Genomic DNA, 576,716 nt, shown 5'->3' with positions numbered 1-576,716 from the left:
GTGTTGGATAATAAACTGGAAGACTGGACCAGTTTCCAGTGGGATTTTAGTTACTGCACTGAAACTTTGCTAAAATCTGGAATACCGGACAGCGACATTAAACCAGGTGACTTGGTGGTTTTTCTATATGCTGATCTGAGAGAGCAGAGTATTCTGACGAGAGAAGGGGAGGAGGCGTGTGCTTTATGATGAATAAGGATTGATGTGAGAGCTGCTGTCCCATTCCTGTTTGCCCTGCGCCAGAAGGGGACACTCAGGGAATATACACTCTGTATAATTGTTAAGGTCAAGATATGTAAACAAACTACAGTGCATCCCCCCTGTGACGTGAGAGTTGGAGTTAGTCTTCAGCATATTCCAGGACACTGCTGTCTACGTATAGACGATCATTGAATGGCATTTCATTGGATTTGTACCTTGTATGACTTCATGTGACAAATGAAAATAATTAATCAACTGACCAATAGCACATGGTGGCTAATATTAGCTATTGTTAGCAAATGTTAGAGAGATGCTGTGTTGCTAACATTACTGTGTCAGTTGACTTTTCCTATTGTTACATTATGTGTTTTAGTATCTAGCAGGTAAACATTTTGATGGTGATTTTTTAAAATCATAGAAGATCATGTTTGCCATAAAAACTACAGTAGACTACCACTAGATAAAGTTGTAAGGTCTAGTGTGTAGAATTTAATGGCATAGGTTAGGGTTAGGCATGTGGCCGCCTAGAGAAAAAGCGCTGCACCCGGCGTCTTCTTTTAAGGGCGTTCCACCTTTTCTGTTTGAACACTCCCAGCAACTTTTCAGAAAGATGCTTTTGATGTCACTGTCGCAATTAGGAGCCTGCCTGTGGGATCAGATCAGCCAGTTAACACTGAATGTTGCGTGTGTGTGCTGTACTTTTATCACTGTACCGCTGTAAGCTTGTTGTTAACTGTGTAGACAGCCCGCTGTTAACATAGCATCATGTTAGCTTACATGGTACAAGGTCGATTTTTTTTTCTTAAACGTGGTTCAAGAAGAAATTAAATTAAAGTTGACCCTAAATCCTACTACATCTTTTTGGTGTCGAAGGATGAGTTGAGGAGTCTCACAGTCTGGGGAAAGAAGCTGCTCCGTAGCCTGGTGTTTCGGCAGCTGATACTCCTGCATCTTTTTCCTGATGGCAGCAGGGCGTACAGACTGTTGCTGCTGTCTTTCAGTATCCTTTGGGCTCTGTTCAGACACCTCACTTCACTGAGGTCACTGATGCTCTGTAGATGGAAACCAGTGATGTTCTGGGCAGTTTTAATCACCCGCTGTAGAGACTTCCTGTCCTGGGCTTTGCACGAAACATTCCAGTCTGTGATGTTTCCAGTCAGTTTGCTTTCTATTGCTTCTCTGTAGAAGTTAACCAGGATCTTGCTCTGGAATTTAGCCATCCTAAGTTTCTGTAGGAAGTACTGCCTTTTCTGTGCTTTTAATGGCAGAGTGCTTTTCAAGAAACTCAGACACTTTACAGAAGTAAAAAAAAAATCATAAAATAGAGTACATGAAAATACAATAAAAAATACACACCACATTACGATTCATATGACATTAATTAGAAATTAAAAGCAGTTTTAAATAGGTGGGTTTTAATAAGTGATTTGAACTGTGAAAGGTCGGTGCAGTCCCGGGACGGTTATGGAAAAGGCTCTGTCACTCCAGGTTCGGTTCCTGGTCCTGCGTGGTGGAAACAGGAGGTTGTCATCAGAGGTGCGGAGGGTGAGGGAAGGCGTGTGCGGATGAGCAGGTCGCTGAGGTAGGAGGGGGGCTAGTTATGGAGGACTTTATAAGTGAGGAGGATGACTTTGAATTGTATGTGTTGTGGGAGCCAGTGGAGATTCTAGAGGATAGGAGTGATGTGAACAAATGAGCAGCAGAGTTCTGGATGTGCTGGACTTTGGATGATGAACCAAAGCGAATGCTATTGTCGTTATTAATTCTGGAGGCGATGAAAGCATGGATTAGGGTTTCGGCTGCAGAGAGGGAGAGTGAGGTGCGAAGATTAGCCCATGTCCTTAACTGAAAAACAACATTGCAAACTCCATAAAAGCAAGACCCATTCCATATTTAGATTAAAAAAAGTTATTCTTTGGTAACGGAAATACAGTGATGTATTTTTTTTTTCTTAGGTTCTGGTCATGATACACAAATTTCAACATAGTTATGAATATTCTATTCCTGCCAATATATCCACATAAATCCTACACTCTGGACCTTGAAGATGAAAATCAGAGGTTCTGTTTTCTGATGCCATTTTCAAGGTTTGTGGATTGTACAACATTGTTTATTCTTCTCAAGGACCTCATGCTTCCTCAAACAATGTCCCTGTCTGACAGAGATGTGACACGGGCTGTTTGAAATGATGTCCTCGCCTCAAGTTCAAAAGAGCCTGATCAGTCTATTCAAATAAAAGTGTGACATCTTCTGGAGTGACGTGTTTTTCCACATGTTCATGAATAAGTCATCTGGAGCACAACTGCTGAGATAAACAAATCGGCGAGATGAGCTCCAACTGCAAAAAGAGAATTGTAACAGATTGTTCATTTCTAGTCTACTGACTCCTGATAGAAGGCAACACCGTGCTATGCTTTCCCTCTGAAGGTCGCAGGCACTTTGAACATCCAGCACAGTAGCCTGAAAATGAGATTCATTAATAATTATCGTTGCCTCACTCCGAGGATACTGGTAATGTTCCTGAGCAGCAAATATTAATATTTCAGCCCCAAAAGGAAAGCTTTTAAAGCAGTCACTCATTTGGACCTTCAAATGGATGAAGACAGATCTTGTTCTCCCTCTTTACCTGGCTTTTCAAAACTTTTTTTTCTCTTCGCTCTCATGGCTGATGTTGATATGAGAACTCAAGATGTTAGCAGGAAACGGCAGTGACAGGATTGTGCTCTCACCACTCTCTGGCTGTATTCTTCTTGAGGAAATGAATTAAAAAAAAGCCAGCGTGATGAATAGAAGCTAATGGCTTATCTGAAGCTGAATCAAAACCAGGTGAATAAACAGCAGGTGGACTCAGTTTCTGCTAAATATTACAAGCACAGCTGATTATGTGTCCAATCACCAGCACTTTATGGAAGAGTCATTTCACCCCAGCAGGATGTTGAAAAGAATTTCTGGGAAGGCATCTAAGAGGAATCTGAATGTGGCTGCTGAGAGCTGGCTTTGTGTGCAAAATATGCACATTTCCCAAACCGTATGAATGAAGTCCCTGTGTGGTGAAATGCCTCCCTCAATAGACACAGAAATCCCTCCTTCTGCCTCTGTTATTCACTGACAATTACAATTTCAACAAGCCACAACAGTTGCTTCATGGGCCTATTAGCTATACTGCAAGAAAACATCAATTTGTGGCTTTTATATTTGCATCAAGTGAATCAAGGAGAGTGTAATAAGGATTGAGACTTGGCCCCAAAAGTGCCATTGCACACTGGGCAGTGGGGCATAAACTGCTCTAAGATAAAGTCCAGTGTGAGGGGAATAAATAAGAGCCTCTCTTTGCTAACAAGAAAAAGTGAACTTGAATCTTTGTGCCGAAGCACAGGACAGAAAAGAGTTTCTCACTATTCACTCACTGCAAAGCCAGATTGATACTGTCAAGGTTACTGTATGTCTTGTTTGAGATGACAATATTACTCACCATCCACATTCATTTCGGAGATCCCTCACTGCCATAAGTTTGGGATTTCATCGGCATCTTAAAATGGATTATCCAATTACTGCTTTTCAAATGCCATGACAATACAGAGCAGAGCTGCGGTCAGGCTCAGCCAATTTCGGACACCGCTTGAAATTCAATTCATGAATTGGAAATGGAATCCTAAGTAACCACTGGTCTATTTCTGTAGGCAGTTTTTTTCTCTGCCTTGTGAAGGATTGGCTTTGATTTAGGCTGCAGTCTGTATCGCAGCAGCTCAAATTGTTATGGGTGGACGGTTTTGCAATTAATGGCAGGCTGAGACACAAACATGCCAAAAAGTGTTGGAAATTGAAAGATACTGAACTCAGATGTTGAACCCCTCTCCATGAGCCCACGGCAAACTGATTGCTCCTGACCCCCATGTCTGCTCTCTGCTATGAGTGAATACCAATAATGTATTATGTTACCGGGGAAACTTATTTATCTGGAGTAACTTTCAATTTCAATCAAACACAGGGAATATAAAAGAGCCATTTACAGCCCCCTCTCCCTCCCTTTCTTTCTTGCTTTGGCTTTTTTTTAATCTTACTTCCTTCCTCTTTTCAACTCCTACTTGTTCACCTAGAGCCCTTCAAACACTAGCTTTGCTCCTACATTTTTTTGTCTCCGGCTCTCTTGTTTGAGACTGAATGTTTTGGCTCGGTAAAAAGGACAGCGCTGTTTGTTCCGCTGAGTCCAACTCTTGTTGTTGTTAATGCTCTAAAGCTTTTAATGGGCTGAGGGTAACCCTGGGAGCCGAGCAAGGGAGGGGGAACAATGTTGTTAAGGTTGTGAAAAAAACATTTTATGAGTCAGTGTCATGGTTCGAAAGAATGGCTGAAATAATATGAAGCAGAAGCTTTGAAGGAAAAAAAGGTCATACAATAGCCACAAGTTAAGAGGGTATTTGTTTATACAGTGTTTATCTGGAAAGCCAGACAAGCTTAAAGGTTCTGTGTAACTTTCAAAAAATCCTTGACACCTCTCTCTCTCTGAAGCTGCTGAATGAACTGCAGTCAGCATCCTCCATAGCCACGAGCGACCACCTGTATCGCCCACAATAGTGTCTAACAAGCAGGGATGGAGAAAGTATTCAAGGTACAAGGTAGATGTGCATTAGGTATTTTTTTCAAGTAGTTAAAAAAAAGAAAAGAAATTAAGCGTCCATTATTAACATGGTTGGTTCATAGCTGATAAATTAATTTGCAAACCAGCTTCGGGCAATGTATCAGGACCGTTTTTATGGGAATATCATGGATCGGTGGATTACAGTGAGGCTTCAAGGGTCAGTTTAAACTGTTTGTTTGGTTGTTTGGTTGTTTGTTGGTGTACTGGCAGAGGTGTTGATTGTACCTGCTGTGCCGGGAGTCTGGATGAATTTGTTGGCATTATACAATCAGTGCAGTATTTTGCTACGTTTGCTACAATTTGTCTGCATTAAACTGCAAGACAACATTAGCTAACAAACTCAAAACACTATATCACAATATATTTCACATTAGTGGTTCCTCTGGGATTTTCAGCACCAGGGGGCGCTGCAATCATGAAATGGGGCACTTAATTGATGAATTGACTGTTTATCAGACCATAAATGAGAGAAAAATTATCTCACACATATGCCCCACTGTCCTTCCCCTTCAATCCCTGCCCCTCAGAGATTATTACTTATCCAGGAGGGACACCGGCGGCAGCTCCAAAGACAGATATTTAATCAGCGGCTGTAACAGCTTGAATTCAGCCAGTGCAAACCTCAGTGGTAAATGAAGGCCCGTCCTCAGTGCAAAATGTAGGCTATGGATAGAGATGCACCCCACTGTCAGGAGTTTGCATACAGGACTTCCTGCTAGAAAGGGACTTCTTGATTGAGGTTCATCACATCCTTTGGATTTTCCTGGAAATTTTGGCCCAAGATCTTTACATAAAAGTTAGTCCACAGGCTTTTTCAGGCAACTGAGAAAGTTGAAGATCTGTTAACCCATTTGAAATGAAAAATGAGTAAGACTTTTGACACGTAACATACAGTAGTTTAAAACATCAACAAACATGCGTTGTAAGTATATGTATATAAAATAAGGACCAGCTGTGAGGCACCAGCTGCCTCTGAAAAGGTTTGCAATCATGCTGTCTTTACTATGTTAAATTTCTGGAAAGCCAGAGGTCATATTCTCTGCCCTCAGTTTTGTATACAAGAACATTTTCCTCCAAGTTCTGAAGCTTACAGCCTTGTTGCGGATTCATAGTCCGAGGGGGTACATACAAATCAGACATCTCAGGCCTGCATATTGCCTTCTGCAACATCCTCAAAAATCCATTTCTGCTATTGGCAGGACATCGATTCCCTGTGAATGGATGGTGAGTCCAGGCGGGGACAGGAGATGATGCGGTGTGAGACGTTACCGCAGGACACACACACACACACATATACACCACAGGACTGGTTGATAAGTGACTGCGAGCCATGTGGTCCCTGTCCATTGCAGCACCATTAATCCAATACAATATGTCTGCTTAATGCTGTGTGCCGTGAGAGGAGGCAACACTTATCATCTTTAACGTCTCTGATAGGACATGGCCGGGGAGGATAGCTCCCAAAAAACGAAGGGAGGGTGTAATCAGACTTCACTTTAAGAGCGTAATATAAAGGCTCGTTTCACCCACATTACATAAAAACACATTTTCTCTCCTACCTTTAGTGGTATCCAGCCATTCAGAATTATTCGAGGTGGCTTTATGTTGCTGTAACGGTGCAGTTAGATGCAGGAGATTGTAAAAATATCAAGTTGGATCAGATCAGGTAAGGTCCGATTGCTGTGGGTGTCAGGGCTGTGCGTTGGTAACAAAATAAATGTGAGATCTCACATGATGTTTCATAACCACCACTGGACAAATAAAATGTAATAAAAATAAAAAATAATGGTTAGGGAAAGGTTGTTGTTACGGTTAATATAAACTCATAAATAAATAAATAAATAAAAAGTGTAAAACTAATTGCAGGTGTATGATGGGAAGCAAACTTCTGCATGAAATTTAGATATGCTACAGGCCCATCAGCCACCCCTTACATTTCATCAAGGTTACAAAACCTGCACGGAACATAAAGTCAATATTTTGACATGATTAGTCATTAGCTGGAACTTTCCGCTGGCAATAACCTCCCCACTGAAGTGGACAGGTGTAGCACCGAGGACAGCTCCCTAACCATTAAAAACATAGGATAGGAGGGCTGGTACAATTTAAGATTTTCACTGCACAAAGAGTGCTAAAAGAGTTCACAATAACAATATTTTTGCAATATCTTTGGAAAATTTGAAAAAATAAAACAACACTTTTAGTCAAATTCACTGTACCTATGTTCATTGTGCATTTTTGTCTCTTTTTGGCAAATACATGAAGCCTACACTCAACATATGAGTGTACAGAGGTAGAGAGAATGTCTCCAACCATAACTGTAGCCTACAAAATCGTAAAAAAAACAGCAAATATACTTAATGGATAGTGAAAAGGCAGCCAGGTGATGCTGGGGGAGGCAGACAAAGTAAGGATAGAAATAAACAGAAATTATGTAAAGGGTGCTTGATTATATAGACACAAATTATCAAATGTGAAGTATAGTGTTGTCAAGAATATTATTTATGTTTTAATTTAAAAAAATTCCATGATATACCCTCAATGTAAATTTCCCCGTGGCATCGAAAATCGTACAGAATATAGATATTTTTCTAGGTATTGTATTGAGGTTAGAAATTCCAGTATTAAGACAAGATCAGTATAATATTAACATGATTTTAATATTTAATTTTACCATGGTTATTGTCAACACTGCTGTTGTGACACCTCCTGGAGAATATTGCCATCCTGATGCCATCTCTTAAGGTCTCAAATCACCCAAATTTAATGAAACTATATAGAATATAATTTATAGAGTTGACTTGATTTAGTTAGGCTGACCATTTAAACACTAAAACAAAAATGTTTCTTCCGACTTAATGCTCATTATAATAAACCACAATGAAAAAAAGCATTTTTAAAGCAACAGTATCTATTTTTCCAATAATGGCATGATTTTCATGTAATTCATATAGTCTCCTCCCATGTTTATTTAAAAACATGCATGCAATTAAATTACCTCATGATTCCTATGGAGATAAAAAAAAAGGTAGCATTAAGTAGTTTCACCCTGAGGAAATAGCTCTGTGCTCTAACAACAGAGGGAGAGTGAACGTGACAGAATGAGCAGTATTGAGCTGTAATCACCACAGATGGGGTCATTGTGAACATATGTCTTAAAACCAATGTGTTTATATTCGGCACTCTCCAGAACACATGATGCAACATGTGTTGGAAGAAAACGATTCCTCCTAACCCTGTTTTAACAGGATGCGTGACACTCTGATTTTATAATCCTTTACTATTTAATCTTAATTTGTAGCAGCCTATAGATATGTTTCCTTGTGGTAAAATTAATCACCTCTCAAGGCACAATCTGCCCATTTTATTCCCTCTCGGCAGCATCCTCTGCTGTGAACTAGAAAGCAGCCAGCTGGTGTAGTACTCTGTGACCATTTGTATATCCCTTTGTGCTCATCAGCAATCACCATAACCTCCAGTCATTAGGCACGGAGAGCTGCAGGGCTGGAATCAAAGAGATGAACTTCCGGCCTTGTTTTTTTCCACCAGTTACACTAATTCTTGTTGCCCGAGATGCTCTGGCTGCTTGTTTGGGACAAAATTACACAGTTAAACATGACATGAGACAACATCTCTTTGTTTGCAAAGTGTTTAAATATTCATTATGTAGTCCAGACTGCGTGTTTCACCTTACAGGTGGTCCTCCAGTTTGCCTTCAGCTGGTCTGGTGCACACACAATAAACGCATCACATCATCCTGGAGGGATGCAAGATCAGATGCACAATGCATGCGGATAGAGGTGCATTGTGTAAAAATCTCATGTTCCTTTGTGGGCTGTTGAATTCTTTATTGCTGTTTAATAAGTCATAGAAGCTACCATATCTGACACTGTAGCTAATTGGAAACACATTAATATGTTCCAATTACTGGAAGCCCCTGTTCAGACCTAAAAGGACTGAATCCAAACACATCATAGGTGAAATAATTCAGTTTCATTTGCTAAATTAAGCGATTTACTTTCCCTGAAGGGAGACCGGTGATAAAATCTGCACCAGGAGGTAAAAAAAAAAAAAAAAAAGCACCAGGAATAGCTGCTCAAAAAATGTGTCTATGAGGAGAAATAAAAGAGCAGCAGAACAAAATGACTGTATTACTGACTGCTTTAATTATAGCCGACCATATGGTGGAAAATAACAAATATGGAGAAGTCAGTCCAACATTATCCTCCATCTCTTAGTCTGGATCCACAGCTCCTCCCCCATGCGTGCGGGGCTTCATTTGATCAAATCCTTCAACTTGGACCACTTTTTACAACACCGCATTTGAGCAACGCCACAACTTGCGCAGCACTTCCTCTTTCACAGCCCGAGCGGCAATTTACACCCCGAAAAAGGCAGAGAGAAAAGCAGGACTACAAAAAAAGGACTTCTTGCATCCTCAGCATCCTTCTCTGCCACCAGCAATGGAGAGGGAGGTCATATTTTGCCCAAAGTGGCACAGTGCATTTTTGATTTTGGTGATGCTCTGTTTCTTTCATGCCGCCAAAGCTGAGATAACTTGCAGGTCATGCCAGCCTGGGAATAAGTGGCGTGCACAGGAATTACTGCTGAAATTCGACACGAGTGAGTCCGCAACAGGATTAAAGGGAGAAGTTTTTGGACGGGGAGACGAGGCAGGGAGATCCGGGGCTGCAACTGGCGAAAGTCGGCGGCTCCGTTGCGCAGCCGGTTCCGCTGAATGCGCTCCAGACCGGGCGGAATACGCGGAGCCGAGGCTTAAACGGAATACAGACAACGTGCATGCAAAGATTGGTGAGGGCGAGTTTGCAAAGATGAAAGTTTCCAATGTCAAAATGAGTAGTCAGGAGAAGACTGGGGCACGTTCTTACAGAAAGCGCGCCAGAAGGAACATTGACACAGACAGATCCCCCGGTTCAGCCCAGAGTCAAGACCCGGGAGAGGGCACGAGCTCCGCGGCTGGACGCAGAGTTACGCGCTCTGAATTGCGCTGGAGCGGAGACGAGCGGAGAGCTGGCGGTCCGAGGCAAGATGAGCTCAAACTTAACAGTTCAACATTCGCCTTGACCGGAGATTCATCTCATAACCAGGCTATGGTGCACTGGTCCGGCCAGAACAGCAGTGTAAGTGACATAATCATGTCCACTTTATGCGCAAAATCCACAGAGGATTCCCTTTTGTGCGCTTATGTTGGGCCGTCAGGTGGGCACACACCATCCTCAGAGAGAGAGAGAGAAACCAAATCTCAGTCTGTTTAAGATGAATGGGTGTGGGTGTGTGTGTGTGAGAGAGAGAGAGAGCGAGGGAGAGGGAGAGAGTCCAAAAAAGAGGCACACTGCTTTGATCAAACTGTCACCTGCTGTCAGACATTTTTCTTTCATTTCACAATTTCTCACATCTTCCAACAACAAATGTTGAATCCTTGTGTTTCAGAATAATAATGCAGTTTTTTATTATATAGTTTAAACTAAAATGATTTAAACTACAATATATTTATTAACAATTCAAAGTGGACCTAATCAAAGCATGCACTTTAGCTCTGGTCAGGGCTTTTTTAAGTTGTAAAGGGAGACACTGACCATCTGTGGAGCCAATTCAAGTCAATTTTATTGCTAAAGCCCAGAATCACAAATCACAATTTGCCCCAGAGGGCTTTATAACATTCAACATCTCCTCTGTCCTTGGACCCTCACAATGGATGAGGAAAAACTTCCCAAAAAACCCTTTAATGGGGAAAAAAGAGGTAGAGAGAAAAAGAGAGAGGGTTTTATCTCCAGAGCTTCTTCGGTATGAGCAGCCTGAATTGATGTCGGTGCTAAAGCTGTTCCTGTTGAGTGCGGAGCATCTCTGACCAGAGGGCAGGATTTTCAAGTAGCGCTGTAGGTTGTGGGAGAGGTTAAGCAATTTTCAGCCCTCCTCCTCCCTTTTCTGAAGCCAGGTTCCCTGAGCCCACAGGCCTAAAGCAGCTGCAAACTTTGGTGCTGTAGCGTGGCCTCTCCTCTCATAGCCTCTTCGCTTGTTCGCCTGGAATCCTTTCATGTAATGGCAGGGATGAGGAGATGAGGGTTTTGTCAGTGTGGCAGGACATTCAGAGGCAGTTCAGATTCCAGGGCTGGGAGTAAAATGTTCAGCTCTTGACTGTATTTCAGGGTGGAGCACAAATCAGATGCTCACTTGCAGCTACACTTGGCTCGGCGTCAAGCCTCAGTGGTACACACCTGTGTATGTAACATTGTGTGGCTAGTAAAACATCACGTACATGAACAAAAAGCTGACATCAGATGTCACAGATGTATATATTTAGCTGGCATTTCATGTATAATGTTTGAGAATGTTGGTTTTCTTTTCCTTTTTGTAGAAAAAAATAAAATGTAATTTTTCTCAAAGAAAAGGATTTGGGAAAATATCGCAAGCTGCCACTAGTGATTATTAAAGAGTGGTGAAAAAATGCTTATCATAATTTCTCTGAGTCCAATTTGGCATCGTAATGTGCCTTTTTTAATCCATACATTTTTCCAAAATTTAATTTACAATGAAGTTAAGGAGTGTGAATCCTTATATCAGGATAACAGAGAACATTTGGCATTTGTGCAAGAAACATACTCATTTATTTTTCTGACCATCAACTTATAACAAATTTTGAGTGTTGTTTTTGTAACAGTATTGAAACTTGGGTATTATATTGGCATTATGGTGGCAGATTTTCGGTCAACACAGCCCAAAGGTGCACTTATACATTCAGAATTCTCACAGGACAACAAGTGAGCATTTCCTGTTTGTGTGGGTGCTGCCACGTCATTGCCGGATGTCTTTGTGCAGGTAATGATAATGTCCTTTTTAGTTTAGCTTTTAAAGGCAGTTGTACTCCCTTTTGTTGCACATCTTCAGCAGGGTCTATCATAGCTAAATAAAAACCCCAAATAGGAGAACAGGATGGAGATAAAATTCCAGTCATAATGCCTAATTCTTTGAACTTTACTTTTGCAGAAATCTGCGCTTGAGTCTTTGAGGAGCTTGTGTCCTTTTAGAGTGTTTTTCTTTACATAGCTGTTGAATGTGTCATTCTGTGCAGTGTAATCCATGGTGCAACAAATTTTATTACTTGTTTTACCAGCTGCCTTTCATGCAGCATTTTGTGCTTTCTTTAGAGAAAACAAATGCTGAATGTAGGAGGAGTATGAGAAAAGCAAGCTTTTTTTTCCTTGTGTTGGATCAGAGCATGAACCAGAACCTATATAAACATGCTTTATGTAGTATCCCAAGTGATAATCTAGACTAAATGCAATTTAGATTTATTGCTTTAAACTTTAATTAACATGGAAAGAAGAAAGTCTTTAGGCAGAAAAGCACTGGAGCACAGTTCAAATGTATTCATTTTGCTGCGAGCACTGATATCTCGACATGACTGCTTCTTCTTTTTCTTCAGAGTCAAAATATAATTAGCATGGGCTGAGAATCGGCGGCAATAAAACTGATGAAAAGCGTCTTTCTAGTCCGCAAAATTCTGCCGCCCCAGGAAAAAAAAAAGTTAACGTTTGTCCTCGAACTGCTTTCCGTGAGTCAGTGTCCTGACTGTTCCACAACTGCACAGCTCGATGTTACACCCACACCACTTAGCCCTGTCTGTAACAAAGCCAATTACAGTCAAACACGTATCACCAGCTCCCATGCCCTCCTCTAAGCTTCTGACTGAAATTCATCCTGCGCCTCAGGTGTTTCTGTGGGCTTCACAAACTACTGTAGCTCACGACAAAAGTCACTTTACAGTGTAAGCAAGGGAGAGAAAAATCCTGAATCCTTCTAATTTTTGCTTCTGACAGTCTGTGTTTACCCTCAAAACAAAACAGTCATTACTATTGAGCAGCCCTGTTTGATTTAGCGATGTGAATTGATGCTACTTGTGTAACTATGAAACAATTTGCCCTTATTCTTTTAGTTGACGCAAACAACTTACTTAGGCGTGCCAGAAAAGAGGATCTCGCATTAAATATGTAGAGTTGCTGTTATAAGCAGGAACAGACGTCCTCGGTCTTTACAATCTGAGCCGCTGTATAAATAAACAGATGAGTCAACAACATGCCACGGAGTTAAAGTGAAAAGGATACAGATAAGGGCTTTGCTGCTCTCAATATCTAACCTTTAAGGCATTTACAAATCATGTCTTTTAACCATCCCACATTACTGGGAGCCTGTATGTCAGATTGGATTGGAGGTTATAATTATGACTCATGAAACATTGGCCACAGGAGTCGTATAAGCCTCATACAGCAAACACAGGGAAACACGTACTCTGAGTAAAAATACACGCACAGCAGCAGCTGAATGGACTGTACTGAATTTAGTGGTTGATGGCAATATGTCATTTTAAAACAGGCATAGAAATATATATGAAAATGGGCATTCCTTGGGCTTAAATCAGCGCATTACACATAATTTGTGCTGAAATATGATCATTGTTGTGCAGGGTTTGCTAAAAAAAATTGGTGCCGGTCCATGTGTTCTGGAAGATTTTAGAAGAGGGATTTCGTAAAAGAGGAGAGAAATTCTGGCCAAATGTTGTCTGTGTTAATTGAGCTCAAAAACAATTGATAAGTAGGCTATGGAAAGAATTACATCATGGAGGCATGCAGATTTATACTTCTGAAAAATAATTTTGCTTATTATATTCCAAATAAAGTAACTCCCACCAATAGACCTACATGCATATTAACGCTATTTTGAAAGAATAAATAAATATATGCTAGTCTAGGTTCATTGGGGCAACGTGTGAACACAAGAATTTCCTTCAGCTTCACTCTGTGTCCGAGCTGAATGCGAGGTGAGCAGGTGTCATTGATTGCATTAGTCTTTTTTTTTTAATGTAATGTCCTAACTAGCCTGATCTGAACTTTTGTCGGACACCCTGTTTCTATTTATTCTCGTCTCTTGCTATGAAATGGATGAGGAGTGTCTGATTTGTGAAGCTGAAATAAAGCATTATCTGCACGGTACCTCCTCAGCTTCCTAGAACGGTGCAGTGCTCAACCTTTTTTCAATAATTTATGAGCCATTTGCCCCTTGACCAGCGAAGTGAACATGATTGTTCGGGTTTGTTGTTGTGGACAGTTTACAGCAGTTAACGATTGCATTAAAAATAGCAGTGTTGCATATAAAATGTGGTTTAACTAATGTAATTTTTAAAAAAATATATATTTTACTCATAACAGTAATTGTTTTTGGAATTATGCATGGGTGATATATTCTAAATTAACACAAAAAAATCTCACAAGCCCCTGCAATACTCAAAAGTACCCCCCAGGGAACCTGTACCCCCTTTTAAGAGACACTTCACTAGAAAGACCTAAATAAGATGGAAACTGGCTGGACTGAGAATGACAGGGAACTAATTAAAACCTAATCGCTGTTGTTTTCTCTTTAAAAGTAAAAATGTCAGAAGAAAGCAAGTAGTCACCCATCTTTAAAGTGGTTACATATGATCTTGAGTGCACTCCTAATAGGTACGTAGTTTGTTTTCGTGACATCACTGAGGTAAATAGTTAATGGATTCAGTGAAGACAAAGTGCATGAAATGTTTAGCAACGCGGTGCAGTAGTCAAATATTTGCTTGATGTTAGGGCACTGTGTTAGGCCTGTGCATTCTCAGAGGATATTATTTTCACCTCACATTATGACTGTAGAATTTAGACTTCGACTTCGTCGAACTTTAACAGATATTACCAGTTAAAAAAAACAAAAACAAAAAAAATCGCTAATGACAGGATAACAGAAACCCAGGTGTATTTACATCCCTTTGTTTTCCGCTCTGAACATTCTTTCAAACTTCACTTTGGGCAAAGTTTTAAATAAAAGTCCATGACCTGATTATGACCAAAGTTTGGTACCACTTTGGGCAGTGACCCAAAAGTTACCTTCTCTTAAACTAACTCACCCTTGAAAACAATGTCACCTGTGACTGCAGTTTTTTTTAAAAACTGATTTCACTACATTCCAGGAGTTAATTTCAAATTGCTTCTATAACTGATTTTCCTACACTCTTGAGAAAGACATTTAACAGCTCCCAGAGAACTGGTGTGAATGTGTTGCATTGAGCTGTGTATGTGGACAACAGTAGTAATGGCAGTAATGCCTATTTTTAGATCTCAGCAATTAGGAGTACAGCACACCAGAGTTGATAGAACAGCTTTCTCTAATAACTATAACTACGATAGTGAATAGCTTGCTCTAACTAATAGGCAAGGCAAGACAATTTTATTTTTGTATAACACACTTCATACACAGGTAAACTTAATATGCTCTACAGAAAAACAGAAAACATTGAACAATGTGATTTAAACCATAAATAATATAGCCTCTCAACAAAGCATGTAATGTTTTTCCCCATACAATTGCTATATAATTCCATCTTGATGAAACTTGAGAGTTACATTCCTTACAACTAATAGTGCTAAACACGACAGTATTTTCAGGTTGTTGAGTCCATAACATATTTGACTTTAAGTCGGTATGAAACCAGATGGTGTTAAAGAAGGACAATGAATTGAAAGCTGTGTTAAAATTAAATAATTTCATGAAAGTTAAGCATGCAGCTGCCGTGTTAGAGCTGTAGCTGTAAGGATGGCATGTTTCATGATAGTGAAAAAGACCACTGTAGGCAAATGTCATAATAGAAATGTGAAATTATTACAGTTACACTTTTTTAAGACACTGTTTGTAGAATTGTGTGATACCATCCCTCAGTGAGATATGTAATATGAGTCAATTCTTGTTAAAAAAAACAAAACAAAAATGGTGCGGTCTATTTGTTGGTTAAAGTCTTTTATTCCCAGTCTCTCTTGGTGGGATCTATGGGGGGTATCAGTTTGTACTGCTGTCTGCCAAACTCTCTTTTTAAATACCACCACTGAGGAATGCCAAATTTGATTACTTTGTGTGGCTTCAGTTGACCCATTGCTTAAACACCCAACAGCAAATCCCAAATTCCAACATGCCATTGTAGTCTTGAAAAAGTTAAGTCAGTAATTTGATCTGTTATCACTGGATGGGTTCAGAAAATAAAGGCATTTCATCTTTTTGCGTCACCATGTCAGAATAATACACGACAGCCAACCAACTCCAGTGTATAACAACAGAGAGAGATACAACTGATTAAACAAATACCCGCTGAGTTTTTACTGGCAGAGTGGCATTAAGATTCTGAGGAAAAAGGTTACAGGCAAAGAGCAGTCTCGCTGTGGGGCCTGTGCCATATTGCTCAGATGGATGTACAACATGCCCTGGGACAGTATTATTTACATTATGAAATGTCAGGCATTTTGTAATTTGCTCTGTCACTTGAATGGATTTACGTTGACATATTGTCTATCAGTCTAAGAAGTTTACTCTTGAGCTTTGATGCTCCACAGACATAGTAATGTATGTCCTGTTTCGTGCAACATTTTGAACATAATAACAAATGTCCTGCATGTTAATGATCATCGCGCCTATTTCTTTGATTTTATTTGTCTTTTTATATATTTACCATGTACACATCTCTTCCAGAAATCCTGTTCTATACTTAAAAAACGTTTTTACCCCCTGAAACTGATTGGTTTCAAGGAAACTTTATGTGCAGCCATAATTCTTTAACATTTTAAAGCAACTAAGTAGAAATATAGCCAATAAGATAACCCTCTTGAAAAGGTAAACAACAGCTGCTCCTGACAAGAGTTTTGCATTCACATAGTGAAGGAGAAGGCTTTGCTCAAAGTGGCCTGAAGCAACACAAAGTACAAGTTTAAGAAGCATTAATCCGGTAGGAATGCATTTAATCTTTCTGTTACATAATCTATGGACGTTTCTGCATCTCTGCTTTGAGAATATCAGTCTGCCTCTCACATCTATTATCCTTGAAATGTGATTTTTACCAATATATACGACTGTCCTGCCTTATCCAGTGCTGGGTCGCTGGGGCAGCAGGCTGAGCAAGGTACTTCAGACATCCCCAACAGTTTGTCAGCAGTCAGCTTGTCCTGGGGGATCAGGGGGTGTTCCTGGGACAGATGAGATATAAAATATATATTTCATATTCCTTCCAGTGCGTTCTGGATCTGCCCCAGGGACTGGAACCACTTGGACATGCCCAGAAAACCTCTAATGGTAGGGGCCCAAGAGGCATCCTGATCAGATGCCTGAACCACCTCAATTGCCCCTTTTGACATGAAGAAGCAGTGGTTTTACTCCGAGCTCCCTCTGGATATCTCAGCACCTCACCTCTTAGGCAGAACCCAGTCACCCAACAGAGGAATCTAATTTCAGCTGCTTGTATCCACAATCTCATTCATTCGGTCACTACCTAAAGCTAGAACGTAGAACGCAGTCAACGCAAGTCTATTTATTAGACTGAATAGGTCCAGTGCCGTTAAAATAATAATTTCATTAAGCCTATCACCATTTAAAGGAGGTTAACATCCACACTACTGCAAATAGGCATCCCATCTAATATAAAATCAATATTTCTACAGCCTAATAAAAGTCATTCTCTTTTGCGTTTGTCATATATTGTCAGGCAAAATCACGTCTACTGTCCTGCGACAGATCAATAATAAGTTGGTCACCCTATGTAGGACATGTCCCTCTGGAGCAAGTCCAGTACAAGCAAACAAAAGCAATAAATTAAAAAATTAAACCCCCACAGGGACAACAGTAGTGTCTCAGAAACACAAGTAATCTATCAAAGATTTTGCCACCAGTTAATGAGGAGTTGATCACATAACACTCTTCGAAGCGTCGTGAGAAACTCACTCATTTGTGCCGTCTCACTTGACAGTCTCACACTACCTCTCAAGGTGTTGAGGGAATCTATTTCTGATTGTGTATGCGTTCCCATAGCCATGGCAACGCCCAATTTACCGCCAAGCTCAGATTTGTCTCACCAAAGTCACATCTCTGCTGTGCAGTGGTATTCACTCTACACCATCAAGCCTTTATAATCTGCCCATTTTCAGACATTCGAGGGCTGTCAACGCCACATGGATTGTAACACAAGCTATAAATCTAACACATTTACAAACTGCTCATCTGAGATGGCAGGAATCAAGCGTGCCATTTAGAACAGACAAATGCCAAATTGACAAGATTTGTGCAGCAGGGGAAAGTGGTTAGGTTTGAAGACAGTAAAAATCACCCTCTGATACACACTGCAGTATTATCTGATACTTTGTTGAGTTTGTAATATATTTGTTATCTTGTTGAAAAAAGACAGTGACTTGAAGGTTGTGTTGGCATGTAATGAGATTTTTGTCTTAAATGTTTCTTGTGCATATAAAAAACGTCTACTTTTTGGCCATACAAACATCTGTGTCAGTCTGTCAGTTGGTCCACCACTTCTGTCCTGAAATATCTCAACAAGTATAAGATGGATTGCCATGAAATTTTGCACACATTCATGTTTCCCTCAAGATTAATAGTAATTTCTTTGATGATCCCCCAAAGTGTCATCATCATTTGAAAATACATTGGTTTGTGACCAGTTACTGGCAAAACTAATAACATTCCCAACTTCAGATTTACTTCATGTTTTGTCGTAAGAAGCAAATGTAAAATCCTAATATGTTAAACTAAGATGGTGAATATGTTAAAAAAAAAATGTAAGCATGCAGTTGCGAGTTGGTAGTGTGGCTGTTGACTTGCGTTTTGTTTTAAACTGAGCTCATTTTAAGCAGAATGAATAGAGATACTATGGAGTGTGAGTGACGAAAAATCTGAATTTTAAGTTAAACTTTAATATAGTAATGAGCAGTTTGCTTTTTTGGCCTTTAAATTGTCCCAAAGAGGTCCTAACAGTAGGCTACACTAATATTAGGCTGCTATTCATAGAGGAAGATTCCAGGGGTTACTGTGGAGGATTGTTGCTGACTCACATGATCCAAACATTTGCAATAAAAGTCCAAAAATACAAATTTAGTAAAAAAGATATTTATTTATTTATTTATTTATTTAACATGACAAAACACTGTATTCAAATTTCCGCTTTTGTTCAGTTATTGGTTTTTTCTTTGAGTATGATGACGTCATGAAATATGAAGACAGACATTTAAAGGTTTATTCGAAAAACATCAATAGAAGCTTCGAATTTGAAAAAGTGACATTAGGTACAGCCTTAAAGGGTAGTGAAATCTTTATTTGAACTCGTAAATAACCTCTTTACTGCACCTTTTGGAACTTCCAGTTTTTTTAGTGACTTTATCCCATGTACACATACTGTGTCTTTAGAGTTCAAAGACGGAGCAGATACATTTCTTATGTGATACGGTTAAAAAACCTTTATTTGAATTCTGTAGATTTTTAATTGGCTTTTTCCTGGTCAACACTTAAGTGAAGACAAATTAACTTTTTGTTAATTTACAAAACACCTTCCAGTTTAGACAGCTGGACTATTTCACAAATGTAAATGCTGCTCCTCCTCAGAAATAAACAAAATACAAACTATTTTTGTTCTTTATACCATGTTAGAGTTTGTTTTTTGTTTTTTTTAAAGGTTTACAGAGTAATTGATCTACAATTTCAGTGGGTGTTCTACTTCGATTTGCTGAAAGGACAGACTAATAGTTATTAGGGCCTGTTACTTTCAAGTTTTACTTAAAAAAAGAAAAGAAATCGGCAATTTATGTGGGTTTACACTGAAGTTTAGAATTTGATTTTAAAAAAATGATTTGTATTGCCAACACTCTTAAAACCACAGTTTTGTTTTTTTTTACAGCCAACACAACGCATTTTGAATGCAGATTATTGATGTTTTTTTAAAATAGAAAATGCAGATGATTAGCGGCTTTAACTAATTTATCTCAATAATACAATTGGTAGAAATATGAACATTTTAATCTTTACTCTGACATCGTTATAGATGATATGTCTACACTGTCCAACACTCCTTAATGCTGCCATATGTGTCTTATCCCTCTGTAGGAGGGGATGTAAAATCTTTACCAGTGGATTTGGTCACATTTGATACGTTTCATTTCATTTTCTTTAATCTGTGTCCAAATTTCCTCCTGCCTTTTCTCTTCTGTCTCTCTCCCTCCACTTAGCTCACGCACACCTTGTGTCCTTGCCACACTCATCGTGTGTAACGCTGCAATTACAATGTAAGCTTCCAAATCAGGTTGTGAACATCCAATTGCAACGTGAGCGCAGTCTAATCTGTGTGTTTTCAGACCTGTTACTTAACACATCCTGCTGAGAGGGGAGAATTAGAAGAAAAAAACAAAAACAGAAAAGACACATTGAAACAACAAACATAACCAAAGCCACTGTGTGGGCTAAGCGATCCTTTAGGGACGTGCCTGGGAGTGATCAGGCAGGCGGACACTGTCACGCTCCAATGAGCAGCGTTTACTTGCCATCAGGATGCGTATGCCCATAAACAAACTAGGTTCCTAGTCGCTCTATCTTTCTAGAAGCAAAAATCCCATGCGAAATGCTCACAAATAAGACGTTATTTCCTTTAGTCTGAAGTTATTTGCTATAAAACTCTCTGTCTCTAAAGTAGCCAGAGTCTTCCTGTAGGCAGGCTCCTGACAAAAAGTCTACACTTTGTGGGTAATATGTTGGGGCACTCTCAGCCAAGCCTGCGAGGCCTCAGGTACCCACACTTTATTTCAGTAAGTGCCCTTAGGTGCTCCTTGGAGTGTCGTTTGCTCCCACCTTTCTGTTTCTCCCGCTTAAGTCTCTTTCAATCATGCCATGACAATATTTCCACTTGTGATTTTTCACAGCCCACTCCATTTGTTGCCTCTTCAATTTACAGTAAGTGGGGTGAATTTGTCTTATACGCTTTACACAGAAAGTCATCACTCACAGCGTAAATTATAGAGGACCTCATGAAGGAGACCGGTGGTTCACGTAAACCCTTATTCTTGGTTTCCTTTTGTTAGTTCCGTGATTATCTGAAAATTGTGCCTTTGGTACAAATGGAGATAATAGGCACCCACTTGGCGTTGAACCCAATTGTATACAAAAGTGATGGAAAGTAGTTGTGGAAGGAGGTGGTTGTGGTGGGAGGGGGTTTCAGACCTGTTGATGATCTGACAAGTGCTTTGTTTGAAGCATACTGAGGCCTTTAGCCAGGATCGATGAACAGACCAAACCTTGTAGTAGTGCTTCATGTGGCTTTACTTCCAGATTGGATTTTACACCTGGCTGCTGTGCTTTAAGTTCAATCATTTTCAAACTTTGACGGGGACCTTTTAATACACATCTGATGAGACAACAGTTGCCTTTAACATAACCTGAAAGTAAATTATGATGCATTAAAAGATCAATCTTTGTGTTTCAGTGTACCACCTCATAAACATGTCACCATCTTAGCTAGAAGACTATGGACTGAATCACCTGACATGACGCTAGCAACAAACACTATTGTGTAGACAGCTGGGAATTCATCTGAATTGTGGAGTTATGTGAAATCAGCAGGCTTGTTAATTCCTGCTGCTTTCAGCCGTAACTGCAGCATTTAAAGATATATAGTTAAACACAGTGACCCGACCTGTCCTATCTTTATTGTGTATTTTTCACGTTAACTAGCAGCTAATTTGCATCTGTTGTCCCTCGACCCAAATTTGGTTCAACCAAATCAATGGCAAAGCAACAAAATATATGATTAATATAATATAATTGATGAATTAGACAATTATTTGGCAACTATGTTTTCATCATGTCAGTAATTTTTCATGCAAAAAACATTTCATGATTCCAGCTTCTCGTATAAACTGTATGTATGAGAACTTGCTGCTTTTCCTGTAAATTATTTAAATTATTTTGATTTATTAAATGTATTCAAATCTTTTCATGCATACTTTTACTTTTAATACTTCAATACATTTCCCTGAAATCACATTTACATCGTTTAGGTTTATTTGATAGTAACGCTACATTAGCTTCTCTACTGTTGAAATTACTTTTCTTCTAACAGCCTTTTTGGTGTCATGTCGCCAGTCTTGGTCATGTACCATAGTCTTTGCACACGGCACAAAACATGCCCTTATATGGTGTTTAGGGGGCATTACCTATGCTACTAGGTGACTTATGATTTGCAGATTTGTGTGGTTGTGAGGCCCATTGTGATTTGGTCTGTCGCATGGCATCATGCTAGCAGTCAGACAGAGATAATAATAATGTTAATGCAAATAATGGTACTTTCCAGTTACCTTACACACAGTGGTGATATAAACTAGAAGCTACAAGAGCCAGGCCGGCTGTTTCCCCCTACTTCCGGTCTTTATACTTCACTGAGCTAATCACCTCCTTGCTGCAGCTCCATATTTAATTCACAAACACAAAAGTGATATTGATCTTTTCATAAAACTCTTGGCAAGATGCCAAAGAATCATATTTCCCAAAATGTAAAACTATATCTTTAACAATTAGTCATTGACAGCTCTTTGCAGTGAGGACATTAACAAAGCAACAGCCAAGAGTTTCATTTTGGTCTTTGCACAAGCTCCCAACCATATTACAGAACTGAAGTGCTAATGTGCTGCAAGCAGAGTCTGTCATTTCAAAAGACATTGTCACCGCCACAGAATATGAGAGGCCTGTTAGTTGCTGTTTGCTAATAGGAGCTCAGAGATGAAACATTTGATGAAAGATTTGTTAGCTTTGGAGCAAAGTGAATCCACTGCTTTTGGATTCAAAGTGGAACCCGCGTTGGCCTTGACTGTATCCATGTCCGTTGTATTGCAGTGCCATTATCTCTTTGCAAATATCAGTGCACTGCATTTTCTGCTACGGCTGGTGACATTACTGCAGATGCCCCACTGCCCTGTGATGTGATTGACACTTTGATGTGAATGATGGTGATCGAGGTGATGGGTTTGTGGGAGAGAGAGCAGCTCTGCACACTATTAGAAGAGTACTGAGCCGTGGCTACAGGCGGAGCTGTAAGGGGGAGCACTCACAGATCAGATTTCATCTGGACATTTGTGACAGTAATGGGGGACAAATATAATTTATACACTACATGGAGAGTAAAAAGTAAGAGCAAGGAGTTAAATTTACTTCAGAATACCTGAAAAAGTAAGATTTGCTGGATGGAGTTCATGGAGATATAGCTGATACCCTCTGACTGCAGGATTTCAGTCTGAGGCACAGAGATTCAATTACTGGTCATGGTGTTTATATATTATCTGCTTCCTTTGAAACCTCTTAGCCCTCGTAGCAATTCAGATTGACAAGGATGATTCTCGCAGCTATTGCAAGGCAGTCAGAGGTCTTCTTTCAGGAGGCAGAGAGTCCCATCTCACCCGCTGATCAGGTTCAGAATTGCATGGGACATTTCTGTGGCACAAATTGAATTTCTGGCAATCTGTAAACCGCAGGAATGTGTCTGAAAGTGAAGATGAAAAAGGCTGTTTTTCAAGAGTAGAACACGCTGACTGAGAGAAGCAGATGAGACGGCTGGTCAAGTTAATTGACCAAGGCTGATAAAACACGGAGACGCAGAGTGGTAAAAATAGCCCTATAATACCCTGAGTAACACAAAGAAGAATGGAAGATGGATACATGTCTGCTTTTCAACACACGGCGGATGTTGTTTTTGTCGAGCAGCTGTTTTTCCTGTGCTGTTTGCGTTTGTAGCAAATAAGACTCAAGAAGAGACCTTGTGTCTCCCACACATGCTCTTGAAATTGACATGGTGTACACTGAATGCTTAATGTTCAAAAGTGAAAGCAACTGAGCTTTTTTCCTTTTTCTCTGCCTTTACAACATCCCACACACTTCCTGGCTCTGCATCAGCAGATGACCCAACATAACAATATACAAATCTTTTAATGAGCAGGTATTACAATACTATTCGTTATGATCAATGCGTTTTCCTGCCGTCTTTGTACAAATGCGGCTGCTGGCGAAAGTACAATACAAACCATGCTTTTTCAGAACTTATGCTGCAATTCATTATTCTCATTTTTCTCTTATCCTGTTGGGTGGTGAAGTTCACACAGTGATTATTTTCTTTGTAAGCTGCCAGGGTTTTTAAGGGCAAGAGGGGCATCCATTGAGTGTACACAAGTTTCTAGTGTGTATGTGTGTGTGCGTATGCTGTAACACCAGCTGCACAACAACTGAGTGAATTACCAACTGTGATAAGACAAACACTAAAGAATAAAGCGTTCATGTTTTAAATATTCATAATTTGATATCAATTAACATCATTAGAGAAGTTACACATAATTGTCTGACACAAAGTCTTTGTGGTTACTTATAATTAAGATCTGTGAAACATGATTGTATATTCATCAAACACGTGGCATTTAAAAAGACTAATTTCTGTGGGTGACTAATAGTTGGAAACGCATAATACCACATTAGTGCTTCGAATCAGCACAATGATTTTTAATTGGTTATGGAAAAGTCAGAGTACACAGTAAAATCTAAAGTTGACACTTAAAGCTGATTATGATGTACGTTGATGGAAAGATGATAAAAGACAGATAGAGAGCCTTTGTGGAGAGGTTGATCAGTCTTACAGCTGTAATAGATATCCCTTGCAGATTGCAGAGATTCAGAGCAGCTGAATGTCAGGATGCACTTGTCTGCTGGGGGAGAATCACCTGACAGCCTCAGTGTTTTACTTGGTTTACCATCCTGCTGGAGGTAACATGAGTTCTGTAAGTTAATGCAGTTAGATGGATGGGAAAGGAGTAGTAACATTATAAATCCTAGGCTGTTTTTGCTTTGTTTCACTCCCTTCACAAACAGGTTTATGTCTTTGCTAGGATTGCCATATATAATGATAATTTTCAGGATGAGGTGCGCCACTAAGAAATGCCACCGATCAGCATGTCATTTTTTGTACTCTACATTCTCTACAGTACTTATTATGAAGTACTTTGCAATGAGTTTGCAAATTTATGTTGTTTTGTTTTTGCTTGTATATCCAACTGATTTTATCACCCATCAAATCTGTATTGTTCCATGTTGATGGACCATTTTCCGCCTTTATGATGTCAACAAATGCAGTGATAGCCTGAAACAAAACAAGCCAAATTTGATGGATATATGTCACTCCATCATGCTTTGGGTGATGTAAACAGAAAATATAATGTTGCCATAGTGTCCCCATGGATATATTAAAAGACCTGGATACGACAAAGGAAGTGAGCCCCCATTTATTCCTATAAAAGCTGCTCAGATGCACATGGAGCAAAAAACACTCTGTTTCTGTGGTATGAAAATACTCAGATCTTGTGCATTATGAGGGCCATAGAGCAAATCTGAGGAAAAAAAAATAACAACATCGGCAACTAAGGCTTATAGTATAAATTCTGTCATCAGTATCTGGATTAAAAAATTTGGTGATTTGTGAGGCAACATCTACATTATTAGGAGTACCTCTCTTAGTTTGAATCATGACAAAAAGATAAAGTGTTGCAGATCTGATGCAAAACACGTCAATTGGGTGCAAAGGGTCAAAAGCATCCAATTACAGATTTCTTTCTCAACAGCCCATTATAGTCAGTTGTCGCTGTTCTTTTTTAATTTATTTTTTATTTTTTTATGATAACTCCACTCAGCAGTTTTGTGAGAGGGTATGGTGTAATTTACACCCCCTGCACACACTAAAATAAATTAACATATGAAACATTTGCTTAAGTCTGTTTTATAAGAGAACAACTAAAATAGGTAGACAGGTTTTTATCCAAATGGCAGGCTAGAAAATGTTTTTTAAAAGCCAGAAGTGTAACCAGCCTGTGAAGTAGTCACTGAGCAATTTGTGTTGCTCTGCAGACCCATTAAATCTCTCTTAATGTTATTATTTTGTGGTATGTGAAGGTTAAAGAGTAATGCTTCCTCAATTGTCTTTTTATTGAGACAAGGGCATAATATCCTTAAAACACTTTGTCTCATGTACTTCTTTCTTTCTTTTTGTTAAGACATAAAATGATTTTAAAAAATCATATTTTTTTGATGAAATTTAATACAGATAAAAAGAAAATAAACTAAAAGGACTGACCCCTTAAATCTACATGAATATGATGATATGAGATATCCATGCTTCTCTCCCTATTTGCCCTCTATATGCCCATACACATTTATATACACCGCTCTGTCCACCCATTTTCATTCTGTCATTTCAAATAAAATAAGAAAAATAAAATAATTTATTTTTATAAAATTAAGAATAAATAATACTTTAAGAAAAAAATGACGAGAAAATTATACTATTACTAAAATAAGAAAAAAATAAAATAAAATGGGGAAATCATAACATACATATATCTATAGATGTATATATATATATATATATATATCCCAAGGCACAAGACGCCACAATCTTTGTCAAAATAGACATTTAAAAAAATGTTTCAGTGACATAACTTAGAAAATATTTTAAAAATCTGTAGCAATGAACCAAAGGATTCTTTAATTTGCACACTCTTTCATATGAAGTCTGATTCGCTTGACCAAAGAATTATGCTTCGTCCTGTAGTTTTAAGACTGATGGCTGCTGTAGAGCCCTCTGTGAAGTAGAAATCTTTAAAATAAATATACAACCAGCCAAATAAATTCCAAATAAAAATAACCAAATAAAACCCCCACTACAGTATTTTATTTTTACAAATGAGACATCTTATCAACAGGAGTAAATTCACAAATATACATATGGTTCAGTACAAAAGATGCGGGTAAATCAAAATGTCCGATATCTTTGCTGTTGCTTGGCAGAGACCCTATGAACAGTCCTCAGCTTTTTTTTTCTTTTTTTGCCGTTGGCAATGCCCTGCAAGAGGTGTCCATGTGTTTTATGAACCAAGGATAGTTGCCTGGAGAAAAGAAATCACTTCCTGCTTTTTGGCAGGCCCCATCTGTGTATAGAGTCATCCTTGAAAAGACACACCGGGGACAGATGAAGACATCTGGAGATACAGTACCTGCCACATCTGCTAATGTCTAAACACATTTACCTCAACCCTGTCATTACCATGTGAATTACCATGTATCCCTCGGATGATGCTTTGATCAGCCCGGCTCCCCGTGTCACGGCTCTTGAAGCCAGCATCCAGCCATCAGAGCACATTAGACAGCAGCAAAGTAAAGCTGTTGACACTGCAGCCACAGCAGCATCATATTTAGAAAAAGCCAGTCTTAATAACATCTCATGTATAATGTAAATTCCAAAAAATGATAGGGACTGTACAGATAACTGTCAAGGTGTGGCTCGGCCAGCCGAAAAACATTGAGATGGGAATGGAATAACCTGTGATATAAATTCCTATGTAGTTTTATTGTAATTTAGCACTGTGTACATTTCTGCACCCCAAATTCAGTGGAACAACAGGGCTGTGTCTCCAGCCCATTCTCATTCAGAAGTCGTCCTGCTGTGTTTCTCATCTGAATGTGATTTTTTTTTTTCCCCCTTCACTTTACCATGTGCCCTTTTTCCCTAAATCTAACCATCCGTGCCAGTATATGCTTTTGTTGCCTAAACTTAACCACGTGCAGCATTATCCTACCACGTGCTTGTGTTGACATCACGGTAGCAGCATCACGGAGCTTAAAAAGCAGATGCAGAAGGCGAAGAACGCGGTAATCCAGTGCAGAGTGGCAATATGTGACGACTTTGGATGAGAATGTGTTGCACACTTACTACTCTGCTGCTCTAAGTTTCTCTCTTTAGCAGACTTTTGCAGAATTTTTCATTGAGTAATTAATTCAACTTGCTTCTGCTGTGCAGTTCTTTTAAGCAATGTTAAGCTACAGTCAATAAAAATAAACAATTCTTTCAGATGTTTTACATTTAAGGCAAACCCAAAAAGGAAGTGTTGATATGCTTTTTGAGCTGCTGGAAGGTTTTAATGTGAAATGTCTCTGCAGGAACAGCAAAGTAGAACAAACAACGAGCGGGGGGTGAAAACTGTGTCTGTGTTATTAGGGAGAAACTCAGAGCAGCAAAGTGGTGAGCTTTCCATCACTTTTTTGCACTGATGGATTTAGTGATGTGAAAATGTAAATTATTTGAAATTTAGTAACACAGCAGATATGAGGGCTGGGCAAAATAAAGATATTTTATCATATAGAGATATGAGACTATATACCGTCTTAGATATTGGATATTCTCATATCTTCATATTTTTCATAATTTTAAAGATCTTTTCACAGTTAAATGATGTATACTTTTCTCAACTTCTCAGACAGTCCTACATGTTTTAATACTTGCCTTTACCCACTTAGCAATTATATCTACATTGCTAATGATTATTAATGAAAAATGCTTTTCTGTAAAAATTTTTTAAAAAGTACCAATAGTCATTCCTACAAAATTGTTGTTTAAAAAAAGAGAAAAAGTAATGGTTGATTCTGTCTCCCAGTTCTAGCATTAACGAAGTGCTTTTGAGGAGATTTTAAAATAGTGAGATATGGATATAGATATTTTGTGTATCGAGATATAGCCTAAAAATAACATAATATAATTTTCAGCCCATATCAGCCAGCCCTAGCAGGTACATATGGAGGACGTTTTGAGTTTGCACATAGTATAAATCACTTGTTTCATCACAATGAAATGTTACATAGATTCTTATGATACATATGTGATATATGATATAAATTTGCTGATATCTTAAAGTCTTCCATGATAATTTTTCGATTCGATTAATTTCATGGGCTTGTAATCGATATGAGACTATCATTTAACACTGTTGGGTACAGAAGAAGCTGCTTCCCCTTACTTTTTTGTTTTTTTGCCATGAAATATAATTAAAAAAAATAAATAAATAATTGTAATTATTAAATTAATTAATAAAGTTTAGTTTAAATTTACTCCACAAAGACAAAAAATAGCTTTAACAGAAGTCAAAAATTCTGCTCAATAATAGCTTTCATAGATAAAAGTAATAGACAATTTATTCACTTAAGAGTACCTACAATCCCATCTTTTGGTTTAAGAGCCTTCTCCCTTGAATGTGTAGCTAGAGCAAGAAGTTAACGGTGTTTCCTGAGCATTTTATCTCATGGCAGCATCGTTTGCATATGGCATATGGTTTGTCTGTTCACCAGTCTCCAAAATCCAAAATATTTCCACACTGCTGATTTATTTCTGAGAGGGGAGTTAGTATCCCTATTGTTTTTTTCTTGGCTGCTCACCATTTTCTGCCTGGTGCTGTTCAACAGTGACACAGACTTGCAATGGGAATTTCAAAATAAGGGCATAACTTAAAGTAGAAGCAAGTAATTTAAGAAGTTAGATGAAGCTATAGCTATGGATTCTTAAAAAAAAAATGCATCATTGATATTGGTTATTGATCATCGAATCATAGCACAAACAGAGAATCAGAGCAAAAGATGATGAGACTTTTTTAAATAAAATATAATAGAAAGAAAGTTGAGAATAAATATAAAAAGAAAGAAATGAAATCCCATGTCAAATAAAAGCCTTCAAATAACAATATAGATTAAGAAAGAGAAATTACATAATATGAATTCTTATTTGGACTGCTTGTGTAATCACAATTCTCATTTCTTTTCAGATGCAAAAGCCCCAAGAAAACATCCCATATCAAAGTTGTTGAAAGGTTTTTTTTTTCTTTATGTAGTTAGAATGCTGTTTTTGGTTGTGCTTTTTGTGCATGGCAGTGGAGTGCCGGTGGCAGGCTGATAGATAGGTTAATAGGTTAAGTGCAACTACATCAGGCATAAACATATTAGCATTTTAAGCCTTTCTGTTCATCCTCTCAGCAGTGGGAGAGTCCAGCAGGGACCTCATAAAGTGGAACTATATCACACCAAGAATCCTTTCCAGGGCAGAGACAGGCTGAAAAGAATTCAACCCACTGCAGGTAAAAAAAGAAAAAAAAAATGCGTGGCCGTCACGCCTCATTGAGCACTGCCTTTGTGCGTCACACCTTTCATACTTTCTGCTGCCGGGGTGATGTATATAAAGAAGTCTCAAGTTCATCCGTGTGAGATAAGGCGATACTCCATGTGATAATCTTTGTGTGAGCACTAGGAAGCACTTCACATGTTTGACTCACCACTTGTCCGAGTGCTTCGGTATGGAGGTGTGTGATCGTGGGAGGCAGAGGAGAGGAGTACTTTGGTGAATTTAGGACAATACCTGTAATATACTAAGAATCTACAGGAGGTACTTCGACATGCATCCTCATCACTTACGCTATCTTTTGCACACTCACTGTGATTATTCTCAATATGAGTTTTTCTGATTTAATCCGTTTACAGGAAGTGGTAATCATAAAGTTTAATTAGAAATCAAGTTTTTGGATTATTGAATTAAATTATTTATCCGTATTAGTGGGTCTTCAGTTAAAGGCCCTCTTTGATAGACATGTTAATAGCAGCATTACCGCCCTTAACGGACAGACATAACCTTGAGAAATAGTCTGCTCATTATCTTAAATTTTTTAATTGTCAAAATGAGAGATAGACATTGAAGATTTTGTTCTTCTTGTGGGGTTTATAGACAATGATATAAATAAAGAATATTGTCAGCCTATGCCTCTCAAAAATGTAGCTTTAAGAGGCTTGTCAATGTTTCAGAAAAGCCGTTAAACTGTGTTTCACCTTCACCAATTGAATTTGGTCTTAGTAAATTATCTGTAAACGGTGTTATTATACATGATATACATGGTGTGTGTGGTGGTGCCCCCCTAGTTTTTTTCTAAATTATAATTAATAACTAGTCAAATTATGGTTGCTACAATTATAAACTGAAAGTGTCTGCTACATTCAGAGGCAGCAGCAGAGTCGCAGCACAGAGTAGTAGGATTCATATTTCACTTTTCATGTGACAAGAGTAAGACATGAGTGAAACATTTGGTGTCAAAGCTTAAATGCAAAAGTGCCTGTTTGTTTTATTTTTGAATGCAAATGCAATGCTATTCGGGAGCCTGATAGCGTTAATGAGGGAAAAGGACGTGGTTACCTCACTCCTGTTGTGTTCCTACCTGCAACATTTCAGACTGATCCAACAAATCCCTAAACTGACTGTTGTTATGCATGCGTTTTTGATGAACAGTGTGGTAGTGCTAACCCCATTTATAAACATATTGCATTTCCTTCATAATGAAAGTCAACCAGTTGCTCTTATGCTTTTAATATAAAAGTTCAACAGTTGGCTTTGTTTTGCATCAGAGTAACTCTACAGATATTGAGCCTCATATACGAATATATATTCTTGAAAAATCATCTGTGTAATCTGTAACACTGGTGTTGGTACTACTTTACAATTCAATGACAAATTTTTATCTGTGTTAATTGCTTGTCCTGACATTTGGACCATCACTGAAACAATTCACTGATTCATATGGAGCAGAGTTTCGGCTAAACATTATTTTAGAGTCAAAATGGCCATAAAGAATAACTACCAAGCACATGTTTTAAATAGCCATTTAATTACCTATTTTTAAAAGCAATAAGACACAACACTACGAGCCTCCATACATTCGAGGCACGTCAAAGTAAATAACTTAAAAATAGGATAGAAAAAAAGAAGCGGTCCGTTGTACAGAGTGACTAATCACAGAATATGAGTAGCAGGAGGAAAAAAGAGGCACCAAAGTGTCACTGCAAATTCGTCCGTAATAACATCCTGGGTAACGCCAAGCCTGCTATCCGCTTTCTGGCTCGGCATGCTCGACATGAAGCGTAACCCCTGTCTGATGTACATAAAGACCCATGGTGTGTTGAAGGTTTTCCCGGAAAACATGATCTGTGACACCGTCATCTACACTAAGCACGACCACAGACGTTACAGTCGTGAATGTGGTGGAGGCTCTTGAGAGGCAGGGTCTCTCTCTGTACTGCTTTGGTGTATAAACGGATCAATCCGCTATCAAAATCCTAAATTCTGTTCATCATATTACGAGTTTACAGTTATTTTAGCAACATACTGTATTTATATACTCAATATTAGTCTGCTTAATGTGCTATTAATGATTTTATCTATTTATTTTGGCATATTTCCCACCGAACATTTGAGTCCTTTTTAACTGGCGGACAACTACATAAAATGCTGACAAAAAGTTGCCATATGTTGGCAAACATAAACTTAGTTTATCCACTTAGGAGGCTGCTTAATTTTTCAAAGCATCCCTTTTTCAGTTAGATGTGTTTTTCTGGTGTGACTTGCATATGAAGCTCCAGCAGAGTTGCCCTTTGAACTTCCTTTGCACCGTTTGGTAACCTTCCAGCCAGAGCACCTCCATGCTGAGTGGGCCCGTCCAAAAAGAAGTGGTATCTTTCCATATCTGGCGAGCTGCCAAGGCGTGCCTTGCCAGCTTTACCAGGTGCCCGTGGCCCCGGTGTAGGGGCTGGAGTCAGGTAGCGCTCTTCAGGCCAGATGGCCCTTCCATGGCGCTACATCACTCAGCCCTCCCCCTGAGCCCTTCTGGAGACCACTGGTCATGGCAATGAAGAATCCTAAAAAGGCAGAAATGTATGAAAACAAACAGCACTGGAATTAAAAGGAAGTATCAGTTAATGGAAAATATTTTAGCTGTAGAATTTGCAACCATAATGTATTTCTCTCACCATGCAAAATTTACACGATATATTGCCCACTGGAAAGGTTTGGGCTTAAATCCGTACCAGATACATAAAAGCTTTTTGAACATAAATCCGTCTCACAGCACATTGCAGTCTGCCAAAGTTTGAAATGAATGACTGCAGTTTTTTTCCACACTTTATGGCCAATCAGGAGAGATTTAAATTCAAATTCTACCTATGAACTCTCCCAAACTATTGCCCATGTAGCTCGTTTTCAGCACGTGTCCAAGTGCTTGATTGCTGTAAATAAGGGGAAGGAACAATCAATGGTCAAATGACAGACTGCATTGCAGTATATCATGCTGAGGGAAGTTGGGGCTCAAAGTGATCTGGCCACTTTCTCCACACAACACACACTCCCCCTGCAGGCCCGCACAAGGTCAAGGTTACTGGCAGAGGAAACTGTACAAGCATATCTCTTCACTTCATATCTGTACAAAGAGGCTCGGTCCGTGACTTGTATGAAACATCCCCAGGGCAGCACACGGTTGAGCTATTGATACAATGTTATCCATCTACAGATGGAGATTGTGAGCTCAGATAGCAATTTTTATGGTTTTTAATACAAATATATCAGAACTCTGAAGATGATGAAGAGCGTTAAAATTCTCAGAATCCAAGTATCAGGCTTATTTTTACGTAATTAATTAAGCTTCAGTCGACAGTTTAAAATTTAATTTTGTTTAATAATAATTTCTGATGTTGTAAGTCACAAACTTTGTTGTATTTTAATGTTTCACGTCAGATCAACAGTGCAACATTATTCTGTGCAATAAAAGTCGTCCCTTAAAAAGAAGCCACAACATGGCACCTCTCACATTTCTCAGTGGCAAAGAAAAAGACAGGAACAGTGTTTGCTTTGTGTGGGGGTACCTCCTTACATCTCCCTCTCTCTCCCTCCTTCCACTGTTTCTTTTTCCATCTCACTCTCTGCTGTCAGATGTTGACTGAATCAGGCTAGAGATGGGCGGTGCAGAAACAGTAGCATCGCTGATGAAAATGACAATGCTTCTACCCTGTTTGGATATTGAGATGCACAAACTTTCCTCCTTCCTCGGGAAAACATGAGCTTATGTAAACTGTAAAAAAAAAAAAAAAAAAACTGTGATGTCTGCAAATGTTTGGTGCAGGTGTGCAGGAGTAATTGGAAAGGGAACAATATTTAAACATGGATTATGTAACACTCTGCCTCTCCATTCTTGTCAAAGGCCGTTACATTGCTATTTTCCACCCATCCACCAGATGCCCTCGCACTTTGCCTCCTTTCGTAATAGCTTGACTGCCACACCCATCTACACACCTGTTTCCACTCCACTCATTTGACCACCTGGCGTTCCTCGCTCACATCCACACCTGCATCACCCAATCACCCACCTGCTTCCTCTCCCCTCTGATTAGATCCAGCTGTCACAAACCAGCCTGGTCTCATTCCCAGGGCAAAATGCGCTGCCTGGACAGTGCACCCGGCATCAATTTAATGACACCGAGGGCACCGCTAAGCATCTGTGTGAGACACACCGGGCCCTCCATCAACTCCAGTGTAAAGCCTCTGTGTCATTAGATGCTCAGAGCAACGGATGTAGTTTAAAGACTCTGCTCAGAGGTAGACAGGTCACTGGACTTTGACACAGATGTTTGAGACCAACAAACAACATTTCTTGTGGTGTTTGTGTCCCGCAAAGCAGGGTGGCTTTTTTGACACACTTCCACCTTTCCAGGTGCATTTGTGCCACTCAAAACCAGATGTTTTGTAGCGACATCCCAAATGTTTTCCAAGACATAAGTGAGTACTTCTGTTGCCTAAACATAACTGCCCACCCCTTATTACTGTCACATTTGAACCAGTGACAACATCCACAATCTTTTTTCTTACCATAACCAATTTTGTTGCCTAAACCAAATTGCTGACCCCTTTTTACTGTTGCGTTTGTGCCGCTCAAAGCCGGGTGTTTCGTAGTGACATACATGATTTTTTCCTAACCATAAACAAGTAGTTTTCTTGCTGAAACCTAACCGCCAACTCTCTCTTACCATCAAGTTTGTGCCACTTAATGATAGTTGTTGTGTTGCAATATCCGCAATTGATTGATTTTGTTGACTAGAACTGAAAGCGTTTGTGCTACTCAAATGCAGTTTTTTTTTTTTTTTTTGTGACATCTGCAATTTTTTTCTTAACCATAACCAAATTTTTTTCTTAACCATAAATCCAATGGCAAACCCCCTTTTACTATGGCGCTTTTAGCGACATCCATAATTTTTTTCCTAACCAAAGCCAAGAAGTTTTTTTTTTTTTTTTCCAAAACCCAATTGCCAACCCCTTCTTACCCCTGTGTTTTGCCACTCAAAGCTAGGTGTTTTGTAGCGAAATCCAAATTTTTTTCCTAACCATAATCAAGTAGTTTTGTTGGCCAAACCTACCTGCTAAACCCCTTCTTACTGCCGCATTTGTGTCACTCAAAGCCAGGTAATGTTTTAGCATCATCAGCAATCTATTCAGAACCATAGACAAGTAGTTTACTTGCCTGAACCTAACCACCAAATTCTTCATTACACCGATCCCTTCTGCATCCAGATACAACACAAAAAAAAACTTCCATTGGCTTCATTTTAATTATGCCCAGGACTTCTGCCCAAACGGCAGAATGTGATGAGTAGGGATCAGATCACGTTTTGTACCAATCCATATCCTTTGTTTCTCTGCCGGTTCATCATCATCGCTGTAACGTGGCGTTTTATTGCATGCAACCTGCCTGACAGACCTGCTGCTCTATGCGGACTTTGTATGCACTTCTCTCGATAAATCACTGAATTCATTCTCCTGCCTCCTCAACTGTACGAATTTGGGTCCAATCCCTGTTGCCCGACACACCAGCCGTGACAGATTAAAAACTTACAAGCAATGACTATTGAAATATTCATGTAAGTCAGAGATATTCATAATCTCTAACACTTACAAAATCCAAGGATACCGCAATACAAATGTTTCCTGATTTATAGGCAGCGAAGAGACAAGAGGTAAAGAGGTGCTTTGCAGATAGTGGTGCAGTGACGGAACGCTCTACAGGTTTTATTTGATGTCACTGTGACATTTACTGATTTGTTATTCAAATACAGTCTGACACAATGAGCACAGATAGTCTTGACATTAAGGAGCTCTCTATCTACCTCCCTGTTGTCTGCAGTCTGTAGTTTCTTCCATGAAGCATTCCTCTACCTGTTTTCAACTGTGCGCTCATCTTACACTCGGATCAGACTTTTATCACCTCCCAGAATAATATGATCATTATGTGCAGTGGAGACAACGTGAATAGCAAAGGAGTGCATATTAGAGGGAGATATTAGTGGAGGAATAAGCTGTAATCTGTTTTCTTCTGAAGCGCTGCACTCAATGCTTTTGAAATTAATTTAGCACCCATGGTCAAACAACTTTGTGCTCATCCATTTTTATCTCATTTCGGGTCACAGGGTGCGCTCCTTTTCTAACAGCCAGGGCACAATCTGGCAAGAAGTGAGGACGAGGTGATACGAGAGGAGCATATTTCTCAAATGACGGGGAAAAAATGTGCCTGTGGGAGGAGGTGTCACCTTAAAGGGACAGTTTACCTCAAAATCAAAAATGCGTTTTTTCCTCTTAAACGTTTTGCTATTTAACCTTGTGGATGTTTTTGGTGTGAGCTGCAGACTGTTGGAGATATCAGGTGTAGAGATGTTCGGCCTTATATACATACATACATGCATACGTACATACATACATATATATATATATATATATATATATATATATATATATATATATATATATACATATATAGGCCCTAGTGTGTCTATGTATATATATATATATATATATATATATATAATATATATATATATACACACACACATTTGGAAACTCAAAAGCAAAGTCTCTTCACCTATCCACAGACCTTTTTGTGAGCAGTTTCGTCATCATGCAGAAAATAGCAGCATCTACTCATTAAGGGTGGGGAAAAAATCAATACAGCATAGTTTCATAGCACTTGCGTGGCAATGTTGTAACCTTAGAAAGACGCACTTTCAGCCTGAACACCAGTGGTTCCGCTTTGATTTAGTTGATTTTAACAGTATTTTATTTGACGTTATTATGGCAGCACTTTATTTAATTTTATTATGACAATACTTTAACTTGATTGTAACAGTACCCTTTTAAAATGTATTAAAACAGTACATTTTAACTTTAATATAAGTTTCTCATTGTCATTGTATTATAACAGTACTTTGTTTACTGTACTATAACAGTACTTTGTTTACAGTATTATGACACTGTTTTGTTTAACTCTATTATAAGAAACCTAATTTAGCTTTATTGTAACAGTACTTTATTTATCTATATTATAACAGTTATTATTTAACTGTACTATAATAACAACCTTATTTGCATTGCACAGTTCATACAAGTTCATCTCAATGTGCTTTACATAATATATTTATTTCCTTAAAGTACATATAAAAGTAAAAGATAAAATAGATAATTTACAAGCACACAATCACATACACACACAGACAGACGCATGCACACATGAAAAAAAGATAATACAGATGAGGTTTGATACCAATTAAATAAATAAAAGCTACATAAATGCAGCTCTAAAAAATGTATATATTCTATAACAGTATTTTATTTAAATTTTGGATTTAAATTGATTGTATAAATACCCTATTTTATTAAATTGTTACTGTAGAAAATTTAATCGTTAGTATTTTAGAAGTTTACAGTGGTTTTAGAGATTTCAAAAACATTGAGATGTTTATTGTGTTAGGCAAAAAAGCCTAAAAATATTGCACAATTATTTTTAAGCCATATTGCCCAGCCACAGTCACAACATACTGTGTGTTATGGCAATATTCAGCATATTGCAAAATGTTAAAAATCACAGTAATATTATATCATGACTTAAGTATTGTATTGTATCACAGGGCCTCTGGTGATTCCCAACCCAGCTTTTCATTGACATGTTGCTGGTGCTTGTGACAGTGCGTATATATATATTCTTAGCTCAGTGTTGCTAGGTGAGCTGTCTCATTTTGTTGAATTAGATAATTTTTTGCACTAAAACAAAAAACTCAGCAAAGAAATCATTTCAGTGGCAAAACTAATGCAAACCACTGAGCCTCAATACCTCCTTACAAGGTCAACCATAATCATAGAAATAATGTATTTGAAAAACATAGTCTTTGCTATCAATTTAATCGGCTTAATCATGCATTTAACTCCCTCTTACATTCCGTGACTCAGGTTGGATAAAGGGCAGTTTCATTAGTTCTATCTACAGATTTTATAAAAACATTTCAGCAAATAAAAGTAAGTGATTCAGTGAAGATTTAAAAGTTCTTCATTGTACGTCTGAAAACTAATTATAGTGAATGAGTGCATTTTCCTCAGGAACATACAGTGAAGTTGGCCTTTAAGATACTTCCACCAGCATCTAATAGGGCATCAGCATTGACTTATAGAAAGGTTCCTTCACTCAGCAAGCAACAAAGTCTAGACACGTTTGAAGCTGTCTATTTTTATCTTGGGAAGACTTTGTTTCCTGTTATCTCGGGGAGACTTTTTTTCTGTTTATATGTGCTTCGTATGCAAGAGCTTCTGTTCCTCCACCTGGGAATCCAAAATATTGCTGGTTGGAGCACTTTTACTTCATCTCGTGGCGGGAAATTCGCAGCTTTGCAGCTTTTTTTTTTTTTTTTTTTTTTTTTAAGCGTCTGTTTCAGTGCCATCGAGGCACATCGAGGCAAGCGGGATGTCTTTGTTTCTTCAGGTTGCTGCTTTTTTTTTTCTTCACTGTCCTTAAACTTGACTGCTGGGATTCCTTAAGCTCGACATTGTGATGGGGCAGCTGTGTAGATGTATTGTGCCTAATGAGATTTCCTCATGCTTTTCCTCTCGCCGGGGGGCTTCAAGAGCCTTGCTTAGTTCAAGTGGAGGTCTTATTACCGTATTCCTCAATCGAAGGACTTCTTCAGATTCACACCTCAAGCAAATTCCAGCCTGTTTGATCCCTCAGCACTGCACTGATGAGTTGATCTGAGGGGGGAAAAAATAATAAAAAAAGGAGTGCTTCCCTCTCAGATGATGAGAGATGGAGGTATGCAGTGTCTACCAGCATTTTGCAGTTTTTAATTGCTGGAGATACGGAGATCAGGTTAGAATGATGCAGGCATTGTGTCATTAGCTGGAATAAGAAATGTTCTGTCCTATGAACCAGAACCCATATGGAAATGATAATTAGAGCAGCTTTAATTAGTAAACCTCTCAATAACAGATGGTAGCATCTTGCTATGTTGATGATAACCAAAAAGTACATTTTTAAAAATCTGCAACTCATCCCTCACTCGGTTTCATTTGTTCTGTAATAAAGTCTCAGTTTTTTATTGCACTCTTGCAATTTTATTTTGGCTCCTGGCTGTTCCACAGCACACAGACAGCGGGTACAGCTTGATACATCTGGGGACAATTTCTCTATTTCTGACAGTTGGCTGTGTACATATCCAGACATATAACCCAAACCAACACAACTTGAGCTTCTGCATGAGTTGTTATGGTAATAACGCCACAGATAAAACAGATATCTCCAGCATCCATGAGGGTGTTGAACTTGGCTAATGGAATTCCCAGGGGAGGAGATTCGAGGCAGTTTTTTCATTACCATTAATCATGAAATTGTTAATTCCAGTGATTAATGTTGGCTTCAGTCTCCTTTGCTATTTCTGCCTGTCTTTATACACATATTTAGCTCATAGGGAGGGTTCCAGCCAAAGCAATGTCACAGCAAGGAGAAATTAAAGCCATTTTCATATAAATTAATGTGGCAGAAATGAATGTGAATGCATAATTAGCAGTCTCCATTAACAGGAAGTGATTTAAAACTTAATGATGAGTAGAAATAAAATGTTTGCTTAAAAAAGTAGTTTATTGGTATGATTAAGTCTTGATTGCAAGTGGTTGAATGCTCACACCCCTAATTTAGAATTCATGATGTTACCACCTATAATTAGAAAAGAATACCAGAATACGGCAGTATTTGAGTATGAACAGTTAATGCGCTCTAAACAGATGTGAACGGCATCCGACTTGGTGTCGTCATTTGTGCTTTCATTGTTTTTTTTCACTCTAAGTTGACTTATTAATGAACTTAGCAATGTGCCTCAAATTCACTCCCTGTTTTCTTAGAGACACAACTCCGAACACACGTACAATTACTTTTTACATCATACATTACTCAGTCTTTGCAGTCATGGTGCTGGTGCTTCTGATGAAGATCATAAGTCCTCTAAACATATTAAAAAAAGACCCTTCTTCTATGATCAGCCTCTACATCAGTACACTTACATTTAAGTTTTTTTGTGTTTTTTTTTTTTTTTTTTTGGTATCAATAGTGATCCAGTTATTGTTGTCTAAACATATATGGTTTGCGTGCAAATATGAAATGCTAGTAAGCAATGGAGATTTTATCCCCATGATGACGATGCCAAAATTTAAAAAGATGTCATCCTAAACACTCGCACTGAAGTTAGGGACCATCTTAGCAGTGCAAAAATGACAGATTAAAGTTAGGGACCATGTGAGAAGATCTGAAAATGACGGGCTGAAGTTAGGGAGTGGCTTAAAAGTAAAATAGTGTGCTGAGGTTCAGAACCATTTTAAACGTTCAAAATGACGAGATAAACTTAGGGACCATTTTTAATTTGCAAAATGAGGAGATGAAGTTAGGGACTATGTTAAAAGTGTAAAATGACAGGTTCAAGTTAGAAACTATCTTGATGAGTAAAAGTTAGGAAGTGTCATAAAAGTATAATGAGCTGCTGAAGTTAGGGATCATATGAAAGTGCAAAATGACAAGCTGAAGTTCAGGAGTGTCATAAAGACCTCCTTTAAGGAAAATCTAGTTCTTAACTGTTAACATGTCCATATGGGTATTTTTTATATGCTACAGGGCAGATCATGTGCATTTTAGGGCATGAAGGGAAAAGAACATATAATTTTGTTATTTTGAAGAACAGAGATACATTTTTAAAAATGCAAAATGGTATGTTGAAGTTAGGGACCATCTTGAAACAGCAAAATTATGATACGTATCTGACATTTGGGGCGAATCTTTAAAATTCAAGGAAAATACCCAAGAAAGCTTTTCAAATTTAGTCATTAACTTTATAATTTTTGCCATGGGTACTGCCTCTTCCCGCTGCATGCACAACCACCATTTCTGCTTTACTAATTTATCAGTTTTAAAATTATGCCTTGTGGTGCAATAAGCTAATATGCCTGCTGTTTTGTCAAGTTGTTCCTCATTTTTTGGCCATACACCTTTCAGGCCAACTTTTTTCTGACTTATTTCTTACGGTTAAACCCCCAATCTCTCTCTCTTTTTTTTTTTTTTTTTTTTTGGGGTGTATGTCATTTTGAACATTTTGTAGGCCGCAAAACTATATAGTTCATAACAAGCAGTAGGAAACAATTTAACACAGCAAGGGAGTCAGAAAATGAGGCATAAAGGCAGTCCAGATGATTTCCCCAAAACTAAGGCCAACCTTCGTCCTGTGCAAATTCAAATTCAGATATGAATATGGACACTTTGGTAAACAAACACATACAGATACAAATAGTGGTGTTGCATTATACATTCTATTTATTTGCTATGGAGATGTACATGCGGCACACCACCTAAATATAGCAAATGTATTGCCTTCAGGTATTCATGAGGACCTGCTGCTGCGTACCTGAAAAAATAAACAGCATGTGTAGGTGCTGCTTCTCACTCCTTATTATTACCTGCAGGGGAACTCAGTGAGTACCGGGATGTTTGAATTGTGATAGTATGATCGACAGCATGGCTCCGGCATACTTAATGACGAAATCTCGTGTGAGAAAGTAGAAGTCATGATATACGCGCTCAACGATGTGACGTGAATTATGCATTAAGGCACTGTACCTGAACCCTCCGTATCACAGTCACCGTTGTTTTGCTGTAATTACAGAGCGGCAAATGCAATGAGGTGTCACAACAACATTTCCACAGTGCCGCCTGGTATACTGTACGTAAATGTTTTCTAATAGGCTTTTATCAGATGTAGATGGAGAGGTTGAAGTAGGAAATAGCAGCTGTTGTGATCCGTCACCAAACTTCTCTGCAGAAACCAAACACCTCATCACAGAGGCAAAGAAGTGTGATTAGCGGTGCACTGTTTTGAGTCACAATTAAACATTGTGTGTGACAAATCAAGAAAGTGGAGGAAATGGAGAAAGAACAATTTGCAGTCTAATTCCATTTAGCTGCAAATTGGACAGACATCTGTTCTCTTTTTCATGTTGCTGTCTTTTTTCCCCCCTATGTGCGGGTGATAATCCAGCTCTTTGCTGTCATTTGAATAGCATGTTTGTACTGATCCCTGCAGAGTGCAACTATGCAATGCTTTTCTCTGATCTTCCCCCTAGAGGACCGTAACTCTCTTTAAAATGTCACTGGCATTTTTTATTCTGACTCCAGCCCGTCAGCACCCAGAAGAGAGGACAAGTCGTGTATATCCATCACTCATTGAGTGTAGTCATTACATCAACCCAGACATCAAACAGGTAGGAGTTTCAGCACTCTGATGTGCACCATATTGTAATGTGTAACTCTTTTTCACACCTCCTAGTTACATCGGGGAAGATTAATGTTGCACCATAGCTGAGTTTGGAAACTTTCTTATTTACGACTCTTATTGTAGAAAGATAAGCATCTTCATTAGAATTAAGAAAACATGAATTAAATCAGCATGTGGCACATTTACCAAGTCACAGTCTAATATACTGTGTCCCCAGGAGGCTTTTGGTTATAAAACTGAATTATTGTTTTATTACAGGTCTTGATAAAATTAAAGCCGTTTTAGTTATTCACTGCCTTCGAGCTTGTGCAGAAACAGTGTTATATAGCAGAATATGAGTTCTAGGTGAGGTAAGCCAAGGCAGTTGGATTTTTTGAAAGAGCAGCAGCATCTTCAGTCTCCCTCCTCATTACGACATAAAACTTATTCATGCATGTAGATTTTTTAAGGAGTGAGTGACGACAGCTCACTCTCCACAGAGAAAATGCATCAAGAGTCTCTTGACCTCGAGTAAATGCATTCCTAAAAAACACACATCAGCAATTCTTAAATTAAAATGGTGGGAGCTGCAGACTAAAGGCTGTTTCATTTCATCTATAGGGTTTGGGTCGGGAGCCATTTTCTTTTGGTCATGGTGAAAATTAGAAATAAATGGTTTCGTCTCTCCTCCTCCTAGTCCTCCTAACATGACTGATAATAGAATGTATGGCTCCTCGAGGGTCATATGACAGCAGAAATACTGTAGAAATTGATGGAGAAGTACAAATCTCTGTGCCCACTTTCGAAAAAAATAGTAGCGTGATGTGTTTCTTCAATGTGGGTATCTGGTCTTTAGAATAAAAGCAGGAAATTTTCATTTGGTATATTGTGAAAGAAGTATTTAGATCCTTTATTATGAAAGAGTATCAGTATCACACAGTTTAATTTCTATTTTACAAATACAATTCCTGCATTTTAAATCTTACTTGAGTAAAAGTACAGAAGTATTATCATTTATCATCATCATTCAAATATGATATATATACTAAATAGAAATATATATAAAACTACCACCGAACAAAAAGAATTCTGACTGATAATCACTTAAACAGTTAAAAATATATATTAAAGGTAATATACTGGCACTATAGGGGGAGATGATGAGACAGCAGAGTTTCCTTCTTCCCAGAGTGGAGCCTTGCAGCCCTCAAAAAACTAAGAAGGCAGATGTGGACATCCTGGATAGTATGCGTCTTCACTGGTGGAGAGATGCTGCGTTTGAGTGGAACTTGAGCTCTGGTGTTACGACAGGCGAAGTTATTTATATGAAGTTGTAAACTCGGAGCTCTCATAAAATCTCCACTTGCAAGACTGTAAATACCACAGGGGGACATGTGGTCTCTTCTTGTGAACATGGTAAACCCATTTGAAACAGCAAACTTTCTGTTGCTGCCATTACACAGAACAGACAGTAAAGTGTCTGCCTGTTTAGCATTAGCTCTCATAGAAGCAATGCTAACATCTGACGCCAAGCCCTTAAACAATCCCGACAAACTAATACCGGCACCGAAGTGGTTCAACTCTGTCAGTAAAACTATTAGGTAACGTTAGCCATGTGATGCAAGCAGCCCTGTCACTTTGTATGAAAGACTCTCAATGTCCTGGCGCAGATTTCACATTTCCACAGCAGTACTATCATGACAAACCGTATGAGGGCGAGATCAGGGCAAGGAGGTGCTGAGTGAAGCAATACGTACGCTTAGCTCCGCTGAAATAAGATTTTTCCCATCTTAAAGAAAAAGAAAAAGAAAAACGGTCAATCAGTGTCTCAAAACAAAAAATCTAAATAAGCATTTCTAGTACTCATTTTGCAATAAACTGATCCCATTAATACATCTGTATTAATGTGTATCTTGCATTGTAAAGTTGCTCTACTTTGAACTACTACTGTTACTGCCCTGGGTATAGATACTCAAAAGACTCCAACATCTCTCTTATATACGACACACAGACTTTATTATGGTTTTGTGTCTTTTTGTGGTCATTTTGTGCCTTTTTCAGGTAATTTTGAATCTTTTTTTGGTCGTTTTGTGTGTCTTTGCTGTTGTATTGGCTCTTTTTTTTAGTTATTTTGTCTCACTGCAGTTTATTTGCATCTTTTTGCAGCCATTTTGAGTCTCTTCCCGGTTTGTGTGTGTGTGTATGTGTGTGTGTGTGTGTGTGTGTGTGTGTGTGTATACACATTTCTGTTCATTTTGCATATGGAGGCCAGGGGGGCCCTCTGACACTTTGGGCCCCTGTGCCTGGTAAGCCCATTCGGTAATCCATCCATGGCATTTAGTCTATAGCAATGCATCATATTGTAGATGTAAAAATTTGCATAAAATGGAAATACTCAAGTAAGGTACACTGTACAATACTTGAATAAATGCAGTCAGTTACACTCCACAACTGGGTATGTTTATTATCTATACCCATTGAATGAGTGCACACTGGTGTCCTATGCTTAAAAGTAAGTACTTCTTCAATATGCAACGCTGCACATAATAGACTGACAATCAGCCAGATCAGGGTTTTAATAAGACGTTGTGCAGTATGATAATACAGCGTATAATGAAAGCATATTTGCTGATAAAACAGCTCCTCATCTTCACTAAAAAAACACAGCTGCATTGTGAACAGTGGATGACAGTAGAAAATTATAGGTGCTAGTGTGGCTCATGATACTCAATACAGTTGCGTGAATCAATGAAAATTTGAAGACAGGTGGCACTGCCAGTGGCACAATATGTTTTGAAGAGGTTCTCAGCATCAAATGCGATTCTTTTTGATTCTATTCAGTACTTCCCATGCACTTTACAGAGAGAGCAAATCAAAAGACTTTTTGCTGTGTTCAGTGTGAGTTTGAAAGGAAGCTCTTTGTTATCCCTGTTAAACAGCTGGCCCAGACAGACAGCTCTGCGCTGAAGTGAAGCTGATTCTGCTTTGGGTTTGTTTTCCCTATCAAAAGGCTGCAGAGAATAGAGCTTTACGGAGAATTGCATTACTCTACATAATTACAACACATTATGCGCCATCATTTGTCATCCTGTGCTAAAAAGCTCATCAGACAAATGTTTGGTCTCTCAGTTGTTGCGTCATTTGTAAATTTCAAGTTTCTTTTCAGAGGAGCAACAAAGTCTGTCAAGTCATCTGCAAGGATTTTGGTGTGTTCACACAAAGGGAATGCAGTGTTTTTACACTGCATGGCATTAGTATTAAGTTTGTTAGACTACAGCTGAAGTGTATTCATGTTATTATACCTTCAAAGGAACATCAGCTTACTGAATATTATCTTTTCTTGTTGAAAACAAAAAAAAGGGAAATTCTTTCTTCTCTTCAGCATGGATCATGTGCTGGGGGAAAAAAATCTGTATAATTGGCCTTTCTTCATATGGAGGGTTTTTTTTTTTAGAACACATTAATTAAATATGATAGCGCACATGTATGAAATTGCAGATTTCTGTCCACACTTCCCCTACATCATATTAATATATTCATAAAGCCATCGTATTTAAAGAAACAGTTCATTATTTATGGAGCTAAGGAGGACTTGCATCAAGTCATGCACTAGAGTAAGAAGCTTTTCAACTGTGTAAGTCATAGCTGTCTGCCCATGCAATTTTTTTTTTTTAACTGCTCAGCTTCCTTGAGGTTGTACTCTAACCAGAGATGCAGTATCTTGGGGAAAGTATATACAGAAATAGAAAGAAACAGTATCACATCTATGTGATTTGCTTCAACTGAAAAGACTACAGTCTGGAAGCATTTGAATAATGACATTTGGTTTCCTTATGTATTCCCAATGAGTGTAGATCCAACCAAATGAAGCCCTAAATAAGAGTAGCTTTAGCTGCCATTGTTAAATCTGTCACTTGGCGCCCAGGAGATCCAGTGCTACAGGCCTTAGCTAAATTTGCTGTCTGAATGAACCAGGGCAAGCAGGAAACACAGAGCAACTCAACCAGGGGCTTCTGGGCTTTTTACAACATAGGCTACTTCGTATGATTTATGTGGATTTTTTTTTTTTTTTTGGGTCCCTGTTTGTTCTTTTAAGAAACGCGGGCACAGTCTGTCCATGGGGTGGAACAGACTGTCATAAAGGGTTTTTTAGTGCACAGTCAGTGGCACTGTAGGATTATACAATGAGTTTTGGAGTTATTGAGACTCTCTCTTTAACTTTTGTCTTTGCTGTGAACTTTGAAATAGATATTTTTTTTAAAAATAATAATAAAATAACCAAAACAATGCCAGCTCATGGCCTACATACTCATTTGTTCTGGATCTTTTGAAAGACCCATCTTTATCGCGGCAATATTATTACAGGGCCCCTACAGATCCTTAAAAAGTCTTAAAGGGCTTTGAATTAATTAATCTAATATATATCTTATAAATAAGGCCTTAATTAGCATTTTAAAAAAGTCTTTGAAAAAAAAGTCCTATTAAAAATGCAAAGACATTGGGTAGGATTTTTGTTTTGTTTTTTTGACATTGCAGTTAGTTCTGAAACTGAAAATCATTTATGTAAATTAACATCATCAAAGCTTTTTTCACTGTGTTCACATGGATGATTATTACTGTGACACAACACACTTACTTTGCATGCATGTATTAACACCACTATACTGTGGACAGGTGATATAAAGAGGACACCTCAAACATAAATGCTCAAAACAGAATGCATAATTTGATATCACTGATTGAAAAACGACAGAAGAGAAAATAGAAAAGACAGGCCAGAGGTGATGTAAAAAGGTCTTAAATTTTATCTGCTTTTAGCTATAGGAATCCTGCATTAATATTGTTGTTATTATTATCCATCCTTACATGTTCAAACCATTTGTATGGCTGAGCAAGTCATTCCAGACATCCCTCTCCCCAAAAACATTTTCCAGCACCTCCTGGGAGACCCCAAGGCATTCCCAGCTTCAAATGATATATATAATCCCTCCAGCGTGTTCTGTGTGTACCCCAGGGCCTCCTAGTTGGACGTGCCTGGAAAACCTCTAACAGGAGTCACCCAGGGGGCATCTTGATCAGTTGCTTGAACTAGCTCAGCTGGCTCCTTTAGACACAAAAGAGCAGTGGCTTTACTCTGAAGTCCCTCTGGATGTTTGAGCTCCTCACCCTATCTCAAAGGCTGAGCCCAGCTATCTTGTAGAGGAAACTCATTTTGGCTGCTTTTATCAGGAATCTAATTGTTTTCTGCCAAAGCTTCTGATCATAGGTGAGGATGTTTATGTAGATAGACTGGTACATTGAGAGCTTGGCCGTCTGGTTCATATGTTTGTTCACCACAACAGTCACTGCTTAGTTTGCACCAATCCACCCATTCATGTCACATGCCATTTTACCTTCACTCGTGAGCAAGACCTGAAGAAAACTTAAAACTCCTCTTAAGCTCGGCGGCAGGAAAGGACAAGAACTTTGGTGTTTGGTGGTTATTATTATTTCATCAATCAGTAGAAGTCCTTAAGATGCACAGATTAATGGAAAACTGGAGCATCCACAGTTCCATGTCAACGGAGCAAACTTCATTTTACTGAAGAGTGAGATGGTCAAAAGCTCTTTAGCAATCAAGTAAGTGGATGTTGACAAAACAAAAAACAAAATTATAACGACAACCCCAATTTATAACATCTTCATTCAAATGTTGCTTAACTCTTATTAGTGCCCACAAGAATATAAGACGACAATGGGTTTGGCCCTTTTTTAAACCAAAGAAAGAAAAGCATGGACAAAAATACAAATACAGATTTTTTTGGTGAAATTACTTACTACAGTTCCAACTTTGGCAGACAACTGTATGTTCATGTGACCATAAATGTAACTGTAAACCCCTTTGCGAAGTGAGTAGCCCCATGTGCAGTATATAAACAAATTATATCAATAACAGTTAATTACTTATAGTTTATTATCGCTTGAAGTCATAAAGAGATTAAATAGAAAGATGAGCAGCTCTACAGCCTTACCTTATTTTTTTATTCTCTTCCCATCAGTAATGACAACACAAAAGTAATTCCTGAGAATTTGGAGGGTGGTGGTGAAAGGTGACGTTACTAAAATGTCCAGTGGGGAAAGAACTGGCGCAGTCAGTCACTCATACAGGTTATTTATTTGTATAAGAAAACAAAGGTGAACTCTAAAATTGTTACCAAATTTTGGCAGATGTGTAAAGTATTAGTTTTGCATTAAGATCATGTTAAGTTAGACTCAGTTTACAGAGTTTTAGTTAACATTTCAGGTGTACTCCATTTTTGTTTTACCTCCAAAAGAAGTTTAGATAACTTAAACTGTTAAACTGTCCCAACATCTGACCCATCAAACTTGACAGACCTTCTATTGATTTCACCATGTTCCCAATTCTCAGCACGTACTCTTAGGGAGTTCAAGGTTATAAATAAGAATAGACGTGGGACAACAAAAAGACCCAAGTTGAGATAATGCGGAATTTTACTTTAAAACTGGGTCATTAGTTTGCTATTAGCCACTGACAATCATAAAACTAACATATCTTTTAAAAAGATTAAGCTATAGTTTGTTTAAAATGTTACATAATATATACAGTCTTTGCTGTTTGGACTAATTACATTATAAATGGATGTATGGATGAATTTTAATGGGATGTGTGGTCTGCAACATTGGTCCAAACCTGCTTCCTTATTGGCTTTGGAAGGAGAATATTCCGCTCCAGATGAATTACCCCAGATCCCCAGGCCTTTCATTTGTCAGCACTAATGACCACAGTTCCCTCCCTCTCGCTCTGCTGTTGTTTTACCTGTAATAATGGATTGATTTGCGGCTCTCAAAGCAGCTGTGAGTGAGTGAGAGAAAGTTTGCATTGAACTCATTAAAGTTTGTATTATCCAGTGTTTAGCACACTGATTATAGCAAAAGGAGCCATCTGCTTGGGGAGCGGGGCTCCCATCACAGTTCTGTATAATTTACCAAACAAAGTTTGTCGCTCCTGTCAAAAATCTGCTATCTGGAGGGGTAGGGCGGAGGTTTGTGTCGTTTAGTAAACTCAGAGATGTTGGTGTGTCCTAGGTGTATGAATATTATGTAGATTATGTTTTCATGGGGTTCTCCTTGGTGCTCTCCGTGTCATTCCATTAATGCAGGCAGCTATTAATCTGTTCATCAGAATTGGATTGGCTTAGTGAGAAATGAGATTGACTTGTTTCTCATTAAAGAACAATATTGTGGGGCTTCCCTGGAAGTCCCTCCTCTGGTCTACATTAGCATATTTCTGTTTAGCCCTGTTAGCAGGTAGGACTGGTATTTTAAGAGATGACATAGTAATGAATACATATTATTATTTTTTGTACTAGACTACTATAGTAGGCAAATACTCACCTACCTTTTAGCCTCCTCGTCAAAGAAAGGACAGCATTGACCCTTCATTTAAATGCTTAAGACAACTTGTTTACATTTTCCTGAAAAGCATTTTTCACAAAATCATAACCGTTGTTCCACAAAGGCAAAGGCAGAATGGCTTCATGCTATGCACGATGTCGCTGAAAACCAAATAGCCTTAAAACATTTCAGAAAGCACCAAGAACCAAGTTTGTCATGTACATGAATGTTTGCAAAAGGCTGTGCCACATTTCACAGAACCTACATGGGTTCAATAAGTTAAATGCACTGAGCTCAAACATCAGGCTGTTGTTGTTAATACAAGCCAGAGAAAATACCATCCTGGCATTTAAGCCAACAAGTTACAAGTTTAGCCTTTTGGACCTTAAATAAAACTAGGCTTGAACATAACTATACTACATGTAACATTTTCACACACAAACTATACCAAAGCTGGGAAATTAAATTATATTCAGATGATAGAAGACCGTGGCTGTCTCAAGAGATTGTATTAAAAATGTGACTGCAACAGTGATGACGGATTCATGTTCAGTTTGCTGTAATACGTCATAACATGACACATCTTTTTTTCTACAGTGAAGGTTGTTTATAAGCTTGATATAGTCATTTTAAACATGACAAAGGTTGATATAAATATATAAAAATAAATGATAAATAATAAGACAAAATCAAAAAAACAACAAAACATAATTTTAAAGAACAACTACACCAAAAAAGATGATTAACTGGTACATATTACATCAGATAAATTAAAACAGTACTATACCTTTTGTAAATCATATACGTATGTGCTGGTAGATGTATTTACTTAAAAAAACAACAAAAAAAAACAGTTAATTGATGGTGTTCATGGTGTTGTCAATCATTTTTCCAACCTACTTTAGTTGAAACTGGCTTCGTTCCCATGGAAACCACACATCCTGTGGACCAGTGCTGGGCCTAATTAGTGTAATGGCAGCAACAGAAAATTTGCTTTCACTCACCTCTGCAGAAGGTGCTCCTTTAATCCGTCAAATTATTTGGATTAACACAGACCAACTCAACAAACTGCTGCTTAGAAGGAGAAAAAAGCTTGAGTGTTACGCCTTTGCTGTGTTCATGGACCCGCAAAAGCGACAGAATTCAGGGAAGGGGCTTATGTTGGAAGGCATTGACAACCTGTTTCAGATTAGTCATAAGGGTCTAAGGATTTAGGTGGGAGACAGAAAAACAATCTTACAATTCACAAAAATGAATTTTAAAAATAACAGAATAATTCAAAAATTTCAGAGGAAACAATCAATTCATCCCACATAAAAAGCTAGCAAATTAGCAAAATAAACCCCTGATCCCTCAAGTCTGACTAATTTATATTGGTGCAAATAAATACAATGCTTGAATTTTGATCTGGTTTTGGGATTGCCCCCATTGAAAACAATCGGATGGACAGCAATCCAGCTGACTGCTATCGTCACAAGCCAAGAGATTAATGATGAATAAGTCTCTATTCTTCAAATGTCACGCTGCAGTCTGAAGCTGCAGACGGTCTTAGATCACCTCTGTCTTGGAGGAATCTTTGTGCTAAGGGAAAAAGTTGAAGAACACAAATATCCCAGCTTCATTGTTTCCCTGCAATTCTGGATTTGCTGCAAAGCTGCCTAAAAAGATCTCTGTTGTATTTTCAGCCAGCCTAATTTATTTAGAAGTCAATTTTAGTGTCTGATTTAAGTGCCTGCTCCATTTGTTTCAGCTAATAAAGCCAGCAGCTTCGTAAGGCATAAAAAATGTTCATTACCTTTCAAAGTTCACTGGGTTTTTATCTGTCCTGTTAAGAGGGTTTTAAGTGCCTTGTTAAGTTGCCCATTAATTCAGGTCATATTGATCTCACATGGCCGCTTGGCGAACTGGCCAAATACCATATTTTTGAAAACTTCCTCCTGACTGTAAAATGCTTACGTTCTGATTATTTTTGAAATGTTGGACTTTCTACACCCTACTCTAACCATTAGTGATCAATAGTGTTTGATATTTCTCAGCATGCAGTCATTAATTGTGTCACTGCTGCAATTACTGCAGGGTGGATATTGATGCACAGCTTCTCTTGTCTCTAGGTTAAAAGGATGTTAGTTAAACTCGTGACAGAATATTTAGCTCTTATCTCCGGCTTATGTACGTTGAGTGATGAGTTTCCCTCGTCTGCACGTCTCTTACCTCTTTTCTTGCTCCCTTCTTTGTGGATCTATCAGTCAGTAGTTTGCTCAAGTAGCATTCAATCTTGTCACTCTGTGATTTCCTGTCATTCAGACATCCGTTCACTAGATGGGTGATGTCCAGTCACTTATTTTTGACACCAGCGGTGGTATAAGAATCCAGTAACTGACGACTCCAGTGTGAGCCCGTGTGCCAGACAAAACTTTTTCTGTAGCACCTATGACAAGCCAGAATAGATCAATGACAAAAACAGTCAAGATTCACAGTTTCTCCCAGTTTCAGACAGCATTACAACTGCTGTAACTTTCTCCATCTTTCCCTTTATCATCACAGACGAAAGTTTCTCTTTTCCTCTTCTCCCTGTTCACTTGTCGCATCTTCTGCCTGTCATAAATATAGACACAACTTTGGTATTTTTTAATGCTATTTACATTCAGCCCTATCTCTTCACTTCCTTGCCTGTCGGGCAACGTAGTCAATTATGTGTACGACTGCAAGCAGCGCTGCATGCCTCCTTCACATCCAGTGATAGAAGGGTAAACAACAATATAAACTTGAGCCCCTTAACTGAACCCATGCTAATATATGTGTAAGATAATTATATGTATACTGTCAAAAATATTAAACACTCAATCTTTTCATCTGACTCCACTTTAAGTGTTCCACCATGATAGCAACTGAACTGCTGCTCTATATTTTGACACTCCATTACTTCAACCCATGCAGTGTAGTCTAAAACAGGTTCCCTCACACACTGACGGTCTATGCTGGCTTGTTAAGTTTGCCACTTGGTATCGTGTGATATTTTTTGCTTGCTTTTGTTTTGTATCAGTGCATAAGTTGCTACTAGGCTTTTGCAATATCTATTTTTTCATGACTTCATATCTAAAATTTCACCAGGATATGCAGTTTTTTGCATTATGCTCATTATATTGAATATTATACAGGATGTTTTTTTTTCCAGTAGGAGTGCAGAAATGTTCATTCAGCAGCATGTTTTTCAATCTCATTTTGGTTGTTGAGTGAGGGGAGTTTGGGCATTAAAAGATTAATTCTGCTTGAGATATTTGCACCTTCATGTAGATCAAATGAGCAAATTCCAACAACCCCTCCAGCAGCCCTGAAAGGGTAAAGAGCTAGACTAAAAGTCCAAGCTTGTGTCCCCCAGTCTCATCCCTGCCGCTCACCCTTATGATTAATCCAGTGGCGCTGGAGCTCCGGCCAGCAGCCAAGGTTCCTGCCTGAAGCACCTTCCTTACTTCAGGGAAAGACCTCTGTCCTTTTAACCACTGAGAAGAACAATGACCTGTCCAAAGTGATTGATCTCCCTGAACTGGCAGCTGGATGACATATTTCCATTTCTTCCTCCTCTAGCTGAATGTGCAGGAAGACTTGTGAAGGTCAGGCTGGCAGGCATCATTCACAAGTGACTGCCAGGAGTGCTATACACACACATCAGTAACGTTTTTACCTTTTATTGACATAGAGAAAGTACATATTCAGAATCCGTAGCTTTGGACTATCTCAAAATAATATTACCTCATCCCTGAGTCATGCTGCCTCTTTCGTTTGGTGTATCGGGGAGTTGGTGTTAAGGTCCGGTCATGCCAGCATTTAAAATGTGAAATTAATTTCCCTAGAATTGCTGAGCTCAGTGAATTCACTCATAGTTTGAGATGTAAATCAACATGACTAGTAGCACCATTAGTAAGCCATTTTGAAAATGCTGACTATTGAAGGAACAAAGCTGGTGAGTCCAAAATAGAGGAAGCTATCGAAGCTTGTAAGATGTGTTGCAGCATTCAATTTTATTTCACTTCACTGCTCCACAAAAGAAGAACGCTTTTGAGAAAGGTAGAGACTGGAGTTGGTGCTAACAGTCTTTTGAATAAACTGTGTGAACTCATTGACCCATTAGCAACTGAGCTAGTGAGCCTGCTAACTTAAATCAGCTTTCTGCTAAACAAGATCTCTATGATGCACGACACAACCCTGATTACAGATTGCCAGGGGGTGAAAACAAAACAGTACAGAAACAATGAAAAAGAAGCTCATGGAGCTTTTTTGACTTACTTGCACCAGCATATTCCTAACTCCCAGTCCCCAGTAGGCTTCCCATTCTACGAGATGTTTGCCAATTTGTAGTCCTTACATCACCAAGCTTCTAGAGCCACATATTTTGTTGTACGTCTGAGCCTTAAGAAGAGAAAAAAAAGCTACGAATAACACCAGCCAAAACTCCAGAAGAAAATGTTGGTATTGTGCATTTCTGCAAGCCAAGATGTTACATTTGCATGTTTCATACATATCATATCAAGGTGTCTAAAGAGACATGGGCATGGTGGATGGCATGTCACCTAGAAAAGATCCCTGCCAGGCTGCAGCCCTCTGTTCAAAACCAGCACACACAGTGTTTGAGTGAGTCATTGCTGTTTTTCTAGAGTATTGTTAGGCACCAAACATGGGTGTTTTGTTTTTTTTCTGTTTTTCCAGCAGGGATTGTGCTCCCACAGCCTAATATTTTAAGCCAAAACCTGATCTTCCTTTATCCAAATGATTTTGTGCCTAAACTTAACTACACATAAACCACATTGTTATTGAAACACAGAGTTTCATCATATCCACTATGATGTTGTACAAATGGAATGTATCACTGGTTTGCAGAAATGTACAATGCTAATATTTGTTCTTGTGAATGGGTTGGTAACACTTATTGAATTTGTCTGCATGATGTGTAAATGGTTTTCTGTTGAGTCTTTACAAAGGCCTGTGGTGTTGACTCGTAGAATTACATGAACTGATTATGAACTATTTATACACAGAATGCATCCTGCAAATGAAAACATCACGGTAGTTGTTGTAGTGGCTTTTATCTTTATTTTTCTACACTGTGAGCAAAGCAGAAGAGAACAAAAGGTCCACATCATTCAGTAATTGACTTCCTCATTTAAAGGCATTCATGTCAAAACACATAAGACAAAAAAGACAATATGGGGCTTTTGTTTCTTTGGCAGGTATGTAAAAAAGACCTATAAGGCAACACTTGGTTTATGCTGTGCGATCATAAATTGTTTATGGCACACACAGGTATTAAAATCAAAGCCTTACTCTTCAGGTAAATCATTTAGCACATAAACTATTCAGGAAGTGTTTACAGACTTTAAAGGCAAAAACAACTTTTGATTTTCTTTTGCCAAAACTGTGCAGCTGCTGCCTGCAGACCTATGAACCTTTTTAAAAAGGAAAATGGCATTGATGCATGATCGTTCCTTGGTGGAAATGATTGATACCGCACGTTGGAAAAACTAAATTGCCACAATTTGTTTAGATCCTTGGCAGAGAATATTTTGCATTAATGAAACATTATCAATCATTAGCATGAATCTGTGTGTGAGCCTGTGTGCAAATTAGTCTCCCATTTTAGCCAGAGATGTGCTTCTCATAAAAACGAAAACACATATGTCTTGTCATCTGCAAGTCTGGAAATTTGAATAGGCCATATAAAACATGTTAGTGTGCTTGAGGCTCAGTGCTTATCACGTTTTGGTGAGAGGTGCTGACAATGTGATTGAAAAAAAAGACAAACATTTTTTTCCCCCTCGGAGTACAGTTTGTCATCATTTACTGTAATTTTCACAATGATTTTACTGTCAAGAGGTGAAACTTTTGCTTTTATATATGTTAAAAAGGACCAACAAATAAGTGACATCATCCTATGACTCCTTTTGTCATGTTTCTACTTATGTAATAGTTCATGTATTCAAACTCGCCTTCTGCCCCCTTGATTAGATGACAGCAGACATAACATAACAGCGTAACATTACAAAAACAAAACAAAAAAGTGAGAAAAAAAACACAGCGTCCCTGTCTTTCACCGCTAGTCCATTTTTGTCATTCTCTTCTGATAAATATAGAGGGCTGGGAACGGGCAAAACTTTAGAAAATAATTAGTCTCTGTAGGGATGAGGGAAAAAAAAAAAGAAATGTAAACCAAGAATAGGATGGGAACGAAGAGCATGGCAGCTTTTTTTGTCATCAGGCTCGTTCTTTGCCAAGTTTTATTCTTTTTTTTTTCATTCTCAGGGAACACAGACGTCATTTTGTTTTTCCTACCTGTGATATTTGGATCAGTTTGCTCAGATTTCCGCGGTTGTAATTATTATAACAACCACAGTTTTGAGGGCACAAGGGAAACTGAGATTTACTCTCCCTCCTCTAAGATCTTTTCTAGGCCAAGTGTTTTGACTGAAACATGAATGGCAGATGGAAGACCCGCTTGATTTTAAATACTGTATATGTAATATTCTCTGAGACGATGTACTACTTTCTGACTGACTGTTGTCAAAATTTAAGACTTGGGGAAAGAAGAGGAAAGATCTGCAGCTGCATGAAACACCTTTAAAGAAGTCACCCTGTCGCTTTGCTGTGAACAGGATCCCAGGACTATAAAACACGTTTTTAATGATAATCTGCAGCATCAAAGACTTTTTGAAGTATGGTTATGTTTACTAGGATTGCCACAATAACTGCAATCTTGTTATACAGCTGTATTGACAAGCCAGCAGCAGGGGATGGCAAGTAACTGCCACAGCTGCTGTGTTCATGTTTTTATGCCTACAGGCCAGCGATAGCCATGACCGGAGGCATTATATTTTCAGGTTGTCCATTCGTCTTCATGCAAATGAGATTTCACCCCTCAAGGGAATTTTTTTTACAAATTTTGCACAAACGTCAACTTAAACTCAACAGTGAACAGATAAGATTTTTGTGGTCATAGGTCAAAGTTCACAGTCACTGGGACATCATCCATCTCAGTCTTCTGAACGTGATGTTTCAAGAACACCTTGAGGGATTTTTTTTTTTTTCCAAATTTGGCATAAGTGTTCACTTTGACTTGAAGATGAACTGATTAAATTTTGGTTTTTCAAGGTCAAGGTCACTTTGACCTTGCATCCATTTCAGTCTTGTAAATGTGATATCTCAAGAATAACTTGAGGGAATTTCTCTAAATTTTGGCACAGACAACTACTTTGAGTGAAGAGGAACTGATAAAAATGTAGCTATCATAAGTTAAAGGTAAAGGTTACTGTGACCTCTGATGTCTCTGTCTTGTGAACGTAATATCTCGAGAACACCTTGAGGGAATTTCTTCAAATTTGGTACAAACATCCACTTGCACAGTGATTAACTGATCAGAATTTAGTGGTCAGAGGTCAAGGTGCAATGTGACTAGTGCAGCACTGCATACAACCAATTTGAGTTTCTTCTTTTTATGGGTTTGCCATTTTTCTAGCCGCCAAGAGTTAAAAACGCTACAGCTGCTCGTCACTCTAACTTTTTACCCGGCGGTCCAATCACAGTGGAGAAGGTGTGGGACAGATACTGCAAAGCCTTCATATTTCTGAACAACTACACTGATGGAGAAATTAATACTGAAAGTATCCTACCTAGTGCCGACATTTTCACTTCCACGGATATTCTATATCACAGCAACCAAAGGGTCACAACTGAAAAAACATTGCGCCCCTTATTGGACCTCATTGCCCTTCTGTGTTCTGAATTTACCCAATGAACAAATGTTTAATTTGTTTTTAAACTGTGTTGTCTTTGTCATTTGAAAAGCAACAATATATCCAATAATAGCTTAACTACAAAGCTTATTTATATAGTCCTATAATCAGGATAAACTAGGTAATTTGCAAAAAACGACAGTCATACCAAATATCATGCTGTTGAGCCACCCTTAATCATCACAGGGGAAATCCTTTACTGCGACAACCCAAATGTTTACTTTCAATAGCTCATCTAACTTGCTGTCTCTTTTGAGATCCGCATTCTCCTCTCTGTCTGCGACTTGGCAGTGTCACCAGTCCTGACGCTTCCCACATGCAAATTAAATAGACAGTATGACATTTAAGTAAGTACCATGGCTTCGCCTTTGACTCTACTCCCAAAGTCTTTCACTCAACTGTCTTGTCCTGGAAACGGATGTGAGCTGTCCTCACCACGAGGGCTTTGACAGTGGATCCCGCCGAGGAATACTATGTATCATTCACTTATGCGAAGTCACCATAGTGGGAAAATAGCCTGCAGCCGGGCCCAGTGTGGAAAAGAGGCAGTCATGTCTGTTCCAAGTATTTGTAAAGGCGCTTCTCCTGGCAAATCACAAGGCCTCATGCTGTCCTATTGAGTTCTCAGGGCTTTTAGAGGCTATCCAGCTGAGCTGAAAGCCATCTCCAGCTTGTGGTAAGGTCACAGAGGATTGAACGAAATTGGAGGAAATGGCTGAAATGTATTCTTCCACCTCCAATGAGATGCTTGTTAACTTTTTGTTTCATTTTAGCTCTTTCAAGATGTTTTTATAATAAAGGAGCGATCCGAAACGAATACTTTTTCAGCCCCCGCATCATTTCTTGAGGCATCTTTTCATATTTATAGAATTTTAGCGCTTCTCCGTTTTGAGGCAGTTTCGCCGCAGCATATGAAAAATGTACAGGCCAACTGTGTGATACTGCCTCATGTTGTGTTGAGGATGAAGCTAACCACGGTCCTTTCAACCCCAGAGAGGCCCCCTCTCATTGGAGCGCTACTGACAGCTTCCAACAAACCAGTGCCTCCATCCACTTCAAGGTATTTAAGATAAGGCCCGCGTGGAGACGGACAGAGAGAGAGAGAGAGAGAGAGAGAGAGAGAGAGAGAGAGAAAGGAAGAGAGACCGACAGAACATTTTCTTTTGTTATCAACCATGCCCGAGGCTGTATAGGATTTCCCATGAGGCTCGGAGTGCAAACAGACCTTTTGGGGAACCGGGTGAGCGAACCTCCTGCAAACCAGCAGGGCGGCTACGCTTCGTATCATGGGACTTTAAACAAAAATGTATCTGGACGTTGCTAGACAATCGGCCCCTCAGGGAGCTTAATTCAATCAATACATGCAGAGCCTCCTTCCCGTTCACAGCTCAGTAGTGTTGCATTCAGAATGTAAGGTTTCCATTTGTGCGCATTTCCCCTTTAGACCTCGTCGTCGCTGAAAAATCAAATCATCTCAACTAACATAATCCCTAGATATGTTCAGGTTAGTGTACTGATGAATTTAATTGCGCAACATTGTTTCCAAATTGGATCAGAGAATTCAGTCTATCGCTGTGTTCCCATAAGTCCTTGGCATATTGGAAAGAGGCCTTAAGACGAAGGCTACAGTTAACACCTTGTCAGCAGTAAAGGATTCCTTCTAATCTATTTGATCACATTAAAATGCTCCATAGCATGCAGTCGTGCTTAAAGTGCCATTCTTTAAAATGTATCCACTGCATGTGTACGGCAGATTTTGGGTGAAGGGGTAAATCTCAGTGCAATAGAATGAGGTGGTGTACAGGGGGGTAGACTGTATATATTTTTGGTCCTGCGCCAAAGGACATGAGCCACTAAACAAGTGGACAGTTTTCCAGCTTATGTGGAGATTTATGATAACATTAAAACACTTGAACAACACAAAAACAGTAAATTTACTTCTTCAACCTCTTTTTAGTTGGCAAACAACAAAACCGCAATACAGCCAACATTTGCTAATGAGTGGGGGAGATAGCCCAGCTGATCAAATCATTTCATCATCATTTCATGGTCGTGACGTCGTCTGACAGCATCAACATAAATACACGTTAATGACAATGAGTTGTGTCTTGTGAGTGGCGACAAAAATTTTCGCTGCTAAATGACGGCCTGTTCCACTTCTTTTTTTAGTGGCTTGCAATTCACCACAAAGTTGATTTGACTTATGTATTTTCATGTTTCTGTTTTTAAAAAACTGAGCATTTATGAATACATATTTAAACATGTCATAAAAATACTTTACCAATATTAAAAACAGTCCTCCGTTGCGGTCCAAGTGGTAAAATAAAAATCCCACAGGATACCTTTAAATGCTCTAAAAATAGTAATTTAAAGTCTCATCATACCTATGACAAAAAAATTCTGCAAATAAATTGGATGTTATTTAAAAATTGGAGCCTATTTATCTCTATCACCCTAACCTCATTAAATGATGAGGGGTTTTTAATGCAGTTGTTTAAATTACTGCAAATTTAGATGCTAATCAAAAAAAGGCAACCAATAAAATAATGACTTTTGGAATAACAAGCCTGTCTCCGGTGTGTTGAGTTGAGTTTAGGTTTATTTTAGTGAAAAACCACAATGAATAATGATTAGCATTATATAATGGTGCAAACATTTGTTTTTTTCTGGAATACACTGAATGCAAATATTCGTGTCAGTCTCAGTTTGAGAGGTTTGAATGCATATTGCCATTGCTCCTAAATACATTGTGTAATTGTGACCAACTTTATATGAGCAGAGGCGCATATCAATTACCCTTTTGCCCATAGATGGCAGGAGAAGATTTGTCTTTAGAGCAGCCAGTCAGTGTGATTTTCTGTTGCTGTATTTTGATCCAGATCCAAATGTGGATGCGGAGTAAACCTTTTAAACCATTTAAACATTTTCCATTATTAGAATAACACATCCAGAATGCTGGTTTAGTGCTGCCCTGGTGGAGAAAAAAATGGGCTTTATGAAGTATCTTTGAGAGAATATTCTAATACAAAGTCCTTCAGGTAAGTTGCTGAGGCAGCTAAGGGACCCGAAGTCAGCGAGAGAGAGAGAGAGAGAGAGAGATGTGGCCATTTAGTGCTGCCCTGGTGGAGAAAAAAATGGGCTATATGAAGTATCTTTGAGAGAATATTCTAATAAAAAGTCCTTCAGGTAAGTTGCAGAGACAGCAGCTTGGTGCCAGTGAGGAGAGAATGACTTTGGTGTCTGGCAGAAGTCCCCGGTCTCCCAGTGGGACAGGACAGAATTTACATAACTAACATCTTGATTTGCTGTAAAGTGAAATTAGGGCCTGCGCTATGTTCAATTAACTCCACGGATCTTCTTGTAATTAAAACTCAGCGGTCCCCCACTGTTCAATAACTCTGTGCCAGGAGAGAGAGCGCACACGCGAGAGAAAGGCAGGGAGGGAGATTGAGAGAGAAGTAGATAGAGAGAGGGGGAAGGAAAGTGAGAGAGAGAGAAAAAAACGAGAAAAGATAAACTGCTGCTTCATCATGTTTTCATCAGACATGACCTTGGCAGTCATAATGGTGGGGCTGAAGATATCGCTGGAGAAGAGCCACACCATCCATAAGTTGAAAGTTAATGTGTGGAGCATCGGCCATGGTGGCCCCTTTATAGCGCCCTTGCCAGCTGTTGTATGGAGATCAGTGGCTGCGCTGCTGGCCCCTAATGAGATGTTTCTCCTTAAATTGATTACATAGGGGAGGGATTATGTCAGGCTGTATAACGCTGAGTACTTCTGCTTTTAGGTTAACTATTTACTATTCCACCATGAGTCCCTCACTCTTTGGTAATTGCTGTAATTCCAGCATTTAAAGAGGATATGGGACTTGTTATTTCTGATCCCTTTGGAAGGATTACACAGAGAACAAGTGAACTTATTCCTCAATAATCACCTCTTTGATTCTTGTTTTTGATTGTTGGCGATGACACTCAGCAGTGCTGCAGTGCAGTCTCAGGTCTATGCGGCGATTCACTGTAGACTGTTGAAACACTTGTGCCATTATAATATGCTGCTATTGTAAAACTGTACTTTAGCTCCCATGGTTTTCTTTTATGCAAGCCATTAATCTTTATTATACATTTACCTGGAAATTGCAAAGTGACAGAGAGGTAGTATCTCCTTTGCCCACACAATGCATGCAAAGTGGCTGTTTTATGGGATCAGTTAGAGGATTTTAACTAAGCCATAATCCCTAAATTGATAAAATTGCCTCCAAATGCACTGCAATGTTTTATTCATGAGCAATAATATGTAGGTAATACATCTGAATGGAAGTGAAAATGCCCAAAACTTCTGCAAAAATAATGCTGTCTGACTTTTAAATTATTTTACTTGTTTCTGAAATTGTGTGCTGGATGATTATTTTAATATTTCACAGAAAAAAAGAACTGTGTGACCGCTTAGCTGGCCACCAGCGATGATTTCAATATTGGTTAGAAATTCATTTATTTTTTGGCTATGATGGCAGGTGACCAAATTTCAATGGCAGGAAAACATCTCATGGCAATGTTATCTTGACGTAGAATAATGACACGTCGTTGTAAGGTATGGAAAATAAAATACATTGTCTATAAAACGTCATAATGGTAGTGTCCAAATTTTAATGTCACTAGGCATTTAAAATATTTTGATTATTATTTTTTTTCCTTTTAAATGAACATCTGTCCAACATAAGAGTCCAACGTCTTTCTGACATCACATTAACATCCAGTGATAGCTTGGCTCTGTTAATTCAAATTTCCTTGTTGTAGGACTAGTCTTATTACAGGTTCAGCATGTTATATGTAGGGCGATATATTGTCTTCCGAAGGAGATCGCCTTATTGTACCATTATGATTCTACTGTATCCCAGATTAAACAAACCAAACATTGACTCTAGATTTGATCACATAGTTTTCAGTCGTCCATCATAGTTTGTAGACCCTCTGTGACGAGAGCGTGGGAAAAAACATATTTTTTTTTTAACATGAATCTGTGTTATTCAGTGTTTTTACTGGTTGAAATCATCAGGTGTAAGCAACACTTAAGAAAAAGAAAAAGAATAAAGCACACAACAATAGTAAATTACATTACATTACATTTACATTGCAGAGGCAGATTTGAACCTGAGCAATTAAATATACTTCCTCTTACCAGTTTAAAGTAACCATATAAATATTAAGTAATCCACTAAAACCTAACCCAACAATTTAACACTAAATAACAGGAACAGAACTGAAAACAACAAAATACATTTTTAGTGGCTGATATTATCACTGCAGTCAATATAACTGGTCCACCTTAAGGGAGCCTGGTTGGTTTTCAAGGTGAGGCAAACTTGGCGTGCAGACTTTGGGGCTAGCATCCTTCACCTTAATAGGCAGGTGACAAGCAAAACACGATAGCTTGGCTTGAGTTTTGAGGAGTTGTAGCATTTCTTCAGTGACAAATGGCCCAAACTGTACATCGGCTGCTACCTTTAGCTGCAATCCACACCGCTAGATTCCACTAAATCTCCTTAAATCTTACACACTTACACATAATTTACTGCTGATGAAATTATGAAAACATGATAAAAAGGGTCTTATATATAGTTAATTTTTAAATTATCTGTTGCAAAATGTCCATTCTCTTAACATATATTTGCCCTTTTCTTTACTTATTAAAAATGCAGGATGGTCTTGGTTTTTAGCCCTAAGCACAGAGCTAAAAACCAGCTTGGCCGTGTTCATTTTGTGCATGTTCTGCTTGCACTAGCAACTTCTAGTCCAGGCTTTCAACTAACATTCCCAGATTACAATAACATGAGTTGCATATATCACACACATATGTATGTATATCTCTATCTATCTATCTATCTATCTATCTATCTATATCCTCTCTCTGGAGTCCCAAGTGTTCTGCATATAAAGAGCAAACACACGGCTGCCTTGTGAGAGCTGTTTGTGCACTTAGGGAAATAATGAACAAAGCCAACTCATGCTAATTGTAAAGAACAGCATACAGTTTGTTTTACATGTTCACAGAAATGATTATACGGATGATCTCCGAATTTAAATAGGTTTAGACTGCAAATGTGCAACAGCCTTTAAAGCACAAGACAGTATCCCTTAAAGCTGGGATACTCAACTTGCTTTGCTTTGGGGACGCTTTTGAAAAAATGGCAGGAGGACAGGGGCCAGTCGCAGTAGCCTTATATGGTTCTACGATTTTAGGATGTTTTTTTTAAGAGTTTAGCATGTTTTTAGGACTTTTGGACATTTAAAGGATATTAGAAAGTTTTTAGGATTTTAGGATGTTTTAGGATTTTAAAAAATGTCTCAGATTTTGGGATCTTTCTAGGATTTTAGGATCTTTCTAGGATTTCAAAATGTTTCTAGAATTTTGAGATGATTCTAGGATTTTAGGATGATTCTAGGATTTTACAGTATTTCTGAGGTTTTAAGAGGATTTTAGGACATTTCTTAGATTTAAGGACATTTCTTGGACTTTAGGTTGATTTTAGGATTTTAGGACATTTCTAGAATTATAGAAAGTTTCAAGGATTGGTAAGGTCTTAGCCAGTACCTCTGTCAGGGGGTGTACGGGATCCTCCACTGGCACTTTTTTGATAGACCAGCTCCATTTTGATGCTGTTTTATGCTCTCTGGCACCTAATGTATACTTCAAGTGTAAAAACAACTCCCAGTGTGAATTGCTTAATTTTTAATGTTTAATGAATTTAAAAATGATTGGGGGGCCAGATTGGCCAGATTTGGCCCACAAGCTGTATGTTCGGTATCACTGCTTTAAAGGATTGGAAGCATCAGCTCCTGTGTTGGCAGCATCTGTCCACCCGGGACTGTCGGTGGAAGCAGAGCCCTGCTGTGAAGCATTGCTTATGGATATCAGTGATTTGCTGACAGTAATGGGGGCTGCGGGTGGTGTTGGTGAGGGTGGGGAGGGGCAAAAGGCAAGATACTGCCTAATGGCCACACCGAGGCATCCCTCTTTGAAAGAGGGTTGTTTTTTTGTTTTTTAATCACAAGAAAAGTTATTCCTCAATCAATGAAAATGTAAAGCAGTGGCTTTCTGTTCTATTTGTGCTGATAGCAGCTTAAAGGATCACTATTGAGGGGCTCAGACCGCATTTGCAAGTGCCTGGCACAACTCCTAGTCATGTCTCTCCCGCGCACACAGGGGAAAAGGCTTCCTTTTTCATTTTTGGACGCCCCTGAAAGGGTTGGGGAGGTGCATCTATTAATGCTCTACATTTTCCCCAAACGCTGGCTCATGAAGGCTATTAGGCATCAGTATCAGGCAAACAATCTTTTTTGCCTGATACTGTAATGGAAACACCCAACATGGTTAGAGCTGTGTTTTTGTTTCTTAATTTGGCTCCTGGAACATGTTTCCCGTGGCCTTATTGTTGAGGAGTTAGCGATACACATTAGCATCAAATACATAATGAATGTAATTTCAAAGGCGGCTGCTCTTGTATCGTGCGCCTCTCTTTTCTTTTCCCTCCTTTAATGTCTTAAGATCAGGGGTGTGCATGTTGTTGTAGCCATATTTTGTTTTGCTGACACCACCAATTCTGCTAAGTCACGAAAATGCACTGCGGCTTGTTATGGTAATACTTCAGCAAGCGTGTCAGACCCTGATAAGGAAAGTCGGGACATTATTCACCCTTGAATCTTTATGGCTCTCACTAAGCAGCTCTCTTTAAAGGTCTCTAAGAAAGGCTGCACGAAAGGGAATCAGGTTGTGGTATAATAGGCACCTTTTAAAGTTGCATTTATGCGTGCTGCGATTCTTCGAGTGCATTGATGACAAACAGCAGCTTAAACTCGTATATGCTTTAGATGTAACCCCTAAATGTATGTGTCAAAGTGTCCCTTGACCTTATTTGTGCAGCGTTTTTATGTATCAAATCTCTGCTACTCCGACTTTCCCTCTGGCTCAGAGGGAGTGGAAGCAGGATCGGCAAAAAGTGTCCAGATATATTTTTAGAACAGCTCTTAATTTACCGATGCTATAAGCTACCTCCAAAATTACATTCTGTCCACTTGCCTACAAGATGGCAGAGCATGTTATTGATGTTGGATCAGCGGATTCATTTGTATCATGCGAACACTCCCCAATTGGCCCTCTATAAATCATATCTGCAGTGCCTCCAAGAATGGCTCAAAGCGGATACAGATTCCCTCCACCTTGACACCATCGTAATCAGATTTGCCACCTGTTTGTCTCGCTGCTGGGACATTTCTCACCACAGAGACGCCTAATTACGAGTAATCTGATGCTTTGCTTTTGATAACATTATGGAAATGTTTGGAAAGGCTTCCAGGATTTGCATGAGATTTCGGTGGTGATACCATGTGTGCTTGTTTGTTGTTTTCCCATGTGTTAAAACTGAACGGCTGTATTGCTTATGTAGCTGGAAATTCCTACTGGACCGTTTAACCCTTTGCAGAACTTCTCTCTGTGTTAGAGCACAATTTAAAGGTCCAGTGTGTAGAGTTTAGAAAGCCATATTGACAGATATGGTATATAATATTTATACCTGTGGGGGTGTACTACAAAGCCAGTTCAACAGAGCCAGGCTCTCTTTGACTGAGCTGGCTCGACAAACCCTGCAGCCACGGTCAGAGCTAACAGGCTACCATGAAGGTGATTATCAACTTTCTTTGTGAACTCAGGCTTTCTGCTTCAGACTCTGTGCGCGTTCACAGAAAACAAGTTAAATGACACACTGATTGCGTGCCACCTACTTCCACCTTTGAACAATATCAAAACGTGTCACAGCACAAAGCAACACTGTTGCTTCAATAAATGCAATTAAGTCTTTGCTGTGGCCACGAGCAGTGGTGATGCTTTTACCTAAAGCTTGCGTCCAGATTAAAGTATACAGTGAACACTGAGTTTTCTTGTGCTTGATTACAAGTCATTATGGTTTGTAGAAAACATAAATCCATTAAGCCGCCCAAAAAACAAACATGATCTCATCCCTACTTTACATATTTTTCCACTTGGGCAGAAGCCCGGGCATTACTAAAATGATGCTCCACCTCACCTCCCTCCCACCCTGCGCTCTTTAAACTACATCGTTACTCTGAGGGTCTGTTGATGACATAGATGGGCTTACATTGGAGTTGGTTGAAAGCCCTGTGCGTCACCCACAGACACTATGCGACGCCCCCAATGCCACTATAATGATGCCAGGCTCACTGCCCAAATGGTGTATTTTGACTCCCTGGGATTGAGGTCAGGCTGAAAAAACTTCTGTTGCACCAAAATGCAAGTGAGCATGTCTGATGTACTCCTACAAATATGACACTGCATATAATGTAACTGTGTGTTTTTATTACTTAACTTTTAGTTATTTATCTTAGGTGAAATATTGCATTTATTTGGTTTTGAATATTGTCTTTGTCCATAAAAAGACATATGTAATGATTAAAAGAAGTTTTAATTTTAACCGAGAAAAATGTATACTGAAAGTGTACTTTTACTTTACATTACTGTTTGGTAAGTCAAATTTTTTTATGTTGTTGGAAATGTACAAACACAATTTCGAATTCACACAATAAACAATAATCTGAACTAGTTTTGTCATTTCAATATTTCATTTCACTTTCCTCCAAATAACCCAAAACTTTTTTTTTTTTTCAACCCAAAACTTGAAAGAATTGGTTTTACACTTGAACGAAGAAAATCTTTGTATGACTATTGACAAAAAAACTAACAAACATCAAATGAAATTACACCCTGAAGCTAATGTGTTTATTACATTTATTGAATGCTGTATTTTTCATTAAAGTCTGATAAAGATTCAAACAGTCTGCAATTATGCAGATAATAAAGTCAGAAACAGAGAATTTATGCATTTCTTTTGGAGATGACATTTGGTTTCCAAACATTTATGGCCACATTTTTGGTGGTAACAGTTTTTCTCATGAAACAAAAAATGAAATGCTTAATGGGTCAGTTTCTCTGTTGTACAGCATGTCACAGCGAGTGCATGCCAACTGAGAAAAGAAAAAAAGAAAAGCAAGCTATAAATTGTTTTGGAAAAGCAGCCCGTGGAATGCTCTGTCAGTGCCAGAGCTTGGTGAAAATTGAAGCAGAGTGAATGTGTCTGAACTTCGACAGATGAGATATCAAATTGGCGGGCAGGAGTGTGATAATCAGGGAATTGGAGAGGGAAAATTGCATCAGAATGGAATCATAAGCCTGGCCAGAAGTGAGGATTTGCTGATCCCTGACCTTCTGTTTCAGAGCTGAAGATTTTAAGTAATGAGATCTATGCAGTGAAACAAGAGAGCGTCTGCCGCTACACAAAGCACAGCCAATGGATTTAACACATATTTAGAAATGTGCTGTGGCAGCAGTGAAAGACACTTAAGGTTAAGAAGGAAGAGTAAGGAGAGAATGACATTTTGTTGCAATAAATAGACCTTGCATGAAGGTATGATGAGCTGAAGGGCTCTCACTGTGCCTGATGTTGAATATGTTTTACTGTCCTTCTGTCAAATGAAACAAGATGCCTGGGAAAGAAAGGAAAAAAAAAAGATGTAAATTAGATGTTCTTAGTGAATTCGCACGAGGCTACAGATTCACTAACTGCTGGATATTTTTTCTCAGTATGATGTCACCTTTATTCTTTCACATGAACACACATCACTGTTTAAAAAAGCTAACTGAAGGTTCCTGTGAAAGTAGAGCTCCACATTTCTTTGCTTTGTAATATAATCTGTCTCTTTCATGGACATTGAGAGTAGCTTAGCAGTAATACTCAGTGTAATAAGAGTTTTAGTCCTTTCTCTTGTAATCGCTCTCTAATTGCTCCTTACATGTTATTTTGGTTAGAAATGATCCTGATTTGAAAATACAGTGTTTTTCAGCCAGACAGCATTGAAAAAAAATCCCCTCATTAATTCTGCCTTCATCGATGGAATGATTAGAGCGTGTTGGGTGAAAGTTGCAAGAGTGTTAAACAGCTCAAGATGTAAAATTGTACATTTTCTGCAGTGAAGAGAATCCCTTTCAATGACATCATTCAATCTGGATAATTAGTTGAAATAATTAACCTAAATTGACTAATTTGATTTATTATCTGCAGATTGTTTGTGGCAGGGAGGTGCATGTTTTCAATCCTGTTTGTAATTAATGAAAGGTTATCATAAACAAGGTTATGCTCTTCCAATCACAGTTAAACCTTTTAAACCAGTGAAATTAGAATATTTTTGTAGATGCTGAATGCAGAGGTTACACTAATTTGTTTAATTATCTACAATAATAATACTACTAATAATAATACTAATAATACTAATAATATTATAACAACAATAATAATAATAATAATAATAATAATAATAATAATAATAATAATAATAATAATATTATTATTATTATTATTATTATATTATTATTATTGTTGTTGTTATTATTGTTATTGTTATTATTGTTGTTATTAATATTATTAATATTATATTATGTAATGCATCATGTTTAGTCATTAAATACAACTTTAATAGACAGAGACAAAGTACTTCTGTTTCTCATTTTAAATTTGTAATTTTCAGGTGGCTATATTAGTAAATTAGTATTATTTTGAGCTGATTGTATTATACAGGTAAATCTATTACTTCATCATCATGTTGCTTCAGATCCTACTCATCCAAGTTAAAGGCCCCCTGTAGTTTTTGGCCATTCATCAGTGATCACTTGAAGTCGAGTATGATGGTCCTCCCGGGGGGTCCTTATTGTGGGTCTTCAAACAACTGAAGAGGCCAATTCTTGTGTCTCTCTTGTGTGGGCATTTATGTGAAGCTAGAAGTGGAATCTAAGAGAGTTTGGGGGGGTCTCTCCTTTCCTTTATTCCACTCGACTCTGGCAGCCTGTCAGAGACCGTCTGCATCGAGTCTGGCTCCTTTCGAGTAAATTGTTTCTCATTGCAGTTATGTTTTTAACAAGGTCTTTCTAGATGTAGGTGTTTTTGAGGATTTCTTTTTTTTTTTTTGTTGATCCTGATGATGTTGTGAAATGTTTTTTCTGACTCTCAGGTTGTCGTTGGCCAGTGTTTAGTTCTGAGTAGAGGACCTGTTTTTGGAGGCCTGTGTCAGGCATTCATATGATATGGTATGTTCATCTTGTGGTGTTTGCTGATAATAATGGCGATGCTGTCAGTGTTTGCATCCTCAAAAACACTGATGTTAGTGAGCTTCTCTTTCACGCAGATACCTAGGCCTCCTTTTTGCCTACTGTAGGTAGTTAAAGTCTCTGCATCTCTGCACTATAAAAGAAGTGAGGGCTGGATAACTGCTTTGTAGACCAGCAGCTTGGTCTTTGCATTGGCACTGTGCGGCGCCCCAAAAAACAACCTGTGTTGTTAATCTCAAACAGTGGTCTGCAGTGTTTTGCAATTGGGCAGGCATCTCGCCTCAGTGACACGGTATCCACCATCCCCTCCACCAACTAATGAAAAAAATCACTTCACTTTAGAAACTTTTGGTACATGGAAATTTGACATATTCATGGTTTGGTACTTAGGTGCAGCTGAACCCTGAACCCTGTACAAACTCTCAAACATCTCATGGAGAAAAAATTAATAATAGCTTCTGCTGTTGAGGTTGATGAAAGTGAAATAAATGATCAAGAACTCTGCAAAACAATGAGCCAACAAAAGCCAAAAGTCTCTGTAGAGCTGACGAACTGTAGAGATGAGTGATAATGTTCTGTGGGTTTGTTCCAACGAGTTACAACTCTCACATTACCCATAGTGATTTAAATCATTTTTTATGTAAGAATATGGATCAGCACAGCTTTAAAGACAAGCCCTTACAATCAAAGTAATTTGCACTTTAACTGAGCTGTGTAAAGCACTGAATGTACGAAAGAAGAAATAATGTCCAAATAAATTCAAGCAAATGTTAAAAGAGCACGCATCAGGAGACGCATGGATATCTTGAGGCCTGTCATTTGGTCCCATCACATGTAGCCACCATAGAAACCAGTGCTAGAAGTCCTTACAACAATCATACTGTGCTATGTTGATAGGCTGTGCTCTGTTTGCTCCAGTTAGCTCTTGCCTCAAGCTCACCACAGAAGTCTGCCTAATTCCAAGCATCAGCGTAAAAAAAAAAAAAGAAAAAGGGCCTGTCTCTGCCTAAAGTAACGGGGATGATTGGATGAAACGGTGGAAGACGGTGGAGGTAAACCTGCTAGAATCAAGTAGAAGAGAGAGGTGCTGGCTTAAATGAAATTGGATGGAGGTGAGAACCAGGTGCAGCATGCTGTGAAGATTGACTCTAGATTGCAGAGCAGAGAATATACGTGGCAGATTGTGAACACAAGGAAAGAAAGAAAGAAAAAACAAAAACACAGACTTCCTCCCCATCTTTCACCACCTACACTCCGCAAACCTCAGAGCTACTGCTCACTATCCATGGAAGCACTGACATGTTCTACCCTAAGACCAGATGAGCCAGTCTAATGCATGAACTCGCCAGACCTTAAACCTCCCTTAGCACAAACAGGTCTCCAAAGAAAATAAAGTATAAAGACGGAGAAGAGAATAACTTTTACCAAAACTCTTTCACCAAAGCGTTTTCCTCACCCTGGATTTGCAAAATCCATCCTATCGTGGCCAGATTATGGGTGACTTTAAGGGTGCAATGTGTAAGATATGGCCAGAATCTAAGGTTAAAACTTTCAAAAATGAACTATCCAGACAGTGTGAAGAAGCTTTATAATTTTATGTCACAGACATCTGTGTGTTTAGAGTTGGGTATTTTTCAGATTTGAACCCATACTGGTACTGGTGCTTCTACCTCAAATTCGATGTCGATACCCGACGGTACCTGTTTAAGGTACTTGTTATTTTTGAACAAGCTGCAGTTAAAAGCTGAATCTTCTCCTGTGCTCTTTTCTAATCACACATAGAGCTAAGTCTCCTCTACTTCCTTGTGTGTGTTTTGAGCCAAATGCTCAGATTAAACAAGTATCCAGTATGGATAATGTCGTTTTTACAAGTACAAGTATAATCTCACTAAGTGAGTCCATATATGAACTTCTTTTTAAAGATTTTTTTTTGCGGTGTGGGGGGTTACCTTTATTTGACAGGACATCTGTAGTGTGAAAGGTGGGGAGGATGACATGCAGCATAGGCCATGGGTTCGATTCCAACCCTTGGCCACTTTGGCAAGGACAAAGCCTCTGTACAAGGGGCAGCTGTTCTACCAGTTCGGTACTTGGCACTCCAATATCTGTATTTTTGATGAATGAAATCTTCAGTTGGGTAGCTGTGTTCAGTCTGTTATTCTTATGATCAAAAATGATCTGAAGTCACACATCTCGTTTAAGTAACACCTACTTCTAAGTTAAACCCCGCCTATTCTATTAGGGGTATTTTGCAGCACATGCCCCTTCTTTCTGAACCCATGGCTCCAATAAAGTCCACCTCCTGTTTGAGCCCAGCGTTCTCACCCAGGTCTGCTATTTGTACCGAAATTTGGCACCCATTTATTGAACATGAATCCATACATGGTAGCGAGATTTAATTAGATCGGTACTTTTAAAGCACCGATTTAGTTATCCAACCCAAATTTTGTCGCAGAAACAACTACTGAAATGAGCATGCTAACCAGCTAGTCCTGGCCCATCCTGTCTTGTAATTTCACTTGTACTTTGAAGAGAGTCACGGTACTGTCCAGTCTGCTTTCAGTCCAACATAAGAAGACGAAAAAGTATAGCTGCTCTTAAGGGCTTGTCAGAAGGTTTGAACAAACATATTGGCTGTCTGAGATTGGATGAGTACATACATCGTCTTACTTTGCAAACTGAGAGTTATTTTGGCCAAACTAGAGTTCATGATTGTTGGAGGAGTGGAAAGACCAATCACAGTGGTTTTGACCATTTTTATCTTTCAATATTCGATGATCGCCCTCCAGTCAGCTCTCGGATAACGTATGATTTCTGTCCTGAATTTAATGTGTGATCAATTTCATGATATTTTTTTTTTCTGCAAAAGGGTTACAGTTCTGAAGACATGATGAAAATAAAACAAAAAAGTATTAATGTGGATTTACTGGAATGGTGACAGCCATTCTGTTTAGTCACTCTTTGCAGTAGATAATTGATTGATAGAGTCTGGGAGGTCAGCACAACCCCTAAGGTGACTGAAACAACTTGAATATTCCGTCGTTTTCAGTAAATCACACATGACAGCAAAAAGTTAGGGGGGGAAATAAATGCAGCATTCAGTGTCATCACTCTCACGCAGCAGGCTGTCAGGCACTCTCAGTTAAGGAAGAAGATCAAGAGTACAGGCTAAAAATGATAATAATAATAATAATAAAAATAGTACAGTAGTGCAATCCCAAAAATACAGTCTATCTGAAAACTCTTGTTTTGGTGAAATTAGTTTTGGTCTTTTCAAGGCCTACCTCTCTCTTTGTTGCTTATTAGGTTGTTTCTCCTGATAAACTCTTGATATGTTTGAACAAATTGGTGCTGCTGTAGCAGTGGCAGACTCTCTGTAAATCATGGTAGGCAACCTGTTCATTAGCCGGTGAGAGAAACAACTAAATTGCACCATATTTTCTCTTAGCCATTATCAGAGCCGCAGATAACCAGAGACTTGTAGCCAGGGGACAGTAGGTTGTGATAATGCTATAGTGTGGTTTAGGTGTTAATGGAAAATGAATAGCTAGTACAATATAGATACTACTAAACATTTCTTGCTGCATTGCTGTAAATCCACCCATCACTTCTGCCTCAACCGAACACTGAAAAGCCAAACTCAAAAGGTGGTAATATTACAGTTAAGAATTTGTGTGCCATAAATGTTTCTGAAATGTTATTTAAAACCCATAAAGAATTATTATTAACAAAGCCTTTTAGCATCTTTCAGCTCATTGTTTGTGTTCTACAACTCCTGACAACTGTTTTAATTCTGTTTCACAGCTGACTTCAGCCTTGTTCCCAACTGAAGTAGCTTTTTTTGAAAAAGCTTTGTAGGAGACATTCAGAGCATATGTCTTATAAGGAGTCTGGGATTGTTTACACACGGTTCTCAACAGCCAGCAGTGCTCAGTCAGAGTCAAACTGATTAAATTCTCCATCCATACCCAGTTAGATTCTACTGCATGGACATTTTATTTTTTTTTTGTTACATAAATCCCATAATAATCTATTTTAATTCAAACTACAAGTTTCACACAACAAAGGTTTGGTGTAGTATGAGTTAAAGTAGGAAGTCTGTAGGTGGAAAGAAAGAAGGCAGATAGCTGGATGACAGCATGATTTGACTGAACTAGCATTTATTTATATATTTTTTTATATTATTTTCATTGGCATTGTTAAATTAGGTCTTAACTTTTTATATAGAGCTGGTCAAGTCCATATCCTTTAAATTTGGGTCTCTCTTTGGGTTTGTTTTTTTTAAACAGTCAGGGGACTTATCAGCCTTTTCTGCATAATTAGAGTCTAAGTGTGGCAGTAGCTGAAGACAGGGGGTGTTAACTTCTGTGTCCTTTTTGTATGTGTCCCCTCTCTAAATTTAAACGCTTTTGCAGTGCAAGCGGAGCTCGTCCTGCCTTTTTTTTTTTTTTTTATAGTTTATAGTTTAGTAGTTTTATTTTTGCACAATTAAAACACACAAAGAAGAAAAAAAAATAAATCAAAATACAGTGCAGGGAGAGGCAAAAAACCCATAGGGCTTATTTAAAGCCTCCACCTAATGAAATTAACACAAGATTATTAAGAACTCAGAAGTACAGAAACATACCGAAAAAATACATAAAATAATACCAGTGATAGCAGCAGTTTAAGAAGTTTGAGTTGTAAGGTGGATGATTGTGTTGATCAGCTCAGATCAATGAATAAGAGTAGTAGCTGCTGTAGAGAGAGAAAGCAAACTTTTTAGACCCCACACAATAAAAAATTAAGTTTAACTTTCCCTGCACCTGGTGTTCTGCTGCTCGGTCTGTGCCCAGAGTACGTTCTGCGCTCTGAGAGGTGCAGTGAATTACCACTCACTCCAGTGGTGCTCCTAATGAACGGTCCAGTTCAAAAAATATGAAATCAATATGTGACAGTAGATATTTCAATTGTGGTGGACCACTGCAAATAAATGAATCCGTGGTAAACAGCAGTCCCATTTGCAACATTTCCATTGGACCAAATAAACCGAACTACAGGAGTGAAGATTGATTAGTTGTCCAGGAGTCATAGACTTTGAGGTAAAGTGTAGAGAGTGCACAGCTTGCTCTGACATTTCTGTGAAGGACATTATCTGTGTTTGCTGTAGGATGTTGTCTGTGTACCCTTTCAGCTTTTTGACAATTTTGGACCTAAATGCCATTTCTCAGAGAATTGAGGACATTGCCGCACACAGTCTTATTGACGTTATGAAGCCATCAGAAAAAGAATATTGTAATATCACTTCTCTCTTTCACAAGTCTTTTGTTTGCAATACAGTCTCGCTCATGAGTAACAATTACCTCCTCCAGTGGTGGGCCACTTTTTAATTATAGAAGGTAAATATGCAGACTGTGAAACTGATCAAAAAATTATATTACAAGTGATGATAAGGCACATTTGGTGAGAAAAAAGAAAATAAGTGTAATGTCGAGCCAGGCCCTTGCTCTCCTAGGCGCTCGTATGTCTTTTGCTAATCACAGTATCTCCTGGATACACAACAGTAATTACCTTTCACTGAATACATCCAAGCTGCAGTACAATAAAGCCTCTCCATTCATATTTCTCCAACCGCGGAGAACATTTTGAAAATGTCATTTACTCAGCAGGAATGTGCAGATTTACCGGGGGATTGTCAGAGCCAACAAATCAATCTGCTCATAACTATTTGACAAATTAGGCAATGACCTTTCACAGATTCACTTCCTGATTTGATCGTAGTCTGGATAAGTTTCATTTCATCGAGTCTGTATGGAAACTGACAGCTCTGCTCATATGAATCCAATGCATTAGTCAGACAAAGGCACATTGTCTTGTTCAGAGCTTCCAGTCATTTGGCGAATAAGTCCATTACAGATATGGTTATTGTGGAAAACATTCATGTCAAACTCATCTGTTCATCCATTTTGTCAGTAGAAATGAAATCTTTGGTACAAGGTCAGGTTTCAAGTTTTATTTTGGATCTTAGACTTCGTCAGTAAGTCATAAATGGTAAAAACCTAGACTTACTGATACATGTGCCAGTTCTCTTCATCCTGCTGCTGGTTTTAGCTTACCACAGAGAATCCTACTGGTCTAGCAAGCAAAGGTGAGCTGAGCCTTTGTTTTGTGTCTGTAGGAAGCAATAGTACAAGCACAGTAAGCAATAAATATTCTCGCAGATAAAAGACTGAAAAGTTATGGTTTACCAATAACTCTTTGGTTTATTGCTTTCCATGGCAGAGCTGTATTTAGAGTTTGCTCCTGTGCCCTAAGTTCTGCTATAGACTCCACATTCCCCTCCTAGTCAGCCCCTTATTAATTTATGCATTAACTTGGAACAGGTCCAGTTTGAAATTTCCAATGGCATCCACAAGGCAGTGCAAGCTCAAATGATACCACAGTAAGTAATTGGATGGTGTTAGGAATACCATTAAAAACTATAAAGCGGCTGGCAGAAGCAGGTCAACAATCAATCACTCTTGCTCCTCAACCACGAGCCTCCTCGCATACAACATCACATTTCATTTCCTTTGAGTTATTTTTAAATAGGACTTTGTCTCTGTTTCCAGCCCATTCTTTACTGGATACATTATTTATAGTGTATAGTGTAGAGTTGACCCCATATAAAAAGCAAAGCTGTGTATACCTGGAGGTCAGCATTAAAGTTGATGCATAATTATAAGCTCAACCTTTTGAACTTCATTAAAGAAATTTTCGTCAAAAGTTGCAACACTTCTTGTTAGTTTTAATTCTGTCAAAGCATACTATACAGGCACTATACAACCATTTACTTGAATGCGTGACTCATTCTTTCCAGTTATAGTTTGATCCCAAATGTAGATCAAACTCAGAACATATTTCCCCCTAAAATGGAAATACAGGAGGGAGAAATTCAATGAATGTTAACTTTCAATATGTTTTTTAACTGGTTAAGCTTGCACTGTGAATGTGGCCCTTGCTGCTCAGGATTAATGAAACTCTCCATTTTCAGTTAATATACAGATATTTTCCTTTCGTCAGCAAGCTATGGTAAGTACAGGCCAAAAACAAAACAAAAAAAAAATCAAATTGCTAGAAAATTTCATGTAAAGTTTTGGGGGTTTTTTGTATATTTTTTTTAATGAGAACAATCAGACAACATGGTTTCTGAATAGCCAAAGTTATCCTAACAGTGGAGTGATTAAAGGCTTTCAGTGACTATGTCATAACCCTTTATGAGTACAAACTAAGCAAGTTTTTTGTGAGTCCGTGCAGCACAGGCAGAACTTTTCATGAGTTTTTTTCCTCCGTTTTTTTTCCTTTTTCCCTTATGACAAAAACTGACGTCCAAATTGAGTACTCATGCCCATCCCTAGCATGCGCTTTGCACATTTGTCTTCCACATCACATTCAATATGTTCATGCATCATTTCCGGTCAGTGGCTTGTTCATGGGAATGCAAATGTAGAAAGGCAACTATAGACTGCAAATTCTATACATTCAGTTGCTATGGCTGAAAACTGCCAGCAATGGATATGAGAAAAAAAAGGATTTCACATGATAAATATCTTAAGAATTATAATTTTAAGACCACCTTGGAAGGTGAAGACCAATATGATATCCTCCACATATTCACAGCAGTACGAGAAGCCCATCAGTCGCATTGAACTGAGGTTCACATTAAAGGCCCCTGGCCATTTACACCATGCTGACAGACCACAGCAGATAGACATTGATCATGTTTACTCATGACGTCTCCATTAACCTGCAGGTAATGACACCCATACAGATCAATGGTTCTGACTCCGGCGTCTGCAAATGGGTTCTGTGGATAGAAGCCACTGAGCTTCTACAGATGATACTTGAAGAGAGAAACGACTCAATTCCTCTGATTTGCCTGCTTTCCTTTCACTTTCTGTCCTGCCAAGCCTGCTCATTTGTCCTTGGATTTATTCCTCTAATAGGGGAGCCAGCATGCCTTCTGCCTCAGCTTGTACATGCACACTGCAGCCAAGGCCGCGGCTGGCTCGACAGCCTGGCCTTGAATGACTTCCTGTGTGGGCTGGGTTGAATTCTTGGTCAGGACCAGTATCATGAGGAGATGGATCAAATGCCAACGGTAACTCAATTACCGGGAACTCTTGTAGAGTCTGACAGTTTGATTTTGACCTTCCGGACTAAAAGGTGTATCTCTTGGTGTATTTAAAACCAGCAGCTGCAATAGGCAATCTGATTATACAGTTTTGTGTGAAAGAAAAGATGTTTGAAGCCCCCCGGGGGAGCAGCACCTGATCATCTCATTCCCATGGTGTTGAGACAAGGTCAAGACCACTGTGATAACATTTTTCAATATGTACCATGCCTTCACCTTAAAAGAGAACTTTGCCATTTTTCAGCATTAACTCCATCCCTTCAATTTGGAGTATAATGAGACATAAAACAATATATTTTTATAGTGTCCTCGGTCGCTCTGGGGGCTGCTTCAAAACCTGCGGTACTTCCGCAAACCGATGACGTCAGTGGTACTCAGAAGAACCACAAGTTATTTCGGCTTTTATTTGTAGTCTCCACCTGTGGGTTTCCCGGGAGCGTGCTCTACAGGCATCCAAAACAACGCTTCCTTCTTGTCCTGCTTTGCAAACTAATTGTGTGTCCACTAGAGAAAATGGCAGCATTTATTATGAGTACAGACAGAGGAAATTACCAGAATATGTTTACAGTGTGCTGGCTGACTCAGTTACACACCAGAGAATGCCCGTGTGTGTGCGTTATTATGCATGAAAGTTTTGCTCCTCACTTGGACAGAGGTGTGCTGGAGACTACAGTTGGACTACTGGATAAATATTTGGACCAGCTAAATACGTGGCTGGCTTTTTTTTTTATCATCAGCCACTGCTCCGCCGTCAGATGAGAGACACTGGAAAAATACAGCGTGTGGAGCATCTGACCTGTTTAAAAAGAACTATGGCCATTTTTTAGCTAGCTGTGGCCAACCGGAAACTCACTGGAGACCCTCTTTATGATCACAAGATAAACTGGAAAAAAACAGCAGGCCGAGCAGGCAGATGATCACTGAGTATACTTGTCACCTAACGCTGTGTTTTGGACAACAAAGTAATAACTTTTTGCCTTTGGGGTGATACAAAGCTTCCAGGAGCTGTATAGTAAGGGGTGTTGGTTGTTGAACACTATAGTGTTATTAGATTTATGATGATTTTTTTGTGTATGTGTGTGTGTGTTCCCTTCGAATAGTGTTTCGGATGCCCACCTCCTTGTGCTGGGCAGGTTTTAGGAGTATTGAGGAGAGGCTGAGCGTCAGGAGTTCAGATGAAATGCATCTGTGCACATGTAGGTGCTGTAAACAGCGCTGTGCAAGAAGAAAACTCAGATTTTCTGTCAGTACAGCAGGCACTGAGGAATTTATTCTTTCAGTTGACTAAATTACCATCAACACTGATTGGATATCCACTTAAATCATGGCAAATTTCTTCTTTAACAGGTGTGTCAACTTTCTTCTCTATTGTTCATGATTTGTATTATCAACTAATTCTCTCTATTTTCCCTTTGTTAGTCTCTCTTAACACAGATCCCTCACAAGTGAATACATCTATAATGACGGCATGTGCAAGGCCAATTTACACAGCTCTTTGATGATACAGAAGAAAAACTAGGAAAAAACACAAAAGAGGGTCAATGTCAGTTCTGCATTGTTGTCTGTGTTGATTAAGCTGTGACGAAGGTGAGGTGAACCAATCTGAAGAAGTTCTTCTTTTTTTATTTCTTCACAGCCTCGTCTAATCACCTTTAATCAAATGCAAATGGTGAGAATAGGGAATCTTTAATTCAAAATAATGGGAACAAAGGGAGAGATGGGAGGAAACATAAGCGCTTGTTAGTTACCACCATCGGTTTGCTCTCCAGGCAGGTCCTGAGGGGGCTTCTTTTAATCTAGCGTCGCCTTGGGCAACAGCTAACCAGCCCTAAAGCGTCCGAACTAGATAAAATTAAGCAAAATCAATGAGGCTTAATGCTGTTTGAGATAGTTGACACATTCTATTTTTGCTCAGCATCTTGGCTGGATGATGTTGTTGTAAATTCTTTTATGGGCCTGTTAAACAATTAGCCAACCAGAGGTACTCCTGACAATGCCAATTTGAATAATTAAGCTGTGCTGGCAGTGAGATTCCTCTGGTTCAATTCATCACAGTCCATCTACCATACGTATATGATAACAGATTTCTAAGTAAGCTGAAATGATGACATGACAGAGATCTTGCAGATTTTCATAATTTATTTTCCAGGTTCCTGCAGCCTCTTTGCAGCATGTACTCTCTCTCCATTGCATTAAAAATCCTGGTACTTTACAACACAGCTTGGGGAGGAAAATGTCTATCTCTGGGGCCAAGCAGTGCCTTCAGCAGTTCTCACAAAACTTCACAGAAGTTGAATGTCTGCCAGGCAGCACTTGGGTGCTTTTCATTTATCCCTGCATATGAAAAACATCCTTGGGTAACAGCACAATTGATACATGTGATTAAAATGAATATATTTGTTCAATAGAGAGACATTATTTGTCTCAGACATGATTTACGTGAGCTGAGTAACCCAGTTTTGAAGTTCAACAAGGGTGTTGTTCAGCTTTTTATTCAGCCCAGGAGCACACGAGGAGTGATGTTGTGTCTGTTATCAGCAGGTGTCCATGAATTTCTTTTCAAAAATTGTGTCAAGTGTTATCTCCCCATGACAAAGCGCTAAGCAGTGATTTATCGCCCAAATATACATTCTTTCCAGGAACATCATAACTTTAAAGCTTTCAAACTTTTCACAAAAAAGAACACACATATATGAGAAGCCATTTTCTAGTCTGGGACTCTCGCACACATAAATTCACATCTATTTTCCCGCTTGCACATACATTCAACAAGAATGAATTCATGAGTGAAAGGAAAGTAGAAACAGAGGACAGACATTTTCATTGTCTAAGAAGCCTGTGCAGGTTATTGACTAGTTATCACTTAACATGGAAGAAGACAAAACACAAGTACAACTGGAGAATTCAGATCATCATTTGAAAGCACTCTGAAATACTTTGTCAAGATCTGCCTTGATGTCAAGACAGATGGAGGCAACAAAACATAACTGATATAACTCTGCATGGGTCCTTGTCTGCTTTCACAAGTTAGAGCCTCAATGTGTTGACAGGCAAGAGATCATTCAAATAACAATAACCATCTTCATATGGTCTTTCACATACCAAAGAATGTGTAGTTTCAGTTTGTTTTTGTTCAACGCACTAAAAGACACTAATATAAAATGTCTTATATCAAGAGCATCACTGCAGAGCATAGCTATCCCACACCAGTGTGAGGTTAAACAAGTAGAGGAAATGTATTAACTGGTTTGGCAGAGGCTTTCTGGGCAGAGAGGAACTTTGTGTTCCAGTGAGTCAAGTGCACCAAAGAAAAGATGAGAGGGTTAAAATACATGTAATATGTACACAACCTAACTGCCAGAAAAAATGTTTCTGTTGTATGTTTTTTCAAATCCTGGATACTATTGTTTGAACATTATTTTATGGTGGGTATGCAGAAACCTTATGTTTCTTTGAGGGCTTTCATCTTAACACGTTAATCTTGATGCAATTAAGGTCCATACATGGCTTTTTTTCTTCTTTTTTTTTTGCGTTATTCTCAGGCTACCATTCCTGCCTTTGAGAGGCTGCACCAGGCTGAGTTTTAAAGCTAAATGCTAAAGCTAGACCTTTTAAAGAGTGATGACACTGGTATCATGTGAAACTAATACCTCAGGAATCCAGTGGTACCAACCAACCAACCATGTCATGCTAGCTTCTCAGGAAACACTTCAAAGTTTGGCATTGAAAAAACTGCATGGTCATTTTACAGGGATCCCGTGCAGTTTTTTTTTGTCATTGGATTCCTTAAAACATTAAGGTGCATTGCCAAAAATGCCACGGGGATACGCTGCAATGTACTGCCAAAAACATGCATGTTTAGTGCCACAAACACTAGTGGGAAAGCAGCAAACAGTTGCCAAAAAACTGGTGTTGTTGGTTTCAAGGAGTGGTCTGCTGTTAACGCTACAATGTGTCAGTAAAAAAAACCCAGGTTCGGTGGCACAAAAAGCAACTGAAAAACAGGAACAAGTCGGTGAGAACGACCAGGTTCTGTGGCTGAAACGCTATTCATAAACACTACGATGTGTTGGCGAAAAACACTCAAGATTAGTGGCTTAAATGTTGCTGGGAACCCTTGATGTGCTGTTAGTTTCAGACAGTGGTCTGCAGTGGTCAGCAAATAGCAGTGCAACATGTTGGAAAAAACTCCCAGGCTCAGTGGCCCAAATGCTGTTAGGAAACGCTGTGATTTGTTCGTGGAAAAAACACCCAGGTTCCAAGACTCAAATGCAGCTGGGGATGCTGCAGTGTGTCAGTGAAAAAAACACCAAGGTTTGGTTACACAAACAGCTGTGAAAATGCAGCAAAGGGCTGCCAAAAAACAACTGTTGTCGTTGGTTTCTCAGAAACGCTCTTATGTGTCAGTAAAAAACATCCAGGTTCAGTGCAACAAACACCAGTGGAAATGCAGTGAAAGATTGCCAAAAAACAACCAAAATTTTGTTCTTGAGCACTGGTCTGAAGTTTTGCTGGTGTCTATGAATATCCTGTTTGTATTTGAGAAAAGAGTTGTATGCAACTGTGAAAATACTGCATGTGTGTGAAAGGAAAGTATATAAGATATATATCCATGTGTTCACATTCATGATTAATGCAAAGTAAACTCTTGAACTCTTGAGAGCTTGTATCATACGTCCCATCAAAAAAAAAAAAAAAGTAATCATGATCTACATTTAATCATTTCTCTGCATACTTTTAAAGCTTATTACCAATAAGCACTTCTTTAATGCCTTCCTGAAGCCTTTCATGTCTTGAAATGCATTAGCAGCTCCACACTTGAGAGATCAGCTCCTTAACTGCAATCATTTTCATACACTGAATCCAAAGTGGGTTAACAACCAATTAGGAGCAGCAAATAGCTAAAGATCAAGGAAAATACTTGCCGGGAACCCTAAGACCGCATCATCATCAAAAAACAAACAAAACAAAGGTGACAGGTCTGGGTGGATTAAAAAAAAAAAAAAAAAAAGACCACATGAAACTGCAGGTAGGCACAAAAGCTCGACACGTCTCAGTATTCTATGAGCATCTCTACAAACATCACACTTCCAAAAATAATCAGCTCCAATGGAATCGAAAATAGAAAATGTGTGTTTTCTGTTTTCTCAAGTAAAAAAAAACAGAGAAATTAGATTTTAATCATTTGACGGCACACGCTTCACATTGCAGGTGCATGTTTAAATCTACAGCTCCTGTCATCCTAATGAACGCTGAAAGAAATCAGGCTAAATGAGGCCACAGAAGAGTGATCATTTGGCTGGCTAATAAGCAGCCCAGATTGCTGAACATTAGTATGCGACGGCGCTTATAACCTCCCTGGAACACGCACCTCTGACAGGTCTTGATCAATTTTGATCCCGATGAAGATGTATTATTTTTAGATATGTGACAAGCACCTGAAAAACCCTGTTTCGCAGGTATGTTTCACTTTTATATTAGCGATAGGCACAAGTGGTGAATCTTCCAAAGGAAGATGTGACAGGCTAATCCACAGAGAGGAGCGTTCCTGGCTCAATGATTCCCCATGAGCCTGACAGTTTGAGGTACTCAGAAATGTCGGCAGGTAAAACTTGTTTACATCGTTATGAGTGTGTACTGCAGTGTTTTCCCTCTCTGGGTCTTCATTACAGAATGAATTTATTGATTGAAATTAAACAGTTTTGTTAAATACATCAGTTTGGAAAGAAACTGTTTTTGTTCCTCCGATGAATCGCCTTCTGTGCCCCGATCACTCTGCTTTTTTTCCAGTAATGAAATGGTGCAAAAAGATATGTCCCCTGGAGAAATCTGGTCTCACGTGATTATAAAAATGAGATGTGAGAAAAACAAATAGTTCATAATGCCCCACAGAGCATGAACCCAGCATTTTTCCCTGTTTTGGGAGTTCCAGAATGTGTGCTAATACTCTGCATTTCATATTTGTTTATTCTGCCTTCTTGTGCCCCAGGAAATGGTAATTGTTGTTTGTATACGCATGTTTGGGTATTTTGATCCATGATGATATTTCCTCTCCTCCATCCAAGGACAATTACCAAACAGTATAGGAGATAACAATGTTTGCTAGCAGCAAAGGCATACTTTTGATTAAAAAGAAATAATGGGGAGATAATTTAAACACCTAAAGCTTTGCACAGACACAGTTGTTACTGATCCCCACCCGGAGCTTCTCTTTGCATGACTAATATCACTGCACTTTTTCTTTCTACATTTGGAAACCATCTGAAACAACCTCACAAGATGCAGAAGTTTTTTCTTTGAACTCTGCTCTTTATCCTTCAAATTCATGTCCACTGTAGAAGCGCCTCAACTGATCAAAATCGTGGGTTTTCAACAAAGGATGAATATGTAATGCTGTTTTTTTTTTCTCCAACATTTATTTTAGTCCAAACAGAAAGTAGGCACACATGTAGTTGTTTAGGATTCACAGAAGCAGTAGTTGAAAAAGTAAAATTGGGCTATAATACAGAAACATTTTGGAAACCGTCTGTAATGGGTGCCATGACATTGTTTCAGCGGCCAAAAATTCCAAAGCCCCATTAGTCCAAATAATGTCCCATTGGACCTAAAGCCAAATTCTCCGACAGACTGTTATCCCCAAAACAAACCCATTGCTCTGAAGTCCTGTTCTCTGAAAATACACACTCCCTTCAATTAGTTCCAGTTTCCCAGCGGTGTATGAGCCACCTATCCTCAGTGTTTTTACCAACCATTCACAGCTTTTTCCCTGTGGCATTTCCCAGGTGTTTTCTTACTGACCTTTTGCTGCGTTTTCTTGCAATATTTGAACCTACAGTCGTGGCTGTTTTACAGGCCCTTCAAAACATTTGAGCCATCAATCCCAGGAGATTTTACTGACCCTTCACAGCATTTTTCCTGTTGTGTTTTAAGCCACTAATCCCGAGTGGTCTTTAGGGCTGCCCCTGGAAAGTCGGAGGCTCAAATCATCAGTTGGAGACCCTCAGTCGACTGAGTTTGCTTCAAGTCAGGCGGTCTTTTTTTGTGCAGTGTTAAATCTGGGGACCAAAATGTCCCCAGATTTTGCTGCAGAGTGAGTGCTCTTGACTTTCACGTTACTTTTTGCAGCTGCATACATGCACGGAGGGAGAGAGAGACTGCTCAATATGTCGGAGAAGTGGTGAATTTTCAGCTCACAGCAAGTTAATGTGATAATGTCTCTGGCATTTGTGTATATCAAGTGTCTGCAAAAAAAAGCTGCCCATTTGCCGCTGTCACACTGAACGTCTTGCAGAACCCATCCAGACTTTAAACTTTTAAATGGAAAACAAAACTAATCATTGAATATTCGTATTGAACAGCCAAATCTGATTCGACTGGCATACTTCTGATTCAGGCACAGCATTAGTGTTTTACTAGCCCGAGATGGTATTTTAGCCACTATTCCCGGACGATTTTACCGACCCATGATGGCATTAATCAGCTGCATTTGAGCCATCTTTTCTGGTGTTTTACCAACTGTTTACAGTATATCACAGGGGTGTTGGAGCCATGATCAGGGGTGATGTTCATCCCGGCTTTTACGGTGACTTTTGTGGCTTTTTGACCGTCAATATTCTTGCTCTGCTCTCAGTGATGAGTTGCCTTTATATATGACTGATGACTCTAAATTGCGGTTGTATGGACACAGTAGTAAACCGACATTTTAAGGGTGATCATGCCCTCTATTCGTTTGGACTGGGTGGCTGGAACTTACATAATGCACTTTTGAACGCTCCATAGAGCTGACTTTATTAGCAGAGTAGGTGATATGTCTCTGTGAGTTTGTCACCATAGGCGACACTTTTCATTGCACACTCTTTGGTCCACTGTGGATAAGAAATATTGATTAGTGCATTTAAAGTCATGAAAGAGGCTTTTCCAATATGCAGCTCAGGCAGGTCATACATATTGATCAGTATTATATATATACACACACAAAATGTTATTTTGAGGTTTCCAGGGGGTCCTCCCTGAGTTATTATGATGTCTGGGACCCCTCATGAGTATATGAAGCTAGCTGACATTTTCACTGCAATAACAACCATGAGGTGAAACAACTTTGCATGCAACTCCAGCAGCGGAGAAAGTTGAGAAAGTTACAGATTGAAGCTTTAAGTTTTTATTAAGCAGCTTGCCACAAAGATAACAATGTACTTTCTGTTTGTTTTTCTTGTTAACTTGACTATAGCAGGCAAGGGTGACTGGTGATCCCGAAGCTACTGTTCCAAATTTTGACATTATGGCAGCCACGGTTTCACTGGTGGATATCATTCTGGTTGTGGTTTGGGGGCATATACATTCACAATGCCATCTTTGTTTTTGGTCAGTGCAGCCCCCACACTAACATTGTAACTCACAGTGTACAATCAGCACTGTGTCTCTGCACCCAAACTGTAACACGTCCACCAGCCACCGTCTCATTCTGATGCCTTCATGCTCCTCTGCACATCTCCAGACTGTCAGAAGTGGGTGTGTGTCTTATCATCTCCGCTGCCTCATCGTAGTATTTACAGTAGGGGAAACCCACAGGCCTAATTGGCATGGTCAGTGATGGAGCATATGCACTTTCCAGTGGGAGCCCATCTGACAGGGCCACTCGCTGATCACTGCCTACATAGTCTCCATATGTGGCAGACAGAAGGGCCCGTACGCGCTCTGCCCTTCAACTAATGAAGCCAAGTCACCCGGCTTATACCGCAGCCTTTTAGAGGATTTTATCCAGAATCCGGAGCCAGAGCTCTACCCCTCACAGCACGCGTGTAGACGAATATACACACACACAAACACACACACAAACCATGAGGAAGAAGTCTGAGTTGTAAAAGCATAACTGCTCCCTTACCTTCACCTATATCAAGACGAATATACTGACCCACACACACACACACACATACACACACACACACACACACACACACAGTAAACACACAGCAATGTGGCTCAGAGTTGCTAAAAACATAATTGCGCCATTACCCTCACCTTCACCCCTTTCTCTCTCTCTCTTACACACACACACACGTGGACTCACAGGAGAAAATGTGTTGAGATGTGACAGGAGAAAGAAACAAGGAGGGAGGGCATGTAAAAAAAAGAAGGCGAGGGAATACAGAGAAAGAGAGAAGCTGCGTGGTGCGAGTGTGAATTCAGCCTCCAGCTGGGCAGCTAAATGGACTTGGTCAGTCATTAGCATGCAAAGGTCTAGTCCGGACATTTAAGGTTATTCATTCCCCAGGCTAATCCTGGCCACGCTGAAAACGCCCAGCTTCTTCCTGAATCGCCTTTAATCAATGCCTTTTTACTACTTGTTGTTGTCCTGGTGGTTATTTTCCACAACGTGACCTCAACAACACTCCAAAACCCCACCAGCCAACGGGTCGGCCGAGTGCAATGCACGTTTCAAGTGTTTTGGGGGCTGCAGATGTTTGCGCATACTTAATAAGCTTGATCACAGGGGCCCCAACCTCGCAATGTAATTCCGCTACCCAAGGTGCATCTGTTCTGCTTGTATTCACAGGAACCCCACGGTGGTGGAACTGCTTCACAAAGTCACACAAGTCATACAGTGGCTCAGCTGCTGCCTCATTTAACAGGCAGTGGAGGTATCAAAAAGGCAGCCAGGCCAAGGAGAAACAGTTGGATATTGGCCGCGCGCAGCGAAGCACAGGACTTAAAGGCAACAAATATAAATTGTACAGACTCCGGTTGTTTGTTTTACTCCATGCACCGGGAAATATCTAAGTGCATCGCCTGCCTTGTACATACAGCCGTTTCCCCGATAGCAAAGTTAGAGATAAGGATGTTCTACCAACGCATCACAGGCGATACATTATGTGAATAGATGTTTCTCTATTGGCAGCATCTCCACTTCGCCCACGCCGGATCACCTGACCATTGTGCTGCGGATAACCCACAATGCACAGGGGTCATCAGATAACTGTCAAAGCCACCATAAAATCTCCCTGGGGATTTTTCAAACAGTGTTATCAAAATGGAACAAAACCCACGAGCAAGGGAAGTAAGCACACTACACAACTGTTAAAAAAGACTATATTGAACTGAAACTGCAGCTTTCCCTGTGAAGACTTTCTTGCCCCTTCTGCTTCTCAAGTTATATTCATTTCAAATACACCTCCAGTCAAAAAGTAAATAGATTGTGAGTTTCCGCACTGCTTTACTTCTTTTATGCTCAGAGCAATATGTGATGTTTCCGCCTCTGTTTTTCCCTCAAGACTTTGGCTGACCCACTTTCCCTCATCCCGTGCACCTTGAGGGTGTTCACGGAATAAGGAATATTTACAGTGGAGTGTTTAGAATGAATCTGATATGATGAAGTAATGAGTTTGAAACAATGAGAGTTGGATCACACTAAGCAATGCGATGTATGATGGTATGCATGGAAAAATATTATTGGAGCTTTCGGAAGCTCATAGGGTGGCGTGGGTGAAGATCTCTGGTGTTTAACTGAATTAAATTCTGGCAAAGATATTCGAAAACGCTGACACTTCAACACATTGGTGTCACAAAATTAAAACTAATCAGGGTATCTAATAAAATGCATTTTCATGGTTCTAAAGAAGCAGTGAGATTGGCAGTTAGAGATTATTTTGGTTCAATTTGGCAGCTCTGCTTCTGAAACTCACCCAACTAATGACGTCAAGTGCAGCTGATAGGAGGGGTGCATCGCTCACTTAAAATCACACTAGATTAGATCTATTTCTGTAAGTGTAATATTTTACAAGAGCATTAAAATATGGAGACACCATGTACTGTAAAAATATAGTAAATGGTAAATGGACCTGCACTGTATAGTGCTTTTCTAGTCCTCTGACCACTCAAAGCACTTTTAGACTACATATCACATTCACCCATTCACACACACATTCCCACGCTGGTGGCCAAGGCTGCCGTACAAGGTGCTACCTGCTATACACAGTAACCATTCATGCGCACTCACACTCTGATGGCACAGCATTGGGAACAGTTTGGGGTTAAGTATCTTGCCCAAGGATAGTTTGACGTGTTGACTGGAGGAGCCAGGGACCAAACCCCTGACCTTCCGATTAGAGGAGGACCTGCTCTACCCCTTGGCCACAGCCACCCCGAAATATGGGACATAGCTACCATGATGTCTCAAGGGCTGCCACTTGAAAGTCGGAGATTCAGATCATCAGTCAGAGTCCACTTAGATAGCTTTTGAGTTTAGCAGGCTTTTTTGGCATCTGCAGAGGAGGTTCTCCCCACAACTCCCACCCCTGCACTTAGTCCCGGCATATAGGCCAGATTAGTTGGAAAAGGTATAAATGACCAATGTACTGAAGTAAAAAGTAGCTTACTACTTCAAAAATATACTAGAGCAAAGAAGTATAATACTACAAAAGGAACATGAAAAATTACTCATTTAAACACTTCTGAAGTCCTGTGCGTTACTTGTAATGCGTTACCACCCACTCCTGGTAGCGCTTAAAAAGCAAACACCTCAGACATATGCTTTATGAATACACATATAAGCATTAAGGCTTATATAAGTGCATAGATATTGTTAAAGTAAAGCAAGCTTAAACAGAGACAAGTTTAACCCCACTTTAAATCAGATAAAAACAGAAAAAAATGGTTGAACACAATTAAATGCCAGAGAGATTAAAAGTGTCTCTCAAGATGCATCTTAAAAGCATCAGCAACAGCGAGTCTAATGGCCTCCGGCAGGCTATTCCAGAGCTGCTACCGAAAAAGCCCTGTCCCTGGCCTTTTTCCTCTTCTTTGAATGAGGCACAGCAAACATCCCACGGTGGGCGGATCTGAGGTGTCTGGTGGTTCTGTAAGGAGTGAGAAGTTCTGAGATGTTTGTAGGGGCGAGACCATGGAGAGATTTGTAGACAATTCGAATGAATTTTTGAAGTTTTGTGAAATGAACAGGAAGCCAGTGTAAGGATGCAAGGATACCAGTGATAGGGTCTCTGTTTTGGACCTTGTTAATAAGCAGGCAGGGGCGCTTTGAATTAGTAGAAAAGTTGTGGAAAATAGTATTGTGCACATCTCCCAAATCTTGAACTATGTATGTGCTGCAGGGTTGTGGAGAGGATACAAATCAAACAGAATACCGGCACTCACAGATGTATTTACTTATTAAAAGTTGGCAAAACAAATCTTTTTCAGCTTCAGAGTCTTTGCATTTGGTTATGCAGTCATTGTTTCATGTGCATCTTCATTTATCTTTTAATCTGGATTCAAATCATCCTTATGTCTAGTGTTTTGCTGCATGTTTCTGGCCCTGGGGATTATTTTTGTTGTTCCTTCTATCTATACCTACGTTTATCCCTTTTTCGTGAAAGTGATATCTCAAGACCACCTTGTGGAAACAAATTCAAATTTGGCACAAACATTTGCTTGCATTCAGCAATGAACTAATTATGTTTTTGGGGTCATAGGCCAAAGGTCAAGGCCTTGAGAGATTTTTTTTGTTGTTGTTTGTTTTTTACACACTTGGCACAAACGTTCTCTTGGACTTAACAATGACCCAATTAGAGTTTGTTAGTCAAAGGTTAAGGTCACTTAGGCTTTGCATATGGCTCATTTTACTGAACGAAATATCTGAAGAAGGCCCTGAGTGAGTTTTCTCAATTTTGGAGCAAACATCCACTTAGACACAGTTATGTATTCTCTGTCCTGACTTTTGTTTTAACCCTACCTGTTCGTAAAAATTGCCATTCCTGCTTGTATTACCACACTGTTGATTAGAAAAGTTTTGCATGCAATTGTCAAACAATGACAGCCAAACCAGAGGGGACCTGAGGATAGTTAGACCAGATTGGTGTAGACCGGTGAATAATTAGACCATAGTGCGATCGACCCAAACAAACACAAACAGAAAAAGAACACCAAGACTAGCAGCAGCATACGGAGAGCTGTGGTTTAACAGAGTAGCAACACATGCCATTTTTCCTGCATTTTACAGTTCTCACTCTCTATGTCACATCAAAAAATGCATGTTGTGCATAATGATACACCACAAGATCAAAGCTGATAGTGAGCTCACTCAGATTTCTGCTCATATTAAGTGTATTTCCATCCAATTATTGTGATGCATCAGCATTTTCAATATAGGAATTAAAAAAACTGAGGGGAAAAAAAATTTACATATTGCAACTTTTTTATGATTAAATGGGGGAAAAAGTTTGATGTATCAATAAAAACAATACGAAAAAGAAGAAAGCAGTCAGAATATTTCTCTGTAACATCCATTTTTTCATCACTCTCATTCCTTAATTTTTCTATTTGTCCTTTCCTCCCTTTTTTGCTAACTAACTAAGATGCTTAGAAGAAATGTATTCAAGTTAAAGTACACATTTTATTTAGGAAATGTAGTAGAGTAACATTGAAAGTTGACAGAAATATAAAAACTCAACTAAAGTACAGATATGCTCAAAAAATACTTAAGTACTGTAACAAAGTATTATCACTCCACTTGTGATCAGATAACTCAGGATGCATTTTAATGCCAGGTGTAAACAGGGCCAAGGTACGCGAACATGTGGACCTCTTCTTCAAAATGAATGCAGGCAAATATCCAAGCAGTCCAAGTTTTTTTTTTTTGCCTGACACTCACTATGTAGGTGAAAGGATTTTCAAAGACAAAACTGTGCTTATACCACAACACTGTTCCAACGCTGTTTATTTTCCATCCTGTCAATTTTGCCTTGATAGTATTTAACTTGCTCACCAGACATTTGATCGATAGCCCCGTGTATTGATACAATCCTCCTCTTGTCCTGCAGGTGATTTTGATGCTGACCAAACTCTTTGACTTCAACCTCAACAGTGTGACTGAGAGTTCATTATGGAGGTAAGCTTATCACACTACATGAGCTCATGACATTTCTAGGAAGGCCTCAAGCAACTGTGGGTTTTGACACAGTAAATTGGTCAGAGGGGACTGCTGGTCTTAGTTCTATATATTTCTGATGTTTTCATTCCTGTGGTTTGAATTGCTCCCAGCGCTGCTCTCAGGAATAAAGAATACCAATACTCTAAAGGATCTCATAATGTGAATTAAGGAAAGATTCAAGGCTTGAAAAAGAGGCAACAGTCTAAAAAAGATCTCTCAAATGGCAAGCCTGCGTAGCTGACTGTCTTCAATCGCCTTTAATGTCTGTGGGCACCAGAAATCCTTCACATGAAAGCCACTAATCAATGCGACTGGAGCTTGCAGAAGTTATCCAGTAAATTACCTTGACCAGCCTTGAACTCAGCGTAGCCTTGCTTGGAGCGTCAGCCTCGTTTCTGACTCGATACTGATGTAACTTTATTAGATGCCTGTTAGGGAGAAATGTGGCTGCAATAATGTCTTAAAGGAAGACAGTCATAATCAAGAATATCTGCACGTAGTAATTATCATTATGGAAATGTGTTTTGAAAGCTCTCTCTAGGAAAATAATCTTGACCTCAGAGGAACAAGGATGTATTAAGATTAACTAAATGAAAATACATTTGAAGGACTGATCAGCCTCATGGTGTTTAACCTACTGCATGTTTTAAACTAAAACAATTGTCAAATGTGCTGAAAAAAACCATTAGATGTTTTTATGACAGCCATCTCAACAAATTGCCTGTAATAACTGTCCATTATTTGTCATCTAAGTGGGATGGATAGCCACTTTGTGAAGAGTCTAACAAAAGCTGATTTCACTGTTATAAAAGTTGGCACATTCAGATTTTTCTAGTGAATGATACGTTTACCCACTTGAAAAGCCAAATTAATTTAGTTTTTTTTTTTTTTTTAGTGCCAAAGTGAAAAGATACTGTTTGGACCTTTGTGCAAGGTCAGTCTGATAACAGAAAAACTTCAAGTGGAAAAAAATACATAAAAACACTGAAAAGTTACAGTGTGACCTACAAAATAACAACCAAAATCTAATATAATACTGTTTTCATTCTTAGCTTTTAATCTCTCAAATGTCTGACTTGAAAATGCAAGTGGCCCAATCCAGAGCCAGTGCTTGGTTTGTCTGTTCCAGGCTACTGTAGAAACATGGCAGTGCAACATGGCCATCTCCATAAAGGAGGACCTGCTACCTATATAAATGTAAACAGCTCATTCCAAGATAATAAAAACACAGTTAGTATTTTCAGGTGAATATCCACTTAGGAAACATACTTATAATATTCCATTTCTGCCAACATGTCCCTCTAAATCCTACACACTGGACCTTTAAGTGAGAAAAAACGCACTGTAAAGGTAAGAAAAGAGACAGTGTGACCTACCAAATTAAAGTTAAATCAACACCATTTCATCTTCATTTTCAGCTTTTAATCTTTTAAACTTTTCAAGATCCACCAGTGGATTTGTGTTTATTGAGCGCTAGCCAAGGCTGTTCTGTTTTGCAAGTTTTATTCAGCTTGGCAGTATTGGTTTTAAATTCTTGTGGATACCCCAAACTTTGAGAAAATCCCAGACATGTCAGACAGAAGTATGATGGAGACTAATATTTAAAAAAAAATGCACAAGACATCAAGATGATTTCCATTTGATGTAATGGTGCAGCCTAACAACATGGCATCTTGGATTTGAATGTTTCACTTGGTATAAGCATCATAGAGCTTCAGTGAAGTGTTGAAACAAGATGATACTCACGCTGCATATGTGATACAGAGTGTCAGTGCGGAAGTTTTTCCTTTTTTTTCTGTGTATAAACTTAAAGAAGTGTGAGGGTTATATGGAGGTAAAAGATTTATAGAAGTTAATACCACTACTGTTGTGTGACACTATACAGGATACCTTATTCAGTGTATGGACAATTTTACAATAGACCCAAAGCGACATGCAGCATTCATTTTACTTACTTTCATCTCCTGAGTTTCCTCTAAAAAAATGTTTTTGTCTATGGATAAAGTTGTTGTAGGGATACAGAAGGTAAAATCTGTCAAAGAGCTGTTTTCTGAGGTTTATAGTTGTCAGCTTAATTCTTTACATTATAGGCTGAGCCTGGAGACTCCTTTTTCAAGTTTGAACACTTAATTCCTGCTTCGAAGGTTAATTTTTAAGCTGTAAGGTAAAAAACTTTTGACACATTTGTACATTTTGTACTTAGTGCTTAAGAAAGAAAAGAGGTTCAGCAAAATAGAGATGGCATACCTTCACCTTCTTATTGAACTGCTTTCAGCAGAGTAAACATGAGAGGTGAAAAACTAACGACACAATAACAGGCTAAAACTTTTGAATGCTATGCAGAAATTACTGTTATTTGCTGAAATCTATATAACCTTTACAGAGTTTATAGTGATTCATACATTAGATTTGCCAGTGTTATTTCACCTTGTGTAATTATGTTTTTGTCTGCTTGGATCCACAACATTGACATACTGTCACCTTTTAAAGTCCATGAATGTCATTCAAACATACCAAAGGTATAGACAAACAATAGCATTTACTTGTAGTTGTGCTTAAGTTAACCTGAAGAATTTAATTGCTTTTTTCCCCACCAAACCTAGTCTTTGTATGCAGGTTTTTTAAACGCAGAAAAACAGTAGAAAGCAGCATCGAGACCAGTGAAAATATCAAGGTGGTTGCTTCTTTTTTTTTTAAAATTCCTTACCTATTCTGTCTCTCTTTCAAACTTGCTGCAGACTCCGTTTTGAACATTGTTCAAGCACTGCTTGGACAGACTGACAGTTTTTTGTGGTATTGCAGAGGCTAAAACTAGCGTATCCGCCTGGTGTCGTATTTCCATCACTACCAATTGGAGCCAATCAAAGCTGGTCCCTGTCCCTGGACTGAATGTTGAATGTGACCTATCTACTCTTCTTTTAGCTCTGTTTTGGTCCTAGCGAATGAGAAAAGTCCCGAGGTGTTTAGCTGCAAATTTCACTATCTTCCTCAGTTAGTTTCTAACTTTGTCTGTCCATTGGTGCCAAGGAGGAGGTGTACAGTTTTTTTTTTTTTGTGGCTTGTTTGCTAAAAACAGTCACCTTATGTGTCTGTAGAAAAAAAATGATTTCCCTGATCTTAATCTGTACATTTTTGAGATTTGTGGAGAGCAGAATTGAATACCAATAGCTTCCAAACCATATCAGGGGGCAGTTGCATAAATAATCTGTCAAGCAGTAACACATGAGATTTGGGTTAAATTTGGCAATGAATTATCCACACTAAAGCCTAAAATCCTCACAAAACATCTGAAAATAAATGTTGACAATGTTTAGAAACTCTATGGGAAGGGAAATTCAAACTACAGACACCGTGAAAATCTAATCATGACCAACCCTTTGTATTTACTGCCTGTCCCTTTTTCTCTGACTCACTTGTCTCTCCTGCCAAAGTGCATTAAAATAATTCACTAAAATTATATGCACCTTTTTTTTAAATGTTATCTTGTTTGCATGATTTTGGATGAGAACTTTGTCTCAAACAGTAGGCCACATAAACGTAAGCAAGCATGTGTTTTACAAAAATAAATTTATCTGAAAATACTAAATCATTACACTATAATTGTGTTAGGTGTTTGGATCGTTGGTACACTAAGCCTGTAGGTTTGAATGATATTCCTAAAGAGCACATACAGTATATTTCTGTTGTGATGACATTGTTTGAACTGCATCAGGTCAGTCTTTGTTTGTGCTGAGCAGCACAGCGACATAATGCTAATCCTTACCCGAGCACAGTGGGCAGTCCTGCCCTTCCTCTCTCATCTCCGTCACCTTCTCTCTTTATATTTCTCTCTGTCTCCTCATCTTGACCCGTATCTTTTCCCTTCCCAAAGCTGAGATATGATTGACGGAGTCTTTTCATTTTCGTCTCTCTCAGTAAAGAAAGCAAACAAAGGGTCAGTTAATAATTTGGGTTAAGGCCTTGAAGAGGCAGAACCCTATTTGTGCCAGTTATTATTATTTGTTGTCTTGTGCTGTAGCTGAAATCCCTGTAGATGAAATGAGCTGAAATTAGCCCAGTATGATGGTGCTGTAATTAAGAAAAGTAAAACTCTGAAAGTCCACGCCTTTCTGCTTGACCTGAAATTAACACGCATCTAGATCTCAGTGTGCTCTACAAAAAAGCCTCTTGGAAAATAAACCCTTTGAAACCTGGACTGACATCACTTTTTTTGTGCAGCATTCAGAGGCTTTTCGACAAAACCTTTTTGAGCAAATTGATTTGATTTCGTTTGAAAACGTGGGGTAAAAAGGCAATAAGCAGCTAGAAAAGAAATATTTGGCAAATTGCAAGAAATAAGGAAATTTAGAATTTTATATCTTTAAAATCTAAGGAAAATTGTCCAAAGAACTGGGCAAACAAAGGGCTTCATTGCAGGATTGCCTCTTATGACTATAGGCTATCTATCTATCTATCTATCTATCCATCTATCCATCTATCCATCTTTATGCAATTATTTGACAACTTTTGTGTTAATGGGTTCACCTGCATCCGCTCTGAAGTTTGATACATTGCCCTGCTGCACTTTTACAGAAATGTTAATTAATGTGTGGTTGTGTGTATATATATGTGTGTGTGTGTATATATATATATATATATATATATATATATATATATGTATATATATATATATATATATGGCAGAGCTACTACAGAAATAGAGCGGTCCTCTTCATGCACCACTGAGCAGCTTTCATAGGAATGAACAGGGTACTGCCTCCAATGTTGCATCCAGATTTCTTAATACATCTGAAAGCCAAATAGTGGAATTACAACCTCACAGTTGGTCATGTGATGCCATAGGCCTCAAAACCTCAACAAAATTACTCGTTTAATTATTGGAATTAAATTCATTTGTTCTAACAACGTATGGAAAGTCTATAAGAGCCGCATGTTTGAATTATTTTATCCATAATCAAGTTAATGGAGCTCAAAACGGGACGAAGCACAGAAGTCTGTAGTGCAGCACTTGAACCATTTTGGTTTTGTGCACCACTGCACAAGTTTCATTGGAATGACTGGGGCCCCTCCACCAATGTTGTATCCAGTCCTCTTTATATATCCATGAATTTAATTTGGTGTGGTTCTTCAGGGGGAAAAAATGGCTAACTGCTTGCTATTCAGAAAGGATGCTTATTTGCTTAATTGTGTTATTCAGAGGGGGATCTGGTCATGAAAAGGCTTTCAGGATCTCGAGCCTCTCGAGCATCTTTCTGAGAAGACTGCCAAACATGAAAGCAGCAGGACAATGGGGTGAAATTGGGATTGCAACTTGACAGAACAACCTGTCCAAATTAATAGTGAACACAAACAGGAAACAGAGCAGTGTAATAGAATTGAGGGAACAGGTATGTGCCCAGTCAGATTATCACCTGTGTTAAATAGTGTGGAAAATATGAATGTGCATTATGTCACATTGTAAAATTGTGTCATTTTATGGGTTTGCATCTGTCCAAAGCAGCTGCCCCACCATTATATTACCCCATGTGATATAAATGTAGCATTACATGACTTGACTTACCTCAAATAGGCTCAGTGGAAACTATTGTTCCATCTCTAATGAAGTTAGCGCATTATTCTCATAATGGTGCATCTACTACTGATGTCTAATTCATGTTATTACAAATCTGATGCCTGAGAAAACAGCTTCTACTGATGGATGGATTATTAAAGGCGCTTGTGGATAAGCAGACAGATGACAGAAAGACAGATGATTGCACAGATGATACACATTTTGAGAGAGCGAACAGGATAATGACAGTGAAGAACATTAGTGGGTAATTTACAGCCAGGAAAGCAGACTGAGCAGCAAAGCAAGTGCATTGAAGATAGCCAATTGGTTTGCCAGAAACCCAGCACTCCTCAGGGGGAGTTTGAAGCTAAACTAGACACCTCTGCCTGTTGTGGCCCCAAATAGCAACATGAGGTAACAGCTTGAAACTTTTATATCTAGAAATCACATGGCGCAATGTGAGAATGCACAAGTCAGTCAACCTGTCTGTCATGGTTTTATGCCAAAGGACTTAAAAAGCAAAATATCTCACACTGGTAAGCTTTGTGCAAGTGTTTTCCTCAGTTTTTACTCAATATAGTTTAGGCTTATAGTCACTTGTGTCAATCAGAGGTCTAAAACTGAGACCTGTTCCGGTCCTATGTTAGTATTTTTCAGGCCCAATCAAGCAGATCCCAGAACCGATGCTGTCAAATTTGAGGTGCCTTGCCATTGTTCCAATGGGCTAAAGCCCTATTAGTCCAAAAAATGTCCCATTGGACTTGAAGCCAATTTCTCTGGCTGTCTGTTATCCCAGAAACAGACATCCACTGCTCCAAAATTCCATTTCTAAGAAAATACACATTCCCTAGAGTAAGCTTTAGTTTACCAGTGAAATTTGGGCCAGTGATCACAGGTGCTTTTACTGACCCATCCCTGTTTTTCTAGCATTTTTTGTGCCACCAAGCATTGGTGTTTTAAGCCAAAACATAATATTTTTCTTTCCATAATAAAGTGTTTTTTGTACATAAACCTAACTACACGTTCACCACACCAAAGCCCCATTAGTCTGAAAATTGTTCCATTGGGCCAGCAACCCATTTCTCTGATAGCCTGTAATGCCCAAAACATACGCCCCATGGCTCCAAAGTCTTTTTTTGAAAATACACATTCCCTGCAGTTAGTATCAGTTTCCCAGTGATATTTGAGCCACCAGTTTTGGTAGTTTTTACCTACCATTTGCTGCGTTTTTGTACCTAAACTTAAACACACATTCACCATTCACCACATCAAAACCCCAGTGGTCCATAAAAATATCCCAATGAGCTAAAAGCTCATTTCTCAGACAGTTCCTTCTCACATAAATGTATGCCCTTGCTTCCAAGTCTTGTTTCTCTGAAAATACAGATTTTGCAGTTAGTTTCAGTTTCCCAGCAACTTTGAGCGACTTTTGTCTCTCCAAAACATGGGTTATTTAAGCCAAAATATAATCTTTTCATAGCCATATCAAGTGGTTTCTGTTCCTAAACCTAACCATACAACCTAACCCAACTGTATAATGACAGAAAAATGTCTGATTATTGGGTTGTTGAACCTTGGGGAGCATGTATTTAAAAAAAAAAAAAAAACAGGACTTTGGAGCAGTTGTTTGTTTTTAGGGATAACAGGCTTTTGGAGAAATGGGCTTTCGGATCGGGAATTTTTCAGGCTTTGAAACTTCAGTCTGTCAGTACCTTGAGTAGTCCCCCAAATCTGAGACGTGAGTGATCCACAGAGACTATAGTTTTGCTTTATTTAATCAATTTTTGACCATTAGCTTGCTATGCTAATGCACCACATTAAGAAATAACCACTCATTCATGGCCAAAGGCATTATGCAACAAAACAACCCAAACCTGACAGACCCCAACAAAGTATTTGTTTGGGTAGTAGAATTCCAAAGGTATGCTCAGAGTGGAATGAATATTAGACAATTGGGTTACAAAGAAAGAATGGAAATCTGGATTTGCTAGCTTGAGGCAAAAACACGTCTGAGCATGAAAGAAACAGAACAGAAATACCTAGAGTTCCTGTAGTGTTCAGTCTGTAGAATTGCTTCACAAACACACATCTTAATAGGACAACCTGCTTCACCAGGAACCAGTTTGTCATATCGGGATTTGGGGATGTTTCTCTCTGTTGCAAACTTGTTTTTTTAACCACTCTCTAGCTAAGGGTGGAAGTTTGCCACCTAACCTGAAGGGCAGAAATTGGAAAGGGATTGAGGGGTATGAATTATCCTGGTGCTCAGAAGATACGCTGGCTAAGCTTGCTGACGGTTTCACAAAGTCATCTTTTCTTGAATAGTGCTGTTGGTGTTTCCTACGCTCTAATGCAGTGAGTGACCTCATGTTAACTATCCCGGGATGCATGCAGCGCTCCTCCTCCAAACCATGACTAATCAACCCCCCACAGAGAAGAAAAAGCTGTGTAGTAGCTGCCCATCGATGTATTGTAGACTCTGGAAATTATAATTGAAACTCTATCTAATAAGTCTGTTAAGAAGTGATCCTAGACATTATTCTAATCTCAGAGAGAGTAGTAAGGGGGTTTTAGGCTTTTGATTGCGTGTGTGTATGTGTGTGCAAAGTTTCCAGATGTAATAGTGCAATTGTCCTCCTAGCATATCCAGAATCCATTTTCCTCAGTGAGCCATATCACTGTAATAGGACTGATATCATTTCTGTGTCCTCGTACAATGTTTCATTAACTTCCCCCCCTGTTTAATCCAACATGTGGACTGTCCGCAGCTTTGGCTCACCTGTGAAGCCTGCCCTGTGAATCCAGCATCCTCACAACGGATGAAATCACAGCAGTGCGGTCAGAGCTGCATTTTACGCCCACACATAACCCACTGAAGAGCCTTTCAAAAGCCACTAGCAGGGCGGACAAGTTTCACTCAGAATCATCGTCCTTGAGAAACTGTCATTTTCCATTTAATGTAACTTTCATCATCCTGGGGGTTTCATCTGCCGGGGTTGGGCCATTTTTATTGGTTCATGTTGAAAGTTGCTGTGACACTAAAAATAAGTCATTGGCCCCTAAATCAAGTGATTCTGTGACAGAGGCCTCTGAGGAGCCGATCAATAGCACGATGATGTCATTGTCCCATGGTCCTGGGTTTTGATGGTTTCTGATGAATTATACTGGAATCATCCAGCAAAGCTGGCCTGGTGGCAATGTATTTGCTCATCATGCAACCAGCCTGTAATAAATAAAACACAAGTTTATGGTGGGGGCCAACAGCTGCTTTCATCATTGTCTGCATCTATTTATACAATTCTATGTATAATTATGTCAGTGAAACAACCAACATTTGTATGTGGGGCCCATAAGGGTAGTAAATGGGCTGAATAATGGGTCCTATATGGGAATGTACAGAAGTTCCATAATGGCCCGATGCAAATAGCCTAGATAAGCAGGTTTACCCAAGTGGGCCCCACATGAATTATCCTTGGGGAATGATACTCAAGGCCTGCGGGTCATAGCTGGCCCCCAGTATGGTGCCCGGTAGCTCCCCAACCATTTTCTAATTCATTATGAAAAATAAAATCATTCACACTGGGAAGAATTGCTTTTGTGTATAAAACCAAATCAAAATAGAGCTTGTTTATCAAAAAAATCCTAGAAATGTGCCAAAATCCTAAAAATGTTCTAGAAATATCTTAAAATCCTTAAAACATCCTAACATTTATGAGGCTACGGCAACAGGCGCCTGGCCTCCTGTCAATTCACAACAGTGGCCAAGCAAAGCAACTTGAGTATCCCTTACCTAGTGTTACCAGGGTACCATGTGGGCCCACAATTGGCATCTTATCAGGGGCCCACCCATGTGGGCAGCAGATATGGACAATTCCATATAGGGCCCTTTTTTCAACCCATTTACTACCCATGTGGGTCCCACATACAAATGTTGACTGGGTTGTATGTTTACTTTATTTCAGTGTGATATGACACAGCAGATAACAGAATTACACTATGACAAAATCTCAAAGAGCTAGTAATAGACAAATTTGCCAGTGAATATTTCTGTATTTTCATGGCTGTTTGTGAACTTCAAGCGTGAAGTCCTGAGTAAACTCCTTGAAAACCCTTCAAACAAGAACCCTAGTCTGGATTTAACAGCTACACTGAAAGAAGGTGGAGAATTAAAAAAAAAAAAAAAAAAAAACATCAGTCGATGTGAATGATTGCTTCATTTGAAGTCACACAAGGCATTCTGCAATGTCTCCGCTGAATTTTTAAGATTTGCATGCTTTGGGCTTTTTCTCTTTCTGCTTGTGAAATTAGAATAGCTCATCGGGCTCATTGAGTATCAGACCGCTCAAAATAAATCAGACCTGACAGCCCAGATAAGTCATTGAAACTTTAGGAGGCAGTCTGAAATGCTAAATTTCAACCAAACACAAATTTTGCATTAGCACTATGACCAACATTTGAATATTTCAGCACTCATTCAAATCTGGTCTTAACTGTTTAAAGCTGGATGTTCACTCTTTCATGTAAATGAAGTTGAAGAAATTATGTAGTTCCTCTGTTACCTGTCATGCTAGACAAGTTAGGCATAGTTGTATAAATGTAATCATACAACTATCACACCTGCCAAAGTTAAGGTCTTTTCTCTCTTGTTTAAGAGTAATTATAGATCACTTACCCACACAAGATTGATATTTATTCTATTTTTTGAATTTAATTAGATACTTGAGCTGACTTTCAAGTGATAATATCATAGTGCATTAGAACAAAGATACCAGTTTCCTGTAACCTGTTTTTAGAAACTTATCCTGTGCATCAAATTATACACAAAAACCTTTGTACTGCTTGACACTACACCCACATAAAACCATATTTTCTGGTATTTTTCCAACCAGTTAGTATATGCAAATTCATGCGTGCAGTTTCTGTCATCCACAGCTGCTTTTAATCTCTATGAATGACTCTTAAAGTGGCTATGTGAAGGCAGCACAGCAGATACCTGCAGCCTCTGATTTGAAAACTTAAATTTATACACATTGATCCAGCATTACACTGTTGGACAATCTGCACCAGGCTGCTGCAAAATAATCACTCAAACTTCTGTGTGTGTGTGTGCATCAAATTGGTCATTTTTAATGTTGGTTACACAATGAAAACCATCAAGTATTGGAAATGATGACATCTGGTAAACATTCAAGACTCAGGTCACAATAAAACATGTTAAATTTCATTTTGATATGATACAGCAGATACCTGGCTGTCACAATACTAATATTTATACCTTCAGTACAATAACTTGAAATTGATTTTAAAATATTGAATACCATTTTGGATACCATTAGGGAAAATTCACATTGGAGGCATACAATTTGAAATTTTTCACAGAAATGTTTAAACCAAAAAAGACTTTAACAACTTGTCTTTTCTTTGATAATAGTAGAGAACAGCAGAATGACTCAAAGACATTAACATTAGGAGTGAGCAAGTTGGTACCAAGTCAAGTCAAGTCAATTTTATTTATAAAGCCCATTATCACAAGACACGGTTTGCCTCAGGGGGCTTTACAGCCAGTGTATCGTTACTGCGGAAAGTGAGTTTTGAAACTATTTCAGAGATTCAGGATTGGTATGTAACGCTAAAGTGGTATTTCTATATCTATACAACTATCTACAACTATATCTGAACATTACATCTTTATGTGACTATTGAACATTCAACCAGTGGGTATTATATGCTGAAATACTGGCCCCACCTTTCTTGGAAGGCTTTCCAAAAGATTTTGGGACCTGGCTGCAGGGATTTACTCCCATAACAATAGCAATGGCGTTGAATGGGGCTGAGGTCAGAAGTTCTTCCACAACAGACTGGGAAAATCATGTCTTTATTGACATGACTTTGTGTGTTGACACAAAGGGGCCATTCCCAAACTGTTGGGAGCATATCTAAAATAGAATTTTATGCTGCAACATATTTTTTGTGAATTGGGGCCTAAGGGCCCGGACTAAACCGTACAAAGCTACTATATTGGCATGGGGCTGGGAATGTCATTGGATCCCTTCTTGTGTGCCGTAACTCACTACTGCACTTGTCTAGCAACTCTGTCTTACAAAGTTTGAAACAATTAACAATCCCCAAATGTTAAAAGTTAGACAAAAATCTGTTTTATTTCTTTTTAATTTAATGCTTTCCTTTTCTTCTGAACAAGGCTGAGTGGAATATACTGAGATATTATACACATTCAGAAAGTACTTACATTTTCTCAAAAGAGTTTGGTTTAATTTATACATAATTTATCCAAAATCTTGCCTTTATTGTTCCCATATCTGGTGCACTCATTAACACAAATTAAAACTGAATTTCGAATATACTGTATCACTACACTTTGTCACATATTTCTCTCTTTTTCTTTTCCACATTTTCATGTTCCACTCATTACCCCATGTTGTTAAGATTGTGGATCCCTACACTATGTGTTATTGTTATTACAGTGGTGTTTTTAGGTGGGAAAAATGCAGTGGGGCAACAACTACCAAAAATTAGACATAAAGTTCAGCTTCTGCAGGTGATTATCCAACTGAGCACATACCTGTTCTCCCAAATCTGCTTTTATATCACTCAATCCTGATCTGTGCATGCTGTCAATTTGGGGAGCTATGTTTGCTCTGCACAGCAAGACCAAACTTGTTCCTGTTGTCCTGCTGCTTGAATGTTTGGTAATCCTCTTATAAAGATGCTTGACCCGAAAAGCCTGTTCTTCACCAGGTACCATCCCCTCCAAATATCAAACATGTAAAGTGAAAAAGGTGCCTTCTCTGACAAACTAGTAGCTATTTTTCCTGGAAAACCACTCCACCTTAAACCTGACTATTTTTACTACAGGCTGGACACTATCAAGGTTTTCTTCAAAAGATAGACTTTTCAAATTTGTGCTGTAGAAGATAAGGCTCTTAGTTCATAGAGACGACAGTTACTGCCTTCTTCGAAAGAAATGATGTACTTGACAAACAGCCAATCAAATTGCAACAGGTCATGAGGTAATCAGCCCTATCTGGCTTTAAATTTGTGCCTTCTGTTTTTATTGCCAAAGGCTCGGGCGTCCATACTGTTGTTTTCCTACTCTCTGGACATTTGACACTGTGAGCGTGGGACTATCCCCTCATAGCTGTGTCTTGCACAATCACAACAAAATTTTAAAACGTTGCCTTCCAGCCACTTACCTTAAAATATATAATAGTGAAAAATAACAGAAGCAACTGCAGATATTTTTGTTAGGCATTAATCCAGAATCATACAAATCTTTCTCAGGATTCTTAGTACCGTTCAAACTATTTCTGCTGCCAGCAGGTAGGCAATAAAGCCCCACCTGCCCTGAATAGCCTGTCGTCTTTATGTATTTAAGTTGTTTACATTTCTGCATAAATGACACAAAAACCCCCCATCAAGTGTATTTATTTTGCCTGGCAGGTACAGAATTAAATTCTGATGCTGTTTATTTTGGTTGGTGGTGTCTGCTCTGTTTCAACATTCTCATTCCTAACCTGTTAAATACCATGCTTGATCAGGTGTGGTATCCCTCCAGCATCATTTATTGACATTCACAGACTCTTCGTCAAGTTACGCTTGTATGCATTTTATCTTTAGAAATAAACTCACAGGAAATATAGTTTCTACTCATTAAGCCCATGACATTTTAAAAACAGGAGACTTCTTGACTCTTTATGCTGTTTGTTATTAACCTTTTGCTTTGTGCTTTTTTTATGTAAAATCGTCATGCTGCTGTCTTGACCAAGACTGCCTTGATTCTGAATCTCAGTGGGACTTTTCGTGATTACCTGAAGGTTAAATACATTTTAAAAATAAGATAAGTGCATGCAGTTTCTTTCAAAATGAACTTACAAAATAGGTAACAAAGAACTTTGCTTTCAGGTTTACTTAGATTTAGGTAACAAAAGCACATGATTAGGTTTAAAAAATCAATATGGTTTGGCTTGAAATAAGTATGTCTATTACTGACAAAATGTAACATCATGTGACATACATTACTGGAGTTGTATCTACACATACAGTACTAGCACATTACATTGTCATTAAAATAATTTGATTTACGCTTGGATTTACACAGGAAACTAAAAGTGGTCTTAACGATGAAAGGGCAGAGTTATTCACCCATCCACCTCCCCTCTCACCAACCCTGTGTGGACTTTCTCACTCTTTATACTATGCCAGCTGCTTAGAACGCCAAAAAAAATGTCCACCTGGTGCATCTCGTACCAGCACCAAAGGGTGCCTCTGTGTGTCAGTATCTGACACTGAAGTATGCTGAACAAGCATGGGTATTGGACGAGTTGGGAGCGAGACCAGGTTGCTATTTTGGAACATGTTCGTACATCACCAATAGTATTTCCATTTTAGCATTATCTGTGTGAAACTGGATTGTTAAATTTGGCGTTGTTCATAGTAAATCAAAGAATATGATTTGTATCTAACCACAGTGATAACGGGCATCATCAGGTTTGAAGATATTTGTTTGTGTGCATTGCAAACACAGCAGTTGAAGTCTCCACACCGTGACCTTAATGATGTGGCCCCTGTTCTCCCGCTGGGGTTCATGTTGCTGCGTTGAACACAAAAGGGACTTAATTACGTCAGTGCTCTTTCCCCTCTCTCAGTGAATTCTCGAGGGGGACTTTTAATTGCAACAAGTAATTCATCAAGTGTTCATCGGACCTTTCTGATTAAATTTCAGGTCAACTGATTACGGAGCAACGTACCAGAAGCTGAATGACAAAGTGGGAGCAAAGACAATACTCAGTTATTTGTACGTGAGCCCCAACAACAAGAGAAAGGTAATGCTCTGTTTTTGTTATTTCCTTTCCTGAGTTTGGTGATTGTCTTCATCGTGTGGTTTCTCTTCGCTGTTGATCTGATACACAGTCTGCAGATATAGGGATGACTCATCGTTGTCGTTTGATGTCTGTCTCTTCCTCTGTCACTTTCTGCAAAGTCAGTAAGATGGATTGAACAGTAGCTCATTTATTAACATGTGGAATCCACCGAACAGTTAGCTGGCAGCAAAGAAAATACTCTCCAATTTCTGAAATGAAAAGCTTGGCAATAGTTTCTCTTTTTCTTGCTGTCTTTCCGGAACTAAATCAATTATGTGTCAGACAAAAAGGGGAAACGGACAAGGATGAGTTCATATTTAGAGCCATTCCTTCAGGCGGTGCCCCTGCATTTTCCCGGGTCGGGGTCAATTGATGGTTAGGACCATCTGTCTCTGTTCGCTGCACTGTTTCACCTGTCTCCCCTTACACAACTCTAATCAGAAGGGGTCATTTTCTCTGAGTTAATTATTGCCTCATAATCAGGAGGAAATGCAGCCCCACCTCAGTTCAGAACCTCAGCCGCCCACCTGATACAGTCAGGTGGTCTGTCAGTGATTGGGACATCCCCGAGGTCAGTTAGATGTGTCGAGGCAGCCGATGAGACTGAGACAGTGAGTGGAGCCTGAACACTGAGGCTACGCAGGGAGGCAGGAATGTCCTTATGTTGTTATCAGGGGAGGATTAAGATGTAGTCTCACTCAATATGAGCGATATCATAGCCTTTTTAATATTATTAATATTAAATAAAAACAAAATAGTCTTTGCAGCAAATATGGTACACCTTAAAATGAAAAGTCAAAACAAAACAAAACTTAAAACAAAAAAAAGCAGAAAATAATCAAATAAATTAAAGATAAATAAAGATTACAAAACACTGGGCTTAATCACTTTATAATCTTATTTCCATTTGCCCCAACCCCCCACTCCCATCTTTGGTTTTATTGGTCTTTAATCATAGCCTTATTGTGTGAGAAATAAACAAATAAATATGCATTTTGCAGTATGAAAGGAAATACCATGAGCACCGAATGAATCTGAGGATGAGACACACCTGTATCAGGCAGTTTTCCATTCCCTCCCAGGATCACTATATGCAGGATTCTGTATCTAGATTACTTTTTTTGTATCACCTCTGGTCTGCATATTTTTATTATTATTATTTCTTACCAATTTTCTTTTATAATAACATTTTTGTTGAACAATACTGTAACATTTAGTTAGTTTCAGTTCAGTTACCCATGACTGTACTTTCCGGCAGGTGGCAGAGGTGTTTGTGTGGAAAAAAAGAAGCGGTGCGTAGGAGAGAGGCGAGCAGAGAACAACTTAGACAAATACTCCTGCACACTGTCTAACTTGCAGAAATCAATATTTTAATGAGATGTTTCAGTGGTAGACATTCATCAGGCAAAAGTACCACAATGTTGCATTAAAATAATGATTTTTGCAAGTTAGACAGTGTGTGGGGGTTTAGCTCTAAGAGGTGTTTTTGATATTACCATAGATTGTATAAAATAATGGATGTCACTACCGAGACATCGCTCATTGGTTTGTTGACATTTGAGCTGTCGCCATTGTTTTTTTTAAACCAGAAGTGACCATATTTGGATGGAAAAGTGGAGCTTCGAAGGAGCGAATGGTGGATCTTACTCACAGAGTCAGTCAAGTGGCCCTGCCCTTAAATATGCACACCTTTGGGCCTTAGTAAAATATAAATAGGTTAGTTATGTAAAGATTCACCCTCATACACAGTAGTCATGAATTTCGAAATTCGCTATAACGTTTTTTCTACTAAACTGTAAACATTTACTTCTGCTGTAAAGTTGGTCGACTAACTTTGAGAGCCAGCCTCAAGTGGCCGTTAAGTGTACTGCAATTTTTTTGCACTTCTGCATTTGCTTTATTTCTCAGCCTTTTGCCGGTTAGTCTGAGCCCATGGTCTGTTACTAAAACGTATGCCTAGTTTTCAAATACAGCCAGAATTGTTTTCTGAGTGCTAAAATCTTTTTTCAGTTGTTTCCAATAATAAGAAACCCAGCACCTTTTTCAATCGTACTTTCCCTTTTTGAGTGGCTTCTCTGGGCACTTTAAATTGAAAATCTGTTTATCCTGAGCTGTATGATTTGTCAGGCAAAGGGGTAAAAAAGAGGCAATGCTATACTGTCATACAATGGCAGTTATTGGTGATATGTTGCATGTGTATGTCAAGTGTTGAGGCGCTCCCCAACACCACACCAGTGTTTCTCTTCAAGAGAAAAGTGCAATATGGACCGCATGCCTTTATGTCCATTTTGTATTGCCTAAAACTACCTTCATATGTATTCATAAAGCATGTCTAACATGTGATTGTATATCAGATATGGTTAACTAATGTAAAGTTGCCACTGTAGGAACAGTGGTTACATAACCTTTGAAATGTGCCACTACTGAACCGCCTGTATGCATGCATGTCATATTTTTGCTCCAGCTCTTAAACAGCTATCACAACACCCCTGGCCTTTATTATACATATCTGCATGTTCCATACATTATCACCACAGAAAAAATGCCCTTTTACTTAGAATGAATTGTAAAGAAGACTGCTTCCTAATGCTGAACTAAAACAGGAAATAGATGTGTAGTAATGATTAAGAGCCATTTAGCTTGTAATCAGAGCTTTTCTCACATGGTTTTCAGTTAGATGAGGTTACAGAGGCAAGGTCTCTATGTAGGCTTAAAACAAATTAGAGGCAGCACATTAGCAAACAGTCAGTGTTAACTAACTTTTTCTTCACTCTGGTTCATTTGGATCAATTCACTCTGGTTCCATTACAACTCTGGTCCATTTGTTTGTTGGTTTGTTTGTTTGTTTGTTTTTTGGCAAATTGCAGTTTTTTAAGTCATTTGTCTATTTGGGGTTCAGATAAAGTGGTCATGGGTCTAAATTGCCAAATCCAAAGGGGTTCTTTTTCCCTTGTCTGAACTTGTTGCTGGGTTTTAATGCAGCTGGAGAAAGCATCAACAATAACAGAAGTGATAAGAAGTTCCACTCCCTCCTCTACAGCAGATTGTTTTTGCCATGATTGTTAGGCATTTGTGCAAAGCAGAAAGATCTAGTATGAAGCCGTCGTTATTTGATCCTCAGGGACTACACTGAAACCTCACTGACTCAGTTTTAATTGACCACCCATTCATCCATTAACTATACCCGCATATCCTTTAGAGGGCTCTACATTGGAGCTTTTCCCAGCCAGCAGCGCTTTAGTTTAATTTGTTATTTTGACTGAATATGGAGCCTCTATAACATGCCAATAAACATCACCTACTGACCTGAATTAACGCAAGAGATTTTAAGGCGCAAGATTTCCTTCTTTGCTGGCTTTTTGTTGCCATTTCTTGTAGATTGGATTAACAGCGAATGTTCTGTGGGACCTTGGCAAAAACCAGTAAAGAGGTTTTGAAGCTTTTCTAATGAGACAGCCCTCCAGAGACACTTGGAAAGCACAATAGCCTTGGAGTCCAGGACACCAAGCTAGCTCAACAACACCAGGCATCAGTTTAAACACACAGAGCAGCAAGCAGATGAAGACCTGCAAACAACTTGACGGGTTGTTAATATATTTTCACACACACAGGGACGCTGCGCTCTCTCACACATACACACGAGGATAAAAACAAGACAACAGACACACGTGCACACGATCAGGCTCCAGTGTCTGCCTTTGTCTGTCTACGATCCTGGCGTCTATCTCCTATCGGCCTCACTTGCATTCACACGCAAGCAAGCCTTCCAATTATCTTTGTCTCACACATGTTCACACACCCTCTCGGCATCTTATTTCTCTCTCACACCCATAGTATCCCCACGTTGCCAAAGCATGACATTTGTAAAAATATAAACAAGACTAAGAGTCTATAGCTACACCAGCGGCCCCATGAGGCTACAATAATTACATGCCAGTAAAAGGAATTGGTAGATGGATGAAAAATTTCCTTTCTCAGGCTCTGACACAGGAGTCTGATTCAAAAAACGCGTGACAGTGGCAGAAAAGGAAAAGTTGTTAAATTTAAAGTGTTGGTCCTCTGTACATCTCAGTCTTAGCTTGTCAGGCTTAGTACTAAATTGTTGGATTGATATGACAATGTTGAGCTGTGCCTGACAGGATAAGCCTAAATTTAGTTGAGACTAAATTGGCTTCTGGCTATTAATTGAAACAGTTTTCAAACTTGTGAAAAGCTTTCACATCTACATCCAGTGTTGTAATTAGGCTTCTACTTGTTTTCTGGAAAGCTCCAATACATGTCCAAATTAGCACATAATAATGTGGAAGTGCCTAAAAGCCAAACAAACAAGGATGCTCCACATCAGCCGAAGTCTGGCATTCATGACGGTGAAACTCAAATTGTGTTAAATGTCAATGCAGAGTACTTTTTAAACCCTTACACAAACAAACTTTGCCATCATATGTTAACGCTTGCAAATCACAAAAACATGGTAATCTTTTACCATCTCTTTATTTCTCCCATCTCTTGACATTTCATTAGCAGTTGTCTCATTTGCATGCTAATGCTTTGCATGTCATTTTAACTGTTCTTTGTGTACTTTGAATTGCAACAGTACGCTTGCTGAAATGCTAAGATTTTAGGTATGCATTTTATGTGTTTTCTACAGCTGGTATATTAACAGGATAAAGCTAAAATTTAAGTGTGATAACATCTTAGTACGCTGTAATATGTTATTGTGCCATGTTAATGTTTTGTATAGAGATGTACGATAACATCAGCACGTCATCGGTATCCAGTGAAAGGAAATCCCAACAGTTCAATGAATTTATGCATTGTATTTTAGTCCCTTTTTGCCTACTTTAGCGCTCATTTACATTGTAGGCTGCTGCATAATAATTGTCCATGTTTCCACACTGCAGCCCTAAATTATAGGCTGCACTGCGTATGTTTATGGCATCCTGGATGATTCTGATACTTTATGGTTTCTTGTATTTGAGTAATTAACTGTAGTTTTGGGTAAGGCAACCTCTTATTGGCCTGATTTTTTCCTTACCTCTCATGTCACTGGAGGATGTGTCACTGTTTGTTTATTCATTTTAACATCAGCAAGATGACAGCATGGTTGCTCATCCCAAGCGCGGGTGGTGACTCTGCTCCGAAGCTGTTTCTGAATGGCGTATAGCACTGATTCAGAGTGTTTATTACCCTTGTGGCAAGCAGTACCAGGACAGCATTGAGCAGACAGTACTGAAGCAGGGCCTAAAAATCACTACTGACCCAAATCACATCCTACATAAAGAGTATGAGCTGATGCCTTCAGGCAGAAGGTACAGGTTACCAAACTAGGTGGGGGGCTGTCAATGTATGTGCAATACTTTGGCATTGTGTAATATCTTACATAGGGTATATGAATTGACTTTTGCGGTGTGTGTTTGCATTTCCTCAGTGTTACGCTTTTTTTAGGTATAGGGCATTTGTGCAATAATCTTGTATAGCACTTTAGTGTAATTATCATCCATTAAATTTAGGGCATTGTGCAATACTCTTGGGGTGTATGGACTGGAATACTGTGGGTTAATTGTAGTCTGATTGTATGTTTGTGTGATCGCGTTGCCTGTGTTCTCTTGACCTAATGTGTGGATCCAGGGCGGATACTGCGTGTTAACAGTAGTTTGACTGTGTATTTGTATGGCTATGTGGCCTGGGTCTCTCGGTTGTCCAAGACAAATTTCTCCTAAGAGAGACAATAAAGGCAAATCTTATCTTATCATTTCAGCACTCCAACTGTCACACCAATCCTTATTTACACTAAAGCACACACACCTCCTCCTTTTTCTTGACGAATTCTTTATTCTGTCAGATTGGTGTTTTAATGAAGAGTCACCCGGTTGAATGGTGCTGTCCAGTATTTCCTGTTTTAGCCAAGTTTTAGTGACGAAAAAACATTACAGTTCTTTATATCCCATTTGAAATTGATCAGAAGGTTGTACAGCTTATTATCCACCCACCTTGTGGGTGTGCAGTGATGGTCATAGTTGTCCATATGGTTGGGATCGTAGGCAGTGCCCATCTCCTCCACTTTTTCCCCAATATTTACTCTGATCTGTACATTTGAAAAGCTATCAGTTAGCTTCAGCCAGACTCGGCAGGAGCAGAGTGATGAGTTGATTTCACTATCCTGATGAGTGACTTGTTGTCAATATACCATCACTGTCCAACAAAAAGCATAACCAGTGCTTGTCAAATGGACGTAACTGATTAAAAAAAGATCTGAGGCTGATTGGAAGTAGATCAGTAGAGCAGTGTCTTCTGAGGGAGAGAGAGCACCCTTTGGCTCCAACTACTCAGGAGACTTTTTAGAAGCAAAAAAATGCTACAAAAATAATAAAGAAAAGGGAAAAAACTGAAAAGCATAATAGGTCCCTCATAATAGGCCAAAATAATACCTAGAACAGGGCAAACAGACTGGTGTAATAAACAAGTCCCTTTTCTAAGTCTGTAGGTCCATTCTTTAAAAAAAAGTGTGGTTTTTTTTTACAAATTTAATATGTTCACAAGTCAATGAGGTCCATTAAGAATGAACCCGCAACCCACTTTTGGACCATGACCCACCAGTTGAGAACCATTGGTTTTAGAGATATCCTGTCGTCAACAAAGGTGGTGAGCAAGAACATTTTCAGGTACTATATGAAAAAAACACAGAAAGCCGCCAAGGACATGCATTAATCTCGTGTTGACAGTCAATGTGTGCAGCCAATCTAATGGTGATACATCCAACAGTTGTTGAGATATTTAACATTGAATCGAGGCATGAGACCGACAGACCGACCAGTGAATGTAGATTGTCATCTTAGTGAGGCTAAAATCAAACACACTTGAAAATAACACAGAAAAACAGGCTTAACATGGATGAAGGAACTCTCTCACTCTCAAACACGCACACACACTCAGTTCTTCCCACCCACATGCATTTACTTCAAGCACATGCTTGCATGTTTGTGAGGGAGGGTAGCAGAGACTGCAGGTTCGTCACTCTCGCTGTCACCCCCGGCATGGCGCCATGTGACTGCTGCTGGTGGCAGACAAAAGCCCCTCTCTTCAGCAAGTAGTGGAAGTAAATCAGGCCTCTGTGGCTGCGGGGGATAGAGAGAGTAAAGCACTGGAGGACAGAGAGGGAGGGAGAGAGAAGTGGCACGGAAAAGACAGAAAGTAAGCAGGAGATATGAGCGGAGGGAAAGAGACAGCAAATAAACTGACAGAGAGCAAGTGAGCGTGGAAGAGTTGGAGAGGAGAGGAAAAAAGAGTGACAAAGCAAAAAAAAAGTAGAGAGATGGCCCAGGGGTCATCCATGGAGAAAACAGTCTGACAACACAGCAATTACATCAATTTTCATATTGTGGCTTCATACTGAGCCTGTACATGAGAGAGCACATCTCGAGTACACATTAGGGGAAATGATGTAGGGTTTTAGCCTGAGATTTTGTGTGAGAGCACATTATTACAGTAAATGGCTGGGGATGGTGAATGCGGGTAAAAAAAAACAACTGACAGTCTCATACAAATGGGTAATGCCTCTAATGGTTTGAAAACAAAGAGGAATTTTCCAGAGGAAGCATATGAGTGACAGATGGATTCAGTCTCTGCTACTTTACACTCAGTCTGCGAGTTCTCTTTAAGGAATACATAACTGCTTTCTCTCATGAATGTATTGACTAAAACAACAATCACTCGGCTCAAGTGTTTTCACGGCAAAGGCCTCGATTGCCTTCCCGTCTGCATGTGCATGCAAGTGTTTGCATGCATGCCATTCACAAACAATTACGGCCTTGTGCGGTTCAGACGGCAACAACAGGCAGGTGGGTGGAATATGAATTCACCTCAGATGAGACTCTCCCACTGTCGAGCTTCAAAGACTTTTGTTTATTGTCTCACTTTTGGATACAAGCTCCGACTTAAAAGTGAACTTTAATATTTCATATCTTCGAACTGTCCTCAAAATGGCAATGACAAAAAAGTCTAGCAGAAAGACAAACAGAATTCATAAACTATCAGAGAAAAAAGTGTCCAAAGACATACAGTATGATGCAAATACTTAGAGGAATTTCATGCATAAATACTGAACATTATATTATATTTATGCCTTTTTCTGCTGCAGCAGTGAGTGTCACCGTACAGGCAGGTTAGGTTTCATATATATTCATGAAGAAAACAACAGAAGTACCTGATAATAATAATAACACCAAAGCATCTCTCCTGTCACTTCATGCTCTTTTAATTGAATTTGTCAGGTTTACAATATTTGCTTTTGCCTGGATTTTTTCCATTATTACTGCATTTATACAAGTACAGATGACATATCATTGATTTATTGTTAAAACAAGCAAAATTAAGAACAGAATCATCGTCAAATAAATGCCAGAAATGTTTATATACATTTGTGATTAGTGCAAACAGTGACGGTAACAGTTAAATGATTATTTTAAAATCAATTACTTTGATAGCAAACTTCCACAGAGCTAGTGCAGTATAAGCCAGGTCTTTTATAAGTCAGTACTTCTTAACAAACAGCTCTTTCCATTTAAAAAATGAAATAGAAGTGAAACTTACCTTTGTGCTCTTCAAAGCCAGATTCCATTGACAAAAAGAGTAATTTTACCTTGCTGAACACATGAGCTGCTGTCTACTGCTGCATCACTTAGTTTGTGTTATTATCTGACTTTGGTGTCTCAATGGGTTCAGCAAAGTGACACAATAACAAACTACAATTACTGCAAACAAGCTGGTCTAATTTAAGTGTAGGCAAAATATACTTCATAGAATCCGCAATCCAGCAGGCCTACGCTGCTCAGTGTAGATGACACTGGGTCTCCAAGTGCTCCTGCCAACGGCCTCTGCACATCTTAAATCTGGATTTTAAATAGATATATAATGTTATCTACACTCGTGTTCACAGCGCAGTATACTTTTATATTTGCACTCTGTATTTGAACTCTGCCTTCCTTTAGCCAGTTTTACACTGCCTCCTCAAGTTGGGAATTTCATGCTGTTATGCTGCCTTTCCATTCTGTAAAAAGGGAACGATCGTGGAATGGGGGTCATGGTTGTTCCGCCTTTAAGCTTACATTGGAGGTAGTAACAGCGCCGAAACAATGTCTGTATATATGGGACAGCTGGAAGGATGTGATTATGGGAGGCACGGGTGTGCGTTTGACGCCGTGATGTGTGTACGACCCATCGCGGTAGATTTAAAAAGTAGCCAGTGGCAGTTAGCAGCTAACTCACAAAACAGCGGCCGAAAATGTCAACAAATTGACAAAAACAATGCAGTCCGGGAGCTTGTTACCCTCTAAGCAGAGGTTGACATCAGTCACCATATGACAGGGAAGGTAAATGATTGTTATTGACATGTTAGGCCATTGATATTGTTAATAATGCGCTGCCAACATGTATGTTATATGTCACACTAGAGGTCACACTGTTGTGTTACATGTCAGGCTTATCATGCCTCTTTTGATTCCACACTGTCTAAAATCACACACTGGAGCAGCACAATGCCAAGACCCAACAGATATCTGAAATGTTATGTTTTGTGAAATGTTGTGTTTACGGTTCAGTACATCTGTTCAGTTGAGCACGTTCTCAACTGAACAGATGTACTGCACTTTCAATGACAGCTAAACAGAGACTAAAGGCATCAAGATAAGAGTTGCAGCTTATTTATGGAAAATAAATATTACAAAATGTAGAATGCAAAAGAAATCAAGTTTTTGTAACATTGTACATTTTTCTATCATAAACTAGCCAACAGCAAAGTTATGGAGCTGTCCCTGATTTAACAGGTCAAGACTACGTCATTACCACACATGCTTATTTACACCAGAGCAACCCGAAGCATTACCACCTGGTGCAGAAGGTACATACAGATATCGCCACATCTTTTAAGTGCGTGTTGCAGAGGGAGAAAACAGCGGAAAAGGGAAGTGAAGTGTCTCTTTGTCCACCGGCTTTTTAAGGACACAATGCATGCCAAATGAGTCACAGTAAATCAACCATGCTATGCTGGCTGGAACGCCACACACACAGCGCTGGTAACACAATTGAGGACAAGCTAACGGATGATGGTTTCGTTTGAGGTGGTGGCGGGGGGTTGACGGGGGGTTGGCGGTGCTGGGAGGGGACGCAACATCTGTCAGCCCTAAGGCACAATCTCCAAATGGCTGCGACGAGCAGAGAGGCAAGCGCCCCGGAGCCTGTGCGAAGACATAGCGACAGAGGAGGAGAGACGGGCGGAGAGACACAAATACAGATGGACAGAGAAATGGAGGGAGACAGAGACAGGTTGACAGAGTGTGAGACACAGTGATAGAAGAGGGAGAGAGGAGAGGAGTTGTAAAGAAGATGGGGTGAGTAAAAATAGGTGAGCAGTGGGATTCCATCAATATTCTTTTACTCGCCTTTACGGGACATTGCCCACTTTCTCAGCATGGGAGTGAAAGCTATACAATTCAATGCTCACTGCCAGGATAAGGGACCTGAATTCCCCTCCAAAAGCATTAACTCATGATAACATAGTTATCATCGGAAAAAGCAGCCACCAAATGGCATATGCTATTTTGTCATTTATTAATGATCACTGTGAAGAAGTCATTATTTCACTACACTGAAAAATCTGACTTTGCTTATTTATCTTTACTTTGTATCGAATTGTAAAGTGTACTTCAAATTTTGTTGTATTGACTTGATTTTGGTTTTTCCAACTTAAAATTCATTATGTCAACCTTTCTAAGTTTTAGCAACTTTAGTAAACCAAGTATGCTGTGCTATATATTTGTATTCTGCTGTTTGCAAACTAGTGCATCATATTTGTATTTTCTTTAAGTGTTTGCAAACAGCTCACAGATCTTGTGACTTCATCACTGGCAAAATCCTCTTTGTCATGATCAAAGTAAGTAAGACTTACTTGATTTACTTGAGTTGCCATCACTTAGAAAGAAGAAGGTAATTTTGTCTTTAAATTGCAACAACTCCACAATATTAAATAGATACAGATACATTTCAAGTAAATGTCACACTTAGATATTAAGTAAACATATATTAAGATTAATAGTCATATTTACTTTACTTTTGTCAGGAAATTGGTCTCAAAGATTATTTTTGATAGGATCGATTTGTCAGATTTTAACAGGGTTCCTGTGGATTCCTAAACAGTCTCAAAAGGCATTGAATAAATGGAAAAAATAAGGCCTTAATTGGTATTAAATTTACTCAAATTTTCTTTCAAACATCTTCAACATGCTCAGACATAGGAATTATGATTTTATTAGTCTTTTTTTCTGATGCACTGTATAATCTCAAATTAATTGATAAGGATTATTAAAAATCATTATTATTATCATTTGTTAAATAATTAAATCAATTCCTTTTCTTAAACTTGTTAAGATGTCAGTTGTCAGTAAAATCTCACATGCAGATTGAGAAACACAAAATCGCTGAGAAAACTGGCCAGAATAAATGCCAGATTTTTCCTTCTTCTGTTGGTAATACAAATAAATACTTTTATGATACTATAATTTGTTCAAAGTCTTTCTTTTAAACATTTGACATAGATAATCTAACTTTTTCACAGGACAAAAAAAAATCATGTTTTATGTTACAGTGAACATTTGTTCAACTAAAATGTTCCTACCTCATTTTGGTTTATTAGAAAAATGGCCTTAAACTTGATTCAGAATGGCCTTAAAAAAGTAATTTAAAGTCTTAAATCTACTTTTCCTTAAGCTGCAGGAACCCTGTAGTGTAGCTCAGAACAGATCAAGATGTCTAAAGTGGGAATGCTGCTGGTTAATTATCTAAACGTATCTTGTTTGTCTTTTTCTCTGTCCATGACTTGAATTTAATTAATACGTAATGAAACTGTAGCTCTGTGTTTTCACACACAGCTTGCATGCCTTACAACTTATGTAGACTTAAATAGCAGCTATTCGCAAGCTTAGATGGAAACCCAATTATATGGAAAGGGGGAAACTGACTTGTTACCGTCTGTCAGGTCTGGCGGAGTTCTAGCGGAGCTAAAATGTCAGGCAGTGTTCAATTAGCCCGGGCTTAAATGCCTCCGATCAAAAGACAGGAGTTGCATTTATTAAGACTGATCAAACAGCTGAAAGCACCTGGTCGATGCAGTGGACAAGGCTGCAGGGAAAAACGAAGTAAAAGCTGATTATGAATATGTATCAATTCTTTTATTTTTATGTCCTCCACTTAAAGCTCTGCAGCACAATGGAGTTTGATAGCTGGTGTTTGTCCTCAGCGGCTGCATGGTTCTTGCTAAAATGTGAAACACAATTTCTTTTTTCCCTGATAATGCAGATCGCAGTTCTCTCGCACAATTCTTATTTTCTTGTTTTTTTTAAAAAGATGTTCCACTGAAAAAACACATCTGAGTTACTTGCTGTGTAAATGTAAAGCATATGCAAATTGGTTTGATTTCTTCCAAAAACACAGGAAAAAGGAAATAGGAACAAAAGAAGAAATTGCTCAAAATGTATTAAGAAATTGATGTGGGGACAGTGCTTAAAAAATTAAAACAAATCTGATCCTTTCAAATCTGTAATTATGATAATTATTTATACAGTTTTTCCCTAGCTTTTCTTTTTTTTCTATGGACATTTTTTCCAAGCTTTTTTAAAATAATTTTCTAAACCTACTGATTTCTTGGAACATTTCTTACAAAATTAAACAAAGGTTTAAACAGACAACATTAATGTAAGACATATCACAGTGCTAGACTTACAGATAAAACATGCTGGACTTAAACTTTAAAGTCTCTTGTAACAAAAAAAAACAAACATAACTCAAGTCTTTTTTCTTATCAGAGTGATTGACTTAAATGCTGTTGAAAAAAGAAAACTGAATGTAAAGTTACAGTGTTAATAAATAGCACATACTTTGACCATTAGGCTATATAACACACGTGTCTGAAGTTAGCAAGTGTTGATTGTTTCATTTCATATAAATTTTTCACAATAAAAGTCCCACATGGTTTTCTTATTTGATCACCCCACCCCCTTTTTATTTTTTGGAGGAAGCAGCCAAAACAAGAAAAAATGGGTTTCATCCTTAGAGAAAGCAAACATAAAACGGTAAAATAAAGCAGATATCTGAAAGTACAAACAGCAACACAGGACAGAAACCAGACTTTACACCACAAAGATTCAGTTAAAAGCTGCAAAAATTCTCTACACAGACACTTTTAAAAGTCTGGGCTGCTGCAGTTAACTCAAAGACGAAGAAAAGCCAGCTGAAAATGTCAACAAATTGGGAAAACAATGAGGTCTGGGAGCTTTTCACCCTCTGAGCAGAGGACGAGATCAGCCACCGTATCATAATCAGTGTAAATAATTGTTGTTGCTTTTAAAACTCTGGGCTGCTGCACAGACGTGACTTGTGCCACAACACACGCAGCCTGTCAGCTTTGACTCAGTGCAACTTTGGGGTCGACATGCATCTATCTTTGGTTTTAGGAGCATTACAAAAATAAATTACAAATTTCTGAAAGATTTTATTGCACTTATAGTAATGTATCGCCATCTGTGTCAGTCGCGTTGGTCTCTCTGCCATCGGTCTCTCTGTCCCATATCTGTGTGCAGTGTGAAGCACACAGCAAGAGGAAAACACAGAAAAGGCTCTCACACAGAGTGAAAATGAAATAAGCGCACGTAAACTAGGGAAATAACATAAATAAAATATTTTGTGTCTTACATGGGGTTGGGTTATCTTGTTTGTTGAGGAAATACTTTATAGCAGCTGGGATTGTTCTGCAGGGAATAAGTCAACACCTGAATGAAGCATGACATGAATGCACAAGGAAATAAGAGTGAGTGAATCATCCTCATATGGAAATCAGATTGTGATTTTTTTTAATTTATCTATTTTTTGATTAATTGTACAGCATTAGTCGTGAATGGAAAGAAGTAGTGAGAATGATCAGATTTGAGACATGCTGTCAATGCAGCCAGTTTCCATATATTTGTTAGCATTAGCTTTGATATTGTGAACCATTTAATGTATTGGCAGTTTGCAGTGAAGAGAGAGATTGGGATATTTATCGTTTGTGGTATTAAATAACAACTGTGACATAAACAACAACAAAACAAACAAGCCTTTGCCAACCCCTTATATCTAGGTAGGCCTATCTGGCATACGTTTCGGAACAAGAGCTCACTTTGTTACAGGGAAACTTCGATGATTTTGAACTGGGAAGCTATTTTCCCATGTTTTTGTGTCTAAGTGACAATAGTTTTTGAAATTAGTCCATTATTAAGAGAGACTGTTCCAGCCACAGTGGGCAGACAGACTCCAGTGTAATCCCAATCGTGCAATGTCAATTTACGTGCATTATTACGTGTTTGTTTTTCTAAAAGCCCGAGACAGTTTTTAGATGTGTCCGAAAGTGTCTGTTATTGTGACCAAGTCTCATCCAAGAAGAAGTGTAATTCTGAAATCTTGTGAGTGGTGGGTTATTGCTGGAAAAACAACAGTGGAAACATTATGGAAAATTGGAGAGAGGAGTGCTGTTTGTTGGGCTTGAGTACGAACAGCTTAGTGGTACCTAAAAGATGCTCAGTGTCATGGGTGAACAGTTAGCAGATTTCCACAGTGGAAAAATCCATAAGAATGATCATTTCTATTCCATTCCCTCATCCATAGGGCCGACACTGCAGCCAACTTCTGTGCTACATGGCTCTCTCTCAACACTGGCCCAATTTTGGAAATGATTGTCTCCTTTAATCACTTGGACACAAAAATGTAGGAAAACAGTGTCCTGGTTGAAAAATACTGGTTTCACTCTAAGGATAGGAAAAGACTGTGTTATAGTTAAAATTTGCATTGTTACATTAGGTAGAAATTCAGTTCCATGAACTTCGGTGCCCACCAAAGGTCTCTGAGTGCAACACTGCTGTGGTAAAACACACATAGTGCTGTTAGACATATACACAACTTGCATTTGTTGACAAGCTGATAGGTGCAAAGTATGCAAAGACATTGTGACAGGCCAAAGAAAGTTGAATGACAAGGTACAGTAATATCACCAGACTTTTCTTGCTGTACAACAGTAAAAATCTGCACAACCACTGCTATTTTTAAGGTGGAAAAGCTACGTAATGTTGCTTTAAAGTTTTATTGATAAGGAACCTTTATTACCATGGTTAAAAGGAGACAAAATTGGTTATGGTTAGGAAACATGGTGGGCTTGGTGAAAAGAAACCTTTGAATGTTCGTAAGACACAGAAAATGAACAGTGCTGTCAGGTAAAGACTTTGCCAACCTTTCCATCTACTCTGACCTCCTCCACAGCAGGCTTTGTGTCAGTTTTCCTCTCCAGTCAGTTGTGCAAATTTAAGCTTTAGATCGCTTGTGTAGTTTGCACCAAATGCCAGTGTACAAACTGTATGGATATGAGCTGTAAGCTAGTTAGCAAAGGACACACCGCCCACTTTTGTTGGAGCGTGTCCGTTAGTTCGTGTTGAGCTCAGCCTGTCTGAGCTCTTCAAACTATTTGCATTGCTAGACACCACTGGGGTTTTTCTGTTTTGGTTTTTTTTGGAGTGAAGTGATTCGATCATTTTTCTCTAGATTCCTGCCTCGTTACTTTTTGGCCAAGAGGTTGGCAGCCACGACAGGAGACATCGAGACCTTTAGCCGGTCCAGCACATGTTTACGACTGACATTTATCAACCTCTTGTGAATACTTTACTCTCTCCTGGCTAGACCTGCTCCCCTTTGACTGCCCTTTGGCTTCAATTATGAGACTCAGTACCTCTGGCTTAAGTACAACCCAGAGACAACTTCTCCTTTCCCCCTCTGCCTCGGCGGATACGTGTGTGAAATAATCCACAGCTGCTCCTGCAGCATGGAGAATATTTTTACAAATAACTAATAGAATCTTTTAGCACATATATTGTGCTTCATCACACAGACAGAATCAATAAACAAGAAGAGCTTTTGCAAGTAATCAGTTTCCCTTTCTGTCTCTTTGCTGCTGTTTTTTAAACATTTGAATCAGAGAAGTGGTGGACATTAAGGACATTGGCTATAAAATGACAAACTCTTAGCCCTTTGAAATCTTAGCAAATTTGCTTGATTTCTTTCAAAAACATGGGAAGAAGGCAATGTGCAATAATAGAAGAAACGACCCCCAAAAAATAGCAAGAAATAAGGAAAAAGTACAAGAAAATTACCAGATTTTTTTAAAAGAAAGAAACAACAAAGAAAGTAAAAAGAAAAAAAAAGAAAAATGTTGCTCCAGGTTTTAAAGTGTTAATGTCTGAACAAAATTATATTGAAATCCAAATTCATTGTTCCAAGTATATATCAGTATAAAGAGGAGGGCTGACTGATCAGGAGTGCCATCTCTGGAGCTATACTGTCGGCATTGGAAGTTAAGCTTTTCCATTAATTAGTAAAAAAGTTTTGGGAAATATACTTGAGTGCTTCAGCAGGAGTTGGGAAACACAGAGACACTGAGAAGCAGGCACTTCTCAGATTATAGGATAAATGTGAACTGGCCTTGACCCCCTCTTTGCCCCAGTTTAGCTGTGCACTGTCATGTAAAATTGATTTCAAATACATTGTAGCGACTGGCTCCTGGGTTCCTGCTGGCTCTGTCAATCCCACCTCAAAACTGTAACCTCAGGTGGATCACTCTTCGTTTACGAGTTGTTTTTTTCTCAGAAATCAAAATAAACAGGAATTGGCTGAAACTAGTTTATTCACTCTTATTAAATCACTCCCAACCAAGTCGCTGTCAAGGCAAAGCTCGAAAATTGACTCGCCCCAGAGAGATTAAATCTCAAACTCTTTTCTTTGTTCCACTTTTTGAACGCTTTTCCAATCCCGAACCCGCTTAAAGTCTGACAGCAACAAAAAAAATCTATTTATTGGAGGGTATTGTGGGAAATTAGGCATAGATTTATAGAGAGGAGTTACAATCCAATTACTGGTTGACTGTGTGAGATGGAAAGTATGGAGCTTAATTTCATTAATATTCTGTCTCGGGAGTATTTACGGTACTGCGTCGGCGGAATTAACTCAAGTATTCCTTACACATATCTTAAATGTCCTCCAGCTGGCTCATATACGCTTCATTAACCTTTGTCATTTTCAACCTTTTTGGCCTCATAATTTACAGTCTCTCATGCACCGACATGCACACACTCAGACACACACAGTCTACTGTTCCACAGAGTGAAATGTTATTCTCTTTTTAGTGTGAAAGTGTGGACTCTTTACTTGAACAATGCTGATAGGAAAAGTTTTATTTCTATGAAGCACTTAGATGACTTTACTTAAGCTAAGGTTATTCTGTCAGACCAAAAGTCATTTGGTTTACACTTCTCCAGTTCGAGCACTAATAAAACAGACTGTTTAAGGTTCATTAAAGACTCAGTGAGATGAAAAATACAATTTCCAAGATTTTATCCTGTCTCCCTGTGTTAATTGATCATTTGCCTCTTGTTACTTGCCAACTATATGTCAAAAAGCCATAGTACTGGAGTATTTTCACATTAAAATCCCTGTCATTTCTCTTTTTGTAAAACCAGGTAAAGCAGTTTCAAATGTTTGATGACTCATCCTGCTATACTCAGGGTTGTGTAAAAAAATCATCCCAGAAATCCACACCAGTCATATAAAGCCTTTGTTTTCATTTCCAAAACAATGTGATGGATGTCTAATTTATTAATCTATCCCTCATCCTCCTCCTGATCTGACTGTGGGCTGTGTGGGCCCAACAGTCCGCTCAGCAGTGGACGCCGCTGTAGCTCTGCATCATGCTAAACACTAAGCCCAACCACTTTTTAGTGGTCCAATCACATGTGAAGAATTTGATTTAAATTCCTCTTGTAACTGTATACTGCTCACATGCTCAGTTTCATTGTGAAATATGTTACAGTACAGAAGTGTAAGCTCCAACCTCCATTTCACTGGGACTTTAATATAATATTATTAATGGTATGAAGTACTCTACTTTATTCAGTACACAGAGCTGCAAAAAACTGATACCAAGTTTAAATTTGAAGTCATTTACTGAGTATCATTGGGATTTGTTTCAGTTGTGGCTTGTTTGATTAGTGCAATTTCATCACATTAGCAAAGCTGGTGGAGCATTTTAAGATCCCTTAATGCTTAACCACACTTTAAAATAAAATCTCTAAATTAACAGCAAGATATTTCTCACGGTTCACTTGCTAGCTTTTACCAGACATTTTAATCTCACTGTCTTTAACAGTGGAGTTGAGAAAACAGGAAAAAGCCAGCATTGGTGCTTTCTATTAAATGGAAAACCTGGACATTCAATCAACATTTTTATGTCACACAATCATTTTTAAGGTCAGAAATGAAAGTTGTAATAGTTAACTAATGGTCAACTAAAACCCTAAATGAAGTCTGAAAAAAGCTTTAGTTAGCTGAAATAAAAATTAAACTAGACTTTAAAAAAAAGGAAACTAACTGAACTATTGTAAAACCAATAAAACTGTTTGCAAATTAAATTAAATTAAATTATTAAAAATAACATAAATAAAAACTGAAAAATACAAAACTATATTAACTCAACATGACCAATGGTGGAATGTAATTTAGTACATTTACTCCAATACTGTAGGCTACTTTAGTACAATTTTGAGGTACTTGTACTTTGATTAAATATTCCCATTTGATGCTACTTTATACCAATAAAAACTAAACTGAAACTAAGTGGAATGAAAAACAAAAATTAAAACAAATGAAAATAAAAACTGAAAAATACAAAACTATATTAACTCTGTCAAGAATTAATTTCAAAATCGAGCCTTCAAGTTAGGGGCTAACGTGTTAGTGAGTACCTGCATACTCACACATTCAGCAGACACAGAGCAATATCAGCATTCCTTTCAAATTGTGTCTGAACACCTGAGAAATGTCCAGTATTCACTCCTTTTTTCGGTCTTCACCACACTTTTTTGCTGAATATTTCGTCGGCCAGTTGCCAACTTTTTCCACCTGCCATTTGGTGCAAGGCAGGTCGCTAACTGTGGGTGTATCAGAACTTTTTTACTGAAAACAGCTACCTGCTGGAAATATTATTAAAACCAGATCAGTTTTCTAGAGAAGGCTTAAAAGCACATAGAGGCATGAAAAGTGCAATTCAGCCATTATTTTTTTATTAAAAGTATTGATTGGTTTATCTCATAATACTACAATAAGGGAAAACAACTGCAAATAATTGTCATCCCTGAAATTGTGTCCCTGGACAACAGCCAGTCAGCCAGTACATGAACTTAATATATATTTAGATATAAAAATTACATGGAAATATGGTATTTTCTCATCTGCAGGGTGGTCCTTTTCATCTATACTCTGCTTTATTTGAAATTGATGAAGTGCATTTTTTTTTTTAACTTTTTGTTAGCTTGGTTGTTTTTCTTTCATGAGGTGGTAAAATCCAATATTCTCATTCAAGCCTGTCCTGTGTTTGTATTTGCCTGCTGAGTGGACTGGGAGGAGCCCACACAAAATTAATTCATGGGATCTCATATAAACATCAACATGCAAAGGTTTTATTTTAAGCTACTTGTGCATGCAGGAAAGCTGCGTGTGAAGCGACTGAGGAGAGAGAATGACTGTGAATACAAACAGAGCAAAGCCCCTGTATTTTCTCACCATTATTTCCCAAAACTGAATAATGGTATGCTTCAGGAATCCTTTCTGTGTCGTAACATCTGTCCTCAAGCCCGCTTTCTCATTTCTTTATGACTGAAAAGGTTAAATAAAGTTTTCGTACAAGATCATAAATCTCAAAGAAAGCCTCTTGCATCAGAGCCAGGGGTATTTCTAGGATTTGAGGGCAATGGGGGCTTAGCCAAGACCTCTTTATGGGGGCGCAGGGGATCCATCCCTGGTAATTTCTTTGATTCAAAATCTTTATTTTGTTGCATTTTAATGTACTCTGGCACTTTATTTACATTCAAAGTACACATCTTAATCAGGAAAAGTTGAAATGTGTACTTCCAAAAGCTGTTTTATTTTTATCCTGCAGATTAAAAATGGATTGTAGCGTCAACATTTATTAGTTTTTGTTGGTGATCAGTAAAAGCTTTGATTAAAAAAAAATGAAATCTAACAGTGTGAATTATGGTGGAATGTATGTTTCAGTCAGATCCACGACTTGCTCCTTCACAGCTCCACCCTCTTGTCCAAATATGGTCACATCTTGCTTCAAAAACCAAGATGGCAGGGGACTCAAGGATTCAAAATGGGAGTTCACAGACCAATGGGCGAGGTCACCGCAGCTACGCCCATTATTTTACAGACTATGGTTTGCACGGAAACAGAGTGTTTATCCATAGTAAAAAACATCAGGCCGTTTACTGTTTTAGTTTGTTTTGGAGCCACAGTAGCTATAACGTGATGCAATGACAGGTTTGTAAAATTTTTTAAAAAGTAAAATGGCTCCTACAGTCAAGAAGAAAAATGTAGCCTACTTCCTGTTATCAATCTAACTACATCGGCTCACCACCACCCTTCCTCTTTTTGAAAAATCCCAAAAGATTAGTTGTTGCTTCAGATTCCTCCTCTACTCTTCTTATGTCTTGTGACACACTCTGTCACACACACACACACTCACAAACAGACACACAGCTTAGAGACCTGCATTTATTTTTACAGTCTGTAATGTTACTCACACATTAACACATTTTTTTGTCAAGCTTCACAGACTTACGGCGCTCTCTCTGGTTCTTTCGCTCTCTCTCTCTCTCTCTCTCTCTCTCTCTCTCTCTCTCTCTGTCTCTCCCTTACACACATTTTTTTTTAGATCCATAAAACATTCGAGGCTGTAGCCTTGGACGCCCGGGCCTAATGACGCTACACTTGCTGTAGCAATCTCCATATTGTGTTTACACATCAAAGTGTATTAATCTTCATATTCACATGTATATCAGTAGAGCACACTTGTCTATAACAATGCAGAATAATAACGTTCCTGTAATCCACCATTTACCAGAAATACATCAGTCAATTACAAAGTTTTCTACTCTTCCAGCCGAATCACAGTTCCAGGGAGTGTGCAGTGTTAATTGGGATTTGTAGTTTCAGACAGCATTTGAGTGCTTTTGATTGGCTTGGTCAGCATGTGGCTCACGTAGCTGTATGCGGCATTATATCTGCTTTTTGTGAGTGATGAACTGGTGTAAGTGGTAACTGCTGTTACCCAAGCGAGTGCTGACAAATGACTCACTAGCATGAGAGACCAGAAACACTTTGCTGTACGGTGCCATACTGAGAAGGATATTGACTGTGAGGAGTGTGGAGTCTCTTTCTCATGGCTGTCTGATGACATAATGGGCACACAGAGATTGTCATGCCAAAGGCCATCTCTAAACTGAATATAAGCGCCTGTGTGCGGCTCAGGGACAGTACTCCAGCTCTGCCACTTGTAGCGGCCTGCAATTAACAAAAAAACAAAGCAACACTGTCACAATTATAACATAAAAACTAAAAAGTTAAAGAACAAAATGTCCTGTCACATTAGTCAGCTTCTGTCTTATTAATTGCAATAAGTCTATCTCAGATAACAGACCATTTTTTTTAAAAAAATAATAGCATGCTTTTTGTTCAATTCTGGATGATTACTCCAACAATATTGAATTTTCAAGGCAAGTCATTGCAACTCAACCCCCAAAACACAATCACTTTTTTTTCTCAGAGGACATTGCAATCTCTCCTGTTGAGGCTGTTTTCATGTCTGGGCCACGTTTGTTGTTGCCATTGTTTGTGGTTTGTGAAATCAGTTGTCATTGTGATTACATGGTTCAGATATTAAAATAATGAGCACAAGGTTAACTCGAGATATCTGCAGTAATATCTGAATCATACCATCACAATGTTAAAATAAGATTTTAAAAACTCTTAAATTGTCGATCATTTCTTAAAACCATTGATGGATAGCCAATGATATCATAAGTTCACACCACAGATGTATAATGATAAGTAGATACCGGACCCCAAGACGCCACCTATTTATTCCAGTGGAATTGCTGACCTCCGGGTTTCCTTCCTCAATATGTGAGCCACTTAATATGCGCAGTAGTGTTTCTCCCGCCTGAAAGTTCCTGCTCGGTTCATAGACTTTATATTGAGATGACATCATATGCTTTTAAATGATTTTTCTCGCATCACGGAAAGTTTTATTGCTTTATATCACTGCTTTATATGAACAATTACTGTTGTTGATAAAATAAAATAACACACAAACCCTATTGCGAGATGATTTCTGTACTTGGATTTGTGCTGGTTTCAATGTTAGATTGATGAATAAGGCCTACTGTGTTTTACTGTCTTGTCTAAGACTGTTCAATTCAAGCTTTTTATCAGGAGAATATTAACTGTTTGGCCCTTAGTAGTATCTGTAGGTCTTCTTTTAAGCTGCACATTGCCCCAGAAAGCTTTACCATTACAGTGTATCCTCATGCAATGGTTTGTATGATATAAGGACTGTACAATATTTGATTTTTTTTGTGATATCCAATATGCCAATATAAAAACAACTCATTTGGCTGAAAACCGATACCGATATAAATATATATACTTTTTCCCAACCTAATTTTAGTGATCATTAAGTCTCCTCTGTAACGGAATTACCATCATATTATGCACATACTTAACATAGTGGCCCAACAGCATATGGAGACATAAAAAACATTTTTTTCAACGTATTTAATATTAATTTAATGTGCAAAAACAGGAAATCAATCAAACTTAGGGTTGAGGCTTTGTACATGTTCACTTTGAAAAAAAAAATAGCCAATATCTGCTGCTACCGCTGATATGCTGGTATTATCCTGCATTCCTTTATGATAATTTACAAAATGAACATACCTAGGTTCATATGTCATCAAATGAATCACCCAACAAATGACGTTTTGCACTTACGTTAAATTATATACTTAGTTATGTTATGTAGTTTAGGTTTAGGTTATGTAGTTTAGGTTTAGGGGGAAAAAAACTGGTGATGTACGTTGAAATGACTCAAAGTTCACTTGGTTTCACACGGTCCTGAACACTGGTTACCTGCGTGAAAGTCCTGCATTGTTTGACCCATACACCACCTCAGCTTACCTCCTTACGCAGACTTTCGCTCTTCATACTACTTCCATCTTTACTCCTGTCAGCGCATTGCTCACATGATTTCAGCATTCCCAGATGATGTGGGTCATACACAAATTACTGGGTCATGAATATATGGGCTATATGCAAATTGTAGATCATCACTTTTCGTATACATGTGCAAACAGTGCATGAGAACAGCCTGTATGTTGCCTCAATGGCAAATCACAGGCATGGGCAAAACACTCACCACTGAGTGCAAGGTAATCACTGAAGTTGACTCAGATGTGTGTATCAGTATTTCTGGATAAAGTCCTCTCTTCTCTGATCTCTGCTTTGGTTGCCGGATAGTGAGAGAAGCATGATCAGAGAGAATCTAGAACGAGAATCAACCCGAAACAATAAAAGTCCCTAATGGAAATTCCGCCCTTGGGTGAGACTAACAATAAAAGATGCTGACCAGGCCTTTTGTTTGTTATAAGCTGACTGCTAAATATCTGTATGTCGTACCTTAGTCAATATGCATCTTTAATGAGGGTTGCACCCGGGGCAAGTATTTGCCAGCGTCAGTATCGGTTATAGACTTAACTCATGAGCACACATGCATGCAGTATCACATCCACACATCCACAAGCATGCCTCTCCGAACTCTCTGCCTTACACACTCTCCTAATGATGTTAGCGCTTGTGTGTCTTGAGGTCCACTGATTCAATTATGTTTGCATCTGATATTATCTGGGGATTTTTTTTGTGATTTTTGTTCTGGAGAATGTGCCAGAATTTGGCAAAAAATGTTGGACCTCTAAGAAAAGAAAGAAGCTCATGGGAAATTAGCGCTTTCAAGGCTTGATTGAGCATAGGCAGAGAGAACAGAGAGAGAGACAAACAGCAGAAATGTGAATGATGAGGCACACACACTGCCACTCCACTAACAAAGACGAAAAACACACGCACATTTGCTGCAAGATGTATCATACTGATTATATCATCAAGTCTCACAGATAGAAATTATTATTTGAGATATGGCATCATTGGTGGAAAACTGGCTCTGGATGACAAGTTTTTAACATGGTAATCTGCAGCTACCGTTGTAATAATACACTTTATCTTTCCAATATGGTAATCAGTCTTGACTGACTTGTCTCTCTGTGCTTCGTCTTTTCAATATTGCAAACATTACATCTGTTAAGTGCTAAAATGAAACACAAAGTTGTCCTCCACCAACTTGCTAACACTATCCTGAATCTCGCTTCTGTCATCTTCAGATTATGCTGCTGACTGATCCAGAGGTGGAGAGCAGCCTCCTGATCAGCTCTGATGAAGGAGCTACCTACCAGAAGTACCGGCTGAACTTCTACATCCTCAGCCTGCTCTTCCACCCGGAGCAGGAGGACTGGATTTTGGCCTACAGCCACGACCAAAAGGTTAGAGAATGTACACGGCGAGTTTAGTGGTCCGTTGTTCAAAGGTAGTGAAAGAAACTGTTAAGTCAGATAAGAAACAACAGTCTGGGGATGCAATGCCTCAAAGCAAGTTGGATATATGTGAGATCCTGTTACACAAGAGTTTGGCTCAAAGCACACAGTCAGAGTTCATGAAGTTCATTTGGAGGAGAGGTAGATACACATGGGTTGCATAATTCAGGTAGTTCCAAATTCACTGGTACTGACAGCCCTCTCTACTAGGTAGAGAGGAAAGGAAAAGGAAAGATGAGAAGATTTTTTTAAATCAAAATCATGAGTTTGACTTTCGGCGTCAACATCTAACCTTTTAAGTCAATATAACAAGATTTATAGTCATTTTATTCCCAGAGTCAGATTTATGAGATTCTAATTTTGAGTTAGAAGGTCAAAATTAGGGCTGTACCTGACTCACAATTTTGCAAGTCGAATCAGATTTGGCTTGTTTTTTTTCCATATATAAATTTTTTAAGTTTGAATGGGCTTAGCAGGACACTCAGTATGATAGAGCATTCATTAATATAGTAAACAAGCTAATGGTGCAAGCAACAGGGCATAAATATGCAACAACATTTTTTGCCAACACTAGATATCAAACAAAAGCCAGACACTGTATCTTATTAAGTTGCTGTGGGCTGTAAATTGGCTGGCAGAAGACCAAAGGTAAGTGTTGTCTTATACCCCTTTCCCACCAAAATTAACACATACATGTGGGATTTTCAAACACAGGTAACCCTGCTAAATATAGACAATAAGCAGTAGACAGCTGCAGGGACAGAGGGCTTTGAAAGTTTGTCAGTGGTTTCTTCTCTTTATATATCTTTTGCTTATTCGGTCTCTCCTTAAAACTCGGTGCAGATCTATTTTAATCTGCATTTTAGCACTGCTTAGCAGGAGACGTAGGGTAGTTAGTGATGGCGCATCATTGTATCTCACCAGTTAAGGAGCTGAAATTTCTGCGTTCACTTGAGTGCTGTGTTTCCATTGATGCCGATCGGAGCCGGAGGCCATAAAAACCTGTGTTCACTGCAGAGTCCTTTGACCCGGGTGTGTGAATCATCCGCATTCTCATTGTAATAAAAATCCAGATGTTAGCGGTTGTTAGCAGGTTTTTCTGTGCAGTGGGAATGAAGCTTTACAGTGCAGAGTTTCTCTTCCTCTCAGTGCCGCTGCATTGCGTCCACTGTAGTTTTTATCAAAGAGTATCATAAAAGTCAGGAGCATTCACTGCACAGCAAAATCTGAGCATTAGCACACTGATTAGCAAAAGAAAAACAAAAAAAATCATCAGTTGAAGACACCTCAGTCAACTGAGATGTCTTCAACTGATGATTTGAATTTCAAGAGACAGCTCTGCTCAAAATGATGACTTTTTAAGATATACCCTATGCAGGATTGTTGGTTACTATTTACCAGCAAAAGTGACAGTAAAAGCCAACCCTGGGTTCACCCTTGTTTTTTGACACTGTGTCTCATTGGATTGATGCCTGGTGCTGATATGTGGAACCTGGTCCCTACCTTTTTATAAAGCCATTATCTGAAAAACAAAAAAAAAAACTACAAGCAGAGTGCAGATCCTCTGCAGATAAATACAACACCACACACCTCTGGCGGGTCATAAGTGATGATTATGGGGGGCTGCTTCTGTATGAGTCTATACAATGTTTTTCAGGAAAATCCTGCACAACATACAAAAGTCAAAAGTTAGGTATAAACCAGCAGAGAGGAAGTCTGTATTCTGACTTTGAAAATAAATATTAGAAATGTATGACCAAAACAACAGCCACTAACCAATAATTTGGATTATCTGTCTTCTTCTTATCTGTCTATCTCAGAAAAAGTCATTACTTTCAATTCAAATTCAGTTCAAAGTCAGAGGTTTATTTTTGACTTCAAAAGCATATTAATACCAAACTTTAAACTAGTCTGACATAACATGATCTAAGAAATAATCCAAGGCTTTGGAACAAATTTTGACATAATATCGTATAACTTTTATGTTAAAAAATTGAGTTATACTGACAATTTTGAATTTTTGATCAAATGAAGTCCGTTGCACTGTTTATCAAAACAAATTTTTCAGAGAGCTGACATCAGATGTCTGGGCAGATTCATCATCTTGTTGCTTATTATAGATTGCCATTTTAGATGTTTTAATGAAAGGTCCAGTGTGGTAGATTTAGGGGCATCATTGGCAAAAATTGTGTACAATATTCATAACTATGTTTTTCTTAATGTGAAATTACCTGAAAATAAGAATTGTTGTGTTGTTTTTTTTTAACCTTAGTTTGAGTTGTTTATATCTACATACGAAGCAGGTCTTTTTTTACGGACCCTGCCATGTTGTTCTACATTAGCCAAGAATGGACAAAACAAACAGTGGCTCATTCGCATTTTTGCTTCAGTCACCGTAGATGTCCTACACGCTTGGCTCATGGGAGACGTTTCAGGTCTGAAAACTCACAGCTAGATGCCACTAAATCCTACACATGGACCTTTAATTCAAAGGTATTGTGCAGTTACTTTTGTTCAAACATTTCATGTTTGACAACTTTCGACTCTTTTGAGAAATGAAAAAAGGAGTATAAACCCTTTAAAACCTTTTTTAGAAAAGCATATTTCTATTTCTCAAAGTGAGGTGTCAAAACAACTGTCTGGTAAATTCCAATCGCAGCCATATCAAAGCTCAGTCAAATGTGCTATTATAAACTACACCATCACAATTACCCTAAAAGAGCTTAGAGACAGAGTGCTAATTGTTATTGAATAAATAATGATCTAAGCAGGCAAAGTCCAAAATGTTCAAAAATAATTGTAAACTAGCAAGAAAGAGAGCGATAGACAGTGAAAGATAAAAGTGAGGTCAAATTTATAGACATTAAAATACCCGTTTGAATTAATAAAATGCTTTTCATGCAGCTCAGCCCATTTGGGTCTAATGTTCAGCTGTGATGAATAATGAAGGTATTTTCCTTTGCTGAGGACGTGTGTGTGTGCCTGTGTGTGTGTGCCTGTGTGTATGTGTATGTGTGTGTGTGTGCACGCGCACACATGCATGTGTGTGTATGTGTGTCTTTGTGTGAGCATGCCTTCTGAGTCGGCTTTGCCTACTTGACAGAACATCACACTCATTGTGCAACTAGTATAATCCCTCATACACACACACCCACACACATCATAAACACCTTTACCACACAGTCCTGAGGTTTGCTGTGTGATAACTTCGAGATGCCTGGAACCTATAAACACCATCGTATTTTTAATTCAAGTTGTGTTTTCAGCCATTTTTCACTTTAGTTTAGCTGTTTAAGAGTCCAGCGGTGCCTCCACGTACTGCCTATAATGATTCAGACTGAATTCAGTGCCTGAATAAATGTAAATGTAAGTCTAGGCTTTCAAACCATTCTAAAATGATAATCATAAACCAATGATCTGACGGGATTTATGGGTTTAAGGCATCAGAAGTCATCATACAGGTTTCTACTGCACTTAATACATTAAAAGAATCCATCATTCTCTATTGTCTTTGTGCTGAGTCAAGGTGCCTCTGTGTCTTTTCCATCTACTAGCAAACAACAGAAAAATGTCTAAACACTGCTTTGTGTTTGGATGCACTACCAACAATGAAAAGAACCCAGAATTAAGTTTTTATAAGCTGCGGAATCGAAAAACTGAGCTTTTAAGAGGATAAAAGTGGATACAGAAGTCAGGGATCAGCAGAGAGAATGGGGGGGGCGGACTGTGGGATCCTGACTCTTACTGTACCTTGAGCGGAAAATATTTTGCTAAGTTGACCAGACAAACTGTAGAGGTTGAAGACAACTATTATTCTCCCTATCTGGAAGACATAAGGTGCTAAAACAGACTGCTGACTTGCTGATATCAAAGGTTTTTAGCCAGCTGCAGGCACTTTGTTAAGGTTTCACCATTCAGGTTGTGGTGCTGATAGTTCCCCCTCTGTGGGCGTGGCTTCATTGCACTCTGTCTCTATAGTTTTACCAGGCTAGGTGCGTACTGTCTCCAGGAAATAGTCATAAGCTTGCGCTCTAAGTAGAAGTGAAACATATTAAATATTTTAAATTGTAAAAATAATTAGCTGTTCCTGTAGTACTCCAGCCCTTTCTCACTCCAAAATTGTCACATGACTCTGACAGTGCTTTCAGCATATGAGCTTGACGCCAAAAGCCACCATCCAACCAGAACATGGCTGGACGGCATCAGATGAGAATGTGGTCAGACAGAACCATTCGCATGCACATTAAATACTGAAGGACAGCATCAGGTAATATTGCTACCGGAAGCTCTGTAATATAAGGAGTATGAGTGCCTATACAGGGCAGGCAGGTTGGGAGGTCCCACAAACAACAGACTTTCATACAGCTGTCTGGAGTTCACTTTGTTTTACTGTGTTGTTTTGTGCCACTTCTGCCTAAACCTAACCGCCTGTGACTTTGTTGCCTGATCCCATCCACCTTGACAGTCTGTGCTGTTCTGTAAACATAAGGACCTTGCTTTCTGCAGGCTGTGACATCACAGTAACCGGCTGCATCACCCCACCATAACGTCAGTCCCATTTGCATGTGTTAACATTACTGTAACGGCATCCCGGGTCCTGACAGATCAGCACCATGTTAGGAGTTTGGAGTGAGAATGTGTTGAGTAATCGTATCACCGTGAAGTTCACTCTTTTTCCTCTACTTCTCTGACAGTTGTATACTAGAGAGTACTGCATATTTTACACAACATTCACAGCTCGATTATGGGTCAGCTCCTTGACCAACATCGTTCAAAATCAAGAGGAAAACTCTTCACAGGCCTGGCAGCAGTAGAGTGGCTTTCTCCTCTTTGAACCTCTTCTGTAGACATTACATAAAAAGGTCTTCAGGTTATATATATCAAAGAGGTTACAAAAGGAGATGAAAGAAGTACAAGTCGACATCTGGTCTAAAAAAGTCACATCTGAGTAGTTTTATTATGAACGTAATAGTGGAACTGCTGTTTTCAAGTTCAAAGTTTCTTTATTAGTACCCAAGGGTAAATTTGTTACGCAGACAGAAACGTCAGCATTCCAAAACAAGAAATCACAGAACAGATTAGATTGAAAGGACATTAAAACAAGTATCATATAGTATCAAAGTATAAGAAATACTATGAATGTCATGACAAAGTGCTTCTGCATACACTCACCCACTCACTCCAACGCTTAAAGTGCAAGGTGCATCATCTTGTGCTATCTTTGTTCAGTAATGCAATAGCTGCAGGTACAAAAGACTTCTATATTGTTCAGTCCTGCAAACCAATGGCTGGACAAAGGAGCCAAAATTCACTATGTAAGGGATGTGAATTTTTTTGTAGTAGTATAGTTAAGGGTGCCTGAGAACAAGGATTTCATTGCCAAGAACTGCTCCTGAAATTGTTTCACACAACAAATAAAGACTTGACACTTTCAAAAATAAGTTGAGTATTTGATGCATAGTGTCACACAAGGCCTTTCCATTAATTTAATGGTTTGCAGCATTTCTTTTTTGATATTTTGTTGATCTGCTCATCACAAAAAATGGTGGTAGGAGGCCTGGGATTCAGGACCATTGATGTATAATAATAACTAGACACTAATAAAATGCCTGTACCTTGCTAAAACATACATTTCAGCATGCCAAATAATTATTTTAGCACCCTATTTCTATTAGACAGGAAAAGTTATGTTGAAGAACTTAATGTTGTAAATCCGTCTCAGTGCCCCTTCTAACTACCTTGCTTATCTTGGAGAAATGATCGCACTAGATGGCCAGAAGATATTTAAGACTCTTTGATTGAATCCCCTAGTAAGTTCACAATAAACCTAACAAAAATCAAAACAAGGCATTAATTAGCTTCAGCCTCTACAGTTTTTCTGCCAAATTAGCAAAATACTTGATGCATGTCAGCACACTGAATGTCAGGATCTCACCATTTTCCCATATCTTCCTGCTGTTTCTCTAGCTTTAATGGTTAAAAGTTCCCTTTTTGGGGATAAGCACTTTATAAAAACTTAAAAAAAAAAAAAAAAACTAAACATTTCTGGGATCTTTACCCTGTCAGTGCCACCACACAGCAGCTTTATGGCATTTTTGTGTTTGCCACGCAATACAAAGTCCAGGGAGACAAAATATTTTTTTTTTCCCTTCTGGTGGGGGCGGTACTTAAATCTGCTCTTTCTCTATGGTCAGTGGGGGAAAATCCTTTCTGTCCTACACAGAATTTTTTGGCTGCCATGCCACAAGTGGCCACTAGGAAGGCTTGACATGGTTAGAACTATAGACTTTATATAAAGATGGACAACATGAGAGTTCCCCCAAAGTGTAGCTTTTCAATCTTGATCGACCCCCAGTGTCTGTCTGCAGTATAGGTCATAAAGACCGCCCCTCCATGTTCGTGAATGGACATAGGCCAAACTAAAAACTCAAACTGTAAGCCAAATACATTTTTCCCAAAGGTGGTTTCTGTCACTGAAGGTAATTCTCATCACTCTCATCACTTTGTTCAAGTGTTGTATTTTAGATAAATTCAGTTTTAATGACTTATTCAATCCTACAAAAAGGGGATTTTCTACGATGATTGACAGCTGTGACAGCCAATCTATGCGCTCGCATTCAGTGGAGCTGCTCGCCATTGGTAGTACGGGTGTTTTGATGGGAACTTTCCCACTGTGGATATTGCCACTGTGCAGAATCCAGCTCTAAATGACATCACCATCGCAAGATGCCAACGCCAGTATCTCGCATAATTTTGACCTTACTTTAGCAAAGCGAGGATAAGTGGGAGCATGTCATCCATCTTTACATACAGTCTATAGTTCGAAAAATTTGCTAGTTTGCACAAGGTCATGGTTCGAACCCGAACTCCTCCCACCCACCTAGAAGCGACTCCCTTTACCTGACTTTTTGCCTGTTACTGCATTAAAAAACACTTGTTTCTTTACTCTTTTTCATCTTTATGCAGTACATCCATCCTCACTCAAGTCTCCAAATGTTTCTGATTTATTTTTTTTTTACTTACAACATGACACATTGGCCAAACCTTCTTGATTTAGCTAGCATTTCAGTGAAAGACAAAAATTAACCTCTCATCAAAGCTGTTAAAACAATCATAAACTTTTCTTCACACTGTCAAGTAACTCAACAGTCCATCCAGCAGTATTAAAGGAAGTCAGTGGCACTTGATGCCCTGAGTTCAGTATCTCTGGCAGCTCCTCCTCGAATCTGGCAAGGATTGGCTGATTCTCACCAGCAACAACGGCCTTCAGCTAACCTCACCACCTACACATGAGCCTGACACTGGAGGAGCTCGCTGGGGGTGGTACATCGCCTGTGGATACCTGAGCTGGCTAAATTCAGGGCAGCCCTTTTGAGAATTACTAAAATATCCACCTGTATGTTTTATAAACAATAAGGGCTTTGTTTACCACATACCTTTAATAATACATTCATCATTCACCATTTTCACATTTTTATTATAACATAATTTTCTCCTATATTTATTTTTTGATTTTTGCAGCACTTACTTTTATTCTTAAGTTCATTTTCTCTTACTAAGTTCAGGTACCAATACACCAAAGTAAATTCCTTGTGTGTGAAAAGCTACATGGCAATAGGCCAAATTCTGATTCTGAAAATTCATTTTTTACAGAATACCAGGTCATTAGCACATTAACAGAACACATTTACAATTACTCCATTAACATAGTAGAGTTACTTTTCCCTCAAGCTAATCATCTCAAGACCTACTCAAATATATGTGTCATAATAGAAGCCTGGAGCAGCTTTTTGTAATTGTTTTTAGCGTAAAGCACTTTGCTCACTGCTTTTGCAGTGTTGAGTGGCTCACACTTTTCAACTTTAGGTGCCTCATGTTTTTTTGCAGGAGCGCCCTGAAGACCTCAATTTGAGAAAAAACTTAAACTCAGAGTGGAAAAGTGCCTGACATCATTTCTGTTTTTTCCCACTTTCCAGTTAGTGATAGCATACAGTTAAGCTAATGTTAGCTCACTTTTATCGTTGCCCTACTAGGCAAGCTGCAAGACATATCTGAACAAACTGCAGCCTCAACTACTTCCTAATGTTTCACCAACTGTAATTAGGTGTAATTAGATGATTTAAAGCAGACTGTCAAATTGTCGCCAACTCATCCTAAAATAAGTCTTCAACCATCATCCATCCATCCAAAGCTCCTCTCCTTTCTGAGAGACTCATATCCCAACACCAGTCTTCATTTTCCTTTGTGTGGTCCTAAAGTCAGTCCCTCCACGATTTTGTGGGCTGTTTCTGTGGTTTTCTGATTTCACAGCAGTGAGCGAATCAGTACACAGCGCACAGCTCTACAATGAATTTAGATTTAACCTATTTAAAATTAGCATCTTTACTGTTAGGTTGCTGTGATTAATCAAAATTGCAAGATCCCATAAAATAAGTTTGGCTTAATTTGTGTTAATTGTATCTATTACATCATCACAACATCCTGGAGGGTCAAGTGCCTGCCGCCTTTCAATTTTTTATACAGCATTTAAGACATTGATTTGTAAGTTCACTTCACAGCAAAAAAGTGGTCAAGCTAAGTACAAGTGATTCTGTGGTTGCTTGGCAACACCATAAAAAACAATATATGGACCAGATCACAATAACTTCCAGGTATAAAACCGCTGTGTCACTTAAGTGACACTGCGATTTTATGCCTGGAATAATTGTGCTGAGCAAACTTTGCCTTAATTTTTTTGTTTAAAGCCACCTTTAAAAAGCCCATCTGAAGAAATCAATATCACTTTAAGTAAATGCCTCATGTAGAATATTTTCACAGCTTTACCTTGCTGTGAGACAGCTCTTACTGATGGGGTTTTGAAGCCATTATATCAAAAATATCTAAAACACCAGACTCCATTGAGAAAAACAGTTCTTTACTTCACTGTAAGGTGTTGCTGGTCTACCGCTGCCTCCATCAGCTATTGTCTAAATTAAAGTGGAGCAAATACTTAGATCTAATGTATACTTACACTGATATTTACTTTTTTCAGATGGCTAAATATGTTTTGCTGCGGCCCGTGTCCACAGCTGTACATTGTTTAGCTTCCGTGTCGGTAGATTTGGATTAATAAAGATGTTGCTTATCAAACAAGACAGTTCATAAAATAAGCGTAGCAGATAGGCCAGATCACCTGTTTTTCTATATATCTTTATATGGTACAGGTATGACTGAAAATGACAACAGAAATTAACAAGTTTGCCGAATTAACATATCTCTGCAAAAAAAAAAACAAGCTGCTTTCCCAGAAGTGACTATTGTTCTTAGTGAGACGTCATGGTAATTCAGTCATCAGCACTGTTTTAAAAAAAATACACAGTTATCATCACAGTTATGGGTGCCTTATGGGGGCCACAGCCCCTAGTTTGAAAACCATAGTAGACTTACTGTACTACATAAATTGACAGATTTCTTTTTTTACATATTTTGGGGCCATTGTGAAGGTTTTAGTGAAACAGGCTGTGGCTTTCTAACCATCCATGCTGTGTGTTCACTCCCTATATGTCAGCCGATGACTCACTCACCCGAGCCTTAACTGGCACACATCATCTCCACCCTAAAACTGCTTCTCTGTCAATTTTCCTTACCCCATTTTGGCAGTGCTGCTGCATTTGTTGATTGAGAGACCTTTGGAGGTTGTAAAGGCTGTGTCGACCCCTCCGCCCCTCCATCACCTCCCTCGTCTCCCACTCTCTGCCTCGTCACTGTCACTTGCTTGGCTACATACAAACCTGCTGCGGGAGGATAATTAGTCAAAGTGATTTCCTGCACCCCCCCCCCCCTCAGCCTCGCACCCCTTACGCTTGCATCTGCTTAGCACAGCTTGGCATGGAAGTCAGGGAAATGTCATCACCCGCGCCGTTTGTCTCTCCCTCTTTGACATGAGAATGTACACACACCAGATGCAGAAGTCACAATAAAAATATTGTTTGCATATGCCCACAGTGGAGTGATCCAATGAAGCACACACAATGGAGTTAAATAAATACGCTTCACATAATGTCACGATTGAATTAAAGCCATGCCTCATTGTATTACTGTCATTCTTATTGCTGTAGGGAAATTTAAAGACATTAAAATACAGTAAAATATAAGGAAGCAATAAGAACTTCAAAGAATAATTCTCCTATAAGCAAAATAAAAGCAAATTATTGATTGGACAGCAGTGATAATCTGTATGGGATTGAAGACGGAGAGACTGTGTGCTCATGGATGCCTACACTTCACCCTGCGGGATAGAGTGAATAAATGCAATTAGAAAATAAATTAATATAAACAGAGTTGCGTTTTCTTTATCCTCTAATAAATGATTGTTTACACATTATGCGTGGTCGCTCATGCTTAAAATGGAAAAAGTCCAGCTTGAAGCGCTGAAATAAGTTTTATGCCTCATTAAATTCCAGCTGTGAGCTCCAGAGTAAACGGATTTGTCATTGTGCTTTGTCAGAGAATGCAGGTGTGTTCGGAGACAAAAGGACTACACTAAGTATAAGAGTGAGGTTGCTGATTTACAGGGCAACCAACAGAATGTGTGGGCACAATGCATATTCATACCTGTTTATTTGGGGTATGAGGGGTTAAGACACCGACCATGACCGCAGTGACCATGGTTGGCCATTGTTATCTCTCTCCTGTCAGCTATCAGACAAAGGTATGCCCCCAGAAAATAAGACTGCGATTTTTTCTTTTTCTTTTTTTTTCCTTTTATTCAGCAAGTGACAGAGAGAGACAGAAAAAACAGGGAAGACAAAGAGGGTGACATGCAGCAAAAGGGCCCAGGCTGGTAGTGAACTCAGGCCATTGCTAAATGCCTGACTGGTACGCACTCTACCTGGTGAACTACCAGGGCGCCCAAGACTGCTAATTGTCATTTGTTATACCAGAACCTGAAGGGCCAGAACATTTAAATTGTTAGGGAAAAAAAAACATGTTTTCTCACCTCTTGTACAGTAGCTGTGCGATGCTCAAATTAATGTAAAAAGTGAAACTTAACTGTTCATTGTGCTGTGTCTAAAAGTTTGCATTCACTCTTTCTGCACTCTGCTTCTCCTCTCCATCAATTGGATCAGCTCTGACTGACTCAACTGATCGATTATTCACGCTGAGACTCAAACTGTAAGAGATATAAATAGCTTATAATGAGATTCACCTGCACTGCATTCACAAACCTGCAAAAAACATCTGAATTTAGAGAGGAGGCACAGAATGCAAAAAATTGGACTCTCGAACACAAGATTGAAACAAATGGGAAGTTTGGTGACACTATCACACCTCCCTGTCGCAGCTACTGCTACATATAGATTCTGATTCTGTGGGAAACACTGTCACCTTTTGAAGTGTTACACATCCAACTTACACAAGTCGACATTAGCTTTCATTTGAAACCTTGTTTTTGGCAAATCGACATGTATAAATATCCAGTATTCACTCCCTTTTTGCTCTGTTTTTGCTTACACCAACTCCTGGCAAATAACTAAATCTCTTGCTTCTAAATGCTCCACAATGTTAATTACCTAGTCACTTTGTCTGCTGTTCAGTTATAGGCAGGTAACATATAGTGAGTTTAAAGGAGTTTTTTGGCTAAAAACAGCTGCATGCTGCATCTGTAAACAAGGTTGATGAAAGCAGTGAGCAAGACTCTGTCGGGAAGCTTACTGGCCAGAAAATCAAAACACTTCGTTAAAAGTGTCCCAAAAGCTCTGTATATCTGACATTAACTGCAGGATGTGGTGATTATTTTTTGCAAATTGTCACTACCAGCGACTCTTTATATTACACATAGTCATAAGATGCATTGTTCTTATGGAAATATTAATTAATGCAGCTTTAAAAAACAAAAGGGTTCTTTAAAGGTTTAAACAAAAGGTGCAGTCGATTTGTACCATTACTGAGCACAAGTTGTCCACCTTCCACCTTCTCCACCACTCAGCCTTCACATTGACAATATTGTTCTGTATCCAAATACACTTGCATCGTCATCTATGTGGCATTTGTACATGTTGTCGCTACAGTGTAGAAAAGAATGTCAGTTGCAAGATCCCAAGTCCATACAATGAAGTAATTTTGGAGAAAATGTGAAGAACGACCCTGCCACAGCCGTGCAGTTTAGAGGATGAGAATGGCGCATGCTGCATGCATGTGCAGATTTTGGAGGAGACCAGCAGTGTTGAGAAATGCCTTTGCAACTCCACTAGTGACCTGCTGCTACCTGGCTGACCATGTTTCTCCTAAACCTCACCTACATAACATTACACTGAATAGGCCTATTTAATGTGACTATGACCAACCATGACTCCTTTCCAACAACAAACCTAACCGTCAGGGGCGCATTGTCGTTATTCTCTCACTTTTATGAGCTTTTTCACCACATAAACCCATTCTTGGAGGAAATTTGATCAAAATCGGTTCCTTGAAGAAGTTTTAAACAGTAAATACATTTCTATCACGCTTGTGTGCGTGGCCCTTAGAGTATTCTGCAGAATGCTGCGTTTAACCCTAAACTAACCTAACTGTCAGGGGCGCATTGCCGTTGAGCGCAAATTCATTAGGTATTATATTAAATGTTGTATGAAGATACATTTTTTCTTGAAGAAAGTGTATTTCAATTTAAAAACAGGTAATTGTTTCTGGAAAGAAACTTTTCTATTGACTTTTTTTAACAATATATTTTTTGGTAATTGAAAACTGTATTTTCCTCAATTATATTAAAACGTGTTTGGACATCTCAGAAACAGACAGTTGGGCAAATCAAACCAAAACCAGCTACTTAATTCATTCATCTGGTTAAAGAATTCAACCTAAATCTGATGAAACAGGGACCTCTGAAATTTCAAAGGGACAATCATGGGAACAAATGAGGGTTCTTATTTTTATGGACAGTTCACATTTTACAGAGATTTCCTATGCATTGTACGCCCCTTTCTGTGTCAAGTGGTGCAGAAATACTTGTGCCCTGTATATTTTCTTTATGGTTCTTTTCTTAGTTTGGTTGTCAGTGTGTGTGTAAATCTGTGTGTATGGCAATAATCCCTGTAAGGTTCCTGCAGTAATGGGTAGTTGTGTGGGAAGGCAGACAATGCTTGAATCCATAAATGTCCTTAAGCCATGTTATTCCTCTGCAGTGGTTGAGTCTTATGTAAATTCAAATCTAATTTAGCGGATTCTAATAAAGAACTTGTACATACAGTGTGTGTGAATGTATGCATGTGTGACTCAGTGAGAGAGTTCATCTCCCACTCAACGTTACACTGCTGCTGTTAAAGGGATCACTGAGGTACTAAGTAAATCAAAGTGTGAAAACAAACCCAGAGAAAAGTCCTGTGCAAATGCACCATTTTGAGGGCAAGCGCAGCAACATTAATAGTAGGATGAATTGTGTTTGACAAAATGGTGAATTTGATCGGCTGTCAAGATGTGAATGGAAGCTGAACTTGTGCCTGGTTTTCTTGCTACAGCTCTACAGCTCGGTGGAGTTTGGGAGAAGGTGGCAAGTGGTGCACGAGAGAGTGGCTCCCAATCGTTTCTACTGGTAAGTACACAGATTCGGACATTGTTCAACAAGTTGTAGGCAATTTGTGTTGAAGAATAGATCCAAGAGCTCAGATTCAGTAAACATTTTGAGTGGTGTAATTGTATTTTTCAAAATGAATCATGTTATTCCAAATGATACAGTGCTAACAGTTCACAGCTAGCCTATGCTGTTGCCCATATTAAATGTTAATAGTGACAAGCTACTAGTTAAGATAGCTGGTAAGTATATTAAACTAATAATGCACTTACAGACTGACACCACATGCTCACTGATCCAAAGGTCTGCTTTGTAACCTATTGAGGTAATGAGCCTTAAACAGTTATGTTTAGCTTAAACATCTAACTGGGAAAATCCATTTTAATAACCAGCCACTTTTGATCATTTCTGATGACGTTGTTGTTGTTTTTGATGTTGTTGTTGTTGTTGAAATAATGTATGTAGACACAGTTATTTCACTCCTGGGTTTTAGGAGCCATAAATGACCATATTTGGACGAGAGGGTGGAGCTAACCGTAACGCTAGCTGCACAATGCATTTACAGCTTTGGTTAACTCTGTTAATGCTAATGCTAATTTTCACTTTGAAGACTAACAAAATGTACCTACTGGAAAAACTAAATATCTGTCTCCTTAAAGGGTCTTTAGTATATTTGAACTGCTGACAAGTTTTCTTCGGTGACCAAAATGTTACAATTAAATTTTAAGGCCCTGAAAACACATTGAAATCACATCAGCTAGGGCTACACATAAATGCCATGGTTACGTAGTGGTTACATTAACTACATGTAGTGTTGCCATGGTCATATCAACAGAGGGCATTCACCTTTCACTCAAAGCGGCGATGCCTTTACTAACTTTGAGCCTAAATAACATTTAAACTGGTAAGTTAAAAATACACCTCTGCACAGTTGTCAGAAAGAGGGAAATTAGCTATAGATAACAAAACCATGCTTGTTTTGTTTGTTTGTTTTTTGTATTATGGCTGTAAATATTTCCACGTAAAGTTGGGCATTTAAACATAGGGGTCAAAGGGAATTGTGTCTTCTTTGAACCAGCTTCAGCTATTTGAGGAACAGCAGTTTTTGGCATGTTTTTTCAGTCCCGCAGGGTGACACTTGGTCATTTACACTAAATGATTAGTGAGTTAGCTGCTAACTAGGTATTGTGTGAAAATACTGTGAAACAAACTGTCGGCTTTTCGTCACCACTCTCTTTATCTTTTTGAACAACAAAACAAAACACTCCACTCTACCTTCCCAAATTCATAGTTACAGGCCTTCTATTTTTTTTGGAGAAACCATCTGTGACTGAACGTTAACTGTAGCAGCATGCAAAGAGCCAGACCAGACAACAGCCAAGCATTTCATTGTGCAGTTTGGACGCCTCGCAGAAACACTTTATTGGCTACAAGACTGAATTTGCAGGCAACAGTTGTCTTGTCACCAGGGGGAGTCAGCTTTCGCAAACTAAAACTTTTCTTACAGCTTGTTAAAATAAACATGAATAATAATGATTGCTTATTCAAATTGCAATATAAAAATGTCAATATAAATAGAATGAATCTGTCAGCCTTAATTTTGATTACTGTGAGTTTTCAGGTTTAGTCATTTCCACATATACAGGATTCACCTATAGTTCAAAAAAACTATGAACAACTATTTAATGTGTACCTCCTGAACATACAAAGTTAGAATACACAGACATTAAAACAAAAGCACTGTCAGTTTTTAAACATACTGTATACAGTATATTTTCTACAGTTCTGGACACACTGTATTGCTGATACAAAACAATTATTGCGTGACGACTATCAGTAAAACTGATGCTGAACTCAAAGCCAAATGAAGAGCACTTTTGACATTGTAAATGTCCTGAACAGATAACGTCATTGCCTCTCCCACAAATTGAGGAGCAGATGAGCCAGAGAGGTTTTTAAGATTTTCATTATTCATTTGTCTGACATGCCTGATCTTCCTCTGTGGCAGACAGTTACATTATGTGACCGACAGTGTTCAGCTGTGGAGAGAGGCTTCAAAATCAGTTCTGGGTGGAATCTGAGTATTGCTATCCTTTGTGATGAAATAAGATATATGAAGATTGAAATAATATAATGGTTCCTCTCAGCCATGCCTTTGAAGCCAAATTGTGATATTAAGCATCTTGCTGCATAGTCATTAGGTGTAGATTTCAGGGGAAGCAGGGGACATGTTCCCTTCAATATTCAGAACATGCTTTTGTCCCTCACAACAAAAATATGAAAGCAACAGAAGCAGAGGACTTTAATTTTGACAAAATAAAGATATTTATACCATAAATTGCTAATTGGTGCATTAAAAAAATACACTAGAATACAGGAAATTAAGTGTCTGATGCTCAAACTCTTCTGACTGAGAACCCCAATGCTGCTTTTTGGTCCCCAAAACATCCCCAGAAGAACATGGCACAGCACACACACACACACACACACACACACACACTAAAAGAGAATAATTGCTTGATTTTAAGCAATCTCAGTCGACTGAGGGGTCTCCAACTGATGATTTGAATCTCTGACATTCAAAGGGCAGCCCTAGTTAGCATGATTGTTGCATTTGTGGAGAAAACGTGTCCCGCAGAAGGAAAATGTTTTGTCTGTGAACTTTATGAGTTATAACACATTAACTTGTGTTTGTTTTTGTCACTAGTAAGCCATGTTTAATGTGTGCTGTGTGCTTGTTTTGAATCAAGCAAATTTTACAGTACTTAACAGAAACTCCACTACAGACTAGTATTTTGGAGGTGTAACTGCAGAGCGATACGCCACAGCATATGTCTAAATGCTCACATCGGCATAGACTCTGCGCGGCTCTGCGTACGTACAACTATAAATCCCCCTTAACCATAGATTGTACAAAATAATGGACGTAGCTAATATGACATCACCCATTGATTTGTGGTATGCTGAATTGAAACCTTGTGGGGTTTTTTTGGAGCCAGAAGTGACCATATCAGAAGTGACCATATCAGAAGTGACCATATTTGGACAAAAGGCTGGAGCTGTGGATGAGCAATAGCGACGCCACACAGACAGCGTTTCACTCAAGGGGCCCGCTCCTAAATATGCATAATTTTAAGCCTTGATGACATGTAAACAGGTGAGTTCTTTAAAAAAAATGCCACCCTGTGCAGTTTTCATGAATGTTGAAATTTGCTGTTGAGACCAAAAACATTATTAGTTTACATTTTGGAGCCAACGTCAAGTGGCCATTCGCTAAGCAGTACTTTTTGGCACTTTGGCTTCATTTTTTAGCCTCGGAGGTTGCCGCTTGGCCTTGCATTTTTTTATTATTGCACCCTGCTCTCCCGTCTTTTCCTCAGCTAAATGGTCTCACTGTCATCAGGTCACGGGCGTTGTCTACCTCAGTGGTATCTAGCATATCTGGCCTCTCTCTATACAGTAACTAACTCTAACAAAAAGCTTTCACCTCAACAAACTGTCAGGGTAGTAACAAGCTGGGCAGCCAGGAGTGAAGGGAGCCTGGAGGGCTGATACTGCAGAAGCTGTCAGAGTTCTATTTTGGGACGCGCACTGTGTGGTAGGTGTGGTGCTAGCCCCAGTAATGAGGCTGCAGAGGGAGCTTATGCCTGCTGTACATGCTGCCACCAAACATGTTAAGAGACATAAGCTCATTTGGTCGACCTGAGTGGCGTTCGGTCACACAGCGCGGGTGGGCTTGTATGAGGCGCAGACTCGAACAAACAGCACTCTAAATTCCACCGCATTCAGCCCTAATCAGTTTGTGAGCTTAGCTGGTGCTTCCGTGAAAATGCTTTGAATATGACATTACAAATCTTCACGAAAACATCTGGAGCCGCCCGTACGTGATATTTTTGCTAGGCCACAGCTCCAGCTCCACCTGTTCTGACATCAAGTGTCCTCAGAGACCACACAGCTGTCCAAACTACTGTCATGCATACACAGAGACACTTCGGTGGGCCAGCAACTTGGAAGCTCTGCCTCCTATCCTTTAATGGTGAAAATATACACGTTTAAACAAAGCGTATAGCTGCACTAACTCAAAGAGGTATTGTTTGCCTGCCTCGTGCTGTTCTTGGGTACCTGAATGGATTTTTCAGTGAAAATGGAAATGTGGTGTGGATAAGTAGGCCATCCGATTCACAGCTGCGTTTCATCTGGGAAATCACCAATACTACCAATAAGTACAATGATTAGACACTACGGTAGTCTGCTTCTCATTCCCCTCACACAGCCCCCCCTTTATTTCTCTTTCCATTAATGTGTGTGCTACCTGTGGACACATTCTCTCTTTATCTCCCTCTCTTTCTCTCCCACTGTCTCTCTCCACCTCCCTGTTCTCCCTCCATGTGTGTGCTGCCTTTGCTTCTCCTCTGATCCGCCAGTCTTTTTAATACATATTTAATGCCGTAATGATTATATGCTATTCCATCTGCGGACATCCCTACTGTAGAGAGAAAATCAATGGCTTTTCCTCTCCTAATGATGTCAGGAAACGTCCTCCTCCATCCGTCTGGGGGGGAAAAGGACCTTCTGGGTGCTCTAAACATTTAGATCACACAGTAAACCTGAGGTCCTTTTTCCTCACACTTTAAACTGCCATCCACAATGAAGACAAAGACACGGCAATCCCAGTACCCAATTCCTGCTGATGTTTACCACAATTGCCACAGCAGATGACTTAACCTCTCTGTAGTTATAAATTTGTATGACTTTCCAGCGTGCAATCCATCAGGTCAGACAGCAGCTACGGTAGGTGGCATCTGCCCGGAGGCAAAAAGACCAATGGTGATGTTCCTGAAACACATTTGTCTGCCTTTCAGGTCGAAAATGGGTTTGGACAAAGAGCCGGGCTTAATTCACCTGGAAACCAGCATCTCTGAAGGACGTGAGTAATTGAATTCCGAGTTCAGCGCTCCATTTTCTCGTGTCTTTGTACTGTATCGTGAGCATTGTGCTAAAGTAGAGAGGAATTGGGAGTTGTGTGGACAATTCTGCTGAAGGGTAATGCAAAGGGACAGCGGAAATGGCCGAGTCTGGGGACACACAATGACAATGGAGAGAAAAGTAATGCATATATTAGAATGCTTTTAAAAGCAAGTGATTTAGCTTAGTGGCGCTCACGTAGGTATAGAGAGAAATATCACTCATCCTCCTGAATGACAATGAACACTGGGATATTGAGGGTTGATATATAGTATTTGACTTGATTTGCTTACTGAGGCTGATGTCAGAATCCATGGGATTCGCACTCTCATTATCCACGTTATTATCTGTCTGAACGATCCCACACTAAACGTTCAAGTCTGAACAAATCATGTATTCACAATCAATAGGATAAACTTTGATGGAGTTTTGTGTCAAAGGGGAACTCCACTGATTTTACATTTAAACATCAGTTTTGAGTCATGAGGCATCATATAATGCCCCCTGATGACTAAAATTACAACAGAAAGTCTGTGTTATAAACTAAATGGTGGGTATTGACTAGTCAGGTAGTGTCCAATAAAAAGATGGTGTTATTATTATTATTATTATTAATAATAATAATATTTTAGATTAATTGTTCATATGTATGGGAGGCGGGGCAGGTGCACACAACCTGGTTCCCATTTGAAAGCATGTATTGAAAATGTGACCTATTTAGGACTTTTAAAGTCAACAAGTCTTCGCCTCTACCACATTTGACCATGATTTTAACAGCCTGTCTTGTTAGTTCCATAACTTTGTGGAAGTGCAACACAAAATTGTTTGAGTAACCCTTTAGCACTTAATAAATACTCTAATCTTTCCCTGTCACTTAGTTTCAAAAGCTTTCAAAGTATCAGTGCCGCATTTCTGTCAGAACACTCTCTTTGAGGCCGACGCAATAGAGAAAAGCCAATCATACAAACACACACAGCAAGCATCAGTCATGTCAGATGTTACGGTCACACAGCCAGAGACTATCACTATTGATCATGTGCTTGTGGGCGAAGCCGACATATAATTGGCAGAGGCTAACATGTGAGGACAGGCTCTCTCCCGGTGCTGCTATTGAAGGCAAAGAAAGCAATTGGCCTCTTTGGTCATCTGTCTTCCCCTCCACCCAGCTCCTCCTTTACTGGGACCACTTTATTGACAAGAGTAATGTGGGGAGCCAAAAGAGGCCGCTTGGCTTTGGGTGAAGGCTGCCTTTCTTCATTGCCATCCCTGATGCCCATGGCTTGACGTGTGTGTATGTGTGTGTCTTTTTTTTGTGTGTGTGTGTTTGTGGGAGCAGAGGCGCTGTATGTCACCTGCAAGCTTCAGAACTGCACAGATGCCAACAAGGGCAAACCATTCCCTGGCTACATTGACCCCAATTCTCTGGTGGTGCAAGATGAGTATGTGTTTGTCCAGGTAGGTAATTGTCCAGTTTGTTCAGTGAAAAACATTACAGTGGTGTTTGAGGCAGAAAGTGTGAGGATTTTGCAGGAAATTTTTCAAGGTCGTTCCTGGAGTGTTGCTTCTAGTGCAGCTTTGTGTGTGTCTGTGGTGACTGAAAATGCTTTGTTTGATTTTATGTGTCTTCTCAATGTTTTCACTCAATGGTTTCATCGCCCTAAGGTGTCAGCCGCAGGGAGGCCAATCTACTATGTGTCAGCTAAAAGAGATGTCTTCACACCAATGAAGCTGCCCAAGTACACACTGCCCAAGGTAACAAATACACTGCCTGATTAAAATTCAATTAACATGACCAGACATTCACAATCTTGATGTTAACAAATAATGAATTAATCCTCGGCAAGAGCCCACATTTCATCATGGGTCACTGAAAATATGTGAGACAAATTTCAAATTCATTTGCTGCTGTTTCATGGAAGTATTCTGCATTTGAAGACACATAATTTGCTTCAAGCTTTGTTTGGTATGTGGGCTAACGTTGCAGTAAGGCGTCAGTTCATCGCTGGTTCTGCATGACACTCTCTTTGTTATTCAAGGCCAAAAGTAACTCTCACAGTGTTTCCAGAATTATTATTCTGTGCTGCTCAACTTAGAGTGTATTCAGGTTAGTTGATGTTTTTTTATTCTATTAATTTTAGAATAAAAAAGATATATAACATTTAAAAGAATCCTTTCCTTGCAAAATTATACAGAGTTCCCACAGTCATGGAAAACTTAGAAAAAGCATGGAATTTTATAAAGACATTTTCCAGGCCTGGAAAAGCCATGTTACTAAGTAGAAAACATTTAAAGTTTGTGTGTAATTAAATTGTTATTGTAATCTCCTGTGGATAACCTCCCTGTAATTTTGTGTAGCTGTTGACATAACATTGCTCTAATATGCATCAGTGTGCGACAATATTTTGTTAATCATTACATATGATACTTTATTTCCTATTCATGTTCTGTCTCTCCTTCCACGTATATCAGCAAGCTGAAGTTTTGTTTGGACAGAGTTTGAATCTGACATATATAAAAAAAAAAAAAAATGCCGGGCAAGTGGCACAAGAAATCTTTTTTTTAATATGGGTCCTTGGAAAGTCATGGAAATGTTTTGAAATTTTGTCCATGAAAATGTGTGGGAACCTTGATGATAATTTGTATACTGATCATTCACCGCTGTTGAATTTGTGAATTTCGTCTTGCATGCCCCCCAGTGAGCGGGAAATCAAAAACAAAGCAAACACTCCTCGTGAGTTAAAGTAAATGGGAGCCTTGTTTAACAACAGCAAAACTATATCAAAATATCACTTTCCAAACTTTCTCACAACTCCTGCGGAATAACCCGAGTCTCATTTATCTACTCATATGTTCAGCACTCCCCAAACATGTATTTTCAGGGTCACTATATACTTCAATTCATGAAGTCTTTTTGGATTCTCCACTCACCGGGTGATTAATAAATAGTGAATTAATTCTCAGTAAGAGTTGATATTTCATCATGGGTCACAGAGAATATGTGAGACAAATTTCAAATTTAGTTGCTGCTGTTTCATGGAAGTAGTTTGCATTCGCAGGCACATAATTCGCTTCCAGCTTTGTTTGGTATGTGGGCTAAAGTTGCAGTAAGGCGTCAGTTCATCGCCGGCTCTGCGTGACACTCTCTTTGTTATTTATGGGCAAATCAAGGCCAAAAGTAACTCTCACAGTGTTTCCAGAATTGTTATTCCGTGCTGCTTCATGTGCACATGGCCTCGCTTGTCACGTCCCCATTGACAATTAGACATGTTTTATTCAATCAAGCCCTAGGCGCCCCGGGTTGCTGTCGGCTGACTGCAAGGTGTTATTGGCACAGTCAGAGGTAGATGAAGTACACAGCCAAACAGCGTGGCCTCAGCTGCTTAATCTCTGCCCAATAAGCCTGACACAGTGTTGATGATGTTAGTATCCTCTTAGTTAAGATACGTGAATGCGGAGGATGTAGCAATTCTGATTATTGAATATGATTAAACGCAGCAGGAGGGTAAAACAGTATACAATCTAAAAGTCTTTGTATTTCTCGTTGAGGCATAAGAGAAAATGTTTTTAAGGAGCAAATTAAACCTTCACAAATGCCAACTTTAAATTGGAGTGTATTCAGGGCTGTTGCTTTTCAGTTTTTTTCTATTTTAGGATAAATGAATATAAAAGTTAAATGAATACTTTTGAAAATGATCATTTTTATACTTCAGTAACTCACTATGTGTTGCACTGAATTCATGGAGATTTTTTTGTTTTTGTTTTTATTTTCCATGTCTCCACAGTGAACAAAGAATCCAAAAGGGCAAAGTCACATGCGTCATCATATGTTACATATGCTCAGTGCCTCTCAAAAACAGCTTTTTCACTAAAACCTTATGATTTAAAACACTCCCACCTGTGAGTATCACACACCAGTGAGAGTGTCTGTGCACACTACTCAGCCATGCATGAGACTGTTTGTAGTGATAAGTTGTAAATCAGAATCAAAATGCATGTTTGGGAAGTACTGAGCACACGACCGGATAAATGACACTGGGATTACTATTCACGAGTTGTGTGAAAGTTCGCATTTATTAGCCTTTCTTATGATTACATACCAAATGAAGATATAACTTTCTCATCACATAAAAAATTCAACATATGTCAGCACGTCTCACTTCACTACAGCACAAAAGTAAACTGAAAAACACACCACACTGCAGATTAAACGAAAACCAGGAAAAAATGGAATCTTAATAAGAATCTGCTGGTGTTAACTTTGCTTCTCTGCCAGGACCTCCATGTGATCAGCACAGATGAAAATCGTGTGGTTGCAGCCGTACAAGAGTGGAACCAGAACGAAACCTACAACCTGTACGTGTCGGACACATCGGGGGTCTACTACACCCTGGCCCTGGAGAACGTGGTCAGCAGTATGGGCCCCGAGGGCAACGTCATGGTCGACCTCTATGAGGTAAACAAACATAGACACGACATAAAATTCTGTGTAGCAGAGTATTATGGGCTGCTGAAAATGGAATGACTCTGCTTTAGTTTTAGATTAGTATGCTGAACACAAGGCCCGACGCCACACACCCCACCCCCCAAGTCTGCAGTATTCATTCTGGCCAATTTCTCCTTTTTGAATAACAGTATCAAATAAAGGCCTGCTTGATGAGTGCTCAACCCACAAGTTTATTATGAACACTGATCAATATTTTAGAGCCAGGAGGCAGAGATGATGAAATGTACTTGTTTTGTCATTTTGGAAACAACCCCTGCTGCTGTAGGCCTACAGTCTTCAGAGCACATTGTGTGAATACGAAGCAGCTTCAAAGTGCTGACATCAACAAAGGCAAGAGGGGATTGTGCCAGGGATATAGATTTTTGGGAGGCTGAGATTATTTCTTTCTTTGATGAATAACTGCAGATATTACTTCACAAAATGCACCTAATCCAAAAAGAAAGAAAAAAGTGTGTTAAGGGCTAATGTGAAGCTCTGGCACTCAGGTATGATTTTTAAAGGCATAGTAGACTAAAACTATATCTCCAAATCAAATAATTAAGATGCTGATGCTCATGTCTTGCTGTGGCCTTGGTGATAAAATCAAATCCACTGTCTTGATTGAGGTCGCCACCCAAAACGTAGAATATGCTAAATCTCGCCTCCAAGGGAGATTGAAGTATCTGTCAATTACTAAAGTGGAGTTTCATCACCTGATATGACTCTCACTGACTCAATTCAGTCTCCCCGAGCTATTCCTCCGGGCCTCCAACAAGGAGTCAGATTCATTTAAGACACGCATTGATTACTCAAAAGTCCCCAGACAGTCAATCATTTCCCACTCAGTGTTTGTGGCTGTGTTTGGTTTTTGTTGGGAATACAGAATAGGTGCGTGTGTGCGGCTGCATTGCCCCAGGGCGTGCGATTGCTTTGCAGTGCGTTGCTTTCATTTTCTGCAACGTGACTCGAAGATATAGAAATATCTTTTGGACATGTGAAGTCTGTTTGTGAGCTGTTTTCTTTCTAATTTCCCAGGTAGCAGGAATAAAAGGGATGTTCCTCGCCAACAAAAAGACGGACAACCAAGTGAAGACGCACATCACCTACAACAGAGGCAGAGACTGGAGGTTACTGCAGGCCCCGAGCAAAGACCTGAGAGGCAACAGCATTCACTGTGTGCTCGTGAGTATCTGCGAGGTAGCGCCGCGTTCATACGTGTTTTTGTATGTGTGCGTTTCCATCAAAGAGAGGCCTTGACAGGAGTTGACTGATCCCAGCAGCAATGAGAGGCCGAGCTCAGAAAGAGCAGCGCCCGTCAAAGCTGAGTGCTCTGAGGCTGCTGAGCTGAAAGGTCAGCCATTTTGATTCAGTCCAATAAGCTGACCTCCCATTTAAGAAACACAGAGAAAAAGAGGTGTCTGACAGGAAAGCTTCTTTTTTATGTCTTTTATTCCCGAAAGCCTCTGAAAGTTGGCCGCTCCTCATATTTTTCGAGTTTTCACTCAAAAGCCAGAGTAAAGAATCTAACTGTGTATGTTTTCAAGATGTTGTTTGTCATTTAAGCACTGCAACCGCCCAAAAGAAGCCAGACTAAGATGACAGCGTAGATCTGATGGTTTGTGTCACTGCTGCATTAGCCGATTCTCTTAACATGACTTTATATAAAAAATAATCACCCCTTTTTGATGAACCAATTAGTAATTCCGCTGCATGCCTTGCCTTCTGCCCGTATTATACAGTCATTTGTCAGGAAATGTCAGAGTTTTAATAAACCTCTAAACAGCCCGTCACAACATGCCCTGCACCACTGGCATTTTGCTGGCTCGTAATGAGAATTGTGTCAGTAAAGGTTAACCCAATCAAAATTAATGGTGAAACCAGCCAATGGGGAAATGGTGTTTGTGATAAAACTTATGACTTGGGAGGGTTGTGCATCCAAGTCGATGCAACAGACGCTTTATTCAGAAGTGTCTCGTGAAGGTTTTTAGTGATGTTGTTTCAGAGGTTTGATAACTGAGTTTGTGATTTATTTTCTGCAGCCGTACTGTTCATTACATCTCCATCTGCACGTGTCTGCGAATCCCTACACATCTGGAAATATAGCCAGCAGGGACTCAGCGCCGGGGCTTATTGTCGCATCAGGTGGGTGAGAAGGAGCCTCTTTTGAGTGACATGTTTGTTTCTCTTTTCTCTGTCGACTTGAAGCTCTGACAGTTTTTTCTTAAAAAACAAAAAACCCTATTGCAGCCCTCTCTGACATTTTTTTTCATGTTATTTGTAGTTTTTAAATAGAATTGTGTTTTGATTTAAAAGTCCTGTGTGTAGAATTTAGGGGGACATATTGGATAAGAAATGTTATATAATGAAATAAGTATGTTTCTTTAGTATATAATCACCTGAAAATAAGAATCGTTGTGTTTTGTTACCTTAGAATGCACCATTTATATCCACATAGGAAGCAGGTCTCGTCCATAGAGTCCACCATATTGCACCACAATGTTTCTACAGTAGCCCAGAACGGACAAACCAGGGACGCTCACCTGGTAGAGCGGGCTCCCAATGTACAGAGGCTTCGTCCTGGCTGCAGCAACTGCTGGTTTAACTGTGACCTGAAGCTCTTGTATGTCATCCCTTCACTTTCCCCATTTGACACGTTTGCTGCCCTGTCTGAATAATGGCAAAAAGCCAAAAAAATAATCTTAAAAAATAAAAAATAGAACGGACAAACCAAATACTAGCTCTAGATGAGGCCATTTGAATTTTTTACATCGACCGTATTTGGCAGCCTCTGCATGACGAGCACTTTTGGAAAAAATTTTTTTAACATGAACCCGCTCAATTTAGAGATTTTTTTTCCAATTCAAATCATCACGGGCCAGATGCATAAAACTCTGTTCAGATTCACAAGTAAAACTGTGTTCACGCACAAAGCCAGAAATATGCACAGGCATTATTTTTGTCAGATTTATGAAGCTGAGCACCTGTTGCTGTAATATAAATCTTGATTATTGTGTTGCTTGGCGTATGTGCACAGGCCTCATTTACACACCCACAGTTTGCCATGAATGAATTTAGAAACAGCTTCAATGAAACATTTGCATATCAGTATTTGTGCCCCTCTGATACCACTAATTTGACCCCTCAATGAGAAATGTGGTAAAGTGAAATTTCACCGACTGTGTTGCCAGAGCAGCTGTTGTTTAACAAAGCTGTGGCAATTTTTATCATCCGTATCATTAATCCATCACATATCTGCAAACCGTCATCGTGTCAAGATCTCATTCATGATTATTATTTAATATCAAAGTGATGATCAATAATTCACTCAGCGCTCATGTTGAAACTAACTTTAAAAGTTCTTCGGAGGATAAAATTAAACGATCACTAACAGGGAGATGTATGTAAATTAAAACAATGATGAAATTCATCAGTCATTAATAATTCAAAATAGATTTTTATAAATGGGCCTTCGAGTTACATTTTACAGAGCACCGTGCAGGCTGCAAAAATAAAAATCAGTGAAATTGGCAAACAACCAAAAATAATGTTATCCATTTCTCAACTGAGCCCATGTTTAATCTCGTCCTCATTATTTCGCCCGCAACTGTCTTGGCTAAACCCGCGTTTACCTCTGGTCTTAAGACTGTGTGAGATTCACAAATACAATATTATGTGCAGGAAGAAGTCGTTGCATGTTTTTTTGTGCATACACATCATTTATGCATTTGGCCTCGGGTCCGTTTGTTTTGGAGAGGGAGAGACCTCTGCAGATAATTTGGCTATCAGTCAAGACCTCATGAACAATGAAAACTGAAGGAATTCTAACCAGGAGAGTATTCAGCAGGTTGCAATCTGCATTCCTCGCCTCTAGATGCCACTAAATCCCCCTAAATCTTACACACTTGACCTTTAATGCCACTGGATTAGATCAGACTTACATTTTACTATACAAATAGAAGCTACACTTATTAAAGCTAATCCAGCTCTAAAACAATGCTACCAGGATGCATTCAGTTGATGAGGTGAAATGAATTCTGTGTTTGCTCAAATATTATTCAGCACAACACAACAACAAAGGAGACATGAATCTGGTTTTCCCTGAGTTGTGTTTTTATTGGCAATGGCATTTGCAATCAAATAGTGCATCTCCTCTTTTGTGGAGTTTTTTTTTCTCCATCCACTGACGCATTAGATAGTGTTATGTTAACTCGAGGAGACAAAGACCACGAAAATCACTTAGACAGACCAAGCCAAAAAACTCTGGTTCTTTCAGTTAGTTGAAAATCTTGGCACTCAACATTTCAGTGCAGTGATGCTTCCAATATGGCACTGCAGCTCTCAACTCAGCCTTCCTCTATGCCATTGCATTTGGCTGTTTGCAAGTTTTTGCTCTTTACTTTGTGTTTTCAATAGTTTGTCCCTGTTCAGCCTCAGTGTACAGCTCCCGCGGGCTTCTGACAACATGCATGTGTCACCTCACCTTTGAACAGGGCAAATGACACAACGAAAGGTATATAATCTTCCTGTTTTAGCCCTCAGAGCATGGCTGTTTTTGAGAACACAGGAGTGAAAGCAAAGACTCTCATTGACTCAGCAGGGAGAAAACAAAGAAATGGAGGAATATGAGATCAGCAGCCCCCCAGGTGAATTCACACCTCAGTGATATTTACTCCCGCATGGACCAGCACTGTCAATAACACATCAGCACACGCCTCAGGTGTCTGGAGAAGGTGTCTGGACCTGTGAAACAATGTGAATTAAACAAGTTTCAGGGATGTGGGAATAGAACAATGGGCTGATTTTGTTTGATCTGTGTCATTATTCAAGCTACAAAACGGCCAAAATAAACTGAGCCAGAGGAAGTCTGGTATTGTTTTATCATTAGCTTGTAAAACAACCCACACTTCTCAGTCTCACTGTGGCTTTAACTCCCTCTTAAGATGCCAGGAAAGGGGGAAAAAAATCTTTGCTTTTACATCCTTGGGCTAATTTGGGTAGTTTTTGCCATCAACAAAACTTGAACATTTTTAATGACTAACTTATGGTGTGAAATCTGGGGATATAGAGACATTACACAGTGCATGTCCAACAGTCTAAGGACTAGAAAAAGGCACAATATCAGACTGTTCACTCAGTGGCCACTTAATTAGGTACACCTGTTCAACTGCTTGTTACACAAAAATATAATTAGCCAATCATGTGGCAGCAACTCAATGTGTTCAGGCATGTTGGCACAGTCAAGACAATTTGTTTAAGTTCAAATCAAGCAAATCAAGGAATGGAGAAGAAAGGTGATTTTGAAAGTGGCATGGTTGTTGGTGCCAGGTGGGCTTGTCTGAGAAGTAGCTGCTGATCCACTGGGATTTTCACACACAACCATCTCAAGGGTTTACAGAAAATGGTCGGGAAAAGAGAAAATACCCAGTGAGCAGCAGTTCTCTTGGTAAAATGTCTTGTTGATGGTAGATGTCAGAGGAGAATGGCTAGACTGCATTTAGCACCAAAATTGGACAATAGAAGAGTATAAAAATGTTGGCTAGTCTGATGAGTCTCCATTACTTTTGTGATATTCAAATGGTAGGCTCAGAATTTGCTTTAAACAAGGTTAAAGTTTTGAACTGTCTTGCCTTGCATTAGTTGTTCAGGCTGGTGGAGGTAGTGAAATAGTGCCTGGGATATTTTCTTGGCACATTTTGTGCCATCTTGGTACCAACTGTGCAATGTTTAAATGCCATGGCCTACCTGTTGCTGAGCGTGTCCATCCCTTTATGACCATAGTGTGCCCATATTCTCATGGCTGCCTCTAGCAAGATAACGCACCATGTCACAAAGTTCAGATTATCTCAAACTGGTCTCTTGAACATAACAATGAGTACACTGTACTCAAAAGGCCTCCACAGTCACCAGATCTCAATCCAGTAGAGCACCTTTGGGATACGGCAGACTTGCATCATGGATGTACAGCCGACAAATCTGCAGCAACTGTGTGATGCTGTCATGTTAATATGGACAGAAATTTTGAATGTTCCCAGCGCATTGTTGAATCAGTGCCACAGAGAATTAAGGAACTCGTTTTCATTCCCAGCTTGTCAAATATCAAAGCTTCGTCACGCTCCTCAGTGTGTCATAGTGATGTGCAGCGCACCCTTTAGCACATCTATGTGACACAGCTGAAACACTGAGCTACACATGGCTCATGTTGTGAAACGACCAGTTAGGGTTCAGCAACAAATCTACTTGGCTGTGTGTAGAAAGACCATGTTTTGGGTTAAAATAACTCAATTTGTTGTGTAATGTAAAAGCAACGTATTTACATCAGTAGTGTACAATAACCATACATGAATAGCCTCACATTACATTAAAACAACATTGACTTTTGGTTTTAGACGGGAGACTAACTGCGGTGTCCTGAAGTTTGATTTAGTTTGACCCATCTACCTCTTCTCCCTCCCACCCTTCACAGACTTTCCCTGCTCTTTATACTACATTAGTTATTCTTAACGTCATGTATTGCCATGGATGGCCCTAAATCAGAGTTACTTCAAAGCCTGGTGTGTCTCATGAAAGATACCAAAAGGTGCCGTTGGCATCAGTATCACGCGGCGAGGGACGCTACCAAGTGGCAATATTTGACGCCCTGTGAATAAAAAAGGGGTTGGTAGTTGTGAGAGCAAAAGGGGGTTTGACCAGTACTAGCAAGGTGTACCTTAGAAAGTAGCCTGTGAGTAGTTATGTGTATACATGATTTTGTAGACCTACTTCTACGTTCTGGTTGGGCATAATGGACTTACTGTTGGTGCGTGCACAAACACACACACACACACACACACACACACACACACACACACACACACTTTTTCTATGTCTTAAGTGACTGTAACTAATTGCGCACACTTTTTTTGTTGGAGAACTCAAAATTGTCACAAGGTGTGACTATCAGTGTTAATGTGTGTCAGCCCCGCTCATTAGGCAAGAGGCGTAGTCTAATTAGTGAGGGGCTCTGTTCAAGCCAAAAAAACTGGGGTAAGTTTGTCATTATAAAGTACCACACCGATTTATGGTGAGTTGCACACATATTGCTGCCTCTACATCACTGCAGAAAGGAGACAAAATTTACAGAGTGGATATTTTTAGCTGGTATTAGGTTACTTTCAAAATGTAGGGAGCATAAAGTAAATTGTCTCTCAAGAAGAGTTCAGACAACGGGACAACCAAGCCTCTGAAACACTTGCACCACTTCACAGCTTCGTGTTTAACCACCTGGCACCAATTACAGGCTAAATTAAAGCAATTACAGCAGTCTGCACAGCATTAGGAAAGCTCCTCTTAATATGGTCAGAACTGCTGAAAGATGAATACAGTAATCTGGATTTATTGGTTAATTTAGGGGTATGGGCAAATGTCGCACTGCACAGTCGATCTTGTGGAGCACTGTAATTACAACCCCGATCTGCAGCTGCAGGCTAGGGCCCCCTGCTGTACTGCCAGTCTAAAGGTTCTTTGCAAAATTTGGGATTTATTTGATCTAAAATAGAATTCATTCCCTGTGTCTGCATTATGCAATATCCCAACTTACACACTTACTGTAGTTTGTCTTTTATCTGTGTGCCGCCTCACCTCCAGGCTCCATCGGTGCAGAGCTGACAAGCAGCAATGTCAGTGTGTTCGTCACCTCGGATGCAGGAAACACATGGAGACAGGTGAGGGGGTTTTTTTGTTTTTTTTGTTATAATATCACTCTGTCAGCTATAATGACACTGCAGAAGATAATAAAACAGTTTTTTGAAATATTTGTGGAGACACCTACAAAGGGAAAATGTCCACCTTTTATGTGGATTTCCAATCAGTGTTGATGCTGAATGTAGTCAACTGAAGCATTAAATCCCTCAGTCCTAGAAAGCAGAGTTCTCCTGCTTGTGGACTGCCTACATGTAAGAGGATGCATTGCACACAAACGTCTGACACCCAAAACACTCACTTAATTGGTCATCTTCTCTCTCAGCCCTGTGGGTCACAGTTATCTTTTCAGGCTTATCTTCATCCTGAAGAAGGTCTCAAAGCACGTCTTTGTCCAAGTGAGGAGTAAAACTTTCATTTAAAGCCAACTTGTGCGTTGGCTCTCTTAGGTTGTCATCTGCGACAGCATCCAACAAAAACTGCCCACGCTGAAATTTGATGCAGCAGAATGATATATTTTCTGTTGGCATTGGAGGGCACCAGTCAGAGTTTGGTCTTCGCAGCTCAGGTCTGGAGGGTCTCCGCTGGCAATGTCGTCTTATTCAGCTGCAGCCTTGGTTTCTCTCTCCTGCAGTTCTGCAACGGTACACTCTGGCTCCAGTGAACACGGCTGAATTTCGGAGTCACTGTAAACGCTGTAAAATGTACCATCATCAATAACATCCTCTGCACTCATACTTATGGTGCCATTTTTGCTGTTGTAAACATAGCTAGTTTGCAAGAAACAAGTGAGAGAGCACAGGAGCGGCATCTGGAGCAATCAAATGATCAAAATGGAAAGTCAGAACAAATAATTCACGGCCATTAGGAGAACACTAATATGAAAGTTTTCTTTTTCATAATTACACCTGTGCATGCAAATTGTAATTGTAAACAGGGAAGATTATGCAAAGGGCTTCCCCGCATTAATTTATTTGTCGGCCCGCAACAACTAGATTATTGGAGTAGGACTGTCCATTTGGAGCACTATTGTAATATAGATACCATTCACTTATTTACAGCACACTTGTGTCAGAGACATCACAGCAGAGCGTTGGGCGCATTGAAAGTGAAACTTAACCGTTCTTTCTCTTTGGTCTTAAATATAAACTTTCGCTTACAAACAGCTCTTCTCAACCATCGATGTGATTTGATCAGCCGTGAATGGATCGACAGATCAATAATCAAACCTACAAGTGACAAACTAATGCTTAGGAGGCAAAAAAACGATGGAAACTCTGTCTGCTGCACTGGCCCTAAGGTTTCCAGCAGAACATCGCATTGTTACGATGTGATCAATGTGTTTCACTTCACCCACTGATGACTTAAATTTTTTGGCTGATCGGTATATACAGTATACATATATATAAACTTCTAGTGTCAGTTATAGTCTGTCGAGACACGTGGCTATTGGCTGAGGTCAGCTTCCAGCTGATATACACTCATGCACACTGCAGTTAATATTATATCATTAATATCACAGACTTGGACCGTATAATCAATTTTTCCCATGATGTGCCCAATTGAATTACAGCCTCCATATGGAGGATCATGAACTGACTTGACCTGCTATCCTCTCACTAAAAATACCCCCCCCCTCACTCGTTCTTCCTGATTTTATCATATAGCCTTTTAATCCTCGAACACTAGCCAGAGCTTTTTAAGGTCGATAATCAAATGAAATTTTAAGAGTTATTTGAGTCCCTGCTCACAGTGCCTGTGGGTGGCCCTTACCTCACCTGATCCTGGCATTGTCAAATGATGGGGCTTGTTTCTAATTAAACACGGCAATGAAAAATTATCATTTGCTGGCTGATGTAGCAAACCTTGGTGTTTACTGTGTTTGTGTGTGTTGTGTGATACAGAGTGGGTGTGTGCAGACATGTTGATCATGTACACAGTTAACAAGCCACTGTAGAGTGAGCACTCTCTGTTCTCGTCCCTGCAGATCTTCAATGAGGAGTATGCGGTGCTGTATCTTGACCAAGGAGGAGCTTTAGTGGCAATAAGACACACTCCGCTTCCCATCCGACACCTGTGGTGAGTCATTGTGACAGAGTCGTCATTTGTCACAGCATGACTAATTCCCACAGAGAGAACCCCCAAGTCTTAAGTTAGTCATAAAGAGAAACTTGCAGGTTAATCTTTTATTATATATTTTTGTTATTATATTTCTACCTAATCTTTTCTGAAAATGGCCATTCAAAAAGTTAATGCAGGATTGCATATGTTTTATATGTAATGTATATATGTGTATGTGTGTGTTTATATTATTGCTATATTAACATTAAAAAAAGTAATAAATAAATAAATCAAAACTAGCATTTTTATCCATATTTGCCATTGTGTAATTTGGCTGCTCTCCCTTTCGTTGAGTAAAAATTCCTCACAAAAACGGCTGTAGTGTTTATTTCTGTATATTTCTTTTAAAATCTAGTGACTACATATTTTCCCTACACACTGCCTCACTGCAAAGTCTAACCTGTGAGTGGCTCTTTAAGGCAAATGAGGTTGTGTTCGACCTGGGGGACGATATGATTCTGGTTAGTAAACCCACCAGCCGTGGAAAAGTCTGCTTTGACAATTGTCATCTTATTTCACCTCCGTGTTTGAAGCCATAATGAGCCATGCGTCTACTGATCACTGAGCAGAGCGCCTCAGCCCTGCGTGGAATATAAAATAAAGTTGTTAAGCAGCTCTCAGGGTCATTAGCTCGTGCACACAGTTAGCGTTGGTGGCTCGTGCTAATGCTGTTTGTGTTCCCAGGTTGAGCTTTGACGAAGGACGGCAGTGGAACAAGTACAGCTTCACCAACACGCCTCTTTTCGTGGACGGGGTGCTGGGAGAGCCCGGGGAGGAGACTCTCATCATGACGTGAGTGACAAACATTTGGAAATCTATCAATCACACTGAAAAATCAAAGCAACAACAATAATCTCTATGCATGTCGGGGGGGCGTACAGCTCCATCTAAGACTGCTTGATTCAGCATTCCTGACTGCCTGTTTTCTTTTTTCATGAATAAAAAAAAAATCTCTCAAGGTCTACCCAACATCAAAACTGGCTGTCTCCAGATTATGATCACAGGAGATCAATGCTTTGGCAGCCAACGACAGCGTGACTGTCCATTTGAAGAACATGAAGGAAAAATGATCAAAATGATACAACGGGGGGAAAAATGCCAGAGAAAACAGACAAGAAACTTTGGTTTAAAAAAAAAAGTTTTAACAGCATTTAAAAGTGGGAAGAGCAGTTATCATCTTTTGACGTGTCCTCAGAAACCAAATTTATGAGGATTCTTTTTGTGTTCTTTCACATTTATTATTAGAGTAGCCCAGAGCTGGAGAGCATGCATATGGTATGACACAGCACTACTCCCATATTGCAGCAGAGATTTAGGACTTTGGGATGTGTTACGAAAGAGTTTGCACAGCCATTACATCAATGTTTCAAGACACCTGCCATAAATGACAGACTGACAGTCGGCTCTGTAGTCAGCTCTACAGGAGAGTGATAGGGCGCAGCTGGAGAGACAGAGAGGGAGAGAGAGAATAGGAAAATGCACAGCAATAGTCTCAGCGAGAAAAAAAAACACTTAGGGAAAAAGGGCAGTGTAAAGACAATGCGTTCAGGTTTGCATTGAGAGTTCTCGAGCACGGAGCCTCTTGGCTGGCAGACACACCATTAGTTTTCATAAGACTGCACTGTTTTCTTATCAATTTGTACTCATTTTTACAGTAAGTGCCTGTCATGGTCGGGTGCCTCGAGAGCTAATTGACAGATTGATTGTGATAAATATGTTGTGGTATGAATGGTGAGGGGGGTCAGCGCAGAAAAACACACCCATTCAATTTAGCTGGAGATGGAATATTTATCTGGTTAGTTCGCTAACCTTGGATTCTGTTTTGTTTTTACCACTGAAAAATATGAGGAAATTCATTATGATTAAACGTTCAGAGGAAATAAGTTAACACTTTTCAATAACAATCAGTTCAAACTTCTTATATAAAAATGGAAAAACAAAAAACTTCAGGTGTATAGGTGCCAGATTGGGAATTATAGTTCAGGTTCTAGAGTAAGGCTGGCACATATTTATTTACTTACTGTTAACAAATCCTATGGGAAGTCCAAAACCAGCAATATGTTAAGGGGCCAGTATGCTGATTGGTTGAACAGCTCCGAAAACACCCTCTTGCCCACCCCCCCATGGCTTTATAACATCAAAAATCTGAGGGGCTGCATCCTACAACTTCTATGAGTTAAACCAGAAAAAATATGAACACTTGTGTCTTATGATGAGGTTGGGCAACACAACACACAGACCAATTTTTCTCTAGCACAAAATTCTGGGCACTAAGCATAAACAGTTTCTATTTGGTGGCACTGAAGCAGAATGAAAATAACAGACTTAAGTTAAATACAAGTGAATCAAATTTGTACTTAAGTACAGTACTTGTAGTAAGTAAAGTGAAATTCCACCACTGGGAGTAAATAGTATATATAGTGGGAACTATTTTCAGCTGTGGATCAATACACTCTTTGCGCTCCAGTGCAATATAACAGTATGATTCATTGGTGTTTTTTAAAATGTCTAAAAGCTCTGTGGCACAGGTGAATAAGATAGTGTCCTGTTTGTAGGATCAAGTCATTGGTGGTTTTTGGTCTTCTTGGGGAATTTGTTGACAGTAGAAAAACATAAAAAATATCACCAGCCTAATCCTTTAACACCACTTCTGTTGGTCATTATCTGCAGTGTGTTTTGTGCGTAATCTGCAGCAGCGTGCTTTGCTATTTTCCAGGATATTTGGCCACGTCAGTCATCGCTCCGAGTGGCAGCTGGTGAAAATAGACTTCAGGTCTATCTTCAACAGGAGGTGTACAGAGGCCGATTATCAGACGTGGCACCTACACGACCAGGTACGCTCCCTGCCTGCACAGAAATAAAGACTAGGCTTGTTTATCACACACCCTAAAAGAGTGCTAAAGGAGAAATGCATGTTTACAACCCAGATGGAAGAGAATCTTATTTTTCTGCAAAAAAAAAAAAAATTAATCAAATTACAGTTAAAGCAAATGATGTATCACAATTTTTATTTTTTTTGTATTTTTTTTCTTTTTTTTTGGTTTAAATTTTAATACATGGTGCTGCTAATAATGATTTTAAAAAAAATCACTAAACAGAGAGCAGTAATTGTGCGTCAAAATATTTTACTTGCAAAGTGTCATTTTACGTTGTCACTGACGGGGTGTACAGACATTATGCCATGATCCAAAATCCAACAGAAAAATCACATAGGCTTTTTGAAGAGGGAGCCAGGGCAAAGCTAATTTTTGTGGTGGCCTACCAGAAAAAAACATCACTGTCATTTTCTGAGAAGCAATTTTTATAAAGTTTAAAGTTATAAAGTTTTTTGTAGTTATTAGCAGTAAAAATGTAATAAAGGAAATATCAGACAGACAGGAAAATGCTAAATATATGATTAGGACAACCATTTGACTTTCTAGCAAGAAGTGTTATCAACCAATTCTTCAAATAGCGGCTTGATAACTTGATCTCTGTCCAACACCACTCTTTTGTTTACTCCATGTAGTAGATTCTCAGTACATGACTCTATTTTGAGCAGCTAATTCAGATTTCAGACTCTTGTGAATCATCATCGTTTGAATTTTGCATTTCAGATAATGCATAAAAACACAGAAATTTAAGAGTATTAGAAAAAGAAATGCTGTGCACACATCGGAAGTAATATTGTGGGAGTTTTTTCATAGTACTATATATAGAACACAATTTGGACACTCAATAAAATCGCTGAAAGTAAGTAGTGCTCCTGGTAACACACTGGGAGTGATTTCAGACACGGCCTACAGTGTGTGCCTTATGTCAGCAGTCTTGGCTTATGAATGCACCTCCATTCTGCAGCATAAACAAAATCCCTAAAAGCGGATTAAAGTTTTGACTTAATGAGCTATTATTCCAAAATAAGATGTCAATTCCTGCATGAAAAATAAAACCATCTAAAGTCTGTGGAGATTGTTTTCTCTGTAGTGCTGCTTCTGAAGGTTTGGTTGAGACAGAGTTTAGCGCGAGCCGAGTTCCCTTGATCAAACGCCAGGCTTCAGCGTCTGGGTAATGTGTGATCACTGGCTGCTTTTAGCCCGGCTGTAGTGAGTGGACTGACGCTCGACATCTTTCAGCTCCCAGAGCACTTATGCAGATTCTTCAGCCATTCCTGCTGAGCGAACCGACTCTAACCCCCTGCATACATTAAACCTGCCCAAAAACCCCTCAACCTGGCCGGGCCTGAAGCCGAGCCAGCGTGCCTTTATTCATGGATCCGCTCTTTAATTGGTTTAGACACCCATATGCTCCGAGCAGGCTAATGATCAAAACATATAGCATGGAAGATGACAAGAGTCCAAGCCAATTACAGGGCTAAATGTAGAGGTGCTGTAGGTCCCAGTCTGCTGCAAGAATAAACTAAGCACTACCTCAAAAACAGAGGACAGTGTTTGTGTCTGAAGACCACTGGGAAAGTTAAGGACGTTTTCAGGAGCTGGGAGTCTATTTGTGGATACAGACAGATATTTTTAAGCATCTCACTACTGACACCTAATGCACAAAGACAGAATGTTCCGGTCATAAAAACAGAGCAGCAGTGTAGCATGGAGGATGCAGTGAAACAGACTGGTGTTATCGTCTTATCTTTTTTGTACTCCAACTGATTTTATATTCACTTTGCACGCATAGATACAAGGCTAAAAATGGATTTGGCGCTGGCAGCTTTTGCCACTGAAGCTCCTTCTTATTCGTTCATCCCAATATCACAAAAAAAAGAAAAGAAATCTCTAAAAAAGGACTCAAGCAGCACATTCTCCAGTGTGACACTTGCGACACAGTAACAGTTGTCGAGTTTAGCACACCACACGGCACAAGACCGTAAATATTCGCTGAGCAGGAATGCACAACGAGCTGAAGTTAAGCGAGCCAACGTGTGCTTTTCACACAGAGTAAGATGCACACATGGTTGGTTGCATCATGTAAATTATTTATGGTGGCAAGTTACAAAAGTAGCTCATTTTTAAACTCTCTCCTCTCTGTTCTCTCCTGAAATCGGGCCCTGCAGGGTGAGCCGTGCCTCATGGGAGTGAAAAGAATCTACCGGAAGCTGAAGCCCACGTCCAGGTGCGTTATGGGAAAGACGTACTCTGTGTCTATGACATCGGGCCCCTGTGACTGTACAGAGGCGGACTTTGAATGGTGAGTTTAAAAAAAAACAAACTTTTTTTAATCATCCAATCTTCAGTCCCATTTGCCTTCCCTTTGTAGTGTTGTTACATTTTACAAAGCAAACTCAACGTGGGAAATCAGTTGTACAATGTATTCTGTGACTCTGCAGGAAGCTTTATAAAAACTGAAATAATAAAGCTAATGATGTCATTAGTGTTAATCAGCTTTGGCTACAAGCTCGTAATACAAAGACTGGGTTATAAACATGTAGTAACTGGAGTTTAAGCTGCAGTTTGGCAACGTAGGAGCCAACGTTTTTGGGCGTTGACCTAAACTAGGGACTAAAAGTCAGGATGTCTCAGCCTCAGTCGCTCCCCTTTCGACTATTCAATTTTAATCTGTCTTTTGTGAGCCTCCAGCTCTAAATGTATGTGAGAAATCAGTGTGCAGGAAATGATGCCACACAAAGTGCAACTCTGCAGTGCCGCCATCATTAAAACCTCAAACAAAGTGAAAACAAATTGGCGCTGTTTGACGCTCCTGTTTCTGGCATCCAGCCCTGATGTGATGTAAATCCCATTAAAATTGCCACCGTGGCATCACCTGTTGGTTCGTTTTTGTTTTGAGTTTGACATTTTTGTCATTGCCGTCATGAATTTTTGGAGCCAGAATTGACGATATTTGGATAAGAGGGGAGAGACGACCTTAATGCTAGCTGCTAGCTCGGCTAGCACAGTATATTTACAGCTAAGGTTAAATGTGATAATGATAATAAAAATATTTTGCGATTAAAAAATAGGCTTAAAACCATTAAAACAAAATTAACTTACTGGAAAAACTGAATATTTGCCTTCGAGAGAGTCTTTTAGTGCAAATGAACATTGAAAACACTTTTATAGGCAACCAAATTGTTACATTTCTGATCTCCTTGTTCCTTACTGTACGTCTTGACCTCAAATCTTGGCGTCTTATACTTCCCCCGCTCCAGCTTCATAACAAAAGGTGATCGTGCATTTGCTGTTTTAAACCCTACCCTCTGGAACAATCTTTCCCATTAGATTTGCTGACTGTTTTAAGCATCTACTAAAACTCCACCTTCAATGGCAAGCCTTTTTATGGCAGCTCCATGAGTTGTGTTTTTCTTCGTTTGTTTTGGTCTCTCATTGTACTTTGTTCGATATCATTTATTGAAACTCAATTAATTCATTCATTCGCTCATTTATTTCAAGTGTGTGTTTGTGAAGTGCTATGTAATCCCATGTTTTTTAAAAAGTGCTTTATAAATAAAGCTTTACTTATAATTAACTCTCATGACCAGAAAACACACTGAAATAGTGACTGCTACAGCTACTCCTGTACTCTGGCCATGTTGCCTAATTAGTGTTGTCACTGTTGTAGCACCTTGTCAGCCAGCGTCACCTATGTGACACTCAAAGTGGCTTTAAATATGCAAAACTTTAAGCCTTAGTAGAAGGTAAACTGGTAAATTATACAAAAATTCAGCCCCTGTAGAGTTTGCATGGGGGTCTCTGGGGAGTAACTCTGTTTTGGAGGCAGCCTAAAGAGGTGGTTTGAGCGGCCACAGTTTTTGGTACTTCCATGCTGGCTCCATTTTTCTGTCCTGGATGTTGCTGAATACCTTTAAGGCTAAATGATTTCCTGAAACAGCTTGGTACTGTGGTTTTTTAACCAATCTTATTCAAACATCAGCAAAAAGCTCATTTTTGGAAATAATTTTCAACAGTGGATGAATACCCATTTGTTATTCTAGTAAGAATGTTTTTGTTTTTTGCATCGTGGGACAATAGTATCCATCAAGAGCACACTGAAAAATCAAGTGTATTCTGCACACAGACACACATTCTCAACAATGAGTGTCAATTAATTCATCACCAACAGCTGTAACAAACGGCTCAATCTGAAAAGTGCATCAATTAAAAAAGAGCTTACACACATGCACATATTATTTATAACTTGTGTAGTCCTGTGTCCCGATTTGACTCCTACTGTGAGCTGCCTGAGCAATTCTAAGGGACTATTGCTCAACGATGACACAAGAAAAGAAAAAAAGACTATAATAAATACACAAGTGTGTTTGTTGATTTCCCGACACTGAATTGATTTCACCTGACTATGACTGATAATTCAAAGATGCTTTGGTAGCTGCTGCTAGTGTCTGTTTCTGTTACCAATGCATTTACAACACATTTTTAACATCCTCACAACCGGCTATGAATCATCAGCAGTATTAATGTTGTTGTTTTTTTTCCTCTCTTTGGTCCCAAATCTGCAGGTCTCTTGAGTGAGGCAGCTCTTGGAATAAGCACCATCAAAACCATAAATCACTAAGCCTAATAGCTTTCATTAACAATCACAACACTTTTGCATCTGTGTGCATGTCGCACTAATTGGGGCAATTTGTCCCTATCATTTTGGGGACACGGCGCTGCTCTGCCTTTTAATTTGTAGGACAAACAACTCATGGGCTGTGTTTAAAACCACCAAAGAGGCACAGAACAGTCGCTGTAACTTCTGTGAAGTCAGTACTTAAATGACATTAATTTTACATGTTGTTTCCCACAATTCTGGACCAGAATTTCAATATCCAGGAGTCTGAAATGCAGAGCAGATGTTCTTTTTCAGCTTTGAATATTTTATCATCTTTTGATTGATTTGTCTGTGAGTAATATCACTCATTTTACAAGTACATGTCTCACTTGAAATAGTGCATTTCTCATTTTAGGATTGAATTTTCCAAGCAGAGCAGGAATATTTGCATCTGTCTTGTCTGTCAGTGTTTCCTCCATGGTTTCTGATTGTATGTGTTTTTCTGTTGTTGTCTGCTCTGAACATCACAGTGATTATGGCTTCGAGAGACGGACCGACGGCAAGTGCACCCCTGCCTTTTGGTTCCATCCATCATCGATGTCCAGGAGTTGCACCACAGGGATGACTTTCCTTAACAGCACCGGGTATGCACAGGACGAGAGCAGACTAGAATCAACACGCATATTCTCAATAGTGACTCGCGGGCATTGGGTAAAATAAATGGTGCATTTGAGTTGAATAGCTTCGGGTACATTAATTAGTTTCTCAGGGACAACAAGGACAGGCTGAGGAAAATGTGGGCTTGAATGATCAAACATGCGATTTGAGAATATAAGCCACTGGTAACGACATGATTTACAGTGGGTGAAAAAGTGTTTGAAAAGGCTATAAGAGTGTGCAAATTGCTACGGCTTCTCCAAGATGTACTCTTATTGACAAAACAGCATCACTCCAAGGTCCATTTAATAGTCGTTCTGGAGTTTTCAATCATTTCAACATTTAAGCCAACATAAGAAAAAAGTCCTTAAAGTGCTAAGAAGAAGGAAAAAAAGGGAAATCTGAACTACTTGATCTGTCTCTCAAAGACAACTGGGCAGATTTTAAGAGCTAATGAAAACTATGTCATGACTAAAACCTCCAGAAAGTCCTATTTGAAACAGCACGAGGTGAATTCAAAAATGGTTGGCCTACCCACCCGTTTTCTCATTTACATCTATGTAAACTGTAAATAATGGAGGTAGTCACCACAAAAGAAAGGCTGATTCACACAGCTGACATCGCTGATACTGATTTTTGTGGCATTTTTTTCAGAAGGATTAGCCCTTTCTTTTTCATGGGTTTAAAGAAATATAAACAAGCCAGCAAACTAAAAATAGGCTTAAAAACAAAACGTACTTACCAGAAAAATATTCAACTCCTTAGAGGGTCTTTTAGTATAACCAAATGCTGAACAAGACTTTTTTGGAGACCAAAATATTATAATTAACGTTCATGAACTGAAATCACCATGAAATAGCAACGGCTGTGGCTATACTCTGTGAATCTGGGATTACTCCGTGGTTATGTAAAATAGCACTACCAGCCAACATTGTCACCCTGGAAGACAATTGTCAACAACAGTTAAATGGGTGATTTATATAGATTTCTATAAAAATTCACCACCTGTACAGTTTTCATAAACGGAGAAATTAGCTGGGGAGACCAAAACTGTGTTTTGTACCAAGTTGTTGCTTTTTCTGCTGTAAAGTTGGGCAGTTTAACATGGGGGTCTATAGAGATTGCCTCACTTTTGGACCCAGCTTCAAGTGACCATTCAAGGAACATATTTTTGCACTTTTGCTTTGGCTTCAATTTTTAGCCCCAGACTTTTAGTGATTATTGGCAAATCATGATTTGGGTTGAATTTGTCCAACTACAGAGATATCCATCTCTAATCTGATCCAATTTTTACTGCCACCCCAGCATAAAACATTTTATGCTCACAACTTTGACACTCAACAGTTTAGTCAGTATTATCTTTTTTTTAAAGTGCCCCTGCCACTCTGGTTAATCCACAGAAGGCACCATCAAAAGTTTTTATTCCCCCTTAAACAATTACTGTATTCTGTCTGTGTCATCATTAAATAGTTTGTGTTCTCCAGCATATCTACATCTTTAAGCTTTTGTGTTTTTATACCCCCAGCTACAGGAAAGTGGTCTCTAATAACTGTACAGCTGGAGTCAGTGTGGAGTACACTGCCAGGAGGCAGCAGTGTCCCATCCAAGCGCCCAAAGGTCTCCACCTGGTCACCAGCGAGGGCTCGCTGACAGCCACCCTGGGCACCAATGTCACCTTCCTTGTTTTTCTGGAGGAGGTACGCTCTTTTGTGTGGTTGTCAAAAAGCCTCATAAACTGTCACACCAAGTAAATGTCATTTAAAATGCAAACAAGGGTAAAGTCTGAATTATCAGTGTTTTCTACATAAACCAACATTACATGGTGCAGTGGATGTTTTAGAGTGCAGTATTCTCTATGATCACACTGTCACATGGAAGCAGAAGTGACGCATCCTGACAGTTTGTCACTTGTATATTTAGCTCCACTGCTGAGTAAAAAAAAAAAAAAAAACAGGTGTTATTGTTAAATTGTTTAAAATATTGTCTCCTGCACACAAACATCCCTTGACTAGATTGTTTCTATGGAGACAAAGAAATTATGCTAATCTCCAACTGTGTTATGTTCATGCTCTCAATACACGCAATCACTAACAAAATGTTTTATGTTAGTATCTAGTATAAACATTTCAGAGACCGTTTAAGACGATAAAAGCCTCTCTAACTGCCTTTGCTGCTGATGCAAACCAGCAGAACTTTGACAAAGAGACACAGTAACACTGCCACAGAACCAGGGACAGTGGTGGAAATCAACTCTTCAAGTACTCTATTAAAGGGAAAATTCACCACCTTTTATGTGGAGGTCCCATCAGTGTTAATGGTAAATGTCATCAATTTAAGCAATAAACTCCTCAGTGTGTGCTGTTAATTTGTAAAAATGGTAGAAGTACAGAAATTAAATGATAAAACTACAACAAAAAATAACGACTGCAACAAACCAACTGAACACATAGAGTCACATAGTTTATTGCTATAAATTATGCAATACTAAGTTGATATTTCTTGATTTTGCAAAATGATTTAGAAAAACAGTAGTTTGAAATGAGCTTGTATTATTATTTTAGTGCTATTTAGTCCTATGGGATTGGGATTACCGGGGGGCTTATTGTGTGATTTTGAAATAACCCACCACACGTCTGTGTTTTGTGCGGTACATTTGTTCAGGATTCCATCTTTTTTTTCTTTTAAATGAGGGTTACACAAGGGAAACCAATTCTGCCTCAATTGTCACATCATTCATTTCATCATCTTTGAGATTTAGCTCTGCAGTTGCATTCAGGCAAACTCTTTTTGCAAATGGCTTTACATGCTGTTGTAGCCTACTGCATCCAAAATGTTGTCAAAACTTTTACCTGTAACACAGTCTCCATTATTCTCTGCTAGGAAAGAGGCAGAAAGAAGGCCCAGAGGTAACAAAAAACCTAAATGACATGAAATCACAGAGTTACAGGTTCACACATTCAGTCATGTGATGACTATTGTATCACATGACTTCTTGTGTCTGACGAAATACGGTTGGTTATTTGTGATTCATGTTTTTCTTGTCAAATAAAGGACATGGCATATTGGCATTGGTTTAAGATCACAAATGATCTCAGCAATTTAAGAAGTACCTAAAACATACACAGCTATACAAAAATGACTTAAGGTATAGCTGGTGCAACACAGTCACGAGGATGCAATTTGCCTAAAATTGATGCGACAAAGCAGAGTAACATCGGCCACTGCCATCAATCTCATCTTGTTTGCAGGCGTCCTACGGCAGTCAACAAGGCGATTATCAGCTGACGCTGATGTTGGGTCGATAAATTGGTACATCCCTAATCTAAAGAACCATACTTTATAAAGAGTAGGATGGCAGTGACAACAAATCTCTAACTCTTGCATTGAAAATGTCAAGCTCTAGGACGTCACTGCACAGGAAGAACAAAGTGCTCCGTGCTGGTGGAGTGCAATATAACAAGTCACTTGAAAACTTGAGTGAATGTGTGGTTGATAAAAGGCAAAACCTGCAGATTCCCTGAAAGTGTTTGTCCTGTGCAGGGTGACGGGGCGAGAACAAGCATCACGCTGGACTTTGGAGACGGCCACGCTCTGACCTACTCCAATGTGAGCTCTATTGAGGACGGCATCAAACATATCTACAAAGCTGTGGGAATCTACCGGGTGACTGCCACTGGGGAGAACAGCCTCGGCTCAGAGACCGTCATGCTCTACCTGCATGTAACATGTGAGGATATTTTTAAGATTTCTGTTTACAAATGTGCACATGCATTTATTTAGATAGGAGAATCTTCATTTTTTTGACACTCCTGCTTTTTGGCTCTCTCTGCTTTCCACTTTTTATCACATTCAGTGGAATTGCAGCTGTCAGCTCGAACACAGCGTGCCACATTCTGCGCTTTATCTCTCCACAGAACATGCTCCCCTCCCATAACCAAACAAACAAGTGAGATAGAACAAATCCCTTTACACTTCCACTCAAGTCAGCTTATGCTCCACAGCCGCTCAGCCCACGGAAGCCACCGCAGCCTCATATGTAACAGGGCTGACCACCCCTGGTGTATTCAGAGGGTGACAGATGTAACGGAGCTGACTTATTGATCAGGGAGTGCCATTGCCCCTGCCAATCTGTCAATCCTATGTGCCAGCCGAACAAATAGAGCCGCCGCAGGCTCAGGAGTGCCACGAATGAAAAATAACACACAGATGGCAGCCAACGGTCCCAGCGCAGGACAGAATTCTGAACAAACTCACCCTCTCCACCTATAAACCCAGAATCCACCTTTTTTTTTTCTTCATTTGGGAAAAAATTGTTGTTTCTTCCTTTTTTTCTTGTCGTTGCACATTGCAGTGCAGTGCATAGAGTTCACCCTGTGATGTATATTTGTGCCTGAGTAGGTCAGCTGGAGTATATCCATCTCTCAGCTCCCTTTGTGGCGGTGAGGAATAAGGAAGTGAACCTGACTGCTGTTCTGTGGCCCAGCCAAGTGGGAACGGTCACCTACATCTGGTGGATCGGAAATAACACAGAGGTACAGTACACTTTCCCAAGACTTTCCCACTTCTCTGTGAACTTATACTTCTGTTACACCTTTGCACGTTTGCAATTAAGTAGGTTGCTGACTCTCCTGCTCCGAAATGCAAGAATCATTACTTTGTTAAGCAATTTTGTGCATGCAGGTTACAAAAAATTGTAGCCTTGTTAATCGGTATCAAAACATGCTGACGTATCAGAGACACAAAGCAGCTTAATTGCTGATAGCCAGTGAAGTGTATCGCTCATTCATTTTTACTCTAAACACCTCTAACCAAGGTCAGAAGCTGCCAGGCAGAGCTGATCAATCCAGTTAGAGGAGGTCTAAAAAAGGCCAAATCACTGCAACCGGTGGAGATTTATTTGAAGTCCAGACTTATGTGAAATTTGCAAACTTTATTTCTGTTGTCATTTTCTACTTAAACTGTAGTGTTTAAAGATACATAGTTAAAACACTGGTGATCTGACCTATCTGACTTTTCTACCCAGAAAATGAGACTTGGGCCGTATGTAATATGTCATATCTTCATACCATCCTCAAATTTCACCAAGGTACACAGTGTATGACTGTAAAAGTGTGCAGACCTAAACAACCACCACCCTGACAGTAAGTGCATTACTTTCAACTTTCCAGATGAATAGTTACAGAGTAGAAACATCCAAAATGTGAAGAAACAGAGAAATACAACTGTACCCTTTGAATTTAAACTTGACAAAAAAAGTAAAACTCCACAAACCATCTTGGTTACTCTTGTTTGTAATCTAGTTAGTAAGTCCACTGTTCCAACAATCACCAGCTCCTGTTTGGTTGAAATGAATCCATACTTCACCAAGTAAGATGTAAAAGAAACATGCCGTTATTCCCAACAGTCTCTCTCTGTTTACAAGTCTGTCACATACTGCTAGTCGTTGTGGTGTCTTTCAGCTCAGCTGCCTTTTGCACCAGCAAAGCTCTGGTGCGTGCTGTGCACTACATACAATAAGTTTAATAGAAACTGAAGTGTCTGTATTATAACAGTATTAAAAAAAAAATTCTAAACACCCTGGTTCACCATAATTCCGTGATACCACCCACGCCTATAACTTATTTAATGTGCCATCTACTGCAGATCTCTTAATCAAAATCTTCAGCTTATTAGCATTACAATCATCAACTTAACTAACTTACTGACCTGCTGTGCTCTTTAACAATGATTTGGCGACAATGTAACTGGGCACAGTTGGCCATTTTGTAACTTTGCTGCTCAACGTGTGAATAAAGCATAATAAAATGAAACCAAATACACTGATTATATAGTCATCGTGTCTGTTAATATAAATTTAAAAACAGATCGTTGGCTGGCTAGCCTCAAAGCTCAGCAGAAACTAAAGCAATCTAGCATTAGCCTAACTGACGTAATGCTAACAATGTTAATGTTAATGTTATGCTAATGTTAACCGACACCGCAAAGAGTTAACTATTTACTCTTGATATCTCAGTGGTATCTTGGTCCCGTTTGCTTAGTGCCATTACATTATATGTTCATGATGCAGAGGTTTTGTACCTGGAAGTCCCTGTAAACTAACACTGTGATTTAGTCTACAGTATTGTTTTTTTGTTGTTTGGGTTTTTTCTGGGGGTTTTCTACTAAGGTAAGGCTTTTGGAACTTATATTGCCACCCCAATACAATCTAGGCTTGCAGTATTTCTTATCTGATCGAGCAGAGACTGTACGATGATTGAGACAATAACAAATTCAGCCTCTATCTCTCTGGACCAACAGATGTACTGTACGCTGGAAGCCCTGCATGCTCCATTCCCACTATCCGTCTTCATAATTGTAGCTGTGTAAATGTGTTTGTTCAACACCAACAGGGGCCTTATACAAGGACAGCCAGTTCTATCAGTTGGTAATAAACCACAGCATTATTAGCATCTTATAGCTATTTGAAGAACAAATGAAGACATGAGTAATGACAGGAAGGAGCTGCTGGTGTCACACGGGGAACTCTCTGTGGGCCCCGACACTGATTTCAGCACCACTCAGATTATTGCCAAGCTCTCAATGTACGCTTGTGTGTGTGTGCATGTGTGTGTGTGTGTGTTGTCAGTGTGCCAGCAGGCTCACACCTCTGTAGTGTAAATAACAGCAGTGTGAGACCAGCCATTGATAAGAGTCTCTCATCGGAAAACCCAGACTCTGACTCTCTCCCTCCTCTTTCTCTCCTTCTCTCTCTTTCTCCCCCAGCAGCCAGTAATCACCCTGGAGGGAAGTGTGGCGTGCACGTTTTCCCGGGAGGGCATCAACACAGTGACTGTGCAGGTGTCTGCAGGGAATACGATTCTGCAGGACAGAAAAACCATCACTGTCCATGGTGAGTCAACTATGTGACTCCATCTCCACTGGGACTCTGTAGCTGTGTGCACACACTAGATGTTTTATGACAATTTACTTAAGATAGATGTTAAAGAAGTCATTATTAACCCTTTGAAACCTGAGCAAATTGGCTTGATTTCTTTCAAAAACATGGGAAGAAGGCAAAGAGCAACTTAAGAAAAAATTGATCCAAATTTAGCAAGATTTTTTTAAAAAAGTACAAGACCATTACCTTTATATTAGCATCAAAAAATAAAAATAAAATTTAAAAAATCTTTAAAAAAAAAATCTGTTAACTCTATGCATGGAACAAATACTGACTTCCAAAGCTGGTGCTTGAGCACTCATGCCATTCTCTACTCTTTATCATCAGGTACTCTGAGTTTAATGTATTCTGATGTTTTATTATTACCATTATTATTTGGATTTATTGTGAAATACTCTTCAAAGGTACTTACTTACTATTACCGACATTTCAGGTGAGCACACTTTCAGTTTTACCTCCAGTTAAAGTGCTTAAGGTAATTTAGATAAACTGTTGACTTGTTTATAACAGAATGGTGGGATGTCTTGTGTTTTTGTAATCTTATAATATGTTGTATCTGTGAAGCTGTACTTTGATGAGATCTGAAATGATGGCCAAAACTTTGAAGTTGTAATCGACTGGAATTATTCTCCAAAGAAGGTGTTAGATTTTTATCCGCTCTGGCTGAATGTATAGGCTGAAATCTGCATTTAATGATAGATGAAAAGTGAAAGCATCTCGCAAGCATTTACTTCTCTCCCTGCAGAATATTTCCGCTCTCATCTGCTCGCCTTTTCATCAAACCTGGATGACCACAACCCTGATGTTGCAGAATGGAGGCTGGATGTGAGCCGAGTCATCAGGAACGCTCTGATCCAGGTAAAGCTCTCTCAGGTCTTTTCGTGGAAACCGTTGCTTTACTCTGGTAAATACTGTCAGTGCTCGACTGGACCTCTGACGGTCTATTAGTGCAGCGTGACCTCCCCGAGGCTTCCAGACATGAATCTGACTTTTATGATGATAAATGACAAGGCAAGAGGGAGGAGAGGAGGATAAATGCTGTTCGAGACCATACTGATTGCAGCGGCTTACACACACTTGGTGAGTTCAGGGCCATACAGTAACAAGGTTGAGGATGTTGTGTACAGAAGAATAAATGTCTGTATGCCTCACATGTGTTCCGCACTGACCTGAAAGGACGATGGGAGTCGAGTGCTGTGCGACCTGTCAAAAGTAAGACATGATTCAAACCTACGCATGCTGTGTCAGGTACAGATTTTTCCTCATTAACTTTGTGTTTTTTTTCCCAACATCTTCGGAACATCGATACTTTTCTGATTCCTAGCAACAAGCAATCTGGGCCTTTCATCATATTTTCACACTTTTTGATCCTGCAAAATCAAAATAGATGCCAAAAATATATCCGGCTGTTCAGTCTTCAGTGAACATGTCTGTTTTGTTATTTGTTACTGACATCATTTTTTCATGACAACCCCAGCCTGGAAGGCAGAACACCAAAAAAAAAACTTTCAGATGAAAATATGACATGATAGCTTAAAACATTCACATTCACAAGATTCACTGCAGCAAAACCATGCAAGAGCTGGAACACGATGTTGCTGCAGCAATCATGAAAACATTTAGTAAATTACATGCTCTCTCTTTGTTCTGTATCTCTGGCCAACCGCATAAAACAGCAACACATACGCGTTGAAATTCAGCTACATGATGCAGCAAACAAAGCGTTAAAATAAGGCTGGTATGATTTAAATGTTGTTGTGATTTTGCATAGATGGATTATGACATGATGAGCCCGTCGGCACTGACAAATAAAAGCCCTCGGCCATTGTGTTCAGTATGTGCAGATAATCAGAGTTAAAGACAAGGGCGCAGATGTTTATAGACATCAGTTTATTCATCTAGCAGATCACAAATATAGTTGGTTATCATGCTTTCTATTATAAGGTTAATGACAAAATACACATGCTAGGTAATAGCAGCACAATATTTATCAATGAATTGAGATGCGCTCATGCCCTATAGACGTCCGAAGTTTCTTTCATAGAGATCTCATACTTTGACCTCACAGTTTGATAAATATTGTTGTATTTCCCTCTTTTCTTCAAAGAGAACTGTCACTCATTACTCCAAAAGAACTGAGGGCACTGTGGCGTAGGAGAGGGGTAAAACATTCATACAGCATAGTAAAGGAATATTTTGCATTTTAGGGTTAGGGTAATCAAACCAGTTGCAATATAAATGGCTGAAATGAGATGAACAGATTGAAACTCAATCTTATTAGATAAAACAGATGTTGACAAAGTTTTCCTTTGGGGTTATCATTTGCTGCCAAAAAAAAGGTAATAACTTGCAATATACCGCAATTTATTGCGGTATATTACGGCTATATATGGTAATACTTCGCATAACGCAAAACTTTTAAAATCAAAATATTGCAACTTAAGTATCGTGACAATATTGTATTGCTTCTCTTACATGGATTTTTGACGTTTGTTAGGAGACATGTTTCTGCATAAATCAAACTGAAAATAGAAAAATTAGGGGACAAAAACTGGGGACGTATTTCCTTAGCCCTGCCTCCTTGAAATTATGTTTATATACAACTTATTTGAAACAGCAAATACATTTGAATGGAAATGCTAACAAACTTACATTTTCACTTAACATAATGAATATTGCTGATTAAACTACTTGGCGAGTTGCAAAATGCTGATACTGGACATATAAGCAAAATGTTCACTTACACATTTCAGTTTCCCACCAAAATATGCAATCTTGCAATACACTAAGCAATCGTAGTGACTACAGCATTATTAACATTTAACAGAAATCACAATCTTTCTGTGACCTTAATCAAAGTGCTTTTGTTTTCTAAACCACGGACAGTAGTCTGGACACAAACCCAGCGCTCTGGTGTCACAGTCCTGCACTTTGTACATTCTTTCATTCTTCCACCCCAGCCATGTTCCTGCAAACCCAGCGCTGTACATACATCAGTTGTTTCACAACCGTCATTTACTTATTATGGCTAAATTGTTTGTTTTTGAACAAAAATAATGATACAAGCAGGGCGTCTTCTATGGAGTGGTCTGATGTGCACAGGCCACCTCTGAAATCTGATTGTCCACCCTATTATGACTGGCTATCTGCCCTGTCAGTTTGAAGTATTTTTGTCCAGTAAACTGAATTTTCATATTGGTGCATTTCATTCTTAATCCTGACAGGCAGTAATATGCCAGAGTTGTGTCTAGCATGACTAGTTTTACAAACAAATTGATCCATCTGTTTAAAAGTTAATTCACACAGGCTTATTTATTTTAATTTTGCTGGCACTTTATACTTGCTAATGTTTATACTTGCTAAACAGGAATGTAAGACACTGCAATGTTAGTAATTAAAGACGGTATGAAAGTGGAGACAAAAAATGGTAAACTAAAGCTATGTAGAAACGTGTCCCCACAGCAGCACTCGTACTTCATGCCGCCCACCTGAGCCACTGCAGTTAAAAAGTCAGGACACGCCCCTGGATACAGGAACTTTGTCTAAATAAATGACAGTCTGAAATTGGAAAAAAAAATTGATTTAAATAAAGAACCATCTGCTGAAAGAATTAGCCTACAGCACAGACGTGTGAATCTAACTTATTCGGGCAGCTTTCATTTTCCATACTCAGCTCTACAAGCACATTTTGGATGAACTCTTTTTTTTAACTTTTTTCCTCTTGTCCCTCTACAGGCCACAGGCGTGCAGGAGGATCAGCTTCTGGTCACCATCCTCCCCGGTTTACCCACAGCGGCAGAGTTTTTTCTTCTTCCTGACAAACAGTTAACTGAGGGGAAGCCAGACAAAAGCGCTGCTCATTTAGATCAGGTGAGACAGCTGCTGTTCTGTCTGTGTGTGCAACAGAGTCTTTCCTTTAGCCCCAGACAATATTTGTGTAGTTGGATGGATTTCACCTCGTTATCCTCATTCTAATTTGACCATAACACCATGCACAAGTTCGAAACACCACTCCATTCTTTCTGTTCCTGTGACTCACGGCTGATCCTTTTTTCTAGCAGCAGCTTGTCCAGTAATTGCTCCCACCGAAAAATAATCCCAAATTTAAGTTCCTCCTTCCTCCAGCAGATGTCAGTATCGATCTATTGAAGCATATCCAGGTTTTTCCATGAGTCTAATTCAAGAATACGCCTGAGGAATCTCCGCAATAGACTCATCAATAAGCCTGACAAGTATTAACAAGTTATCAGGGGGAACAGCTTTTAAACTCCCTCAAGTCACATCCTGTGGGGTGTGGAGGTGGGAGGAGGGAGGAGGGCAGAGTCTTGAGCCCTAAAGAGCCAGACAAAGAAATTGTCATGGTTGATCAGTTCACTAAATCACCGGCATATCAAGATGGACCGAATTAGCTCTGAGCCTCACGTAATAGATAATGACTGATAATAACGTTGGATCTTCTCTCCGTGGGAAGAATTCCACGGGCATGTGTCGAGGAGGAAACTGGGAAGGAAATCAATTTGATTTTCCTCTTCCCTCCCCGCTCACACCTGCTCGATTGCCTGGAAAGATCCTCTCCCCCACAAGCCGGCGATAAATCCTCATTCAAGGTTGGCATCTTAAAAGTGTAGAGCGCGCTCTGCTTATTAGAATGTATAATAGATTTACTGACCCTGGTATACAGTGGAAAAAAGTAATTAGTCATAGCATAGTCTAAATTTAAACTGCTAAGAAATATAAAGGGGAGGATGAAGCACTACAGAAATTACTCATATCACAATTAATTTGGCAAATGAGGCAGATAAGATAAATGAAGCCTCTGCTGAGAAAAAATGGGGATCTGGATTGAAAATGGAGATTTTGTGTCATCTCTATGCAGCTCCATATGCTTGTGTCATGAGAGCAGATTAAATAGAGAAGAAAAAAACAGTTTTATGGTATTGGAATATTATTTTAAAAGATAAAACATTTCATTTTTAGATTGTGCTTAAGGATTAGAGCCTCGGGATACAGATTTATAATTGCATGAATGAAAGGATCTACGTATGTGGGGAAAGAAAATGAGATTGGACTTCTGTGGTTTACCTTCGGGTCAGGGTAATCTGCCCGATTTATATCAAAGTTAGATGTTCTCAGTGCAGAAGGTTGCTTGCCAGTCTGGAAAGCAGAGATCAAGTGAGGCTGCATCCTATGCATTATGCATCACAGTGGAAAGGTCCCACAGACAAAGACTATTACATAAACAGGGAAGCTCAGAAGTGGTTGTTGGTGGAGGCACTGAGTTTTTTTTGGGTCATGGGCTCTTACAAATAATGCAGGTAAATACTACAAGTTTGAGGTGCAGCAGAGTTGTGTCTGTTCACTTCTATGGTCAGTTCATGCTATAAAGTCAATCAATGTTGTTGTGGGTTGATAAATTAGCACATTACCTCTTTGTCTTACATGTTTTACAGAAAATAATCAAAGTCACAAGATATTACCATGTATGCAGCTTCCTCTGTTACTTTGAGATAACTTTTTTTTGTTGTTTTTATGATGCGCTTCTGTTATCTTGCCCACCCTCTGCACTTGGCAATCACTCACAAACTGACTAGACAGACATTTAAACCAGAACACCCAGTGCTGTCAAGGGCAAGTGATATTTGGACTCAATTATTTTTCCACTCTGACATTAAAAAATTGGACGAATCCCTGCAAAGATTGATCAGGACAACAAACAAATTTGCCCTGAAATGTCAGAACAGAGGTAATAAATGTCGAGTCAAAACTTGAGACAGATGAGCCTCAGTTTTGATGATCTTGGCGATGACTTTCCTCAGTAGTTACATTTTGTTTACTCTGCAAAACTATGTTATTCAAATCATGCCCCCCCCTCTGTCTCCCAACAGCTCTCTGAGGTTTTGCTCAGCGCCTTAAATCAAAACCTCGTCCAGTTCACGCTGCGGCCGGGGGTCCAAGTCACCGTGTACGCGGCACACTTATCAGCAGGTAAACAAACACAGCTGCTTGTGTATGTTTAGAGCTCCCCTCTTTACTTCATGTAGTAAGTGGGACAGACCATACTACCAGGAGACCAAGATACTGAGGACAGTCAGGTATATTTTTATTATTTCTGCTGCCCCCGTCAACTAATAACCCTGTGTCTGATTGGCTCCCACCATGTAGCTACACAGAGACATTCAGAGAGTGAGCATCGTTACAAGTATGTGTGCCTCTTCCTATTGGGGATGCTGCTACTGTCCTAAAGGGGCTTATAAGATAAAGAGTAAGAGAAGTCCATACTACTGTATATTAAAATGATTTATGTATGATTCACATAGGTGTCTATTAACATGACTGCTCGTTGCATGATAAAGCTGGGTGGGAATACAGGTCGTGTTAGTTTGTTGTGTTGTTTATACTCTGTTGCTCTTGTCTTTCTGTTTCTGCAGCGCCCCTAGTGGACACCAGCGAGAACCACAGTGGCTCTGCCATGCTAATGCTGTTGTCAGTAGTGGTTGTGGGTTTAGCTGTATTTGTCATCTACAAATTCAAGAGGTAAAGTGTTTATGAAATGTCATGTCTATATTGTCGTCACGTTGTAAGTGATAGGGAGGCGGTGAGAGGTGTCATAGCATCCCGACAGCTCGGTAAACAAAAAGCTGCCTGCGAGTCTTCGGAGAAGGCTGCCTGTCAAACATCCGCGTTCCCAGCGCTCCTTAGCGCTGAATTGGCTTTGTCCTCACACATCCGTGGGAATCCTGTGGAGATTCTTTCATCAGGTCATTCTTTGCAAAAGAAATGTCAGTCAGCCTTCATCTGCTATCAATATGAAGCCCTTTGAACGTCGGCAGTTGACCTTTCAGAAATGTTAAATTATGTCCAAGGTGCAGTTTCAAGGGGAAAGGGCACAAGAGGGTCAAAAAGATTTACAGAGATGGAATAAAACTTAGGATTTTCTAACTTTATCACTTCCAGTACTGGTGTAAATGCTGATTTACATGCAAATGTGGACAATCATGTCATCAGAAGTTACAAACATGTTCAAGTTGGGATAGGCTGAAAACTGGAACCTAGAGTTTCCCATACACTGATTTATTGAATCCTGTTTAATTGCACAGCTGCATGCACCACATTCACTCAGGCCCTCCTGCCCTGCTTCCTCTCTCGTTGTTTATAGATCACAAATAAAAAAGGGTTGGCTTGCTAGTCACCACACTGTCCCTCCGCCTCACTCCCCACCACTGTGGACAGTTTCCACAGCGGGGAGGGTTAGAGAGGGCAGCAGCTCCAGAGACAGACCTAAGGTTGTCAGCTGTAGCTGCTTTAATTCGGTCAGGGCAAACACTTCCAAGTGCTGGGTCTAACCTGTGTAACGGCAGCAACAGAAAGTTTACATATCCAGCAGCATTCAGCTCTGTTCATTGGGGTTTGCGCTGGCTGGATTCATGTTGCTACACCAGCTGACTGAATGTCCGTCTCATAGCTGCTGCCTGCTTTCCTCTTAGCAATGTGGTCTATAGTGGCAAAGAATGAGGCGGAGGACACACTGTGATTTAAGGCTCAAGCTAACGTTAGCCACATAAATGCACAGCAGGACTTGTATGATGCCGAGCAGCCGGATGGAAACTTCATAGTTAGTCAACTCATCCTTCAACTCCAAAGATGTAGCAGGATCCAGGACAAATTGTGATTTCGTTTTTTTAAAAAATGACCAATGAAGCTACCCTCTACCTTCTTCTACAAACACTAACTTGAAGCTACAGCTATCAGCCATTAGCTCTGGTTAACAAAAGGCTTAACTTTTAGCAGCATTTTCTCTCCATTTCTGAAACCATTCGCTAATAATGGCACGTTTGTTTCGTATGTTGTCAGACTCTCGTTAATAACGTCATCTTCCTTTTTTGGGTCGCTTTGCAGTGTCAGCAGTTGGTACTAATGCTGGAATAATAACCTTCTCTGCACAAGTCAGGTTTTCTGTGAAGGAACTTAGACGTGCATCTGCATTTGTAGAACAGCCAATACGAATGTCCTCTCCCTGAAATGACCTGTGATTGGCCGAAGTCCCGTCTGGGACAGGCTAGATTTTCTAAAGCCTGAAAAAAGCCAAGGGGAGGTGCAGAAGTCTAGTTTTCCTCACAGTCCACGTGAATTACAATATGCTACAAATTTATTATGTGAGTTTTGATGCCAAAATAAAACTGCCTAACCCAGCTTTAAATAAGAACTGTTTCTCTGAAGGTTATACAGAGCATAGTGGCGATCCCCTGGTTGTGCCCTTGCTCTCTTTGTTTTAGTTAGGCCGTTGTCTTTATCCCTTTGCCTCACTGTAAATCTTTCCTCAAGGAAGATCCCAGGCCTCAACGTCTATGCGCAGATGCAGAACGAAAAAGAACAAGAAATGATGAGTCCAGCTAATCCAACAGAGGCCACACCCAGCTCACAGCGGGACTTGATGCATTCTTTGGAGATTCTGGACACAGAGTTCAACTCACAGCCCATAGGTGAATACCCACTCTGGTTTGACTCTCATCTGTGACTGGCATTGTGATTTTGTTTTCGCCATTGTTTATTTCATACCATTGTGTGTGTTGTTTCATGACACTCATCCTGTGCTTTCTGTTGTGTGTTTCTCAGAAGTGAAATGATCCGGGCAAGGGGTGAACGAGAGCTAAACAGAAAGAAGTACGATGAAAAGTTTAGCTGCTTCTCAGGAGTACAAGAAACACATTGTGCTCCTTAGTGCTTTTGCCCTTTGATAACCTGATTATACAGATGGGTGACAAATGAAAGAAAAATCCTACATAAAGTGTCTGAGTAAGGTGTAATAGATTATCCAAGTCTGTGTACCTAGTTGCTCAAAAATCTCCAGGTGTTAAACTGGGCTGAGATTTGGTACTGTGATGAACACAGCGTATGATTCATATCGTTTTCATTATTTTCATCAAAGCATTTGTGGAAACACCTGCGTTTTTGTATGTGTCTCTGCTCATTTATTCAGGTTTTTCCCTGTGATTTGTCACCCATCTGTATATCCTGATATATTTTGACTAACATTGTTGCTACCCCAAATCGTTTATGAATTTATTAATATAACGTCTTTTGTTAGGAGTAAGAAAATTGTGCTCTATTTCTCTATGAATGCAAAATTTTAAGGATTAACACTACATTCTGTTGAATACAAACATAACCATGTTATTAGACCATATTCACATTTTTCATTCTGTTTCCTTTAAAGTGAGACTATGTACATTTTGGAGAACACACACTCCTTTATGAATGGAACATTTAATTCATAAGCTGTTACATGCACGAGTCCCTCATTTTTTGCCCACAATATCTGGAAAACATTTAGTTTTTGCAACAGATTTCAGATAGACCATATGCACTGTTCTACAGGACGCCATCAAAGAATAAAATAAGCTAACAGACTGATAAGTGCGGCATATTTAGCGAGCTAACATCAGTTGCACAGTAGTTGTGTAACATATAAAGTGCATGGATTATGGATTATATGCCTTCAACAAAATATTTCACAAAACTGGCTACGCACTGTCATGCATTTCTGGTCCTGTTTTGTCTCTGTTCTGCTACATGCACATATTCTACAAGACAGGACAGATTTCCTTATATTGAACACTTGGAGGTGTTCTACTACTATATGACATTAAAGACACAAATCAACACTGTGTGGAAACGAGGCTTTAGTGTCAACAAAATGTTGGTAGATATTGCTGTGAAACTGACTTTAAAGAGTCAGTTAACTGACTTGATCATTCTTCTCTTCTTGTGTTATTGTCACATGTCCAAGTATTTGCCTTTACCGTGTAATTTTCACTTGTAACCACAGTGGTTGCTGTTCACAAAACTTACGTAGTCTCACTTTAACAGCTGCTTTTCTGTTTTCATATTTTCCATCTCATCCAATTCATAATTTTAGTTAAGTTATTTCAAACACCTTCAAAACTTTTGCATGGCTGTTAAAGTTAATAAATCGCAATGTAATTTAGTGAACTTATCTGGTAAAATAAGATTCAAAGTGCAGAAACATGTGCTTTTTTTACAATGATAATAGTTCAAATGACTTTGTATGGTGTGTTCACGTCAAATGCGTAGCAAATTTTCACGTCAGTTTACTCGAACAGGGCTGCTAGAATATTTTTTGGAAGATTTTGCAACTGGCTGATACCCGGTGAACATGGAGGCTTCGTGCTCTGAACCAGTGTGAACAAAGGATGTTCACGGTTGCATTACTGCTTCACTCCTTCAGTTGTTTACTTTTCACAATAAAAGACCAACTTCAGTTACTAAGAGCACTTTGCCAAGAAGCAAACAAAGCTCAAGAAAGCTCACACAAATCACAAATATATTTTCAGAATATACCATGCAGCTCTATGACTTCAATCTTTATCCTCTATTTCTGATTCTCGGTAACAACAGCGCTGACAGGCTTTTGCGACAAAGTGTCAGGAGAAATTCTCACTAAAGTAGAAAAAATTTAAACTTGCATGGATATGCAAATAGCGCAGATTTTGTGTCATCCACGTTGCATCATTCACATCGCTCAATGCAAATGTGCTTCTTTGCATTGACGTATGTAGTTTTGCCACGTGAAATGCTTGCGTAGCATTTGGTGTGAACACAGTGTTAAACCTATTCTTAAAGACATATTACAAACTTTGCAGTTCTCTTCAGCTCTGCATAGTCTTGTAGCCTCTTGGGCTATTTTTTTATTTTCATGGTTTTTCTCTCTTCAACTTATTTCCCTGCTGTAGCAGACATCCGTTTTTGGAGGAAAAGCTCTAATAAACCCACTGTACGCCACTTCCCAGCATTAGGAAGCAGGCGGAATAAATTAGCAGCTAGCATTTGACTTAATGAATGCTAATGTTGCTCTATAGCTGTTAGATGTATAAATATACAACTATTTGCTAACATATTTTCCATATCAATATGTCGGATGTTTACAGCTTGTTCCGCTCTCACCAGGTGGTCAAAAATCAAATATATGCAGCCTTAAAGTATCGACTACTGAAATGCAACTAGCTAAATTGTGTGTTTACTCTGCTTCTGGTGCAAAATATCCTCTGATACCTGTTTCTTTCTCTGTCCTGTTTATCCCCAGGATGTATGAAACCTCATGTACATGTGAAATTCTCCACAGAACTCCCCACGTACATAGTCTAAACTCTGGACTGGATTACCACTCCAGCCACGTCATGGATATTTTTTACCATTCGAGACACAATGGTTTTGAGCTTTATACCTGTGCATGTTGGACCCTGCTGACACATACTGTGCTCCGTTCAATCCAGAAGAAACTGTGTACAGGTTTTTAATTTTCCTTTCAACATAAGTACGTCCGATAAATTAAACATTTTAAAAATCTATTTTATTTATACAAATCATAATTCAGAGGGAGCGCCAGCATGAACTAGAGAGGGAAAAAAAATGAAATAAGCAACAATATTTTGGTTTTGCTTACATATCTGAGATTGGTTTGCTGTTCTATGAAGCTAACAGCAGTAGTGTATTATTTATTCATATGAATATACTTTTATGAAGTATGTTATTGAGGTGAATTACACATTTGTTTTGTAAATCATGAATGTCTATGTTATAAATTTGTGTATTTTAATAACAAATGTCATACTAAACAGAAATGCCGTTATAAAATATGAATAGGGTACTTAAAAGCTTTTGGTCCATCGTCTCTTGTAAAGCTGATTTATGGCACAATACACATTTTCTACTGAAATATTTCTTTTTTTTCTGATTTTAAGTTATTAACAAAAATACAGGGTTTGATTTTCTGGATTTAATTTAACATTTAGCTGTTAATCTAATGCTTCTGGTACTATTTATGATACATACCAGTTTGTAAAATGTTTTGTGCTTCAGAATACGAGATTACAGGATGGCTAAGGGGCTACAATGCACCGTCTGACTGCAAGTGATCCCCCAAATATAACTGTAACAACATCTAGGAAGAAAGAAAAGAATTCCAAAATGGTCCTCAGCCACACCCCTATCACAGCCAACATCCCCACTGGAGTACAATTTGTCAAAGCTCAGATTTAAGGCGGCAGTTGAAATGAGATACAGCTACTTTGTGGGAGAATCCAGAGAGCACGGCAGTGAGAAAGAGAGAGAGAGAGGTTAAGAGCGATGGAAGAGTGCTTTTCGAGGCTGTGACGCATTAAGAGCGTTCTATCAGACAGAATGAGAGGAAGTTGACTTCTTGAATACTTAATGTGGCCAGTCAAGCTCAAGGCTGGCTAAGGTTGGTGACACATTTAGGCTAATGTCCTGACCCGCTCTTCGAGTAGCACCCATCTTCATCCCAGCTCATTATATCGTGCTGTAGGAGCAAGAGAAGTAGAGCGCAGATGCTACCAGGCTACACGGATGGTTTGCTTGCTCAGAAGGCTGTCAAGCCCTGTGGTACTTTGTGTGCAGAATCTGACAGATGTAAATGCCTGATTGATGCCTTTCAAATCTTCAGAGACAACCTTTCCGGATTCGTTTTCCTCTCTTTTTACTTTGTGGAGATGTGGATATACAGAGGGTGTGTGCTTTTGTCAACTTTGGATGATCTTGTCTATAATTGTGCAGTTGCAGCTTGGCAGAAATGGCCTCATTAGATACACCTACGACTCAATCAGGAGAGAAGGTAACCATGAACCATGCAGAGGAGTGATGAGCAGCACACACTGGCTGCTTTGTGTAGTGTTGCATCATTTGGCATGGAAACCATATTTTTTATGCGCATTTTCAATTCATGCTAAAAAAAAAATAAAGATGAAAAAAAAACCTGAGTGGAAACACCAAAAATTTTAAAACTTTTAAGTATCGCCAAATAAAAAGAAATTTTTTTAAACTTGGCTAGGTAGCAAAGATGGTCTACTGATGAAGGGTAAATGGGACTGAGTGCGATAGAAACAGATCCAACAAATAAAATGATAACATACGTCATTACATAGATTACTGCAAGCTCTTTTTGTTGTCTCTGGATGGCTTTTTAACATGTTAATGCACACAGGGCCGTTACCAGAACTCTTACAAAAGTACTTCACTTTAACATTAGTTGTATTATTTGGGTGGACACCCAAACACTGAAGATCAAGAAATACTGAACTTCTCCAGTCAAATAATACCTGCATTTGATTCTTTTTGTACCCAGATCTAGAACAGAACCACTATTTCTATGGTTTTCCCTGCAACCATCTTTACTTTAATGCAACATGTGAAACATTTATGACTGCAGCAGCTATGACCCGTACAGACTTTGGTATGGTGAAGTCATCTTTAAATGATAGTTTGCATTGATTGATTTTAGATAGGATGCAAGTGAATCACTTTAAAAAATGCTGTGGGATATCAGGGGAGATAGGATTGTCAAGTGTTGAAAAAATATGTAGCAGTCAAAAGTTGAAAAGTTAAATCCAAATGAGGGTATCCCTTGGCAGCTCTGTAGTGATTTGCTAAGAACAAGCTGCCAAAGAATAAATTTTGCAGTGGTACAGGAAGGTTGGTTTTTTTTGACCTGCTTTGGAAATGTATCAATCGAGACCGTCGTTATTCTGAGCTTTGGATTTGCTCCTTAGTTGGACACTTGCCATTGAGATGACAAGTATAATCTAAACTGGTATTATCTTGCATCTTGAGTGATCGATCACAAATAGAAGGCATTAAATACAAGTATTGATGACCACCAAGAGGCATTTGAATCAGATTATTCAGACCACTTTCTGAGACCCATGTGACCACATATTTTTCCTAGTGTAAACGCTGATGCTTCCTAGCTAAGGTGGTGGTTGTCTTGGTAATGGCACACCAATGCTCTTTAACTTTTTAGGATGAGTTGGAGGAAGTTGCACGGCTGTCCATTGTTTTGCTTTGCGGAAGGATATGTCAAATTCTGCTGAATGTGATATCTCTCTACAGACACAGCCACTAATGTGGCTAGCATGCATGCTAGAGAGCCACTAGCAAAAGTATGGACATGATAACTGTGTGCGGGGCCCTTTGACCTTATCAGGGAAGTGATGTAAGCAGTAACAAAATCTGAACTCAAGTGGTCAGCTGGAGACTCAGGATAGGCGCAAGTGTTAACAGCAATGTGTCCGTTTGTGTTCAGATTATTGAACACATTTTAACACCAGGTATAAACTTGCTCTTTGACACATAGTAACATAAATTGTTGAAGTTGTAGTCTGCTTACAAGGTTGAATTACTAAGTTGTCCATCTGCATTTGCAAGTGTTGACTTCCCCCACAGTGATTATCAAACAGCTTCAAAGCCAGTGATACCTGATTGTTTCACTTGTAGCAGCTCTCCACCGTCACACAAACACTGCTTCAGACAGAAGCAGTCATGGGATAGAAGGATGAGTGTGTCGTTCAGAGGAGTGAGTGTGATAACATCGCTGGTTTTCTGGTCTGATGATGTGCATCAGTGGTAGGAAGTCATGTGGTTGCATATCCTTGCGGTGAAGACATAAAAAGCCTGAAGCTTGAGGGCATATTTGTGATGAGCATGTAAGTTAGATACAGAGGTCTGTGTGTCAGGGTATTTTCTCACGTTGTCCCCACCGGTGCACATTAGTTTATTTTAAGGTTGATGTGTTGCTGTGCACTGTTTCTTCTCTTCAAGTTTCTGTTGCTTGTCAAAGTTATGTTGAAGATAATAGGGAGACTTTTGCCCATGATTTTCATCATTTTCTCCCTTGAGTTTTAAGTTGATTTTTTTGTAGTTGATGTCAAAATATTCTGCTTGGACACTGTCACTGGTGTCACTATAATGATGCTGGGAGCACCCTTAGGTGTCTACTTGCACCAAGCTTTTAACCAACTGCAATGTGAACCCATCTGCATCATTATTAGACATTTAGAGAAATGTACACAGTATAAAGAATGTGTAATTTAGCTTTGGGAGGGCCGGGCAGTAGGGGGATGGGCCTAACAAGAACAGGACTTTTACCCAGGAGACTGGTGTTTGTGTCCTGTGTGAAACTAAAATTCACGTTGGGTTACTCTGTCAATCGTTAGTCAAGTGAGTCTACTGACATGACCACAGAGTTTTGTTAACTATACCTACATGCCGACTTCCTTAGTCAAATGAGTCAACTGATGTGACTTACTGTTGACCCTTTGGAATGAAGTTGAATGAAGTTGGAATGAAATCACGTTGGTAGTTGAGTCGAGTAAAAAACTTCTTTGTGCGTTAAGAAGGGAATCAAAACAAGCATGATTAGTTGTTGGTTGAAGTTTCTCAGCTTCTTTATGTTGCGCCACCAAGCACCATTTTAGAGTTTGAGTGGTGATGGACAATGTCACAAGCATCCTGTCGAGTCTCAAGTATTTGAGTCCATCCGTGTGAATGGGGCATGATATGTCGAGATACAGCCAGGGTGTGTTCCCCTCAGCTCGAATGATTCACATTCATTTGATGAGGTGTGATAAATCAGTTCATATTTCAAAGCTGCATGCTACGATGATTTGGTAACAACTCTGCGTCCATCTTCATTTCCATTGTAGCTGCGTGTGCTCCATTTGAGGCTGCAGGACAGAATTTGCACTCATTTTGAGGTGAATTATCTTGTTGTTCTATTGCATGGTGTATAAGGGTACTTCTACAAACTGGTGGTTGGATTTTTGTAAATCAGCAACATCAATGAAATATCTAGGAATGTAGCAATACAATAATAATTGGGATTTTTCTATGCCTAGGGAATGAGGGATTTCTTTTCAAGTTTTGCAAAGTAGGGATGTAAAGTTGTATACTGAGAGGATTAATTCACATTTCTGATTTAGAAAACGGGATCTGGCTCTGATTTGAACAGCTTGAGGGAGAGACATTAGCCTGTAACCCCAGAGACAGAGGAGTACCTATTCTAACTTAACCCAAGGAAAAGGAAATTACTCTGGCCGGACAAGATCAAGAGGTCTGTCACCATAAAAGCACCTTCTGTCTTTGGGTTTCACTGAGAGGAGGACAGGTCAAGCAGACAGGAAGTCCTGCTAACACGAGTGATCTCTGGCCTTCTGGTTAGGATGTGCTGTGATGTGACAGTGCTGAGAGTGTGGGGAACAGCATCAAGTTGTAGACTAACTTTGAGCTATTCTTTCTTCCTCTCTCTCCCTCTCTCTATCTCTATCCTCCCCGCAGAATTAGCAAGATTATTATTTTTGTAGAGAAATATTAATAACAATAAAAAAAAGAGTTTTATTACTGTACAGCTTTTGTATAAGAACAGACGGTAAGGTGTTACAGTGTTTTTGTTTGACCTCAACTGTGCTGTGTGTAATTGTTTTATGCATTTATAATCATATTTATTAAATGGAAAGAAGTCTGTTAACTGTGCTCTCATTTTCTTACAATATTTGTAAAGAAATACTATGTATTTGCGGAAGTAATATTCAACCTATAAAGAAAACAAAACAAGCATGTGTTGGTATTTTCTTCTACACAACATGTATTTTGAAAGTGTTGATATACAACATATACAACAGTTCTTTTTTGACGTTTACTAACGTGTAACAAAATAAGCTCATATGTCCCCTTATTTTTTGTGTTTTCAGTCTCATATTACTGTCCCCCCTCAGAGACTGAGTTGGTTCAAGAAATCAATGAGATGTGACTGAAATTCTAGAAAAAAAAATAGTAAGTCGACCTCAGGGCTTTGTTGTTTCACATTTCCGTAATACTTCAAAAAAATCAACACGGTACTAAGAAGCCTTTTCTGTCACAACTCCAGAAGACTTTCTAGTTTGTACCTAAACATTGTGTCTGCCTAGAAGAATCAAGTAGCAACCTTTGTTTGTAATACAACTACAGGGAACTTTGCAGTAAAGTTTCCATGAAATCTTGTATGTTGATGATCACTGTAAATTGCCACTTTTACTGACTAGATAAAAAAATAAGAGAGACAGAAGAACACAGCAACAAAGGTAAAGAGCTGTCGACCCAACACCCGTGTGCCAAACTATCCGCAGAGGTCTTCTCTCCAAAAAAACATGGTAATTTAAACCAGTAAAAATACTGAATAAAGCAGTTTTACATTGAAAAAAAAAAGGTTTTGCAACACTCTTGTAGAAGAGGGGCTGCTAACTGCAGTTGTCAAAGTGAAAATATGAGCCTGTGTTGGTGTTTCCCCGCTGAGCTACTGTAGAAACATGACGGTGCAAATGGTGATCTCTGTAGGACCCGCTCCCCATGTAGCTACAAACGGCTCATTCTTAGGTGAAAAATACACAATTTTTATTTTCAGGTGATTATACTCTAAAGAAATTAAGTATACTTATATTCCATTTCTGCCAGTATATCCCCTGAAATTCTACATACTGGACCTTTAAGCAAGCTGTGGCTTTTTCTTACTTTAATTAATTAATTTGACCGCACTCTGCCATAAATGCTATAAAACTATAAAATGCTGTCCCGCAAATTGAATGTATTTTTAGTCCTTCAGTATCAATGCTCTTTGAACTTTACAATTATCCAGATATCAAATACTGCTCTTTGTGTCCATCTAGTGGTTAAAAAAAACACCACTGTCCCAGCTTTTATTTTGAAAGTAGAAGGATGACCCTTCACTTCCAACCGGTGACACTCATCAGCCATCAGCTTGAGTTTGAGCTCAGGGTATTCAGACTACAAAAAGTGAGTGTGAGCAGTGTCGATCATTACGATTGTAAGAACCTTTGTAGCTGGGTCAGCTGTAGTTACACAATTTATCTTGCTGCTCTAATCAGCTTCTGTCCTCCGTCAAACACAAATCTAATTCTGCTCTCACAAATCTGTGCCTCTGCACTCTCAAAGGTCGACGTGCAGACTGAGTAGCGCTTAGATTTGTTTTGCGTGCTCTCAAATCTTTTGTCGTCAATAGCTTTTAGCGACCCACAGCCTTTGCGTGAGTAACGAATATTTTACTCTGGCCAACTCTCAATCAATAGCAGTGCTTAACTGTTTATCTTGAAAAATTTGATCGGTGGGAAAAAAAAACTAGTCTTTATATTGAATCTAGTCCTAATTACTTTTAGGCAATAGCACTGGACACTGTAAAAGAACAAAATCTCAGGAAGTTTGAATGTTGGCACAAAGCACTCAAGCACTTTTTATAGCTATTCTAGTATTTTTCTCTAAATTATTCATAGGCAACTTACTTGGGAGAAGCTTAAGCAACGTAACAGTAATTTGACTAAAAAAAAAAGTTCTGCTCTCGATCGCTCCTCTGCTGAGGGTAGTTTAGACCAGTTTGTAGAGCAGAAAGGATACCCTCATAAATAGGGATGAGGATGAGCTGGAGTCATTAATGATGAAGATGTTAATTTCAGCATGGATCTAACCTTAACAAGTTTCAGTGCAGAATATAATGATGCTGAAGTGAGCGATAGTGCATAAAGGATAGGAGTAATTACAGCTGGCTCTTTTATACTTATTTATGTGCTTCCTAAAATAGCTGTGGCTGGAACAGCAGTGGTGATAATGATGATGGCCACAGCGATGGCAAAACCAACACAGACTGATTCTTTGACTGATTCATATCGACGCTGCCAGTGTACAGTACATATCTCAGCCGAGGCTTTCAGGGAACATATATAATCTGAATAACGACGGTGATGAGCGTGTTACTCATGGGAACAAGTCATCATCGTTCACATGATGCACATATCCGAAGGCGTCTGTTGTCCTTAACAAAAGAGGGGCCACAGGCCAGTGTCATTACTGATGTGAACTGATGCTACTGCAGCTGACGGGAGTCAGACAGGGTGGTCTGGATTGGAGCGGGGAGAGGGGGAGGAGGTTGACGGACTCTTTAATCGTTTTTAGCAAGAAGATGCTCGGGCGCCCAGGGGAGAGAGAAGATTACCAAGAGATCAATACAGAAACAGGGCTGGCTCTGCTGACATCTCAAGGTAGTGCACTACAGTGCCCCCGTGGGACATAGCTGCCAATACAGGCTGGTATTACTGTGGATTTAGTGTGAAGGAGACTCAGAAAGAGTCGAGGAGAGGCTTTTGGTAGAAGTAAATAGCAGGAGGATTACATGAAATGCTACAGTGTTAACAAGGGTGAGAGCTCGACTATGCCTTAGTTACAGCTGCGCCAGGCGGGAGTTTTGGGGGGAAGAAAAACATCACAAGTTGGTGCAACAGAAAAGAAATGTGAATAACTGAGATATGGTCACATTCCATCAAATCCTCTTAGTGCTCAAGAAGTAAGGAGGTAACTGTAGAGCAGATAAAATTAACCAAAAAGCACACTGTTACCTCATCGCAGCCTGGTCACCAAAAGAAAATGTTGGCATGTACATTTCAGCAAACTAGAGATAAATTGCATTTTGTCGTTGTCGGGTGCAAACCTCGTATCTCCACATTTCACTATTTTTGTTTTCTTCATAAATTAATTCTATTGGTCTCTCTACATCTATCAGTGGTTTGTACCATTTTTCAACCAATTCCTAAAAATAGCAATTTGGTAGATTTAGGAGATTTCACATGTATCACATCAGTATTTCTAAAGTGATGTACAATATGAGCTCACTGTCATTGGGAGGTGAAGGGGAAGGTGGATAATGTGACACCTGTGTGAAACACCTACCAAGTTGGAGACCACTGTTCAAAACTAACGATCAACAAACCAGGTGTAGCAACCATATGCTTTGTTTCTACCTGGGATTATGCCACAAAAAAGTAGTGTTTTTTGGGTTTTTTTAACTGACAAATAGTTGCATTTACAGAGAGGATTGTACCAAGGGTATTTTTAGCCAAAACTTTATCTTTTCCTAATCATAACCAAGTCTTTTTGTGTCTAAATCTTGCAAGTGAAGGTATTTGCTGCATAAAAATTGAAAAGTTGCAACATGTCTGTGATTTGCAGAAATGTACAATGCCATCATTTAGTTTGACAATATGGAGAGTGGCGCTGGGTGGTGCAATATAAGCAAAAAAAAGAATGATGACACATGTTAGATTATGAAAAATGGACTCAACTCACTGCCTGCAGCTGATGAACACAGGTTCTGAGTGGATTACAGGTTGCACTTGAATGGTTGGTGATTATCTGGCCTGAAAGTATGAGAATAATAATAGGAAAAAATATTGCCTGTGTCTTCCTGTGTACGCTGATTTCTCTCTCCTTCTAACATGTTTAACATCAATCAATGCAAAATATCGGCATGCTATTCTGTGGAAGAGCACCGCATTTATCAAAGAAAATAATGGAAAAGATTTATGAATTAGACGTAACTAACCATGAATCAGAATCCTGTAATTTTGAGAATAGAGCTATGAGAATAATGAACTTGTAAAAAGTTATGATGGTTAGATCCATATTTTAAATGAGTTAATGTCACATAGTTATGGGACAAAAACCTCATAATTATTTTAAATATGAGATTCATATCTCATAATTGTCAGATGGTAATTAACAGATACATTTCAAATTGTAAACCGATTAGAGCAACGTAGAAAACAGGCTGGAAGTTAGTTAACAGTATAAATTTAGCCTGATTGAGTCAAAGCAGTATAAACTTTCAGGTAAAAGGTCCGGTACAATTTTGTCCAATTATTTCAGTCTTTTTTTCTCTTTTTTTGTGGTCAACTGAAAATCTGTCATGCACATGAGAGCAGCTGAATGATTGTACCTGGACATTACCTGAGTAGCTCATCATTATGGAGAATCAGACTGCAGAAAGACAAAAGGCATCCATGAGTTTGCTTCAGTCTGGATAAGTTGGGGGAAAAAAACACAACTGCACAAAACGATGAACCATTATTTTGACCTGTACACCATAAGTGTTCTCTACTGCATGCATCTGTGCGCCTGAACTGCCTGTCTCATTTCAATGGCATTAAAACTGTGCTAAAAGTGATTTTAAGGCTAGAAGTGGAAAATATTCATTGTTTCTGACTACTCCGTCCTTGCTGGAAGAGGTGTACCACCTTTTATGTAGATCAGTGTCACACCAGGGTCAAGTAATTCTTCCCGTTTATTTTAAAATGCCCAAAGTAGTTACTATATAGTTAGACTCTGCCACGAGACTACCACAGTGAATGCCAAGTGGTGTATTTCTCCCTTCACTTCAAATAATACTGGTTGAGCTGTCTAAATGTAGCAACCTCCACTCTTTTAGTAACCTGTTAGTTGAAAGAGAGTCTCATGAAATTGATTATGTTCAGTTTTTCCTGCAGAAATCAAAGGGTTTGTCCATGAGCCACAGTTAGAGCTGCTGAAATATCTTTAACCTGAATATTCTGCTGATTGATCATGGTGGTTGTCTTCAGCTTATAATGAGTGCTGCCGGTTTCATTTCCCAATACATCGCTCAGGCTACCACTGATAATGTCGGATTCAATGGCCCATGACGTCATGTTCAAAGCTGAGCTTAATGACGAGTACATGAGCACTGCAGGAACCAAAGCTAATTGCTTGAAGAAGAAAAACTGTGCAGGAGGAGTGTGCTACTTGAGCTCAAGGTTGTGTGAGTGTCTTCATTATGTGCCGTGTGTGGGTGGCATGTTTGTGTCTGCCTGCATGTATCTGTGTGTTGACACGATCTGACAGTCTGTGGCATTTGCTCAAGCAAGTATTTGCCTGTAATCTACTGCATTTGTAATACTTTTCATGCAGTAGCCTTATTTGGGGGACACAAACATGACTTCAAATAAATGCTGCAGTGAGTGATGTAGAAAAAGAATTGCACTCTCGGTCAATCTTCATGTTGACGAAAAAATAAATAAACTCAGTAAGCCACAGTTGATCTTAAATGAATATATAAGTTTATTGACAACATAAATCAGATTCGAGAAGCTCTTGGTACAACACAAAGATGGACAAAGACATAACAAAAACAGAAAAATTATTCGTCCTCACACAGTGAATTTCACGTCATGCACCTGTGTCTACCATTGCAGTGTAAACATCTACAAGGTGTTGCTCTTGCAGTATCTTAACATTCAGACACCCTGCAGTCAGTGAAGGACTCTAAGTTCCTCAACAATATCAAAACCATTAACATGTGTGAATCATACATCTTCATACAATTATTCATGATTACATTTAAAGACTTTCATATGTAGTCGTTTTCTGCACAGCTTAACATATAACGTTGAGGGCTGCTGAAGCTGTTTAAATGGAGTCTAATCTGTCATCCAGCAGCAGCAACCAACTGTCAGCCTAAAGGACAAAAGCCATGGTAGCTTTTCTATTGGACAAATAATTGCTTACATGGACAGTAATGTTCACAATATGATTTTATGTAAGACTGAACAAGATTCAAGAGTTTTCTGTTTTGTCAATCTCCCCTTATCTGTTTGTGTTTGTATTGGACATGTGGTCACAGTGACATAAATGCTGCTCTCGCCGCTCAAATTTAGTGGTGGATTCAGAGTATCTGTCGCCTATGATACCCGTAAAATGGTTTGCAGACTCCACCTACTTGGAGGCGTGCACCGGCGTGAAAATGGTGCGGACCCACTTACTTGCTACCTGGCTGCTGTATGTGTAAATAAGCCACTTTTGGTTAAATGTTTTCCACATTAACTTTATAAAATGACAGTGGTGAATATTTCCAAGGTTCACAGGTGACACGTCCCCTCAATAATCAGAACATGTGCATTTCCATCCACCCCAATAAAAACAAGAAAGTGGACTTTTATTTTTAACAGCATTAAATAAATTTACACCATAAATTGATGCAGAAAAATTCACTAGGATGCAGGAAATTAAGTGTTTGATGCTTAAAACTTCCAGCCTCCCTCACAAAAGTTCAAATGAAACCTAAACCCTTATAAGTTTTAAAATGTGTTTATAATTTTTTCCACTGCTGCAAAGTGACTGAAAATAAATACATTAATGCTGTATCAAGTTAAAACCTCCAGGAAATTAATATAAAGCAGACAGTTTGACACTTTTATGTTTTATGCTGTTCTTTTTTGTGATTTTAATGCATTATTGAAAGCAACTTGCATTGATGTACATGAAAGGTGTTCTGCTAATAAACTTGCACTGCCTTGCTCGTCTAGCCTGGTTCTCATCCCGATGGATTGCAGCTCCACCCGCTTATGAGAGCTGTGAAGTGACTAATGGAAAACTTTAGGATGAAGCTTCCTAACTGTATCTCCAAAAAACCTGCTGATGCCTCCCAGCCCCATACATTTCTGAGCAAAAAGTGCCACCTGTGAATAATCACATGTGGAAACCAGGCTAATGCATATATGAATTTCCTCACATTGGTGTCACTTATCAAAACTGACACACTCACATCCATACACAGTATCTCTGGGCAGATCCCCGGCCCACCTGGTGTTTACATGTCTTTGAACTGTTGGGAGAAGTCAGAGCAGTTGGAGGAATCCTATCCAGACTTGTGGAAGACATTATTTATTTAGTTATTTTGTAATGCTACCTGTTTCTCATTATGTACACATTTCACATTGACAGCCAGTTCCACTGGGATTCTCCTGTTACTCATTCTGCTGCTGGTTTGCACATCCTGCCAATACTCTGGAATCCATAGTTTCCTTTTCGTTTCCTTTCAAATGTGTTTGTATTGGCAGTTGTGTGACAGTGTGATTTTTCCACTACAGTAACGCCTGTATTTGGTGTTGCATTTGATGATGCATTGAATTTTTTTCATGTTGACCACCTTCCCCTTAAGGGAAAATTAGTTTTACTTCATCCAGTCTAATGCAACATGAAAACGTGTTTGTAAGGACTTCAGTTTCCAAAAACAATGCACAGTTTATACTGTAAAAACCTGACCGCTGGTCTGTTTTCAACAGCTAACTGTCTTATCAAAGGTTTTTATCAGCATATATAGGAAACAGTGACACAATTTTGCAGTGCAGCAATGCTAAAATATGTTAGAAATGTGTAAACAGTGTCAACCCTGCTGTCCACAAGAGAGCAAAAATTCAATTAAACCTGTGTTCATTTTCAAGTTTTTTTTTTATAAATTGCTTGGGGGCAGCACACCAAACTGTAAACATGCTGAACACACTGTATAATCATTTTAGCCAGACGTTGTCTATTCACACATTCAGCAGACACAGAGCAACATTAGCATTCATTTGGAGTCATGTTTCTGGCCACCTGGTGAATGTAATTCCAATATTTACACTCTTTTTATCTGGCTCTTTAGCTGCTAAATGTTCCACTGTGCTCACCAGCTGGTTACTAACTTTATCTTACTGCAGTTTGGTACTGGGCATGTTGTGTATGTTGGGTTTATCAAAGCTTTTTCACCCAAAACAACAAGGCTGATGAGTCAAAACAGTAAAGTTACAGGCCATAAAACCAAAACAATGAGCTGAAAGTCACTAAAACTCGACTATGATGATGTGGGTTCATTACTGTGGCTCATTAACATATACAATGTTTATTAAAAGGCAAACCAAAAAAGCTTTTAATCTTGATTAAAGTGTTTTTTATCTTGAAAATACACTCTTAACGGACAGCACACACATTTAATGTTCAATACAGGTCAGTGTTTAGAATTTTTAAGTTTTACAGACTGCATACAGGAATATTTTACATAGTAATATTTTTTGTGAATATTTTAGTGAATTTTCTTGTCTCGGAGAGTACTACACTACACTACACTATTGTATTTTATTTTATTTTATTATGAAACATATGCAGAACAAGTCGGGGAACAGATGCAGTGACAAAGAAAAACAATAATGAATTTAGCAACAATAGTGGAAATTATGCTTCAACACAACTGAATACAAAGAAGAACAAACAATTTAGACGAAAAGGCAACAGTAACAAAAAGGAGTTGGAGACTTTAAATTTAAACTTACACAACAAAGTGTAATAAAAATCCAGTATACAATTTAACCTATATAAAAACAAACGACAACAAAAAGCCAGGGGATAACACATTAATTAAAAATGTTGTAAAACCTACAAATAGCAAGTGTCTTGATAGCCTTTTTGTTAATCGAGTCAGTGAGTGGTTTCATATAATGTTCAGTTTCCTTCAGAAAACTGACATAGGCTAGTTTTTTTTTAAATTGCTAAACCTACATTTATGTATTAAGTACTTTGCTAAAACCAAATTCCACATTTTCCCACAATAATGTTAAGTCTTTAAAGACATTGTCCATGATGAATCATGGATCTAATATAAATGAAGGTGATGAATCCGCAAATGTCCTTCCAGTATTCAGTTTCTGAGACAAGTTAAGTTTTCTGATAGGTCTAAATTTGAAATGGGGTTTAACGTCATAACTGACAGCTGTGTATGCCAATCGGTGTGCTTGGATTAATGAAGCTGCTCATGATTGGTCGAACGGGTGTTATGGGCGGGAACTTGATACTGCGTAGATTTTTACTGCGCAGACTCAAGTTTACGGATGACGTCAGACGCGCAAGATGTCAGTGACAGTGATCGGGATAGTTAGAGTTGCAACTTTGCACAGCCCGAGTAAGTGGAAATCGCGGAAAAAAGAGAGATTGTTTGCTTTGCAGTGATATCAGTGTTGTGTCTGCACTCGAAATATGAACCGAAATACAGCACATTACGCAATGACTGTCACGAGCCGTGACTGCTGAAATGTCTGTGGACGGTTGGTGGCAAAGACACATGACAAAGCCTGCTGGCCTTCTTCGCTATGAGGGCAAACCGCACATCAGGGGCGCTCCCAGGGTCGAAAGTCAAAGTACGCCCAAAAAACTGGGAGACAGTTTAATCCTGTAGCTAATGCACCATCGAAAACACGCACAGCGCCGGAAGACAAGAACGTGTGTAGCCTAGGAAGAAGTGCGGTGTGTTGAGGAAGGACCATTATCATCATGAACCATTTTTTATTCAGGACAAATGACTGAAAATTAAGCAGCAATGAATTCACATTCATTCGGCCAGGATGTTAGCTTACTACAGTAAGCAATGGACTAAACATGGCAACACTCCCAGCAAGGACACTCTTTTGATTGCTTTGATCGGTGGACCTCTATGGACTAAAGACATGTAAATAAACAAAGAATGGACACCTTTGGACTTAAAGACAGCTTGTAAGGTAGGAAGGCAACAATTATTTTCTCTCTTGTTTGTTATGATGTGAATGATTTGTTTTTGTTTGGTGTATGTATATATAATAACAGATGTTTGTACATTTAAGGTTGCATTTTGATGTGGGGTACTCAGGGGAACTCACAAAGTAGATTATTGTAATCACCCAAACGAAAAAAATACTTGTGGAAAAGTTAACTTGGTGAAAAAGTAGGTCAGTGAAAACATTTGCCCCTTTCCCAACAAAATTAGCACCAGTCTGCTTCTGTTAGCTTGTGCGTGAGTGCGTGCGTGTGTGCGTGTGTGTGTATGTTTGTTGTTTTGGTTTTGTTGACCCTTTTCCCACCAAAATTAGCGCGTGCAGGCGGGTTTTTCAAACAGAGGTAAACCCGCCAAATACTGCTTCCCATTGTCCGTGACATTACCGCGGCAGCACGCGCGTCTGTCGTTCTGTCAGGTTGTGTGTGTGTGTGTGTGTGTGTGTGTGTGCGACACCATGGTCAGGCAAGAGAGCAGGTTAACAGCAGTAGGGACTGAGGTTATGGTCTAAGTGCTCTTCACTCTCATTGTCAACACCAGATTTACTCAGTGGAATATAATCAGCAGGATGACCCCCTATGGCCAACCATCAAATGGATTTACCATTTTCTATAGAGGGCACTTAAGCACAGTAAGTCTGGCTAGAATTAACCAGATTGTTACTCTGTTAAGCCTTTGGCCTATAATTTGGGTTCAGCCTACATTAAGGAAAATGTAGGGTGCTTGTGACTGTTATATTTAGATAATTATTACTCCTGCATAAATGTAAAAGCAGGGTTTTACTGTTACAGTTGGTTGAGCTTTGGCTCATTTTTTGCCATTTTGTATTGGACTGCAGCTACTTAATATTTTTATTGTAATTCTATAATTAGAAAGCAGAAAATCCTCATATTAAGAAATCTGAAACAGCGAAATGTGATTGAGTTTTTTGCATTAAGTAGGTTTAGGTTTAGTTTATTTAAAAAGGGTCAGATTATCAAAATGTAAATAATACATTTTCTTCCAGCTGTACTTTTTACATTTTCATGTTTTGTGTGCATACATTAAATTTGTGAAGTAATTAGTAACTAATGCTGTCACAGAAAACCAAGAAGGTTGTCAAATTTTTTATTAAGTGATTAGGAGAATTTTCTCATCCCATAAAGAAACACTGCACAAAGTTTATAAAAAATAAATAAAAATAAGAAATCAACACATCTGGTGGTTTTTGCAGGACAGGAAGGTTGTATAAAACTGTAATCTGAAAAGTAACTCTAGCTGCCAAGCACATGTAGTGGAGTAAAGTACAATATTTACCTCTGAGAAGTAGATTAGTAGAAGTTCAAAGTGGCATGAGAATGAAATACTTGAGTAAAGCACAAGTACCTAGAGTTTTTACTCAAGTTGTACTTGGTTACATTCTTCCACTGCCTTTTAACTGTGTGGGGCAGCAGGGACCATCCAGCCTTTATTTATGGTAAAAGCAGAGTAACAGAGAAAGGCCACGGTTAACAAGCCAGCCCTCCACTGTCACTGTCCCCCGAGGAGAGGGGGCACAGGGACGAGAGATAGAGCTGAAGCCCAGGCGTCCATCGAGGGAATGTCATTTTGCTCTCCTGGGCAATTTGCATGCTCTAATATTAATTGCTATTGGAAATGCTTGATTTGATTAAGGGGGGAGTCCCAGCGGGGGAGTGCTTCTCTCGCTCTCTGCAGCTGAAGAGAAGGCAGTGGTGCCTTTGCTCCTAACCTTGTTATGTTGAAAGGCAACTGGTACTGAGTCAATAATGCACACATCGCTCACCAGTTCACTCTCTGGAGTATGTTTACACATTTCTACATGTGTTTTTTTTTCACAGATTGGTGACACAATAGTTGCTGCATGTGAAAGATTTATAAAAATGCCTTTGCACATTTATTTGGAAAAACACTCATATTGTGATTCAGACGCACAGACACTCAAGCATGTTTAATAAATTACTTGCATCCACTGAATTCCATCAGAAATTTCATTGGATTAAAATATTGAAGCTATGCACAAACGCACACAACACATTTAGCATTCCGACAAGGCTAAGGAATTGATCACAGCGTTTGATATGGAAATGCAGCATAAGCACACTGTATCAGCCCGCACATTTGCATTCTGCTGATCACTCCTTAATTCATAGCAGAGGTTTTTCTGTACATGTTTTCCTTTTGGTATGCACCAGGCAGCTCAAAAGGATCTTTTGTTTTGACTGCAAAGGGCGTATTTGTCCCTTGGCCTTAGCATAAATAGGAGCTGACAATAAAATATAGCCTACAGGAGAATTTACCATTGACTGAGAATGAGAAGAAGCAAAGCTAATGTATTACCACGGGCTGATTTACATAACTGTGCATCTGTGCAGAAATATATGTATGTGCATGGGAGTGTGACTCAGGGTCGTGGTGATGCAGATGAGGTGACACGTGTAATTGTAACGTATAATTAAACAAAATTATTTTAACTTCATATTCTGTGCGGACAAAAAAGAAAGTACATTTCTGTCCAGTCACATGCAATATTGCATTATGCAAACTTTGTCTGTCTGAGGTTTTGACCTCCGTCCATGAATATTTGCTTACAGTACCCTCAGTTCCTGCATTGTTATCTTAATGGTTTTCTTCAAATGAATCTCGCAGTCAGTGAGTAAAATCTTGAGCTCTCTGGACTTATTTAGCAGATTATTGGACTGCGCAGAACACCAGCTGATGAACTTGTAATTCCTCGGAGGCTTTGATTAACATACAAACGCAGGCGCAAAATCTCTAAGTCTTTTGTTTGATACACTTTTAGTCGGCAGTAGTTTGTTTTCCATGCGGACGTGATTGGGGATGCAAACAATGCAAACACTTACGGAGACAGACAGTGTTTCATTAAAATCCCCATCAGAGTTGCAGACAGTCTTATCTGGGTCTATGAATGAGCTGCAGAAGATGAGGATATCATCTCTGATTCATGTTAGTGAGGAGCACCATTTCACTTTTCACTGTGGATGTTTAATAGCAGCCGAAGAAATGAAATTATTTTGACACTGATCCAGCACTGCGACCTTTTGAAATATATTCTATTCATACAGTTTATGCTCTACAATTTATATTCTTATCATTATTATCACCATGTATTAGTATGTATTTATTGCATAGTATGAACTGAATGAGTTGGAGCTTTAGTCATTCTGACTGCCGTGTCCCTAAATTCTCTCAAAGGCAATTTCTTCCGTGGAGTTATCCTGCTAATTTTACAAGTTTTCCCACAATTGTTCAGTCATTTGCTTCTTTTTTGTTTTGTAAATATTTATTTTTCTAGCTATGAAATTGAATTTAATGGATATGTAATTAATTGGTGCCAAGTGAAACGGAAAAATTGCAACAAGTAATGCTTGCTGCATGCCGTTGCAGTATAACCCAACAGCCAACGGGGCACATTAGTACCAAAGAGATGCCTTCTCTCCATGAAAATACTGTTAAATATAGTTACAGTGTTACTTTCATATCATCCATGTTATACTGTCGCATCATTTTGAATATTAATGCATTTTTTCCCCTTGAGAAATACTGTTACTTTGTATAGCTCAGTATACTAATACTATAAGTAATGGGTGTTAAAGTACCATTCATCCACACTAACATGCATGTAGTGGCTATTGGATGTCACTTTTTGTCCTTGTCATGTCACATCAAATCAACAGTATTATGTCACTTTTAACATGAGCTACAGTTTAGTAGTTTAGGAAGTAATCTAACTGTTCACTGTTGGAAAAAATACAAAAATAAGAACCAGCACTACTCTCAAATTTCGGTGTGGTTCTATGTAACTGCAAAAGTTTAACATTAAATCAACTTATCCTTTGACTTAAGAGAGCTGACATTACTTTACATTAGCCAGCATACCAGACCACGTGAAACTATAGCAGCAAAACCAATCAATAAGCTACCGAGCTTCAAGAGTGTGTTTGATTATGAATTATGATTTTTATTTTTGAGAAACAGAATAAATCAATTATATTTTACATCGTTTCATATCCATCTACAGTCCTTCATTCTATACTTGATGTCTTTTTGGTCTTCAGTCGTAATCTTTTTCTTATTTTATAAAACTGTATCAGTCTGTGTATAGAGCAGGGTGCCTGCAGATCTTTAAGAAGAATGTGTTTAATTTTATAATTTATATGCCTATTAAAGTCATCAAATAGTCTTTCATTTGAATTGTTTAAGGTCTTACTTGTCATAATCATTTTATCTAATTTCATTTATCCATCTATTGTTTACTTTTTGTCAAAACAATTCAAGCTTTTTTGCTTATAAGTCCACATTTCTGAAATCTTAAAACACTGAAGTAAATATTGTCTTTTTACTTTATACTGGCACGTATTAAATGTAGATTCAGCTAACTCACTCTAATAACCATATTCCTTCATAAAACCTACCTCTGCAAAGGACCACATATTCATACTCACCTGCAGTGCCTGAATAAGGAAAGTCTTAAGTTTTATTAAATTGTATCTTGAAAAGAGACACGATAAACATTAAATTGATAGTCACAGCCATGCTCCATCTATTATTCAGTTTTGGATTGTCACCTTTTATAATACTGAGTGATAAGTTCAATCAGGCAATTCAAACCAAAATGCATTTACGCTCTTGCTTTGTTCTGTATGACATCTTTGTGAGTGTCATTGTGTCACATGACATTAAATAGCCGTGTGAAGCTCCAAACATGACTTACACCAGTCGCACAGTTTCACCTGCATCAGCAAAAGCCTGAGACATTGCATGCAGAGATTTGACAAGCAGTATACTTTTCCCTCAACAGGGGGAGATGTGGCTCTGTCATGTTGGGCTCAGTCCTCTGTCAGTGAGAGGTGCACCTTGCTGAGGCGCCTCGGCTCCCAGACAGTGACAAGTGCTGCCGTCCTGCCACACAACCCGCAGGCTGCTGATCTGGTTTGAACTTTCTGTGTTTATGTTATTTAATAGGATTTTCATAGCAACATGTCACTCCCTGCAGTCTGTCACTTCCACTGACTGAGTGCATGCATATGCTGGGAGCTCGCAGGGAGTTCATCATGGTTGTCTAAACGGAAAACCTGATTCTGCGTGGATTCTCAAAGCTTAGGTTGCAGTGAATCAGCATGAAAGACTTAAATGTTGGTATTAATATATTTCTGAGATGTTTCAGATGGCCAGCAATTAGCTTAAGAGAACATGTCCAAGATTTAAAGATACTAAGCTTGCACACCTCATGATATGCTGAGTCATGGCATGATTGTGGCATTAAAGCGAGTTGTTCTTTGGGTATTTATTAACACTGAAAATGCTGAGAGAGCCTGTTGCATGTAATGAACCCGCTGCTCACAGACAGGGGAGAGAAACAACACTGATATTATGCGCTCAGAGGTTAGCTTCAATGCAGAAGGGAAAGTGGTTATGTTAAAATTGGCTCCAGTGCATCATCAAACTGTTATTTCAGGCCCCAAAAAATCCTGAACCAAAATTCACACAATTCTATATAGTTATATGTTTTCAGCAAGTATTTTCTAACCTGTATCATGCATTTCGAGATATCTCTGTTTTACTTGACGCAGACTGTTAACTGTTTGCTAGAACTGTGAGCAGCAAATCAGCTAAAATATTAGCTAATTTACAATTCAGTGAGCTCACTGCAGAAAACAAAAAAATGTATATTGACCATGACTTGAAAAAAACCCTCAAATCTACATGAACATCTAGTAGCTTTCTCCCTACTGCGCAAGGTAGCTTCTGAATCTATATAGATGACCTGTATGTTGCATTTACCTGCACTGATAGCTATATTATTATTATTATTATTATTATTTTTCATGCCTCTTTCATATCTATCCCATTTAGACCAAACCCTTGGCACAAATAATGTAGCCTATACCAAACCATACTGGTGCATATACATATTTGTAAAGGAATATTTAATCAGAAGCCAGTTTTGAAATACTTGCCTCCTGCTGGCTTGATAAGGTTGTTTTGAAAAGTTTTTAGATTGCTTCTTCCCAGTGGAGGCATCAGTAGTATCACGATGGTTGTAGAACCTTGTTAAAAAGAAGTGAAAAGGTGCTCCACTTCCCTCTCTGGTAGTTAAGTTTTAAGTTGTATGGATGTGGATGTGGATTTTTTTGTAAAAATAGTGTGTGTGTGTGTGTGTGTGTGTGTGTCTCTTTTTTATCATTCTGTGGCCCCTCTTGAAATTTGGACATTTTTGCAGGGCCGTGAATGCAACGCAGGAGGACCCCTTCATAAGTTCTCTTTTTCCTTAGCAGCCGTTTGAGGAGATTTAGTTGCCGGGTGGATATTGATTTGTTGATCCAGTCAGAGCTGATCAGATCGACGGATGAGAGGAAAGTATAGGCGAGTGAAAGTAAACTTTTAGACCCAGTGCAACGAATGTGAAGTTTCACTTTCCTTGGGTCTGGTGTTCTGCGGCTCTGTCTGTGCCCAGAGTGTGCGCTGTGCTCCGTGAACATGGTGCAATGAATAATCGAACAAAATATATATCTCAATAGCGCTCCTAATGAACAGTTTAGCTCCAAAAATCTAAAAGCAGTATGTGGCAGCAGATGACTTAATCATGCCTGGTGGCCACTAATAAATGAGTAAGTGGGAAACCCTGCTGCATTAAAACGGCATAAGGGGTTGTGTCGGTGGGGGCATGTTGTTTAAGGTACCACTTAGTATATGAAATATGATGCAGAAAGTCAGGTGGACAAAATGTGTACAGTTGTAATTACGGAAACTATTTTGTTTTTCGTCACCAACATCGCAAATAAAACAATAGAAATTCACTCTTCACCTTGCAAAGTAGTCTGCCAGGAATTTGTGCTTACAAGTATTTGGTTGGCAGATGCAGCGTCTTGCTGGATGTGTTGTGTTACAGCAAAAGTAAGCCAAATTTGTAAATGGCTGACCACACAGATTTTTTCTTTACAAGGACCCTTTGCATTGTCAGTTCAGATGAATGACAGGGCTGCATTTTTTTCCACACATAGATTAATGATATTACAGCTAAGAACCACCCAAAAAAAGAATGCATGCGGTCACTTGCAAACAAAATGCCCTAAGTAAGAAAAAAAAGGAATATTAGACATTAATTTACACATATAACTATGAGTAAGTATATATATATTATATATATATAAATAAATAAAATTTTGACCTGTTTTAAAAAATGAAATGACTATCATGGGCTTAAGAGTTCTCTCTCAAAGGGGCTTCTCTCTTCCTTAACCTGTAACTTAATTCTCCACATTTTCTGCTCTGCATTGGACACATTTCCTCTCCAGTCCTCTCTCCTTTACCCTGCGGCTGTCCTTTTGACTCAATCTTCCAGCTTCATGGTGGCTAACTTCATTTGGATACTTTATTTAAAGGTCCAGTGTGTGGGATTTAGGGGGATATATTGGCACAAATGGAATATTATATTAATATTTATATTTATTTAGTGTATAATCACCCGTAACTAAGAATTATTGTGTTTTCATTACCTGAATAAGCCATTTCTATTTACATAAAAAATGGGTTCTCTTCCATGGAGTGTGCCATGTGGTTTCTGTTGTAGCCCAGGATGCACGATCTAAATACTAGCTCTAGATAGGGCTGTTTCATTTTCACATTGGCAACCATATTTCTCGTACATGCTTGGTGCAAGTTTCTGTTGGGTGCAGTCTGCAACCTCACCTCCAGAAGCCACTAAATCCTGCAAACGAGACCTTTGAGTCATATTTCCTACTTTTAACATTAGTAGACACATGCATGCACGCACGCACGCACGCACAACATATAATGAAAATAACTAATTGTGAGTGATTCTCAGTGATGTGCAATTGTTTTTTGTTTTTGTTTGTTGCTGGTGGTTATACACAAATAACTCTAGCTTTGGCTAAGCTCTAAGTGCTTAGCCCAGGCTCATTATTGCTATTTTTACCTACAGTAAATAGCGATATTTACAACTGTTTGGTCACTGATGGGTCAGTCCACACTTTCCAACGAATAAGAATCAAGAAATTTCAGTGACCAGGGTATATCAATCACAGCGATGTCAATTTGGTGTTTAAAATTATGATAATGATCTTATTTTAACCCTTTATATAAATTGTATAGGTGTTTCAGCCTCTCTTCATTTTTCTATGGTGTGAAAGGTCGGCTTGTAAGGAGTGAAGAGAGAATACAGGAGGTCTGGGAAGATATGTCTTCCCATATGACAACAATTTAATGTCAGTGAGACTGGGTGTGGCATATTGAAGAAAGCTATATGGTGCAAAGAATATAATATTAATGGCATTCTTTAATGTTATTCATTATATAGAAGAACTGAAAACATGTTAGTCACCACTACAGCAGTAAACCTTGCTCCCCATCATGCCCTATGGCTGTGTTCTACATTTTCGGATCAAGCGAGTGTTCACCTTACACACCTAAAATCCACATGATAAGTCAGAAGCCTGTACATTGTCTTGCTGTGCATCTACACAGGCAGCCTCATAAACATGATAACCGCATTAGAGATGTGGAGCACTGACATAGATGCATTACACAACACTGCAAGGACAATTTTTCTATGTACAGTGTACACTGCTCTATGATAAACTGCCTCACACTATCACAGAGGCTTTGCTATAGAGTTTAGGATGAAAGGGCTATATGGGAAAAAGTACAGAGGAAAAAAAGACAAAGCATATCACTTCAGTGATGTTCACAGCTTTTATCTAGTCTGAACAGGCAGAGGGTCAGGATGGCGACACCCCCTCCATTACCCGTCTACTGTCTCCGTCTCTTTCCCTCTCTGGTTGATGTTAAATTCACCCCTACAAGGTGACAGACTACAGATTATGAGCCGCTTCTCATTGTTGGGGAACAAAAAGCAGACGATGTAGCTCGTGGGTTAGAACGCTAATTGTTTGCATCCCACAATGGAGCAGGATGACGAAGAGAGATTGACGACTTGTGTGGGGGCACAAAGCTTCGTTTTTCATGTTGTTTTGATGCCACCCTGCAGGGTCAGATAATAATGAGGACTAAATTTAGATTTAACAAGAGTTCAGGAAGATGGAATCTGAAAAATCCCAAAAATATCATAGCAACCAGGACTATGCATTGTTTATGATGATCTTCTTTAAAGATATGCGTGATGTCATCTATACATGTTTGATGACTCAATATGACACTGTCTGTGCTCTTATGTGAAATGCATGTTGGCCTTTTCTTTGTTCATTGTGTGTATTGCACATTTGAACATGAATGCCACACAAATATACATTCACTCTCAGACTTTATCCCCTGCAAAGGTGTTAAAGTTTTTGCACTAGATGGCACTGTGCACATGGCTGTGAGAATCCTCCTCTGAATACTGTGACTGGATCAAAGCGCACGAACATCATTTATGATCAGTTATTGACACTGTGTTTTGTATTTAGACCTCACCCCATCAGCCTGGCTGTGTTGCCGTGGGAACAGGTCTAAAACAGGCTGCACAGATCCAAACGCTGTAATTTACTCCCTATCCATCGTCGCTAAGGCGAGTCTCTGTAATGCATACAGCAGCTGAGTTGAGTCAGCAAAGGTCACAGAAGATGACACTACACTCTGAGAGTGAATTAGCAAGGGGTCCCTGCCAGGGCCAGGTGCTGAGCCGTTAGCCGTCGTTGGCTTACAGCCAGGCAATAAAAGTCAAGTCTTGGAAACTGATGTCCTGTAAAAGCCAAGTCTTACTTGAACACTGTGCTGGCCAGGTAATCCAGCAGTTGAATAAAATGTCAGCCTAGCTGGACGTGCTCAGCACACCTGTTTGGCAAGAGCGAAAGACTGCTTTGTTGTATGCAGTGCAGCTGGGACAGCGGCTCTTATGTCCATCCAGAGTTAAGGCCTCGTCTATGGCTTTAGATGGAGGGTTCACCCAAATAACATACAAAAACAAAAGCATATTTTCCTATTTATCTCCTCTGGTGTCTAGCCAGAGCAAAAAAAAAAAAAAATCTGATATCTTAGATAACATGTCATGGTATGACTTTGCAGTCCTCTTTCAGTCTATTTCTATATGAAACTACATAAAACTTGTCGGGGTTAAAGAAGAAATAAAGACATTTCCTTCAAAGTTAAAACATTCATGTGCACAATGTGCTGAAAGGATACAAGCTTTCTGTGAAGTTGTCATGTGTACACAAATCTATTTTCACAACATAAACTGTCGACCACTAGATATTTAATTTGACTTATATGACAATAAGAGTAACTACAGAGAGAAAGACTGGCACTGAAGGCAATATCATAAGATGTGGGACTTTTTTACTTTAGTGAAAGTACTCTTTAGACTGGGTTCCCATGGTCATGGAAAGTCATGGAATAAGAAAAAATCACTGAAGGTTTTGGAAAAGTGAATTTTGTTGTGTGGACTGAAATTTTCACAGTAATGTTTCATGGATAGCCTTCCACATAATGTAACATAACCGCAAAGGTATTTTCTAAAGTTGTCATTAAAGGTTGCGCTAATATATGTCGAGATGTGACATTTTGTTAACTATTGCATTTATTTCTTTAGTTTCTCCCTGTGTTCAATCTCACCCGCCTTGTATGCTAGTTAGTTGACGTTATGTTGAATAGAGTTTAAATTTAATGTTTGAAAGTCGCCAGGTGAGTAAGAGAAGAAAACAATATTATTATGGGTCCTTGAAAAGTTTGGAAATTTTGTCCATGAAAGTGTGTGGAAACCCTGTTTGAATAGACTGTGTGATCATGATCGACTGCCTTGGGGTGGCAGCCCACTATTTCTGTGTGACACGTGTTTGTTCACATTTACATAATAATCAAATCTAACCCAACTAATACAATGTAACAATACATAACAGTTGCTGTATCAATAACAAAAAAAATTATTTTGAGTGAGGATCAATAATTGTTTCACTTACTCAGGAGAGACTCAGCAGACAGACATTTCTCCATTATCCTTTCAGAAGTCACTGGGAGTGTCACTACAATGAGAAAAGCAGGTCCACCTTAACAGTCCACCTTAAGGGAGCCTATCTGTTTCCAGTGGGAAGCTAACTTAACTTGCGAACTTTGGGACTAACTTCCGGCACTGTAATCAGCAGCTGGAGAGCTAGACATGGGAACGTGTCTCAGGTCTTGAAGAGCTGTAGCCCACTCCACTTCATACTCTCTGCTCCTCTCACTGCAGCCTCACTGTCACCATCACCGGCACGTACACGTCTTGCTCTCCCCACTCATGCTTGTTGTCTCTCGTGCTCTCTCTCTCCCACTGCGCAGACTGTCTGGACCCAAAATGAGACACCAAAGTTTCAAAACAACCAGAGAGGCAGTGCGTGGTGTCTCGCTGTTTCTAACCTGTGCTAAAACAGTTTGGACTTTGGTAGGACGGGCAGAGTACTAGGAAAGGGTGCACTTGATTTACAAAACAAAAGACAAAACAGGAGCAACACTGTTAAATTCATCATGCTGCACAAAATCGTTTTATGTCGATTATCTTGTTTTGAAAGTCGAGGGAAGCTAAAATTGCATTTGAAAATGAAATTGGATTAATTGCACAGCCCTCCTTCCTTTGTACCATCATTGTGTGATTACATGTGAATGTTTAAGAGTAGAAGGAGGCTCGGGCAGGTGTCTGTTCACCGGTGTGTACGTGTGTGTGTGTGAATGGGTCATTTACCACTCTGATTCCATTTCATCAAGTAAATATTTGGCTATTTTTATTGGCACTGCGATAATATAGAATGATTACTTGATCATATGAATGTCTGCAAAAGTCAAACAGTCTGCACTTCATAACAGTAGGTATATAGGCTCATTTTTTTGCAGTCAGTGTAGCTACACAAAAGCCAAGATTTCTATTTTAATTGCACAGATTATTAGACATGCATTAGAGGTGGGAGGATGGATACCAAAAGTGTACTAAGTCTTGTATTGATTATGGATACCTAGCCTCATGAGGTTCAAACAGCAGAGATGCATGCTTTTCTGCTGTTGTTATTTGCATGTTTTCAGCAGTCACCTTGTAAATATTATAAACATAACAGTTTGGGATTTGTTTATCATAAAAAATGAAACCATTAATATCCATGTAAGCTTACAGATTTGTTTATATTGACACATTTATGTAACATTACAGATTTTTTTTTTTTTACACATTTACAAAGCTGACACACACACAGATTGAGATACAGTTACACAACACTTCACACTCAAATAGTTCTGCTACATTAATCGCCCTATAATAGGCTGTAAAAAAAACTGTTGACAGTGTGATCTAAAACAATGGGGGCATTTTTTTGTAAAGACACATTGTTGTTGAATCTTTTAAAGGGGCACTTAAGTGGTTTAGTATTGCATTTCCAAGAAGTGGGTGGGTGGGGGGGGGGTGCTGTTGTGAGAGATTTAAAAATGTATGGTCGACATCAAAGCAGCAGAGTCTGAAAGTACCTTTCATGAATCCCTCCCTGCTTACTAAAGACTAAATGTGGAAAATATAAATAGTCAAGCCTGAGTCAAAATAACCCTTATGGCTTAAGGGTTATTTGTTTTTGTTAGCATGATGGCATCATCAGGGTTATTTTCTTTGACTTTAGGAAGCTGCCTTCAGAGATGCATAAGAAATAACATTCAGGACTCCAGATCAACTTTTTTATTGGGAAGAATGGTGCTCCCAACTTTCTCAGTTGGCTTCACCAGCACATGATTTGGCTGCATCTTTTTTCCCATTGTTTTCTGATTAATTACACGTAATGGATAAAAAAAAAGAAAATAAATCAAAATAAAAAGAAACTGGGGTTGCACTGGTGTGGGAGCTGAGCTGAGTGTCAAACTCAAGGCAGCAGATATTACTGAAGTTGTTAAACATCACAATCCTCATTTCATACACCGGATGTATATTACGTTGACCTGCCGATGCACATTCAACCAGCTTTAGGCCCGTTTATATGACTTTACGTTCACTGTGTTTGTCAATGTTGAGACACAGTCATAAAAGTTAAACACATGTGACCGCAGTCTAGAGCCCTGACCTCTCTTTTCACAGCCTGCATAATACTCAACCTGATGATTTAAGTCAGTAAAATCAGTGGAGTGCCCATTTAAATGCTCCTTTTCAGTGCTCAAAACAACACAAATGAAAATTCCCAAAAAGGGATTACAAAAAAATTGAATGTCAAATATCCCCAACACATATCATATATTAAACTGGCTAGATACCACAACAGGAAAATGACAAAAATTGAAATTATGTATTTTGGGTGAATTGACCCTTTAAATTACTTAAATCTGCATCCGTCGGTTGTAGCCTGATGCATGTTCTTGGATGGATTTAATGTCACAGAGAAAAGCGTGTATTCATTGGTGCAGCTCATTTTAATATGCAAAATCTGACACGAGAGTTCACATGTGATTTCTTCACATGTAATACATAGAAATATCAGGAGAATGACTCTCATATTATGCATAGCTTGGTCTCGATTGTGCTTTCCAAACAAGGTCTGTCAACTAGCCAGCGCCTGTGGTTGGTCGCAAGCTCATGAATAAAGATAGAAAATGGAAACACTGTTTTCAGCATTCAGCAAGCTTTCCCTTCTCACAGCGGTGGGGAAAAAAGTATACATTTCAAAGGGTTGAAAACAGGTGGTGCGAGTTCAATGATGCCATTGAATACTTGCCTTGAGAATAATAAAGCAGTGGCTTCCTGTTCAATGCATCTGTGATATTGCCCTCGACTTCATATGCTCAAAATAAGGGTTCATCCACATATCAGTAGCTCCATCTGTCTGTGCAGCCGCTACACACACACACACACACACACACACTCACCATCATCATCAGTGGAGTGGACAGCTTAACAAAGCCTATCCAAACAGGTTTCTGGAGCAGCTAGATTTGTTGACAATTATATCAGAATTGTTTTTTTTCTATTTCAAGCCCTGTTAAACTGAAATTTGAAGGTGCAAGAAAACATGTGTCCAGACTTCAGAAACGCATAATTTGCCCACATCAGTCAAAGATATTTAATTCAGCCGAGGCTTCTTATCTTTTATCACGAAGATATGGTTATGATGAAAGTCTTAAAATAACCAGGGCAGCTTCATCAGAAATCACATGAAGGAGCTTATTAACACACTGAAAATGTAAAGTCTTCCATCTCTGACTGGTTTCTCCTGTTTATTGTTCAGTTGGTAAAAATGAATTAGACCAGCGGAGTGCAACAGTAAAATTAAGATATCAAAAACAGCTTCTTCTGAAGTTCAGAGACTAATTTAGAATTCATCCACTGAAAAAAAGCAACCAAATGTTGATTCAGCTCCTTGTTGCTAAATGCTGTCAGGGGTTTTCTGCTCCACTCTGAAGACTGAATTTGCATGTGAACTCTTCCATATGCTCCTTTGCAGCTTACGGTTTGTTGCTATTTTATCAGGATGTATGAAATGTATCACAAACATAAAGGAATAATTACTTGATATGCAGGTCAAGTCCCAGATATATTTCCCTTGTAAAGGCACTAGCCATGAGCCATTATATCGCAATATCTCCCAGGAGAACATGCCTCGCTGTCTGTTTGTATCTTAACCTGATTCACACACTATATGTGCATCCAGATGTGGACATGCAGGTGCCATGTGGCAGCTGGTTGCTCACTTTATATTCCCGCTGCAAAGGGAGGAAAAACAGCTTTGTGTGTGGACATGTTTTTCCACACATATACTTTAAAAAAGGCAAGGATTCATAATTCATATGCACATGAACATCATACTCCTCACTCTATTCTCTCTCATCAAAGCATTGTCAGTACACCAGTAGCAGGACATTTTGCTTTTATTTTGAAGCGATAGCGCCTTACATCTTCTGCATCTATTTTGCAGTTTTAAGGCGAAGAAGCCCGGCTGCATTGACAGCAAGCATAATAAAAAGACATGCTGCCACAGTGACTGGGACTAACAGGCTATTGCACATTTCCTTCACTGTGCAACTGAGAGTAATTATCTTTCTCTCTGGGAAATCAATTCCATATCATGGAGGGTTTCCAGAGACCAACTTGCTGCCCGAGTCGAAGCTGAGCATGATAATAACCAATGTACTACAAATTTGACTGTCCTACTTACTACTGCAGCACCCCTAACCCCTTGAACCTCTGTGGTAATGACTGATGTGCTGTTACAAGACTAATTGCAAATCTACACAGAAAGTGTTTCAACCATGTTTTTCAGTCATCCATCTCCGTCTCTAATGCTACTTTATTCAACCCAGCTGTCCAACACAGGCTGCATAATGGCTTGCATTTCAGTCATGCCACACACACATTTTTTTTTTGCATTTCCAGTTTATTTTCTTCCGTTAAATGTGCGTAAGTAGGGTGAATATGTGTTGTGCTGCAAAAAATGCAGGTGACCTAGACTCGATACTGTGCCTGAACGCATCCTGAACAGATGGAGGATTGAGGCTTCTGTTGCTCTACTAACTTGCTGCTCACTCACTGCTCCAAGTTGACAGCCATACCAGCAGCTATGTGGGGCTGTATTTAAGCTTAGTGCTGCTTAAATTGTATCTCATTTTACAAAACACTGACTGATAACTAACTTAGGAGAATTCACAATCCACAAATGGCAACCATGAGCACTGTGGTCTCCTGGAAACAGTTTCTGTTGTATTGGGAGCTTCTCACAGCGCTTTTTCTCAATGCTGCACAAATACCTTTAAATTGATGTTTCAGTGTGTTGTCAAGATGGAGAAGATGTTTGGTAAATTCTGTGTAAATTCTATGTTTTGTTAAATTGATGAAGATGTTTCTTCATTTGCTTGTGTTGTGTCTGTGTGCATGCTTTAATGCCTCTGCACTGGCAATAGCCTTGGCTGGAGGCATTACATTTTTGCATTGTCCATCCATCTGCCAGTTTCATTCTTGTGAACATGAGATCTCAAGAACAACTAAAGTAAATTTCTTTAAATTTGATCCAAACATACACTTTGGCTCAAGGATGAACTGGTTAAATCTAGATCTCAAGGTCTCTGTGACCTCGTTTGTCTTATTTTAGTGAACGTGATATCTTAAGAAGACCTCAAAGGAATTTCATCAAATTTGGCACAAACGTCCACTTGGACAACAAGATAACCTGATTGTGTTTTTGGTTGTCAAAGATCAATGTTACTGTGACCATGTCTCATTCTGCTGAGTGTGATATCTCAAGGCCTTGAGGTACTTTCTTTAAATCCGTCACAAACATCCACTCTGATGTGGATGTTCACGAGACTGAACTGATTAAATTTTTTTAAAGGTCAAGGTGACTGTTACCTTGCGTCCGTCTCATTCTTGGGCACACAATATCTTGTAGAGGCCTTTAGGGAATTTTCTCAAATTTGGCACAAACGTCCACTTAGACTCAAGGATGAAATAATTAGATTTTGATTAGAGTTTGTCGTATTCTGTGAATGCGATATCACAAGAACACCTGAGGGAATTTCTTTAAATTTGGCACAGATATCCTCTTGGACTCAATGATGAAGTGATTCGATGTTGGTAGTCAAAGGTCAAGCTCACTGTGACCTCACAAAACAAGACAAATTTCATACAAATGTGTAATAGGGCAAAATGATGACTTGATGACTTTTTATATCCAAAAAGTCAAAGGTCAGCTTCGCAGTGACATCATAATAATCCATAGAAACATGTTCTGGCCACTATTCAGCGCCATAATTCAGAAACAGAAGGACAGACATTTGGTCAAATACTGGTGACACCTATCTTGGGTGCCCGCAGTTTGAAACTGCTGATTATATACATCTTCTATGCTGTGCATCCACATTTTAGAATTATTTGTAGCTTCTTTGCAGTGACATCCATATTTCAGGCAATCCATTAAACTGTTATTCAGATATTTCAGTTTGTACCTAAGTGGTGGACTGACCAATTGGTAGACTGACATTGCCATATTGCCTTTCCAGTGGCATGGCTAACAACAAGTTTGAGTAAGAATATGCAGTTAGGACTGCCAAGGCTTTTCATCTGTTTCAGACCTTGATGTTAACAGTATCATTGTAACTCAAGGTGCTGACAAGTAACTGATAAATGATGTTGAGCATTAGATGTTATTTCTAAGGCATCACGTATGCAAGCTCATGTCTGTTACATTTCTTGTGACACTGTGACATAGAAGATACAGTATCTGTCAGTATATTATGTATAGGAGCTCCATACTGAAGATGCAACCATGCTGATATGTTAATATAGGAGGGTGTGTTTCCCATTTCCTACTATATATTAAATATCAGCCACAGGTGACAAGACAGGGAAATGGAGATGCGTAAATTAATTCAGAAGGTCGGAAGTCAGATTTAGAGATTCGAGTTTTTACTCTCTTAGACTTCAAAAATATTAAGCAACAATAGCTATTTCGAGAAGCTGTCTCATGGTTACAGCATTAGAAAAGTTCAAACTGGCACTATTTCTGAAGAAACTGATCATATGAAAACTTGTGGATTACCTGGACTAATGGGGGCACTCTCTGGAAGCTGTGTTAGGAAGCTGAAACTCTGTTTGTAGGTCAGTCAGTTCACCACTTTGGTCAAGACTAAAATATCTCAAGAAATTAATGATTTGTTGCCATGAAACTCTCTAAAGGATACGTCCTCCTGACTCTGGTGATCTCCTGACTTGTCCTTCCTCGAGTACCGTTATTAGGGCAGATTTCACATATAATGTGATACATTTTGGCCACATTTACTTGATAGATTGGCATAAAGTTGAATACAGACATTCATTGTCCCCAAAAGATGTATTCTAAAGATTTTTTTGAGCCACTGACTTTCCTCTAGCACCACCAAAAGCTTGACTTTTTAGTTCTTTATTGAAATATTTGCACAACCCCCAGAAATAATTCTAATATCTCCTGACTTTACATCTGGTGCCATTGTCAGATCAAAATTGTAAGCTGTCCATTACTTTGGTTTATGGCCAAAGACCTGCAAAACTGGTGACATTCGCATCAGGCTTAAATTTACTATGTTTTTAGTGCTAATAAGCAAATATATTCATGCTAACATGCTAAACCTGAATGTGAACATAGTTTACATTATACCTGCTAAATATGGTAGCATTACCATTAAAGCATGTTGACATGATAATGTAGCTCAGGCAAAGTCTCATAGAGCAAATAGCATGACTGTAGACTGATGTGTAGTCTGTTATGCCTTTTTAAAAATGGATTCTGCTTAAATAATGTGCCTTTAATAATATAATAAGCTACATGCGATTATTGACACACTTTACTGTAGTTTGATTTGTGACACTTGTGGGTTTTGGAGATTAGTTTAGCCGACTTTCTATTTAAAGACCACTTGGGCATTCAAATAACGTAATAAGTCTGTGTTGATGATTGATGAGTAGCTCCCAGTTATTTAGGGAATCTTGAAAACTTCAGTAGTACATCTAAAATATATTTGAAAAAAGTACATTAGCCATTTTGATCATTATTATTTTCCAGTAAAAGCTTAATAAAGTTCAATAAAGTTCTGCAGAACTTTATATTTGCAGATTAAATGATGCACAATTTTTTTGTGAATTCAGTAACATTTGTTTTAAAAAAGCTAAATTGTCCAAGTTTTATGCATACACGTAATGAAATAATGGACGTAGCTACCATGACGTCACCCATTGGTTTGTGGACTACCATATTGAAACCTCAAGTTCATGATTTCGGCTGTCCCCATCTTGGTTTTTTGGAGCCAGAAGTAACTGTATTTGGGCAAGAGATTGGAACTGTGGAGGAGGTGGATTTGCGTTTTCTAGGTGTAGCGAAGGCATAACCCTCCCTACTTTACCTCTAATCAGCTAGAGCTCATTGCCTTTGTTGGTTGGATTGGGTATGTACAGCCATGATGAGTAAGACTGGTCAGGTTAATAATGTCAGGGTAAGCCATTCAGATGCAGTGTATGGCAGAGAGGAGTGGCTGGATCTGACTCAAAGACTGTAGTGACGCGACTCCCTAATTTTTGTTTCTTAAGCCATAATAAAATGTAAATAAGTGAGTTATGTAAAATACAATTGCCATGAAGGAGAAAAATTTTCTTTATTTATTTTTTTGAGCCAGCCTCAAGTGACCATTTAAGGAACTGTGGTTTTTGTATTATTTTTTTGTGTTTTTACTCGTTAATCAATCATCACTAAAAAAAAGCACAGTGACTACAAACAACGGAAGTCATGTTGACTGATTCAACAAACACTAGTAGCATTTTTTGCTTCAGTTAAATCTTGAGATCCTCGTTATTGCTGTAGGTCCAACCTGCTACACAAACTGTAGACCAGGTGAAGCCAGGTAACCAGGTAAAGCAAGAATTATTGTAACTTATTTCATAAAAAGGCTTATCACAGTGCTCTGCCTTTGCTCATACAGCAAGGTTTACGATGCATAACCTCTGGCTGTGGCCATGGTTCAAAGCACATGACGTGCCAGTACAATTCTTTTCTTAAAGGGTATGTGCCTGTGGTTGCTATGGAATTTAATTATTTTTTTTGGTTAATCAAGAAACAGCATGCTGACTGTATGTTGTATGTTTGTGAAAGGGTGTAGATGTGCTCCCAACTGAAACAAAGGATAAAGTCTATGTTCTGTTGAAGGTTTTAGAAATAATTGTTTGTGTAATAATTTGTATTATAATAATAGCTTTGACTTCAAGTGTTCATGGCTGAACTAATCAGCAGTGACTATTGCTCCCCCTCACATGGAAAATTCTTATTATCTTAGCAGCACATAAAATTACCTGAAACTAGGCTCTACAGTGCTTTGGGTTAGTAATTACTGAAAATTAATGTGTGACATAAATTAGTAGGTAGCTCATTCAGGATTTTGTACTGTTACCATACATCACCGAGCAGGCTAGTTTTGGTTTGGGCAAAACATCGCATTGTTATAATTTCACCAGCAGGTGGTTCTTGTAAGAAGCAACACTGATGATGATTACATATCAGCTTTTAATTGACAAGGACCATAAAACCATTATGAGAAAAGTTTCACAAGTTGCAAATTGGCCCCACACAATCAGAATGTCACAAAAGAAACTACTGTCGCAGTTTTTGTAGATTCTGTTCCGTTTGTGTCAATCATTGTAGTACATCTTAACACAGTAAGGGCTTTGATTTATACTTTACTAATGCATATGGATAGACTAATGGGCCAAATCATCCCTAGCTAACACCAGTATCTTTAGAGGATTTCAATGGCGGAACACAAGTTAACAGACCTTTTAAAAACACTAAACACATACTGCATTCAGCTACTGTTGGAGTTTTTTAACATTACAGACTTTAAAATGTCATGTCCTCTGTTAAGCTGCACACTGGGCCTCCCTCACTTGTCGGTGAAGTTGCAGTGTGATCGTTGTTTCTCTCTCTCACCTGACACTGAAGCTCTGGGGCGCACGGTGGTCTCAACTTAATCTAAACACTATTGATTTGTAATGAAGCCTGTTCTTTGTGTTGATCAATGTCCCTACAATCTTGGACTTGTTTCATCCTCATCAACCTCTCTGTTGTTGCCCTCTTAATATTCCTGACTGCCTCTGACGTTTTAATCAAAGAAAACTTTGGACCAGCAACGATCTTTTTTTTTTTATTGGCTCTGAAAATGCATCATTTCATGATGTACGTCCCATGTAATTACTGTAGAGCCCGAACACTGACTGGTGCGAGGACCCTATTGAAATGCAAAGGATTATTACGCCTTGCGCATTGGCCACTGGCCGTAAAGGCCGTATTGAAATGGCTTTGTTTCTTATTAGGGCCAGAGCACTGACTGCAGGGCGGCTGCGAAGGCCCTCTTGAAACTGAAGGAATTATAATTAGGGCCCAATCACTGACTGCAGGCAGTTGCGAGGCCCTGTTGAAATTGCTTCGTTTTTTCTTATTATTGTTATTTTGATTCCCAACAATTAATCGAATTTTTCAGGGTCTACACATGCATGAAAACTCCTGAAACACAGCACACACATCAGGCCTGGTGAAGAATGTCATATTTTAAGGGCCTCAGGTGGAGGTCTAAACATTCCCAAAATTTCATATTTTGGTAGTTTTGGTTTGCATTTATGTGCCTTTACGCAATGGTTTGAGCAATGCTGCTGTTTAATTGTGCTACTTTACGCAGTGCTACTGGTCATGCTGTTCAGTTGTTTATTTGTGCTTATTTCTGCGCCTTTACGCAGCAGTCCTGGTCATGCTGCTGTGTTGGTTTTGTGTGTATTTATGCATGGTGTGCACCTTTACTCAGTGTTGTTGGTTGTTGGTCATGCTCTGTATTTGCAAGGTGCATGTTAATTGTGGGCTGTCTTCTAGCAACGAATCTACCTGTTGCTGCTGTTGAGTTTAAAATGTGCATCTGTCGTGATACTTTTGTGACCCCCTTCCATCTCAATCACATGCCTTCTGTACAGATATGCCCTGGCACCGGTGTTGTGCCAAAAAGTGATTGTCTGCCAGAAACCACAGGACATTGCATCAGTGCTGCCCAATATCTGAGGGATTAAGTCCATTTAGGATGATTCCGCACCTTGTGTTTGTTATCAAACTACAATGTTCAATGCCAGAAGCAGTATGTCCTTTCATTAGATGAGGAAGAAAGTAAGGGTGTGGAGGTCTTGCTGGTTGATAGCTTTGTTTTTATAAAACAGAACTATGATCTGTTGCTTACCTTCTTTGACCTATTCTTACCCAACCATAGCCTCACCATCAGACTCCAATGGCCACTTGGCCAATAACCACTTCGAGCTTAGTGCAGTATACAGTCACAAAAACAGTATTGTGAATGCATGTGGTACCCTCTTGACCTCTTGGCACTAAAAATAGGCCTCTGTGACTTGAAATGCAAATACCAGAATGACACACCTCCAGCATCTCTGGAGCCAACTCAATCAATCTCAGACTGACAAGAGTAACAGGTAATCATTAGAAGTGTCATCCAAACGCAGTGATTAAAAGACCCAACTTCATTTTCCTGGGGGTCAGTCGTCATTGAACCGTGGCAGCAGCCCAGCACTCTTAAACTGATACACTTCCCCACTCCACTGCATGAGCGGGTCTCTAATAGATGGCTTTAAGGCATAGATATGATAAAACTTACTTTTGCAGTACTTTTGCATATTCCAATGTTTCACATCAGACAAGTGAAATCACTAAAAGCAATATTTTGCAACACAATTAAAGGAAAAATAAAATGAAAAATGAATTGCTAAAATAATGAACTGGTCATTTAATATTGTTTGTTAAGTGAATTGTTAAGTTTGTTAAGTTTTAAGTTTGTTAAGTTTTATGAAGAGATCAACTAGTTGTGTATTTACTCTATAGGACTCCATTGTATTTTGCTAGGTTTCCGACTCTCAGCAATTAATTTATTTCTGTATGGCGGTTTTTAGGACCCCAAAAAAGTTGGGCAAAAAACCTATCAAAAATAAATAAATAATGGAATTACATTCCTTACTTTGAAATGAGAGTAACTAGTTATATGTTATTTATTATGTTTATACGTATCAAGTATAAGTATCTAGTCGAATACTGAGTATGATATATGCTTTCTATGTAACATATATATACTTTAATATTTGCACTCATATTTGTAATATCCACTTTTTGTATCCCAACTTCTGCACAGCATTTTCCCTCAAGATAAATAAAGTATTTAAGGTACCCCAGCATAGACTTTAGCATTACATAGACAATGGACTAGAGATGGCCCCTAGTCATCCAGTGGAATTGCTCGCCTTAATTCACGTCATTTAATTTAACCAGTGTACCTTTCAGCTGTGTAAATGAACCATGTAGGATTTTGTCTGTGTGCTAGAAATCATACTTAAGATGTAACCACTCAAATGATGGGTTAGCACTTGTAGTATTACTAGGTTTTTAATTTTTAAACAGAAAACAAACATGTTTCCTTTATTGTAATATTTACTGGAAAAGACATACAGTATAACCATCAGCAAGCAGAAGTTGTTATTAACAATGGTCTTTACCAGAAACTTTCAGCACTGCTTTGCAGGTACAGTATCCTTGTACCATCAGGAGTGCTCCTCAGTAGGAAGTCATCAAACATCACCATAAATACGGAATAGACAGACCATTTAAAATAATAAACCAAATGAAAGTGAGGCGACTCATTAATGGAATCCATGCGTAAGTTGTTCCCATCAAGAGAAACGCATAAAACATACTCCCTGCAGAGCTTTGCTGTAACTGAGTGCCAGAATGTCAATCAGTGACTGAAGTAAGTGACATTTAGCTCAGCGTGGTGTCTGTGCCGCCAAATCCAATCCAATCCACTTAGGGCTTATTTTCAGAGAATGCTGCAGATGGTGTTCAAAACGTTACAGGTTATAACGCACAGATGGATTGTTATGGTATGTTAAAGTAGTCTGCATACACACACATAGAGCTGGAACTTGTGAACAGTCTGTCCTGCTGAGGTGTGAGCAATGTAGGCTGGAGAGCGATGTGCAAGCTGTAGCCCGTATTTTTGATATATGCAAGTGAAGGACTTTCTCTTGTTTTTGGTAGCCTGGGAAGCAGAAGAATCTGCCAGCTCTTGGTAAGTTTGCTTAAGCAGATACATCTGAGTTTCCTCTCTTTCAGACAGATTTCCAGCCTCATATTGACCGGGCCAATCACTTGAGACGATGACTGGCAACTTGTGGAGCCTTCGTGCTTAACTCTAAATACTTGATGGCATAATTTTTGGTTCGTGCCAGGGACACTTCAGTGAGCATAACCTTAGCCTAATCAAGAGGAACATTGTTGAGGCATTTTGAAAATAACCACGGTGGTTGCAGCTAGGGCTGGGTGATACAGCAAATAAAATATGATGATGATTTTCTTTCCATGTTGATCAATATGGATATTTATCACAAGACATCATTAGATAATGCTGCCAGTTTGACAAGTACTCTGATAATGACTTAAGCCTGAAGAAACCAGTTTTTTAACATACACAGTAGAATAATGTTGAACTGTGCAAACATGGCTTAGTTTAGAATATACAGTACTTTGTGATGAAAGAAGATTTTTCGCAAGCATGCCTTATCTTCCTCAAAACAGCACAAGTTTGTCTTGTAACAGGGTTGGGGACTTCTGTTTTTTATTTATTTATTTTGGCATCTTTTAAATGCCTGTGTGTCCCTTTGTATCATCTCTCACTCTCAATTTGGACGTTTTTGTAAGTCCGTAAATGCAAAACAACAGGTGGAGATCAGATCCTATCAGTGGATGAGAGGAGCAGTTTATAAATGAGCAAAAACTTTTGGACTCAGAAGAATGAACAGTTAAGTTTCACTTTCAATGTGCCTGATGTTCTGCCGCGCCATCTCTGTCCCAAGTGCGCTATAAATAACCCAACTGTATATATATTCCTATAGCGGTCCTAAAAACCAGTCCAGCTCCAGAAATCTATTTGTGACGGCAGATGATTTAGTTATGGCAGCCCGAATGTGTGGGAAACTCTCTAGGGAAAAAGATTTGCTGTGTTTCAATTCCGTCTTGGTTGGCACTGATTATACGGCATATTTTGCAGACCGTCTTAACCTGCACTTTGTCATTTTTAAGATATCCAAACCACTTCTTTTGATTGATGTCCTGTTACTGTCGTGTAAGTGCCACAAGTCATCAACAAAAGTGCCACAAGTCATCAAAAAAATAATTTAGCAAAAGCACAGAGGGAAAGGCACTGACAGAAACCAGCTCGGCTAAAAAAAAAAGAACCGTTGTGACTGTGCAGGCCACATTTTGGCCTTTGTCATAATTAAAAGACACACAGACATTGTTAAGTTTGGTCTTATGTAACTGTAGCATCTGCAGATTAATTCCATACCCAGTTTGTTATGAACCCCTAAAGTTGGCCACAATACCAAATCTTTACTGTCATCTTCACTGTAAAGGATTCATCAGGCAAATTTTTTCTCCCTAGGATGGCAATGGATTAGTCATAATTTCGACCAAGAAAGTGCACAAGTCAAGATAAACACTGACAGTATAATACTGCATGTACTGATTTTGAAGAAAATATGAATAGGTGAAATAGAGGGGTCTAAAAGGAGGAGGATTAACACAAACCACACATTTTTTCACAGCAGGTCAATCCAAAAATTTTTCACAATTTGGTGTATAACTTATCTATAAATTATCAGTATGAATGAATCGTAAACCACTAATCAATTAGTTCCAACGTACCAAAGTTTGAAAAACTTTTATAGAAAATTACATTTTTTTTCTAAGACAATCTTCCAACAGCCAAAAAAAAACAACCTTTGGAGATCATTAAGTCTGCAGCAGTTTTTAACTGAAAGGAATGATTTATGGTTGGTAATGAATCAAATGTCTCATGATAAACCACATGAATGTTCAGAGTCAAGCATTTTTGTTGAAGATTTAACAGTTGATCGTCTTTATGTTGTGATTACGGGGGGGCAACTTGACTTTGCTTGTGTTGTGGGACCAAAAGAACGAAGTGAAATAAAAGATTTGGAGTTTCATCCTCCTACGTGCTGTGATGAATGGGAGCTAGGTAGCTAAAGCTGAGGTCATCCATCATGAGCTATAGTGTTAATTAATGTTGTAGGAGGAGAGCCAACGAGGCCTGTTCCACATCAGCAAAAAGAAAAGCTGCTGCTTTGCCTTCAGCCCCTCAGAAGGACGGATTAAAAACGTAGCTCTTTGCTACGAGAATCACTCAGATCAGGATGCGTGAGATGCACGGGAGACACAGAGTGATAGAAACACACACAGACTTGCATACATAAGCAGTCTGCACATTGGCTGAGCACCGCTCTCTCTTACTCACACCTTACAGTGATCTGCGTGTCACTGTAGCTCAAAGCAAAGGTATCCCCTGACATGTAATGGCCTCACCCATAAACCTCACTCTTATCAGCCTGAGATGTGACTGGTTTTCATAATGAGTTTTCATTACACTATAATATGATTTATGTGAGCAGTCATTTTGAACACTCTGCCATTGTAAATCATCCCAAAGGAAAACCCGGCAAATAAACAAGCATGTCATGATCGTCAGCATAAAGTGATGTTAATTCATTACAAGCGGCCTATGGGAACATGTCCGCTCCTCAGAATGCCAACCAATATAAAAGGCTCAGGACAAATTTGAGAAGTAAAGCTTCGTGTGTGAAGTTATTTGTATTTCTTGGGTGTGTTTGGGGACTCTGAGGGCAGACTTGGGAAAGAAATGCAATTTTAAGTGTAACAGTTTAGCCTTTGGCATAGACGACTAAAAATGAAGCAGCAATGTAAAGTTGCATGATGACACTTGAAAACAGGGTTCGCACGGTCATGGAAAACCTGGAAAAGTCATGGAATTTCACCATTATGTTTCCAGGCCTGGAAAGTTATGGAATGAGTAAAAGTCATTAAAAGTTTCAGAAAACTTATGAGAATGTGTAAATGTAAAATAAATAAAAATTACATTAATGTAATATTAAGGTGAAGTAATTTTCTATAGCAGATGACGTAATGTAGCTTTAATATGCATTCTTGTATATGTATATTATTTGATTAGTATATCTAATGTGTATTATTTGACTGAGGAAAGGGGCATACAACGTTAAATGGCTGCATTTTTTTCCTACTGGGCTTTTTTTATAAAATGTTTTTTTTATTTCTTTTTAAAATATTTTTTGTGATTTTTATAAAACTTTAAAAAATGAGTTTATTTTGGAAGGCATGTTGTCTTTTTCGTTTTTTGTGTTTTTTTCTTTGAAGTTTTGGCTATATTTCTTCTTTAATTTTTGGGGGTGATATTTTTAATAGAAAATACACAGAATACACTGATCAGCCAAAAAATTAAACCACTGATAGGTGAAGTAAATGATATTGATCATTATCTCCTTTCAGTGTGATGTTCTGCTGGGATCTGGCATTGGGTCCCGGCATTACTGTGGATGCCAAATGACATGCACCACCCACTCAAATACTGTTGTAAACCAAAAACACCGCTCTCATCTCTCATGGCTACTCAGTTGAACAAAAAATTCAAGGTGTCAACCTGACCCCAATGTGATTGAGCATTTTTGGGGTGGGCTGGTATCCCAGAGGTGTCCCCCGATCCATGGTGGGGTCTCCTTGGATAGGGAGGATCTCTTGGGATTTCCTGACACCGGGAACTGGTGGAGGATCCTGTGTGGGTTGTGAGGTGGGGTTTTCACCTGAAAAACGGTGCAGTTTTGAATCTTAAGTAACTTTGTTGAATTGACAAGGTGGACATTTTCCATAGTGAAGAGGGCAGAAAAGGAGCCCAGTCCGCCAATGTGATTGGTTAAATGTCAAAGTATAAAGAAAGAAAAAGAAAAAAGCGAAGATATGTCTTAAAGTCGGAACTCTGCGATTAGCCATGAGTGCACGCAAAAGGGCATCCGGCCAGAGCACTGTCAAAAACAAAGCAGGTCAGTGATGTTCACTTGGACATGTCTGAAAGAATTAGACATATTAGGTTCTATCTAAAGGTTATGAAATTCACACAGTGCAGAAGGGCTCCGCTGAAAAGAAAACAACACCGCCATCTGAAAATAGATGCCCTCTCCACTTTAATTAATTAAATTCAGCACAACAATATAACACAAGTTCTTACTTCTCACCAAACTTCAACTTTATTACAGTTCATTAGTCACTGCAAATTCAACTCGCATGCCCTTTAGGTGAACAAGAAGTCCACGTCTGTGAGACAGCAGTGAAAAATGACAATACAAATGACTTAATAAATGTCCCGTCCCTCTCTTTGGATTTTTTGTTGAGTCACTCAATGCATCTTGCCCACTCAGTTCTGATTCTAAACAATATATCCTCCTGTCTTGGTGAAATTTCACCTCCATTATTCATTTACAATCACCATGCTCTGCTGGTAGATTTTTCCTTTTTTTTTTTTTTTTAAACATCTATCTCCGAGTGAACCAGAGTCACAGTCAGCATAGGGGCAGATATCAAGAAGGCAAATTATCAGCTGCCATCATCTCTCCTAGGGCATTATAAATATGGCATTTATCACAGAAGCGATCCACAAACCTCACTTTAATATATTCTCATTTGACAGCAGGCAAAGTGATAAATCTCTCCTTGGACCGTTTTAGACGAGGTAACTACAACTTGGAGAAGCAACAACCAGAAATGAATAATTCATACAGTGACAAAATGGTGCACCAATTACCCACCACATTTACAGCACAGTTGTATTCCGTCTTGCTTGCAGTTAAACGTGGGCATGATTGAGGAGATGGATGTGAGATCAAAGTAAGTTTTCACAAGATGGAGATACCGTGGCATCTTAGATTTCATTTCCTACATACAATCTTTACAGCGTTTGTTACATACTGGTGTTTTGCAGTATAGAAATGAACTGCACGTTTCACAGGCAGACTGTGGTGTATTAAACACACTATAGGAGGAGCACCAGCATCAGCATTAGGTTTTTTTTTCTAAGATCGCCAAGAACTGAGGGTACTTAAAATAGAATTGTACACGTATATACCCAGAGTTACATATAGTGGAACAAATCCTAATAACTAATCAACTAAATAGGTTATTTGTCATTGCTATTTTGTAGCAAGGCAATGCCTCATATGAGTCATATGAGCCATTGCTTTTCAAAATGACTCATACGACTTAACTTAATGATCTGGTGTCCCTGTCGGCGCAGTTACATTATTTGTCAATGACATCCAGAATGACCTGTATGACTATTACAACAGTGATTCATATGAGTGATTTCCTGATTCACCACCTCCATGGTTAAGGTTTGTTAAGGCGAATAAAAAGACTTGTTAGAGTTAGGAAATGAGTGTTGTCATTAAGGCCGTAGTCATGGTTTACATGGCTAATGAAAATGAATATTCCACAAAGATACCTCTTCACATTTGGTTCTGCTTACAACTGATTACATGCCTTTGTGCACGTAGTCTGTTTTTGTTTTTGTCCGAAATTGTTGCATATCTAAAAATAGACACTACCTCACGTTGTGTCAATCACATTTGCACCCTGACTCCAAAACTTTCATCTGTCAGAAGAGTTTTTTGGAGCAGGTTTGATTTTCTGTTTTTCACATCTGTCAACAGCCTTTAGACAGTTGCGGACCAAGAAACAGTGAAGGAAATGTGGTAGCAAGACACATCAGTGACAAGAGAGAGGAACGGAGTGCACCGTATCTTTTTATCTAACTCAGATAGCTCACTTTTTACAGGTCAGATAGTCATATTCAGGTGGATGATGATGACAAGGAGGATGAGGACCGCACACAGACAGAGAGAGTGAAAATGTCGAGATAGAGAGGAGGACAGCTCAGTCCCTTCATGCAGCTGTGGTGCCAAGATGCAAGATGCAGGGATAGAGAGGCAGCAGTCAGGGCGATACGTCCAGTGGAGAGAAGCAACGGTGCAAATTTGCAAATTTGAATGAATGAAACAACAAAAAGCATTGGACTCGGTCTGTTTTCTGTGAAAACAGAACAGACTCAGTGTGCAAAGGCCTTAACATGCCCCAACATGTCGTTTATTACGCTTGTCATTTTGCTTGTTTGCATCAAGATTAGATTATTGAAAGTTTGCTACCAATGGTAGCTAAAATAGTTAATAGACCATGTTAACACAGACTCCTGCTTCATTCCTTTACCCACCTTCTTCGAAACCTCTGTGTTAGGATATAGTTCAAAAAACCTGTTGATATCAAAGTCGAAAAATACTTCATTCAGAAAAAGGCCAGATTATCTGAATTAAATTATACTGTTTACATGACCCGTATCATCTGGAGAATATTGTCATATTTGGTATAATAGTGGTGTGCATGTAAAAATTGCCATTGGAGTGGACCAAATTTGATGATTTAACAATCATGTCATGTTGTGTTATTTATTGGTACGAGAAAATCACCAAAACTGACCCAAAATATCACAAATGGGGGGGGGGGGGTGGCATATTTGAATATTATGGAGTATTACCTGATGGTGATGCTTGATGAAAATTCCAAGAGTTTGTTGAAACTTAATGGCATTTTATCCAAACTCCACGGATATTTCACGATATTTAAAAATGGTGCAGCAATCAATCCATTGAGAACTAAGGTTTGGGATAGATGATGGTGTGAAGAAACCAGTGATCACTGTTGATAGGATGCAATCTGTGTCCCCGATTCCAAAGACTCACTCTCTTCATCAACCCAACTGTCCACTCAGACCTCCTCTTTGAGAGCTTTTGGCTGTGTAATGACATTGGGCTGCTTACTCAATCAGTCAACAATCATCATTAGTATCACCACAAGAGGTCAGTTGTCATGGAAATGTAAGCCATTTTGGCTATTTGAACAACAACAACCAGTGCTGTTACATTTTCTCTGGCAAGGACAGTCTTGAAATTTAATTTTCTGAATGACATTGGCATCTTAAACAGCACAACATGGAGGATGACTCCATCCTCCTCGAGGAAGTGTGTGGAAATCTTTTAGGGTGTCTCACATCACATGAGTATCTGATCAACACCCTCTTTCATTACAATTTATGCAACGCTCTCAGCAGCACACTTCAGCTGTGAACACAGTGCTTGGGTAATTTCTACCCCAGCACATGCACATTTTTGGTGGATGGAAGTGAAAGAAAATAGCTGCTCCACTGGAAAAAAAATGCAAGTCGGCAGCTCTGTATGGCTGTGAACTGTGACATGATAGTGATGAGCCAGAGTACAAATGTTTATGTTGGAACATTCCCCATATGCAGAGACTGCCAACCTTCGCCAGCTTGTATAAAATAGCAGTATTGCACAATTACAGTGTTCGCCAGAGAGAGCATAATTATAACAGAAGTGTCTGCTGCACCGTCTTCCATGAACCCCTAGTCAGCACCAGGGACAGCGCTCCCTGAGCTATACAGAGCTTCAGCTGCTGCAGCATGTAGAGCACAGGGCAGGGTTTTCTCAGAAGATGAAATCAAATGTGAAAACTTTCATGTAATCCATCAACTAGGAAAAATGTATTTAAATTCTATATTTTGGTAGCACAGAAAACCAATAAAATTAACAAGATTATATTATTATATTATTACATTGTTAAACATACAAGGCTCCCATGATCATGGAATACCTGGAAAAGTCATGGAATTTTACAGACACATTTTCCAGGCCTGGAAAATCATGGAATTAGTAAAACTCAGGGAAAGTTTTGGAAAGGTCATGGAATTTTGTTGCGTGTAATGAAATTTTTAGCGTTCATAGATAACCCCAAGGAAACACAAAACAACCCCAAATAGATACACAATGACCAAAGAGATGTAAAAAGATCTATAAGAGATGCAAAATGACGACAAAGAGATGCCGCAAAATGGGCAAAAAAAAAAAGCAAAACACCCCAAAAGATATGCAAAATGACCACAGAGGCCCAATACAACCTCTCAAGAGATGAAAACAATCCCCAAAGAACAGTTTGGGAGCCACAGATTTAATCTTTAACAATGCGTTTCATAATTTGCAATTTTCTTTTAATGGAAAAACATAGTCTTTACAATCACTCCAGCTGTCACATAAATGTCGTGGAGGAAAAGTTTGTTTCCCTCAACATTATAAAAGCATTAAAGCATAAAGTGAAAAAAAAAAATGTAGTAATGTACTAACACCTCAAATTTATATCTAAGTACAATACTTGAGTAAATGTTCTTAGTTACATGATATCTCTGGTAATGATTTAATCACTAGCTACAGTAAGGATCAATTCCTGTGGCTGGAGATGGACAAAGCCCAGTTTACATAACTTATTATGTTCTATATATAGAATTGAGTGGCTCAGTCGTGCAGTGGTTAACACTTTTCTTCTCAGTGGGTTAAGGGTTCAAATAGGCTTTGGGCCCTTTTCTTCGGAGTTAACAAGCTTTTCCGTGTCAGCATGGGTTTTCTCCGGTTCTGGCTTCCTCCCACAGTCCAAAGACATGCAGGATAGGTTAATTATCAGTGTCATTGTAGGTGTGAATGTGAGTGCAAATGGCTGTCTGTATGTGTCAGCCCTGTGGTAGTCTGGCGACGTGTCAGCGGTGTACTCTGCCACTTGCCCAGTGTTCGCTGGGATAGGCTCCGGTCCCCCCCGCAACCCTGTAAAACACTAAGCAGTCAAAGATAATAGAGGTATGCAGGATACATTAAGAACACATTTTGTTTTACTCAATCCATTTTCGAACAATAATCAGTCATGTAGATCTTTTATCTTTAAATACAGCGTGGTACAATGCATGGCTGCCTTTGTGGGCTTGTGTTCCACAAATGACAGAAAAAAGCTAAGAGCAGCATGACATGACTGCCACATTTCCTGCATATGTCCCCGAAAGCCTATATTTGCTAAGCCATAATTTCTATTGTAACGATCATATATACAAAGTACTGGTGAATCAGCTTGTGGCAACATTGTGCTGCTCATGAACAGTCCTTAGCTTCCACAATGTCATTATCTACTGAGCGTGAATAGCAGCTATAAGAGAAGTGGAGCAATCAGAGGCATGTTTACTCAGCGCCACATTCTGATCTCTCAATCAAACAATCTTCACATCTATAGACTGTAACACTGAATAAGGACGACGCAAGACAAGAAATAACATTTTACTGTGACAAGCATACTCATCCGCTACGGCTTCTATTATGTTATTATACTGACAGATCCTGGAGGACCGTGTGGTATCTTTCAATAAGAAAATACAAACGTCTCAATGAGTACTCAACACACTCAGCACAGATTCTATGAAAGGCTAATGGGCCTCAGGAGCTGGTCCTTCTTGACCTGTCCATATCTGTGCGTTGCTGGAGGTAGATTATAGTAGGCCTGGGCAATATGGCTGAAAATGTAAACATTTCATATACCAGATAATTCAAATCATTATTTCTTTCTCATTTAAAGGCTAATGTTTACTCTTGAGTGAAAGTTGAAGAAATCATATGGCTAATTTTGGTTAAAAGTGTTATTTATTGTCAGATTATGACAATATTTTCCAATAAGCAAATCATTTAACAAACCTTAGATAAATCAAAATAATTTTAATAAATAAAAATAAAATAATAAACAGATGAAGAAATGTTAATTCTGGCCAGCAGCATGTCAAACTCTTCACAGATGGTTTTAAACATTTTGTCTAAACTGGGGTCACTACCCTCGTTTCAAATTTTAGACACAACAACAAAAGACAGACTTTGATAATGCTGTGTATCAGTGATGAAAGTATCTGACCTGACATGACATATCATTACATGAGATAGCCAATTAGTCCGTCACGGTAACTTGCTACATTAGATGAGTAAACTTTATAGTCACTGTAGCTAGTATTTTGTGGTTAATTTAGTCACAGTGTGACGCTATTCATTGTCAAAACAATTATACTAAAAATATCTTTATGTGCGTTAAATGTTGTGAAGTTAAAACACTGCCGTTGGCCGGCTAAAGGTGGCCAGTCGGTCCTCTGGTCTCTCATTCTTCTTCTAATGACGGGTGGTAACTGGCATTTAAAGTGCATTACCGCCACCCTCTGTGGGCGTGTGGGTGCTTAAATTATATGGAGGATTTATTGGACATTTAATAATACCTCTATCAAGGAAAATTATTTTGAGATAATTATTGTTATTGTTTTATCACCTAGCTCTATATTATACTTTGCAGAAAGATAGTTGTGTGCACGTCCCCTCCCATAGTCAGTCTTTCTAATTGTAATGTGTATCAGTGCCAATCCAATGAATCCAATCAGTGTGAAGATTGAGATACTCTAAACCAAAGTGTTGGACTGACGGGCATTTGCATCCATAGAGCTATGACACTGATGCTTCAAATTTCACTAATTTAGGCCAAAAAGAGAAAGGGAGAGTGTGGAGACGGCGATACAATGTCTTTATGATGTATTGGATGGAGGCTATAGGGGGTTGAAATAGTGATGCGGGTGGCTTATTGCTATGGGGTTTAATATGTCTAAAATCCTGGTACAGCCCTGCTGCTAACGTAGGAGAGTGATTTTTTAAAATGAATGAATCTGGAGATCTCACAGGAGTATGAATGAGGGACATTACTCCACTTTGATTGTGGCTAATAGCACAGGTGCAGCGTTTCATAAAATCTCCCCCAGCTTTTAGGATTTCTGCATGTATAATCCATACATGCATTAAGCCTTGAGCTGGTGTCCATGGACTGTAATCTTTTAGTACATTTGCATGATGGAGAAACATGTTTTTAAGCAGTGGTTTGCTGGGTTTAATTTACTGAATGGGAAGCATGAATGAGCTCTGGTTTGGCTGCTGGGTAGACTACAGTAGAAGACCTGTAGGTGTCAGTGGGCCTCATGCAACAACATTCTCTTAAATTTATCTTATATTTTCCCTTAATTTTCTGGTAAGAGAAAATCTAAGAGAAGTCAACCCCATATGCACCAAATGTTTTCTACCATCCAAATCTGCTCTTACCCGGCTGTAGTCGGTGATGAAACCCACTTGATCATTGGTGACCTATTAGCACAGGTGAGAGATGACATTAAAAAGAGATATAAGAAGAAGAACCTCTGTGGTAGTGAAATTCATGCAGGCCTACTGTTAAATACATTTACAGGAAATGTGGTTGAAGTATTAAAAGTAAAAGTATGCAAAAAATTGAAAATTAAAAATGCGCTACCAAACTTCCTGTCAGTTCGTAACAGTGTGAAATAATCTTGTTAATTTTATTCGTTTTCTGTGCTACCGAAATACAGAATTTGAATAAAAAATAATTAAAAGGAAAAGCAGCAACTCCTCATGAATATAGTAAATATGAGAAGCTGGAACCACAATTTTGCATGAAAAATGACTAACATGATTCTAAAAGTATTTGGCAATTAATTGAGTACAATACTTCCCTCAAGTTTGATGGAGCAGAAGTGAAAAGTGGCATAAGATTAAAATACTCAAGCAACATAAAAGTTCCACATATTTGTACTAAATACTGTACTTTTCATTCTAGCACTGGTCAGCAGAGGGTCGCACAGTAACTGAAATTACAGTAATTAGGATCAATGCACCACGTAGAGTTATATTTCTTTTGCCCTGAAATGTAATAAAAGTCATTATAATTACTCCAAAACATCATCTAAATGCAGTTATATGATGTTAATGCATTTTTTAAAGTTCCTCAATTGTAAAACCTTACAATTTGACCTTTAAAGACGAGATGTTTTTCTGTTGTCTTGGCAACAGTTCTCTCTCATTAAATGTTCTCTAACCTAAGAGAAGAGCAAAAATAAGAAAACACTGTAAATCCCAAAAATAAAATGGGTACGAACAAAATAAGACGAAATTGTGGATACAAACAAAAAATAATAGAGACAATGTTAGTATATCGTTTCTTGCATCAGGCCCAATGAGAGAAACATTGTGAAAATGACACAGGGCATTGCTGAAGGAACGTGCATCGTCACAGTGGCACAAAAAATGACTTCAAAATAGCGCAAAACATGAGTGACACTTGACAGATTTAATAAATGTATTTGTTGCTTATGGAATTGTGGATGAACACAAACCAGGTGACCCAAACCTTAGTGCTCCAGACAGCAGAGATTAATCTCCTCAATTTAATATTTTCACCTGACACAGAGGAAACAGATTGTTGCTGGAATGGCCTTATGGGTCCTCTGCAGGACATCTATAACAGCTCTTGTTATTAATCTCCTCTGAAACCCTCTAAACTTCCCAGTGGATGGCAGAGTTTCACTTTAGACTTCTTTTCTTGAAAACGACTCTTTGCCTTGTGATTGGTTGTTTACAGAAAAGAATTGCATTCTGCACCTCATGGTAAGCACATTTGCAAACATTGTCATTGTTTACAAATATATCTCAGCACAAAAACAATTACTGTGGTTTTGTCTTTCCAATTCAGTTATTGAGAAAACTAACAAAGGGTAGTCATGAATATGTATGCCTTCTCACTTCTTGACTTGATTGAATTGGATCATAGCCCAGTCATTTTGCTCCAAAGTCATTTCAAATCATTTGCAGCACTGTTACAAGTGAAACACCAGGTCCAGCCCCCCTCTCCACCTCATGTTCATACAGTCTCTAATAATTATTACATTGTAAATCTAAAATCCACACCTTGCAGTTTCTCTCCATAAATCTTGTTAATATTAAAAGGGTTTTTAAATCAAATTTTGGGGTGTTATATGGGACCACTGGCTTTTTTCCTAAAAGACAATAGTGTCAAAAAGTGTGAATGAATCAAGCACATATTGGAATACAGGGCATTTCAATTTGAGATGCGAACTTATTTTACCATTTCTAAATGTCTGGCATTGTAGGGCAATATACAAGGACAACAACAAAATCTGAAACAAACAGAAACAAAAAATTATATCCACTGAAAAATAAACTACATAAATAAGGATGAAAGGAACACGTTAATGGTAAAAATTATTCAAAATGATGGACTTCTGCGTGGGCCCAGCTGATCAGACCCAATGAGATATATGCCTAATGATGAGAGCAATGTGTGTACCAAATTTTGTAATTATAAGTCAACATATTGCCAACTGAAGCCTTTAACACATTAGGGGTCGCCAGCAATATGTGTGAACCTAATCACTGTACTTTCTCGCAGTGTTGATAGGTTTCGTGTATGCACCAAATTTTGTGAGTTTTTAAGCAACAATGTGACTCACAGGAATGAAAACAGAAGGATTTTAGATTGTTTGACTAAATGTTTTATAACTGTAATTGAAACTTGAAGACATTTTAAAAAAAATAAAAGTATGTGTAAAAAGTTTTCCTTTTAAAAAAAACCCTCAAATATAAGTGAGAATTTCTATCCAGTTGCATTTTTTTCCTAAAACCTATAGTTAAGAAAATACAGTAAAAAATTTCACACCATGGTATACCATAAAACCAGTATACCGCTACAACCCCAGCCACAGCACAGCTGAATCACAGCAAACTTTGAAATGTTTGCCAGTTCGGAAGTGTGAGTTTTTTAGCATCTTAAGGCTCTTAAAAAATGCAATTTACGGCAGAATGGGCTGCAGCAGAATGGGCAGCAGAAAACTATTAAGATTCATGCCTGGGCCCTAAAAAAGCACAACACAATAGGTGCAATCAGTGTAAAGTAAAAGTTCAGTTTACTCAGGTCGGTGGGCAGGCAAGGGTCAAAACCAGGAGACTGAGCATAACAGGCAAACCGAGGCTCTGCAGGCAGGGGGATCCAAAGTCCAAAAGGTCAGAGAAAAGGTCCAAGCAAGCAGGTCAGACAGGTAATAAGACACACTAGCAGATCTGGCATGAACTCAGTACTATTTGCAGTAGGCTTTATTTTGTTGACTCGTTGATGGTGTATGTGTGTGTTTTTGCTGTGTAGACACATATAGATAAAGATTGTTACAAGTAGGCCATCTGTGTTTATGTAACTTATTTAGTTTGAGAAAGGGGCAGGGACATAATTATTTTTTTCATCTCACATGTCATAGAGTGTTGAGTAAATGTGATTTAGGCTAAGGGGTATACCTAAAAATGTAAATTAATCCTCATGTTCTTTTCTCCTTCCTTTCCACTTTCATAAAATACTTCCTGCATTTAGCAAATTTGTCAACAGCTAATATTTTAATACAGTGTGCGTATCTGGACCCAAGTCATTAAAAGGTAATATAATGAGCTATCACATTTGGTCAAATCTTATAAATGAGTTGTTCAAGAGAGAAAAAAAAATCTGAAATTCGATGATCAAATAATCCAGTTTGAGTGTTGATCTGGATCAAACCTTTAGTATGGATTGTTTAGTGGAAAAGGGATACTTTTTATCCAAAATAATTATGATTATCAAACTTGGTCCAGTAAGACAAATAATAAAATATTTGTCTTATGTATTATATATAATTAAACATTTTTTTGGTACATTGTCCCAATACAATAATCCCCCAAATAGCTGTTGATATCAAACAAAAACTTAGTGTTGCCTTCTTTCATCACTTCATATTTATTATAAAGACACAGTCAAAAGTAGTTTCTAATAACTGCATCCCCATGATGTTTACCTCCTCTACAAAAAACCCCAAAAAGTGACCCCACACTGACCACTCTGCCTGTTATTCTTTACAAAGCTAGTTGCCTACATTGCAATGTGTAATCCTGTTTAGAGCACTGGTTTCAAAGATTTGCTAATCTGGAATCTATCCAATGTTGCTCTGAACAACCTGCACAAAAGTAAGATGGATTAGCTGATCCTCGATAGAAAATCATTTCCAAATCTGAATCATTCTGATCCAGATTTATATTCTTGAGCATCAGGGCCCTGGCTGATCCTGAGGTGAACAAACTTATATGCTGGTAACCTCACAGACTACAAATGTCTTAACAAGACCAGGAAACAAAGATCAACTTTGCTCAACAACACAACAAGGCGTATCACAGCGACAGCTTCCAGTCTTTTCTGCTGGTTGTCATAATCTTTTGAGCTGGCAAACTACTCAAATTTGAGCTTTTCTTCACTCCGAGTGCCAACAAATTCGACAGATCCAAGTATTTTGAAACAAGTGGCTGCTTGATTGTGTGATTGGTTCCAACAGTTGGACTGCAATTTCCTGAAATGCAGTGTTTGGTTCTGACAACCATTGTTTTGTTTTTTACTTCACCAAACTCTTTGTATCCCTGAGGAATATGAGAGAGACAGCGTAATGCATTCTTTTTCCTTATTTTTTGAGAATAACAACGGTCAGGGTGACTTTGGCTTTCACTAATTAGTGTTGAGGAGAACAGATTGTCACGTCTCACGCATGGCACCATATTGTATTTGATTTTTTTCTCTCCAGCTATTAGAATATTACATTTGAATTTGATGTTTAGAGAACTGTATTAATCAAAAACAGTCCCTATTTATATGCAGTTACAAAAAACACTAGAGGCCTTGTCACAGGTACATAGTTATATTTGAAAACAGCCTTTTTTTTTTTTTTTTTTTTTACATTTTTTTGGCCTTTCTCCTACATACACACTGCCTTTGAGGTCACTTAAAATAAACCTTTTATGAGCCTTGGTCTAGGGTTAAGATTTTCTTAAACTCTTTTCAGCGTTGACAGGGAAAAAAGAGTTTTGGGCTTGTAACAACATTTGGTGCAATGGTGGAGGTGGCTAGAATAGTGCTGGTTCTAGCCTTGCTAACAGGACTTTGTACATATTTACACATAAATAAAAAAAATACTTTTACATATATTGAAAAGCATAGGTGTCAGAATGCCCTAAGGAGGTCGCTGCTTTTTTTCGGTCTTCTGATTGGTCAACATCTTCCTCTTCCTCTTGGTGTTGCTTTGTTATATTCCTGCCTGTTGGTTTATACTCCTAACAGCTTTTCAGTTGTGTTTTTGCATTTTCATTTGGACAGTTTTGTTTTTTTTGAGAACAGAGAAGGAAACACAACTTCTCAAAAAATACCCTTTTCATGTGGACTAGGCCTAAATTAGCATCCAGTGTCCAACTTTAGTAAGCTTTGACACATGAACTTGTGCTGTTGACAGTTGCAAACCATTATAAAAACACTGACCTTTGAGAGGATGTAGAGTGTGCAAAAAGGAGGGAGCTTTACTTTGTTCAGCATGGGAACAGGAGTGGATAATACAAATATGGTTGCTTAACTGTGTTAAAGAGGAACTTTACTGATTTGACACATAAAAGTCTCTTTATAGTTGTTAGAGCCTATTGTGTCTCCAGAGGAAGCTGTGTGAAGTCTGCATCAACTGCCTCAAGTGATGTAACCGGAGTCAGCATCTATTTGGTCTGAAGACAAGTTTGAAAAGAAATCCGGAGGTGTTGAGTTAAGAAAGAAGTGAGTTTATCTCTGTAGCCCTGCTGTGCCACTTTATTTGTTGTGTTTCCCATATGAATAGGACAATGAAAATATCCTCAGATTAAAGCTAAAACTAGGCGGCTGCCTACGGCACCACCCAGAGGGCGGCACCAGAAATAAGTGTATTTGTATCGTGTATGTTACATATTACACATCTACATAACTTACAGGTGTAATTATTCTTATATTTATTATTATATAATTATACGGTGTCATATATGTTCTTATATTGGCTTGTATATGTATTTTCCACCTCTGTCGTTCATTTATATGTGGCACCCACGATCAAAACATCTGCTGCTATGTTGCTTGATTTTATGTTTTTGGAGCTGGACCGTTCATTAGGACTGCTATAGGAATATAGAATAGAAAAGAACAGAATTGAACAGAATAGATTGTCCACCAGGGTGGAAACTTGTCTTTGGCCCACCAGACACAGAGGACAACATTATAAAATGGAGACAAGTAGTTAGTAAAACAAACATGTAGACAAGGTCATTGGAAGCGCTTAACATTAAATCAGTTCATTTAGGGATATACAGATATTGGTTTTTCAGGGCCGATAGCGATTATTAAATGAGACGGATAACCGATATGCATTTACAAAAAAAAAGACAATCTTTATGTCAATGTTTAGAATTAGGAATATGACAATCTCCAACACAGAACTTTGTTCAAATGCCTTTAGCAAATGTTTAATCAAAACCGAAACGTTCAACAGCATATACAGCAAGTTCCCTGCAACCTTTTATTTATGAAGTCAAGTAAAAATGTAAATAAAAAATGAACAAATAAAAATAGCTCCCTGAGGTTTAACAAAGTAAAATTTCCTCCCATCAGTCAATTTATTAAGGTAAGGATATTGATTGCACTTAGGATGAAGGACTTATTGATAGTTTCCAGGGGGACACTACAGTGCCTCCCAGAGCTCAGAAGCTCAAGCTGGCTGAAGAGTGAATGGGAGCTATCTGCTAAGATACTCCTCGCTTTGGTGGAGCAGCAGAATGTCAGGCAGAGTGAAAGTAAAATTTTACCGTTCATTGTGGGTCTAAAAGTCTGCATTCACTTGCCTCTGCAGCAGCTCCTCCTCTCATTCATTGATCTGATCAGGTCTGCCTGGATCGACTGATCAGTTATCCACCCCGCAACTCATGAACTGTTCATTTGGCACTGCGTTCACAGACCTGTAATAATGTCAGAATTTAGAGAGGGGGCACAGAGTGATGAAAAAGGGACACACACACACACTCAATCACTTTTATCCTTTTTTCTCTTGCTTCTGACTCTTGAGCTGCTGTAACATGTGAATTCCCCCCGTTTGGGATTAATAAAGTTTTATCTTATCCGTGCAGTTCACCTTAATGTATTCTTCAGTGAGTGATGATCACAGTCAGTACATGCTAGAGAAATGATGGGTATGGTGCAGTGTGTGTGTGTGTGTGGGGGGGCTGTTTGAAAGGGACGATCTCGGAATTGTGGGGAAGTGGACGTAGTAACAGCACCATGAATGATGAAATGGGTGTGACATTTTGACATGTTATGCCTATGGGTCATCACTCCGGCATTTAAACAGCAGCTAGTATCAGTTAGCAGCTCGAAGAAGAAAACAGCCACTGCAAATGTAAGCATATTTAGAAGACAACGAGGGCCTGGAGCTCCTTACCCTCTGAGCAGAGGATGAGATCGACCGTCATAGTACCAGAATGGTGAATGACTGTTGTCATTTTATGCCATTGAAGTCACATTTGAAGCTGGCGCTGTTGTGTTACATGTCATAGTTTTCCCGCCTCTTTTGCTTCCAGGAATGTCGACATGCAATTGTGACTTAGACTCTGAGGAGCATGATGCTGTAGTTGTTTGGTTCTGTGTAAAATAGAAAAACCAGCGTTCGTTGCAGCACTCTCTCAGTATCTCTGTTTTAAAAGAGGTTGTGGTTGCATTGTGTGCTGTGGGTGTATGTCAGGTCTTCTGTGGCCACTGAGCTGACCCAAGAAAACTAAACCTGTGAAACACTCAGAGAAGTTTGCAAAAAGGCTTCCAGCCGACACAGATGGTGAGCCTCCCTGCTGATCTCACCTGCACAAAGACATCTGCTTCATCCCTCTGATCCTCTTTTCAGTGGGGAGTGTCAACTAGGGACACACACACCCACACACACACACACACGAACACACTCACACACACACTATTAAAGATGGCAATTGGACAGGCAATAGAGCAAGGGGTGGCAATTAGGCTGAGGAAAGGGCTATTTTTTAGCAGGCCAGTGAGCTGTGCATTTCCAGTTGTTTTAATGCTATTTTTGTGAAAATAAAACACCTACACTCATAAAACCTCAGCATCCCTTCATAGGCAGTTTTAGCCGTGGCTCTAGGGAAGGCAATGTCAGTCGGTCAATCACTTTGGTTCAGACTGAAATTTCCTAACAACTGCTGTAATGGACTGCAATCAAATTTTTCTGTCTACAGAAAATTTCTGAAACAACTTCAAGTCTGTGTGTATGTGAAGCCCTTGAGATGTTAAGTCGACTAAAGCAGTACAGTCGCAGTGTTGTAGTTTCTGCATGGTGCTGTTAATGACCTCCAATTAAGCTTTTTGAAATTAAAAAAAAGTCTTTAGATTAAAGAGATGTGTGAAAACCAAATATGAGCCTGAATGGAATCCACGAGGAACGCATATTTAGCAATTTAGGCCTGAGAAAACCTCATCATCAAGTGACCTTTAAAAAAGAAAACAATAAAACACAGTTTGGTTAACTCCAGTTTTCATCCCAAACCTATAATGGAACAGGCCACGGCTGCAGGGCTTTTGCTGTTTTAAGAGAAAATTAGGTGGCGTCTTGGCACAGCTGACCAGGTCCTGTCACTGCACTTAATTTAACTCCCAAACTACTGCTGTTTCAATTTTATGCTTTTCTACACACACATTTTCAGAACAGACTAACACAGCAGTGTCCTGATGAAAGCAATCTTCAGCTTTGTGAGTCCATTTTTGTTAATGTTTTTGTGGCTTTAAAGACCAAAACAGATACCTTTGTTAACTTGAATAAATCTAACCTTCGCTAACATCTGGGTTTGCATCAGCCAAAGAGTACTATCATCAGAAACTGATCCCATCAGGGGAAGTGGATTTAGTTGTGAGAATACTCCTATATAGATCAAGAAGAGGGGCTTTTCTGTATCTAAAGACAAGATTTGGGAGAAATATTATGTTTTCTTTACTTGTTGTTTTTGACTTTGCTCAGTGGTATTTGCATTTGGAAGCTTGTTAAACAAACTAACAAATTGCTATAGTCGACTGGAGAATAAACCATTTGTGTGTGTTTTAGGACTACAGATGATGCATTTTTAATTTATATCTTCTAAAGCATAATGTATATTCAGTTTCATTAAAAGTTCCCTGCATGTGGACAGAATTGTGCAAGTTCACACTTCTTAAGAGCTAGTTCAAAGTTCAGATCCCACAGGTTAAAATGAACTAGTTCAGGTTCATAGTTCACAATTTGAATTTTGCACAGTCCCAAAAGTGAACTAATTTATGTTAATTAATTCAGGCTTTTGAAATTAGCTGCTCCAAGCTACTCTTAATAGAGAACCTCCTCTTAGTCATCCTTCCTCAGCCCACAATCATGGTCGCTTCCCTCTATACATAAAACTAAATAGATCACTGTACAGTACCGTAAAATCATACACAGAGATGACTTTTTTATAGCTAAGAAAACTCAATGTGAGCTTAACCACCTGAACACTGTATCATTATGAAGAAAGGTGTAGTAAAGGAATACCTCTAATGCATGAATTATGCAGATGTTGAAAAACAGAAAATCTAAAATTCATACGTTTCTAAGTGAGCTGGAACAGACTCCACCAGCTTCATTAAGTCATTATAGCTGAAAGATATGACTTCTGTCCCGCAGAGCACACAATTTAAAGCAATGATGGTAAATAAAAAAAGGGACTTTCCGGCTGTTGGCTTGTTTTTAGCCTTTCATTTGCATATATTTGCCAAAATTGGTCGGATGCTTCAATTCAACTTACCGTTTAAGAATGCACCATAATATTAACACATCATCAGTATCTGCAGATCATGACATGACAGGCTGATATGCTGACACTTTAATTATGCAACTCTGATTAGTTGAAATAGGTCAAGTTTGATATTGTCAGGATTGTTTCAGGGAGAACATCGCCTAAGCCTGTTAAAATGGGATTCATTTTAAAGTTTTGTTTAAAATTTTTTGCATAAGAATAAATATAGCATGTTTTACATGTAACTTAGCTTAGTAGTAGTAGTAGTAGTAGTAGTAGTAGTAGTAGTAGTAGCTTTCTTGGTTTGTCCAGTGAGTGTATACATTTTGAAGCGCATCGTATTTTGTCTGTTTGTATGACCTATCACAATAAGAGCAGGCGTAATATGTTAATTCCACTAAAGGATGCTATTAGGTTGAAAATATGTGTGTATGTTTCTATGTGATATACATATGTGCATACATCTGCGATCAGCCAAAATGACTTAAAAAATATTGGCATATCGGACAGAATCCAATATGGTGCATCCCTAATGTCGTGTTAAATTTTGTGTTTATGTGGCTGACATTCAGACTGGTTTTTGCTTGCATAAAAATGTGAGATTTTTTTCCATGGGAATGTATATCCACATGAACTGGCTTCAGCAGTACCAGTAGCTACTTTGGCTGCTGGTGTAATGTCAGAATGTGGGGTGCTGTGAAACACCACTAGCTTTTTTTTCCTCATTATCATTTGCAAAGCACACTTTTCTTGCAAGTTTAAAACCTGCATGTTTTACATCTGTTTTTACTTGTTAGCGATCCTCTTCTTCACTGCCTTACATACAGCTGCTTCTTGTTGCATTACTTCTACTTCTATCTGTAGATCAGTGGAAGCGTGGCAGGAGTGTTTATTGCGTCTGCATTTGCTCAAGCAAAAGCAGGCCCATTTTTAAGCTTAAGGAGTAGGACATGTTTTTAGAATAATTTAACATTCCCTTTCTCCTTTTGAAAGTCCGTTTCTAACCATTCATTATGCACATCAGATTGTTTAATAAAAACCCCACTGTTCACTCTGCACTAAATCTGAGAGACTGAAGACAGACTCTGCTGAGGGACACTACTGTTTGCTGATGCTCCCTGTCATATCATTAGCCTGCTGGGTGCCACTTATTTTGTGACCCTGCTGTTAATTTGCTGACACCACTGTTGGAATCATGTTTAAATTACCAAGCTACTTATGTCCCATACAAACATGATAATGTGACCCACAGCGGGATAATTCATAACGATACTGTGTGCACAGGTGCATCCTCAGTGGCCGTCATGTAGTCATTGAGTCAGTCACTTTTTTATAAAGATAGCCCATAATGATACACACCTTGTTCACTTTTTAATAAAGGTAATCTCCCAAGCCGATCCATGTGATCTAGATCGGGACAAGATACCACTTATAAATATGTTGTTTGCTCCTGGAAAGACAGCTGTCAAAAAGTCCCACTGTGCTCCATTATAACAATATGCACAGCATTATGAGCAAGGAAGCCTTTGAACCATAAAACAAAAAATCCCTGTTAGTTTAGCTAATCTGATGACAGTGAGCAGCAGTGAGATGCACACATTTCTATTTAGGCTTTGGATTTTTATCTTCAGTTCACATATAATAGAGTTGGTAGTTACATATTTGGTAGCAGTTTAACTGCAAAATGGTGAGATGATTTGTAAAGCAGCCAGCACTTTCCTCTGAGTCTTTTTGTTGTGAAGCAACCATTCTGCTAAATGCTGCTGCAGAACTACATTGCCCTGCAGAAGAATGACTTCTGTTAATAAATTATTGCTTAACCCCCCCACAAAAAAACAGCAGTGTCATGGAGTTACAAATGTAACAACAACTTGTGGCTTATTGCTTGTAGTTTGATGTGTTGTTGTTTTAATCACGACTGATATTTGCCCCTTACGCTGGCTAAACACCACATAATCACGTGATGCTTGCATTAAACAACAATAAGAAGCTGTGTTGATTCATTGACTTAAATTACAGATATAAAAGTTTTAATGGCAAATGGCACCTCTGCTTTGTAAATATATGTGTCAAGCCATTAATGTTGATTATAACATGCTGAACTAACTTTTCCAAAGTGAGGAAAAAACTTAAGCAGCAATTAATGAGGGACAGCGGGATAAACGATAAAGACCTTAGTGTAATGTGTAAATTAATTCAAATTTGGAAAAACCTGCTTTAATCTAACATCATTTTATGTAAATGTGCTCATTACATGATGTTCATCCACCCTTGAAGCTTAAAAATCCCAAATCTGCCACAACAGAACATCTAGGCCAAAATGAGTCATAAATTTAAGAGACATCATCTGCTGGCCCAAACTGTGATGTCCAGCTGTTAGTGACCATGCACAAATCAGTTTGACAACTGATAAAGAAGTACACATTCCCATGCATCTACTGCAGAATTTATTTTTAAATTGATTTACCTCACCACTTTAGGCAAAAAAACCATATCAAATATTAAAAAGGCTTAAGATATTAAACACAACCACACAACAACTTTGTATGCACCAGTAGCTCCCATTATACAGATGCACCAGTTGTTTCTATGATCAACAGCTTCCAAGTGCTTGACTGAAGTCTATGCACACCTCCAGCTGTCACACTTCCGAGCCTGGCCAGGTTGTCCCTCGAGGGAGAGACGGGGCGGGGGAGGGGCGTAAAATCCCAGCTTGGGAAAATACATCTGTGATGGAAGCTCCAGCAAAACTGCATCCCAGTGAGCAGGAATCCTGTTCCAGGTTAATGAGACACTACTGGTAGCAGTACATCTATGGTATCCACCATACAGGGTTCCCATGGTCACATTTTCTTGGCCTGGAAAAGTAGTGGAATAAGTAAAATCATCTGAAGTTAAAATCATTGAATTATTTACCCTTTGAAACCTGAGCAGATTTGCTTGATTTCTTTCAAAAATCAGAAGACAATTAGCAACTTAAAGGAAGAAATTACCCAAAAATGTGTTAATAATAAAATACAGGTAAATAAAAGTGGGGCAAGAATAAAAATATATCAGGGGTCCTTAAAAATTCATGGAAATATTTTGAAATGTATCCATGAAAATGTGTGGGAACTCTGTCTGTATAAAGTGTAACATTGAGTAATTTTCAAAAACAAAAACAGTTTCATATCAAGTAAACAATTTATCACTGCTCACATAGCCCTGAACACTGCTATAAACCCAAACCTCCTGCCAGTTCTCCAATTTGCAAGAAAGAAAGTCTGATGTTGAATTTTCTGGTGACATTGTCTCTGCTCAAACATCCACCGACTCCCCTGAAATGAATTTGCCTGATTACATCCCACCACCATAATCTTTCCCTACAGCCCTGTTCACAATCCAAAGCTCTCTTTATTCACAGCATGATCCACCGTCAGCGTGCGACTGAGGGTTGACATGTTCTGTATTCATCTATACGTGTTGCATCCAAGCCACCTGCTCATGTATGGGTCTAATTCATTGGGCTCAGCATGAAATGTCTTGAAGCAATTATCTGCCTCTTTCTCTTGTAATACATTTATTCAACACGCATTGACTTGTTAAATGGTAGAGCAATTGTAATAAATGTATAAAATAGGACATGGAGAAGTGATTTGGACAGGTGTGTAACACTATATTTCTGTCAAAGTCCTTAACTCCTGCACCTTTAATTAGGTTTTATGGACAATTTTGCACCTACTGTCTTGTCTGCTCTCAAATTAGACAACGGGACTATTAAAGCCCCCTTGTTGTCAAAATGGCTTGGCCCACCCATGGGCTAAATCCTGAATGCCAGATTGCTGGACTCAACCCAGAGACCGTGATGAATGATGTGCCAGTATCGGCTCAAGTACACTGGTCTCATTCCAGGGGCCAAATTTGTCCCGTGTGCTGCTAACTGGAGCTGGCTTTCAGCCCAAATTGGTCCTCATTGCCAAAACCTAGCCAAATCTTGCCTGGCAGAAAAATACGGATCAGCAGCAACTCATATTTGGACTAACTATTTCCCAATCAAGGTTCAGTCACAATCGGTTTGACTCAGCAGACTTATTGGGCAAAAATAAAAGAATACAGTCACAAGCAATTATCACTCTGTTGCACATTAGATACAGTCCGTGCTAAAACTGGCATCAGACATAGGTCTTTGGGTATTTGAAGAAGCTTTTGAGGGAATGACATATCTGTTCTAAGAAACTTCAGACATAGATTTTTTTGTGTTCTCAAATTTCATTTTTTCTTCTTGGTTGTGTGCAGTTTACCGATGAGTCGCTGCATTCTGTGCCCAGGGATTTTGTGAACAGAGTAAAATAATCTAAAAATTTGAAAATACAGGCAGAGGGCAGAGTCTCTGCAGATGAACACATCACCACCCACTTTAAGTGGGTCATAAGTTACGATTGAGAGGGAATTATTTTTATGAGTCAAAACAGTTTTTGAGGAAAATCATGCATACTATACCTTTTATGCAACTTTAAAAGAGCTCTTTAGCAGGTAAAATATTACATCTTTTCAAAGTTGGAGGACTTGAAAGAGGAATCATTGGTCAGATGCCAAGACATCCTCACTTTTAGTCCCCTAGAGCAGGGCAAACACTGGACCCTATGCTTTCTAATATGCGCTTGCCTCATGAACATTTTGACTTTCAGACTGTATGCTACTGCATGTGCCCAGTTTATAAGTCATTTTCTCAGACTTGACAGAGCTCCTCCAGAGCCACATAACACATTATACAGCCATTGTCACTGGCCGATAAGTACTCATCATGACTATTAAAGTACTTTGCTGCGATATAGGTGGAGTGCACCTTTAATAAAGCAGTAAGCCACAAAAAGCAGTGGTAATGCTATTTAGCTGTTCTAAAATCACTGTAAAACACAACCTCACATGGTTTATTGCCTTTATTAAATGGGTACTTCATATGTCTGGCAATGTTTTATGGAATAAACACAAAAATGTAATGTATTTATGGATTACAAACAATCATTCTTCCAACAAGTATGTAGTTCAGGGACCTTTAGCAGAACAGTTGCCAAGCAAAACACAGACAATGTAGAAGATATTGGTTCCTTCCAAATAAATGGCAGCATGGAGCCAAAGTATGATCCATGGGGTCTAATATACCTAAAGTTAGGGAAAATAAAAAAAAGTTCTCAAAATGCTGCTATTACAACTACATACCTATCTACCATCAGCAGCTATTATGATCACTTTTCCCTAGCTGTTGTCACTTTCCGTCACGTTGCACTGTAACAAAAATTGTATCACTATTAATTGACAACATAAATAGAAAAATGTGAGCATCATAGGCTGCAAAAAAAAATTAACTCGTTAATTTTCCAGAGATTGTTAGTAAAGGTTGTGTGCTTTAGATGGAGATAATAGATCGGTAGATTGGTCGGCAGCTAGAGCTAAAAGTGCTTGATTTTTTTTAAGTCTGCCTTAATTAATGCTTGGTTGTGGGATTTTTTGTTGCATCCTTCTCGGTGTAGTTTTTACCACAATGAAAACATTGATTGATGCTATTCCATCTTTTAACAAATGCAACAGAGAGCTGATAGGTGGATCATTTATGTACTGGTTAAGGGTGCCTGGATTGACTGCATTTTGGGAATTGTTTTTTTAAATCAATTGCCACATCTTTCTTGGCACATCAGATCTGAAATGATAATTCATACAGTAATACTATTGCAATGTGGTCACAGTGTTTACGAGTATTTTACAATAATCTACGCTAGGGATGCACAATAGTATCGGCACGCCTTTTTTTTGACAAAGAATGAATATTACAAACAATGAAAAGCATTGTACTTCATGTCTCCATCTGCTGGTGAGCCATCATGATAAGAGTATGCATAAATATGATGTTAATTCCTCTACAGAAGAGACTCAATGATCACTAAAATAAGTTGGGGAAACAAGTGTATATTTATCGGCGAAAAGAGTTGTTATATATCAGCAAAAAATCCAACATTGTGCAAAGCCTCAGCTAATCATTATCAAGGACCAATTTTGCATTTTATATACCCTTATTTTCTGCAAATTTTCTGCATTGCCATTGATGATATTTCAGTGCTCTTTTAATAGGTCATTTTGCAATGACACAAAAACTAAAGACACTAAAAAAACACTGAAAGAAAAGGCAGCAGTTTTCCATGACCCCAGCAGAGAAACTGGAAGTTTTGACCAAACATGATAGATGTCATTTGCTGTGCACTTGTCAGGCTGAAAGTGTTTCTCAAGAAACAAATTCACGCTGGGATATAAACAACAAAGTGCCAAACTTTGTCCTCAGCTGATGACTGTTCACACATCAGATGGGTCTCCCTGCTCAGTCGGCTGAAACAAATGGACACCCAGTGATTTGTTGATAGCATGGCTCGCACTGTGAACACACTTGTCCTGCCTTGTCCGTTACATTGGGAGTCATTTTATTTGCTTAGACGAAGAATAGCATAATTAAATGCTGATTGGGAGAAGATTCATGATGATGTAGATAATTGTTGGGAACACTAAATATTCGCCCTGTCTTGGTTGTTGTCGCACCGATCAGGCTTCACGAGGGGAATAATTGAAGAAGGGGACTAGATATTGAATTTTTAATTTGCTGCGCCCTTAGAGAAGAGTGACCTGCAATGTGTTGGAGTTATTGGGAGTAATTCCAGTCCCATTAAGAACTCTCCTGGTATGTTAATGGAGGTTGATGAAGTGACCATGAATCCATAGTCATTTAGCAGAGGAAGCGGCAAAAAAAAGTCAGGATGAGCAACAGAAATATCCACTGCGAGTTTCTCCACTGAGCTTTGATGAGGCGTTGTTACTGAAAGCATAAATAAGTGACAAGCAGGTTGTAAATCAGAAATATTTCAAAATGAACTAAATAAATGTTGTGTCTATTCCCATAAGTGCAGGGAAAGTGAGAGTGAAGGAGCTTCAAAGCTTCGCCTCTGTTTAGCAGTCTGCAGGTAACCAGGCATACAAATTATTGCACCAAACTGCTTTTCTCGAGTGTTGTCTCCCTCCCAGCTTGGGAAGTTTTATGTTTATCTTAGCTGTTCATCTTGATATGTGTCTCCAGGTGCTTTGAAGTGGGTACTTACCTCTTGAAAGCTGCAGCCCATTCTCATCTTAATGAACAAATCACCTGGTAAAATATGTGAGGCACCCTATTGATGAAATGGAAATGGGAATGCTGACCCAGCAGCATCGTTCAAGCACTGACATAAATTACTGATTCAAGCCCTGTTTCTTTCTTATCAGTACAGCAACAGTGATAACTCACAGGAGTAATTAATTTTCATTTAGCACTTCGGAAATGTATTTCACTGTATTTTAAGGTGGTACATTTATGGGAACATTATGTTATGTTTAAGTGTCTAGGAGAAACTTGACATTAAACAGGTCAAATAAATTAGAAATACATTATACACATTACATACAACACATTATATGACATCACCAATTTGTATTTGGATGTTTTTTTTAAGATTTTAGAGCAAAATTTTGGGAAAAAAAATCAAAGCAGCTATTGGGGTCAGGATTTGCACTCATCCTTAAAAAGTCTTTGGAGGTATTGAATTTGTTAATCTAAAAATAAGGTTTTAATTGCTATTAAAATGTTTTAATTCAGTCCCTCAAAATATAATATGAATCTTTTTTTGACAATACATTGTTAAATCTCAAAAAATGGTTAACATTTATAAAAGAAAATGATTTACTGAAAGCATTGTGCATTAACATTACACAGGTCAGGATAGTGAAACCAAAAGCACTAATTTTTGTTTCTAAACATGATGCTCAGAGCAGAGGATCCATTGTCTGCTAGCTAGCTGTATCTGTACAAATGGTGTATGGGGTGCACACTCTACCTGGTGAGCTAGAGGTCGCCCCTACAGTTTACTTTTCGGAACATCAGCTGATCACTTATAGCCGGTCTGCTGCTAGCTAGTGTTGCGCCCATACTGATGAAAGTAATGAAATAATAACATAGAGGCCATAGTTTGAACTAAGACACCAAACTGCATCACTGCTTACCAGAGGGAACTTATTCACATGCTGAGGCTGTGGTGATAAGCCACAGAGAGTCAGAAAGTTAATTTCGGACACTGGCGTCTATCATCATTGTTATGCCTCTGCGCTGGTGATAGCCCTGGCCGAAGGCATTATGTGCCCGTGTTGTCTGTCCGTTCGTTTAATTTTTGAGGACTGCCTCAACAGGATTTCTTTAGATTTGTTACAAATGTCCACTTGGACTCAAGATGAACTGATTAGATATTTGTGGTCAAAGGTCAAGGTCACTATGACCTTGAGTTGGTCTCATTCTCATTCTCATGATATGTCAAGAGGGCCTTGAGAGAATTTCCTTAAATTTGGCACAAACATCCTGTAATTCTTGTTTTTGCCTTCAGAAACATACATTAACTCACTGCTTATATTTAATCTAATGTTGTTTCTTGTTAGCCGGTCGCCATATTAATTTCAGTGTAAAAACAGACAAGCTTGCATTACGTCACCCACCAGTGGGAGTTTTTATTGGTCTGGTATGACAAAGTGCATTCTGTTAGTTATATTAGTTAAATGTATATTAACACCTCCTGGGCAACAGTGAATGTCTCTTTTTTCTCTGGTCATGCAGCACCAATTTCTAAAGTATTTGCATCTTTCTACTGCACAGACAACACAGTTTTATGAAAAAGCCATCTATCCAACAGTGAAAATCTCTACTAAGGCAGCTACCCTGCTCTATCCATAGTAAAAAAAGGTCTGGCTGCTAGTACCTTTACTTTTTTTTCAACACACTGTATCTTCTTGTTAAATCTCTGCACATACAGGAGAGTAATGATGACAGTTTATGGTATTTTTGGGAGTTGCGTGCTGTTGTTTGGGCACAGTTATTTGATGGAATCTCTGCTGATTGCCTGGCATGAGGTTGTTTTCTTTAACTAGAGCAGCATTGTGAGGAGCAGTTGCAGTGGTGAGAGTAAAAGGCCTCTTGTACCCAAAGTGCTCGTCTTTTTCCTGGAAACTCTTGTGCAGCCTTTCCCATGTTTGCTTATTTGCCATTGGTTAATTCCTTTTTATGCGTGTCCTGCTTGCAGTGTTTGTTTGCAGAATTTTCAAGCTGCTTGCATCTCAATAGCCCCTGCTGCATTCAGCTGCAGCCTCTCCAGAATACATTTTAAGATTTGCTTATTTGTGAAGCTTTAAACCATTTATATTTTCAAGGATGCGCGATATCTATATTTTTATAGATAAATAAAGATGTCTTATTTGTGCTTTTGTAATTAATAATAATAATAATAATAATAATAATAATAATAATAATAATAATAATAATAATAATAATAATAATAATATTATTATTATTATTATTATTATTATTATTATTATTATTTTTTGTGCAGAATTGTTTGGGTTTCAGTTAATTGCAAGGTGTATTCATGATTCTGTTCAATTTGCATCTCACAACTTTAGGATGGGAAAAATAAAAAACTAAATTCATGAAATTTGAGACATTGGTAAAATACAGATTCTAATTACTTTTATTTATTTATCTTGTGGAAACAAAAATCAGCATGTGCTGTACGAAAAGCCTTATTCACTAACGTGTGTTTTTCTTTTCCCTCTCTTTATTCCAAGGTTTTCAACCTTTAAAATCTCCAATGAATTATTTGAAAATTGTATTAATAAAGAAAACTTGAGCTGAGTTGTCCAAGTGTCCTCTGTACCTTCTCCACCTCTCAAGTTCAGGCAAAAAATAGAAGAACTTGACAGGCACATTTTAACCTGGGTCATGTTACATGCACAAGTGTTTAGTGTTAGCTGAGAATCTGGTCGAGCACTCTCAAGAACTACAGCCCAGTTACATTAGCACATTGATAAATGACAGTGCTATCTAACTTCTTTTGTAACTCTTGTCAAGAAAGCAGATAAGTGTAGTTCTCAGGTTACTGCATCTCAGCAACAACAATAATGTACAACATAATGTTGGCTTTCCAGTAATGCACATGAAAATGTTGCACGTTTTCCATTTGATACAAAAGTGTAAAGAAAGGTGAATGACCCTGACTCTGGTTGAAATATGCCCATTTGATTATGAGACATCTTAAGTGGAAGTTGATATTTAGGATAATGATGGTGCTAGAGAAAGGATCAGGGGTTCAGCACAAAATTTTACAGTGATATGAATATCCACATATATTTCATGGAAATTGCTCTCAATATCTCATGTGAAAAGTTGATATTTTGGCCTCAGTGTGTGTGGTGCAAGTGGAAAAGCACACAGCATGTCCAAAGTGAGAAGGGTTAAATCTCTGGGGAGTGTAAATGAGCAGTTTCACGAAATTTACTGAGCAAAGTTAATTTCCATAGCGATCTGCCTTCATGAGTACAAGTTTTGGACTAATATGGTGGTTCTGGAAGAAGGGTTAGAGGGGCATAAAAACAGTTGGATTGATCCTTTGGGGACCATGAATATCCACACCTAATTTCCTAGCAATTTTACCTGTAGTAAGACATTTTGCTCCACTTGGATGGATGGGGCGAGAAGAGTTCAACGGTTATAAGAGTTTTATTGGCTGATTTTGGCCAATCCATACAAGCAGCACTTTTATCCGAGAAGCAGTTTCATCTGCGAGACCTTTTTGGTAATTAATTCAACTGCCTACTTAGGTCCTGTGAGACACGTTTTGTTCTGAGTCAGAGTGAAAATCAAGCTTAATTGACCTTTAAACTGATATTTAATCTTTGCCAGATTGCAGCATCGGTGTTTGAGGAGCTCTAACCCTGTTGCATGCTGTCAGTTTGAGTTGCCATAAATAACCAACGCAGACTATAAAACTGGCATGCCCTCTTAATCACGTGCTTTAGACAATTGTTGGTGCCTCGTTCTATACAGCCAGCTGTATAAAAGCCAATCATATTGTGGGTCTCCCAAAATTTGGGTGGAACAAATCTCATTGCCAGTGTACTTGATTAACTTTACTTTAATTATGATTAAAGTTTCTGTTTACAGGGAGGCATCTCGGTCTGGCCTTATGTTGCCTGATGAGTTTTCTGTACTTGTCATTGAATACTTGAAGAATTTATAGGCAAAATATCAAATACAGCAGAAAAAAATCTCTTCATTTGGCAACCAAATCACCGCATCCATCCTGTCAGCAAGGCACAAGGCATCAAGGACAAGCACCAATTTCCCAGGGAGTGAAGGAATACACCAGGTTGCCTTTTTATATGCGATTCCAGATGCCTCATTAGGGCTTGATGTCTTTCATCATTATTCTTTCATGTAATTCTGTAGCACACAGCATCTGCACTCTTCTCACAGTGTTTGTTATTTATGTAAATCATTTTCATCAAAAAGCAAATAAACATCCTTTGGAAAAAAAAAAAGAAATTGAAAATCACAAGGTGAACCGACAAGATTGGCCCAATCCTAAAGAGTTTATAACTTACACAATCAAGAAATGGAAACACCAGCTGTCTTTTTCCATTTACTGACTCAACCAGGTGTCTGCCACGCATTTCCATTTTGACATACTACATTTTTTGGCTCCTCTAACCACCATTTATTCAGTTTCATTTCTTTTCCTTCAGTCACCCTTTAAACCTATCAACAAAAAAAGTCAATTCGACTCAAAGGGGATGCATTCGAAGTGATTCCTGTGAAAAAAATAACCTCTTCCAGACCTTGAGCTCCTATAGATGCACTGATGGATAAGAAATCATATCACTTTATTCTCAGGAACATTAAAAGGTCACATTTACTGGGGTTACTTAAAGCCTTGAGACTGGATGAAAGAAAATGCTTAATAACATTTAATTTCTTTTCTCAAACAAGCCTGACCTGCATATAATTAATTTGACTACGCTGAGTAAACAGCTTTACAGTGTAACTGATCAGCACCACATGAATCTGCAGGTCAAACGGTTTCTTGGAATTTCACTTCTCTGCTTTTCTGAAATATTCTGCACAGCAGGTCCAAACTTCAACTCTAATGTAAAAATACAAATCTTAATACGCCTCTCGTATTAATGTCATGCTGATGGAAATAGTGAAACTGACAACTCTCATGTTGTTTCTGGCTGGGATACTCAGCGCAGACCATTCACTAGGTGGGTTTCCATTACAGATTTGCACAAAACGTAAGCGATATTTTCAAATTTTTGATAAAAAACACTTGAACAATGACTGTTTTCATAGTGTGATATTGTGCGACTTATCTTGCGATGTTATGCGTCTTTCCTCTGGCAATAACATTCCAATAACCTTGGCGATGGATGTCCAGAACATTGGCAGGTTTATTTCTATTGCAGCCTCTCAATATAGCCAATCTAATATCGCTGTAATTTCTTTGTCTTGTATAAGAGTTAAGAAGATCTTGGTCAATGGGAATCAGTGCAGAGTGAGAAAAAAAAATTACCAAGAAAACTCGCCAACAGACACCAGGTATTTCCCCAGTTCTATTATGTCTTTGTGACTGCGACGAGGCAAAAAAGTCATGTGGTATATTAAAATAAACTTTTGGGCTAAATTATCGATAACCCTTAGTACTTGATATCAGTTTATGTATTTTTCTTTTCTTTTTAATTTAATTCCAAGATTCAAACATTTCTAAAAAGTCTTAAATCCAGTTTGCCTTAAGCTGTAGGAACTCTGTTTATTTCAGGGTTCAACATTAATGTGTTCATGTGTGTCACAACATTAAAGTCAATTTTTACTCGTGCCTATAGAAATGCTTTCATTTGCGGTTATCACAAACCGTCAAACACTAGAGTACACTGTCATGAAAATTGATTCCATTTTATTCGCCTTGCTCTCAAACTTGAGGCAAACTGATCAAGACAATCAACTAAACTCCTGTTTCCAAGATCTTTGAAAGCATTGCCTGTGCTTCTCACTCTCACTCTCTTTCACTTGACTCGTGCATTTGGTCAATACTTACTGTTGAGCCCCGCATGTTTCTATTTTGTTTTCTTTCTACTCAGTATCTTTCTGTCCATGCCACGAAAAACTTCATCGTAATTATGTTTTGATTTGACCACTTGGTCAAAGAACTATAGATGTTCAATCGTACCATTATTCTAAGCATTTTCAGGGCATCTTTCTGTATTAATCTACTGGAATCTGACGGTTAAAGTTACTTTTATCGTTTCACACTTTGGCCACTTTGAAGGCAGCATAAAACCTATAAATGCGCCATTGACTTATTATGCTGCTATTTATTTACACATTGATTGCCTTGTTGGCACTTGATGTCTTATTGATGTGATGTTTTATCTTATATTGTGTAAAGGTTTTACTTGAGGACCACAATGGAAATAAGCTTTCTGGCTTTATTGGGCTATATCCTCGGTGATTTGTAGTGTATGTTATGACTGCAGTGCAGTACTATATGTAATCATCAAATAAATTTAGTCAGCTGTCATCTGTATCAAAAGCTGTTCTGGTGAATGTATTAACAAACAGTTATCTTTTTACACATCAAGTTGACACACACCATCATCAGCATTTATTAGGAGTCTTGTTTCTCACCACATAATTGCTGTAACTCCAATTAGAAGACAGACGCTTAGACAGACCATAGTGGGGAGCTGCAGAATTTGGTGATGAGTTCCTGTGGGTTTGTGACCCCTTTTACATATTACACATTGTGATTTGATATATTGTTACTGTAAAACAATATTTATAAGTGCAGATTTAAGTTACCAGTTAATCTATTAAATGCTATTGTAGAGGAGAGAATATTGACCTTCTGCTTCTGGGAGGTGAACTTTTTTCGTCTATACTCTCTCACCATTTGACCATTCTTGTGATGTTTACATGTAAAGGCTGACATAAATTGATCTATGGACTAGATGCTATTATTACTGTTATTCTAAACATGATATTGGTTGCCATGTCTATGTAACATTATTGTGATGTTGATGCAGTCTTGTAACTGTGTGGGTGGATGTGTCAAACAAACTCAGGACCCATACCCAGGAGACCACTGTTTGTGTCCCAAAGTCAACATTGACATCCTCATAACGATGTAGCCTAAGAAACAAGTATCTGTATCATGCTACACTAGTGACCTATGTGACATGTCATGTCACATGACTCACGTCACATTATGTTAGTGACAAAAATACTTATTTAATGCCAAACCATGATGTTTTTCCTAAACCTAACACGTAATTTTAGAATGGATGTGCAACTGTCTCATGACATTAAGCATGTTTTTAAAACTGTTGGCTGCTGGGAGGGCTCAGTGGGTTTATGAGTCTTATACAACTACAGGGGCACTAAGCACCTCTTAACTAAACTGACAAAGATTTATTCGGCCATACAGAAATTTCTAGTATTTCATAAGAAGGAGTAACTCCAGTTGTTCCAAGCAGCACAAAGCTAAATCTTTGTTCTACCAGAAACAAGATGACCACAGGGAGTAAAGGGAAAACCAAAGTTTATTACCACTTTTTATTTTCATAGCTGCAGCATTTGGTTCCATCAGTTATGTAGTCACAAAAGTAATTGGTAAGATCTTGGAACACAAAGATAATGCTAAAAATAAGTCCAATTGGTCATGCTGTAAACAAACCCCATGCGGTTAGACAAAGTTATTTGGAAGAGAAATGAAGGCGAGCGGTAAAAGTGTCACTAGAACTGTGCCTTGTAAACATCCATCACAGTTTACAAGTCAACTTACTAGTTCAACTTTTAATATGAAATTGCACCCACTGAAGAAATATTGCACAAAGAGATCCACACAGCGACATTAAAATGTTTTTGACAAACACAGTGTTAAACATCACTGAACAGGGTGTCTCACATATTACTATGCAGAGTATGCGCTGGTGGGTGTAGCCTTATTTCAAGGTTTTTCACTCTGTAGAGGTGCGAACTCCCAAAGAAGCCAGATTCTACTTTTACTTGATTGTTGTTGCTACCTCTGAACTCAAAGTTATGGGGGAATAAATAAACCTCAAGGCACATCTTGCAGTGTTTATCTCCAATGGCCCAGCTGAATGGGATTACAGTGTATTTCACATTAAAAATCAACCCTTGCTGCACTGTCTCGCGCATGTGGATAACACAAAGTGGAAACACAGCCAATCTTTTAATCATTCTGGTAAAAGAAAGGGTTTTAGAATAAATGGTTATTCTGCATCCAAGCAACAAGGTGCAAGGATAAAACCCAAGTAGCAGCGTAAAGAGCTGAAAGATCTGCATACAAAGTGACACAATGGCTTCAGACAGTCTCCATATGGGCCTTTGGAGCCGGTAAAATTGAAAATGAAAGCACAGATGCTGTCGCAATACATCGGGGGATCACAATTCAACAAAGAGTCTTAGAACTGTCAGGATGTGGCAACAGGACTCTGACTAGTGTTGCTGAGGAGAGACGCCTTCTGACAGCTTCACTTAGTGCATCATCCCTGTTTGAATGGGAGCCAAATTATCATATTTCATATGTCAGTCAAAAATGAAAAGATGACTGTTATCCGCTGGCTAAAGCAACAGAGTGGAGTGTTTTTCACTTTCAGATAGATAATCTGCTTTATGAAGTACTTTTTGATTAAAGACTTTAATAAGTTTCAATCCATTTAGCCTTCTTAAAAGTAATCAAACTTAGCAAATGCCTCAGTATCCCTTATACTTATCTTTTAATGGGTTATTTTAATGGGTAGTGCTAATCCAAATATCTAAATTATTATCAAGATAGAGCAATCATATTGATGTTAGACTCTGCATCTGATGTATCTGCCTCATCCATCTCTGCAGCCATGCTGAACCCTCTAATTGGCCTCTGTGACCTTCTATCTACAGCTCAGGCTCCTGATCTGAGGCTCTGCCAGTTAGATGAAACTAATTATTTGAAACAAGACATGTTGTTTTATGACATCTTAAGCTTATTGGTATTTACAACCCTGTAGCTGCTGCGTTGTTAGCTTGGCATCATCTTCATACGTTTACGACACAGCTTATAAGAATCTACTGTGAGGCTTGACAGCACGGCGATTTTACTTTTGTGGAATGTCAAATCTAGCAGGATGCAGGGGATTAATCAGTAATACTGATTTATTTAAAAAACAGAGGACTACTGAGCGGAGTAGTCACTGCTTGAGGCAGGGACACACATGACAATTGTTGGACTGATTATACTCTTAATTTGGCTAAAATTACCTACCTCAAATTTAACTACATTTATACAGATGGTACTTTATTCTGATAGGTATTTGTGCTTGATAGAATGACCTACTCTATATTTAACTACATTTATACAGGTAGTAGTCCATTCTAATAGATAATTTGTTTTTCCCATTTTTCGAAAAAAAGTTTCGAAATATTTACCATGAAAATGTGTGTAAATATCCGTATTTAGTGTGGCGGCTAGCATTTTGTAAATAAGCTGCACTCCCATTGCAAAGAATTGAAAAAGAAAAACAAAAAAAAAAACACATTAGCCTCAGGAGAAAATGCTTTGGTGGGGCGGACCCCCCAGAGTCCCACATTGCCAATAAAATCAGTCCATTTCTAGTACTGAGAGTTTTTTTTTGTGCTTGAACATGATACCTTGTGTTCTGTGTTTGAGCCCACCCTAAGGTGAAATCCCAAGACTGCCCCAGCGCAAGAAAGTTAGATAATCCTAAGTAAGTAAGATAATTCTTTATTAGTCCTACCGTGGGGAAATTAACTGTCTCAGCTGCTATGCGGTCCGAAGAAGTATAAGCAGCGAAAGAGCAATACAATAGTAAAAAAAAATAATTACGAATATAAAAATATAAAAATGTTAGATAATAAAGAACAAGGTGCCAAGTATGATAAAAAAATAAGGTGTAAAAACTGTAACATAAATAAAATAAAATTACAGTGTGCCAACAAAAACAGTCTAGAAGAAAAATGTAAATAAAAATATATATAAGAAAATATGTACACTAATTTCACATGGAAATAATTGCACTTTTTGTATAAGTCCAGTTGGTGTGTGTGTGAGTGTGGTCTACTGGGAAAGTTGTATAGAGCATCAGACTATGAAAGTGTCATAAGGTTGAGATGTTTTTTTTTTTTCCTGAATGGTGTTTTTTGTAGCCTCTATTTACTGCATTGTTCAGTATGTGTTTCTCTCTGACTGACAGGACAAAAAGATTCAGTGTATGTTGGTGTAAACAGTCATTATGTGTGGGCTGTCCCGCCATAGCCATCCACTCATAACAAAGCTGTGAGCTGTACTCTGAGTACGCGTTATCATTGATACTTTCAAGCTAGACTCAAGCAACAATCATTATGATAGCTTTTTTTCTCCCTTTTTTTATGGGGGGGCACAGTTTAGCTCAATACAGAACAATAATAAATATTCTGGCTTTGAATTAATGACAAATAGCCCTGGGCCTGCAGTTCCAACTAATCAAAAATGCCAGCCTCTCTAACAGCTCTGACATGAGGTAGGTTATGCATATTTATGATTTCCATCTGCAAGTATAAAATCATAAATAAATCAAATATCTTTTTTCAAAGAATGAGTTTATTCATACATGTTTCATAGAGATCTTAACAGTTTAGTGGGATGCAGAGATGACTCTTAATGCTTATCGTCTTTGTCCACGTGTTGTGAATAATGATTACTTAATTGCTTGAATACATAAGGGAGAAGATTGTAATTTTTTAGCAGGAGATCATTGCTCATATGTTATTCATATGGTAACTGATGCAGCGGGAGGTAAAGTTTCCTCTCTGTGAAGCCCAGCGTAGTATTTGTAATTGGTATGAAGCCTGTTTTCTTATGAAAGCGTTACAAAGGTCAGTGTCCCTGCAGTGTGCTTCACTGGCTAAGTGTTGGTGGAGCTCCTGAATGAGCAAAGAGCTTTTGATCTCACTAAGTGCCTCTGTTTATGTAATGTGCTCTGCTCTCCAAATGTGATTTGGTGATAGATTTAATAAATTGATTATCATTGTTGCAGAAGTTCAATATGCATGAGCCCACCCACATGGCTTAAGCTCTCAAACCAGTCCAACACACAATGATTCTGTTCTACTTTTGGTAAGTTTCAGAAAATAACTAAAACTCACAGATGTACTCAGTGTACTTTAAGGATTACTTTGTCAGTTTTTAAACCAGCTTTGTAATGGTAAAACTAGGCAGCGCTGATCCAATATAAACCAAGATTCTGTTACTATAGTGCCTGTTTCTCGCCCAAAATGTCCTCAGAAATGTTTTTTAGTGCACTGTTTGGCTGTAATACAAGAATTTGTGAAAAAACGTCGGCACTGTACTGTTTCCATGTATTATAAAAACGGAGGCTGAAGAAACTGAGGTCAAATAGTAAATCAAAACAGTGTTGATCAAATATGAACCGAGATTCTGTCACTGTGTTGCCTATTTCCTGATTGAAATGTTTCCAGAAACATATTTTAGCTTATTGTTTCAATGTAATTCGAGATCATTTATAACAAGACGGCCACTATATTGTTTACTTTGGGAAAATGGTCATCTTTGCATTATGACACCCACAGCTGTGGCGTTTATTCGTGCGGTTCACCGCAAAGCATTCTGGAAGTCTTAGGTTTTCTACCTAGCAAATGCAAATGACACTGCCCTTTTCCTTGTTTTTTTCTGGTCATGTAGCTCCACTTTCAAAAGTATTTCATCTTTCTGCTGCATAAAAAGCCCAGTTTTATGAAAAGACCATCTTTCCAGCAGCAGAATACTTTTTTAATTATTAATTAGTAATTTTACTAATTCTGCCATCCTGCACAGGTGGTTAATTTGCATTTCTCTAAATACTAACATCCAACAGACTGGGCATCTCAGCCCTACCAACAGTTGTAGTTGCTGTAACCATCTACTATTTTAATAACTCCCACACCATCTTATCTAATAGACCAATTAAGTAATGTTGAAATAAATAGCACAGTTGTTTATAGCTTATCAAACATCAGATTTATTTAAATGCTAAAATTGCTTTTATTTATTATGATAAAATCATTGAATTTATTATTGCCTGCAGCTCTTAAAACAGGTTAAGCATGCACAGCAATTACAGTGAAATGAACTGAGATTAAAATAAGTTTAAATTTACATATCATTATAAATATATTTTTTCACTCATAGTTCCACTTTGGTCACTGCTGGACCACAATGGTCTCCTCTGTCTTGGTGATGAGAGGCAATGTAATTTCAGCCGAACCGGACACAACTCAACCCACCAGGAACTGCCAGATTTTAGAATCAAACCTAACTGAAGACAGAGGCTATTTTTGAAGCTTCTTCTTTGAAATTTAAGACCGGTCTTAACAATACTTTTGTAGGGCCCAGCCACCTCACAATGAATACAGAACCCATTGGGTTCTCGTCAGATTGCTGCATGCTACTTGTAAATGTTATAGTTTCTAATCAGTATTTCTTTTGTTTTTGATGTAGGCCTGCCTACAAAGATTTCCACAGACAACAAGCTTCTTCAACCACCTTAACATAAAATCACTCTGACAGCAAAACATTTAGGTCAATGACACTTGGTCCTAAGACCGGTCTTAACAGCACTTTTGAAGGTCTCAGTCACCTTTCAGACTTGCCTGGATTTTTTGTGGATTTTTTTATCTAAAAAAAAAAAAGAAGACTCTGGATTTTAGTTCAACTCAGTTTTTTTAGTTCAACTGTAAAATAGTGTTGATTTCAGCTGCTAGAAAACAGAGAATTCCAAATAATAGCATTTACCTCTGCAATGCCCTTTGATTATTTTATCAAAATATTTCAGGAGGTTGATAACGTGATATGAAAGTGTGGTGGCTGTAAAAATGCAAATATAGGTATGAGGATGGGTGGCATCAGTCAAGAGGTAAATTTTAGGAGGGCTGTACCCGACTCAGAATTACGGCAGTTGAAACGGATTTGGCTGTTCAATATGAGTATTTGACAATTTGTTTTATTTTCAAGTTTAAATTGAAACGGGCTAACTTAATACAGTAAACAAGATAATTGCACAAATGACACTTGATATTAAACAAAAGCCGGAGAGTGTATCGTATAAACTTGATGTGGGCTGTAAATTCACCACTTTTAAGTAGAAGGTCTGTCCTCTGTGCTGCTGCCTGCAAGTCCACAGCTCCTCTGTTTCAAAGAGTAACATGAAAGTCATGGAACTCACTACGCAGCAAAATCTGGTGACCAAATGTGCCCAGAAGTGCACTGCTCAGAAAAAAACAACGGCTTTACTCGAAGCAGTCTTAGTCAACTGAGGGTCTCCAATTGATGAGTCGAATCTTTGACTTACAGGGGGCAGTCCTACACTTTACCATTTATAGTAATGTATCTGCATGGAGTGGTTTTTGCTAGCATTCCCCTCAGCACTCCCCTGATAATTATTTTCATCATTAATTCTTCATGTAATGACCATATGTGATATTGAGCCACAGATGGAGAAACACTCACAGTCATAAAATCTGTGTTACAAACCATTCAGGGTACAAATCAAAACGTCTCCATGCTGTTTCCAAAGTCAGCTCGTGTTGCCAAATATAAGTGTGTAAATCTAAAAGTCTCTCTTGATCTGTCTTCCTGTCAACTGTTCTGTAAAAATGTAATAAAACTCTAGCTGTGCAGAAACTGTAATACTCAGATGGCGGAACCCAAACTTTACCTGTTTTTTTCCACATTTAGCTTGCACTGCTGCGTTCTGTGCCTCTGTCCTCCACCTGACATGCAAGTCTATCAGTAACCTGCACCAAGGGTTAGAGTATGTGTTCGGGATTCTAAGAGCCCTGTAATACATTGTATCAGGCTCCCAAGGTGAAAGGGAGAGACAGGGGCCCGAGATTAATTCGAGCCACAGTATAATGAGGCTGCTCTCAGACTTCCCTGGTGAATAAAGACAAATGGCTTTTGTTTGTGCCAGCTTCGCTATCTTGCATTGATAACTCCAATAATTCCATTTCATGTCCAAGGCTCATCTGCCACAGCCAGAGAAAACAGGAAAAAAGTGGAATAAACTGTAATTGAGGGAGGCTTTTATGAAGTGACAGTGGTATTTTCATACTCTAGTGGAAGTAATCCCAGGGGGGTGGGTGAAAGCAGGGAGGGCGGAAGATGGTGGATCTGAGATGACAATGCTGTCCTCTCTCTGGAGAAAAGTCTTTCATTGAGCACAACACACATCTTGCTCCCAATCAATTTGCGCTGGGCTGAATGGACATTTGCATGCATTAGTCTTGTGTAGGAGCTGTCAAATCAAATATTTTACTAGTCAGGGTCATCACTGCAATGATAATTAAAGTCCCAATCAATAATCGGTGTAATTGCTCCATTGCCCTAAGTCATATCATGCCTGAGTCTACATGCTCTACAAGGTCAAAGCCATCTCATGTAGGCAAGACCAATCATGTCTACACTTGACCCCAAACCTGTAAAGTGCAATTGCAGCCCAGCATGACAGTTTAAATGAAGTACTGCAACTCAGGATACATTCACAGTCAATCTATGAGGGCCTTTAAAAACCTATTTTGTTATTGGCCTCTCATTAGTGGAGAGAAGAGCCTTGATTTCTGCCATTAGAACAGTTTTGGTCATTTGACATTCCTTGAAGTTTAAGTACTTATTTGTCAGTCATTTGTACACACACACAGGCCCCGAATTTTTGACAGGTAAGCAGTATTATTTTGTTAGATCATTTCTAAAAACATTGTTGTTTCTGTTTACCTATAACTCACCAGAACATCTAGGAACTTACCTTCCCTCTCATGAGTCCTGAAAATACTGAAAAACAGTTCCATACACTTGAAGGACAAGCGTGTGAAATGAAAAACCCATCCTCCATTTGAGGGCTGCACGAAGCTCACATAATAACAGCCGGTTCACAAGTGAAAGAATCTATCTCTCATTTTTAATCTCCATCTCATTTAGTTTACTTTCTCTCTCTTTCCACCTCTTAGCGCTTTGAGAATTCAGCTTAACGCAGATGTTATCAAACATGATGAGGTCCCTGGGTGTTGTAGTTCAAAGGAATGTTGTATTTTATATTCTTTGTCTTTTCGTTGTTGTTAAAAGATAAATCCAGTGTGGGTTATTGGGTTATAGTTTTAGCCATTGTTTCTATCAGTTATCACACTGCACCCTCCAAAGTACAGTATATGAGGAGCTAGGCTGAGCTAGGCCAAACAGCTAATTACTACACATACTTGCATATAATGCAAACTGGGGCAGTAGTAACTATTACAGGAGCAGAGGAGGAAGTGTTGTAGCATAAAAAGCAACAAAGTCTGCATAACATTGTACAAATATTGAAGAAGGCCTTATAAGGTGGGTGGGAATGATGTTGGATGGGTCAAACAAATACACTTTCACCAAGGAGACCAGTGTTCATGCCCAGAAGTCAACCTTGACTTTTGTATGCTTGTATGTGTAGCATGCTACACTAGAGACATATGTGACATTTGTGATGTGTTTTGGTCACGTCAAATAGTCTGAGTAGAGGAAGAGCAGGAAGACCGGGGACAGTGCTGGTAGTTTGTTAACCTCTTTGTACTTTAACTGTGAATTGGTACTTTCACTCATCAGGCAAGCAGTTCAATTTGCAGTAATCATCATCTTCTTTGCACCCTTCAGTACACAGAAATATCATCACCCAGAAAACAAATGTGTTGATGTACAAAAATACATTTATTTGAAACAATTTCAAAATGACAGTTTCTTTACCGTAGAAATATCGAAATAAAGATGAAACAGAACATTACTGATGATGCATGCATTGTAGATTTTTGTGCACTGAAGAACATTACAATGCTTATGCCTTCTGTAATATCAAGAAAGCAAGATTCTCTTTCATTTCTCAGTTATGGATTCCCCTGGATCTGGTTCTTACAGTATAATGTGGCATTTAAGATTATCATATGAGACAGCAATTTCCAGTGATCAAAGTGGTGTTTGAATGAGCAATGAGATTTCCCAAAGAGTATAAGGTTCTTTTCTGGTGACAGTTCCAACATGTCTGTGCAGACAAAGACCCTTTTAAAGTCGACGTTTTCAAAAATATGCACACGCATGTAGGCAATGGAAATGGCATTTTGGCCCAGCTATCCAGACGAGTTGGCAATCTTTGAACATTGTACTAAAAATGTTACCAGCGTCAAAATTTCTGGCTCTTAGGCTTTTGGTTTTCAGAATTGACACTCCAATAGCGGATTCAAGTTCTTACGAATTTCGATAATATCGTGACCATTTTTGGAATTGGTGACTCAGCCAAATGTGTCGTGGTTGCTCGTAGTGATGGTAGCGGACATAAAAAAAGAACAGAACAAGTAGACGTCCTCGTAAAAGCTTGTAATTTTTCTTTAATCACTTTCAAATTTCTACCCATTTGTGATAATTATCTACACTGACCATTTATGCAAGTAACAACGAACAAAAAAACACAAATTTGGCTGAAAGTCACCAGTTCTGATGGTCACATTTTAAATCAAAAACACAGGCAGCATCTGTGGCTTCAAGCTTTTAAACCTTCTGACTGCCACTGGACTGAGGATCTAATCGAAAATTCTTGTTATATTCAGCAGAAGTGGAATTCATGTTTGCATTACAACTATATCACTGTGCTCTGAACTATGTATGTTAGCAAGCTAACAACACACCCTGCAGGATAAATTGAAGTGTTAGGACATAGATTTTGTTTTTCGTTCATTTTAACCCAAGTCTCATAAATATTGGCCTTGTGTTCTTGTTTTTGGCAAGGGAGGATATCTGCTGACGGTCAACTGTTGTTCAGTGTGAGGTCATCTGTGAGTGTCAGAGAAATCCCCCTTATTGGTATTACAGCTCAGTACACAAGCAGAGAAACGGAAGTAAGGGCCAGCTCAAGAGGGCAAAAGATCGAAACAAAGATAAAGTTTAATTTTTCATTGAGCTGTCTTGCAGAAATGTTTGTAACTGCTTGTGTTTTAATGCTTATTTCTTTCTCGGTAGTGTTGTTAATGTGCTAAGTGGCTAACCAGCGTCTTGAATCCTTCCTGTTGGTCTTTCGGTTTCCTCGTTTGAATGACGAATAAATTATTTCCTCTTATGCAAACACACAATGTACGCGCTAGTTGGCCGTTGGCTGTGGTCTTTGTGTTGTGTTCAGTGTAACTTTGTGGCTGAGATACAGATGACGTAATGCGGCGCAATAGCTGGCCTTTTTTGCTGCTAGTTCTTTGAAGTCAGTTTGGTGCAACTGGTCCGTTAGATACAAAACTCTGAGTCCATGTCATGATATTTGATGTTCTATTCATAACCTTAGAAGTAGTTGTTGTAAGCATTTAGTGACTTGTATGCTCTCAATTTCTGGTGGGTTTCCAGGCTTCGTTTCACTATCAAATACGTGTGTATATATATGGCTACTGAAAATTGGGCCTCTTGCCATATCGGGTCTTTCATCCACTTACTAAAAGCACACGAATCTTGAAGTTGGTCACCATTTGTCAAAATCAGTTTGTTTAGGTAGCATTGATAATCTTTGATGTTTTACACTCTTGCAATGCTTGACAGGCTATTGCACTCCGCCATACCGCCGTTGCCGTATACTGAGTGCGCACACTGACGTACGTCATAACTGTTACGAACTGTAAAAGGGTCTCTAAAGCACAACATTGTTAGTAGCTACTCTTTATGTTGTTTACAGACTTTTATGGAGTACCAAGTTCTTTCACACCAACAGCTGCTACAAAGCATTATGGCCTGGCTATGAACAAGTGTATTCATCATACATTCTTTACAATCTCAAAGGGTCCAAGACAAAAAAATAAATAAATGAAAGAAATATAACAAAAAAAGTACAGTTTTAGTTGCTCTTAGCACAAACTTTTTGATAGTTCTTTTCAGTTTTTCCTAATCCTGTTTGCTAATAAGAATCAGAACAACTATGGCATTGTGACACCATCAAAGCCCCCACCCGAAGTAAATCCAGCCAAGCAAACAACCCTTTGCTTATGACATGTGTTGAATACAACAAAGCTACGGAGCAATCTTTGTTCAGTGTGTTTTCTGTCTGCAGTAACAAGTCTTGGCTTGGCTGTTTGGTCTGAGATGAGAACGCTCTGTTCGAGGTAATGCATACGTGATGTGACAGCCTGTATCTTTGTACAGTGTTCCCTTGCCCCTCTCACTTTTCCTGCAAGTGCTGTTTATTTGAGCTGAGCATTGTGGGAACGCTCTGCATGGGGCATCCTCTGCTCAGCTGTCCAGCTTTCTGTGATTATCGTCAGGACGCCTTCAGGAGTCAACCAGAAGCCACTCAGTTCGCTTTTGTAGGCCTACATAACACAGTGCTGGTAGAGAGTTGCATGCTGGGAGGATGCTACGCTGTCATTTCAAACTAAACGCAAAGCAGTGAGTCAGGTGTTGGGTTGTAAAATGAGCCTAATGGCACCAGGGAGAGTGGATTAATCACATCAACCCAGCTCAGTTGCACTGTACCTACGCTGTACACTGTGAGAAGTTTAAATCGATGCAACTGTTTCAGTTGTCATATTTAGAGACGATATTTTTCAAATGAAAGGAAATGTAAACTTTTTTAGCTGTCAAATTCAAAACTCTACTCAGGATGCATGTAGCAGACACACCAAACCCTGAGCAAACAACCATATGTGAAACACTGCAGTTCATTTCAAGTTACTGTTATACCCATTTATGCACAAAATAATGAAAAAATCCATTGAATTTGAAGATTTTTATAGAACATAGTTGATTTTATATCCTCTAAAATATCTATACTCTCGCTTAGAGTTGGGTTTCAATAGCATTAGGTATAGTTTTAAACATGCAAGTAGCCTGCATTCATTAATAACTAAAATAGTTCAGACCGTAACTCCCTTTTAGGCAGAAATGCTGCAGATTTGAGAGGAACTCTTATTAATGTTGTAGCGACCTAAAAATAAGATGTGAAGTATAAGATATGAAATGTTTAATAAATGTATCTGATGCAGTGATATAATGGTTGTAACCGACTTACTTTGCACATCTTACATTTTATACAAGCTACTTTGTTCAAAGACCAGAGCTCCCCAGTTATGATTATTAAGTTAAAAAGCATAAATATTAATAAGGTATGCAAGTTCAACTGGGCGTCTAAAGGCCAAACACAGTGAGAGCAGTAATTGATGCCCATCATTTGGTGCTCCTATGGCAGCCCGGTCGATAGAATAAAATGTGTATACAATTGTTCCGGTTAGTTTTGGTGTCACATTGCAGTGATGCAGGACCACTGAAGAGCTATACATCACATACCTACACCCTGTTATTACCTGCAAGAGCTGAGTTTCACTATTTGATGTTGATTGTACACACGTTGTCGGCTATCCTCTCGTATCCTCTGTCTTTCATCCTCTCGGTAATAAATTGTAGTTTTCTCCATCTGGGCTAACCAGCTTCGTATTGCTCAGCAATTAAGAAGCAAGACAAAGGAACTTAACTTGAGTCCTTAGGAGCTACAGTGCTTCCTCACGGACAAACTGAAACCCCACTGTACATTTACTACCATTTGACAACTTTACAGCTAGTTTCCTCTATGCTCTGATTGCCAACACGTGTTTTCTTTGAGCTCATCCATTGTCAGGTCTTAAATCTGCCTTGTCAGTTTTCTGGTTTCCCCTTTTGAAAGATGAATGCAGACTATTGCAACCTGCTGGTATGGAGAGTTGCTGGTTGGCTGTTGGCTGCAGTCTTTACAGTCTGTCAAGTGCAACTCATTGGCCGAAAAAGAGGCGACATGAGGCAACGCAATAGATGTCTTGCAACACTATTAGTTCTTTGATGTCTGTTTGGTTTGTCAGAGCCTTAAAAAGTGTTTTGCTAATCAAGATCTAAATCCAGTTATTGAAACCCGACCCTCTGCCTACTGTTATTTTAGAGGATGTAACCCATAATATTGCATTTAATATGTTGGAACAAATGTCATCACAGTTCTCCTGAAGTGTCAAAACTTGAATTTGATCACTGGTTGCCACAGTGGGATACAACTCACAATAACTGATAACTGATTCAGCTTTTGTTCCGAGGCCAAATCTGAACTATCAGAGCCTCTAACTTGGAAGCAGAATGTAATGCAGAGATGCCAATGGCAAATAATGCTTGGCTCAGTAGTTTAAAAACTGTCATCTGTCATCATAAAAATGTCTGAATATCTATTGTAGCCTATATGTTTAATGAAAATATAAACATATCTAACATGATCATGTTCATGTTGATCCTTTCATTTTATTTCCAGGGAAATGGTGAAGAGTTAAATCTAGGTAAACCCTTTCTACTAGGTACATATCGCCTAACGGCAACTGAAGAAAATGAGAGCACAACAGAAGTCTGGGCTAAATTGATTGGACTCTTTTGATGAATGATTAGAAAATAACTATTTACAACACTTGCTTATCTACAACACAGAAATCGTGTCCTCAATAAGAACATGCACAAGTCAAGGACCTTAGCAAAACAAAGTTGATTTCTTTAAGTAATGTTTGACTTTTTAAACACACGTTCAAAAACAGACCCTTGTAAGGTCTGTCGTCGCCATGGTACTCAAGACTACGAGCATGTAGAAATTAATAATATATACATTTAACAGAACGAATGATAATATTGTACATTTCAATAATATTCCCTGTTTGATTGAAGACTCAGACATTATAGTCTATATATAGGCAGAAATGATTTTCAAAGCAAACTCCTTAGGAAATTTACATAACTCTTCATAGGTTCTGACGAAAGATATTTCACTCTGCAAATGTCGTTATGTAGCTTATACATCCACAAAACTGAATAAGTTTTGCCAGTAATTACAGTGATCTCATTGAGTAAATTGACATTTGCTGCATGGATGTTGTTGAACGAGGCGTCCGTGCAAGTCTGTATAAATGAGGTCCCTTAGAAAACTATTAACATCAGTTGTGTTGAGAATTACAAAACAGAAAAAGAGAACCCCGACACTGTAATACTTCCCTCTGTACATAAACTGTTGCTCTCCGGCTTCACACACTAGTACAGTTTGGAATCTCCCTTGTGCTCTCGCAGGCATTTCCAACTCCCCCTGAGCAGAAAGAGATGAAACAAAAGAAGAAAAACAAGCAGAGAACAAAGTCAGTTAGTACTCTGTCGGCACTTTAATGCCTATAAAACAAATAACTTCTTTGACATTAACACCTCATGTTAATTACTGAAATGCTGTTTTATCAAAGGCTCTTAAGCTGTTTAATAGCGTGGAGGTTAGAAAGTGAGCCATTATGAAAATTTGTCTTTTTTTTATTTGATACCTTTAATAGAATGAATGAGCAAATTAAGAATGAATAGTTGACATTTCAGTTTTGAAATGTAGTATTTTTCTGAGACAAGAGAGAGGCTGTGAATTGCAGCTCAACTGATTAAATTAATGGACAGAATCAATGCATAAATTAAAAGGTAACACCACTGATTTTACACATATAATGTCATCGGGGTTATTCAGACTTGGGTTTGGAAACCAGAAATTTATTAGAAACCCTGCCTGTTAATTAGGGGGTTTTGAATTTGAAGTCTGATGAAAGATGGTATTGAGTTGCATCATGGGAAATGTCCAGTGACTTTGGAGCTGGATGCATATTAGGGACTAAACATAAGGGTTTCTTTCCTTTTGTGCACTGATTATGACCATTCATTTTGAAAGCTGCCTCCCTTCACTTCACCGAAGTACAATACTAAATCACTGGAGTAACCCTATAGTGATGTTATATTGATGCAATCTATTGTTCTTATAACTCAGAAAAAAATGTGACCTTCAACGAGGAAAAGTGCCATGCAACAGTCTTACGTGTTGGAATTCCAAGTCGGAAACTCAGGCAAGATCCATCAAGCCTGATTTCGCATAAATGACAGCAGCATGATGGCTGTGGGGGTTTATACTGTTTCTTTCTCTACCTGTTTACACAATTTAAAGGTGTGTGGTATTTTATTGAGCAAACAGAAAGTTTTCTTATTTTATAAACATTTTCGTGTCACTAATGCACGGCGTTATGTGATTTAAGTCCCCCGTGGATTAGGGTTTGGTATTGTTTGGCTTTTTCTGATACTGGTTCAGAAATGATACTTTTAAAATGGGGCCTATGCCTGAGCAGTGCCTGAACCGATACTTAAAAAAAAGAAGCATGAAACGACAGTCAACAACATTTAAGAATGTGTCTTTTTTTAATCTTTTTTTTTTTTATTATTATTATTATTTCAAAGTGAATTTTAAATGTAAAATAGAACAATATATTAACTCTTTACAGTAGTTTAGTTTAAAACATGCTTAAATATATACAGTGGATGAATACAAAACAGTTTTAACAAATTCAACTAATAAATAGAAACTAACCCAACTACAGTAATTTAAGTATTACTATAAGTGCTAAGGATCAATAATGGCAAAATACATTGTGAGTAGGGATCTCCCTAACTCAGGAGAGACTCAGCAGCCATAATTCCCCATTATTTGTTAAGCAGCAGCTGAGATTGTCACTACAGTAGGCGATTCATTCATTCAGTAATTATTTTTTTCATTTTTAAATTATTTTCTTGATTAACCAATTAATAATTTGGTCTATAAAATCTTAGCAAAAGAAAAAAATGCAAATCACAATCGCCTAATTCCCAAGTGGATGTCTTTAAACTTCCTGTTCTGTGTGACCAACACTCCAAACACAAAAATAGTCTGCATGCTATTACATAAGATAAAATAAAGCAGCAAATTCTTCAATTTTTGAAGCTCGAAAACCCCATAGGGTACCTTTAATTTTGGAGGAAGATAAAAATATACTATTGTTGCTTTGTGAGAACAAATGAGTTAATGCGATTACATAATTGTTTCTATTGTATTGTTTGTTTTTCCAGTGTATTTTTACATTTGTATAATTACTGTATTTTTATCTTCTTAATATAGCACTCTAGTCAGCATTCATAATTATATTTTCACATTCAGTATGTACCACAACCGCCTGTACCACCATCAGGCTCTGTGGATGATTATGGACTGTATGCTAAAAACACAATGGGCATAGAGCTGGAAAAAAATATTCAGCTAGAAATAAAGCAGAATACTGATTGCCTTTGAGCTCGAGGGTGTCCACTACTATGTAAGACTTTCAGTACTCTACATTTATTCTGAATTTTAACACCTGTCAGATTCAGCTTTTTAAGAGTCTAATAAAAATCGAAGAACTGCCAGATGACCTCTGCTGCTTTCTGCTGGTAAAGCTGCAAAACAGACTCTGTGCATCATACGAGGTCAGAGTAAGCATGCATTATTTGAGCAGATTTCGTTTTTGTCATTTCATGCTGGATTGAAATATTCTTTTTAAGTAAGTCATATTGTGACCAGTCAAAGTGATGAAGGCCGCTGCCTTTGTGCTCCTGCCGGCCTTTGGAATCCTGAGGCTGCATGCTTAAACATGTTGGTTTTATTAATTATTCATTGTTCTCAGTACTGCAAACCTTGCTGGAATCTATTCTTTACAATGTTAAAACCCCATCCAGGACTGGCGCTACTCTGGGGCTCCCGCTGCTATCCTTTTCTCTGAATAATTAAAAATGCTATAAGGAGATTAAGGCGCTTGTTCTCTGGTTAAAAATAAGTCAAATTCGATAGCTTAAGTATGCCTGACGGTGAATCTGCATGTTTAGTCTGTGTATTACCATGTTGACTCCTACTAAAGAAATCACAGAAACAAATCCTGTCTCAGATCAGGACATCAAAACTGCTTTTAAACAATGTTTTTACAATTAACAGCAATGTCAGGAATATTGTGCTCTTATGCCGCCTTGCCGTTCTGTATGTAAGAATTGAATGGAGGACCGGAGTTTTCCTGCCTTTAACTCATCACGGGAGGTATAACGGCGCCAAAATTATAATTATAACTAGTACATTCTTTCTGCATCAAAATAGACAAGCCTTAACTGGGCCTTAAGGCATACCGCTGCCTGCTGATATGAGTGCTGTATTTTCATTTTTATAAGCACATATTCCTATCATTAATAAAGTTATACTAGCTCCTGCACAGCTGACAACCCCATCCTGTAAATGCTTTAAAATAAAATGCCTTGTATCAGCAACTGATGGCATTCTGTCTACAGAGACACAGTCAGATAGCTTTTGTTTTGAAAGGGAAGCAAGGAAGTTGTGGTAAAAGAAACATCTTTGTATTTGCTCATCTCTGTGAGAGAGACTTTAAACTCCAGTGTAAAGTAGTAGGAGTCAACAAACGCGAATGTCACACATAGAAAACGGCGAGCCACTGTTTCTCTAGATGTGCTGCACCTGACATGCAGCTCAGACGTCCCTGACAAGCGCTGCTCAGGCGGGAAGTGTGCACGCTCTCATTTGATAACATGAGCTGCCGAAACAAAAAACAACACAATCGGTGCTGCTGACGCTCTCATTACGTGCACTGTGTGAAACAGTGCGACGCGTCGCCGCACGTTATGTGAATCGACATATTCACCAATCGATTACGTTGATTACGTCGATTGTGTCAACGCGTCACCCCAGCCCTAATGTAGATTTTTAAGTGATTGAAGTTTCAATCATCACTAAAGTGTATATTATGCGAGACAGTAAAAACTAATTGAGTGATGAAAGTTATCATATTGATATGTCATAATTCAGGTCAGCTTATGCATTAACATGCAAGAGATCATTCCACCTTAAAAGTTGCCTGTAGCTGCCAACAGTAGCCCTTTGGCAGTATAGTGAATTCATAGCGAGCTAACTGCATTTGAAGTGCGATCTGCTGCTGTGTAATAATTGGGGCTCATTTATTATCCTTTTATGTATAAAAATAGATACATCTTTTAAAACATTGTGTTGATGTCCCTGCCCTCATACTCCCATGCGTCCTCTACGATAGCATAAATACAGCCAATAGATGGCACCACAGGGCAGAGGCAAAAATGTCGATGATAAGAAATGAAGCAACAGTGGAGGAGGTTGTAATAATGTACCTTTTAACAGAGATGGTATAGGTGGTGGTGGTCTGGGACGCCATTAAATATATCACGACTTGGACTGAGAATTCTTTTCACTGTGTTATTGATTTGTTACGTTCAGCTGTTTTTTTTTAAATGTCTTTGTCATCTATCGTCGTATCACCCTTAAACTGTGAAGTTTTCAGAAAACGTGCACAAATACAGACGAAATTAACGCAGAGTACAGACAGAAGGCTCCATCCCACTCCATATACATATCTAATGCTAAGCATAAAAGAGCCTTGATACAACCCATAATCACAGAGATGCTTTTTTTATATGGGACTATTATCTATTTATTGTATATTATCTATCCTCTATTGTTTGGCAAAATATGGTAGGTAATTTGCGGTGGAATTTTTACTTGGTAATTGACGTGCATCTAAAATTCACACAGGATTAAGATCATAGACAACCTTTGCAATTCTTTCAAGTTACAAAAGATCTCCAGGTGATACAATTCCAGTGGGAATAGGTCGATTGACAGTTCTTCACCTACTTTTGACCCTGGCATCCAGTTCCTTCTCCATGAGTTCTTTGGATGTGGAGAACTCACTCAGAGTGATTTTAGGCGTGCTGTCACCTGGGCCCACCGAGCCAATCATCTCCTGCTCTTTCTCCTGGTTCACCTCAGCGTATATGTTGATCCAAGGTATTTTTCTAGAAGTTTCCAAAAGACGAGATTGACAAATGAGCCTCACAACAACATTAGAAAACCATCTCGTGGCAACGTTTTTCAGGAAAAAAAAAAAAATCACTCTTTCCTAGAAGAAAGCAAAATGTTTTTGTCCCAACTCATTATTTTCACAACTCTAACTAAAGTAGTTCTACTTGCTTTCTAAACTTTGAGATGATAAACTTTTCTTAAAGACCCACAATTCTCTACGACCTCAGAGAAAATATTGCTATGGGCATTCCAACTTTAAAAGTTATCTCGGCTATAATTATAACTCAGTAACTAATCTATAGGCAAATTACAGTAACACTGGTATCTTTTCCCATCTGCATTTGTAACACCTAATAAACATCTTTATCTAGTCACTATTCAATTTATTTCCAATTACTATTCATTTTGGTTATTAATTGCTCTGTTTTGTCAACTGTGAGATTTCTTGAAAAATGCATCCTCTTTAGACTAATGGGAAAAATTTCATATCCATAATTAATGACAGCTTTTCCATTTCCCTCTGAGTTTTCAAGAGAATAATTTTGAGTATGAATAATTTATTCAGCAAATAACAGCCGAGGCACAGCAACTGCATATTAAACCATTTAATGGTCGTTTTCTCTGCATTTTATCCCTGATTGGTACATGGGCCTCTTGCATTGAAATCCCACTAGACAGCCTCTAGGGGGGATTGTCAAATCAAATTCGCAAACACGACTGATTGATTGGTCCAGACTGTGCTCATCTGTTACCATCAATAATGGATAATATGGTAATAGATATATACTAGGGACCTATATGATCATATGTGCAGCAGCTGGAAGCAATCACAAACATGTTTACCTCTTGAATTTGTAGATGAGGAACACTGCGAGGCCCAGAAACACCACTGATAAGAGCATCAGCATAGCTGAGCTGCTGTGTCTGGGGTTGGAGTCCACCAAAGGTGCTGTGGGAGGAAGGATTATGTTACTGTTACATTGTTAATGTTGTTATCTACCTTTTTGTTTATTTGTTTTTAACTTATAACTCAACCTGCCCGCACTTTCTATTTGCAGAAATGGAGTGTTAATCAATGTAGAAAACAAGTCCTCCAAATCATACAACTGCATAAATTGTGTACCTCTGAATACAACCCACAGGAATGCTTCCTAAATTTGCACACCTACTGGCGGACGACAGAATAGCTCATATGACCATTAATGGTGGCAGTTTTAAACACGTGGGTTATGTTTGAAATCTGTTGCAATTGCACCAAAAGTATATGGATAGGTTTAGGCAACAAAGCTCCTTGGTTAGGCTCAGAAAAACATTGTGCTTTGGCTTAAAACAATGTTTCAAACAAAGTTTCTTTCTTTTACAACACAAAATAATCCTACTGCCTGCCACCCACTTCAGTCACATAAACCGGGTTTTGGAATGTTATAAAGAGTATAAAAACAACTGACAGCAAAAAGGCAACACTGTCACTGCAAATGAAGTGAGAGAAAATCCTGGCAGAAAATTGGCCACTGTGTAAATTTGTAAGTTAGAATTATTTTACCACTGAATGAGCTCTCAGTGCCTATCATTTATTTTTTATGTGACAACTGTTCATTCTACGGCTCTTAAACTTAAAACTTAATACAGCATATACAAACATACTGAAAAATTACATTTAGTTTCCTTTTTTTAACAATGAAGGATATGTGGAAATCACATCAGTTTTTGGTGAAATTTAAGTGAAATTACTTTTCATTGGCTGAATATTATCGGCGCTAAAAACCAAGACTAACACAGTCATTCCCAACTGGTTGAGTCATGGGGACCAGATTTCTCCTTAGTCATTAGTTCAAGGTCCACAGTTTAATGTACCACATAATAAATTTTATTTCACAAAATGTGAAAAACATCATGCTGACTTAAAACACAAAGAATGCAGTCCATTCAAAATGAACCCTCTTTTGGACTGTGACACACCAATTAGGAACCACTAGACGCATTTTCTCGAGTGTTTTTTAGCTGTATTATACCAGCAGTGTGAAACTGACTATACCTGCTGTGCTCTCATCATTCTTTTAGTGTATGGATGATATGCATTGTAAGATTTAAAGTGTTAATATTACCTGAAGCAAGCAGGCAGGAGCCAGCTCCTATAGACTTCACATGTGACTCAGTCGTCCTTGTGTTTCCTGAGGCTCCAGTAATGATATGTCGGTGCAATCTACTGCAGTTATGGGAATACTATAAGCTACCAAGGGCTGCAATACCAAGGGCTATAATGTTTTTTTAATCATCATTGCAAAATGAAAGGGGAACACCACCTAAATGAATAATTCCAATATGTTATTTCTGGAAAAGGAAAGTTAAATCAATATTTGTAAACAAGAGCTGATCTCTGTCAAAGCCAAAATCCAGAGAATTAAGTCTCATGCTTGTAATGTCATCGGGAATGAAGTCTGGAGCTTCTCTACAGACAGTGAGAGATTCTGTGAGTCCACAGAATGTTTGTTTTCTATTTTATACCCAAATGAGCTTCATTTTATTAATATGTTCCCAGTTTTAAAACAGAAAACATATACTGAACATTCCCCTCATGGATGTATTAAAGAAAGCTGGATACAGCCATGGAGGCCCCATTCACTCCTATGAAAGCTGGCTCATTGGCACATGAAGCAAAAAAAAAAAAAGTTTTTTTCCGGGTATAAAATACCCTGTTTTACGGGCCCACGAGGCCTGCGCACTAGAGACATATGGCAGCTGAGTGCAGCTAAATGAACCAGAGCGGGTAACTTCCGCCAGCAGAGTGACTGACTTCTGGTTAACCGCATTGTGAGCTTGAATGGCGTTCTACTAAATGAAATCTTGTGGCTCTTGTAGATTTTACAAATGTTATCAAACTGGATGGCTTAAGTCTAGATATTGAAATAAGTTGTTTTGCAGGGGTTTTCACACTTACAAAAAAATATACACTGATTTACAGACGTCTCTTTACTGATGTAAGTCAACGGGGAAAAGTCTCGGTCAGTGTGCATCACGTGACCAACCCTGATGATGTAATTCCAATTTTAGCCACTATGTAAAATCTGCATCAGAGCCTAGCGCACTTCCTGGGGGCTTGATTCCCCTGAGTTCTTTCAGTGTCGTCCATAACATCTTTCCTTTTTCATTGTCTGTGGAGCAGCATCAGACTTTTAACCCTATGAAATCACAAATTTTATTTTTAGCTCTCTGGTTTTGGGATTTGGGAGAGATTTATTTAAGTTAACTTATTGTTTTGGACTGTTTTAGGAATAAGGTATAACAATAGGAATAACATGTAAGATTGTTTAAAATGGGTGTAGTTCCCTTTTAACTTGTGTGATAAAGTCATTGCCTAATACTGTGGTTTTGCACTTTGAATATTGTAACAATGTATTAAATTTGTATGTGTCTGTGGGCGCTGTTTTGTCAAATATGCATCATGTGGTTAACTCTGACCAGTCAGACAGAGCCCTCACTGTTGCAAAGTCTATAAACACTATATCTCAAATATCTATATAGGTAGGTATATGTTGATAAACTTACATACTGTAAGTGCTTAGGCAGCTTAGCAGAAGAATGGGCACGATGTTAAAAACTTTACTTTGTCATCGTTCTCTATCAACATACAAATTGAAATCTTTCCCATTTCCCAGAATGCACATTCACATTAACAACTCAGTTTCTGACATGATATAAAACTCATTCACCAGTAAATGCAATACACTGCAAATTATTAGTACTCTCTCTCTTTCTCTCTCTCGCTCTCTCTCTATATATATATACACACACACTACAATGATAATGCAATATGAAATGATGCTCTTATTTTTAATATTTCAAATGTCTTAAGTTGTGGTAGCGTGAAATTGCTGTTTCTATTGCTGGGTAGAGAAGATGACAGCAGCTAGTATTTCTTCCATTTCAGGTGCTGAATTGGTTAAATGCACTTACATTTACCTCAAACAAGAACCCAAGCAAACAAGCACTTACTATGATTAATATCACACAACACAGTTTTGCATGTAAGGCGTCCATGTACAATTCCTATCATTATTTTAAAGAGTGCATTAACATCTATCATTGCTGGGAAATCACATTTTCCAACATTTCCTTGCTACGCCCAAGCCCTACAGCTCAGAGACAGTAGCGCGTATGCTGCTGACCTTTCTCAAGCAGCTTGAAGGCTTTTTAGACCTTTTCTTGGGAGGTGAAATATAAAGAGGGATCCAGCTGGGTACACCCCCAATGTCATTAGAGTGCAGCACAGCACAAAACGTCACAGAGCAGCACATGCCAGGCTGTTAATGCCTAGCACTTTGAGCTACAGACATCTCATGGCTGTGTGCCTCCAGAGACTGTGTGCCTAATGAAACCAGCCAAGCAATGAATACAATGTAAGTGTATCTGTCCAGTGGTTGGACACAGAAGTTGTTACGGACTACCAATACCAATAAAAAAAGTAGAGTTCTTCGGGCCAGCCATGTTATTTACAATCAATGTGCCTCCATGAATCCAGCATTGATTTGATACTTATAACAGCCATTTTTTTTTTTTTTTGGCAGGGGTGCATTTTTAAGGTCACAGATGTTAACCAACCTGCACATTTTCAACAGTTAAGAGCTGAACGGCTATGTCGACTCTCTAAGCAATTCCGAATTCAGTTTCTGCCCTTAAATTGTACAGTATTCGTTCTCAAGGACTAAATAATCAACATAATTATACTCAGTGTAACACTCATTTTGTGGTTGGATGGCGATACAAGAAATAGAACAGATGTTCAGCTTTTGATGGCAGGCATAAAAGATCGTCTCGAGGAGCTCCACTTAAAATCAAACCCCTCCCATACTCCCCTGTGTTCTTTTGCCTGGAAAAGAGGCAGACTGACAGGAATTTTAATTGGCGGACCAAAGAAATGTTCTTGTTGTCAAAACACGGTTATTACCATTCTAGTTTTTGGCACTTCAAAATGAAAAAATAGAAAATTATAGGGTATAATTAAATTAACCGTGAAAGTTATGGTTGATAACTTAATGGCAGTATTGAAAGCAGTGAGAGCAGATGTTTCTTACCCAGTGTTAACTGTGTGTTGTACACAATCACCCTGACACCAGGCTTGAGCTCGAACTCCACCAAATTTTGGTTCAGCGCACTTACAATTATATCGGATACCTGTTAGACACATACATGTTTTTTACAGTCAAAGAGCAGCAATTTTCTAAATACAGAGCAAATCTTTATTCTCCTATTCTATCTCTGAAAGGATTTCAACAATTCGTGATGCACAATTCAAGTCATAGTCAATCATACCTGCTCTAGCTCCTCCTCGCTCTTTTTCTTGACCTCTGTTTGGTTTTTGTGAGGTAACAGGAAGAGCTCAGCAGCTGTTGGCACTCCTGGGAACACAGCGACTAAGAGCTGCTCCTCCGGGAAGTCAGACACCTGTGACAAGCCAGAACAATGCACTGTGAAAATGATTATTACAAATAGCTTCATCAATTAAAGACACACAACTTTGTTCTGTGCCAATGAAAAAAAAAAAAAAAAAACATTAATTCTGTCAGCCGATTCAGGTGGAGTAGATTATTTTGTGAGTGTAATGTATGTACTGCATTTGAACCATGTGCATAAGGAAGCACAGAGCTCAGCTCAGCAGGGGGTGATGATAATAACTTCCTTTTCTAGAGAAGTGTAGACTCGGTTTCATTGCCATAATCAAAAGGGTACGATGGATATATGTTGCAGTGGGAAGAGTATGCAGCGCGAGCGTGGCAGCGGAGTTGAGCTGACTGTCTGAACTAGCTCTCAGGTTTCGCTTCGTTTGGTGTATGGTTGCTGTAGTCTCTCCCCGCTCCAGCAAAACAGTTTGGTTTATATACAGTATATGCATTGAAGTAGGGCTAGACAATTTTATTCATATATGCAAGTTAATATTTAATGTATATAAAGCAAGTAGAGGGTACCTGTAATTTCAGGATTATAAACATACTGTTCCAGGAAAAGTTACATTTTAATCTTAGGAGAGTACTTAATTATGTACTCAGACTCTCAGTCCAGATATGATTGCCTAAGTGGTTGTATATACTCAGCATTTAAGATGGAAGAACAGGAAGTAGCAGACTTTACTTCACCTTGTTCATGAAGTTTTTGATGTCTTAATGCTATTCTTGGGTCACTATGTGGAAGTTGTGCATAGGCAAACTTGGCAAAGTATTTCACTGCTGGACTAATGGGATTTTCATAAAACTGAGCTGTCTATGCAGCAGAGAGATAACTATAACTACCAGAATGTAATGCACCACACCAGACCAATAAACGCTTCAGCTAACGGGTGACATAATGAAAGACTGGCCGTTTTTCCGCAGTAAAACAATATGGCAGCTGGCTAGTAACACATTATCTTGAATTACAATTGAACAGTAAAGTAAAACATGTTTCTTAAATTTGATCAACACTGCTTAGTGTTACTGTTTGATCTCAGTTTTGTTGGCCTTTGTTTTTACAATACAGGAAACAGTATGACAAACACTTCCTGTTCTCAAATTCTTGTATTACAGCCAAACAGGGCACTAAAATGTGTTTCTGGAGACATTTTGGGTGAGAAATAGGCAATGCAGTAATAGAATCTTGGTTTATATTTGATCAACACTGCTTAGTTTTGCTGTTTGATCTCAGTTTTTTTGTTTTGACAACACAGGAAGCAGTATGACAAACACTTTCTGTTCCCAAATCCTCCAATTCAAACCCAACAGGGAACTAAAATGTGTTTCTGGAGACATTTTAGGTGAGAAAAAGACAATATAGTAACAGAATCTTGGTTCACGTTTGATCAGCTCTGCTTAGTTTTTAAGTTTTATCAGAGTTTGGTTTGAGTTTGACAGAGCCGGCGGTGGGTCTGTCTGCTTCTATACTCTCTGCATCCATATTGGCGAAAATAAGAAAATGCAGACGGAAAATCTGAAGTTCAAGCAAAAGAACTAGATTCAGGGAAAATTTGAGCTGAAAAATTAGCAGGAAGATCTGAGCCCTGCTAAGATGAAACAAAGTTTACCACAGTTCATTCACACATACCGCCCACGTTGCTGTGGTACAAATTTGGTTGAAAATGGGCAGTGTATCACTATGACAACTGTAAGTGAGGAATTCACTTTTTTGTTGAATTTTAATGTTAATGCTTAAAACATACAATAATATAATAACCAAATATAAAACCCAAAAAATCATAAATAGAATTTGAACTATTGCTGCTTTCGCTTATTATTTGCGTTTTATGCTTTCAAGCTGAAATCATAGTGAGAGGAAACTGATACAGCAGTCTTCATGCTCAGCATGCTTCTGAGGTTTTTTTTCCTAACCAGTCAGTTCAAAATTTGAAAAATGCACTTAATAGACGGTATCAAACACAAGGTCACATGCCAGTATTTTGTAGTAGCAGAAACATTGTCGAGGAATGCCACTCAGATCAGCACATTATACAATGATGTGAGGTTAATACAGTTTCTGTAATACAGTAGAACTTTCTAATTCAACTGTGTTGTCTTAGATAGACTCAGCATCAACAGGGCAATAGTGTTTTAACAATTCATCATCAACACAGGCATTTAGTAGAGAAACTGAACTAACTACTGTTTTTCCTCACAACTAATGCTGCTCGGTTCTGCTCTATAGAAACAAGAGAAGAAGAGAGATGAAGAAAAGGACAGAAAGGGTAAAACATAAAAACATACACATAACAACAGTGTGAGAAAAACAAAGACACAGTGTTGAATGCATAATGACCTTTATGTCTAGTTCACAGCTGTAAGCGCCCACTTTTTCCAAATCTAATTTCCTCTACCTCCAAGTTCATCTTGTGTAATTTTGAAAAATGTTCAGCGCTAATGTTTTTCAACAAAATATTCCTCTAAAACCAAAATACTTACAAACCATCTACCTCCAATATGTTTTACAGTGTATTATAAATGTCACCCGTCTTTTGCATTGCTATCCCTAGGCAGAATATCCGCATGTGAACAAGAACGTAGCCTTCAAAAGTGTGGGGAGAGCCCATGTAAAGTAGGAAGATCTGGGGGTCCTCCTTCAAGACATTTTGAGCGTCAAACACTTCATTTCCTGCATTCTGGCCAATTTTTAACAGTTTATGGAGAAGATGTCATTATTAATGTAAAGGAAAACACAAAATTCAGGTGGCAGATAAAAAAATAATGCATATATTAATACGTATTAATAGCTCATTTTTGTTCAGAACTTTCTGCACAGTCAAAAACACATTCCACACCTGTGTTCTCCAAGAAATCGGGAATAAAGTCATAATATTTTAAGGAAAAATATACTAGCTCTATAGTTGCTTGTAAATTACCGTATTGTTCTGCTAAAATGGAAGTATGCCTGTCAGAACATCTAACAGGCATTTCCATTTAGGACTCAGGATGAGATTCTGTGTGCCCTGCTCTCACCAAAAGTGAAGAAGACTTACAATTCCTGGTCTTTAGTGAGTAAGCCAGCTAAGGACTGCTATTTCTGTCCTATCACTAAATAATCAACATGTTTAATTTGATACTGGTACCATAAGATATGATCACAGAAGGCAAATCACCTGCAAAACGACAGCCTCTTGTGCTCTAGCCTTGAGCTCTCTCCTCTAATGAAACGCACTGCGCTGTTTCTGATTCATCCACAATGCACTCCAGCAATCATAACGCTGCATGTTAAACAGGCGGCAGCAAATCAAACAAACACCAGTAGAAAATGTTTCTCATCTCGTGGGAAAATGAGGGAACCCTCAGCAGATCCAATGGAAATTATCGGCTATTTGATCTAAATACATATGCAATTAATAACAAATTAGTGGTAGGAACAAATCCCCACTGTCCCTACTATGAATTATGCCCGTGCATACGAATATATAACTTGTAGAACATGAAGAGCATCTCCAGCTGTGGTCAGTAATTCAGTTTTTTGCGTTAGTGGTTCCAATAGTCAGTTAGTGTTGGAGCAGCAGACTTGAGAATTGAAACAAATACTGGATGAATTGCCGTGAAATCTTCCTCAAGGGATAAAGCTTAACAACTTTGGTGATCCCCTGACTTTTCAACTTTTGGGTTCATGGCAGTATCCCTGTAACTGCTAAATGCCCATCAGCTAGCCATGTAATTTAGCATTTATCAGTAAAAAGCAATAATTACCATGCCCACACCAGAAAGCTTTAGCAACACATTTAACAGTGTTTAATGAACAAGTACATTTGTTTATCCAAATTTTGTGATTCTAAGTTTTCCCTTTTGGGTTAAAGCTTGACAATACACTCAAACGTTTCTCACAGAGCAGCAACAAATAGAAACATTGCAATGACTCTATGTCAGTGTCTAAAAACAAACAAAAGAGAACAATTTGGTGAAAGTTTCCTGGCTTAATCTCAATTTCCAAAGATGCCGAAAGCTTATTTTTCTTTAGGTTAAAAAAAGGTGAAGCCAAACAAATGTATCTGTTTTTGTTTCCAGAGAAGCATTTTTTAAGCCCTGAGCTCTTAACCAGTTTATACAAGCAAGGGGGCCGCGCCTGGGTGGTGATCACTCTTCATTTTAGAGCCTGTGATGTTTTTATGTTTTCTCAGTGGCCTGGGTGGACAGTGGAGTGGGTATAGCCAAAGCACATCAATTATCAAGCACAGAAATCACTATTTGAGTACCAAAGTAGTGGACAAATGATAGCCGTGGGCATGACTTGCAATGAGAGAGGGGGCGGCGAAGGGGGAGATAAAGTGAATAGGATGACAGAGGAGGCAATAGCCCCTGAAAAAAAATCAATATAGTTTGACCATGATTGTTCTCATTGCTATCAGTCATTAGTTTAAAAAGCTGGCTGGCTGGTGTGGAGTGCTTCCTTTTGATGCTCTGTATTACTGTTGGATACAAAAATCAGATTGAGATGGGAAGCAGGAAGAGAGGTGAGACACTCAGCGAAGACGAGTTTACCCGCTGCAGGGAAGAGTGGCTCAATGTCGTTCAATACGAAGATTTCACAGTGCAATATTTTTGCAAGCTTACCTGAAGAAATACTATTTGAAAAAGATAAGCTCTAGCGGGACTCCACTCAGAAATAAACCACATGCATGCAAAGTGTAAGATAGTGCGTATCCACAGATACAGTACATATTTTGCATGGGCAGGTCAGTTTTGCTTTTACATGTTCTGGTTTAAACTTAATATGGATAAACCCCTTGAGATGTGCCAGATGCAGTTCTATGGGATACTTAGGCAACACTTCATCCGGATAATCAAGTATTCATGCCCAACTTACAGTCAAAACACCTTCAGCCATGCCAGCAGCTCTGCGGGAAGCTCTCTGAGGTTGTACTTAGGCGCAGTGCATCCTAGTTCCCAAAGGAAAATGGCATTGTACATTTCTGCAAACCACATAATGTTTCTAAAGTGACATAACATGTATATGAGCTGACTTAGACATTGGGAGGTGGAGGTGATGGTGGATAAGGTGACACCTAGGTGAGATGACTGCCAAGGTGCAGACCACTAATCAGGACCAACAAACAACAAAATGGTAGTTTTATAATAATCCAGTCTTCTGCTACTTTGCCACCAAAAGCGGTTGTTTTTTAAGAGACATTGCTGTGTTCTTACCTGGGATTGTTCCACTCAAACTGGGTATTTTAAGCTAAAACATGACCTTTTCCTAACCATTACCATTTGATCTTTGTGCCTAAACCTAACCACACTTTCAACCACAGCGCTTCTGAAACATAAAGAAATGTGAAGTTTCAATGTATAAACTACATAATAACAAAAAAATGGAATGCATTCTTGGTTTGCAGAAACGCACAATGCCAGCATTTATTCTGGGTATTGGTTTGCTGAGTGCTTTGAGGAAAATGCCAGTGTTTGTATGCCAGCATGCTCATAAAATCAGATTTTAGCAGGTTTTACATGGTCGTCATCTTAGTTTAGCATGCTAGCATGCTGACATTTGCATATCCGTGCTATACACAGAGTACAGCTGAGACTGGTGGGAAAGTCATTAGTTTTGCAAGTACATAGTGATGGTTGATATTGGATAAATAAATTGTTGCCCTAATAATGAAACTAGATAAAGGTTATGGGATTATCAAAGCTAAAACAACCCATACCTAGGGAAATTCTGGAACAAACTGATTTAAAATGCATCCAAATGCTGCCGGTGATGCCAACAGAAAAATCAGGAAATCAGGAAATCCTTATGATTCACTGTGTGGGGCCCAAAATGTCATGGCTATCTATCCTGTAGTTGTTGTTGACCAAATGTCCATCAAAGGGAATTATATTGCCATTCCAGTCATACTGCCAGCATGAAATGACCAAAATTATTAGCATTCATGGGAACCATGAATATATGCATCAAATTGGATTTGTGCCAATCAACCATGGCTGTATATTAACATATTCAATTTCCCAACTGGGAACCTAATCTTGTTGGAGCTACTACATTTGAGACATGACAGCAAGTCAATAGGATTTTAGGCCCTAGGCTGTTTTCACACAGGCATTTTTTAGGTTGGCCCAATCAAATTTTGGGCCCGAGCGTGGTGCGTCTGGGTCAGTGTGAACACAACAGTCGCACTCTGGTGCGGACCAAAACAGCCGAGACCTCCCCAAGGAGGTGGTCAACCTCGATCCGCGCAACTATCACTATAAGTTTGAGCTAAAAACGCTCCCGTAGGGGCGACCTCTTGCTCACGAGGTAGAGTGTGCGCCCCATGTGCCTGTGGCTTCTGCAGTGGTCTGGGTTCAAGTCCGGCCTGTGGCCCTGTGCTGCGTGTCATTCCCCCTTCTCTCTCCACCCTTTCCTGTCTCTCACGCTGTAAAAAAAGGCTCCCGTAGTTAAGACAATGGACACTGCCTACCTGGTCGTTCGTTGGTATCTGCGTCTGATGAGGAGGTTGCATTTCAGGAGGATTAATCTACGTCTCCTCCTGAATTGTCTTAAAATGCGCATTTGGCGTCTCCAGTGCATCAACACAATATTGTCAAGTCGCAGTTGGGCTTCACAATCAAACTGTATCGTTTGTCAAGAGTGGTACATACAAATGATAACAAATGCAACGTGTAGTTGTTGTGGCTCCATTGTGTACATTTATTTCTCTTTACTTCTCAGCACTTCTTTTTCCGACTCGGGAGTCATGGAAACGTGACGCTCCGCGCTTCTTTTTCCATCTGGGAGTCATGGAAGCATGACGCTCTGACAGTGGTGCGGCCTTTGGACCCGAGTAAACAAAGGTGTGTGAAAGCGAGCCGTTGTAGCTGAAAATTTAAATAATAATTTTCGCATCTGGTGCGCACCAAGGGCTACATATGTGAAAGCTACCTTAAATATCAAGTCATGGGAGTACATCCAAATGCTGAGTTATTTTACTCCAAAACCCACATCAACCTTATGTTGGCATGAAAAAAAGTTAGAGGATAACCGAAGCCCGTAAAAACACCAAGTTTGAGAGAGAGAGACTGAGTACGTAACAGATATTTTAAAAAAGTAACCACTGTAACATCTAAACTGACCTTTCTGCTGTTTTCTACTGTTTATTAACCTGTTTTCTGACCCATTTGTTATGAACTTGACATCCCAGTGCGAAAAAACAAAACAAGAAAAACAAGAAAACTCGCTCCTGGCAATGGGAAAAGAGTCTCTTGCCTACTTTTAACAGCTTTTTCCATGTTTAAAAAAAACCTGCATACACATGCTAAATAAGGTTGCAAAGGGATATAGGTTTAATCCTCTGGCCATCACTGCCCGTACCAAATTTGATGAAAATTCATCAAATAACAGATATTTTTCATTCTGGACCTAAATGGTGGGCCAACTCACCGATGACATTTTTATTTTTTAAGTCATACTGCAAGGATTACAACAAAGATTTTTTACAATTTGTAATCTGATAGGTTGCTCCCACCCTGCATGCTAAACAGTATAACACTACCCCTGACGTCTAAGCACTTAAATCAATTCTACTTCAAGCCCAACACAAACCAAACCTAAGTGTGAAATCTTAATAGAATTGAAATCTAGATTGTGCTTAAACTAATGTTCTAGTCATTTAAAATTATTTATTTAGTTAATTATTTAGAATAAAACTGTAAAACGGAGTGAAAACTGTGCATGTGCAGTCTGGAAACATGGCCTGCAATGTAACAACAGTGGTAAAGGATATAAGAAAAGGACTAAATAGCAATGCACAATTTGAAGGAGCAGACAGGACTGCATTTCACTTGAGTTGTATCTTACATAATTTAATGTGAGAAATATTTTGATTGATTGATTGATGACTTCTTTATACTATGCATCAGTTGGATGAGAAGTATTTTGTTGCCTTTGGGGAAGCAACACAGAGATGGTAGTTTAACAGCTTGCATCAACATTTGTGGAAAGCTATGGTGGGGTATGAACATTGTAAACTATGTGAGTTTGAGCTGAGAAACATTAAGGGAATGTGAAAGGTTGATGGCTGAAGACGGACAGAGTGGAATGAAATAACCTCCATCACTGAATGTGCATTCAGGACCAGGAGAGTCAGTGGCACTAAAATGAGACTAGGTGAAGAGTCATGACTTGATAGATCCAGCAAAGAGTGCTACACAACACAGCACCTCAGCTAAATGGACCTTGACTTTAATTGTAAGTCATTCCCTCTCTCATCTCCTATTTTATTGTTGGGGAGTTGTTTACTATGTTGAAAAGCCATCAGTTGTAGACCGGCCTCTGTCTCAAGCAAGAGTTCTCAACCATAACAAAATAGAGGGAAAATAACCCTTCTGTCACCACTCGGCCGATATATCTGTCTAGAAATGAACTTTGTGTCAGCGGCAGTCTCATAAACAGATCTACAGTCCTTTCACATGGATAGTGGCTGATAGCAGACTCCAGCAGGATAATGTGAAAAGATGAAAACAAACATAGTGACACATCAGCCGCTATCCACAAGAGTAATATATAAAAAACACATATGAGACTATGACCATTTTCACTCCCTGCTCCACTTAATGCTTCAATTCAAGGGAGACTCTTTAAGGATGGTTATGTAATGTAATCCTAGTTCAATGATCACTAATAGAGCTCTCTGATGCAGTGGTTCCCAACCTGGGGCTCCTTACCCCCAGTAGGGGTCGCCAAAGCTCAGGGGTACATTTCGAAACATTTTAAAAAATACATGCAATGGGCCTATTGCTGCGTTCATGTGATGTTGGAGGGTCAGAGTTTGTAACTTCCAACAGCGTTGTGTTCATGTGCTTTGAGGTCGTAAAGTAAGAATAACATGGAAAGAACAAAAAAGATGGATTGCCTTTTTAATGCAATGCATTTTCAAAGATATGTATATTATTCATGTAAACGTCTGCCTATTGAAAGTAGTAGATGATATGAGGGGAGGATGCTTTCTCTAAAAACTGATATTTACGTGATTTTTTTAAAAAGTTTCTTACCATCCCTATCAAACAAATTGACTTTTGCCCACCATGTTTATGCATTTTGTTTTTCTGACTTGAGAGGGCATTGGTGTGATTTTTTCCATTGGGAAAGTTTTCATTCTGATTATTCCAAAATCAGATGAACACAGCATATATTTAAGCATTCATTAATTTCTGTGATGAATACTGAAGATATCAATGTTTAAAAAACTCTAAGGATAAGGGCAAGTTGAAGACCTAAACACAAGTCATATTTACAAAACTTAGATGTTTGTTATAGAGTTAAAAAATACATAATACAGAGGGTCATATATAAAAGTTGTAAAAATATCAGTAAAACTCATATCTGATGTAATTCACATGAAATGATCTTCTTAAAATTCATCCAAATACCTCGTTTTACACAAACCAGTATTTATAAATACTTGAGTTATTGTTAGAACATTTTTTTTGTTCTGTAATTGTTATGCACTAAATATAATCTGAAATATTCATAAAATATGTCACTTATTCAGGGTCCTATATGTAATATATATTATATATATATCCTATATATAATAGGATTCATCAATTCAGTGATAGAAGAGGATATGAGGAAAAAATGTTGGGAATCACTTATCTAATGTGTATTGCGGCACTGATATTCTGCATGTACCTACTTAGATAACCTGAATAAACCTATTAATATACTATTTAAGTACATTTCGATTTTCCCAATAAAATACCAGTTTTTTCTTATTAACTAATACTTATTAACTAATGGACAAGCTCAGTGTGCGGAGAAAAAATGATTACGGTCAGAATTAAGATTCTTATTTACTGTCATTTTAATAAATTCACCATCTCAAAATTTTGGTTCTTGTACATTATAGTTTCTCCCCCTTAATAAGCTGTGCTGACAGAAGTTTGTGCCGTGAACAGTCAAGCCGTCAAGTGTAGGTGACGTAATGGAGGAGAAAAGTAGTTGAACCAGACAGTTATTTTTAGGAACTTGACATGACTCACAAAATGCAGTGTTAAGGAGCATTATTTTCAAGCTGTTACTGCAGTGCATTGTGTGCCAGTACAGGACATATTTACTCATGTTGTACAGTTGAATTAATTAGTAAATAATTGTTTTGGGTATTTGATTAAAGGACAGGTTCACCATTTTTTTCAGGACTGTTTAAAACCAGTAGTCAGATACAGGGTTTCCTTGCTGTAATCATTCTTCATTTTCACATTTGCCCTGAAGACATCTCCTCTCAAACCAAATTTAAAAGTGATAGGGGAATAAATCCATAACCCTCTTTATGTGTAAAATTACATTTCAAAGTTTATCCAAAGATCTTTGTGTTACTGTCTCCTCACTGCACCTCAGCAAGGGCAGGCTGTCCGAAAGAACACAAAGAGGAGAATTTGTCCTAAAACCCTTGTAACACTGGAAAATATGTGCCTAATTTGTCAAACTCAGACTGTTGAAGCCTCATATTCACTTCAGATAAACATTTTCACATGGAAGAAGACTCTGGATTTTGGATTACTATGATGGGATCTCTTAACGGCCAGAGTGAACATGAGGAATGATTACAACAAGCACATTTTAGTATTCACATGGGCACGTGACTCGTGTTTTAATACAGATTTCAAAACAACTCACACACATCCCTTTCATATGAGAAACACGGGCATGGATCTGAGTCCTCCTGACCCCAAAGTCTACTTGGTTTGATTAGTGTTTCCGCCTGAAAAGGTGGTCTTAGGTATGGTTCATGTATACTTTGATTCGGTGCACATCAGCTGTGAACATCAACTGTACCAAAACACCAAAGCTGATTGTCTTTTTAGCAGGACTACATAGAGTTTTTAACCGGTTATGAAACAGCTCCAATTTAATACTGAATCTTCCATATCAGACAGAGCAGCCTGCTGCAGACAGACCCAGAGCCACCTTCGCTGTTCCCTTTGACCTGCAGTCATAGCTCAGGCAGGAGGCGGAAAGTTCTGCGCCTGAGAGCAACAGCTCCACCTCTGGCAGGAAGCAGAGCTTCCCCTCACCCTAAAGCTACACTGAGGTTAATATGAGGCTTCACTTTCCAGAGTTCCCTGGGTAGTGTTTTCTCGCTAAAATGTGTTTGAGAGGCAGTAACTGTAAATTCTGTGTCCAAAATTGTATTAGGAAGAGATCTCTTTATGGCTAGTATGAATAGGAGAACAAACAGCAACCAATAATTCTTAGGCTTCATATTTAAACTCAAATGAGAATTCATTTGGTGAAAATGTGAATCTGCCCTTTAACCACACATTTAATTGCACCATGTAAGCAACATATAACTATGAATAATAAAGGGCTTTAATATGTGCTCAGACTCCCCTACACGAGGGTTAAAACCCTGACAGTTTTAGTTTATATTTTGTGAGAAATTCAGGATTTCTCACACGTACATTTGTTTGTGGTGGCCCGCCACAACTAGATGTGTGGAGCTGGACTGTTAATTAGGAGCGTTATTGTAATATATATACCATTCGGTTATTCAAAGTGCACTTCGGCAGAGACATCGCAGCAGAACGTCAGGCACAGTGAAAGTGAAACCGTTCACTCTGCAGGGTCTAAAAGTTTACTTTCACTTACAAACATCTGCAGACATTTCTCTTCTCTCATCAGTTGATGTGATCTGATTAGCTGGAAACTGATAGACATCAACCTCTCCCCTCCCATATTCAGCTACTGCTACACCTACTGGTGAACACTGAATTGCTGAATATTTCATTTAAATTTTTTTATTTAAATACACACAGATAAAGCATGTAGCAGTTTACCAAAATATTCTGGCACTAGTACATTGATTGCCATAAAAGCCCAAGATAGAGTATACATTCTTGCACATGCACATAAATTCATGAGTTTAACTGTTACTCAGATTATGCTGGTTTCTATGCCAATATCTGTGATTTATGAAATACACAAGCCTTTAATAGCTTGAGAATACATCAATAACCAGGGGTGATTAATTTAAGAGGTAAATTTACATCCTCAGTCGAGTGAGTTTAAATGTAAACAAAATTATTGCGTTTTCAGGGCTGTTAACATCGATTGATTATACTTGTGAATACTTTAGGAGAAACTTGTCACTTGTGGTCTTGGTGGAGCAATTTATTTTGATTTTAAAATAATTAAAAGGAAAAAAGACAACTCTTATTTTATTTTGCATGATATCATAATCCAGGAAAAGGAAAGTCAATTGGCTCAAAGCACCGGCCTGAGTCTGGGTTGTCCAGGCTATTCATGAGATCCCCCTCACCCATTTAAATATTCCTCTAAATGCGCCCACCTGCAGCTCTAATGCTCAGTATGTTGTCAAGATGGCCAAGAGTGCAGCACAACCAAATGCAGTCCGCTATTCATGAGCTGTGAATGGGGAGATGAGTAGCACTTAACAATGATGGGTGAGCTTCCTACACACACTGAGAGCACTTGCACCCCTCCTACGTTCAAGTACGCTAACACACACGCAGACATTTAGTCACGGTGACAGGTATCGTCGCTCAAAGGTCCCTATCAAGCCCACATACTTGAAGGTCTGAGATCATTTAATAAGAGACTTAAAATTAAAGAATCAGCGCTCATGAAGCCATCTTGGGTGAGAAGGAAAGCAGAGGTGTCTTCACACTTGTCTGATGATGAATCACAGGGTGGCCCGAGGGCGTTCTCTTGCCGCACCAATGAGTATTGGGCAGCGGAGGTAATAGGGGTATAGGAAATAATTGAGAAATAGCAGGGTGAGAAAGACAATAGGAAATAAAAAGACGGAAAGGAAGGAGTTGAAAACTGACAGAAGGATGGAAGGAAGGACAGAGAAAATGAAAATCACTCACTTGGAGCAGAGCCTTCTTAATTACTCTCCCCACATCCTGTCTCCACTCGGGTATGTCGGGGTTGAACTCGTCCAGATTAGGGGAGAAAGATAAAAGTAGAGATTTGAAGAATTCTGTCGGAGAGAGTCGGGGGAGAATCAGCCATTAATTCACTCCGATCCGGGGGCATTATTCTCAGGGAGCCGTGCCAACTGTCATTTTACTCAAGTTGAGTTTCAGGTAGTTAACACTTGATGAAAAGAAGAGGGTTTCTCATATCCCCTGCACTTCCCTTTGGCTAAATGTACCAGATGCACTTCTAGATAATTAGAAAATGTCACAGCTTTATGCCAACCCATCCACTGGTAATAAATCATTGCATTTTACAGATAGTTGCTGCTGGATTACTTCATTTCAAATGAAGACATATTCTTTAGAGGTTCTAACAGTAATGTAATATATTTTCCTCAAGTAGGAGCAATTTCATTTCAAAAACATTTTACACACGGCAGTCAGAAGATGACAGTATAAAAATTACGTGCTCTGAAAGATTTAACTACTTTCCATAAAACTTGAACATATTGAAAAGTAAAAAAGATGCCGACAGTACAGACTTCTTTACAATACTGACCTTTTACTGCTATGGTCTTGGTATCTTGCAGTATGGTGTTGGCTGCAGCCACTTGGACTGTGATGGTGTGCATTCCATCGCTGGAGAAAGTGTGAGAGATACTCCCATCCAACGTTATCACGGGCTGAAAATGCAAAAGGTACAGTTATAAAATAACGTCACACACCGAATCCAACTGCCATAAAAATTATGGAATAGCGCACTTCTGCAAATGCTGTGTTTAAAGTGTGGTTAGGTTTAGGATCAAAAACCACTTGGTTATGGTTTGGAAAAGATCATGTTTTGGCTTGAAATACCTGGTTTGAGGGTAAATTCATCATCAATCATCCACCATGCCCTTCACCTCCAGATGACAAAGTCGAACAACTTTAGAGACACTAATATGATTTATATGATGTGCAAATGTAACTTATTCATGGGCCGCAGAATTAAACAATGCCAACATCTTCTGGTGTTAGTGCTGGTGAACTTTGCTTTATCCACCTTTTATGCTGTCTTGCCTTCATCAGGGTGCTGTCTGAAGTTGACTCTGGTTCCTTTTGTAGCCCATCCAGCAGTGGTGTGATACACAGATTATCAATAACAGGAGTTTGACTGATTAAGTAATATGAAGTTTGGGTTAAGTAGAAGTGTGTTAAGGTCAACTGTTAGCCCTTTTTACACTGACATCCTGTAATGGGGCCACAGTGATGGCAATTTATTATGCCGCCTTTGCTTTATTATATGGAACGAAACAATGCAGGCATTAGAGGCTTGACGGGCGTGACATGTAACTCAACAGCGTCAGTCTCTAGTGTGACATATAACGTTGGAGCAGGGTTTCTAATCAATTACATGCAATAACAGTTATTTAATGATCCATATTGTATAGCACTTGATCTCGCCCTCTGCTCAGAGGGTAAGGAGCTCCTAGACCTCGCTGTCTCACCAGTTCGCTGACATTGTCAGTTGCTGTTCTTCTTCTTTCAGTTAGCTACTGACTGCTGTTAGCTGCTTCTTAAGCCTCTTGGCGGTGGGTAGCACACAAAACGTCATATCTGCCTCGTCCCTCTGTCCCTTGCTATCTCAACCCCTGGCTTAAAGGCGAGAAAACTCTGTACCCCAAATCTGCAATAGCTTTAGATTTTGACATTTTGATATTCATGGTTTCCAGAGGATGAAGCCTAATGACTTTGGTGATTGTCTAAGTTTTCCTCGAGCATCACAAAGAGGTTGACATTTGCATTCTTGAATTGTCTCAACTATTAGCTGGATTGCCATTTTATTACTGATATTCATGCCCCCCTTTGAAAGAATAGTAATAACTGGAGATGTTGCATTGTGGTTTTTTGGATTGCTGTCTCTCAGTGCAGCCTCAGATAACTGTTAGCTGGCTGTAGACTCTCAAGTGGCTTTCAGACAGAAAGCAATTGCTGCATTTGCCTCCATTATTTTCAGTGTAACTACGGCCAAGGTCGAGACCGGTCGAGCAGCAGTGGTGCATATATACATTATCAGTCTTCAACTTTTTCAACTTGACATCCTGCCACACACACTGCAGCGAGGGGAATTATACAGGAGCTGATTTAACTGATATTAGAGTTCCCCAAATTATACGTTTCTAGACAACAGACAAATAAATTAATTTAATCACAAATCACCAACATACAGTGAAAGACTGAAACGTTTAAAGAAATTGGAGAATTACCTCAGTATTGTTGCCAAGCCACCAAAAGTAAGTAACAGTACGTGAGTGGCTGGGTAAGACCACTGCTGTGATGTTCACTTCCTTGTTCTTTATGACCACGAAGGGAGCAAGCAGCTGGACATGCTCCACTGGACCTGAGAGAGAAACACCACAGAGGGGCTGGTATTATGCATGGCTACTTCTAATGAGGCACACTTGAGAGTGTGCTTTCCATTCAAATAAGAAAAAGACAATAGGCAAGATCAGAAATCCTATCACAAAGTACATGGGGTGTAAAGCTTGTTTCAGGGAGAGAAATACTCCAAACACCATCATTTTTATATGACAGCTTAGTGTGCTCGGGTTTTCTCTCATCGTCCGAAGACCTGCACCTTAGCTGGAATGATAAATAGTCCAAAGGTATGAATGTGAGCATGACTGTGCTTCTCCGTGTGATAAACTGATGTGTCCGGGGTGATTTTCTGCATTTTGTCTTTTGCATTTTAGGATATGATCCACCCCCCCATACCCTGAACAGAATAAGTGAAAAATTAAATTATAAATCTGTCACACTCAGGTCCTGTTTAGTTGACACTGGAGCTATGGTAGCAGTCATTAAGCTCTGAGAATTTAGTCTTTAAGAGTTTTCACACAGCTATGTCCCTCTCATCCACACATCTCGTCAGTTCTATGGGCCTTTTCCTGTCATTTTACATGTTACATAGCCTGCTAGCTCATCCATGATCCTGCCTACAAAGATATGATTGGTCGATTGTTAATCAAAAAACTCAGAGGCCTGCAAAGAGGCTTAACAAACTCCTTTTGTGCTTCAAGTCTTAGCTGACTTTTTCAGTACTGGCCACGGCCTTTATCTTTTCCTAACCTCATGCATTGAGTTGCCTAGAGAAAACCATAAACATGGTATTCACCCTTTTTTCCATTTACATGTTTTACATCTGTAAGCAGATAATGTATGGAAAACAAATTAAATCAGTTGTGAGAGAATGCTTTGCAGATCCAATTCAATTTTATTCATACAGCCCAATATCACAAATTCCAATCTGCCTGAGAGGCCTTTACAACATACGACACCCTCTGTCCTTGGCCTCCCTTAGCAGATAAGGACCCCCCCCACACCACCACCAAAAAAAAAACAACAACAAACCATTAACAGGATACATGCAGTACGAACATTTTGATCCTTTGTGCATTGTTTATTAAAGGTCCAGTGTGTAGGATTTAAGAGGATATATTGGCAGATATAGAGTATGATATAATATGTATGTTTTCTTTAGTCTGTAATCACCTGAAAATAAGAATTGTGGGGGTTTTTTTACCTTAGAATGAGCACATTTTATCTACATAGGGAGCAGCCCTGCGCAGAGAGTTCCCACTCGGCTAATAGACTTTACATTGTAATGATGTAACAGACCTTAAAATGCTTTTCTCAGCTCCAGGAGAGTTTTACAAATATTAAACCAACACGGCTCAAAAAACTAGGGAAAAAAAGTTTAATAATTGGCCTTGTTTGCATTATAAGGTGTCCAGTTTTACAGACGTGTCTGTTACAGTGGAAAATGCTTTTTGAGCAGCAGGGGGTATTTTTGCTGCAGGATATAAGTGGTCACTGGGAAAAATTGGCTTCAAGGTTGAACAGCTTTCCTGGTGGCATGGTTCTCAACCATGAAGTCTGCCATGTTGCATTGCTCCGTTTCTACAGTAGCCCAGGACGGACAAACTAAACAGTGGTTCTATATGGAAACATTCATGTTTTTGCATCGGACATTGTAGTTAGTAGCCTCTCCATTACATGAAACTGATTTATTCTGTGTTTTTATCGGTTTGAATTACCGATTCCGTTTGTTTTGGAGAGGAAGAGACCTCTGCGGATAACTGGCTCCTGGTAAAAACCTCCAGAACAATGAAGGAATTGAAGGAATTATAACCAGGTGAAGTTTCAATTGGTTGTAGTCTGCAATCCTCACTGCTGGATGCCACTAAATCCCTCTGAATCTTACGCACTGCACCTTTAAATTTCATTATTGTGCTGATAAAAATGGCAACTCCTGCGCTACCACTTTTCTTTGACAACTCGTTTCTTGTTGCAATTTATTAGTATATACATAAACATCACTTTTTTTAAGACATGATAGACATTACAGTCTGTCCTGACAATTTCTGCTAACACTTTTGATTTATTGGTCTGCCAAACAGCAGATTCATCCTCTGGAACTGATCACTAAAAAGTTGTCTTGAGTAATTTAAAATGACAGACGATCAAATGATTTTCTAACACTGTCTGAAAGTAGAAAGTGGTGACAGCACTTAGGGTCCTTGAAGGTCTGTAACTGTAGTGCAGAAATTCTATCACTGAAAAATGTTGACGCCATCATGTATTTTTGACATGATATCTTCTGGATAATGCTGCAAACCTCCCCACTAAGAACCTAATAGGACCCGACAGGGGTCTGGGTTGGTTTACACTAATCTCAGAGATGAAGTTCCCCGCCGCGGACAGATGTAATACACTACTTTTCGTGGAAATACTCCAACGAAAGGTTTGTGTAGTGCTGTGGTCTGGGGTGTTCGTCTTGCCAAGGCTTCTGTTAGCTCTCATCCTCTTTAACCAGAACTAATCTTTATCCCCACTTTGAGATGCTGTGTGTGTGTGTGTGTGTGTGTGTGTGTGTGTGTGTGTGAGAGAGAGAGAGAGAAAGAGAGTGAGTGAGAGAGAGAGAGGCAAAGAAAGTCATTTGGTATTAAATATGCTCAGCTGAGAAATCATTGTAGTAGTTTTTGGCATATCTCAAGCTGAAATATTGCCGTCACAAGTGTACAAATACAGAACATACTGGTTGACACATCAGTTTGGCAAAGGGTTAAATTAAAATGGATTGAAAAAGTCGATGAAAGAGCAACTAACGAGACAAAAGAGGATTCAACGCATACTGAAAGGAGCTTATAATTTCCCTGGAAACCTAAAATGATACTGTACATCATTTTAAGTTTCCGTTATTGCCATCTTAATAGAGCTGGAAAGCATGAAAGACCCTGTAATTTTTTTATGTGTGCTGCTTTGTAAAAATCTGCTCCACTTCAAAATAAGCCATTGTTCTAGTGTTGCATCCTCAGATAACTGGCAATTAGTTGCAGTGGCCTTACGGGCTTACCTCTCAGTCTCTGCACACAGTGAAACCTTGCATAAGCGAGTTTGTTGTGACCTTTCTCCTAAAAGTTGTTTGTGTTTATCACAGCTGCTGTATTACATAATCCTGTGTATAGGTCAGTGCAGTTCACTTCAGATAAGTTTAGCATGGATCAACAGTGTCACATGCCATATGCATATAGTAGAGAAAAAAACACATTGCTGGTTAAATTCCAGTATTTGTCTCTCTTATTAACCATATGTGAGAACGAAAAACTGTTTAAATAGTTTAAACCTGCAGGTTAGAACAGTGTTATAACCAGTGACAGATAGAACAATAAAATGTGTCTGACTCAGTGTGAAAGTTTTCAGTATCGGGGGGAGGGGGGGTTAAAATGCATATAAGACTCATTTTGAGCCTTTAGACTGCATTAGTTTTATCTAGGAGGACATAACAAACGAGTGTATATATGAATTTCTTTTTGTCATCATCATCCACCTGAATATTACTTTTTGACCTGCTGAAAGCGGGCAATATGAGTTGTGAAATTAAACTGTGCACCCCGCTCCTGTAGTGTTGCACTTTGTGTTCCGCTGCCACATTTTCTTTGGTGCTTCTTAGTTAAACAACTGTCTAGACTTTTGACTGATGCAAAATGCACAGGAAATGCAACTTCTTTCAAAAAATTTACACAACAAGTGAGGTAGTACTTATTTTTAGTCATGCAACAAATTTCAGACAAAAAAAGATGGACTCGTGTGCAAAAGCCTTAATACAACAGTCCTGCGATACATCCTACCTTCATGGAGGTTATAATGTTGCTATCAAATTGATAATGTCTTTACTACAGAGAGCTCTCTGCTTTACTGTCCTATCTTTCACTAGTGTTCAGTTATAGTGTTTTTTAGAGCAGTTACAGCATTAACATTATAAAGATATAAAGGTTTAATGTACTTTTTAACCAAAACACACCAGAATGACTTCAAAGATCTAGTGGCAACTGAGGCTGACTGTTGTATCTCGTCACATAACATGTGGCTCGGCCAAAAACACTTATACACACTGCACACTGCAGCTAGCATGTATGTTGTGCCTGCATAAGAGGGAATACCTCTAGTAGTCTGTAAAAAAGGGAAATCAGAGGAATTATAGGTCGTATTCAAGATGCAAGTTAGTCAGTTAACACATTACAACACAACATAAATTTGAACAACCAGTTGATATTTACTGTGCGCTACTGATCAATAACACAAGCGATTACAAAATGTTTTTACTCAATTTGCTAAAGTCATTAACTTATCTAATATAACAAGTTTGTTTTAATCTCACGCCCTGCTGACTTTTTTTTTGTGAACTGTATTGCACTCAATCAATCAGAGTGATTTCACTCACTGATGGGCTCTGTCCTCTCTGACACAAATTTAACAGACTGAATCAGTAGGGATAAAAAGCTGAAAGGTGCCAATGGTGTGTGGGACACACTGCAAAAACGCAGACAACAGATAAGACACTCACCACCAGTCCGACCAACAGCTGACTGTCGGCTTGGTACGAGCAACCTCAGCCTGTGTGTAGCCTGAGAGGCAACACCCAGGGCAAAACAGTCGGGTCACCACTAGCTCCTGCTTGTTAAGTTCTTTGATTTAAGCTCAGGTAACAACTTGAAACAACTCATGAGTGTATTAACTTTTTTATTTTAAACTTTTCTCTAAATAAAAGTAAGGAGACAAAAGTTAATGTTTCAGTAATAAAATAAAAACAATTTCATCAACTTCTTAGCAAAATTTTAAGGCAGCAGCACTTACACGTGACATGCAGGAAGAGAGTTGTGGTGTCATAACCCAGTGTGTTCTCTGCCAGCGCTGTGACACGAAATATCCCAGCAGACTTGTAGAAGTGTTTGATCCCCTCCTCCGTCCAGCTCAGGTTGGAGTAGGACACAGCTGTGCCATCACCGAAATCCAACTGGATGTTGGTGCGCAAAGAGTCACCCTGAAACACAGCAAAACAAGGGCACATTCAATTAAAGATAAAACCACCCCCGCCACCAGTGAAAGACCAAACACAGTCACCAGATGGCTGCATTGACAGGGAAGAGAAAAATATGCAAAAAGCCATCAGAAATGACAATGTCCTCCGTACAACAGAGTGGTCTGATGACGCTGAAACGTGTCCATAAATAAACAGAGCATCTCTATATGACATGATTACCCTTCATACAAGACTTATGTAAGTCATTCAAAAGACAAAGAATACCACAATAGTCAGATAACAATATGGCCTATACTTTCCTGTAAATAGGTCCGGTCCCAGTCACAAGCTCAAACTCCGTGAATCTGGGTGCATCTAAAGAAACACTATAAGCTGGCATGATTGTACTCAGTTATACATGTTAAAGTGGACTTTTAAAAGTACCTACAGATATTTTTAGAAACTTTTGATGTCTAGACTTGACAACAATAGACAAATTAGCAGACTGAATGCTGACTTTATCAAATGCCATCCTCCATAAAATACTCAAGCGGCACTGTTATAAACCAGGTTCAAACGTAATCAAAACTTGAACTCGGTGAACTAACTTCCTTGAAATATTTGCTACCTGGGAGCTCTACCACTTGAAATTCAGGTAACAATTTCCTTTTAACTTAAATTGAACCGAACCTAATGCAATACTTAAAACTAACCTGAAAAATCAAAATAAGACCAAAACTACAACAAGAATGATCTTAGGGTGTGTACATAGACTAGAGGCTAATGCAGGAGAACTTTCTGCACTAAAATGCTTCAAGGTAAATTTAAGTCTTATTAGAGCTAACTGCAACAGAAACATCATCACAATTCATTGCGTTATGAAAAGGGTAAAACTGCTTTGTAATTTGTCAAAAAGAAAAAAAAAACATTGCAGATTCAGTCAGTATTGACTACAAGCATTAGAGTAAAATTCCTGAAGCTTTTAGTGAGAGTGATTAAGGGTATTTCACTGCAGGCAGATATATGCAAATGATGGATCACTCCGCTGTGACTCTAGTTTTTGTTGTAAAATTCTAAAGTTGTAAAGTTACAAATAAAAGCTATCGCTGCATTGAAATTGCATACTATGTTTTTAACTAATATGTCTCCTTTTGTTGATAGTTTCTCTTGCTGGTTGGGACACTCACGCTGGTTGGGGTTGTAACTCAGTTGCCGCACTGATACAGTTGTTGTCTCCCCCACTAACTCCCCCCTGGTGGAAATAATTGATGGGCTACATTACTGTCTTTTAGAGCCTGTGGTGTTCTAATGGCTAAATAATGCTTAAAGTTAGGCTAAATTTTGGCAAGAGACATACTGGCATGGCAACTTTCAATTCTCACCTCAAGATATCTGAATGAAAATGGGCTCTGTTTGGTACTACCCACAAGTCTCCCCTAAACTTCCCAATATTTTTTTGTTTTTTCACAATCATTGTACTCCTTCAAAATGAAGATGCATATTTGTGTCTTTATGGAAAAAGATAACCAGCCTATTTAAAGAACAATGATAAAAACACATTAAAACTAAAAGATTGCTGCAGAACTCAGTGTTAGCTGTACCAGTATTAGTCTATGCACGTTAGATAATTAGACATATTTATTGTAAACTGAAAAAAAGATTATCATTAACATTGTCATCATCACAATGCAATTCCTTAACTCTCATGTTGGCAGTTTTCAATTAGCCCATACAGTAAAACAGCATAATCGAATTCCTAATATTCAGTTATGGCTTTTGGTTTTGGTGTGCCACCCCAGGATTTTCCAGTGGCTCCATCTGGCCTACTCTGAAAACCTGTGTCAACATCAGCACTACTGGGAATTTAAATGTGATTTAAAAAAATATATCACGCCCAGAAAATTGAAATCTTACGCTTAAATTGAATGTTATTGATATTACAAAGCTCTCTCTGCTGCTGTTTATTATGAGTTTTGCTATATATCGCATTTTACTGTGGCATATTTATGCTGTCATAGTTTTTGCACACTGATATTTTACCAGAAATTTGGTATGTAAAACACATAGTTCTAGTTTCATACTAAGGTTTTGGACTATCTTGCATACTGTTTTAGCAGACTGAAAGCGTATAAGTATGGAAATTCTGATGAAACCCATGTCTTAAAAGTATGTTGCCGACAGTCCACAGCATCCATGCACAGTGAACACAACATTCATTTTGATAACACTTGTAATATGTAAGAAGAGAATAAATGTACTTTTCTAGCCACTCATGATTTTTTTCTTAATATAAATGGTAGGCTAACACTTACTTACTCTTGCAAATGTACGTTCATTTTCATCAGAGTTCAGTTACATTATATAATTATAGTATTTAGATATAATGACATAGTTAGGTAATCACAGTAGCTCTCTCAATTATTCCAGACAGAAAGTACTTATGTCTCTGGTGGATTCAAAAGTTTTTGGATTTTTTTTTTAGTTTTTCTAACTAGTTAAGCATCTGTTCCATAAAACAGGCATTGATGCTCTTTGTTTTGCAGAAATTTAGCAAATATTTATTTCCAGAACAAACAGTTTTGTCAACATTGTGCATAATCTGCAATTTTTTTCATTATTTTATATCTTTATTGTGAAGATTAGGAGTGTAGCTATCTACAAAAATGTGTATGTCAGAAAGAGGTGGGGAGAGAATTATGAATGTGCACATGCGCATCTGTGTATATAAAGCCTGACCCACCATGTTTAACTTTGCATGGTGTGTGCAAGTCTTCAGCTGCCTGCATGGATTCCTCTGGGAATCACATCTGGCACAATCTGAGGATCAGCACACAGTGTGTGTGTTGGTGGCTCCAGCTGCCACAGCGACCAAATCTGCCCCCCCCCCCCCCGGCCTTCGAAGGCAAACTCCCAGCCTCCCCTTGGCACAATGTAGCGCAATGCTACTGGGATCTTCATTTGTAACATGTCATTTGCATGCAGGCTTTGCCAAAACGCACAAAGAAACAAAACAAATACGCCCATTGTTTGCTTCTCTTTCTTGCTCTTTTGCTCCTTTCATCCCTCGCTACCTGAGTCCCTTCTTTGTGTGCTTCTGAGTGTGAACTCACCAGAGATTTGGTTGACGCTTTTGGGCATATTTCACATCACCTTGCCTGGAAAATGATATCTGTGATAAGTGGCCGGAGAGAACAGAGAACAGCTAAGAACAGGGCCTGACAGTGTGGGCATTGTTTAGAGCTGTAATGAGCTGGCACACAAAAAGATTTGGACTTGGTGGCGCCAATGTCACTCAGCTCTTCTCTGTGTCTGCTGTCTATTCTGTGTTCACGTTTGCTCTCTGTATCAGGCACAATGGGATTCACTTATCTGCATGAGACTGATGCTGACCCGCCTCTCTAAATGTCACTCTTTGTGTGTGTGTATCTCCCAGGCCCGAGCAGATCCAAACGCATGATGGCTGGAGCCTTGAGGCTGGGACTCGGTGTTGGTCCGCAATGAAAGCACTGTTGTACGAGCTGACAGGGGTTTGGATACACGGGCCCAGCATTTGTTCAGGTGAGTGTCAAACCTGAAACCACAATGTCAGCATGATGGCTGACAACAAAAGACACCGCAACTGTGAATGATTCTGGAAAGTCATTTTGGTTATTTCCCCAGAGGGCAGAGCTGTGTTTTGTTTGTATGCACAGTAATATTTGGTCACCTGTAAGATTTGAAACAATATACTCTTTTTTTACATTGTAAGCAGTATTATATTATTATTAGAAATAATAGCAATAGCTGTTGAATAGAATAAAATGATGGCTAAAATATCTTTATTTAAAGCTGCATTAGTTCATATTTTTAATTTCAACAATGAGTCAAATTATGTTGTGTAATTTGGAAGGTGTAATTTAGATGCCACAATATTTTATAATGCAGCTTAGCAGCTCACCCTAGCCTCTTTTGGTCATGTTTTTGATTTTAGTGCCTGGTTTATGGTTTAACTGAAATACTTCTATATATTTTGCATATTTTTAATTTAGATATCACCAGTTTTAAACTGCACTGCCAGAAATGTAAACAAAGTTGTGAAGGGGTTGAAGAAAAAAGAAAAGTACTTTAATTAAAAGAAAAAAAAAGCAACAGGATTTTTAAAAAGATAAATTCATATTTATTAAAAAACATGATTTAACTCAATTTTCTTGGACATTTCAACACTTCTGGAAATAAGGTTTGCAAAAATATACAGTGCCAAAATATTTTCAAGCGATTGGGTCATCTGTGAACACAGACTTTGATATGCAATTCACCCATCAAGACAAATAAAGGGGTTAAAAATTGATCAAAAACTGCTGTATTAAACAATGTATTAAAATGGATTAAACAAGGAAATATTTATATTCCCCTGAATGTCTAACTAGCCAACTGTTTGCTAACATCTTTGCCAGAACAATTTAATAAGGTGATAATATCACTGTAAATGTGTTTATAACCTCTTGACAAAAAAACAAACTAATGCAGCTTTAAATATTACATTTTTACACAATCTTGATTTCCATAAATTATTAACTAGACTATTTTTTTAACCTCACTGGAATAATTACATAAATGAAAAACAACTTTAACAAAACTGTAGTAACTACCTGTCTCTTGGGAAATAACAGCAAGTGTTTACTTTCCATGTTTCTCCAATCAGCGAATCTTTAATTTCCAAACAAGTCAAGACAAGTCTAATGTTATGACAAGACAGCATTTGAAAATTAGCACCGCAGTTAATATTTTAGGTGGGAATCCTCAGCAGTTGCGCCTGTCATGTTCGATCACAATGTTTGTCGGCATAAGATTCCATCTAGCTTTTCCACTGGGGCAGAAATAAGTTTCACAAAAAGATAACATGAGCAAGAAGTGTAGAACATTTTCTCCCAAATGTGACTAGAGTGTGAAACACAGAAGTGGCTGATAAAATTTCAAACTGACAAAACAATTGTTACTCAGATCACAGAAAGCTGATATTAACCAAGAGGGGACTACTTTCTACTGTCTTTCTTCTACACTGAGTGACTAAAATATCACAATTCAGTAGTTATAAATAAATCCTTTCAAGTTTTCACACCTTAAGGGGACAATTAAAGGGCTATTTTAAAACCTAAAATACCTGAAGTAAAACCAGAATATTTCCGTGGAAATAAAAATTATGTCTCTCTGATGAGAGCACAAAAATGAAGCAAGCTCTCTCTCACCATTGTCCACTCTCACACTTAAGCACTGAGCTGGCAAAGCTGTAGTTACTTAAGCCGTGCCAGGGAAAGTGAAGCCAAATCTGATTCATGACAACAATGAACGAAGAGGGAGGTCCATGATTACACTGTCACTATCTGATTTGAACTGTCGTAGTTTGTTGATTTAAAAATGAATCAGTCAGAAAAACTGGATTCAAAGAATTTTTAAGCCTATTAGGAGATACTTGATGACTAGACAGTTAATGTTAATTTCCAAGAGCCAGAGGTACAGCAGTAAACTGTTTCTTAAGCCTCTTTCCCACTAAATGGGGAAAAAAGATACCCACTAAAATATGGCCTTTGTATTTAATGGCAAAGGCTACAATTAGCATTCACTCCAGCGACAAATGACTCTGCAGTATCACGCATACTTATCAGCTCCAGCTCATTTTCCATCAGCAGTGATGGGAATTCGACACTCGAGTAGATCTTTGATCTGTTTTTTCCGACACACTACAATGACAGGCTGCCGCAAAAAAAAAAATGTCTGTTTTCCTCCAAGCAGTCCTCAAACATTGTTCACAATTTCTTTCTTTTGTTTATTAGCCCTGTTTTCCGGCCCACTCGTGACGTTGATCATGACACACCAGAATAAAACTAGATACTCTGCCACACAGTTGTTTGCCTTTGCATGTCAATCAAGTTTCACTTCTAGTTTAGATCTTAACAGTCAACACAGATTTACAATGGACACCCATGACCTTGACCTTTGACAACCAGATTCTAATAAGTTCATTCTTGAGTCCAAATGGACGTTTGTGCCAAATTTGAGGAAACTCCCTCAAACGGGCATCTTCAGATCCTGCATTCACAAAAATCAGACAAATGCAAGGTCACAGTGACCTTAACCTTTGAACACCAAATTCTAATCAGCTTATCACTCAGTCCAAGTGAACATTTGTGTTGAATTTGAAGTAAGGTGTTTTTAAGATATTGTGTTAACAAGAACGAGATGAATACAAGGTCACTGTGACCTTTTACCACTAAAATCTAATCAGCTCATCCTTGAGTCTACACGAAAGTTTGTGCTAAATTTGAAGTATTTCCCTCAACATGTTCTTGATATATTGTAAGACAAATCAAAGGTCAGTGTGATCTTTGACCACCAAAATCTAAGCAGTTTGTTGTTAATTCCAGATTGATGTCTGTGCAAAATGTGAAGAAATTCCCCTTTGATTCTGATTTTATGTTCATAAGAATGTGCGGACAACCCGAAAACATAATGCCTCCAGCCTCAGCGGTTGCTGGCATGGAGGCATAAAAGGCGTACTTGTCTGCAGAGTCATGTACATCACTCTTGTTCACTGGCAATAGTACAGCAGTCCATTGCCTATTTTTAATGCATTAACCGATGTAAAAAACCTGCATACCCAAATTGTGATGGGAAAAGGGTATTACAATCAGTTTGCTGTCATGTAGTTATGTGTATTATGGCCAAAGATGGCATTTCAGGCATGCCATTTAAACATTATATTCAGTTTGAAATACTTTTTCCAACAATGCCCTCAAATACACTGCATACTTCAAACGTTCAACCATTTTAACTGGCAGAGAGAAAATAAAGCCAGTATGCAAGTGTCTCAAATTCCCCTTGTCCCCTTCCTTTGATGCCAAATGTGGAACAGCAGTTAAATTCTTCATGAACTGTTAGAGATTTGGTCGATGTCCTTTAGGCACAAGCCAATCACTCCTCTGCCAACCACTTAGTGAGAAATCAGTCGCTTTTACAAAGCACATCTGTAGCTGTAAATACTGTGTAGCATAACAGGTTACAAAACCATGCCTGACCAAGAAAATGTGCCATGTGGTCATGCTGACCTTATCATATCTCAAAACATGTGTCCATTTCTTTTTTTAGATTTCTTCCTTATTTTTAAATGTGGATGTGCACCACGGAGTCCTCTACCCATTAAATATTTAAGGGCATTTGCTCTCCCAGAGAAATACAGCCAATGCAGCCTTCATGAATATAAATTAAACTTTGAATTCATCTTGAGAATTTTCTCAAATGGGGTTGATGCCACAAGGATTCTTTACCCCACCCTTCTCTTCTTTTATCACATCATTTTGCCTCCCATCTCTCTCAGTCATCCCCCTCCCCTTTAAGGCAACCCCCCTCTTAATTAAAGAAACAAGCCTCATACCTCCACTCATCACACTAATATAACAACTTGGCCTGGACAAGAAGCCAGGGGACACATACATACCTTGAGCTGTTGCAGTGGCAAGAAATCACTTCTGTTGCTAATGCCCCAAAGCATGCAGTTAATATCGATGGACCATATTCTTCCTGAGAAAAATACGAGGCAGTTTCCTAGTGACCAGGAAGACTGTCAGGCCTGGTGATAAACATAGAACCTCTCACTCACTAACAGGGTCTCAGGTGAGGTGTTTTACTTTTGCCTGTGGCTCAAAACTCTTGCACCGCATGGGCAATTTCAAGCAAAAGTTGAAAAAAGTATGATCTGTTAAAAAAAAAAAAAAAAGTCAGTATAGTATGTCAATGTGGTATAGTGTGTCGGAAAAACTGCATGAGTTATTAGCATCCAAGCACCGACCTGTGTGAGGACCCTCTTGGAATGCAAGGAATATTATTATTTTTATCCCCAATGAATTGCATTTTGTCTGACTTTCACAGACATGAACAACCGATACAGCTCACCAGTTCACCAGTACCACAACGTACTTGGGGGTGCAAGTGCCCTTTCATCGCTGCTTGCAGCTTTAATTGAGGTTTGGAATCCATGAGGTTGTGACTTTGATCCTTATCCAGGGCAGGTGAATTTTAAAGTCAGTTGTCCACAGCAAAGAGCTATATTCAAGGTGAAACACACGTGAAGTGTCAGATGCACTGGAGGAGGTCAGTGATTAAATCAGGCGGTTAGTTTGCCTGAGGTTGCTGTTTCAAGTCTTATCTGGGACAGGTAACTTTTGAAGTTGGGTTGTGAGACAGGTAAGTCAGTCAAGTTACAGGAAGTTGAGGTGAGAAACAGGAAGTTGAGAGACAGGGAGGTTAGTCAAGTTACAACAAGTTAAGTTGAGAGACAGTAAGTTAAGTGAAGGTAGAAGATGAAGGTAGAAGATCAGAGTATAAGAGGTGAAAGCAGGACTAAGAACAGGGTAAGTAGAAGGGTCAGACACTAGAAAGTAAGGGACTAGCATAGGAAACTCAGAAAAGTCAGGAAAAAAGCACAACGCAGCCTAGCGCAAGTCTGGAAAGATGAGAGAAGGGAATGATACATCCCTTAGGTCTTGAACGTCAGGTAGCAGTCCTAAATCAAAAGAAGTCCTGGCTGTAGATTCATACAGTTTAAACGCTGATTGTGATATTGCAGAACAAATTAAGGCACAAAAAGTTGAGTCATACATCGTTTTGGCCAATAAATCAGGTGAGGTTGTCACGAAACAGGTAAAACCAGTATCTGCAGATGCGTCTGTCGAAATCAAGGAATATCTGTAAAGAAATGTCAAAGTAAAATCTGAGGTAATTAAGAAACTCTGATGTAATAACATACTTTGTCCATTAGAGAGTACTGACATATTTTAATATCCAAGTGTATGGTACAGCCACTCCAACCAGCCATCTTACTCACTGAGCCAAACCTCCTGACACTTTAACTGTTTTCGGCGTTCTCTTTCACACTCCCGTTTGGACAGCAGTCTTTAAAATTTGCCTGTCCTGGACAGAGTTCAATCTCACAACCTGAAACTCTCTTAGAGTTAATCCAACTGACACTTAAGACTATTTTTGGTGTTCCCTCTAACCAACTGAGCTAAACCTTCAGACTTTTTAAGTGTGTTTTAAGTTGCGCTTCAGACTCTTCTCTGGGAAGCGACCTGTAAAACATACCTGCCCTGGATAAGGTTCAAACTCAACATTCCAGTTCGGTTTTTTATTTTAATGTTAATTCATTAATTTGTATGAAATGTTTATGGTTTGGTCTACAAATTATGTACACAAAGATGACATGGAATTTATGTGCCTTCCAGTGCCATCTGGAAGTACTACATTATGTGAAATATCTCACTCCAGGGTCCAAACTCTGCGTGCATTATCCGACTTTCACAGAAATGAACGGCCGCTTTAGCTGGAGTTCACCGGTACCCCAACAAACGGGGGTTGTGAGAGCCCTTTTATTGCTGCTTACAGCTTTAATTTACTCAGCCCCTCATCTAGATTGTATCCTAAAAAAATAAATTTACTTTTGAGCAAAGTTAATATGACCGTACCAATGTAAATAATTTTTAATAGTTAAAACTATTTCATTAACAGTTCATTTTCTGTAACCAATTGTGAAGTTAACCAGTGGTTTTAGGATATATATAATAAAAAGCGATCAGCTTGTGTGTTAATATGAAGTGCTCAGTTAGTGCTAAAAATTCTAAATATTAAAATAGATATCACAATGAGAGCTTTAAAGAAGGTCAAAAGCATAAGAGCTGTTAAAAACAAACCCACACAAGAATTAGTAATAAAACGTTGCTTAACATGGATGAATCTACGATTTATTTACATGTGAAAGCAATCATCAAAACATGTTAATCATCACATAAATAACCAGGAACATTGGTAAAATAATATTGTAATACAATTATTCTGAGTATTAAGCTTTTTCATAAAGATTATATGGCCATACAACATAAATAAATAGTTAGACATTGGCAACATAAAGTTCTTTTTGCCGTCACTTAACCTTGCACGGAAAAGTCCAATTTATTTGACAAACAGTGAAAATTAATATGTTAAGATCTTGTCTTCCACCCAGTCAAATCATTTAACTTGAAAATTCTTTTGTTAAAATCAGAGGAAAGCAGTCACTCAGTGTGCAGATCTTAAATGGCCTTTTAAAGCTTGTGTAAAAATAAATGCTTAATTGTGAGATCTACCCAAATGGTAAAAAGGAATGATAAGAGAAAAGGTAATTTAGTTAGTAAAATCACACACTATACATCAGAAAATATAAAAAAAATCTGCCAGAAGAAGGCTGTGATTTAAAACACATAAAATGACACAAGCTGTGGTCCAGTTTTAGATTGACTTCAGGATCACACTTGGAATAGTGTGTGGGCTGTGGTGCTCAAAATGTGCATAAATAATACTTGTGCCCTTTTGCTTTGACATGTTAACAAAGTGTTGTTTGATTTGTCTGATTATTTCGTTTTTTGTGGCAACACTTGCACCTTATTGCATAACCAGCGTTTTCTTATAGTTGTGTTTTCAGGCTTGCCGCAGATTAAAACCAGTTCTTGAATATCTGTTAAAAACCAATTGCTGGTACTCCCTATCCCTGTATTCTCTGTTGAAAGCACTGTTTACTAAAATATCCTCAAGACTTTTGTTTTTCTTGGACGGAGATCATGCATCACTCTCTCAGCCCATTGTAGTTCTCCCTCACCCCCTGAAAGTTAGTTTTAAATAATGACAATGAGTCTATTAAATTTATAAGTCTATTTGTGAGTACGGTATAGCTAAGGGGAGGAGAGAAGGGCCCGATGACTTTGCTGCCATGCTGTTACTCAGATTAAATGTTCCGCTGACCTCCTCTTAAATGCTTCTAAGGAGATGCCTCGAAAGAAATGCCTCAAGCATCCTCTCAATCTCAACGCACTGAACTGAGTGCTGATGGCTGTTTATGTGCTCTAAATGGTAGTTGGCTTTATGGAGTAGGGCATGTTTTCAAAGTTTACTTTGGTAGCTAACTGTTTTGTTGAGTCGTTGGAGCTACAAAAGAAGTTGTGTGGCCAAAAATTTAACTGACATTTTTTGCAGATGGTTTCATGGTTAGGTCTGGATATTAGTGGAGTATTTCTTTTATTGGTCGTAGACCCAATTGTGTCTCGGTGTTAGTCTAAAATTAGTTTATATCTATTATATAAAGTATAGTTTAAACCAGTACCTGTAGTTTTTATTTCATTCACAAATGTGTAAGTGTCTTTAATGTGGCTTGGTTGCAATGAGGAAAGTGAATTGATGAATTAGTCTATGTATTTCATTTTTCTGTAGATTCTGAACATCAGTCACTGTCAACTGGCTGGCCGACCAGTACAACAGATGGGACTGTCCACATCTCTGGAGCCTTATGGATTATGGGGAGCAGGTAGAAGAGTCGAGACATGGGCACATCAGGACTGTCCGAGCTTTTTGTTTTGCTGTTCTGCAGCAATCCTTCACTCTGGAGATATAGGTGTTACACAGAAGTAAGTGCTTAATTTGATTGCTGTGCTGTGTTAAAGTTGTGTTTAGGTGCTGGAAATGTAGAATGCAAAATACTAGTAAATTATTCTAAGAAGAACATTATTAAGTTAGTAATATCATACAATTTTGGTAAAATACACAAAGTAATGGCATTATATTTTTAAAAAACTGTTAAAATGTCATAGTATAGCATGTAAAAAAGTGCTGAAAAAGCCATGTTTTGATAAAATTCAATCTAGCATAAAAAATACAGTCAAAGTCACAGTATAGTATGTCTAAAAAAAAAAAAAAAACAGTTGAAAATGTCTTGGCATAGTTTGTTAACATATAAAAGCTTGTAGAGATGCAAGATATCATACAAGGTTAAAGAAAAGGACAAAACGTTGTAATTTAACATGTCCAAAAAATGACCAAAAAGGCAATAGCATAGTATGGCAAAAAAAAGCCAAATTTTGCCCCCTCCTAAAAATGGCTGAAAACCACTTAAAATATCATGTAGAGACGTGCTATAGCATACAAAGTGGGAATAAAAGCCCAACAAGGCCAAAACCCTCACAATATAGCATGTCCAAAAATTGGCCAAGAGAGCAATAGTGTAGTATGGCGAAAAAAGTCAAATTATGACACCTCCTAAAAATGGCTGAAAACCACTTAGAATATCTTGTAGAGACACTTGATAGTGTACAAAATGGGAATAAAGGCAAAAAGGGCCCAAAACCTCATAATTTAGCATGTCCAAAAATTGGCCAGAGAGACAACAGTACAGTATGGCGAAAAAAGTCAAAATTTGACACCTCCTAAAAATGGCTGAAAACCATTAAGAGTAACTTTTAGGGACTCATGATAGTAAACAAAGTGGGAATAAAGGCCAAAAAAGGCCAAAAATCTCATAATTTTGCATGTCCAAAAAGTGGCCAAAAAGGCAATAGTACAGTATAATGAAAAAAAGTCAAAATTTGACCCCTCCTAAAAATGGCTGAAAACCATTTAGAATAACTTGTAGTGATGCTCAATAGTATACAAATTGGGAATAAAGGCCAAAAAAGGCCATAAACCTCATAATGTAGCATGTCCACAACATGGCCAAAAAGGCAATAGTAGTACGGCGAAAAAAGTCAAATTTTGACCCCTCCTAAAAATGACTGAAAACCAAAAAGAGTAACTTGTAGAGACTGGTAATACTAAACAAAGTGGGAGTTAAGGCCAAAAAAGGCCAATAACCTCATAATTTAGCATGTCCAAAATATGGCCAAAAAGGCAATAGTATAGTATGTCCGAAAAAGGTCAAATTTTAACCCATACAAAAAAATGGCTGAAAATCACTTAGAATAACTTGTAAATACTCATAATAGTAACCAAAGTGGGAATAAAGGCCCAAAAAGGCCAAAACTCTAATAATTAAGCATGTCCATAAAATAACCAAAAAGGCAATAATATAGTATGGCGAAAAAAGTCAAATTATGACCCCTCCTAAAAATGGCTGAAAACCACTTAGAATAACTTGTAGACACTCAATATAGGAAACAAAGTGGGAATAAAGCCCAAAAAAAGCCAAAAACTCATAATTAAGCATGTCCAAAAAATGACCAAAAAGGCAATAGTATAGTATGGCGAAAAAAAAAAGTCAAATTTGACCCCTCCTAAAAATGGCTGAAAACCACTTAGAATAACTTGTAGAGACGCGTTATAGTATACAAAGTGGAAATGGAAAGGCCAAAAAAAACCAAAAAACTCATATATTTAGCATGTCCAAAAAATGGCCAAAAAGGCAATAGTATAGTATGGCGAAAAAAGTCAAATTTTGACCCCTCCTAAAAATGGCTGAAAACCACTTAGAATAACTTGTAGAGACGCGTTATAGTATACAAAGTGGAAATAAAGGCCAAAAAAAGCCAAAAAAAACATAATTTAGCATGTCCAAAAAAAATGGCCAAAAAGGCAATAGTATAGTATGGCGAAAAAAGTCAAAATTTGACCCCCCCCTAAAAATGGCTGAAAACCACTTAGAATAACTTGTAGAGACGCGTTATAGTATACAAAGTGGGAAATAAAGGTCCAAAAAAGGCCAAAAAAACCTCATAATTTAGCATGTCCAAAAAATGGCCAAAAAGGCAATAGTATAGTATGGCGAAAAAAGTCAAATTTTGACCCCTCCTAAAAATGGCTGAAAACCACTTAGAATAACTTGTAGAGACGCGTTATAGTATACAAAGTGGGAATAAAGGCCAAAAAAAAGGCCAAAAACCTCATAATTTAGCATGTCCAAAAAAAATGGCCAAAAAGGCAATAGTATAGTATGGCGAAAAAAAGTCAAATTTTGACCCCTCCTAAAATGGCTGAAAACCACTTAGAATAACTTGTAGAGACGCGTTATAGTATACAAAGTGGGAATAAAGGTCCAAAAAAAAAAGGCCAAAAACCTCATAATTTAGCATGTCCAAAAAAAAAAAAGGCCAAAAGGCAATAGTATAGTATGGCGAAAAAAGTCAAATTTTGACCCCTCCTAAAAATGGCTGAAAACCACTTAGAATAACTTGTAGAGACGCGTTATAGTAAACAAAGTGGGAATAAAGGCCAAAAAAGGCCAAAAACCTCATAATTTAGCATGTCCAAAAAAAAAAAAAATGGCCAAAAAGGCAATAGTATAGTATGGCGAAAAAAGTCAAATTTTGACCCCTCCTAAAAATGGCTGAAAACCACTTAGAATAACTTGTAGAGACGCGTTATAGTACACAAAGTGGGAATAAAGGCCAAAAAAGGCCAAAAAAACCTCATAATTTAGCATGTCCAAAAAAAATGGCCAAAAAGGCAATAGTATAGTATGGCGAAAAAAGTCAAATTTTGACCCCTCCTAAAAATGGCTGAAAACCACTTAGAATAACTTGTAGAGACGCGTTTATAGTAAACAAAGTGGGAAATAAAGGCCAAAAAAAGGCCAAAAACCTCATAATTTAGCATGTCCAAAAAAAAATGGCCAAAAGGCAATAGTATAGTATGGCGAAAAAAAAGTCAAATTTTGACCCCTCCTAAAAATGGCTGAAAACCACTTAGAATAACTTGTAGAGACGCGTTATAGTATACAAAAAGTGGGAATAAAGGCCAAAAAAAACCAAAAAAACTCATAATTTAGCATGTCCAAAAAAATGGCCAAAAAGGCAATAGTATAGTATGGCGAAAAAAAAGTCAAATTTTGACCCCTCCTAAAAATGGCTGAAAACCACTTAGAATAACTTGTAGAGACGCGTTATAGTATACAAAGTGGGAATAAAGGCCAAAAAAGGCCAAAAACCTCATAATTTAGCATGTCCAAAAAAATGGCCAAAAAGGCAATAGTATAGTATGGCGAAAAAAAAAAGTCATTTTGACCCCTCCTAAAAATGGCTGAAAACCACTTAGAATAACTTGTAGAGACGCGTTATAGTATACAAAGTGGGAATAAAAAGGCCAAAAAAAGCCAAAAAACTCATAATTTTAGCATGTCCAAAAAAAAAATGGCCAAAAAGGGCAATAGTATAGTATGGCGAAAAAAAGTCAAATTTTGACCCCTCCTAAAAATGGCTGAAAACCACTTAGAATAACTTGTAGAGACGCGTTATAGTATACAAAGTGGAAATAAAGGCCAAAAAAAGCCAAAAAACCTCATAATTTAGCATGTCCAAAAAAAAAAAATGGCCAAAAAGGCAATAGTATAGTATGGCGAAAAAAAAAAAAGTCAAATTTTGACCCCTCCTAAAAATGGCTGAAAACCACTTAGAATAACTTGTAGAGACGCGTTATAGTATACAAAGTGGGAATAAAGGCCAAAAAAGGCCAAAAAAACCTCATAATTTAGCATGTCCAAAAAAATGGCCAAAAAGGCAATAGTATAGTATGGCGAAAAAAGTCAAATTTTGACCCCTCCTAAAAATGGCTGAAAACCACTTAGAATAACTTGTAGAGACGCGTTATAGTATACAAAGTGGGAATAAAGGCCAAAAAAAGGCCAAAAACCTCATAATTTAGCATGTCCAAAAAAATGGCCAAAAGGCAATAGTATAGTATGGCGAAAAAAGTCAAATTTTGACCCCTCCTAAAAATGGCTGAAAACCACTTAGAATAACTTGTAGAGACGCGTTATAGTATACAAAGTGGAATAAAGGTCAAAAAAGGCCAAAAACCTCATAATTTTAGCATGTCCAAAAAAAATGGCCAAAAAGGCAATAGTATAGTATGGCGAAAAAAGTCAAATTTTGACCCCTCCTAAAAAATGGCTGAAAACCACTTAGAATAACTTGTAGAGACGCGTTATAGTATACAAAGTGGGAATAAAGGTCAAAAAAAGGCCAAAAAAACCTCATATAATTTAGCATGTCCAAAAAAATGGCCAAAAAAAGGCAATAGTATAGTATGGCGAAAAAAGTCAAATTTTGACCCCTCCTAAAAATGGCTGAAAACCACTTAGAATAACTTGTAGAGACGCGTTATAGTATACAAAGTGGAAATAAAGGCCAAAAAAAGGCCAAAAACCTCATAATTTAGCATGTCCAAAAAATGGCCAAAAAGGGCAATAGTATAGTATGGCGAAAAAAGTCAAATTTTGACCCCTCCTAAAAATGGCTGAAAACCACTTAGAATAACTTGTAGAGACGCGTTATAGTATACAAAGTGGGAATAAAGGCCAAAAAAAGGCCAAAAACCTCATAATTTAGCATGTCCAAAAAATGGCCAAAAAGGCAATAGTATAGTATGGCGAAAAAAGTCAAATTTTGACCCCTCCTAAAAATGGCTGAAAACCACTTAGAATAACTTGTAGAGACGCGTTATAGTATACAAAGTGGGAATAAAGGCCAAAAAAAGGCCAAAAAAAACCTCATAATTTAGCATGTCCAAAAAAAAATGGCCAAAAAGGCAATAGTATAGTATGGCGAAAAAAAAAAAAAATGGCTGAAAACCACAAATTTGACCCCCCTAAAAATGGCTGAAAACCACTTAGAATAACTTGTAGAGACGCGTTATAGTATAGTATACAAAGTGGGAAATAAAGGCCAAAAAAGGCCCAAAAAACCTCATAATTTAGCATGTCCAAAAAAAATGGCCAAAAAGGCAATAGTATAGTATATGGCGAAAAAAAGTCAAATTTTGACCCCTCCTAAAAATGGCTGAAAACCACTTAGAATAACTTGTAGAGACGCGTTATAGTATACAAAGTGGGAATAAAGGCCAAAAAAGGCCAAAAAAAACTCATAATTTAGCATGTCCAAAAAAAATGGCCAAAAAGGCAATAGTATAGTATGGCGAAAAAAGTCAAATTTTGACCCCTCCTAAAAATGGCTGAAAACCACTTAGAATAACTTGTAGAGACGCGTTATAGTATACAAAGTGGGAATAAAGGCTAAAAAAAGGCCCAAAAACTCATAATTTTAGCATGTCCAAAAAAAATGGCCAAAAGGCAATAGTATAGTATGGCGAAAAAAGTCAAATTTTGACCCCTCCTAAAAATGGCTGAAAACCACTTAGAATAACTTGTAGAGACGCGTTATAGTATACAAAGTGGGAATAAAGGCCAAAAAAAGGCCAAAAAAACTCATAATTTAGCATGTCCAAAAAAATGGCCAAAAAGGCAATAGTATAGTATGGCGAAAAAAGTCAAATTTTGACCCCTCCTAAAAAAAATGCTGAAAACCACTTAGAATAACTTGTAGAGACGCGTTATATAGTATACACAAAGTGGGAATAAAGGCCAAAAAAAAAAGGCCAAAAAACCTCATAATTTAGCATGTCCAAAAAAAAATGGCCAAAAAGGCAATAGCAATAGTATAGTATGGCGAAAAAAAGTCAAATTTTGACCCCTCCTAAAAATGGCTGAAAACCACTTAGAATAACTTGTAGAGACGCGTTATAGTATACAAAAGTGGAAATAAAGGCCAAAAAAAGCCAAAAACCTCATAATTTAGCATGTCCAAAAAAAAAAAACGCCAAAGGCAATAGTATAGTATGGCGAAAAAAAAAGTCAAATTTTGACCCCTCCTAAAAATGGCTGAAAACCACTTAGAATAACTTGTAGAGACGCGTTATAGTATACAAAGTGGGAATAAAGTCCAAAAAAAGGCCAAAAACCTCATAATTTAGCATGTCCAAAAAAAATGGCCAAAAAGGCAATAGTATAGTATGGCGAAAAAAAAAAGTCAAATTTTGACCCCTCCTAAAAATGGCTGAAAACCACTTAGAATAACTTGTAGAGACGCGTTATAGTATACAAAGTGGGAATAAAGGCCAAAAAAGGCCAAAAAAAAAAACTCATAATTTAGCATGTCCAAAAAATGGCCAAAAAAGGCAATAGTATAGTATGGCGAAAAAAGTCAAATTTTGACCCCTCCTAAAAATGGCTGAAAACCACTTAGAATAACTTGTAGAGACGTGTTTATAGTAAACAAAGTGGGAATAAAGGCCAAAAAAAGGCCAAAAACCTCATAATTTAGCATGTCCAAAAAAAAATGGCCAAAAGGCAATAGTATAGTATGGCGAAAAAAGTCAAATTTTGACCCCTCCTAAAAATGGCTGAAAACCACTTAGAATAACTTGTAGAGACGCGTTATAGTATACAAAGTGGGAATAAAGGCCAAAAAAAAGGCCAAAAAAAAACCTCATAATTTAGCATGTCCAAAAAAAAATGACCAAAAAAGGCAATAGTATAGTATGGCGAAAAAAGTCAAATTTTGACCCCTCCTAAAAATGGCTGAAAACCACTTAGAATAACTTGTAGAGACGCGTTATAGTATACAAAGTGGGAATAAAGGCCAAAAAAGGCCAAAAACCTCATAATTTAGCATGTCCAAAAAAAATGGCCAAAAAAAGGGCAATAGTATAGTATGGCGAAAAAAGTCAAATTTTGACCCCTCCTAAAAATGGCTGAAAACCACTTAGAATAACTTGTAGAGACGCGTTATAGTATAACAAAGTGGGAATAAAGGCCAAAAAAAGGCCAAAAAAACCTCATAATTTAGCATGTCCAAAAAAAAAAACTGCGCCAAAAAGGCAATAGTATAGTATGGCGAAAAAAAAAGTCAATTTTGACCCCTCCTAAAAATGGCTGAAAACCACTTAGAATAACTTGTAGAGACGCGTTATAGTATACAAAGTGGGAATAAAGGCAAAAAAAAGGCCAAAAAAACTCATAATTTAGCATGTCCAAAAAAAAATGGCCAAAAAGGCAATAGTATAGTATGGCGAAAAAAGTCAAATTTTGACCCCTCCTAAAAATGGCTGAAAACCACTTAGAATAACTTGTAGAGACGCGTTATAGTATACAAAGTGGGAAATAAAGGCCAAAAAAAAAAAAAAAACCTCATAATTTTTAGCATGTCCAAAAAAAATGGCCAAAAAGGCAATAGTAGTATAGTATGGCGAAAAAAGTCAAATTTTGACCCCTCCTAAAAATGGCTGAAAACCACTTAGAATAACTTGTAGAGACGCGTTTATAGTATACAAAGTGGGAAAAAAGTCAAAAAAAAAGCCAAAAAAAAACCTCATAATTTAGCATGTCCAAAAAAAAATGGCCAAAAAGGCAATAGTATAGTATGGCGAAAAAAAGTCAAATTTTGACCCCTCCTAAAAAATGGCTGAAAACCACTTAGAATAACTTGTAGAGAGACGTTATAGTATACAAAGTGGGAATAAAGGCCAAAAAAAAAGGCCAAAAAACCTCATAATTTAGCATGTCCAAAAAAATGGCCAAAAAGGCAATAGTATAGTATGGCGAAAAAAAAAAAATTTTGACCCCTCCTAAAAATGGCTGAAAACCACTTAGAATAACTTGTAGAGACGCGTTATAGTATACAAAGTGGGAATAAAGGCCAAAAAAAAGGCCAAAAACCTCATAATTTAGCATGTAAAAATGGCCAAAAAGGCAATAGTATAGTATGGCGAAAAAAGTCAAATTTTGACCCCTCCTAAAAATGGCTGAAAACCACTTAGAATAACTTGTAGAGACGCGTTATAGTATACACAAAGTGGGAATAAAGGCCAAAAAAAAAAGCCAAAAAACTCATAATTTAGCATGTCCAAAAAAAAAATGGCCAAAAGGCAATAGTATAGTATGGCGAAAAAAAGTCAAATTTTGACCCCTCCTAAAAATGGCTGAAAACCACTTAGAATAACTTGTAGAGACGCGTTATAGTATACAAAGTGGGAATAAAGGCCAAAAAAGGCCAAAAAACCTCATAATTTAGCATGTCCAAAAAAAATGGCCAAAAAGGCAATAGTATAGTATGGCGAAAAAAGTCAAATTTTGACCCCTCCTAAAAATGGCTGAAAACCACTTAGAATAACTTGTAGAGACGCGTTATAGTATACAAAGTGGGGAAAATAAAGGCCAAAAAAAAGGCCAAAAACTCATATAATTTTAGCATGTCCAAAAAAAAAACCAAAAAAGGCAATAGTATAGTATGGCGAAAAAAAAAAGTCAAATTTTGACCCCTCCTAAAAATGGCTGAAAACCACTTAGAATAACTTGTAGAGACGCGTTATAGTATACAAAGTGGGAATAAAGGCCAAAAAAAAGGCCAAAAACCTCATAATTTAGCATGTCCAAAAAAAATGGCCAAAAAGGCAATAGTATAGTATGGCGAAAAAAGTCAAAATTTGACCCCTCCTAAAAATGGCTGAAAACCACTTAGAATAACTTGTAGAGACGTTTATAGTATACAAAAGTGGGAAATAAAGGCCAAAAAAGGCCAAAAAACCTCATAATTTAGCATGTCCAAAAAAAAATGGCCAAAAAGGCAATAGTATAGTATGGCGAAAAAAGTCAAATTTTGACCCCTCCTAAAAATGGCTGAAAACCACTTAGAATAACTTGTAGAGACGCGTTATAGTATACAAAGTGGGAATAAAAGGCCAAAAAAAGGCCAAAAAAACCTCATAATTTTAGCATGTCCAAAAAAATGGCCAAAAAAGGCAATAGTATAGTATGGCGAAAAAAAAAGTCAAATTTTGACCCCTCCTAAAAATGGCTGAAAACCACTTAGAATAACTTGTAGAGACGCGTTATAGTATACAAAGTGGGAATAAAGGCCAAAAAAAGGCCAAAAACCTCATAATTTTAGCATGTCCAAAAAAAAATGGCCAACAAGGCAATAGTATAGTATGGCGAAAAAAGTCAAATTTTGACCCCTCCTAAAAATGGCTGAAAACCACTTAGAATAACTTGTAGAGACGCGTGTTATAGTATACAAAGTGGGAAATAAAGGCCAAAAAAAGGCCAAAAAAACCTCATAATTTAGCATGTCCAAAAAAAAAATGCCAAAAGGCAATAGTATAGTATGGCGAAAAAAAAGTCAAATTTTGACCCCTCCTAAAAATGGCTGAAAACCACTTAGAATAACTTGTAGAGACGCGTTATAGTATACAAAGTGGGAAATAAAGGCCAAAAAAGGCCAAAAAAACCTCATAATTTAGCATGTCCAAAAAAAAAACTGGCCAAAAAAAGGCAATAGTATAGTATGGCGAAAAAAAAAAGTCAAATTTTGACCCCTCCTAAAAATGGCTGAAAACCACTTAGAATAACTTGTAGAGACGCGTTATAGTATACAAAGTGGGAAATAAAGGCCAAAAAAGGCCAAAAACCTCATAATTTAGCATGTCCAAAAAAAAATGGCCAAAAAAAGGCAATAGTATAGTATGGCGAAAAAAAGTCAAATTTTGACCCCTCCTAAAAATGGCTGAAAACCACTTAGAATAACTTGTAGAGACGCGTTATAGTATACAAAGTGGGAATAAAGGCCAAAAAAAGGCCAAAAAAAAAAAACATAATTTTAGCATGTCCAAAAAATGGCAAAAAAAGGCAATAGTATAGTATGGCGAAAAAAAGTCAAATTTTGACCCCTCCTAAAAATGGCTGAAAACCACTTAGATAACTTGTAGAGACGCGTTATAGTATACAAAGTGGGAAATAAAGGCCAAAAAAAGGCCAAAAACCTCATAATTTAGCATGTCCAAAAAAAATGGCCAAAAAAGGCAATAGTATAGTATGGCGAAAAAAAAGTCAAATTTTGACCCCTCCTAAAAATGGCTGAAAACCACTTAGAATAACTTGTAGAGACGCGTTATAGTATACAAAGTGGGAAATAAAGGCCAAAAAAGGCCAAAAACCTCATAATTTAGCATGTCCAAAAAAAATGGCCAAAAAGGCAATAGTATAGTATGGCGAAAAAAAGTCAAATTTTGACCCCTCCTAAAAATGGCTGAAAACCACTTAGAATAACTTGTAGAGACGCGTATATAGTATACAAAAAGTGGGAATAAAGGCCAAAAAAAAAGGCCAAAAAACCTCATAATTTAGCATGTCCAAAAAAATGGCCAAAAGGCAATAGTATAGTATGGTCGAAAAAAAGTCAAAAATTTTGACCCCTCCTAAAAATGGCTGAAAACCACTTAGAATAACTTGTAAAAAAGTCAAATGGAAAAAAGAAAAAAGTCAAAAAACCTTTTTTACCCCTCCTAAAAAATGGCTGAAAAAAACTTAGAATAACCCCTCCTGTAGAGAAACGCGTAGAATATGTAGAGACGTATAGTAAGTGTGGGAATAAAGGCCAAAAAAAGGCCAAAAAAACTCATAATTTAGCATGTCCAAAAAATGGCCAAAAAGGCAATAGTATAGTATGGCGAAAAAAGTCAAATTTTGACCCCTCCTAAAAAAATGGCTGAAAACCACTTAGAATAACTTGTAGAGACGCGTTATAGTATACAAAAGTGGGAATAAAGGCCAAAAAAAGGCCAAAAAAACTCATAATTTAGCATGTCCAAAAAAAAATGGCCAAAAAGGCAATAGTATAGTATGGCGAAAAAAAGTCAAATTTTGACCCCTCCTAAAAAATGCTGAAAACCACTTAGAATAACTTGTAGAGACGCGTTATAGTATACAAAGTGGGAAATAAAGGCCCAAAAAAAGGCCAAAAAAACCTCATAATTTAGCATGTCCAAAAAAAAATGGCCAAAAAGGCAATAGTATAGTATGGCGAAAAAAAAGTCAAATTTTGACCCCTCCTAAAAATGGCTGAAAACCACTTAGAATAACTTGTAGAGACGCGTTATAGTATACAAAGTGGAATAAAGGCCAAAAAAGGCCAAAAACCTCATAATTTAGCATGTCCAAAAAAAAATGGCCAAAAAGGCAATAGTATAGTATGGCGAAAAAAGTCAAAATTTGACCCCTCCTAAAAATGGCTGAAAACCACTTAGAATAACTTGTAGAGACGCGTTATATAGTATACAAAGTGGGAAATAAAGGCCAAAAAAAAGGCCAAAAACCTCATAATTTAGCATGTCCAAAAAAATGGCCAAAAAGGCAATAGTATAGTATGGCGAAAAAAAAAGTCAAATTTTGACCCCTCCTAAAAATGGCTGAAAACCACTTAGAATAACTTGTAGAGACGCGTTATAGTATACAAAGTGGGAAATAAAGGCCAAAAAAAGGCCAAAAACCTCATAATTTAGCATGTCCAAAAAAAAAAATGGCCAAAAAGGCAATAGTATAGTATGGCGAAAAAAGTCAAATTTTGACCCCTCCTAAAAATGGCTGAAAACCACAATTAGAATAACTTGTAGAGACGCGTTATAGTATACAAAGTGGAAATAAAGGCCAAAAAAGGCCAAAAAAAACTCATAATTTAGCATGTCCAAAAAAAATGGCCAAAAGGCAATAGTATAGTATGGCGAAAAAAAAAAGTCAAATTTTGACCCCTCCTAAAAAATGGCTGAAAACCACTTAGAATAACTTGTAGAGACGCGTTTATAGTATACAAAGTGGGAATAAAGGCCAAAAAAAGGCCAAAAAACCTCATAATTTAGCATGTCCAAAAAAATGGCCAACAAGGCAATAGTATAGTATGGCGAAAAAAGTCAAATTTTGACCCCTCCTAAAAATGGCTGAAAACCACTTAGAATAACTTGTAGAGACGCGTTATAGTATACAAAGTGGGAAATAAAGTCCAAAAAAAGCCCAAAAACCTCATAATTTAGCATGTCCAAAAAAAAATGGCCAAAAAAGGCAATAGTATAGTATGGCGAAAAAAGTCAAATTTTGACCCCTCCTAAAAATGGCTGAAAACCACTTAGAATAACTTGTAGAGACGCGTTATAGTATACAAAGTGGGAAATAAAGGCCAAAAAAAGGCCAAAAAAACCTCATAATTTAGCATGTCCAAAAAAATGGCCAAAAAAGGGCAATAGTATAGTATGGCGAAAAAAAAAGTCAAATTTTGACCCCTCCTAAAAATGGCTGAAAACCACTTAGAATAACTTGTAGAGACGCGTTTATAGTATACAAAGTGGGAATAAAGGCAAAAAAGGCAAAAAAACTCATAATTTAGCATGTCCAAAAAAAATGGCCAAAAAGGCAATAGTATAGTATGGCGAAAAAAAAAGTCAAATTTTGACCCCTCCTAAAAATGGCTGAAAACCACTTAGAATAACTTGTAGAGACGCGTTATAGTATACAAAGTGGGAATAAAGGCCAAAAAAGGCCAAAAAACCTCATAATTTTAGCATGTCCAAAAAAAATGGCCAAAAAAGGCAATAGTATAGTATGGCGAAAAAAGTCAAAATTTGACCCCTCCTAAAAATGGCTGAAAACCACTTAGAATAACTTGTAGAGACGCGTTTATAGTATACAAAGTGGGAATAAAGGCCAAAAAAAGCCAAAAACCTCATAATTTAGCATGTCCAAAAAAAATGGCCAAAAAGGCAATAGTATAGTATGGCGAAAAAAAAAGTCAAATTTTGACCCCTCCTAAAAATGGCTGAAAACCACTTAGAATAACTTGTAGAGACGCGTTATAGTATACAAAGTGGGAATAAAGGCCAAAAAAGGCCAAAAAAACTCATATTTAGCATGTCCAAAAAAAAAATGGCCAAAAGGCAATAGTATAGTATGGCGAAAAAAGTCAAATTTTGACCCCTCCTCAAAAATGGCTGAAAACCACTTAGAATAACTTGTAGAGACGCGTTATAGTATACAAAGTGGGAATAAAGGCCAAAAAAGGCCAAAAAAAACTCATAATTTAGCATGTCCAAAAAAATGGCCAAAAAAAGGCAATAGTATAGTATGGCGAAAAAAGTCAAAATTTGACCCCTCCTAAAAATGGCTGAAAACCACTTAGAATAACTTGTAGAGACGCGTTATAGTATACAAAGTGGGAATAAAGGCCAAAAAAAAGGCCAAAAACCTCATAATTTAGCATGTCCAAAAAAATGGCCAAAAAGGCAATAGTATAGTATGGCGAAAAAAGTCAAATTTTGACCCCTCCTAAAAATGGCTGAAAACCACTTAGAATAACTTGTAGAGACGCGTTATAGTATACAAAGTGGGAATAAAGGCCAAAAAAGGCCAAAAAACCTCATAATTTAGCATGTCCAAAAAAAATGGCCAAAAAGGCAATAGTATAGTATGGCGAAAAAAGTCAAATTTTGACCCCTCCTAAAAATGGCTGAAAACCACTTAGAATAACTTGTAGAGACGCGTTATAGTATACAAAGTGGGAATAAAGGCCAAAAAAAAAAAAAAAACTCATAATTTAGCATGTCCAAAAAAATGGCCAAAAAGGCAATAGTATAGTATGGCGAAAAAAGTCAAATTTTGACCCCTCCTAAAAATGGCTGAAAACCACTTAGAATAACTTGTAGAGACGCGTTATAGTATACAAAGTGGGAATAAAGGCCAAAAAAGGCCAAAAACCTCATAATTTAGCATGTCCAAAAAAAATGGCCAAAAAGGCAATAGTATAGTATGGCGAAAAAAGTCAAATTTTGACCCCTCCTAAAAATGGCTGAAAACCACTTAGAATAACTTGTAGAGACGCGTTATAGTATACAAAGTGGGAATAAAGGCCAAAAAAAGGCCAAAAACCTCATAATTTTAGCATGTCCAAAAAAAATGGCCAAAAAGGCAAAGTATAGTATGGCGAAAAAAGTCAAATTTTGACCCCTCCTAAAAATGGCTGAAAACCACTTAGAATAACTTGTAGAGACGCGTTATAGTATACAAAGTGGGAATAAAGGCCAAAAAAAGGCCAAAAACCTCATAATTTTAGCATGTCCAAAAAAATGGCCAAAAAGGCAATAGTATAGTATGGCGAAAAAAGTCAAATTTTGACCCCTCCTAAAAATGGCTGAAAACCACTTAGAATAACTTGTAGAGACGCGTTATAGTATACAAAAAGTGGGAATAAAGGCCAAAAAAAGGCCAAAAAACCTCATAATTTAGCATGTCCAAAAAAAAATGGCCAAAAGGGCAATAGTATAGTATGGCGAAAAAAGTCAAATTTTGACCCCTCCTAAAAATGGCTGAAAACCACTTAGAATAACTTGTAGAGACACCTAAAGAAATGGTGTTCCAGTTTTTTGCCAGATGGCACTAAATGGTGTTCTAAGCCTGGACTTTTTGTGACCTTTCTTTGAAATCCTAAAGAATCACGTCTGCTGTGAATTCCTTTGGCCACCATTGCACCACTTTCTGAAGTGGCGTTTTTCATGGACACTACGCAATTTAGCAGATGGTTTTCCTGCATCACTGTTTTCACCGTCTGGAGCTTGTTCCAGTTCAAATTTATTTGACACTTTTTCAGCCTTAGCTATACCTTGGATTTGGGTCATTTTTTTGACATGAAAGAATGGTGTTTTGCAGCCGTTTTTGCAACTTTCTTTTTTAATGCTATGGCGTGTTTTAGCACGCTATACCTAAGGTGTCAATTCCAACTGTTTTCAGCTGTTTTTGGGAGGGGTCAAATTTGACATTTTTGCCTTACTAATAGCCTTGGATTTTGGGTCATTTATTTCGACATCCTAAAAGAATGGTGTTTTTTATAATTTTTGCAACTTTCTATGCTATGGCGTGTTTTAGCACGCTATTTAAGGTGGTTTCCAACTGTTTTCAGCTGTTTTTGGGAGGGGTCAAATTTTGACATTTTTGCCTTACTATAGCCTTGGATTTTGGGTCATTTTTTCGACATGCTAAAGAATGGTGTTTTTTGGCCGCTTTTGCAACTTTCTATGCTATGGCGTGTTTTAGCACGCTATTTAAGGTGGTTTCCAACTGTTTTCAGCTGTTTTTGGGAGGGTCAAATTTTGACATTTTTGCCTTACTATAGCCTTGGATTTTGATTCATTTTTTTTTTGACATGCTAAGCAATGGTGTTTTTTGGCCATTTTTGCAACTTTCTATGCTATGGCGTGTTTTTTAGCACGCTACTTATGTGGTTTTCAACTGTTTTCAGCTGTTTTTGGGATGGGTCAAATTTTGACATTTTTGCCTTACTATAGCCTTGGATTTTGGGTCATTTTTTCGACATGAAAGCAATGGTGTTTTTGGCCGTTTTTGCAACTTTCTATGCTATGGCGTGTTTTAGCACGCTATTTAAGATGGTTTCCAACTGTTTTCAGCTGTTTTTGGGATGGGTCAAATTTTGACATTTTTGCCTTACTATAGCCTTGGATTTTGGGTCATTTTTTTGACATCCTAAAGAATGGTGTTTTTGGCCGTTTTTGCAACTTTCTATGCTATGGCGTGTTTTAGCACGCTATTTAAGGTGGTTTCCAACTGTTTTCAGCTGTTTTTGGGATGGGTCAAATTTTGACATTTTTGCCTTACTATAGCCTTGGATTTTGGGTCATTTTTTCGACATCCTAAAGAATGGTGTTTTTTGGCCGTTTTTGCAACTTTCTATGCTATGGCGTGTTTTAGCACGCTATTTAAGGTGGTTTCCAACTGTTTTCAGCTGTTTTTTGGGAGGGGTCAAATTTTGACATTTTTGCCTTACTATAGCCTTGGATTTTGGTCATTTTTTCGACATGCTAAAGAATGGTGTTTTTTGGCCGTTTTTTGCAACTTTCTATGCTATGGCGTGTTTAGCACGCTATTTAAGGTGGTTTCCAACTGTTTTCAGCTGTTTTTGGGAGGGGTCAAATTTTGACATTTTTGCCTTACTATAGCCTTGGATTTTGGGTTCATTTTTTTTGACATGCTAAGCATGGTGTTTTTTGGCCATTTTTTGCAACTTTCTATGCTATGGCGTGTTTAGCACGCTATTTAAGGTGGTTTTTACAACTGTTTTTCAGCTGTTTTTGGGATGGGTCAAATTTTGACATTTTTGCCTTACTATAGCCTTGGAATTTGGGTCATTTTTTCGACATGCTACATTATGGTGTTTTTTGGCCGTTTTTGCAACTTTCTATGCTATGGCGTGGTTTAGCACACCATTTTATGTGGCTTTCAACTGTTTTCAGCTGTTTTTGGGATGGGTCAAAATTTGACATTTTTGCCTTACTATAGCCTTGGATTTTGATACATTTTTTTTGACATGCTAAACAATGGTGTTTTTGGCCGTTTTTGCAACTTTCTCTGATATGGCATGTTTTGTCACGTTATTTTAGGTGGTTTTCAACTGTTTTCAGATGTTTTTGGGACGGGTCAAGTTGTGACATTTTGCCTTTCTATAGCCTTTGGTTTTGGGTCATTTTTTTGACATCCTACAGAATGGATTTTTTTGGCTGTTTTTGCAACTTTCTATGCTATGGTGTGTCTTGGCAAGCTATTTTAGGTGGTTTTCAACTGTTCTAGCTGTTTTTGGTTGGGGTCAAATTTTGACATTTTAGCCCCACTGTATTTTTGCATTTTCGTCATTTGTTCGACATGTTATTTTATGGTGTTCTTGGCCGTTTTTAAAACTTCCTATGCTATGGCGTGCCTTGTCACGCTATTTTAGGCGGTTTTCAAATGTTTTCGTCCTTTTTTAGCAGGGGTCAAAATTGGAAATTTGTTCGCCATACTATACTATTCCCTTTTTGGCCACATTAATGACATGCTAAATTATGAGTTTTTTGGCCTGTTTTGGTCTTCATTCCCACTTTGTGTGCTATGGCAACACTCTACAAGTTATTCTTAGTGGATTTCAGCCATTTTTATGAAGGGTCATAATTTTTTTTTTTTTTTGCCATACTATACTATTGCCTTTTTGGCCATTTTTAGGACATGGTAAATTATGAGGTTTTTTTCTCCTTTTTTGGCCTTAATTCCCACTTTATTTAGCATTACGAGTCTCTACAAGTTATTCTAAGTGGTTTTCAGCCATTTTTAGGCAGGGTCAAAATTTGAGTTTTTTCGTCTTAGCATGCCATTGCCTTTTTGGCAAGCTTTTGGATATGCTAAATGATGACATTTTTAGCCTTTTTTGGCCTTACTTCCCAAGTTGTATGCTATGGCTCGTCTCTAGTTATTTTAAGTGTTTTTTAGCCATTTTTTTAGCCATTTTTAGGAAGGGTCAAAATGTGACTTTTATTATTGCCTTTCTGGCACTTTTTGCACATGCTAATTTAGGAACTTTTTAGCTTTTTCTTCGACCATGTATAATGAAACGCGTCTCTACAAGCCATAATAAGTCATTTTCAGCCATTTACATGACATGTCAAAATTTGACATTTTTCGACATACTATACTATGGCAATTTTGGCCAATTTTTCAACATGCTAAATTATGATGTTTCTGGCCTTTTTTGGCCTTCATTTCCACTTTGTATACTATAACGCGTCTCTTCAAGGTATAATCTGTCATTTTCAGCCATTTTTATGACGTAATAATTTGACATTGTCCGACAGACAATGGCATTTTTTGCAATTTTAAATTTTTTAAAAAATGTTAAATTTTTACATGTCAAAAAAACAGCTGAAAATGAAAAGTTATACCTTCTGGAGACATGTCATAGTATAGGATGTTGAATTAATACTAGTGTGTTGAAGAATGTTAATGTATAGTATGTTGTAAAACGTCATAATTGTTTGTTGAAAAATGTCACATACTTACATTTCAAAAAAAATGTTGAAAAGTCACAGCATATCTTAAAAAAGTAATAGTATAGCACGTTGAATAAACTGGTGAAAAGTAATAGTATCATATTAGTAAAAAATGTCAAAGTATAGGAAGCTGAAGAAACTGTTGAAAAAGTATTATAGCTTGTCAAAAAAATGTCATGGTATAGCATGTCAAATGACGCATTAGTATAGCATGTTGAAAAAATGTTGAAAATGTCACACTACAGTGTGTTGAAAAAATAATTCTTTGTATGTCAAAAACTGTTAGTCACTGTACAGTATGTTGAAAAAAAGTCATACCATAGCATGCCAGAAAAAAGTCATAGTATAATATATTGAAAAGGTTCATACTATGTAGTATTATAGTATATGTAGAAAAATATCACAGTAAGCAATGTAAAAAAAAATAGCACGTTGAAAAAGTTTGTCGTAAATTATTTTCAAAAGCGTTAAACCTCAAAGCATAAAGTGTATCTAAAAACTGTAATATAGTTTGTTGAAAAAAGTTAAAGTATAGTTTACTGAAGAAAGTCATATTATAGCATGTGGTCAAAAGGCATAGAGGAGTATGCAAAAAAAGCATAGTGTAGTGTGTCAAAAAAGCTGGTAAAAATCATAATTAAATCAAATGAGGAAATATCAACAGAATAAATGAATTGCTGACATTAAAAGGTATTCAGCTAGAATAGCAAAGGAGCCATATTGGTTGTGTTCTCACCTCATCCAGATGCACCAGAAAGGTGACATTGCTGCCCAGGTTAGCGGTGAGTTTGCCGTCTTTGGTGGTCAGCAAGAGTCCTTTGGGAGGTCTGTTGGGGCACTGCTGCTTTCTGGCCGTGTACATTTCTTTAACTCCTTTAGTGCAGTTGTTCAGCACCACTTTGCGATACCTTGGGAAAGATTTTAACAAGTTGTTGGGTTTTTTGTTTTTAAACTGCATTCTTTTTTACTTTTTCTAGTTTAAACTGCTCAAGTTTACACATTCCTTCAGTTTTTGAATGAACCACCAAGATGCTGCATGAGCTTGTTTAGAAACAATGTTGTTGAACCCAGCAGAGTGGTGTGTCAGTACAGCTGTTGTGCCTTCCATTTGCAAAAACAGACCAGATGACAAGTGACAACACAAGCTGTGTGTCAAAGGCTGACATACCTTACAGAGCTGAATCACAGCATGAGTGGATAAAAACACTCCCACTGTGATTAAGCTTTTCAAGGTGTCTGTCCTCCATAGAGCCTCAAAACTAACACAGAGGAAGACATGTCTCGCTGGCACAGAAGGGAAAATCAAATGAAAGTAAATTATTAAGCCACAGATACAACCAATATGTTTTTTAGTATAAAGAACTGATATCACAAGTGTCTACACCTACATGGTGAAGTGCAGTGGTAGTAACTTAAACTTTAGGGAGGTGGTGGTAAAGCTGGATGTTGGACAAAGTTCAGTTCAGTTGAGTGATTGCAAAGTAAACAGAAAGTAGTGGTGCTCTGATCAATTTGGAAGTGATAGGAAATAGTCAATCTTCATTACAAAATAGTTGATAGCAGGTCCCTTGTAGATCAGATACAACGATGTGAAATAGGATAAGAAGTAAAGAAAAGGTAAAAAGAAAAAGAACAAATTGTACTACTATAATGTACTCAATGCCAGTCATAATGGCCACCTGACCCCTTCATCACATCTAAGGTAGTTTATGCCAGTTGTGGAAGCAGTACTCAGATACTTAAGTTAAAGTTAGGCTATGTGCATTTTGAAATAAAAAACAATCATATTCTCACAATCTAGAATTACAAAAAAAAATTCCCTACGGTGTTCATGAGATATCAGGTTTACAAGACTGAGATAGACGAGATTACAGTGACCTTGACCTATGACTACCAAAATCTAAACAGTTCATCACTGAGTCCAAGTGAACATTTGTGACAAATCTGGACACATCAATGAGAATGGGACCTACAACCTAAAAACATAATGCCTCCAGCCACAGCTGTCACCTGCATGGAGGTATGATAAAAAGTGGAACACATAAGCTATAAAACACCCGTGCTCAGTTTAACTCACGCAAAGGTGTCGCCCCTACAGCTATGCTCGGTTAGGTATTATTATTCAAATATTTTCATTGATTTTGCAATATAGAAATCACAATTGTACTCAATAATATGAAACATAAAGGTAGGTAGTTGCTAGACATGACAGGCCGTCAATGGAATATGGGTTTAAAATGGTGTTAAGCGCTTAAGCATACGTGTAAAATAAACAATAAATAAATGCATACATACATAAAAGCACAAATACTGAGACTGAGGGTACTTAGTGAGGGATTCAAACACAAACAAACAAAAAAAGGAGGAATTCAAACTCAGAATAAGACTCAGAAGAAAACTTGTTTTTCTTGAATGCATCCCATGAATGAAGCATCCGTAAACAAAGACGATTCTTGATGAATTAAAATGGCATTAGTGCTTTCCAAACATTTTCGCTAAAACATTACAATTTAACACTTCCGCATAAACACTGCAAGCGTGCTACTCGTGTGTGTGTAAAACCGCTTACGCCAAAGTGTTTTGAATATAAACATTTTAGCAAAAATGCATTTGTTTGAGAAGCACTGAGCATACAACTGGAAAAAATGAGACTCGGATTATACTGCACGAGTTGTGTGACAGTTTGTAAATGGATATTTGGACATAGTTTTTCTGTTAACAAACATGGACCCATGTAACTTCATTCATCAAGAAATTTCTCTATTAAGATTGTTTGCTTATTGTGGAGGTATGCAAGAAAAACAGTTTAATTCCTGAATTCAAAGTAGCATGGGGTGAGTAAAACGGTCATTTGGTGATTGAAGTATTCCTTTCAATCAGATTAGGAACAGCCTCTTGTTGTTCACTGATCAGTATCTGCTATATAATCCTGCTTGCACATCCAAGGGAAAGCCTCCAAAACAGGCAGGTTTGTTAAAAAAAATGCATGTATGTCACATTATATCATATTAAATCACACAGTCCTCACCCTGTGCTGTTGAGGTAGTTTTGACCCTGGCTGCAGCTTCTGGAGATAGTGGAGGGGTTGAACCAAAAGGCAGGCCGGCAGTTCCCATCGCTGCGCCTCTCATATCCATAATCACTGTTGGACAACAAAGCACATCCACGGCACCCGATCAATATCAGCATGTGAGAAGGGACATATTGTCATACAGTGTGTTTCGCATACCTGTCTTATTCATCTTTTTATAACTGGTGACCTGGGGCCTGTCTGGCACAGAGACGCACTATTATTATGTATTGATTAAAGCCACAGTTGACAAATTCGACACAGCAGTGTGAAGCAGTGTGTATGGAAACACACCCCGGAGGGGGTTTGTTTCTGTACACGGGGATGACTAACTCTCACTTGCCTGCTAGCGTTTCCAATCAGAACATGATTTACATCTCACAAAGCAAGGTAAGCAAGTGTCCACTCTAATAATGATCATGGCATTGATTTATCAATTAATCACCAAGCCAGAACAAATAAACAGACGGAAAAAGCCAGTGGTTGACTAGCCCAGTCTGACTCTTTGTTAACGACAGTGTGAAGTTTTCATTAACAAGCTGTCAAGGCAGATTGGTTGCACAGGTGCATAAGGTTTAAGAGGCAAAAGGTTAGTAAGGTGTCTTTGGGGGACAAAAAAAAAACGCCAGATAAAAGCAATGCTTCAGAATGAGACTGCATAAAATGCTACAAAAGCTAGATGTATGAACAGAATTAGAATCATTGTTCAACCTTTTAAAAATCACATCTCTCTTTTAATTAGTGATATGTCTTAAATAGTAGAAATAAACAGCAATGGCTCTGATAGCGCTAGATGTCTTTTTTTTATAAAGGTACCAACACAATACCTGAGGATATCAAAACAAATCTTTCTTTAGTATCTTTGTTCTAAGAAGAGAAATGCATTTCTCTACAAAGCCTTTTTTTCCCATTTAATAAAAAACTCATTAATGTTATCAGTGTTTTATATCCAAAAGTAATAGTTACAATTATGGGGAATATACGTATTTACTTATTTATTATGAGTTAAATGAGAAAAGACGAGATGAGATATGTGTCAGCTTGGTCTGTGGCCCTAGGCTTCGAACTGTGATGCCCTTGGTACCCTTCCAGCCTCATCTGACGCAAAGGGACTGAGTGTCCATTTCTACTAATCTAATGCATTATGGCTTTTCAAAATAAACTTCTGTGATCACAGGAAACCTAGATTTCACTACTTAAGTTTTAGGCAACAGCAGTACTTGGTTAGGTTTTGAAAAAAAAGATCATGGTTTTGGTTAATATATTTTTTTTGTGGCATAAATTAAAGTAAGTGGAAGAAATGTTTAACGAGTGTATCACATGATGCATGTCCTTGCATAAGAAAAAGTTAAGTTTAATATGAAACTTAAGCCAGTGTGTTATTTGCCTACTTTAGCGAAAAGAGCAAACCAGGCTAGTTGTTTCCCCTATTTTCTTTCTTTATGGTAGACCAGGTGAGACTAGTTAGGATCCTTTCATTTAATATTTTAAAAGAAAACAACTTTCCAAAAATGTCACACTTTGTTTTTTTTTTAATCAAGCAGCCACAAGAACTTGCAATATTTAAGTATGGTCTAAGGTTACTTCCCACCTTTAGTTTGTTCACTTAGTCAAAACATAAACACCAAAAGCACACTTTTTTTGGTAAGTAATCCTTTGTATTTACCATGTTGCCAAAACACATGGAGTAGGACGCAAGCATCACACATCTGTGTGCTGACACCTTTTCACATTATGATTTGCTGATGTGCATCTGTTATACCATGGTTAACAAAAGACGTTCCACAAAAATGTGTTGCTTATATGGATCAGGAGATTGCTTTCTGGATCATTTGTCATTGGATGGATTCAACAGAAGGTTAGCTATTGATTTTATTTCTTTCAGTACATGACACTTTTTGATATTCTGTGCTGCATTTTTGTCGGTACTCAAAAAGCATGGAGGCCTAAGATCCAGCTTTAACCTTTGGTGAGTCAGCCTTTTATACCGTATATACACTATGATGGAACTGCACTTTTGCAGACAGGTCTCTACCTTGCATAGCAACATTATTTCACACAAGGATAATAAGTATGTACTTTAGCTGATCATGTTGCAGACAGACTCTTCACATCTCAAATTACGTTAAAGGATTTAAGCTTTTTTCTGCACTGAATTTTTTTTTAAATCCTCATTTTATAATTTTGAGCATGCGTCAAATAATGCCATGCAGAGAGAGAGGGAGTAAGATAGACACGCAGAAATCAGACTTAGTCACAGAAAGAAAATAGAACAAACTTTACATCAGTTCAATGGGAAGCATTTGGCACTCTACAAACACTAACTGCTTTATGTTGGGATGGCTTTTCTTTCTGTTCCCTGTCATTACAAGATAAAAAATACAACCGTTTAGGATTTGCATACAAATTGAAACTATTTAAACCCACCCACATCATCTCAACAGAATTACAAGCATAGCGAGCTCACAGACGGACACGACACAGACAGACATTATGAGCAAATTGTGCAAAACGAACCCAAACTTATCAGATTATTGGAAAACACACAGCAAATGGAGTAAATTAATGAGACACATGAATAGCATATGCAATGGATTCCACTTAAATGGCTGGAAATTGGCCTCCAGGATGAACAGTGGTAATGGTGTTTGCATAAAACTCCTTTGTTTGTCCGGGCAGCATGCTTCAATTGTTGCACTGTTAATTCTCTGATCACAGGAAAAGTCACACGCTGCTTACAACTAAGGAATAAATAACCCACTTTACATATTTTCTCTTTCCACCATATTTTTGTTTTTTTAATAGAAGTGACCTCCAACTACATTTGTTTGTGTAGCTGTAATACCAACCCCTTGTTCTTGTTCCTACGGCATAATATACAGCAGTCTGGTCAGTCGCCCTTGGCTTCTGTTATTGACACACAAGTCATCCTACAGCATTTGTATGAGATGTCTCTGGCTTTCAGCTAACTATAATGTAATCCCATTCATGGCAGTAATATAGTAGAAAGAGCAAAAAAGACAGAGTAGATTGTGAGGGAGGGGTGATGGATGGGTCAAACACACACAGGACTTTCACCTAAAACACTGGTGCTTATGTCTTGTGTGAAACCAAAACTCAACTTGATTTTTTTTCAGCAACGAAACACAGTTATTGCCATACATCACACGACATGCTTGTTAAGTTTCTGTTATAAACATAGTTATTTTAACCCAAACCATGATCATTTTTCTAAACCTAATAAAGTTGTTTTGGTGCCTAAACCTGAAGTAGTTTTTGTGGTGAAATCTGTTTCCTGTGAAGACAGAAGTTTATTTTGAAAGGCACTTCAGCATGTGACGAACATTAAAATGACATTGAAACTGACCAAGCCCCCAGAAACAGCACCGAGCTTTGAGCCAAATTAATGTTGTGGCCAAACGTGGAACTGCAACATCTTCATCCATCACGTGATGCCGTAGGGCCAAAAAACACTTTTCTCATAGTCTAACATTGTGAAACAGACATTTGCAAGTCAGTGGATAATTTTTTGAGCATCACAGCACCCACAAAAAGACTGATAACATTTCTAAAGTGTAAAAGAACCATACAATTAAATATTTTTTCTTCATGAAGGTTAGCAGAGAACTACTGGAAGTTAGCTACTCTGCATTTAAGTCTTTAGTGCTCTTGCTCTATGGGCTCCACAATGCTTAAGATCCGGGCAATTTCATACTGCAGTAATCAAGCTTTTTATCCTTCATGTGCAACTGAGAAACTTTGATAGGATCGAACGTTGCCCTACTTCCAATACTGTATCCACTTAATACATCCATGAACCAAACACTTCCAAAACTGACGCTAGATGGCAGCCTAGAGTGTCATAGTTTGAAGCGTAGGGCCACTGACCAAGCTGCCTTATTTAACAATTTAATTGTGAGAACATGTTGGTAATAGAAACAAGTTTATTGCCCTGCTGAGATAACATGTCTGCAGTACTTCTACAAGAGCACACATCCATCAAGTTAGATGGACCATTAAGAAAAGAAAGTGTATGTCAGAACACAGTGGTCTAAAAGTAGAGCTCAAAACATCAGTTTTCTTCTGTTATCTGTGCATTTTGTTTCTCTATTTTGCACTAAATTCAGCTCATAAAGTTACAGGGCTGAAGTAAAGTGAGTGAGTTGTTTGCAGCCAGCGTAGGTAGATTAGATCAACCTAGAGAGCATATTGGAGTGGACTGAAGAGGAGATTTAATGGTAGCTGGATGGATGCACTTGAAAATAACAAATGGCTTCTGAAGGGTAGATGTTTTTTAATTTTACTTTAACACTCAAGAGCTTTTCATTGGCCCAGCATTCATATAAATGACCTGTTGATTCGTAGAAATATTCACATTTTGCAGCTTCCCAGTAGAAAAAAATGAAAGTACTAACATATTGAAAAATTCTACAAGATTGGTGAAAAGACATGTCTTTCTAAAGGAGTGCTTCGACATGTGTGGCGCTGTTGGAGAACAAACATTGTTGTTAATGAAGCTCTCCTTGAGCAGACAATGGAGAGGAACATAATCCCCCTTGACGATTACGAAGAAAGGAGCTATTGTACAAAGACACACATCATCTTACCATTCAAAATCATGAGCTCGACAAATACAGGATTCAGCTGAGAGGATTCTCGAGTAGTCCTTTCCCAGCATGCAGTAGTTTCCAGGCCTGCGCTTCATGTAAATCTGCTTTTGCCCCATCACACATGGCTCACCCTGTTGGCACAATAAGCACCACAACTACTGTCAAAGACCTGTCTTTTTTAATGACATAAACTTTAACATAGTCAGTACAAGGAATTAATGATTCTTTATTGTAACTCCAGCCATCCAATACATAAAAAAAAACATTCTAATAAATAAAACACTGGACTGTCAAATAAGTAAGTAAAAAAATAAATAAATATATGAAGTGAGCAGTGCAGTGTGTAAACAGTGAAATCCTAAAATTTAAAAAACTGAGAAAAATAATCAAAGTGCCCTTAGGAGTATAAAGTAAAAAATGTAACATAAAATATATTTAAAATATAAAATCACCATAAAAGTCCCTGTCTAAGTAGAAGCAGTTTAAATTCACATATGTTTTTATGTTTCTTACCTGGTTGTGCAGGTGCCAGGTTTGATAGTCTTCCTCTGTGCATTTCCGGCTAAAGATGGACTTGTAGTCGATCTTGATGAGCTGCCATTCAGAGCGGTGGCTGAAGTGTCCAAAAAAGCTGTAGAGGCATATAATTCAATTACTTTAAATCATAAGCAATGAGTTGTATATAAAAGGATAATTTCACTTTATTACAACTTCAGTCTAATTTTCAGTTTAGCTATCATTTCCATTTGCTATAATAACACTGAACTCCCCAAAGCAATTGCTGAGATTTGGTAAGATACAATTAGAGGAGTCGAAGGAAAATTATGAGTAAATATGTAAATATGTTTACAGGGAAGAAAGAGGCTGAAAAACTTTTTTTTTAATTTCAGAAATGTGTGTTTATTTTTCTGTAGTCTCTCTCTTTTTTTACTTGTGTCCGTGAACTACTGGATAATTTCACCTTTTAAATTCACAGATGTGATTGAGTTGCAAATTGCCAGAAAAAAATGCTGACATTGTATGCTTCTGCAAACCAAGGATAAGTTACATGTGCACATTATAATGTTGCTTATAACACTGTGGTTGGGTTTAGTCACAAAAACCACCTGGTTATTGTTCAGAAAATACCTTGGTTTGGTTTGAAATAGCCGGTTTTGGAGGTACAATCCCACCTGAAAAAGCAGCTATTTGTCTGTAAAAAACGCTTTTTGTGCCACTAACCCGGCAGGTAATGCAGCAATGCTGGAAGTCTGGAAACGCAGCCATAAGTCACTAAATCACCTGATTTTGTGGTTTGTTGGTCTCGAACTGTGGTCTGCAGCTTGGCAGGCAAATGTAACATAACTTAGTTGAAGAAACATACAATGCCAACATTTTCCTATGATGACTGGGCTGGTCAGTCACGCTATTCTGATGGTAACTGAATTTTGAGTGTTAAAGTTTGAATAAATTATCTAAAATATATCTCTCAGACCTTTAAGACCATTTGTCCCCCCAAATGGTCCCTAAGGTCCACTCACCAGTTGCTCCTTGCTGCCTCAAGATCAGGGTCAAAGCAGCTGCGCCTTTTCAGTTGTAGCCCCCAAACTGTGCTTTTGTCTTTTAAACTAGTCTTTGTGTTTCTACTGTTTTGTTTGTATGGTCTCTTTGTTTTCCTTGTGTTTTATTCAGGGTTCCAATGGTCATGGTAAACCTGGAAAAGTTATGGAATTTAACAATCGCATTTTCAAGGCCTTAAAAAATCATAAAATTGGTTAAAATCATTGGGGGTGTTGGAAAAGTCATGGAATTTTGCGATGTGTAAAACATTAATTGTTAAAGTAATCCTTTAACAATATTTCAGATTGAAAAAGGTTGCCATTTAAGTTTCATACAATAATTAGTTAATTATGCAAGACAGTTCTGTATGTTATACATCATGTATGGAGATAAAATGTTATAATGGGTTCTTGAAAAGTCATGGAAAAGTTTTGAAATTTTGTCAACGACAATGTGTGGAAACCCGGTATATTACTGTTTCTCTATTATTATTGTCTATTTACTAATGGAGTATTTTCTATAGAGAAATGTTTTTGATTTGAAGCCAGGGTTTTAGGGGCTGTTAGGTTTCACAACAGCATTCTCTTCAAAAAGTGATTTCCCTTTGATCAAAACCCATTTGTCAGGTGATGCAATATCCACAAAGGTTTGACTAACAGCCTACATGACCCGTTACCTGCCCTTCAGAAATGCAACTTAATAAAGACTAAATACCACAGAGCTTTGAATGGACACCTTCCTTAAAGGTCCTCACTCTATCTGTCTAGCCTTTTTGCAGAGAGCTAAATGTAGAGGCAACGTACCATTCACCTTTCACTCAGCCCATAATACCCCCTAAAAGGACACAGAGAAACACACACATTTTAACACATCATTCAGCCCCTTTTTAGATTTTCTAGACTTACGTCATGATTTGGTTCTCGGCACCGGCCTCCACCAAGACTCCATCGACGAATAGAGGCACTGAGGAGAAGCTGTGTTGGGTCCACTGCCTCCCCTCGTCAAAGCTGACCCTGTGTATGTGTGTCAGAACGCATTCCCATCACAAACCCAGCAACAATGATGGCACGGAAACAGACAGTCTCTATTAGAGCTCAGTCATGGGGGGATTGAGGTGGGGATCAGAATGACTGGCTTGTCTCAACAGACGAGTCTCTGAGTCTCTGAGTCTCTGTGCAATTAGCTACTGTAGCTTTGGGTAAATATCAAAAGGTCGTGCATTAAAAGGGATATTTAAGAGACAGTCTGTGTGGTTATCAAAGCAAAGATGCACAAAACTGCTTTCAGAGCGCATGCCAAAAAGGAAAAGAGCAACTTCACGGGTCCTTGGTAAAGTCTACGCAGGGGTGAAAAAAACAAGACAGGAATAGAACTGTTTCATGCTCGACTACTAAACTGCAGAGGGAGAAGGAGACAGCTACAAAAAAAGAAAAAAATGGACAGCTTTCATCATCGAGGCCTGGGCTTTATTGATTCTGACAGCTTATCAACATCGGTGCTGAAGTGAGAACAACTCGGAGTACCTGAGTGTGACATGGGTTGAAACAGTGCTGAGGCCTGTGCTTGGAAGAAAGAAAATCCCCCCATGTTGCCTCTAAAAATCCCCATTGCCGTGATTTGGCTAAAAGCACTGACAACAGAAAAAGCGTTGACATGCACCTATTATGAGATTCAGACAGGAGAAGTGTTTAACTGAACACTGGCTGAGAAAGCAATACTGCTCCATAGCTGCTGTACAGTGACTGTGGAGCTACACAGGCCTCTTTCTATCTGTCTTTTTTTTTCACTTCCTCTACCATCACACTTAAATTGGTTGGGAGAAAAAAACCCAGCAGGCTACACTTCACTGGCTCTAAAACTAATTTCAGAATTGTTGCAAAAGCGACTGGAGAACAGATCTGGTCTCACTTGGATTAGCCTGCACTGAGGCAAAGCGTAGGCACCCGATTTGGCAAGAGGAAGCCAATGTGTTAATGAAAACACTAAAAGTGGGGGCTCAGACGGCTGGCTGTTAATGATAAGTGGCTTGAAAAAAAATCTCTCAAATTAGACTGCCGATGACGCTTTTTTTTTTTTTTTTGTTAAGAGCCACAGTCAAAGTGCATCGCTAAATGGATCAAGTGTCACATATAATATATATATGGTCATTTTTTGGACCATGAGGGTTGAATGAACCTAAAAATAGCTGTAGGAAAATGGAAAAGCAATTTAGGAAAGGAAGAGTGTCCAAAAAAGTTCTCTAAACAGACATACCACAAGTGTCTGGTTGGCACAGATGGCTGTTTGACAGCGACAAGGGCCCCTCCTTTGTCCAGAAACCACACATTGTGCTCCTCTTCAAAAATCTGAAGACGTGCAGAAATGAATCAGTACAGTATTGATGTGTAAGGCAAAATATCAATGTTAGAATTTACATGAAGCCCCGAGATAAGCAGCTGGTCATTTGCCAAACCCAACCAGTAAGAATTAGATTTAGATTTCTAAACATGCTAAAGAGGTAATACACAACAAGTATGAAGCACCTAGCAACAAATTAGTGAGTTTTTGGGCAGAACTTAAAGACAGTCACCTGTATTTCTCAGGTATTGTGCTCTCATGACGCTCTCTGGACTGAGAGAGCGGAGGAGAGCAGCAGCACGTTCAGCCGACAAATCATCAGCCAGACAGAAACGTGACTGAGCTGTGAATGTGTGTACCTATTGGCCAATCACTGATCCCTATTGTTTGAATGGGGAACTTCTTCTCTTTTGTTTTTGTTCTAAATAATTGCCAGAGTAGATAAGTTATGTTTTTTTTGTCAAAAACAGAGTGCAGTTTAGAGTCAGTTTCTTCCTGTGTCTGGATCCTCAGGACACTTCAGTTCCATAGAGTATAAATGTATAATTTTAATTAGTTTTTTGTAATTATAATTTTGTTTTTCTGTCTTCTCTCTACATATTTATGTGCAAATAAAACCAAACTAAACTTATTTTGGGTTTGTTACATCTAACTTCATTTATCTTGTATACAAGTAAATAGTTATGTAATGAAGCACCAGATGTGCAAATTAGTGTGAGATGTCTAGTGACTTTCTAAGACTTTCTTCAGCTACTTTCTTTTAAAAACAGTCAGCAAAAATGGCTCCAAATTAGCAGAAACTGGGTATGGTTGTAACATCTCCACCAAGAACGGATGACCTGTGAGTGATGTAATACATGTATTGTATGACAGCCTACTCCCTGGACTTGCATATGAAATTTAATAGCTGAGCGAAGAGTAGTGCACATTTTATCACCAAAACATTGATTTTCAGGTATGAAAGTATTTTTTTGGTTAGGTTAGAGAGTAGCGTCTTAGGTGTGAGGCACCTCATCTTTTCTCATTTCAAACCACCATGCTTCTACAGCTCTACAGGGGCGGGGATGGTTTTAACACATTTTAAAAGGTGATAGAACAAATGCCAATGACAGCTGAGCACTTTTTTTCCCTATTTTTTCTTCATGCAAAGCATCTGTTGTATACATAACATGTCCTCTAGATTTTATTTTATTTTATTTTTTGTGAATCTTCAACCCCCCCCCCCCCACCCCCCAATCACAGCTGCGCCTCTAGATACAGACCTAGCAATAGCTGGACTGGGGTTTCTCTGAAAGTATGATGTCTATAATGTGAATGTGTTTCTCACATAACAGTGTTTGTCTGTTTGTATGTTTACTTATTGTATACTCTCTCTGATGACTGCTGGCGGGCAACCTTACAGACGTTTTATTTTAATGTGTTTTTAAAAAATACTTTTATGCTATTCTGTTGATTGTTGAGAGCTTGAGGATGCAAGACAAATTCCTGTGAAAACAAATAATAAAGTATAATGTTATCTTAGCATGAGGTCATGAATTTTGAAAATGGGCATAGTTCCGCTTTAAATATGTTCCTGAATGTTTCATACATGTCATTCCTGTGGCCTAAGAGAGTCAAAAAACATTAGTTAACATAAACAGTTCTCTCCAAAATCCCTTAACTAGAGGGCTAAAACTCAATTTTCTGATGTCATTGGGTATAAATCCTGGAGGTGCTCCATGGACAATTAATGGTGAAAGATGTTCTAGAGGACACGAACTTCAAAACCAAGTACTCTACAATAGAATAAAGCTCATTTGGGTAAAAAAAAAAAAAAAAAAAAAATCTGTGGGTCCACAAAATCTTTAAGACCCTTTCAAAGGTTCTGGTTTACAAACACGCTGGACACTCGCCAGTTATTTTCAACCAACTCAAACAGGTAATGTTAATTAGCCAACAGCCGATAAAACCTGCTAGCGACACTTGTCATTTCAGTTGGCAAAAGAAGCAGGCTTTTGCTTGAAATAATGGACCCATTATTTCAAAGAACTATTAAATCTGGTTTGTCACGGTGTCTTTTTTCAATGCGGACATTTTGACTTGTCAAAGTAGGAAAACCATCGGTTTTACTAGAAACATTAACAATGGCTCGGTTCTATTCCAGCATGACGGAAAGCCATGACGGCGATATACAGAGAGAGTTCACAATACCAGGACCGTGAAACTGAAGGAGCTAAATGGAATTCAGTCGTCTTTGATTCTATTATTTACACCTGTTCTTTTCTTACTGTGACATGTGAAAAATGAGTCAGAAAAGGCCTGCTGTAAACAACAAATGTGGCTTTCTGGGGCGCTTGACAGGTGTAGCAACAGTCACTAAGGGGGTGGGGCTGCGATAAGTGTCAACTGGTTGTGGCACAATACATACACATTGGTAAAGCCAATAGCTGTTATTTCATGTGTCAAACTGCTGTACAAGTCTGTCAGGTGGTGTGATCAGCTGTGGCGCTCACCTGTCTCCAGCTATTGCCAGCATCAGATGATATGAACATGCCAACGTTGTTGTAGGACAGCTCTGCTCCAATATTTCCTGCAGGGGAAATGCCAACAGAATATTTAACACAACAAAATTGCAGATCACGCAGATAAAGGACCATGTGCTTTAAATACATTTTGCCGATCACACAACGTCTGTGATTAATCCATTCCTCTGGCTTGATTCCCAGACCAGCTTTCTGTCCTCTATTTATGTGAATAATGTGGAGGAGACCCCAGGTTAATTCCTATGGATGCCTGCATCATTCAGGCAACATTATGTGAAATGTGGAGGAGGGTGGGTGCCCCCTTCGCTCTGGCAGTTTGCAGTGTTACAGCACAATGCCTCCTAAGCTTTTTCTCCTGCGAGTGTGCAGCGAGTGAACTGACTTCTGCCGTTGATCTGCTCTACTATCTTGGCCACGGCTCAGTAAATAGGCATGTGTTTGATCTGGATGGTGTTTGTCATGTTGGTGAGATGATCTCTGCACCAGCTGACGTCTTAAAAGGCGCAGCGGGCAAAGTGAATCACGGTGCCAAAGCAACGGCTCGGCCAGCAATACACAGACACACAAAGACACACTGTGCAAGCACAGAAGCGGAGATGTATGTTTATTCAGCATTCTCACACAACAAAGACAAAACAGACGGATCCAAAGACAAACACACACTGAACGTATGAACACACACACACACAGACCAAAAGGCAGACTTTTTCTGCTGACACCGCCGCTGGTGCTAACACTTCTATTTTGTCTTAACTCATCTCTCTTTCTTTGCCTCAACTCTTTCAAATGCTCTGACACTCGCAGGCACACAGACACTGCCTCTTCTCACATATGCATAATTGGCTGGGTGATGTGACATCAAAACAGATGGACATGTGAGCCACACCATATTTGCTTGTGGAAGAAGTGAAGATCCTGCAGTGTGCTGTGCCCAGTGAGGCTCAAACAATCACTGAGATAGAAGCTTCAGTGAGAGGGCACAGAGGGGTCGCATCGGAGCTGCATTCATTAGTCTAACTGACTGGAAGGATCACAGTGCAACTCTTTGTCCAAAACACCTTGCTTTCATACTTTTCAAAAAGGAAACTGGTACTCAGATTTTTTTTTTTTCACAGAAGATGAAAGACATTTATAACAGTCAAGTTGCTGCAATAGTAATAACTATAATCAGTGTGGTTCTACTTGCATGCACTTGTGTTGTGTTTTTGTCTTACCTGTGGCAACTATGATCCCTGGTGCAGAGCTCTTGGTGGAGATAGTTCCTGACAAGTAAGGATTCTCAGATGTTTGCAGTTGCAGATGGAGTGAACAGAAAGGCTGCAGAAAAAGAATAAACGTGAAGTTTCAGTCAGGTAAAGCAATAACAAATATGTGTTATGAGTTTGTCACACCACAGAAAAATGTGTTATTAACCACACTGCCAGATCTGAATGACTAAAGCGTATCAATTTAGGTTTTAAAATCTTGAAAAATGAGCAGTAGTTTCTGCTCTGAGATGCTGGGGCGTGACCGCTCAACAACCAGCTGCTACGAAGGGACATGCACACAGCACACACAGCCTGAGCCAACGCACTCGCCCACAGCAGTTAGCAGCAACTGCTGGTGGCTGGGTAACCAGTTCAGGCTGAAAGACTGCAAGCAAGATATCTTGTGACAGATATCTTGCTTATGTTTATGATTGTGGCATTAAAAAGTGTTGCTCATTCATGTATTTATTATAGCCTGACCAGAGTTTGAGGGCCAATGCCAATAGCGATATTAGGGCTGAAAAAATTCTGACATTGATATATATAGGCCAATACTTTATCCACCTATATCTATCTATCTATATTTATATGTGTATCTATCTAAATTTGTTTATATGTCTGTCTATCTATTTATCTAGCATAAATAAAATGCAATTATCCCTTAGATATAGATGTGTAATTGAGGATATTTTACAGTTAAACAATGAACTTTTTTGTAAAAAATGACATCACTGCACTGAAAGAGTATACTTAATTGGGAATTTCATTATTATAAATTACTCCTGCATCTTTTTCTGGAATATGTTCTGCAAAAAAAAAAAAAAAACCTTTTTGGATCTCGATCTGATCTCACTGTTGACACTGGAGGACCTTAATAAAAACAATAAATATAATAATCATATCTTGATACAATCTGGATACGACACACATTTTAATGTAAGGTGTAAAGCAGGTCTCCAATGGTGGTGATATATTATTCTGGATCATATTAACGGTAAATATGACATAAATCAATCTTATTCTCACTGTGACGTTCATAAATGACTGGGTCAGGACAAAATTGTGGAACAAAAACAAAACCATCACAAAACAAGCCAGATTCATTAGTCTCCCAAAGAGAAGCAACTGTGCCTTCATACATTCTGCTAATTGCATTTAATCTGTCATTAATACAAAGAGCGATGAAATTTGCATTAAAGTATGAAGCCAAGTCTCTAGGGCACGCACACAACAGAAGACAATTACATTTGTTCACAGAGCAGAAAAAAAAAAAACGTGTCTGCTTTCATCTCTGCAGCAGACAGCGTGTCACTGGTGTAAGGACATCAAGGGCAGTGGGACTGAACAGGGTAATCAAAAGGAATCTGCGGCAGTAATTAAAATGTCACATGAATGCGCAATCACAGGGAACCTGTAAGCCACACCGCACAGCCCCGAAATCACCTCTTAAACAGCACGAAGTCCTCCTAATGTCTCAAACATGATTCCTCCTAACAGTCACGCTGTTAGTGTTGGTTGGAGGGAGGCCGTCTAATGAGGAACGAGACGCCGTCAACACATGCTGCGTTTCTGAATCTGCCAGTGGAGCACCTGATCTGACTTATTAATGAAGCAAAATTTATGATTTCCATTTTGTCTGACATGCACAAACACACATATTAAATACTAATATTAGGTTTTCCATAGTATGTTGCCATAAAGGCAGAACAATAAAAAATAAAGTTTTATTTTATTTATTTCTAAATTAAATCAGCTTGTTTCTCCAAAGCAGCTTTTTGTTTTGAAGGGACTTAAGAGGTTACTTGCATTGCCAATTCAAAATACCACGTTCTAATAAGGCATCCTACATACTGTAAAGGGTTTATTAATGGGTAATAAATAATTAACTACTGCTTTCTAGAGCAGTTACAAGCCATTAATAAAAAACATCTTTGCCACGAGGTAAAAAAATGCCTGTGGTTAGTTAATATCCCACTGTTAATCAATTTATTTTTTTCCCAGATGCCCTGCAGCTCTTTTCCAAACGGTCAGTCGAAGCACAGTTCAAGTCAATCAAGTCCAGTAAATTTTATTTATAAAGCTTATTATCACAAAACACAGTTTGCCTCAGAGGGCTTTACAGAATACGACATCCCTCTGCCCCTGGACCCTCACATCACCAAAGGAAAAACTCTCGAAAAAGAACCCCTGAAACGGGGGATACGAAATGGAAGAAACTTCAGGAAGAGCTGCAGAGGATGACGAGGGATCCCTCTTACAAGACGGACAGACGTGCAATAGATGTTGTGAGTAACAATTGAATTATAATAATGACAAAAAGGAAAGAGCAAGAGAGAGAGAGATGCAACAGCAACAACGGTAACAAACACATGTCATTTTACAATAAACAATTTGTGCATAGTTCATAGAAGTATCTTCCTAATGAACTCTGGAGAGCTCACTGTTTGAATCCCACACTGGCAGAGTAGTTCTGAGTTCATATTAATATGATAAACACAATCCCTGTATATATTTACATACTATAGTTCCCACTACATCCATTTAGTTTGTGCATAATATTAACTAATTTGTCACCAGAACATTGTTACAGCAGGATCCCAAATGCTTTCTATGCTGCACTACTCATTTGCTGCATTAATGTAGAGAACATTTGTAAAGATACAAAGACGCCACTTCCTGCATGTTTTTGAAATAAATATATTTTAACATGAAGGTGGTGTGTGGTGTCTTCATGGAATACTTTGCCAATTTTCACCCTGCTATGTATCATAATAATGTGGGTAGTATGTGTGAATGAACTGCTGTTAACTTCACTTCCATCTGACCTGCACCCAGATCTCCGGTCACTAATGAACCATACACTAGAATACACGCAAGAAACGGACCAAACCTGGTAACCAATAATTTCTTCATATCAGTTCAGGCATTATCTATAAAACGTTATCAAACACTTTAGAAAGACAGTATAATTACAAAGTGGCACAGTTATTTCAAAATTCTCATTTTGCTTACATTTCTTTTTAAAGATGTGCAGAAAAAGCTTGAAAGGGGGCACACCCCAGGTGAATCGGATCAAATTTCTAACTATGTTAGCCATAAAACATCCCCAATTGATGACTTACATTAAGACAATTAGTTTTTTATGTTACGTCTGAAATTTTATGTTTAGAGTATGGGGAAAAAAACTTTAAAAAACTACCTTTTAAAGATATGCAGAAAAAATAATTTGGACAAAAGTTTTTTACTTATAGATGTCACCATGAAACTTTGCCAGCTGATTAATTACATTGAGACGAGGGATGCATGATATTGGATTTTTTGCCAATATTGGATATGCTGATAAATAACAACTCTTTTGGCCGATAACCAATACCAATATTGATATATCCACTTTTTTCACACCTAATTTTAGTGATCATAAAGTCTCTTCTGAGGTGGAAATAACATCATATTATGCATACTCTGCTCATGGTGGCCCACCAGACATGAAATACAATGTTTTCCAGTGTATACAATATTAATTTTTTTGTAAAATAAGAAAATATTTCAAGTTAGGTGTTATGATTTTGTAACCCTAACCCACTTTGTCAATAAAAAAAACCAAAACATCAGTTTTTGGTATCTGCAAAAATTAGCATGTTGGCCAATTCCAATAATTCATTTTAAAGCAAATACTTGCTGATACTAATGATGTACCGATATTATCATGCATCCCTAATTTAGACAATGATTTTTGTATTACATTATACATATTATAAGGCATTATCTAATTAAATATGCACTTTTTGACATTATGGTGTCAAAATGGCCCTAAAGATTTTCAATGAGGGTGTTACGCTACGCTACAGTAAATGTGCAGTGTCTTACCAGTATGCAGTGAATGTCGTTCCCATCCAGGTCAGCAGTGGGAGCCTGCAGAAGCCTCCAGTCCCGGCCTTTATTGTAGGTCATGTAGGTCTTGACCTGGTTGTCTTGCCTCTTGTTTGCAATCAGCATCCCTTTAATTCCTGCAACCTGACACACACAGAAACACTTAGAAGCCGGTCTTTATGCAAACCAGCAGGGTGCGTTTTACATTTACCTCTCCCATAACAGTTTAGTCCTCCATTGCAGATGAAAAAGCACACCCAGTGCTCTCATCAGAAAGCGTATTTTGTGTATTGAGGCAGCAATCTTCACAATACAAGCTCAGTTAAATGCAAATGGCGTGCTTATCCTTTCTTGTTGCGGCTGACAGTCTGGCAGACACCATCAGCAGCTGCATTTGCTTATTCAGTGCTAAGTGCTATCTGTAATTATATCCTTAGACGTCTCAGTAATCCAGACAGTACAAAATGATGACCGTTGAGAAGTGACACCTTGTCTGTTTTCTCACCATCAGTCTGAATCTCCCCAAACACAAACACACACATACAGGAAAACACACTCATACAGACACATGTCACTTCCAAAATCCTCCTTGCTAGTTGACTCTCAGGTTTTAGACATATCCCTCAACGAAACCAAAGCCTGATATGCAATGGGAAGGACTGAGTCACTCCAAATGGTTGCCATAGTGAGGGGCTCCATTCCCTCCCTGAAGGGAGCATGTCTGGATAAGTGGCACTAATAGGCAGCGCATTTGACATTGTCACAGAAACATGGTGCACAGGATGGATGCGGCTAACGAGGGTCCTCCCGTCCTTATCCAACCCAACCTGTCAATCACTGCAGTTATTATTTATTGCCTACACCTCCTCCGTCACACGTGCACGCATACACACACACACACACACACACACACACACACACACCTAAACCACACGTCCACCTCAGCATAAATTTCTCTCTCTCCATCACTCACACCACCCACACTCCACTTTCTTGACAACAAAGTGAAGGACGCAGACATAGATCTCCATGCTACAGCGCGGATTAGTCTTTAAAGGAATACTTCCACGTTTTGGGAAATTATTATTCACCGCCTTTGTGCTGTCACGACTGAAAGCAGTTCTGCCATTTGCTGAATGCCAACTGAGTGCAAATGAAAAAGAGGATAGAGCATGATGATTGTGCTGTGGCACGTGATCAGAGACAACAAACGCGAGGCTGGTTTTAATAATCAGGGAAGCATAAGTCACTCTCTCCATAAGTGGTTAACAGCGCAAAATCTTTTAACATATTCAATTTTTCAAGGCAGAGGACATTACACAGCACTTCTGAAACTCTGCTCATACATACAACCTATTATTCTAAGCAAACATCTCAGAAAAAGAGAGATATCAGGTTGCTCTGTATAATAGAATGTGGGTCAAATCTTGTGTCAGGTGCCCGTGGACAACAGGAAACAACGGGATAAACAGGAAGGAAATCCAGGTACTCCAAAATGTGGAAAACAAGGAGGAATTACATTAAAAAGGCTTTATTGTAGTGACTAAATAATTGAAAAAGCCACCATGTTTTGATCACTGTTGGTCTTTGTAAGGGCTTTAAAAACATTTACAGCATATGTATGGTCCCATCTATATAGCAGCAGAAACCAACAGGAGGCCATCATGTGACCCAAATTATGAAATGACAGGTAAATCTAATAGAAATTCTATTCTAATTCTATTAGAAAACTAATAGAAATACATAATGATAATGCATAATAATGACAAAACAACGGAGTGACCAATTAGAGACAAATCACAGAAAACATGCAAAGTCAATTGTCCTTATAAAGCATTCAGCTGATGGATCCAAAAAAACTCACAATTTGCTGTGACCGTATACAGCACTGGAATCTGTCGACTTCGCCTTATTATCATACGACAGGGAATTGTTAAATAACACAGAAGTTGGGTGACTTGATTGGTCAGCAGTTGCTGCACGGAGAGGCTCTGCGTGTGACCCTTTGTTTTGCATGTCAGGCAAATCTAAATATTCCTCACAGATGAAAAATAAAATGCAGCTACTGCAGTTTATTGCGTCATCTGATATCACAGTATCAATATAAATTCAGTATCTGGGAAGCATAAATCCCTCTTATTTCCAATTTAAATGATATATTCTTTACGATCATATTTGTGTGCACATTGTTTGGTTTTGGCTTTATTTGTGAAATTAGACCAAAAGTAGATCAGGGCTGATTGTGTGTAAAGACACCAAGAGGAATCTGAAGTGTGTCGACACACATTGGGATATTTTTTTTTTTTTTTATAATGTAATAGCCCTTAATTATTAAGAGACTTTTACTCTTAACCATCTGCTCGAGTTTCTAGAATTGGATTTTTTAGGCCACATCCTGCTGAGCATATTTTTTCCTCTTTGTAATCATTCATTTCCTCTTTATAGAGCACCAGTGGGTGTAAGGGGCTCCAGAGGCGCTCTTGTTGCTTTTTTTCACCTCCACAAGTCCCCAGAGTCCTACCTGACATCTTCAATTTGCCTCTGTCAAACTAAAAGCCTAAAACCCAAACCTTTTCAATTTTTAAACACAGCAAACAAATGAAAAGAGTTGGAACCAGTGAATATTTTTGATTTTTGCGGGAGAAATGTCCCAATTTATTAACTCAGTTATTTTTTATTGACAGCCTATGAATTAACTATCCATTTCCGCTTTACATTGCATTCACTGGTTTAAAAAAAAATGTTTTGGGCACTTGACAGCAACAAAACAAGCTCAAAACACAGCAAAGACACATGAAGTTGCTGAACACAAGCTAAGGGTTGCCTTTTTATCCACAGCACAAACAAAGCAACATTAGCATTAAGTCGTGTTAGTGTCCACTATTGGTGTGCAGATTGCAGCTATATCCACGAGCACTGCGGTTCATACACAGATCAGGTGGGTCGGGTCATAAAAATTAACATTCCACTTATTAGCAGAAGGGTTGTGGGTGGGTAAAATAATACATCATTAATGAGGAAGGTATTAATTAAATTCTCTAAATTGTGAACAGAGCAGAGCTATTAAGATAGACACTTAGGCACAAAAAGCAACAAAATTATTTCAGTTTCCTCTGTCAAGTTTATAACGATATTTTGTAGTTTTGCTGCTTAAATGTCCCACAATGTTTGCTGTGACGACATTAATGCTCGATGGGAACATTTACAATTACAAAAAAAAAAAAAAACGCTCTTAACATATAAGTAAATCACTAAAGAAAACACTCGTACATCAATACAATACATAATTTAAAAACAGAACTGGGACTGGTAAGGTGGAGCTGAGATGTGGATGCAGGTGAATGATTGGATGAATGATTTATGCATACAAGTGGATTCAAATAATATTAGGGGCGATCTGTGCATTACTTGTGTCCATCTGCTACCAAAAGTCCAATATTCACACTTCTTTTAGCCCTGTTTTGATCTCAGTCCATTCGTAAAGGAGGTATCCAACCGTTTACCTGCAAAATGCTCTCCGCCAAGTTTCACCAGCTAGTTACTAACTTTGTCTATTTGCAGTTTTGGTAATAAGGGGTTGGTCGGTAAATTTGTGTTGAACCAATACAGTGAGCTAAATGATGCTAAAAGAGGTTAAAAAGGACTGTAAAGCTGGAAACTGCAGACCTGGGTGATAGTTCTTTGTGGATTGGTCACTCAGTCTGACCCACCTTTCATATTACACGTGGTCATTTGATTTATTGTCAATATTAAAAACAATGATTTGTGCAGCTTTAAAGTTATTCTGTTTTTTACAGGATGTCACTGTATGTTTCACTTGAAAAAAATAAATAAATCTCAACAGAATCCACATCAATTCAACCTTTTCATCACAATCTAAAAATACCGCATCCAATGCTGCACTGTTTGTTGCTGTTCTGATGGTAAACAGTTTGTAATTTAAGAGTTGCTGGTTTTTCATGTTTTTCCCCCTTAACTGAATGATCACATAAGTGGAGTAGAGCCCACACGTACATTTCAAAATATTTAATAGATTAAAACATGGCTGCCAATCTCCAAAAGCACTGCTGTTCAGTTAGATGAAGCATCTGCATTGAACAGCAGGGAATCGGCAGTTATTTAATGTGAAGCAATTTAACATTTTACAATATATTACATGGCTCATTTGTTGGATCACAGCATTGTGGGTTTAAGCCTGCTGGCAGAAAAAAAACACAACAATGAAGGGCCACATCATTATGAATATAAGCATTATCCAGATCATCTAATACTCTTCACTGACAACAATCCACTCCATGTCTTCAATCAATCATTCAGAGCTGTTTATAGCAAGGAGAGGAAGAGATTAATGATTTTTTATACAGTGAACCCTGAGCCAATCAGAGTGATAATTGTCGGAGAGCCACCTGCTAAACCACCTCTCAGATTGAAGGGACGTTTAGCGGGTGATTTAGAGCCCCGATGTCAACAGAAAATTAGTTTGCACAACAAAGGCTCATGATTAGAGAATTTGCCCTTATCCAATCTGATTGACAATAAAATCATCCTTCTAATTTAGAAGATAATTGTGCAATTTTCTGAGTGGAAATAGCATAATTGATTTTAGGGAGGAGGCACAAAGAGAGGAGAGGCCCTGTGGGAAGACACATGACTTCTATGTGGGAGAACAAAACAACTTTCCCTACTTTCCGTCTCTCCTCTGGTCTGACTGGAGCTGTGTCTTCTCTCTGGAACATTAGGTCTGTGAAGTGCAGTTTGTCAGGATCTAACAGCAATAAATGGGATGAGTTTGATAGCATATATCTCTCTCTGTGTAATGGCTCTGATTTAGCGGAGGCAGCAGTGTATCATCTATCTCTTGTTTAGGTTCTGATCAAGAACGGAGCTGTGACCGCGTGACAAATGTAATTAAAACACCTTATCATCTCATGCTGCATGGTGAAATGCCTTTACTGCCGCATGGTAATAGGAGCGGCGCACACACACGCGCGCATACACCACATACTGTGCAGGAGAGGTAATGGCATTGTTAATTACCACACTGCTGCCACTGCTGCTGGCCAATATCTCACTTCCTTCACTCTCAGCCACACCTGCCAGTGTAGGAGTGATAAACTGGGTTCACTAGGGAGTGGAGAAGGAGGGAAATCTACTTTCCTGCCATGAATGCTAATGCAAACACATACAGTAGCTAGCCAGTAAGCTAACAAGGTCATTACAAGTCCAGAGGTGCATGGCAATGAGCCCCATTAAGCATGCTCTTTATAATGCATATGTCTGCTGTCAGGAAGATGGACGACAACAGCCTGTAATGCAGACCTAACCATGTATGACAAGTAACTGAAAAACAAACTCCACAACAACTCTTTATATGCAAAGCAAACAATGCAAACCGGACAGCTGCAACTGTGGCAAAGTCTTTGCCTTAAAGACTTAAATATGCAATATTTTTATGTAATCCAGCTGTACACGACCTGCCAAGCACCAACCGTCATGCAAACAATGTCAGCAAATGAATAGTGAACCTGGTGGAGAATTTGGCAAATTAAAAGCCAGATGTTTCCCTCAGGAATTCATTGTTGGAGAGAATTCTGGACACAGTTCATCAGCTGCCAGCTATGTAACTAATGCTAATGTTGCGCCGTGTCTGCTGAATTTTTAAGAAGGCAATTGTTTGCTAAACACGTTCATCAACAAGGTGATAATACGTCAGTGTTGCGTTTAGCCCCACATGGTCAAAAATCAATTAATTCAAGTTTAAGTAGTGTAGTGAAGTTCATAAACATTAGCATCTACCACAGCATTGTTATCATCAACGTTAATACCTCATTTATAATAGCAGAGCTTTAATAAATAAATCTTTGACAGACTATAATGATCAGGGTTACCATGAATTCAAAATAATCATTTATCCTCATTCAGTTATATAATATTGTGATGAGCTGATCCTATTATGTTTTAAAAAAACACATGAAAATTTAATTAATAAAAATATTAGAATACGATTCCTACGTATTGTAGGTAAAATCTAACAAATTACTTATTGAAGGTTTTTTTTTGCTGATTTTAACGTTTAATCAAAAGGCTCTTCGCTGCTAGGAGTGTCCCTAACTTTAGCTGCTCACGGCCTGCATTCAGCAACATAGGATTTGACTTTCAAAGCGCAGTTGTGTCATTGTCGGACTCTTTTTGTGTTCTCTTTGTGTTGCCATTTTGGAGCCACGCTCACATTTATGTAAAGTAATGCTATACAAGAAGGCACAGCGGCGTCACATTATGGGCACTGGAGCCAATCGCAGCCTTCAACAGAAAAAAGCAGGCAGGTGAGAACAGAAACATTGCTCCCTGGGTAGTGCAGTTCATTTAGGGCCATTATAAATAACCCAGAGAACTTTATATGGAGAGGTCAGAAAAGAGAACCACCGGCTTGTAAAGGGTGCAACTGCGCAAAAAACCCCACGGTACACCAACGAGTAAAATGTAGAGGCACCAGTCCAAATCAAGCACTGTATTTCCCACACTGTAACCCAATATTGCCTTCACGTTGGACCCTACAAGCCTGCAGAATGCCCACATTTAAAATGCCGACGGCCAGAGTTTGCAACACAGGCTGTCAGTTAAAAATGTGGTCTGGTTTTCAGATAGTACGGTACGTTTGGGGTGGTGTGAAAGCTCATTCAAATGCTGGTGTGGACCATACAAGTCAACTCTGTTCCGCTTGAAAACGGGGGTCTCGGTTCCCTTCCAAGATAACTCTGGTGCAGTTCGTTTGTGGTGTGAAATAATACGAACCAACTACAGGATTTTATGATAGAAGACATGATTTTAGAATAATTTCAACAGCTAAACCAATAATAAATCCTTCTGCTGATCATGAAATCTCTCCACAATCTCATAATTGATCCTGATAAAGGCCAGTGCCGCTGCCACGGGCGCACGCGTTATCATTAGTTATTAATACAGTCAGATGCTTCTGCTGAGTGAAATTTTTTAAAACTTAAGCTTATTACAGCATACCAGCGCTCAACAATAGGACAGGAAGGTGTATCTGGTCTTTCTGTCATCAGTATCACTGCAGAACTCGCTCAGAAGCCGTCATATTATGTCCTGACTAACGATCTTGCAGAAGGTAATGCAGATGTGTGCCTCTGTAGAGCCTCCAGCAGCTGCTGAATAATGACTGTTTTATAGTACTTCTGTAGTGGAAAATATATGCAGAGTTTCTAAAATTTTGTGACTTTTCTTCTGTAATGTGTGAGCATAACAACAAAGAAAATACATATAGACTCTCTATAAGCATTAAATTGCTGCATGAACTTCTGTCAATCAGCTGAGTTTGATTTCCCCCACGTGGGTCCTGATGATGCAACTGCATGTTTACTCCTCTTGGTTCATTTGACAAAGTGCAGTGTGAAAGTGAACCAAACCAAACTGAATTGCAACAGTGTTGCAATTTTAACCCCCCAGTCGAACAGAGTCCCCTGGACTATTATGTGTGAAAACGACCTCAGATTTCACAAAGCTCATTCAGAGCCACTTAAGACACATGACAGTTTTTACAGGCTAGTCCTGGTACAAATATAGGTCCCGTGAACTAATCTTCCAATTCAATAATTTTTGGTAACATTTGGATCCGATTTGGGCATTTAAAATGGAAAGTATTTGTTGCAAGAAGACAATACTACACAATTTTATAAGCTGGAAAATTCAGCAGCAGTGAGGCAATTGTTGGGTCACTGGTATTGATTAACAACCCAATTGATGCACCCTTCTGAGACACTGTTTGGTTATTTTGTGCAACGGGACATGAAAATCAAAATGTATTGCACATTTGACCACAAGCTATTGAAAAAACCCATTTGCTCCACTGTTTGTGTGTTGCCATGTGCATGAGCCTGCGGTTTATGGCAGATCTATACTGAGAAAGTAAATTCCTATAGCATCAATCAATGAAAACCCTGCTGTGTACACCCCCCCCACCCCCCACCCCCCCAAGGGGTGACCAATTTCATCAGGTCCCTACCTCGTACAGATCCAGCATCTGGTTCCCTCCGATGCCCCTAGTGGTCTTGACATTTTCCATGGCCAAGGTGAAGTAGATCCCTCTGGTGTCAGACAAGTAGAGGTTATAGGTGTCGTTCTGGTTCCACTCCTGCACAGCCGCAAATACCTGCTTCTCATCAGTGCTGACAATGTGTAAATCCTATCAGGGAGCAGGGAAAGATTAAGAGGAGTTATGACTGGAAGTGGAAAGGTGACGGATTAGAACATGCTGACCCTGTGGGACTGGTCATGAGATCAATGCTGCAGTGTGAATATAAATGCTTGACGACATACTATAATGCAAACCTCACAGAGGGCTCGCTCTGAGTGTGGTACCATGACTAAAAGTATGACCTTAAAAGGACGGTACGCTCGCTTTAAGGGAAAACTAACTGAAAAAAATAAAAAAAAGTTGGTCATACGCCTGTGGCTTAAAGCATTTTTTAACCAATCTACATAAATTTCAGCTCTGTGACAGCACCAAATTCAAAAGCTTTCAGGAAAAGGAATGAGAATACTTAATTTAGTCTATGATTAATTAACTCTGTGACATTCTGAAATTAAAACAGATTTCTATGAGTCATAGAAAGGGAGAAGTCAAAATGCATGCCAAGCTAATTTCGCTGCAACTTACCTTAGGCAGGGAATATTTGGGTAGCTTGATTTGTATGAATGAGTCTCTCTTGTAGGACACATAATAAGTGGCTCGCCCAGACGTGGGAACCTACAATACATAAAGTACAATTACATACACTGTATATGATATACAGGAGGGGGGGGGGGTGTCTCAGTCATCAAATTTTTGCTGACTGAGTGACATTTTCAGGAGACAGAATCTGATGGAGGGCTGCACAGGAAAAGTGCACACACTATCTATGACATTTTTATGACGTATTATGACATATTACTAACATTATATATAAACATTCTAGTTTTCTACTTTTCAATTCAATCCAATTCAATTCAACTCAATTCAATTCAATTTTATTAGTGGAAATTTGTGTTGCAGAAATTGTAAAAACATAGTAAAAACACACAAAACACAAAGCACAAACAATATGACACAGAGACATACAAGAGATGACATTAATCTGTAATTTGATTTGCACTTAAGCACATTCAAGCTCCACAGGAGCAGATTAATAAGTGTCCGTCATAACTCCATAGTGCCAATAATAGTTCAGTGTGTGTTAAATATGACATCTCCTGATAACATAACCATTTTCAATATAGTATACATCACCATTAAGACATTACATTTGCAAGTAATAAAATGGAGAGAGTGCAGTGTTTGACACTGGGAATTTTTACATGTACACTATTATTCCACTATTATCTTGAATATGACAATATTCTGAATTTGATGCCAGTCATGAAAACAGCATATTCCATGGTGATATCCCGAAAAAGGCCTTTTTCTGAATTCAGTATTTTCCAATTAAAACATATTGGAATAATTTGGGTTTTAGGAGAATTCTTTGGACATGTAGATGAAAAATGCATCTCATTGAGGATTTTTTTTACTGCAGTTTACAGCACATGGCCTCTTGTCCGTTTATGGTTGGCTCTGTGTATTGTCCTGGATCAATCTACATAGACCAACTCACCAGCAGTTTGCAAGGCTGTGGTGCAGAGATGCATGCCCAAAAGAATAGCCCACATTTATGGTCAGAGGAAGAAACACACCTACTTTTAAACATTATTAAAGACTTGGAATTCAACAGGTTTTTGGATTTATGCAAATATCACAAAAATGACCTTTGCAAGAAGGTGGCTGTTGAAATGAAAGAGGAAGGCTGCATTTGCATGGTTCAACAAGCCCACTTCTGGTAGAAAACTTTTTTAAAAAATCCAATTTTGATGCAAAAAAAAAAAAAAACGACAAGCAGCTGTTCCACTTTTCTATATTTAAAATAAATTTTCATTTGCCAAGTACACAGCTTAGTAGTCATGTAGATTATTGGCTTTTTCCAAATAAGAGTAAAAAACTGTATATCTTGTGCGTGTTAACATAGTCAATGATTATTGCTGCCCAAAAGCAGTCGAGCAACAGCCTTTGCAGAGGTACGGCAACACCAACTGGACAAACAACATGCAGAATTGCAGCCCACCGTAATACCATGAGCAAAAATAATGGCAACTAGTTAAGTTTATTTCTGATAAGGATTATATTTGCTAATGTTAATTTTGGATGACCATGTGTGGTTGCACTTTGTTACACAGCATTTTTTTTTCCTTCAGGGCATATATTATAATTACTCCCTAGTTGCATACATAGTTTCCTTCTATTATCTGGAATTTTATTTTTATTTGGGCTTTGTTTTAGCAGCATTTTACTTCTCTTTCATTATTTCTCTAAGTGCTGTAGTGCTGTAGTGATGGAGCTCTACTGCTGCTGAGTAAATGCTGGAGGCACCTTGTATCAAGGCCTCATGTGTAACCTCATCACTGACACCGTGTCATATTTTCTCCAATCAATTAAAGTGGTGGGTGAAAGCGCACATCAATCTCTCTCTCTTTCTCTATTTCTCTCTCCCTCACTTTGTCCTGCTAGTTTCCAAGGCGCTGCTGCTGGATACACAGGGTGTTTTGGGGGGAGATGGTCATTTATAGCAATCTCATGGCTTGCATTCAGAGGATGCTGCCCTCTCTAGGTGTCAATGCGCTTGGTGGTTTCGAAGTGGACTTTGGTAAATATCTCGTAGGACAATCAATAGTCTCATTATTCTTTGTCAAGAGAAATCTTTAAGTTGCCTAACCAAGCCTCATCTGCAGGCTAAGAAAAAAAGAAGTTGTCCATAATGGTCTAGACCCTTTGCAAACACTCAGAGCTGTTAGTTGTTAGCTTATGCAGCAAGAAAACACAAGGCTGGTGGGTGCTGGAGAATTGTCATTAGCCTTGAGGCCACAGATGCCAAGCACTTTATACACACACATAGAGGCACAGAGCTAAGTGAGACTGCAGCTCCATAACACTCTTTTCCCTCCTATCAATAATGACGTGAAATTCATTAGAAGAAAACTTCAAACTAAACTTGTGGCTCTCTGCTGAAAAGAAGTGATAACAGTATTAATGTTGTATGACAAGGCCGATTCTTTTACTGATCCTGTAAGTGCTCTGAATGACTCTGAAGAGAGAAAACAAGCTCTGAGAGGAAATATAGCGGACTAGCATTGAGCACTGCAGAACGAGTCCCACATGCAATCGAGGGAAGGAGCAGGAGATCGATGTCAGGGTAACCAGAGGCGGTTTGAACTTTAAGAGGAATTGGTATGATTGATTTTTTTTTTCCCATCCCTTTCAGGATCTTTCGTCTGTGACGCATATGTGTTAAAATGTGGAGGTGCTAGAACTGAAGGGGAGGTTTAGGTTGAGTGGTTGTGAGTTTACTTGAAAGACTTCGGAGAGGTCAAACAGGATTGAAGGATCTTTGGAGAACAACTCTATTTCTTTGTCTAATGTGCTGCCAAGGCCAGTAAGGGTTTCGCAGGCCGGACTTGCCCGTAGGTGGCTCAGGTAAGTGGGCTTCTGAAAAATCCCTGCTCTCTGCTGAATAAAACATTTAGTGGGATCAAATTGCTGGAAGAGCACCATCACAAATGATACTACAACTGCTACTACACGAAAATAATAATAAAAGGCAGAATCTATTAGTTTAATGTCCTTATTATAGTATTAATCGCACAAATGAACATTTGTTAGGCACTGTAGGGTGAATCAGAGTTACAAGGTTTGCACAGGTGGATGTTAAATTGCATGATACTGTGGACTGTGGAGAGGTGAGGGGATCAGTGTGAAAGATTTTATAAATGATGGTTATCAGTTTCTGTTACAGTGTCAAGGAAGGTTTTTGGAGGACAGGGATCATCAAACTCTTTGGGGCAAGAGAGCGGTGTGAAGTTTATCTGAAAAATGTTGTAGGTGGTCGGATGCTCTAACGTGTGTTGATCTTAGCCAACTTTGGAAGGAGATATATTTCAATGAGGTGAAGAGGTAAGCACAAAACTTTAATCCCTCAGCACAGATGCTCCAAACACCCTTAAAGGCACGAAGCACCACAGCCATTGTTAAATAAATTTGAATAAAATTGCAGTTGTTGTGGACTAGCCGTGCAATTATGCTGACTTTTCCTGTTGACTTTTAAATGCACGAAACCTCATTTGCACAATGTCAAAGTAAATAATATTCACGCTGTGGAGAAAATTAAAACACAACCCATAAACTGCATCTGTGTTACTTGGAATTCAGGGCATTACCATTTCAGATTTTTCTGTCGCACAAATCCTGATTAATATGACACACCGGGCAATGGCTAGGATGAATATTAAAACTAGATTGGCTTCACAGAAAAATAAAGTATAAATGTTTAGTTGAGTTAACATAAAATGATTCTTTTAAAATAATTCTTTTGTGCTAGGCACAAACTTTCAAATGAGAAATATTGCACATGGAACCTTTGAACACAAACCCCTGTGATTTTGTGCCCGGAGAAGTTAAAAAATTTGTACAGAATCAACAAGGTGGTCTCAAAATAAATCAATTTCAGCGATATTCTAAATATGAATGTCAAATGATGTTATGTAAAAAGTTCTCCTGTAGAACACAACCTCATGCAAAACAAAGCTCTGAGGAACTTTGAGCTTCATCGTTTTGGTATGCTAATCAAGACACAGCCTGCATTGTGAAGTGTCGCTGTTCTACACAAAAATCCATACATTTTTCAGCAAGCAAGCACTGACATGTCATAATCTACCTGACCAACAAAAAACACCAGAGTGAGTCAATAAAACATGCGGCTGTAAGCATATATGCACACCAGCAGACTGAGAGCCCCAATGTGTTTCTGTGGAGCAGACGTGGGACCAAGTCATAGTTTTGCAAATCACTAGTAAATCTCAAGTCTTTGCACTAAAGCCCTGAGTCCTAAACTTTGAGTTTTGAGTCACAAACAAGTCATAATGCACTCTTTCCAAGTTCTATGCCATTTTAATAAAAGAGTAATAACGTTAGCTAAACATTAGTTCACTAAATATGTTTATATTTGCCTCAACTTAATGTTCTTCAAATGTCAAAAGAAGTTGGATGTTATTGCATCTCCAACTTTAATTTCCAGTCTGCATGTTTTGCATACTGCAATTCAGTTTTCATTGACCACCGCATTTTTTTTGTACACAAAGAAACTGTCTTTGCTATTACCAACCAGCACACAATAACATACCACTAGTTCTTCATGTTTCTCTCTTGTAACTTAATTGGTTGCTGTCAAACAAAATCGATCTGGGCAATTAAGTGTCAGCTTGGTAGCGTTAATGTTAGATGCTTCAGGAAATTAAGGTAAAACCATTTATCTGTGGTGCACTCTGTGGGGAGAGGTTTAAAGTTTGTTTTATTTAGTCAACAGGCTCAAGTCCAAGTCAAGGTGCAATTTTTTTTTTTTGTCAAGGCAAGTCTAAATTAATCAATTGTTTCGTGTCCATACCACTGCGGAGGAGCAAGAAGAAAGCAGTTTGTGTTTCTGTGACTTTTTTTTGTCTTTTCACCCCACTGTGGTCATAAGTAGCTTTATGCAGCTTAGAAAATCCTAATAAATAACACAATATAGACTAAACACCCACCTTTGTTGTAGTGGCTCCGCAATATAAAAGGCAAATTTATCTCAGGATTGACAATATCTCCAGGATGAAATCCATCATGTACCAGGGGGTAAGGGAGCCTGACAGTTTAGAGTCCTACCTGTATAAATATGTAGTCATCTTGAACTACCAGCGAGCTGATATCAATGTATCCGGGGAATGGGTAGTTCCTGTTAGTTTCTGTGCACATTGGAGCTCTGCATGTGACATACTGCACATCTGTAATAGGAGGAAATACAGAAAACATGAGGAGTTTATGACTGCTAGCTCCGGCAACATCTCATATGTATAACATCAAATATAGAGAGAATCTTTGCATGGTAGCTGTTTTTTCTCAGTTATATATATAATTAATGGAGTGCCAGGAAAATATTTATGTGTTACTTGAACTGTGTAGGGCTGTACTCCACCCATCCATGCAGCCTGACATTTTCTCGGACTAATTTGCCTCCCTTTGTAGCACCAGATTTATTCCTGTCATGTACAGATACCACAGACAAGCATCTCGGCCTGTCAATCACACAATGGTTATATGAGAAAAAAAGCATCCAACATCACAAGCTGGAATAAACAGTTTCACCTATGTCGCCTATGGAAGACCTACTGCCATTCAGAGTTATGGAGCTGACATTCAGGGAGTGAAGGGAAGAGAAGAAAGGCCATATTAATCAGGAATCATGCACTGGGTTTATTGGTGGGGCGAGCCAGCGCTGTTTCCCTGGGGATGCCTTCTTTTCTCCGGGAGGAATTCAATCCTATAGAGGCCTGTTCATTATTCCTGTTTTATGTGTATGTGTGTGTAGGAGGAACTCACTTCCATCTGGTGTATGTGCCTCCATGTGGACCAGATCTGGCTCCTTGTCGAGGCCAGAGACAGACCTTGGAGAGAGTGAGACACCATGGATAAATATAATGGTAATGCATATAAAGGGATATAAAGATAAAAAGGAAAAAACAGAATTTGTTGATGCAAAGGAAGGGTTGAGGAGGAAACTGAAAAAAGGACAAGAATCAAGTGGATGCATTCTGCAGCACAAAGTAAGAAAAGTGTAGGCTAGAGCGTAGGCTTTGTCTCCTCATTGGTGGAGACAAAATTTTGAGCATTAAAAACTTAACTCCCTGCACTCTGAACTTTCATACACCACTTTGAACCTTTTCTGCACAAAAATGTCTCTAATTTTGTCAAACCATGATTGCTGATTTTGTCAAAGCCATGTCTGTCCAGACTCATTTATAGCCATGACAACACACAATGGTTCAAATGTGGACGTTCTGAGAAAAAGTACTTTAAAACGTGGATGTACGTATCTTTGCTCAGCAGCACAGAAAATTTAAAGAATCAATCCAGTTTTGAGATAGGCACCCATGATGTTTAATAAATGACATTGTTGCTTGTGTGTGAATTTTATTGCTGTTTGTTTTAGCTTGTGCTGTTGTGTTTTTGGTCTGTTTGTTCTTTTATGTGAAATTCATCATGCTGCTGCTTTGGCCAGGACTCCCTTAAAAAAAGGATACTTAACCTCAATGGGACTATTCCTGGTTAAATATGGGTTAAATAAATGAAAAATAACATCCATTAAAGTGTTTTTGCAGAACATTATGATGTAGCAGTGAAGATGACCTTTGATGTTTTGAACGTAGATATCATAATTTCATCATTTTGTCCTATTAGACATTTGTGTGAAAATTTGTCATAATTCGCATATGAATGTTATGGCCAAAACATGTTTGATGAGATCGCAATGATCTTGACCTTCGGCCACCAAATTCTGATCAGTTCATCTTTGAGTTCTAGTGGACATTTTTGCCAAATTTGAGGAAACTCCCTCAGGGAGTTCTTGAGGGAATTGTGTTCACAAGAATGAGATAGGCGCAAGGTCACAGTGACCTTTGACAAACAAAATCCAAGCACTTCATCTTTGAGTCCAAGTTGATGTTGATGTGCCAAATTTGAAGAATTCCTCCAGCAGCAATCTTGAGATATTGCTATCTATTCATTTGAAGAAGATGGAGCAGGACACAGTAACCTTGACCTTTGATTTCCTAAATCTAATCAGATCATCCTTGAGTCCAAATGGAATTTTGTGCAAAATTTGAAGAAATTCCCTCACGGCATTTTGAGATATCGTGTTCATAAAAATGGGATGGACCGACAACACTACAACATAATGTCTCTGGCCACAGCTAGTGGCCCTCTGCTACTTTCATGTTTTGTCTTTGGTAAGGGACGTAAGACTTGACATGTCCCACTCCTCCCTGAAATCTGCATCTTTCAGTACAGGAATGTTTCCCCACATATTATGCCTCATTATGGCAAGCATATCTACAACAACTGGACGAGTTCTCTTCCAGTAAAATGCAAGCAAACAAAAGAAATATGCTCATCACTGACTGGGTGGTGCAGGGTCACCACACTCTCTGATTGTCAGCGTCTCGCTCTTTCTGCTCATTTTACTGCTTGTGGATTAGACCGGATGGACGTAGCATTTCCATTGTGGCGATATTTCATATCCCTTGGAGGCTGATGAAGCCTTTGTCTAAATGCAGCCAACTGGAGGCCTGCCTAGTCATTCCTCGAGGCTCATCCAGTGTTTAGATGTCCTTGAAGGGGCTTTGGTGCTGAAGGGCGAGGCCAGCGACAGGATTGTGCGCATTATTTAGGATTATATCTCTGAAGTAGCTCCAGATTTATGCAAGTTAGGGTGGGTACAGCCAAAGGCAATCCCGGGCACACCCTTGTCACCTCAGCGAGGGGGGAGAGGAGCAATGAGCTGGAATAGATCCGGGCCTACGTTTGTGATGAGTGCGCACTTTCAGACATGGTAGGTGCACTGCAGGGGGAGTGAGCAGCAGACTTGACTGGATGGGAAGTGACAGGGACGTCCCGGATCCATTATTAGTCACGGCTCCTCATACTGTACGTGAGCTTCTGTATCTGCATGTATGCATCTGTAGCAAAGCCACCTTCCCTCTCCTTCTATCACTGATGTAAGAATAATATTTATGCTCAATATGCCTGATATGAGCAGAACGTGTGTGAGAAATGAAGTGGAATGCGACATGCCCTGGGACGCGGAATGCAAAGTGTGTTCTGAAGGAGGAGATTAATCTCTGCCTGATTGTATCAAGAGGTAGATAATGTGCAGAATTTCGGCGGCATCACCAGTCAGTCACACACCTTGTTCTCAGCCATCAATATCACTTGCTCAGTCGCGCAGAACATGAGCAACAGTTTCTGCATTCCTGAGTAAACAAAACTTTGGTGACTGGAGCGGCGTAAAAGATGAGAAAAGGAATGACTCACCAGTAGAATCTGTTCGGCGTGACGTGTTCATGGATGAGCTGCCATTTTCTCCCAAAGTCCACCGAGCTGTAGAGCTGTGGAGAAATAAAGTCGGTCTTGTTAGCAAGATGAATGTGTTTCTGCACAGGTCCAGCCTCTAATTAGACCGGCTGATTTAAAAGTCGTAACGGTGACGAGCAAGCTTGAGACATGGCTGGATAATTCCAGGGTGGAGGTTAGTCTGGGGCTATAAAGCATTATCTGGAGATAGGCTGACATAGCGCTGAGCCGCTATCATCATTACCAACTGGCCATTTAAGCTAACATATTGTCACAGATATAGGCATCTCTATTCCCCAGTCCCCCTTCAAATAAGAACTGGTCTCAGTTGAAACTCATAATGAGAATAATACATTAAAACCTAAATAGATGTAACATTAATGAGGCCACTTTTAGCTTGATCAGCAAATAATTTGGTTTGATTCAGTACGTTTTACCCCGAAAACAAATGTTGAGCATTAAACAGTCAAGGTCCTGCAGAATGAGCTCACACAAACATGAGGAATGATATATAGCTCAGCTGACTCTAAGGTGTGCAGTATGTAGCCAGTGGCCCACTTTCAATGTATTAATTACATTTTCTGGTGCCCGGGCAAACAATTAATAACGCGGGTGCATTTCCCCAACACTGTATTGATTGATGTCGTACACACAGCTCTCCTTATATCTTGCAGTGTCTGTACATTGTTGTTTCCTCGCAGCGCGGTGAGTCGGTGGCCCCAGTTGAGCTCTATGCTAATGTTGCTACTTGTTGCCTTTTATCACAGCAAATCTGACACTAACTCGGATAAAAGGATACACATTAGTCACACGGCTGCAAATTTATTTGTCAGCTCGGCGAGGAAAATCCATCTCTGTCAGCAGGTGTGTTTTCCATTTAAAAATTACAGTTTACAAGTTGTCTCAAACCAGGTACAGCAAGAGTGTGGTACATACAGACTGCAGCAATGATCTGCTACTAATCTGAAAACCGCTGTGACTATTTGGATGTCACATATGGATGCCACGCTTTATTATATGATTATTCCACCAAATTATCATTACATCAGGACAAAGTATGTGTCCATGGGCAGATTATGAGACAATGGGACCCTGGGCACAGATATGCAAAAGGCCCCACTACCTTTACTACAGGAGCAAGACACATAGACTTTGTGGTGGTTTTGCCTCTTTTATTGATGTTGTTTGCACCCGTGTAGTCGTCATGCATCTTTTTGTGGTTTTGTGTCTCTTTGTGGTTGTTTTGCCTGTTTTATAGAAATTTTGTCTCTTTTTTTGGCAATTTGTTTCCCTTTTGGGTTTTTTTTCCTCTTTTGTATTAGTCCCTTTGAATCTCTTTGCAGTATTTTGGTGTCTCTTTTTGTCATTTTATGTCTCTTCATGTTTTTTATTTTCATAATTTCTCTTTTTTTTGTAGTTATTTTTGTCTGTATTAGTTTCTTTGTATTTGTTTGTTGTCTTCTGGAGTCTCTTTTTCATCATTTTCTGTCCATAGTTGTTTTTCTCTGTTTTTGTAGTTATATGTGTACCAGTTCCTTTGCATATTTTTGTAGTCAGTTTGTATCTCTATGTGGTTGTTTTTTGTAGTTTTTTGTGTCTCTTAAGTTTCTTCGCATCTCTATGTGGTCTTTTTTTGCATCTGTTTGTAGTTATTTTGTGACTCTGTGGTTGTTCTGCTTGTTTTTGCAGTTAATTTGTGTCAAAGTTCCTTTACATCTCTTTGTGTCTCCATGTGGTCATACTGAGTCTATTCCTGGTTAGTATCTGTTAATTTGCGTGATGATTGCCAGTTTCAGGAGGGGCGGGGCGGGTTACTTTGTTTGGGCCCCTGGGTCTGTGCCAAGTAGGTCAGTTCAGTAATCCATCCATGCATGTATCTATTTTGGGTGCTTGATAATGATAAACAACAGCAGGAGACCAAAGCATTTATCTTATCATTCTGTGTGTGGTCAGAATATGGATCTAGTTTTAGCTGAGAGCAAACATTTGTCTAAACCTTTATAAAGTTGAACAGTCTAATACCCAGCACCCATAGGCATCTATTCTACCGAAAATTTGATTTCTGATTCTTCTAACCTCAGTAATGAAAGGTTCCCCTCGGAGCCTTTGGGTCGGTGTAACAGGGCAGCAGGCAGGGTTCCTCATCACTTTGGACAGTGACATATGACGCCAGCAGGCAGGCTCAGCCTCTCCTCTCTCCATTCATCAATTCAATGACATCTTAAATTTTAAAGCTTCTGAGCTGTCACAAAGTAAGCTTCATAGTTTCCCACTCACTTCGATAAATCAAAAGCGCGGCCAACCGGCTGCCATGCCACCGACGTAGTCGGTGACAGCTGAGGGAACCGGCAAAGGACGGCAGCTCAAATGGTGATTGAGGAATTGCAGAGAGCATGTTAGTTAAATTCATCTGTTCGTGCTGATGGTGGGTTTAGAAATATTTGAGTTGCTCATTCTGGTATTAAGTTGCAAGGTAATGTTGGACCTTTAGCTGAAGGTGCTTTGAAATGCAGTATGTGGATTACTTAAGGCTAATTTATACTCCCTTTACATATGACAATAGATAAATCCACACTGCCCTCATACTTTCACATCCTTCATGTTTGCAAAGATACAGCCGATGGAAGGCACTCAAGGGCAGTGTCAAAAATTTCAGACAACAACAAACAAAGCGACGGAGGAGCAGGTCACAATGTTGTTATTTTTAAATTAAGCAGCTTTGGTGACAGCAGTGGTCTGTGAGGCCTTTAAATACGTCTATATATGTGGATGGATAATTCTTACTTCTTTTTATAATTGATTTTTTTCCATGTTGTTATTTTTAAAAATATCCTTGTTGTCACCTCGGGTGGCACTGCTGTGTCATCTGTATCCATTAGCTTTTACAAAACTTGCACTAATGCAGACAATATGAACACAGAATATGGACAAAAGGCTCTGTCCGTCTCCGTATACGAATCTCACGTTGAGCATAAATGACCCTTGAGAAGTGTATCCTAGGCATATTTTTGCATGGTTAAACATCTGTTTCCCTCAGTGTAAACTATGACAAATATGCACTGATACTGACTGAACATTCCTTATTCACCTTTTTTCCTGAAAAAAAAAACAAGTAAAAACTGAATTTAAAGGAAAACTAAAGCCAGTCTTAGAAATGCAAATTGCAAAATATCTTTTCTTCCCCGGTGCCCTGGTGGTTAGGGGTTAAGACACCCACCTTTAACCACGCCATTCTTGATTTGAGAACTATGTTGCATCCAGAATTGTGTAATGTGACCATTTTACTTCAAGTTTGCCGTTGGCTGCTAAACATCTTCATTGACCTCTGTGCTCCTGAAATCAGCTATTCTTATCATATCTGATGTGCATGAGGGATTTTGCTTCCCACACAGTGCATACTATTAGGGAAGCTCTTGTTATTATCCTATCATAAGGTCAGGAAAATATTATGTTGGAGCTTTTTGTAGAACGCTGATACAGATTGTTGTTTATCTGCATTAGCTAACATAAATTATGGGATATTGTTCAAATTAAGAGAGCCAGCAAGGAAGCGGCTCGAAGAGATCAGCCTCTAGCTGCTGATTATACCTTCTATTCTGTGCCATTACAGCACCACAAGATGTGTTATTTAACAGAACTGTGGGAAAAATAAAAGCAATATGGTTGGGAAATGAATGGTACAACAGGGTACACGACACTCATCTGTGCAGCTGGCGTAATCTGCTGTTAACAAGACATATCATTTACCTAGAAACAGAGTAGCCGACATGCTGGTACAACAACACGCTGAGACAAAAATAACTTGCAATTGCCTTTCCAAATGTGCAAGAAGGCACAAAGAATTAAGAACTGGTTGTAGACAGCGTTTCATGAAGTTTATAAAATCCCACTAACTCAATGACTCACAAGACTGTGATATTTTTTGAGGGAGACTGGGGACTTTCTCCTGGGGTGACAAAGTATATTGACTTTATTGCGGTTACTGTTTAAATGGTGAAATCAGTTGAAACAGCTTCTTGTCTTGGCAGGTAAGAGAGCCCAAACACATCATTAGCATTACAGTCTTCCTTTTTAGTTTGCACCTAATGGGCCATCGGTGAGTCATCCTCAGAGGTGTCCCAGCCCCCCGCAATCTAAACTGTCACACTGAGTACGAGGGCTTTTGTAACGCTGCATATTTGATATGATGTTATCTGCTACTTACTGTAGAGCCCAAACACAAGACTACATTTCCCTTTTTTTTGGTCTTTTATACTTCATCTTGATTTACCGATCTTAATAAATCACACCAAAACAGGTCATTGCTGCATTTCCAGCGGCTCTTTAGTCAAAAAAACGTGTGTTATTTAGCAGCGTGCTGCTGTTTTTCAAGTGGAGACAGCACCAGAAAAGTGGTTGTAATTTACCAAGACATTGTTGCATTTCCAGTGGGGAGTGTCACCAAAAGCGTGTTTTAACTGAAAACATGTTCAAGTTAAATTTAAGACTTTAAAAGAACTTTTTAATACCACTTTAAAGGAAATTTAAGACCAAGGAAATACATACTAAAAGTGAAAAATATTCTCTTTCCAAGTTAACACATTAAAGTCAGTTGAAAGCAAACGGTAAAATGACAGATGATTAACTAACAAGCAGGCTGTCTAGCAAGGCCTTGGTAGAGTCACTGTGAGATGTATGTATTGTGTGGAAGTCTGTTACTCTGCTGAATAGTATTTCCCACATGTTAACATTGTTTCCTGTTGCACCAACACTAGAAATTCTCACGGTGACATGGTTGCTGAAACATGAAGTTTCAATGTATCTGCTACATAACAGCACACATATTTAAGTTAAGCGAGGTTTGCAGAAAGTTATAATGCCAAGATTTATTGTATCGATTGGTCTGCTGATCATGTGTTTATCCAGGCTGACTCTCTATTGCTTAAACATGCAGATAATGAACCCATTTCTACCTCTCTTCAGGTAATCAATTTGAACAGAAGAGGAGTGCATGAGGTGGCTATTCAGCTGCCTTAAAGACAATCCCAAATAAAGAAGAAATATACATTAAATGAACTACCACAATGAGCCTATAAATAGTTTTAGTTGACTAAAACCAACATAATGAAATTACATTAAAAGTGACTAAAGCTATGTCTCAAAAGACTAAAACTACATTTAATTTTGGTGAAACAGACACAGCTCTTTATGGAATATTTCTGGTTATATATGAAATATTACATGTGAATAACAATTCTTAGACAGCTGGTAGAATAACAGAATGATAATATGCTGCCAGAGCTCGAGAATAAAAACAAAAACATCCAAGGGTCTAAAAGGTCATTCCACAGTGTGAGTAAGCTTCCTTTATCTCAGAAATAATTCATGTTAATGGAGAGCCATGAAACACACTCAAACACTGTTTATACATAAGGTGGGTCGAAATCAAAAAGAACGTCTCACTCTGTGGTTTAGATCAGAGTTAAGGTTATGTCTCACAAGAAACTCATTCCAGGTAATATTGGTTTTTATAACATTTAGCCATCAAACAATTTAAAATACGCTGCAGGCTTACAGGCATAATAAGCAGGTTCTGTTTCACTACTCTGAGTTTAGGACTCGCGCAGGGATATTGGATTTCAGATATAAACGCATAGGGAATAAATCTTTTTTGGTTTATGTTTTGGTCCACGTTTGTTTTTCTTCTTGTAGCCTTCACTTGTGCTTTACTTGAAACAAATCTACATGGGGAAGTTAGGTAAATCAAACACAGATGGAACTGAAATGAGAAATGAATGGATTCAAACTCTGGTTTCTCACAGGAGAGCTTCCACATCACCCACTGAAAGATGAATTTCATGAAGCCCTTTTTGACTTTTCTCGTTTCAGAGGTGTGCGGTGAACGCTTGGGGAAATTATTGCATTTCCTGTTGCTATCCAACTGCTTAAAGTGTAGTATTAGTGCACTTTTACTTAAGATGAAATATAAATCAGAATAAAAGATACATGTCAGCTCTGCAGCTGCTGTTTCCATTTTTTCTCGCAGTGGATGATAAAATGTGGTGGACCTACGCAACCAATTAGTGACAGGGAGCCTATACAAGATTGTTCTGTGACCCCGTAAACGCCGGTTCCCCGCAGGATTTCCAACCATTACCAGATGCACCATGCTACTCCCACCCGCTGATCTGATCACTCCTGCACACAACAATGTTCTCTATTGACAGTCTGCTCCATGAAAATAAGACGTTATGGATTTTGCTCGAGGCAGTGGGGAGTAAAAGTGGATAAAAATGTTAGGGATCGTGTCAATATTTTTTGTTGTTTCCCATGGCAACAGATACAACCAGACACTGAAATATCACTCTTCAAACTGTCTGGGATATTAATGTTTAAGCATCAGATTTGTGATTTAATCCATATTACAAAAAAAACACATTTTCTCGCTCACCTCTAGTGGTTTCAAGCCATGGATATAATTTATCCAGGTTTTAAGATACCTGTCTGATATTTCTGCTTCGACCACAGTACAGTGGAGACGAATGGAATTTCATCAGTGTGCACGCAGCATTGAAAAATTATATTTAAAAAATTCAGCAGCAGCATTTCACAGATGAGCAGGATATCTCAAAATCTGTTGTGTGTTGTGCTGGGTCCCTGGTGGGAAAAAAACACAGCCAATCAGAGCTCTGCTGTTGGGTTTAAGAGTGTTGTAAAGGCTGACTGGTAATTGTTTAACCGCCAAGAACATTTTGGACGTTTTATCCATGTGATATCAATGTGTAGTTTGTTTACATGTCCCGCTGCGGGACGCTGACTTGCTGTCGACTGTGTTTTGGGGTGGGATCAAAAAGGTGTCAAGCCTTCTCCTTCTGGCTGTAGATTTTCCTCGCAGTCCTGGGTGGGGTTTCAAAACAGAGTCATTAACATGTGTTTTGTAAAGAGAAAGTATTTTTCACTAATGTGGCAGTCTGAAAGATTGTTTTAGGTGAAACGCTTTGTATGACACATGTTTAGGATTCTTAATAATTCAATAAGGAAGCCCGGTTTTACTTTTGCAGAGATACATTTGAAGGAACGTGCTTGTAAGTGGCTTTGGTTGGATGCTGATCCATGTGGTCTAATTTCACAAAGGTTCTAACCAGGGAAGTAAACAACAATATTTTTGACCACTTGTGCGTTAATGTCTACAGGCTAATTTTGCTAATCTTCAGTTGACTGCACCGCACACCACCCGTGTCCTGGTGGGAGCTAGCTAGCAGCGCTGCTCATTTGTCAACTAGAACTATTAACATCATCCAGAGTCAACAACTTTGCTGTGAAAACGCCGCAAACCTCCTTTAGCATTGTGAACTCACTGTTAGTTTTGCAGCTCAAAATTAAGCCACCAACTCACCAGGGCTACCTGGAGGGAGCGTGGACGGTGGCAGCGATTTTTCCACTGCGGATCTGGTTAGCTCCCACCTGATCATGGGGCGAAAATGCATTTTCTTGGATAACAAAGGAATGACCCACCCTGCTCTGCCTTGTGATTGGCTAGTACTTGTTGTTTTCATTGTTTGGATTCGTGGGTTTAAGCATGAGGAGTGAGATTGATTATGTTTTGGGTAAGAATGTCAGAGAACGCCAATAAGAGGCAGAATAAGGCTATCCTATTGCTATCCTAGGAAACACAAGTCACGACCAGGGTGGTGTGCAGTGCAGAGTGGCCGAGACTAATGTTAGATAAGTGGTGGAGACCTCAGTGTGGGCAGTAGTCAGCTATTTGTCAGCAATGCCAACAGAAACTTAAAATAAAAGTCAAGATACCTACAACACAAAACAATAAAATTTCACAACTCTAAATGAATGGCACTTTGATAAACGTTGCTAAAGCTCACTGACTCAGTGGAGCACTGGACTAAAAGAAAAGCACCTCTTTTATCTATTTTTCTTTTCTATTTTTTTTCTATTTTTTGTTTTTTTAACCAAAACTGATTAATAATGACACAATAATTGCCACAATAATAACACTAAGCTTGTATGAGGTTGGTGAAACTCTTACATTGGTTACTAAAATCTGAAAAAAAACATTAAGCTCCTATTAACTGCAGCTGATGTATCGACTGAAAATGCAGCATACCTAATTTGCTATTAGCTGGTTAATTGGCTAAATAAAGTGATTATCTCCAGACTAAACTCTAACATTTGTTTCCCAAGATCCCAATAATGTTGCAGCCCCCGGTGCTATTGAGAGTTTGCAGAATGAGTCAAAAGGACATTTTATTTGGCCATGTGATTAGAAAATGAACCACAGGCAGTAAAAATGAGGCAGATACGCCAAAGAGAAATCCCTCTCACCGAGAGACAATTTCTACAATCTCTCTTTGCTTCAAAATATGTGTGCTATATCGTCATGGCTTTTGCCCTGATGTTGGCATAATGTGTGTAAATATTTTCTATGACACACTGCAGTAACAGGAAGCAAAGCATAGGTTTTCTGCCTTTTTTTCCCTTCATTTTCACAGTTCCTTCTGCAGCATTGCAGCGGCAACATGCTGCCACCCAGAAAAGCTTTGTGCATTAACATCAAAGCACAAACAGCTCCACCAACACATAAAAGTTCTGAGGAAAGAATCAGGACTTGGGAGTTATGGAAATGATAACTGCCGCATTATAGGGCCCTGTGTCCCACACAATTGCTATAAGTCACTTTTATAACTCCTAATTAAGTCTCCTATAAATTCTTGATGCATCTATGTACAGTGCTCTAAATCAAATGACTTCTGTTGGCATCGCTTTGGCATATCCCATATGGGAGGGAAGAGGAGGACTGGTTTTACACCCCACAATTTATGGAGCCTGCAAAGTACACAGCAGTACGGATGATCCTATGGAGGGATGTATGGGAAAAGGCTATGCAAATGAACCGTCTGGATTGTTCTGAATGAGATGCCATAGGGAATCTAGAGTTTGCTTGCCACTGTATCAACAGAAGAAACAACATAAATTAATCAGTCTGGCAATGGATTCATCTTTCATCATTTATTGAGCAAAACGTCATCCTGATGTTTCATTTGAAGACATGCACTTCTTTGTTTTATATATCAAATTGTAAACTTAAAACCAATAGGACTGCACGTCAGATTAAACACAGGAGCATTTTATGGACAACACAATTCATCACTGAATCAGGGAATTCAATAATTAAAATAATTATTAGACACAGCCCTAATCAGAAGCCATATTAAAGTAATCAGAAAGTAGCAGCGGGGCAAAGCTTCTCTGTCACACAGAGACCCAGGGTTTGTTTTCCTAAAGTCGTATTCAAGTCTTTCACTTTAATTCAATCATTTAATTTGCCACACGAAATCACATGAATACAAGTTTAGTAAAATATAGGTATGTAGAAGTCAATACCACACTGTCAAAACAATCTGTTACAAGTCCATGTCCTACACTGAAAATGGTACTTAAGTAAAAGTACTCAGTATTAAGTATTAAACATAAAAGTACTGGATGAAGAAAAACATCTCCTGTTACTGTTATACTTTTATACATTTTATCAGTATTTAATTATTACTGATGCATCCATGCAGATACAGGATTTTACTTATGTAGCTATAGTTTTACTGTTTTGTAATGAAACCTTTGTTTTCATTACTAATTAATATGCTCATTAATTGTCATCGTCTGTCAATTAATTATTTGGTTTGTTAAAAGTATGAAAATAGTGAGAAATGCTATAGCAATTACCCAGAGCCCTAAGAGACGCCTTCACAATATTTGTTTTGTCCAACCAATTCTACAAATATAAAAATGATTAAAAACGCATCAAAAATGTGTTTTAAATCATTTATATGAGAAGCAGAAATTCTTAATTTTGCATAATATACTCAATGTTTCATTTGTTTTCCGTGCCAAAACAAATGTAGTTGGGTAAAAAACACAATAGCTTTTGCCTCTGAAATGTTGTCAAGTAGAAGCGACATGAGATTAAAATTCCTCAAATCTGTTTTTAAGTACAGTAACTGAGTGAATGTACTTCGTCACATTACATCGCTGGTTACTGGCACTCTTTGATGATGGATGGGAAGCTGGTGAGGGATCAGGTGGGCTCTGGAAGCTGTCTTGAAAGTCAATTTAAATCTTTTTAATAGAATAATATTAACTCAAGGACCACCTACTTGCTAACTAACTTTTCCAGAGCTTTCAACCACATCAAAATCAAGGTCAAGGTTGAACTTTAAAGCCCCATTCACACCTCCCCTTTTATAATTTTAATATGTCAGAACTAATGTATGCTGTGTAAAGAGCGACCATAATTTACTCTGATCGCACATTCAAGACCCTTTGAAAGATGAATGCCTTCATATGAAACGACAGCACATCAATGGGATTATTCTGCTTATAACACAGTAACTGACCTCATAGTCTCATGCTATTAAAGTGACACTGTATAATGATGTTACAAAGGTGCATAATGCAATTAGTTCTAATCACAAATGGTCCACATGACCTTTTATCACATTATAAATGCAAGAAGATATTCAGAGCCACATTTGTCATCTGAGGCACATTGTGTCCCTATCTACTGTTCTTTTTATTACTGTCTCTCTGAGTCAAGAACAAATCTCTAGAAAATCAGAAAAGTTTTTTTTTTTTTTTACTGCACAGATTTACTTTTCTCAAAAGCTATTCGACGATGTAAAAAATGTACCTCTACATGAGCTCAGTGGAGTTTCCAACCATGTGTCGCTAGTGCATGCTCAACAAATTAAAATATTATCTTGTATGATTATCAGTGTCAAACACTAATGTGTGCCCAGTCAAGTCTAACGAATGGATTCCCACCGGCTTTGTGCTCACTTTCATACCGCACCACCTCTTCTGGGTTCCCTCAGTGATTCCTTCATGCTATCTTGTCACCTCATTGCTACACAACAACGATAGCAGGCAGCAAACCTGCCTGGCAGTCACATGTGATGACAGTGAGGCGTGTTCCTCAGTTCTTAAAAAAACAAAAAACAAAAAAACAGCCACATACACGTATCAGATTGGCTATTGTTGGAGTTCATTAAAATTCTTAATTCTTTTAATTTTAACCTACTAAGAATATAGGTCAGCACATGGGGCCTTTCCATCTGTGTATAATATGAAGGGGGGCTTCAGGCAATCATTTTTCTCCACTTAGCAATAATTATGCTGTGAGCTGCTAAGCCCATATGCATGAAAAGGAGCTCTATTATCTTCATTGTGCTAGCAAGTGCATTGTCTGTATTGTCCTGATCATGTGTTTCAAATTAAAGTCCATTAAAAGTACCCTGGGAGGGTGGGCCCGCTGCAGCCCGATGGAGCGCAGCAGAGCTGTCGCAGCTCAGGACATGGGAGCTGAGCACTAAAGATACCTGCCATCTGGAAAGTCATTGAGTTGAGAAATGCACTGCAGCAGCTGAGCAGCCTTTTTGGCTCGAGCTCAACACCACCTTTCAGACAGGGGCAGGAAAAGGGCCTGGAGTGGATCTGTCCAAATAGGCACACTGCGAGATCTGTGGGAGGTGTCGTTGGTTTGTGAAAAAAATTAGGAACTGCTGTTTTTGAATCAATAGCTACCACTCCATTTCTTTGTGACCGATTTTTGTTTAAAGTCATTGCATCTTTTTTCTAGAACAGCATACTGATCTGCTTTGTGATGAATTGCAGTCCACATTAGCTTTCTAGCTAATGTCTCCTTCTCCCACAAGCATTGACATAGGTCTTTTGTTGCGCATCGGTTTGCTGAAGAAGCAATCAAACCAAAATTCACCAAGAAAATTACACAGGTACTGTCAGTTTTCAGATAGTTAATTCACTAGCCAACTGTAGCACGATTAACAGTTTAAAAATAGACATGCTAACTAGAGTTAACATTAATTCAGTTTTCAAACAGTTTTCAAAAACACAAACACTAAATAAAAATGCAATAAACAATGTAACGCAAACAAAAATGAAATAGAAATAGGGCTGGGTATCACATAAAATCTATTCGATTTCAGTTCTCAAGGTCCCAATTTGATAATAATCCTGATTCGATTTAATTCATTATTGTTCTGATTTGGGATATTTCAGTTATAATACCAATTTGGCTTGAATGGGAAAGAGATTAGAGAGCTAATGCTGTAAATTATATAAGGAATTACTTTCATGAAGAATAAATTCAGAACAGAATCAGAATTAAATATCTTATGAGTAAATGTTGTTTCTAAAGCCGCAACAGTAAAATTAAAACAGCAATGTTACTATATAAACTCAATATCTCAGTAGAGACGAATCTAAAATGTCAATGAAATTAATCATTTTCATGGCAACACAATATCGAAAGAAGTTTTAAATTCATAATGTTCCCAAATGACACTTATAACATATTCATACTTTCTTCATGTTTGAATAAAACTTTCACTTTTTATTTGGTGCTGATTACCATGGTTCGCTGTGGTTCAAGCAAATAGTTTGTGGTGTAAAAGAATAAAATGGTTGGAGCACAATTCATACAAAATGGTTTGTAAATCATTTTGGTGTCCCCTATTTCATCCATTTGAACTTTTTTTCAGATACTACAGCTTTTCTCATAGTACTTGCAAAACTAACACTAAATATAAACTAAATGAGAAAAAATACAACTGAAACTAGGACACTCTAGAATATATCTTATGCTCTTATAAAAGAAACCAAAACTAAATGAAAATCAAAAAGCTCAGAAGAAAGACCAAAAAAAAAAAAAATGACTATCTCTAAACTACAACATCAGATCAGTTTTGATGTTAACTGATGCCAATGCTGTAAAACAATGTCTTCATGTTATGAACTACAGTTACCAGCACGAGTAAGTTACACAATATCTCTGCAGTGCTGCCAGATCAGCCGTCAATCAAACAGGTCCACTCCCACTCAAAGGCTTGAAGGAACATTATTGATGTTTGCGTACAGTTATATGTTTCTTCTTCCTTTATTAAACTTAAAATATAAAATAAATATATTTGACAATATAACTGATGGAAAAAAGAAACTTTTGTAAATTCATTTGGACTCTGAGAGAAATGAAAAAGAGCTGCCTCACAACCGATGTCACATGCTGTCTTTACTGAATGTCAGCTGTGTCACAGTCGATCGAGGGCTACAGCTTAAGTATAAGGTACGTTTAATTAGAAGAAAGTGGCCACGGCTGAAACCACTCTTGACTATAACCACAATGTGACAAAAAATAGCTTTCTCACCAGTGAACAGGTTACTCTTTGTGACGTTATAACATCCATTTGGAGTCGGTAAATGTCCATATAAGGGGTTTAAATAAGGAATCATATTTAGCAGGCAAAAAGGTGTCAGTTGGGGATTACAATGACAGAGAAAGATCCTGAAAGCAAAGCACTCGGGGATGTGGGCTTACTGCTTCCTATTAAATAAGGTTTGAATTAAAAGGGCTTATCTAAAGAGGACTCTTCAATACCAGAATCTATAGCCACAGACAACAATATCGCCCATATTAGGGATGTTACAAAATGGGAAAATGCAAATTCTTTTTATGGAGTCGATGCAAATGAAAAAGAATGAAAGAAAGAAGGGGGAAAAAAATAAATCTTGAATAATGTCTTCCTCCTCTCTCTCCCTGAATACTTTGAGTCTGATGTCCCCATTGCATTTCTGAAAACGTTTAGCCAGGATACAATTCAGCTAGAAATAATTAACAGCATAAATTTGCATCATTAGAGTGGATTAAGTCAAACAATGTTTGCATGTTGAAGGACTGAGGGGACTGAGAGGCTCGTTCTTTCACATTTGCAGTGAGCTGACAGCTTCCCATGGGAGTGGAGACTATTACTACATTAGCTGTGTGTGTAGTATGCCGGCGCATTATTTTAGTCATGTTTGGGTCTTGAAAAGAGAAATTGTTTTCGCACATATGTTTTAGTATGTGTCAGAGAACAGCGATGAAAAAAAAGGGGGAATTATGGGCAGCAGTGTTTTAGTCGTCCCCTGAGCCTCTTCCAGCCACAACCTTAGCAGCTAAAGTAACTTGCCTATTTTCCTTAACAGAGCTTTTTTTTTCCCATTTTGCAGGCTTACTCTGTTGAATGCTGACACCCGCTCCAAAATCTAAAACCCTGACAGACTTGGGCAGCTTATCCAGATGTGCCTGCACCTTTTCACAGAATGAAGAAAAGGAAACAATATACACTTTTGTTTACCTGAAATATTTGACTAGTTCTCTGTCCAGCTGCTTGACCGCAGCAAGTTCTTTGACCGCAGTAAGCTTCTGGCTTTACTGTCCATTTATAGCAACGTCTTTCCTGAGTTCACCTGGAGATCCCAAACTGCGAGTAGTCCTGTCTCTCTCTGCTGTTGTTTCTCACAGAGCCTGACATTAACTAATACTGGTGCCCGTTCTTGAGCAGTGGTTCCAAACTGGTGGGTGGCGGTCTAAAAGTGGGTCGTGGGTGCAAGTGACTGGGTATGTCAAGTTTGGGGACAACAACTTTATTTTGAATAAATGGCACAGGGCTTTCATTTTATAGTGCAGTTTCCTGCGGTTCAGCAGTTATTTTTCTTGGTATGAACTGGTCCATTAACATGCTGTGCCTTTGTAGCATTTTTATGTCAGTGATGTTGAAACAATAATATGCACTTTTCCGGTTGCAGCGTTTCTAATTTCTTTAAGTTTTAAGTAATTGCTCTTTGCTCTTGCAATATATGGTAAATTATCTTATATGTGGACCTTGAACAAATGAAACAGGACAAAATCTGGACCCTGTGGGCAGAAATGGAATATAACATGATCATTATGTTTCCTTTAGTGTCTAATCACCTGAAAATAAGAATATTCATGTATTGAATACCTTAGAAAGAGCTAATCCTATCTAGAGGGGGAGCAGGTCCTCATCCTTGCAATCCACCATGTGGCATCGCCATGTTTCTACAGTAGCCCAGAACAGACAAACCTATCACAGGTTCTTCATCGGGCCAGTCACTTTTTTTCATTTTTGTGACAGCTTCCATGATAAGCAGTGTAGGAGCTGGAAAAAACACTGATTTTTTTTTGCGACAATGCTTTATTTAGTGTTTTTACTGGTTTAAATAATCTGGTCCATTTGTCTTGGAGAGAAAGAGACCTTTGCAAATAATTTGGCTCCTGCTAAAAACCTCCCGAACATCTGGATTTCAAGCTTTTAAAGAAAAACAGTGAGCACACATTAGCAGGTGCTGGGCAGATGGCCAATCTGCAACAAGTCCAACAGTGTCAGAAAAAAAATCAGTAACGTGAAACTGCTTTATTCAGTGTTTTTGCAGGTTTTAATCATCTGGTCTATTTGTGTAGTACAGGAAAAGACCTCTGCGGATGATTCAGCTGCCGGTAAAAACTTTAAACACTGAAGGAATCCTAAAAGGGAGTTCAGACTTGGCACATGGAAGAAGTTTCAGCTGGTTGCAATCTGCAGTCCTCACTGCTAGATGCCACTAAATCCGACACACTGCTCCTTTAACATACTCACTATTTCGGAGTATCAGGGGAACTCATGGAAGAGATTCGTTTGTTTCTTGTCAGGAGGGGGCTGTTTTTTAGTTTTGGTTTGCCCTAACCAATCATTAGTGAGTGACACATCTGTCCCAACAACATCATTCCCTGTCAACTTACAGAGGCTGCAGTCACAGTTTCCAAGAACAGTTCACTTAACGATTTCACAGTGATTAAAAATAAATATTGCATTTAAAAATGTATATTTCTTTGCAGCTGACTTACACTAACCAAGAAAGCTGCTTGGACCTCATCCACACCTGTCACTTTTTTTCATGAATGCATCCAGCTGGAAGAGAGATGACGTACCCACTCCTTATTTCACTGACTAAGCTTTGATTTGTTGACTGTAACGTCAACAGATGAAAACAACTACACGAATCACAAAAAAAAAAATGAGATTAAGAAGTCTAAAACCAGGTTTAAGAAACAGCAGAAAGACAATATTTGACCACCTATGTCCACTGTTCATACTGAGAGTTTACAAAAGAAACTGTTCGTATTGTAGATTTCTGCAAATGTCATATACATTACATTTGCACATTTCATAAATATCTTTTCAACATATTTAAAGTGATGTGGTATAATTATGAGCTGACATTGTAATCAGGAGGTGGAGGGGATGGCGGATGGCATGTCACCATGGCGACAGGCCTGCCAAGCTGTGGACCGACCACTGCTCGAGATCAACAAAAAACAAAGCCAGTTGGGTTTTAGCAAGTCTTTTATGCTTTTCCTGCCAGGATAGAGCCACATAAAGTGGTGTTTTTTTATAGAGACATCACTATTTTTCAAGTGGGGACTGTGCCCCAAAAACAAAAGGTATTTTAAACCAAAACATGATCTTTTCCTAACGATAACCAAGTGGGTTTTGTGTATTGTTAAAAGGTAAAATTTCAACATATCCACTACAGAAAGTACAAATTAAACATATTGGTTTACAGAAACATACAATGCCAACATTTTTTTCTGTTTATTGGGTTATCAGACTCAAAGCTTGATATAGGGCTGAGCAATATGGAAAAAAACAAATATCACGGCATGGATGTAGTGACCATTAATTTAATAGTTGAAAACTAATTGATTAACTGTTGCAGCCCTGGTAAAGGCAAATTATAGCACAGCCAGAACAATCTCGTAAGTTCATAAAATAGCATCCCTTTGTAACATTGATATACCGCCCAGCCCTGGCTTAAAATGAACAGCTGTAAGATGGGTCCTTTCCTTATTCATTTATAGGTTATGCTACATGTATTCAGAAACAAATAAGTTATTCTAATTTGAGTCATCCCTGAGGTTTGGTCTCCATGGTATCTAGGTGTGTTACATAAAACACAATACTGAGAAACAAAACACAATGTCGTGACTTTCCTCTGATGGCTTGAGCTGCGATTAAATCAGCGGAGCCATGCAACATGACTGAATGGCTTTGTGATTTTATCTACTCACGGACATGAACAGCTGCACACTTGAACCCCCGTCCTGCCAAGGTGAAACCAAAGCCTCCTGAAAGACTTCATAACTTCTTCAGGGAGCAAGTGCCAGCAACAACATTACCTCGACTGAAAATGACTCAGTCAACTTAACTCAGTCATCACCATTAGTCAAGCAGAAGAGTAATTGAGCTCATCCCCATTACACATAAGACAACAATATGGCATGGGGACGTCATTAGGTGCAGGAGGGGGAAAAAGTGATGAAGAGCTCACTGAAATGAGATTGGATTTAAACAAGTGCCGCTGCTGTCCTGGGGGCCTTACATGGATGCTCTTTGAGCGGATAGGTGGAGGCTGCATAATGATGAGACACTTAGTTTCCCTACCGTTCAGATTTATGGGCTCTAAGGCCTGTTACGATCATTAGGGGGATTGTGAAAGAAAAGGGAAATGGGGTTGAGACTATATGGGCATGGGAGGAGATGGAAATTACAGCGAGGTTTCTTTCTGGTAACACAGCACTTTTGAACCATAAATCTTTGATCTTCTCCTCCCTATCTGTGCAATGGCATTTTATAATGGAAGACTCCCTATAATTTCACACTCCAATTAGTAAATTACAAATGTCCTAATATGCAAGTCTTGGGGTAACAATAAGCAAACAGGTCACACCCTGAGGTAACCTTGTTAAGTATAAAAAAAAAAGATTTTGCACAATGTTGCGAAAAATGAGCGCCTTTGTTTAATTGTGTTTGAGGTAAGTCAAACAACCCCAAATGAACTGTGGAAACGCAGAAAAAAGGAGGTATAAAAGGAAAAGTACTCCTTGAAACAACAATCTAATGATTGTTTTTATTTTTGCATAATGCCTGCAAGTAGACCAGAGGTAACTTAAGTCAGTGACTTGGATCTCTTGTAAAGGCTAAACAAACATCAGCAAAATTTTACCACCGCTAAAACTGAATGAACAAGAGTCATTAGGCATTTGGAACACGTTGAATAATTCATACTGCATAATCAACTTATATAAACCGAAACATTTGCTAGTACCTGCGGTGGATTTACAACACAAAAACACAAAAAAATATATTGTTGCCATGATGACTCTTAGTCCCCTGGGATTGTCTCAGTGTTTTGCTAATGTTTGTTGTTCTGGAAAAACAAACTGTGACCGCAAAAATATTTTAGCACATATAACATATGCAGACTGTCAGGTAATATGCGGTGTTCACGGAGTACAGAGACTTTTGTTCCCTGACTTTTGTCTTTACTACAGTGCACCAGGCATGAGGACTTGAGAAAGGTTCATTCAGGCGGGGGTGGCTGTAGAAGCAGCACACAGGACTACACCACTGCATATGTGTCAGCTAACAATAGAGCACAGGACATCCCAGAATGTGCTTTTTTTTCCAAAAGCTTGGGTTAGTGGGACAGGTTGACATCTAATTTTTGACCAGTTGACAAAAGCAGCAGAGCTGGCTTACAGGAGTGACAAGAGCTTTCCAGCCATGTTTTCTAAATGGTAGCTGCCCTGTGTTTCTGACAGGCTCACCCGAGGGATGATGGTGACTAAAAATAAATGTCATAATTACCTGTAGCCCAATAACATACACCTTGACTCCCACTGTGACAGAACAGCTCAGAAAAGACCTTCCATCCATCCTGCTGCCAGTCGCAATGGAGACTCTCCCCACAGAACTGAAATATGCAAACTGTTTGTGTGTTTTCCCTTACCTGTGTTTAAGTGATAAAGGGAGCTGGTTTGATTTGAAGAAGTGATTTTAAGCCAGCGTGTCATATCAGGGTCGGTTCGTCTACAGAGTCAGCGGGGCTGACGATGAGGGAATACACAGCAAGCTAACAAACAAGCTGAAAGACGAGCCAACAGACGGAGGAATTGATACCTGATATCACTTGTTGCAATGCAAACAGAGGATGTCAGCGAAGCCTCTATAATACATAGAAATGACTTATTGAACAGGAAATTAAGCACGGTCCATCAGTCTTCATTTTCTCTCATTTATTGGTTCATTCCCTTCCCTCTGTTCCTTCATCCCTACCTCTCTCACCCTCAGCCTCCTCTGACAGACCTCACACATACCTGCTGACAGTCCCCTTCCCTTCAGCCTCTTGCCTCTATCCACCCACGTATGTGTCTCTTTCGTGAGGCTAAAAGTGGACAGACAGGCGCACACGGCTTGAAGAGGACAGTGGCTATGCAAGCAACATGTAAAGGTTACAACAGATGTTGAAATATCAAAGGCTCCTCCTGACGCTGGTGAATTCTAAACACCTCCAGAGAACATGGGGTGTTTACTAAAAGACTTGTCTCTACGTCTGTATCAGAGTCATATTCACAAAGATTCCCAGTACAAAGTGTTGCTCCTGGTGATAAAATTCTAATAAAATTCATAGAATGATGATGTTTTTTTAAAGAATTTCCCCTTAAAGTTAAGATTAGGTCAGTGTCCAAAATTAACTTTTGACTGACTGGCTAAGGTGGCTGGTAGATAGAAAAACCCTACCGGCCAAGCATATTTTTTTACCAGTAAAAATGATAAAATGCCTTTTCTGTTTGACATTTATATTTGTTTCAGTACATTTTATTGAGGTAATAGTGTATTATGTTGAATGCACACTTAATGAAGAGGCCAGAGAAAAATCCAAAGCAAAATTATTTAAATATATTGAACCATAATCTCAGCTTGTTAATAAGTTCACTCTGGTAAGTGGTGATGCAGTGTTTATGTCAAGGGCTTTTATTGTGAAATGTACGAACTGAGGAAGTGTAGTTTAAGTTTTCCGTCTTGGTTGGTTCAAACTACAGGGCCTCTGTGTTAATATTTCATAGCAAAGTATGCTAGCTTGCAGCGGACCGGCGGATCAGATGATGTCCCGTACGGTAAACAGCACTGCAGAATCAGTTGCGCTCGAGACAGTCAGGTTTTACTGCACCAGTGCAGGTCTGTGTTTGTGTATGTTTGACACAGAGACAGCACAGGAGCTGTCCGCCCCGAAATGACACCAAAACATGGCAGAGCATGTCACCATAGTTTAAGTACATAACTATTTTGGCGCAAATATTTACTTGCAAGTAAGATTTACTTGCCAAATGAAAAATCTACCCACAGTTGGCGCTTGGCGAGTGATAATTTTGGACTCTGGATTAGGTTCTCTTAAAGGTCAATTGTTTACAGAGTGTCTTAGCCCTAATAAGAGCTCCTAAGGTAGAAAACTGTTCGGAGTAGAGAGGAGGACTATTAAGAGTTTCAAAAGGGCATATCTGTGACAGCCAATCACATCTGTTAAAAGAATGCATCATACTTAGCAACGGGGTCATCCACATCTCCTCACTAAGGTAAAAGGACTCCTAACTACATTTTTAGGCTAAGTTAAGAGCTGTGTGGGAGTTTTCTCAGAATGTTTGTGAATTCGGCCCCATGAGTATGACTTTTATCTGGTCTTTGGATAACAGGAAGAAATTCCATGATAGAGCTTATACTTGCCGACCACCGTATAATAGAGGTTAACATTGTATGTGCCTAGTCTAAAACTACAAGACAGTGTGCCTGAATATATCTGTAAGGGTAGGGTTAGGGTGGTGCAGGGTTAGTGTATGAGATGAGGTTTCGCAGGGTTTAGGTTGAGGATTAGGTGGTAAATTGACATTTCATTCTTGAAGAGCAGATGACGAAACAAACTCAACTCAAGGTCCACTTGAGACACATAAAGGTCACAAGGGATGGTGAAATATCAAAGGCTCCTCCTTCAGCTGGTGAATTCTAAACACCTTCAGAGGACAAAGGGTGTTTATCAAGGGCAAAGAGACATGACTTGGATACAATGAAGAAATTCCATCTCGGTATGCCAGACAGCATGCTAGCAAGTATTTGCCTCTTCTAAGCTGTCAAGGCAGCATGGGTTGGTTAACCCTGTTAAACCTGGATCGAAATTACTTTTCTTCTGCTGCTTTCAGACACCTTTCACAAGTATTTAAACCTTTGAACCTAAAGAAAATTGGTGCAACTTCTTTCAAAAACATGAGAAAAAAAAGAAAAATTAGCAATTTGGTCAGAAATGATCCAAAATTTGCAAGAAATGATGAGATTTAGAAAATTATTTTTTAAAAGCTAGGGAAAATAACTAGGAGAAAAAAGAAAAAAGGTAGACAAAAGCTATATTTTGAGCTAATTATCATGACTAGATATCTACAATTATGGTACAGCATCATTATAAATTTTAAGCACTTTTTCCATCCTATTTCTTCCTCTGTTGCTCATTGCCTTCCTCCCATGTTTCTTTTTTCCAGCCAATTTGCTTAGGTTCCAGAGGGTTAAACCATTGGGGTTAAGCTGCCAGTATGCATCATAAGAACTTTCTCTGTGCACAAACAACTGCAACATTATAAATGCTTTCTAGGAGAGATTGTCTCAAAAAGGATGTCTCCTTGTTGTCAGATTAAGATTTGAGATTTTCAAAAAACATATTTTCCTTTTAGATACCATTTCCAATACCTGAACTGGTGTATTGGCTGATACAGAGTACCGAGTCACCGTCATTGTGTAAAAAGCATTCTAATAACCTATTTTTATATCAAGAAGCTAAATTAAAATACACAAAGTGCAGGTGATTTAAAGTGAGTTTCTAGACAATACTGTTTTCGAAATATTCTAAAAATATTGCAATGGTGCATAGACTTGCACACTTGCCGATACCTGATCCAGTATTTTGTGCAATACTGGGGGAATTTCCAATACTGGTAAAAGTATGAGAACAATTCTATTTAGGATTTAGAATAATGGCAGGGAGCTAAGTAGTAGGATTAATGCTTGATCTAGTTGAGTTGCTGACAAAACAACTGCGTCTTCTAGAAATTTCTACCAAGGTAAAGAATGAGCCATCAACCCCAACATTTAAGCCAACATGGATAATGTGTCCTCAAGGTGCTCAGTCATGGATGTACGCATGCCTGCACTTCCGTGGCAACTGAGCAAATTACATCTGCTGATGAAGACTGTGCTACCCAGTGGTTTTCAACCAGGAGGCCTTAAGAGTTCCAGGGGTCCCCAGAAAAATGGGGAAACATTTTACGATTTAATTCATCATAGGCGTAGACCCAGTGTGAGTAAGAGTCATAAGAGACTATTCTGATGGTAGGTTTCACTTTATCCATGGTTATCTCCTAAACTTTGATTGACAACTATAGAAATCTGGTCTTAATCATATCTCACAACCAAAATCTTTTCAGCTGGAGGTCCCTGAAGCAAAATCTCATCATACAGGGGTCTGTGACTTAATATTTATCAATTTACGGGTCCTTAACACAGAAAAGGTTGAGAACCACTGGTGTGACCCTCTTTAACTGATATTGCACTTTTCAAGATTCTAGATTCAGTAATTTCTTACCATTTTAATGACAGCTTGATGATAATTTGTCTCTGTGTGTTCTTGGAGTAGACAAAACAACAGGCAGATAAAACATCCCCATAAACATTTCAAATACTCTAACAGAGTAAATAAAACACAAGTGCCTGTTGCCTTGAGAAACCCACTAGGGGACACAGTTCAGATGAGTTAAACGACTGATCTGATGACGAGGAGTTAAGGGCCTTCACTGCCTGAGGAGTTTTAGTGGGTCTATTTCTGTAACAAATTGGCAATTAACTGAATTGCCAAAATCAATTGACATGCACTGAATCCTGGGACTTTTAAGGCCCGCTTGATAATCCAGCCTTGCATGGCAGACGAAGGCAGCTATTGCATTTTTTTGTTGTTGCTGTTGTTGTTTAATTTCACAGTAACAACTTGAGAACTAAGTCATACTGAGAAAAAAAAATAGCTGTCCAAAAGTGCCTTTGTTCCCATGAAACCAGTGACTGAAGTATGATCTTTAGCAAGGGCTACCAAGTAGCAGAAAAGTTTCTTCTCATTGCTGTTGATACACTCCACTGTCAGCTTGGCATCACACCTCCATCTGCTGTTTTGACAACGGAGTGACAATACATATCTGCTATTCCATCAGAACGAGTTACTCCATCTGTTCTGCCTGCTTCTCCTTGCCATGTAGCCGCCAGTGCTTCACTGTATCCATAATTTCCCTTTGATTTCAGAGCTCCTTCCCTGTTTCATCATGCAAGACGCAACAAAACCACAATCAAGTATTTCCTGATGAATCAAGCCATGCTTGACCTGGTGTAATCTCTCGCCATCCTGCTTTATTTCAGGGTTAATATCATAAACTTTTCATTGTGTGCCTACTCACTTGTAGAGATGCACCTCGCAGACAGCCTTTCTCCATATTTAGGCTTGTAATGCTTTTCTTTTGTTTGGTTGTACAGTCTGTTTGATAGTGAATATGCATTTTCCAAAAACTGGCTGTGACCCTGACCCATCTGCCAATGTTTTTTTTTTTTTAGCATACTTCTTTTACAGTCTAGAATTAACCTGCCAAATACAGCTCCCTATATGATCATTTAGTCATGATCTATTGTATTATTACGGTTTGACTCTGAGCCATCCATCACCTGCCTAATGACATTAATCCCGTAGCAGGTTGCCAACTCAGTGCCGTGAAGAGCTTTGGTTGAATCCCATATGTGTTCAGACTGAGTAATATAGCTGCTGGAGCCACTGAGACATGGAGCTCCCTGCTACAGTGGCCTCAGCCTTTATGGATTGTTGCACCTCCAGTGGAAATACAAACACACAAATTAAATGTTTGCCTGTACCTAGGGTTTGTTGTGTATCGTCTTAGGGTAATGCAATTGCAGTGCAGCATGAATACTCACTAGATGTCAGTGTGACTGACTCTCTATGAGGTTAGAGCTGAACCATGAAGCCCCTGTCCTCGTTAAATTCAACACTCATGGTGTGAATATACACCAGCATCTCTCTCTTTGTTTCTCTAATGTGCACATTTTTTTATTTGCTGCTTGAGGTACAAAGGAAATGTGAGGATGGGGAATTTCAATTTGTCAGTGCTCAACTTGTGTTTCTGCCAGCTGGTCAGACTGCAGCAGACCAGCAGGAAACACACCTTCTAAGTGTGTGTGCTCGCGTGCAGTGGACCACTGCTCAGAGGTGTGCAGGGATGTCACAACAGGTGCCTGACGGGCACATTTTAGAACATGGGCACAAAACCAAAATATGTCAGTCACAGATTTATTTTTGGATAGCTCAAACCAAGTCATTTAAAATGCTATGAATATCATATGACTGTAAACTAGCAAGAGGAAAAGACTGGATTCTAAAGGCGCATTCAACCGGGTTTACATGCCATCATAACGTCACTAAAAGTACTACTCAGTTGTGAAATCAGTGGTAAAACATCTTCTGTGGCTTTGTCAAATCTGAGAAATGAGAAAAATGATTTTGAAGTTATTTAGGGCTTCTCTTGGTTTTGGCTTTAAGACTACAAGTTTTCCAGGCACACAGGCTGCGTTGCTTCAGAGAAAGGAATTTCTATTGGTCTGGGGGTCCAACACTTTGGTCCAAATTAAAAAATCTCAGCAACTATTGAATGAAGCATGACCTTACAGTTGACATTTGTGACTTTAAGTAAAATATCGCAACAACTACTAAATGCATTGCCATCCAACATTGGGTCAAACTGGGTGATTATTTCCCCTTGGTATGATTTCTAATGGACTTTTGTGATAGTCAATGATTAATTTATCACCACCATCAAGTAAAAAAAAATTAATTTGTCCATTAATTTGTCCAATAATTGGTTTTATGGTTACAGGCCAAGAAAACGAATAACATTCCCATCAGCTTCCAGCTGTACTTTGTGTTTAGAGAAAATTAGCAAATGTTAGCATGCTAACACACTAAACTAAACCATGAACTTGGTAAATATATCACCTGCTAAATATCAGCATGGTAGCATCATCATTGTTAGCATGTTAACATGCTAGTGTTACCAGTAAGCAGCCCTGTGTCTCAGTACAGACTCAAAACTCCTAGCAAGGCTGTTCTTCTTTGACGTCTCATACTAGCATTCATTTCATGCTGAGTATGACATAAAATTTATCTGGGTGATCATGATGCATTATGGACAGTGTAGCATCAGTTACTTTTGTGAGCTTGACCCTCATTAGGGACCAAAAGCAATCTCACTAATTTTGACCTTTCTTCAACTTTATGGAGACGCTGCACTACCGTACTGAAGTGCTCCTCAATAATAACAACACAAGGGATATGGCGGATCATAATCATGGTAATAAAGATAATTATGATTAATGACAAATAGTAGCTAAAAATTATTCCATCCTGTCATAGGTCAACAATTCAAACAAGGAAATAGCTGATTGCAAACAATGTTTGATTACAGTGTATGGCACTGTACTCTTGTCTCTAATGCAATTATTGGATGATTTACAGTAATTACAACAAAGTCCATTAGAGAGTCACGGCCTTGTCTCTTAAGTTTGCTGAGGCGTGAGCAGCTGTATGGTAATATTTATTGCCGTCATAGAAACCTTCTGTTTACAAATCCCCACAATTCCACTGCAAGTAACATAAAGGGAAATATTTATCTCTTTTTCGTCTGATATGGAGAAATGTACTTCTCTGCAGCATCCCTCAAACGCTACTAAATATCTGCCAACACACCATCAGAATTATTGTAGTTTTTACATCAGCTAGGGCAAGAAAGTCTCTCATGAATAAGTGAGGAAATTATAAAAAAAAAAGCAGACTCTTCTTGTCTGGGCTTTTGTCAAAAAGAACAAAAAAAAAAAAAAAAGATTTTTAGGCAAGATGCCCTAACACCCAGTCTTCTGGGAGCTTGGATGGTTCACAGGGAATAAAATAAGACAACTCCTATTTATTCTATGTGTGCAGCTTCTTCCCTCCCCTGTTCTTCTGTGTCAGCCTGTTTACATAACTCACTCACTTGGCAGCACCAATGTTGGCCTTATTCTCAGAAGCCAACTTGGGACTACATCAATGAGTAATTGTCTCCACAAACCCCTCACAGTCAAGAGATAAGAGCCTGCAAAGGTCACTAAGAGTTCTACATCTAAAAATACTGCCATTTACTCAAGGAGGGGACTGACCTGAATGTTAATTTAAAAAGAAAAAAAAGTCATAAAAGAGAATCAAGAATTACAATAAATACTTCACTCCAGCCTATTTGTCTTGACATGCATTCTGATGTCTCACTAAAGACTTTCACTCCTGCCTCAAAGTTAAGTCCTCGGGGCTACACTTAACCACGGCTAAGCACCAACTTACAGCTGATTAAATTCAGAGTGACCCAGTCTGAAAACTATTAGCCGGTTACAAGCTGAAAATGAGCATATTAAAGCGTCTTGCTGCTGGCTCAACAGTCGAGATGAAGTGTCGGGGCCTGCGAGGGAAATCAGGTCGAATTAAGCAACCAATAATATCTGTGTAAACCTCTTTTAACTAACTAGATGAAGAACATATTCTTTATTTGCAACAACAGCCCCAGGGAGGCGGATGCAGTGTGGATAACACATTCAGGAGCGGAATGAAAATGGGTCTAGCAGAGGTGATAATCATGCCTGGGCTTTTTTTTTTTTTTTGCTTTGGGTGTCAAGGTGTCCTACTGATGATGCAAATTATAGCCACATTAGTCATATCTTCATAATACCTGTAATCTTCATTGCACGCACTGACCCCAACTACCTTGTTAATGTTGAGCTGCCAAAGTCTCAGCCGCCTCTGCCTCATAAGCTTTCTACTTTGCCGCTTGATGTATACCCCACCTTCATGACTGAGATGTATTTAATCAGTGAGATCAATAGCTGTTACCGTCATTGATCTTGCGAGTCTATTTCATGGGTGAGTCAGGCTCACCTCATATTTTGTATACGCTGTAATTTTTATAGATAATGTAAGACGCTAAGGGCTGTTTTTAATTAACATTAGGAAAGGCTGTTTTGGAATAATATAACAGCGGTGACTGATGAGTAGTTTTCACTCCTTGCAATCCATCAGAATAATTTTATGTTTTGCCCAGAACTTTGGCTGAAGGCAGACAGCACCTCTCTTTTAACTACTCCTACCCAGACTTCACAGGGATTTGAACTTCTTAAACCTGGCTGCCTTGTTCGTCTTAATAGTTACTCTGGCAGGTTAAAATAGCAGCAGACGAATTTTCATGCTGAGTTTTTAATGCCGGAGCAGAGTAGTTGCACTCAAATTAAAGTTCTGACTTTTTGTTTTCTGTGACAGAATACTTAATGTGTGAAAATAAGATTTAGAGGCAGATGTGAGGCTACAGGGGAAGAGAGGAGTCTGTAGAAGGCAGAAATCACAGATGCTGCCCAATTAGCAAGAATCAAAACATCCACTAAATATAATACATTTAATTCATCTGATGAAAATAACTACACTGAGCCTTAAAGGACCAGCATGTAGGATTTAGGGGGACATATTGGCAGAGATAAAATAGAATATAATAAGTATATATATTGTTTGGTGTATAATCACCTGAAAATAAGAATAAGTTGTGTTTTTGTTATCTTAGATGGAGCCATCTAAATCTACATAGGGAGCGGCTCCTCATTCAGTCTGCCATGTTTCTAGCGAAGCCCTGAACAGAAAAACCAATCACTGGCTCTAAAGAGGGCCGTTTGCATTTTCATGCAGGCCACCACAGTTTGCAGCCCCTCTGCGACAAGCAGCGTCAGACAGACACTAATATTTTTTATGTAAAACTGCTTTATTCAGCTTTTATAGGTTTAAATCACAGGCTCTGTTTACAGGTGGAGACCTCTACAGATAATTTGGCTCTCCCTAAAATCGAATGTCTGGATCTTAAGTATCCAAGAAAGAAGGTAGCATGCATTAGAGGATGCTGGACCGGCGACCCTTCTCTGATGAGCAAAACTTCATCAGAGAAACACTGATTTGTAATGTGACATTGCTTTATTCAATGTTTTCACCAGCTGAAATCACCAGGATTGTTTGTTTAGGAGAGAAGGAGACTTCTGCGGCTATTTCAGCTCCCGGTGAAAACCTGCTGAACATGTGGATCAGTAAAAGAGTGAACATACATTAGCAGTTGCTTGTCGCTGGCGGAATAGCATCGGAGAACGTGAAACCGCTTTATTCAGTGTTTTTACCGGTTTTAATTACTGTTCATTTGTTTTGAAGAAGAAGACACTTCTGTGGATATTCTGACTCCCAGTAAAAACCTCCTGATCACTGAAGGAATACTAACCGGAAGAAGTTTCAGCCAGTTGCAATCCTCATCACTAAATGCCACTAAAACCCCCTAAATTGTACACATTGCTTTCATCTCTAAACACAATCTACAGCCAAAGTTATTCTTGCATGTTTATGTGATTTTAGTTCTATATTTTTTCATATCTTGGGTACTGTGAAGCCAGTCTGCCAAGAAAAAACCTTGACATTTGCTCATGCAGTGACAACCTTTTCAAAGCTTTATCATTGACAGGTTTGATAAAGCCACCACTGTTCACCAAACATCACCCTGGTCCTGCACCAAGTACCCCCTGCAGGGTGATGGCTTTGGCTCTCGGGTCACTGACCTTCATGGCAGACCTTTGCTGCATACAATCTAAGAGCGCTGTGTGAAGATGGTGTGCAGAGCTCCATACTGTGTGACAAAGCCCAGTGAAGGTGACACCTAATAGAAAAATGGGAGGCTGCAGAATCACTTTAAGGGACAGCATTCTGGCTAATGTAGTATATACCATTCTGAAATAAAAGCTCAAATACAGCCTCAAACAATAACTGAGTCTTAGCTCTGTTTAGACAACAAAGAGCCGGTCCGAAATAATGCAGGGCAATAAACAAATTACTAGTACCTTTACTGTAATGGCTTGCATGGTGCATTGTGTGCATCACCACAGCATCATTTCCATCAGTACAACAACACAGTGATGATTCACTCAAGCTCTCTGTATCTGAGCTGCTCTTTTTCCAACAGAAATAACATTTTCACTCAATGATGAAGTCATTCTCACTGCTTACACACTTCCTGCAAATGTTTCCCAATGAAAGCAAAACCATGTTTTTTAATACTAATTAGGAGAAAAATAGAGACACTGTTCACTTGATACACTTACAGTAAAATAATTTCGATGGTTGGCTATCTGATCCAAGAGTATTTTAGCGAGTAGGCAGCAGGTCGATATGAAGACATGAAAAATCTGCACTATGTCAGCAGGCGAGTTACATCTCTAAATTACACACTAATAAATATTTGCATCTCGGCTTAAGTAGCGTGCCTGAGGCTACGCTGGCTGGTGCTAGCATAACATACGTGAATCTCCCATTGAACTTTTAATGATCTAGTTACATTGAGGGTAATGAGGGCGCCAGATTTGTTCAAGGAAGAAGAATATGTGAAATTATAGGAGACAATATCACCGGCTGTGTGCATCAATTCTACTGTTCATCTGAGTCTGACGTGTGCAATGCCAAATAGGTCAAGAGCTCTTTCAAAGTCAACATAACTGAAAAAAACACAAAGTTTTCCTTGTAATTAATAAAAACTGCAGTTATTTCCAAGAAAACGGAAGTAGGAAATGTAGAAAAGTGCACTCAGTAATGCACTCAGCAGAGTGCAGATCAATCTGATTGCAGCCACTTTACACAATTCTTGTAATTCCAGCAGATGCAGCACAGCGTATTTTAAAGCGTTCAGGGCTACGCACCTTGTCTGTTTGTAATTATATGTATGAGTATGACTGTATTTTTAACAACTAGAACACAGCCACAAATCTTTGATCCATATCAGTCACAACTGGACTTTTAACGGTGTTACCTTTGTCTGTCAGCTACAGCACACCGAAGTAGAAAATAATATCAATAAACAACAACAAAAAAAAAAAACAGACAAACAAGCCAATTTCTGGAAAACGTCCTTCCCCTATTGGCCTGTTAAGACGAGTTGGCAGTCAGTAATGACATAAAACAGCAAATAAAACAGTTTTTTCAACAGTTGTGAATCACTGCACCACAAGACGTATGAGCACACAGTAATAAATGTGCACACAAAATATTAGGCTGATTGGTCCAGTACTTGGTGAGATTAGCTGTGGACAAACGTTAAAAAACACACAACCAAATGCACGATGCCCTCGGGAAAGGAAATAAAATCTTGCTGACACAAGAACTGTTGGCTCTTCCACAACAAAAGTTTTTGCCCAATGCTTCTCCCAAAATTTTCAGATGTAAAAGAACATGATAAGCGCCTGGACACACCGGAAAATGTGACGTTAACAACAGATACACTTGGTGTTGGCTAGATTTGAATTCAGTCATAGTGATGAATTCTTTTGTGATCACGCTCTTATATGTCATACTTGAAGGGGTTTAATGTGGAACAACTGAGAAAGTGTTCAGTTTGCCTCGACAGAAAACTGCAAAGTCATTCAGACATTGCAAATGGGAGCAAATAAAAAACTCAGAAAGCTTCTCACAGAAAATAAAATAATATATATATGTAATAATACCTACATAATAGGTGGATGCAGAGATAAAGGCCTGTCTTTAATGATAGCCTGACTCTTATAAAGGTCTGGCTCTCTCTTTATTTCAGATAAATAAAGGCTTACACCACAATTTTAGAATTCATATTCATAAAATGAATGAATGCCCAACCATCAGGTAATTAGCTAAATTGATGAAAACTACAGATCCTGGTGAATACGTACTGTGGATGACACAAAGGTAGAGACAGCTCTAAGTAAATCACATGAAGCTAATTGTGGCGAGGACGAAGAAGAGATGTGACATCAAGCACAAACGTACCTTCTGGTCGTGACTGTAGGCTAAGGCCCAGTCCTCTTCAGTGGGATGGAATAAAAGGCTCAAGACGTAGAAAGTGAGGCGGTACTTCTGGAAACTGGCTCCCTCATCAGAGCTGATGAGCACGCTGCTTTCAAATTCGGGATCTGTCAACACCATAATCTGAGAGAAGAGAGGGAGGAGAAGGAGAGTAGGTATGAGTTTTTGAAGACGGGAGTGAAAAAAAAAAAGATTGAAGGGCGAGTTTGAGTAAAGAGGTGGAAAGATAGGGAGATGAGAGAAGGTAGAAGAGAGATGTTAGAGGCTGGAGCAGTGTCAGCAGAAAAGGCCTGGCTTTTGGCACACGTCAGGCTTATTCTTGGCAAACAGCTCCTCTATACAGTGTATCCAGCTTCGTTTCTTGAGTGTAGCTCTGGCACTTCTGTTGCCATGGCTCTGTGACTCTTCCTGTGCACTGACGTGAAGACTTGGAGTTTTCATCATCTCTCCAAAATAGGATGAAGGTAACAAGAGGTGAAATAATGCGTAAACCAGAACTGCCCGGGAAAAAAAAAAAAAACACATGAAGAACACAGGTGGGCTGAATAAACTGTCCTAATCCAGAGCAGAAGAGCGATAAAGCTTGTAGTCTAGTTACAGTTAAGTGCTGTACAAACAACAGATCAGGCAGCCATGCATGACTCCACGTATACAGTATGTTATTTTCTTTATCAGCTCGTCCTTTAGTGTGTAATTTCTTAGCATTTCTCTCTCCAATAAAATTCTAATTTCAAATATAACAGCACCACAGTGGTAGGGGCCCTAATTTCATGCTTGGAATATTTTTGCCAGAGCTATCACAGTTATTACAGAATTCAATAAGAACAGGAATTTCACAATGCATATTTCCGTCAGCTAATGACATTTAGAGTCTTTGTGGAAGCTGATAAAATAGTCACAGGAATTCCTACATGACTAAAGAGGAAGTGTGTGAATAGGTGTAATATATTTTAAGAAAGTTGTATTCTTTTGTATCAGACTATGCTATTGAATACAGTTGCATTCATTCATTTTAAAAGGTTACATATTCAGATGTTGCAAAAGAAATTATGTTCAGTATAGGGCTGTGCAATATGGAGAATATCAAATGCCATAATATTTTTGACCAAAAAACTTATATCAGCGATACTTTAACAAAATTGTAGGACTGACTATTGGTGCTTTCAGAAAATGCTGACACAATTAGAAATTTGATAATCATCAGTGATGTGGGTATAATAACTAAGTGGGTAACGCCAAATTATAAACAGTCAAAGATCAGGACGTTATATCACAATATATCACTTTATTGTAATGTAGCCTTTAAAACCAACAACAATTTACATTATTACAATATCCAGTCTTGTATCACTCTATCAATATAATATCAATATATTCCTCAGCCTTAGCTGAGTACATTTAGCATTTTGCAGGTTTAATTTACAGGATTTGCATTATTACACATAAATCAATAAAGGTGATCATTTCAACTGCATATGCTGCTATAGAGTGACTACATTCCTTATCCGCTCAAAATTAGAATTTAAATGATAAAAGCTCGTCTGTTGCAAGACAGATTGACCCTTTGCTAAGCTCCGCCCCTTTGTGATGGTCCGTCAAGCTGACAAATTGAGCATAGAGCTCACACTGTAACTTACGGCACTCCCTGAAGAAATCTTATCTAATTTGAGGGACGTGATTACACAGAAACACACACAGAAGGGTCTACAATATGTGCATGAAGGACCAACAACAGGTTAAAAAGATATAATTAGAAGCCAAAGCCTAACATACAGATCACAGTATACAAGTGAACCACCACATCGCCTGGCAATCGGGACAGAAGAAGATGAAAATAAAGGGAAACTTTGCCGATATTCAACCAGCTGTGTGCAGCCATGTGTCATTGCAGTGTGCCCAGATGAAAACTGAACAGTGTTTAGCTTCCCCCCATGCCGCCGCCTGCGCACAGTCCTCCGCTGGCTGACCGGCTGGAAGCTCCGAGGGAGGACCAGGCACTGGGGGAAGCAAAAGTTTTGATTATAGGTATTTTCTCCCTTGTCTTTGCATATACAAAAATGCATGTGTTTTTGAAGTACTGAGCATAAACCCAATGTGATTATACTGCATGAAAATCTGTAAATGCAAGTTTTGATATAGTTTTGCTGTTATAAACCATGGTCCCCATTTACTTCCATTCATAAAGAATGTTTGCCTTTGCCTCCGTTTTGGATTCTCCATTTACTGTGGAGGCATGTAAGAAGAACAAAAGTTTTCTTTACAAATTTAAGGTAACATGCCAGAAGCAACACAAATGATCATTTTGCAGGTGTATTCCTTTAACATAAGTTCTTCTTTGAACACAGATGTATTCCTGAGGTAGCAATCGAAATCAGTCACAAGAAGGGGCGGGGCGCTATACTCTGAGCGACACGCAGCATGTGGTATTAAGTATTTATTCTGTTTTTAAGGAACACATGCTGTATGTTTATTGTCCGAGTTTGTTTTGCCCTGTGTGATGAGCCACATCTAAAACTATTATCTGTAACGACAGACAGTTTTCTGAATCTGAATCATGAGCTCATAGTTCATCCAACACCTTGTTTGAAGGTCCTCTCTCTCTCCATGCCCCCCAGCACTCGGGCTCCAGTCCTGAAAACCGAAAAGCTGAGGGGAACTGTAGGTGGTCATGGCGAGCCAACCCCTTCATATAATTCAATAATTTGTTCTATTATGCAGCCTTAAATGTTTATCTCAGTTTTGAGTCTTTTATCTAACTTACGCTACAGTACAACACAGATGCCTCTATAAGGACTGGGAGGTGGGATTGTGGGTTAGGCTGTGCTTGCGGCCCAAATGACTGCGTTTTCGCTCGTCAATTCAATTTGAATTGGAAAAACAGCAGCACATTTGTCACTGACAAAAATGCGAGCCCTCTTTCCAGAGCTTTAACCAGGAACCCTCCCTGGTGGTGATTTAGATAAATTGTTTTTCATTAAGCACCAATAAACAGGCAGCGCATTCTCAACCTGGATTTCTCATTGGCTCAGGCTCACCAATCTTGCCCCCGTGCGATGCCAAGACCTCCCTGTATCTGCCAGTGTCTTTGGAGCTTGTCAGATGTATTTAACATTTTTTAAGGAGTAATCATACAATCTAACATATTATTGTACGCGGAGGCATCTATTGCAAGTGGGAAATTACTATACACAATGCCTTACTTTGAGCCAAATGTCAGGACTTTCAGTTAAATAGAAAAAATGAGATTACTTAAGAGTTAAACTGTAGGTTTTAAACTGAAATGTACCCTTGTCATTCAAGCGTTGTACTCAGCCATGAGTGTTATTTCCCCTCTCTATGCTCTCTATGTAACTGTATCCTTCAACTGCAGTGCTTTCAGCTCATCTTTTCTCAAGCCTCGATTCAGGGAGGCTCATAATTTGCTCTTTTAATACTGGGAACGGGGCCTAGAAAGCATTGTCATATTTGCTTTACTCATTTACCACCATGTAAGTGTGAAAACAGCCACATTATTTCCCAACCTTACACATTATCGTAACAAGCCAGTTTCTGTCTGTCGCCTCTGCGATTAGAAAGAACCCACAAACCAATTCAAGGCCAATACAAAGGCGGGGACAGGAGCGGTGGCCAATTTCTCTCCTGCCTACTAAAACAATCACCCTCAAACAATAATTACTCACTTCCAAAATCACAGTGACCGATAGCATTAGCGGGGGGTGATTAAGATTTCCCTCACAGCAGAGCACTCAGCCTTTGTGAGGAAGCGGGCGAGTGAGGAGGGTAACAATACTGAATCGATAAAGGGTTGGAGGGATAACCGTTGTGTTTTATCAGTCTGATGTTGAGCTGTGCATAAGCTGGAGCACAGAGATAGAAGCCGGTAGTTGTCGGATCATGGGGTAAGTGAAGGTATGGATCAGAGATGGAGGGGAAAGAGACACCCTGCAGGAAATGAATCACGTCACGCCAGATCAATTGAGCTTAGTCTGTCTTTGACAGAGAGGTTTTAACAGAGATTCGTCGCTGCAATGTGCTCATTAACCAAGGATCAGGACTTAATCACCCACATCTAGCTATCATGTTTTCACTGTCTTGCTTCCTAAATGGTGTTTTAAATGTGCATGTCTTTATTTTAAAATTAACCCAATCTTGCAGCCGTTCAAGCAGTTCAAGGACTGAACACACATCGAGCTTCGAGCAAGACATCAAAATGCAGCCGACAAGATTCATGGGAGGTGTCATTTTCAGCGGCCTTGCGCTAAATGTCATTACTATCATTCAAATCTATAACGTGACATTGTTAAAGGTCAGAGCTCCTCCTTTTTTCTTGGACAATGTAGGAGAGAAAAAAATTCTACATATGCTTCTTCAATCATCGCAGTGGAAATATAACGATTCTTTTATTGTGGTTCAAAGGAATACCTCAAAGAGCATCAGATGATTATATTTTACAGTAAATGATTAGGCATCCAGACTGTTCCTTTTCATCTGCTAGAACACAAGCAGATGCTAAATAAGGCCACGAAGATGCGAGGACACAACAGAGGAATATAGCCAGCAGAAAGGCAGACTTTCATCCATCTGTAGGAGGGCAAATCGAAATAATTGGATCAGAGATAAGGTGCGGAGGGGGAATCGGACCATGGGCAGAGCCAGAGGTCAACCATTAGAGTAAAATATTCTCCTGTGATTGTTACTAGTTCTCGGCTGTGATGACTCACACAGGAACATGCACACAATAAAATGTTGCTTTTGTTTCAATAGAAACTAGAAATACCTCCACACTGTTGTATGTCTCTGTGCACCAGCCTGCTTGCAGTTTACCTCCATGTCTGTGAAAACATGGATGCCTCGCACACAGAAGATCCATACAATCAGTACAGTTTCAAGGTCATTCTTGAGGGTTCTTGAGTTATGGCCAAAAACATGCTGTATGAGGTTACCCTGACCTTGACCTTTAACCTTTGACTTACGACAACCAGATTCCAAACAGTTCATTCTTGAGTCAAAACGAGCGTTTGTGCCGAATTTGAGTAAACTCCCTCAAGGCCATCGTTAGATGTTACGTTCAAGTAAATGAGGTGGATACAAGGTCACTGTGACCTTGACCTTTGAATATCAAATTCTAATCAGATCACTGTTGAATCCAAGTAACTGTTTGTGTCAAATTTGAATAAATTCCCTATAGGTGTTCTTGAGATATCACTTTCACAATGATAAGTCTGATGAGGTCAGAGTGACCTTGACCTTTGACCACCAACATCTAATCAGTTCATTCTTGGGCGTACTTGAACATTTGTGTTAAATTTGAAGAAATTCCCTCAAGGTGTTCTTGAGATATCACTTTCACAACAATAAGTCTGATGAGGTCACAGTGACCTTGACCTTTGACCACCGACATCTAATCAGCTCATTCTTGAGTGTACTCTAAAGTTTTTGTCAAACTTACAGAAATTCCCTCAAGGCGTTCCTGAGATATCACATTCACAAGAATGAGAGGAATACTATTTCACAGTGGCCTTGACCTTTGACCTGATACCACCAAAATCTAATCAGCTCATTGCTGAGTCCAGGAGAATGTCTGTGCAAAATTTGAAGAAATTCCCTAGAGGTGTTGAAATATTACATTCATTGAATGTCTTGAATATACTTTGGAGGAACTGATATCGGAACTATTGTTCCTGAGTATTTACATTCTGTTTATTGTGCTGTACAAGTGTGAATTACCTCCTTGGGGCGTTAACACAGTTTATCTAATCTTATATAACTAAAATACCAAAAAAAAGTGCCTCACATGAGCAACAGAGAGAGCCTCAGGGACTACATTCCTGCTGTGCCCTTGATGTGAAATTAAATATTTCCCACATAAAACAGGCAGGAGGAGTGAGTCATGAGGAGTAATCAGCGCTGCCTATGATCTGTTCCTCGTCCTGACGTGGTGTAGCTCAACAGTTCTGCGATCCCATTAACTCCTGCACCATGCAAACATATTCAGGGTCAGTACCTTGGCTCGGCCTTGAGAAAGTGAAGCTGATGAACCCGAGCACCTCCACAACTCTAGGCACGTCCTCCCTACACAGGGGGAGTCGAGCTTTATTTTCTTAAGTCTCTCGATGCCACCCTTCATTTTTTAAATTTATTTATTTATTCAACTTTTGTCTGACCAGGTAGGGCAAAATTATTATTTTCAAGGATAACATGTTTGGTTTTTTTGCAACACCTGTCATATGGCAACAAAACTGTCAATTTTATTAACAGGTGGCCAAGACTTTCTCTTCACTACATCATTATGCTGATGTTCTATGGCGTTAAGTTTAAATTTTTTTCATAGTTTCTTAAATCTGACCTGTCTATCTTACCTGCGTATTCATCTTCAGATGTGTTCTGGAGGAAAAAAATAAGTCTGCATACTAAACACTCCAAACAAACTCTTTCTCTTTCCTACAATTTTAGCATATAAATTAAAAGAAATTTGTTATTTTGATTCACAGCACCTATTTCTAAATGCCACTTTTTCTTGTTGTTGTGCTGCTGGAAGTTTACATGTTTTATAGCACGATTATAAGACTAAGAGATCTGTTGCTATATGTGGCAATTAAAAAAACCTTTTTTCATATTTACTGATACGGTCTTTATATTCATATCGCACTAAATAAAACAGAAAATCTGTGAAAAAATAGTATCACTCTGACTACTCTATTGTCTCTGTTGTCACTTCAAATGGCCAAACCTCAAGAGCAAAAAGCAAACAATCAGAGCTGCGGAGTCTCTAATGCAGCTGTAAACACGCCAATCACTGCTCATGAACTGTGGACAAGCTGTCAAAGGAGGCAGCACTGATGAAATATAAATCCAAATTTTGTTAATATTTTTTGCCTTAAATGTTTGATATTTTAGTGTACTGTTTAGCAGTAAAATGAGAAAGTTGATCCAGCTGGTTTACAGTGCTTGGTACTTTGTCGAATATTCTTTTTTTTGAAATATCGTATATATATATTATATATATATATATATATATATATATATATATATATATATATAATATATATATATATATATATATTATTAAGTGACTAATAGAAACAACAATTATTGAAACTGATTGAACTGAAACTTTTTTTCTCTGTAGGGATCCTTTCCATAATGTTGTCAAACACTTACAATACTCATTGCAGCCTGTTTCCCCACTGCAAGCTGCAGTGCTCTCACTACATACTGGACAAACTTTAAATGATTTTGTTTCCATTAGCTACTTTAACACAAAAACATGGGAAAATATGGTACAGGTTTGTCCAAGTTAGCAATCATTAGCCACTAAAAGCTACAGTACTCATCATACCACACTAAGTCAGACTGCCATTTTTTAATTAAACTTTTCATTTGCAAGAGGAAATTATCTGATTTTTTCTTTCTTTCAAAGTTTCAAATTATCTCCGTTTAAGCTTATCAGCTCATTTATTTTTTCAGCTGCAGTCAAGTTAAAAACAATTCTCTGGTACTTTTTCTACAAATACTGCAAGAATCATAAAAAATATTCTATAATTTAACCTAATGCTCGTGGAATATATCTAATGTTCATTTTGCCGTTCTTAATTGATTCCCAATTTGTAAATGCAGATGAACTCTTTTGCGGTTGAAATAGTGAAACCATAAGAGGAATGACGTTATTGCAACTAATTGCCCCAAATTGTCATATCAAGCTCCCTTTAAAACAATCATGTTAATGTCTCCAGCTCTGCTTTACCAGAAGAACACGTCAGTGTTATGCTGTGTTAATTTCATCTCCTCCATATGCATACAATCTGTTGTAATTGACAGTGCAATGCTAATAAGAGCTGGGTCAATTATTATTTTTTATTTATTTATTTTTTTTCATGATAGTTATTTTCTTTTACAGATACAGTTTGTTGACTGGGAACATATTGACATGGAAACAGCCTTGGGGCTGTCTACAGATAAAGACTAGAACCAAGCTGCTTACAGCACCCTGACCTCTTGGCTACATTTCCACTTTATCAAATTGTTGCTCGGAGCACCAGATGACTGGAGTTCACCACTTGAGGGCAAATCAGATTTACCGCCTGGCTGTGAGCTGTGAATCACAGTACAGAAAAGTGAAGGGATTCAGAATGTTTCCTGTACGTGGACTTATACAGTACGTGATGCAGGGATGAGCATAATCTTTCAGGGGATCAGTTATCTGCACAATTCAATTCAGCTAATGTGAGCTGGATATGAATTTTTCATAGCAGGAAGGTTCTTAGACCATTATTTCATTAAATTAAATTAAGAGAAAACTGAGGCAGATGGTAGAAAATGCAGTGCAATACTGATCAGTTAACTAAATTCTTAGAATGTCAGAAAAAAAATAAAATGAAAAGTAATTGACAGAACTCTTGGGCAGATTAAAGACGCTGGCAGATGGTTAGCAGCTGGCAATGTGCATACTTTTTTTCTGTGTCTTTTTACGGCCTGAAATTCTGAAAATTTAAGTTTTGGTGGTTGCCAGAAACATTCTTATGCAGGAAGGAAGAAATGCTGTTAAAAACATAATGCCCATCGTGTCCAGATAAACTGTGTACCATGAACTCTCAAAGAAAAGGTAGGCTAATATGCAAATGCTGCAGGTAATGGAAGTCAAGTATAAATATTTGAGAAGGTGTGGAATTGCCTTTGATCTACGTTATAGCTCACATAGGAAATTCAGCATAATGTAAATTTCCACAGCACTCATTACCTCTGTAGAATCACTGAGTCATGTCGCACTCACCACTCAACACTCAACACCACTCAGCCACATTTCCTTTATTAAATAAATTTAATCTTATTCTACTTTGCCATTTTTCAAACAGGTTATAAACTACTGTCGATTACACTATAGATTTTCCGCAGATGTTTCAAATTCACAGCCTCACATCACATCAAATTACACATCAAATTATTTACACCTTAAAACTCAGAGTTCTCAATTCAATATCAATCTCTGTGGTGCCATAATGCTTAAAAGAGTCGTATGTAAGATTAAGGGGGACTCAGTGGCAACTAGCGGTAGATTGCAGATTGCAACAAGCTGAAACTTCTCCCGGTTAGAATTTCTTCACTGTTCATCATTCAGGAGGATTTTACTGGAAGCCAAATTATCCGTCAAAACAAATGGACGAGTTGATTAAAAACAGTAAAAACAGTTTCACTTCACTAAATCTGGTCATTGCAAAGAGGCTATTAACTACAGTTGTTGTTGCGAGAATGCCAATGACCCTATCTAGAGCCAGTGTTTGGTTCGTCCATTATGGGCGACTGCAAAAACAACATGGCGATTTCTGAAGACAAGGAGCCACTTGTCTAGATATGAAAGGCCTATTCTAAGGTAATGAAAACACAATGATTCTTATTTTCAGGTGAGTATACATGAAAAAAAAACATAATTATATTATCACATTCCATTTCAGTCGACATACCCCCCTCAGTCCTTCACACTGAACCTTTAGCTCTCTGAAAGAAAGGTTATCTGAAGTATCATAATGAAGACTTACTGTTAAAATGTTATTATAAATGCTGTTTTGGGAAGCAGGTGCCCTTTTTACTTTAATGTTGGCCTGTGTGTGTGTGTATATATATATATATATATATATATATATATAATATATATATATATATATATACAAATAATTATCCTTAAATATTTGCATTTATAATACTGTATAGACATTCCCTGTACGTTCTGGTTGCATTTTAGTAAAGAGACTACAGAGAAATAAATATGCAAGATCGCTATAACCTTGCTTAAATAACAAAGTTTAATTTAGCCTGAGACTTTTGCACATTTCTGCAAAACAACTGTGTAGGAAGTATTGAGTGATGTTGACGGTAGCTTAAAAGCCATCACAAAAACGGCAACATGAAAATGGTTCAAGATAATTGGTGAATGATTTTTAGTTTTCATTTTTGTTATAAAAGACTAAGTAGCAAACAACTGTTGTACTGCAAGCACTGGTGTGGAAATGTATATTATCCTGAATTAGGTGAAAAGTTTTGATTTTGCAATAATAGCAAACAGCATCATACTCAAATAGAGGAAAATATTAACAAAAGGCAATCTCTTACATAAGCCCATCTTAAAAAAGGCCTGGTTCTCTGCAGTTGGGGCAAAAATTTGAGACTTTACAGCCTTTGAGCATTTTGAAAAAGAAAAACAGCTTGTCAGTAAACTAAAGAATCCACACAAATACTAAAAAATAAAAGACTTGCAACATCTCACCTTTCTCTTGTTAGTTGGACAGACGTACAGGTAGCTCAACACAGTCTTAGATCCGACTTTGTCGTTCATTCTCTCGTATGTGGAGCCGTAGTCCGTAGATCTAAATGGAGGAAACAAAAGGAAATACTGTAGCAAATAAACCAGACAAGTGCACAGTGAAAGTTTGCTTACAATCTAATGGGTAAACAAACAGACTAAAGATTACTGGGAATATGCACGATTCATGTCAAATGATATTGATTTTGCAGTGATGAAAAAGAATGCAATATCACACCCTGTGGTGAAACAACAAGCAGATGCAGGCTGGCGTGGTACTGCATTTCTACAGTTACTCTGTACAAGTAAAACCTCTGGCAATAGAACAAGAGAAGGTTAACCAATCATCTATCGCTGCCAACAAAAACGAACCATTCGGAAACGTCTGGGGACCCGGCACAGTAAATAATTAATTCTCTACCGATGACTACTATGAAATAAAATATGACGAGTGCAAAAACGTGGATGTTCTTGAACCCATGGGCTTTAATAATTTAACAGTGGGAATGAGCCTGTTAGCCAGCCTAGTCCCTAGAAACTCCACATGAATCCATCATCACTAGTAACTACCAAACCGGCCTTCAAGTAGAATATTACAGCATTTACAGGGGCTGTATTGGCATTTCTTTTTTTCCTGTGAAAGCTGCATTGATGCGGCCAGGATTTTCAAATATTTCTCTCTGTGGGGACAGCGACACCCACCCACAACTGTGACATAACTCCCATTTGGATTTGCAGTCTACTTCACAGTGTTGATGATACCTATTTCAGCGTTTGTCCTTTTTTTAGTCAGAGCTCGCCGCTTGTGCTCCTTCAGAGGGAATGAGGTTTCGGTGAAATTGCAAAGAGATTTCTCTCATTCAAATTCACTCCCAAATGCCGGAGAGACACAGTGGTTGCTATGATTACAAAGCACAATAATGAGTCAGACAGACAGCATCATTTCCATCGCATATTCAAGTGGAGGTGTGGGGAGAAGTGCAGCACGGAGAATGATCCTGATTTGAAGCAGGGGCAGTGAACTATAAGGCTTGCCTCCGTGTAGCACTGCCGGAGCCTCCTGAGAGGAGACCTCATAAATAACATAGAAACATATGTTGTTTTTGGCATGACATGGATGAGAACAACTGCCAGGCGTGCCTTTATCGTGTAGTCATCACAATGCACAAGGTTACATTTCTTTAATGGAGAGTGGGGATGTCTTAGGTGCAGACTGCAGGGAGATGTCAGCTCTCAGATGTGGACTAAGATCACACACTCATACCTTGCACAAGAGAGCTAATCAATATGAAAAGGAAAATGACTTGCTGCCATTAATAAGTTTCTTGATTTATACTTGCCGTGGAGGTAAATGATGTCTGGCCATGTGATGTTATTACCTGACAGTTTACATTTTGCTTTCCTGTTCCCTGTTCTTCTGCTTGGTTAACTTGTAAAATTGTAAAAAGAATTAAAAAGAAACTGCATGGTGGCTGTAAACGTCCTTCAAAATACCAATAAAAAGAGATTTCAAAATGCCAAAAGTACATACTTACTATGATAAATGCACCACCTGCATACAGTGTGATTCTATATAATAGTGACATGATATAATAGTCATGTAGTAAATATCACCTTCTCATGCTAACAACATTCTTATAAAACTCAGTGTAGGAGGTTAAAGTCCCGTAAAACAGAAATTAGTGTTTAGCTTCTGTACTGGGAAATATAATTCCCACTGAATTGAATATTTGAGCAGTGTACAGTTAGAAAAGGGATATAACTTCCTTGGCATTTGATTACAACACTAAAAAGTGGGCAGACATAGAGTTGACTTTAGCCCCTTTTACAGTTCCTGTTCAAGGTGGAAGCATTCGGCCGTTATTTCGCCGCATCGTTCTGTATAAGAGGTACAGTTTTGGATTGGGGGGACGGAGTTGTCTCACCTTTAAGCCGACAGTGGAGATAGAAGCAGCACTGAATCAACGTCTATGGCTTTTTTTAAACTGTTCAACCTGGTTTTACAGAAAGAGAAAAATTCTGCTGTTTTTTTTTTTTTAGGGAAAATACTCTGATGCAGATTTTTGACAGATTTTGGCATGTCACAAAAGATAAATTAATAATTTGCACATGAACATGGGATTAAAACTTTGAAAATGTATTTTTCTTATCAATGTTGAGCTCCAAAGTTATCTCCCAAGTCCAAATAGCTTTGCTGTTCAGTGCAGAATACCTTTTACTTTTGGTTTTGTTTTTCAGTTAAACTGAATTAACAACTTTACATAACAGCTCAGTTGATGACAATCATAGACTATTATGCCTAATAAATAGAATTAAGTTTTCACCAATGAAATTTAGAGAAAGTGAGCGTCTTTGTTATAGGCTTAGAGCGCGTTCACAGCCAAACGTGGCCTGCCCTTGGCCTTTAATCAAGTTAAGTCTTCAGGAACTAACAAGTCCAATTTGACCTGAGTTGTACTTTTAAGCATTGTCAGTGATGCAGAGAGGATTATCCATGCTAATATTTCATTGCGCATTAATTACTGCTGTGCCTTGTTTCAATAAAATAGGCCTAATACTTCTTTTGTTCTTCAAAACGCTGGGCTTTGAACCCACACTTATAGATGGTAGCACACGCCTTTGTTTTAAGTTTCTCTTCACTGATTGTATGAACATTTAAGAGTCAATTTCAGATTCTACTGATTACTTTCGAGGATTATAGAGTCTAGTTTTTAATTATAATAGGATATGAAAATTCACCTCTGCTGCCCTGTCCTCTGTATTTCTCAGTCCACATGGCACTGGAAAAAGTCCTATTAGTGAGAAACCCCTGTCGTAAACTCTGGCAAACTGACACCAGCTGATCTCACCAGCACTCTGCTTGGCAACAAGAATAGGCAGGATGTAGCTTTTACTCTGGCGGATATCCGATACAATGACCAGTCAGACAGGATGATGTCTAAAGAGAGACATTTCTGCCTATTTGCTCTGCAAAAAAGATGGAGGTCTGGTGTGACTGCTGTCTGAAACCTGTCATTATCTCACAGCAGAGCATTTATTTTTTTGGGCTTGATTCTCTCAGCCTAACAGCTTGATTTTTTTGGTTGAAGCTTAGTGAAATAATATGATGGTTACTTATTGTAGCCATAGTTACATGAACACAGATATAGCTCTCCAATCAGCAGCCCAGTATCTGCTGAATTTATGTCTAAGGTATACGTTTCCACCACGTCATGATGTATGCCCAATGCAGAATAATAATGTTAAGTGATGCATAGTGTAACCTTAGCAGCGGTGCACAAACTTAAAGCAACTACTACTGACAGAAGCACGTTCTGTCAGAACAGTGTTTTCCGTTATCGATGATGTCAATTATGTTGATGAATTGCCCCAACCCTTTGAAATGTATCAAACTTTGCAGCACAAGGCTATAATTTGTGTTCCAACACATAACTGTAATCAACATTTGCCTTTTTGTTAACAATAACTGCAATCTTTCTTTTACCCTAACCAAATATTTTAGTTGCCTAAGCCTAGCCATACCAGAACCATGGTTTATTTTCGATAATCTTTCAATAATCTTTCCATAATCGTAACTGCAATGCAGAAATACTGTGGTAAAACATTAGGAATAAGTATAATATAATAAGATCAACATCAGTTCTCCTGTGCGAAGTAAGTAAAGATTATGAAGTGCTTTACAGGAATACAAATCATTAAAAATAAGACAGTGAAAAAACAGTGCAAAGACCTTAAAAACACACCAAATTAAAATCCCTAGACAGCATGAGGTGAGACTGGTCGGTTTGTATAACTGAGTCTTCAACTGCTTTAAGAGCATCACAGATGCAGATCATATGTCTCAATCCAATCACCAGAATAAGTGTTGGCATTGTAGGTTTCTGCAAACCACAGATATGAGTTTTTCAGTTTCCCTGTCAACCCAACTGGTCGAAGCAGAAGGCTGCTCACCTTGAGTCTGGTTCTGTTCAAGGTTTCTGCCTGTTAAAAGGACGTTTATCCTCACTACTTTTGCCAAGATCTTGCTCATATGAACATGGTTGGGTCTCTGTAAATTAAATTACATGGTATGGTGCCAGACCTGCATGAAAAGTGCCCCACGATAACTTTTGTTACGATTTAGTGCTATGAAAATAAATTGACTTGACTATTACAACACTGTGATTAACGTGTGGTTAAGTTTAAGCACAAAAAACACTTGGTTCTCCTAGTCTACATAAACACAGATTTCTGTAAACCAACATGTCTAAATATTCATGAGTCTTCAGTGGAACAAGCCTCCTCTCAAATTCTCACGCAATTACAACTTTTATCTGAGCATTGCTGTCCAATCAGCACTTCCCCATAAGCTGAGCCCATTGAAACTCTTGTTAACTTCTTGTTTTGTCTGGTCACCATGTGAAAAAGACATGAAGAGGCACAGACGGTCTCTACAATGAATTGGAGGGAAGAAAGAAAAATACTGCCCAGACTTGAGTGTTCTACATATTTTCAATTTGAGGCCAAACACCACAATGATTTTTTGCAAAAAGCAACCTGTTTCAATTTCTGTTTAGCCAAGCACTTTGTGTGCTTTTCTGTGAAATTAATGGCTAGTGAAAGATAGACATATTTTTGTGACTATCAGTAAAAGAGATTAAAGCAGATTTGAATCAGGATGTTACATCAGACTCTCGAGTGGAAGATTTTCTCAGTCAGTCAAAGTCTGTGACCATGAAGCAGGCTTAACACACTGGCGGTATTATGTTGACGGAGGTATGGTATTTAAAGAGCATAATCAATTGCAGAATACATTCAATGGCTGCCTCTACAGCCCTTTCTCTTTAATCCGCCTTTAATTAGTTTAACTAAAAAATGAGATCCCAACATTTGAAAGGTATATTCTCTTGAAATTAAACAAATTGGAAAATATCTTAAATGACATGGGCTCTATCTCTACGGTCACAAAGTGGAGGTGTCTATTTGTTTTCATTTGTGAAGGCAAGTCCTCCAGTTTTTTTCGGGGAGCCAAAGAATGAGATACAGTGCAGCGCATTGCAGTGTGTGAACATCAAATGAATGGAAAAAAGGCAGACAGAAATTGCATTAGGGAATGTTTGTGAGGTTTTGCCAGATGTCTGCCAGTAAAGCAGAACAATTCAGCGTTGGTGTACAAAACTGTTGACCATGCTCTGGGGAAAAACAAGCCATGTACTTCAAAGACTGAGCGACGAAAATTCCAACTAAATCATCTTAGTTTCCCGAGCTCGAACAAAGAACATCACCCTGAAGCAAACAGGAATTAAAGAGAAATGAATTCTGTCGCAATATTGTTCTGCGGAAAAAACAAAAGGTTACTGATCTAACTCTTCTCAGTGTAAACCTGACTTCGGCTTGCTGCTGAACAAAAACTGTTTGTGAATGTTAACGCAGACGAAACAGCAAAAAGACACAATGAGAACAGAAAACACACCAAATCAATATTCATCAGAAGTCCGAAGATGAAAGCATCATCAGGTGGTTGTCGGAGTCGAACTGAAGCAGCAACAACTCAATTGTCTGTCCTCAGAAAGAGACTCACACAGAGACACAAGAGGCTCAGAGAGCAAGAGAGACAGAGAGAGGAAAGGTTTCTTTGCAGAGAACCCTGCGGCAAAATCAAGCCTGAAGACTCTGAACACTCGCTGACTGATGCGCTTGAAAAACATTCTCAGCACTGGTGAACCGAAGCGTTCTATGCAGTGCTGAGGGGTCAGAGGTAGAGACGCCTGAACGCGTTGCAGACATTTCCACTGCGATTGTCTGAATTGTTGCAGTCTTTTGTTCCAGGAACACACTCTAGGGGGATGACAAAGCCAATTCTGCTCCAGCTACAGGTCCTCGACACAAGCCGGCTCTCTGGATAGAATCCAGGGAACTTTGGGAGACCAGCAAAAGAACCAAACAGAGCTGTCGCCAAAACAAAACGCCTGAGAGTTTCATAACAAAGTATGAGAGACCAGATTTGGGAAAGCTGAAAAGCTTCTTATTAACCTTAATTTAGCCAGCAAAGGGCTCGCTGAGCATCTCTCTACAGAGCGGTGCCTAAATTCTGCACAGTTAGTATGTCCTTTTCACGTTTGAGTGGGTTTTATCCTGCTGCTCTAATGTCGTCCCCCTCCAACCACTAACGGCTAAACTTGAGCGTCCTCAGTAAGCACCGATCCGGTGATTTGCTTAACAAATGAGGACTATAGCCTCTTACACACATGCACTGAAAACCTAAAATTATCCAGACACTACATGGAGGAGCTGTATAAGAGAAAGCAAAAAACCGAAACAGCTGGATTGGACATTTAATGAATTTTACCCTGCCAGCTCCCTAATACAAAGAGTGTGCAATGTTCAATTGAGCCCAAGCTTGATTTAAGCAGGTAACTGTCCAAATAATTAACTGCCAGCTAGTGGGCCTGTGGATGACGTTTCTGTCATGTGGACTTGCAGAAAACCTAAGGGAAACAAACATCTGCAGGTGAAGAAAAAAGATTAATTTACAAAAAGACAGCAACAAAAATGTCTAACAACATGACAACAGGAATCGCTGATTTCTGCTGATGAGGGCAAATGCTGAAACAGTCTGAAAATTTTAAGGAACGACATGAGATTTTGTTGTTTACCAAATTACAAACCAGCTATGTGAGCAGTGTGTATCCCATGTTATGATCTGTCTCCTGCATCCTCTACCCAGATGCCAACTCTCACCTAAACTAAACAGAGTATTTCCAATAGGTGAGAATGCTTCGTACAGAAATAATCTCCTGTTGTTGTGACTTGATTCTCTGGACACTGTCTGGAATTCATGTGAGAAAACAGATCATGTGTAGATCTGTGCGCGACTCAGAATTATGTCAGTCGAATCAGATTTGGCCGTTCAATACGAATATTCGATGGTTTGGGTTTCTTTACTCATAAACTTTTAAAATCTGCTCGGGTTCAGTGGAACGTTCGGTCTGACAGCCGCAGTCAGTAAACAATCAAATGGCACTAACAACAGGCCGGCAACATTTTTTGCCTGCACTTGTTATCAAACAAAAGCCACTGACTGTCATACTTGCTTTGAGCTGTAAATTCTCCACTTCTACGCAGAAAAGAGAAGATAATGTTATATCGGAGCCTTAAAGTGCAGAGTCTCTCCTCCTCTGTGTTGCTGCATGACGCTGCAGCCTCTACTAAAGGGCTGAGCAAAAGTCAAGAGCACTCACTCCACAGCAAAGTCTGGGGACCAAAACGTCACCAGAAGTATACTGTGCAGCACACTGACTAGGAAAAAAATGATAAAAAAACAAACTGCTCGACATGAAGCAATGTCAGTCGACTGAGGGATCCCCGACTGATGATTCAAATCTCTGACTTTCAGGGGGCAGCATGTGTCTGGGTAAAAACTCTGCTTAATTTGTCTGACAAGGCCAATGTTTTACAATTTATTGTTTTTGAATGGCAGTTAATGTTATGGAAATATAATGGCCATGGCACATAAATGGATTAATGTATGGTCTGGGTCTTCCAACTAAACGTTAAGGTGAGGGTCAGATTGTAGTCAGGGTTAACAGGGTTAATAAAAAGGTTCAATGTTAACTGCAGGTCTGCGACAGCATCTCCTGCATTGATTTGCTTTACAGCTAGGTTTTGTAATGGTTCCAATAGCTCGTTCCATTTTGGATTTGGTTCCAAGTTGGTAAAATACCCTAATTCGTTAAGCTCCACCGCAACAAATCCCTTATCAAATCTTTTATTCATAATCTCCTGTCTCTTTTTGACACAACAGGCATCTGCATAGGAAGAAAAAAAAATAAAACAAAAACACAGTGACAAATAATATGTGCTAAGCTAGCGACATTGTTGCCAACAAGACTAACCAGCAGATTTTTTTTCCTTTTTTTAGTTAACCTAGATGTCTAAAAATCACAGTTTAAACTTGCAGTACATTTGTAGACATCAAGACACAGTGAAGATCAATGCTCACTGGGTCAGAACTGCCCACAGTGGGGATTGTAATGTGTTTGTCTGTGAGTTGGCCTGCAGCGACTGGTGACTTGTCCAGGGTGTTTCTGTGCCATTTCATCCGAGGCATGAAGAGAAAGGTTTCAGCCTCCGTGTGAGTGGCAAAGACAATGATTGGATGGATGAGTTGCCCGGGGCAATTAGTCTGTTACTTGCAGCAGCAGTTTACTGCTTCATTCAACCAATGGATTATTAAGTGCTTTAATCCAAAACACTAAGCCGGCACTCTAGACAACATTCAGGCAGAAACACTGTTGTCATAGTTCACTGGCAAGTATAGACTTTGGCATAATGTTTCCTTTCAAAGTAGCCTCCCTGTCAAATAATTTATTATTAGAAAAATTAACTTTCAAAGAGCGATAGAGAGAACAAAGCCAGTCATAACTCTCGTTGAGCTGATGAATCATCTTTCATTTATAAATAGGGGATTAGGTCTGGGAGTAATGACAATATATAAAGATGCAATATCAGTTCGTCTGGCATCAGTTTCTCTTTTCTTTCTTATTAAATGTTAATTCTGTGTTATCTTATATATTTTTAAGGTGTATTAGTCCATTGTGGTCAATGTTGTGAATCAATGAGCTGAGGTTTTTTCAGTGAATATTGTTTTTTTTTTTGGTATCATGCCTCCACATCCATCACTTCGTAACAGCCAATCAGCCAATAGCAAAATCCAATTGCAATAGTCAGGTTTCAACCTGTGCAGGGCAGTCACCATGCACAGCTTTACCATAATATGTAGAATTCAAATACTTTGCACTCAAATGTCAGGATCTGGACCTGAATGGCCAGACATAAAAAGCTATTTCTAGGCTACAATGAACTACAGTACAGCCACCACCGCTACAAGGCTATAAAATTGCATTCGGCGTGGTCTGATGTTATGATGCTCTGTAGTCTCATTTAGCCTCTTGTTAGCGAGCGTGTTTTTTTATCACATATAAAAGTTCAAAGTCTGAAAGTGGGGTATTCACTGATATATTTTACATCATAGAATAAAACATTAAAGTCTCTTCAGCTTGTGTTAGAGAGACCTTATTTAAGGCTTCTAAACAACCACTGACTTTGAGACGTGGGAACCAGAGGTGCTGAAACACTAACAGATTTCCGGGTTTTAGGACTCATTACTAGGATTCTCCATTTGAGTGACAGGATGTCTGCAAGGCATCACCACAGTTTATGAGCCAGAATCAACCCTTGCACCTCCACAGCTCCACCCTCTCATTCAAAATTGGTCACTTCTGCCTTAAAAAAAAGCAAGATGAAAACAGCCAAAATGCCAGACTCGATGCTTCAAAGCCAGAATTCACAAACCAGTGTGTGACGTCATGGTAGGTATGTCCATAATTTTTATACAGTCTGTGCTTTAACCACAGGTGCTTTCTGCATATGCATTCGCTTTCTGTCTCCATCATCGTGGCCATGAATAGCAGTCATAAGTTCGAGGGGACTACATTTTACTTTTTGAGAGAAAAGTGACTTTCTTCTTTTTTGACTTTCTTCTGACTTCAACGTGCACGCAGCACCAGCCTCAGGTAGCCAGTTTGAAGCAGACGGGTTACCGTGAGAGATGGTATCAAGGGAGTGAAGTCAGGTATCATGGGAGTTAGATGAAATAAAATAACTATTGAATTAGGCTTCTGTAGTTTTGTCGTCATGAATGAAAAGACCCTAAAAAACTGAAATTGACCTATGTGATTACTATAATTAAGATAATTAAACAGCATTTGTGTAGGAAATATTCTGTCCCAAGCTTTTTGATCGATGTAAGGGGCTGATCACTGTAACCGTGATCACTATGGGCCGTTTCCCCTGCATTATATCTCCAGGCATGAAAACGCAGCATCATATGAAATAGATTGGATAGAGAATAGCCAATTAAGACTTTGAGTCTGCATTCCAGTCACATTTATGCAACACCACTCGTTTAAGGCACTGGACAATACAGGCCTGACAATGTTGCATCTTAAATAACACTGAAGGGAAGGAGACAGAAGACAGACAGCTGTGCATTTATGCACAGAAAGTCATGGGGCAGACTTTTGATTTCTGACAACCCTTCAAAGCTCTGGCACAAATCAGCTCCTCTGCTTTTGATTTCTTTTTGAATATAAACGTGAATTTTTAGCACAATATTCCCATTTTTTACATACATAGTGCAAATATCCATGCGGCAGATGTAATGTTGACAAATGATTCATTAAAGACACAGAAAGAAAGGTAGACAGCCAGTCCTACTTGCTAAAACCAGCACGTAATGCACACTGCAAATACACATCACATTTCCCGCAACTTCCATCAGCAAATGGAATTGTTTGGGGTCTACAGACAGAATATAAAGACTTTTAGGACAATGAAAACCCATTTGGATATTTGCTGCATGCCAAAAGAATAAAACTGATGACATTTGGTTAGATCTAAAAGAGGAAAAAAGCAAGATTGTGTTGCAGCATGCCTTCAGCAGAGGCTGCAAACATCCAGCAGTTTTTTAATAATCACTGCTACCATCAGCAAAGCATATCTCAGCACGGAGAGTCATAATGCACAAGCTGTCAAGGAGTTTATCTGTGGAATATACACTAACCCTGAGCTGCACTCTTGTGAAAATTTGCACACCAACTGAAGCATTCACGCACTCAAAGACAGCACACACACACTTGCATCTTTCCACGCTATCACCTGAGGCAACTGCTGCTGCACAATCTCCACTCTAATGAATCCGCTGAAGCATAATTGAAAATGACTTTGGAGAATTGCCACATTAAGATAGGAAGATACTGTATTTGCAGGTGTTTTGCAGTTGTCGGTGAAGCACACGTGAGAGAAGAGAACGGTGAAGCATGAAAAAAATAATGGAACCTCAAAACCCTGAGCACTGTACGCCAAAGTCTGTCTCTCTTTCAATAGATTAGGAAATGTGTTTACGTGCATATCCGACAGTGTGTGTGAGTGTGTGTGTGTGTTAATGTATGTGTCTGTGTTAGTGGGAGATAGTGAAAGGAAAAATATAAAAGCAACCCATGTGTGAAACAAACAGAAACAGGAAATGTGCCTGCAGACCGTGTGAGGATCCATGCTGCTGCTAATTCAAAGCGCAGAGAAAGTCAGAGACAATCCTGCGGTGGAAAACAAAAGATTTCACATAACAACCATGTGCTGGAGTGTGATACATGTAAACAACAAGCAAAACAGAAAGGGGAGACAGGAGGACTAGAAATTGATATAAAAATTGTAATAAAAAAAAAAATTGCTCACAGTATCCTGCGCTGCTATCGGGCCTTACCAAATATAACCCTGACCGCATCATTGCACTGCGCCTGACAAATGCAGTGTTGAGGAAATACCTTAAAGGAACAGCCGGAGTGGGACAGAAGTGCTGACATTCAAAGATCGCTCTCAGTGACAACATTTGTTGTGTATCCCACTCTCAGCCCGTGTTCTCCATTCAACCTTGACAGCGGGTAGGCAAGTATCTTTGCGTCATTCCCTCCCCTCCTCGCCACGCTCTAGAATGCTTTCTCCAGAATGAATCTTTAAATAAAATATAAAACTTTTAAATTCCTCCCAGACATGATGACTTTTTTATGAGGTCTAGAAGGAGTTTTTTTTTTAGCTTACAAAAGATAAATCCACCTTGTGTTCACTGCTATAATCAGCTACTGACCTGACCCATTACCTAGTCACCTTACCCAACCCTCCTTCCCTCTGCTCTGTCCTCCGCTTGTTACAGTGGATCACAGATGATACTGTACTGTATGTGATTTAAATCTCACTCGGAGTGCAGGCTTTGGAGGGAAAAATCCCCCAGCGTATCTTTCAACCCTGCAAAGCTGGTGGGCAAAGAACAACCAGGGATGACTTCCATTCATTATTCATGCCAAAAGAAGGCCGGGAAAACAGCAATTCAATAGCAGGATTATTACAGAGTGTATTGCCGGAGAGTGGCAGCGCACCATAGTGGATGGTGGGTTCAAGTTTGTGCTCCAACACGGTCTCTGGAGTGTTGTTAGTGATGATAACTGACATGTCGGGGTCAGGAAGAAGTGGAAATCCATGTGCTAAAAAGGGGCCAGAGAAGTAGGGAAGCTCTCTGGTGAAGACGCTTGTGAAATACTCAATTAATATGTAGAAAACAAATGCAATAATATATGGACAAAACTGGAAATACAGCGAATCTCAACGGATTGCGGAGTAATGGAATACAAGTAACAAAGTTTTGCATTTAAAATACAAAATATGACTGCTTTCGGCTATAGTTTATATTGGTGGTACTGAATAAAGTTACTGTGGTGAAAAATTTTAGAAAACTTTAAGGGACCATTCATTTGTTTTGTGTTATTTGCTTGAACCCTTTGTCTTAAGTGAATGTTACGCAAGCAAGCATCAGTTTGATTGCACTGTTTTTCTATAGAAATGTTCTAATGAAATGTTCTGTTAGGGATGTAAGGACTGCTGCTGTGTTTCTATTTATATGTCGCCAGCTTTGAAAGCCCCACATTGGAAGAAGAACGGCTGTTTCATGAAGCTGAAATAAGGAGCTCTCTACAAATCTCCTCCTGTAACTACATAAACCCAAATAAGGTGGCAGCTGGCTGGAGGGAGATCGCTAGGAGGACTTAAAGTTTCTGGAAAATGACTATTTCTAATAACAGCCTAATTGCTGTTGGCTATATTCTGTTATTTCCAGGAAATATCACAATATAAAATATGTGTTTTCTGTTAGAACATGGTCTAAAATTGATAAGAGTCATGCATTTTCCACAAGTATGAACCCTCTGTGATGTCACCTATTTGTTTGTGAACTTCCGTTTTGAAGCCTCGAGTCGGGTTTAATAACTTTACACTAACAACTGCCCACTTTCTGTTCTCTATAATGTATGTCAATTCCAGTACATATCACAATATAAAATGTGTTTTCTGATTAAAAAGTACAAATATAGAAAGATAGAGAGCAATGCTTACTTGCTATTAGGAAACAAAGTGTAAAATTCAAGAGTCACACATTTTCCATAAACAGAGCCTTAAAAAAGTGTGTACAGTGCAGCCCAGTGACACAGGAGACGCACAGCCAGAACACGGCCATGGATATGTTAGCCATGGACGAATGAGCTCTGCATGATTTTGAAGTATTCAAAAAGTAATCTGTATTTGAAATACATCACTTATTTTGGGTAATCCAATGGAATAGGTTACAAATGACATTTTAGGACCTGTATATATATATATATATATACACAAACACATATTTATGACTTTCATGTGATTTATTCGTTTGTTTTGCTTGTTTTTTTTACTTTTCTCTTTTTGTACTTATTTTTTGGTAATTTTCTTGTAACCTATTACGCATTTCTTGCTGTTTTGGGGGCCATTTCTTGTTAAGTTGCTTGTCGCCCTTTTCCCGTGTTTTTGAGGGAAATCAAGCCCAATGCTCAGGTATCAAGGGGTTAAGATATAAATCGTAAGCATAGCCTTTTTTCAAGACAACGGCATTAGCCTTTGCTACTTTTTCAAATTAAGAAAATAATTCTAAAATCTTTTCAGTGCATCTAGACAACTGAACTTTTTTTTAGTCTTGCCACACTAGTTTTATCTGATATCTGTGGGTTCTTTGAGACTATATATTTTTACTTGTTTAAAAACTTTTGGCATGTGAAATATTCCAGCACTGTTGGCAGACAATATTGCCTATTTTAAGTAATATTTCATCATTTCATTTTTTTTCTCTTGCTTTGGAGACAAGACTTTTTGCAATACAAGCTGTCAATTATAGTTCTTACAAAGAAAGTAATCAAAATTTGCAGGTCAGACTTTTAAAGAATCGGAGATCAGGATCTGCCAAGAAAACTGCTGCATCTATAATCAGTTTCCATTTACTTCAAGCTAATCCACTGTCCCATTTTCCTGCTGTAGGCTTTGTACCTTCAGGGAGGTTGTTAAGAGTTGTAGAGCACAGACATGGGGGTCAGGTGTGCTTTCACACATACTTTCCTGGAACGTGCCTATCCCATGGCATTTGGAGATAGCTTAATGACCTGTCTGTAAACTAACTGAGTCAGTCTAAAAATAAAGGGACACAGCTTGCTTTTTAGAACTGATATATGAGCTGAGGCAAACAGCGAAAGAGAAATATTTCCCTTTTTAATATGTGCTTCAGCAACCGCAGGAACCTCCCTGAATCTTTTTTTTTTTCAACTGTGTCATAATGGATGAGGGTTGCAAACAAACTTTTGATTTATATCTGCCATAACTCCTTTGGATTTATGCTCATCAAGTACTGTGTATGCAGAATCCGGTTTTAAATCATTCCCTCCTTTTCTGTCAGCGTAGAAGTCGCTTGCCAGGGATGAGCGACTCACAAACGTGGAGTGTTTAGCAGAACACCAGCTGTTTCTCTGGTGGAGACTTGGTAAGGTAGAAGTGATAAAAGCCAGGAAGGAGTGTAAGAAGTCTGTGCACGCTCTAACAGTCTTTTGTTTGATCGCTTGCTCATTTGCCTGCGTGCATCCTGTTGCGGCAGCACAGGGGTAAATACACGTTTTGTTGCCACTTTCCAAAGAGAGGGGGGAAAAAAGTGCTCTCCTGGAAGGTGAGTGGGAGCTATCCTTCACGACTTTGCAGCACCTTTATCTGCTACCTTTCTTCTTTCTGATAAGCAGCTCCAGAGCCAATCATGTGGAACTTATAACTCAGACATGTGAAAGTGAAGTTTTACCGGGGTAAGTAAGTAGAAGGAGGGAGAAAATGGATAATAAACTTTCCTCCAACCTTCACTAAACTTTCTTCCTGTGCTGCACACACTCTTATGCTGTTCACACATTCAGCTGTCCTGGCAGCCTCTCTCAGCGTTGGCAGGAATCCGTCCATAATCTCAACAGATCTAGCCTCGGCGCCGGCTATATAACTGGCCGTTGTGCAAGCAGCGGGCAGCTGGTGTGGGCAAAAACAAAACGTACCTAGCTATAGCACCCACGCCACCAGCCACATCACCAGCCACCACAGTGCAAGCACAACGCTGCAGGCGACTGATGTCAGAATGTTGTCCTACGTGGAAATATTTGTGTCATTTCAGATAAGCAGTGGAGTCAAAGCTCTCAGGCTACTCGCTGCTGTCGACAAACACAGAACATTTTGTAGCTCATTGGAAGCGCTTACTGGTCTCCATCACAGATTCATGAGCTAAGGATCAGTATAGAAAAAAAGTGATGTGAATGATTTATAATCCTTAAAAATATTAGTTTTAAATTCCTAAAAGGGAGGAAAATGATTTTGTGCTGATCATTAGACATCTGGATGGATGGTGAGACTTCAGTTAATTAACACAAACCCAAAACAAACCAGAGCCGCCTCACAGAGAGATGCCCTTGAACTGCCGGGGTATGAAATTTTACATCGCCTCCAGACTAAAGCCTCGTGATGGAATCCACCATTTGCTGTTATGACAGGAAGCAAATGAGAACGTGCTCCAGGATATGGGGAAAAAGCCCGAGAGTGTGTAATTAAAAAAGGTAAGAATTTAAATATTGTGAGAAAGGATCAGAGTAAATGACCTCTTTAATAACAGCGCAGGTGATTTATGTGTTAACTCGAGGGGGAAAGTAAGAGGGAGAAAACAAAAAGGTTTCTGTAATTCACTTGACATTTTTTATTTTTAAAGCAACATGCAGCTTTGCGTGCAAGTTCCTACCTCACATGAGCTAAAGTTCACTTTACTCAGATTCAAATCAACTAATTCACATTCATAGCTCACATTGTGAATATTGAACCAAGTTCACAGTCCAAAAAATTAACCAGTTTACATTCATGTTTTACCTTTTTTTTTTTTTTTAATAAAATAAAATCTTCTAATTATCATTCACTCGAATATTTCCAAAGACTGATCGGATGCTTCAACTCAATGGTTTGCTTCAAATTAGTTGCAGATGTGGATGATGTTCAGACTTGTTTTTTGAGACCTGGCAGGTACAATTTGCATATAAATGTAAGATTTTTTCCCCCCGTTAGAATCTGTAACTTACTAATGTTCATGAAAATCCCTCAATTATCCATATGAACTGGCTTCAGTAGCTGCACGGTCTGAATTGCCAGCTGTGGTGACATGCTGAATGCCATAAAAAGAGGGTTGTTAACTGATGCAGGTGTAAAATGGGAGCCAGAGCCGTCAGCTATCAGGCTGCTCTTCTGTGGAACCATCTTTCAGCACATCTGTTTGTCCTGGAAGAGGATCCCTACTCAGCTGCTCTTCCTAAGGTTTCTACCTTTTTTTTTTGTTCACGGGGGCTTTTTGGGGGAGTTTTTCCTTCTCCGCTGTGAGGGTTTAAGGACAGAGGGATGTCTTAGGCTGTAAAGTCCTCTGAGGCAAATTGTGATTTGTGATAATGGGCTTTATATAAGAAAATGAAATGAATTCATTTGAACTGAAAAACGCTCAGGTTAAGGGTCATAAGAAGTTGCAAACTGATGCGTTCAGTCCACTGGTCGCCAAGAATATGAGCGCGTTCAATGCACAAAACTGGTAACATGCATGTTTGTGTTTTTCAACATGCAAATTCAATGCTCAGTATTTGCAACAGTTTGTCAAACTGTTGTCAAACACTTTTCTTGTGCTGCATTCAGATGCCCTTCACAAGCATTTAAACCTCCAAAACATGAACAAATTGGTGTGATTTCTCTTAAAAACATGAAGGAAAACGCAATCAGTAATTTAGCAAGAAATGTCCTGCAAAGTGCATCAAATTTTCAAAAATGTGAAGAATGACAAAAAGAAAGAGAACGTTAGATCAAAAAAATAGAGGAATAGTTATAATTATCATGATTACACATTAACCATTATGTCACAGATATTAAATATTAAAAATCCTAACTTTTTTTGAGGTCATATCCTTGTTTATTTTCATATCTCCATATTTTTACTTTTTACTATTTTACTTTTCTTGTAACTTTTTACCAATGTCTTGCTAATTTCTTTAGGGTCATTTCTTGTTAAGTTGCTCATAGCCAGTTTTCTTAAGTTTCAAATGGTTAAGTGCTAAACACTCCATCATGTTTCCCAGCTTGCTACTAACTGTGTCTGTTTCCAGTTTTGGGCTTGGTAGTGTACAATGGGACAGCAGCTGCCTGACTGAACCAAAACTTTGCAGATTGTAAAACTAGTGGAGAAAGTTTTCCAGTACGGTCTGATACCACTAAAAGACTCCCTGCTGGCACACAGTAACACAAAGCAGGGACAACAGCTGCCTGCCTAAACCAGTTCACAAAGTTGGAAAGATACTTAGAGATTCAAACTTCTCAGATCATAACTCACTGGCAAAACATTTTTTTTTCCAACTGTTGTTAGGCAGCGAGACAATGAGCTACAACTTAATTTTCAGAGCTGGACAACAGTGTTGCTCTCAGTATACAGTCTACAAGTGAGACGAGTGTGCGGGGATCTTTATATACTGCACCACCGAAAAAAAAGACACTTCAAAGACATTCAATAACTTGACTCGACTATAAAATCACTTCACACGTCAATGCTCTCCTGTTGGTAATTCTACAATACCTAGTTTGGGAAACAGGCTTTTGTGTAATTTCGGTTGATTTTTATCTAGGAAAAAAATGTTAAATAACTTTACTAATAACTAGTAGTTTTCTTCAAATTTTAAAACGAACGAAACATTATGATTTTGAAAGTTTTGTCAACGTTAACAATTTATTTTGTAGCACTTACACTGTTTAAATATATCGTTTGCAATACATGATATCAAGTGTTTCTCATTTCTTTCTACAGCATACAGGTGTTAAAAACTGAATGTGTGTTCAGGGATGCATGAAGCTGGAGGCGGGAGGAGAACAATATGAAGCGATAAAGGTTGGGGGAGTATTACTGGCAAGACTTTCAATCTGCTCTTACCTCTGTGTAAAACTGTAAAGCCGTGAGAAACTCAAGAGTCGGGTTTGTCACAACACAACACTGTCACAACACTTCACATTACACGTTATTAGATCCATGGCCAACCCATAAATATTTAGAAGTGCTGATTTAATCATACTGTAGTTGCCGTATGCAGAAAAGGTTGCTATTATCCTTTGCACTATTCACTATTTTCTCTCATTTTAGGATAGCCCTCAGTAGCTTTATCAATCTTATCTTCTCCAGAGCGCTTTGATCGAAGTGCTTTTGAAAAGTTCTGGCAAGCCCAGGCTGGCGAGGTTTTGAGGGAAATACCAAGCCCAATTGCAAAAGGTCACAGACATCAGGTGGGTCTCTCCGAGAGAGCCGAGCCCTTATTATAGGCACTGACCTGTGAAATATCACATAGCCTGTGAGCATGCTCAGCAAAATGATGCAATTTGAGAGGATGTCACTCCTCACCCACAGGTGACCCCATCTTGGCACAGCGGGAGAGGACTCTGCAGCCAGGGAGCGATAATGCAGAGCTATCTCCTCTTTCTCTCTCTCTGTCTCTCCAATGTCCCCTGCATTTAGGCGAGGGAATCCCCTCCAACAATGACGGCCATCTCAAAAGAGAGATGGTGCAAATCCACTGATGGGAGTGGGGGTGTGTTTTACTTCTTTTCCTAACCTTCATGTTTTAATTCCCTTTGGTTATTAAACTTCTGGTTAAAGTTGCCCAATGGCAAAAAAAATCACCTTTATTATCACTAATTACATGCATTCACACAGCCCTTTTAACAAATGGAAGAGACAGAGAACTATAACACAAACTCAAGTCTAAAAATGGGTTTTTAACATAGAATACCTGGTCATAATTACTTGTGAAAATTTGAGGTTGTGTGTTAATATTTCTGATAGTTTTATATACTTATTCTGCTGAATGACTAAATTCAATATACATTAGAGCTGCACCTAGCGGTTATTTTTTTTGTTGTCATTTAATCGCACATGTGACTATTTTTTGTGGGTGTGCAAGTTAAAATACCGCGTTGTTGCATTCATGTGAGTGCATGATGTGTTCACTAAAGTTTCTACTGTGAAAGAGTAACAGCTTACTCATAAATGGGTCTTTTGCTGATAAAATATGCATCGGCCAAAACGCTTTACACATATCTAGTGCAAAAAATGTCTGTGTTGTCACTGCAGTGCATTTTTTATAAACTGTGGTCATCTGCTCGCATATCTGTCCACATCCAGGCGTCATCTCACTCCTTCCACTCCCAGTGACTACTCTATCAGCAGGATGTTAAGTAGAAAGAGCATGTGTTTTTGCAAATGCAGTGTAAAAGACCGGGACTTTAGTACAACTTTAGTAATATCTGCTGCTGTTTTACATTCGACAACTTGCATCTTCACAAGAGAAGCTCTAGTCACTTAGCCCCTATGTGGCACAGCACCCTTCAATAACAATAATATTAATAACTTAGATTTATATAATGCCTTACAAGAAACCCAGAAAGCCTTCAGTGTTGCTAGGCTATATTTGTAATGTGTAACCAATCAGATAGTTCTGCAGGCGGGACACTTAGCAAGCCTATAGAGTGGTAACTAAAGACAGTGAGAGGTGGCTGCATCAGAGCCAAAGTTGCACATTTTTTGGCTATCAAAGAAAACGGCACTAGTGCTTCCAGTGGATTTTTTTTTTCCTGAAGCCCTGTTATATATGTGCTATGTGCTTTATAATGGCTCGAATACAAGTCGCTGAATACTGCCACTTTAGTATTGTGAATTATTGACAGAACCTTGATAGCATCTCGAGGGGTTTTGTCCTTAACTCGAAACAGGTCGTTGGAAGAGATTTTACAGCTGTTGTAACCAGGAAAGTACACATGACTAGCAAAAATACCATTATGTATAAAATTAGTGAAGCGCCCCTTTAACTTCTTGATCCGTTCCGGACTACTCATTATGTTCAAGACCTAAAGCAACTAGAGCTGCACAAAACCCTCCCCACTAGTTATCTAAACTGTTACCTAATACTTCATAATCACTGTCATTTCCAGTGACACTAATTTCAGGCAGTTATCCTCATAATGAACATTTCTTCATACCAAACATCATTACAACTGTAATCAGCATGTTAATAGGGGACGAAGAAGAGTGGAGAGAATGCTCTTTTTTTTTTCATCTGATCAGCGTTAATTTGCTGAAGGCTGGAATAAGACCAATTAAATCAAAATAATTAGACTCAAACGCCTGATCATTTGGTGCGAAAATTTGCCTTAATGAAATAGGGCAAACTGACTGCGACTACAGTAATGTTCCCTGGAGGATTATATTTAGAAAAAGTCAGACAGTTACAACAGTATGTGTATTGGTGGTATGATGTTATCATCCATAAGTCCATTGAGAGGGAGTCATTCATTCTCAGATGCTGATTGAACAGTTTCAAAGCACAGACTGCATAATGATTGTAGCTTACATTGTAAAATGTACAAGAACTCCACAAGACTAGAGCTCTCAAATCACATGCTAATGTAATGCAAATATACAATGACAACTGTCCGTTGTGTAAGTATTTGGACAGTTACATCATTTATGAAGCAAAGACAGTGAGTCAGTTGTCAGACAGACAAGTCCACTGATTCTCTAACATGCGCTGTTGCTAAGTGAAGCTAAGTAGCCAAATCAGCCTCCAACCCTTGCAACCAGTTTTAATAAACGGAAATGAATCTGTCATATCATTTACTGCATGTAGAGCCAATGGAAATCTCTGTGTCAACGTCAATGATGCTAACAGGCTGTTTGTACACGACGTCACGTCACCCCAAAGAACTGCAGATGGGGGGCAGGGCGTGATTTCTGCCTTAAAGAGTGCCCAATGCACCCTTTGCAATGTGGCGGGATGCCCACACATGTCACCAGACAGCCATACTTTACCACAGACACAGGATGTAAGCTGAAAATACTCCATGTTACTCAGACAGCATAGAGCAAATTCAATACAAGTTTCATATCAGTTTTCTGATTTTATTAATTTTGAACAGTTCAGTACAAAGATAACCCTAACCCTTACCCCATACAGAGAGGCTACCACAGCTGCTGCCGCGAGTTTGATCCCGGCCTTTGCCGCATGTCCTCCCCTCTCTCTCCCCCTTTCACGTTTCATATTTTGACAGTCACAAACAGTGATTGACAGGTGTGTTAGCGACTCCTTGGCTCTGATTGGTTGTTTGCCAACAGCCGCAGGAGATTCTAGCAAATGCGACTAGAAGCAATACAAGGAGGACAAATAACATGATTTTTCAAAGACTATTGGTCCCAAGTATTATTGTGTGGATAAAGTAACAGTTTCAGCTAATATGGCATAACATTATTTATTTTAATAAAAGTTACCAGCTGAAGCTTTAATGCACCATTGAAGATACATTATCACTATGTAGTTTAAATTAAAGATTGCATCACATTCAAAAGAGCCACTTTTTCAGTTCACTGGAGTTTTTTTCTGGCTCAAACTGAACCCATTCAGCACAGACTAGGTCTAAATAAGCTTTGTTTTGTAATGTCTTGCCAAGATATTACAGCTAATATCTTAGTTAGCAGCTGTCTGCAGGTGTAGCATCATGATTGTTTCTGTGGTTTTTGTTGCCTTTTAACTGTTTTTTTTTTTTTATCAGGAACTAACATACTGTTTATCACTGCTGAGCTGAAAATGGTGCTTTCTGTCTCCAGTGAGGGGAGCTCCAATGCTAAAAGCCACTGACTCTGTCAGTGACAACGAGGACTCAGTATACACAGCTAAGTTTAAGGATGCTGTTTGTTACCATACTGAATGTCTCTGATAACTTAGTCGTACTTATAACAGCAACACAATATGACTCATATTTGTTACAAAACAAACTAAGAAAAAAGGACTGGACTTTCGTTTATGTGTGTTGGAAGGGTACAAAAAAAAGAAAAAAAGATTAACATCAGCTCATCATCAAGCTTTCCAGTTCAGTGATCCAGTAACACACTGTGAGCACAACTTCAATAAACACACTGCAAGAAAATCACAAAACAACTGCTGCACAGCTTGTTTTGCAAAAAAAGTACAAGTATAGAATATGTCAAATTCATACAAGGCTAGGAGGAAAATACAACCTGACTTTGTTGTTGGCATTAATTTACCCACGTCTGAATACCTGCAAATGAGTACAGGGCTTGTCATATTTGATAAATTTTCATCTACGGAGGGACAATACTCCAGAGGCCAGATGAGAGAGGCTGAACAACTTTGAAGAAGAATTGTTTTGCTGAGTTGATTTATCGTCAACAATGAATAGCTCGCCTGCATTTCTTTCCCCCCTTTACCACGCACAAATGACGGGCCCTTTGATTATTAAATTATGCATAGACTGACTGATCAGCTTTCATTGTTTAAGGTCAGGATGTTCATTAAAACTGACAGACTGACTGGGCAATACTTTGAGGTGTTGCCACCGCCTTGACCTTTGCAAAAAGGCAGCGTTAGACGTGCCATTTGGGACGTCTTCCCGTGAAGTGATAAACATTCTCTCCAACTGCTCCTCTTCAAACCCTATCAGAGCTGTGATCTCAATTAGCAAGCAACAGAGAGACGAATCACAGACCACAGCTGACATGAGACAGCCAGGTTTCTCTGCGCCGTCAGAGTTGAGCTGATTCAAGAAAAAGGCTGCTTCGATAAATAGTTAGCCTTTTATCTTTCTCTTTTTTTTTTTAGTCCTCTGTCAATGTTGCTTCCTTCAACTTCCTCTGCTTCTAACACTCCTGTCATACATACACAACCCTGCATTTCCTCAGACACTGACACACTGGAAAGTCAAACCTAGATGGACAGCTGCTCCCCTCACTGTAGGTTTGTGGGTGAGTGACAGGGCTGGGAGTGCTGCCAATAACACTGATCTTCAACCACAGTGATGTCCCTGTTCTCACGCCATGGATAAATTACTTCACCTGATTACGCCTTCCCTACAGAGTTAAACTGTCATGGTGCATTTAACTCTGATGACAGCGCGAGGGTTTATGTGAGTCCAATCATCGCTTATTTGTGTGCAAAAATATTCCGTGGAGCCGAGGATAATACTCAGACATCCTGTTGAGGTTGTTGCCTTAAATGTACTTTGCTGAAAGCTGCAAATAGTTTGTGTAGGTACCCGTTCAGTGGGAGTTCGAAAAACTTTAGTGTTATGACGCTGGCATTGCCCTGACCTGAATTTGAACTTAGTCCATTCATTTAGTATTTTTGTGCCTTATGTAACTAGTTTAAGGCGCAGTGTGTAGGATTTAGTGGCATCTAGTGGTGAAGACTGCAGACTAGCTGAAACTTCTCCCAATTAAGATTCATACTGTGTTTAATTGTTAAGGAGGTTTTCACCAAGAGCCACATTATTCATGGTCTCTTCCTTACGGTGGCCCTGTGGGTCAAAACAGTACAACATTTCAGAAAACGCTACAACATTTCTCAAAACAACATTTCCGCTACAACATTTCATGGTGTTATGAGGAATGCTGTTGTGTTTTGGGAAATGTTATTTTGTTTTTTCAAATGTTGTAGTGTTTTGGGAAATGTTACTTTGTTCTCTGAAATGTTGTGTTTAGGGAAGTGTTGTTATGTTTCGGGAAATGTTGTAATGTAACTTTACCCAAGCCCCCTGGCATGAAGCACAGCTTTGAAGCAATTTTGCATAGTGCAACTTTCTTGTTCATTACAAGTTGCACATTGGCCCAAAAACAATTTGTTTGTCTTGCACAATCATTGTAAAAGAAGCCACTATAAAACAAATTCATTCTTTGACTGCCAAAAATGAAAACACAGTAATTACTATCAGAATTTTTTGTCGCCTGTGAAGGAAGCTCCGAGGCTAAAACCAACTGACTATGTCATTGACACTCATAACTCAATGACGAAAAAGCCTTTTCTGTTCTAAGAACTTGATCCATTTGGTCAAATATCATTTGGAAAGTCTGGAGGAGTTGTATGATTAAATGATTTAATATCCCATTTGCATTTGCAGGCAGCCAACAGTAAGACAGCCGGCTCAGTTGGAGGAGGACTCCACTGCACATGCTGTATGGGCACAAAAACACAGAAGCCTGTGGAGGCTTTTTGGTCTGAGCAACTTTGACAGAATACAGCGCCATCTTTGAATGTATCCAGTTCCCAAAAACACATATCAGTGCTGTTTGTTGCCACAGATCTCTCCACCCCAATCCTTTTTAATGTGACGAGTTTTGAGTAAGGATGAGCAAATCCATCATTAACTTTACCCGTGCAAGTAACTAAATGATCTGTAGTATCTATAATGATCAGAGTGCGAGCATACTGTTGTCACGGTGAAAGTAAAACTTCACTGTTAATTGTGCTGGATCTAAAAGTCTCCATTCACTCACTCTGCTTCTCTTCTCATCCATCGATCCAATCAGCTTTGAATGGATCAACTGATCAATCATGCGCAACAAAACTCAAACGCATGATGAATTTCATCTGCTCTGCATTCACAGACCCACAAAAACATCAGAATTTACAGATGGGACGCAGAATGATTAATAAAAGGGACACAAACACACACGATTAAACACTTTTCCACCAAACATAACTGTATAAGCACTTCCTACGAGAGGACAATTCCCATATCGACTTAATCAAAGATTGTAGGCACAACACCCATCTTTGGTCACTTTCAAACATTTTTTTGCTTTTATTTTGAAAGCAAAACAGTCATGCTAAATGTTGTGCCTTTATTGACACTGAAAATAAATACTACCATTCTCCTACAAAAGCTAAACATTAGTGGGCTGTAATCACTTTTTAAATGAGGTTTTAGAAAGTTTGTAAACCTTTACATTCAAAATCTAATAAGGTAGCTATAAAATATGTCCAGCAAATTAGCAACTACAATGAAAAACGCATAATTCCCCATGGTTACTGTTGAAGGAGACATTGGATGAGATAATGCAGTTTGATAACCAGATCTTGGCTTTTAATAAATACATCAGTTTATTCCAGCTCCATTCAGATGATTTTCACCTCTCCTTTAGGCCACATTATGTCCTCTCTCTCTCTGCCATCTGTGGTGGCTGTGATGATGGGGGGCATGTCTGGGGGTGTTTATGCAACAAGGGCTATAGGGATCGTCAAAATGAACAGATTTTGACTACAAATACTGTGGGACTCTATTTTCCAAAGTTTACTTAGTTGTATAACACGAAAACATGAGAGAAAAGGTAGTCAGAGTTTGCAAAGACAGAGACAGTTTAGAAATGCAGGTAGCAGACACTTTTTTTTTCAAAACAATCATTTCATTATTAAAGAAGTGTACCCAGACCGTTTTATTATCCTCAGTGTCTGCAGCTAAAGCAGCTGTGTTCTGTCTCACCGCAGAATATCAGGGGACTGCATTTTCTTTGCACTTATTCAAATACCAAAACACTACGCTGTTTTCGCCTCAGGGTCCAAATTACACAGTAGCTGTCTAAATGTCAAAAATGGCTAGCAGTCACTTTGGCACAGCTTATCATTGTCAAACTACCGCTTCAAGCTGGGCAGAGTGAGAAACTTGAGAAGTGCAAATGTTTCGTGCTTTAGAGGACTGTCATCTCAAAAATCTCAAAGAGAAAAAAAAGTTGTTCAGATGGAATACTGCTCCTATCTCAGGCAAACAGAGCGGTTGGGGTTTGAACCAGTAATTGCATACCCAAGTACATAGCAGCATCATTGGAGAGGGCAAGTAAAAAGGAAATTTGAACTGGGATGGGATTCAATGTTTTTGAGTAGTAAACAAACAAGTCACTCATACTCTATTTTTCTCCAAAAAACTGCAGTACATCTGTCTCCTAGCTTTCTGTCTTAGATTTTCTTTCACTTATGGTTACTTTTAATCCTTTTAAAGACATCCAGTTACGGTGTGGGCATTGCCTCACAGTAAAATGTAATGCTGTTGACACAGAATTGACTGTTTGCTAGTTTGGCAGACATGCTAACAATGGCAGCTTATGTTAGAGCAGATAAACATACAATTTCATCAATTCCTTATGCTTTTGCTCTTGTGTTACTGGTTTTGGAAAAGCTAGAAAAAAAGACACTACCTCCAGTGTATTGCTCAAAAACCTGATTCACAGTAGGGTGCTTGACACTTGATAAGTGTTGCATGAGCCAATTTCTAACCCGATTTTGGAGCCACACAATTCATTTCAGAGTCTGACTGAATTCCAGCTTTTTCTTGCTAACTTGTGTTTGAGTGTGTGTAAAAGGGAGAGAGACAAAGAAGAAGAACAAGAGAGAGAGGGGGAATCACAACTAGGACTGCCTCGTTTTTGTAGAAATGGGATTTTAAGCCCTTTTGGGGATGTCTGTCTCTACATATATGAACTGTACCCTCCCCTAGCAAACACACTCCTTCCTTCCCTCAAAGAATTTTTACTAACAATTAAAGCCAGAACAGAGACAAATGGGCCATTTTCTTTTCTGTCTTTCTTTAAACACATACAGCGTGAATACTTAGGTGGTGGCTTGACAATCTGACCACACAGTGTGAGCACATAAATCGTAACCTTGAGCTAGATATCCCAGACAGTTTGCTCGTACAGTGGGCTTTGGCAGCAGTTCAAAAGCAGGCTCAAATCTTCATGGTAACCAGAGAACTTTCTCGATTTTTACAGTCCAAGTCTATTTCTGTCGTGTTCAGCGAAGCATAATCTGCACCGCTGCATAATCTGCAGCTGTGCTGAATAACAAAAATATCTCACTGTATATGCGTTTTTAACTTATTTACCGTATATTCATTGATTGACCAGCTCCCAGTCTGTCTGTGAGCAGCAGATTTCCCTCACTCACTATGGTGGTCTGACCTGACATAAAAAATATTTTAGTTCAGTAAATGTCTGCTGTCAGTCAGCCAGATGAAGGCAGTTTGACCAGCTGCTGTCCTCTCAGCTCCCCAGGAGCTACTGCTGACAGACGGCTGCCTCTGTGAACATGTGATCTCTAAATGCAGGTTGCAGTTGGTTTGGATTGAAAACAGCTATTTCCATGAAAAAGTTACTAACACTACCCAATAACAGTATGCAACAAAATATGGCATTGTCCAGGATATTACAGAAATTCTCCTGGTGCATGACATGAAAGGAAAGTGCTGAGTGACGCATTTTTCTGTAAAAAACACATCATTTCTATTCATCGAAAGGGTCAAGCACCCAACGACAAATAAGGCTTTACTCCAGAAATCCACTGTTTGACAGATACACCAGCTAACAACTGGGGGAAAAAAACTCTCTATAAACATAAATAAATGTTAAAAATGTTCTTTTTTGTAAACATATCACATTACATTACATTTTCATAAAAAATGGTCTGTAATCTCAGGCCTCAATAACATGTTCTGAATGTTGCTTTGCGAATGTTGTTCCTTTGTTCTCATGTAACATTATGGGAACATTTTATAAAAGAACATTCTATGACCTGCAACCTTTCAACATCCCCAAAACATCCTCAGAGTGTTGCAGTTAAAACGTTACATCTCAGTCAGCATTTAACCTTATAGGGACATTATTTGAAATGATAAACATCCTTAAAGCGTTCTTTGAACAATAGATCAAAATGTTTTCTTTATAACATTAGCATTAAGCTTTGTGAATTGACAATCACTGTTCGGGGGGTTTGGTGAATGGTCAGTTAGCAGTGAGGACCCAATTCCCTTAAACAGTACACTGATAATCTGGGAAAAACTCTGATCAAAAATCAAAATCTTATCCAGAGGGGACGTTGTCATGTGAGTGGCATCATCCTAAAACTCAGACAAAGAAGTAACTGTATTCATGTTACACAATCCACAATTTGTTAATGAGTTTCACGCAGCTGATCGGGAATGTGTTGCCCATCCCTTTTATCAGTGTGTTTTTACACTTTATAACACTCATGCTGTTTCAGCAGTGTGTGTGTGCATGTCTATGCGTGTTTATTTTATTCCCAGGGAGGAGTGAGGAAGGAAAATATATCAGATAATATGCCAGAACAAGAGCATGGCAAACAGCATCCTCTACACTGAGTGCCCTGTCTGACCATGCATGACACCAGAACACACTGTTCACAGCACAAGGGGGGCGGATAAGAAAAAGACACGAGGTGAGCAGACAGGTGGGAAAAGACACTGATGCTTCAAAGTTGTACCAGAAAATGAGCAGGAAAAGCAGAGATGACGAAGTCCTGGCATTTGTTTTAAAGGTGTACCACAGAGGGCCAAGTCTGATGCTGTTTGCTGTCAGTCAGCAGACATTATATTAAACTGACTGGTCAATTAGCAGAAACACCCAGCTAATCACAGGATCATTGTGGATCAAGGCTAATGCTGCCCTTTGACACCAGAGCAGCATTACAGGAGTCAAACACATCTATGTGTAAATAATTTATGAAAAAGATTCTCCTTTGTACTCACCTCCAAAGAGTGCTCTCAGTGACGCTACCAATATGAAAGTCGTACAGCTTGGTTAGAATCAGGATCACCTGCAAAGAGAGGGAATTTTTACCATTACAATCAGCGTGTAACACTTAAGTTTATTTTATTTTAGTTTATTTGATATGGACATCAAAGTAGTATTAGAAATGTACGCTTATGAACAAGAAATAGATAAACTGTGTTAAGTGTTTGTAGCGAAATGCTATTGTGCAACACCTGTCCATCAGAAGCTTTTTAAGAAGTTAGAATAATTTTTTAAAAAAAAAAGAAAAGAAGAAGTAAATAAACACACACCCCAATAAAATCAGTAAATCCATACACAAATAAACACATAACATACAATCCAAACTAGGGTTGCAAATTGTAAACACTTAATCAAGCATCCTAATATTAACAATCGATTAGTCCTGCTTTAAAAAAACAACATAAAGCGTTGCATAAAAAATACCAAATGCGTTTTTTCCTCAATCAAAGTTTTATTTCCAAAGCAACAGTATGCATATATGCTAAAAAAAAAATCACCCCTGCTAACATACAGACTAAATGGAAAGCTGCAAAATAAGAAGAGAAACAGAAACATATTTCAGACTCACAGGGTCCCGATTTCTGTCTATTTGTTATTGTTGGAGAAAATTAGCATGTCCACATGGCTGGGTGTGAGAGCGCAGCCGGCTGAAAACACCGCTCAGATGGTCCCGATGTCGCAGGTATGCAGACGCACTGACGTGCCAGCTTTGCCAGTCTGGGGAATCTCCCCGCGTCTGTCGGCTTAGTATCCAAGGTTGGGGTAATGTCCCGTAAAAAGTCCTCAACCTCCGTGTCCATGCTGCCAGTGGTTGGACTTAGACCACAGCAGCACAGCTGCAGCTCCCATCGCTGTCGCATCATTGTGATCGCCACATCCAACATCCCCACCAGCTCAACCTGCTTAGCTTTTCCATCCAGTCGCTGTGCAGGTGTTAAAAACCCCAGATCCTTGTGACCACGGTCCAGCATCGTTGCGACCATCGGGAGGGAGGACATAACCTGGTCAAACTGGATCTGTGTAAATTTATAAGCGGATTATTCTTGAATTCCACCATTCACGGTCAGTCTTCCTCTTTCCTCAGGAGATATCCACTGATGAGGCTAAATGTGGTGGAGTTAGTGCTGCTGATGGAGACCTCCGACGCCGCTGACATTGCATGCTTCCGCGTGGCTAAAACCGGAGCTGCATCCTCCATTAGCCTCCCGTAACTCCTCTGGCAGCTCCTGTGTGTTGGCGGTGTGCAGCTTGGTGACGGTCCGGTCTGACAGGACGGCTACCACAGTCCACCTGTGCTGCACGAGTCTGCCGTACACGTCACTGACGGGATTACGCCGTTGTCACGTCTGTTGTCAACGCAACCTTGCTAACGGTGCTAGCTAGCTAGCAGCTCAGACTTCGCCTCCGTCATGGGATATTGTATGCCGGTTCAAGCAGATGCATCATTATCCGAAAGCCTTGGCCTCCACCATAATTATGTCTTTCTCCATAGCCGCTAGATTGACTGGGTTATTTTTTTCCGCCCGCTGTGCGCTGCATCTCTTCCGTGCTAACACCGATGGTGTGTTGCTGTTGTTTAGAGGATGGCATGAATATTACTGAAGTGTTAACGCATCTTTGTCGTCGCCGTGTTGTATTTGAACACAGCTTCGCAGTGTTTACAGATGGCATTTTCCTCCTTTAGGTCGAAATGGTCCCACACAGTGCTTCGCCGTGCCCGCTTCATTTTCCAACATCACGTCCGCGCTCTGCTTCCTGACATCCAGATGACCTCCCTGTCACGAAATAGTTACACAGCGCCCTCTGGTTGGGAATGCGGGTCACTGACACATGCTTTGACATACTTACTTCTACTGAGAGCTAAAACGTAACGTGCTGCATTTTCAATTTAGTTGGTAAAAATTCCCATTGTTTTGCTTCAGAAGACTGATTGCCCAATGTGGTTTTGCCTATGCAATGCAACAGTTGCAACTTAACCATCCGTGACTAAGGACCATGCTGCTTCATCTCACTTTGTGCATTTGTTGACATCAAGGTAAGGGGCTGTTTCATCCCAACATGACATAATCTCACCATGTGCATTTGTTGACAACACCATAACAGCATCCTGGAGCGAAAACAGCTGATGCAGAAGGATACCTAAAATGTCTTACGTGGACACGGAAGGTCCCGGCAGAGCAGCACCATGTGACGAGTTGGGATGAGAACGTGTTGGAATATCACATTTGTTCAATTGCTCTTCATCAGCCTGGTCTAATGCTAGAATTCAGGCTTTCCCTCAAGTGAGGGAGTTTAAGTACTGCAGGGTCTTGAGGATAAGATGAGGCAACATCAGCACCTGAGTTTGTGCTGCATCATGGGGATGCTATATTGAACCGATGTTGCGCACAAAGAGCTGAACCTGAAGCTCTGGATACCAGCTGACCTACTTTCAAACTTTTACCTTTCCAACCTGCACCTAGTGTCATGAGCTTTGGGAGATGACTGTAAGAATAAGATCAGGCATACAAGCAGCTGAGAGGTTTTTTTTTTACAGGGCTCACCCTTACAGCAATAGTGTGACATTTTGGGAAATATGCTTATTCAGATGAGAAGTTCAATACTCTCATTTCTGTACACTTAATACGATGCCACAGTCAGCAGCTGGTTAGTTTAGCTTAGCAGAAGGAAGAAACTCCAGACTTGGCTCTGTCTCAAGGTAAAAACTCCCCCTACCACCACCGCTAAATCGCACTAATTAATAGGTTACATTAAGTTTGTTTAGATCCTACAATAGCCACCTCCTGAAGTCTTGTCCTCACTGTGACGTTGCCAGGCAACCAGCAGGGAGTAACTATGCCCTGCCAAGACAAAGTCTGGCACGCAACTTCTGAGCAAAAAGGTGAATTAGCGTATTCCCCAACGCTTCAAACAATTCATTTAAAGGCAAGGGAAGAGTGCAGACATTTGGAAGAAGTTTTTTAAGCATTTGATCAGGACACCTCCCTGTGAAGATATTCCTTGCACAGCCACCTGAGAGGAAACCCCTGGGCAGACCCAGAACATGCTGGACTGATTACATATCCTGTCTGGCCTCAGATCCCCCAGGAAGGGCTGGAGGACGTGGCTATAGAGAAGGACATCCTTCTGATCACTAACTCAGTCTGCTGCTGCCGCTGAGCCACCCAGACCTGAATAGGCTGTGGAAATGAATGGAGGCTCTTCCTTTTTAAGTGTGGTGCTCTCTATATAGAATACTTTATTATATGCATTACTAATCATAATATTATACTATAAACATTGCAATCCAATAAAACCCTCAAAAAGGGAAAAATGTCCCTTTCAAACGTAAAGCTTCCTAAATCTGAAACTGTAATTAGTACGTTGCTGTTCATGCAAACAAAACTTTCCGTTCAGCTGCTTCACAGTAAAAACATTGTAGGAACTGCAGATTATTTAACAGGGTGAGTATTTATTGTACATTGTGAAGTTGCTGTGATTGTACATTTGGACATTTTAGCTTCTTCTTTTTTTTTTTGCCAGACCATTTTTACATTTGAACTGTCAGCCTTGTTTTCTAGTTTAGCTGAACACTCATAATCAAGTGCAACAAAAATAAAACAGTTAGTTGTTGTCTCTATTTCAAACAAGAAGTACGGATTTCTTAAAGCATTCTACAAAATAATTAATTGCATTGAGCTTGGCAACTCTTAAGAAAAAAAAAACTTTTTTATAGTTCGGGAAAAAACACATTCCTCTGTCTTGTTGTTCTTGTAATGGCCTTACTGCACGTGAACAAAAACAACCAATCAGAGCCAAGTCTCCGGGGTGCCGGGTAGCTTAACTGGTGGGGTGGGCTCCATGCACAGAGGCTTTGTCCTCACTGCAGTGCCCCCCTACTGATTCACATTTGATCAGCGTTGCCTAATTTGACAGTTTGACATGATTGACAACTGCATTAGAGACTCCTCCGCTCTGATTGGTTGATTTTGGTGCGATGAGGTCGATTCTAGCGAATGTCATAACAAGCAATAGAAGGGGGAAGATGACTTTTGTCTCATGAACTTCTTTCAGACAATACTGACAGTTTTGGCAAATATGACACAAAGTTGTTTTCATAAAAGTTACCAATTATAGCTTTAAAAAGCAAATTTAATTTTCTCCAACACCTGTTTGGAATACAAGGCAGATATTGCTGTGCATAATAGTATTGCATAAATGACGCTGCGTATGCCACTTTGAAATGTAGTTTTTCTCTTGATGGAGCACGCTGCTGTCCTCACCCCTGTGGAAAAGCCTGATCCAACAGTCTCTGTGTTCACAGCTTTGGTCTCTGCTCTTTTGGAGAGATAATCAGCAGGCGGGGCACTTTGATAAGCACTGTGCAAGTCCTCAGAGCAAATAACAAGACATGAAGGCCAAGTCTGCCATGACAGGATCAGTGGTCAGCTGTGATCCTCCACTGTGGAGGGCAACTTTGTTGCACAGAGAGACAGCTGGGGGTGTAAAGTTGTGAGAGAGATGAGAGGTAATACATGAGAGATGAGAGGTAATACGTTTAACTGGGGTGAAAAAAAACAAACAAAAAAAACACTATTTATTACACTTAACCATCTGGTAACATCCATGACTGATATTAGCCTCTGGGTTACAGAATGCAGTCAGAGGTGTGTGAAAAAATTAGTTTAGCAAATGTGAAAACAGGAAAGCGCTCACACGCAATTATTTGGCATTTATCACATACTTGACCTGAGCTCACCGGGGGAAACGTCCTTTTACATAATAGATGTTATTTTCATCCATCAGTCCATGTGTTGTTTGCTGAAATGTTTCCCTTCCCGGCCTAAATGACTGCTGCTCTTCCTCATTAGCATCCACGTCTCTCGTTAGCATTTCCCTGCCTGCAACAATCTTATGCTTGTTTAAAACAAGCCGACAAGCTCGACTTGAGTCACTAGGCTGGGAGGGGATGCGGGAGGTGTGGCTGTGACTCTTCTGACAGACATCAGGGCTAGATGAGAAGAAACTGAATCTGTGTACTGATTGGAAAAGAACCATTGTCCTGGCATCACTGCCCTCTGCAAGAACTCATGTCCTTGTGAAGCTCTGAGGCCTGCAGACTTCCAGGACCTTTCCACCTCTGGCTGAGCCTCACTATCCCCGCAAGCCCTTTAAACAAGCCAGCCGCTCACCAGGGAGCTTCGGATGGTTCTTGTAGGAAGATGTGCCACTTGCCCGAGGGATCCTCCTACTAAGACTGTAAACATATGTTCCAGGCCAAGCAAGATTTGCAGTGCCAGGGAGAGGGCAATGTTGAATAAGATGGAAATTGGAAAATGGATTGTTGCCATGCGAATTCAACACATAGAAGAACTGAATGTATGCGTGTATGTTTGTGTGTTTTGGGTAAATATTTGTTGTAAGTGCATATGTGAATGCCGTGCCACTGTGGAAATGAGGACGTCTCAGAGAGAGAGTGCGCGCTCCTACAGGCTCTGTGCTGTCAGAGATGTGTGGTCTCGTCTGCTCAGGGGGTGACACACACAGACACGAGTAGTCCTCCCATCCCCGCATGACAGCCTGAATTTGAAATTGTACATTGAACAGCCAGGACACCAGCCGAAAAACAGAGAAACTACTTTTGTCCCTTCAAATGCTTCTTAAGAAAATTGTTTAAATGTGTCTCAAAAATATCTTTTCAGCCAACCTTAAAAGCCTTCTTTCAAGAATTTTTAATGCATTAAGCCGCAGACCTGAATGAAAAAGGCTTGGGGATTTCAACAAGCAAATACTCTTACTTGTTTATTTACATTCTCGCTCGCGTCTGTTCATGGCCTTTGTTCTGCAGACAGCGGGAGTAATGGAAGGACAAAACTGCAGCACATTTAAAAAAAAAAAAAAAACTATGACAGTGTCTGTATTCCAAGTGCACTCTCCCCCTTCTGAATCCCCAGTTAACTTTATTATTATATTATTCCAATTATTGAATCTGAATGTCAGTCACAGCGCACTTGCATTAGCCTTGTTGCCTCAGCAATTAACCAACTGCGGTGAAAACATATTATTAGCATATCTAAATGTCCTCCTGTCCTCAGAGACTGAGTCAGAGTGCCAAACACTGTTGTGAATATTGCTTCAGCTCAGAGTTTGCTAATGACAGTGTGAATGACTTTCTGAGAACAATGTTTAAGTGCTCTCTTTGCGTAGCAGCAGTTCAATTTTGATCATGACCTAATGAGCGGTCACTCTCGATGTCAGGTAGTCGAAGAGGGCAGCATAGCATATAGGGATGGGCATTTTAAGTAATTTCTAATTTGAGTACTTGCATTAAATTATTATAGAATACTCCACTACAACAACAACAAAATCTAACTATTTAGGAATGTAAATTGGCTAACAACAGAAAGACGTGCAATCTGAAAATCATCTGCTGTCTGTTAGTCTTACCATAAATTCAAAGTTAACCTAAAAAAAATAAGCAAACTCTGTCACAGCACAGGTTGCTAATGCAGATTACTTTTGTCAAATCAAGTTAAGTCACAAAGTTAACAAAGTTTTTTTGCATAAAATCAAACACGTTTAAGGCTGTACACCAGACTGGACCAGCAAAACCAGATATCGACCCAACTCTTTTTCAATAGCTGCTCTTACACTGCACAAAAAACTCAATAAAACCCACTAAAATCTGGCTTTTTAATGTAATGGCACTAATTTTAGCCCCTTAACCGGCGTGATGCAATGATGGGCAATCATTAATTACCATCCATCTCCACCTAAGCAGCGCTCAAACATTGTTTCAAATTAGTCTGCACCGAGTTTGAAAGACAGACTGAATAAGTCAGAGATATGTAAAAAGAACACCATAAAGTGTTTACAGGCCTCCATCCATGCTGCTGTCTAATTTTTACTAACCTGTTGTCCAACTTGTCCATGACGTCAAACGTGACACACCAAAAAAGATAAACAAACAAACACACACACAAAAACACTGCTGAAGAGCCATGTACACAGCACAACCCTAGTGGCAATGTAGACACTATGTTAACAGAGGGTCAGTTACACAATTAACAACAAGGAGAAGAAGAAGAAGAAAAATGCACACACAGTGGTACAATGCTAAAAACACTCACCAGCAACACCCAGTGTTTGCTGGCCAATCTGCTGCCACAAATGAGCGTTTTTGTCTTTGCTGTGAAAGTAGCAGAGCTAAAAGAGTGGCAATGACATCACCAGCACCTTTCCGAAAAGTTTAGAGATTTTCAACTACAAGCGCTCAGAGTGGCTGCACGCGGCACCTTAACTCTAGGTGGCCACATGTGGCTGCATACACTCTCCTCACAGGGAACAATGAAAAAGTCGGGACTGAGGAATAATTGCTATGTGTACATACTACACAGGCCCGACAGTCCCAACAAATGGCTTGACTCTGTTGTTGAATATGTTAATATCCACTAGTTAACCACAGCTATGTGATGCTAACAGTTGGCCCTGTCGCTGGCTCTTATGACTGTTTGCAGTGCAGAGCTCACACGCCTGCAGCAGTAGTCTCATAATAAATAGAGTGATTGACAGCAATACCTAACGAAGCAATATGCTGCTCACAGATCTACAATGAAATACAATTTTATCCATTTTAAATAGTAAAAAAAAAAGAATGAATGAAAATATGAATCATGTTCATGTGGCAGGGGCGGCAGGTAAATACTACATGTTAAATGAATTGTGCACATTGGACTCGAGTACTAATGCTGACCCCTAATAGGAAAGCCATAAAATTTAAGTTGCTTTCTATGAGCAGCAATATAGGTTAGTTCATGCTGACTGCAAAAGCTAACACAGCACTGACAACCATTGTGGAGACATCCAAGTAAAAGTGCAGTTTTGCAGTGCACAGAATGAAGCACAATGAAGCACAAAAGGAACAAATCACAGTAACACAACATTAATCAAATTTACAAAGTTTCCCCTGTGCCACATTTCTATAATTTTGTTCATTAATCCTGCTTCATAATTCATTTTACTCTATTTAAAAGCTTGAGTGGCATCAAAGAAACTGATCAATGCAAAACAAAAGATTTAAACTTGAATCCAAACTTCTCAAATGCAGCTCGTCAGACACTTTGTATTTTTGCTCAAACAATTTCAAAGACGTCCGCTTTGTTCGCTCCATTCTGAACAAAAGAGCTCTCTGTGCCTCTTTGATTGCAAAATGTCATGGTACTCCAGTATTGACAGTCTCACACACAACTGAAAACAAGCTTTTAGTAGTCTGCAAACAAATGTCAGGATAGTCGACACCAAAATGGCAGCTGGAACTGATCATTATCTAGAAGTGATTAAGCCTCTCAGTAGCATGTCAACAGCTGAGCAATTACTTTGTCAATTGGTGAGAGCTGTTTATGAGACACAATGTCAACCGGTGGTGATAGAGCCACCATCAAGGCCCCCCAAAAAACACTGAATCCTTTCACACAATTTAGCATGACCGCCAAGGAAAATGAAGCCACTAAGTGGATAAATACACAGTGAGATGTTTTTCAGTGACTGTATGGATCATAAATGGAGACAAATAGAGAGCTGAAATGAAGAGAGGGACGACAAAAGAGAGTATGACACATACAGGTCTCAACTGTCATCTGTTGCCTTTGTTTTCCTGCTAGCAACAAATAGGGTGGGGCTCTAAAGACCGCAGTCTTTCTCCCAGTTCACCATTTTGGTCAAAGGGTCGCTCCCTCTGGGCTGTTCAGCAAATGAAACACTCAGAAATAGAACAACATAATAGGAGATGATCATTAGTCTTGAAAGGTTAAAGTGGCACTAATCAATATCTTAAACAATGGATCAAATAAGGCGCCGCTTGCAGTGACAAACCCAAAGAAAATTATCAGCAACTTTGTAATTCCCTTCAGCTCTTCTTTCCAGCCTCTTTCCAGCCATGTTTTGTTTTCTGTGCCATAAACACCAAAGTCAGTAACTGCTCCAGCCGCAGCATGCAGAAGCATATATAAAAGCGCTAAAGGTTGTAGGACTTTGTATCATCTAGTGGTGAGGTTGCAGAACTAAAACTTCTTCTGTGTGCCAAGCCTGTAGAAGAAATTACGGTTCGCAAAAATGCAAAGAGGACCAGCTTACCATATAGACATAAACAGCTCAAACAGGGTAAAGAAAACCCAACTAGTCTTATTTTCGTTTAATAATTAACTGATGAAAACTCTGTTGTGAATATTACACACCATCTCTGCCAATAGATGCCCCTAAATACTAAACACTTGACCTTTAAAGTAGTCCAACAAATGAAGCTACATATTGAGATATAGTTCTCAAGAGTTTGATAAAGACTAAATGAGAGCTTAAAGGATTCTTTCATCAGGTGAAAGAATGCTAAAGGTGCTCTGTTTCCTTTGGACAGATAAATAGCTTTTTTATTCAGTTACATTTTTTTTCAAAAGGGGTTTACAAATCTTAATTAGGTAATAAAATGACAGGTGATGTTCTTTTCTGCTGCCCCCAAGTGGCTAAATTAAGAAAAAAAAAGGTGAATGCTGGGTGGCCCCCTAATCATTTTCTTTCTTTCAAAAAACAGTGATTCACACTGGGAATTGCTCTTGTATACTGTTAGTATACATAAGTTGCCAGAGTGAATAAATCAGCATCAAAATAGAGCTTGTTTATCAAAAAAGTGCCAGTGGAGGATCCGCCGCACCCACGACAGAGGTCCAAGCTCCCTAAAATCTGAGAAATGTTCGTTAATCTGACAAATGTCCTAAAATCCAAGACATGATCTACAAACATCCTAAAATCCTAGAAATGTCCAAAATCCTAGTAACATTTATTGGGCTGCTGCGATTGGCCCCTGCCCTCCTGTCATTTTGTGGCCCCGAAGCAAAGCAAGTTGAGTGTACCTGCTTTAGTGACAGTATCTGCTCAAAGTAGGAATCATTTGGGGCTAAAGATGACTATGTTTGGAATTAGTGAGACAGGCAAAGCATTTGTGTGCTCATCCCTAGAACCGGCTTGTTTCTCGTCTCTTCCCCCTGGGGTCCACGGACCCCTGGTTGAGAACCAGTGGGACCTCCACTGGTTAAATGCTCATATAAAGGAATCCTTGCGTATTCTACTGAGCAAATAGACACATAATACAAAAGAATGCTGATTTTACATTGACGGTAACCTACAGTATACGACACTAAACTGAACAAGGCATGTAGAGTTATGATAAAACACACTGTTAATTATTAAATAAAGGAAGGCCTTACAGTGTTCCTGAATTTGAAACATAAAAGAAAGACAGGGTCCATGCTCATAAAACCCTAAATGCCTCTTCCTACTTTACCATCCATTAATTAAAAAAACACTTGTCCTTTAAATATTCAGCTGTCTGGCTGCTGTGTGGAGTCTGTGTGAGCATCAGGCAGTCTGTGCTTCATGGACAGAAGCGGAGAGCCCTGACCTCCATGTGAGCCTTAAATAATGTGCAGATTCTCAGCAGAGGAAAATGATTGCACTTGGTGAACTGAAGCAAGGTGCAAGACATTAGTCTCTCACTGTGACAATCACTCTTGATGTGCCTCTTGTCTTACATGTTGCCATCATGCTGCTCAAGGGTAATATGTAATGCAAAAACTCCTTGTGTGCATGTACTGTACACAGACTCATCATTATCCCCTACCAGGAGAAATAATCCTTTTTAGCCCTGAATGGATATGAGAACTTCTTAACGACCTTTCGGCTGACAGCAAAGTGAGACAAAAACCCAAGGTTACGGTTAAAGCTCCGCTCTGAATGCTGCAGTTAATTTATCAGTATTATGCGAAAATTAAAAACATGTTACACTTCAAAAATGAAGGCCATCGGAGGATGAGAGAGAGTGAATTAAGATGTAAAAATGAGTTTGCGTGTGTAAATGGTATGCCGTAGCTGCTGGCATGTTAGAGTCCCATCAAGGCCACACCAGGGAGAAGACTGCGGTACTGTGCTCCTTCTGGACATCACTCACTCCGCTTCCTTGCAGCTTCCTCCCTCTTTTTTTCTCTTTCTGTCACTCTGCCTCTTCACACTCCCTCTCACGCTCTCCGTCTCCATCTCTCTGTATCTGAATCACTTCCTCCCTTCTTTTATCCCCCCTCCTTCCCCTCGTATGCCTCCCTGGAGTGAAGTCCTCTCTCATTTATTCCATCCTTCATGTGTCTGTCTTTCCCTTGTACCCTTTTTTCTCGCCGGCAACATCTCACCCCATTACCTCACCAACTCTGAGTATTTCTCCCAACTAAAGCCACTTTTATCTGTGTTTATCTGGATTTGTCTTTTCCCTCTTCCCCCCGCTGGTCTTCTTTTTTTTGTTTTCCATTGTCTTTCTGCCTACCTCTTATCTTTATTCTCTTAGTTGTTTCTCATATTCCCCTCCTAATGTGCCCCAATCTCTGCTCCCCACCTTCACTCTGCCCTCTTTTTACCTGAGTTATCTCGTCTTAATGCCCCTCTCCGTCTCTCCTGTTCTTTTACTTTTACTTGTCTGCCTTGTTTTGTTTCCCTCTTGCTCGTCCACCATCATTTTAGGTTTTGGTCTGTAAAGCCGACAAGAAGGCCTTGAATCAGTCTCTTGGACTTTAGACATTTTTCAGATTATGATATTTCTTGAATTTCAGGATGTTTCTGGGATTTCAGGACATTTCTAGGATTTTAGGACATTTTTCGGATTTTAGCACCTTTTCGGCATTTGGGACATTTCTCAGATTTTAGGGCATTTCTATGAGTTTAAGATGTTTTGAGGATTTAAGGAAATCTCTAGGATTTTACGACATTTCTAGGATTTCAGAATGTTTCTAGGATTTTGGGACATTAGGGATTCAGCTAGGACCTCTAGGTTAGTACTAGGATCCTAGGATACTTAAGGTGCACTTTGGCACCTTAAGTATACATTTCATAAAGGGTAATAATATAATATCTTCTCTAACTCTGGAGCAAAATAGTTTTTTTTCCACAACAAAAAATGTAATTACCTCCACATGTCAATATTTCACTAAAGAGTCAATTCACAATATATGTGCACGAGAGACCAAAATGTAAGAAATTTGGATCTGGCCTTTACTCATGCTGCATCCATAAAACACATTCCACACACAGAAAAGAGAATTAACACAGCTACAGGAGGCAGGAAAGATATCCGAAAAACATAATAATAACCAAAGACAAGTGCTAAAAAACTGATTAAAAAAATATGAAAAGTTCTGCCACTGGAATAAAGCCAATAATCAATAAAAAAGCAAAGATATGACTGTGTTGGTTTCCATCTCGATTTCATTCATTTTTATTTTATCTGCTGCATTTAATTTTTTCTTATATTGAAGGAAGGATAAAAGTTATTAAATCTATTCAATTGACAACGTAGTACTGGAAACATGCTCACAGATGGTAGTAACTGATACTCAGTGTGTAGCACATGGAATTGGTTGGTTATTATTTTGTTGGCTTGTCTTAGAAAAGCTTGTTTGTCAGGGGACCACAGGGATGGTTGCTGTCTGACACCTATTATTTTCCATGCAGTCTGCATGGGTCGTACTAGTTTGGACTTTAATTGCGCAGAGGGGCTACATACACAAGTTGCAGACTGGGCCACAGTTGGCCTCCAAACTAGTTGTGATGACACAAAATCAATTGTACAAGCTGTTAAACTGATATTTAAGGTGAGCACAGATAAAAGTTCCCCCTTTAGCAGATGAATGTGAAAACATCCTTCTAGTGTCAAACTGTGCACATCATTCTGTAAAGTGAAGCTCAAACATCAACAAGTGAGGTAACGATAAGCAAAACACATTTTTGAGTGGAGGGGGACTTTGAAAAGATTAGAGATTTAATCATAAAAATGTCATTTAAAGGTGCAGCGTGCAGGCTTTAGGGGGGACATATTCGCAGGATGGAATATAACAAGTATTTTTTGTGTGCAATCACTTCAAAATAGTAATTGTTGCTTTTTGGTTAAAATAATATCAGTTTTATTCACCTGGTCCACTTGTTTTGAAGAGGAAGAGACCTCTTGAAGAATGAACACTGTCAGTGGGTTTTACCATTTCTCAACCAATGAAATGTATTCAAAAAAGCTTGTGACTAAACCTCCTATCTCCATTGGATTCTTTTTAACAACTCAGCGTTTCTTCTTATTTCTAAAAATAGCAATTTTAGAGATTGCTTATCTTTGCGCCCCCATGCCTATAACAAAACATGTAAGGGAATCTAACCAGGAGTTTAAACTTGACATATTTGAGACAAATTTCAGCTGCTTGCAATCTGCAGTCCTCACCACCAGATGCCACTAAATCCTACACACTGTTCCTTTAAGGCTCCAAAAGAGCAATATTTCTTTCTTTCAACTAACTTAAGTTTAACTTTTCAAGTGACAGATTTTGACAGTCTTTTTGGAGCTAAAGCTCTCAATTGGATTGCTTTATCATTGTCTGAGCAGAAGACATGGCATTCAAAAAAAGAGCTAGAGGATCAATGTAGTGCTACAATGTGAGGTCAATTGATAAACCGATCAAGTGGCCTGCATGGCAGGAGGGAGATTGCGAGCCTATATCTTCTTGATCACCTCAGCTGGACTTCTAGACTGTGGGAGGAATAACCTTTCCAGCACACTGAGATAAACCTGTCATATTAGGCTGTGCATTCCCTCCTCAAAAAAAGTTTTAGGAGCTTCCATTTCACACAAGCATACTATATCCCACCTCAGCTTCAAAGACTCGAGATAGAAATGTTACCATAACAACCGCTGTCTGTAAAGCAGCTGCAAATGTGCGCAGAGCTCCAGCCATCCTGGATCCACAGTTTCTAAAAAGTCTCGAGGAACCCGCTGGTATCTTCTTCAGAGGGGATTAATAATTTGTCAAAAGCAGGGATATTCTGGCACGGTGATATGGAAATGCTGAAACGCACCTAACGTCAAAAGGAAATTGGAAAGTGATTTCTTTTACTTACTCTTACTCTTTGCTGCACCACCATGAGCTGGCTGCCTAAATGCAAAGCATGATGCTGAGCTGCTGGGTGTAACGTTTGCTGCCATTTTGAATGATAGCAGGAGGCAGAGGGATGATTCATCCACAAAAAGAGGCGGAAACAGTCCTTCTGATTTAAATCTGTATTTCAAGTAATTCTTATTTGTTTCATCCTCCTTGGAGTACACCCTTGGAGTGTTTCCTGCATGAAGACAGCTCCACAGTGTAACATCAGCCTCATTCGAGCACCTAATTAGGCTTAACTAAAAAAAATCCACATTGTTTTAAACAAACAAAGGCAAAAAACTACTCTTCTAAGTCTTTGATTTATTCAAGAAAAACTTCATTGTATTCAAAGTATTAATAGTCTCAATTTGCATGGACTATTTTAGGAATATAAAAAGCAAGCAGGACACCAGCCACAACAATATTCTATATGCCCATTTCTTTTTTTTTCTTTTTTTTGACTTTCCCATGGTGCATCTGTCTCTCAGGCCAGCTCTTGAGGAAGTCAAGCGAAGCAAACACTATCTGGCTGGCCGTGGAGCCTGCGCTGGGGTTTGGAGCTTATCACAGTGCAAGCAAGGGTGCAATAAAAACAAAGACTGTGTAGACTCCCTGACTTTAGCCCATCATACTGTATAACACCAAGACAGATAGAAAAGTGGACACAGTGGAATTTCACTGACACACAGACGAGCCAGACATCACTGTGAAACATCAAAACGGCCCCCAAAATCTCTAACGCTGTTTAAAGAAAAGAAAGAAACCACAATAATATGCTATGTTTTGACGATGAAACAAAACAGTAACAAGGCAGTCCGGTTTTCTTTGTTCTGCTGCATCGGATTTTTCACACCTTATCATTAATACATGAAGGGTTAACTCAGCTGGAGCCCACAGTGACAATCTGGGAGGTGTTCAAAGAATTTGCAATTCTCAGAGGGAACTATTTTTGCATGTTCACTAATTACAAAACAGGGTGGTAGCTGATACGTGTATGTAAAACACAGCTGGTACCTGATGTTAGATAATGGACTGCAGCACAGACAGAGCTCAGAATATCACTAATGCAATGAGTGCATTTGCACGGACGTGAATAACCCGTATACGAACAGGCTTTTGGAGTTTCCCGTGTATCTGTTTGAGAATGTAAACACCATATCCTGTTAGCTGCTTACATGCACTGTTTTTACATTTCCTAAGTAACAGTAATGCACCAGAATTAATTCATTTCCTACGTAATAATTAGCCAGTAATTCATGCAAAACCCACAAACAACTACCTGACCAATTCGATACTGGGGTTAAAGCCGGAAGCTGTCCCCAGTGGTCCATAAGGAGGCAGGTTGGGTTGGTTGCTAGGTAATGGGATGTTCTCTCGGAGACTGGTGTTTGGAGCTGTTTAAACTTTGAGTCATTTTAAGGCATGTTTCTTTTCCCTAAACTTTACCACAGTAACTTTACTTACCTAAACCAAACCTGCGCAACTTTACATTAATTATGTACTTTAAATTGAGGATGTAATGTAATTCATGGACACTTATTCATGGGTTATCATACCAGCTGTTTTGTGTGCATTTTCGTGTAATATCATATGAACTGTTGCATGAAAATGTGTTTATATAAGAAACCTGGATTTTGCCCTTATCCCATTTAGGAGAAACCTGAATATGTGACCTGGAGGACTCCAAAATATACCTGGATACTGATACATGTATACACTTAATCCGGGTTATTGAGAGCCATTGATCACTTGTGCAGGCGCAACTTCAGCCAAGTGACGTAACGGAAATACAAAAAGTGGCAGCAGCGTCTCACTTCTGGAGTGATGAAGAAACACAGTTTTGTCTTTTGTTAATGAAAGAGGCTGCAGAACTTCATCAACTGCTCCTGTGTCCTATATGCAGTGACAGGCTGGCACCAGGAATAACATAGTGAGTAACAAAATTATCCCTTTAACACTGCTTGTTCAAGGCCAGAATATTGAGCCATTATTCTGCTTTGCTGTTCTGTATAAAAGGTACAATCGTGGAATTGGGGAAGCAGAGTTGCCTTGCTCAGAAGCGGCTGCCAGGGTAGTTAAAGCATCGACTCAACGTCTGTTTCAAGAGGCAGCCAGCAGGACGGCGCCATGGGCAGGACGAGCGTGTCATTTTGACAACATGTTATATATACAACCCAATGAAGAAGATTTAAAAAGCAGCTAGTGGCAGTTAGCAGCAAACTCAAAGAGGGAGATCAGCAGCCGAAAATGTCTGCAAATGAGATTCAGGGGCTCCTTAACCTCCAAGACCAAATCAGCTGCCATATAACAAGGGCGGCAAATGGTTGTTATTCTCATGTTATGCCATTGTTATTGTTTAGAAAGTGCTGCCAACCAATGTGTTAAATGTCGCACTAGAGGCAGACATTGTTGCATTAAGCATCATGCCTGCCACACCTCTTTTGCTTCCAGGATGCCAGCATGCTTTCTAAAATCACACACCGGGAGATGCATCACTGCTGTTGTTTGGTTCTGTGTAAAAATGCAAAGTAAGCATAGCAGCCCTACAGCACAATCTCTGTCTTGAAAAGAGCTAGAGAGAGAAAGCCAGAGACGCAGATGCACCCACAGCAGACAACTGTTAGCAACTGGAGCAGAGGAGAAATGAGCAGTTGTGCAAGTAAATGTGTGTAAATGTGTTTAATATTTCCTTTCACTCACATCTCACATTGTCCATTCGTTTTTTGTCAACATCACAGTGCAATTTACTGAAGTAATCGGTAACATGGTTAGTAGTGTTTTTGTGGGGAATATGAATAACCCAGTTTCTCTCTGCTCATGTAAACACCACATCCCAGATATGGTCAGTTTATAGGTTATCCATGTCTATGTAAATGTAGTCATTGTTGTTGATTACAGCCAGTCCACATGTACAGTGTTGAAAGCTCCACACTGCTGCATGCTCTCCGGACAGTAAAAAGTGTTCAAGAAGCTACGGTCTTAAAAGAAAGTTTCGCAACAAATCACATTTGGCGCAGTTATTTTGTCAAACTTTTGAAAGCATCTCCAGAACTGCAAAACACAATATATACAACTGTTTTCACAGCTTGAGTCATATTCCTCACGACAAGCTGATGTGTAAAAATGGGTGGAGTGCTCCTTTAAAATATAATACAGGATAATAAATCTGATCTTTCTGGATGCTTCTCAGAGTTCATAAGCACCAGGCTTTGTGCTACAGTGACAAAATGCTGCTCGAGCAAAAACTCTGCAAAGTGATCTTATGAAATGTACGATTATCCTTGAAATTCTGCAGTGGGTGTTAAAAGTATTGGGCGGAGAAGACGATGTAATTTTAAAGTTCTGGTAAAAAATGCCCAAAAAGAGGAGCTGAGAAGTTTTTACCTGACAGAAGCATTATACACTTCTTGCCAGAGGGAACCAGGTGGGCTGATACTAGACTGTAGCTCACAAGTGACAGACACTCCACTGTGAAATGTGAGTGGAAAATATGCTGTATTACTCAGATTTTTGGCTAAGAAATGGTCAGTTTTTGCAAATAAGTGTGTAAAAAAATTAGCAAGTTTAAAGAAGGCATGTGAAACTAGCATTCTGAAAGGTGTTACCAGCCAAAACTATTGCTGCTATTGTAAAATATCTGCCTTTCTCACAGATCGTATTTGAGACAGAGACAGTTATGTATACCATTATCAAAATGACTACTGCTAGCTTTGATTTTAAAAAGCATGAATTATCCTGACAGCTGAATTTAAACGTATCCTTGTGCACAAGTTACCATTAATCTAATCAGAGTCATCTTCTACCACAGTGAGTCTGAATACACATTTTTTGTACCCGGTGTTACCGCGGGCTCATCATTTCTGATTAGGGCGACATATTGCTCTTTATTCAGCAAACGAGCGACAGGAATTAGTTGGAGTCTGTCATTTTCATCTTCACATTCTTTCTTTTTTCCCCACAATCCCTCTCTGAGCTCTGCTAATTGTCCCCACTCTGGTGTCAGCAGAGGCATTGGAGAAGAGAGAAGCAAGGCAGAGCGCTTTAGCTGCAGGGGTACTCGCGTGTCATTGCGAATCTTCTCAGAGGTGAAACGATACGGTGGCAGCAGGACAGATGATTAACACCAGGCTCTGTCTGAAACTCTTGATTGCGTTTCTCCTGAGCTCTGACGGCGAGATGGTACTGATGGGGTGGTATGAGGGGTGAAATGGGAAGATACTTTGAAGAACTGCTCACTCACTGATAGCAGATCCTGAGCTAATGCAGGTGTACCTCGCCAGACACACTAAAAGCATCACAAGTCAGCTGGGCATGATTAAAATTGCAATATGTTGTCCTTTCAGGGACATTATGTTATCCATCAAGCACTTGATCCATCGGCTCGGCTCGACATAAGCCAGCTCGCTGATGGCTCAGGGGCTGCTTACGCTGACATCTGCTGTGACAGTGCTGGGTTAGCAGACACCAGAGTGCCGTGCCGATGCCAGCCCCGGCGCACCATCCATTACCGTTATACACCTTCCACCTGACTGATCGACCGTGTTTCAGGGAATCATTCGAGGCCAGACGTTTTGTTTGCAATGGTGAAGACACTTTGTAATTACAGGACAACTGTTTTCTTGTCTTTGCTCTGTCACTTTCTCTATTTTCAGCATTTCCCATAAATGCACTTTCTCTGCTAAAAGGAAAAAACCGAAACTTTCTGTATTCAGAGAACAAATGGACTTTGTAAATGGACTTGCATTTGTATAGTGCCTCTCTAGTCTTCTGACCACTGAAAGCACTTTTAAACTGCATGTCACATTCACCCATCCTCTCTCTCTCTCTCTCTCTCTCTCTCTTACACACACACACACACACACACACACACATGCACACATGCACACACATACACAGGTTACCATACAAAGTGGGACCTGCTCACCTAAACACTCACTGCACCATCCTGGGGTTCAGTATCTTGATTCCTTAACATAAGGACTGCAGGAGCAGGGCATCGAACTGCCGACCTTCCCTTTAATGGAGAACTGTACCTCCTGAGGCCTCAAACACACAGTTTTGTTTTGTGTCCATATTTCCATCTACTGTTCTAATCCTCCTCCTTACCTATAAACATATACACATAGGGGTATCTTACAAAATTTTAAACAAAAATGCGTAAGGAATTACAAATGTCTTGTGTTTTTTTCAGCTTTACTCTCATTTAGTCTGTGTAATGTTTGGGTGTAAATTCTTGTATTTTAGGTTTCTTTTGAGTTGACTTACATTTTTGAATGTAATACCCCCCTCCCAAAACACACAAAAAAAGAAAAAATTCAAAATATTTTTTTCCTACTATCAAATCCATTTTTGTTATACAAAAATATTCTTTTTTTCTTATTAAATCCTTGAACTGTTCAGTGTTTTGCCATTAAAAATAATTTTATGCAATTTTTTTTATAAAATAAATGACAAATACTTTCAATTTCGTTATTACAAAAGATGCAATTTCTATCCACATCTCTGAATACAACTAGGAGTCAACAGCCATGCCTGCAGCTCTGTGCACTTTGCTAATGCTAACATCAGCATGCTAACAAGCTCTCCATCTTTCTAGCCTTTCAGCTAACTGCTATTTCACACTGCTGTGGAAAGTTATTAAATATGGTAGTATGTAAATGTCATAAATAATACTAACTGTATGACGGTGTATGGTTCATTCATAGTAGTAGTTTAGATATTTCTGGAGGCCTCAGAGTCCTTCAGTGTCTGCATGCAGGCGTGTGAGGAGTCATAATGGTGTCTGAGGGTTAAGATGCAGTAAGATGAGGACCTCGTACATTTTTCAGACTCCAGTGTTAAACAGATCTGTATGACATGAAATACACTACATAAGGCTGAGTCATTGATCTGTTAAGTTTGTCTCTGTTCGTGCACACGTGCTGTGCCAAAAGCTTCTCTGATCAGATTTGTGTTTGTGTAAGATCAACTGCAGCTCATCGAGATTATTCTATTATTCATTGAGATGACAACTGAACAGTAGTACAAGATTTTCTACCTCGGACACTAAAGATGTGCAGTTTTAGTCATAAAATAAAGTATTGGACAAATTAAACTTTTGACCTGTTGATAGCACCCGATTAATAAACTGAAGGGATAGCAAAAATGATTGCAAATGACCTTAGGGCCTACAACACAAAGCCGATGGTTAGGCAGCAGTCATGTCGGGCCACCGGTAAGCATCTGTCAACCTAATTTTTGCTGTGCATCCTTGCTGGCTTTTTTCCAGCCAATTCAGAATATTGAATCGGTGTCAGAGGCAGCAGACTCCGTTGCTGAGTGAAATCCCTCTAATTAGCAGTTTAGAAAAACGGAAGCAAACAAATGACTTAAGTTAAGGAAGTGTGATCAAAACAACCTTTTTCTTTTATCCATTAAGGTCTTTACCAGAAAATTATGTGATTGTTCGTTTTTGCTCACTAGCACATGGTGAACATCCTCTGTTTTTTTCAATATCAGGTTGCGTTGAAATATGAAAACTGGGCAACTAGAGTCTTGAATCTGTCCTGTGGATTTTTACATTTTCCCTTTTCTTTAATGAAAATTACAGACAAGCACCACCTACTGCTAGCGAGGTATATTTCCTCTCACATGAGCGCAGAATTTACATGCCAAGTTGCTGCTGACTGTAATCTTTGCGGTGTGCTCTGGTGCAACTTTTGGGCTGAGACATAAGCTATGTGAGGCCTTTGTCACCACAAGTTTTTGATCTTAGGGCGTGTCTAGGCCTTTAGAAGGAATGAGTCCCTGAACCAAATTTCATAGCATTGCAACCAATGTTGTCAATAACTTTACAGATAATCACAAATGTCAACCTTTTCATGGTGCCAAAAGAAGAGTCAGCAGGATTCAAACTTCAAAGGCACAAAATTTCTTGGCAAGCCATCCCATAGATGTTGAGATATTTTTATCCAAAGTGGCTGAACAACTGACCTATTGACAGACCATCCCTAAAAGCCATAGCTACTGTTAGTATGGATAAAAAGGTAAGTAACCACTTACACATTCAGGATTGTATTCCAAAAGACATCAGAGAACTAAAATAAAGGTTGAAAAAATGTGAAAAGGGATTTCTGTTGGAAAAATGACTCACATGATGCACTTTAAGACTTAAAAACATGAATTGGCAGCTTATACAGATCCCTTTTAAATCTTAAGTGCTCTGTTTTGCAGACAGATCACATAAACTCCTGATATTTTTCCAAGAGAACCACTGAAGGGGAGAAAAAACAGTTTTACTCAAGGAAAGAGTCCAGTTCATTTCTGCTGAATTTGTCCATCAAACTGCACAGTTCCATAGAAAGCACAAACTGTCACTGTGGTGAAGTTCCAGAGAGACAGCGCTGCTCTCTGGTGCCGCCGACATGCTCACGACCGGAGCTCCAGAAAGCCTGCATGTCTCAACTCATCATCCGGTGCCATCGTGGGTCATGGGCAGTGGGCATCATTTTGTGCCAACAACAGTAGCCCGGCAAACAAAACAGTTGGTGCCATGTGTTGCATGGCGTGATTCATTTTGACATGCCTTGCGTCCAGCATCCTCACAGCCAAGGCATTTTAAGTGAGTCATTTCTGAGGGTCAGCTCAGACTCCTGACTGAGGCTCTGGTATGTAAGTCCCCAAACCAAACTCAGCATAAACACTGAGGGAGTTAAAGGTCTGCTCAGACTATAAACATACTTGGGTGATTTGCTGTACTGTCTCTTGTAATGAGACCTCCGCATACAAAGAAGACACATCATTACGCAATAATGGGCCTACAGGAGATAGTAGGCCTTGCGGTCACCAGAGTCTGCACAGATTATTTGTGTATTTGCATCTTTCCTCACATATGGCCACTTGCAATCATTAGGAGCAGCTTTCAACAGGAAATGACCACTCCATGTGTAGGTAGACCACTGGAGAAACAGTGCTTCTGGTACAATAACCAGTACAGTGAAACTAGCAGCAGCTATCTGCTTAAACTTGTAGGAAAAAAGGCACTACAGGTCATCTATAGGGCATGGGTTTCAACATCAAGTCACACTGCACCCTGGAAGCTTGTAGGGGTAATCCAGCACGCTGTAGCTGTAGCTGTAGCTGTAGCTGTAGCACACTGCTGTTTGTTTAGATATGGACTTGATAACACAGGTGTTATTGGAGTTTGATAAAACTTTCTGGGAATAACTGAAACTTGATGTATTGATTTTAATGCTGAAATTTCCTAGCCGAGTAACCAGACAAACCTGCAAGCTCATATTTATTTGCTCCGGCAGATATGTCTGGTCCCCATTCCATTTAGACAGACTTCCAGCCTACCTGGCCCAGGCCGGGCCAATCATCACCATTTTTTTGGTATGCAGCTTGTTTGAGAAAATGACTGACAGCTTGCTGAGCCTTCATGCATAATGCCAAATATGTGATTGTGACATTTTGGGATTGCACACCCCAAGATGGAGATACGGGGAGCATAAATATCCCAAAGGCTGCAGCAGAAGTTGAACTTTCAATTGAAGTACATTTTTCATTTTGTTTCAGTGGCCATTGATAATGCCCCTTGAAAACTGAAAATGAACTTCCACATAAACTTATATTTGCATTTGGTCTGATGATGTTGGGCTTGAGTTTACCAGGAGATATCGCCAGTTAAAATGTTTTGCAGTAAGTACAATGTACATGTTTACTTGAAATGTACAATACGACTGCAAGATATTTAAAGAGAGCTTGAGGACTGTATCAGGTTTACTACAAAAGAAAGTGAGAATATTTATATGTTATGAAGGTTAACACAAAATTGTCAGTTTGAGGGGTTTTTGAGGTCTGACAATGCGGACACTGTACAACATAAAAAACATTCATATTTTTTGATTTCCTCACTCCTCTTATTAATTTTATCTTACTAATGTTTTGTGGATAATACAGCTCAATTTTGGAACATTAGTTCCCATAATTTTGGGACTCTGGGGGTGTAAACATACTATCATTTCTAAAAAGATTTATGGATGTTTGTTTGTTATTCGCCTGAGTATGAGTCCAAAAAGGAGAGTTATTTTTTCTGCAAATTATGGCAATCACGCATGTGTGTGTGAATAGGGGAATGGGAAGCTAATTATGCGGCGTCTTGTCCACTATGGTAGAAAAGCAGTTCAGTGCAATTTCAGAAATAGGGGTTCTCATCATCTGACAAGAGGGTTAGAAGCCAACTTCTTGTGCCTTCAGTACGGTACAGGTGATCTCACAATAGCTGTTGTCATGTATTTCTTTTTAACTTGTGAGATGACACTGACAATAAAAACTAACGTCTCTACAATGCTAACAACCAAATAAACTCACTCTGGTTAGCCCAGGCTGAGAAACTAAACCTTTTTGTTTCCTACAATCACATGTTATATATAGCTACAGGTGAAGCCTTATTGTGATATTAACAATAACAGTGCAAAAGTACAGGACAGATCCGCGGGCAGTAATATTACATGATGAAAAAACCCAGTCAAGCAAAGCAGAGACATTTCTGGAAGCTGAGCTGAGCTGTCCCATGGATGGGAGGGAGATCACTCCTAACTAGATCAATAATCTGGTCTTGCCAAAAAGAACAATTTAACCTCTTAAAATGACCTGAGATCCACAAATCAGTTGAGCTCCAACAACAACAAAAAAAAAAGACATTTGGAATTTTTTCTCAGGACATCTGACTCTGACTGATTTTGAAAGATGAACAATCAATTAGCCTCAAAGAACTTGAAAGGAACTGCACTTTTTCCACAGGATTTTAAAATAACTTTTTTAAAATCATGCTTGACATTGCCTGAATGATTGCTACAAGTTCAGTCCTCACGTGGGGGAATACAAAAGACATTTGAAACAGCCTTTACTTATCTAGCCAAGCTTCAGTGCAGCTGTGAGAGACTTTCCATAAACCAATTAGAGGAAGAAAAGGTCATACAGTAGCCTTGGAGAAAAAGAGATAAAAGCCTGATTGGATTGGTTCATGCTCTAATTTTGACCATCACACTTTTCACTTAGTTATTCAATTGAGCATAGAAGTAGAGAGAAGATGAGACTTATATGCCCATTTCATTCTGTCTCCGAATGCCACTGATAAAAAGGAGCAAACTTATCAAAATGGATTGCGAGCGCCCAGATCGCTGTGTTCGTGTGATGCAGAATGTGCCCAAAAGATGAAAATTGATCGCAATCTATAATGAAGTTTTGTAAGAATAACAACAACACGAGTTGCTTATCAGTGAAAACAAGGAAAAAGAGGAGTCAGCCGCACGAAGGAAATTCTGTACTGCAAACACAATGTTCTATGAGAACATCAAGTCAAATACTTATAAATGCAGTGCTGCCATTGATTTACAGTTCAGGCTTTAAATGTTTCTGGTGAACACTAGGTCATTTTGTACACCCAATACACTTACAAGTACCTTGATAAATTCAATTATTGTCCAAATGTGGCAGCTTGCAGACAAGAGTAAACACTTTCCTCAGAAACTTTTTTTTTTTAGCAAAGACTAGAGTTCTGTTGTTGTTTGCACCAGAAAAAATACAAATGGCCTCAGGCTACGGAAAAAGTAATGCTCTAGAATTCATTTATACGTAACCCGTGTAATCTGAAATCATGTGTCCAATGCGATGATGGAAGTACAGATGGAAGCAGAAAAAAGAGCAGAAGTCCGTGTAAAGAGGCAGGTTGGTGTGGTGGATGGATCAAACAAGCACAGGATCGCCTAGGAGACCGCTGTTTGTGTCCCATGTGAAACTAAGTGAACACTGAGTTATTTTATGGCACGTCGTCACTGTGTTTCTTTTACTAAACAAAACTTACATACATTCACATTCTTAAACCTAACTATGGCTGCCCCTTGCAAGTCGGAGCCTCTAATCATCAGTCGGAGACCCTCAGGCAACTGAGACTGCTTCACTTCGAGCAGTTGGGGTTTTTTTTTCTGTTCAGTGTATTTATGGGGATGTTATAATCCCCTGACTTTGTGTGTCTGAACCTCACGCCACTCATTGCAGCTGTGGATGTGCAGGCAGCGGCACAGAGAGAGAGACAGAATGCACTGTAAGGTGAAGCAGCGGTGAGATTAAAGCTCATGGCAAGTTAATACAATACAGTTACTATCGTTAGTACTGGGTTTTGTTGATATGAAGTGTCTGCAGTTTGTTTATAGCTTGTTTACTTTATTACATGAATGCTGCTGTCACACTGCACGTCCTGCAGAGCCTGTTCAAACTTTGTATGGAAAACAAAACGAATCAACAAACATTTGTGTTGAGCTGCCAAAACCGATTTGACTGGCATAATTTTGAGTTGGGTACAGCCCTAAATCTTACCAGTGTAACTTTACATAAAGTATGCTTCGGTAAGTATGTAACTTAAAGCCAAAGTAATGAAAAAAAACACCCAGCTATATTTCTTTCCCTACACCTAACTTCCATAACTTTATATTCCTAAACCTAACAGGCATAACTTACTAGACTTAACCTAACCTACATAATTTTACGTTAAGTGTGTAATGTGAAGACACCAAACCATGTTTCATTTCCTAAAACTAGCCGATGTAACTTTACGTTAAGTACGTTACATTAAATACATTACTTAACATAAAGTATATAGCATGACAATGCCCAACCACGTTTCTTTTCCTAATCCTCACTTCCAATACCTAACTTGCCAAAGCCCTAATTTATGTAGTTTAAGTCCCCTTAACCTAACTTACATAACTTTATATAAAGATGTGATGTGACGACCCCATTCGTGGGTTGCTAATATGTTAGATATCATACAAACCATTGTATGTACGTTTTAGTAAGATATCACAAGAACCGTTGAATGAGGATAAATTGCAGAAATTATTCAACAAAAAGTCAAAAGTTAAATTAAAAGATTCATACTACTGTCATCTGAGCAAAAAGTAAATAAGAGTTTATTCCAAAACTACTCCTTTTGATAAATAAATGTCACAATCAGACAAAAACCAAAATGTTTTTGCTCATATAAAATGTTGAGTCACATCTTTAATTAACAAAAAAAAACCCAACAAAATCTACAGTACAAAACTACAAATGAATATCAAGCAACACAGAAGATTGTTTTTAGTGTATTTAGTAGCAGTATGCATTTTGTAATACTGCAATTTGGCACGTTTTATATTTTAAACAAAATACCAATAAGATTTGAGCCATTTTCTTCAAGTGAATATCAAATTCTGCTCTTGGAAATAGAAAATCCCTGATGAATAAACATTTGATTTTCCTCCATTCTCTGGCTTAAAATGTGTATCCTTTTCATGCTGGTAACAATCAGTAAACTGCACAGTTCTCGAATCTGAGGAGTTATCTTTGTTCTCAGTGTGAAAAGCTCAAAAATCACTCTGCACCTCCTGTTGTTGTGGGAGCATAATCCACTTTGTTACCTTGAATGCAGATAGAAAATAAAGGATTTTCTATTGACGCAGAGAATTAGGACCATTAGGTCTCATTAAGAGACTCGATCAGAGTCTGCTTGTGTGCTTTTCTGGATTTTGTTTGGGCTTGCTAGGGAGATAAAGAAGGCCTGAAGTGATCGTTACAAAGAGAAGCACATTTATTTTCTCTGTCAGCCGCTGAGACACAGTGGATGCTGCCAATGAATCTCTAATTTCTTAAGCCACTGAGATGAGGAGATTTCCCAAAAAAGCACCTAGCAAAGCATGCTTGTGCTACTTCTGCTGTTGTTGTTGTTGCACTGCAGGAAGAAAGGGATAGACAGGGAGATCAAGGAGAAGGAGGTGGGAACAGAGTATCCATTTGATCTTGTTTTCAAATTGATCAGCATCACAGAGAGCCTTTTGAATGAAACATTAGATGTATGGCTTCTGCATGTGGAGCCATTTTTATTCATGACTGCGAAAACACCAAACATGGCTTTGTATTGCCTTTTTTTTATAGGCAAACAGCCAGCATCTCTTTTGTACGCTCCTCCTTTGCAGGGTGCTAAATCTAAATGTTAAAAATGGAACTTCACTGTGTGGTATGGTATTAAACTTACTCCTCGGTTGCCTTCCCGGCTTCTGTGCTCTTTGTGTCTATACCAGCATTGCTATGCTATAAATAGGGATCCTCAGAAAAGCGAGGTAATAAAAGTGTCAGGATTTCGCAATGAAGAATGATGCCTTTGCTGTTAAGTTTCTCCATTGGGCTGATGTATCATTGAGGTTGGGCTCTCATTATCAACTCGGAAGATTATAGGCCCTAACTCCCTCAGAGGAGGGAACTGTCTGCACTTCTTGGATCAGGTGCAATTCAGCAGCATAAAGACTCACTGCCAGTTGAATAGGGACATATCTATCCTCTGTTCCGTTTCTCTGACCGCTCTCCTCTTTCTCTGTTCTCTTTACTCTTCCCCTCCCTCCTGCATTTCTTCCCGCCGTCTTTCCCCTCTTGGCCATTTTCCTGCCCCCTATCTCTATTGCCTGCCTTCATTTCTTTCATCCTGTCTGAAAGTTCAAGGCTTTCATTGACTTTGCTGACTCTTGGCAGACTCTGAGGACCACTGGAGTTGAGTCTACCAATCCTAAGGCTGACATCTCTTCTCAGTTAAATCTGGCACTTTAGTTGATGGCTTTGGCGGCCAATTAAAAGAAGGATTTGGTTTGCTTTATAGCAGCATATAGAGTTGGGATGACAAACAGAGTGGCTGTTTGACTTGGATTTAACAGAATATGATTTATAACCATGTAACAATTTGTCTTAACATCTCAAAAGACTTATTAAGTTTTCAAGAAACTTAATTTTGGAAACCCTCTTTTGGCAACGCCTTCTAATTATACAACGAACAGAGTCACATATGAGCCATTAAAACACAAGCCAGCATGGATATTGATGATCAGTAATAGTGCAGTGGGTGCCAGGACATGGCAGACTGGAGAAAATATCTTCTCACAGACCGAACTGATTTGAAATTTCCTGGAAAGTGCACCATTATTCTATCGCAACCTCAGATTGCTGTCGATGTCTGTATGAAACGAGAGAGCTGCTCTGTGCTAAATATTGACATCAGCATTAACATGATAACAATTAGCAGGTGATGCTAATGTTCATGAACTTAGTGTTGTCACAATACTGAAATTACTCACATTGATACAACACCTTGAAAAATAGTGATATTCAGAATTTTTAAAACACCACGAGGGAGACTGTCATTGAGGGCATACAATTTAAAACTTGTTTAAAAAGCTAAATGTACAATGACAGAGAAAGATAAAATGCAGGTGGTACCAGTGTATTGGTACTAGGAGAAATAAATATTAAAACCATTTCAAAAATTCAGTGTGATAGCATACTAACATTGGCCAAGTAGCACTTACCTAAGTTTGGCTGAGGATGATGGGAATATCATTAATTTTGGAGATATTTTGGTGTAAACCAAAGTATTAGACAAATCACATTTTCACCTGATGATGGCACTAGAAGAAACGTCAAAAAATCATCGAAGTTATTAATGTTCATCCTGAGGTGCACAGGACCAACTTGCACAATATCCATCCACTAGCTATGAAAACGTTCAACTCTGAACCAAAAATGGTCACCTCCTGGTGACGCGAGAGGAAAAGTCTGAAAAGCATGAATGTCCAACACATTTGCTTGGCAATAATTCATCCCATGGTTATTGAGACATTTTACCAAAAAACAGCAGGTGTCAACCTCATTGTGCAAGCTGCTAGAGTCATCACAGTCATAGAGAATAATCATGTAGGAAGCGTGAATGTTTGAAATTTGAACCAATCATTATATGCTGAGATATTTCACTAGAATGTGAAAACTTTGACCTGCTGATGGCACTAAAGGAAAAGTTAACACTTGCTAAAGGCATTTAAACGAAGTTTTGACAAAGGGATTATATTATATTAATTATTATAGTGACAGAAAGATTGTCATTTTTATTGCAAATGCATATTGATTCCAAATATCACTTATCAGTCTCATTAAGTACTAATAATCAGTATCAGTATTGGCCTTGAAAAACTAATATCAGTCGACCCCTACCAGAATTAATGGCAATCCCACCAATCCCTGGTAAAATATTTTCTGACGCTGCCATCCATGCACCCACACTGCTAGTGTGCTAAAATTGCAAGCATATTGGTTACTGTTTCTTTTAGCAGTTGGATAAGACACTTGAATTGTACCTGATTTCATGTGACAGATACACTGATTGATGGTTTGATGATTGTACAAGAGGCTGCTCTTTAAAACAGTTGCCCACTTCCTTGTAGTAAAGTAACATGCTTGTAATGCAAAGCTAGCCACTGATGCATCATCAGGACAAATTCAGTAAGTGGTATCCCATCTGACAATGAGTGACTGCAGGGAGGTACGATCAGTTCAGTCCATTTTGGAAAGACAAAGCTTAGCTAAAGTGTAGCATTAAGCTCTCCCTCAAGCCAGATAATGGGAGCAGGTGGCGATGGAGGTCCACTCGGCTGATCCACCCTCCAACAACAAGCCACAACACACCATAAAGCGTCATTCTAAACACAGAGGTTGTTGTTTCACTGAATCACAAATTGGACTTTAAATCGATGGGGTCTGGACCTTGCAAGTTGTTTTGACCAGAATGTGACTTTGTAAAGTTGCAAATCATTAATTTTTAAAAGGTGACCTGGTGTCCGTGCACTTAGAGTCTGTTTTTTCATCTTGAGTGTGGAAACAGCCCCATATAACACACACAAACACACACACACTGGCTGATATATGGATAGTGAATGCACACAGAAAATGTTATACATGCATGCATAAACTAGGTGACAGTAAAACCATGTCTGACAAAAAAAGAAATCTTGTTGTGCATTGCAGGCATTTTATGTTTAACTACTAAAAAAATGCTAAAATACTGGCTGTCATCCCATAGGGGAGGGGGTTGTTGAATTATAGTGAACACAAGAGAGCTATGTGTTCAGGAGAAAACAAACAAAACATTTAATATAGCTGGTGGGAAAAAAAACTCACAAAGAGCCATGGATCCTCGTGTCTTTATATGACAGAAGGGATAGGAAGCACCGCTTGCTTCCCTAAACCCCAAGAAATAGGAATTTATGTTCATTGTAAAAATCAATTAAACACAGCTGCTGGACCATGAAAGCTAAGAAGTGCACACTTTTAAACTTACATCATGTTCGAAAATGTCTTTCCATGAACTGAAACAGAGTTGCAATTCCCACTAAAATCAATGCTTCATTTAGGCTTTCATTTCTGATACTTGCCACTGCGCTTGAACTGCTAGATGCTGCAGTGTTGCAGAGTGCATTTGTAATCAAATCCAACCTGCTTTTTTACGCTTTAAGATTCTAAAGAAATAGTTCTCTTCATGATTTTGTTGAAAGTTGCCGTTTGCTTCTGTAGCACAGAAGCATCTCTGTGGATATTGCCTTTTCAGTCCAATGGCAATAGTAAATTGAACAAAACGTTACACTGCCTGCTGATTATTTTTCTCAGAACCAAAGTGCAAAGAGTAAGATATAACATCTAAAATTTTTCAGTATTTAAGCATTAGAATGTAACTGCCAAACACAATCTCTTAAAGCCTGTGAACCAGGATAGCCTCACTGATTCTTAGATAAAATAACCTCCCTTCACATCTGCCATGTTCACAGAGGATTTGCAGCTACCACAATATGCTTCACTCCGAGGATGATTTTCATCTGTTGTTATTCATGCTCCTTTTACAATAAATTATGAGGGTTCAATAGGGACCCAACTAAAAATCTATGCCCCAGGGACCCAAAAGAGGTTCATCCATCCATGATGAGAACACCCCTGTCCACATATTAAGATGTACATTTAGTGTGGGGCTTGTTTACTTGTTGACTTGTGTGCGAATAGTGTGCTTCAAGCTTGGTAGCAACAGACTGGGAAAGACTTTTTCCCCTTGGTTAGAAAGAAGTCCTAAGAGGTACCCAATAAATTGTTTCATTTTTATGCTGATGTTATACAATTATATTTTCCTTTCAACACTACCTTTTAGAGCAACCCAACTACCACAATTATTGTTGTAGTCGGGTTGCTCTAAAAGGCTGCTTTAGAGACAATAGCAAGTGCTTTATGTTTTGTAACTTTATCCACCATAATGAAGGCTAGGCTGACATAATTATATTTGTCCCGTCCAGCCTGTCATATGAAGATAATGGAAAACTTTATGCCAACCCAATACCAACCTGTCTGCCAGAAATCCATGATTCAAAGCTGAACTTTGAAAACCAAACTCAAAGGTTTATTGTTTTATCAGATAAGCAGCATCTCAAAAATAAAAACGTTTTGCCTCTGAGGCAAAACTATGTTTTGCGATATTGGGCTATACAAATAAAATTGATTCGTGCATAAAGTTTTTTACCGGCAACACAATTCCTGTTGCCCACATGCAAATGTTCTTCCAAAACAAGTTCCCTCCTAACACTTTTTTTTGCAAAGGGCACTTTCCCTACATCCTGGGCTTGATACCACACATGATGATTGTGGTTTAAATAAATATAAACAACCCAGAGTGCTTTCTTGTAGTATGAAATTTGAATGGATTCAGTCAGACTTTTCTCCAGTGCTGGCACATTACAAGAGAGGTCTCGCGATACGAGACTACTTTTAACTGTAGAATTATCACTGTCTCTCATGTCCTTTGTGACTAAGTTATGGTAAGTGCTATGCAAATATTTTCTCAGTTTGGTGTGGAAAGCACAGGAGCTCTGACCTCTGCCCTGTCCAACACCTTTGTGATGAATCAGAACACAGACTTCAAGCCAGATCCCTGCAGCCAGTATATCTTATGGAAAGCAAAAGGATGGAGGGTGTTATAGCAGCATATTAATTCCCATTTTTAGGATAAGATGCTCAACCAACACAGAAGGATGTAGTGCTGATGTGTCCACATACTTTTGGCCGTATAGAGGATGTGCTGTACCAGCACATCATTAGATAATTCTCTAAAATCCTCAGGAAGCCTCCACATAGATCCAGGTGGACGGATATTCCACAATCCATAATACACTAGCTAAATTAAAATGGCAAGGCGCCCATTAAAAACTCCACAGCACACAAACCACGCAGGGAGAATAATTGGAACTTTTCCAGAAGTTATTGATGACCACACATCACAGAGATATTGAACAGGCTGTGGGTATGAATTAACGGAAATACACTTGAAATGTTTACACGCTGTAAATAAAAACATAACCCATTATACTGGAGTGCACCTGTAAAACATCATTCGCCTATTGATTCGGATATCAAAAGATGAAATATCTCAACGCGGTAAAAATCTAATTTTATCACCTACCTAAGTTTTCAACCCAGAATACCTGCCATGATTTACATTTTAACTACGAGTAGCGCAGCTTTCAGGCAACAATGCAGTAGAGCATGAGCATGGGCTTTAAATATGAACTGTGTTTTTCATTAGCTAGTTCGTTTGCGTGTCCATTTGTTTATTCATATGTAATTCAAGGCACAGCATTTCCTTTTCATTAAGATAAATTTAGACTCTGCAAAGCAGCAGCTCTGTGCCGTGTGCTCCAAGTGCGACCTGTTGAAAGTCATTATCCACCCTATTTACATATAATCCAGCTCCTGTTTGAAGTATTTTTATTTGTTGGGAGAATATGAGTTATATTTAGGAGTATATGTCAGGTCCTGCTGCATTTCTGCACCGTTAGCTGGCTCCGTTAGAGCAGTCTGTCAGGGGCTGGAGCAGCCAGTGACCTTTCAGACAGCCAACACACACAGCAGCCTCCAGTCACCTCTTCAGCTTTAACTTGGCATGTGAAGACTCCGCTGAAGGCTCCCTGACACCCACCAGTTCCAGCACATCTCTCTTTGGATGCACATGACACACAAAATACACACTCATTTGCTCACATGCGCTATCACACAATAAAACCACACAAAGCTGTTTCAACATCCTGCCAACCTTATGTACGCAGTCACATGTCTCTTCTTCCTCTCCCTCCCTGCTCCCTTCTTTCTCTATCTCCTCCTTTTCATGCAGTCACATGCAAACACACTCAGTGGATCAATCTCCTCGGATTAGATTGATGGCCCGCAGGCCTTCTGCTGACTAAGGCGTTGCCAAATATGGTGAGTTGTTGGGAAATTATGCTTAGCTGCCACTCTATCTGGGATGGTGATCCACTTTGTCAATCCTGATCTTTAGCTGCTGTCACCGGAGTACCACCCAGCTTGCCTCTCTGACCTGACGCTGCTTGCGGAAACAGAGCGGATGTCACTGCAGGCGTGATAAATGCATCCCAATGAGTTCAGTCGTCGGTTATTTTGATCGATATTACTGACCTCCAAAGAGAAACGTTACATTTCCTAGATTAATTTTAGTGTGAATTAGGGGCAGGAAATCAGGGGTATTGATCAAATGGGAATAAAACAGCCAACGCTGTCCACTTTCTGGCAGAAACGGTGAGAGAAAACGGACAGAAGTGCCTGTGTGTGGTCGGAGGGTTAGTGAAACAAAGGCACACAGAATTTCTCTTTCCTTTCATGCCTGGTCATTTCCATATGTCCCCCTTGCTCTCCTAGCCATCCATCACATTTCACTCTGGGCAAGACAGCTGTCTGGGGTTGAAGCATATTCACAGTTCAGCAGTCCATCAAATTGCACCAAATACAGTAATTCTTCAGTCAAGCTGGAGCAGAGGGTGGAGGGGTGGGAGGCAGAGTCGTGTTGGTGAACCTTGCCAACCTTAACCCTTGGAACACCAGGCAGTTTTATAACATGGTGATTTTATGAGTCCTGCAGGAGGAATTAGTGCTAATTTATACTCCCTTTACATGGAAAAAAAAGATACGTCCATTTTAAACATAAATATAACTGCCCCCATACTTTCATGTGTACTCTTACTGATGGCATAGTTACAGCCAACAGATGGAGGGCAAAGTCAAAAGTTTCAGGAAGCAACAAATGAGGTAACAGTGGAGGAGGACATAATAATGTAACTTTGAAGAAAGGCAGCAATGTAGACGCCGACCTGCGAGGCCATTAAATACACCATGACACGGACAGGGAATTCTTTCTTCTCTGGTGGCACTGCTCTGTTTTGTTAGCATCTACAAGCTTTTAGGAAACGTGCACAAATACAGACAAAATAATTGCAGAGAATGGACAGAAGGCTCCATTCGTGTCCATATGTGTATCTAAGGATGGGATGATAACAATTAACCACTGATCAATTAATCTGTCGTTAAGAATATAAATGTGAATTTTAATCGATCCATTGATAGGCTATGTAATACTGTCAAAGTATATGTTGCTGTGAGCTTTGATTGAGGAAAAAAACAGAAGCAAAATTTGTTTTTTGTTCTTTATTCAAATAACAATTAATCAATCATTAATTTTTTTTACCAATAATGGATTAAGGAAAGAGCTTACAATATGCAGGTCTAGTATCTAACATTAAGCATTGGTGAGCCTTTAGAGTTTGCCTTAGTTGTATTATTATTTTTTATTATTTTATAGTTGGTTGTTTTCCAACAAAAAAAATAAACAGTATGAAAATTGGCTTTGGCTTAAGAACGTGGTAAAACAAAAGATCTACAGACTCCAAACTATAAAATCTAATCACAGCCTTGATTCTCTGCACAAACCCGATTAGGCCCGCTGGGTTTGGGTTCACAGTTGGGGCCGTGAGGTATTAACGTTCCATCTGGCTTGAATTGGGTCGAGGTCTCGCAAATATCCAGACATCGGAGCATTCGCTTCCAATATGAACTAACAAATGGTTAAATTTCACTTTTACTGCACTTGGTGCTCTGCTGCTCCATCTCCAGAGTACACCCTGTGATGCACTGAACCAAACACGGTACTCTACCAGCACCCCAAAGTTTTCTAATGGTCCAGTTTGTGCCAAAATACACTCTGGCACTTGGAATGTCTATTTACAAATACACCCAGTGTTACGACTGTCTGTTACTGCACGAAAAAGGCTTTAGTTCCTAGTTTGTATGCGTTAATATTTAATATTTATTTGCATTCGAAAAAAAAAAATTACAGGTTTATAAACATGCCCGGGCCAAAACCTGCTGCCGTGTTCAGGCTGTGAGTCAGGCTTCGACAGAAGCTATGTGGGTTCATGTCGGGTGAGGCCTGAAAAATCTAAACTCTGAAAAACTATGAAATCAGTGTCCTTATTGACTCATATCGCAGCTGTGAAATTGGAGATTTCCTCAATTAACTTTCACTATTCTTCAAAAGAAAGAAAAAAATGCTTTGTTGTTATTCTTGCTGATTGATATTAGGCAAATTCTGCATCATTTTTATTTTCAAAGTTTCTTACAAAACAACTTCAGGACTTATTGTTATTTCAATTGTTTTGTTTTGGAATGAAACCAATTTGCAAATTGTCTCTTTGTTTTCCTTTTTTCTTTGAAAAGGAACAAGACAAAAAGTGCTCCTCAGTCTTATTTATGAAATGATTATCGACCAACGGATCGTTTTTAATAATAAGGTAGTAAGAAACTGACGTGAGAGAATTTTATAAGTTGAGTCAACTGCACAGATAAGGATATTCTGAAGAGGTTTCATTTAAAAAACAAAACAAAACAATATCTGCTGTTAGTTGTAAATCTTTGCAACAGGTGAGTTCAGTGAATCAATGATTGGAGAGGCTGCATTTTCCATCGAGTGCCTTTGGATGGTGGGGTACATCTAGACTGGTGGATAACAACATCCCACTAACATCACACACTCAGGCATCATTTTCTGTGAAGTGGCCTCTGTGATCTGCTGTTTTGGATTGTTTTATACCATCTACTACCAAGAATATCACCTACTGGTAATATACTGAAAGATATCCATCTTTTTAAATCTAGTTTTTCAGCAAACAAACAAAAAAAAGAAAGGTTAAGATAAAAAACAATGTTTTAGTTATATTTTATATCACTTGCTTATATTAAGACAAAAATAAGGCTTATTCAGTTTTTATCTACCCAAGTCATTTAAAAGGCAAACGTTTTTTTAGTTGATGCTCTGAGAATTCCTGTTTAACTGTGAAGTCTACCAGTAAATGTCAACAAGAAACCCTAGGACTTTTTTTCTACTGGTAATGTAAGAACACTGCATTTCCAGGGCCAAGGAATCTGGTTCAGGTGTTGGAAGGACTCAGTAGAAAGAAAAAAGAAAAAAAGTCTGTAGGATTTAGGGGGATACACTGACAGAAATGGAATATAATAAAATAAGTATGTTTTCTTTTGTGAATAATCGCCTGAAAATATGTGTACAGTTTCTTTTGGTTTACAGTCTTTTAATTTATAGCTTCATAACAACAATCAGCATGTTTTCATTGTTTAGGAATTAGTTATTTATATCTACATAGGGAACAGATTCTCATCTACAGAGATTGCCATGTTGCACCACCATATTTCTACAGTAGCCCAGAAAGGAAAAATTTAAACACTAACTCTAGACTGAGCCACTTGCATTCTCATGTTTACCTCTGAAGTAAGCAGCCCCTCCGCAGCATAAGCATCAGAAAACATTGTTTTTTGTTTTGTTTTGGTTTTTTACAGTGAAACTGCTTTATTAAGTGGTTTTACCTGTTTTTATCACCTGGTTCATTTGTTTTGGAGGAAAAGAGGCCTCTGTGGTTACTTTGGATAATGGTAAAAACCTCCTAAACAATGAACACAAAAGTAAATTCCAACTGGGTTGCACCTGGTTGCCCTCTGCATCTTTACTGGTAGCTGTCACTAAATTCCTCTAAATTGTATATACTGTTCCTTTAAAATCACGTAAGATTCCATGTTTGCGACCTCATACTAATGATGCATTTGCGTAAGTATTACAAACAAACACTGTCCTTAACTGTCTTGCCTTTAAGGTAAGAAAAGATAAGACTTTATTAATCCCACACCGGGGACATTCACGTTACAGCGACTCACTACTTAAAAGCAAGAGGAAACAAGCAATAAAAGTGCTAAAAACTGGTGGCTGATCTTTGAATCCATTATATTTTTTGAAGAATATTAACAGTAACTAACAATATAGATTAAATTAACAGAATAAATGCAGAGGAGGAGGTGGGTCTCCAGTGGAAATTACACCCCTTGGTACACTATAACCATTAGCTTGCCGGCTTATTTCAGTCAAACCATCAATCAAGTTAGTTTATTCCCCAGATTTCCACTGTGTGAGAGAAAGTGGTGCTGAGAGCTCGAACAATGTCACTGCTACAGTCTACAAGGTTGCAGAGGATATGATTGAACAGGCTCTCGAGATCCAAAGGGAAATCTAATGTGAAGGTGTGAAGATGACTGAAGGAAAGCTTGATTTGTCTACTTGGCTGGTGGAGGTATAGGTAAAAAAAAAAAAGAGCTGCCACATGGGATGGCTCTATGATTGATATGCATTTAGTATGCAACCTCTAAGATTTATTTTGCCACAATTTTGTGGTAAAGGATAAATAGGCTGCAAAAAGGGACACCAACAGGACATAGTGGCTTGGATCCAAGATGCAGAACACTCAGAGCAAAAGCATTTCAATTCTTCCTGTAAAAGACTACCGCTATTACCTAAAATACACCTACAGAAACATATTCCAAATGTCATTTTAAAACATGAGCTACAACCATTTCATTTCCTAACTGTAACTGTGTGAGAGGTTTATTCTGCTGAGCTCTTTTCCCCCTTTTCTTTTCCATTTGAGAGGTTTATGACTTTTTGGAAAGGCTTGGATTTGAATGAGCCTTTGTTCTCTCTGGGGCATGTTGATTCCTCACTTGAGAGTGCCTTGTTAACCCACTAAGCGAGCACACAAGTGCACTTTATTTAATGCACGGTGGTGGCACCTAGCCAGCTGCTTTTTTTTTTTTATTATGGCAGGCTTCACTCAAATCCCCACTATTAAAGGCTGCCAGCTTCCACTCCCCCACTTACTCATTATGTTGTGATCAACCTGTGGGGATCTTCTTTACCATGGTTTGTCCCTCTTTTCTCTCTCAAGACAAGTTTAAGCATTCTTGTGAATGCAAATTAAAAGCTAATTATATGATGATTGAAAACACCTAATTAACGGAAATTCAGTCCCCCAGCCTGTTCTTACTCCTTGGATGTCAAAATCCTCTACTTGGGCAGTGGCAACCTCAAGCATCTGTACAAGATGGATGGGGCTTTCAACTAACTCCAACGTAAACCCATCTGCATCAGTATAGAGTGTCCAGGGGATGACGTTTTTCTGTAAGACCAACCCGGAAGCTAACGTCACCCTGATTCCCTTGTTAAAAAGCCTATGGGATTTTTACATTGGACTTTGGATCATTGCAGAAAATAAGCTCTGTGGTAAATAAACATTTATGATATCAACACGCTTTGTTCATGAAAATCTTCACTATATCATTTATAGGATTTTTGAAGCCTAATTGCTAGAAGTTTAAAGCTAATACTAACCTTAAACGAACTATACTAAGGTTGCGCCGCTACTGCTACAAGGGTGTGAGGCTGTGTTTGACAAGGCTTGTTAGCAACTGCCTTTCATTAAGACACACAAAACCTTCAAAGTTTGTGAGTGGGGTATTTTCTGATGTATTTCATGTTATAGAACAAAAGATGAAAGTCTCTTCAGCTAATGTACAGACAGATTTAAGTCTTCTAACAAAAAACCCTAATTAAAAACCCCCACTGACTTTGAGACGAGGGAACCAGAGGTGCTTTAGCGCTAACAGATTTCCAGATTTTAGGACTCATTATTGGGGTACTCTATTAGATGTTCAGAGCTACAGTCATAGTACAAAGACCATTAAAGTCCACTTAAGGCAGGAAGGAAAGTGAATACGCCCAGCAAGCACAGGACTTGACTCAGGAGACCAGTGTCTGTGTCCTGTCGGAAACTTAAAGTCAAAATTGAGTTCTGTTGTCACGTGAGTTGTTGAAGCTTTGTTGCCTTAACCTATCCAATGACTCCTTCTAAGCCCCGTGATAGCACACAGGACTTACCTCCGACCCCTTTTGGATCAAGATCCGCAAACCTTTCTGCATCAACAAACAACGCTAAAGGTTGACCCCAGTGTCTGTATAATAATGCCAGAGGCTTCAGCCCAAGTGTCAAAATGTGAGGATTAGGTATGAGATCTAGACATCACATTGCAATGTCCCACCTGCATTGCTTCATTATAAATGTGGAAATGTCTGCATGCCCAGGTTACCCATATAGGTCCTCTGAAGACAAATTAGTCCCAGGTAAGGGGGAGGATGATTAATAAACCCCATGTAAAGCTTGAGAAGGAAAAACTGACCACACAAGAACTCCCACCTGGAGCTCACAGGTGAGCCCCTAGTACTCATTTGCATGTCAGGCTCTAGTCAAAGAAACATGAGGCCACCATGTGGGCTAACCACCCACAAGGGTAGGTGTGCTGAATTGTGCACAGAAAATCGTAAAAGGATGTGGGACTTCTCAAGTGGGAAAGGAGCTGGGTAAACTGTAGTTCTCTGGAGCCAAACTCCAGGGTGGGAGTTAAACTGTCTCTTTTCTGGATGGTTGTCCATGGTTGACAAAGAGAAATTCATTGACTGCCTTCTCTGCGAAGCCTGCGAAGGTACACCTATCTCGATGTCCGTGAAATTATCTTTTCTTTTTACTGATCCCCCAAAATAATTTTGCTACAAATGATATATGATAAGCTTTGCATTAGAAGGATGGCAGGAGTATGTTTATGTATCCTAGCAGTGCATGCGCTTCTTGGTAACAGCCGTAGTTGCCGGGCATGTTGCCCGGCAACTACGTACATCTCAGACCAGACATAGTTAAGACCTGGCTTCAGTTTGGTCGGTGCAACCGACCTAAAGTCTGTCCTAAAGACTGGTATTAACTAAGACCAAGTAAGCATTTAGGACCAGTCTTAGTAAAGACCAGTTGGTGCTACCAGCTCCATGTCTTCAACCTTATTGAAGTTAATACTGGAGGCGGCATGAGTGTTTGCCTGTCCAGTCTAGATATACTTTGTGAATGAGCCTCCTTCAAGAGGGAATGAGTTGAGGTGGTATGTACATCTTATCGGGATTTGTCTCTGTGGAGAAGTCCAACCGAGAGATGACCCCTGGGTAGACCCAGAGCATGTTGGAAGGATTACATATCCTATCTGACTGGGGAATGTTTTGGGATCCCCTGGAGGGTGTTGCCGGGGAGAAAGATGTCTGAGCTGCTTTGCTTTGCCTGCAGCTGCAACACAGACCCAAATATGCTGTGAGAAATAGATGGATGGAGTTTTGCATCCCCTGTTTTCCCTTTCCTTCATTTTGGATCATCCATTTGATGAACTGTTTAAACTAACAATCCTTGATATTTGTGGCTGAGGTGAAAGAAAGACCTTTTTAGTCCTAAAACAAGAACTTCAATGAAATTCACTCACAAGAACTACACTTGAGGATGACTGACATCAAACTTGGATAAAAAGCATTTCACAGAAAAAGCATCTATTAATGTTTCAGTACCAGAAAGGTAAGGTGTTGCATTTCTTATAGTGAAATGAGATGCTGCTTGTCATGCAAAGAAACAAACAAGAGACAGCAGTCTGGACAATGAATACAGATTACATCTGAAATATTAGCACAGTTAATTAACTCCAAATCACGGTTGGGTAAACAGTGTAGCAGTTTTGGAATATCAGCCCCTAGCTTTGAATGAATGTGTCAAACTGACAGTAATTTCCTACCATTTCAAAATTTAATGGAAATATCTGAAACCGGCACAGGCGCTAGAATTAGAAGTTGTTTTATAGAAAGAAGATCAAGCAGGAAAAGGAAACACCAATACAAACACTGTGACACCACCTGAGACTCATAACTTTTAGTCAGATGTTAAAGTTTGCAAAGTTAACCCACTTTTTTCCCAGTAGTTTACTCAACTTGCATACTTTCAGAATTGAAACCCTCATTGAGCAGCATTTAAACATATATGAAAGAGAGGGAGGAAAACAGTCATTAAACTCTCTGGATTCTGAGAGCTGGCGAGTCATTCCCTGTAATGTTTTATTAATGCTGCCTCTTTGCCTGAGGGGTAAATGTTTCTTTTTCAGTGCCACACATCCACTTTAAGAAATCAATCATTCTGCTCACTAATGGCAGATCATCTGCACTGGCAGGCTAGCAACATCTTTTCAAAGCCCGTATCCCTGAGCTTTTGCACTCTGATCAGAAACTGCAGATTAAAGGAGAATAGCTCTGACGGACCGGGCTGAGGGGGATGAGGAACACAGGAGTGCGTGACTACAATAAGGTTGTCCTTCTTTCTACTGAGCAACTAGCAGTTCTGTGAAGGATATGTCAGCAATAATCACTAGATCCTGTCAAATTAATGTCTGAATTATCCTCAGAGTTTGGGGAGGCTTAATCTGAATCATGCTGGTACCCATTACATCTGATGAAAATGGTATGGGGAAAATATAACATTGGCTTAATCTTTTGGGCAGACTCCATCTGAGAGACTCCAGTTTTTGGAGGGTAACTGTTGTGAATAAGTCAGGTTAGAATATGTGTCCCTAAATTGACTTATAGAAGAAAATAACTTAAGATGCCTGATAACTACCTCACAGAAACTCTATTACTTAACTCATGTATTGTGCAATGTGCATCTACTGTTAGTATAGTGTAACTTAATAAATTTTTAACTCTACTTATTGCTGTATTTCACGCTGTATTGATATTTTGCAGTTTGCAGTTATTTGCATCTGTCACTTTCACTGTGGTTCTTGTGTGTTTCGAGCCGACCTCTGCATTAATCAGTGCACATTGTTTGCCTAATTAAATTGGTCATTTTAAACATTTTGGTTACTGTGTGTATCCTGTTGTGTTTTGTGCTGTCAGGCATGTGCCTAGTGTGTTTTGTTGTATGGAGCATCTGCTTTTCATGTGTTCTGTATTGTCACGATATTTATTGTGTCAGTCTGTTAATTGTAGGACCTCAATTTTATTTTTTGTAAATGATCAATATTATTGCACATTTTCCTTTTGATACAATTAATTAACTAAACCAATCTAAATGGCATCAGATGTGGTTCTGCCAAATGAAAGCGGTGACAAACATCATCGATAGCAGAGGTTCCCCCTTTATGAGTCATCGCTTCCCTCACGACCTTGCTCTTCCAACTTCTGACACAATGTAGAGATGCTGGATAAGATGTGAGGGTGGAGGAGGACACAAGCGTCATTTTTAAGTGACATCAGTTCCTTTGACGTGTTGCATAGCTTTTACTCGGCCACAAAAAGCTGAACTCTATTTTGTTGACATTGAGATGGTTATTTATGCAGCCTGTGTTTATGTGGGTAGTCCTTTAGAACCGCAGCCTTTTCTCCACTTTATTCTTTGCCTCCAATTGATAGAAATGACACAAATCGCCTTGATTGTTTAATGCGCAAGGTGCCATACATTTATTCTAGCCCCACCACTATTCATTAAGGACTGTGAATAATGCTCCATCAAATCATTATGTTTCATGTAATATAATGAATGAAAATAATGTTTCTAAATGTATTTCACACACTCAAATGCTTGTAGTCATTCATTAGTGAACTTATTCCTCAATTTTAAGTTGCTGTAAAACAGTAAGCAGTGAAGGGCTGCCCCGTTAAAGTCGAGATATTAATCATCAGTTGGAGACCCTTCACTCCACTAAGATTTTAAGTCGAGTCAAGTCGAGCAGTCGTTTTTTTTATTTTTTGCTAGCAGTGTGCTGTGCAGTGAGCTTCTGGGGACATTTTGGTCCTCAGATGTTGCTGCTAGGTTAACACTCCTGACTTTCACTACGCTCTTTGATACACTGAGCTGCGCACAGCCACACACTGTGCATTATAAGGCTCTGTGATAACATTATCTTATCTCCTTTGCTTAGTAGTGGAGAATTTACAGCTCACAGCAACTTAAGAGAGTCTCTAGCTTTTGTTTGATATTTAGAGTTGGCAAAAAAATGGTGGCATATTTGAATCCGTCGTTAGCAGCATTAACTTGTTTACTATAATGCATGAATGCAGCTGTCGCATTGAACGCCCTGCTGAGCCCCGTTCAAACTGTAAAACTTTATATGGAATAGAAATGAGTCGTAGAATATTCATATTGAACTGCCAAATCTGTTTAACCCATAATGGACTAGCTCCTACCTAAAAATCAAATTCTCAATCCCCACTCATCATGAAGCAATGCTTGGTCAGTGACCTTACAAGTCAAACTATGACACTCTTCCAAGGTCAGATTTGTACGATAAGGGATACTGTGTCAATTTACGCTCTTTACATGGATTATGTCTTTTTAAAATAAACTTCAATTTTCATAGTTAATGTGCATTTTCTGCTTCTTAAATAAAATTAGAGTAGTAACTTCACTGACTTTTGGATTCACATTTGACAAGAACAGCGATCTATTGGTTGAAAGCCCATTGTTTGTTCAACCACTACTCCCACCTGCCTTTTGGGGAGTTTCTCAATTTTTATACAACAGTAGTTTTTGAGAGCATGAAAAAATGCCGCCGCCCTGTGGTTCTCATACTGCCGCTAAAGGCCTCTGACCAAGCATTGGCATTTGACAAGTTGGGATTTAAGACCGGGTTGATTTCAATATGGAGAACAGCCAAGAAGACAGCCTGCTCTCTGTTGTCCAAAATTTCTTACCACCACCATTGTCTACAAGTGCAGATTTTAAAGAAAAAAAAAACCTAAAAGACGAAATGGTGTAAGACGACAATAAGGTAGCTGTTTTTGGATTGAGGCCAAAAATGTCAGAGCTGAGATCTGAAAGAGAGACGCAGGCTCATCCCTTGCATGGAGCTGATGCATCCCATAGGTAGGCGTTTATCGATATGCACTCTTGGATGCTAAATTTGTATACACCCTAGAGAAAGGATGAGTTGTCAACATTTTTTTTCATCATTTTCCAAGAAATTACTCTAAAATACCACTGAAAAAAACAGCAAAGCACTTTTTTTGTCAGTGTTGAACAGATTCTCGCATACAGCTGGTGATCAATGCAATAATTAATTAAAAAAAACTTATTTTGATTTCATGTGAACATAAAGCACATTAGATACATTAAAAATGCTTTTCATTCAGAAAATTAGAGCTGCGATCTACACTGCAGTTGGTTCTGCTTTCATCACTTTACAGTCTCAGTTAATGCCTTTTAAACGATTAACAAAGCATCATATTCATTCATTTGTTTTGTATTAAATTATTCATTTATTCATTCAATTGTATTCCCGAATTGGCTTATGTTGGCCCTGAGTGACGGAAGTCATAAAACCACCGTGGGGTTTGACAGGTGGCTGATAAATTAGTGTTAAATTGTTGACGAAAGGGGGGAGTTTCCCCTGTGGTGCCTCAGTGACATCTACATAACTCGTCCTCACTGACACGCTATCCTTTCTGTGCAGGGAACCACCAGCAGGACAGTGACAAAGACATGATTCCCCTCCGGCTTCTCACCCACAAAAGTGGCAACTGTGTTTGTTGGGCTTGACCAAGCCAGAGGTACTGCCGCTGGGAGTTGCACACCGGGTCTTTGAGGGTGAAGATTTGCCCTTGTGCTGCCTGTACACTTTCAGCCCTATAGCTTGATTGTTGTGAAAGGTGTAGTTAAGCTTACATCTGATACATGCAAGCACAGGGCCACCTACAACCACAAAAACTCTCAGGCATCCATAGAAGGACCCAGATTAGCTGCCAGCAGCCCATTTCCTGCGTGTGCGGAAGATTCAAGACAGAAAATGCCAAACACATGTTAAATGCTTTATTAACACAGACATTCCCAACAGTAATAATACCTTACAGCAGGGATATTCAACTTGGTTTGTTTGGGGGCCACTTTTGCTGAATGAAAGGAGGCCAGGGGCCAGTCCCAGCAGCTCCATACATGTTTTAGGATTTTAGCACGCTCCTAAGGTTTTAGGACATTTCTAGGCTTTTAGGACATTTCTAGTATTTTAGGACATACCTAGAATTTCACGACATTATATGAATTTTAGGACGTACCTAGGATTTTAGGATATTTCTAGGATTCATGAAATTTCTATGATTTTAGCAAATTTCCAAAACCTTAGGCTCTTTCTGGGATTTTAGGACATTTAAGGAACTTTAGGATGCTTCTAGGCTTTTAGGACATTTCTAGTATTTTAGAACATTTCTCGGATTTTAGGATGTTTCGTGGAATTTAGTGCATTTCAGGGATTTTAGGTTGTCTCTAGGCTTTAATGACATTTCTAGGCTTTCAGGGCATTTCTTTTTTTAATTTCATTGTACATGTTACATGTTACAATGACAATAAAGACCTTTCAGGACCATTTCAGAAATTCTGGGACATTTCTAGGATTTTAGGATGTTTCTAGGCTTTTAGGGCATTTCTAGTATTTTAGGACATTTCTAGGAGTTTAGGACATTTCAGGACTTTTAGGACATTTCTCAGATTTTAGGATGTTTCTAGGATTTTAGGACAGTTCTAGGATGTTGAGACATTTCTAGGATTTTAGGATGTATTTAGGGTTTAAGGACATTAGGGGCTTAGCTAGGACCTCAGTGGGGGTGTATGGCAGATCCTCTACTGGCACTTTCATCAACTATTTTGATGGTGTTTTATACACTCTGGCAAATTATACTAAAAATGTGTTGTGAGAAGCATTGCAGGGCATGGGATATATGTATGGTAGGGTGGATTCAAAACAAGTTGGTCCACTTTTGATCACACTTTAATATGAACTTCAGTAAACCATCTATCCATCTGTTCCCTAAACCATTAAACATTACATAGTTTGATGAAAACAGGAAAAAAGAAACAGCTTGGCATCATTAAACTAAAATGAAACTGAAACTTCTTATCAGTACCAATTTGTGAGTTCTACCATAAAACACAGCTTTTCTCTGTGTTATTATCTGCTTTATTGGCTAGATAAACTATCTATTTTTAGTCTTTCAGTTCCTGTTGAAATCCCACAGCCCTCCTGCTGATTTTTTTCCCTTTTTTTGCAATTTAAAATCTCTTTCTGATATTCTGGTACAAAGAAGTGTGCAGGCACCATGGCAACAAAAAAAAAACATTCTTGGTCATTTGCTTGCATTATGAAAGCTTGCCCTGAAACCAGCGCTGTACCGCAGTATATTCAGGCAAAACCTGTCTGGCAGACTTCCCTGGCTCAGTTCACGCAACACCAAACAACAGTGCAGAACATGCAGAATAGCCACAGAGCTAACCTTGACCGTAGCTGCCACCGTGGGCGGCTGATGGAGGAGCGGGGGAGTGGAAGAGGAAGAGGTCATGAACTGCCCCTCCGGTACTAAATGGATAATTCAACTCTATTCCACTAAAACACCTACTGGAGCCAGGAGGCAGCAGAGTTTGTACAATACCTCATGCCATCAACAACATAACAAGCTCCATCACCTCTTGGAATAAAGGAATGAAATGGTGAGCACATAAACACCTCCTACCCCCACTTTCTTTTCTATTACTTATTTCTACCGTTCCCTGCCTGTAGCTCGATACAATCCATCATCTTCAGCTGCAGCTGAGTCTCCTCTGGTTCCATGAGTGCTTTGTGCACCATATGGCTTCCCTAACAAAACATTTCTCCTTTCCGAATCCAACTTTCTGGGTCTATTCTTTTGACCTCTTGTTATTAATAGACAAGATACAGAGCGAGCCACTTAGGGAAATGCTCGCTTTGATACCACACGAATTAAAAATGACAGCAGAGGCTGAACAAACACAGGATAATAGGATATTTTCTATCTGTCCTTGCCTCCTACTGTGTTTTCATTTAGTTTTCATATTACCTACAAATTACACTTTGCTATACAAATTGTCTATGTTTTATAACTCTGGCTTTTGCACTCCAATTGGTAGCTTCAAATACTGGAGGTCTGGCAATTTCAGATTTGCATGTATTTGAAGTTGCTCTAAATACAAAATACATAAGCCAAAATTTAAAAGTAATGCTCCAGAGAGGAACTCTTTATCCAGTCAAGGGAAGAAAACCAAACAGTTATTTGTGCATTATTGAAAGAAGTGTTTTCAGGGAGGACACATTGTTTATTAACTTGTGAGCAGAATTCTGTGTTTGAGGGCTGTTTTTAGTTTGGCGATGCAAGTCATGAAAGACATTTCAGTATATTGACGTGTACATAACCAATGCTCAGAAATATAGCACTAACAAGATACAAGTTATGATTACTTTTTTCAATGACAGGTAGTATAATGAATTACAATTTTAGTAATAAGCATGAAGGTTCTGGGTTCAAACCCAACGGCCAGCTTGGGCCATTCTGTGTGGAGCTTCCACGTTTTTTATGTGTCAATGTGGATTTTCTCCAGGTTCTCAGGCTTTGTCCCAGAGTTCAAAGACATGAAGGTTTGGTTATTTGGTGACTCTAAAATTGCCCATATGTGTGTGTGTCAGGCTGTTCTCGTGCACTGTTTGTACCTATGCCTATAAAAAGTACTGCGACAAAATTTGTATATAATCCACGCAATCATGAGTTGTTAATTCATATACTGTATATCCCAGAAAATCAGGAAGGCTACAATGATGTGACCAATGTGCTGGCAGAGGTACAAAGGAAAGAAGTATAAAGAGCCAAAGTTTGCTAGAAAGCAAGTTGGGGTGGTGGATGGGTCACACAGACACAGGATGTTCCCCCAGGAAACTGGTGTATGTGTCCCATGTGAAATCAAGTAAACTTTAATTATTTTAAGGTAAGCACTAATATATTCTAAACCTAACCTATGTAACTTTACATCAAGTATGCAAAGTGACAATGCCATTCAAGGGGCGCCAGTTTGTTAGATATCATCTGAACCATTGTATGAGGACAGGTCGGCATATGTGAGCATCCATGCTTCTCTGCTTCTGTCAGCCCTATAATTGACTGATGACTTGTCCAGCATGTACCTCAACTTTCGACCAATGTCAGCTTGAAATGACTTTCACTGAAAAAACTGCACCACACAGCAAACGGACACAGTGACAAATTGGAAAGATTAGCAGCTATGATATTTTAAAAACAGACCTAAAGACCAAAAAATAATGACAATGAACATTGGACTTACATTCATTTGGTTGACAGAAACATTCAAATTAATGATTATGGTGGTCCGTAACTACTGGATGTATGAGGCTATGCAACTGTTGGCCAAAAAACCTTTTCATTACAGGTTTTAATACATCTTTAAATGGCCCAAGGTGACTAACAGACAATATTTCAGGATTAATGTATCTAATTAATAAAAATTTATACAAAAAATTTGCTTTTGGCATTTGTTACACTTAAAAAATTGTAAAAAAAAAAAAAAAAAAAAAAGTGCAAATCTGGGCAAAATCTTCATAGTAAGCACACTTTCAGTCAGAGACTTTCTTCAAGGCACGAAAAAGGTAGCAAGTGACTCAAGCAGTGTAAGAGGTTTAAGGAACACTACTATATTAGCCCTAATGCAGAACAACTGTGCCAATGTGTTGAACTTGTTTGGCTAAACATCAGGGGAAATGCAGTCATGAGTATAGTGGACTACAAGTAAAGAGTGTCTATACAGTCCATAGAGAGTGTCAAGACACATGCAGCATATTGATTATACAAAACAGCAATACAGCCTACGCAACAATGGAGATAAATGCTGTGTATACATGAGGCCACAGCCATCATAAAACAAAGAGCATACGGAATCTATTATAGTTAATTCACAACAAAACGCTCATGTCAAAATCCTCATTAAGACCCAGTGCTTTAGTGTTCCTAGGGAGTGGTTCCAAAGCAGCTTTCTCTGCATTAACTTCCTGTCAACATCACCCTCTCTATGAAGAGTAATCTGCTCTATGCCCTGGAACCTAAGGGAAGAAATGGGGTGTGAGCGGTTATTATGGTGACAGGCTACGGGATAGTTCATATCTTTGAGTGTTATAGAACTTTTGTGTACACCAAATCTTTGCTTAAGAGGGTGAGCAGTTTTACCAGAATGGATTTTATCAGATGGGCATTTCAGGTTTTTTTCTGTTCATTTTTTGTATTGCATGGGGTGATAACTCCCTTTATTGAACATTTTTCCCCATCCTTGGATATCTAAAATCATTAGCTCTCTAAGTATAATGGCAGTGAGAACAGTTACCACGGGGGTAGTTACCTTGTTAAAGGGGAGCCAGGAGAGTCTGTTTAGGATAAGAATAATAATGTTGGTTCTAACCTCTTCATTGTGCAGGTCAGGTCTAATTTTTTCAAGATTATTTTTATGGTTCTCTATTGCCTTTATTTTTTTAGAGCAGCTTCAGGAATGACAAGACAAAAATAGAGTGGAAAACACACAGGGGCCACAGGTCAGATTTAAACCAGGCCTGCTGCTAAAGACTCAACCTGCATGGCTGCAAGCTCTAACGTGTGAGCTAGAGGTAGTCCCAGGTCCTCTTTTGCAAACAAAAAGAGGAAAGTCTGAAACAGGTTGGGTGAGGACTGGATCTGTGGACAAGATGCCTGTATTTCAGGACATGGTTTTAAATATTAGAGCGTATGAATTGCCTGGACTCGGTTCTCAACATGGAGGTGGCTGAACAAGCAGCTAGCCATTAATGATGCTAACTCCATAAACAGAGTTAAACAACAGCAACAGTAGTATAGTTTCTTTCGGTTAACGAAGGAAACTATACTACTGTTGCTGGACACTACGCTTCTGCACACATAAGTTATTCCCTCTGACATCCCAACCCCTCTGTGTGCAGGGAAGTGCCAGCAGGGCTCAGTATTCTAGAGACAAACTTATGATCCCCCAACTGCTTCCCACTGACAAACACGACCAACTGTGTTTGCTGGCCTTAACCAAGGCAGATGTAGTGCTGCTGGAAGTTGACAATAAGGTCTTTGAGGAGTAAAAATGTTCCCATGCGCTGCCTTTGCACTTTCAGCTTTCAACTTCAACAACTTTCAACATGATTGTTATGGATGATGTGGTTAAGATTACTGCTATGGAGACTCAATTGTGCAGGTTAGGTCTATTTTTCCTAACACAAAGAGTAGGTCCTTAAAATGTTGAGCAATGACTAGATCTGTAGTCAAGATATTTAGGCCAGTATTTCAGGATAGTTTTTTTACAGGGTATCGATGAAAAATTCTGATTGCCCGACTTGTCAGAAACAGCTATTAACATGGAGGTGGTTGAGTTGTAGAGCTGGCAGCTAGCAGCTAACGGTGCTAACTCCATAAACAGCACTAAACAACAGCAAAAGTGTGTTAACCAGTGAGGAACCAGAGCATGGGCACTTTTCAGTATACTGGAGTATTTAGATACAGTATTGAAAAACATAAGTATGTTTTTCAATACTGCCATTATGGGCACTCCTCTCTCTATCAGAATTGTATGTAGTGCACAGCATGCACCACCAGAGCTAAGTGTCTGTTCTCTACTGGTGGAACAGGCAGCTGAGGGAAAAGACACTGCGACACCTAGTGGAAAATAGGAAGCTTCCAGCAATGACAGAGCGAGACCGTGGAGAACAGCATGTTTTTTTTTGTGTTTTTTTTTTTGACATCTAACTTACATCACCTCTGCTGAGTCTGAATGAAGTGTGTTTTATGATGAGTTAACGAGGCAATTAAGCCTCACCAGTCTTCTGTGACCGAGAAAAAATGAAGTAAAGGTGTGCAAGTCTATTTCTCTGTTTAATAAGCAAAATAGGTGTGAGAATATCAATTTCCTCAACATTTTGTGTGTTTCTTTTTTGTATTTATCAGCCTGAAAAGCTGAAAGTAAGTTGTGGACTTGCCGTAGGGGGGTTCAAAAAAGGCAAACATTGCTCAGTGTCTTGTATTACTACTGACACTCTTCAGATTGATCACCCAAGCCTTCCGAGAAGTGTTTTGTCTCCACAGTCTTTACTATATAGTTTTCATCAGAATGACTGAGGTCTTAATCTGTTCAACTGACTTTTAGGAGAGCCATATTTGAGACCTCTAGGGTGAGGACTGCTAACCAGAAGAAAAGTGTTGCAATCTGTTTCTTTTCTGTGCCGTGTGGTAGTAAGGCTCCCATTATTTAACCCAATCTATACATAACAAGAAAATATACCTGTCAGTTCATTCCTGTGTATTTGTTACACCAGCACATTCTCTATGTGCTCTCTTTATACATATACATACAGTATGTTCTTTAGTGTGCTTTTGATGAGGTGACATCTGAAGGTCGTTTTTCACTGTTTATCACTGTATCACTGGAGGCTTCAGAGCAAAGCACACTTTGTGAAAACCATCCTGGGGTGTTTCTGAGCATATGCATTGTTGAGTATACTGCTCATCACACATTCCTACCTCAGGATGCACGAGGATTAGTCACACTGCCATTTATCTGCTATTGTTGTGTTCTTCTATCCTATTTTAATGGAAGGATTATTTTGTCCTATGAGCTGACTTTATTTGTTTTCCCTGACAATATGTGATCATCCCAGGCTTGCTGAAAGACCTATTATGATATAATGATGGGCTGCACTCCTCTGCACAACTTGTGTATTGCACTGTGACAAAACCTTGAAAACCACTCAACATTTCTCAGGTGCTGGTATAATCAAAAGTGACACGGACTGCAGCAGGCACAATCAATATTCCAGGTTTCTTCAGCATCTATACTTGATATCTCTCACACTACCTAAATGCCACCGATTCTCTAAACTGAACACACAGCAACTAAAATGTGCAATAAAAGCAGAGTGAAGCGCAAAGGCAGCCAGACGATGCAACTGCCAAAACATTAATTTAGGAAAATCATTAAGCCACCTTCAAAGACCTTATCGAGGCAACTTGTCTTTCTGCTGCCTCAAAGGGGTAAACATATCCTCGCGGCAGCGAAACAGTTTTGTTAAGACTCTCACTTTTGTTGTAAAGTCAAATGAAGGATAAAGAAACAATCCGTCTCATGTAGCTCATTAGAGGAGAGATGAGCCGGGCGCTCCCAGCAGAGCAAGACCCATCAGCTGTCAAACACCTGCTTTCCATGTCTAGGAGACAGGCAGACAGAAAGCCTCACAAAGCTGAGTGCAAACAGTCGGTGCGACTGTACAACATCCAAAACAACATCAAGAGGAATATTCCACATCATTACGACGAGCACCAATTCCACAAATACACGACAATATGATAGCAGCTCAGAGCCTTTGTTGAGATTCAAAGCCTCTTCACTGCCTTAACAGAGACAAACACCTGATGAAGGCTCCATTTTTATACAGTGAATGGCTAAATAAGTAGCTAGGATTCCCTGCCATTTCACTCTCTGACTCAAATCTTCTCTGTTCAGAATAACAGAGATTTTAGCTGGTACGCAGTTTATTTCTCCTTCATTAACCCTCGAAAAGATCAGGCGCGGTGAAGAATTCATTAACTCTACTTTATCTATGCCAGGAGTGTAAAGATGAATTGTCCATCAAGCTTACAGCTGTCCCAGGAGAGATATAAGGGATCTCACCACTTTGTCTTTTTGATCAATCGCATTTTCTAAATGTCAAAGTAGTTGAAATAAAAGACACAGAGGCTACAGGCTTACAGCACTCATTTTGAATGTTATCACTCATTTAAAGTGGTTATCAGCATCACATATGGGGTTATAAGGGTCTTGCTTCACTATGATTCGCTTTTACCTTCAACAGATTTAGATCATATATTATACATAATGGACGTAGCTACCATGACTTTTCTCACAGGATTTTGGGCTCCCGTGAAGTGACCATATTTGGATGAGAGGCTGAAGCTGTGGAAAAGCAAGGGGTTGCTCTGACTCACATACTGTAGCAACGCATTGCAGACAGCCTGCCACGCAAGCAGCCCAAACAGTAACTGTTCCAGCACTTTAACTATTTACAAATTTTTCAACCTCAAAACTTTAGCAGCGAGCACACGTCCAGTTTCTTCAGCAAATGTGGCCTTTTTCTAGCTAAATATTCAAAGTGAACATCAGCATTGGTCTAACTCAGAATTACGGCTGCTCTAATCAGAAAGAAAAACACATTTTTACCTTAAAACATTTGTATATGGCAAATTCATTTATATAAAACATTTAGAATGATATACATGTAAAAGTCTGTGTAATTTTAGATACAACACAAAAGGCTTTTTTGATGTATAGCCTTTATTCATTAACCCTCTATGTCCTGGAAAATAGCTGTGAAAATGGTATACAGTAACATTTTTTTATTAATAACACCAGGAAAATCCTAAAATCCACCATTCTTCTTACTGTGAGAAAATGCAGAAAGTCCAATTACTCTGTATTACACCTTACTTCTGGCTAAATTCACCCCTTAAATCACACATGGCTTCGCTTAAGAGGAAAGCTCATTTTGTCACTGAAGTAAATGATCTTCTCGCTTCCCTGGTTTTCCCTTGTTTCACCAAGCAAGAGACTCACTCTTAATCTCTTCATAAAATGAGACTATAAACAATGAGAAATTCACCAGACATCTCCTATTCCATTCCACTGGAAAAGGTTGAAGTTAGCCTTGGGCAAAGCTGTTAGTGCTTCATGCTCCAGCAACCTGGCAACTACTTCTGTTGGGGAACCTTCGCGCAAGGGTGAGAGAGGTTGTGTATCTTGCCAGGCGGCATGATGTGTTTTCTTTCTGTTACTTTTCTTTCTTGCTTTTGTTTTTGAAAATCAATGCCTACTTTTGTGGCATACAGAGGAGAAAAAACGGGGGAATGAGGTTGTTTTAGTCGTGGCACGGACACGTCTGAGACAAGTCTCTCTTTGTGACTGATGCTGTGCTCAAGCACTGCAAAATTGAATTTAGCTTAAACGTCAGGATGACAAGGAAATGTAATCCATGCGTGTTCGCATCATAAATAAGATGACACGTATAAATTGTTGGCATTCTCATCGTGTCGCCTTGAAAAATCTTTAGAGGTCTCAGGAAGCATTATAAAATATTTTTTTGGATTGAACTGAACTGATATTGTTTTGCTAATCAATCTCTTTAGAGATTAAATGTACCAGTGTTAACCTTCAGCTGAGTGCGATAAGGCTGTCACTTTAACTGTCGTTATTTTTTGAAAATCAATAAATAGGTGAACCAGACTGAATTTTTCACTCATTCTGAAGTTCAGGCACTACACTCTTTATGCAGGCATCTCTCCTCCTCTCCTCTCTCATCAGGCCTCCTGCAGAGGATCTCTCTGCTCATTAACCTTTGTGCTCCAGCACACCCCAGGGCTCCATTTTTTGGGTGCATTCGCTTCTTTTATGTCACCCAGGGTCTCCGTGCTGGGCCATTTCACTGCTTGACCAGATGCCTCCTATCACTCCTTCTGAACCTCTTTAGCACATTCCTGCCTTTCCTTTCTGTGCTTCTGTCCTCTGATAAAAAAAAAAGTCTTCTATCATGCTGGTTGCAGAGTCCTCCTGTTCTCCTCTGCAAACCACCAGAGGGTATCCTCTAACTCTGCACTGTCCTAGCACATTAAATCAAATATATGTCCTCTTTGAGCCAGCTCTGCATTATGCCCTGCTTTGCTACTTTCAAAAAGGGAATCTCATAGAAATTCTCTGAATGTCACATGCCAAGTATGTTCTACCAAAACAACTAGGCAAGAAAACCACCTAGGCATTTTAATGTTGGCTGCCAGCTGTAATACTCACCTCAAAGTTACTTTTTTTAATTGCTGTCTTACTATGAACAAAAGAAAGTTTACATGACTTGAGAGGAATTTGTGTGTTCAAGAAACAGTTAGTGAAGACCAAAGGTAGTGTGAGAGCCACTCTATTATATATTTTAAAAAAAAAAAGATTGTGTTGGTATATGACATATAATATAGGTCAGTGAAAACAGGGTTCCCTGTGCGTCATCCAACAGCATGTGGCCAAATCAGATGCTTCTCAGTTTGAGGATGGAGACCTTCCAAGGGAAAGGAAAAGTGCTAAGGTTATGTTTTTATGTACATTATTTATTATTTCATTTCTACTGGAATACAGGTGAAGGTTAATTGCGACAAGTATAGTGTCATACGGCAGTTTTATGTGCATTAACATAGAGATTGTGATGGTGTTTTGCTTGAAAACAATGAGAAGTCTGCGTAGATGGGGACTGTCATAGTTACATGTTGTACCATTTAAAGCCGGGTGATATGTGAGTTTAGGAATAGAACATCAAGTCGGTAGTGGTTATTTCCTGCCTCATGTGAATACACAGATTTCACGAAATGGAGCCACAACCAAGACCCCTTGCAGACTAAGTGGCCTAAACTTTGGCATGTTGAGATGGCCACTATAGCTAAATGTCATTATATTACACTTTCATTTATGGAACATTTAATGATAGTGCGATTTGTATAGTGTGATTTTTTCTTCTGTACTGATGTTTTTTTCTTTGTTTTGTAATGTGTGTGTGTTTATTCAGATTGATCTGTTCTTGTTTTGTCTTAATTTTTGTATGATTTGGTTGAGGTGTGTATGATGAATATTGGGGGCAGAAAATGGGGAATATTCATACTGATTTGATTTTTTAATATAAATTAAAAAGGGAGTAGGATTTGGTAAGTATTCATCTACTCATACTCCTTTTTGGACATAAAATTCTTACATTGTTTACTGAATATGTCTGATGGGCATTCTGGTGTTGTTTTCTTACCTATATTTTATTTTATTCTCCTATTTCTTTTTTTTTTTGCCATGTTCAAAATAAAGATCTAAACTATTACTTAAATGCAATTACAAAATCTGTTTTCCCTTGAACCTGTGAGGTTAGCACCAGGGAATAGGTGAGGTCATATTAAATTCAGCATAACATCTAGTCCAAAAGAAAGTTTTATGTCAGTTGTGTTGTTTTCATAAATCTTCAAGATTTAAAGGCATTCTGTATGGATGATGTTTAACCACTTTGTCAACACCTTTTATGAACAGTTTCATGTTATTTTGCAAATAACTCAAGTTAACAGTGACTGCTCCGACCTTTTCATGCAGCTATCACTGACAGTATCTTCACCTTCCTTTATCAGTCTGGTAACACAGCACAGACTGTCACGCACCCTGAAACAAATGAAGAGTACACACAAGAGATCATTCAAGATCTGGTTTCCTGCACCCACCAATGCAATCAGTGTAGTACAAACGCATAATCAAAAGTGCAGCTAAAATCCCTGCTCAATATACACAGGTCCCTGTCTACCAAGACATCTCATTTTAAGAACTCTCTCTTCTCTACAGCAATAAGTACTCTCAACTCTGTTCTTCTTAATTTATTTAAAGAGTTCCCTCTATGGGTTTACCATATTTTCAAACCTCCAAACCGGGACTTTTGAGTGTACAACATGTCGATGCACATGCATATGCACATGTATGGACTTATGCATGCACCCTAGGCGTTTTCTCCAAGACAGGAAGCAAATATTGCAGTGCTTAGCACTCCAACCAAGCTCCCCTTTAAACACCATAGACAGTGCCTGAGCAGACAAAAAAATTATACTTTGTCTACCTAAATGCACCAAAACATAGTTTATCTGAAAACTGCTTAATAATACAAGGGTTGCATTGGTGTGATGTGACATAGCAAATGTATTGATTGTCAGATGTGTTGCATTTTAAAGCCAATAGTTTAGTTTGTCTGTGTGCAAGTGCTAAATAGCAGAGCGATCCACACTGTCTGGAAGCCATCGTTTTTAAACAAAACAAGGTATAAATGTCTTTTAATGAGGTCACATCCATAATGTGTCTGCCTTCAGCAGCTCCATTGCTTGAAGGGCAATTACTTTGTTCACAGCTGCCTCACAGCATTGCTCACAAAGACCAGGATGTCTGGTCACCATATCCATTTAGGGTACATTACGACTAATACTGTGAACTGAGCATACCTATTGTGTGGAAAAATATGTTCCAACTATATAAACTAACAACTGCAAGAACAAAACTAACATATAGTCCTAGATGGTTTTAGAGAAAACTCCACAACAACCTGTTCAGTCTCTGACACTTTGCACAGCTTTTAGCTAGCACTTACAACACTGGCAACATCTATTTTTAGTTAGCCAAATGATTTGTTCCCTAGATAGCCCCTAAAATTGCCTGTTTGTCAGGTTTCAAACTGCAGGTTTATCAGTGCAGTGAAGTCTCATCACACAATGCCGTAAAAAAACAAAAACAATGAACTGGGATCACCATAAGTGACCTTCTTTACAGTGACATTTTGATCATTTTTAATAAAAAAAATAGACAAGCTTTGAGGTAAAGTGAAGTAAATGTATGTACCATTGTGTTTTCACATGCATTGCACTGCAGGTAATTCAGTGGCTGTGTCTAGGCAGAAGATGCAGAGTATTTACTTCCTGCTTTTGTGCAACTTGAGCAAAATATCTGCAACAAAATTCCATGATCTCAGCACCAAATAGGAATACCAAAGGAGATCTAAGGTTAAATAAAAAGAGTGAACAATTAATCTCACTCTCATGCATTTTGACAGCCTTTATTCATATATTTGCTACAAGAGTAATCGCACATGCAGCAATTAATTTTCGGGGGGGGTGCAGGATCTTTAGCACAGAGTCGCTAGGCAGTAGAGTTTGGGTCTAATGAAGCAAAAACTACACAGCTATCCATTTGTGTTCCATTTTAATGAAATGACTAAACATTGCCCTGGGCGTGAATGCCAGCAGAGCAGTGTGCATTACATTGACAAAAAGCCTTTTGTGTCTCTACTCATCACACCCCATGTAGCCGCAGTATGTCACGGAATTAAAGTATTTTTTAAAAATCCAATGTGATGAAATTGTTCTCAATATCCTGCCCTGGGGTTGCACAATAAAAACATTTGGGAAGTCCTTTGTTCTACTTTATTGTCTTCCGTCTTCAAAGACAGGTTTGATGAGTAGTCATGCATTCAGTTGAAATACAATGCAACATCTTCGCAAAAATGTTCCCACTTCCCAGTGAAAACATATAACCTATCTGTCATCACCTATTTTACATTCTGCAATGTCACAATAAAAATTATTATTTAATCGTACCAAGTTATTTCTAGAGCTAATACAGAAATATATAATTTATCATGAACTTTAGACAACTTCCTTTTTCTCTGAGTTCACTTTTCTCCTTCACTGTCTTTATCTTTCTGTCTTATTCTTTCGCTCCCATTTCCGATTCAGTTGACACCACATCACAGGCACCCACTTTTGTCATTTCCAATGTCGTCCTTATCCTCAACAGACATTCTTAGCTTCCTCTTCTCTTGCCACCTTTATTTTCCTTCCCCCTCTGTGTCACTCGCTCTTCCTGGGCCCCAGACTGCTGCTGCCGCGACGCATTCTAATGAAAACGGGGGAGAAGCAGAGACACCCCAAACAAGGTCCTTCAGCGCTGATTGCCTTAATTCTAACTCCCTCTTATCATCTGGATTTTACCCACAATACCTCAGCAAAGTTGCGTGCAGTTTTCCCTAACTGTTATACAATCTGTTCCCACTGATGTAGGTCTGAGGTGCAATCCAGTTCGTCTTGAAACACTCTTAACTTGCCTCCAACCCACCTACCCACCCCCTTTTCTTCCCGCTGATGATGATTCTGCCTCATATTTCACCAGGGCGATGACTATTATTCACAGTCCTTCACTTAAAAAAAAGGTTCTTCCCTGCGGTTCTTTGCAACAGTGTTTCAACTGACGTGACTGTGAGGAGAATAACCTTAATTAGGGCTAACAAATGTGAAACTAGACCAAGACTCTACGGCCATGCTAGCAGCTCTGTACATGTTGACAGTGGTGCTTTGAAGTAAATGATAACCCCAGCATGAAAACACGCTCACAGCGACAATGCCACCATGCCAATGTTTACCAGGAGCGGTGTTTACTATGTTCACCCATGGATGTATTAAGAGAACTGGATACAGTGTCAAAGAAAGGGCTCTGTTCATTACTATGAAATGTGTTCAGTGGTGCATAAAGCCAAAAAAAATAGTTTTCAAGGGTATGAAACTACCTGTATCTTCCACATTGTGGAGGACATCGAGCAAGTGCAGCAGAGCCTCATGGTGGCAGAGCTGTTAACCTCTGCCAGCAGAGCAGCTAACTTCCAGTTTAACCCTCTGCTATAGGAACAAAAATTAATGAATCGTGCTGCTCCTCTAGACTTTCAAAATTTTAATGGACTAAATAATAAATTCTGAGAGTAAAATACACCATTTCACAGTCATTGATGCTCAAAAACTGACTGACTGATTTAATATGTCTTTCATAATGTATGTCTAGGAATGGGAATCACGAGGCCCAATAATACATTATTATAACAATATTTTCATCACAATAAAATATCATTGCCATTTTATAGGTTTTACCATATTGTGATTACATAAATTGCAATTTATTACTTTTTTTCTAACTGTAAATTATGTTCCTAAAGAAAAAAAAGCAACATCTGTTTTATCTAATAATATATATATATATATATATATATATATATATATATATATATATATCCGTATGACTTATTTCATCCCAAAAAGTATTTTTGGGCCCTTGCTAAAATCACTATTCTTTGTAGCAAAAATCTAGTGGAGTATTTAGTGGAGTAAAAAAGCCATCGATTTTATTATCGAAGTAGGCTATCAAAAGTTTAATTTGTATTTTACAATATTAGTAATTTACATTGTGATTTTATTTGCTACTTGGTGTCTGCGTATTGATACAGTATTGCCACACAAAAATACCCTAATACTGTGCTGTATGAATTATTCCATCCCAAAAAGTATTTTTGGGCCCTTGGCATCACATGACTGATGTATTACACATTTGGCTTCAAAGCTCAGTGCTATTCCTGTGGGCTTGTTTGTGCACCTGACGAACAACAGTGTTTCACCTCGTACCGTCTTACTCTGCTGTGATTAGCTAGAACTACCTCTAACCATGACCTCTTAGCCCTAACCTTAACCACCTCCAACCTTGACGCGCCAATCACAGCATGTATTTACCACACTGTGGTCTGGATGGATGAAACGCGTTATAGCATTTACCGATAACCACTCTAGTTTAACATGTTAGCATGCTAATGTTTGCTAATTACCACTAAACAGTACAGGTGACGCTGATGGGAATGTCATTCATTCTGCTGGTTTTTGTCACGTACTTGTTAGGAATTGACCTGTGCAGGGTATGTGTGCAGTTATCATGTGTTGAGCATTTGTGCAATAATCCTGTATGGCACTTTTATTGAAATTATTTAGGTAGGATAACTGTGCAACACCTGGGTTTAGGGCATTGTGCAGTATTCTTGGGGTATTGTGGTTTTTTATGTTATAAAAATGAAGGGATTGCCTGTCTAATTACAATAAATCCTGAGGGGCACATTATCATCTAAATTTCAAATATCAACGTCATGGAGGAGCTAGAGGAAAAGTCAATTACTTAAGTCTGTAGAATTCATCCTCTGGGGATCATGAGTGTCTAAAAACTTCCATGGCAATCCTAATAGCTTTTCAGATATTTCAGTCTGTAAAAAAAAGTAGCTAGCTAACCACCAGACTGATCTTGCCACACATAGAGCCATGTTGTCAGCATTTACACAGGAGTTCTCTGAGAGCACAATTATAATCTATATATTGTTAAAAACACAAGGATCTTTCAAACTGCTTGTTGGCAGCAATGTTGGCCTTAGAGAGGCCCGGTCATGATGACATTAGAGCTGTGTGTTTGGTAACTCCCTGTGGATGTCAGAGATCTAATTATGTTCAGCTCTGCACTCGCAAAACATTGCAGGGACATTTCTCCCCCTGTCACATTACTGTGCTTTCTGGGATTTCATCTCTTCCTGGAGAAAAACACAGATGGCACATTGGAACTGATGTGTTCAGGACTAAATGGGCCATGAACATTTTGGCCTGACCTCCTGCAAGAGTGCACATCCCTAAAAAAGAAAAATGCATGTCACCTTTTTCAAACCTTTGCAGAGCCCCATCCCCCCTTCTCTCTCTGTGAGGCACTCAAGGATTCATCGAAAAACTTGCTGTGTTTCTCATCAATGAAATTTCCTCTAAGTCAATAAGCCATGTGCCAGCATGACATCGAGATCTAATAGTCAAAGTAATTTGCCGTTACATATTGTGACTCCACAGGGAGACTTCAAAATGGACATATGGACAGAGGCTGTGCAGACTGTGAAAGTCATAGCAATTAGTTCATTTCCTTATTGAAGCAATCAACAGCTTGTCAGCATGGCATTTTATTGCCACGTTCTCAGCAGGATAAAACAACAATGACAGTGGAGTGGGCACCTGTCATTTTAACGGCTTGACATGGAGACTAAATGCTAAATGCTCTGACTAAATGGTTAGTAACACACTGAAAGCACACTCACACTGTTGGGCTTGATCCCAAAATGTTAGTACATTTTAGTACAGGGGTAAAAGCCAGAGAAAAAGAACTGCACTGTAAAAGCAGTGCTCCTATCTTGTACAAGTAACATGTCTATTCCACGAATTTGCAACAAAAGCTAGGTTTTCAGAAGAAAAAAGACAAAAGAAAGCCGGCCAGCAGTGGTGGATCTTCCTTTACGCAACACAGGCAGCCACCAAAATTTCACCTAAAGGACAAAGAAATCGAACTTAAGGGAAAACATATCTAAAGATCTAATGTCAGTGGACTGTCTGTAGTAGGGGTACCATCTCTCTTCTATTCCTTAAGGTTTTATTGTTCACTCACAAACAAGCATTTACTGTAAAGTAACATTACATATAAAGAAGAGAGCAAAAGCAGTCCGATTTATATTTCCTTGAGTAGGTACCATGTTGTGTTTAAATAAAGATCTGCATATCAAATCAAAATTGAAATAAAAAATATGACACTACAGCTGGATTATATGCAAACAAGAATATATTAAGATGCCTAAAAATGAACTGTTAAATGTAAATGAATTGTTATCAAAAGAATAAGGTTAAGGAAACATTATATAATAGCTTGGAACTGTGCGGTGCCCTGACACTAAATCTACTATATGTGCATATATGTGTGAACAGAAAGCTCCTCATCTGTCAGTGTGACATTGACTTTCATCATGTATGCAGATAATATCCAGCTTCCATCTGCAGGCATGCTCACCTCTCTGACAGGTCATGCTTGTGAATGAGTTTTTTTCTGATTTGTTGGTGGAGAATAAGTGCAACATGATAACAAACATTGTGACAGGTCGATCATTTCATGGTGATCTTCGTGATATGGCTCATTATCTGCACATTTAATCACACAGTTTCTGAATATTATATGTTTGAATACATCTCCCTAACCAAGTGCATTGATGTGTTCAGTTGATTCGCTGTTAGGATTTGCATAACAAGGCAAACTGCACAAAGGACTAAAGCTGTGTAGGTGCTGAGCTATGAAGCGCAGCACTAATCTGAGATTTTACTTTTTTACAAATACATTGATTTCCTCCAAACTCAGCTCTGTGTAATTAACTCAAGTGAAAGACAATAGCTTATTAAAGCTGTTCAGTCACAAACACCAATATTTGAGTCATGCTAAAGAATAAACACTGCCTTTGGTTTCAGATTCAAGCACTTATCAAAACATCTTTCATAATTTTGTAGAAATACACAGAGGAATAAGTAAGTGGTAAACTCTTCTTTTTATCTCTTGGAATGACTTCTTAAGCTGTATTTTTAAACAAACGCTGCAAGGCATTTGGAAAAAGAGTATTTTCAGTCAGCTGATGTTGTGCACACAAAGTGGCCCATTGTACATCTCCATTTCATTCGGGATTTTGTTATGCCTGTTTTTCCATTCAAATTTAAATTACTATTTAACGGTAATCTGATCTTGTCTTATTATGGCTTATTATGGTCTGTTTTCACTATACTGTGTCCCTTTCTTGCCCTTATCAAATAACATATTTGTTACTGTTAAAAGTCAAAACCTCGGCAGCACATATTGGTCCCTAAGAAACAGCCCCATACTTTGACTTTCATTAGTCAGATGAAAACATGATGCATGGCATATGGATACCATAGATAACTTTGTCCAAAGTGCCTTACATCACAGAAAGTGCATTTATTTATAGCAAGAGTGTTGCCAGTTGGAGTTAAAATACATAGACTTACTTTTGGCCATGCCAGCAGACAATGCTTCAAATATTGATGTTGCTGCAAAGAAGCAACATATTCTAAAACACACGCTTTACACACATCTTTAACCCAACGGCAGAGACGATCTACACAATCAGCACAGTTTCAAGTTCAGTGTCACCAATTATGATCAAATGTCTCCCCTTCTGTTCCTGAGTTATGGCGTTGAGTAATGGCCAGAAAAGTGTTTTGCAGCACATTATGATGTCACAGTGTAGGTGACCTTTTGCATATAAAATGTCATCATTTCATTCTATTTGACATTTGTGTCAAATTTTGTCACAATTAGTTAAAGTCTTTGAGTCTGTTCTATGAATTTTTTGAGTTTTGGCCAAAGGTTGTTTTGTGAGGTTGCAGTGACCTTGAACTTTGACCAACAAAGGTTCGAAGCAGTTCATCGCAAGGTTCAAGTGGACTTTTATGCCAAATATGAAGACATTCCCTCGAGGTGTTCTTGAGATACCGTGGTTACAAGAATCAGACCGACAAGCACACAGTGACCTTTGACCACAAATGTTAATCAGTTCATTCTTGAGGAACTTTCCTCAAAGCTTGAAATGTTGTGTTCACCAGAAACGAATGTACTGTACATATCAACGGACAGCCAACACAAAAACATAACGCCTCTGGCAACAGCTTTTGGCGGTGCATAAAAATGAGTCAATACTTTTAATAATATTTCTCTTAAAGTCAGTAACACTCTGAATGTTGCTGAAGTTGATGCATTGACTCTTTTTCTGCCTACAGAATAAAACTTGTCGACAAATGCTCCACAACCTGCAACAGCTTTAGAAGAAGTTCCGACCAACAAGGGCATGTGTCACGAAAATGAAGCATAGCAGTCAGCTTCACACTATATGGTACAGTAAATGGCCCATGTAATAGCTGAGATGACTAAAAGAGAGGCTCCAAAACTACTACAGGCCAATATGGGGTCTCTTTCTCTCTCTCTCCATTTCTCTGTCAGCATTAACAGATATCAATTCTCCATACCTCTGACTGTTCAGGGTTATCACAGGGTCTGAACTGGGAACTTACAAAGAAATTGGTAGACCCACTATATCCTTGGATTTAGTGTAATGAGGACATTTTTTAAAGGTTCAAAAGGCCTGAAGATAATTCTTCTCACCTGGACAGCAAACACATTTCATCTGGCTGATGAAATAATGATTCTGCCTCCTTAACTCTTTCAAACCTGAGGGAATTGGCTTGATTTCTTTAGGGAACACGGGAAAAGGGCAACGAGCAACTTAGCAAGAAGTGGCCTAAAATTAACAATAAAATTACATGAAAATAAGCAAACAAAACAAAACAAAAAACACAAAAAGAAGACAACATCATTTTTTCCTGTAACAGTTTTACATAGATAGATTAAGACAATCATTAATTGTTTTCTGGACATCTTTCCCTTGTTGTTTTGATAATATCTAATAATCCCTCCGAGGTAATTTTCAGATAATTTCCTTGTCACCTTTTACTGTTTTTTTTAAGCTTGTGGTGTATTGCCAAATTGCTTATTATGTTTGTCTCTGTGTTTTTGACTGAAATCAAACTTTTTTTTCTGGTTTCAGAAGTTAAAATGCTTGTGAAAGGCATCTGAATGCAGTACAAGAAAAGTGATGTCATCCATGTGTTAAAGGGTTAACGATCCTCCTTACAGGAACACTTGTGTGGAAGTGTGGGTGCTCACAATTCAATTCAACTGCCCATGTTATGCTGAGATTATAGCCAGCATCATCTGATTTGGTTTAAGCCCAGCTTCTTCTCATTTGGTTCACACAGAATGCCAAATGTCATCTCACCCAAGCCCATTACTGGCTAGGAGGCGCGCCATCACAGGCTAGCTGGTGTCCACAGATAGAAAACCTGTGGCCAGAATCAGAGATCCTCTCTATCCTCTAAAAGCTTCCTAACAAGATCAGGGATTGAGTCATCCACATTGTGAAAGAAAGATTCCTTATCTCAGAAACCAATTAATGGCAGATGCCTGAGTGGCGTTCAGCATGGAAACTTGCACACGCAACACTTTTGACACAGCATGACAGTTTGAGCCGATCACTTTCAGACAAGATCAAAGCAGAAAGGCTAAAGCGTGCTGCATGTTCTTTGGCACACTTAAGTGTCTGGATTTTTTTTTTTATCTCCTTAGAACATCAGATGAATTATTAGTGAGACATGGAGTCGGGATGAAGAACAGATGACTGATATGTGGCTTGATATCAATGAAGATATTGAAATATTTAGTGTTTCTCTAGTAAGTCATCATTAAATCTGCACTTGCTTTTAGCTATTCTGGCATTATGTCTATGGATGGTTGGTCCGGTCCACCACTTTGGTCTTGGCTGAAATATCCAGCAACTATTGGATTGATGTGTTTTATGGTGCAGACATTAATGGTCCTGACTCTTCAACTGCCCCCAACATCAAGTCAAAAATGTAATTTGTCCAATACTTTAGTTTATGATGAAATATCTCTTCAACTAGAAGACATTCCTTTCTATGCAGCTAAACTTTGTAATCAGTGCTGATTAGCAACTGTTAGCACGCCACTATGCTGAACTACAATGGTGAACATGGTTAACATCACTCCTGCTTGACACCTAAATGCTAGTATTTTTATTCTGAGCATTTATTTGTTGAGCTCAAAGCACCACTGTGCTTTAATACAGCCTCATAGCATGACTGTATCTTATGACAAGCATATACAAGTCAAGGTGTTATGAGTAAAATGTGAACAAACCCTTACCTGACTTAACTCGAACATTTAGAGGACAAAGAGCAGAGTAGTTATGTCACACAAGTCAACCTTCTAAACAGCCCTGTTGCCAAAAGAAAAATGTTGGCATTGTATGTTTCAGTAAACCATGGATATGTTACATTTGTACGTTTTAATAGATATCAAATCAACGTCCCTTATGTGAAGTAGTTCTCATCAAATTTATAAGCAACTTTGTCATTGGGCGTGATGGTGCAATAGCTCGACAAGACAGCTGCCAAGCTGCAGACCACTGTTATAACCCAACACACAACCGAAACGGTTGTTTTTTAGCAAGCCATTGGTCAATTTCCAGCAGGGATTGTGCCACCAAAACAGGGTATTTGAATCTAATACATGATCATTTCGTAACCATAGACAAGTTGTTTTTGTGCGTAAATATAATCACACATTAACCACAGTGCTGTTGAAATGTAAAGTTTCAACACATCGCTGCATAATAACATAAAACATTTTTCACATCAGTGGCTTGCATTTTTAACGTTGGATTAGTCTCAAATTTCTGAGATAAACTTATGTGTGGTGCTGGAAGACTGATTCTCTTCTCTCGAGTTATCAAAGAGAGCAAGTCCCTAAAGTTATGTTCCATATTATATATGCCTTTATATGCATTTTGGAAAAGTTACTGGTAGATTTTCATTGCTTTTTTTATTCTATTTCCATTTTTACTTTACTGATAAATCAATACGACTAATCTTTCAAGATGAATTCTCCCAGTTTGGCATCATATTCAAAGAACTGCATTCTTCATAGTAATAGTATGAGCTGCTAAAGATTTATGAGGAATTTAATATACAGAATCATATCATCTGTGTATGTGAGGAACTCTGCTCCTTCCTTTGTGATATTAAAGTAAAATTTATTCAAATGTCATAAAACACAGACTTACCCAAAATAGGTTTTTCAAATGGCAAGTTTCACCATGATGACAATATTGGATTAGTGGTAGCAGGGAGATGATATCTATTTATAAATCTGCCTCCATAATATTAGTATCTAATGAGACTCCTTTTGTAAGACTCATCATTCAGTCCTCAGCTGTATGCTGTCCACTGGCACAAAAGATAAAATACTGCATATGAGCCCATGAATTCTTAAACCTGTTTCAAGCTCTGTATGTCTTCTTGGCTGTCTATCTGTCTGGTTCTTCTTCTCTGTCAGCCAGCCTTTGTCTCTGTTTTGATATATTTAGTACTCCATTCTCATTCTGCCTTTCATTTCTTTTACTGGCGAGAGACAACATTTTACTTATGAAAGCCAAGAATTTGTGGCCACAGCCCTGTGGCCCAGTGTAGTCTTATGCATCCATTTGCGTAGTTGGACTGAATTAGCTGTAATTCAAAAGGAACCTAGAGTCACCAAACAATTATAGATAGCTTGTCTAATTATTGCCACACAAGAGGCCTCTATCAAATTCCCATTTTAAAACAATGAGAGAACAGCTGTGGAACAGTGTTTATATTATAATTTGATATATTTTTTACTGAGAAAAAGAGAAAAAATAAAAGTAGCTAAACAGCTTCAAACTCAACTCTCACATTTAAGTCCTTAAAAATAATTGTATGAAATAAACAACTTGCCCAGTTAAGGCACGAATATCCCCAAGTATACTTATGCAATCAAGGAATTTGTGTCATCCTACCGCCTGAGAACATGTATATAAAAGACTCTGAACAGACTGGGCCACTTGCTCATGCACCATTTAATATAAGGTTGATGTGAAGAGGCATATAAGTGTTTCAACAAGTCTTTTTCTGTACAATGTGCCTCACTTGGTGCTTGGTAAACAGGCACACAGCTCTTCTGGGGGCAAAGTACTTTATGTGTTTTCATGTATAATTAAGTAATCAAACTCAATTCTTTGTAGTGAGCCAGCTGCGATTTAACTTTTCTGTCTTTGTGTTTATCTAGTGTGAGATAAATTGTATGTCTGATCATTTTCACACCATAAATCCACACCATTTACATCAACTTTTATGATATACTAATATAGCAACTCAGACATGCGGAAACATGCATTGCAGCAACACAAAGCCCAAAAAATTGAGGAAATGAACAAAACAACACAAACTCTGGCTGCTGCATAACAGAGAGGTTTAGATGTGACAGAACATTGCAGCCTGAATGCAATGCGACCCAGTCTGGTGAACATTCAGGTTACACTGCTGGTGATACTTAGAATTCATATAGCACTGATACAAGTACAATTAAGTAATAATATTTATTTAAATTCTAACAAAATATTAACTACATTTAAAAGCATTTTCAGCTGTTATTGAGGGTTGAATGTTTTGGCCTGGTTCCAAACTAATGTTTTGTTATGTTGAAATTATGGACTGTAAAAGTTAGGGAAATCTGGCAGTTATGGTAATAAAATATTGTTAAGTTATGGCTAATGTAAAAAAGTAAACTAACTGCTTAAAGGGAAGTTTGACATTTTAGGGGGAAAAAATCTAATTTACTTTCTATAGAGACTTAGAGAAGACAATAGTTAGCACTCTCATTTCGTCTGTTAAATTTAAGGCAACAACATGGTTAGCTTGGCTTAGCACATAGACTGTAAATAGAGGTAAACATCTAGCCATGCAAATAAACAAATAGACTAAAATGAAGTGTTAAAACAACAATTTGCCTTTAGAGAATTACTAAGGTCCAGAGTTTAGGCTTAAGTGTCTCAAAACTGGAAATTCAAAGATGTGTCCCATTCAATTGGAACGCACCCTAAGGTTGGATTTACAACTCGGAAAGCCAGAACAACCTTACCAACGACAACCTCAAAATCAAAAATGGCTGCTTCGCACATCAACAGTAGTGAAAACTGTAGCAATATACTGTTTATTAGCACTTCTGTCTTATTTGTGTCTCTTTAAAACAGTTTTACACACAGTACTGTCCAGCTTCTATCTGTGGACATGTCGCCACTGTGCTTATATACGCAAAATACAGTGTAGTGCTTTTATTACCAACTGGTATTGCTAACAGTGGGTAACCTGGCTTGAACTGGTATTGCTAACAACATTTTGGTTTTCTGACTTGTACTGGAACATAATCAGTCTGGTTATGTTGTCATTTCCAGCTCTGACCTCTTACTTTTAAAGAATATAGAACGCGGTATTATAGCATAATATGTAGAATCAAAATACTTTGCACTAAAATATCAAGATTTGAGCCTGAATCTGTCAACACTAAATGTGCACTGTTTTTCAGTTGAAAAAGAGGTTTAGGGGTTTAGCTGTGCTTTTAAGGCTATTTGCGCATGAAATGGTAACCAACAAAAACGCCAGGAGATAACTCTTCCTGGCCAAGAAAGAGTTCAAGACATGACCCCATTTGTATATAAAATTTTTTTGTACCGTTTAAAAAGCTTATAAGCCTTATATTTATGGGAATATACTGTTGATGGTTTATTTGTTGATTCATGTGACATGACAAATAAACACTTTTCCTATGTAACTCCTCATCAGTAAGTCAATAAGCGTGGTTCCAAAAATGTTACTGTAAATGTAACTATCGCAGGACTGTGACAGACCGTCAAACTACAATTTCCTGCATTTGAGTCAGACGTGCTACATGCCCACACTTGCTGCATTGGCACATGTCTGGAGGACTGTCCTTACCAGTGGAATCGTCCAAAAAGAATGTAATTCCAAAGATACTAAGCTGACTAAATCTATGTGGGAGGCTAAAATGGAGCAAGTGTTAGGATGTCTTTTAAATATAAAAACTGCTGAATATCTTACGTCATACGACCACGTTCAGGGACACATGCCTGATTTTAAATCCGATGGTAAAAGATAATACATTACAGGCGAATTAATAGGCATTTAAGAAGACAGATGAGACAATTCTAGCAAATGGGTAATGGCTCATTATATTGCTGGGTGATTATTCTTTGGAATTCAATTTCAGGGAATTCAGCCCAGAGAGTCATTACGCTCATAGTTAGTCCTCTGTGTGCAATTGTACTGCCATGCATGATGAGAAAAATACCTAAATTCAATGAGGTGACCAGAGGGTCAAACAGGGTCAACACAAGAGAGAAAAATGGGATCTCAGCTTTACAACAGCGGCCTGAGCAGCATGTTCATCTGCAAGATGTTTTTGAGTAATATGAAAATTTAACTAATGTTTTTCATCTATTGCATTTGCCTTGCTAACTAGCTGGATAGCTAATAGTAAAAGAAACATCAATTCAACCTTGAGGCAGCCAACACACCGTATTTTGCATACGCTAATGACCAGCTGGAGTCAGACATGACCTCAAAGTAAAAGTAGTAATGAAGGAGCTCCACTTGATTCAAAAGCATATTGTTTCATTATCTCTGTGTGAAGCTGTGGCATGTTTTTTAATTATGACCCCAAAGATACGACTTCACCTTAAGTCTAAATTATGGCAAACATTAGACAAAAAAGTGGATTTATGAAGGACGAGTTGATTAAAGTCAAATAAGCATTCTTCAAGGTGATTATAAATATGTATGTGCTGTCAGTTACTGCTAATTTATTTATCTAAATTCCTTGAACTCCTTTTTATATTGGATTGCAAAGCTCAGAGTATGTAATGATGATTCTTTTGGGGTTTTACTGTGGCTATATTTTGAACTAGTATAAAAGGAATATCTAGCTGTGAAACTGTCAGAGGGAACAAAAAGATTGAGCTAAACTACCTCAGTTCAGTGGGGGTAAGTGATGGATTTATGATGTATGGATAACAAAGTGAGTGTTGTAAAGCAATGCACCTGAAACTTGTTTCTCCGCTGTGGAAATGCATGGAAAGATCTGACGCCTGCATGCAGATGGCACTGCTTTGTTCTGAACTCTATCTTTTATTAAGTCCCTTTTGGGCTTCTAGGATTCTATTTTGGTAAAGAAGGAGTTTGTCTGTTTAAAGTAGCTCAATCACAAACTTCTCAAAATACAGACAAAAAATGACAAAACAAACAAGCTCAGTTAAGATTCTCATAAAGTTATAGTCAATCTTTAGTGCTAAATAGAAACAAGAGTTTTGTCTTAATTGGTGTATAGCAACATTACCTATGATTGTCATCATTTTTAACTACTTAATTAGGTAAAATATAATGTCATTGTTGAGCTGCGTGCAGTGTATTGATTCACTCAGCCCCTTGCCCCACTTTCCCTCTGTGTATCTAGCCAATTATCATTCCAATCTCATGAAAGAGCGCCACTTTGTCAGTGCTTATGGAGCAAGTGCGCAACGCCAAACAACACCTTTCGCATGCACATGAAATGCAGCTAGACGGCGTCAGGTGAGAACGAAGCTGAACAGAACCAGTTGCATTGCTATTTTATGCCGATGGCTGGGCGGCACCTACTGCGTCCACGATACACGCACAGGTGACGTCACTTGAGAATGTGGTCAGACAGGATCTGTTGCGTGTGCATGAAGCAGGACGATGTCAGGTCGAAACACTTCCAGTAACAGTGTAATAGAGGGAGTGTGAGGGTGCCTAAAGGGCAGGCTGAAGGGGTGGTGGATGGGTCTTACAAAAAGCTGACTTTCATGCGGGAGTCTAGTGTTAACTTCCTGTCTGAATGTGATGTTTATTTTCTACACCTTACCATATGCCTCCTTACTCTAATCCTAACCATCAGTGACAGCATGTGCTTTTGATGATGGTCCGGCATTGGCTGCCATTTGCTCCTGTTGTCTAAACATAACCACGTGCAGCGTAGTTCCACCATGAGTGGAGGACTTAAGTGGATAATTTGGATTGAGAATGTGTTGGTTTATCATGAGAGTAAAGCTCTGCGCAGGACTGCTTTCCTGGTCCCACTCCTGCTGGATTATTGGTCATGACTGCCCACTCCTGCCGAGTGAGTGTCAGCTCCTTCATGCACCTGCAAACATTCTGGCCACACATGCCCGGAAAATAGATTATCAATAGATTGAGTCTTCTCCCATCTTACATGCAAAACATGCTGTTTTACTGTGGTATTAAGCAATCTATGCCTATTGGTCATAACTAACAAAATTACATTCTAAAGCAAGACAATTCTGGTGTCTCTGGGATTCATTTTAATTAATATTATCTGTAAAATTCCTGAAAAAAAAATTCTCAACATGTCCTTTGTATTGCTTTTCTTTTGTATTGTAATGTCCCGCTTTTATCTTCCTTTCCAATTCACTTGTTGACGTCTCCATCCTTCCTTTTAATTAATCTCCATGACTCACAAAGTTTTTTTGGCAGGCCACTTCTACCCACATTTAAGATAAAACTGCCTGTTCCTGTGAGATTTGTGTTGGGTCCTGCAATACCCGCGGGATCCCAATCCCAATGCGGTCCTCTACATGAGAGCTCCGCTCTGCATCGAGAACAGTTGGTGAGAGTCCGCCTGTACACACAAAGTAACGGGGCGAGCTGTTCGCACATGACTAACATTACCTAACTGATATTCAGTAACAGGTTTATCGACAGAGTCGAACCGTATCAGTGCTAGTGTGAATGTGTTGTGACTTTTTAAGGCTCTGTGTTGGATGTTGGCCACTGCTGCTGTGTTAGCTCATACTAACTGGATGTTGAACTGCCTGTTCACTGGGAGAAGAGTGGCTTGGGAGATGAATAAAGCTTTTAAAGATTAAGAGAAATATATTTCCCTCAGGAGTGTGGAGACCAAAACAGAGCTAAAATGAGAATAAATATTAGACTTGGCCAGACACTTGACTGCAAATGAATGATAATGTTTCTCTATGTCTGTTGGTAAACAGATAATTTACCATATCAGCTTTCTAAGGTGATATTAGTGTTGTGTTAACAGCTTGCTCTTCTGCCCACAAGTGGCCAAATGTTGTTAAATACCGCTTTAAATTTGCAAGCTTTAGAATCAATCAGTTAAGACCGTTGTTTTGGGATTAAAATGTATAAACACTGAACCGTTAAATAGTTTCCCTTTGAAATCTGGCCAGAATCTTCTCTGTAGGTGGGGGGTGAGGGGTAGGGAAACTCCTGGCGAAGGCCCTGCTACAGTCTGCATATTGAGGCATTACATCCGATTGCCTGTATCTATCTGTGCTGTCTTAAGATGGAAATCAAGCTTTACTGGAACTAAACTAATCCACACGACTGTTAAATAGTTGCATTTTATTACCAGAGGATGTGGAATGTATGACAGCAACATTTTCTAATTGTGGAGGGAATATGCAGATTCTCTCCTAAGAGTGTTAAATACCTTAAAATCAAGTTGAGCTCAATGACAATTGGCAAAGCCACTTGAGTGTAATACCCCCGGATCAGACTGAATTAAAAGGGGATTTTCCCACAACTCTCCGTGAAGGAATTCTTCACATCGCCATTTTCATCTGCGTCTGTGCGCACAGTCTGCTTTGCCATCGAAGCGTAAAACCGAAGCTATATCCTCAGAATGGAGGAGTACTTTTCCAGACCGAGGGACAGACATTGCCAGCTTTGTCTCGCCTCGAAGCCAAGAATGCTAATTGGGCTATTTAAAGACTGTCCATCCCTGGCAAAAAAAGAAACAGTCCATATTTAAGCTGCTTCCTGGATCACTATGTCATGTGTCTGGGGGAAAAAATACTGTACATTTATCACGTACAGAATGTGGGATGACTCCATTATTTCTTAGGCGATGTGCGATGACTGAAATCAAATGTTGACTTTGCAGTTGCCACTGTTTTTGTTCCTTGTGATAAGATATGACTGATCTACGTGATTTTTCTTTGAGGTTTTTATCCAGTATTGCAATTATTTAATATGATGATGGATGTCATATAACAGAAATATAATAAATCAATTGATTTTTTGCACTGAAACAACTGCCAGATTTATGAGTTTTTGTGCACACAATCAGCACACACGCGCACACACACACACACACACACACACATACACACACACACACACACACACAAATCCATGCCTTCCAACTGACATCAGGCCCCACGCAGTTAAAGACAGGGTGACATGATGTGAGAGGAAACACTCTCACTGCGGGATCCATGGTACAATTAATGAAGTGATGACATTATATATTTATTTCCAAGTCATTAGGATTCAGGGCCCGAGGAGTCACATCCTGTCGCTGCCAAGACTCTCTAAGGAGCATTCATTTGTTTGGTCTACATAACAAAGAGAAAAATTAAAAGCTGGCATAGAAGCCCTCAAGCTTAACGCACACAAAGCCTCAAGTTTGCGCTGTTGACAGAGAAGCTTTAAGCGTGGAGAGGGAATTTTGTGACTGAATGTTTATAGATTTAATTAAATTACAAGACGAGACAAAAAAGCCCAAAGGCAAAGCGCTATAGTGTTTAACAGAAGTCGGCTATGGCTATTGTTTGGAATGAACAATCAGCTGGAATTCCTTTTCGAGGTTGAATCCCGCTTTATATTCTGCATAATGTGCTGAAGTAATGGTATCAGTGGGTTTATAAAGTAATGGCAATGGTTAAGAACAATTCTCAATAATGTGATTTGGGAAAAGAAAGAGCAAGCGTAAGAGAGACAGAGTACGCGCACATTCAGGTGTTCTTTCAGCCCTTAAAAACCTACACAAATTGGCTTGATTTCTCTGCAAAACAAGGGTAGAACAAGGAGCAGCTTAACAAGAAATGGCCCAAACATTGGCAAAAAAATCAGTTAAACACTTGCAAGAAAATAAACGGAAAATAAACACAAAAATAAACTAATGGCAGATCGTATATGCGCTCCAATAATTTTTGCCAAAACTAGGTATCACACAAAAACCAGAGAATGTGTTGTATTAAGCTGCTGCGAGCTTTAAATTCACAACCTCTAAGCAGAATAGAGATTGTCTCTCTTTCTCCTCTGTGACACTGCATCATGCATGCAACTGCTTGTAACAAAGAGTAGTGTGAAAGTCAAGAGCGTTCACTCTGCAGCGTAAAATCTGGGGACCAAAACATCCCCACAAGCACACTGCACAGCACACTGACTGGAAAAAAAAAAAGAAAGAAAAGAATGACTGCTCAACTTCACGCTATCTCAGTCGACTGAGGATTCTCTGACTGATGTGTTCAATCTCTGACTTTCAAGGGGCAGCCCTAAAAAATGCAAATACATATCTAAAAGAATTACAAATACAGTTGTGTGGACATTTCCTCCCGTTTTTGGATAATCCATCCCAGTTAAGTTCTAGATCATTTCCTTGTCACCTTTCACTAATTTTTAGCAGTGGACATGTCTCTCCACGTTGCCCCGTATGTTTGTCCCCATGTTTTCTTAGATTTCAGAGATTTTTAATGCTTTAATGTGTTGCACAGAAAAACTGATGTTGATCCAGGTATTAATGGGTTAACATGCTTGTATGTGTGTGTCTGTGCGTGTGTGTGTTTGTGTGTGTGTCTGTGTGTGTGTTTTATCCGTGAGCAGTAGGTGTGCAAACACCCCCTCCTCCCAGCTCTTCTCATCACCCAGAGGTGATGAACTGGCATGGAAGACTGCCATCATTACGTTATGTCATCATTTAGTCTCATCAATTAATCTGGTGACATAACATGCCCTCCGACTCCACTGAAAGCTCATTCACAGAGTGCCCTTGCCCGTATGTATCCCCTGTGACAAAAACCAAAGTGTTGCCAAGCCCTGATATTGCCATGCGGAAGGTCGAGCTAAACGAAGGGGCTCTTCCAAGTACTGACGCTTTCCACATCTTACAACATAATGGCCTCCCCCACTCCCAATCACAATCTGTCTGCACCGGAGTGCCTCTTAGGAAACCACGGCCTTTTCCACTGTGTAAATGAGTTCTCAGTAAGCATGTGAACTTCTCAGAAACCGAGCATGAAATGAGAAGCAGAGGTTGAAATGATCACATTGGAACGCAGCAGGAAGAGATATCTGACTGATAAGGTTGGGATTCAAGGTAGGGCAACAAGAAACTGAGTGCTGGATCTTTGCTGCTCTCTACGGTTTAATACTCTGCTAAATATGCAAGTGAAACTACTAGAGTCGAATTAAAAAAAATCGAGCACCTGACTGAGCTACACAGTCACGTTGCCAATGTTTGCAGACCTATTCCTCAATCAAAAATTTCAGCAAAACACTTCAGCGCAGTGACAAAAGAAATTATGTGTGTTATTTTGGTCTTTGCCTTTGCCATACAACCTAGATAGTGCTGTAGACATTGCCTCTGTGTGGAGGTGATCATGGTTTTGTCTTGTTTTTGCTGTAAATTCTTTTTCCTGCTGAGGTACCTGGAGCTTTTTCACCAGATATGAGTTCATCAACATCAGGGAAACAACTCCAGTGAATTAGTTTTCCACTTTTCTCACATCATCGATGGAGTTATGGGATATTTTGGTCAAAGATGTCTTCATCTTAGAAAAACGCCAGAGGCAAGGGAAACAAGCAGGTGCACTTGGGCATCTCTGCCAGCACAACACTGTTAACTAGGATATTTCTTTCCACTGTGCATTGTTCACTGTACAACAAACTGGACAACCTTCACCTACTGGTGAGGAAAAACAGACTATTTTTTTCCTTTTCCACTTTGTGCATCACAGAGACTGGGTTTCAAATCTTGGACTATTCTCTATTTTTCATACCTTCATGCCTTCCTAGAATTTCACCAGAGTACATGGTACTTGATAGTATCAGTGTACGACACCAACCAGTGACAGGCGAGTTCGCTACGTTCTAGAGGCTGACGTCCCATTTTAAATCTACTGAAAAAACAATACACTCACAGGATGTCAACAAAAGGTAATATTCTCACACCAACTTTCATTATTAAACAGAGAAATACAACCATTTTAAATGAAACATAACAATCTGAACAAATTTTTGTACCATCCTGCATAAAACTGTTTGGCTCTCTTGTTCTTAATCAGCTATATTGTACTTACCGTGTTTGCTGTTCTGGTATTTTTATAGTATCTTTTCATATTCTAATTGCAATTTCTCAATTCTATATTTACATTCTTGACTGCTGCAGAACCTTACCTTGATTTTAATTTCCTCTCAATATGTTTATTGCATGCTCCAAGCACCAAGGCATAGTCCTTGTAAGTGAAAACCTTCTTAGTAATAAACCAGAGTCTTATTCTGATTTGCGAGAAGCGCGCACATCCCCATCAAATCCACTTGCTGCATGACACACAAAAAATGAATAAAACAGCATGAAGCCTGAACAGATTGGAAAAAAGACCAGAATCATAATTTGATGATGAAAAGCATTGAGGCTAGAATACCCTACCGAGGGTAAATACCAAAATCCCCTCTGCTTCATGCATATTTACTGCTAAGAATATCCATTTTAAAAATGGTGTTTTTACCTAAATACTGGGATGGAAAGTGCACTCAAGTAAAATCACTGTTACTTTTAATATATTTTACTCAAGTAAAGGTAAAATGTACTCAGATAACATTAAAAAACTGGACTGGTTCTGTAACTGAAGCTGCTGATTTATCTCCTTTCTTTTGTTCCATTCTCACACACAATCAGTTTTTTTTCCATGTGACTTGTTTTTACTCTGTAACAGATGCAAGTTGAAAAGTCATGCAATACTTAAAAAAAACTAGTACAAGTAGAACTGATTCTTAAGATATGACTATAAATACAACTATTACCGTGAACAAAATCTACCTTAGTATAACAGCATGTACAGTCTACGCTTTCTCCTCTCTGAAAAGCAATATGAAATTGAAGTAAAATTCCCCAGTCTGCTCAAACACGACATAGGCCTTCTCGTGTTTTCTAATATTAGTTTGAACTCTCACCTCTTGTCCAGCTCCCAGAGGGCCAGTGGCCAGGTGTTGCAAGGGGTTACTGGGTCAACTTTACGCTGGGGGGCACAGCAGTGGGAACCAAGACAGAAATAGGTCAATGCTGAGAGAGGATGGCAAATTGAAAATGACACTGAACCCCCATGAGCTGGCGAAACATTGGGAAACATGGATGCACTGTATCATTTATGAAGTGGCCATTCCAAAAATATTCAACAGTGACATATCCATTTATGCTGCATATAAACAAAGAGTTGCTTTTTTACTTAGTTGGCACATGCAATATATAAAATGACTATGTCGTGAACTTTAAGTATAAATTGTCACTTTGTTTTTATAAGTCAGGTGCATTTCGGTTCTCTCGGTCTCTTTTATGGCTATCCGCCTCTCACAGACACACACAGAGCAGGGCTTTTGCAGAGCTCCAGTCCATGACTATTCACATTTTGTGACCATGGAGCTGCGACTTGCAAATACTACTGATATATGAACTTGGGAGTTGTTAGTTTCCAACTTACAGTGAATTAATCATCATGTTTAATGGCATTGCGGCAACAGTCTAACTTAATGAGTGGTAGTGGCGGAAGTGTGAGCAGGTGAGGCGTGTGTTTGTATGTGCAGAGCTTCAATCGCCACTATTTAGTCACATTTAGCGACTATGGATCACCACTACGGAGCGCCAAATCTTTGCAGTATATGAACTGGAGAGCTCACATTGAATGAATCCTTGAGGTTAAACACACAGCAGTATCTGTTCAACTGTCTGCTAACGCCAAAATCCAACTGTTGACCAGAAGCTTTAAGTCCACAACAAAAACATGGACACTTCCTGCCTCAAACGAGCATGGTCCTTCAAAATAAAAGCACCATGGGTCCCACTCTGATTTATTGAATTATAACCATACTTTTTAAATGTTAATACAAAACCTCTTTAACTTCCTTAGAACCATATTTTATTAAATGTCATTATAATAGTAGTGTGTTTAACTTTATTATATGACAGTAGCTAATTCATTTAACTTTACTGTAAGTTTAACTGCAGATCATTCAATAATTTTGTATTATGGTAGTCAACATTAGTTTAATTTATTTAAAAATATCAAGATATATATGCGGTATCACAATATAGCCTCTAAATATCACAATATTATTGTAAAGCCATATCATCCAGCCCTGGCTCAAATACACTCTTCATCGAAACCATCGGCAAATCTTTAAAAACAAAAAGAAGATTTATTGTTGGGCATGATCTACGCAGCCATTCATCCTGTACAGGGTCAACAGGGGGAATGGAGTCTTGCCTAAGCATAAACATCTGGGGCTGAAAAAAGGAGCCAACACGGACGTGCCAAAAACTGTTGTTCCTCACAGGACCACTTGAAGCTGGCACCAGAAGCAAGTAAATCCTAACAGATGCCTATGTTAAAATGACCACCTTTACAGCAGAGATAAACATGATTACAGCCTGGTACATAGAAATGGTTTTGTCTCTACAGCTTATATCCCTGTTTATGACAACTGTGAATGGGAAGTGTGGGCAAATTTTTACATAACTCACCTGATTACATTTTATTAAGGCTTAAAGTTAAGTATAATCAAGGCTGTGTCTCCTTTGAATGACAGGCTGTTTAAGTCACTCCTCCACAGCTCCACCCTTTCATTAAAATATGGTCACCTTAGGCTCCAAAAATCTAAGACAGTGAAGGTCAAAATGCCCCCCACCCCATTTCTTGCCAATAAAAAAAAATAGGGGGAACATTACCAGGGCCAAAGGATCGCAAGTTCAGCCTCCACACACACACACACACACACACACACACACACACACACACACACACACACACACACACACACACACACACACAAACATATTTCGCTTGAAAGAACTGAGCACATTTAGAAAATAATCTCAGTTGTTAAGTCAGCCCGTGGATCAAGTCAGCCATAAGCAGTTAAGCTGATGCTTAGCAGGGAAAACAAAAACAACATAAGCACAATGTAGAATTAATGAATAGCAGCAAAATAAAAGCTTTCTTTACAAACACATTATGTTCTGGTTATTGATGCTGTTTAGACATCAAAGAATGTCAATTTATATATGTTTGAAGAAAGGATATAAGCATATTTTGAGTTATGTATTTGAGCATTAGATGACACCACACAGCTTTTTAGTCATTACATAGTGAGACCATTTACAGGAAAAATTATACCTATTTGCTATGCCCAATGAGCTGAAAAGCCCTGCACTTGTATAGGTACTGTAGACGAGTGTTTAAACATCATCAAGTGTTTATCTGCTCTCCTCTAATCTCTGCTAAAACCCAGCTCTCTCGAAGAAAGAACTTAAGATGTGAATATTCATGTTGCATGGTGATTAACTGTTTGTCTAAGCCACTTCATAACCAAGGGACATAACAGGAAGTGCATGAGCATCTTAAAGTAAGAGGTACAGTGCAGCAAAAAACAAGTTTAGTAAAAATGATAAGAGCACTGGAAAAGCAGTAACATGTGCCACATATTGCAGATAAGTGTTGTAGATTTCAATGAAACCATAGACTCTTTTTTAAATTTTGGATGCAGCTACTATGATGTGACCCATTGGTTTGTAGATTCCCGTTTTGAAGGCTTGAATTTGGCATTTGGGCTGTCAACATTAACATCTGTCAACTTTTTTTTTTTTTTTTGGAGCCAGAGGTGACCATATTTAGATGAGAGGGTGGATCTGACTCATAGGCTGTTACAACGCCTTGTAGATAACCTGTCACCCAAGCAACGATGCCCTTAATTCTGCCTAATTTAAGCCTTGATAAAATGAAAATAGGTAAACTGCACAAAAATTCAGCCCCTGTGCAGCTGTCATAAATGTTGAAATTAGCTATTAATACCAAAACTCTTTTTGTGCCACGCTGTAAACATGTATTTTTCTGCTGTAAAGTTGGGCATTTTAACATGGGCCAGCCTCAAGTGGCCATTTGCGGAACGGCAGTTTTTGGCACTTCCATGCTGGCACAGTTTTTTTGCATCCGAGATTGCCACTTGAATCAAACGTATTCAAAATGTTGAGAATATCATAAGAGGCAAGTTTGAGGTGCAAACCTAAAACAACACATGAAAATCTGACATGCTTCGTTGTTGGAACTGACAACAAAACATGCACCATCACTGCAGAATTCACCCCAAACTTTACTAAAACCATAGTGGACTAATTTGAATGTGTAGTAAACCTCACCATGAGTTATCAGTCTTCTCCAAAGTATAATCTTTTGCTCTGCTTGCCAATAGCAATGCACACAACTGAATTTTAAAGTGGATGATTAGATGCTCTTTAACAAAATGCCACTTGGGAGTTGTATTTAACTTCAAAGGCCTTGTACCTTTGGCTTTTATTTAATTGATCAAAGAACCATATATTTTATCACGCAGTTGCTCATCTTTTGTGCTGATTATTCAAGCGGGAGACCTTGATGCCCATCCAAGCCTTGGAAGTTCTCCAACTGTGTATTCTAACATTGTCTATGCAGAAAATGAGTGGACCTTTTACCACAAGAGCCTTGGCTGCTGAAAAAAGGTCTACTAATTTTGCAAAGCTATTCTAAGCCTGACATCTGATGTTATCTTTACAAATATAGGCAGTGGTGGAGTGGGGGTTCACTGCAAAAAGTGAGCTCTCAAAAACAAGAAAAAAGGCAATTACTTAAAATAAGCAAAATCCTCTGCCAACAGGACAGGAAAAATTCACATGCTTTTTTTTTCAAAAAGTAAAAATATCTAGTCTCAAAGAACCCACAGATGTCTTGAAACAACTGTGGCAATACTAAAAAAAAGTGAATTTGTCTTGATACAAAGAAAAGATTTAAGAATGAGAATTTTTCCAGCATGGAAAGTGAGACAATGTATGCACATGTGGAAATTTAATTTAATATAATGTGAAATAACAACAGCAACATGCAAGTTGGTGGTCATTAATTAAAACTGTTGCATCATGTCCTTCATTTGGACCCCACCACTTAAGTTTGTAAAAGTGGAATGATCAAGGTAGAGACCTTGAGCAAATTACTGAACAAGACATCATGAGGGAGACGGGGGGGGGATTTGATTAGACAAACTCAGAGAGCGGCTTCGTTCGGCATGAGGGCCATTAATTACAGCTACAGTTCAAAACAAGCTCTCTCTCCCGCTGAGTTCTTCCCATCCCATACACCATCAGCCACATACTCCGTCACATGGCAGCCCCTTCATCAGGTTCGGGGGCTTTTGCATCCCATCCTCATCACCCCAGATTGGTGAGGATCATGCTCTCGCCTTGTAATTAGCACTCATAGGCCTGCAACCACAATCAGTCATTATTATTATACAAGTACATGATTGCTAGGTTCTTTCAGTTACTCTGGACCGTGATGTAACCATATACATTATCCTGTCTGTAGGTGCATTGGATTCAAAATGTCTGCTTGAATCATTCAGTGTTTTCACTGTTTTGATATGTCGTCTAACTTTAGGTCAAATGAGAATGTCAGCCTTCTTAAATAATTCAGTTTGAAAAATAAAAGGGACTATTTGACTACAAGGTCTTCTGTCATATTCATATCATAATTTGAATTTCCTTGGTGATATCTGTCAAATCAACAAAGGAGGTGTCACGCAGGCTTGGGCGGTATCACGGTATTTAGAAATCACTGGCATGATTTTCAATACCGTCAAAAATACAAATGCTCATCTTGTCATTAAACTCATATATAGAGGTATATATACTGTATGTAGTGCACATCATGCACCGCCAGAGGTCAGTCTTTACGGGTGACACAATCAGCTGTGCTGGCAATAGTTTCGCCTGCTAGTGGTAGGGATAATGTTACAAGATTGTAACCAACTGGTTAGCTACGACAGAAGAAGACCATGAGAAAAACAATATATTTTCACATCTAAATTGGTAAATTAAGAGTCATTTTCTACTAAACCAAAGTTGGTGATTGTTTGAAAAATGGAATAACTAATTGTATGACTAATAAGAATAAGACCGTTTTGGGGAGGGGTTTTTTTTGTGTCTCGTGTGAATGAGGTTTGTTTTACGATGAGATTACAAGGTAATGAAGGTAGCCTTTAATCAGAGGTCATGTGGTTACTTGTTTAATAAGGATGACAGATGTAATAATATTACATATCTTGATATTTTGTGAGTTTATTGTCTGTTAAGACTGAAAAAGCTGTGGTGATGGCACACAAATACTATCATATGCCGTATCAGATTGCTTCTCATGCACTGTTGGTACATACACCTGTGAAACAAAATGTAGAAAAAAATGTTTATATTCCATGTAATCATGAGCCAGTAATTTGTGTATAACAAATTTTTGGGAAGGCTGCAGTCATGTGAACAATGTGCTGACGGGAATAAAGAAGGAAGTAGCCCACATGCAAAGGAAGTCCGCTGGCTGGTGTGGTGGATGACATTTTAAGGTAAGTCGGCACGACCTTTCCTTTTCCTAAACCCGACTTTACATTAAAGTCAGTGTAAAGTGATAATTAAAATGTGTTCTGAGTTTGACACATCGCAGAAAGATGTGTTATTAAACACCTGACCAAATTTGAATGACCAAAAAAATCACCAAGTATGTAAAAGAAGGTCTCAAAATCATGAAAAAATGCACAGTATTCTCTGATCTGAAATGTTGGGGGCATGTCCGCTGGAGGAGCGGAGGCCACGCCCAATCGCAGGGCTATGCTAATGATGCTTCTGGTTTTTTTTTACTGCTACATTGTCAGGGGCGGGGTTATGCTGAGTGAATTTGTTGTGTGGTCATTTATCATTGTGGGTTTTCTTAAACTTTGCAAGCTATATACAGTATACGTGTCCAATTAGCAGAAGGGTTCATTGGCTGCCACCTGTCCTGTACGTGGGTTCTTCACAACAAAAGAAGTAGGAGATTACAGTCGACCCCTGTCATCCCTCCAGCCACCCACACAATCATCTCACGTCAGGTGAAAAGCTCAGGTCAAACATGATAAAGAAACACTTACTGCAAATCCAGTTTCTTTGCACCGTGTCACTGCCCTCAAAGTATAGCAAGACCGCGAGCCACACATGACATGTTGTAAGATATAGGATTTTGCACTGATAATTGTTGTAAGATAAAAGCATTTCAGGATAAACACAGACATAAAAATGTGAAGCAGTTTTAAACAAATGAACACTGCAAAAGTTGATAATGAAATTTTACTTACAGACAATAAAAGCTTTAACAGAGTTAGTGGGAGCTAACTCTAGGCATCTAGGTTTCTGGAAGTAAAAGTCTGATCTGCATAGACAATGTTAAGTGACACAACTGGAACACTTCCAATGCTTTAATGGGCATGAAACTCTAGCGGTTGAGTCATAAGTTCAAAAGAAATGCAACTGCAATAGAAAATATGTTTCTTTGATAAAAAGTCAAAGCTACAAGGCTGAAAAAAGAACCACGGTTTCCAAGTAACATTAAGAAACATTTAATTGCTGAGCCCTAAAGTTCTGCTGTGTGCATTGCTAATGTAGCCTGATTTGAGACCTCTATATCACTCCCTATTTCTTATTCTTCAGTGTTTTAAATAGAATAAAAACAAAGTGAATGGATTTAAACAAAACGGCAATTGAGTCTGATTGTCAGACTACCACTAACGTCAAGAGGAAGCTAATGGTTATGTTATATGGAAACTTGATAATACAATCCATACAAGGCATTTTTTTTGTCTGCTTCATTTCAACCGAGTCTCACACCAAACTTATCAACTCTTGGTCAGAAACTCTTGGTGTCAATACTGAAGCGCAGAGGAACCCTTTAGCAGCGGTATCAGACTACCAGGCAGCGGTAATATAAACAGCAAGAGTGTGATAGGATGAGTGCAGGGACAAAGAAACTCTGGACTTTCACTCTGGAGACCACTTTTCGTGTCCCTGGTGTAACCACAATTCAACTGAGTTTCTATATGATAACAAGATGGTGAACTAGTATGTGTAGCATTCTGCATTTGTGACATATGTCATATGATGTTACATTACGTTAAAAATAATGGCACTCATTTGTTTCAAAACCTAAGGATGAGTAACTGGAAACAAAGTTTTTTGCCTTCATTGTTAGTTTATTTTGAAAACTGATTAACAAGCAGACACAGTACAAGTTTTTTTTCTCAAAAGACACCATGTATGTAGCATGTGTAAATTGACATATGGTCCCTGAATGTCCAAAATCAGTGCAGGAGGGATGCACCATAGTTTAAAGTTTAAAGTGACCAAGCATTGGCATTTGACGAGTTGGAAGTGAGAATGTGTTATTCATTATTACATTCTGACTCATTTTACGATGAATTCAGCTACATAGCACAGTGTTCTGTCTTGCACACGCGGCTCATGGGTATGGCAGTTTGCCATGCCAAGCTTATAGAAATTCACGATTTCTCAGTAAATAAAGGAAACAAAGCCAGCGCCTCCTCCTACGTCAGTCTACAGACCAATGTGATATTCCAAGTGTGCCTCACTTCCGAAATCCATCCTGCAAGTCTTAGAAATATCTCCTCAACTTATGTTCACATCTATACATCTTATAAAGTGGTATTTCACCATGCCATATTTTTTCAAATCACTCACATGGTTTGGTTTTAATCAGCTCGCTATGACAACCTACACAATCTTTCTTTTATATAGTTTGTGCTTATAATGTTATAATTTCTGTGAGCTCGTTGTACCTTTTTTAGAGAATCAATTTGCTAAACAACTTCCTCGTGTGTGAGAATTGTCAAATGAAGTAATACTGATACTAATAATCTGTTCCAGGGGAAAAGATAAATGGCAGCAGAGCTCACACAGCCGTTTCATATCTGTGCCAGGGAGGCATGGCAGCCATCTTCTTTGGGACTGACCGTTTTAATGCAGTACTCTAATTGATCAGCATTCATCCCTCATCCACACTGGATTTACGGAGACACAGCCCACGGCTGCCATAGGGCTGCCAGACCTAAAGAGAAATGGCCGGAGGAGCTCTGCCATCCACCATCCACACTGGGAGGCTCCAGGCGCCGTCGCCACACAGGCTGTTTACTAATCAAGATTTACGCCATTTGTTTGTATATATCAATAAATCACTTCTGAGTGCATGTGGATGACCATGAATCTCAAACAGGAGTATAGGAGTAGATCTCTAATTGCCTCCCACAGGGCTGAAGCAAATATATACAATGGTTTTACCACCCAGGGTTTAATATTAGACTACTGGGAACAAATGCTTTGTTTTTAATTGCTATATAACCATGGCTTCTGGAAAGATTTTCTTTTTTAGGCAGTCTTAATTGCAAGAAGTGATCATCCCAAGTGCCAGAGGCAAGGCTGAGGATATATCAACCATGTCTTCAACTTCATGTTTGATGTCAATGTTTTGCAAAGGCACATTTTTTCCAAGTCAGGGACCAAATGATTTAACAACTAAACTAGATGTGCCTCAAAAGACAGATTTTCTAATTTAAAATGTCGTCCTCTGACGAGGGTGAAATGTCACATCCCCTGAGGTTACGCGGGTGCCTTTCTAGGATGGATGGAAGGGAATATTATATGTGTCTAATGGAGAAAGAGATATCCTCTCAAGGTCACAAAGTGAGACCATGATATCTGTAATAGACAGAAGGACCCTTAGAGGAGAGGAGGAGGTGGAGGAGCAGAGGAGATGGTTTAAGTTCCTGTCCTTGGGGAAATCTCCATCCATCTGGGGAGTCGCTGAGAGCGCAGCCAATTCACATGCTCTAACAGGCCCTTAATTTGGGGAAACATATGCCACCGCTTAGGCCTTTTGGAATCTGTTCACATGGCAGAAATTGGTTTTTATGGTGGACATTAGCTGGTAGATGCATTAATAATGTCATTTACAAGTGACACACGTAACACTGTCTTCTAAATGTGCTTACTCTTGCTCTCTTAAATTTCCTGTGACACTAAGAACAATTGAATTTTGCAGATGACAATATGGAAATTTTTAAAACCCCCTATCTGAAAACATGTAATCCATGAAACATTTTTTTATGTATAGAGATAGCGTAAAATAAATTCATATAGCATTACTGAGCCAAATCCCTATCTGTTATGCGCATAACACCTGAAGGCAAAACCATGGGATTAGTGGTGATGGAAGTGCTGAGAACTCTTCATGCAAAAGTAGACATGGAACAACACAGAACTACTTCATATCGAGTAAAAGTCCTGCATTAAAAATTTACTGTATTAGCACCAAAATGTGCTTTAAGCAGCAATCATTGTGTTATTTGACCTTCATTGTTTCAGCATTCATTTGCTGTCTTGTTTGTGTCTGATAAAGATTAATTCCTTTTTTAGCTCTGTTTTGGTCAACTCCGCAGGGAAATATCTGGTACTTTGACAGCTAAATCCTCCTGTATCCTCACACAATGGTCTGCATGATATCTGAGCACCCCATAGATAACGCTAATGTAAAGTTATGTAAATTATGTTTAGGCAAGTGACGTTATGTAGATTAGGCTTAGGAAGAGAAACATGATGATGATGTAGCTTAAAAAAATAACTGTTATCACCAGCAGGTTGCAAATTATTGCAGCTTTAAGTACCAAACTTCATCGATTATTTTACCTTAATACTTCTTAGGTACGAACAGAAATATATCCGTAGCAGAGTATTGAAAACTGTCAAGTAGAAGGTTAATTTCCGAAATCTGGTCTTAATAATTGATCAGACTTTTCTTGGTTTAACTTTAAAAACAGCCATTTTCAGACTTGTGTTTTTTTTTCTTTGGTGTTTTCTTTGCATTTTTTTCTAAATGAAACAGACTTCTTAGCTGTTGTATAAGCACATGCTTTTCTCATATTTGCATCATATCAAAGTATTGGTAAAAAAAAAATCTTTACTGAATTTGGTGTCAGTGCAAACAGGTATTGTCTTGGTACTATACTGAAAATTTTATACCATACATTTTATACCACCATTACAGAACCTCAGCAAGAAGCGTATAATGCTGCAGCTAAATATGGTGGAGGTGTTTTCATTTTCTAATATAGTGGTTCAATACAGTAGTGCAATATTTATACCAGTACTCATATTTAATCAGGATGTTTCAATATAAAATGTCAATCTGCAAAGAAACTGGCAACTGCAGCTGTAAAAAACAATGTAATTGGCCTCAGAGTGTTATATTTTTCTCTGAAATGCAGTGGAATGGCCTATAAAGTAGCATAAAATGGAAATACTTACATAAAGTACAAGCATCTTATATTAAAACTATTGAATGGAGAAAATAAAGGGGCGTGCGTGGCTATGGGTTGTTGGTTGTGGGAGTTCAGGTTCCCTTCAGGGGTAGAGCAATCCTTCGCCACTACGCCCAAACACAAGTCCTCTCTCTTTGAATAAGCATATTTCCAAAGGCCAAGGGTCCAAGCACAGTCACCACCCGTCTAAGCCTCATCTGCTGTGAACTGGCCTATAGAGTAGTACCATCTTAAAGCTTATTATTCACACTCAGCCACTGCTGCGATAGCGCCACAGTGTCAAGTTTGCAGTTTACTCTTTACAGTTACTCCGAGCCTCAACCCTGTACTACACACCACGGCGGTGAGAGAAGTTTTCTTCAACAGTTGCAGCCCCGGAGGGAGCGCAGAAAAATGTGGAGTGGGCTCTTTCAGTAATTTTGGTCCCAGCCCCCACCATGCGCATCAGAGCCTGAGGAGCAGATATGGTCCGAATTGTGAATCCACCCACACTGCATGTCACTCTCTATAACAGAGGAACTGTGAGCATGCTATCTGTGCCGACCACACATACATGTGCACACCTACACAAAGTCCTGCAGAAAAATTACTTGTATGTTGCACATATATTACAGAGAAATGGGAAAGTTCACATCGGAAGATGGAGCAGATTACGGAATCAATATCCTGTGGATTACAACAGTTATTAGATATTCCTACATTCACTTCGCACTTATTTCAGAGAGCTTGCAGTGACTCTTCTGTCGTAATTGTCTATAATCTTGTCTAGATGATGCATCTATGGCTTGAGTATGAGTGGGAGCTTGGCATGTTGGCACGCTCTTTGTCTGCCTCCTGATAGAACACTTTCCACTCGGCTGAATTACCCACTCCATGATGACTCGATGCAGCAGAGCAAAAAATGATGCTCCCTGGACTCCCGTGTATTCAGATTTTTTCAAATGGCTTCCTTAGCGCCCCCCCCCATGCTGCAGAGCCAAGTGGCGACAGATATATAGCCTGCTATGGATCAAGGCTCTTTGATCTCCAGCTGATAAGAAAATATGGGCCGGATTTTTATTGTGTATTTAACAGAGTCTGTATATTTCTGTGTGCATATATATGTATGCACAGGTGTGAAAACACTCATTGAATTTGTACCAAAAGTGCCATTACTACAAAATGTTTGATAGGCAACCAACTAGATGCTCATTTGACTAAAGTGCTAAAATGTGTTCTTGCTTTGGCATGGTTTTATCCTCATTTAGTCTCTGTTCTGAACATGTTTGTGGATGCGTTGAAGTAATTCAGTTCATTTGAGGATATTACCATCACTGGAAAGAGTGAAATTACACATTAACTGTGCTGAGAAATGAAATTGCTCCATTACCAAGCGGAATAACAGGAAAGATTTTAATTTAGATTATTTTAATTTTCCATGCACAACTAGGTTGCAGTGCTCGTGCAAACTTGGAGAATCATTTATTAAACTGTTTTACTTCTGTTGCATCATGACTCTCCCATCAAAATGTCATTGATTGGTTTGACCCACCACCTGTCTCCCCTCCCATATCAGCACTGTAATGCTCTGGGTGCCCATCACTCTGTGAGCAGGCGAGGGGAGGTGACCGCACTTCCTCTGACCTTTGAACTCATGTTGACAACTCAGCCGCCTCAAGTTGCAGGGGGGGACTCATGCGTGTCTTGGTTGGCATGGTGATGACATGAGAAGTTATATCACAGGAATATATTTGAAGGCTATATCCGCCTCTGTATTGACATTTTCATCCTCAAGGAAATAAGACATGGCAGGCGGTATGCAAAATATGCCAATGTTTCCTGCCAAGATACATTTTACAAGTGGATGAAACAACATATCAAATACATCTAACACTATTGCATGTTGAGATACTATTACCCAATCCCAAGTACCCTGCACACTAACCCTCCCACAGCAATAGATCTTCAATCTATGTGGTGAAGTTAATGCCACAAAAAAAGAATCATTACTGTATGTGTTGAAATGTTAAATGCGACCTTCGTCACATCATCCCCTCTCCCTTTCTCCTTCCCTGTCACTCATGTGACAGGAAGCTAAGCACGAAGATCCTAAAATAAAACAGCCCAGAGATAGTCAAGTGGTAAATTCCACATCTGGGGCCCCACTGGCCAAGGACGGAGCCCCATCAGAACTTTTTCTCCTGTGTTACGTGTGAATCTATCTTGTCACGTACTGCAAAAAGTAGAAAACAACATTGTATCCCTGAAGTGTTATAAATAGTCTTCAGAAGCAGGGCTGCAAATAAATGCAGTTTTCATTACTGATAAACCTGATAATTACTTTCACGCTCGATTGATAACTTTATACAATTATTTGTCAAACCAACATTCAAAAATTAAAATATAATCTATCAGTAATATACAGAATCAACATATAACACAATCAAGCATAAAACCTATGTATAAAGAAATTACCTGGACTATTATGGGTTATGAAAATAGTGTGAATTTTCTATCAGTTGAATAATCTATTCATCGACCAATTATTTTCTCTCTGCTTCACCTCATGGACACGATTGTTTTTAGCAAATTTTATGACAATTAGCAAGTAAGATAGGCCAAAAATGACAAGGTGCAGCATCTGGGAGGCATGAATGTGCACAGAAAACTCCAGGGCATCTGCCATTTAGCTTTCTCGTGTAGGATTTTTGTTACACAATAGTCTGACAAATGTTTCTGAAAACCACAGCTTTGTTACATTATTATGCAGTATAAACACTGAAAGTCCACGTTTCAGCACTGTGACTGACGTGTGGTAGGTTTAGGTATTAAAAAAACACTTGGTTATGGTTAGGAAAAGTTCATGTTTTGGCTTAAATATCCACATTCTGGAGCATAATACCACCTGGAAAAGCAGTGATGTCTCTGTAAACAACAACCACTTTTTGTTCCATTGTCAGAGCGGAAAACAAGCAATGTCTTGTTAAAAAACATTCACTTTTTCTGGCACTATCTCCACTGGATAAACAGTGAAAGGTGACTAAGAAGCACATAAGTTTGGTGCCTACAAAGCCACTGGAAACACAGTAAAGAACTTGCCAAAAAACGACCTGTTTTGATGTTTATTGATCTCAAACAGTGGTGTCCACCTGTCTCACCTAGGCAACATCAAATTTTACAATCATCTGTGCAGATGCCCTTGACCAAATGGCTGGTTGGACAAATGGACAAGTGGCTAACCAGCATAGTCATGACCAGCAGGGCAAAAATGAAAAACATTAGGTGACACATCTCTCTCTTTAGAGAAAATAAATGAAATAACACAATCAAATTAGATGCCACCCTGCGACTGCTGCAACCCAAAGCAGTGTTGCTAAGAATTGGCTCTGCTTAAAATCCCTCTCCCAGCGATGGCTAAAACTAAAGCCCCTTAAATACAGAGATACCCTGCAGAAGTGAACAATCTTTACGAGCCGGATTATCTCCCTTGTAGCAGCCTGCTCTACAAATGCTTTTCTATCGAGTAAACCATGTAGCTCTAAATTCAATTAGGGGCCACATAAACATTTTCATGTGTGGCAAGTGAGCTGTGAAGAGGCAGCAAACACGCTCGGGCTGCAGCTGGGAGAGACGGCCCGATCGACTTCTGAGGGAGCAGATTTGAGATGCTGCAGGAGATGCGCTGTAATATTTAGCATGCAGTGAACTCGCTGCTTTGTGAGAGTCCAAGAGAGTGGCTGTGTCTCTTTATCACTCAGTGTATGTCTGCCGCTGTCATGTTTCCATCCATCTATCTGACTCCGTGTGCCTCCCCCCTGCCTTCTCTCATCACACACAAACTTAGACACTTAGACAAACAGACAGATACAGAGTCACGTCTATGTCAATATCTATTAATTTCAACGTTTTATTGCACAGCATTTGTCGTTGCTGCATTTGTCCAGTGGCACCCCTCCAGCTACACTCTACATATGCAACATGGAGCACATCCATAATTTAGTATCTGTGTGCATTGAAGCTGTGCAGGCCACAATGTGGCTACAGCTCTAAAGTAAGGGTAATGAATAATCAGTGGTCTCTCCCTCTCGCTCTACTTCCCCCCTCTGTCCTCCTGTCCTGCAGCTCATATTACACTTCATTATTCTTTAGGCTACCCACTCCCTCTAGTGATGGACAAAGGCACTGCCTTAGGAGCAGCCGGCAGGCAGGCAGGCGGCAAATGTGGGACCACAGGAATGACAGGAAGAGTCAGCCTCCTCCGCTACAGGCTGGATGCCATGCCAGACTGCCTGTGGGAAACACAGCGGCCGACTGAGAGGAACAGTTGTTTGACGAGAACAGACAAAACAGCCACTTCCGCCTAAAAATGACCGACTGGGTGCAAGTGTTATGCTCTGTTTCGGAAAACACAGTGGGGTAAAGTGCTACGAGCCACAAAAGGAACAACAGAGAGCCTACAGGAGCAGGCGCAGGACAAACACACACACAAACACACTTGATTAAACTTCTTTCTGCTGTGAAAAAGCATGTTCATTTGTATTTAAGTGCCGCAGCGTGATAATTACCTGGGCTGGGTTTCTTCAGAGCTGCATGCTACTCTGTGGGTACCCAACTAGGCCTAGTTTTCCTCGGTCCCCGCTCCCCTCATCCATTTCACTGGTCTGGATGATGTAGCAATGCCTTCAGTAGTGGCCCTACCTCTACGAATGCTAATAATCATACACAGCCTCCACTTTTCTATCTGCAATCCCAGCACTTATAAGCAGGAAATTGTCTTTGAATGATAAACACTGTGTCTAAGAAAAACTACCAGGTCAGTTGCTTTAATAACCCATCAGTTATTATATCAGATCTTGAATCTACAGCGAAGATAAGCCCACTAAGAATCAAGCTGAATGTATAGAAACATAATGAGTATAATAGCTCACTCCAGAGCTACATGCACAGTGCAAATTACAAGGTGAGTCAGACATCAACGCACTGAACTGAATAGAATTCATTAAATAAAGTTGCCACAGAGCACTCTCCATGCAACAAATCATTGCAGCAATTTGAGTGGTCTCATTTAAATTTCATTATGTCTTTACACTGACATGTTAAAAATCAGATTGGGACTGGAATGAGATCTATCCTTCTTCAAGATAATTGATACCGCCAGAGTCTGGGCAGACCACACGGCGAAAATGGGGCATTATTCATAATTCATTAAATTTTATATAACTGACTTACTTTTGAAGATTAAACTATAACATATTCATTGTTAAAGGGAGAGCCGTGGTCAACCCAGACGACACAGTCATTGTTGTATTAAAAGCCCAGACATGATGAACCGAAGTGAATTGCCTCCCACATTATGTGTTTTTAAGTTGGTTGCCAGATGACTGGATCACCACTTTTTGTGTTCAGTGGTTGATTCAAGTGTTTCCAGAAAAAAGATGATCTCACCATTTATGGCATTTTACAGGTTTCATCCATTTTTTTTCTGTCATGATTCTGCTCGTCTCGCAGATGAAAAGGTCAAGCCTAAGATAGTGCTCCTGGTATCACATTGTGACAGCTCTGGGATAATGCGTGACAATTAAAAAGGCTCTGGCATATGGCTACTGTCGCAAACAAGCTGTGTGAGTCAGTGGGAGCCATATTTGCCTTGTGGGTATTGAAAAAAGAAAAAGAAATGCCATTGTGGATGGTAATTCACCAGAAAAACTATATATAACAAGATACATTGTAAAAAAGCTAATGCAACCATGACTGGATATCCGGCTAAAGAGCCTACATCCTAACAAATAATTGCAATCATGCAATCAGGTAACAAAACCTTCCCGTTTAGTTGGAAGTCATGTTTTTAGCTAAGTGGCGGAGTATAAGTCTTATACTCACTTTAATATTAGTTCTGTTTGATTTCTACCAATACTACCTGTAATGTTAAAGCTAGTTGCTATCTTTGACTACATCCATATGGATACATTTTTGTGTTTCCATGCTTCCTTCAGTGTGCCTCTCTAAATTTGGATCTTTTTGCAGGTCCGTGAACACAACGCAGTGAGTTCTTTTTTTCCTCAGCAGCAGTTTGAGGAGCTTGAGTCCGGGGTGGATGCTAAGACTACATTCTGCACCCCAAAAGTGTAGTGAAATGAATAACCGAAAGCTACACATATTCCAGCAGTGCTCCTAATGAACAGTTCAGCTCCAAAGAAATGAAATCAAAACATGGCTGCAGATGTTTTAATCGTGGTGGGCCGCCACAAATAAATGAATGTGCAAAAAAAAACCCTGCTATTGCTACCTTTACACCTAGCATTCAAACAACTCCAGCATTTTGGAGGTAGTCAAACAGAGACTTTTGTTGAAACTGCAGCCTACCCTGTTTCAGTTTGAGAACAGCAGCATTGCATTTGAGTCCTGATGGCCCGAAACCAAGATTTTTGAAAATTATGACACAGACACCCACATTCGCTTCACAGTTGTGTCTTAGTCATGACATGTTAAGCCAAAGCAGTATAGTCAGGTGTAAAGTTACATGCCTTTTGTGACTTCCTTCTTCCTCTTCCATCTCTTTATCAGTCCAAGCAAAACATTTCTGGTCTTACTTTTTGCCATCTGCATAGTATTTTCTGTTTTCTGAGTCAACAATATGCTGGACTGTGCCTGTGTAAACAGGTCCTGCAGTGTACATGAATGGTCATATGATATGTTTTCAAGTGTGTTTGTAACAATAAAGATTATTGCAGAAATGGTGCTAAAACGTGTCATTTTTGTTTTAAAGTGTTTGTTAAAGTGTTGTCACAATTTTTGATGAATTTGCTGCTGAGGAGGAACCACTATATGTTTTAACTTTAAAAAGCTAGCATCCAGGCTGCCTTCATTTTTTTTAAGTTGACTGAGTTTGAGTGGGCAAGTTGAATCAATACAATATTATCTAAACTTGTCAAATCAACGCAAGTCAACTTGAAATTTGAAGGCAGCCCAGACACTTGCTTTCTATGTATAGTTAAAACAATTAGTTTCTTCTCACAGTGTTAAGTTAAATCGTAGGCTGTAAATCTTAACAAGCTTAAAGAAGCTAAAAAGCTGAGTTGAGTGTCAAATAATTTACCATGAGTTCAGACTGTCTAAAAACTGTCACATTAGAGCCATTTGATTTATCACTGATATGAAAAATATTGATAAATCCAGGTTTAAACTGTCCTTGAACCACAAGAAAATACAGCACCCAAAAAATTCTAACTGTGACTGAACTGAACTGGTGCTCGCCTTATTTTCACTGTAGCCTGAAGGCATATGACACACCAGGAATGATACTGAGCACCATTGATTGTAAAGGCCCACTATCAGTCTCTCTATGACAGGACTGGGGCAGCACTGTGGCTACCTTCACTGAGAATTATTGGGATTTAGAAGGTTTAAGCTTCCACTTCGGGGCCAGGAATAAAGTAGGAGGCGTCAGGTTCGGGGACAACTAAATGTACTTTTGTTCAGCAAATGACACAGCAATATAAGTGAATATTCAAGTGGCTTCATTACCATTACTATGAAAAAAGGTGATAAAGTGTTACATTAAAAAAGAACAAGCCCTTGTTGATGCTACCTTTTATGTGCTGCTCTCAGCACGACGAGCCACACTGCAGAAAATCACTGTGCTGTTGACGCAGGCAAAAAGAGGCTCACAAGCTGGAGCACGTAAAAAGTGTCAGACTAAGGGTATTTATTTAGTTACACGCCTGTTACCACTCATTACTCAATATTACTGCTTGTATTGGGTACAGCCTCAACTTGAGATGCTGTGAATAAAACGCAGGAACAAACAGAGGAAGTGGGGAAACAAGCGATGGGGGTCGAAGCAGGGCCACTTGGGGATGACTTTATTACAGCAGCAAGAAAAAGACAGATTATTTAGCTGTCGAGGTTAATGTAAAGTAAAGGAGACATCAGCGCTTTCTTTTTCATTGTGGCTTTGCTGTTTATGATCCATTTGCAGCATGTTTGTGCTTCAGTGTTGTGTTCCGACTTTTATTCAGTTGCTGCAAACAAATTACTCACTGAGGGAATGAATAAAGAGTGAACTTTTTGAACTTGAGCTCTAATGACAAATCTTATTTAATGTGCCTCAAAAGTTTTTTTATGAGCTAATGGCACATCCGTTAGCAGCATCAACACATAAATACATGCAGTACGACAGGCACATACTGTAGACCAGTAATACTAAACTTGCTGTGCCTTAGGGGCCACTTTTGCAAAATGACAGGAGGCCTGGGGCCAGTCGCAGCAGCCCCATACATGTTTCTGGTATTTTAGAACATTTCTAGGATTTGAATGTTTTAGAATTTTAGAATATTTCCTGGATTTTAGGACCTTTCAAGGATTTTAGGACATTTCTAAGATTTTAGGGAGTTTCAAGAATTTTAGGAAGTTTCTAGGATATTGGGACATTTCTAAGATTTTAGGACATCAACCTCTGTCAGGAGGTGCAGGGGATGCTTCACTAGTACTTTTTTGATAAACAAGCTTTATTTAGATGCTTTTTCATGCTCTCTGGCACCTTATGTATACTAAAAATACAAATATAATTCCCAGCTTGAATCACTTTTTTTTTTATTGTGAATTACAAGATAACTGGGGGGCCACCTGGCACCCTGTAGGGGGCCAGATTTGACCCATAGGCCATAAGAGTATCACTGCTGTAGACAGATCTCCTGTTCATGCGCACAAACACACATCCTAATCACTGATCACAACAAGTGTGGCACAACTGCAGTCAAGTTTCCTGAATCGAGAATTGCAGTCATAACGTGCTGCAACAGGAGCCCATGCATTAATAAAATCTCCTCTCATCTTTATATGAAAACAGACGGACGCTGATGAGTTGCTGAAAACAACAACCTCATTCTTCTGTGCATCTGCTACACAAACTTGATTACAGGTGGCAAAAGTTTGTTCCAGGTGCCAACTCTCAAAGAGCCTTGAAAGCAATTATCAGCTGAAACAACATATCAAACACCATTTGGCAGATATTTTGCCTGCAACAGAAAAACAGAAATCTCTGTAATGCAAGCAACAGCAACAGTGATGTAATCAATGCTATTTTTGTTCAACTTATTTTAGACCAGTCAATCTCATGGTCCACGTACTCTCTTATTCTGGAGCTTTGATAGTATCATACAGTTTTCATCAGCAGAAGTGAACAGTTGTCAGGGAACCTTTAGATGTATCAAAAATGTTTTATGTCCACTTTAAAAGGAATACTTCAACGATTTCCAACCATCTTTGTATCAAAACAATGTGGGTTGTATGTTTGGATGAACTGTGTTAAACTTCTCTTCATCTAATCAGTGCCTAGATATCCTTCCTCCTCCCTGGTGAAACTCTGCCAGATGATGCAAATTGATGCAAAAACATTCAGTAGAGTTTCACTGGTTCTCAGCGCTGTTGGTTGAACTACAGGCTGAATTTCTGCATTTTTGTATTGCCTGCCACCCATGCCACCAAAGAGCACAGAGGCAGATCAAGAAGCAGACCCACCCCTCTCTCACTCTCAAACTCAGACCGAAATCCGATCAAACAGTAAAACTAAAACACTCCTTTGTGCAGAATACTTTGCTTTGCTCGCATGCCTTGACAGAAAACAGCAACCATATTGATTTAGTGATTGATTGGGGACGATGTTTAACTATGGTAAAACTATATCAAAACATCTGTTTACAAACTCTCAAACAACTCCAAATCTTCAAATCTCATGTATCCAGTCATTTTCTTAGCACTTCCCAAAAACAAACATTTTTGCTAAAACCTCACCATGTAAAACAGAACTGAAAGTGAAACTCAGTGATCGGGAGTACGGCCAAATATTGAGGCGGTATTGAGGTCCAACTCATACATCCCCCCGACTCAGCGCCACTGACCTGATTCAATCGGGAGCACACTGACTGACACGCACAGCTGTCAATCATGAAGAAACACCCAGAGGTGAGACCAGATTAAGCTCTTGCCGGTACTGCTACCCTAAAGTTCATCGCTTCAATTTGCACTCCTCCTACCTGCAGGTTCATGCATCCATGAACACACACCTCATATTTTTTTATGCTTAAATGCTGAAGAAAGAAATCAGAAACACTTGACATCATGTATAGCAGGTAATTTGTTTAAATGGCATAAACGCCACAGAATACCTTGTGAATATTGAAAAATTTTCAAAATCATAAAAAAAAAATTCTTTTTAATTGGAAGTGAATTAGAATGATTTTGGGCAGTCAGTGTGGATGTGTTAATCATGATGCTATTGGTCTGCAATTAAGGCGTTTTTTAAAAATTTTAAATTTTTTAAATTGCATTGATCGCCACCTGAAATTCCTTTCTTTACGAAACTATACCAGGCTGTTTTTTTTAAAGCTAAAGTGATGACTGTACTGGTGATCATGATCATTTGAAACTAGAGGACCTGGGGAATCCAGTGGTACCAACCACGTCATGCTGGCTTCACAGGAAGGAGGCTGAATAAAGCTCCAAAGTTAGGCTAAATCTGGCAATGGAAAACAGCATGACCATTTCACAGGGGAACATTTGAATGAAATTGGGGTTTGTGGGTACCCATGAGTCTCTCTTTACAGACATGCTCACGTCATGCTAGTCCCATGCAGGATTCCTAATCAAGACATCTGGTAAGAACTTAATGCAAAAAAATGGAATTGAAAATATGTGTTTAAAAATCTACAATTAATTGCAAGTAACAATAGAAATTCTGCGATCAATTGTGATTTAAGAAATGAAGCATTAGATATCCCTTAATAATTTAATCGACAGCTGAGCAGCTCACAAGTCTCTGTCTTTGAATTTTCAGATTATTGGTCACATAAGGAAATTATTTCATAAGAGCAGAGTTAAATAATATTTGGGGACATTAAAATGTACAGTAAGGAATTAATCTATTGAATATTTTTCCAGAGAAAATTCCCCCAAATTATGCAAAAGCACTTTTTTTTCCAAACTGAATGTGGTATTATAATCAACAGGAGACCACTGATGTGTGAAGTGATTTTAAGAACTCTACACTGTGAGTGAAGATATTGAATATTTTCCACAATACAAATCCACCAAAGTTATACAATAGCCTTTTTTCCAAATGAAGAATTGAAATATAACCAACAGGAGACCATTGATGTGTAAAGTAATTTTGAGGATGCTACACTTTAGAATAATGAAGTTTTTGAATATTTTTGTAGTATCTCTTTTCAACGTTGCAGTCTGTAAATGGTCCCTGTGCACTCATCTCACAGCCAGCTGCACAGAGCGAGCAACGTTATTGTCCAGCTCCGAGGATGGCTCATTTTGTTGAAAATTAAGGTGTATCTCATTGCTTGCCATCCAACAATGAAAAGAGGTGTTGTTTGTGTGATAAGATTTCACTTATGTGATGTTGACTCGGTAAGTTTGAATCTGTGAATATCTTTACAACTTTACCAAGCTGGTTTAGTTGAAAAGCTGCTCATCTTCGCTACTGTGTACTGATACTGAATTTTTTAGCGGCATAGAGTACCGGATTGTACCAGCCTACTTTCACTACTCGTTACACCCCTATTTTATAGCATTAAATAACTTGTTAAAACCAAACTTATCAGAAAAACAAACATCAGGCTGATAAGAACTACCTTAAATGACAGAAACCAGCTTTGGCGTATATTTTTTAGTAAAGCACACGTCCTTACTAACATGGTGGGGTGAGATTTATCGCCGACACTGCAGCCTACCACCAGGAGGCGACTGAGATTTTTTGGCTTCACTTTTGGGCAGCTTTCATGTCATCTGTCTTTATATAAGGTCTATGGCTTATACACAGTGTGAGGCAAAAATAGGTAATAATCGTCAGTGAAAGTGAAGGCCAAACTCAGATTTACCGTAATGTGCTCAGGTGCAACTTTTTGGCAAACAGTCGGCCTTCTTCACTACTACTAGTTTGATGTCTGTTTGATTTGTCTGGGCCTTTACAGTATGTCTGGCATTTTAAATAAGTACATTGCATTTCCTCATTCACTTAGTTCTACTGTAGATAGCATAAGTGCATACTTTTTTAATGGGGCCACAGCAGGAATTAAATGCCACAGGCTGGCAGTGTTAGAGTCACTTCTTTTCATTGACTAACTAAAGGGATTGTTAGTGATACCTTTACGTCGTCCTCTCTTCTTCAAAGTATTTTTCTCAGCAGGATTATTTAAAAGCATGGTACTCTCTGCACCAGTGGAAGCTCCACCTTCACAGAAAACACCTATAAAAGAGCCTGAGGATTAATAATTCATTGATATCCATGACCACTCACACTCTCCTTTAAAAGACACACTCATATTAGTAACAATTCTTACGGCGTCATTAAAATTTTAAAAGCAGCTCCGCATGGAGGATGAGTAAATAAGCGACAATTACAGTGTCTGATGGAAATGTAATGCAGTTCACATTCAGAGGAAATAAGAGCGAGCCTTGGGGGGGGAGGAAAATGACTTATAGCTGGTTGAGGGATGATTTATTTAAAGGGCACTTTTCGAGCCGAGTTCCACGCCAGATACTATGGACAGTCAGAAGTTCAGTCACGTACGGCAGCTGCTGGAGTGTTTTGTGCAGCTTGAGAGGGGGTATTAACAGGAAATAGAAATCCAAAATCATGAGCGTCTATCTCCCGCCGTCATCAGTGAAAGATGCTCGCACAATCTGTTGGGTAATGGGGGGATGTTTAAGCAGGTTATTACCATTAAAATCCAAATAGAAATAAAGAAGCAGACCTGATTGTAAAGTTAATGCAGCGTGGACCCATTTTACAGCCACTTTCAATCTCTCATAGATAAACCAGTAGATCACTTTAATTAGACAATGTGTTAATTGACTGCAGGTCCTGGGGTGTTATGTGTCAACATTAGTCTCCATCAATGACAACCTCCTCCAGGCACGACACCATTCACTCGGACCGAGAGTGAGACGTGATAGTGAGAATGATTGCGAGCGTGTGTATGTGTGTGCGTGCGACTTTGTGTCCGCCTGATACAAGCGAACAAGTATCTGTGACCCAGTGAAGACATATCAGTGCAGGGGAGGGACTGTGCCTGCCGAAGGAGGGCAGAGACAGAGAGAAAGAGAAAAAAGCAAATAGAGGGCACAGAGAGAGAAACACAGCGTGCGGTCTTTCGCTTTGCTGTGGTCTGACATTATAACGTGCTCATCGCCTGGCCGCTCTCCCCGGCTTGTCCGTGTTTGGGAAATGGCAAGGGACATCAATATTACAAGGTATCGCACTTGGCTCAGAAAAAAATGCGGATAAGGTCAAGACACACCGTGCCTCTGGGACTTGGAAGTCTCAAACTGAAAGGTTGATATTCCTTAAATCAATCCATAGGTGTTCAAACTGTGCAAGAGAAGTGGGAGGGAAGAGACACCGCACTGGTAGGTGTTCCCCCCGTGTTCTCTGAGCACCCCAGATGGGAAAAAGGCATTTAATAGAACAGAAATGAAACTAAATTAAATGTGACACTGGGGTGTACCCATGTAATTAACACACACATACTTACACACACACACTTCTCTCTACCTCACACTCACAGATAATGTTAGCACCCTTGTAGTGCCGAACAGGATCAGTGGCCAAGCGTATGATTATACTCAGCTCTCTGAAGTCGTAGCGAGGTGGCTTCCATCAGTGCCTCAGTCGCCGTGGCAATCATACAGGAAACATAATGAGGCCATTAGGTTTGGCGAATGCAGCCTTATAGCCTCTTGTCCGACCGGCTGGGTTTCTACTATGCACGTGCTCATAGCTTCAAAGCTTTTAGCAGCTTGATGTGATCCAAGATCGGCGTTGTGCTGCAGCAGCAGGTGCAATGCATCCTGATTGGATGGCTTCCTGAATGGCTTCTTTAATGTGGTGGCGTTTTCTGTGCGGAGCGTTAAGGAGAGTTTTAACATTATGTGACACTTTTAAGTGCATCCGGTGACCTTTAACAGGAGTTATAAAATGCAATCTCAAATTGTGCTGACCTAGTTAACTTCTGGAAAAAAAAGGACGGAGATGTTTTTTTTGTGTATGCAGCCATCAGGGTTAGATGTGTTTAATAGATGTATATTTTAGTGAGATATTCTGTGATTGTATTTTGATGCATTTTTCTGGTTACATTTCAAATTATGTTGTTGGCTGCACTGTCCTTCCCACACAAAACATTGTAAGCAACTGCTGCTTTTTTATGTTGCGATCTGCGCTACACATTACAGTAGCCAGAAATCAAATATGACCCTACCATACATTATGTGACTCATTCCTACACATGGAATTTGAAAGCTTCGGCACGAAACGTGTAAATTTTCAATGACATAACATGCTTTTAAAACAGCGCTGCATTAAGGTCAAGAGCGAGCCACAGCCCAGAACTGACTGTTGGGGGAACTGCAGCCAAGAGTTTAGCTCTTGAGGCCAGTCAAGATGGATTCTCCATTCATGTTTTTTGGCACGTGGCTTCTTGCTATGACATCATACTTCCAATCCAAAATTTGAAAAAATAAAATAAAAAAAAAACAAGGTATGAGACCCAAATTTGTAGGCTCTAATTAGAGGATAGTGGAGGGATCGAGGGATGAGGGAGATAAGGCCCGCCGCAAGGGTTACATTATTTATGACGTTCTTTTCCCTTCTTTCTTCCTCCGGAGCAGAGGGCCACCAGGGTAGAGGGAAAGGGAAGAACAGAAACAACTTTATTATGTATTACCATCAGTAATTTAGGCTGAGGGGTGAGATGGGTTGATGGAAAGTGAGTGGGAACAAGACCTGCCCCTACATCCTAAATCATACCCCCCGGCTGCACAAGGCTCTGTCCTTGTCGGTGGGTCTCTGAGCTCTTTCTACTCTCTGGCTGGTGCATTTAATGATCATCACATGCAAATAGCAGCCAGTCAGGTGGATGGAGTATTCCACAACATCATTTTTGCAGGTTGTAGGATTCTCTAAAAGCGGAATCATTTAATCGACTCCTGTTCGAAAGATGCCCTGCAAAAGCATGACTAATGCATTTGTCTGATCTTCAGCTTTAATAAGACACCCCACTTGAAAACAGATTTCTTATGCCCTAGTCAATTTTGGGATTTTGAGCTATTTTGCTTCCATACCATGTCTTCTTTTAGACTAGAGGAAGATATACAAAATATACATTTAGGTTTAAAAAGTGAATATTTTATTAGATAATGCACCATTTGCTTATTTAGACATAAGATGTCACAAAACTTGTGTAACTGTCATCATGTAAGTTAAACTGGGGATGTTTCATAGTGATACATATATTATCTAAAAAATTCACAGTCCATTTTTTTTTTATTTCTAAAATGCGTAGAATTTTACAAAAAAAAATTTAAAAGCCTTTTTCTAAGAATGAATATTTAAATAACATTTCATCCCTAAAAACATGGTGTTTTTTTTCTTTTTTTTTTGGGCTGCTGACAGTGTTTTCTGATTGATGGAGTTATAAAAAGAGATATCACAAATTCCCTCTGTAAAAACCGTTGACACTAAAATGACAGCAAAGTGAAACAGTCAATTTTCAACCTAGCTTTATCGAATATTCAGATTTTCAGATTTTTTTTTTTAATGTATGCAAATTATCATGTTGGATAAGATAAAGTCTTAGTTATCTGCATATGCAACCATAAAATTTCACTAATCTTGGATTACAAAAATAAGTTATCAACTGGTAAACTTTCATAGGTATATCTATTAGTTATATTTATTGTTCTGGAAGTGTATGCAAATTAGCATATATTTGATGAGATAATGTCTTATCAAATATATGTGAACATAAAGTCTTATTTTAAGTCATCAGCTGGGGACGTTTCATGGTAATGTTTGTTAGTTAATGTATAGAATTCTTAAATACATTTTAAAAGTCTCTATCTCAAAAAAGTTTTTTTCTCATACTCTGACCAAAAACTTTCAACTTAAGTAGCACTTACATACGTTATTGTTTCCTGTTTTATTCATAAGTATATCCTGAAGGTATTTAAAGAGGGCTTTGTTTATACATCATTAATGGCCTGATTTTTATAACATTGTATTCATAAAAACACAGCAAAAATTGCAAAAAAAAAAAAAAAAGCAAAAATTACAAAAAAGAAAACATTTTAATCTAATATGATAACAAAATGAAACAAGATTTTTTAGCCTGGCTTTAACCAGTTTTCAGATTCTTGCTCCTGAACTATATGCAAATTGGTGCATTTTTAATGAGATAATCGCTGATTTACACATATAACCATATAACCATAAAATTTCAGGAAACTTGTAATACAAAAAATAATCGTCTTAACGTAAGTCATCAACTGGTTAAGTTTCATGGTGAAATCTATTAGTTAAATTTTTTGCCCTTTTAACCCTCGGTGTCCACTCTTCAAAGTCTTATACATGCCTTGTGTTTTTTGTCTGCATGACATATTAACCTTCAAATATTGCTATTGAGAACCTGCGTGTGTTCCTGCGGTTCTAAGAGGGATCTGAGATACAGCTCTATTGATGGCTTGCCAGGTATGATTGACCTGTCTCTGCGCGAGTTCTCTTTACTATAAAACAAACTCATACTCGCCCATCTTTCCTCACTCCAAAGTGTGGCACTGACCACCTGAAAAGCTTACTCCCTATCCTGAGTCATCAACAAAATATGCCAAAATTTGTGGTCACAGATTTCTTAAAAAAAACAAACAAAAAAAAAACCATTATAGATGCTGCTTGGAGGAAATCTCAAGGTTCCCTTAGAAGAGATGAATGTTTCAAGATCACACTAAAAGAGGCACTGCCACGGCTATCCATTTTGTATTCAAGCTGTCAGTCACAATGCCATTATGCTCATGACTGCGGAGGGTGGGGGGATTACACGGCCTCAAAGATACTTCAGGAAAGAACTTGTCACTTTGCTGTGGGCATGCTTCATTGGAATTATGCCCATGAATATAATAAATGACAGTTAGTCTCAACACTGCTACTTCTACATTTTCAGTTAATATCTAAGGTTAAGGCTTCAGCATAACCTGCGTCAGCCCGAGGCAGAGACATGACGACACATACAGCGACAGACAGAGAGGGATAGAGGCAGGGCAGCGGGGGCAGAGACAGCTAGTTGGACAGGTACAGAGAGACAGTGAGAGTGCATTAGCCTTGTGTACACGCCTCAGAGGACACACCATTCCCCCCCAGGGAACCCACAGCAGCGTCAAGTCCTCCCAGAGGTAGTCACAGCACAAGACACGGCCGACCAATCTGGCTGAAATAAGACTGAGAGAAAGCCTCTAGACCAAAGAGGATGTGAATGTATGGCAGATTTCAGGGCAGTCAAGCAAACAGCAAACCAGTCAGCCAGCTGAGATTCATTTGCATTAATATTCTAGGCATTTAGTCCAGAAAGATTCAATGGTTGAGCAGACAGGAATGCGGTATCTTGGCTAAAAGTCAGTGGAATTCTTTAAACGGCTGCCACCCATCCAAAAAGTCTGTCAGGCACTCAAGATTGATCATTTTCCACCACAATCATGTGGTAACATCAACAAGTTCTCCTAAAACTACTGTAAATGACAAAAAAGGTTGCTTGTCATTACCTTACAATTCAGACCCACATGAGCCTTTTCTGATTTGGCACCTCTTTGGTTGCTGTTGTGTTCGGTTTGGGCAACAACAATTACGTGTCTAAGAATAGGGATCGCTTGTGGTTATGGTTCAAAGACTTGCTTGATCAAAGATGGCAGAAGATTGTGGTCATGGCGAAAAGAAGGCCATGTTGTTTGTGGTGAATAATCAAAGTCATGATCCAAAGGAGAACTAATTGGTTAAGATTAGACAGTGATTGTGGTCATGTGGTCGTGTTAAAAAAAGAACCACTTGATTGAGGTTAGGTCGGGACAACTGGCACTCTAAGAGTGTCGGAAAATGCATGGGCAACAAGCTTCTCATAGAGCTAGTACAGTGGAATCAGTTATGGCCTTAAAAACAAAGAGGAGAAATGGTGTATTGATGATTAAGGCGAAGAATAGATTTTGGTAAAGTTAAAAAAAATCAATGTTTGACGATTGGTAGATTTTAAGTGATCATCTCTAACCTTAAAGGCACGCTTTGCCGATTTCAACCAACTTTGTTTATAAAAGTGTCCAGATCTCCCTGCTCATATCTTAAATGTTCACTGTTTCTACATCTGTTGCTCAAACCACAGATTGCCTCTCATCTTTTTTTTTTACGCCCATGACAAACACAGAGTATAAAAGCAGTTTAAGCGAAAGAAACTAACTCATCTCTCTCTCTCTCTCTCTCTCTCTCTCAAAACTCAGACAAAAGTCCAATCAAACGGTAAAACTAAGCAGTACTGATAAATATAAAACCAAGAGTATTTTACTATTTTGCTCATTTCTCATTATAATATGTCTTCAGAAACATATTTTAGTGCACTGGCTAGGCCACCATACTGTTTCCTTTATTGTAAAATGAAGGGCAAAAAAACTTAGATCAAACAGTAAAACTAGGGAATGCTTGTAAACTACAAACTAGATAATGTTGCTGTGTTAACTATTTACAACCTAAAATGTTTTCAGAAAAATATTTTTGGTACTGTTAAACTGAATTACGAGATTGTTTGTTACCAGTTGGTTGCCATATTGTTTCCTGTGTCAAAACTTGCACAACATCACCCACCAGTTATTGGGCTGGTGCAACGAAATGCATTCTGTTAGTTGTAGCTTCTACCTATAGAGCAAAAGGAAATGCCAAAGCAATTTTCCTCAGTCTTCTCTGGTCATATAGCACCAATTTCAAAAGTAGTTTTGTCTTTCTACTGCATAGAGAGCCGGGTTTTATTAAAAGACTACCTTTCCAGCAGGAAAATACTTCTTTAAAATAGCAGTGTCCTTCAGTGTCTGACTTTGACACTGGAAGCTGCTACTTGGTTTATGTTAGAGAACAACCATCATCACCGTTAGAAGAAATACTGGGTCAAGGTTATGGAATAAGCATTTTCATGTTTAAAAATGAACTGCAACGTTAAGTTTCAAGAAAAATGTGTTCAATGTTAAAAGAAACCACTGTTAATAGAAAAATGTGGTCTCCAGTTTTATTGTCAGATCCATCTGAAAAACCGACTTCCTTTCTAAGAGGTTCTGTGGTGCTCTAACAATGTCATGCTACTTTTGCATCATTATTTGCCAGAAGGCATCCCCTGTCAAAAAACCTTGACCATATGTTTTTTAAAAATGTTTGACATGATTATTTTTGGTATTTTTGATAGCTGACAGTGTTTAAACAGAAAAAAAATACAGGTTGTGCAACAAATGCCCCTTGTGGAAGAGAACCATTAGACAAGTAGGGTGCCTCAGGTGGTTTGAGGTGTCTCACCAAACAACCATGGCTCTAGTGAGGACACTCTCTGACAGTCGGATGAAAAATGAAAAAGCCCACAATGCGTCCAATGGGCAGCAGGGTTAAGGCGCTGAACCGAGTTGGTCATCCATCCAACCAGCTCGTCATTGTGTTAGCCAGCCACTCACTCTCACTCTAACTTAACTACTGCTGCAGTTAAGTTAGAGGACTTCAAGCTCAATCTCCCTGTCCTACCATCCCATTCATCACCAGAACAAGCACCAACAGCCAATGAAGATTAAGTAGCAGATCTCCTCTCTTGAGCATGCTCTCGAGGGCCTGGCCTGATTTCTCTTCTTTTTACCACGAAAGAAGAAAAGACTTTGAAATAGAAGCCTCAGTCTTCAAGATAATTATTAAAGATTTAAAGCTGAGGGGCAGCGGCGCAAAATAACCTCCTCACCCTCTCCATCCAGCGCACGCTGATGCAGTCACACACATACACACACAAACATGTGCACACACAAACATGTTCCCCTCACAGTGCCTCAGTCTTCACTGCGGGATAAAAAAACAAGTTCATGCACCGTGTCATAATCAGCTCAGACAAGACTGAATATGTGGGATTTTTTTTTTTTTCAGATGGAATAAAGCGAGAGGAATAGCCACAACAACAAATTAAGCTTGTGAAACCACAAAGAAGAGCCCATCGGCTCCCTGTGAGCTTACATGGTTGTGTAAATGACTTTGATTCATTTTGTCTCATTATTCTCTTCCTATGAGGGCCCTCTTGTGTAAGAGGGGCAGGATTTTCATCCATTTCCATTTCGGGCTGGAATGTGGTCAATGTCATATTGGGGACGAGAAAGGGCTGCCATTTACTGCTGCTGTAAAGATTTACACATGCTATGGCAGCAGGTTGCCCCTGTCTTTGACCTGTACGGTCATGTTGTGACACGCAGAGGACTGCGTGTTGTCGTTCTGCAGCCAGAGAGCAAAGGGAACCTGTTAAGATTCAAATCTTATTCATAACCATTTTCACAGACTCTCAAATTCAGCATCTAGTATTCTATAAGTATTTGGGGTTGTAGCCGGTTCAAAAATTGAAAAAATAAATGTTCTGAAATCTTGTAAGCTGATAAATTAAGTGATATTTTTTTTCAGTTTCTATATATAATGACAGTGCTGACACAATCTTACGATGCAGCGCAGGACGTATTCCATGAGTCCATGCCATTAGGCAACATTGTTTCAAGGAGGCACACATCTTCTGCTCAAATACTGAACGCTCCCTGTCTGTGGTAATGCATTCAGTGCTTACACTTTTTATCGGCATTACAAAACCTGTATGGCACACTAATCTATTTTTTTCAAAAGGGTTCTAAACAGTCAATAAAGCTGGCTTAATTTGCTTTTTTTTTTTTTTTTTTTTTTAAAAAAAGATATTCAGTTCAGTCAAACCCCAAAATTCAGGGGAAACACAAGCTGTCACACAGAGCAGAAATTCATAATCTAAAGAATTTAAGGGCTTATTGAAGATTGAGCAATAATTTATGACTCCCTCCATCCCCAATCAATTAGTTTGGATGAAAAACCTTGCATCATTAGGGAGCAATGAATCATGCAGTAGCATATCTCAAATTCGGTGCAAATAAATCATAAATATACTTCCCAATAGTGCTATAAATCACGACAAACTACATATAATATTCAGAATCCCCTTTCGGAGCAGTGTAGGTGTAATGATTATGCCATAAAACAACAAAGGAAAGGCTTTTACAGAAAGGGAGTTTCGTGCGTAATTGCTTGGAGAGTCAAAGGTCGCGACCGAATACAATTCATAGTGGCTATCCAAGTCTGGCATTTGGGGAACAGTGTGCGTCGGTGCGCATCTGTAGCTTCCAGTGCACCTGTTAACAGCGAACCACAACTCAGCGGCACGACAGAGCACAAAGTCTCCGCTCTGTGCGTCACGGAGTGCTTTCACCCGGCTGCTCAAAAGTACCCCACTCTTCGTGTGAGATGTGAAGTCGTGAAAAGCAACAAAATATGCCGAGGGAGAAAAAAAAAACAAAACACGGTTACTTACGCTGCTGTTCTGCCCTGACCAGTACACCACCGCGTGGTTGTGCGCAGAGTCCCCCGTCAGAGAGAAAGTGCTGCTGGTGAGCTTGGGCTCATCCTGCCGGTTATTCCCTCTCCCTTCATCCCTGTTCCATCTGAACTCAGACCTGCCCAGCTTGTGTCCGTCAAACAACGAGCCCCGATCCTCCGGAGCGCCGGCATCCAAGCCGCTCCGCCCGTTCTCACCGAACTCGGCAAACTCAGGACCGCTTCTCTTCGCTCTCCGGAGCGCAGCATCCTCACCCTTCCCGGGCTCCTCAGCTTTATCACCGCCGCTGTGACTTTCTTCACTGGACCCTGGTGCATCTTCCTTTGCGCTAACTCCATCCAAATTGACATCTTGAGGGAACTGGGGGACATCCTCGGCAGAAACGCCTGTCTCACGGTCGTCGTCCACTCCAGTGTTTTGCTCGGTAACCCCGAGTTCCCTAAACTCTACTCGGATGTTTTTTAGGGTGTCCGGCTCCTCTGTCGGGTCAGTGCGCATCCCCAGCTGTAATTCCTCCAGGTGAAGTTGAACTGGCGACGTGCAAGATGCGCAAGTTATCTCCGCCTTGGCATTTTGTAGGGTATGAGCGGCTATCATCACCCAGATACCCAGAGATAAGTGCAAGCCTGGGCAGAAGCCAGCCCAAGTCTCCATCGCTGACAGAGATTTGGGGGGGTGAAGAACCGTTGGAGACCTTATCCGACACCTTAACTCCTTTCTCTCAGGTCGATATAGAATAACTGACGCCTCGATTGTCCGTCTGGTCGGTTGAGTGGGGAGAAAAGTGCTCTTCAGCGAAACTGTTCACGTCCAAGGATCTTTGGTCGGGAAAGCCACCACACAGGAGGGAGGAGCTGTATCGCAGCCAGCTGCCGAGTGTGCGCCCGGAAGAGACAGTTAGAGAGAGAGAGAGAGAGAGGGAGAGGGAGAGGGAGAGAGAGAGAGAGAGAGAGAGAGAGAGAGAGAGAGAGAGCTGTCCGTGGTGCTGAGTCTTCCCCAAATTTGGAGGTAGTTCAGATATTCGTAACGCAAAAGTCTAGTCTACATATTGATGTATAAAAAAGCATTACAAAATATATTAAATTTAAAAATCCTATATTAATATCTTGATGTTTTTCTCTCTCGCTCCCTCTCTCTCTGCAGTTTTCGAATATAAATTTTTCATTTACCCGATATATACACCCACACATCTTTAATCACATAAAATGACAAAATCTCATATAATATGCAATGCAAGGCAAATTTATTTATATAGCGCATTTAGCAAAGGCAACCTGACCTGCTTTACAGATTAGTCAAGTCAAAGTTCATTAGTAATAGTAATTTTAATTAATTTAAAATTGATCCATAAAGTCCAATTTCACAATAACAATTAAAAATATGCAATGCATTCTTACATTGTGTTGAACTTGTTATCATATGTAGGTCCACTGAAAGTTTTTTTGGGAAATAATGGGATCCTTTCTTATGGTATGACCACTGATGACCTGTATTCAGACACCAGTAAAACTATTTTTAATAAACTTTTTTTTCTGTTCGGTAAGCTCTCTTACACTGAAAAATACTGAATAATATGCCTATCTAAAATAAATATATATGCCAGACTGCAGTGTAACCTGTTTCATTTGTTTGTTTGTTTTTGCAAAAAAGTTCATAAAAGCATGCACATCCTGACAACATAAAAAAAACAAAACAGGTGCTGGACAAGAGATCATACAAGCAAAGAACAAACGAAGTCCATACACACGATCATGCTCCTATAAATATATGATACAAATAGCACCAAAGTAATTTTTCACGCTACATGCTTTTCTTCAGACACACAACTTTAAATACTCCCAGGTCACCTCTCAGGTGATCTGTCAGGTGTCCTGACAGACAAAGTTCACTGTACAATTTGACAATTTGATTGTAATTTTAAGCAAATTTAACATTTAGATCTAAAGTAAACATATATTAAGAATAATAGTTATATTTACTTTCCTCCTTCAAAGCAATCAGTTTCCAAGATTATTTTAAGTAAGATCAACTTGTCAGATTTCACAGTGTATTTGGAGATGTGCATCTGCATTGTTAACTTGTCTGATGAAGAGCATGTAGCTTGGACATCATGCTGGTGGTAATTAAATTAAATATCTATGGGAGCGCAATCTAGCGAGCAGACTTTGTTTTTTCCTCTCTTGATTTAAGAACAACATTTTGAGTAAGATTCCACATCATTGTGAGTGCACCATTAAGGGGTAAATTGTTCTAGCGTTACAGCCAAGAATCTCAAAATAATAATAAAGTCAAGTTTTAAATTGCTTAATGATCATAATCTCCATTTACTGATATACGGGCCCCCAGACAAAAGCCACCACCAATGTTGGATTATATTTTATGTTTCGCTTTGTGCTGTTACGACATGCAGCAAGCCAATCTCTCACTGTCACACGAAACTCAACATACAGTAAGAATGAAGCAGAAGCAGCTTCTTCGTTGTAAGAAGACCATACCTACGGTCAGTAGGACGGTATGAGTTTAAAAGAAAAAAAAAACATGGCGCTGCACAGTGCACATGAAGCCCCAGGAGGGCAGAACACTCACTGATGGATTGGGAAGAATTGGCAGGGAGTTGCACCACTCCTCCGGGGAAATAAGGCAGCGCCTTGAGGCATATGAGAGAGAGAGAGAGATGGAGGGAGGGCTGGGATACAGTGTTTCCGCGTTCTGCGTATCAAGGACTTACAGTGCGGATGGCCTGGTGATATAAAAGCAGGAAGTGTGTGTGTGTGTGTGTGTGTGTGTGTGTGTGTGTGTGTGTGTGTGTGTGTGTGTGTGTGTGTGTGTGTGTGTAGGTGCGTGAGAAACAGACACAGAGTTTGTCAGCCTGTGTATGAGTGAAAGCCTATGCCTAAGTGCAGCAGGGTTATTCATTAGTGATGGAGCATGTTGTGCCCTTGTCTATCAACTTGACTGCCCACAAATTGCCCATCAGGGAAAACTCAGGGGGCTGTGTCTGAATTTCAACAAATTTCCAATCATATCAGTGTGAAAAAGGTTTTTTTTTTGTGTGGATCTGTTGATTTCCAAATCCAGCTGCAGAGCAACCACAGACATTTTTCTTGTGTAAAAATATCAGATAGAGGGAATCAGCACAGTATTACATAGACTACAGAGATTGCTCAGTATTCCACAAAGCACATTTCACCCAAAATGTCTGTGTAGGGGAACTCAGCTGTCTTTACTGAACTCATAAAGACTTTATAATCTATATTTTTAAAATAACTATGAAATGACAGCATAAAAGCAGTGTGATGATGTGATGCTTGATGAACCTACAGAGAATTATCCATTGAATCTGAATCTCTTCTCAGGGAGTTTTATGTGAGTGTCATCTCAATGTTTAGCTGACCAGCCCCAAATTTACTGTTTTGGTGCACTCCCACCGCTCCCATAGCCATATTTTCAACAGCAGGCAGCTGTTTTCAACAAAAAAGCTCAAAAAGCACTGCAGCCCACCAGTCAGTACTAAACTGAGAGATGCATTTAGAGCTGTTGAACATTTAGCAGCCACAGTGACAGATATTTTTATGTAGAGAAAGAAACAGAGCTAAAAGAGATGGATAAAAACACAACTGCACCACAAACAGGAAGACTATTGTTTGCTGAAGTTTGCCAAAATAAATAGTGCTCTGTAATTGTTGAGTTCTTGTTTCAACTTGTTGCCATGTGGCAGAAAAAAATGAGTGATTGCTGGTTTAAAGGGACATGAGGTGTGATGATAATTTTTATGAATTCTGGTACCCACAAGGCTGGTTTGCCTAAGGCAGATGTTCCCATTCTGGAAGTCAGGCTGCAAGATAACTTTGAAGGGTCAAAACAGGATAGGAAAGCAGAAAAACTAGAATTACTGCCGTGCTGTTGGTTCCGCACATCAGTCAAGTTGCACTTACGGTTCAAATCCATGACTGTGAAAAAAGTTAATGCTTTACACATCTTCCCCCCGGCAGCAAAGAAGATTTACACAATCAGCACAGTTTCAAGGTCCAAGATTAGTGTCATCAATTCAGTATCTGAACAAATGTGTCCCCCTCTGTTCCTGACTTACGACGTTGAATAATGGCCAGAAAAGTGTTGTTTTTTTTCTGAATATTGAGATGTCACAGTGAAGTTGACCTCTGATCTTTTGGATATAAAATTTCATCATATCATATCATTAGACATTTGTTTTTTTTTTTTATAATTGGTATAAGAATTCTTGAGTTATAGCCAAAAATATGATTTGTAAAGTCCATGTGACCTTGACTTTTAACTTTCAACTTCAAATCAGTTCATTCTTCAGTCCAAGTGGATGTTTGTGCCAAATTTAAGGACACTCCCTCAAAGCCCTCTTGAGATAACCAATTCACAAGAATGAGACTGATGCAACGTCTAATTGCCCTTGACCTTTAACCACCAAATTCTAATAATTTCATTGTTAAGTCCAAGTGGATGTTTGTGCCAAACTAAAGGAAATGACCTGAAGCTTCTTGAGATATAGTGTTCATGAGAATGGGATGGTTGGACAAACCAAAAACAATATGCCTCCGGCCACGGCTATTGCTGGTGCAGAGGCATAAAAATGTCATTATCCATTCATTATCTGTAACTGCTTATCCTGTTAATGGTCACGGGGGGGGGGGGCACTGTGCAAGAGGCAGAGTACGCCCTGGAAAGGTCTCCAGACTACCACAGGGCTGACACACAGAGACAGACAACCATTCATGCTCATATTCACGGCCAATTTAAAGTCGCAAATTAACCTAGATTGCATGTCTTTGGACTGCTGTAAGAAGCCAGAGAAAACGGACATGTGGAGAACACGCAAATCCCACACAGACGCGCCCCGTGCTATAAGGCAGTACTAACCACCACACCACTGTGCCATCCCCCAAAAATTTATTACGCAAAACGATTACATTGTTTTTTTACAAGGATATTTTTTCAGACATTCCTGTAATCTATTTTGTTGTAAAATACTGACTGTTGTAGCTCTGTTGGTGTGAAAGTATTTCAATAAACATACCACGGTCACAAGTAGACATAGCTTCATTTCAAAGGACAACATTTTGGGAATACGCTTAGGCTATTTGCTTCTTTTCCAAGAAACTGATGAGAAAAGCGATCACAATCTCACATCCATCCATCCATAACATTTAAACGCTTGTCCTATTAAGGGGTCGTAGGGGGGCTGGAGCTGATCCCAGCTAAAACTGGACAAAGGCGGTGTACACCCTGGACAGGTTGCCAGACTATCACAAGGCTGATACATAGAGACAGACAACTACACACTCTCATATTTACACCTGTGAGTGATTTAGAGTCACTCTCATGTCTGAAGCTAGAGCAGCAACCAAGCTTAGCATAAAGCTGTAGTCTTGCTGGTCAAGGAAATAGTACCACAGTTAACCCCCTGTAAAACAGTGATTACACCTAGGTTTTTGTTTGGATTAAACAAATGAGATATAATTTGCTAAGTAGTGGCCATAAGACGTGCTGGTAGGAAGATTTTGTTACCTTCAGACAAAGCTAGGCAAGCCATTTCCCCCTGATTCTGGTCCTTGTGCTAAGCTAAGCTAGCCTCTTGCTGGCTCTAGCAACACTTTTGTCACTAATACATAAGAGTGGTTTCATGCTTGTCATCTAACTCACAGCAAGAAAGTAGATAAGGCATTTCCTAAAAGGACTATGACCAAGCAGGCTGTCACCCAAGAAAAACTCGGAGCCACTCAGATCAACACAGAGACAGCGTCTGTGGACTGAATTATTTCAGAGAGGGACATTTAATGACATTTTAATGAAAGTGAATGAAAGTTCTCATCTCTTGTGATGATGCCATTCATCAATTACCGTGGCTTACTAATGGAGTGGAAATTACTAATCCCTTTTAACGATAAATCAGATGGAATTTTTCCAATCAATCCAAGTAAGATGTTACTTGGAGGAGCACTGCACCAAAAAAGGAGCTGGAACATTTTATACCTCAGATAACACTACACACACACGTATCTCACTGCTATAAGGCCATCTTTATAGGCAGGGTGGCCAGGTGCTAGAAGACCACCTTTAACAGAAGAAAGTGTCCTTGAGCAAGACACTTAATTCCTCCCTGAACCAGGGGTGCTGATCGGTAGCTGACCCTGCCCTCTGTCCTCCCTGCAGCCAGGCATCTGGAAATTTTAGCACAGAGACTAAGAAAAATGAGGTATCACGTTATATTATACTGTTACATAAAAACAGATTTTTTAAAATGAAACACTCCAGCTGTGAATGTCATATTTTCCAGTCATGATAGGTTTGTGTTAACATATTTATTGGAGGCGTACAATTGTCAAAACTGAATATGTTGAGTCTGAAATACTCAAATCCCCACCATATGTTGTTTCTTATATTATCTCTAATATTATTTTTCTCATCTTTTATTGCTTTTAGTCTTTTATTTTTTGAAAAATCATTCATTTAGTACTTTAACTGCATTTTGAGATCTTCCTGTTTTATCAGTTTTATTACTTCTATTTGCTTTATTCTTGTTGGACTTTTGGGTTCGGATCTTGGTCTTGCCTTTTATTTGACTTTTCTAGACCTTTCTCAGTTTGGCATGTTTGTTGATGTCAGTTAAAGCACTTTGTAAACATCTGTTTTTAAAGGTGCTATATACAAAAATGTATTATTATTATTATTATTATTATTATTATTATATTATTATTATGTAAGTTTTTTTTAAATTGTTGAATGTAACTCTAGCCAGACTGATTAAAAAAATCCCAGAAAAATGACACAGGACATAACCTTGATATCTTTACATCCCAAGTTGGGTGAATGCATACTGCATGGCATGGTACTATTGTCATGTTGTTTCTTAGAATAACATTTGACTTTTTGTTAAACTTGAAACAAAAAAATAAAAAATAAAATCTTATATCTGACCCAAAACACATTACAGCTGTTTTGGTGTATCAACTTTCTAGATCTGTAGTTACTAGACAAAAAGGGCTAATTTATTCCCAGACGAGAAGTATATATACAGGAGATATACAAAACAATATTTTTCCTTTTTTATTGTAAATTTGTGACAATAATCTCAGAGAATATTCAAGTTTTTATTGCATAAATGTATGGCTTTCATACTTCATTTTCCCTCTCATAGCTCTGTATTTGTTTTTGTTTTGTTTTTTTAAATCTACAATGGCCCTAATATGGCCCTAGTTGTTGTCTTGTCCTGGACTAACTGGGTTTTCACAAGTCAACAAAGAGGAGCAAACATGTAAGTTTTAGTGACTGTCAGCATGTATCTTTACCTCTACATCGCCCTTGTGGGGAAAACAAATTCTTTAGTCAGCAGATCATGCAGTACTTTGTCAAAAAGAGGTGTCTTGTTCTGTGATATCACAAGAGGACAGTTACTGTGAGGTAGCAACACTTCACTCATTTAAGTCGTCATTTTATCGGGGAAATGTTACTGTAGATACACCAGGACATGAGCACAACACACCAGAGGTGTATCTCTTTTTTGTCCTCTGACAGGGAAAATGCCCTCACTCAATGATGGCATGCACACGTTACTATGGTTACCAAATTATCTTGCATTAATCTATACACCTCATACGCAGACAGCTAACAATCAGCAGATTGCTTTAACAGTCGTGTACCTTTTGAACTGGAGCTGCTTTTTTTTATTTTGCCATCTTTGGGGACAGAGATAAAGGTTACGACTCTAAACTCCATGTATGACCATCAGCGGTGGCGGAAGTATTCAGTTCCTTTACTGAAGTAAATGTACTAATACCACGCTGTGAAAATATCTTGTTAAGGATAGGTAAAGTTACAGGTAAAGGTAAAGTTCTGCATCAAAAATGTTACTTGTGCAAAAGTAAGTAAGCCAAAGTACAATCAGGAAAATGCATGTGAAGTATTAACAGTACAAAAGTACTAAATTCAGGAAAATCTAAAAAAGAAAAAAAAAAGAAAAAAAACATAAATTGAAAATTTAAAAATTCAAATAGAAAATGACTTTAAAAATCATCATTTGTACAGTAGGTAGTAACTTAAGCTATCAGATAAATGTAGTGAAGCAAAAAATACAAAATTTCCGTCTGAAATTTGGTGAAATAAAAGTATAAAGTGGCATGAAAAAAAATACTCAAGTAAAGTAGCTCAAACTTAAGTACTGTACTTGAGTAAATGTAACATTCCACCACTGATGACCAAGTATTGTCATATGACCAAAATTTCACTCTTGACTAAATAAATGACACCTTAGGAAGTTTTATTTCTGGAAGAGGGTCATCTTGTATTTATGACAAAGAAAGTTACATCTTGATAATCAAAAGTTCCTGAAAGGAAAATTGTTCACACAATACCTAAGGTCCTGTTTTCCCTCTTCTTCTGAAAAATCTTAGTATTTCATAGCCATAAATCACCCCAGCTCTGAGAATGTCATATCTACAATCACAAATACATTATCTGTATGATAAGTGATGTTATTGAGGGTATTGCTGCCAGATTGTTATTACCTAAATTAGTTTTCCTGTTTAACGGTGGCTCCCACACAAACTTCCAAGCAGAACACATTGGCCTACTCAGCGTGTAAAAAAAATAAATAAATAAATTTGGCACTGCTTCCAGCAAAGCTAACAAAGTGCTTTGAAAGCCAATGACTCAATAAGTTGAGGTTCAAAGAGGTGCAAATTCAAATCTGTTTAATGATGAGTAAATGACGCTTAGCTGCTTTGAAGAACGCTCATTTATTACAGAGCGCGATCTCATACAGACAATATATGTGTAAAGTATTTAGGAGAAGTATTTCACAGGAATCAAGCCAGAGGGTCATGCTGCTAGTTTTCCTGAGGACAGTTGAGAGGAAATGACTAAAAAGAACAATCTCTGTAATACGTAGATGTGTTTAAGTATTTTGATCCTTTACCAGAGTAAAAGTTCCGGTACTTTTCTAAAAATACTCAATATGCAAATATAAAAGTACTCAATGCAGAGAAATTACCCATATATCATAGGATATATCTAATTAATATTTTCATTATGATTTAATCTGCAGGGTTTATTACAGTCACAATTAAACAGAGCACAGACATTCAAATGTCTTGTTTTGTCCAACGGGTCCTCCAACTAATGCAACCACATATAAGTCATCTATTCATACCTCTGAATACAACTCACAGAAACGTTTCCAAAATTAGCGCACCTACCGCTGCACAACAGCAAAGCTTGTATATGACTGTTAAGACTCCGTTTTGAGCACCTGGGTAACGTTACGAAGCGGTCACATTTGCATCAGAACTACATGGTCAAAGTTTTGGCAACAAAAGTTTTTGTTTGGGTATAGGAAAACCATGAAGATTGGCTTAAAATAAGTATGTACTGTCACATAGTATGTAAAATCACTCATGTGACATTAGTCAACATACTACGTTTCACTATAATAACTCTACATTGATTTTTTTGTTTTCACATGGGACATAAACACTGATCTCCTGGATGAAAGTCTGGTGCTTGTTTGACCCATCCACCTCCCCTTCCTCAGTGCTTCCCAGCCAGACTTTATTGCTCTTTCTGCTATGTCTTCCGACTTCCTCCTTTGCCCCGTAATGTTTACTATGGCCACTAGAGGTCTCCACCAAAAAAGAAAAAGAAATAAATGTAAACGTGTCATAATTTTAAGTAAAAACACCCTGTGAGGTCATATTTATCATATAGACTATTTTATCCCAATAACAACAACCCACCCTCAAATTATTCAGTTAACAGTGACTTTTTGTAATTTATACCACAGATTTGAATGACTAAATCCATAAAATCTTGGGTATGTTACATTTAAAAAATTACTTAAGTTTGTAGTTGCATATTATTTTTTTGATAACTGACAAATCAACTAATTAAATAAATAAGGAATAATTTATGCATAATTTCTGTATAATGTCAATCTTGATTTGTAAAGTAATAAGTAACCTTAGCTTTCAGATTAATGTAGGGATGCAGAGGAGTATAAATGTGATAAACTGGAAATGCTCAAGTTTTCAGTTAGAGTAGGCTACTTGAGAAAGTGTTCTTTGCAACATTTCACGGCTATAAGGGACAATTCATCTTTTCAATATAAAATTTCACCTTCTCTCATCATATTGTTTATTTCAATGTTCTGAACACATGATGCTCACTGAAGATCACAGCACATTTAAATTCCATTTGTATCCAAAGAAAGACAGATGGCACATGAGCTGTGTAGTCTTTCAGACAACTTATTTGAGATAGTAAATTAAACGTTGAGACAAGCTTTATAAAATTGCTGGCCAAAAATATCCCAACAGTGACTGTATGGTCATTTCTGAACCAGAAACCATTAATGGATCCATGCTTTTGGCGTGCATGCTGCTGCCTGCAGCTCAGTAATGTCTGCTGGAGATTTGAAGCAAATCAAAGCTTCATCCTACAGGCTGAGACATGCACTTAAAGTTGCTAAGTGAATTCTTATTATTGCAAACAAACCTTTTAGCACAGTGCTTCAGAGCATGTCACCCACACATTACTGCACTTATTGAGAAATATGAATATGTGAAAAATAGATCCTAAATCTACATATATATGTGTGCAGTAGCTGTATTACACTATAAATTGATTATGGTCTTTGTCTATATTATTCATTCATGCCCTTTTTCAGAGATAACTTCTGTCCTCTGGATTTAACATAGCAAAGTCACGCTCAGTCTGATCGGTGGAGGACCTCTCAACCAAGGCATATACAAACAGAAATTAACCAAAGGAGTGGGAAGTTTAATTTCATTATTCTACCTACCACAAAATATGCAAATCCATTTTAGCATACCGTCTCTGGTGGTCATCCGTAATTTGTAGAAGCGTAGCTACATGAAACTTGTTTGGAGATATGATTTCTAAAAAAAGATGTTGAAAGGGAATTGCAGTTAAGCTTGAGTGGAATGAGACTCATTATTTCGCCAATGATAGCTGGACTGTGTGGGTGTAATTAGGAACAAGTCACGCTGCCTGTGTGTGTGTCGTAATGCGAGCTTTTCTGTATATTTTTGTGGTAAGGTCATCCTGCATGTGTTGTCCCACTGACTAGCTCATTGAAAGTACTCTGCACTGCGCTCATACATTCTTTATCACTAATATTTGGATAATGCTATCGCAGAAGCGTAGTGCTCACCCTCTTCCCCTCCCGGTTAACACTGTTAGCTCTGTCAACACTATTTATCTAGTCAGCATAATAACTGCTACCTGCTGGCCCAACCATCTCCATCTTAAGAACTTTGTCCAGATAATCCATATGCTCTGACTCCCCCCCTTTTAAATACTGTACATCTTCTGAATGTGTGAAACTGAAATTCGGTGTCAAGCGCTTTAAGTACTTCTTAAACAAAAGTACTTGCTTAGGATAAGCCTGATGTTTCATTGTTAAGTTTAAAAGCTCCCGAAAAAGCTAGTAAGTGGACCTTGAGTTTAGACTTTGTTCAAGTAGATTAGGGAAACCTTGTGGTCACTTTTTGCAAAGGTTAGGGGACAATTTTGGTTATGCCAACCACCCAAACTGTAAAAGCCAGATAATTATTATACTACGTCATCAGCCTTGATCTCCTCATTCTAAAGGTTTTGTCACTTTTGAGAGATTATTAACATAACGACAAGAGGCTGCTTTTTTAGGAACATGCAGAAATAAAAATAAAGAAAATAAGTATTTGAACCCCTAGCCACCAATACTGTCATTTTCCTGGAATGGACTGACTTGAAAGACCGACGGCAACACTGACTGATAACAGTGAGCAGCTTTCCAGGGTACGTCTTTTGTTTTTCCAAACTACATCAGATAATACCACGCCCACTTCTGCATGACAAATGCGGGCGACCAGATGTCAACGCCTGATGTATGTCTGCCAGCCTACTGCTGAAAGTAAAACTATGGCAGGCTGGGTGCCCCATGAAACTGCACAGCTTGAGTACATCAGTGGCTTTGAGCAACACATTTTGCAAAAAAACCTTCCCCTCTTATCCCTCTCCTTAAAGGCAGGACGTTGTGTTTTGATGCCCATCTACCTCCTTTACCAGTGGAGGTCCAACTGACTTTTGCCTGCACACACTGCCCTCACTACAATGACAAAGAGCTGGTTGAAAATCAGTAACACTTCCTCTTAACAACCCATATCGAAGTTTTCCAAGCTACTGTAGCTGCCACATTTTGCAGAGACTGAACTTCAATGCCTGAACGCCTTCTGACTCCCCATCAGATCAGCAAACTTTTGGAGGAAGTGAGAGGAATGTGCAATCAGACAGCCAACTTTCGTATGACGTCAAGTCCATCTAAAGTGGGCTAAAATGATAATGGACGCCTCTAAGGTTTATTTTTCCCAGTATGAAGTGTTTGGTCAAAATAACGTCATTTGTCACAAGAAAAAATACTGAACTATGAGTAAAAGATTTCCAAATAAATTGGGATATTTGCTGAAAGAATCAAAATAGGGCAGCTATTTCATAGCCTCTGGCTTTCTAACTAAACACATACATACACAGCCTAAGCAGTAATTGTAGATGTCATTAGAAGGAGGTCACACTTACTGAATCAATACAGACAGGGGACATGGTAAATACTCCAAAGCCTAGGGAATCAAGCACTGTCAGGACCATGTGACATTTGGATGAGGCTCTTGTGGCTTTCCTGGCACATCAAACTGAAAGGTCAGGCTATGATAGAGAGTCCTTGGACACGCAACTGTAATTGACCTTTTCCTTTGATAGTAGGGCATGGATTGACATATGCTTCTATAGGGGCTCGGCTTCATTCACTTCTGTACAAATATAATGAGTTATGTTGCTTGGGGAGTTATTAGGTACAGTAAGTATTAGGCTTAGAGGATGGGTGTTACCAGTGGGAACTGAAGTGAAACACAGGAGCTTTGTATATGGTGTGGTGGTGGATAATCTGCCAACAGAAGATCTGAATTTGAAAACAACATACTCATCTTGTCATAGGGTATTTTTGTGTTTTACACTATTGACATGATGACTGCTGTGGCTTGCATACTCCTCTTAATGTTAATCATTTAAATTCTATGATGTAGTGACTGATGCAGGATGAATAGATGCCTTAATTAACACAGATATTTTCCAGTTATATAATTTTATTTTAATACCACACTGATTATATCCCGGTGACTTCCAAACTCACATTGTGACAGCTGACAGGTGTTTTCGAACGACTGCCAGAATCTCATAATCTAGCACTCCTCTGGTATCTCTGTAAGTATTACTCTGCTATATTTACCTTTTTGTACCTGTAACCTAGCAACATGTCAGCATCCATCAGGTAAGCTACACCCGCTAACTGAATTTCAATTGTGTGAAAATGCATCAAAGTAACTTTATTACATCTATTATCATTGAAAATCTGAATAGGGCTCAAGTTTGCTGTGGATGTTGATTAATGGCCGAGTTTGCATCCTCCCCTTAATGCAGAGTCAACCAGCTGTCAGTCATGCTGCTGGCGGGCACACCGTGTGTGTTCATCAGCCACAGCATAGGGACAAATACTATTCAAATCACGCTGACATAAAGGCAGAGAGATCAGACTGTAAGTGGACACAGATCAGTAACACCTCTGCAGACTGGAAGAGCAGGAGGTGATGGCGCGGAAATTTTCAGTGCTTTTTAGAGTTGTTGTTTTTTTTTTATCACCAAGCTTTATTGTGTCACAGTTGTCTAAACAGGTTTTCACGAATGTCAGTAATCAAAGTGCAGCGTAATAACAATAATAGGCTTGAGAATGTGTGATACTGTGTGACAATACATGGACATATTATCCTGTTAGGAGGCCCTAGGGCAAAAACTGGCTTTTGGGATGGAGTAGAGACCTGTGAGTTTACTCTGGCAATATTTTCGCTGCATTTTTGAGTCACCCGTTCAATGGAACTAATGCGCTTCAGTCATCACCAGCCATGTAACAGCCTGTTGTACATGTTAAATTCTGACTAGATGTGTATTTTTATGCTTAAAGTGTATTTCTGCTCAAGCACATGAAAGCTTCATTTAAAACTCCCAGACAAGGCACTAAACTACTTCAAAGCTGAATTAATCAATATTCTTATGTTAACAATGGAGCAAATTACTATTTTTGATGTGAAAGGGATCACATGTTGTGATGAACCTGCTGAGAGCGAACATGCTTTGCAGTTGCCTACACCTCTAACAGTTTTTCAGCTCATCGTTTTAGTTTTACCACCAACAACTTTATTGTTTTGGTTCACCCTCCACTCAACCTCTCTTCCAGCTACAGATAAACGCAACGTACAGCAAACTACCTGCTCCACACCAAACGGCAAAGAGACAACTACCTAGCGTTCACAGCGAAGCATTTACTGGCTAAAGAACCAGATATTTCCCCCAGGAGTTGGTGAAGATAAAAAATGAGCTAAAAGCAGAGTGAATATTTGACAACTGATCACTTACCAGAGGCATGACTCAAAAGGAATGCTAATGTGGCATGGTATCTACTAAATGTGTTAATAGTAGGGATCAGCATTTTAAATAAATTACATATTCAAGAACTTGCATTAACTTATTATAAAGTACTTGAGTACTTGCAAAAAAACAACAACAAACAAACAAAAAAAAACCTGTTAGAACAGAAATGTAAATTGGCCAATATTGGAAATAAAGTGCTATGTGAAATTAATCTATTGAGCGACTAGGATTCTGTTAGCCTACTGAACTATAAACTCATAGTTCTCATGAGAAAAATCAGCTATTTTTTTGTCGCTTCTCTTCTCTTCCTCAGGTCAGTTTAATGTCTGCCTGGTTAGCATGAGCTAACACAGCAGCAGTAGCTAACATCCAAGGCAGAGCTCTTTAATAGCCCAACAAACTTACTCTGACATCAATGGCTCAACTCTGTTATTAAACCTGTTAATAACCAGTAGGTAATGTCAGTAGTGTGATGCTAACACATTAGCTCTGTCACTGAGCGTGTGCAGGCAGACTCTCAACAACTGTTTCTCGGTTCTCCCACAACAGCAGTCTCACAATAAACAGAGAGAAAAAGAGAGAGCGACAGCGGGGCAAAACTGAGCTTAGCAATACACTACAACTGGCTTAACATTAAAATTAGATCTTCCTCATTTTAAATGGTAAAAAATATAAATTTAAGTCATGTTTACATATATAAGGGGGAGTGGTGAGTAGTATATGTTGAACAAATACTGACATCCAAACGAGTTCTCATGTCTCTCTCTTGGGTAACACAAGTGATATATCTTGCTAAAAAATATGTTCAGACATACGCAGTAGCTTTAGCAATAAAAATGCTGCTGATAATACTAATAATAGTAATAATCAAAATGTTTTAGACCTATGCAGTACCTTTAATAATAAAAATAATAAACGTATATTTTAGTAAAGAAAACTATCACAACAGATGTGCTGTAATTACAAAAAGTGGATTCCACTGATTAAATGCAGTCTTTCTGCACTGTGAAGAGGGAAAACCTAGATATTCAAAAAGTGTGTGATTAATGACAGGTTGTCTCTTAATGCAAAATAGATTTGGGATTCAAAATTCAATCAAGCTGCTTTACTTTAGGGTTTTAGTGAAGGTGGGTCATTTTGACCCTTAGGACAAGTGGTGTGTACAGAGTGTCTGACTGTCCACACTTACAATGGTTATCCTCTAACATGGAGGTGAACATGCTGGTTCTGAAAGGGAAGTGTTATTCTATTGGATCCTATCCTATCCTTTCTGAATGGATTCTATTGCCATTCAGCGATCATTTTTGTTTTGTTTGGCCTGATGGTGGTGGGTGCTACGGAAAGGGCTTGTGGGTCATCTAAGATATAGGAATTCACTCATCTTTTTGACAGTAATGATAACAGTAATATTTATTATTATAGTCACTATTTATTTATTTAACCAGTATCAGTTCATCTTTTTATCCTATGTAGTCTCTATCGGCCTGGACAGCAGGCTGGGGGCATGGTTTGGGCAGATATGGGGATATTGGGGACACTATTATTTGGAACTTTTTCAACTGAATTTCCACAACAATTTCACCGAATTCCAGGCAAAAGTTTTTCAACAAAGTTGGTCACAGGGGCATTTTGATATGATGGCGGGGAAGAGGAAAGGGCAGGGTATCACCAGCATCATTAGGAATCATCATGCACTACATACACTATGGTATATCTATACCGAAGTTCATGGTAAATTGAGGAGTTGTTAAGATTATGGTTGAACAGACCACTAACAGTATGCAAAATAATATTGAGTAATTTTATTGTGCAATTGTGTCATTTGAAAACATGTAGGTCAGTTTAAAATAAATCACGAATAAGCTCCCTCAATGATACTGGTGGTTATTGTGGTTTTGACACGTTTGCTCTCACTGTTAGACTGGAAAGGACATAATTTACTGGACTTTTATTTCACACTGCACACTTGTGGAGACCAATACTGCACTGCAGAAAACAAATGTTTCTTTTCCAATAGATTGAGGAAGACTAGAGTTAGTTAATAATTCAATGTACTCAACAGCTTTTGAGAGTATTGTCTGCAGCACATAGATAGACTAAAAAAAATAATGAGGAGGCACATCAGTTCAGTCGCTACCAGTGTAGTGGCCATGTGTTGGTTGAACTGAGCTAATAACATTTCTGTAAGGATTTTCTGGCACTTATCAGTTGTAACATGCATGGCGGTCTTAAATAGACATGCAACAGTTATAATGAGATTTATTGCCGATTGATCTTGATGGTCACTTTGTACAGCCGATATGAAACAGAAAGTGAAAGTAAATCTCTGCTCTTTGAACATTTAGCCAAGTGTATAGCACCATTGTTCATGTTGTGTTTCTTATACGAGAGCACTTAAATCCATTGCGTTGTGTCTCTCCCTTGTTCGCTTATCACTTGATCAGTCTACCACTAATTGCTTGTTCTTTGCACTATCACATCTGGCAGCCTAATTACTCGTATTGCTTTTGTGAGTTATTTTTCTTCAAGAGGAGCGCAGGTGATAAATCTACCCCTGAACAGTGTATTTTTTATGTGACTAATTGTTGCAGCCTTGAGGCATCGTTGCGGTGGATGTCATTTGTTAATGAGTAAGGATGCAAGAACTTAATAAACAAAGAAGTTTCTCAACATTATAAATTCAGCATTTGTGGATGTTAAGCCTTCCATGTAGTCGCAGACAGCATGAGGGGCAGGGTGAATGCTTGCTGTATCGATTACTGCTTTAATTCTAAATAGAGACTGACAGTTCAGGCAGCTGCTGGATGCTCCAACGGCTGAGTCAGTGCCTTGTCCCTGTCACAGCTGTGCTTGCCACTGGCAGGTTTGTTCCCCTATCAGTGGATAAGGATATCCATCTTCACACCTCAGGGTCCTCAGTAGGCAGCGGCTCTCCCAAACGGCCAACTTTGCTAAATCTAAGCAGGGCATTTCAGGTAACCAGCCTCTCTGGATGTATTATTTAGCCATACTTTGGGGACGTTTTATTGGGCTGGAGCAGGAAACTCTGGGGCAATGCTTTGAACTTTATAATACCTCTTTTTTTGTGTGTGCGAAAAATTTTAGGAGTTAGAAACTATGTCTAGAATCATGTCCTGCCAATACGTGGTGTTTTCAATGTGTTTAAGGAAGAAAGAAAGAGAATGCTGTGACAACGTGATAACAGGAAATCCCTGCTGAAGTATCCTTCAAAGAGTCATTGATCGACCTCAGTTCATTTGAAACAAATAGACAGAAAAGACCTCGACGAGGATTGATGGAAAATATAATGTTAATGGAACTTAGCAACAGTAAATCAGCAAATAAAGACAACTTCAATCATTCTCCCTGACTCCTTCATTCAATACTGCTGCCAAGCCACACCTCTTGGCTCACATCCCCACTTCCTTTATTGTTCCTTCAGTTTAAAATCAAGAAGGCAAGGCCCTCCTGTTAACTTTTTCCAAGCACGTAAGCCGAACAATACCAATCCTCTCGTTTACCCAAATGGGAGCCAATCACTAATCACAAACTTGTTTATCAATCAAATTAAGTGCACACGTTTCATTATGCCTCCAGCTTCTGATCAGGACACCAGATGGAGTCTCCTCTATCAACAATGCATTACATCCTCAAACTTGCCTCTCCTGACTTAATTATTTTTAGTGGTAGATGAAATAGTTGTGAGAGCAAAATGTTCTTACTAAGCACAGGGAGTGCTTAAAAAATTCAAATTTAAGCTGAATTTACTTGCACTGTTCTTCTGTGATGGGGTCCAGACAGATCGTAGCGGATCCCCAAAGTCACCTTGTCAACTTGGCTGGAATAAGATCCCCCGCAATGACGTACTGAATGTGGGAGCAATTTGTAATGCCCCTTGAAAACCAGTTGCAGTTTACATATCCACTGGGAGGGAAATTAGTTTAAGAGAGCAAAACCGGTTTTCATACCAGGCTTAGGGAGTATGCATCTCACACACAGAGCACAAACAACTTTCAATGATAAATATCATTTCATGATAATATCATGATGATTAGGTTATAAAAATAATATGCTGAGGCATTTTGTAAACTGACGCAGATGTTTTCATGCATAAAGTAAAACTTGCGAGATGACTGAAGGAGTTACTGATTATACCTTTTCTTCTCTTCTGTCCATGACAGCTATATGAGATGTGTTATTCAACAGAACGGCATCACATGACAGCAATATGGCTGGAAGTTAATGATATACAGTGAGAAATAACTGCGTGAACGACAGTCATCTGAGCAGCTGACTTTATCCGCAGTCAGTGATAGCATAACAGGCTGGAAAAACTGGCACAATGTTTTTATACAAAGACTAAAATAACAGAACATTTTGACATTTGCTGAATTTACAAGGCAAGATAATGACCAACTGAACAACAAACAATGAGTCTTTTTAGGTAAGTCTGGGGACTTTCTCTCCAGGCAACAAAGGATCAAACTGGTAGGGCTGGGTATTGTCATGAACCTCATAATTCAATTTGATTCTTTAGGCCACGATTCGATTCGATTTCGATTCGATTCAATTCGATATTGATCCAGTTGCTTTCATATCGATTCATATGAATTCAATAAAGTGTGCATTACCTGTATTGATTTAGAACAAACTGACACCAAAGCTTATTTTACCATTACATTATTCTTTATTAAATAAAAATAATTCTAAAATAAATTTAAACTACAGAAAAGTGCAAATTTTTGCCTGAGCCTAACTTAACAATAGTAATAAACTTTTATGCAGGATTTGTCAACCTGCATTTGTTTGTGATCCACAGCTGTAGCGTCAGCAATAGGTTGCAAAACATCTGCGTGGTGTCGGCTCAAACGGTTACGTAGGTTCGTCGTATTGTTGCAGTTTTTTAACACAGACTCACAAAGCTCATACATGATGTAGCTACTATCGACTTGTGTATCCAAACGTTGGCTTTTAAAGTTGTTGCCACTGATTTTAACACACAGCTACCTCCCACCACTGTCGCCATTTTAATGAATAAACAACAGACGTTGTTTGGGGGTCAAGCGGGGCCTCTGAACAACGTCAATCACACTCAGGCAGCACTCACACTGCCCCCAAGGGAGCGGGGCATTACATTACAACAGAAATAATCGATTTCAGGATTTTATGAAATGATGTTAACTTTGCAAAAAAACATATTGCAATGCATTGATGAATCTATTTTTTTTTTACCCAGCCCTACAAACTGGTGTTGATGTTTAGTGTATCTGTTGAACTTGATGTTTTTATTGTCAACAAAATCATGTCTTATACATAAATATAGTGTAATAGTGTAAACTGTTGGACAGTGTAAAATAAAATAACACAGGCTATTTTGCGCTGAATTAAAAGTCAACCCTGGAGCGTGGCGGCAGCAATGTGCCTCTATCATTTTTTCATTGAAAGAAGCGACAATCATCACAGTTAGATAACAGTGTTTACATGGACGGAGTATCCTGGTTGAGGCTTATCCCGTGGCGAGAGCGGTCAAGCGAGTAAGAGAGAGTGACGAGACACGGCTGATGTGCTCAGAGCGGGCAGCTGTTGGCGATCGGAGCAGAGAGGAAATTAGCAGTTAAGTTGTCAAGAGGTAATAAATGTTCTGTGTAGTGTTTTATATTTGCTGTCGCTCTCATATCCCATTGACAGTTTTGTTTTTATAAACATCACAGCTTCTGCGCAAATAGGGGTCATCAGAGTCATCTCTCTCAAAAACCACAGCAGTCATTATGCAAAAGTTTTCATGGGCTTTAGCACTCCTCATAAGGACTAAACAGATTTTCATGCGTAAAACCAGTTGAGTCCTTGTTCTCTTTTTACAGGAAACCTCAACATGAAGCTCCACACATTTGGCCACAATTCTCTAAAAGGCAGAGCTAAATCATCATTAGGGTTTCAGTAAGTGAAGAAATAAGGGTGCTCATCCTCAATGCTGTAATCAGGAAGAAAAGGAGAAAACAGTTTTGATCTGCAGTTGGCTTGCACATTGAGTGAGTGACCTTCATTTTCATCCTCCATTATCGGTGGAAACGATTTATGATTAAGAAAAACAAGACACCACAACAGCTTTTGAAATATAACCCCTTTTTGTTATTATCTATTGGTGGAAAAAATGTATTACACTACACTAACTTTAATCTATTACCAGCTGGGACTGGACTAAAATATAAAATCAGGGAGATATTGGACAATGAACAAACCATAAATTTTGGTCAGAAAGAAAATCCAGTTGATGACATTCACTTTTGTATTTTTTTCTTGTGTGTGTGTGTGTGTATGTCCCTTTGCATTATTCTGTGTATGCTGTATTTAGATTATTGAATGCAGTACAGACAGAACTCTTCATGAGTTCTTTTTTTTCCTCAGCAGCAGTTTGTGGATTTTGAGTCGTTGGTTGGATAACTGATCAGTTGATCCAATCAGAGCTGATCAGAGCAGACCAATGGATAAGAGGAGCAGCTGCTGCAGAGGTGAGTGAAATCAAACTTTTAGATTTAGCACAATAAATGTTTAAATATTTTCGCTGTAACTAATTCTCTCCTGCTCTGTGAGTACACTCTGCGCTCCCGGAGTGTGGTACAATGAATAACCGAATGGTAGGCTATAAATATTTCAACAGCACTCTTGATGGACGCTTCAGCTCCAAAAACAAAAATCAATATGTGGTGGCAGATATTGTTATCGTGGCAGGCCACCGCAGATTAATGACTTTGTAGTTTGTGACAGGCTCTAAGGGAAATCATATTTGTTAGTTTTAAACTTAAACCTCAAGGAAGACATGCTACTATAAAGGGAAATCCACCATTTATGTAATGGAGCTTTCCACTGCAGTCCATGACCAGTGGACAAACTGGGGACATATTGACTCCAGTGTTGCAAAGTCATTTCTCAGCATTTCAGTATTATCATTATATAACAGCTGCAGTACCCTTTGCGCTTGTGATGGTGGCTTTAACACCAGCTGATGCATTGATAAGGAGGAAATGAATAATTAATTTCAAGACAAAGTGCAACATGAATAGGAATAATCCAAGTGTTGCATCTGATTTTCTATAAAAGCCAGGAAACAACACTTACTGAGGCTGACTTTTTCCTCTTTTTAAATCTTTTAAAAGTGTTGTTTTTAATTGCACAAGCATTGGAATCGTCACCACTTCTGTGCCTTTTCATTTACGATTCTCTTTCCCCCTTAAAAGATAGAAGAGGCAAACTGCTTTATTTCAGTAGTTCTGAATAATTGATGTGTAATGCTGTTGTGAAGTGGAAAGCACCTCGTAGTGGCTGCTTGAGCGAGCAAGGGAGACACGGTGCACCTTTTCAAGCTTCCTCCTGCTGTCTCAAGAACAGAGAGAAAGTGAGGAGGGGGGGAGAAGAAGGGGCAGACAAACGAGAAAGGTACCAAAATAAAGGAAACAGAAATCTCCCCCATGGCCAGCAATGTCATTGACATGGCTGGCAGTATCCTTCTGCAGGTTCGACAGGAGTTTTTGACAGAGAGAGCAGAAAAACAAAGACTAGAACAAAGGTGGTTCTAGGGTCAGTGGAGATCCGGGGCATTAACGTATACACTACTGGCACTTTTTTGGTACACCTATACAATCTAATGCAATCCAACACCACTGATTTGTCATAAAGTCTACTTTTATGATGCGTATAATGTTCAGCACTAATTCACCTGTTGAGGTATTTATTATTGAGGTTTTAGTTAGTTAGTAGTGTTGGTGTTGTGCTGGGCTGCATTATATTGAAATATGTATTAAACCATATTTTCATGCTTGTAAATGAGGTGGGCAAAACATCTCTCAATATAGTGCAGGCCGGTTATACACAACTTTAAGTAATCTACAACTTTGTTAATAAAAAATAGAGTTAAATTAATAACTCTGACATTGTCATCCAAATTTGAACATAATTATCTTTGTAAAGTATTCATCACTGAATGTATCTTTAACCATTGAGTGTATTTGATAGAAATCAACGCAAAGTTTTATTTAAAACAAGAAACTCAACCTTGTTTGTAATGTCACTGAATTGCTATTTTTATTTCAGTTCAGTAAAATACTTCAGGTGGTGAGCCCTACATGCAATATATATTCAATAAGAAGAATCAACACAATAAAAAGCTACAAAGGCACACATTAGAATAAGTAAAAATAGCATCTGCCAATATTTACTGCGAAGTTCACATCATGTTCCTTCCAGTTTTGAACAATATTTCAAGCTCAGCCTGTTCCCTAGGTCATCGAATACCGACACTGTCACTCCCATCAGTGAGTGATCTCAAATCCAAAGGTGCCCTTTGGCATCTTTATGAGAAGCTTTAAACTAACTCCAATATAAAGGCATCTCTGGCAATACTTGACGGTGAGAGCAACTGACGTAGTGAAAATGGCAAAAAAAAAGTCTGTGAAGGGTGATGTGGGGAGGTGGATGGCACAAAACAACATGACTTTCACCCAGTAGCCTGCTGCTCGTGTCTTGTGTGAAACCAAAAGTCAATGTCTTAAACACAGCCCAGTCACCACAAGAAAATGATGGCATTGTACGTTTCTGCAAACCACATAAAATGTTACATTTGTACCTTCTATACATATCATATCAATGTTTCTGAAGTGACGCAATACATGGGCTGAAGGGGATGGTGGATTGCATGTAATCTTGGTAAGATGTCTACCGAGCTGCAGACCACTGTTCGAGACCAACAAAACATAGAACCGGTTGTTTTTCAGCAAGTCTTTGCTGTATTTCCAGCAGCTTTTAACGCATCCCCCACATACCCACCTAAAAACAGTTGCTACACTACTGCTACACGTTGCACACTACACGTGCCACATGTAGGTCACGTTACGTTATCGTTACATCGAAAACATACGTATTTTCACCTAAATCTACATCTCAACCTTTCCTCAACCTAACTGCGACATTTTCAGAACATTAACTGTGTGTTAGTGTGTTTTAGCTGTGCATCATACAGAGACACAAAAGGGTGCCCTGTGCATCACTATCACATGCTGATGGGTGTGAAAAATCATCAGCATATGACATCCTGGTGTCATAAACTGGTGTTCTCAACTGCTGTAGGGGGAGGGTAGGGTCTCTATTTTCCAATTCTTTTGTGCTTCGCTGTGACTGTTTTGGGTTTAGCATAAAAAATGCTATGCGTGATGAACTAACAATTTGTGGCTTGAGCTCCATAAGCCCAGCCCTGACGCCGCCTTTAGACTAGAACAACTTCTTTCTTTCCACCTGACTTCCTCCGACAGTTTCTGTTTCTGCCACCCCCGTGACTAGGTGTTCCTGGTGTGAGTAGATCTTATTTAAATGCAACGAGCTGTTTCAACCAGTGGGAGGCCTGAGACTAAGAGGGAGATTAAAGCGGCAATCACTGCTGAGCCAAAGAAGCGTCTGGAGCCGGGGAGCGGGAATTTCCATTTTTCAATTTCTCATCATCCAATATATTTCACAGACCAATTCATCTAAAAGCCCCCGCCCCCTTTGAGGAAGAGAGGAAAGCATTTGGTTCATGGCAGTTCTTAAGAAGAGCCTGTGTATGTGTGTGCATTCACAGAAGCATAGAATGGCAGTGCATGACATGAATGCATACTGCATGCATTTGAGTGTGTGTACAAATTGCGTAACTGTAACTGATCATTAAGAGCAGCAGCAAAATGTGACAGCCTTGGGAAAGAAAGTTTGGAAAAGAAAACATGAGAAAAAATGACATCTCTGAAATCTGCTCCTGCTATTCAAATGCAAGTATAAATATTAATGCAACTGTGCTGCCAACAAGCTTTTAAAAGACCCATACACTGAAACGTGGCACGGACTCCACTGACACACTTGTAGTCGACCGTGTGCTTTTAAGTGATTTGGGCAGACGCTGACAGAAACTATCACAATCATGAACTTTCAACAAGGGGAATCTGTTCGGTTGTCCTCAGTCAACTGTCTGTAGTTAACAATAACTGACTGTATTGTGTGAGCACATTAATGTGAGATTAAAGTACTTCCATTTACCGCTCTAGCCTCCATTCAATATCCAAGTTGAAGTTCAGCTGGTGTTTAGCTTTTGTAATGGCATGAGGGATTTTAAGCTCTTTGTACTGGGCAAATGTGTATGGTGTGTCAGAAACTAACATTTGAAATTGACTTTTTCTGATTACTACTTTTAAAACCTATAAAGCTGCATTATAAGGAGAAGACGCATGCCATCACATAGGAAAACAACACTGTAATTGTTCACAAGGGGGTTAATGGTTTTGGAAAATCTTTCCCCAAAGGAACATTTTCCTTGAGCATACATATGAAAAGTGACAGTAGCGGTTGTGTAAATAATTAAACTAGAATTACCGCCTCACGGTTGTATGCCTCCACAAACCATTCAAGTTGCGCTTACAGTTTACATCCATGTCTGTCTAGACTCATATGTAGCCATGACAGTTGACACTGTGTCAAATATGGATGTTGCTGCAAGGAGGCCAAAAATTCTACCACATGATACTACTCAAAACTCCTCAGCACAGAAGATCTATAACAAATGATACTCAACTTATGGCCCATGGTCGGGTGCTGGGTGACCCTCCAACCATTTTCTAATTCACATTAAAAATACATACATGAGGTGCCAGAGAGCATAAAACAGCATCAAAGTAGAGCTTGTTTATCAAAAGAAGTGCCATTGGAGGATCCCCCGCACCCCAGACAGAGGACATAGCTAAGCCCATCATGTCCTAAAATTCTGGAAACTACCTCATACAAATATCCTGAAATCCTAGCAACCTGTGAAAATGCTAGAAATGTCCTTAAATCACAAAAAAATGTCCTAAACTCCTAGAACATTCTAAACTAAAATAAAAAGGTCCTAAAATCAGACTGATGGTTTACAACCCCACAAGCATTTATCTAAATAGTTGTGGTATTTATCTTTTTTTTTTAGACTTGCACCTATATAATATATCAAATATTCTAATTTCTTAGGAATTTAGACTAATGAGGACACATATTTCAAATAAAACAAGACAAAAACAAACATTTTGTTTGAACTGTTCATAAATGGAAGGGAAATGCAACCAGTGGCCACTGAGACATCACAACTGTTTTAACCTTCACTCCTTTTGAACTGCAGATGACTAAAACCACACTTGCTGGGAAATGTCATTGTTGCATGGAAATCCAATCTTGGATGTTTCAGTCAGCTGAACACAAACAAATAATGCCAAATCTGAGCTAAACAAGGCTTTAATGTCATCAAATATCATTCACTGGAGCACTTTAGTTGATAAAAAAAAAAGGCTTTTCAGATAAATAATGGCTTATATCAGATGTCTGGAAAAACATCTCTGGCAATGTCACATTGCTAACTTGTTCCGTCAGCATGCTAACTCATAAAAAACTGACAGTTTACAATAGAAAAGAGATAATTTGCCTTCACAGTTTGATCAAAGACAATTCCCTGTTCTATTCACTG

At 38.9% G+C, this 576,716-nt stretch overlaps 2 protein-coding genes across 2 annotated transcripts; one reads left to right on the top strand and one right to left on the bottom strand.

Annotated features, from left to right (window-relative positions):
- The first annotated feature begins 9,191 nt into the window (after positions 1 to 9,191).
- On the top strand, positions 9,192 to 189,705 carry LOC121941934 (VPS10 domain-containing receptor SorCS1). Its single transcript, XM_042484952.1, has 27 exons — positions 9,192 to 9,981; positions 91,307 to 91,374; positions 105,708 to 105,807; positions 130,236 to 130,394; positions 143,939 to 144,012; positions 148,854 to 148,918; positions 150,293 to 150,411; positions 150,619 to 150,708; positions 153,230 to 153,409; positions 154,475 to 154,621; positions 155,479 to 155,581; positions 161,063 to 161,139; positions 163,104 to 163,195; positions 163,922 to 164,029; positions 165,954 to 166,071; positions 168,279 to 168,412; positions 171,241 to 171,354; positions 172,893 to 173,064; positions 174,908 to 175,094; positions 175,766 to 175,899; positions 178,130 to 178,256; positions 179,050 to 179,162; positions 182,040 to 182,174; positions 184,190 to 184,289; positions 184,733 to 184,838; positions 186,627 to 186,784; positions 189,406 to 189,705. Exons 1-27 carry the CDS (start codon positions 9,304 to 9,306, stop codon positions 189,465 to 189,467), a joined length of 3,720 nt encoding a protein of 1,239 aa, XP_042340886.1. The 5' UTR covers positions 9,192 to 9,303; the 3' UTR covers positions 189,468 to 189,705.
- An 86,130-nt stretch (positions 189,706 to 275,835) lies between these two features.
- Positions 275,836 to 551,501, bottom strand: sorcs3 (sortilin related VPS10 domain containing receptor 3). The gene is made up of 27 exons (XM_042484973.1): positions 550,685 to 551,501; positions 441,431 to 441,498; positions 413,045 to 413,144; positions 402,751 to 402,909; positions 372,016 to 372,089; positions 369,526 to 369,590; positions 368,812 to 368,930; positions 363,712 to 363,801; positions 363,058 to 363,237; positions 355,032 to 355,178; positions 351,132 to 351,234; positions 349,888 to 349,964; positions 347,312 to 347,403; positions 345,964 to 346,071; positions 344,033 to 344,150; positions 343,517 to 343,650; positions 338,868 to 338,981; positions 336,576 to 336,747; positions 306,394 to 306,580; positions 301,464 to 301,597; positions 299,777 to 299,900; positions 299,167 to 299,279; positions 286,175 to 286,306; positions 285,937 to 286,036; positions 281,708 to 281,813; positions 280,697 to 280,857; positions 275,836 to 276,253 (listed from the first exon to the last, which is right to left on the bottom strand). The coding sequence occupies exons 1-27, from the start codon at positions 551,360 to 551,362 to the stop codon at positions 276,195 to 276,197; spliced, it is 3,714 nt and encodes a 1,237-aa protein (XP_042340907.1). The 5' UTR covers positions 551,363 to 551,501; the 3' UTR covers positions 275,836 to 276,194.
- Positions 551,502 to 576,716: the final 25,215 nt, after the last annotated feature.

Source organism: Plectropomus leopardus, chromosome 4 (assembly GCF_008729295.1).
Source record: "Plectropomus leopardus isolate mb chromosome 4, YSFRI_Pleo_2.0, whole genome shotgun sequence".
In the NCBI taxonomy this organism is placed as follows: Eukaryota; Metazoa; Chordata; class Actinopteri; order Perciformes; family Serranidae; genus Plectropomus; species Plectropomus leopardus.
Note: the sequence above shows the minus strand (reverse complement) of the source record. Positions and strands in the feature narration are given on the sequence as shown.

Coding starts and splice junctions, on each gene's coding strand:
- LOC121941934 (XM_042484952.1), top strand. CDS start 9,304: ATGGAGAGGGAGGTCATATTTTGCCCAAAGTGGCACAGTGCATTTTTG. Junction 148,919..150,292: donor AACCAGCATCTCTGAAGGAC/GTGAGTAATTGA, acceptor TTGTGGGAGCAG/AGGCGCTGTATGTCACCTGC. Junction 178,257..179,049: donor AAAAACCATCACTGTCCATG/GTGAGTCAACTA, acceptor CTCTCCCTGCAG/AATATTTCCGCTCTCATCTG.
- sorcs3 (XM_042484973.1), bottom strand. CDS start 551,362: ATGGAGACTTGGGCTGGCTTCTGCCCAGGCTTGCACTTATCTCTGGGT. Junction 343,651..344,032: donor CCTGGCACCTGCACAACCAG/GTAAGAAACATA, acceptor TTGTGCCAACAG/GGTGAGCCATGTGTGATGGG. Junction 306,581..336,575: donor TTCTGGTGCATCTGGATGAG/GTGAGAACACAA, acceptor GCTGTGTTTCAG/GGTGACTCTTTGCGCACCAA.